General features: G+C 46.1%; 2 protein-coding genes across 3 annotated transcripts; both read right to left on the bottom strand.

Annotated features, from left to right (window-relative positions):
- Positions 1-99488: 99488 nt before the first annotated feature.
- USP2 (ubiquitin specific peptidase 2) lies at positions 99489-356995 on the bottom strand. Of its 2 annotated transcripts, XM_078682174.1 has the most exons (13): positions 356852-356995; positions 307206-307956; positions 208072-208122; positions 187576-187699; positions 180847-180958; positions 179760-179870; positions 169858-169922; positions 153891-153994; positions 153728-153808; positions 147145-147223; positions 137031-137138; positions 112998-113118; positions 99489-104314 (listed from the first exon to the last, which is right to left on the bottom strand). In XM_078682174.1, exons 2-13 carry the CDS (start codon positions 307911-307913, stop codon positions 104227-104229), a joined length of 1752 nt encoding a protein of 583 aa, XP_078538300.1. In that variant the 5' UTR covers positions 307914-307956; positions 356852-356995; the 3' UTR covers positions 99489-104226. The 2 variants fall into 2 exon arrangements, with proteins under 2 accessions (XP_078538300.1, XP_078538301.1); XM_078682175.1 differs by lacking the exons at positions 307206-307956; positions 356852-356995 and adding an exon at positions 234935-235210.
- Positions 356996-487450: 130455 nt separating this feature from the next.
- THY1 (Thy-1 cell surface antigen) lies at positions 487451-556355 on the bottom strand. Its single transcript, XM_078683937.1, has 3 exons — positions 556268-556355; positions 514321-514659; positions 487451-489801 (listed from the first exon to the last, which is right to left on the bottom strand). The coding sequence occupies exons 1-3, from the start codon at positions 556302-556304 to the stop codon at positions 489701-489703; spliced, it is 477 nt and encodes a 158-aa protein (XP_078540063.1). The 5' UTR covers positions 556305-556355; the 3' UTR covers positions 487451-489700.
- Positions 556356-576716: the final 20361 nt, after the last annotated feature.

The raw sequence follows: 576716 nt of genomic DNA, 5'->3' as shown, positions 1-576716 counted from the left end.
AAGTAACTTCCGCTTCCTCTTAACGACGTACGACCAACGTAAGAAAAGAAGATGGAGAGAAGGCGAGTTCAGTGGCGTCACTAGGGGGGTGCGGGGGGTGCGGACCGCACCGGGTGACACCATCCAAAGGGGTGACACCATGGTCCGTGCCAACAATAATCTTGGCCGGCGGCCGGGTAAGGTTTGACAGACAGTAATATTATTTTGCATTTTGGTTTCACTGAGTCCGTGACACCAAAATGCAAAATAATATTTCTGTCTGTTGAACCTTACCCGGCCGCCGGCCAAAATTATTGTCCCAATTAAGCATCCGGACGTCAATGACGTTCGAAACGTCACTCACGTCATGACGTGGCTCCCGGACCTGACGTTTTAAAAATCCAAATGCTACAAGTAACAGCGCGGGCTGCTAATGCTCTCCAGAAGCCCGGCCTCCTTGCTCATCGTGCCAGGCAACGAGGGCTCCTGTTTCCTGCCCTTGGCAGTCGGGGCACAGAGCAGCATATTATTCTGGGAGGCGGAATGCTGAAGCAGAGGCAGCGCTGCCCATGCCTGTCTCCACAGTGACGGATGGCTTTCTCCGAGTCCTGCCTGCCTCTCCAAACGCTCCAGGGTGAGACATTCAGAGGGCCCCTCCCCCAACCCTTCCTGCAGTAGCGATCCTCGAGCCCCAAAAAGTTTATTTATTATTTTTTATATAGCGCGGACTATACCCGAAGGCATCAGAGCGCTTCACAATAGGAACTCTGTTACATGATGATTCGAAAATAACAAGTGAACAAATTACAAAAGCCAACGTTAAGTTACATGTGGCAAAAGTGACAATTGTGAGCAAACAAAATACATGAGGTTGGTAGCAAACGGTGCAATACAGGAGGAAAAAGTGACATGTGTACAGGTTACAAGAGAAAACAGTACAATTAGAGGTATAATACTGCATAATCTGGCAGACACTCAAGCACAAGAACAAACGTTACGTTGGCAATGGTGGCACTTGTCCAAGTATCTAAAGCAAACAAAATGTGAGAGGTAGCAAACGGTGTGCTACAAGAGAAAAGTGGCATGCTAAACACTCCAAGGCCTCAAAAATCTTACCCGACCCAACACCAAGAAAGGGGAAGATGGATTCCGACCCTGCGATTCTTGCGATGCGGGCAAGAGGAATCATTTCAGGAAAACCAAAGGAAAAAGAAGTCCCTGCAGGCTGAACTCTGGCTAACCGACCCAGGGAAGTGCACCAGGGTTTTGCAGCGCCAGGTGCACGCTTGTCTTCCTCTGCAGCTGGTAAGTGGCACCCCCATTCTTCCCTTCGCTGTGTTTTAAAGTATGCCCTTTGAGGATTACAACCTGTGCTCCTTGTGTCTGAGCGTGCGATATACCCAGGAAACTGCTTTGGTCTGTAGTTGTGCTATTGTGTGCAAGTGTAACGTACTGCCCACTGGCTATGAGTTGCACATGGGTGTCATGTTTCCATAAGTTACTGTGCGCATCTTTCTGAGTCCGTGCAGACGTAACATGCTATGCCCGGAAACAGTGTAGCCCTGAACGGGCATGTAGGGTTCTTGTGCTGCCATTAAACCTGTGTCTAACTGGGCATGGGTAGACTGGTGCCATGCGTAGTGTGTGTCCTGTACTGTCCACGCGGGTGCCATGTGCATTTTAGTCCCTTTGTAAAGCTGTGTAAGGGTATCTGGGGGGCATCATGGATTCATGATGTAAGTCATGAGGGGGTGACACCATGAGTTACCCGCACTGGGTGACACCAACCCTAGTGACGCCACTGGGCGAGTTAAAAGGTAAGGGGCATTTTTGTGAAAATATATATATATATATTAAGGGTTAAGGGCAGGGGTAAATATAAGGAGTGGAGGCTGGGGGCATGTAAGGGGAGAGATAACCTTTATCAAGATTATGCCCTCACCATGCATACATTTACAACGAAAAACGTTGTAAATGTATGCGTGGTAAAGGAATATTCGAGGTAAAGGTTATGCGTGGAAAACGAATTCCGTTGTAACGCATGCGTGGTAAAGGCATGCGTTGCAACGGAATTCGCTGTAACGTCATACAATCGTCCCCGGCCACGCGGTGCTCATTGCGTGGGTGCCCTGAGGAGTGACAAAGGCGCAGCATGCTGCGGGCATTCCCAGGCACCTCTGTGCAGGCCCGATGGGGGGAGGCTACGCGGGGCTCCACTGCAGAGTATTGAATCCGTCAATGTGAGTGGGATCACGGGGAGCTGGATTGTGTGCGCATCCTCGCGAGGCTGACAGTGCCTCTGGGGGGGAGTTGCCACGTGTACGATCTTCTCTGAGGCTGCATGGTGCATGTTGAGGGGAATACAACATGGATCCCAGGTGTATCCTGCAGAAAGCTTTATCTGGCACCTCCGGCAGGCCCAATGCCTAGCAACGCAGGGGGTCCACGTAAAAATTAATTCTTCATTAGATATATCGCAGCTGGATTGGGTGTGCATCCTCGTGGGACTCGTTGTGCCCTCTAAGGGGGGGCGTGACCACGTGCCTGCATGGTCATGGGACATGAATCATTGGCCTTCTAGTGAGAGTCCTTTGCCATTACCCAGAGGTCATGTTCCAAATCATGGTGTTCAACGGGTCTTCTCCTGTGAGTCAAACCACAGGTAGTGGTACTTGGCAGGTTCAGGGACTGATGCTCGGGCAGGCAGGCAGGCACAGGTGGCGGCAGGAGGTTCGCCCCCTGCCCATTGCACCAGCTAGTGCCTATATGGGCTCGTCCGCCAGGGCTGAGGGTTGCCTAGCTGAGAGGCCGTTGGTGCACTGCTCAGTAGCATCCGTCTGAGATGCTCTACTCTCAGGTGGGCTGGGCCCAGTTCTTCCAGGTGGTGTAAGTACGGGGCACTGGTGTGTGCTGGTACGGGGGTGCTTCCCATGAACAGTTACTTTTGTTTCCAACCCCAAATACACCAACATTTGACACACTTGCACCACTGAACTACAGGAGAACTAAGACGACTTGGCCAATGGGCCACGGGGCATATGTAAGTCACTCAGTAGGGCAGTGCAGTTTCCAGTCACAGTGGGATGTTGGAAGTTGGTCAAGGTTGGTGCTAGGTATGTCACTGTCTGGTCCTGCCAATCATTGTCATTTACCAGACAGCTTCTCGGACGCCAGGAAGAGGGTCGCATCGGCATCACAAGGAAAGAGATGAAACCTCTGCTTCCAGTGGGAGGGAGCACTTTGACAGCTCCCGCCCACTGAAGCCGGAGTGTTTGCCATGACTTGATGGGAGCTCTCAAAGCTACTGCCAAGTCAAAGCAAAAAGCTATGGAAATGGGCACCCCGGGACTTAGCAGGAGCCAGCCCTGGCACTGGTGGTCCCCAGGGCCTTTAATGGCTCCAGGAGGGGGGTCATTTTCACAGATTGGCCCTAAGGAGTTCGGAGTCCATGGTGCTATATATGTCATGGGGGGTTGTGTGGCCCCCCTCCCTCTTTATTTGAAAATATAATGGGCCACGGGGAGGGTGTGGTCCCCGGAGCCTGGGGGGGTCTACGCAAGCCCCCTATGTTTTTGTTGTTGTCAATTTTGGCCCCGGGAGGTCATTGTCCCCCGGCTCTGGGGGGGTCCACATTGGCCCCCTTTGAATTTTTAGGTCTCGCCTGTCAATGCGCTTGCGCATTGAGCTTGCGAGAATATAGGGCCTTATCCAGAGCTTAACCACCGGGCGATTCCATGCAGTGCCCGTGAAAAGCAAGCTCAATGCGCAAGCGCATTGACATAAAAAGAGTGTGCACATCAAAGCCAGCCATCTGTTCCCCAGCTTGGTGCCTCCAGCAGCTCTTCAAAGGTATCCCCTCCGCCCCTTGCTGCATCAAAGGCTTTTATTTTGCGGCCGCGTTTTTTACTTTCATTTCGCGGCCGCGTTTTTTTTTCTGCCCCTGTTGTGCCGCCCGACTTGTTAAACATGGCATTCCACACTAGCAAATTTAATTTGATTAAATAAATTACTTTTCTGCCAAACACCTTTGTATTACCTTACAAGCTACCATTGTAAAAAATAAATACACTAAAGATTGGGCATCTTACTGGTGTCAGCGCCACACATTCATTAAGCACACAGCTGAATGCCACGCGTTCATTAGACACGAAACTCTAGGTTGCTGTATGAATGCGGCTGCTGTGTAAACGTGGCCTACAAGATGGCCTGGTGTTTTTTTCCATGATGTTGTGCCACTAGCAAGTTAATTTTTTTAAATAACATACTTTTATACCAGACACCTTTGTATTATTGTAAGGTGATGCTGTACAAGCTATTCCTGCTGCCAATGTAGCAAAATAAATACGTTAAAGATGTTGTTTCATGAGCGGGCGTCTTACTAGTACGGCTTAGAAAATGGCCTCGTTTCTTTTGCACGGCGTTGTGATACCTTACAAGCTATTCGTGCTGCCGTTGTAAAAAATAAAAACACTTAAGATTGGGCGTCTTACTGGCGTCAGCGCCACGCTTTCATTAAGCACAGAGCTGAACGCCACGCGTTCATCAGACACGAAACTTGAGGTTGCTGTGTAAACGCAGCTGCTGTGTGAACGTGGCCTAAAGATGCCCTGCTGCCCATTAGCAAAACAAGCATTGGAAATGCAATAGGTCTCGCATTAGAAAAGTTGTAGCTATTGGTATTGTAAATGAACATTTTTATTTATGTGTTGGTTTTTAAATAGCTAAATTGATAGCTTTGTCATTTACAATGCCAATAGTTATAACTTTCGCGAATGTGACACCTATAGCATTTGTAATGCAACATGTTTTGTATTTACATGACTTAGATGGCAGCTCTGGTCGTTAGGCCACATCTGCGGTTTACCTGCAGCACAGAGTACTACTACATTAAGTGGTGTGACAAGCAGAAGTAAAAGAACTCCAGTTTCTCTTGAAATCAGAAGCACGCTAAAGGGGGAAACAGTAGTGAAAGGACACGTGCTCGGTGTGTAAAATGTATTTAGGACTCGATGCGTATATATTTAAAAAAAAAATCACAACATCTGTGCTTAATTCTCAGTTGTTTACATACAAAAAAGGAGCAAAACTGAGTGAAGTTGGGCTTCAATACTACACATTTCCCGTTACTTGGAAATTTTAGAATATGTAAAAATATAAGCCAGCTTGCCATTCCCTCTTCCCCGCCACCACGTATGTTATGAAAACTGAGACTGGTATAAAAAATCGAAGCATTCAGTGGAGGCTGGTAGGGAACAGGGGGGTGGGGGGTGGGAGGGTGCTAGGAAAACAAGACGGAGGGAAGGAAGAGAAGGGGAGGGGGGAGGAGAAAAGCGACACGGCGGGCAGGGGAGGGGGCGGAGCGGGGAGAGCCAAAATTACAGAAATGCAGCTTTCCAAAAGCAATAGACGAAGTGCTGCAGAACTGGAAGCTGCCGGTGCTGCACTCAATGCACATTAGGACTGGAAGGAGAAAAGCGTAACTTCTCACGAGCCCAGTTACTTTCACAGAAAAATCGGAACATTCAGTGGAGGCTGGTAGGGGACAGGGGGTGGGGGGGTGCTAGGAAAACAAGACGGAGGGAAAGCAGAGAAGGGGAGGGGGAGGAGAAATGCGACACGGCGGGCAGGGGAGGGGCGGAGCGGGGAGAGCGGCGATGAGGGTGTGAAGCAGCAGGGGCCTTTGAAGTGAAGCTAAGCTTCACTTCAAAGGTGTGGGAGTAGTGCTGCTGGGGAACAGATGGCGATTTGATGATGTGCACGCGCATTTTAGGTCAATGCGCTTGCTCATTGACCTAAAAGCGCACGGGCACAGCATCAAATCGCCAGTCAATCGCCAGTCTAGGTAAAGCTTATTTAAGCCCCTATAGTCTCGCTCTGCTCAATGCGCATGCGCATTGAGAGGCGAGACCTAAAAAACAAATGAAGGAGTTAGCTACTTTATTTTACTTTATTAATTGTCCTCACATTTATTTGCCTTATCGTTGTTACTACAACATACCACAATACATAAAGTGCGCTTTCGTTGTGCATTAAAATACATAAAGTGCGCTTTCTTATGTTTAGACTTTTGTAAAGCACGCCGGCGATTCAGAACGAACCTCTAAATGTACTGCTATACGTTATTACGGCTATACATGGGTTGGTAAATGTATGAACTCGCGTGAGATGTAGCTGTGGTGTGTTTTGGTAAATTAGAGAAAGCCCATTAATTCATTAACACCATTAGCTGTGCTTCCCTTTAAACAGTGTTGGGCGAGAATATTGTATAATATTTAAACAGCATACGTACGCTTAAGTGGTATTCACAAGAATCATCAGGCGTACGTGCAGTGTGTAGTGCTAAAAATTAAAAAGTTGCTAAGAATTGTTTTACCAACATTATTCCGGTTTAGTTCTGCCGTTTGTTCGACTGGCGTTTCGCTGCATAGCGTGGCGCCACAAGTAAATTAGGTTAAAGGCTCAACGTCTGTGTGAACGCGCTCCGGGAGATGTGGTAGTATTTAGCAAATGTTTGCAAAGCACTTGGTGGTGGCGGCATGCCATGTTAATTAGTTTTTGTCCACTACCATGGTGGTCATCTGTGCGCAGCCGTCTTATTGGCACCATGCTTTGAGATTTTTGTTATATTCTTTCTGCATTAAAATACGTGATACAGTGCCATATGTAACAAGCGTTTTAACATTTATTTTCTTAGGATATATTAAAGACCATGTGCTCATTAGGCGCGAAGCAGGAGGCTGCCGTTTGGACGCGGCCTAGAAGATGGCCTGATGTTTTTTTTAAACATGGCGTTGCGCAGTAGCAAATTTTATTTAATTGAATAAATTACTTTTCTGCCAAACACCTCTGTATTTTGTAGCCAGTTGGTTCCTAGTCACCCACCTGGGGTTGCCTGAGTTTTTCCTCCTGTACGTCACGTACATACAAAACATGTTGGATTACAAATGCTATAGGTGTCACATTTGAAAAAGTTAAAAGTATTGGCATTGTAAATGACAAAGCTATTAATTTTGCTATTTTCAAGACCAACACATAAAAAAAATTGTCCTTTACAAAACCAATAGCTCCAACTTTTCTAATGGGAGACCTATTGCATTTCCAATGCTTGTTTACATTGTGGCCCACTGAGAAGTGGTGGTTCCCAGTGGTCCGCAAGGCCTCCCAGTAAAATTAACAAGAGCGCTGGGGAGATGGTGGTCCCCGTGGCATACAAATGCCCATGGAGCGGGGCCATGGGCACCCACTACCTTTAATTTAACAGAGGAGGAATGCCCCTGGGACCTGGCCCACCCAGTGGCTTAATTTAAAACAAGCACGGGAGACCACATTGTCTTTTTTTTAAAATTCACAGTGATATTAACAAATTGTTCATGAAAATCGCTGTGAATTTTTGCCATGTTGGTGTCCCAGCTGGACCTCAAGAGCAAGGCTTGGTGGTCAGAGTATTCCTACCCTGCCACCTTTTCTTTTGTGTATTTGTTTATGGGACTCAGCAAAATGCGAGTCCCAAGATGGCTGCCAACACTTCCTGGTTGAAGTGTTGGCAGCGAATCAGAGCTCTGCAGTTCTCTGCACAAGCTCTTTATTATTTTCGAATTAGCTGCAATCTCAGATAAACAAATTTGGATTGCCTTAAATGTCTCAACAACTACTGAATGGATTTACACCAAATAAGTGAAAGTGTGATCTGCGTAACTACATCTTCCTTTCTGCCAAATTCTGTGAAAGTCCGTCCAGCGGCTCGGGCTGTAGTCGTGTTCAAAGGTCCTAGAGAATTAACATGGTAAACACACTTTTTATGACACCCCCTTTTTCTTGGCCCCGGCTTGACGGAGTACCCCAAAACTTTCCATGCACACAAGACTCAATATGACACCTGTTTTTGAAAACTTCGTGAAGATTCGTCAAATGGCACCAAAGATATAGGTAAATCAAAAAACTCTGGGGCATATTAGCAAGGGCTTTATCGCCGCTTTAACCACACTTTTTGCCGCTAAAGCTGCGATTTTTTTATCGCCCTATCTGCAAGCGTTAGCGAAAGCTTTCTGACAATAGCGGTCGGTTTTCCTATCGCCTTGCATGCCAGCGATGATTATCGCTAATGACATGCAAGGTGGCCGTTCCCAACTAGAAGCTACTGAAAACAGTCGTTAACACTACTTCCCCCTATAACCAACGCGATAAGAAAAGTCGCACTAAGCACGATTATCGCTAGTATTTAACACCTGCTGAAAAAATGACTTACCTGTATTCCTCAATGGGAAGTGGATTTTTAGGCTATGTCCACCATGGCGTTAATGCGTGAATATCGCTGGATTTCCAGCGATATTCAGGCATTTCGCCGATATCGCTGGATATTTTATCACAGTGGAGATAAACATTGCTAATAGCATGTTTTCTCCGCTAAAATATCCAGCAATAGGCAGCGATAAAAATAAAATCGCTAAGCGCGTTTTGCGATAAATATCACAAGTTCTTGCTAATATGCCCCTGTGTTACTTTGGAAACTTGGTTCTAACTATAACTACCTACTATATATATTAGGGAAAGTTTTTTTAAGAAGAGTTTAAGGTGGGCATTTATAAGTATGGCATTTGGGGTGGCAGGGGCAATTTTATGTTTTTGTGTGGGTATGGGGTTTTGGGTGGCATGGGAATTTTTATGGTTTAGGGCAGGTATGGGTTTTGGGTGGCAAGGGTAATTTTAGGGTTTAGGGTGGGTAGGGCTTTGTGGGTGGCAAGTGTTATTTTAGGGTTTAGGGTAGGTATGGGTTTTAGGGAGGCAAAATAATTTTTAGGGTTTAGGGTGTGTATGGGTTTTTAGGGAGGCAAAATAATGTTTAGGGTTTAGGGTGTGTTTGGGTTTTTAGGGAGGCAAGGGTAAGTTTATGGGTTATTGTGGTTATGGGTTTTTGGGTGTCAAGGGTAATTTTAGGGTTTTGGGTGGGTATGGGTTTTTGGGTGGCAAGGATCATTTTAGAGGTTAAGGTGTGTATGGGACTTTGGATGGCAAGGGTAATTTTAGGATTAATGGGGTTATGGTTTTTGGGTGACAAGGGTAATTTTAGGATTCACAGTGGTTATGGATTTTGGAGTAGCAAGGGTACTTTTAGGAATTAGGGTGGGTATGGATTTAGGGGTGGCAAGGGCAATTTTAGAGTGGGTATGGTTTTTAGGGTTGCAATGGTAATTTTAGGGTTAAGGGTGGGTACTGGGAGCACAGTTGTATGATCTTAGAAATGACAGAGTACTGTCTGACTAACAACATTTTTCTTTTTGACGGTGTTCTCGAGAAACAAACTACCGGGACAGCGATGGGATCATGCTTCGCTCCCAGTTTTGCCAATCGTTTCATGGACCTCTGGGAGGGAGAGATCTTCACAGGAACAGGTTGTATACAAGATTTAGGCAGGGTAGAATTGTGGCTGAGGTACATTGATGACTTGTTCATCCTCTGGGAGGGCTCTGAAACCGAAGCCAACAAGTTTGTAGAGGAACTCAACAGAAATGACCGCAACATACGACTTACTGGGAACATCAGCGATACCAGCGCAGAATATCTTGATGTGCGCTTGGAGATCAAACAGAATAAGATTCACACTACTTTATTCTGTAAAAGCACAGCGGGTAATAGTATTCTTCATGCCCTCAGCAGTCACCCTGGAGCACTTAAGTGGAGTATTCCCAACGGTGAACTACTGAGAGCAAGAAGAAACTCCAGTAGCGATGAAGCGTACAGACTTGAAAGCAGTAACATGATTGAGAGATTCAAGGCTAGGGGATATCCAACATGGGTACTCAAGAAAGCCATTGATAGAGCCGAGGGTGTCAGTAGAACTCAGACACTCTCAGAAGTGGCGAACACTGTGGGTGAGTCACTGGAGAGTAACACAAGGCTCATTTTGACATATAATTCAGACTCAGACAGTTTCAGACGCATCCTAGCTCAGAACTGAAATACACTCAAGTGTGACAACAGCATTGGTGACGCCATCTCAGACCGACCCAATATCACCTATAGACGGGGCAGGAATATAAGGGATATGTTGATACACAGTGGCATCACCCTGCAACAGGACGTAGGAGTACATGATCTTAAAGGGTTTTTTCCTTGCGGACATTGCAAGGCCTGTTTGACCAGTAGTTGTCACAATGAATTCGTACACAGAACCTGCAAGAAGGTTATCACTCAATTTCATATGTGCAGCACCACATTTGTGGTGTATATTATAAAATTTCCCTGCAAGCTTCACTACATAGGGAGCACTACTTTGATGGCAAAAAAGAGAATCTTGGAGCACAAACGTGCCATCGCCAACAAGGATCCTAAGTATCCTGTGGCACATCACTATCAGGTACTATCAGGACAAACATTTTTCTGACTCCTTACTCATGAAATACTTCATACTCGAACCGATCCGGTTGGGTCACAGAGGGGGAGACAGAGTACTTAGGCTCAGACAAAGAGAGTCTAGGTACATTATGGATTTTCAGAACAGGGTCGCATGGGGTCTCAATCAGGAGGACGAGGAACTAGCCATCCACCTCAAAAAGGAATAGACTGTCTTTCAGTATACGTTGAATTTCAACTTTCAATGTCTCTCTCTTTTTCATGTAATCTGTACTTTCTCATCTCTTTTTAATCTGACCTGTTCTCCTGATCATCATTTGAACATTTGATTCACTTACAGGTACCTCAGTTGACTCAGTTTCAACTCTTCTGAGTCTTTGTACCTTTGTCCTCCTGAACTTTGTGCATCAGAAACAGTTTTTGGATACAAAGTTACATTTGCACATTTGCGCCATGTTTTTAAAAAAAATTCTTTAGTTTGTTTCTTTTTCAGGAGGGAAGGAAGTGGCCTATCCACTTACACAGGTCACCTAACCCTTTCTTAAAATTCACTTTTGGACTTCACTGTTTGGACACATTAGCATCAGATTGAGATTCGCATAGAGGCTGAATCATAGGAGGACTGGTCTTTTTATTTGTTTGCTGAACAATATATTATATTATATTTTTCTGCTGAATATGATTGCACAACTTACATGTCTATTCTTGTCTGTCCTCTGCCGAGTGACATTCATGTACTGCAGTGCATCTGAGTATCATTTTAGCACCATGCGACTGTAAACTTCCAGCACCAGGTGTACACTTGGAAGAGATGCACTTCCAGGCATACTGCTTCACATACCTTCTGACTTTGCCACTATGGGGTCACATACAACTTATATTTGAGTTGTTTTCAGCACTTTGCGACTAGTAATCCTGAGCACTAGGCAAACATTTGTCATTCGGATTTTTCACCCTTGAGCACCATGTGATTACTTGCCGCCCATGGGTTATAGGTTACATGACTCCCCCGGCAACATGAGGCTTTAATTACAGAGCCGCGAAGCTCTTACAACTGGGAGGCTTCTCTCTATTGGGGTCCCTGTTAGCATTTCAGTGGGGTTCAACATATCTTGTGCATTCTTTTTTGACCATTTACGTTTACTTTTCTTCGCATTTTGAGCTTGGCGACCTGTAATGTACTTTTATGCATATGCAGTTGAAAGTGTCCGCTAAGCACTGCGATTCTGTGAACTCTCTCATTTATAGAAAGTGTATTCTCTGATATATAACAATATTTGTGGTTTGAGTTCACCATTCCAGTTAGCTGGACATTTCACTCATACAAAGCCATTGAAATTCCTCCGTTAGCTGTACTAACTGTAACTCTCGCGCACACAATCCACTGGTGATGATGTCACATATTACATCATTCATGACATGGTCAGTGACATCACTGATGACATCTCAAATGACATCCCTGATGACATCATCCAGTGAATGTGGTTTGGTTCGATATTTAAATATGTAATATATATATAGCAATCTGCATTGAAGAATGAGTGGATGTATAAGAGTCTAGAAGGACGATTTAGTAGCAGTGTGATTGACTATTTACTTGACTAATTTATAGTGTCTCACTAAATATATTGGATAGTGACTAAACTGTGTGAGTATCTGTATTACTTTGTCAGTTGTTGTTTAAACTGCTGCACCAGTTAGTTACTAGCTACGTGAAAGTCTATATTAGTTATTGGTTAGTTAACTGATTATTTGTATGGGAGAGTGAATCTGTGTGTGGTTCGGGGGGGAAGTCTGTGACTGCCAAAAGATGTGTCAATAGTTGATTCAGTAGGTATATGATGTTAAGACTACAGTGAATATGTATATGGATGTGCTGATGAGCAAATATATCTCTCAATGGTACATTTCCAACAAACTAGAATAATAAAAGGCAGTGTATGTGACATTTGTTGTATATAAATAAGTATACAAAAGTATACATAAGACACAGTGATTGCATGAGTGACTGTATGGATAACTGTATACTTGTAATAGTGATTTTATAACACACTAAGTATGAGTTACTATCTATATGATTACATGAAGTGGTGTTTGTATAAGTGTGTAGCTCAGTAAATATATGTATGATCCATTGTTTGCATAAGTGAGCAGGATGACTGCATAAGTAAATAGGATGTGTGCTGGTGTGTAAAGTCAATATAGGTGTATAAGTATATTTCATAGTGTTCTATTAATCATTGACAGCATGTATGAGTGAATCTATAGATAATTGAATACATGTTTGTTTAGATCTAAGAATGAATGAGTGGGGTTTTAGATACTTGTATTGGTGTGTCAATGGATTCAAATGTGGTACTCTATATTTTACAGTGAATGATGAAAGATTATAGTAGTGTATGATGAGGTGTATTTGATTGTCACATGGAAGATGTCATCAGTGATGTAATTTGAGATGTCATCAGTGATGTAATCAGTGATGACACTGACCATGTCATGAATTATATAATATGTGACATCATCACCAGTGGATTGCGGGCGCGAGAGTTACAGTCAATACAACTAACTATATTGGAGGAATTTCAATGGTTTTGTATGAGTGAAATGTCTAGCTAACTATAACATTCCTAAAACCTATGGTTTTTTCTGTGAATTTCAAAAGTTTTTTAATTGATAATTCCTATAACCTGCTTGAAACCTATGTTTTTTTCAGTGAATTTCAAAGGTTTTTTAAATGACGATTTCAACTTACTATGTTGACCACCTCCCCATATTTTCAACCAGAAACCAAATCTGCAATGCTATGTAAACAAATCAGGCAATAGTTCCACTTACCACTAACAAATTAACATGAACATTTAACTACTGTAAGAACGTCGAACTTGTACTGTATGAATTACATCCATGTTTAAAGAGCAATATGTGTTAAAGATTGTAATTATACACTTCCGACACCCAACAAAATCACAATACTCAGCGCCACTACCACTACAACCACCCCTACGGACCTCTCCTTCCTACTAACTTAAAGGCAGCATAAAACAGGACAGCGCAAAACAGGACAACAAACCTTTCCCAAATAATATATCCCCTCAACAGCACACTAGCTTAATCTGCAGAGATGTGGCAACTAAGTATGTGTAAGGGAAAGAACGCGAACATCAACAATAATGTACACAACGCCAAGACTACCTGTGACATACTATACACAATTCACTGTAGAAATCAAAAACGTTTCAGTGTGTAGATATACCATTGATACGTGTAGTGTACTGAATAGTAGACGCAACCATATTATCTCAGACACTGGGGAATATTTAGGTCATTTAGCTGTGTTCACCCGCCCCCCCTTTGAAACAGAAGTGGAGCAGGCTAGTCCAACCTAAACAACGTTACCGTACGACATCCTTTCTCCACAAACTGCTTAACCTTGTTCAAAACCAAATCCTTATCCATAGCCTCAATCCATTCTTTCTCTGAAATAACAGATTTAAAAGAGTCAATAGCATCAACCAAAGCTACAACACATTCATGTTGATCGATTGTCTCATTATTACACTCATCAAAAGGTGGAAGTCTTGACAAACAGTCAGCAGTGAAATTTTTGCCCCCAGGAATATGTTGTATTTCAAAATTATATTCTTGTAACCTGGCAATCAACCTCACAAGTCTCGAAGACGCTTTTCGACTTCTGACCCCATCCATCATAAAAACAAGAGGTTTGTGATCAGTAACAAGAACAAAAGGTCTTCCCCACAAAAAACCTTTGAATTTTTCTACAGCCCAAACACAGGCTAAGGCTTATTTTTCGATAGTACTATAGTGCTTCTCAGCCCCACGAATAGCTCTGGAAATAAATGAAATCACTCTTTCTCTGCCGTCAACAATCTGAGTGAAAACTGCACCAAGTCCAATGGCACTCGCATCCACCGTCACATATGATTTACCTTGAGGATCAAAAGTCTTTAGACCAGGAGCTCTGGCAATGAGTTTCTTTACATTACAATATGCCTCATCATGAATGCTGGTGCAATTAAATTGAGCACCTTTTTTTAACAACTGTCTGAGAGGTTCTACCACTAAAGCATAGCTTTTTATGAATCTAGAATAGTACTCGCCTAAACCCAAAAAGGAACGCAATTAATCCTTATCTTTTGGTGTACTAACATTCTCTAACGTATTAACCAGATCTTCTTTAGGAAAAATGCCATCAGCTGTAATCTTGTGACCCAAATAATTGATCTCCACCAAAAATGTACACTTTTCTTTACTTACAGTCATGCCTTTTGAACCAAGAATAACAAGAACTCTATTGAGAATGATGTTGTGTTGTTCACAACTCTCTGCAAAGATTAAGATATCATCTTGAAATGATTGAACACCTCTAATACCTTGAAACAGATTCTCAATCAACTTTTGGAAAACGCTGGCCGCTGATGCCAGTCCGAACGGCATCCTTAAAAATCTGTACAAACCAAATGGTGTAGTGAAAGTGGTAAGATCTTTAGAAGATTCGTCCAGAAGTACCTGATGGTAAGTTGATTTAAGATCTATTACTGAGAAAAATTTAGCACCATTAATAGCTGACAACATATCCTGAATACGAGGTAAAGGATATGTGTCAACTACAATATTTTTATTAAGGGACCTGAGATCAACACACAATCTCAGATCTTGATTTTTGTAAAGTGCTATAACAATAGCGGAAACCCACTCTGAACGGTCTGTAGGTTCAATGATACCCTCTGAACATAAAGTGTCAAGATGGGTCTTTAGTTTTTGTTGCATCCCAAGTGGAGCCATATGTACTTTATGTTGCATTGGAACAGCATTCTTTTTTAGTTTAATCTTGTGCATATAACCTTTGACTTGTCCAACCTCATTTTTAAAAACATTACTATGTTTTTTAAGAATCATTTCCACGCTAAATTTTTCCTTAGAAATATTGTTGATATCAAATTCCCTCAATTGTAAAGGACGATCTGAACCTGGGCATAGGTTGACACCCAATCTTCCCAAATCAAACCATCCCACAATATTCTTGCCATCAATAGCAACATAAACTTTGGTAAAGATCTTTCTACCCTCAAATTCTAAATATTCTATAAAATAACCTAACGTGGAGATATCAAAATTCTCAAAAGCCTTGGGATTTACATCAGTTTACTTAAGTTTAACATCTTTCCACCTTTCACTAAAAAACACATCAGACAAAATGGTAAATGGCGAACCCGAATCCGCCATTGCTTCAAAAGACACTTCGCCAACCAACACAGTGCCTAACGGTGCCATGAAAGGAAGATTGATGTTATTAACAGAATAATCAAAGACATCATCATAAATGGTCAATAGCATATTTTGCAAATCATTCTCAGCAACATTTATATTATTTACATTTGAATTTGAAGAGTTTGAAATCCTCTTTGGCGCGTGGCATACTGATGAAAAATTGCCAACTTTGCCACAATTGATAAATTTCTTCTTTACAGCAGGACAATCAGGACTGTTAGCTAAATGTGTTTTTGCACCACATCTGTAACAAGATAATTCATTACTCTGTTTGATGCTTTGTTTGATGGCCCCTCTGTTGAAAGATTGTACCCCACAAACAGGTGTAACAGAAGAAGAAGAAATGTTTTTCGATTCTTCAGCAGAAGATCGCGTTGAAAAAAAAACTCGACCAGCATGTATAACAGCAGCGCGGTTTCCTAAAATGGCCGCCACTTGCGATGAAACATGATGATGTGGGTAGCTAAGTGATGCTCTGGTGCCAATGGAGCGCAGCGCAACAATCAGATGATACGCAACTGCGCGCTGACGTCTTAAGTACGCTTGTCACTCAGCATACTGTACGTTGACGAAAGCACTCTCATCACACAGCTTGACTTCAGAACGAACGTTGTCCTCTCACGCGCTGGAATTTTGGCACCCACAAGGACATAACGAAGTATTCATGTGCTGAAATCCTGGCATCCACTGTAAAATGACAAAAAGGTAGATAAATTCACAGTACCTTTTTAAGTAGTTAAGAACTCTGTCAACCTTTAAACTAAATCCGATGAAAGAAGAGTAGAATAAAACTTTGAATCCGATGAATTTCGCCGAAAACTTCAAGTAGCTTAGAATCTAAAAAAAAAAGTCAAATAATCCAGTGGGTCTGCACTTTAACAGTCCTCGTCAACAATGTAATGAATAGCAGCAGTCAAAATAAGTTAAAAATATATGATTTATTTAGTGAATAAATTAACCACCCACTGGAGCCATGAAGGAAGCGTCCAATCTAATCAAATTCAATCGTTTCTCCTAGAACCAACTCTACATGTTTCATTCTACCATTACATCAGTAAATTCTAAATTTTGCATAAACACATTCTATATGACATAAAATAATCTACATTCTATAATGGAAATAAAGATAAGACTCTAGTACCACATTTCTGTAAATGTTGGTTCTAGTGCCATTTATTCAGCAATTAGGTAATTGTTGAGTGAAACATGATATTTAGCGGCCTTGATTAACGGTGCAAAATGCATTGAGTTCCTTGTATCCTCACATAATCAGTACTGGGACGAGAAGAACCCTTAATTGGGGTAATGAACGTTACCAGTAAGTAACTAGTTCATTAGTAGGTCTCTGTTTTCCATTAAATTACCCTCTTGTTATTTGTACCTAGAAATTCTAGCGAGCAATCTACCGTCAAGCCCTGTAGCAGTATCGAGGAATTAGGTAATAGCGTTTGCACTAAGGGATCAGGGTCACTTTATTTGCGGGGCACTACTTTCATACTCACAACTGATGCTAAGCCTTTAATATTAATCACGATGTAATCGATAAGACTAGACCTATTCTTTTCTAACACATTTTTAAAGTTTTTTGGGCTGGGTCATCTGAGGGTGTTCGAATATTGAGAAAGCACATACCGTACTCTGATAAAAGTGCTGCACAATCCACTGTCCCGGCGATTCCTCGCGCAATAATCAGGCCACACTGTTGTTAAGTGTAAAAGGCAATTTATTAGGACCAGGCTGCACAACATAAACCACAACAATAATCAACAACAACTAAATCCCTCCTAACGCAAAACTCCATCATCATACTCTCCTTTCATTCCACCTTCCGTTCTTCAACCTTACTTCCAATCTCTCTTCGCATCCTGGCACTTCTCTCATGCCACCAATCGCCCCCCCATCATTCACTCCTCCCCCCCATGAGAGGTGGGTGCGCCCGCTAGTGACTCGCCCACCCCTCCCAAATACCGCCAACCCCGCAGCCCATCCTAAACTGGCACGCTCTGCCAACCCTACCACCAACCCCATAAACTGTAGGGTGGGTGGGTGGCCACAGAAAAACTATTCCCCACCCAGCAATGCCAGAATGCAGGAAGAGGAAGTCGCCTTCCTCCCCCTGCATTCTTATACCCACCCCCCAACCACGCCCCCAACCCCAGCCTGGTACTTCCCCGCGCGAACGACCCCAGGGGAATACTAGACTGCGTCTTCGCTTCCCCTGGGGCCCTCCATCACACAATAATCAGGCCACACTGTTGTTAAGCGTAAAAGGCCATTTATTAGGACCAGGCTGCACAACATAACCCACAACAATAATCAACAACAACTAAATCTCCCCGCAATGCAAAACTCCATCATCATACTATCCTTTCATTCCACCTTCCGTTCTTCAACCTTACTTCCAATCTCTTTTCGCATCCTGGCACTACTCTCATGCCACCAGTCGCCCCCCCCATCATTCACTCCTCCCCCCCACGAGAGGTGGGTGCGCCCGCTAGTTACTCCCCCACCCCTCCCAAATACCGCCAACCAGGGAACCCCCTTTAGGGCGATTACCTTCCCCCCCCAGCGCCACTGTGCATCTTTCGTCACCACTCACTCACACATCCCTGCGGCACCAGATCGCTTCATTCCACAACTTGCTCACTACGTCACGCACTTCCATCATATAATAGGCATTCCCAAGCGTCGAAAGATGCACTCCGTCGTCCCTAAAAAGCAACCTTTCCTCAAGTCGTAGTCCGGGATGGGCGATCACCTTAACGTCCTTTGCCTCACAGAAAACCCTCATCGCCCTGTTCAATTTCCTCCGAGCCTTCTCCACTGCCCCATGCTTATTCGCACCCCTCCAAACTCTCCTGGGAATGAATTCAGTCCAAGCAATGCAAGCCCCAGATAACTTTAGTTTCATGACCTCCAGATCCCTCTGAATCAGCTGCAAGAGCGCCAAACCCGACAGCTGAATCAAGTCATTTTCCCCCAGGTGGATGATCAACAAGTCCCGGCATCCCCTCTGTGAGACCATCTTCGCGAGCCTGGGCAAAAGTGCCCCCCATCGCATCCCCACTTTCCCCCATCAGTGCACCTCCGCATATCTCGATGCCCAGTGCACAAAGGAATGCCCTACGATCCATGTGACCGTCTTAGCCCCCGGTCCGCCAACGCAACCTACGAAAGAAAAAGGAATTAATACACAGCCTGGTAATATTGACGCTTCAACAACCTACCACCCCACCCCTAGTCCAACTACCTATTTTCTGACATACCTCTCACAACATCGTGACCTCCATCTACCAATCCGGCGTATCCGATCCCAAGACCACCCCAAACGCGCCGCCGCAGTTGCCGCCCCTATTCTAAAAGAGTGTGTCCCAAACCCCACCGGATTCAGACCCAACCTGCCCACTGCCTTGCGCAAGACCGCCAACAGCTGCACCGCCGTGACCCTGGCCCCAGATTTATGGCAAAATATCTCACCACCCGACAACCGTACCTGGTCCACAAACGACCTCCACTCATTCACCGGGCACACACCGTCCCATCCACTCTCACACAGCCAAACCCATTTCCCCCTCCCTAACTGGTCCATCTTAGACTGGCTCAGCCAAATACCCAATCGTCCCGCTTCCACACGGACCTCCTCAAACCGCCTACCACCACCGGACCTTGTCCCCAACATCTCCGAAAACCTAAAGGCCCCAAAAAACATCCACACCATGCACAATCGGAACAGTCGAACCTCAAACCCATTGTAACAACACAACGTTAACACATCAACAATACGAACCAGCAACTCAAATGTCACAGCCTCCCTCAACACCCCTTTCCCCTTGTTCTCTCTACCCCAACCCCGAAGCATCCTTCCAACGACTACATCTTTCGTTGGGTCAAAGCCAAAAAACAAACTAGCATAAAAAGACAATCCCGCCAACTTCCTTGAAATCGTTGAAGCCGACAAACCTTTGTCAATACAGTGCAGAACAAAATGCAAAACTCTGATGAAGGGTTAAAATCACGCTCTACCATCTGATCACCAGAAAAAGCACCTCTTAGCTGTCTTGATAGCAAAATGTCACATATGGCCCTGCCAGAGAGAATCCTGGGGTTATAGACCCAAGGCATAGACCAAAGAGACATGTCTTGGGCTAACAAAATGCACTAGGCCACAATAATGTTAAAAATGCATTTCTCTGCTGTACTGAAAAATAACGTGGTAAATTGGCCTAATATGAAGTAGTAATTTTCCACAGAATCGAGGCCAACGCCCACACACACACACGTACACCAAACTAAGCTGGCGCAGAGGCAGATTGACACATTTCAGGGACTTTCCACTGAAGTCTTGTTTTGAAACTTAGCTTGTCGAAATAAGCCACAAGCTTCTTGCAAAACTAGCGCCTAACGTAAGTTTCCGGTCACACATACATTTTTAGAAATATGTACAGAACAAGATGTTCTCGCCCATAATGTACAGAACAAGATGTTCTCGCCCATGATGTACAGAACAAAATGTTCTCGCATGGCCAACCAACTGTTAGGACACCTGACCGTCCCAACTGTCCTAGGACAATGTGGTCACAGCCACCTGCGTCAGAAAATACGTCAGGACAGTGTTAGTTCCTTATTTTGAGGTATAAGGAGATCCACCATCACATTTAGAAGGCAGAACTTTCCAAGCTGACTTTTGCCCGGTTCTCCAGTCGACTGAGCTACCTGATTTGGGAACACGCAAACCTATTACACCAGGTGATGCCTTCCCGAATGAGATAGCAGCTTAAGCTCTTTGTAATATCTCAATTTGCTAAATGCTTTTTCATCCATACCCAATTCCTTGCAATAGTTATAGGTATCTCTCAGCATTAAATCTGCTAGGGTCCTCTCCCCTAGGCAGATGCTTTTAGGCACTGGGCCTGATAGAAATGTACTTTAAATAATCAAGCTGAAATTCTAGTATGCCTTTGAAGAATCTGAACCACTGTTACTTTATTCTTGCTGAAATCCTTAAACCTGCAATGTTAGTTTTCGGCGGAGACATTGTGTAAAGGCAACGTACTTCCTCGAACAGCTTAAATGCTTTCTCAAACGTTTCCTGCTTACACAGAAAGTCGTCTTTTAATAGATAGCCACTTCTGTTTGCATCGCAATAACTTTTAGAAATAATTGATTCTTAGCATACTTCCTGGCAGAGTGAAGCCAGAGCTTTTTAAGAGTGACTTCTAGCATTATGCCTCATTGATGCACATGTGTTTGTGATAGATAAAACATGCCACTCCAACTTGAACTATCGTCATTTCACGTTATTGCTCTTCCTTTTACCAGTGCCTGATTGAAACTATTATCCAGACCACAGTGAGCGTGACCACACCCTCAAAAGGTGCTCCAGGCCTCTTCTGCCCTCTGTCAACTCCCTGCTCAATCACCGAACGAACTCCCCCAGCCGCCTCCAGTTGCCACCCCATAAAAGAAACAAACTCATCCCATGCCAGCCTGTACGTCCTTCTTGTTGATTCCGCCACAGAACTCTCCACCAGTCCCAACACTCTCACTCCCCCAAGGCCCAGACGCCGGCCGGAAATCTGGTCTTGTGCTGGTCCGCTTCAGGCGCCAACCTCCGGAAACGCTGCCACTGCGAACGAGACAAAGCATCCGCAATGTCGTTATTCGCCCCAGGGACATGCTTGGCTCGGAAAATCACATTCAACTTCAAGCAACGCAGCATAAACCCTCTCAAAAGACTCAACACTCTCAAGTCTCTTGCCCTCTGTCGGTTGACCAACTCGACCACCGTCATGTTGTCCACATGAAACAACACCGACCTGTTCTGAAATTCAGCCCCCCACACATCCAGTGCCACCAATAGAGGAAAAAACTCCAAGAAAGCAATGCTCCGCCCTTGCTGCAACCAGTGTGCCGGCCAATCTTCCGCGCACCACCTGCCGTCCCAGAAAAGGCCAAAACCTGCCGCCCCGCTGCATCTGAAAAGATCTGAATCTGCCACACTGTCCGCTCTTCTACAAAGTCCAGAGACACCCCATTGAAGTCAGAAAGAAAAGTCCACCAAGTCCGCAAATCAGCCCGCACCCCCATGGAGATCCGGACCCTGTGATGTGGTAACACTGCTCCCGACATGGCCATGCCGAGTCTCCTGCAAAACGTCCTCCCTGCTCGCACTACACGGCACGCAAAGTTCAAGAACCCCAACAGCTGTTGCACGGCGTGCAGCGCAATCCTCTTTTTACCAATTGCCCATAGCAGACATGCCTGGATCTCAGAGACCTTCGCCCGGGGAAGGCAAGCCCTTCACAAAACGTAGTCCAGCTCAATCCCCAGGTACGTCAAGCAAGAGGTAGGCCCAGCAGTCTTCTTGGGCACCAAGGGGACCCCAATGCTTTGCGCCATGTCCTGGAAATGTGACAGGACCCTGCCACAATCCCCTGACTGCTCTCTCCCAATGAAAAGGAAATTATCCAAGTAGTGTGTCACAGTCCGGTGCCTGCTAATTTGAGTAAAAAACCACTGCAAAAATGTACTGAATACTTCAAAAAGCGCACAGGAGATGGCACGCCTCATGGGCAAGAACTTGTCCACGTAGATGGCCCCTGCGAACTGCATGCCCAACAAAGGAAAATCCACCGGATGAATCGGCAGAAGGTGGAAGGCTGATTTGATATCACATTTAGCCATCTCCGCCCCCCACCCGCTCATTCGCACCAGGCGAATAGCATCATCCACCAACACATAAAGGACCCGGGAGTCTACCTCCGCTATGAAATCGTTAACGAACTGGCCCTCCGGCCAGGACAAGTGATGTATCATCCGAAACTCCCCTTCCTCCTTCTTAGGCACCACACCCAATGGAGAAATTATCAGATGCTCCAAGGGCCATTCTGCAAAGGGGCCCACCACTCTGCCCTCCGACACTTCTTTCTGTACCTTATCTGCCACTACCTCCGGCAATTCCTTTGCTGTCTTAAGGTTGTCTGCCCACCTACGCACTCTCGGTCCTTGGTAGTCCACTCTAAAACCCTCCGTGAAACCCCACTGCAATTTCAACGCAGCCTTCCTGTCAGGGTAACACGCAAGCCAGTGGGCCATCGCCTCCACCGTAACCGGAGTAGGCACCCTTCGCACCAGGCTGTCCCCTATTTTTCGCATTGGAGTTTCGCCACTGCTCCGAAGGCGTGGCCAGGGTGAGACATTGAGTGACCGCGTGACGACCGCCGCACTTGGAGCACTCATGCTTAAACTTACAAGGGTATCGCAAGCAATATCCCTTGTTGTAACTCCAGCAGGCACCGGTCGTGTTGGTGCCTGGTTTGGCCTCTGAGGCTGTGTGTCCTGCCGGGGTAACCACCCCTCCCGCCCCAGACTGGGCGGGCCGCGCTGGAAAGGACCGATAGGGTACGGCAGTCCACTAGCCGTGTGCGTCGAGGTGGACGAATGTGTCGACGCCATCCACTGCATCCAAAGCTCCTGATAAATCTACCCCCATGGCTTGTCATGATTCACACTTACCCGCGCCCTAAATTCTTCGTCATAGCTCAGCCATGCGAAGCCCCCAAACTGTAACTGCGCCTTCCTGATAATGTCCATGTACTTGAAGAGGGGGATAGCCCTATCCAGGTGCTTCTCGCAGTAGATGCTGGCGTATATCAAAAACGCCAACGTCCAATTTTCCATATTGACAGGGAGCCGGGCCTCCTGGTCAATTCCCATTCCTCCTCCTTAGAGCCCTCCTTGGCCTGCACCTCCCTGTGTAACAGCTTGAAAACATCGGCATACTCGTGTTTCCAAATCCTATTCTTAATCTTTTCTGACAAATGAGACCCCAAAGGCATGGCCAAACCCATTTAGGGCAGCTTCTTCTGGTGCTTGTCCCCCCCTTCTCGTCCTTGTCCTCCTTTCCCTCCGACCGGTCCTCCATCCCAGGCTTGTCCGTCTGTACCCCTGCTGTCACCACCTTCTTACCTGCCAATGCAAGTGCCCCCACCTTAGCCCCTTTTGTCCCCTCGTCCCGCACAGACCCATCCCCCACGCCAACTGACCTGCACGCCTTCTTTCTGCCGCCTTTCTGGCCCTCCTCCCAAGCAGCCCACCAAGCACCCTCACCTGTCAATGTGGCCTGCGACAGTCCTGGCCGACGGTCCGTGCTGCTGGGCTTCACCACAGACCCTCTTGCCTTCCCGGGCTTCTTCTTAGGGGCCTGCAAGACACCAATTCCACTGTTGCCCCGCACCCCTATCGCCGTCCTGTCCACATCATCTCTCACTTCACCTTCCTCCAGCTCCTCACTCTCAGCACCACAATCCAGCTCCAACTCCCACTCATCCTCCACCGGCTTCCATTCCACCTCACGCACTGCACGTTTCAAACCCTTCTGCACTGGCTCACCACTCCCTGACCACTTATCCACACCAGACGGCGAGGCCCGGTCCCGCGACGGAGGGAAAGCCGCCGCCGACTCCCCTACTGCTTCACGGCGGAGTCCAGGAGCTGTCTTGCGCTACGCCGAACCTCCCACCCCTTTGCTGACCTCCGCCAGCTGGGATCCCCCCTTACCCCCTGGGCCGCTCCAACCCGGGCGGGCTCTGGCATTGCTGGGCCTCACCGCCGTCCAGGCCGTCCCTAACTGCTCCTGCCTATCACCCACACCCCCCCTCAGGCCCCCCGAGCCCCTCCCATCCTCTCAGCCTCCTCCTGCTCTGCCCAAAACTCCTCCTCCGACGTAGCTGTAGGCGGGCCCTCCAATTCACCCCCCAGGCAGCACCCGCCCTCATGTCCTCCAATTCAGCCCACCTGACGTCTGCCTCCTGAACCAGCAGCCTCTGCTCTCTAATTTTTGTCTCCACAACCATGGCTTCCCACCTGCCCAGCAACGGTGGGCAGTAGCCCCTGTGCCCCACCCCCTGCATGCTCCTCCAAGGCAAAGCCCCCCCAGGGCCCCCAGCCCCCCCAGGCCTGGTCTCCATCACCACCTGCCCGGTGGGCCCACCACCAACTCCCCGCAGTACCGGGGTGCTGGCCCTCGAACCCACAGACAGGTCCAGGAGCCCACACTCTAAAAGCCCCCCCATCACCTCGCAGGCAGCCTCCTCTCCCTCGCTACCCCCCTCCTCCAGAACCACAGCCACAGGACCCCCGCCCTGGGCCACCCAGATCCACCACCCCAGGCCCACCCGCAGACAGCTCAGTAGCCAAGCTCACCGCATGCCCTGGGCCCCCCACCCGTGCCTGAACTCATACCAGGCCCGAGGGGGCATCTTGCGCCCCTCCCAGGGGGCTTGGCCACGCCTCCTCATCCACCACTTGCACCACTTGCCCACGGGCCCCCACAACCAGGCCCCCGCTCCCTGCCGATTTTGAACGCGGAGGCAGGCTCTTACGCCGGCCTCCGCGCTGTCCACCCCTCCCCCCCGCGCCCCGCCCCCGACCCGACCCAGGCTTACCTGCCGGAGCGGAGTCCTACTGGCAGGCAAAAACGGCCGCACTAATCCCCGCAGCAGCCGCCCGTGGGGGACGCTCAGAACCTACCCACGTCTGCTCCAAAACCCCGGCCGTAAGAAATCCGCCCTCCCCAACACACGCAAAGCCTCCCACACCGCCTCCGAGTCCCCGGACATGCCTCCACGGCCAAAAAACACCGCCGCACCAGCCCCAGCCACCGACCAGATGGCCCACGACAAATCCGCTGTACCTGAAGTGAATTACTCCCGTCACGTCCCGCAAACCGTCGCCACGCAAAAACAAACACCCGGTCCTCCAGAACTATCCCACAGAGCAACAGAAAAACTATTCCCCACCCTGCAATGCCAGAATGCAGGAAGAGGAAGTCGCCTTCCTCCCCCTGCATTCTTATACCCACCCCCTCAACAACCGCCCCCAACCCCAGCCTGGCCCTTCCCCGCGCGAACAACACCAGGGGAAGACTAGACTGCGTCTTCGCTTCCCCTGGGGCCCTCCATTACCCTTGACCGAAAGCGTCACAGACGTAAATACCTCACTGTGTGTCAACATTCTAATTTATATCACCATAGAGACGGACAGTTCAATACGTAACATTATTCTGCGATATGTCGTCATAGAGGTGAACTCCTCACCATGTGTCAACATTCTCATTAATATCGCCATAGAGACGGACAGTTAAATACGTATCAAAGTTCTGAGGTATGTCGTCATAGAGGTGAACAGCCCACCATGTGTCAACATTCTAAATTATATCACCGTAGAGACGAAAAGCTCAATATCTATGAAAAACCCCAAAATGAATGTGTTCTTTTGTAAGGTAACTGGTGTTCATGTAAAGCGCTCCAATAACTTCGGGTCGAGTTTGCGCTATATAAATCTGTAAAAACCAAACAAAACAAAAAAACATATGAACATTCTGAGTTATGTCGTCATAGGGGCGTTCCCTTGCTAGCCTGCAGAACATAGCTTATCTAAACATAAAAACCAAAGACTCTCTGTCCACCACAGCCATTCAGTCAATTATGCGTGTATTATATATATCACCAAACAGATATTTTTACTCAACTTTGGAGAATTTTGTTGTGCATTATTGTGCAGTATGACCGGTGCCCATAGCATGAGTGAGTCCTAGGGTGACCAACTGGCATGGGTGCAAATTCAGGACATTGAATGTAAAAATTCAGGAAAAAGGGTCAAAATTCAGGACAAAAATTCAAGACAAAAGGTAAGTTTTAGAGACACATCAGAGTAGGTTGTGCCATAGTATATAATTAAGTAAATAGACAACCACTTAAGTACAAGTGAAAATAAGTTTGCATTAAGTTAAGACAATTGTGCACTTCATGGTTTTTCAGTATGCACGCAGCTTTAAGCAAAAGTGCAGGTCTTTTTGTGTTAACAAAACTGCCCCCACCCCACCTTTCCAGCTCGCAGGGAGATGCCCGATGCCCGGTCCGGCCAGTTGGGCCATGCTACCACACTCCAATGGTGCCCCTCATCTTCACATAGACCTTCTCTCATGTGTATTTAATGTATTTTATAGTGCTACTCATTCGACGTATGTACGGCAGCGTGTCGGAGTGTGTTACATCACACACATATTATATAGAGACAATGACTCATATAAACGTGAAAGTCAATGTATAGAAAATGTTGCTTAATATATTGGGGCTTACAATGTGTAATCATACTTTCATCCATTATTCAGTCTTTCACCATTCATTCTGTCCTTCCATGTGTGTGCCCATCCATGTCAATATTCAACCATTTACAAACCTATCCATCACGTATCCTTCCATCCATCATTTCACTCATCCATCCCTCCATCCACCCTTTTACTCATCCACCCATTCTCCATCCATCCACCCTTTCACCCGATCCATCCATACACCCATCCATCCACTCTTCCACCCATCCATCCATTCACTCATCCATCCAGCCATTTACCTATCCAGACAATTTTTTCACTTACTCTTTGATCCACCCAGTCACTCATCCTTCCACCCATTCACCCGTTCAGTCAGCCATCCACCCATCCTTCCTTTCTCTCTTCATCCCCTTTCACTTAGCCATCCATCTTTCCATCCACCCACCCATCCATCTACTCATCCACTCATAAATCCATCCATTCAACCTATCACTCATCCATACTTTCTCTCATCCATCTACCCATTCACTCCTTCACTCATCTATCCATCCTTTTGTTCATCTACCCACCCTTTCACTCACTCATCCAGCCTTACATTCACCCTTTCACTCATCCGTCCATCCATTCACTATTTCATTTATCAATTTATCAATCCATCCATCATTTCACTCATCCATCCACCCATTCACTCACCCATCATCCACCCTTTCACTCATCCATCCATAATTTCACTCATCCATACAGCCATCCATCCATCCAACCCTTACTTACTCACTTAAGTAGACAGAAGAGACCCCTCAATAATTCAACCCTCGCTGTAGTTCCTAAAGCACGGGGTGGGGTGGGGTATGGGAGGGTTCACTATACCCCTGCACAGGCAATTTGAAAAAGTTAAAGGCATGAGTCATGCATGATGCACAGTGCCCGAACGTGAGGCGACTGTGACATGGTGTTGTTTCTAGAGCTTTAAGTGGGATGAAAAAACTGGGGTGTCTCTCCAAAGGGGGTGTTCGATGTAATTAAGGGCTTTGCTTAAAACACGTCAGCTAAAAATCTGTGCTTAGTTGCCGCCAGACTGGTATTTTTGTTGCTTCTGTCATTGGTTGCACCAAGATATATAATACAAAAACGTTACACCTAGAACAAGTAACATTACACCTACAACAAGCAAGAACTATTGGCTTTGTCAATGGTTGTTAGCTGCATAAAATAAAAAAGCAGCAACCAAGGCTTCCTTGAATATAATATTGAAAATGTGTCAGTTCTAAAATGATGAGACTCTGAAAGAACTATAACCCGTTCTTTTTAACATCATTCACCGCCTTCGTATGATTAACTGGATTCTCAGGTAGCAACAGCATGGGCGTTTTTGCACTTCCATGTGGCAGAATGCCCTGCCCTGGACCGAGGCAGGAGGAGGCCACCACGTGCTGTAAAAGCCCAGACTGCCCCATTGTCATTCTGTATGTGGCAATTAGCCGCAGACAGAATGACAATGGGCGAGGTGGGGCTGCTCTAGTGCTCCGAGGAGAAGTGCGAGGTGCCCCATCAGGGGGCTGAGGCCTCTTGCAGGTGAACAGCTCTGTTGCCTGAAAGGCCCAAAATTACGGACAACAGGCATCCATAAAAGGGATCCTCATGGACAACGGACGTGAAGTCCAATTTACAGATGGGCCATGAAATTTACGGACGCTTGGTCACCCTAGTGAGTTGATGTGGTAAACCAGTTGAATCTTAAAAGATGATAGGAAGGGAGAGTCGGGAGGAAATGAGGTGGAACAGGACTGCATACAGTATTCCTAAGCAGTCCAACAAGTCCTCAGTATGACATTCCTTGCGGCTTTTGAAGGCACCACATAGAGAGAGGCTTAGTTGAACACTTTGGATTATACAAATGATTTTGCCCTTTGTTGAATATTTGTATAGCGCTTCATGTCACCCTAAGGTCTCCTCAAAGCAGGCGGACTGGAAAAAGAAAATAGAAGGAGCTGGAATGTAGAAACGAGGTCTTAAGACAGCGAGTGAGGTTTGAGGTCTGTGGAAGCGAAGTGCCTCCCAAAATCGGTGATATAACACTGAGGTTACTGGGTTTGGAGAACAGATGGACAATTAGGCAGGTAATGAAAACAGAGGGCATGTGGCTGCCCGCGGCTCATGCAGTGGGTCACCTAAACGGGTGGCCGCCTTAGTGCCGCTTAGGCACACCACCACCACCTACTCTAGTCTCGGGACCATGGGGAGGAGTCCCACGGCCCGACCCACTGACTGTGTCATTTCCAGTGCACAGAGGGTTAGGGAAAGGTACTTGTACCTCCCCCTGCCTTTCTGACACCCTCTTTGCTGCCGGACACGCAGTCTTTTTGGTCGACTCGAATTGTCTTGTCGGTCATCTGGCATCGTTGTTGCCCTTCCCGGCCTGAGTAAATCACATTGGATAGTGAAAATGAGTCGTTTTGTATGGCCCCCACACCCCGCGTCCCCCCGCAATCCCCTACCCCGGGCTTTCTCGATCCCGGGAGTCACCGGGGAATGCCTGGGTCTCAGGGGGCGTGGGCTCTGGATGGACGGCCAGTGGGGTTTGCGGCCGGGGTATCCAGTGGGCGTCCGCAGGCCTTTTAACTTGAACGCTCGTCTCGGGACCTCTTCACCAGGAGAGCCATCAGTTTACCCCCTGGGTCACTCGGGGTGTGGGAACCTTAGGCCAATCCCCTGTGGGTCAGCACACTTCTCAGCGGGCTTAGTGGCACGGCTCACGGAGGGGGAATCCTACCAGAATGCCAGGTGGTGGGCCACGGGCCTATTACTTGGGAGCCCTTGATGCGTCGCTCAGAGGGGCCGGGGCCATCCCTGGGTGAGCGGCGGCCACCACGCCGGGGTCAAGCCCACACCCACCTCCCTCTTTTGCTTGGCACATGGGGGGATGAGGTGAATGGCTTGGATGTGCTGTCTGGTAGTGGGGACGATGTGGCTCTCTGTGGGGGCCATGTGCGTTGCCCCTGTGTGCTCTCTCCTGTGGTATTGTGGCTATGCTGGCTGGCCCCTATCTTGCCATCCGGGTCGTGGGTTTAGAGCCCAGTGGGGCCACTCATGTCCGATAGCGAGGGTTGACTTGCCTGCCTAGGTGACATTGGATGTGGATTGTGCGGAGGCGGCGTGCCGGGCGTGTGTTGCGGCTGGCCTGATGCTGTCCCCGGCGGGAAACGGCCACTACAACACGGCCGTTTCCACGAAATCATTTACCACGCATGCATTACAACGCATGCGTGGTTGCAACGAGAGGTTTTACCACGCATACCTTTACTACGAAATACGTAGTAAAGGCATGTGTGGAAAATTAAAAGAAAAAAAAAAGGGGGTTAGGGGGGTCTCCCCCATAACAAAATAAAATAAAGCGTTGGAAAAAAAATGGGGCCCCCAAAAACAAAACTAACCTGAAGAGCCGAAGCTGATGCAATCAACGTCATTAGAGAGGAAACGGAAAGTAACTTCCGCTTCCTCTTAACGACGTACGACCAACGTAAGAAAAGAAGATGGAGAGAAGGCGAGTTCAGTGGCGTCACTAGGGGGGCGCGGGGGGTGCGGACCGCACCGGGTGACACCATCCAAAGGGGTGACACCATGATCCGTGCCAACAATAATCTTGGCCGGCGGCCGGGTAAGGTTTGACAGACAGTAATATTATTTTGCATTTTGGTTTCGCGGAGTCCGTGACACCAAAATGCAAAATAATATTTCTGTCTGTTGAACCTTACCCGGCCGCCGGCCAAAATTATTGTCCCAATTAGCATCCGGACGTCAATGACGTTCGAAACGTCACTCACGTCATGACGTGTCTCCCGGACCTGACGTTTTAAAAATCCAAATGCTACAAGTAACAGCGCGGGCTGCTAATGCTCTCCAGAAGCCCGGCCTTCTTGCTCATCGTGCCAGGCAACGAGGGCTCCTGTTTCCTGCCCTTGGCAGTCGGAGCACAGAGCAGCATATTATTCTGGGAGGTGGAATGCTGAAGCAGAGACAGCGCTGCCCATGCCTGTCTCCACAGTGACGGATGGCTTTCTCCGAGTCCTGCCTGCCTCTCCAAACGCTCCAGGGTGAGACATTCAGAGGGCCCCTCCCCCAACCCTTCCTGCAGTAGCGATCCTCGAGCCCCAAAAAGTTTATTTATTATTTTTTATATAGCGCGGACTTTACCCGAAGGCGTCAGAGCGCTTCACAATAGGAACTCTGTTACATGATGATTCGAAAATAACAAGTGAACAAATTACAAAAGCCAACGTTAAGTTACCTGTGGCAAAAGTGACAATTGTGAGCAAACAAAATACATGAGGTTGGTAGCAAACGGTGCAATACAGGAGGAAAAAGTGACATGTGTACAGGTTACAAGAGAAAACAGTACAATTAGAGGTATAATACTGCATAATCTGGCAGACACTCAAGCACAAGAACAAACGTTACGTTGGCAATGGTGGCACTTGTCCAAGTATCTAAAGCAAACAAAATGTGAGAGGTAGCAAACGGTGTGCTACAAGAGAAAAGTGGCGTGCTAAACACTCCAAGGCCTAAAAAATCTTACCCGACCCAACACCAAGAAAGGGGAAGATGGATTCCGCCCCTGCGATTCTTGCGATGCGGGCAAGAGGAATCATTTCAGGAAAACCAAAGGAAAAAGAAGTCCCTGCAGGCTGAACTCTGGCTAACCGACCCAGGGAAGTGCACCAGGGTTTTGCAGCGCCAGGTGCAAGCTTGTCTTCCTCTGCAGCTGGTAAGTGGCACCCCTATTCTTCCCTTCGCTGTGTTTTAAAGTATGCCCTTTGAGGATTACAACCTGTGCTCCTTGTGTCTGAGCGTGCGATATACCCAGGAAACTGCTTTGGTCTGTAGTTGTGCTATTGTGTGCAAGTGTAACGTACTGCCCACTGGCTATGAGTTGAACATTGGTGTCATGTTTCCATAAGTTACTGTGCGCATCTTTCTGAGTCCGTGCAGACGTAACATGCTATGCCCGGAAACAGTGTAGCCCTGAACGGGCATGTAGGGTTCTTGTGCTGCCAGTAAACCTGTGTCTAACTGGGCATGGGTAGACTGGTGCCATGCGTAGTGTGTGTCCTGTACTGTCCACGCGGGTGCCATGTGCATTTTAGTCCCTTTTTAAAGCTGTGTAAGGGTATCTGGGGGGCATCATGGATTCATGATGTAAGTCATGAGGGGGTGACACCATGAGTTACCCGCACTGGGTGACACCAACCCTAGTGACGCCACTGGGCGAGTTAAAAGGTAAGGGGCATTTTTGTGAAAATGTATATATATATATTAAGGGTTAAGGGCAGGGGTAAATATAAGGAGTGGAGGCTGGGGGCATGTAAGGGGAAAGATAACCTTTATCAAGATTATGCCCTCACCATGCATACATTTACAACGAAAAACGTTGTAAATGTATGCGTGGTAAAGGAATATTCGAGGTAAAGGTTATGCGTGGAAAACGAATTCCGTTGTAACGCATGCGTGGTAAAGGCATGCGTTGCAACGGAATTCGCTGTAACGTCACACAATCGTCCCCGGCCAAGCGGTGCTCATCGCGTGGGTGCCCTGAGGAGTGACAAAGGCGCAGCATGCTGCGGGCATTCCCAGGCACCTCTGTGCAGGCCCGATGGGGGGAGGCTACGCGGGGCTCCACTGCAGAGTATTGAATCCGTCAATGTGAGTGGGATCACGGGGAGCTGGATTGTGTGCGCATCCTCGCGAGGCTGACAGTGCCTCTGGGGGGGAGTTGCCACGTGTACGATCTTCTCTGAGGCTGCATGGTGCATGTTGAGGGGAATACAACATGGATCCCAGGTGTATCCTGCAGAAAGCTTTATCTGGCACCTCCGGCAGGCCCAATGCCTGGCAACGCAGGGGGTCAAGGTAAAAATTAATTCTTCATTAGATATATCGCAGCTGGATTGGGTGTGCATCCTCGTGGGACTCGTTGTGCCCTCTAAGGGGGGGCGTGACCACGTGCCTGCATGGTCATGGGACATGAATCATTGGCCTTCTAGTGAGAGTCCTTTGCCATTACCCAGAGGTCATGTTCCAAATCATGGTGTTCAACGGGTCTTCTCCTGTGAGTCAAACCACAGGCAGTGGTACTTGGCAGGTTCAGGGACTGATGCTCGGGCAGGCAGGCAGGCACAGGTGGCGGCAGGAGGTTCGCCCCCTGCACATTGCACCAGCTAGTGCCTATATGGGCTCGTCCGCCAGGGCTGAGGGTTGCCTAGCTGAGAGGCCGTTGGTGCACTGCTCAGTAGCCTCCGTCTGAGATGCTCTACTCTCAGGTGGGCTGGGCCCAGCTCTTCCAGGTGGTGTAAGTACGGGGCACTGGTGTGTGCTGGTACGGGGGTGCTTCCCATGAACAGTTACTTTTGTTTCCAACCCCAAATACACCAACATTTGACACACTTGCACCACTGAACTACAGGAGAACTAAGACGACTTGGCCAATGGGCCACGGGGCATATGTAAGTCACTCAGTTTCCAGTCACAGTGGGATGTTGGAAGTTGGTCATGGTTGGTGCTAGGTATGTCACTGTCTGGTCCTGCCAATCATTGTCATTTACCAGACAGCTTCTCGGACGCCAGGAAGATGGTCGCATCGGCATCACAAGGAAAGAGATGAAACCTCTGCTTCCAGTGGGAGGGAGCACTTTGACAGCTCCCGCCCACTGAAGCCGGGGTGTTTGCCATGACTTGATGGGAGCTCTCAAAGCTACTGCCAAGTCAAAGCAAAAAGCTATGGAAATGGGCACCCCGGGACTTAGCAGGAGCCAGCCCTGGCACTGGTGGTCCCCAGGGCCTTTAATGGCTCCAGGAGGGGGGTCATTTTCACAGATTGGCCCTAAGGAGTTCGTAGTCCATGGTGCTATATATGTCATGGGGGGTTGTGTGGCCCCCCCTCCCTCTTTATTTGAAAATATAATGGGCCACGGGGAGGGTGTGGTCCCCGGAGCCTGGGGGGTCTACGCAAGCCCCCTATGTTTTTGTTGTTGTCCCGGGAGGTCATTGTCCCCCGGCTCTGGGGGGGTCCACATTGGCCCCCTTTGAATTTTTAGGTCTCGCCTGTCAATGCGCTTGCGCATTGAGCTTGCGAGAATATAGGGCCTTATCCAGAGCTTAACCACCGGGCGATTCCATGCAGTGCCCGTGAAAAGCAAGCTCAATGCGCAAGCGCATTGACATAAAAAGAGTGTGCACATCAAAGCCAGCCATCTGTTCCCCAGCTTGGTGCCTCGAGCAGCTCTTCAAAGGTATCCCCTCCGCCCCTTGCTGCATCAAAGGCTTTTATTTTGCGGCCGCGTTTTTTACTTTCATTTCACGGCCGCGTTTTTTTTCTGCCCCTGTTGTGCCGCCTGACTTGTTAAACATGGCATTCCACACTAGCAAATTTAATTTGATTAAATAAATTACTTTTCTGCCAAACACCTCTGTATTATTGTAAGGTGATACCTTACAAGCTACCATTGTAAAAAATAAATACACTAAAGATTGGGCATCTTACTGGTGTCAGCGCCACACATTCATTAAGCACACAGCTGAACGCCACGCGTTCATTAGACACGAAACTCTAGTTTGCTGTAGGAACGCGGCTGCTGTGTAAACGTGGCCTACAAGACGGCCTGGTGTTTTTTTCCATGATGTTGTGCCACTAGCAAGTTAATTTTTTTAAATAACATACTTTTATACCAGACACCTTTGTATTATTGTAAGGTGATGCTGTATAAGCTATTCCTGCTGCCAATGCAGCAAAATAAATACGTTAAAGATGTTGTTTCATGAGCGGGCGTCTTACCAGTACGGCTTAGAAAATGGCCTCGCTGTTTCTTTTGCACGGCGTTGTGATACCTTACAAGCTATTCGTGCTGCCGTTGTAAAAAATAAAAACACTTAAGATTGGGCGTCTTACTGGCGTCAGCGCCACGCATTCATTAAGCACAGAGCTGAACGCCACGCGTTCATCAGACACAAAACTTGAGGTTGCTGTGTAAACGCAGCTGCTGTGTGAACGTGGCCTAAAGATGCCCTGCTGCCCATTAGCAAAACAAGCATTGGAAATGCAATAGGTCTCGCATTAGAAAAGTTGTAGCTATTGGTCTTGTAAATGAACATTTTTATTTATGTGTTGGTTTTTAAATAGCTAAATTGATAGCTTTGTCATTTACAATGCCAATAGTTATAACTTTCGCGAATGTGACACCTATAGCATTTGTAATGCAACATGTTTTGTATTTACATGACTTAGATGGCAGCTCTGGTCGTTAGGCCACATCTGCGGTTTACCTGCAGCACAGAGTACTACTACATTAAGTGGTGTGACAAGCAGAAGTAAAAGAACTCCAGTTTCTCTTGAAATCAGAAGCACGCTAAAAGGGGAAACAGTAGTGAAAGGACACGTGCTCGGTGTGTAAAATGTATTTAGGACTCGATGCGTATATATTTTTTAAAAAAAATCACAACATCTGTGCTTAATTCTCAGTTGTTTACATACAAAAAAGGAGCAAAACTGAGTGAAGTTGGGCTTCAATACTACACATTTTCCGTTACTTGGAAATTTTAGAATATGTAAAAATATAAGCCAGCTTGCCATTCCCTCTTCCCCGCCACCACGTATGTTATGAAAACTGAGACTGGTATAAAAAATCGAAGCATTCAGTGGAGGCTGGTAGGGGACAGGGGGGTGGGGGGTGGGAGGGTGCTAGGAAAACAAGACGGAGGGAAGGAAGAGAAGGGGAGGGGGGAGGAGAAAAGCGACACGACGGGCAGGGGAGGGGGCGGAGCGGGGAGAGCCAAAATTACAGAAATGCAGCTTTCCAAAAGCAATAGACGAAGTGCTGCAGAACTGGAAGCTGCCGGTGCTGCACTCAATGCACATTAGGACTGGAAGGAGAAAAGCGTAACTTCTCACGAGCCCAGTTACTTTCACAGAAAAATCGGAACATTCAGTGGAGGCTGGTAGGGGACAGGGGGTGGGGGTGGGGGGTGGGAGGGTGCTAGGAAAACAAGACGGAGGGAAAGCAGAGAAGGGGAGGGGGAGGATAAATGCGACACGGCGGGTAGGGGAGGGGGCGGAGCGGGGAGAGCGGCGATGAGGGTGTGAAGCAGCAGGGGCCTTTGAAGTGAAGCTAAGCTTCACTTCAAAGGAGTGGGAGGAGTGCTGCTGGGGAACAGATGGCGATTTGATGATGTGCACGCGCATTTTAGGTCAATGCGCTTGCTCATTGACCTAAAAGCGCACGGGCACAGCTTAAAATCACCAGTCAATCGCCAGTCTAGGTAAAGCTTATTTAAGCCCCTATAGTCTCGCTCTGCTCAATGCGCATGCGCATTGAGAGGCGAGACCTAAAAAACAAATGAAGGAGTTAGCTACTTTATTTTACTTTATTAATTGTCCTCACATTTATTTGCCTTATTGTTGTTACTACAACATACCACAATACATAAAGTGCGCTTTCGTTGTGCATTAAAATACATAAAGTGCGCTTTCTTATGTTTAGACTTTTGTAAAGCACGCCGGCGATTCAGAACGAACCTCTAAATGTACTGCTATACGTTATTACGGCTATACATGGGTTGGTAAATGTATGAACTCGCGTGAAATGTAGCTGTGGTGTGTTTTGGTAAATTAGAGAAAGCCCATTAATTCATTAACACCATTAGCTGTGCTTCCCTTTAAACAGTGTTGGGCGAGAATATTGTATAATATTTAAACAGCATACGTACGCTTAAGTGGTATTCACAAGAATCATCAGGCGTACGTGCAGTGTGTAGTGCTAAAAATTAAAAAGTTGCTAAGAATTGTTTTACCAACATTATTCCGGTTTAGTTCTGCCGTTTGTTCGACTGGCGTTTCGCTGCATAGCGTGGCGCCACAAGTAAATTAGGTTAAAGGCTCAACGTCTGTGTGAACGCGCTCCGGGAGATGTGGTAGTATTTAGCAAATGTTTGCAAAGCACTTGGTGGTGGCGGCATGCCATGTTAATTAGTTTTTGTCCACTACCATGGTGGTCATCTGTGCGCAGCCGTCTTATTGGCGCCATGCTTTGAGATTTTTTTTATATTCTTTCTGCATTAAAATACGTGATTCTACAGTGCCATATGTAACAAGCGTTTTAACATTTATTTTCTTAGGATATATTAAAGACCATGTGCTCATTAGGCGCGAAGCAGGAGGCTGCCGTTTGGACGCGGCCTAGAAGATGGCCCGTTGCGCAGTAGCAAATTTTATTTAATTGAATAAATCACTTTTCTGCCAAACACCTCTGTATTTTGTAGCCAGTTGGTTCCTAGCCACCCACCTGGGGTTGCCTGAGTTTTTCCTTCTGTACGTCACGTACATACAAAACATGTTGGATTACAAATGCTATAGGTGTCACATTTGAAAAAGTTAAAAGTATTGGCATTGTAAATGACAAAGCTATTAATTTTGCTATTTTCAAGACCAACACATAAAAAAAATTGTCCTTTACAAAACCAATAGCTCCAACTTTTCTAATGGGAGACCTATTGCATTTCCAATGCTTGTTTACATTGTGGCCCACTGAGAAGTGGTGGTTCCCAGGGGTCCGCAAGACCTCCCAGTAAAATTAACAAGAGCGCTGGGGAGATGGTGGTTCCCGTGGCATAAAAATGCCCATGGAGCGGGGCCATGGACACCCACTACCTTTAATTTAACAGAGGAGGAATGCCCCTGGGACCTGGCCCACCCAGTGGCTTAATTTAAAACAAGCACGGGAGACCACATTGTCTTTTTTTTTTAATTCACAGTGATATTAACAAATTGTTCATGAAAATCGCTGTGAATTTTTGCCATTTTGGTGTCCCAGCTGGACCTCAAGATCAAGGCTTGGTGGTCAGAGTATTCCTACCCTGCCACCTTTTCTTTTGTGTATTTGTTTATGGGACTCAGGAAAATGCGAGTCCCAAGATGGCTGCCAACACTTCCTGGTTGAAGTGTTGGCAGCGAATCAGAGCTCTGCAGTTCTCTGCACAAGCTCTTTATTATTTTCGAATTAGCTGCAATCTCAGATAAACAAATTTGGATTGCCTTAAATGTCTCAACAACTACTGAATGGATTTACACCAAATAAGTGAAAGTGTGATCTGCGTAACTACATCTTCCTTTCTGCCAAATTCTGTGAAAGTCCGTCCAGCGGCTCGGGCTTTAGTCGTGTTCAAAGGTCCTAGAGAATTAACATGGTAAACACACTTTTTATGACACCCCCTTTTTCTTGGCCCCGGCTTGACGGAGTACCCCAAAACTTTCCATGCACACAAGACTCAATATGACACCTGTTTTTGAAAACTTCGTGAAGATTCGTCAAATGGCACCAAAGATATAGGTAAATCAAAAAACTCTGGGGCATATTAGCAAGGGCTTTATCGCCGCTTTAACCACACTTTTTGCCGCTAAAGCTGCGATTTTTTTATCGCCCTATCTGCAAGCGTTAGCGATAGCTTTCTGACGATAGCGGCCGGTTTTCCTATCGCCTTGCATGCCAGCGATGATTATCGCTAATGACATGCAAGGTGGCCGTTCCCAACTAGAAGCTACTGAAAACAGTCGTTAACACTACTTCCCCCTATAACCAACGCGATAAGAAAAGTCGCACTAAGCACGATTATCGCTAGTATTTAACACCTGCTGAAAAAATGACTTACCTGTATTCCTCAATGGGAAGTGGATTTTTAGGCTATGTCCACCATGGCGTTAATGCGTGAATATCGCTGGATTTCCAGCGATATTCAGGCATTTCGCCGATATCGCTGGATATTTTATCACAGTGGAGATAAACATTGCTAATAGCATGTTTTCTCCGCTAAAATATCCAGCAATAGGCAGCGATAAAAATAAAATCGCTAAGCGCGTTTTGCGATAAATATCACAAGTTCTTGCTAATATGCCCCTGTGTTACTTTGGAAACTTGGTTCTAACTATAACTACCTACTATATATATATTAGGGAAAGTTTTTTTAAGAAGAATTTAAGGTGGGCATTTATAAGTATGGCATTTGGGGTGGCAGGGGCAATTTTATGTTTTTGTGTGGGTATGGGGTTTTGGGTGGCATGGGAATTTTTATGGTTTAGGGCAGGTATGGGTTTTGGGTGGCAAGGGTAATTTTAGGGTTTAGGGTAGGTATGGGTTTTAGGGAGGCAAAATAATTTTTAGGGTTTAAGGTGTGTATGGGTTTTTAGGGAGGCAAAATAATGTTTCGGGTTTAGGGTGTGTTTGGGTTTTTAGGGAGGCATGGGTAAGTTTATGGGTTATTGTGGTTATGGGTTTTTGTGTGTCAAGGGTAATTTTAGGGTTTTGGGTGGGTATGGGTTTTTGGGTGGCAAGGATCATTTTAGAGGTTAAGGTGTGTATGGGACTTTGGATGGCAAGGGTAATTTTAGGATTAATGGGGTTATGGTTTTTGGGTGACAAGGGTAATTTTAGGATTCACAGTGGTTATGGATTTTGGAGTAGCAAGGGTACTTTTAGGAATTAGGGTGGGTATGGATTTAGGGGTGGCAAGGGCAATTTTAGAGTGGGTATGGTTTTTAGGGTTGCAATGGTAATTTTAGGGTTAAGGGTGGGTACTGGGAGCACAGTTGTATGATCTTAGAAATGACAGAGTACTGTCTGACTAACAACATTTTTCTTTTTGACGGTGTTCTCGAGAAACAAACTACCGGGACAGCGATGGGATCATGCTTCGCTCCCAGTTTTGCCAATCGTTTCATGGGCCTCTGGGAGGGAGAGATCTTCACAGGAACAGGCTGTATACAAGATTTAGGCAGGGTAGAATTGTGGCTGAGGTACATTGATGACTTGTTCATCCTCTGGGAGGGCTCTGAAACCGAAGCCAACAAGTTTGTAGAGGAACTCAACAGAAATGACTGCAACATACGACTTACTGGGAACATCAGCGATACCAGCGCAGGATATCTTGATGTGCGCTTGGAGATCAAACAGAATAAGATTCACACTACTTTATTCTGTAAAAGTACAGCGGGTAATAGTATTCTTCATGCCCTCGGCAGTCACCCTGGAGCACTTAAGTGGAGTATTCCCAACGGTGAACTACTGAGAGCAAGAAGAAACTCCAGTAGCGATGAAGCGTACAGACTTGAAAGCAGTAACATGATTGAGAGATTCAAGGCTAGGGGATATCCAACATGGGTACTCAAGAAAGCCATTGATAGAGCCGAGGGTGTCAGTAGAACTCAGACACTCTCAGAAGTGGCGAACACTGTGGGTGAGTCACTGGAGAGTAACACAAGGCTCATTTTGACATATAATTCAGACTCAGACAGTTTCAGACGCATCCTAGCTCAGAACTGAAATACACTCAAGTGTGACAACAGCATTGGTGACGCCATCTCAGACCGACCCAATATCACCTATAGACGGGGCAGGAATATAAGGGATATGTTGATACACAGTGACATCACCCTGCAACAGGACGTAGGAGTACATGATCTCAAAGGGTTTTTTCCTTGCGGACATTGCAAGGCCTGTTTGACCAGCAGTTGTCACAATGAATTCGTACACAGAACCTGCAAGAAGTTTATCACTCAATTTCATATGTGCAGCACCACATTTGTGGTGTATGTTATAAAATTTCCCTGCAAGCTTCACTACATAGGGAGCACTACTTTGATGGCAAAAAAGAGAATCTTGGAGCACAAACGTGCCATCGCCAACAAGGATCCTAAGTATCCTGTGGCACATCACTATCAGGTACTATCAGGACAAACATTTTTCTGACTCCTTACTCATGAAATACTTCATACTCGAACCGATCCGGTTGGGTCACAGAGGGGGAGACAGAGTACTTAGGCTCAGACAAAGAGAGTCTAGGTACATTGTGGATTTTCAGACCAGGGTCGCATGGGGTCTCAATCAGGAGGACGAGGAACTAGCCATCCACCTCAAAAAGGAATAGACTGTCTTTCAGTATACGTTGAATTTCAACTTTCAATGTCTCTCTCTTTTTCATGTAATCTGTACTTTCTCATCTCTTTTTAATCTGACCTGTTCTCCTGATCATCATTTGAACATTTGATTCACTTACAGGTACCTCAGTTGACTCAGTTTCAACTCTTCTGAGTCTTTGTACCTTTGTCCTCCTGAACTCTGTGCATCAGAAACAGTTTTTGGATACAAAGTTACATTTGCACATTTGCGCCATGTTTTAAAAAAAAATTCTTTAGTTTGTTTCTTTTTCAGGAGGGAAGGAAGTGGCCTGTCCACTTACACAGGTCACCCAACCCTTTCTTAAAATTCACTTTTGGACTTCACTGTTTGGACACATTAGCATCAGATTGAGATTCGCATAGAGGCTGAATCATAGGAGGACTGGTCTTTTTATTTGTTTGCTGAACAATATATTATATTATATTTTTCTGCTGAATATGATTGCACAACTTACATGTCTATTCTTGTCTGTCCTCTGCCTAGTGACATTCATGTACTGCAGTGCATCTGAGTATCATTTTAGCACCATGCGACTGTAAACTTCCAGCACCAGGTGTACACTTGGAAGAGATGCACTTCCAGGCATACTGCTTCACATACCTTCTGACTTTGCCACTATGGGGTCACATACAACTTATATTTGAGTTGTTTTCAGCACTTTGCGACTAGTAATCCTGAGCACTAGGCAAACATTTGTCATTCGGATTTTTCACCCTTGAGCACCATGTGATTACTTGCCGCCCATGGGTTATAGGCTACATGACTCCCCCGGCAACATGAGGCTTTAATTACAGAGCCGCGAAGCTCTTAGAACTGGGAGGCTTCTCTCTATTGGGGTCCCTGTTAGCATTTCAGTGGGGTTCAACATATCTTGTGCATTCTTTTTTGACCATTTACGTTTACTTTTCTTCGCATTTTGAGCTTGGCGACCTGTAATGTACTTTTATGCATATGCAGTTGAAAGTGTCCGCTAAGCACTGCGATTCTGTGAACTCTCTCATTTATAGAAAGTGTATTCTCTGATATATAACAATATTTGTGGTTTGAGTTCACCATTCCAGTTAGCTGGACATTTCACTCATACAAATCCATTGAAATTCCTCCGTTAGCTGTACTAACTGTAACTCTCGCGCACACAATCCACTGGTGATGATGTCACATATTACATCATTCATGACATGGTCAGTGACATCACTGATGACATCACTGATGACATCTCAAATGACATCACTGATGACATCATCCAGTGAATGTGGTTTGGTTCGATATTTAAATATGTAATATATATATAGCAATCTGCATTGAAGAATGAGTGGATGTATAAGAGTCTAGAAGGACGATTTAGTAGCAGTGTGATTGACTATTTACTTGACTAATTTATAGTGTCTCACTAAATATATTGGATAGTGACTAAACTGTGTGAGTATCTGTATTACTTTGTCAGTTGTTGTTTAAACTGCTGCACCAGTTAGTTACTAGCTACGTGAAAGTCTATATTAGTTATTGGTTAGTTAACTGATTATTTGTATGGGAGAGTGAATCTGTGTGTGGTTCGGGGGGGAAGTCTGTGACTGCCAAAAGATGTGTCAATAGTTGATTCAGTAGGTATATGATGTTAAGACTACAGTGAATATGTATATGGATGTGCTGATGAGCAAATATATCTCTCAATGGTACATTTCCAACAAACTAGAATAATAAAAGGCAGTGTATGTGACATTTGTTTTATATAAATAAGTATACAAAAGTATACATAAGACACAGTGATTGCATGAGTGACTGTATGGATAACTGTATACTTGTAATAGTGATTTTATAACACACTAAGTATGAGTTACTATCTATATGATTACATGAAGTGGTGTTTGTATAAGTGTGTAGCTCAGTAAATATATGTATGATCCATTGTTTGCATAAGTGAGCAGGATGACTGCATAAGTAAATAGGATGTGTGCTGGTGTGTAAAGTCAATATAGGTGTATAAGTATATTTCATAGTGTTCTATTAATCATTGACAGCATGTATGAGTGAATCTATAGATAATTGAATACATGTTTGTTTAGATCTAAGAATGGATGAGTGGGGTTTTAGATACTTGTATTGGTGTGTCAATGGATTCAAATGTGGTACTCTATATTTTACAGTGAATGATGAAAGATTATAGTAGTGTATGATGAGGTGTATTTGATTGTCACATGGAAGATGTCATCAGTGATGTAATTTGAGATGTCATCAGTGATGTAATCAGTGATGTCACTGACCATGTCATGAATGATATAATATGTGACATCATCACCAGTGGATTGCGGGCGCGAGAGTTACAGTCAATACAACTAACTATATTGGAGGAATTTCAATGGTTTTGTATGAGTGAAATGTCCAGCTAACTATAACATTCCTAAAACCTATGGTTTTTTCAGTGAATTTCAAAAGTTTTTTAATTGATAATTCCTATAACCTGCTTGAAACCTATGTTTTTTTCAGTGAATTTCAAAGGTTTTTTAAATGACAATTTCAACTTACTATGTTGACCACCTCCCCATATTTTCAACCAGAAACCAAATCTGCAATGCTATGTAAACAAATCAGGCAATAGTTCCACTTACCACTAACAAATTAACATGAACATTTAACTACTGTAAGAACGTCGAACTTGTACTACGTGAATTACATCCATGTTTAAAGAGCAATATGTGTTAAAGATTGTAATTATACACTTCCGACACCCAACAAAATCACAATACTCAGCGCCACTACCACTACAACCACCCCTACGGACCTCTCCTTCCTACTAACTTAAAGGCAGCATAAAACAGGACAGCGCAAAACAGGACAACAAACCTTTCCCAAATAATATATCCCCTCAACAGCACACTAGCTTAATCTGCAGAGATGTGGCAACTAAGTATGTGTAAGGGAAAGAACTCGAACATCAACAATAATGTACACAACGCCAAGACTACCTGTGACATACTATACACAATTCACTGTAGAAATCAAAAACATTTCAGTGTGTAGATATACCATTGATACGTGTAGTGTACTGAATAGTAGACGCAACCATATTATCTCAGACACTGGGGATTATTTAGGTCATTTAGCTGTGTTCACCCGCCCCCCCTTTGAAACAGAAGTGGAGTAGGCTAGTCCAACCTAAACAACGTTAACGTACGACTATAAATAATTAGGCTACGCCTTGGGCGTGGTTCACTTCTGCAAAGAGAAGAGACTGCACCGCAGCGAAGGTCCCCACCCTGCCATGTGACTGCCACCATGACCGTGTGCTTCCTCGATACAGGCCGATTGCGAAACTCAGCGCCACAGCACCTCAGACTTATGTCTGTATCGACTAGTGGTTTCCATCGACACTGCGGACAGCAGGGTTCACAACTTGAATTCAACTTTGGATCTAAATTTGTCTTCAGTATCTGTGCTGAGAACTGCCTTCAATCTATTCTGCGGTCAGTAGAGTTGACAACTTGATACCAGTTGACTTCACCTTTGCATCAACACTACGGACAGCATTGAATCCAGCCTTGCTTTATTTAAGGCAGAGACAATTGTATTGTGTCCTCAGATTCTGTTAACTGTGACAAAATAGCATTCATCAATCTTTGTGTCGACTACTGCCTTCAATCTACACTGCGTACAACAGGGTTCACAACTTGAATTCAGCTTTGCATCTACTCTATGGACAGCATTCAAGATATCCTTGATTTATGTAAGGCAAAGGTTATTTTGTTAAAGGATGCCACAAAAAACATTCCTCAATGACTGTAGTGAGTTCTGTTTTCAAATGTGCACTGCTATCAAAAGAGTTTACCACTTGATACCAGTGACGCGTAAGCACTACAGACAACATCAAATTCAGTCTCGATTTATTTAAGGCAGAATAATAGTACTGTGTCGTCAGATTTTGTTAAAGTATGTATAAAAAAAAGAATTCCTTGATGTCTGTGTCAACTACAGCCTTCGATGTACTGTGCGGACAGCAGGGTTCACAACTTGAAGTCACCTTTGCATGTATACTACGGACAATAAGAAATTTAACCTTGAATAATTTAATGCAGAGACAATTGTATTATATGTGTTCAGAGTTTTGCAGATAGAATGACAATTGTACATGATGCATTCCAGTAGACAAGAGACATTATACCACTGCGACCCCCCCCGAACCACAAATCATCACAGGGTACACACACGCTGAGTTCTTTCGGTACCCCTAAATCACTGCACCACAAGTCATTTTCCCGTAGCCTTATTAAAGCAGAATTCACTAGGCAAAAAACATTGCTCCCAGTACAGTCCCCCTGCATTACGCATTATCACAGGGTACGTACAAGCTCAGCGCCAAAGGTACTACTACCTCAGTGCACCATAAATCATCGGAAAGCAGAGTGAACAGTTTTATGTCAGCAATGAGGCATACTATCACTTTTAAGTGGAATTCATGCAGAATCAAATTGACAAAAGACATTACTCCAATTACTGTGTCCCCCTCCCCCAGACCACGCATCATCGCAGAATATGCACACGCTAAGCACCAAAGGTACTAGTAGCCCAGTGCACCAAAAATGATTATCATGTGGCCTTACTAAGGCACCATTCACAACACAAAAAACATTACTATCAGTACAGCCTGCCCAGACCACGCATCATCGCAGGATCCACAGAACCTTCTTGTTTTAGATACCACTAACTCAGTAGAAACCAAACTAAGTATAACACCTATCAATCCCTACACAATATCCCTTTATTATGCTTCCTTGAAAAACTTATTTTATATCACTTATATATTTAGTTGAGTAATAAAATGCACGCTGCATTTATGTTCTATCTTCCACTTCAATCATAATTGCAGATGATGCACTCCACCCTAAGATCTACACTGCGGACAGCAGGGTATGCAACTTGAATTCACCTTTGCATCTACACTATAGACAGTATGAAATTCAACCTTGACTTATTTAATGCAGAGACAATTATACTGTATGTATTCAGATTTTGTTAAAATAAGTGAAAAAAACATTGTTCTATAACTGTACTGACTACTAGCTTCTATGTACACTGTGCACAGTAGGGTTCACAACTTGAATTTACCTTTTCATCAACACTACATACAGCATTAAATTCAGCCTCGATTTATTTAAAGCAGAGGAAAAAATAGTGCACTGCTAGTATGTGCAAGCACCTTCAATAGATGCATAATGTGAACTATGATAACAAACAATGTACAAGATTGCGCTAAAATGTATCTCCACCACCAGCAATACCAAGTACCTCTGGGGTATCACCTTCAACATCGCCACCAGACATACGTCCCCAATTTCTGAAAGTTACAAAGCACTGCGTGAAAAGGGATTGTTTAATTTGTTATGAGGAGCCATCAGTACACCTAGTTTCCACAGGAATTGATACCCATTGATGCTAGTTTGTTTCCCCCCCTCAAAGTTCATATAGTCCAGTATGCAACAGTGAATGATTTCAGTGCTGCCCGCTCAGACCACGCATCATCGCAGGGTGAGCTCACGATAAACACCAGACGTACCACTAACTCAGTACACCGTAAATAATCGCCAAGTGCCCTTGTTAAGGCAAAATTCAATAGTCAAAACGCATTTTTACCAGTGTGGTCTGCCTGGACCACGCATCATCGCAGGCTCCACACAAACCGCCCCAACCTTAGTCCACTACGACTCATGAACTCTTTACAATAGAATCTTCTGTGTATTATTTGCATACAATGCTCCTACCTTTGTACAGCAGAAGTCATAAATCGTTTATGATTAAATATCTGTATATGATATCATGATTACTATTCTACTTCTTACCAACAACAATGTAATAAAATGGAGTCGAGCACACGTGCAGGTACCCACTTCAACTATCTATCTGTGTCTGTGTATTTATTGTGTTTGTAAAATGCTGCCACTCTGCCCTACCACATTATATTGTGCTATAAATAGTGTATGCAACCATCTTACTTGTGACAGTAAGTGTGGGCTATTCCTCCTTTTTAAAACATTTTTTAGCATATTTATATAGCGCAAAATCAACCCAAAACAAATACATTTTCAGGCACGCCTACATTACGTCATTACTGTACAATAACAGGATGTGGACGCAACTCCGAGGCTTGAACACTGATTTTCAGCACCAAGTTCTACAGTGTACCTGAATAACCACATACTTATATATATTTTAGCTGCTTTTCATGTGCCAAAAACTGTAACTTAAACCTTTCACAGCCCTGTATTACTACAGCTACAACACTCCACTGAATGTACAACAAACATTTATAATCGCAGAAATGCTTCATGTCCACCATCTTTTAAGTGTGCAACTATGAACGAATATAGAGTCAGTAATACCTCGTACCTTCCATGTTAGCCAAGTTGTGGGACTTTACAGATATAATGACACATTTCTTTTTCAGACCCGGGTGACGTCAGCACTACAAAACGGACACCCAAATCACTTGATTTCTCAGATAGCTCATGACAGGACCACAGCCATAGCTCCGGAATCATGGTTCAGAGGTCGCGCAGCACTGGCATACGTCAGGCCAGCCAACTCCACTTACGCTTCCAGGAAAACACAACAACGAAACATTGCCCAGATTTAATTGTAGTGATTTTTTAGTTCCAGGTCTTGTTGTCAGAACGGCACACACACACACTCCCTCATGCCTGGTAAACACCCACACCACACCCATCTAGAGCATCCATCACTACACACGTGACCGTACCAATAAAAAAGACGGTGCGCATGTGCTCTAGGCCATTTTAGAGTTGCTCCCATCCCAAGCGCTGTGATGGCCCGTCTTAGTGATTCAAACGTCTCATGTAGGCCCGAACCATCGAGTAGGGGGGCCCACCACTATGTGTGTGGCCTCTTTGGTCACTGAGTTAGTGGTATTAGAAGCACTGAGCGGGTGAGGAACGTGCGATGATGATGGGAGCACGAGTATGTCGTTAGCCATACCGATATCAAGACTCAGCACCATATATGAGACTTCTTAGTGTCAGATCGGGACTACATGATGCAGAAGGTGTCCTGTCCACGAAAAGGTGAGCAGTGAGGCCTGGGTTTGCATCGGAGGGAGTCAAAGGGCTGTAGCAGACTGGATACAAAAAAGCGACGCAGCGATTTAGACAAATGTAGTCCTATATTGTGTATCAAATTACATGTACAATTTTTTTTCCAATAGCAGGAACGTTTTTATAATCGCTCAAACGTCCGGAATATAAACTATACAAATGGTTATTTGAAATGTGAGAGGGAACGTGTGTGAAAGGCCAATGTTATTCAACTCCACATTAAGATTGTAGCAATTACCAAACATAACATCTTTCTTTTACTATCTTTTAAATGTACAGCTTCAGGGTGCATTATGTCCAAGCATGGGGTGAAAAACACACTGGTGACAGAAAGTTGAGCTGCGAATATTCTTTGGAGTCACTCTCTCACTTCCTCTCTCCTTTGATAAAAATAATACACACAATGTTAACTTCCTTTTTATCTTACAGGTTGTCTTTCACAAATTGGCGTTCCCCCCAACACCTCTAAAACTCAACGTTCGAGGATTCTGCGATGATGCGTGGCGTTCGTAACAACATTTGAGAAGGCTGCTATGACACGTGGTGCACCCTCTTTGAATCACGCCAATGGCACAAGGTGAGTAGATCACTAAATTGGAGGGTGCACAATGAACTAGCACATACTTGGACACACAACCAAGGTGAGTTACGAGTATTTTCCCCACTATTAACTGCTCCATCTATAACTTTCACTCTCTCACAGTTTTAATGTTGTTTTCTCTCTCTTTCACTCTTCCCTCTCACATCATTTCTCTTTCTCTTTTAAAGTTATGGACGCTGCTGTCCACTTTGCCGTGACCAACCAAAGCTGAGTTCAAGTTGTGAACTCTGTTGGTCACAGCGGTTACACAAGGTAAGCAGAGCAACCTAGATATACCATGCCTCCGATTAAATGCATTAGAAATTAAAGACCTTATTTACAAACCCCTTGCACCACTTTTGCGTCACTTTCAACATGAGAAAAGTAACACAAAACTGACACAAGAGTCTTGTAAATAAGCCCTAAAGAATATTGCCCTGCATAATGACTTGATCTCTCACCTAATTCTGTCTCATCTCTGAATCATTTTAAAGACCTGTTGATCTGTAATGTAAATCTGATGCAGTAGGCTCTTCCAGACAGACACCGCTTGAACACAAGGCAATAAGACAAGTGAAATGTATCAGGCGCACTGCACACGTTAAAAGAAGGAAATATCTTCAACTATTAATTTGACTTGTAATGTTTGACCTCATTTAGTCGCATCAATCTAATTTTAAACACTAATTTTCTTTTTTGTTTTGCAGATTACCTACCGTACTTCTATTGGATTCCATATCACATTTTGTTTATTACCTTGTTTTGTTAAAGTTATGTTTCTAGTTATTTATTGTATTGTTATCTTTAAGTTACGTTTCCAGTTATTTATTGTTTTAATAAAAGTTCATTAAAAAAAAGTATATACTCTTTTTTTGGGGAGCGGGGGTAAGCGGTCCCCAATAGAAATTATATTTATAATTTGAAGTATAATTCTGAGGCTAACTCTTTACCAGATCTTTACCAGAGTCTATACCTACCACTAACGGTTTAAAAACTCCAGCACAGTAACTTTTTTCCATTACCAACATAGTGTGGTGAACTTCTAACCTATGTGCTCATTTAAGTGTTCCATGAACTGTTACTATGGTAACAGGCAGAAAGCCGTTTGGGGGTAGAGTTGAAAGGTACTGGCTGTACAAAAACCGTTATATTAACCCTGGATCCTCTACAAGACCAAAAAGGAAAGCAAAATAAAACAAAACACTGTGTACCAGATTTACAACCCCCTTGCACCACTTTCACGTCCAAGACCCCCCCTATAAAATTATAAGTGTGTGGGCCTCAGCGACCCCCCTCAAACCCCAGCAACCACCACTCCCGGAAATTTGTGTATTGTGAGAGAAAGACTGCGTGACCCTATGCCTAGAGCCCTCGAGAGCCCTGGAGACCGCAACGCCCAACGGCCGGCTCATGCAGTGTCCCGGGGTGCCTACCCCCGGGACACTGCTGTTTGCTTTGAGAGTATATATAAGCAACAGTGGTCCTTAATTTATAAAGATAGAGGTGAAAATGCAAATTATAGACAACAATCTGTACTATAAGCAAGGTGTCCAGCCGGACACTAGTTTAATCAATGTAGATATATGTAAAATGATGAGGAGAACATTAATACAGTGGGATACAATCCTGTATCCGATACATATGACATAAACAAAGAAACAAGGTTACATAAATACAGGCAATTTTAGCAAGGGGAGACGCTAGTAAGGTTTGGTGGTCATCTAGCTGACCTCATGTAGTATACACAGTGGTTTATTCCATTAAGAATTACAGTGTTACTACACAACTGTCGACGGCGTTTCGATCCTACATATAATAGGGGATCATCATCAGGGCTAAAATAAACAAAACCTGTAGAGAGGGGAGGGAACAAGGGACAAGTTAAGTCCTCAGGTCTACCAGGTATCACATTTCAGTTAACCCATGCCGTACTTAACGTGAGACCTTTCACTCGTGAGTGAAGTGCTCGGGTGTCACTTGTAGTGACATGTAATTTGTGAAAATACTGTGGCCGTGCAGTGATGGATAGGGAGGGGGGATTTTTAACGTGACCCGTGGGTAGGGGACAACGGGCTTACCTAGGACGGGCTAAGGATGGATTCCCTGGGAAGTAGCATCCATCAGTATGGTGCATGGAGGCTTCTAGGCGGCAGGCGGCCTGAAGCGGGGGCTGTTGGAGGGTAAGGTTGCTAAGATTATGGAGAACAACAAAGGGGTAAGGCCAGAGCAAGGTTACTAGCAACGAGTACAAGTTACCTGATCAAACTGTAGGTATAACCAGGGAAGGGAGCCAATCAGGATTGATGGTAAAACGATGCTTCACGCTGGTAATGCAGGAAGCTGTAGGGATGGATTGAATTAGGATCGAGTTGGCCGTGGGTGGAGGGTTGAAACCACAGGGAGGGGGTAGGGATTACCTTGATGATGGTGGTGGGCTACGTGCCGTAGGTAGTGATCCTTGATGGGGGAGAACTAATTAGAGGAATTCCTGGAGTATGATCTGTGGGGAAAGGGTTACGATTAGAAGCGTCTAATGGACGGGGAGCCAACAAGGAATAAGGAACAGATTCCGCGACATACCGATTGATTATCAAGGATAGGTGGGGCCGAAGGCCAGAAGTTATGTAGATGAAGCGCTGTAGGTCGGTGGGCAAGCAGGACCTCGAATACGAGACCTAAGGATATTGAAAGGTGGTTAGCTTGCGAACCCTGAAGTAAGGATGAGTAATCAACCTCGGCGAGTATTGCGCTTACCTTAATGTCCAGAATCAGACATCCTCAGTGTCCTCCTCGGCTCGGTGGCTCAATGGAAGGAACAGGACCGGCGTTGGCTTACGCGTTAAATGACATCCGCCGCCATCTTGAGTGTGGCGGAATTAAGCAGGATGGCGTACCTGACCGACTTGGCGGCCATATTGGGTGGGGAAGTCGGGCTGTCGGGGCTAATGCAAGGTTAAAGAGTTGATGAGGTAACTACCAAAGTGATTGGGGAAATTGTAGGAGGACAGAAGTAATGGTGTGGACTTATCACGATAAGGATTGCAATCAGTGGACCTTTGGCGGCCATGTTGGGTCAGGATCAAGGGCATGATGAGCTATGGAGGGGGAGATTTCTCTAAGTGGTTCCTGCGATGCCACAGTGAGCAAGGGGGGCTGGGGAGGGGGGAGATTAAAAAAAAAAACCGCTCAAGGTGAACCCATTAAAACCATATAATGTGACTATATACAGTAATTAGAAAATACATGGGAAAAGGTTCAATACACAGAAGTGTATCATGCAGGTGGTTTCAGAATTAGTACAGAGCAGCTCAGTTTTAGAGAAGGGCAGTCCAGTCTTCCGTCCGGTTTAGACCATTTCTAATACTGTCCATGAGAATAATCATTCTAAGTTCTTCTTTATTAAGCAAAAGAGACATGTCTCCTCCCCGAGGTGGTAGTTTCAACGCTTTCAAGACCGTCCATTTAATGTCATTTTCGGAATGGCCTTCTTTCATGTAATGATCCACCAAGGGGGCGTTCGGGGTTTTACAGCGTATCCTGCTTCGATGTTGTCCAATCCTTGCATTGATTTTCTGTTTAGTTTGGCCAATGTATATACATGGGCAAGGACATTGAATCAAATAAATAACATCACTGGTGTTACAATTGCTGAAAGATTGACATTTGACTTGTACATTGTTAAAAATGAGGGACTTGCCTTCCATGGTATAATCACATACATTGCAACTGCCACACTTTACATGCCCTACCAAAGGCGTAAGGTTCCAATGTGACTCTAGTGTTTGGCGTTGGGAGGGGTTTGGAAGGGCTGCCCCCACTAAATGGTCCTTCAAGTTAGCGCTTTTGCGGAATGCAAAAACTGGGCGCTCAATGTTAAGTATACCAGCATTCAATAGTGGCCAGTGCTTTAGGATGGATTTTCTTAAGGAGTTGGACACTGGCGAGAAAGTTGTAACACAGGCAATTTTAGTGCTGGAGTCCTTTTGTTTTGGACAGAGAAGAACCTCTCCCCGGCAATACCAGGCCCTTTTGGGGGCCCTGTGTACTATTTTGTTGGGGTACCCTCTATCTTTAAGTTTAGAGGATAGAACAGAGGCCTCCTGGAAATAGTGCTCCTTGGCATAGCAGTTCCTCCTAATTCTCAAGAATTGAGAGTAAGGCAGCGAGTCTCTCAGAGCTCTAGGGTGGTTGCTAGAGTAGCTTGATAGGGTATTGCGCTCAGTGGGTTTTCGATATACTTTGGTATGCAAGGAGCCTCCAGAGTGGTATAGGGTTAAATCAAGGAAGGAGATGGCTGAACTATCTACCTTACTGGTAAAACTCAACCCGGAACAATTGTTATTGAGCCAATGGATAAATTGCGTCAATGTAGTATGGTCCTTATTCCAAATTAGAAAAATATCGTCAATATACCTTCTCCAGATGGAGATGGCATGAAAGAAAGGATTGGTACTGTCAAGTATAGTACGGGTCTCAATGCAGTCCATAAACAGTATAGCTAGATTTGGGGCAAAAATAGCGCCCATGGACGTGCCCTTCACTTGTTGATAGAATTGTTGATCAAACGTGAAGAAATTCCTAGTAAGGCATAGTTCTAGTAATTGCAAAATAAATAGTGATGGAACTCGATGTGGTCTAGGTCTCGAATCGAGGATGTTTTGTATCACGTGTCCTGATGATGATCCCCTATTATATGTAGGATCGAAACGCCGTCGACAGTTGTGTAGTAACACTGTAATTATTAATGTAATAAACCACTTTGTATACTACATGAGGTCAGCTAGATGACCACCAAACCTTATTAGCGCCTCCCCTTGCTAAAATTGCCTGTATTTATGTAACCTTGTTTCTTTGTTTATGTTACATGTATCGGATACAGGATTGTATCCCACTGTATTAATGTTCTCCTCATCATTTTACATATATCTACATTGATTAAACTAGTGTCCGGCTGGACACCTTGCTTATAGTACAGATTGTTGTCTATAATTTGCATTTTTCACCTCTATCTTTATAAATTAAGGACCACTGTTGCTTATATATAGTATCACCCCAGGTCCTTGATTACCTTAAGGGTTCCCTTGTTGTTTCTACACTGTTTGCTTTGAGAGGGCGGGAGTCTCATGGCTCCCGCCCTCCAATAGCAAACTTAGTTTGCATTTTGAAAGACAGAGCAGATAAATCTGTTTTCACTTTCAAAATAAAAAGCAGATTGCATTTCCACATAGAAGTTAGTATCTCCCCTTGCGGAAAATTAATGCAAACTCCCGAAGAACACGAGAAGCCGGCGGGACCGTGGGGGCATTGTAGCTCCCCTCACGGTCCCTAACATTTTTTTATAAGACCCGGGGGATAGGGTCCCCGGAGATATTAGAAGTTACTGATAGGGGCTATTTTTTTACAGTAAAATTACAAGCCGCGTACCCAGGGAGCGCTCAGTGCGGTCCCCTGGTGTGCACCCACTGGATGCACGACTCATAATCTGTAGGGTGCGCGACTCCAGCGCCTTTGATGCACAACTTCTACTCGTTTGGGACTCGGCATTACTTTTCCACATCACGAGCTACTAACATACATCTCCCCATGTGGAAAAGCAATCTGATTTTGATTTTGAAAGAGAGAACGGATTTCCTTGCTATGGGAGGGCAGGATGGACACCCCGGAACACTGCAGGAACCGGCCCTCCCACAATACTAAAAGCCCCGGGGAGTAGTGGTCCCCGGGGCTTTGGAGACCTTACAGCCCCCCTCTCTAGCCATACTTTCTTTTGTAGCCCTGATGGGTAACAGAGTCCTCTAGTGCTCCAGGAGGGGAGCCACGTAATCCCACTCCCACAATGCACCAACCCCGACGGGTGATGGTCCTGCGGCTTTCAGGACCTTTGACCCCTCCTCCCACCATTTTTTTCTTTTTAGAACCGGGCGCTGACGATCCCTGAGGCTGGAGGGCCCCTCTGGACCCCACATAAAGTTTAATATTTTTGCCCCCGGAATTTAACCCCCCGGAGACGAATTATTAAAAAAAACCTCCTTTTTATTTTATTTATTTTACGGCACAGTCAACGCACCCTACATGCATCCCGGTTTAAAAAAAAGTGTGGGCCCTGGGGGTCCTTCTGGGACCCCCTAAGCAGGTCTAGAGGGTAAAATGTTTTCTACCCTGCCCCCTTTCTCCGTTTTGAACACATATTCCACTGACTTCCTCAGCCTGTACTGAGGCACAAAATGGCTGCCAACAGTTCCTGGTTTTGAATGTTTACAACCGCTTGACAGCCAATTACCATTGAGCGTGTGATCAGGACGGTGCGCTTATGCTACGATGCCAATCCTCGCACAATCCGCGGAACCACCACGCCCATAGATATATAAATGACTTTAATCATAATTTTCTCAGGAACTACTGAACAGATTGACACCATATAAGCAAAAGGCACAAGTCGGAACTGAGGACTACCTCTCTGACAAATTTGGTGTAATTCCATTCAGCCGTTCGGGCTGTAGCTGTGGCTAAAGGCCCTTTGGGAAATTGCATAGGGAAAACACGTTTTGGGACCCCCCTTTTTTCGTGGCCCCCGCATGACCAATCAAAATTAAACTTTCAGGAAAAAGTGCGGAACTGAGCTGGCCAAAAGTTTGGAACATTTCAAGAAGATTCATCAATCGACGCAAAAGTTATTGGGAATAGAATGTTGCGATTTTGCTATGGATTATAGGTCCTAAATATAACTACCTACTGGCGATATATATATATATATATATATAGTTTTGGCTTCCGAAACGCGTAACAGCAAATAAAGCGACACTGTGTACACTTTACCTCTGAGTGCGCGTCTAACTTGGAAGTTTATGATATATATATATATTTGAGATGTCATCAGTGATGTCATGAGTGATGTCACTGACCATGTCATGAGTGATGTAATATGTGACGTCATCAGCAGTGCATTGCACACGCAAGTTATAGTGAGTCCAACTAACTATAACGTGGGAATTTCAATGGTTTTATGCGAGTAAAATTTCCACCTAACTATAACTGGTGTGAAACCTATGGTTTTTTCAATGAATATATATATATATACATACATACATACATACATACATATATATGCACAAAGTCGTCACCACCGATCACAAACCCTTTAGCAGGCAAACAATGACAAGGAGTAGACCCGGAATTGCTGGTGCAAACATTAAAACAGTTTTATTGTGCCCAGCGCGTCTGCCATAACGCGTTTCACTTCAACCATAAACTTCTGGTATATATATATACTTAATTAGCTCAGGTAACTATAAGTGCTGAATTACTATGGTTTTGTACAAGTGAAATTTGAGCTTAACTATAACATCCCTGTAACCTTTGGTCTTTTCAGTGAATATATATATATTCACTGAAAAGACCAAAGGTTACAGGGACGTTATAGTTAGGCTCATATTTAACTCATACAAAACCATAGTAAATCAGCAGATACAGTTACCTGAGCTAACTATAACGTATGACTCCGCAGTGCACTGGTTATGACCTCACATAGTACATCACTCATGACATGGTCAGTGACATCACTCATGACACAACTGATAACATCTCAAATTACATCACTGGTGACATCATCTAGTGAGTGTAAGTATTTTCTAAGAGTTTATAATTGTTTGTCATATACAGTAACCTACTACAAATGTTAAATTAGTATACTGGGGTACTACTACTAAGAGATACTACTTCTAAAATTTATTATGTAAGTGTCTGTGTGACTATGTATCCTTGTGTGTATGGGTGTGTCAGTGGCTGTATGAGTGTATAAGTGGATGTGTGAATAGCTGTGTGGGTGAGTGAGTTGCTGTGTCAGTGGATGTATTGGTGAATGAGTGGGCGTGTCAGTGGCTATATGAGTGAGTGAGTAGTGGTGTGAGTGGCTCTATAGGTGTGTAAGTGGATGTGTAGTGACTGTATGGGCGAGTGAGTGGGTATCTGAATGGGTATATGAGTAAGTGACTGGGTGTGTAAGTGGCAGTGTGGTTGAGTGAGTGACTGGGTGTTTGTTTAAGTGAGTTGGTGTGTGAGTGGCTGTATTGGAGAGTCAGTATCTGTGAGAGTGGATGTATGGGTGAGTGAGCGGATTGTATGAATGTATGAAGGGGCTTGTAAGTGTTTGTGTGAGTGTGTGGGTGTGTGAGTGAGTATGTATGGGTGAGAGAGTGGCTGTGTTGAGAGGCTGCATGGGTGAGTCAGTGGGTGTATGAATGAATGTGTAGGTAAATTAGAGGGTGTGTGAGTAGATGTATGGGTGAGTGCATGGCTGTGTGAGTGATTGAATGGGTGTGTGACTGCTTGTATGAGTGGCTGTATTGGTGAGTGAATGGTTGTGTATGTGGCTGTATGCGTGAGTCAGTGGGGGTGTGAGTGGCTCTATGGAGGCGTGAGTTGGTGTGTTAGTACTGGTATGGGTCTGTGAATGGGTATGTGAGTGGTTGTGTGGGTGTGTGGGTGTGTGAGTAGGCGTTTATGAGGTTGCATGGGTGTGTGAGTTGATGTGTCAGTGGTTCGGTGGATGATGTCATTTGAGATGTCATCGGTGATCTCATCAATTATGTAATTGACCATTTCATGAGTGATGTAATATGTGAGGTCATAAGCAGTGCGGGGGTGGAAGTTATAGTTAGTTCAGGTAAGTATAACTGCTTAATTTCCAATATTTTGTACGAGTTAAATCTGAGCCTAACTATAATCTTTTCCAGAGAATTTCTAAGTTTTTTTTCAATTCTATTTCCTAACTATATTGTCCCTGTATCCTTTGTTTTTTTCAGTGCATTTCTCAGTTTTTTGAAATTCTATTTCTTAACTGTAACATCCCTGTAATCAGTGCTTTAATTGGGCCAGAACTCCTCGGTACTGAGTACCGGCACTTTCATATTTTCTCCCCTTGAGTACCTGGACCTTTCCTCGTACAATGAGAGTATGGGTACTCATAACAGCCTGGTTTTGATGCAGTTGGTGCTGCGCTCCTGAGCTCTATCCTTGGCAGCACCTTCTGCACGGGTTCAAGTGCCTTTCAAACTGAGCAGCAGCCTGGGCAGAGCTGGTTCAAAAGCAACAGGACCGCAGCTCGTTTTCAGTAGATTACAGAGAGATGTGTGTGCCTCTCTGAAAGTTATGAGAGGAGGCGTATCGCTGCAGGGTGTCTTTCGGGGGGGGGGGCCAGAAGGTGTCCATTAAACCTAATGGGCGTGAGTGTGGGACACATTGTTCAGGGCAGTACAGCTTGTTAGAATGCCCATTGTTTTAAACACCTGCAAATCTTCACCCATCAACAATTTAAATGAAAGGAATTTGCATGAAAGAAAATCCCTGCCCTCTAGACTTAAATCAATGCATTCAGGCTTTTATGCAACACTAGTATTAATTTGTCAGTGTGTCATTTATTGATAAACATTTGTAATATAACTATAAACTTAGGAGGTGATTTATGTGCTGCAAATCACCTAAGTATCTCTGCCCCAATGAAACACACAGGTGGCAGTCTCCGAAAAGGTTTCAATATGTGAATACATACATTGCACAAAATGCGACCCCTGGCTTTGTGCTGCATCTGTTAACGTTTTTGATGGCCTTATCAGCCAATAAATTGGTATCTTTTTACATCAAATGTTAATGTTAATGTTTTGTTTTTAAATGTGTGCATAAGGGTACAGCGAGTGCAGCAGACAGAAGCCACATGAAATGTTGGCTCATTTTGGGCTCGAACTTCCCTTGAGAACCTTGAGCTGATCCAGAGCCCAGCATCTGGCTCAAGCCTGGCTCGACCTGTAAATGGCTCACACACCTCTAGGCAAAGGTGCTTTAAAAATGGCTACTCAGGATGCAAACTGTAGCTTTATTAACCTGGCAAAGGCCAAGGGTTGGCAGCAGAAAGTCAGCTCATTCGCAAAGAGCAATGTCTGAACTTAATTATTTTTTAAACCTCTGCCATAAAGAATTTGACAACAAGACAAATGTGATAAGAACTCACCACAACATGCTGCATTTCGAAATATTACCTGGTAGAGAGATCTTTGCGTATCCAGTAAATTCCCAGGTACAATTGCACTTTAGTAACTCTGGTGGTTAATGCACTTGCTGGAAATATTTGTGTGCATTCTTCTAATCAAAGGTTTGACTGAACATAAAATTGCATAGAGGATCAAGGTGTCTGCTGTAACGCACAGCATGAAACCTGCAGATGACATATATATTTTTTTTATATAAAGAGCTCTGTCACTGTTTTTGCTGCAGAGATCTTTGTGTTACCTGCAGGTCACAAGTTAAAATCTTTGGCATATAGTTTAGTGATTCATGATCCTGTATCAAGGATATGCCTGCAAACCTTAGGAAACTTCATGTTTTTTCTCTCAATTTTTTATTATTATAAGGTTGCTAAAAAGGTTACTTTGGTTAATATTAAGGACTTATTGGTAAGTACTATATAAATGGTTAGGCATTCTTACAATGCATGCATATTGTTTGCATACTAAGCTTAGAAAAGTTAAAAACAAAAATAGCCCCATCCCTTGCCCTGCCCCAAACTCCACCCACAGTCCACAATTATTTTTTGGTGAGTACCTGCACTTATTTTTTTCCATTTAAAGCACTGCCTGTAACCTTTGGTTTTTTAAGTGAATTGTTATGCTTTTTTAAATAGTAGTCACATTTGCAGAGTGGTGGAGAAAGGGGGGCATGGCCTCTGACAAGCTTTCAGTTGTTCTGCTGTGTCAGACTTACTGGAGGTAGCAGGAGGGCTTCTTGGTCCTAAAGGACTCTCAGCATCCAAGAGGACTTTATCCCCAAACCAGTAATGCACCAGGAGGCGCATTTCAAGAGTGGTGGAGCAAAGGAGTGGGGCCTCCGGCCAGTTGTCAACAATCACGCTGTGTGGCACTTACTGGAGGTAACAGGAGGGGTTCTAGACCCCCAAAGATTCTAAGCATCCAAGGGGACTTTATCCCCCGACCAGCAGTGTGCCAGGAGGTGCGTGTGGAGTGTGGATGAGAAAGCGGACATGGCCTTCAAAGACCCCACAGCAATCCCGCTGTGTGGGACTTAGTGGAGGTAGCAAGAGAGCTTGTTGGCCCCCAAGGACCTTTAGCAGGCAAGGGGACATCATCACCTAAACAGCTGTGCACCAGGAGACGAGTGTGTAGAGTGGTGGAGAAAAGAGGCATGGCCTCTGACAACCTCTAAGTAATTCTGCTGCGAGGGACTTACTGGAGGTAACTAGAGGGGTGGTCGGCCCCCAAGGACCGTCAACAGTCAAGAAGACATCCCCCAGCCAGTAGTGCACCAGGAGGCGCACTTGCAGAGTAGCGGAGAAAGGGTGCATGGCCACCGAAGACCTCTCAGCAATCGTGCTGTGTGGGACTTACTGGAGGTAACAGGAGGGGTTCTTAGCCCCCAAACACCCTCAGCATCCAAGGGGACTTCATCCTCCAACCAGTGGTGCGCCCCCTTTTACCACCAGGAGTGGTGGTAAAAGGGGCGGGCCTACGGCAACCATCCTTTTTGAAATGGGGAGGGAGGCTGCATGGTCTCGTTTCCTGGGCTGATTTTGACCCCATCCAGAGGACTGGCCTTTTTTAAAATATTTTTTTATACAGAGAAGAGGGACTATGCGGCCCCCTCCCTGGGCCGATTTCAGCCACGGGAACCACATCCCCCAGGGCCCAGCCTACATATAATAGGAGGTGGGCAGTCATGTGACCCCCCTCCCTGGGCTGATTTCAGCCCCCCTCCCCGGGGCCCTGCCCTTTATTTTAATTTTACAATACTACTACAGGAGACGGGCCTCCCTCTTTTCCTATTTGTAGGGCCTGCCCCCAGGAGGTGGCAGTCCCTGAGGCTGAGAACAGCCTGGAAAGGGGGTGCGCATGGCCCTCCTCCCATTTTTTATAAAAGAAGATGGCCTTGGGTAGTTGGTGGTCCCTGGGGCCCTGAGACCCCTCCCATTACAATTTCATCATGGCCCCGGGGATGTGTTGGCTCCTGGTACCAAGGGGGGTTCGAATGCCCCCCCCCCCATAAAATGCATTAGCCCCAGGGATGTGCTGGTTCCCGGGGCACGGGGAGTCCAAGATGCCCCCCTAACACAGCAAACGACACAGCAGCTGATGCACCGCTGGCTGGACCTGCTGGACCGGAATCAGGACCTGCTGAACCTGCTGGATGTCAAATTTGCAGGGCTCATGAGTAATTATTTATTTTTTGTTTTCTAAAAATGCTAATATTTTTTTTTCAAATAGAAGGCTGCTAACACTCAGAAGTAGGTTAAGTTTACATTACAAATAATGTTTGATCCAGCTTGAGCTAGGTAGGTGCTTGGAACTTCCTACTCCTACTCGTCAACGTTAGCTTGGGCTGATTATTTAAGAAGTCATGCAGAATCCTCTGTCCTATGACTAAGATAGTGGTAGTATATCAGTGAGTTCACGTACTCTGTACCTTTCTTTATGTCGCTCATACAGTCCTAATCTCCCAGTGATGTGTAATCTCTAGCGATTGAAAAGGGAGACTGAGTTGGCCCATCAAAGGGAGTTGAGAAGTAAAGATCGTTTGTTGCAATGCATTAGCACACGGGTACTCATAGTACGGCCCGCGGGCCTCCAGCGGCCCGGAAAGCCTCCCCTGGCGGCCAGCGGACCTTGAGACATCGTACCCCTGTTTTACATTTTTTTTTTAAGAGTGTCTGCAGCAGTGTGAGAGACTCTGCTGCTCTGTGGGGGCCGAGTGATCCTAGAGATAGCCAGAGTAAAGCTGCAGGGGTCTAAGAAGAGGTGAAATACATCAAAGCCTCATTAACAAACAAATGGTCTTTTAAAGACCTGTGAAGTGCTCGGGGCGGCTGTGCGTGTGTGTGTGTGACCAGGCTTACACACAGGCAGGGTGAGATGACAGAGGGTGACAGAGGCAGTGAGAGGGAGGGTGAGTGAGAGGGAGTGAGAGGGAGGGAAAGGGAGGGAGACGGAGAGGGAAAGGGAGGGAGGGAGACGGAGAGGGAGTGAGAGGAAGGGAAAGGGAGTGAGACGGAGAGAGAGTGAGAGGGAGGGAAAGAGAGGGAGACGGAGAGGGAGTGAGAGGGAGGGAAAGGGAGGGAGAGGGAGTGAGAGGGAGGGAAAGGGAGTGAGAGGGAGAGGGAGTGAGAAGGAGGGAAAGGGAGGGAGGGAGACGGAGAGGGAGTGAGAGGGAGTGAGAGAGAGGGAAAGGGAGTGAGATGGAGAGGGAGTGAGAGGGAGGGAAAGAGGGAGACGGAGAGGGAGAGGGAGTTAGAGGGAGGGAAAGAGAGGGAGATGGAGAGGGAGTGAGAGGGAGGGAGACGGAGAGGGAGTGAGAGGGAGGGAAAGGGAGTGAGAGGGAGTGAGAGGGAGGGAAAGGGAATGAGACGGAAAGGGAGTGAGAGGGAGGGAAAGAGAGGGAGAGGGAGTGAGAGGGAGGAGACGGAGACGGAGAGGGAGTGAGAGGGAGGGAAAGGGAGTGAGAGGGAGGGAAAGGGAGTGAGACGGAGAGGGAGTGAGAGGGAGGGAAAGCGAGGGAGACGGAGAGGGGGAGGGAGTGAGAGGGAGGGTAAGGGAGTGAGAGGGAGTGAGAGGGAGAGAAAGGGAATGAGAGGGGGTGAGATGGAGAGGTAGTGAGAGGGAGGGAAAGAGAGGAAGACGGAGAGGGAGTGAGAGGGAGGGAAAGAGAGGGAGACTGAGAAGGAGTGATAGGGAGGGAAAGGGAGTGAGAGGGAGGGAAAGGCGGTGAGAGGGAGTGAGAGGGAGTGAGAGGGAGGGAAAGGGAATGAGACGGAGAGGGAGTGAAAGGGAGTGAAGGAGAGAGAGAGGGAGAGGGAGTGAGAGGGAGGGAAAGGGAGTGAGATGGAGAGGGAGTGAGAGGGAGGGAATGGGAGGGAGACAGATAGGGATTGAGAGGGAGGGAAAGGGAGGGAGACGGAGAGTGAGTGAAAGGGAGGGAGACGGAGAGGGAGTGAGAGGGATGGAAAGGGAGGGAAAGGGAGGGGGAGGGAGGGAAAGGGAGTGAAAGGGAGGGAGACGGAGAGGGAGGGAAAGGGAAGGAGACGGAGAGGGAGTGAGAGGGAGGTAAAGGGAGGGAGACGGCGAGGGAGTGAGAGGGAGGGAAAGGGAGGGAAAGGGAAGGAAAGGGAGGGAAAGGGAGAGAGAGGAAGAGGGAGAGGAAGAGAGAGGGAGAGAGAGAGGGAGAGAGAGAGAGAGATAGAGAGAGAGGGATTGAGACAGTCAGGGTGAGTGAGACAGAGGGACAGAGGGAGTGATAGGGAGTGAGAGAGAGTGAGAGGGTGTGGGACAGTCAGAGTGAGTGAGACAGAGAGAGGGAGAGAGAGAGCTAGAGAGAGGAAGGGAGACTGAGAGAGAGATAGAGAGAGAGAGAGAGAGAGAGAGAGAGGTATGTGTATGCTGGGTCTGGTGGCTCAGTGGACAGAGGTGTCTGCTGCAGGGACCTGTGATCAACCTCATGGTCAGTTTTTTTGTTGCTCTAGCCCCGCCCCCTCCCCACTGACCCCACCCCCACCGGTGCGGCCCTCGGACACAAACCAAACTGTAAATTTGGCCCCGAGAGAAAATTTGTGAGTACCCATGCATTAGCAGTTTGTAATGTAATTTAGGTTTAGGAAATTAGGACTAGGGCTTAGGTAATTAAGAATAGGTCAACTCAATACTAGTACTATAGGTGATCTGATTGATAAAAGTAGAATGCAACTTCATCTGTCTGTCAAAATATTTTGAGGAGATTAACTGTACCACTAATATAGTTTTTTAAACTTCTTTATTTCTTACATCAGCACCTGAGGGCAAGACTGCATTACAGGCAGGTTAAGGGATTGCCACCACCAATATTGCAGCATGTGGAACCACCACCAGCACTACCAGTACAGTGGCCAATGGTTCTTCTGGCCCCAGTAAGTCCTATCATTATTATTATTATTATTTCCCTAGATTTTACCCCTTCCCCGCTATTGACTGGGCTATGTACTTTGTATGCTTTCCTGCAACTGAAAATACTATGTTCTCAGTTGACTTCCCTTATTTTTCAAAGTTAAAAATCTAAACTGCTAATGCTCTATTTATTCAAAATGTTCACCATGCTGTGTGTACTGTAAAACGAAGCACAGCAATGCAGTGGCACATGCACGTTTGAAAACACCCACACATCCATTAAAATGGGCTTACATCACCCCACCTAAAAAAAAAATTGACATGATGGGAGCCGCGGCCAATGGCCAATTATGTCAAGGGAGCCACAGACTGAAAAAGTTTGGGAACCACTGATCTATGCTCTTTACATTATACATCTTGAGAAACTATTAAGCTACATAGCAAACACCCTCCCAGTCAGCAGGTAACAGGAAATATGCATGCAGTTCACAAACGAAGAATACCCCCGGAATAATTGCTTCCTCTCCCTTTAATATTTGAACAGCTGTGTTCACAGCTGCTTATCACACTGAGGGCCCCATTAGGATGGGTTGCCGCCCCTCACATTACGATGCAACCGCCACCCTGGCCGTCGCATCCCGCATATTCAACATTGTGGCGGGCGGTGCTGTAAGCAGCACCCGCCACAATGCTGAAAATGCATGTTGTGCATTGGCATGCACAACGTGACAGGCACAGCGCCGTGCCTGTCACCTTGTGGATGCCGGTACATCCTCCCACCCCCCCCCTCAACTCCCTGGGAGCCCATAACGGGCTCCAAAGCAAAATCAGCATGCCTTTCCATGACGGTGTCTCCGCCATGGAAAGGCATTGAAAATGCCGCAGACTAATATGGATGCCACTATATTATGGGCCTTTTTACACCCGGTAGGCAATCGTGATGATTTTCTAGCAGCGGAAAAGAGGCGGATGGTCTTTCGGTCCGCCGCGGTAATCCCCCCGCCATGCTAATGTGTAAGGGGGTAAATGGGTGCCCGGCGGGGTGTTTTGGTTGGCGGATCGCCACCGCCAGTCGGGCGGTGGCAATCTGCCCGCCATGCTAACTGGCCCCTGTGTCTCTTTCTAAACAGAGTTCTCCTTTTACAAACACATACTCAGTGGCACCAATGCGTCGGATTTCTTGCGCCTGACGTAAATGCCCGAACGACCTCATGGATGCGCTGTATTTATAATTTAGTGGCCTATGGCGTAATGATTCATGGATGTGTCAGAAACTCTAACTCATCTTTTGGTGCTAAACTGATGCATTTTTGGAGTTGGTCGTAAGAACTCCAGCAATGTGTCTGAACACAGAGGCGAGTCCCATGTTAAAAGCGGTTCACTGACACAACATCGATGTAAAAATATTGATGTTAAAAATATTGAATAAAAAATATAGACAACAAAAATATCGACTCCTATACTTAAACAGGAAGGTACAAAAATATTGACTCAAAAAAACTACATGTAAAAAATATAGATGTATAAAATGTCGACTTTTATATAAATATATAAATAAGTAGGGAAAGTCTTGGATAGCGGAGGGGTAAAAATTGCTATTCTTTCTCCAGTGAGAGCAATAGTAGGGAAAGTGTTGGATAGTGGAGGGGAAAAATTACTATTCCCACTCCACTGAGTGCAACAGTAGGATAAGTGTAGGATAGCGGAGAGGTACAAATTAGTACTCTCACTCCAGTGAGTGCAACAGTAGGGAAAGTGCTGGATAGCGGAGGGGTAAAAATTACTATTCCCACTCCAGGGACTGCAACAGTAGGGAAAGTGCTGGATAGCAGAGAGTTAAAAATTACTAGTCCCACTCCAGTGAGTGCAATATTAGGGAAAGTGTTGGATAGAGGAGAAACAAAAATTACTATTCACACTCAGTTAAAAAAATATATTAATTTTTTTAAATCATAAAAAGAAATAAACAATATTTAAAAAATAAAAAACAAATATATTAAACATATAAAAAGAACACATATTATAATATTAATTACATATAAAAATACCTACAAATATTATATAAAATAAAATAATAAATACATTATAAAAAATAATTCTTTTAAACTAGAAAATATTTATAAACAAAAAATGTATTAAAACATACGTGTATTTATTTTATTTCCTACCCTATAATACCACAACAAAAAAAACACTTCAACGTTTTTAGTTAAATGTATTTCCATAATTAACATAATTAATAATCAATTAAAAAAAATCATTAATAAAAGAAACTAATAAACATTAATTGACTACACATACTTTAACATGATAATATCCACAACACACACCTGAATTAAACTATAAAATAATAAAACACAATTAAAACTTATTTTTAAATTAAAAACTATTACTATTAACAACTATTAATCAAATAATTAACATTTAATTAATACCCACCCTTTAACCCTTTAAAAGTAAAAACAACACACAGAAACAGAAACAATTACCCAAAATAAATATCAAATAATTAACATTAATTAAATATATAATCATTAATTAAACACAAATTGCTTACCACCCTTTAGTCCTATAAACACCACAACACAGACCTAAAATTAATTACACAGTTACAATAATTGATTACCAATTAATTAATTAAAACTAATTAACAACCATGTATTAATTCATCAATTAAAAATACATTACTTTTCACCCCTCCCACCCTTTACACCTACAAACATCACAACACGCACCTAAAATTAATCATACAATTACAAAAATGAATTACCAATTAACTAATTAAAATTATTTAACAACCAATTAATAATTTATAAATTAAAAATAAATTACTTCCCACCTTTACACTTCTAAACACAACACACACCTAAAATTAATCACGCAATTGCCATAATTAATTACTAATTAATTAATTAAAATGAAAAAACAATCACTTATTAATTCATTGATAGTGAATTACTTTACACATTTAACACTATAATATGTCAATTAAACAAATATTATTAAATGAAAAATAATCAATACATTTAATATAATTACCTTACTTCCCACCCTATTCTCCTATAAACCCACAATCCGCTACGGAACTAATAAAGCAACATTCAAATAAATTTTTTTTAATCACTACTAAAAATGTAACACATATATTAAAAATACAAACAATTCTTACACAAAAAAAATACATCACATACATATAAAAGATATACTAAAATACAGAACATTAATAAAAAATGATATTTTTAACAACTATATTTTTGCAAATGATATTAAACACTTTGATATTTTTTAAATCGATATTACTTACCTTAAGTCGATAATCTTAACCATGATATTCTAGCTGTACATATTTCTCACCCACGACATTAATGACTCGATATGTGTGCAACTCGATATTTTGTACGCGATATTCTATCTCTGCACCACTAAAAGCCCTGCATCAATCCTTACACCTGGGTTGAGAAGGCGTAGAGAATTTGATGCAGTCAAGGTACGGAGCGACGTACTAAAAAGTTGTAAATTTCAACGCCCACCCTGCATATATTATACCTGGTATAATGGGATGAAGGACTCTACAAACTGACACATTGGGCCCAATGCATCGGTTTGTAAATATGGAGCAGTGTGCAGCACTGATTGTGCCGCCGCTGCATCAAAAAAATGACATTGCGGCGGCGCTAGCTGCTTGTAAATATGCCCCATAATTTCCCTATTTATCTTCTGCTCAATTTTCATTTTGGATATATCCTTTTCTTCTTGTATTCATCTTCATCCTTCTTCCAAACATTTTTTAAAGGATCTTCCTCCGTGTTTGCTTTGTAAAATGTGAGCTCTCCTTTTCTCTCATGCTAAAAGAAATATATTTTCTGATGGTCTCATCAAACAGGTTAGAATCTTTTTGTATGCCTTGACATTATCTATAACTGTAGGGGATCTTAAGAAATACCACGCAGCGTCCACATCCTTAGCTTATGGATGAGGTTTAGTACTTTTTTTAGATGTGCATGTCTATAAAATAAACTAAGCAATATACTACATTTAACTGCATATGAAAGTGGAATGTGGTGATATGTCACATCTTCAGCAGCTGAAGAAGGTAAGTGTGCATAGACATAACAGTCTTTACAGCTAAGGTTTGATTGTGCTCCTGAACTAAACTAGAATAACCATGTTTATTGTAAAATCCCCATTTAAAGGATTGAAAAATAATGCTTTTATCTAGTGAACCTGTAATGGATGTAGGTGCAGGTGTAGATTTTTGTGTTTTATCTCTTTAGGTACAACTCATTCTGACAAAAAATCTTGGGGCATATTATTAAGGACCGGTGTTAAAATTATCACTGTTTTATCCGCAGGAAACTGCCGATAAAACGGCGATAATGGGCTTGATAATACGCCCTTGTTAATTCCCATAGAAGCCCATGTTAACATCAGAACATGGGCTTCTATGGGAATTAACAAGGGTGTATTATCAAGCCCAGTTTCCTGCCGATAAAATGGCGATAATTTTAACACCGGTCCTTGATAATATGCCCCCTTGTTTTTTTATGTCATCATATGCCTGCCATCAGATACAATGAGCCACACCAAAATGTGTCCATTGACCGTCTGCCATTGACACTGCTGAATCTGAAGGAATGAGAAAGGGGGGAACCCCCAAACACCTCCTCGTACTGCGGACTTTCTTGGAGGTTCAGTATTGCTTTGAAAATCCTTGGAATAGAATATTATTCAGAGTTTGTCCCAGTTTGCAATTCCCTAGGTATGCCATAATTTATTTTGGATAAGTTAAATATTCCATCAATTCTGACCGGAAGAACTACAAATGCTAGCACAACAACTATTAATTTGACAGTCATAATTATGCTAAACTTTGCCTTGATAAGGACACACATGTTTGTCTACAGTCAGCACTCTAGTAGAAAATAGCAGCATGCAGACTCTGTATTCTGCATACATTTTAACTTGTGCAAAACCAGTAAATAATGTTCAATGATAAGCTTTAAGTTATTTCATTCAGCTTATGTACAATAGCCTTCATGAGGCACCCTAGCCCTACTCCATCTTCTTCCAAATGTGTTATCCCTACTCTTCTACTGCTGCCTTGCCTATAGGGAAATCTTCTTAATTCTTTTTATCTGCTTGTTAGAAAACAATTTTCACGATCCTCTTATAGTTTGATTTAGACACATTAATCATTGGTAAAATCAGGGGGCATATTACCAACCAATAGAGATAATTTTTTTCTCTAACTTATTTAGAGACAAAAATTATCGCCGCAAATCGGCGATTTTTATCGCAGATAAACCTTGCTATTAGCAAGGTTTATCGCAAATGCGATAAAAAACGGCCGCAATGCATGAATATTGCTGAAAAGTCAGCGATATTCATGCATTATCGAGCAAATGCTCTTAGCCATGTTATCCACCTCCCATTGGATAACATGGCTAAGAACTGCTCCTGGGCAAGTGTTAGCTTTTGGAGATATTCGCGCTTAGCGCGAATATCTCCAAAAGTTGGTAATAGGAGATAGCGATGTTAGCGACTGTTTTCAGTCGCTAACATCTTGGCACGCCCACTTTGCATGTCATTAGTGATAAATATCACTGACATGCAAAGCGGGGCCCAAGATGGTCACTATCTCCTATTAGCTGTCGCTAACTGGTGTTAGCGACAGCTTGGTAATAGGGAGATCATTTTATCTCCGCTTTCTTGGCTTTTAAAGCCAAAAAAGCGGAGATAAAGCCGCTTGATAATATGCCCCCAGGTCTTCCCACCTTGAATTCACTAAACAGTGCTTGTCAAGTCTTTTTTGTGAAGTTGTTTCAGGAAACTCGAATCAAATACTGTCTTAGTGTGGAAATCATGAAGGTTGAAATGATTCTAATCTTATTTTATTAGAAATGTGATCTATTGTGTTTGCCATGTTATTTGTGTAGTAAGTCCACTAAGGTGCTGAATACCTACAACAAGGTACTCTCTAGGATCTCCTCTGTGTCTGTTTATCTTCTTATGACTTGCTTACACCACTGGATTCTGTCTCCTTGACAATGGTGTGTGGTATGCATTCAACTGCCACACTAGATCTTAATTGTCTCAGACTACGTGGCCAGTCTGATCTCCATAGAGGTCTTTCTCTTCTCACACTTGTTCCTTCACTAGGATCATTCAGTTGCACTGGTGACAATTCAATTGATCCTCTATTTTCAACTCTCAATTCTTCATTTCTTTTTCTTTTTTTAACTCTTTTTATTTAACAAAACAACAAAATACACACGAGTAGAGTTAGTCATTTGACAGACGTTGGTTACAACACAGGTGCACAACACATTCAGTGTTTCAGTCCAATACATAGTCAATGTTCTCTCTCTACCCCTCTGCGTTCGGTAACTCTTGTGACCTCTCTTCCCTCCGGCATAGCTCAACTGTAGGAGACAGGCATATGTTGCCCAAATGCATGTTCTCTGCAGGCCCGGACTGGCCGTTGCGGGCACCGGATAATCCCCCGGTCGGCCGCATGGGTGGGGGCCAGTTTTGGGCCCCAGGGGGCCGTTTTTATTACAGGGCCATTTTTTGCAGCATAGCTGCAAAAAACGGCCCCGTAACAAAACCGCCAAAAAAACGTCCCTGGCAAAGAGCACGGTCGCACCCCCAAACCATCCCCCTGGGGGGAGGGGGGACCGGCCGAGAACTTTGCCAGGGCCGGTTTCGGTTCCCAGTCCGGCCCTCGTTCTCTGCTGCCCATTTACTACCCCATTGTTTAGAGCACTCCCTATTTTTTAAGACGTCCTTCTCCACTATCATGACTCTATCCATGTCAGCTTCCTGTCATCTTATTAGTGGTGGTTCTCCTACTCTCCATTTTTTGTGCTATGTTCTGTTTGGTGAGGGTCCATCCCAGTGAAACCCATGATTGTTCAGTTTGCGTTAGGTTGGTAGCTTCCCATAAGCTTAATAGACAGAGTTTCAGGGTAGCATTAAGTCCCCCCAGACCCCCCCACTTTCCATTTTTGGCATGACCGCAACCCAGTAGGTTTGAACGATTGGACATTCCCACATCGTGTGGAAGAAGGTTCCCTCTTGGGAGCACTGTTGGAGGCAATATGTGTCTGTTCTCTTTCCCATCTTAGTCAGGTATCTCGCTGTTACGTAGGCTCTGTGCAGGGTTTTAAGCTGGACCAGTCTTAGTCTCATGGGGATGGCAATTTCCCTGGGGAAGGCCAGCGCATCTCACCAGTCATCGTCCTCTAATTCACCCATGTCTACTTCCCATTGCTGCCTTAGGTGTGCCAACAGGTCCGGTCGGTTGTTAATCAGTTTTCTATATGTTAGGGAGATGGCTTTCTTAGGCATAGAGTCTAGTAGTAATCTATCTTCGAGGGGAGATGCTTCGGGTAGAGGGCCTCCCTCAGGTATTGCTGCTTTAAGGACAAGGCTAATCTGTAGGTACCTAAAGGTTTCAGACTGCTCAATGGATACTCTTTCTGTAGTTCTGCGAATGCTATCAACCCTTTCTTATTCCACTTGTCCCCCACTGATGAGATACCTATTAGATCCCATTTATCAAATCCGGGGCAAACGCTCAAGCTCCCATAGTGGGGGTGCTTGTGTAATTTTATTACGTCATCCAATTTTTTTTGTGACCGTGTGGCAAATTTATAGGGTGCGGGCTGGAGGACTGGTAAGATATAGTCGTTTGGGGTATGTATAAGGGGCTCTTCGGTATCCTCCCTGCCCCATTAGCCACCTGTCTGTGCGAAGGTTCGGTCAGTTTGTGGACCATGGACCCATCGATTGATTACTGTTAGCTGGGATGTCCAGTAGTAGAGCTTGAGGTCAGGTAGATCAATTCTCCATTTTCAGTGGGTATCTCCACACCACTTGGTGAAATTTCAGGAAATTGTACGTGAGAAATGTTGCTGTACTTCACCCAATATCCCGGTCCTTCATGGCGTATGGATACAGGAGGTCTCAGACTTAGCTCAGAGAATACCACTTCTTTCAGTAGACACCTCACTCTCTGGGTACGTGAAGGAAGCACCCAATTAGGTATTCCAACATTTCAAGGCACTGTTGATGATCAGAATCACCTGGTTGGGGTCCTTCCACCTCAGCTCCAAGCAGTACTTTCAAACATGCTTTTTGATCAATCACCAGAGTTAACATTGTGTCACTGCTCCTAGTTCGGAATGGCGGTAACAACTCCAACCTGATGAGAAACAGAATGCACCACGCCAGCTAATCCTTTGCAGTAGTCAAGTATCATATCATCTGTGTTCACAAATGCATTCATAGGCACAGCTGGCAGTCACATAGCATATCTTGTGGGGCGATAAGCTAGTTTTCCTACCATGAGTGCTTTGAAGACTCATCAACACCAATGGTAAAGCATCTAGCCATTTCAATGCAGTAGATGCACAGACTGGCCAAATGTGATTTCAGCTTCCCATTCAGCAGTTCAACTATCCCTGAAGCTTCTGGATGATAGCTACAATGCTATCTCTGTTTTACTTGAAGTCCCCCCCCCACACACAGCATTCTAAGGACTTCATTATTGAAATGAGACCCTTGGTCTGACTCCAAAGAAACAGCAAATCTGAACTGTGGAATGAGTTCTCATAGCAGCAGTATTGCTCGAATATGAATTTACCTTGAAAAAACAAAAGTCAATAGGTGATTGGCAAATCAGGAACAGTTGGTTCAATTAAACACTTTGGCAGGGAGTACAGTTTACAGAAAAGGGTGCGAGAACTGTCTCAAAGTACACTCAATCCAAGGGAGTTTTATACAGTTTTGAGTGTCATAAAAGTACATCTGCGATCCTTGTTGGGAAAGAATGCAGTCCTTGTCTGTGGAGTCGTAAATAAAAAGTACATGATAACAAATTCAGGTGGTCTCAACCTTGCGTGGACACAATGTGGGTCAGTGGGTAATGTATCGAGATGTCTTCATGAAGTGTGAATGATCACTGCATGTACTGTATGTGCTGTGTCCTGATTGGCTAGGAGTTCCTAACTCCATGTGGCATCTGAATATGTGGGGCAGATTTACAAGAAAGTGACGCATCTATAGAGATGCATCACTTTCCTTGCGCCACCCTAAAAAATGCTTGCGCCACCATGGATGCGCAGTTTCAAAAGTATTTACAATACGGCTCACCATGGCGAAAGGATCGACAGATGCATCAGAAATGTTGACGCATCTGTTGGGACAAAAGTCACGCATTGCTGGAGTTGTGTCGCAAGCCTCGTCACTTTTACGAGGCTTTCCTCCGTAGGAACGCCCCCCTGCATACATTATACCTGACGCAGGTATAATGTAACGCAGGGCTTTACAACGTGACACATCTCCCTAGATGTGTCTCGTTGTAAATAGGGCGCATTGTTTGCGCCGCCGTTGTGTCACAAAAAGTGACGCAATGGCAGTGGAAAGAGGCGCAAGAGGCTTGCAAATCTGCCCCATGATGTTTTGGTAATACGGGCATCCCTCTGGCCATGTGTGCTTAATTGGGGTCAATGTATGTGAGTGTACCATTTGAAGCATTGGCATAACTGTAATCAATATCAACATTCTCCCCCCAGTTACATTTTTAACTACATTATCTAAACCATACTTCATGACATTCACCTTATTGGGGACATGCTGTTCTTCAGTTTTGACTTACACCGTTTTCCCAGCTACTTGAAAATCTACCTAATTTGAGGACTGCGGGCCTCATTTATGAAAAGTGACGGATCGCTGTGAGAAAACAGCTATGCGTCACTTTTCATTGCGCCCTCCTTGCGACACCAATGATGCGTCATATTTACAGTACGATGCATCATGTCGCAAGGAGTTACAGATACGTCAGTATTTCTGACGCATCTGTAGGTGCAAAAATGACGCATTGTTGGAGTGTGTCACAAAAGTGACGCAACTCCAGCAATGGATCATTTCATGGGAAAGTCCCATATGAAATGTGCCTGGGTCAGTCTTACGGCAGGCGTAAGATATTGAAGCATTTTTGTCCTTGAAGTGGCGCAGTGAAATCTTAAACATTTCACTGCATCACTTCTACGACCCTTTCTTGCGTGGGAACGCCCCCCCTGCATACATTATACCTGGCGCAGGTATAATGTGGGCATGGGTTTACAAGTGACGCATCTACCTAGATGCGTCACTTTGTAAATATGGAGCAACAAGGCTAATTTTTTACGCTGCTGGTGTGTCACAAAAAGTGACGCACCAGCGGCGCAAAAGGGACGCAAAGGCTCATAAATAAGACCCTGCGTTTTTACAGCAGAAAACTCCAATTGTAGGAAACCACACACAAACACTAAATATGTAAAAACAGGCAACAGTGATGTGCACACTCCGGTCATGTCACTGGGGAAGCCAGCATACCAGTTGTAATACCATGCCTGCCCAGGGTCACCTCCCTTCTCAACCATGTCTCTTTGTAAATGGTGCAATGCTTAGATGGCAAGAGTCAGAGTTCTGTTATCCAGGTCGTTACTTGGGATAAATGTTCAGCAGGACGCACCGATCTTGACACACACCCCTTCCTCCATTGCGGTCATTAAGTCCAACACATATTGATGTTGCATCACCATGAGGTGGATGGCTCTCAGTTCTTCCTTGATTGCATTAGGGCCGAGCTCAGTGCTGTTAATCATCCTGAGCATTTTCCATCTGGTTATCGTCAACCAGCAGGCGTTCGCTTTTCCCTGCACTGTGGAGAAGGGTATGCCCCCCCGCGTTGATTTGTGTCAGAAAACTTTCTGAATTTGTCCAGAATATCCTTGTACTGAGCCCAGCGAAATATTCTGCAGTTCTTTTTTCTCGAGCCTGAGGCAACAGAGTTGTTTTCTTCCTCAACAGGTGTTAACAGATCTTCTCCAGGAATGACCAGGGTCAGGGTGTATATGGTGATGAGGGAGCAGGGAGCAGAGGTCAGACCATTCGGGGACGAGCTGTATGTAAGCAAACTCAACGCATTGCCAGTAGGTATCCATCAATGTGGAGGTGCCCCATTGCATGTCCAGAATGTGCAGGACTGTACAACAGTTCTCATTCTTTCCCAGTGGGATGTTTCCTTTTCCTCTGAAACACAAGGAATACAGTGTAAGTTTCCATACAATTAAGGGGTGTCCCTTCTCTTCTAACCATGTTGTTAACCCTCACCCACAAGACTTGTTTCCTTTTGTATCATCGAGGTGAATGGCCCTACATTGGACATCCATGCCTGGCATCCATTTGTTATTAAAGATGATAGCCTCAGAAATGCTAAGGCTCGCCCTGGGACCACAGATGGAAGGAGGAGTGGACGTGTTTGTGGATTGGTGTGGTGGTTTAGCTACCTCCAAGAACCTTTTTTTCTGGAAAGTCTTGGGGCCAAACAGTATCCTACCCTCCTGCACATCCTACCTAGCTCTGTTTGAATGTTGCTAGGCTCGGAGAAACGTACAATGCTGTGGGATTGGTTTTGTATCAGGACAGATTTAATACTACTCTATGAGGTTCTACTTTGTTGGGTTGTGTCTTGGCCCTAATCCTACACAGATACAGGTGGAGAAGGCATTTTGCTTTTCCGAGGGCTATCTCTGGGGACAAGTAAAGCCTGTCAGCACCTACTGCATGTGGTACCAGCGAACAAACGTTACATGCCCTGGCTGTTGTCTTGGAGCCCACGGTGGTCATGTCCTGATATAACATGTTGTGCAGGAGGGCGCTATGCATTGTGTGTGGGATGCTAGTGTTGGATTCTGCATAATTATAAATGATGTGGGAGAGGTACCACCGCAAGCGCGGTGACAGCTTCAGGGTAGACTCCACCAGACTAGGCAGTGCTTTAATGATGAATGGAAGCAGAAACATGCATAGCAAAAAAGGTTACATAAACGTTCAACAATACAGAACTTATGGAACATTACAGGTCTTGTGACTGGATCCAAGGGAGTGTTGGTGATCATCTGACAATTGGGAGTGTCTTTATTCAAAAAGCTTGAGGCAAAAGTTCACCGTACACGTTATAGTCCTTAATTCACACACTGTAGATCCTGTCAGGGTGCTGATGTGGCCACTGAAAATGTGGTGTACGTAGACAATCGAATGCCAACCTGTTGAACAAGAGCTATATTTATTTTTTAAGTTAAAATAACAGTGTGTTATTGCTTGCACCTTCATTTTCTTTCAGAGTTCCCGTGCTTTTTCTTTTTAGGGGATGTGCCTTTTCCCCATTCATTTGCACCATTTTTAGTGATGCACCAGTGGGTGGCCCCAATACAAGTATCTTATTTTACAAAATGCACTATTGTTCATGGGACGCATTAGTTTCCAGGGGTTGTTGGGTCTTTTAATGTTCATGTGATGTCAGGCCTCCTTCCTCTCCGTGCCTAGCTGGCAGTTAAGTGGTGCAACCATTTTTACGGGGTAATCTCATGAACATGAAGTGCCATTAATCTTATCTAGGGTTCCATGGGAATCCCCAGCCACTCTCTTCAAGGTGTACATGAGAGGTGCTATCTGTGTGGGTGGTGGTTGTGATCTACACATGCATGGGGCAATGTATTAGAGGGGGAATGCCATAATTTAATGCAGGTGGCAATCGCAACGTGCCCTGAGGCCACGTATATACCCCTCTAGTCCCAGTATGCAGTGTGCAGCGTGACCCTCCCAGTGGTGCAAGGTGTTTTGAGTACGCCCCTCTTCTCAAAACCTCCTTTTGGGCTAGCTTTGTGCTTCTTTTTGTCAGTCTTTTTGGTGCTCAACTAGATCTGGCTACCCTATTTTATCAGGAGAGAATGGAGGTGGTCAGAAAGCTGTCCTGTGGCCTCCCTGTGTTTCTGATAATGCAGTGTCTGAGATTGGACTTACTGTCTCCTTCAGATGGTGTGTGCGTAAGGACTGGTGTGTTAGTTGACTGCTGGGCCTGATAAGTGGGTGAGCGCATTCTCAAGTTCTAATCTCGTACTGAGCTGTGATGGACCTTTGCAGATTCCCTTTTTCCCCCCAGCATCCCCCTCTCCCTCGGACTCTTTTTATCCTGGGTAGTTGGACCTGCAGTTCCCAGGTGTGGCTGGGGACCCCTTAACCGATGACATGCTGATTTTGTTATTCTGGAGGGGCACAACCCAGTGAACAGGCTTTCGGATGCTTGGAAAATTTTGAGGGAGAAGGGAAGAAAAAACATTGTTGCATGGAGAATCTGGAATCTAAGGTCAAGAATTAGTCAAAATGCATCCAATGAAGATGATCAACTAGGATGGTTGGCTGTTCAGGCATACCTCCCCTCTCGACTGACTCAGTGCTGCGTGGCGCCGCGTAACTTGTCATATTCTATGTGATGGGGCCTTCAATATCCCATGCGTTTGGGCAACCTGGCTCATGACATTGGAGGACAGATTCATTTTAGAACTTAAAGGGGGCCTCCATTGGCTGGAGGCTCTTAGTTTTTGGGTCGCGGTTGGACCCTCATGCCATGAAAGAATTTTTGTCTCAGTCTGGGGGCCCAGGAATGGGTCCTTTTGACTTAGTGATCAGATCCCATCCCAATTGATTTGTGGGTGCAGGGGCCTGGGTGCCTGCTTTTAAGGACAGGATGGGAGCTAACCTGTCCCTGCCTTGTCAGACTGCCCTCCCTATCCACTCTTAGGGATTTTGGCTCAATGCATATTTGAGTTCTGTGTTTGCACAACTCCATGGCCACCCCAGACAGTTACCCCCCCTGCCATGGTTGTGGCCTCGGTACCTGCTGGGCTGGATTCCCTTTCCATTGTTGCTGGTGCCATGCGTTTGTCCAACTACCTGCTCCCTGTCGCAGTGGTGAAGTAGCTTGCAGACTTCACTGAGGCTGTGCTTATGGTTGGTTTGGGTCCCCTTGTGTATGGTTTTGTGGATAGGGGTTTTTCAGGGACTTTTCCATGTCTAACGACTTCTGTGCATGATATGTTTTTAGCCGACATCAATGGGCCATGTGGTCTATCTTGTGGCAATATTAACATTCTCTGAGGTCTGGCTGCTGCCAAACTTCCGGACTCCTGCCATTATAGTTAGGTTGAGACCCTCTGGGGTTTCGCAATGGAGTCCCCTTAAAGAGTGGTGCCATTTGTATGCTTGCGACCATTGCAGCCTCCCCCCCCTTGAGGGTGGTCTTTTTCAACTTGTACTGGACCAACTTAGTGGGGTTTCTCTGGGTTTGCTCTTGTTTCTACCCATCCTTCTCTTGTTTCTTTTTGTAATAGTGCAATATGTGAGCCTGTATCTCCTACCAGGGTTTGGTATCAAACCCTACTACGCAGTCGAAACCACTCTGTATCTCAGTGCGTAACCCCCTTTTGAGGATGTTATAAAAGAACGCAACTTGTGGGTCCATGTCAGTCAATGGCTGTCTTGTCTTGGGGGAGCAGCAGACGTCTTCATCACTGTTCTTCTTGTGTGCACTCAAGGTGCCATTCTACTTCTCCTGTGTCTTAGTTGAGTTTGCACCAGGCTACCTTGGAGTCTGATTTCCTGGTCAGCCCCTTGCCTACAGTGACGCAGCTCGGGTACCAACCGGAAGCCTCTCCTCTAGTTCTGCCTCGGACTCTTCAACGAATGGTGCTCTGTGCCTAGCCCCCTCTCCTCAGGAGGAGGGTGCGCTGCTCTGCGTTCTGGCTGAGCTCCAATGTCATGGGCTCACTCTCTCACTCTCTCCTTAGTTCACACTTTCCTCTAACTCCCACCTAGATTGCCTCCTTCATTCTGAGCTGTGTGCCCTTCTTTTTGGTCAGATCTTGCCTTTAAACTCACTACTAATTGTTTTTTTGGCTACCTGAGCAATTTTTTCATAGAGAAAAGGAATAACTCGAAGAACCACAGGCCCCTCTTGGCCAAACACAAGCTACACCTGATCTCTTAGAACTAAATCTTTCTGTAACGTCTGAATTGCACACCGTTTCACACCCAGGGGCTTAGCGTAAAATCTGTGTCATGACCAGTGATACAAGCAAACAACAGCTCTCACTTCTTTTAGATACCAACAGCGTTTGAGAGACTGGAAGTACTGATAAAATCCTTTCAGACAAAAAAATAAGATCAAGGTTTTGGCCCTATATCACACCCAGGGACAAGCGTGCCATCTGTTTCATGCACTGCTGTCAGAGTGACAACCAATTCACCCTATCTTGCGGCTGACTATCGAAAAAGGTGACCTCTGTGGTTCGCCTCCGATGCCACCCTGCGACATAAAATAGGTAACATACTAGATTTGTGTCAGTGGCATGGCGCTCAGGTTTTTTTTGCACTTCTTCCAAATGCCAAATGCCTGTGACTAAGGCTCAGATGTGGTCTCTTACCCTCTGATGACACCTTATGGACGTACCTCCGCAGAACTTAGAATCAATTGCATCCTCTGCTCACCTTCCTTGCTGCGCAGATGTAAATCCATCCGGGGGTGTCGCTTTGTTTTGGCTGCAGTTGAACTCGAGGTACCAATCTCTCCTGGTTGGCTCACCAAAAAGTTGCTTGAACATGATTTTACCTTGAAAACTACAAAAGACAAGAGGCGCTTGCAAAACAGGAACAGTTGGTTTAATTAAACACTTCAGCCAGAAGAACAGCTTACAGAAACTGGTCTGGGGACTGTCTCAAAGTACAATCAATCTGAGTGAGTTTTACAGCTTTAGGTGTCATAAAAGTACATCAGGCGATCCTTGTTTGGTAAAAGAATGTGGGCCTTGTTGTGGGGTTGTGAATAAAATGTACCTGATAACAAATGCAGGTGGGCCTCGACCTTGCGTGGAAACAATGTGGGCCAGTGGGTAATGTGTCCAGATGTCCAGCATGAGGAGCGCATGATTACTGCTTGTAATTTGTGTGTTGTGTCCTGGTTGGCTGTGTGTTTCTAACTCCATGTGGCAGCTGACTTTATGGTGTTTTGGGAATACGCGCAACCCTCTGGCCATATAGGATTTATTGGGGCCAATTTCCCTGGACCATTGTGGTGTTGCTGTGCTCTTCTGGGGGATGGACCTGACTTTCCTGTTCGCTCGTCTTTTCTGCCGGCTACATGCCACCCCACCTGTGACCTGTCAATCAGCTACCGCAGGCCTAGGTTGCAGAGCCTGCCTGATCATGCATTTATGAGTCAGGGTTGATGGAAAGTTCATGACGGGTGAATTTGATAATAGTGATGCGATTTCGTTAGTATATGCGAATGTACCATTATAAGCATTGGCATTGTTTTTATCAATATCATCAGCAGTTTGGCTACAGTGAGACTGTCATTTCTCCATGTTGGGGAGGCTACCACCCGTTGAGAAAAAATACACACTATAACAGGATATATCTCATCACGTTACAAACAGGCCATCTCAATAAAATCCAACTGCATCTGGTCATAGGGTCCTCCTGATCTACCCATATGCCTTAGTGTTACATACTTCTCCCTAGCTTCATCTGCTGACATGTGATGCATCTATGGCATAGTCCTTAGCTAGAACCCTGAATCGGGGGTTAAACCAATTCTGTCTGAACAATCTAACCATTGCTTTCCTCCCAATGTGTGAAGAGCCATTGAAATGTCATGTCATGGGAAACAACAAGCTATCTGGCAACACTGGTTTTCCATCTGCTGAAACCCAAGTGTAATTTGCATATTAACACATCCTGTTCTGATCCTTCCTTGCTGTTCTGCCTCTGAAACTTCCTTTTGCAACCTGCTGATTTCTTCCCACGTATCAGCTACCAGCAACAGCATAGAGAAGGTAGTGTCCTCATCAGGTCCATTTGTATATTCTCTGTTAAATGTGCATGCCACAATCGCACAATTTAACTACAGCAATTTATTTTGACAATTGTAATGTCGACAGCAGTTTCATCACATATATTCCCCATTTCAGATTGTTGATCCAGATGATGTCATGAATCCCCTCTGTGACCACAACTGCTCAAAGTCATGGATTATGCCAAAGCCATTTTGACTATCTGTAAATATAGTAATTTTCAGATGAGCTGAAAGATTACAGGCTCATGTAAGAGCAATAGTTCTGCCACTTGTGCAGAGGTAATACCTTGAAGCTCGGAGGCATCCACCACTTCCTGAATGCTACAGACAGCATACACAGCCATCAAAGTTTATTCATTGTCTCTTGAACATGAGCCATCTACAAAAATTAAATAGGTTGGCTCACCGAGAGGTTTATCTTTAATGTCTGGTCTTGGCTTGGTGCATTAATCAGTAATATCAAGGCAGACATGTTTAACCTCATCTCCTTCAATTTAATTTAAGGTTGCTCTCTCACCCATGAGCACCTCTGAGCACTGAGAAGCCCCCTTCACCATAGGAATTTACCATGGTGATATTAAGATGACGTTGGAAATCGCACTTAATTCCCACAGCAGCACGTGAGGCGATTTGGAGCACCTAGCTGCCTCCTTTTGGACTGTTCCTCTGTAGCCATTCTGGCAACAGGATTAGGTTGCCCCCTTCTCTGTCCTGAAGAAGACTCGCCGCTGAGGCCGTAAACTACCCTCACAGCACAAGTCGAGTCGAAACGTCGACGCCTTTCCACCCTAAAGACCTGTACCTTCATCCCTCAGACTGATCCATGAAAATGCATTGTATGCAGGATTTTTAAATTTACAGATTACATGTAAATTAAGAAGTGTATATTGGACAGGCCTTGTTTGACTGGATTGGAGTACCAGTTTGCTTAAATATTCAATTGTTAATTCTGTATCCTTCCTTGACTTATACTTTCCCATTCACTATCACCTTCCGACTTCCGTCTTCCTTCTCTGCAACCTTCTATATGTTTTTGAATTGTATAAATAATCTATGTATAAGCAATGACATAATTGCCTTGGCGCTTTTCTAACTGTGGTCACTTTGAATACATGTACTCCTTAAAATTGTGATTTGAGTACAATTGCTCTATACACCTGTTTTTGATATTAATTATCAGTATTGTAGTTTATACATAATACCGACTCTTTCCGTTCTGTAATTGATTTTTTGTTCAAAGTATTGGTTACGGACCACTCTTGTATTCCCACTTCCTGAATGCTACAGACAGCATACACAGCCTTCAAAGTTTATTCATTGTCTCTTGAACATGAGCCATCTACAAAAATTAAATAGGTTGGCTCACCGAGAGGTTTATCTTTAATGTCTGGTCTTGGCTTGGTGCATTAATCAGTAATATCAAGACAGACATGTTTAACCTCATCTCCTTCAATTTAATTTTCAGGTAATGGGAACAATGCAGCTGGATTAAGAGTTTGACACCTCTTTAGAATCAAACTATCTGTGGCAAGAATTAGTTGTTCATATTATGAAAGTTTGCTGTTCATCAAATATTGGGCTTTGGTACAAGTGAGCAAAATCTACAAAAAGGTATGCTTTCACTTCTCTAAATACTGATACCAACCACTGCAATGTCTTTAAGGCAGCCGGGCAGTCCTGGGGAAACAGGGTCAAAAGTAGTCAAAAATATTGCCCCAGCTCTTCAAGAGTCTCTATATAATCCAGTAAGTACTGAGAGAGTACAGCCCTCCCTCTTGTTGCAAACCAATGCATATATTTAACGTTAATAAGGCATTCCCAGCGCTGGGGCATAACAGAGTCTTTCACTCAGCTCTAGGAATGCTTATAAGCAATCACTGTCACATGGAAGAAGATCGGGCATGTCCTTATGAGTCAGCCTCAGTAAAGGTTTGGCTACTAGGGAACACTGGGTTTCCACTGTCTAAAGCACCTACAATTCCCAGGAACATCCTGTCTTCTCTTTGTGTTCTGGGTGGATTCACTTTTAGTATGGTTGCAATTGTCTCTTGTGACACCTTTCTCATTCATTTTTCAATGAGATGTCCCATGTACAGGACCTCTTTCTGACTGAACAGCAATTTGCTCAGGGCCACCTTTTGTATGTTCGAAGCCAAATGATTCAAAAGAGCAATTGTGCCTTGTCAACAAGCTTTTTGTGTACTTGATGCCACAAGTAAGTCATCCATGTACTAAACAAGAAAGGCATTTGTAAACTCTTTTTTCAAGATCTGATTAAAGATTGAAGATCTCTCTGTATACCCTCGTGGAACTCGGCACCTTGCCAAAACTCTGTCTCTGAATACAAATGAGAACAAAAGTTAATTGAATTCATCCAATGGGATAGAAAAGAAGGCCTGGCAGAGATCCACAGCAGTAAACCGTTCCACATTGCAGAGTATCCGAAATAGTACCATTACTAGATTCAGTACCATGGAACAACATGAAACTACAATTCTGTAAAATTTTCGAGGGTCCTGTGCAATTGGATACTTGCCTTTGGGCTTTTATAAACCCATAATTGGTGAATTGCAAGGACTTACAACAATTTCTCTAATTATTTCTTGTTTTAGCGTGTTTTCAAACACTGGAGTGATTCCAGAGACCGTTTCAGGCATAGGATTATATGGTGGCGTTCTTGGAAAGACTGCATTTTAATTAATTGTAATTTGGACTGATTCTACACCTTTGAGTAGTCGGATGTCCTTCCCTGAAAAATCCCAATCAGGAGGCAAATCCTCTACCATTCCTACAGGATACAATCCTTCAGCTGATTCTTGTCGGGCCGTTTTAAATTCATCATCTTCATTATACGTTTGAAATTCAACACCATTTGGTGTGCAGTATACGGTGCAATTTAACTGGCACAAAAGATCTGTAACTAACAGATTTACTGGGGGCAAGATGGCGCCTGCGCGAGTGGACGCGTAAGCTGACCTCTCCTGCCTTCCTACAGGGATAACGATAGAGGAGTCTGATATGCGATATCACAGAGAAGAGAAACCGGGAGAAACGTATTCTTTGACGAACCATATTGAATGATATTGAAAAAAACTCACGCTTGTTGAACCTCGCGTTTTAGCAAACACAGCGGACAGCGGAGACAACGTGGAAAACTGCCGATGTTGGGCATTTTCTCGGCGTTCGCTACTAGGTCCTTCAGGCGCCGAGGCGCTTGGTGGGCGGTATCTCTCGCAGCTGTTGGCGGTTATCGAAAACTGAGCAGCTCTGTTGCCCAAGAGTTCGGTAGAGAGCGCAGCAGATCAGCAATGCCTCCACAGGGGACTCAAGGAAAGCAGCGTGCTCAGGAGGTGGCCAGCGGCGAGGCTGATCCGGAGGGAAACAAAAAAACTGTTAAGAATGGAGGCGCACCGGAGAAGAAAACGAATGATGCCGGTGAGAGTAAAATTACTGGCGATAACAGAACCATACCAGCAATCTTTTCCGCTGCCGAAGAGAAACGTAAGGGGAAAAGGACTCCATTGGTGAGCGCACAGTCTAATGCCTGTATCGCAGTGGCTGCATTAGAGATTGAGGGGGCAGAGAATATGGAAGACAGCGAGGGGTTGCAAGATACTAATGTATCATTAACAAACGAAAATGTATCAGTCTTCACCCCGGGCTCAGAGCAAATGCGTTGTCAGAGCGATGAACCTTTAAGTAGTAATAAAAATGAATCTGAACACGAGGGTAATATACAAAAAGAACCAACTCTGCAACATGGGCTAATTCAGACACAGATGCAATCACGGCCACAGCTACAGCCACTGCCACAGCTACAGGCAACGGACAGGGAGTCCGGGTATTTTTATTCCCTTTCGGAGAATTCGGCTTCATCATGTGAAGATTTAGCGTCGCAATATTCAAAGCAAATGCGCAGGGCCGACGAAAGCGATCTGGAGTCAGAAGACTCCGGGGACTTTACTGAAGACAGCCCAGCAACAGTTCGGGAAAGAGGAGAATCATTGATGGAGAAAGGGGCTATGGGAATGAATCAATTGTATTCTGCCAATGATGGGGCAAAAGCACTTATTGAAGAGGACATTACTTTAGCTACGATTTACCAGACAATTTTGTCCCATAGGGATAAAACAGAACAGGAGAGTCAAAGAATACAGAACTCTTGTCGGAAGTTACAAAATTCAATAAGGGGACTAGCTAAATCTCAGTCCGACTTTGGGGAAAGATTCACGGAAGCTGAAACGAGGATCTCAAATATTGAAGAAGAACTTGCTCAACAGAAGGCTGCCACAGAGTTATTGAGCATCAATAAAGATGACATACAGTGGAAAATGGCGGACTTCGAAAATCGCGCACAACGCAATAATTTGAGACCTATGCAGATTCCGGAGGGGAAAGAGGGGCAGGACTCTCGCGAATTTATTGTAGAGCTATTTAAAACTGCTTTTCCAGAAATCACAAAGTGGGATTGGGAGAGAGAAATCGAAAGGGTGCATAGATACCCGTTTAATATTCGCCTCCGCCCAGGGCAAGGGGAATCTAGACCTAGGCCTTTTCTTATTTCATTTAACAGCTTTCTTGCTGGGGAGGATGTGTTTCTGAATACTAGGCCTAACAAGACAAGAGCGGGGGATGGTTTTTAATTTTTTAGAAACGCCTGATTAATGTAAATATACAATGGAGAGCCGCTGGCAACTTCGCCAGTTAGTTACTCAATTTCAGAGTAAAGGCGCTCAAGCGTATATTATGAATCCCGCTAAACTTAAAATTATATACAAAGAGAACACACGCTTTTTCACAAATGCGGTCACTGCGAAAGAATTTCTACATTCCATGAAGGCCTATCAGGTTGTGATGTAATAATTATTGGGTTAAATGTGCAGCTTTAACCATGGACTTTCTCTATCACCTTTTTTTTGTGTTATTGCCATTTTCTCTTCTTTTCTTCATCACATTTTCTTTCCCTTCTTCCTCTTTCTTCGGTTAAGTCTCAATTATCTATATATATTAGAATCCCTGTGATGGAAAGGCAGGGGGCTTAGGGAAGCTTTACATTCACAGGACTATGAGTCCTAACGCCTCGGTAAGGGGGGGAAGGGGGTATTGAGGAAGGGGGGAGAGAGCCTGGGGTGGGGAGTTCGGGGGGTGTGGGCAGCTTGGTGGGGAATAAAGGGGACAAAATCCACGGTGGGGGCAAGAGATAACAGAATTTTTTTTGTAAAATAGTCATAAGTTGTTCAAGACATTTTGGAAGAATATGTAACATGTGTATATCAAACATGATTATTATGATTTATTATGATGTCACGCAGTATTAAAATTTGCTCCTTAAATGTGTCAGGTCTTAATAACCCAAATAAGAGGAGGAGGGTCGCATCAGAAATTCGATATATACAACCAGATATTTTATGTCTCCAGGAGACACACTTGTCATGGAGCAACAGATATTTAGTAGCAGATTTAGGATATTCATTAATTTCCGCCTCACAACAAACAACCTTGACCAGGGGTGTCATGATATTGTCTAAGCCACAATTCTGTACAGCAGTTCGTAGTTTAACTGACAAATGGGGAAGGTGGTTTATAGCGGAATTAAAGATTGGCGGCTCTTAAATCACTCTATGCTCAATTTATGGATCAAATCTGGACGAGGCAGAGGTCTTGGAGGGGCTGAACATAGAACTAGCAACTTGGGCTTCACCCCTGATTGTATGTGGTGACATGAATATTAATCTGAATACACTGGAGTTAACGGGGGGCTTGAAAACTACAAAGGACGTAAACCCCGGGTGTTTAAAGCTCTTTATAATCTTTTAACAGATCATGGTCTAGTTGATACCTGGAGTAATCTTCATCCAACATCCCCGGGGTATACTTTCTACTCCTTCCCCCATAAGAAAATGGCCGATTAGATTTTTGTTTTGCTCCTTTGGCATTATTAACTGGGGCAAATGTACAATTATTTCCAAGAATATCGTCCGATCATGCTCCAATCTTAATAGAAATACCGGATTTAAAGATTAAATATACACTGAAAGGTTTCACCTTTGATAGAAAATTATGTTTAGACGACCAATTCAAAACTTACATGTCAAACTGGATAACGGAATTTTTTAATTTACATTCTACCAGTATTGATATTGTATGGGAATCATTCAAAGCATGCTTCAGAGGTGAGGTCTTGAGTTATGGGAATTACCATCAAAAGAAGCTAAGGGCAGAAATGCAAGATCTTTATGCTGCATTAAGAACTGCAGAAGAGAACTTAATTAAAGAAATCCAAAAAATCAGTAACCAAGGGAATATCTCCAAATCTGAGGATATAGTGGCCCGTTGCCGGGCCAAAATATCGGGGGTGTGGAGCAAAGAGATGACTAAAAAGTACTTAGTACACAAAAGACAATCTCATGAGTATGGGGAGGCAATAAGGAGATGTCTTGCTTTATGCCTAAGGATGCAGGAAACATCAAGACTTATTGTCAATTTAAAAGATCAGAATGGAAATGTAAGTCACGAACCGCAGAAGATATTAGATATCTTTCACCAATTTTATACAGAATTATATACACAGCAGAAAGTTTTGGGAGCAGACCAAGTAGTAGACCTGGGGAGTTTTAAGCAGTTAGATGTTAGTGAGCAGGAATGACTGGACAGCCCCTTTACTATGGAAGAATTAGAACTTCCCATAAAAAGCTTGGCGAATGGGAAGGATGCAGGTCCCGATTTTATTCCGGGAGACGTTTATAAAAAATTTTTGGGTCAATTAAAAGATATAATGCTTGAAACTTTTAGAGCAGCGCAACTAGGTAATGCACCGAAATCATGGGATGATGCCACCATTGTGGGCTTTATTAAAAAGGGCAAGCCTCCAGAGATGCCTGGTTCATACCGCCCGATTTCTTTACTCAACTGTGATAGTAAACTTTACTCCAAAATTTTAGCCAACCGTATTAAAAAAATTATCACTCCTTTAGTCTCAATAAATCAACATGGATTCATCCCTAATAGAGGAAGTCACACACATAAATAAAGTTATTACCATATTTGATATCACTCAAGCAGAAAAACGTGAATTAGGACTGATCTTACTAGACGCTGAGAAAGCGTTCGATCGAGTAGAGTGGCATTATTTATGGGAGGTTATGCATAGAGCAGGGTTTGGAGAAATGTTTTTAACTGCAATTCAGGTGCTATACTCTGCCCCAAATGCAAGAATAGCTGCTATGGGTATGAAATCGGAAATGATCAAAATCACAAGAGGGACATGGCAGGGATGTCCCCGCTCCCCATTGCTTTTTGCTCTATTTATAAACCCTTTTCTAGATAGATTATCTAACAGTCCGCAAATCAAACCATTTAATGTCCAAAATATCTCGTATTCAGTAATCGCATATGTGGATGATATTGCGGTGGCGACAGTGAACCCGGTCGAAGCTTTAGTAGAGATTGAGCGGCTGGCCTATGAATTCGGTCTAGTCTCAGGATACAAATTAAACGCTTCAAAAACTCAAGTTTTATGTACGGATAACACTCTAATCACGTACCCCAGAGTTGTCTCGGAAGTTATGTATCTAGGCATCAAAATCAAGACATCTATGAAAGAAATAGTAGATGTTAATTAGGCGACCACTCTACAACATATAAAACAATCTTTAGATAGATGGGGACGTCTTCAGTTAACAATAATCGGAAGAGGCAAAGATGAGTATTTTATCAAAAGCTTTATATTTATTTAGAGCCATTCCTCTTGAGATTCCTTTAAAATATCTGCAACAACTGCAATCTTTATGCTCGAGATTTCTCTGGGCCCCGGCTAAACTGCGGAGGGCAATGAGATTGATGACACTTCCTGTTGAAAGAGGGGGGCGAGCTATTCCTGATATTATGTTGTATTTTTATGTTTGTTTTTCGCAAAGAATGCGTCTGTTATTAACGGGAGAGCAGATAGAGGAAGCGTCTGAAGCACCTTCCATATTCCATTTACTTCTAGGGAATCAAGCTATTGTGTCTATTTAAAGAACTTTTGGGTAATTATTATAAAAGAACTTGATTTAACTTGATTTAAAGTTTTGGAATCAGCATTCAAAGTTTGGAGAAAGGTATCCAGAATGATACATTTAGGGAAATTAACATATTATTCACCCTTTAACGCTGACAAAATACTTCCTTCTGTATTCTGGGATCAGGTAGCTAGAGATTGGTCGCACAGGGGCATTATGAAATTGGGGATCTGTTTGAATCAGGAGGGCTTATATTATCATATGAAAATCTGGTAATGAAATATCAATTGACTCACACTTCATTTTTTAAATATCTTCAGGTTCGGGATTTTTTAACCCGAAAACATATTCAACCAGTTTCCAATGCCCTAGTGGAGGCGATCCGCTCCAGGAAAAAGGTGGCCTGTACAAAATACTGCTGGATTATAGACCTGATGATTTCCAGAAACATAAAATATATTGGAAGTCTATGCTGGGGGAACTGGATTTGTCGATAGAGGATGCGATTTTGATGTCTAAAGAAGCTTTCCTGTCAGCCAATTAAAAGGCTCAATTTTTTAAAACCTTATTTAGATTATACTATACTCCAAGTCGTATGATTAAATGGGGCACTCAATATGACGGTAGATGCTTTCGATGTGGGAGTGATAGCGCTGATAGCTTGCATATATTTTTTAGTTGTGTCAAATTGCATCAATTTCTGACCAGTATGGAAAGTTTTCTCACTGTGATAACACAGACTACTGTTAGGATTTCCCCAGCACTAATGCTATTAGGCGTAGGACAAACTGTAGGTAATGGAACGCCTCTATATAAACACAGGCATCTTTAATTTGTAGCAATGACTGCAACGCGTTTGTGTATTGCATCAGATTGGTTACAATCGGAACCTCCAGCATTCGAATTTTGGCGAGCAAAATTGTATAACCTCTTTGAATTAGAATGGAGTCTTTATGCTATAAAAGGGGTAAAAAAGCGTAGACTTGGAATGTTGATTTGGGGCGCAATCAATGAACACTTGGAGATGTGATATTGCTTGTTGTTGTTTGTATTAATTGTGTAAACCGTTGACTATATTATTTGTTACTTGTTTTTATCTCTTTTTTCCTTTTGTTATCAAACTTGCCCCTACTGTGGAATAAAAACATATTTTTTTTAAAAAACAGATTTACTGGACTTGAATCACACATCACAAATTTGTGATCTTCTTCTAATGAACCTATTTTTACAGGTACTTTCTTTGAAGCAGGGTTAGCTATTTGTTTATTTGTGTTGTGACTCCTACAACTTGGATCTTTTTTCCTGAGCGAGGTAGGTCTAGGATTACCACTGTTCTAACAGTGGAATGGGTAGCGCCAGTGTCGATTAGAAAAGACACTTGGTGGCCATTTACCTCTCCTTCTACAAATGTTCCACTTTGGTCTACTCCTAAAACTGCGCCAAGTGTGCAATCTTTCTCCTCCTCAGGCACTGTCATTATGAATTGTGAAAATCAAATTTCATGTTCTCCAACTTGGGGAACTGTTAAAATGGGTTCTGATTTTGAAACTGATTTTAATTTGCTACTGATACTTTATTCATATTGAAAGTGTGATTGCCCATATTCCGAGGGACCATTGGAGCTTGCGGGACTTGCATCATAGGGGCATCTGCATTATTTGGACTGTCAGCTCCTTTTTGAGAGTGGCTATCCACTCATGTGCTTCTATGAGCACTTTGTAAATGCATCTTAGCGTTTGGGATCACACACCATTGCCTTTTTGTATGAACCTACTTCCATTTTTAGTATGGAACACCAAATGAAAGGTAGATTGGACTACCCTAAAACATCAAATTTAATTGCACTTTATATTATGCTGCTAAAATTGTTCACAATTAACTGCACTTTATAATGATCTGCTGTTACCTGTCTTTCAGGGGATCACCCCGAGAGATTGATTTTTCCTGCACTTTACATTATGCTGCTAAATTGTACATAACGTATTGCACTTTATCGTAATCTGCTGCTATTTGTTTTTCAAAGCCCTGAATGCGCTCGACATTATCCTGTTGCCATTTTGTCCATTTTTAACTTTTTTCTATGATATTGTTGTTTTGCACATATTGTCATAATTGAAGTCCTTGTAATCGGATAATCTCCTTTTTATCTATTTATATTGTATTTTTAATAAAAACTGTATGTTGCTGGTATCGTTTGACCTGTGCTTTTATGGATATTTTATATCTGAATAAAGAATATTGAATTGAATTGAATTATTTGGACTGCAACCGGAACTGGAACATTTTGCATTTGTGTTTGATTTATACCTTGCAGTTGCCCATCAGCACTTAGGTTAGGATTCCATCTTTAGTCACTCCTCCAATACCCAAGTCTGTTACAATAGTGACAAGGAGTCAATTTCTTCAACGTTGTAATGGATACCCCTGAGTTTGGATCACTTGAAACACCTCAATCTCTACCATGAGAAGCACCCACTCCACCCTGGGCAATCTGTTCTCCATTCTGGAAATTAATACTCTGCATTCCACCAACATTCCATTCTGAGGCAGCTTAGTCTGGGCCAACATTAATTTTTCTTTAAGCATCTTCTGTTTCATCTATTGTTCATCATTACAGTATTGGGCATACCACAGGTGCTCATCTAATGGTTTGGTCTGCCAGCAAATCATATTCTACTGTATGTGCATGCTGCTGATTTCTGGTCACAACCCAGAAACAAACTGTGACACAAATCTTCCCATATATTCCTTTTTGTGATTTTCCTATCCACTGTGCTGTTTAAACACCTGCAATAATTGTTCATAGTAAGCATAAACCGATTCTTTAGCTTCTTAAGACGTTCTTTTGATCTTCAACCAATCAATACCCTTCGCTGGAACTTTTCCTTTCAAAAAGGTAATCACCTCATTATACTTTGTCATTACTACAGGTGACTCTGTACATGGCCATTGCACAGCTATTTTACATTCAGCCCATAAATCACTCGGTACCACAATATCAAAGAAAGTTTTTTAGTCTGGCCACAAACCTTCACAATTTTTACAACACTGTTAATTTGTGTATACCACTGGTCAGGATTCTCTCTCAATTTTGGAAGATCGCCTCTATTCCATGGTACATGAACCACCCACCTGCTGTTTCCCTCATAGGAAAGTTAGAGTCTCATCTTCATCTGTGGGTACTGGCAGTGGTTAACCATGTGCTTCTGTAGTATCAGATTGTTTCTTTTTCTTGCCTTGTTTCTTTGCCCAATTACTCTGTAACTTGTCTGAATTGCTCCATTTTTTAATGCACTTCACCATTTCAGCAATGTGTAATCTCCTTCCTGATGACTGCATGGCCACTATAGCTCCATCATCTAGCTGTGCCCTAAAGGAACACTCATAGAGAGATCAATTTCGTATTTCCCTGCCAATTCTGTTAATTTATCAAATGTGGCAGCTGCACATCTTGTGAAATCTTTATTCAGGTATATTAGTTCATTTTCCTGATATTGATTTAAATGTGAAATATCTAAACATCCTCTAATAATTTCTTTTAATTCCACCTTCAATTTTTGTACATCTCTACCTTTCTTTGCTAGTAGCTGGCCTGCCTGTATCTTCTGTCCCCTTATTTTTAAGAGTTTCCTCAAACCATGGGGGGAAATATCCCATCATTAATGGTCCCATCTCTCCTTGTACAATTGGTGTTGTAAAACCAATCCTTCTCCCGTCTTTTAATTATTGAAAAATTTGAGGTTGGGTCAAGGCAACAATCTGCAAGTTTTGCGACGTCAGGAAAAACTCTGTTGTGGCTAACCCTCCTACAGCACCTGACACAACAGGATTTTGTATATTATTTATTGGTGCAGTTGCTACAGGAATCCCTAATCGAAAGTATTGAAAGTGGTCTCTCAATCGGAACTGGGTTATTTGGGTCAACAGAAGCTGTAACCACTTTGCACTAGTAGTTTTAACACCTTCTGTTCCTGCTGTTGCAGTTACATATGGTGGTGGTCGTGAGGACAATAAAGCATCTAAAATGTCATCCTGTGAATCTCTATCAGTGTCAATTTTTCTTGCAGACTCCTCAGCATCATTTCCCTGTTTCTGATAAGTCTTTTCTGTTGATATACCTGGGTACATTCTAGCTCCCTCAACTAAATATTTCCTCCATCTCTGTTGTCCTTCATGCCATTGAGCATTCACGTACTTTTGTACTGCTTTCTTTGCTCCATTCAGATACTTTTCTTTTTCTATGGCATGTGTTGTTCACTCCCGAGCATTTAATGCTTCACACTGTGTGGGTCTAAGAAGTGATTTCATTTCATAAAACTTCCCCCTCAAATGTTCAATAATCTTTAAATCACAAAGCTGTATTGTGGAAATCTGGGCGCTCCTTCATTTTCATTGATCTTGTGCCATCCACGAAGCCACAAGCCGAAGCCCTCAATTTGTTGCCATATAATGACCCGGCATACCTTCTGGTGGAGCCTCTTCATCCTTCCAAACAGGGACTTGCACATCACCTCACATCAAATCTCCAAGACCTTTAAGATATTTCATGATTGCAAACAAAAAGAACAATAAATGAGCATTTATTGAGCTGATAAATTTAAATGTTTTTGTTCAATTTACAGTTTCTTAATGCATCAATATTCTCTTCCCCTTCCAGCACAATCCTTCTTCAGTAACCATATGACAGTATAAGACCAGATGATTCACCAACCAATGGCAATGCATCACTTCACACCAATTGACCTATTCCAGTGCCGCACACTCTGACGTAATTCTCACTCCTTTGAGCGGTTCACCCTCCTTTACAATTTTCTCTTATACAAATGCTACAACTTTAATTAGGCAGTATAAACCAATAACATTTGTCTGCTCAACTAAAGAATTCAAAGTAGTTCATCCACACAAGAAATAAATTGGACATAGCACCATTAGACCATACAAATTTCTTACACACACCGACACACACATATACAGATGAAATCTCAAACCAGCGGGAAATCACTCTGACTGATATAGCTTCTCCTTTGTGCAATAGGTTCAACTGGCACCAATCAATATTAGTACACTCACAACAATTTGTTATAGTACCTATCTCAATTGCGTGGTCGACTTGTTTGTACCCCATGAACCTATACCACAAAACCTCAGCAGATAAATAACACCACAACTTATTAATTCTTAATTATCCCAGGATCTTGGACTACTCCGAGTTCGATAACAACTTCAACTGCTAAACATCAAATGCAGATATACAACTAGTCTATCCATTTGTACCTGAATATAAGATACATAATGTCAACACAATGACGAAACTCAACAAAGAGAATTCCGATTCATTACCCTATTGATAACCACATCTGCACAACTGCAACCAACTTCTAAACTGAAAACTACTTCAGTCTTCAAGTTCAGGATTTGCACTTGAGGGACATGGGTAATTTATTTCAGCTCATTTCATTCCTGTGACATAAACCATCCTCTGGCTCCTACTTGAGGCTGCGAGGTTTCTTTACCTTAATCTTTGGGTGTAATCATCACAAAATCCCTGCCATTGGTCATATGGACATTTGTTTGCCAACAAGGAGAAGTTAAAAGGAACAATCCTCAATATCAAACCATATAGGCGATAAAATCACTTAATCTTTTAGTACAGCCAATAAAGAGAATTTGTGTGAGTTTAAGGGTTTTATTTATCACATTTCTTAAGGTTTCATTATTTATTCAATAAGTATTAGTCTTCTAAGCATCAGCATCAGAAATTAATATAATACAGTAATTGATATAAGGAAAAATGCAATGTTGGTAAGAATAACAATTAATATTGTAATAATAGAGCAAGTGGGTTCCATAAAGAAATTTCCCTAATCTAAATTAAATTATAATGGTATAGAATTAGGTGTCAGTTCACAAACCCAATAAAGACTTCTAATGAGAGAATAGATGCATAGGCATAAAGCGTTTGCATATCAATTAAAAAGAAGGGATCGAGCTGGAAAGTATTCTCAGCTATAATCAGCAGATAGCTAATAAAACAGGGAATAAGCTCAAAAGCAATCTCCCATGAAGAAAGATATGGTCTCAAATAACCCAGAGATGGATGTCCAGCAAATACAAGTGAGGGAAGCCCCTCCTCTGCTCTAGGAAAATATACTAATATATACACACAATATTGCAATTGGAAACATGTATTACATTCTTCATTCACAACATCAGTATGATTTCAGTAAACCCTTGGGAGTAGGTAAACTCCCCAGTTTCTCACGTCTTCAAAATGGGCCACAGACACAAGTCCTTGAAAAGATACTTTGTCCACATTTTGCGGTTCAGACAGTTCTTCCTATGAATCACCCATCCTGTTAACTCCTCTTGGTGACAACTTCACTATCATTTGTGTAATACAAAACTAATGCATATTCACTAACTAATAAACGGCTTCTGAAAAATTACTGCATCTGCAGCAAAACAGAAAAAAATATCTCATGCAAAGCAACAGCGGAACGTGGAAAACAGGCCTTTCCATGTGAGTGTATTATTTGCAGTTAATATGGCATCGAAGGGTAGGCTAACGTAAATCAGGGCATTATTATTTATTATGTACGCTTATATTGTTTAAGTATGATTACCTACTACAATTGTGTTTTTCACTTTATGTGTTATTTGACATGTAATTTTGCACTTTTCTGAGTATGTTTTTATTTGCAACAAGAAAATTCGCCGAGCAGCCTAATATGAAAAAGTAAATGTGGAGTACCATTGCTGCTAAAGTGTGGATCTTGGGGGGGTCTATAAGAGCTGTAGCTTGCACTGCCATAAGAGTTTGGAGAACCTTTGACGGTGGACCAAATGATCGCAGAGGTCCAGGTGGGTAAGTGCTCCTGGCGGAAGAAGCAGGTGTGGCACGTCCTAAACCCTCTGGGAGCCCGCATACTGTGTTGGCCTAGTCACTCCTTGATGGCGAGCTGAAGGCCAGAGAGCAGCAAAAAGCGGTTAAGTATGCTGTTAATTGTATGGCCTATTGCCTGTCTGAACTTTTCCTGGAGTGGGTGAAATACGTATGTAGGCACATATATTGTGGAAGAGCAACATAGAGGTAACAAATATTTAGGATGCAGTAAGTGTATTTTAAGTATCTTTTTTCAGAATTCCTACCATTTGCAAATGATGAACTGCAGTCAGGGTTTGTTTGCTTACAGGGACCAAACATATAAAAAATTGAATTGTGTGTATATCAAACAAAATGGGATTTTCATCAACATATATATGTTTTGCATTTCCATTTTGTGCTATTATTCACTCCAGTATTGGAAACATTCCAGGATTTGCCTTTTGGCATATAACAGTTGATGTACAGATCAGTGCAATAGTGGTTATTAGACCAATATTTTGTGTATCATAGCAAATAATTTGACCAATAGGTAATAATAGTTGTTACTTAATTGTTGTATAATTCCAAACAAATCTTTACTTTGACATTTGTGTAAGTATGCAACAGGAAATTATAAGAAGCTGTGCATTATCCTGGTAGTCTTTTACTTTAGTATGATTGAGCTTATTGTTTGCTACATATCTTCTATGAGGACATATTTAAATGAAACAGAATTCCACTGATTTCATTCATATTGGATTTCTCATAAGGTTAACAAAATGCTTAATATGTCATGATACAGACTTTGAAGTTTACACAGGTGAGTTGGAATAGAGGCACAAAGAGTGGCAGCTCGAGGGAATCGTGGCGGGGGGGCAGGGGAAAGGTTAAAAACAAAGAAAGAAAAAAGCAAACTCACCTGCTGATCGCCAGTCTGCAGCTGCCGCCTCTCCTCCAATGCAGGAACCAGAAAGCACACAGACTCCCGCCTCCCCTAGCCAATAACAACACTGTGTTACAGCAGCATAGCATTGTGATTGGACAGAGAGGGACTGGGAGGCTGTGCATGTTCTCCACCCAGGCTGCGCAATACAATCTGTTGGCTGACTCACTGATACTCAACTATTGATATAACTGAGGCACATTATTCCATATGCAGATATTGTCAGGACAAATAGGCTTGCCGTCCGTCCCACCTCCATTAATTCTTCATTGTAAAGTGCTGTTTCATGAAATTTTAGGTGAGTCGTTGCATGAATCTAAGACCCTTCTCTTTTTTTAACACACAACAGGCCTGCTTCTAATCTATCCCTACCTTATCATACAGGTTTCTCTCCCCCTCCCCCCCCTAGAACTTAATACATGCTGTGTGCAGTAACCTTTATGCGGGCTGTGTCATTCTTCTTTTTCGTATTCTCAATTTTTTCTTTTCAACATGTATTGAATTATTCTTTTTGGGTCCCATAAAAAAATAGAGGTTTCCTAAAATTTCCTCTGGTACAGACAGGGCTTTCTTTTGTATGTATCACTTCTTACCCAGGTCCTGAAGTTCACTGGGTTACCACATTAGTTTGTAATGACCTAATTAACAACCAATACATGTAGACTAACCATTAGTTTTATCCACATAGTACCATCCTCCATGACAAGCGAGGTAGACATCAGCCAGTAAGGTGAGAAAACAGATGATCGCGGAGAGTTCAAAGGGGGTCCAACCGAAGCTGAAGAACCCAGCGGCTCAGCGGGTGTTGGGGCTTGAGAGGACTCAACCTCCTCTGATTATGAGGGCGCCACACCAAACCAGCCCCAAGTAGTGATGGACCCAACAAAATCTCCTGCACCTACACCAGCGCAATCACCACCAGGAAGATTGACACCTTTCCTACTGTTTCCTCAGATGTTGGCCAACATCCAGCCCCTAAATGGACTGGAGTTTCCTTCACCCCTGGCACCTCTGCTCCTGCCCCAGTCCATCCTGCAGTGATGTCTGAGGAGGTTCTGGATGTGTTGTGCAGTATTTTAGTTGGGCAGACTGCACAGTTGGTTGCCATCCAGGGGGTCAGTCCATAGTTGACTCAATTACTGGCCTTCCAGGATGGCTTCCATAGTGCAGTGTGTGCCATACAAAGGGGCACGGCACATCACAAAACGACAAGCCCACAGACAAGCAATGGAGCATCAACCAAACAAATATCACAAAAGCACACAACCAAAAACAACATCCATTACCCTAAGACACTCAGCACATTCAAAAACTACACATACACTGCAGGAAGCAACACCCCCCAAATGCACAACCACTCCTTGCACTATAGCACTCCAGACGCATACTCTCCTGCACAACACCCATCAACCACCAGTGCAACTGCTCTTATACCCTCTACTTTCCGCACATCTCCTACACCCACCCCATCCAACCTTCCTACTCTTTCCCCAACCACCCCTCCTACTCACAAGCCTTTGAAGAAAAGGCCCACCCTCCTCCCGATTGGTAACCAGAGGTGCCTGGATTCCATCCTGTTCATGGGGGAACATATGCCCCTTTTGCAGAAAGTCTTTAGTGTGCCAGTGAGTCTGGAGGCAAGGTTCCTATATGGGAATATGTGGCCAGAGTTTGGTCAGTGACAATGCTTTCTTTTTTCTCATTTGGATTTGTTTATATTTATGCTGTTATTCGTTGAGCAATAATTTATTTTTCTTTCTAACTTGTATTTTCAAACATCTCAAAGCTCAAACATATATGTTTATACACATAGGGTTCTATATTCATATTATTTGATGTGCAAATTGCCCTGGTTGATATAGGATTTTAAATGTTGTGCTATGTGCTTTAAACTTAATAGTAGCAATAATATCCACTATTTTCATATTCATACTGTTGTTTTCATTGCACAGCTTTTGTGGAACGTGAAATCAGATGCATATGCCATGCCTACATTAATTTCAGTATAACATGGACATTTAAGAGTTTGTGATATTCATGATAGGTGTAAGTAAAAATAATGTAACATACATTTTTAAACTGGAATTACATAGGTTAATGGTCAGTATCTCTGACAAATGACAGGCATGTTAAGATGCCAGAAGAGGTGATGGAGAGCATGTATTTTGCTCAGCCCTCAGAAAGAGGCAGGACTTTGGAATATGAATAACATTTATCTTACAATGAACTGCACCCTTATATATGTGCTAAGAGGTGTTTCATTTTTTTTTAAACGGGAGCAATCATTAGAGCCAATGTAAGGTCGGGTGTATATGACATGCACTTATACTTGTAGGAGTCTAACATATTTAGGTTTTCTTTCAGATTTGTTATTATTATTGTGGGAAGGTAATATTGACAGTTAGAGTACCTTTCTATCATGTTGTACCTTCCCGGTGACAAAAAAATGACATAATCAATTGTGGTTTCATGTACTATTGATATGTCCAGAATGTATCGGCATATACCCACACTAAATTTAAATTGAGGATACTTTGGACATTACTGTTTCCTCCAAGACAGGCACATGATGATAGTGAGCTTATTTTTACATATTCTGGTGAAGATTTGCCGACAGTAAACACAGTAAGTTTAAAATCTTGACGAGCTCCCTAATGGGGATTGCTCTTATTACAAAAATGTATATGAACATACCGACTATGACGGCACCGACGTTTTGGGTTGTCATTGTGATCAACAAGCAGATATGCCGCACTTTCCAACCACCGGTTCATTGTGCCTCAACCAATGCAAAAAAAAAAGCAATATTGTGATTGTGAGGGCAAAGTTGTGGCTGTTACCCCGCCATCTGCCACTTTTTGGATCTTCACCCTGTCAACGAGGTCTGCATGAGACGTTGACGAAATTGCCAACATATATATAGATCAGGGGGTATGTATGTGTCAAACGGCGGATGGATGGTCCACGCAAAGCCATCAAGATATAAATTGGGCTGTTAGTCTGGAGCAGTGAACTGATCTAGTCCTTATTTTGTGACTATGGTTTTGCAAGAAAAGTTTCCTCTACTCAAGAGGTGACACCTTTAGTTTAACATCTGTTAAATGCAAGTGATTGCTGCATCCAGTTTGGAGACTGGGCCATTGTGAGTTCATGTAGTTCAACCTCATCTATGGGTTTGAGAGACTAATGTCGCCTTTAGTGAAGATACTGTTTTCAGTGTGACTCAATCAGGTTATTTTATCCTTGTCTTTCAATTGTTTATTTCAATGAACATCTTAATATCTTTTTTTTAACTCCCTCATAATGTGAAACGCCCAATTCTGCTTTACAAGGCTTTTGCGTAAACGCAGTGCAGAGGAAAGATGTAGCGTATCCCACATTTTGGATTGCTGTCAGACCGACCAGTTTACACAGACAAATGAATTGGGAATGTGCTCATGATATCCTCAAATGATATCCTCAAATGCCCTGCTTCATTCTGAATTCATTTTCCCTATCGAGTCACCAGAGTAATTCCTTGTAGAGGCAGAGGTGTGGGGATCTGCTTAGGTAGGACGTTGGAGGACATACAACAAGCAATCCAGTCCTTTAGACATAATAAAAACACACAAAAACGAGAAAGTTACTTGAATATTTATAGTTTATATACATTCTCTGCAAAGACCATTGGTCCTCCAGAGTAGGCACACAAAACACAAACATGTATATACAGTCCAGTGCTTTCCTGACCTGAAATTTTCCACCTGCACAAAATAAGGCCTCACATGTTTTTTCAGTCGGCACATCTTATTTACATGGTAAACAAGTATTATAAGCAAACAATCCAGCATGATGCTAGGGACGGGCTGCATGATTAAGGCAATGCTGGAAGTCCTGCTCTGAACACATACATACCCACTACTCACAAGTCATGCAGCTTGTGGGTGTGTGAAAAGTTACCTGCAGGAGAAACCAACCACATTCCTCTCCTGGGAACTCATGAAACATTCTGTCCTGGATAGTCACTCAGCTTCATATTGGTGAATTTAAGAAAGATCCCAGCTATGTAAACCTCTCCAATCTCCCATATGGTGAATCTACGCAAAATCTCATGATAGAAACTCCCTTTCCTACGTGAAACTAGCAAAAGTTCAATGTGGAGAATTCAACCTAACTTAGTCTTTTAAATATGCTGTACTTGAGAACTCTGCCAACCTCCTGTCAATTAATAAAGAACCCTGTACTGATTACATCACCCTTCTGTGAATCTACAGATCCGGTTGTGGAAACTGCACCGCCATTTTGTGAAGCTTTGAAAGACCACTTGCTGGAAGACATACTACACTCTTTCAACTCTGTAAAAGATCTTGTATTTTGAATTCCATAGCTCCTTGATATATTTTCCATATTCCCATGCTGCAGAAGTATACCATCCTTCTGTGAATATTGGGAGGGTAGTGAGCAGTACAAATCCATTCCCTCCCTATGACTCAGTGAAAGAACTCTGGGGCATATGTGCAAGGAAGTGATGGAGCACAGCAATAGCCTTCTTGGCTTAACGCCGCGCTCCGCCACTTCTGAAATGCAGGCTGTACCTTATTTACAACAATACGGTGCAGCCCTGTGTTTCCCCCTGAACTGGCGCTAAATTTGCTTTCCTAGCACCAATGCAGGCACCCTTGCACCAGGTGCAAGGGTGCCTGCGTTGTGAGGAATGATTGTTTATGTGCAGGAAGGTGTACCTTCCTGCACATAAACAATCTTAAATGGCTATTTGTAATTCCCATGTGTGCTGCTCTGTACAGCACACATAGAAGTTGCAACACGTAATTTTTAAAATTATTGTTTATGTGCAGGAAGGGACACCGTCCTGCACATAAATACTCATGCATAGCAGGTTGCTGTTTTGTGTGCAGCACAATGTAGCACACATTAAAATAGCAAAAATGAGGAGAAATAATGCATTTCTCCTCGTTGCACCCTGTTAAGACCAGGTTTTCCCTGGTCTTAATTTTGGAGCTGCCCTATAGTTACGCCACCCTTGTAAATATGGGGCAGTGTCAACATCAATGGGTGTTGAGGCAGAACGCCCACCACAACACCCATTGCCCACCACTTTCACGCTAAGTATAGCATGAAAGGGGGCCTTATTTACAAGGCAGCGTTAAGCCACGTCATGTAAATAAGGCTAAACCCGTATCGCCACCACAACGTCAAAAAAAGTGACGTTATAGTGGTGATAGTGTCTTATAAATATGCCTCTCTATGTTAACAACTCCACTCCAATACATTCACACAAATGTACTGAAGAACTAGTATAGACTTCCTTCCACTGCCCTCTTATAAATATGTTGAGCATTCCGTAAGGAGAACTCTTTTACACTCTTATGATCCCTTACTGACACCGTCCTGCAAATCTTTGGACATCCAGTGATGTGCCTCTCCTCTTTCCCCCCATAAATGTATAGAGGACCCATGCTGAGTACTCCACCAGTCTAGAACTTCACCACATTTCTGTAAATCTCTGTAAGGTGCTAGGATAAGAACTCTACCAGCATGCTCTGAATCTATGAAAGATTCCCTGATGACGATCTTTTCTCTTCTGCGAATCTATGAAATTCTCCATGGTGGAGAACTCCTCTGTTGTAATTTGAATCTATAAAAAGACGCCTTGCTGGGGAACTCACCTTCTTCCTATATGATATATGCAGGATGGGAGGGAATAGAAAAAGACTTCTTAGGAGACCAGGAGAAAAGAGTGCTGGGAGACCGAGGGTGTGGGGTAGGTGCTTACAGTGAAGAGGATAGGGTGTACACAGACTATTGCTCCATTAAAATTGACGATTATCTAACTTATCACTGAGAGGAGGCATTATGTGAGTTAAGCGTGGGTACAACCAGCATCGTCTCAGAGGTTTGAAATAGATGGCTAAACAGTGGAGGTATTATGCCTTTTAGAGTTTACTTTGATTTATCTGAAAATATACACTTCCTAACATTAGAATATTGAAAATGTAAAGTTTAGGGGCAGAAAGGACCATGTTAACCTCTAAATTAGCATTCATTTGCCAAGATATTTTTTAAGATTAGCATAAAAGAAAGGTGCATAGTAAACTACTCCATTTTTGATCTCGAAATCAATGCGGACGATCCTTAAAGAGGCGCACAACTAGGAGTCATAAATAGGAACCACCCAAAGTGGGAAGGCTGCCCCCAGTACCACCAACATGCCATGGACGTGTTGGCCAGGATTTTTCTATCCTCCATGCCATTCTAAAGTGGTATAATGAAACAGATCTTCCTGCCTGTAAGGGACACGATTTTTGGGGTTTCTCTTTTTGAATTCTCAAATTCAATTTCTCCTTAAATACAAGCTAGGGGGAAGAAGCAATGAATGGCGTGGAGTCCCCTGTGTACATTTATGGAGTCTTGTTGACAGCTTCTACATCAGGACACTGAAATAGATACTTTTTGGTCCAATAAGGGTGTCAACAGCAGTGCCCCGTTGAGGTGCAAGATAACAAGGGATTCAGGAAAATGCTTACACAAGTGGTGACTTAAGCAGTTTCAGCAGGGTGGGTTGTTCCTTAAGAGGTTGCTTACACTCCCATACTCCATTCAATACACCTTCCTCAAACACTTTCTCTTTATTCCTTTTCCAACAATTAGAAGTGTTTATGCACACTAATTTACACCAAAAATGGTTTTTTAAACAGTTTATTTTAAGGCCCCCTCCCCGACTAAAATGGTGATTTGCTTTCTGCAAATAGCATGTAAAATATCAAATATCCCCCCATTTAGAGTCTGGCACCCCTTGGATAGTGGCCAACTTGAATTAGTTTGAAGATCAATTAATTAAGAGAAGAATGCTCTTGAGGTGGAAAATGGAGATTTTAAGCAAAAATGGATAGTAAGAAATTATCCTGCTTACATATTCTTATAACCAGAAAACATGACCTTGGAAAGACATTAGGAGGCCCCTTTGGTCACCGGTTTGTAAGTTTTCAGATGACTTTGACTATCGAATATCTTCAAACAGAATGATCCGCTACAGTCTTTCCAACCTTTCTGAATAGGAGCAGAAGGTGTAAGGATATACTCACTCCTAACCCATCTCAGAATCCAAATTTACAGTAGCAGCGGAGGAGCAGGCACAAATAAATATGAAGAGAGAAAGTCTTCTGGACTAGTCCTATGTCCTGCTCCTAGTGAGTCGCTAGAGATTGGTTTAGCATGACAGGAGGCCTCAAGGAGCTGGACCAACAACAGGTAATGCTGGGGAGTTGCAAGGTGCTAAAGTAAGATAAACCAAGGGCCTTCATCCATGGCAATCAAGCACTCAGGCCAACACATTCAAATAAGATAAGATGCACCGGCTTTTCACACTGTGACAGGCTTTTAACCAGACCCTCCCACTTAAATTAAATTGTTGCAGCCATATCTCATTTGGGATCATTTCAAATGGTCGTGAATATCTACATTATTATCCTGTATTGATCACACTAAAATGGCAAACAAACCTTAAAGTGTCTCTCGGCTTTTATTTTGGTTGTTACAAGTAGTGCAATGTCTCTTCATAAGTAGAGTTAGACGAGATAACACAAACCCCTGCGGCTTTGCTCCGAGATGCACATTTTCCGCCCCACAGAGACTGGCTTCGGCAAGTACACTGCTGGTGCCATGTCGCCTCATGCTGACATGTGCTCACGAGGTCCCATGCTGTCCCACTCCATGATGTGCATGCCACCTTAGCTAGCACCTCCAAAAACTCAAGGAAGGAAGTGATTTAAGGCAACTTGCGGTGAACTGTCCATGAATGCATCTGGTAAATTGCAAAAATAAAACTATTTTCTTTCCACTCTGCTCAACATTTGTACCCATTTCAAAGCAATATCTGGGTCAAATTCAAGGAAGGTGCACATCCATTAAGTTTCCTACTCCAAGTGCATAGCTCACTGGACTGTTTGCACCCCTACCCCCATTCAATATGACCCTCAAATTCATGTTTCAGTGGTTCATCATTGAAATAACAGTCCACACGCATGAGAGCACCCTATTCTGAACAGACAGTGACAGGGAAGAACAATCATATTGCTGGTGTATTTAATTTCCCACACTTCCACCACACAAACACACACACGTGCACACTTCAAAATTAGCATATTCAAATACAAGGCCACAGGCGGTACAGCTTTGCTGTTTAAGAGCTTTCAGTGTCTCTGCCAGAGTTTGCTGGGCCGGTATCGGTCTCGCTTCCTCATGGACGCCCACCAGCCTAAGGACCTGTGGTGGACGAATGCCTTTTCTTGGATTGTTTTCATGGCTCATTATCTTCCCATCTCTTCTGTTTTATTACGTCACAAGTAGCCTGGAAGGCATGTTTACATTCTGGAGGAGGGGCTGGAGAGCTCATAGAATAATACATAGGCATCGCTTGTCCGTACTTGACTGGAGGACATGGGGGACACGCTAGAAAGAGGGGATAAAAAGAAAAGGTTCAGTAACTGAGAGTTAAATCCTAACCATTGCTCAAAAGTTGCACAAGTTCCATAGGAAAGGAAGGCTGGAACAAGGACTCTATTAAAGACAGTGAACTCAGATATTGTGATGGATTTAGAACATGTCTGTAGGGATGAGGCTAGAATCATAAATCTTGAGAGTGTGCTCGACAGAGTAGTATGGAACAATGCTCTAAGAAGGACTCCATGGAATGGGCCTGAACCATACCTCTAGGAAGCATCTAGAACCGAGAATGGAGGGAGGGTACAACCAGGTGGGTTCTATAGGAGTGCCAGAACTAGGCATCTTTAACACAGTATTTGTATTTTTATTATAGTTATTGAAATTTGAAAGCCCTTCAAACAAACGTCCTGTTCATAGTCATACGTTAGTAAAGGTGGAGAAACAGTTTTTTCCTACCCAAATGCACTTAACTGTTTCTGCATGTCAGAAGAAGAAAGGCTTCCATTGGGAGGGAGGAGGACATTTTCTCCCAGCTAGTGCTGTTGCGGGCAGGGGGTACAGGATTGCTCCCGTCTGGTTGGAGCAGAAAGACCAGCTGCTCCCACCTTGCGGGAGCAAACCAGCACAGTTGATTCCCACTGACATGCAGGATGGGTGCTGGTGGCAGGAGCCATAGTCCTCCCACTGTGGCCCACAGCAGGCCACAGAGTTGAGGGAGCCTCGGGTGGCCACCTACATAAAAATAAATTTTTTTAGCTGGCTTCCATCTGCACCCCAGGGTGGATGCAGACTGGGACATTCCAAAGCCCCTGCAGTCTCCAAATGAACAGCAACATGTGGGTGTACCAGGAGGGCCCAGCACATCCATAAAAAAAAAGAAATAACAAATGAGCGAACTGTGCCCCCCCCCTTTTTTTTTTATTCACTGCTTTTAGTCAAGGAACGCCCCATAATGACCTTTTTGGGAAATTTGCATATAATTTAATGCTTTGTGGTTCCCCAATCTGACAGGGGCACCACCATCATGGTATAAAAATATGGGGGCTGCAGGGAGTGCAGCAGCGTCCCCAACAAATAATTTATTAAAAGCCACCCTATTTATCCTGGGGTGTATACAACATGACTTCAAGATAAAAAAAATGTGGTGTTTCAAAGCAATGCTAATGTTTTGTTTGTTAGTTAAGGATGATAGGGATCTCTTGTTGGTGTTAAGGCTTCATTACGTGACTTGTAGACTGTGAAAGATAGACTCTGATATGTGTTTAATATAGCTGACAAAACCCATAGGCTTTCCAGTATATATTAGTGTGGGAACCCCCTTGACAAAGTCAATAGGCTTTTATTCTATATCACTATGGGGACTTGCCGACAATGCCTATAGCTTGTTTTCATATAATAATGTGGTTATAATGTGGTTACATCTTGAGAAAGTAAATAGGCTGCCATGTATATGGAAGTGGTTGCCACTTGACAAAGCCATTAGGTTTATCTTCATTTAATGATGTGGTAACCCATTGAAAGTGCCAGTAGGCTTGCCTTGTATATTAATGTGGTCACCTCCTGACAAAGCCTATAGGCCTGCATGCTATATATTGATGCAATCACACCTTGAAAAAGCCAGTTGATATGCATTATTTAAAGTGACACACTCGTGGTAGGGTTGGATGCTGGCTTGTCCTGGGAAGGCCAGTGACATTATAGTTAGGTCTGGTAGTAAGATAAATTTTTTACATTAACAAAATCCCTATATACTCACTGAAAAAAAACAAAGGTTAAAGTGCCATTATAGTTAGGTAGGATAATAATATCTTACATTTAAAAAACCTCAGAAATTTGCTGAAAAACCCAAAGGTTAAGTTGACGTTATAGTTAGGTCTGGTAAGAAAATCTTACTTTACGTAAAGAAATATTACCTTCGAAATTCACTGAAGAATCAAAGGTTAGAGTGACATTATAAAGTTAGGTGAAAATATCAGTTAAAAAAACATTTTTAACTAAAAAAGGCCATAGAAATTTACCAGATATAGTTTACTGAGCTAATTATGACTCGATCCTCTGCCATGCACAGTGTTGTTATCAATAATGTAATTTAAGATATTGATGTTATCAATCATGTCATAGAACATGTCAGGAGTGATGAAATATGGGAGGTAATTAAAAATGGATGGTGGGCATGAGTTATAGTTACTTTAGGCCAGGAGATATATGTACTTAAGATAACTATAACTGGTGAATTTAAGTGTTTTTTTTAATTTAAAATGGTATGTTTTAACTAATATTTTCACCTAACTATAACTTCCCTTTAAAGTTTAGTTTTTTCCGTGACTTTCTAGTTTTTTTTAATGTAAAGTTACATTATTACAATTTCGTAATAACTATAGTGTCACTTTAACTTTTGTTTTTTTCAGTGAATTTATATAGTTTCATTAATGTAAATTAAGATCTCCATTGCCATGCAAGGCATGGTGTTGAGTGCAGGGACAGGTCTGCAGCCAGACCTTGCATCCAACCCCCTGCAACGGCCTTTCCTATGCTGCGAATGACCTTCGGTCGTGAGTGGCGTAGGGTTGGACGCGCATGGCTGACTATATGATGTAACAAATTATAGGGTAAAAGTTTAAGTCAGGCATACCTACTGTATTTGTCAAAGAGTCGGAATGCTACAATATAAAAAGCGGGCATATTGACTTTATCAAGGGGTCAGCACATCAACAAATATATAAAGCAGGCCTCTTGTCTTTGTTAATTAGTCACTAAATGACCCTAATTATATGTATATTTTATAAATTCACACTTAGCAATGTTTAATAAAAGTGATTGTCATAATATATTTTCAATAAAGCCTATAAAAAAACATAAACATGTCTTTGTGTCTTTTTCAAACATTTTTGAGGCCACAAACTGCAGCCATCGAACCAGTCACAAGAGGTGCCTGCACTTCGGCTGAAGAGCATACAGCTCCCGCTCGGAGTGCTTTACAAAACCAATGGTAAGCTCTCCTGAGGTCATGGATTCAATGACCCAAGAGACTTTCTGTGTTTTTTAATGTTGCTGGGGGGCTGCTGTACTCTCTGCAGCTGCTACGACATTAAAAAATATACTTGGTGGCGCCCTTACTGCTTTTAGGGGCATTACAAGGCTGCAAAAAAAATTGTTTTTAAAGTCCTTGCAGCCGAAGCAGTGAATAGGACATGAGGGGTACACTGCTCATTTCACATTCATCTTTTTTTAATTTAGGGCGGGGGACATCTGGCACCACCCCTCCGTGAGACATTTACTGCCCCAGGGATCCCTAAGGAGGAAGTTTATTTTCTGGGGACCCCAACCATTGGAGCTAATAGTTATTATTTGGTGAGGGGATCTGTGGTCCTTCTCCCAGAGCATTCAGTAGGCCCTGAGGACCCCATTCCTCAGGTGCGATTTTTTTTTTAAGGGAAGCGTGGCATGTTCCTCTCTCTCCGAACCACTTAAGGGCACAGGGGACCCCATCCCCAGGGCTGATTTTTCTTTTCTGGAGCTGTGGTGCATGGCCCCCCTTCAATGATCACCTAAGAGCCGAAGACTCCATTCCCTATGGCTAATTTGTGTTTATTGCAGAGTGGGCATGGAGCCCCCTTCTCTGAGCCATTCAGTGCACCCGGGGACCCCATCCTCCAGAGCCAATGGCAGCGGAGTCCCGGGGACCTCAACTCCCAGGGCACTACAGTTCCCTGTTTGCGAGTGCATGGGTAGGGAGAACTTAAACTCCATGCCTGTGCTCTTGCAGGCAGGGAACACAGGTTTTTCCCGCCTGGTGGGAACAGAGAAAGATGGGCTGGAGCAAACAGATTGAGCTGGCTCCTGCCGCACTTCGAGAGGGGCAGGTGGAGGAGCTGGCAGGGGCTACAGGTTCCAGGGGCTCGCCCAGCAGCTTCATAGCTAGCAATTGCTGTGGGTGTTGAGGGTGGGCCCGGGACACCCAGGCAATATTTAAATGTTTTACAGCCCAGGGAGATGCAGTTCCCAGGGTCTCTATGAGGCTCAGTTAGGGGGACCACATGCTCCCTCCCCTAAAAATGTATTCTGGCTTGGGATTCCCAGGGCCTCTAGAAGGCTTGGGGAAGTGGGCGTGTGCCCCTCTCCTAAAACATGTAATATAGCCCCAGGGTTGGGGTCCCTGGGGCCTCCCATAGCCTCAGGGCCCCTCCCCAAAATATTATGTTATGGCAACTCCTCAGACCCTGGCCAACTCCGTGGGTGGGGAGTATTATTAAGAAAGGGCCGGAGCCAGCATTTGTTTTTACATTTTACTATGGAACTGTTGATAAATGGAAGTTAAATATTAAAAAAATAAGTTTTCTGCCCAAGGGTGTTTCTTTAGAACTGCCTCCACCAGGTCTAGGCAGGCAGGGTATCTCTAGCCTCACTCCCTATGTCTTTTTATTAAAACTTATTTTCAGGTCAGCGTACAGAGTCTCCAAGTCCTAAAATGGCTGCAATCACCTCTTTGGTGGTGGTAGCCAATCAGAACTTATCTTTTGATCTGTGTGTTCCGTGGCTCCTCTACGGCCTATTATATGCGTATTGTATTAAATTTTGAACTTTATGTTCTCAAAACGTACTGAACAAATTTACACTAAATCACAAAAAGCAAGCTTTCCTGATAAAGATCTAGCTTTCTGCCAAATTTGGTGTAATGTTGCTCAGACATTTTTGCAGTATTGCTGTTCAATTTTCAATTTTCTTATGGAAAATTGAATGGGAAACATGTGTTTTGGAAACCCACCTTTCTTCTCTGCCCCTGCTTGATGGATCAACCTGAAACATTCCAGGTGGAGCTGAGGTGAATGAAGTTTTTTTCAAAAGTTTATGAAGATTTTTTAAACTGTGCCAAAGTTATTAGCAAACCAAAAAATGATTTTCCTCTGGAAGCTAGGTCCTAACTATAACTACCCAGTGGCGACCGTCACAGTTTAATTTAAATATATACCAAAAAAAACCTGAAATACACCAGTTATAGTTTACTCGGCAAACTATTACCCACTTAACCGTGGCGCGTATTTCGCGGCGGTTTAAAAGAGTGGGCGGCCGTGTCGGCCCACGGACGTGCGCAGCACTACCGAGGTAGTGCTCGCGACAGTCGTGGCCGATGCGCCAGCGAAGGGGTTACTTGTGCCCTTGCTGTCCACTGCTTATGACCTCACATATTACATCACTCATGAAATGTTAAATGACATCATTGATTACATCATCCAACCTACCGCTCCTCAAATTATTCTGTAGTCTTATTACCATATTACATTGGTTCTTTCAGTGAATTTAATAGTTTTTTTCAAGATAAGGTAAGATCTTATTACTATAACTAACTAAAATCCCACTTTAACCTTTGCTTTTTTCAGTGAATATATATATTCTGTGTAATATTGTGCCTAGAATGGTAAAGGGCTTAGGTCTTTTTGAACTTGGCATAGATAGCACTAACTAATCCTAAGCTTAAAGACTTTGCTGTAAAAATGGTAAAAGGCGTTGTCACTTTTCTAGCTCGGTGTAGATGGTACTGTGGTAATCCTATACTTAAAATCTCTGCTAACTAAAACAGATATTTAAGGTGAGAAGTTGAGTGTCGGTGTTTTAGAGTGCACCATATAATGGAGCTACCCTCGACTAAAACTTGGGAACTAACTAGAGTTTGCAGCGTACTTTTTGCATAATTCATGTGGCACTCTTCACCTGAAAGTGCATTGTAATTTTGATTGTTGGAGTTATAGACAATGGTGGGTGATAGTCAAGTAACTGAACTCGAAGTCGACAAAGTGAGCTTTCAGCGTTCATTTAAGGTTAATAAGGGAGTGAGCAGCATTACACCTGGAAGGATAAGGAAGCAGAGTAGTCAACAAAGTAACATGAAAGATTTGGAATTGAAAGAGACATAGTGGTGGGGAGCTTGTTCCAGAGTAGAAGGCCAAGTCCATGTAAGAATCTGAAGCAGGAGGAGTATACAGGATTAGTATACTTCCAGCAGATGGAGTCTGACTGATGAAAAGGGTTGAGGAGGATTACACTGTGTGTACAGTGCAAGTACCTGGAGTAGCAGAGTGAGTGACTTTAAACACAAATGTGAGTGAATAACAGAGTTCCCCATGTGCCACAGAAAGACATCACTGTTGTGACTGTGGAATATGATAGAAGGTTGAATGGGCAAGGATTTTATTCAGGTAGAAATAAGGAAAGCGTTTCAGAGAACAAGGAAAAGGACAGGAACAAGAGCCTTAAGGAAAAGGTTAAACAAGGGCTCTGAAAAAGAGGCCAGGACAGGGCTATAGGGGAGGGAGTGTAAATGTTAAACCATGGCTCATGAGAAGTACCTAGAAACAGAAGCAAGGGTGCTAAAACAGAGATTAACAGAATGGAAATATTTCACAAACCTCTGCCCCTGGGTGGAAGGCTAACAACGAGGCAAAAAAGGAAAAGAAGGCTAATATTGGGGTTACCAGGTGAAGAAGGGAATACAATCACAGCTGAAGGGGACAGAAGGAGAGAGATTGAGAGCTGCAATGGGGAGAATTGAGCAAAAGGACTAGCCATATAAGGATGGAGGAAAAACCCCAAGGGTTGCAACATGTGTTCTACTCATAACTTGAGAGGGGTGGCAGTTTTGTGGGTTCTATTATGAGAAATAGAATAAGCCCTTACGTGGGGAATGGAGAGGGCTGGGCACATAGCTATGGATTTAGATGAGGAAGGGGAAAGACTACGGTTTATGTGGATGATGTAGGCCCAGGGTGTCATGAAAGGGGTGGGGGTAAACCCTAGAGTGTAGAACAGGGATGGGCCCAATACATTAGCAGGTTTTTTTTTTGCATAGTTTTATATAGCGCGAACTAGACCCGAACCGAATCGGGTATCAGAGCGATTTACATAGCACCAGTTACGTTACACGAGGACACGCATTCATTTTAGGCACGGGGAGATTAAGTGATTTGCCCAGAATCACAGGAGGTTTTGGCGTCGTTACCGAGACTCGAACCCAGATCCCCAGGTCCGAGGTCGAGCGTCCTAGCCGTTAGGCCAAGAAATTAGTGAGAGCCAGATGGTGAGGAAATATTTAGGCCATGGACAACAAGATGGAAACTGGTCAGGTCTACAGGAGGAGGAAGAGGATAGGATCAGTACTATAGGAGGGTGAAAGAGGATGGGTCCATTGCAATAAGAGGGGGATAGGCACAATATGGCAGGATGAAAGACCCAGGTTGTAGGAGGGACAGGGATCACACAAGGGCTAAAGTAGGTGGATAAACCAAGAAGTACACAAGAGGTCTAGATGGGCATATAACTATGGGTGGATAGGACCTGGGATGTTATATGGCGAATGGAAAATACTCTGGGATACAGGAGGGGTTGATAGTCTGAGGGCTATTAGATTAGGAAGGGAATCGGCCCAAAACTACAGGATAGGGATATTCCACACCTACAGGAGGGTTCTAGAACAAGGCGAGAGTTAGGTGCAGAATTCTAAAGGTGGGATCATCACACCATGCCAGTGTATTTTGGTGGAGTCAGAAGTTGGCTTGTCTTACTATGATGGTAGAGCTTTTGGAAGATTAACTGAATTGGGCAATGGGGCAGTCAAAAAGCTGTGGCAAATGGTACAGTGCCAAGTATCTTGCTCTAGGGAGTGAATAGCTAACCAGAGTTCTAGTCCATGGGTATGTCACACACTGGAGTGTAAAATAGAATAAAAGAGAGAGGCAATGGGAGAAAAAAAAGAGAAGAGATTAGTGTAAGAAATAGTGCATGTAGATGGCTCATTAAGACAGAGAGCATGGAGACCAAAAAGAGTGGAGAGAGAGAGAGAGAGAGAGCGAGAGAGAGAGAGAGAGAGAGAGAGAGAGAGAGGAGAGAGAGAGAGAGAGAGAGAGAGAGAGAGAGAGAGAGAGAGAGAGAGAGAGAGAGAGAGAGAGAAGAAATTCAAATGTGAATGAGCACAAGAGAGAAATAACAGAAAGGCGGGAAAGGAAAGGACTTCCAAAAAGAAACATGAGTGAGCAGGAGAGAAGGTGAGGAGAAATGAAGGGGGTAATTTAGAGTTTGGCAGAGTGGGGGCACCAGAGTAGAATGGCAGTGCTTCTCTCCCACCATACCCATGGTTATCCAACTATATTTCGAGTGGGAGGAGTTCAAGGTTTACACTGCTGGCCAGCATCAAACCTTAACAGATGCCCCATACACCACGAGATCACAGTGGCGCTCACCCCAAACTGTTTAGGGCAGGGTAACATACACTTGTTTTCCCTACTGGGGACTGTTAGGGGAGTCACAGTAATTCCAAGGAGGACAAGTCGTACCATGAAGGCCTCACAACACATCCGTGCCATTTTTAAATTCTCTAAAAACAAACTCATGCTTTAACAGGTTGTTTTAAAAACAAAACCTCTGGCACACAGGCATACAAAACATGGTAGCCGCTTGGCAAAGGATCAGCGCCTTCAATGGAGCCGCTGCAGAATTGAATCCATTGAAGGCACCTGGAATTTCATTACTAAATTTGGCAAGAGTCCTTCGCCAGGTGAGCTACTGACATGGTCACTTTATCGACCACTTACCATGGTCTAAATGAGTCTTCGAGTGGAGCATCAATTTTTTCAATAGTATATGCTGATTACAAAAGCATTACTGTTACATTTGATATCACACATGCATGCTTCCTTACCGCGAGTCGTTGAAGGTGTGCCATTCTCCTGAAGCTGGGTTCCTACAGTATGCTGTGTAGTGCCCTCCCATGGTGGTCCCAGAGTGGTTGGACACCGCACAGAGGTTATACACAGTATGAGCTGCCAGACAGAAAGCAAAGATCATGAAGGAGGAAAGTAAACAAGCTTCTCACACAGGTAAATGCAGGTCAGTTTTATAGAGAACTCAAGTACTAGAACATAGGTGAACCTCAAGGGACGATACTGCCGGAAACCAAACTTCAAATATTTCACCCCTTGTGCCTGGAAATCCATTCAACTTTTCCACCTGGAAGGCACTGCACTTTTGATACCCCTAGACCTGTGCTCATTACCCATTTGAGGATACCACTCTTTCTGCGCCAGCTGGCATGTGCTGGAGTCTCACCTCCAGGCACTGCTGTTCCCCCAAAGAGTGTTTAGTGGAAACACAGTAGCATACAGGCCCTACCCAAATCAGAATTGACAATGCATGTTCAAAAACATGTCCTAGAGTCGTGATCTTTGCTGTAGCTCCTTCATTTATATAGCAAAATAACACACCAAAGCACACATTTGATAAAAATGGTTGTCCAATCAAGAGCTTCTATTTAGTTTTATAAGATATATCGACATTTTTGGGTTAGAATGGTGTCCTGCTCAGAAGAACAGCAGTCAGTGTAAAACAAGCATTGGCAAAGTCAGTAGGTATTGGCTTTTCGCTGCCAATGCAGACCTATTGCTTTATTTTTCTAGCTGATGTGTTGTATAAACCAAAAACTTCACCCCCCCTCCCCAAAAAAGCACAGCAGCCTGATCATGTGCATGCATCATTGTCCATGAACTTTCACGCCTCACGAAGCTACAGCAGCTGAGTGCGATGAAGTGTATGCATAGCTGAACCTTTTTTTTCTTTTTTACCATTATGGACACCCATCCTGGAGCAGTAAAAAAAAATATATATATATATATATCTTGAAGAATAACAAATGAAAGCAGGTGTTCCAGACCGAGGGGTCTGAAAGTATAAACACACATACCCTTGAAGTCAGTAGTATGCCACCCAGCCATGGGTGTGGGGACCATGGCGGACAGCGGGATTTATCCCCACCTGATCTTAGAGTGGAGGGATTCAGGGAACAATACCCCCGTCACCCATCCCTCAGTCCCTCACCCCCAGATTTTGAAGTTGCAACTGGATTATAAACAGTTGCAGACAGAACTAGCTCTCTGAAGTCATGCTCCACAAACCTGCCTCCTTCAATCACTTTAACATGAGGAGCAAATTCTGAGGGGGCTGCCCGGCATTTCTATTTTGAAAATTATTTAATTGTAGTCCCCCAGGAGTCGAACCGCTCCTAAAATCGTTCTGCTTGTCAGGCTGGAAGTATGAGAGAATTCAGGACATGCTATTTTATGTTAATACTACTGCTGGCTTCCCTGACGTAAGTAAAAGGAGGATTTTTGGAGCGGTTCACCACTTCTACAAATGCAATGAAATAATTAGCAAATACAAAGGGGGCTTAGATCCCCGCCAGGGATTGCTCTTTGGGTTACAGCTCTTGCAGCATGAGGTCAAACAGGCATGTTCTGTCACTATGTTTGATCTTCAGTGTCTGTGGAAACATGTAAAACAGAAACTCATAGCTTTAAATAGTATGACTATGATTTAAGGTGTGATAAATACATCTACTTAACCTGTATACTAACACTAATTGAATAATTGAACACAAAGCGCTGATCTTTTAATTAAATTGAAGAGAGAATGGTCTAACCATACAATCACTGAACTGGACAATATGAAATCCTGGATTCAAATCCCAGCTATCTCACTTGACCCAATTGCATGATTCACAGCCCACCATTTAATTTCACTATGTATCATTTTCTTTAACCTTTCAGATTCACAGCACATTGAAGTAATTCAATACAGGATCTGCGCTCTACAAAAACCACAGTTATAATCTGTAAACAAAAAATGATCTTGTTTTACGTTCAACAATAACATAGGCTTGTTTTAAAAAGAAAACGGGGCAAACTGACATCTTGGGTAACTTGTGGCAGCGCTATAAGAGCACAGAGTTATTATTGATTGTTTCATGTTTAAAAAAATGAATTTCAATAAATGTCACTCCCTTTGTCAATATAATCTAACTATATGTACTTTATTGAGACTCTAAGAAATGTTGAAAACCCTTTATCATGTTGTTTCCTGGCATTTGTTCCCTGATTTACAACTTTTGATGGCTCGGCTCATGCTTCTTAGAGCCATAATGACCCTGGCTTCACTATCCCCAAGGCTGTCCGCACCCCCACATAAATGTAGAGTCTCATATGCCCTAACACTCAGTGTGCACTGGCAACAATGACGTATTTTACATCTGTGGTTTCTTGGCTGCCTGGATACTTAGAACAACAGTAGTTTGCGGGTTCCGTGGTTCACTGGGCTAAGAAGACACTGTATGAAGTCTACAGCTATGGGCTGAAAGAGTCTCTCACTTAGGTCTGTTTCCTTTTGTGCACTGGGCTCTTGGTTACTTCTCTTTCTCTCTTGAACTCTAAAATGGCAAACACCTACCTGAGGTTTTACAGCTGCATTTTAAGGTAACTCCACAGCTAGTTCACTTCAGATTTCAATTCTCTTATCTTCTCCCTTTCCATCATGGCTGTTCCTCCCTTAATATCTTTCTGATTTTCCCAATCTATTATGCCTTTTACCATTTGATGTTTGATGTCACTTACTTTTTCTGTTCTTTTACTACTGAAAGACCTCAGTATGGCTGGAGAGTGCATTGCAACACAGTTGTGTTCCTTCATTTGTCTCCTCGTTCCCTCCATTTGCTGATCCTGACTTTTTGATCTTGAAACTTCCTCTCCTGGATTCCTGACTCCTGGTCTTCTCCAAAGCAGTGAAGCCTACATCTGCAAGGACCTTTTTTATCCTTTTAGCTTTTTCCCCCTGAGAAGGAGGCAGCTTCTTGAAGGCACTTGTCTACCACATATGCCAGTGTGTGGTGACACTGTGGCTTCCGGAAGCAGTCTCTTTTACCATGGACCAGAAGACCAGGATCTGGATTACGAGTAAGCATCCAGCCCTGAATAACGTCAGGCATAGTGCCCTAACCGCATTTCCCTAGCTATTTCCAGAAGCACCCAATGCAAGTAAGGTGTCATTTTTGTATGCTCTGACTTAGTGTGCCACAAGCTTATCAAAGAACAGTGAGGGAGAGACAAAACCAGACAATCTTTGTTATTGGAGCATGGCACGCAGATCTCACCGGATGAATACATTCACTGTTAATTAAACTTATTTAAATAATAATCAAAATGTAATGTAGAGGTGCCTATGTCTGCAGGACCAAACAAAGAAGATAAATGCTCATCTTTCCTTTCACCTTCTCAAACTTGTTATTACACATGCTTTTTGATGGTTGTATAGTTCATTAAGTTGAACGCCTGCCCACCAAAATGTGTGTTGCCAGGAAGGCCACCAGTTGGAATTCTGGCAAAGATGACACAGCCTCCCATCCAGCAGAATTTCAGTAAATTATGCACTTTCATACTGGGTAACAGTAAAACCTGTTATTGACGGTGCATAGAACCTGTATGAGTTTGAGGCGTTACATACAACAAAAGTTATTATGTTTTACTGGAGTTCATTAATGTGTAGTCCTTTTCTATTTACAGTGGTGCTTTGCTTCCAAGCTTGGTTTTGCTATATGATTTCTACAAAACACACACATAACTGAATCCTTTGTCTTGAAATATGAAATAAGTTACGAATGATCACCACTGCTTTGATGTCAAGTGCTCATGCCTCTTGTGCGTACTCTCCACAGTGTGACTTCACCATTTGTTCAGAGTGTTTCCTCAGCCTATTTCCATATTCATACATTCAGGCTAGTGCAGTGGTTCTTAACCTGTTGTTCAAAGAACCCTGGTGGTCCGTGAGGTCTATTCAGAGGTCCGTGACAGTTTGTAAAATTAAATAATGTTAGCAGATTAATAAAGTATATATACATATCAGAATTGAAGGTTTTAAAATGTTCTGTATATGTGAAGAAATTTCAAACTGGAAGCTAAAAATGAAGTTGGTATCGTTATCTTGATTTGTGGAAGCAGCACAATAACGGCAAAGGAGATCTAATGTGAATTACTGGTGGCCTTAAATGAAGCAGCCATGATATGCACTGACAAAAAGATAGCATGCATTAGAGCGAAAAAGATAAAGTGGCAAGGAAGATCCGAGCAGTATGGGGTTCATATTTTAGAAATAAAACTAGATTTTGGAAAACTCCAACTTCCCCAATAAAATAACAATTTAAATATTGATTTACTATTTTTTGTGAATTAAATAATTTCTATAATTTGTGTATTTGTTTAATCTATAAGTGCTTTTCTTGCGTTTTGAAGCTCAAATCACACAAACTGCTTAGTTGTATTAATATTTAAAAGAAGTTTTTAAGTTATACAAACATCATTTAAATACCAAATATGCAACGCTAATTCAATACAGTGTAGCAACACTGCTGATCCAGATCAACCGACTGGTGGAAAGAACTTGAAGGATGGGAGGAGCTGATTAACGTTGTCCGTTTTCTCTTCGTGTCATAGAGTAACTTTATAAGAAAGCTGACAATGCACTCCTTTTGGCACGTGTAGAAGGGTGTAGTCACTTAATCAAAATTGATGGGTGTACGAGGGTATCGTCCTCTGTTCTCGGGCGTGGGTCAGAAATGAATCAAAAGCTCTCTCCCTGGCTGGAAGCAGCGTCCCTTACATGCACTCCTCTGATAGGTCTATAATAATGCAGTATATTATGCCTGTTCTTTGTACAATTCTTCCAAAAATGTATCAATCTTCAACCATGGTGTCATTGATTGCATTTCTTTAATTCTTTCTCATAATGCATGGATCATCATTCAAGGGTAAACAATATTGTGTTGTCCCATTACACAGTCATGGTATGCTCATGCACTTCCTTTAACCCAATGCAATTTGAGCCATGCCCTTCTTCAGGTTGACATTATACTGAGAAATGGTAAAACAGTGAATGAACAACTAACATTCAGAAATGGAGTACACAACAAAAAATCTCGAGTCAATGTATAAACAGTTGAGAATTTGTATGAAAATCACCACAAAGTGATATGGTATCAATAAGATCCAGGAGTGGTATTCCTTGGGAGACATGTCCGGAAAGACAGACAAGAGCATGCTTGAGGAACCGTATCTTTTGCCCAGACCAGGTGTTACGACGAGTGTGAAACTCAAAGATAATTTCGGGATGCTTTTGCCGATAGAACAGTAGTGAATCGTGCTGGGACAGATATTAGCACAATTGGTGAAATAAATATGTGCTGTTGACTGTTTATGAAATAAAGAGAAACCCAAGGGAAAGCGTGACTTTCAAGTAGTGAATAATGCATCCTGCTGAGTGCAGAGTTAAAGCATAGGAGTGAAATGTGTGGGAACTTTAGTGGCTCTGACAGGTCTATAGCAATTTCGCACACACATGAAACTTGCTAGTAATTTCCTTCTTTTTCCATATATTTTACGCATTTAATGCCTTTCTAACATGGTGCTCAAAATTAACTACACCTAAGGTTTGTCCATCTTCTTTGCTTACTTACTTGTTCATACACAATATTTAACAGCACGAAGATGTTGATCCATATGAACGTCATCGGAGACTAGAGGAGCCAGTTCACATCTCAGTGAGGAAAGAACTTGCAGGAAATTTTCTTGGACTCTATAGATATCTTGGTTAGCACACTCACATAGGCTAACCACAGGCTATAAAGTGATATGCTCTTAATACCAGGATGTTTACACCGGTACAATCTACCAATCAAGTTTCACTCCTATGCTTTAACTCTGCACTATGCAGGAGGCATGATTCACTACTCGAACGTCATGCTTTACTCGGGGGTCGTTTTGTTTGGTATACAGTCAACGGCACGTATTTATTCCACCAATTAAGCTAATATCTCTATCGGCAAAATAATACGGAAGTTATCTTGAAGTTTACACTTGTCAGTCAGTGGCGGTTGGTGGAGTTTGAAAGTGGTGAGGCATAAAATGTAACCTTGCATTTGCATGAGCAAGATTAGGGAGCGAGCACGACTATGCTTAGAGTGGTTCAGCAAGGCAAATAAATATTTATGTAGAATAATTTTTGCCTTTAGTATTTGCTACTGAATGCATAGAAACACTACTCTATTGGAATTATTCTCCAAAGGCAGACCTATGAATGATAATTGAGAAATACAGTCCGGGTGGGGGGTAGTGCTGTTTTATGACACTCAAAATGATGCTTCAAGTTTTGCCTTTCCCAAGCATACATTATTTGCTCCTTAAAAAATAACACCTACACACAAATAAATGATGCAAACAGCTCACCCTTACTGTATGCATATGAATGCAAAATTACATCTCTCTGCTATTGCTCAACTTTACAGGGATCCCTGCGGCTTCCTTTATGGCAGAAAACAAATCTAAGTTCTTAATTTCATTTATAAAGATAAAATGCACAGTGCTTTTTCTTTTTCTTTCTTAAACAGCAACTAGCTCTTAGCGAAAGTAGTAAAATATGTATAATGACAAATTGGGCTTAATCTTGTAAACTGGACTTATGCGAGTCGCCATTTTATCAATCACTTCTTAGTTAAATATGAGCATTATTTATTCAGGTGCCCTAATTTGTCCCCTTTTGAGATTCTTTAATATAAACTGTGCCTGTACTAAAAAAGTGCACATTCATGTGACACAGTGTGACAGCGAGCGCACTCCCAGGCCGTTTAAGACAGCATCTGTGGAAAATCACTTTGAATTGCCCATGACAAAAAAGTAGAATACTTGAGAGTCCGACATCACATTATACGTACCTCCCGTGCTCGGCCTTATTCTACAATTTGCACTCCTGTAGCTTTTATCCATTCTGGAAATAGCAGCAGGCTCGTGAGTTGGAAGCTCAGACCTAGAGTGGGAGCAGTGAGTACAATCAAAGCCTGCACTGGCACACTACGCATTGTCCAGTGCTCAGCTTCCTGTTTGCATCCGTAAACCCCCGCCTTTCACAATTCGTCACAGGGTGTGGTCAGCTAGCCTCACTGCATGAACCCCCACCCTGTCAGGAGCTGTGAAAGGGTAGCGTGGGTGAGACTACTCCCTGATTGACGTGAAGCCCATGGAGATGCAGGGCTTCAGGCTGATGCGCTCGGGGCTAACTGCAGTACATCGTCTTCAGGGGGTGGAGCTCAGCCCACGAGGTAATGGGTTTGCCGTGCTGATAACATCACAGGCCTCAGGGCTATGTAAAGCATCAGCCCGGCAAATGTATGAAATGAATAACGGAGATTGGGCACATGCACTTCCGTGCTTAACAAAGTGCAGCGTACACATGGAAGCAAGCTTAGGTGAGTGTGACAGCAGCTTGTATCTTTATTTCTTAATGACATTAAAAACATATAAAGAAATGTATACATTGAGGTTTTTGGGAGAAAAGTTGAAGGTGACGGAGCTCCAGCACCCATGAAAGGGAACCCACCCCCCCTCCCCTGTTGTCGGTACACCTGTTCTGACCGAAGGTTTTGGTTCCTCAAGCACGCTCTTGTTCTGTCTTACTGGACAGTTCTCTCAAGGAATACCACTCCTGGACCTTATTTATACCTTAAAACATTGTGATTATTTGCATGCCAATTCTCAACTGTTTATACATTGAATCGAGATTTTTTTGTTGTGTACTCCACTGTTCATTCGCTGTTTTACCATTTCTCAGGATAATGTCTCACCTGAAGAAGGGCATGGCCAGAAATGCATTGGTATATAAAGGAAGTGCATGAGCATACCATGACTATGTACCAGGACTGCAAAAAACACAGTTGATGGACAGAATGTAGAACAATGTCATACATTCACCCCAGTACAAGGATCTGGGCCTAAATCCATCGTTTTTTGCACTCCACACCACCCTGGGTTAGACACTGGCTATATGCAAATCAGCTCTGACCCTGTGCCTTATGGGAACAGTCCAGTCCGAACTACCAAGCCATGTCTATCCCAGACCGGAATCAAGCATCCAAGGACCGGTTTCTGGCTATCAGCCTTCATCAGCCTGGATAGCTTGACTCCAGTGGTGTGGAGAGCCTGGGACTCACGTCTGAGCATACCCAGCCCACTCGGGGTGAAAATTGCAAAAAACACATTTGATGGACAGAATGTAGAACAATGTCATACATTCACCCCAGTACAAGGATCTGGGCCTAAATCCATCGATGCTCAGACGTGAGTCCCAGGCTCTCCACACCACTGGAGTCAAGCTATCCAGGCTGATGAAGGCTGATAGCCAGAAACCGGTCCTTGGATGCTTGATTCCGGTCTGGGAAAGACATGGCTTGGTAGTTCGGACTAGACTGTTCCCATGAGGGACAGGGTCAGAGCTGATTTGCATATAGCCAGTGTCTACCCAGGGTGGTGTGGAGTGCAAAAAAACGATGGATTTAGGCCCAGATCCTTGTACTGGGGTGAATGTATGACATTGTTCTACATTCTGTCCATCAACTGTGTTTTATGTACCAGGACGACACAATATTGCATACCCTTGAATGATGATTCATGCATTATGACAAAGAATTAAAGAAATACAATCAATAAAACCATGGTTGAAGATTGATTAATTTTTGGAAGAATTGTACAAACAACGGGGATAATTTACTGTATTATTACAGACCCATCAGAGGTGTGCATTTAGGTAAAGTCGCCGCCAGCCGGGTAGAGCGCGTTTTATAGTCGCCGCCAGCCAGGGAGAGCGCGTTTTATTCATACAGTAAACTACATTACGGACTGTGAACACATACACCAAAGTTGAGAAAACGGACGTATAAATCCCGAAACTGTCCGCTAGATGGCAGCATGATACAAAGTACGTGAATCTATACTGTTTTATTCAAATGTGATTCCTAGAGCCGAGCAGGCTTATAGGCAGTGTCACTGGAGCTATGCAATTTTGCAGTTGTGGTATTTTCAGTGTAACAATAAATGTACCGCACATACGGCATACCTCCAGCCCAGACAATTCAAAAGTTACTACAAACACCTTGGAAACAGGTGTAATGCAAGGGCAGACGCTTTCCAAAACTTAACAGGCCATCTTTTACTTGTTGATTGCTAAATTCAGGGACTTGTATGGTTAAGGTAAAACTTTTCCCAGACAATGTCAATGGCGCCTAAGTGATGTACTGTGGATGCACTTCTGTCTGCAACAGGAAAAAATCCTCACAAGTTGAAATGTAATTCAACATTGGTAGAAATAATAATTACTTCTTTGTCATGAAAATGTTTTGTCATTATACGAGCAACAACACAGAGACTGTTCTTGAAAGGGAAGACAGAGTCCCAAAAATCACCCAAATAGTTTTTTTTCACTATTTAAGGTCTGTTGCCTTCTTAGATCCTAAAGTGTTAACTAGATGGCATTAGATGAAGTTCTCATCCACGGTGGACGCTTTTCTATCTTTATTGTACTGTATCATTGATTATTGCCAGTGCCACTGGAATTATGCGATTGTGCAGCCGCAGCAATTTTCATATAATTATACATTTACCATATAATCCATCATCTGGCGCATATTCTCAAGATATTAACCAAACATTTTCTAGCTCAAGCGGTTCAAAAGTTACAAATGTTGCTGTGTGGTGGAAGGCCCTTTGCAAATTGGAATGCTCAACTTGGGTGTAAATTGGTACTAATGGAGTGCAACCAATGCCCAGACAGTGTTACCAAGTTTAAAAATAACAAAAAATGAAGTAATTCTATTGCAAAATGTGTTGCATTAGGCCATATAATTTGTCTTTTCTTGCAGCATAATTTACTCAAACTTGCTGCATAATTTGGCCATCTCCTGCTGCATAATTCCTGAGGCCCTGATTATTGCACTAGGAGATGTATTTCTATGGATGTTTATGATGGATTCTTTTTATCTGTACACCTCTATGGTTTTATACAACATCAAATAAAGTTATATGGTACTGATGATATCCTAGGAGGACTTTTAGGTTATACAAGTGTAATGTAAAATATTGTTCTACTACACTGGTTCTTACTGGAAGGATTGCCCATAGTGAGGACACAGAATGAACCCAACATGGAGAACCTGTCACCAAGATGACTGGGATACAAAGAATAAAAAAGCACACCCTTATTCTAATAAGTGTGTAGATATCGGCTTGCTTCATGCTGCAGGAAACATGGTATGTTTCACTCAAATTTTTAGTCTTCGAGTTAGAATGAAGTGGGTTGAAAAGGTGTTCCACGGAGGGGTGTGGCTTGCGCGCCAGCTGGTGAGGCGGTTTCTTCGTGAGCTCCGCCACGGACTCGACCCGCAGATGCCGTAAGAGCAGATTTTCCAGTTTTCCAGACGGTTGAGACGGATGCAGGGTCAGCGGAAGGGTCAGTGACCTTGAAGATGCTGTTGCGCGATGGTTTCCTTCAACGGAGAGACTTTGGTGATCAGTGGTAACTTTTGTCATTCCTGAGACGCGGGCGGCCGCCATTTTGACCGCTGTGCCCGTGTCTGTGTTTCTTCGCCGCTTTGACTCCGCTGTTGCTTTCCTCAGCAATGAACCGTCGCGCTGCCTTTATTCTTGCTATTATGACATTTTCGTGCATGTACTTTGCCAAATTCTGCCCTTCATTCCGTTTTCACCGTTCCTAATGAATGCTGTGACAGGAAAGGTTGCCGCCATTTTAGAAGTGCCGAATTCGAAGTGACAGTTTGCTTCTCCCTTGTCACTCATGCAACAGTGTCTCTGCAAATGATGTTTGGCCTTACTGGTTAACACCTTACCTGTGCTGAACCTTATAGGTGCATTTTTTGGAGACGGATAATTTATTTTAGTGCACTAATGCGACATTTCTCTGAGATATTTCCTCACAGTTCTTGAACAGCTAGTCATGAGTGCTGCGTTCTTTTCTTTCAGCCTCCATTGTCTAGTTTGTTCATTGTAACCGCATTTATTGATGTTTGACCGCTTCTGAGTGCGGTCTTGTCAGCATTATTGGCACGTGCTCTTTTGTGCAGTGTCCACCTTATTTGTCTAGCCTTTGCAGCGCTTTTTGGCTCCTCTTCACGTCATCAACATGGCCAATGACTCTCCTATCTCCAAATTGTCTCAAACTGGTACCAAACCTAAACGGCCTAAAAATGACCCGCCTTCTCCCATTAAGTCTTCCTCAAACCCTATTCTGGACTCCATCCTTGAGGAGGTTCGAGGTCTCCAACCGTTCATGATCGCCACTAATGAAAGGCTTAAGCAGATTGAAGACCGCTGGGTTCTTATGGAGGGCAAAGTCTTAAATTTGGAGCAAAGGGTTAGCGACATTCAAGATGCCTCAACTAAAATCCCACTATTAGAGCAAGAGATCCACAAACTCAAGCTGCACATGGAAGACTTGGAAAATCGTAATCGTAGGAACAATCTACGCGTTTATGGTATTCCGGAAAATGTGGAAGGGCCTGACATGGTGTCTTTCTTACGTCCATTTTTACAGGATCTTTTGGATCTCCAACCTACGTCACACCCTCTTAATATTCAGAGGGCTCATCGCCTGGGCCGCATAAACTCTAACTCCAACAAACCTCGTGGCATTATTATGCTTTTTCTAGAATCACGGAGTTAATGTCTGTTCTGAAGGCCGCCAGGCTTAAACGACGTCTCCAATGGTCTGGACATAACATCTTTATCTCACAGGATCTCTCGAATGCGACGAATGCCTGACGAAAGGAATTCTTGAATCTCCGACCTCTTATGAGGCAGCTAAACATTCAATATGGGATCCTGCATCCTTGTTTTTGCAAGATAACTCACAATGGTCGCACCCTGTTCATTTGATGATCCTCAAAAACTTCATGCTTACCTACAGAGTATCTCTCCTTCCAATATGGACACTGCTCATTAGTGTCAATTTTCGTTGGATTCTTCACTGTAGCTCTTCTTCTATTCCTTGTAGTTCTTCTCCTCTTCATTTTGACTTCCCTTGATTCTGTCTTTTAGTCTTTATTTTTGTTCTTTCGCTCTTACATCCTTTTCTCTTTTTCTGTGTATGTCCTTTTTGGTCGGTTGCTCATGGGGATATGTCCCCTATCTGGTGTATCCTTGCCTCAAATGTTTTGGTTGTTCCTTTCTTCTCTGATCAGGCTTCTGTGCCTTGTTCTGTTTACTCTTTTCTCTCTTCTCTTTGTTCTTTTTCCTTCCTCTTCCCTTCTTTCTTTTTTATTTTCTTTTTCCTGTTTTTTTTTCTTCTTCTCCATTGCTATATGTTTCTCTCTTCCTAAGCAGTCTCTCCTTCGATTGTTCTTCTTCATGGTGTGTTTCGTGATTCTGAATAGATTTTGTCTTTGTGCTATGAGTGTTTTGGGAGTTCCCACCTCATGTATTTTATGTCTTTGTTCTTTCCTTTTCTGTAGTAATTCCCATGCCATGTGTTTACTCCACGTGTCGCCCATCCCTCCTTTCCTCAATGGTGTGTAATTTTGTTTCATGGAACGTGCGAGGTCTTGGTCACCCTGTCAAGCGTCAAAAGGTATTGTCTCATTTATCTAAACTTAATTCACAGGTTTTTTTTTTTTCAAGAAACGCATTGTTCTGATGTTGAATCTCTTAAGTTAAAGAGACAGTGGGTGGGTCAAGTTGTATTTTCTCCTGCTGTTCTTAAAAAAGGAGGGGGTTGCTATTTTATTTCACAAAGCTTTAAATGTACAGATTATTTCTTCTCAAAATGATGATGAAGGACATTGGGCATTGGCTAAGGTGATTATCCAAAATAAGACACTGGTTTTGCTCAATATTTATGGTCCGGTACGTCCTGACCCTAAATTTTGGAATGCTATTAAAGCCCTGATGTCGTCCATTGACTGCCCTGATTTTGTTATTGCCAGTGATTATTTTTTTTCACAACAAAATTTTTATTATTCAATTGAAGGGAGGCAGAGCAAAAGCCGTGGTTCCCCACAATCAGGAGAGTGCCACCAAACATTGTAACACATTGTATGTTTGTCATTGTAATGCTAAGTAAATTGAGAATAAAGCAAAGTAGGCTACCCTTCCCTTTACCCCTATCCCTCCCAACATCCCCAAAGGCCCAACTACCCCACTACCCACCCCTTATCCCATCCTAACCCCATGCACGTGTAGAATGAAAACACAGTTGTTAACGGTCGTGAGGTATGACACAGTAATGAGGCCCTCTCAGAACCTCTGCCTAGAACTCCTCCTCATTCGCCGCAGGGGGATCAAGCGGCAACCCCCTATATTCCGCCCACCTCTTCCAGATCTTAAAATGTTTACGGGGGCAGCCTCTCGCTTCAAAAATCGGCCGCTCCAGTCCCATATAATAATCCAGGGCAGCCTTCCATGCACACAGGGGGGGGGGGGCTCGGACTCCTTTCCATGCTCTGGCCAGGTCTCTCTTGGCCACCACCAGTCCTAGTAGCAACAGGTGGCGCTTGTATATGTTCCCACCAACTCCTTCAAGCACGTGGAGTAAGCCCAGACGGTGAGTGCGTGGGAGGTCCCAACCCAAAACCTCAGACAAGCAATTCCATACGCCCCTCCAGAATCCAATCAGTCGAGGGCATGACCACACAGTATGTATCAGCGTACCCACAGCCGCTCCGCTCCGCAGACATTCCGGGGAGCTAATCAGTACCGCCCTCCAGAGTCGCTCTCGGGTATAATAAGATCTATGGAGATATTTGAATTGAATCAGGCGAAGCCGCATCGCTATTGCAGTTCCGCGCGGGGACTCTAGGGCTTCCCTCCAGTCATCCTCATCTAGAGGACCAACGTCAACCTCCCAGGCCGCTTTCAGAGGGAGCAGGGTGGATGAGCAGTGGGTCACCATCGACTGGTAGATGCGAGAGATCTTCTTAGTACCAAGGTCTCCCATGAACACCTTCGCTTCAATGGGGCTAAACTCCGGGAGTGAGTCCAGGTCCGCAATGCTTGGGGTAAGTGCATGCCGAAATTGTAAGTAACGAAGGAACTGAGTTTGGGGCATATTGAACTCCGTGCTGAGTTCCTGAAAGGACTTAAGAGTAGTACCGGACATGACATGTCCCAACATTGATATACCTATGGCTTCCCAGCCATCAAACCCGGAGAGCGTCATCAGTTCGGGTAGGCGTCCATTGTGCCATAGCGGTGTCTCAGCTGTTAGCCTACCCCACCAACCCATACGACGCAATGCCTGTCGCCACACCGCAAAGACCACTTTCGCAACGCACGGCAACCCCCGCCGCAGCCGGGCCGAGTAGAGGATCGTGTGTAATGTATGATCACCCATCAAGGAGCGCTCCAGGGCGTATGTTGGGTCCCCTCTGTCGCCATACCACCACTCATTGAGTACGAGCAGCTGCGAGGCCTGATAATAAGATAACAGATCCGGGGTGGCCAAGCCACCACAATACGTGGAAAGGAAACATGTCTTTAGTGCCACTCGAGCCGCGCCTCCAACCCACAGAAAGCGACTCAAGGCAGAATTAGCCTGCCGAAACCACTGGGGAGGAATAGGATGAGGGTAATTCTGTAGTTGGTACAAAAGACGCGGAAGAGCTACCATCTTAAATATCGCTGACCTACCAAAGATGGTGAGGGGCATTCGGGACCAGGTCTTGACATCCTCTTGAACTTTGTCCCACACGGGTACAATATTGCGCTCCCACGTAACATGGGTGGATTCGGAAAGGAACACCCCTAAATATTTCAGACCTTCAGTGGCATGCTGCAAGTCCATCGCCCAGGGGTCTACTTCCGCCGCGCCTCCCAGTACCCAAAGGGTGGACTTGCCTAAATTCAAGCAGAGACCCGAGACCTCTCCAAATATGCGCATGATTTCTAACACTCGGGGCCCCGAGCGACGCAAATCCGTGAGAAAGAAGAGGACGTCGTCCGCGTATAAGGCAATCCTGTCGAAAAGGGTCTCGGACCAGACAAAACCCCGAAGCTGGGCATCTATGCGCACCCAGGAAGCCAGAGACTCCATGGCCAGAGCAAACAGGTACGGGGACAAGGGGCACCCCTGACGGGTCCCCCGTCCAATGGAGAACACCTCCGAAGTGGCCCCAGCAACCCTGACAGCCGCCGTGATATCAGTATAGAGCAATGAAATATAGGACAGATACACTGGGCCTAGGTTGAGGCGGGACAGGAGTGCAAAAAGGTACGCCCAGCTAACAGAGTCAAACGCCTTATGGATGTCTGCCAAGAGCAAAGCCGCTCTGTCCCCCAGTGTCCCCATCGCGTCAACCGCCGCCTGCGCACGTCGGATGTTGTGCCGTGTCGCACGGTGTGGCATGAAACCTGCCTGGTCCGGATGAACCAGCTCCACCATATATGGGAGTAAGCGGTTCGCTAGTGCCTTTGCCAGTATTTTGGCTTCCACATTAAGCAATGAGATGGGGCGATACGAGTCGTGCCTGTCTGGGGGTTTACCAGGTTTCTGGAAGACCACGATCTCGGCGTGCCGCCAGTCCGGAGGCAATCTGCCCCGCTCTCGTGCAACCTCCAGTGTACTTCGATAATGGGACCCCAGGAGGAGCTGGAATTTCTTAAAAAACTCACAGGGGTAGCCATTTGGACCCGGTGCCTTCCCCGCATTAAGTTGACCCAGCGCCTCCCCAAGTTCCTCGGCCGTAAGGGGAGCTTCAAGTTCCTTCCTGGCCTCGTCAGACACCGCCCGGGGCGGCAAGTCGTCAATAAATTTAGCTATATCGTCTGCGTGGAGATTATTTTGTGGGGCATATTGTGACTGGAAATAATCAGCAAAACTCGCTGCAAGCGCAGCTGGGTCCGTAATCGTCACTCCGCTGTCATCAGTGAGGCCCGGCAATGTAACCGGTTGGAGACGGCGCTGACATAGCCTATGGAGCATGGTACTGGATTTATCTCCCCATTGGTATATTCTGCTCCGCGTGGCCAGCCACGCCAGTTTAGCCTCGTCCATCAAGATAGAGGCGTACGACTGTTGTGCTTGGAGGAGCAACCGTAGCGCCACCTCATCTCCCCCTCCCCTACTACGGTGTTCTAGGTCCTCTACGAGTCTGGCAGCTGTAGCGGTCGATTCTCGTCGTCTACGGCGGGCCTCGGCACACCATGCAATATCCACCCCCCGTATAGTAGGTTTCATGGCCTCCCAAACCACCTCAACATCCATATCACCCACTAGATTTTCCCGCCAGTAATGTGCGACGGCTTCTCGTAGATGTTGGACATAGGTGGGCTGCTGTAGGTGCCACGACGACATCCTCCACCTGAAGGGTTGTCGCATCGTTAGAAGTTCTATCGTGACTGACACTGGGGAGTGGTCTGAGAGCCCCCTCGTACGTATCGCAGCCTCGCGCACCCTGTGCAGATACATTCCAGGCACAAACATATAGTCCAGTCTCGAGAACGAGCCGTACACCGCAGAGACATATGTGTATTCGCGCACCGTTGGATGCAAATGTCGCCACACATCCACCCATCCTAGTCCCTCAGCCGTGGCCTGTAGCCGGGTAGGGGAATTAGGGGAAGGGCCAGCAAGCACCCCCTGTCGCCTCTGATGGTCCACACACACATCCATCACCTCATTCCAGTCCCCTCCAATCACCGCCAAGGACTCCGGGATATCCTCCCACACCGTAAACAATTTCTCGGACAGGGCCCACTGCAGGGGGGGGGGAGCATATACACTTCCAAAAACTATCGGCTCTGTGCCCAACATCCCTCTAATAAAGACATAGCGGCCTTGAGGATCCACCCACTGCTTCTCATGGACGTAGGCCACCCTGCGGTGCACCAGAATAGCAACACCTCTAGAGCCCCTGGCGAACCCAGCATGAAAGACTTGATGGTATCCAAACCTCTGTAAACTAAGTACTTTAGTGCCCAACATGTGAGTTTCCTGGAGCAAGAGTACATCCGCTGCCTCCCTCTTCCCCCAACGCAAAACAGCCCCCCTTTTAACGGCATCTAGCATCCCCCTGACATTCCAAGTGATGATCCGTAGGGACTCGCCGGGGAGTCTATGAGTCAAATTAGCCATAGTCAATCGAGGTCCAATAAGTATGCCTCCTGTGCCACTTCCACCCACCTCGCATCGTCTTCAGGTCAATAACAATCAGCACGTGCATTACCCCCCCCCCGCCCTTCCCAGACCCTCCCAACATCAACAGAAACTACCCCAATAGGTCTACTTTTCCCAGTCATCACTGCGCCCACATGTCCTGTCCCCAAACCCTGCTGCCAACACCCCCCATCCCCATACTCCATAGAACATTGAAGTACCTGTCGCGGCATGGGCCGCCCCGGGTCCAATACAGAGGGCCCAAGACTAACCATACCAATGGATCCCAACACCCCTTAAGAACAGCAATACCCACCCCTCCCTCAGCCAACAACCACTGCGCGTGGTAGTCGAAGGCCCTAACAAGTCCCTTCCAAACCCTTCATCACCACCCAAATTACAACAAAACCTCCCGAGAGTTAGCATCAAAAACAGTGCCCACACTTCTAGGGATGAAGCCCAACCGTGTGCCTCCCAGTCACTCGAGGTAGCCGCAGCAGTGCAATCTCACCCATGGACTCAAATATTATCGTCAGATTGGTCGGATGCAACAGTCCCCTTATCCTGGGTCGCGCCGGCAGAGGCGGACCTCTTCCTCGACCGGGACCTCCGCTGACGGCCATGTCGGGCCGGCTTACCCTGTCGATCCTGCGTCGAACCTCCAGGGGCACCAGGATTCAGACCCGGCTGCTCATGTGGCCTGATCGGCACCGACTCGTCGGTCCACTGGAAGACCTCCTCCGGGGAATCGAAGAAGTGGGTTCGGGACTGATAGATAACCCGCAAGCGGGCCGGGTACAACAAGGAATATTGAATCTTCAATCCTCGCAATTTGGCCTTAGCGTCTAGGAAGGAGCGACGCTGCTGCTGCACCAACTTGGTATAGTCAGGAAAGATCATGATCTTCCGATTTTCGTACATGATGGTGTCTCTGGCTCTCGCCTCTCGGAGAATCACATCCCGATCATAATAGTTCAACAATCTGGCGATGACTGCCCGGGGTCGCTCCCCCTCCGGCGGCCGCTGAGTTAAGGCGCGATGTGCACGTTCAATCACAAAGCAAGTGGAAAGGGCCCCTGTGGGGAGCCAGCTCTCCAGCCATTGGGTCAGAAACAGCTCCATATTGTCCTTCTCGCATCGCTCCGGAAATCCAACGAAGCGTAGGTTGTTCCTACGTGCGCGACCTTCAGCATCTTCCACCCTGGGCGCGAGGTTCTTTTGGGCATGTTCCATCGCTGCCATTTTCCGTTTCAGGGTCCCCACATCGTCTTCCACTACCGATATCCTCGACTCAGTTTCTGTAATCCGCTCCACAGCATTCCGCAGATCTTGTCGCAGCAGAGTCACGTCTGCACCCACTGCACCAATCTTCGCGTCCAGCATATCTCTGGACTGGGTGATCGCCGCCATAAGTGCCGCATTATCCGGCCCAGTTCCTCCGCCACCGCCGGGTGCTCCAGTGCCCCCACTGGGCCCTGTAAACTTGTCAATGGGCCCTTGTTTGGCCGGGCCACCACCTCCCCTGGTCATAGTTGCGTGGAACTGTGAAGCACAGGATCAAGAGGGTCCACAGAGGGGGCGGGGGGGGGCCCTTCCACACCAATACGTGGATCTGTCCGTGGTCCCGCAGCCCCCGGAGACAAAGCTGCTCCCCACCAGGTCTGGGCAGCGCCGACGGGTCAGCGTAAATAAATCGCCAGGCAGCTTCCCCGACTCCCCCCCGGCTGGGCAACCGTGGGTCACTCAGTGGTCCGCCTCCGATTCCACAGGGTCCTTAAGTCCTCGGGCGTCCCGCCTGCACCACCCCTGCCCTCTGCAAGGACGACCCAGGGGGGAACAAAGGAGCCCGTCGCCAACCCCAATCAAGCTCTGTGCCACTGGTCGTGAAATGGCCAGGGGGGGGTCCGCACCAGAGAGCAGCGCAGCGGTGTACCTCTCTGCCGACCGCAATCACCACCGTCACGGAGGCACAGATATATCTCCTTTGGTCAGCATCAATCTCGCGTGCACCCGGCCCCGGTCTCGGCTTACCGACCAGGATGCAGGCCTCTGCACCTCCCAGGACCTCCAAGCCTGTTCCACAAGTGCAGCAAGGTCGGCAGGCAACCAGCCACAGTTCCACGGAGCCACCACCACCCAGGGTCAGTCCGCCAGTCGAGCGATCCACTGGCCCAGGCAAGCCCCGGCAGCCACTCCACCGCCGGTATCCCCGGAGGCCTCCGAAAATCGAGGTCCCGGTCTCCCGGCCCCGAAGTAGGCCGCGACTCCCTCCAGCCTTCTCCAGATGTCAGAGCAGGCCCCCCTCGCCACCGGAGGGTCCCCTCAGCAGCGCAGTGTTCCGCCAGGAAGGGGAGTTCCGCCAGCCCCGGGGAAGCGGATGATGACGGGTCGGCGCGAAGATCCCCCAGCCGGGGTGCGCCAAACTCGAGACCCCGGCTTCCTTTGCAGGGACTAGGCCGCAGACTGATGTCGCCGAGCACGGCTCCGCCAGCGATCCGGGAGCTCCAAAGGATACAGCGGGTGACTCCACCTGCCTTCCGCTCTTCTTGCCGGTGGTGTGGGTGATGGAATCGGGTCAGGAAGCAAGGATAAGTACTCGGATAAAGAACGGGCCGGTGGGAGCTTTAGCAAGCTGCGTCCACCATCTTCGCCCGCGTAGCCACGCCCCCATTGCCAGTGATTTTAACCAATGGTTAGACCCTTTCTCAGATAGATTATCCTCCAGTAAATTTCAACCTGACAAATCACATAAGAGCTTTCAATCTGCCATTGCCTCACGTCCTTTTTATGATTCCTGGAAACTGTGTAACCCTGATGTACTGGAATATACTTTGTTCTCTAATGTTCATCACACCCGCTCGAGGATTGATTAGATGATGGTTAGTAAATCGTTACTCCCTTCCATTAAAAAATCTGCAATAGGTTCCATATTTATCTCTGACCATGCTCCTGTTTATACTACACTTGACCTTTCCCTTATCTCCTCTAAATTTAGTCGTTGGAAATGTAATTCCTTTCTTTTATCTGACTCAGTTTTTATGAAGGAAAGTCTGGATTTTTTCAACGAATTCTTTTCCTTTAATAATCCCTCTGACACTTCCATTCCTAATAATTGGGATACCTTTAAAGCTGCTTTCAGAACATTTACTATGTCCTATGTTGCTAAGAAAAAGAAACTTAATAGGAAAAAATATGAGGACCAACTTCAGAAAATCAAAAACCTTGAACATTTGTATTTTTCCTCTAAATCCTCCTCTACCCTTCAAGATTTAATCTTAGCCAAAACGGAGCTTAATAAGATTATTACTAATGAAGCTTGTAACACTCTCCTTAAAATCAAGTCCAAATTCCATGGTGGCCAAAATAAAGCGGAAAAAATGTTGGCAAACTATTTGAAAATTAAATCAGAACACAAAAATGTAGGCCCAATTTTTAACGATTCTCTTAATAAATTAGTTTCGGCGGATGAAGACATTGCTGAAGTATTTCATGCCTATTACCAGTCCTTATACACTGATGACACGCATCCCTCTAATGTAAACTTAACGTTCTTTTTTGACGGCCTTCCCTCTCCCCCATCCCTTCCGGATGAATTTGCTCTCTTGGAAGGGGAAATTACTCTCCAAGAAGTAACTCGAGCCATTAACTCACTCAAGAGATCAAAGGCACCTGTGGAGTTTTACTCCTCCTTCCATGCCTTTTTTGCTCCAAAACTCCTACAACTCTTTAATTCCTTTATTTTGGATGCGAAGGCTTCCGGGTTTTTTTGGGATGCACTAATTATCATAATTCCCAAACCTGACAAAGATCATTCACATTGTAAAAATTATCGCCCTATATCTCTAATTAATTACGATAGCAAAAATTTTGCTAAAATCCCTGCCTCACGCCTTGATTCTCTTATTCCCCGTCTAATTAAAACGGACCAGGTGGGCTTTGTGAAAGGTAGACTTGCTGCGGACAATGCTTGTATGTTTTCCAATGTCATTGCTCACAGTAAACATCTTAAAGTCCCTCTAGCAGCGCTTTCCCTGGATGCTGAAAAAGCCTTTGATCGTATTAACTGGCAGTTCCTATTTCGTACCCTACAAGGGTTTGGCTTTGGTCCCTCTTTTATCTCAATGGTCAAACTACTTTATTCATCTCCCCGTGCCAGTATTTTTGGTAACAATCAGTTTTCCAAGTTTTTCTCCTTATCTAGAGGCACTCAACAAGGTTGTCCCTTTTCTCCCCTATTATTTATTTTGTGTCTTGAGCCCTTTTTAGAAAGAATTCGTTCTAATCCTAAGATTACTGGTTTTAAACTATCCTCTACTGAAACTAAATTGTCTGCATATGCAGATGATGTGTTGGTATATATGTCCAACCCTGAATCCTCCCTTCCACCTTTTATGGATGAGGTCCAGTTATATTCCTCTATATCGGGATATAAATTGAATCTATCCAAAACGGAAGTCCTCCCACTTAATTCGCTCTGCTATCGGTTCATGTTTAATAATACTGACTTTGCATGGTGTCCCTCTAAAATTAAATACCTTGGTATTTGGTTCGCATCCTCCTTGAGTGACACCCTTAAACTTACTTTTGATTCTCTCATAAAGAAAATCCAATCCCTTCTCCAAATTTGGTCCCCATTATTCCTTTCCTGGTGGGGTAGATTGGACACGATTAAAATGATGATTACCCCCATGTTCTATATATTGTCTCTATGCTCCCTTTTAAAATTCCCATTTCATACTTTTCCCGTATAAACACTATTTGTTCTAAATTCTTATGGAATGATAAACACCCTCGAATAGCACTGCATAAGCTGATTCGTCCTAAAACTGAAGGTGGCGTTCGTTTTCCCAATTTTAAAACGTATCACTCCGCCTTCTTGATTAAACAATCCCTTTCCTTGGCCTATGACTTTAATGATACTCCTGTATATACCTGGGTTCTCCTTGAAAGCTCTCTTCTGACAGATTTTTCCTTTCAGCATATTGTTTTTATATCAAACTGTTCTTTTTTAACCAAATTCCCTATTTTAAAATACTCCCAAACAGTGTTACACAATGTATTCTCATCTAACCTATCCCCTCTACAATGTTTTTTATTATCTGTTGTGTGGTATAACAAATTCCTTCGATATAAAGGCAAATCATTTTATTTTGAGCACTGGAAAGAAAATAATATTTTATTTGTTCATCAGTTCTTTGATGATGATTCTATCATTACGTTTCCGAAATTGCAAAATTTATTCAACTTGCCTCCATCATATGTTAATGAATATACCATTATTATGTCTGCCATTCAGTCACACTTAGCTTCCCTCTCACTACCTGCTGTTTTCCCTCTTTTGTTCCTACCACTCCCCTATATCCTTTATTCTCTAATCAACCACCCAAGGCTGCCCTTGTTTATACATTTTAAATTTCCACTGTTAAAGATCGCCCTAAATCAATTGTTGAGACTGTGTGGGAAAGTGACCTTGATATTTCCTTCTCTGTCTTGTTGTGGGATCGTATATGGTCCAAACTGTTCAAAGTATCTCTTGCTGCTCGTATTACTCAATCTTTGTTTTTCATCTATCATAGAGTTATTATTACCCCTGTTAGTATTCATAAGTTTTCCCAAACTTCTTCTTCACTATGTTGGTCATGTTCTAAAGAAACTGGGATACTTAAACACCTACTAGACGAATGCCCCCCTGTTTTATCATTTTGGAAGGAAGTTTGGAAGATTTGTATGCAAATATTTGGTTGTTCTGCCCCGTTATCTTTACAGACTGCTTTTTTAGGTTCTTTGTCGACTGAAGTTGATATTATCTCTTCTTCTGTAAGATTGTTGGACCTGTTTATTTCTCTTGCATTTAAAGTCATTTTATTGTGTTGGAAAGATAACTCTAAGATCTCTGTTCACACTTGGTGGAATTTTGTCTGTGATGAACATAGGATTGCTATCGCTTCATCCTCTTCTGTTCCCCTAAAAATTAAATCCGATCTCCTTTGGCTCCCTCTTACCTCCTATCTCTCTTCCAACTCTCTTTCTTGAGTGATTGCTATCACTCCCACTTACTTTTACCTTTCCCTTTCTTCCTTCTCCCTTTCCATTTTCTTTCTTTTCTCTCTTTGCTTTCTTTCTTCTCTTCTCTTTTCTATTCCACATGTATCTCCCTTTGCCCATTCTCTATATCCTTCTCATTATTATATTTTTTTATTGCTCATTGCATATATTTTGTAATCCTTCTTACTTTGTTTTATTTTTCCAATATTTATAACATATGTATTGTTATTTAATTCAAAATGCTAATAAAAACGTCCTTAAACAAAAAAAAAAGTGTTCCACACTAGACAATATATTATCTGTAGAGGAATAGCATTTTAATATCATCTATGCAAGTTTAGTCTCATCTATGTAGGCACTATTCGTTCTCAGGAAAGCTTTGTATTTTACATGGCTTTGCGATTCATTTGTGTCACTATGCGTTAAAATTGCAAACAAGTTCCATGGTACTGCCAGGGAATATGCTTCATAATGATGCATGAATTGTTTACTTTTGAAGCATAATTTAATGAACGCCGACACAGAATTTGGTCCTCCATTGCTGCATAATTGTATTTGTTCTGCCTGTAGGCAAATTGGGAGAATTATTGTAGCTGGTAGACCTGGAGCAGTTGGTCACATATGAAGTTGCTTCTGACACGTGACTGGCTTTTCCGTCCCATCTGGCCGAACTCTGCCATAGATCTATGGACTTCGCAAGTGTCTGACTGTTTCCAGGCCCTAGGACCAACGTGATTGGCCCTTCAGTGCCACATGTAAGAAAGGCTCTATATTTCCCTGGAGGTTAGCTCATCTATGAATAAGAGCATGTTGTAATCATGATGCATTTTGCAGGGAGACCCCCTTTCTTTCCCCCTTCACCACGTCATCCTACAAGGGCACTTACCGCTTGGGTCTGAGGAAAATTCTCTGAGGTCTAGGTCCTTCAGGGGAAAGCTGACGAAGGCGGATAGCTTGCTGGTCCGGATCCGCGCCTCTGAAAATCGCTTCAGGTCTGTGAGAAGTAAGAGTCAAGGAAACAGGAGTGGAAGACAATGGCCCTGTGTGTTTGTAGAGACACTTCAGGCTCCGGCAGCATCGACAGAAGTCCAGAGACTATGGGTACTGCAGAGGACAGAGGCCCTGTGGGTGTGGAGAGACACTGCCAACTCAGAGAGAACCCTAGAGGCACAGAGAGGCAGTGTGGAGACAGACACCACTCCTAGGGTTGTCAAGAGATACTGTAGGCTCAGCACCAATAGAGGTACAAAGAATAGACCCCCGACCAGAATATTACGGCATGGATCAGCAAATTTTTCAGCACAAATATGGAAATTCTGCAGCATGTTTTGGCAATTTAGTTAGCTTTTTGCATGTATTTTTTGGGGGGGGACTTGATAAAAAAATGCCCCCTAGGCCCGCCGCATTCCCCGTGGGCCTTAATCATTAACAATAAATGCCTCTATAACTGGGGCAGATGGCTCTGAACTTACTGGGGATGCCCTCATCACATCTGCATGGAGTCCATACCCCAAAATTGACGCCGGAACAGGTGACAGATCTAGATCACTGATTCGGGTTGAAGAGGTTATCTGTCATTGCTAGGCAGAAACTCCTTAATTTCCCTGTGCTGTTTTACAAAACATTCTGTACGAATCTTGCTCCCCTCCTAACCTGACTGACTTCATTACGGACCCAGATTCGATCCCGTTCTCCATGTTTGAGGCCCTCATTGGTGTTTTTTCAGAAACACGATAAGGATAAATGCCAATGTGCTTTTTATCGCCCGCTATCTCTTCTTAATGTAGATATCAATTTGTTCACTGGTAATTTGGCTGCCCGCTTAGGCCCCCTCCTACCAAGCCTCATTGTCCCTGATCAGGCGGGTTTTGTGCCACATTGCCAAGGCAGCGATAACATGAAATGCATCCTGCAATTAATTGAATAAAACCAACGATCTAATTGGGAATGCACGGTCTTGGCTATCAATGCAGAGTAAGCATTTGATCGGGTCAATTGGCCCTACCTAGAAGCTACACTTACACAATTTGAACTTGTCAAGAGATTTTGCTCATGGGTTCTCAGTAATCATGGCCATCCGGTTGCGACAGTTTGAGTGAACAGGCAGACAACAGCCCGTTCCCTATTTGTAGAGGGGTGCTCCCTCGCCCCTTCATTTTGTGCTCTATATATCGAGCATTTTGCTCAGCGTGTTTGGGTAAGTCCCAGATGTAAACAGATCCTTTTTGTCGGGGAGGGGCATACCATTTGCCTTTAGGCTGATGATGTCCTGATGGCCCTAGACGAGCCATCCATCTCACTCCCGGCCTTTCTGACTGAACTAGAGGCCTTTGGACAGGCGGCTGGATTTCAGGTTAATGTTTACAAATCCCAGGCCCTCAACCTCTCCCTCGAGTCAGCCAAGGAGCCGGCTCTATCCCACAGTTATCCTATACAATGGGTGACTTCATCCATCCCCTACATGGGCATTCAACTAGCCCCTACAGCTCTAGTGACTGCATCCCTCAACTACAGAACCTTACACAAACAGATTTAAACAGACTTAACCAGGTGGAAGCTGGCTTGGCCACGTTGCCGCCCTAAAAATGTCAGTCCTGCTTAAGATCTTATTCCTATATTAGGCCTTGCCAGTTGAAACCCCCCCATCCCCACCCCCAGTAGCATACAAGCCGTGCAACGTGATCTGAACCACTTTGTATGGGCCACTGGCAGTCCCAGCATGCGAAAAGAGCAGAGTTATAGACCCCTGAGTGAGGGACGCCTAGGCATCTCGAATATTTTACATTACTACCGAGCAGCATAGCTTTGGTTCCTATTTGAATAGGCCTGGTAGGGGTCTGAAAGCACTGGCTTTCTTGGATAGAGCAGTGGTGGGGCAAAACCTCTGGAGAATCCCCTTTTAACGCAAGAACACTCAACTGAGGAGCCTCTATTATCCCCGTTAACAAAACCTCATCAGACATCTGGGATTGGGTGAGTGAGCAAAGAGGCAAGCGGCGGTTCCTCATCTATGGCGGAGAAGTCGGCCCACTGCTTTTCAGCAGTGTAAAAAATGAAAAATAAAATGATAATAATTAGCTGTTATTATTATTTTCTTTTTCCTTGCGGAAGCCAGTTTTGTGGCAGGACAAGGTGGGGCTTGGCTGTCGTCACAGCCAGCAGAGGGAGTAGTGGTATGTGCACTTAAGTGCGCCTGACGGTTTGGACGGCCGTCTTGGGCCGGCAAAACAGTCATGCGCACTTTGCATGTTCTCCACCGGGCTGTAATGCACAACGTGGGTGGAGATCATGCACGGGCTTGCAGTCCCCGTCTGAGTGTCAGACCACGGCAATCAGACCAATCATGACGCTGCTGTCATGGTGACAGCAGTGTCATGATTGGCTTAGGGGAGCCTTCCGGGAAGAGAAGGTAGGACAGATGACAGATGAAGGCGGCGGCCATGGAAAGGTAAGTGAATTTTAATTTTTTAACTCCCCCTCCCAGCCCGCGACCACCATTATGTATCAGCCACCACTGAAAAAGGCCTCCCTTTGTTTCCCTCCCGGTTCACACCGATAGTAGGAAATGTGGATTTTCCCCCAGGGCCGAATCCAACAGCATTGGACCCCTCTATTTTGATGAACTCTGCTCCGATTATGCCATAACTGAAACAAAGAGGTTGCACTACCTCCAGACCCGGCATTGTCTGATGCATCTCACAATTCCTCCCAGAGCGCAGCGCACTCTTACCACCTTTCAAAAGTGGTTGGTGACTAAGACATCAGACAGACGCCCCATCACCGAACTTTATGTCCTTCTGAGGCAGCCCACTCCGCAGGTTGACCCTACAGGCCAACGGCGTTTGAAACACGGTAAGCAATATGGCCAGTATTGAAACAGCTACTAAAATAGTCACATACTGGTATCTCACGCCAGTACGCTTATATATGGTAATCCTATGCGCAAACCCGACTATTGGCATGGCTGCGGATATCCTGGAACTTTATTGCACTTACTACGGGAATATCTGAAACTCACTAATTACTGGACACAACTGCTTGATGACATAGACACTGACCTCAGCACTCAACTCCCCGATTTCCTGCCTACACAATCTTGGGACTGCCCAACGCGATCACTTTCATGTTCAAATCACGCAGGGGAAGGCAGATCGGAAAAGCTTTGGGAGCAGTCCTGCAAAATATTCAAACACACTGGGGTACAGGTTAGATTCCCACTTTTTAGGGACGGAGAGGCTGACCGTGACTCTTTCAGCACAGAGCACTTCAAATCCTGAGCTTTGACATCCCTTTATCACCTTACTCTCTTTGGAAGTCCGAGAACTTACTTGCCTCAAATAGCTTTGCCTTCTCCGCCTGACAGATATTGCACTGACTTCCCCCAAGAGAATACTGATTAGGATGACCTGGCATGACATGCGGGGCCGCACCACTCACAGCATCCTTTAGCTGTGGTTCCAAGTGTGGGTTGGGGGTGATCTTGGAACTGTTATGTTTATTCATACATATGCTCTGTAGGATGAGTGATATAAGCTCATAATAATGCTATATTTTCCTTATCTTGAAACCTCATGGGCGGCGGGCCCTAAACGTTAAAAAAAATAAATGCCCCCTAGGCCCATTGTGTTCCCGTTGGGCAGCAGCCTCAAAACTTGATACAAATTAATGTCCCCTTGGGCCTGCCACCCACGGGGCACCGGGGAGTGTTAACTTTGATCAAGTTTTGGGCCCACTGGGCATGCAGTGGGCCCAGGGGTATGCATTTTTTAAAAATGATTACCGCCCGCCGCCCACAGAGCACACGGAGGGCCCATGAAGCATATATTTTTTGAAAAATTTTGGTGAAAATGATAAAAATAAATTCCCCTGGGCTCGCTGCAGGCCCCAAACATTTTGAAAAAATACATGCCCCCTGGGCCCACTACATGCCCTGTGGATGGCGGGCCCTAAACATAAAAAACATGCCCTCTGGGCCTGCCACGTGTGGGCCCAAAACTTGATAAAAGATAAAGCCCCGTAGGCAGCTGGCCTAGGAGGGCACTAATTTGTAAAAAGGATTAGGGCCATCACTGATAGGGCACGTGGCGGACCCAGGGGGCATTTACAGGGAGGGGGAGGGGTTGTCACGGCCCTCACAGGAAGGAATGCAAGAAACCCTCCTTCTAATGGCCCACTGGACTAATATAAGGAAGGTCGCATTTTCTAATTTCACATGCAATTTTGTAAAAAGTGCAGGATTTTTCCAAAACTGCAGATTTTGCGATTTCTTTGCAAATTTTGAAATTGTGAAATCCTGGAGGGTCTGAAAGAAGCACTGGAGATGACGAGAGTGTCCCTAGAGGTGCAGAGAGGCATTGTGGAACAGACCGCTCCCGAGGCGTGTGACGAGACCCCACAGACTCAAAGAGGGTCTCCTGGAGAAGCACTTCTTGATAGAGACCATCTCTATGGACATGGAGAGACATTACAGGATCAGAGAGCAGCCCTGGAGGTACAGACGCTGTACAGAGCAGAGAGCATCCTTAGGGGCGTGGACAGTCATTGGAGACGTAGAACAACAATAGATGTACCGAGTGGTACTGTGCGGGTTGAGACAGGGAACAGAGAATATCCCTACTGGTACACAGATACACAGCAGAGTAGCCCGAGAGGAAGACAGACAGACTGCTGAGGAGCGAGCAGCCATAGAGGCTGCAAGAGGGAATGCAGGGGGAGAAAGCGCCCCTTAAAGTACACACACGCACTGCTTAGGCAGAGTGTGAGAATAAAGGATTGGCGAGACACTGCAAGCTCAGGGCACTCAAAAAGGTAGACTGGTATTGTGGGGCAAAGATGGTTCAAGTGCCATAGAGAGATGCCACAGACTTGAAAGCACCTCTGGACGTACTGCGAGGCACTGCATGGGGCAGCAAGAATCCATGCAGGTAGAGAAGCAATGTAGGGGCAGAGAGAAGCAATAGAGTGGCAAAAGAAAGCCGCTGGAGGTACTAAGAGAAACTACAGGGACAAAGAAAAGCAGTAAAGGTGTGGAGAGACACTGCAGGCTCAGAATAGCCAAAGCGATAAAGAGTGGTACTGCTAATGATGAGGATGGAGATTCCAGGCACAGTGGATGCTGAGAGGAGCAGAGGCAGTGCTGGGATAGAGACCAGTCCTAGGGCTGTGAAGCAAAACTGCAGGCTGAAAGCATCCCTACAGATACAGAGAGGCACTGTGGGGGATAGAGAGTACCTCTGTAGTTGCTGATAGCCTACAGGCTCAATGAGCATCCCCAAGGATACTGAGAGGCACAGCACGGATGCCATACAGTGGCAGAGAGTACCCATAGGGGTACAGAGAGTCACTGCAGTGAAAGAAGACAGTGGAGTGAGGAGCATACTACACACTGGGAGAAATAACATAGAAGGACTGAGCCCAAAGGGCGGAGGAGACATTGCGGTTACAGACAGCGCCCCTGTGGCGACTGAGAGTAAGAGGCGAGAGCAAAAACAAGGAGCCAAACAGACAGTCCCTTGTGAGAAAGGACCGAATTAATTCACCATAAAAGCAGGGTACAAGTCGGGGTACACACGGGTAGACGGCGACCATCCACTATTTTCACAGGCTGGACTGCCAAGAGGTTGGGCCCCACACAATTATGCTGGACATGTCCCGGTGTAATTGTCAGACACTGAGCCGTGTTCAGCAGCGCCTTCACGTTGTCTGCTTTACACTCCCAGCAGCAACGTGCAAGCAGCGAGAGGGCTTTTTTATTTTCACCTCCAGCTGGGCCAAAGAAAAAAGGCCGAATTTAAGGGGCAATCAGGCTTCCTTTTGATTGAGTTTGCATTGGGGTTGCGCCACATTTTTGGCACGACCCTGATGCAAAATCTCATTTGTTAAATCTCGTAATACACATAACTGTACTCATGATCTACCTGATAAACATATGTGTGAGGTCTTCATTTCTGATGTTACTTCTTGTGATGTCACTTCCAATGAGATCACTTCCTGTGATGCCACATGTGGTCACGGCCTTGACATTATGGGCTGTGATGGCACGTCCCATGATGTCACTTGCATGCTGCCTAACTTAGTTAGTCCCCCCCACTACTTTTTTAGGACTTGTTCCCTGCATATAAGAGACCAGAGCAACTAAATCTCAGTAGATGGAACAGGACTGGTTGAGTTTCCAAACTGAGATGACTAGCGGAATTCCCATTTCAATAAGATGTTGACCGAGTTTCATTCTGAAATATTTACAGGCTGAATTCCCACTCGGAGAGGATGTGACTAGCTCAGTTCTCATACTGAGGTATATGACTTGGTGAATCCCCAGTCGAGCGATCTGACTGGCTGAATTCCCAAAGTGAGGGGGTATATGACTGTCAGTGAGCGCTGTGACTGACTGGATTCCCCAGGCGAGGAAAGAAAACAACTGAATTCCCCTCAGGAGGCATTCAATTAGCTGCATTCTCATCTCATCTATGAGCAGCTAAATGTAAACATCAGTGGCCTCAAAACAAGTACTGACAGCATAAGGTGAAACACGCTGTTCATACACTGTGGGAAACAAGTGCTAATCCGGAACCCAGAATGAGAAGTGTTGTGACCGCAAGACAGCTCCTTGAAATGGAAATTGAATATTGTCACTTGGCTCTAATAACACTGCTTGGAGCGGTAATATGAAACAGAAGACAAAAGTATCAATTCAGCCAAAGTGAAGACGATTCATGGAGAAACACTGCCTCCTTGTGGAATTGGGAGAAACTTCTCCTATTATCTGACAGACTAACAACACAGACCATCAACTAAACCACAACAGGCACACTTTTGGTGCAGTGCGAAGGTACTTAAAAAAAAAAAGCATTCAGAATGAAACATCTTCTCCTGACACATGAAGGAAACGAGGAGTGTCTGTTTACATCCTATGGCCGCTTAATGAGCACAATTGTCTTGTCCCCTAAAAATATTATTAATCATTTGCTTTCTTCTATAAATTGACATGTACATACCCCTCCAGATGGGACTCTGATTCTGCTGATTCTGCTCTGTGGCAGTCTCAGCATCTGAATGAGGGAATATGATGGTGAGCTCGAAGAATTCATGGAAATTAGAAGTCCATATGATGGAACAAATTTGAAATGAAAGGGAATGAAAACAGTTTCTAAAGTGCTTGTTCACCCAGAGGTAAGTTAGCACTACGTACCTTAACCCCTTCCCTGTTCATGACGAAACCATGCCGTCATGAGCCACGGGCGCCGTGTGCTCATGACGGCGTGGTTCCGTCATGCTGCGGCCGCTCCACCCACCCGGCACTGATTTCCCACCTGTGCGGGCGAATTAGTAAGTGGGCGGAGTCGTGACAAAACCACGCCGTCATGAGCACAGTGGCTTATGATGGCGTGGTTCTGTCACAAGCATGGCGGCGCCGCGCTCCCCTCCTCCCCCCCAGCGCCGTAACGGAATTACCGCCGCAGCCAAGGGATTAAAAAGACAAAAGCTTGGTAAGACCAATATCATTATTGTAGGAAAAGCCAGGTTTTAATAAGCTGCCTGAAATGCATATGATAGTCCACATCATTGATGTTCTTTGGAAGAGAATCCCAGAGCTTGCTGATAGCAGAGTAAGACATAACCCTTCCCATCTGCAGCGGTGCATTCTCACTACAACTAGGTCCATACTCTGTGCTGACCTGAGATATCTCCTGGGGGCATAGATCCTGAATTTGATCAATGCTGGATCATTCCCATGTAAAGTCTCGAGCACCTGAAGGGGATGATTTACTAAGGTTTTACGCTGTGTTTGCGTCACAAAAGTGATGCAAATTGTTGCAAAATCTTTTTGTCAGATTTTCTGTCAAGTACTAAACTTGTTTAGCACTGGAAATAATGTGAAAATAACCTGAAGCAGCAAAGCTTTGCATTACTTCGCACCAAGGGTGCGTAATATCGGTTTACTAAATATAGACAGGGTTTAGCATCAAAAAATAGAACACCCTTCAACCAGGCGCTATGAAGGAGAAATGCTTTTTTATCCTTTCTTTTCAGACTTTCCATGTGCGCTGCACTGTAGAGCACATATACAAAGTGGGAACATTTTCAAAATTAGTCTGAGCACAGAGTTTTGTAATGAAAGGGTATCCTTCCAGTGCAAAACTTATGCTTAACTCAAGTAGACACCCTTGCACTGTGGCGCAAAGGTGACTCCGTGGCGCACAGCAGCTAATTTCAGTGCCGGTGCTAGGAAAGAGGAGAAGAGAGCTATATTTCAGTCAATTTGGTGCTCTCCCCGTCTCACACAGCGCAGAGCAGCATTTGTGGCTGCGGCACTGTATTACTGTACTAGCAGCCCATCCCGACGTTGTCCGGGTATGAAACAGAATGTGTGCAATGTGTGTAATAGGCAAGGGAAATTTATTTAAAAATTTCGCAGTAGAGAACATTTTTAGCATGAAGTGTCACAATAGTTAGGCATGTGTGTGCAGATACTGTGTGTACCTCGGAGTAAGAAGTATTAGCAGATGTCTCTAGTGTGTATGTACTCCACTTCCGTAGGTAAGCGTGTGTGAAAGTGCATTCAGTTGTAAATTTTGTGTCCCCGCAGGCACGGTGAATCGCATCATCCCCCGCTTGAGGCCCGGCTCCAGTTTTGTTTGATGTTGTGCTTGTGGTGTAAAGTCATTGATGCAGAGAGTTGAGTGCGTGACAGCGCGCGCTGGAGACGCTGCGCGTGTGGGAAAGTGCAGTCAGTTCAAAGGTTAGTGTCCCAGCAGGCACGCTTAGTCGCGTCATCCGCCCGCTGAGCCCGGCTCCAGCCCTGGTTGATGTTGTGCGCCTGGTGTCAATTAGTTAATGCAGAGAGTTGAGTGTGTGACAGCGCGCAGGAGATGCTGCAGTTAGTGTCCCCGCAGGCACGATCCTTTATGCAGAAAGTTGACTGGCTGACAGCGCGCAGGATACTGTGCAGTTATTGTCCCCGTAGGCACAATCAGTCGCGTCTGCCCCCGCCTAAGCCCCGGCAATTGCCACGCCCATTGGCCAGGCCCCAAGGCATGCTTTTTTTTGGGGGGATGTGCCGCGCGATTGTTGCCGGTTGTCGCGCCCATTTGCCACACCCCTTGCTGCCGTGCAATTACAATTGCCGCGCCCATTGGCCTTGTTCACGCCCCCAGCACAATGCACACGTTTAAGGAACGCTTTTTTTTTGTCGTCATGGCGCGCGGGACTACTTTACTGGTAAGGTTCTTTTACCTTTCAAATGTATATGGTGGGCATCTGTATAGCCTATGTCCTTCTGCTGCAACTGCCCTTTCCAACGCTGTATTGGGTGCTGTGATTGGTGCTGTGGTTCCTGAGATTACCCGCCTCAAAGGTTTGGGCTCTCTCTTTATAATATTAGTATAGATTACGTGAGAAATTGGAAAATCTGGCCCTAAGACTTCCATCTTCTAAGGCGGGCATTGCAGGCAGTTTGCTGGGTTAGCGTTATGTGAAAGGCATATGGTGAGCGGAAGTTTGCTCTTCTTGCCCCTGCTTGGACTACGACTATAGGCAGGGCCGGACTGGGAACCAAAACCGGCCCTGGCAAGGTGCTCGGCCGGCCCCCCCTCCCCACTCGGGGGGGGGGTTGGAGGTGCCGCCGAGCGCTTTGCTAGGGCCGGTTTTCAGCCAATTTTGTTGCAGGGCCGATTTTGCAGCTATGCTGCAAAAACGGCCCTGTAACAAAATCGGCCCCCAGGGGCCCAAAACCGGCCCCCACCCTTGCGGCGCACCGGGGGATTGCCTGATGCCCGCTATGGCCAGTCCGGGCCTGACTGAAGGAAGGACTTTTGTGCTTGTTTATAAACTTACCCTGACCTAAGGGACAACTATAGGCTTAGTTTGCTTTCTTTGCATTTCCTAATTTTATACTGGTGCTCAACTGCAGTTTACAGAGTAAACTGAATTATCTTTCACTGCATAAAAACGAATAAAGAACAAAATGTGGAGACAAAGCATGTTGCGTGGTAAAAGGATACGGAGTACAAGAATCTTCGGGAACTTCTGAACGGTGAACTTTTTTGTGCATTTTCTTCTTGCTTTACACCGCTCGCAGGTCTGAAAGAGAACACAATATGGCCGGTTATAAGGAATAAGCATCCATTGATCTATGGCTGCAATGTATGAGGATGAATATTATTGGCAGCCCCGTGTGGCTCAGGGTAAAATCTGGGTAGGGAGCTTAGGATAGGGTGCATTGTGAACAGCGCTAGGAGTTAGATCCTCTGCAAGTGATATTTTTACCAGGTCCCCGAGGTGTTCAGAAGAAAAGGGGCAATTTCCAATGATATCAGCACCACAGCCGGTAAGGACAGCATGTGTAAGCAGCCGAGTTATAAACATCCAGAATGGCTCTTGACAGAATAAGAACTGGTATTTCTTACCGGTCCTTGGGGCTCAATACAGAATATGAGTCCATTTTACATGCGTTGGGGGCACACATAAGAATACTCTAAGGGTCTTTGTAAGCATGTATGGGTTCATGATAGAATGTGTAAGGGTCGGTCCGTGTCTCCTCTGCCCTAGGATGTTTATGATAGAATGTGTGGAGGTCAGTCTCACTAGTATGTGTGCGCTTCACAAATACATGTGATGTCATGTTAGTACATGTGAGGGTCAATTCTTGGGGATGAAGACAGACCCTCACACTTCAGGGGTCTAAGGCTATGGCACCTGATGCTGTGGAAATAACTGTGCGCTTGAAGTCCAGTACATTCACTGGTCCTGCACCGGACACGATACTTGAAAGACATTGTGCTATCAAGTCATTTCCCGCGAAACATTTCAATTTCCTTTCGAATGAGTTAAAAAAACAGTTAGAAGTAAATTGATAATAGACTACAAATCAGTGGGATATGTGTTTGGAATTAAACAACTTTGAGATGGGACAACAACATTGTCAACAAAGAAACATTGTATAATAGATTACATGTTACACAGTCAACTATAAAAGTGCAAATGTAGGAAATTCCCAATTTGGAAAACGTCTTGTGCAATAGTAATTTAGCATGCAAAGATAGCATCAAACAATGGGTCTGAAGTTTAGGCAATGAGTTGTATACATGTGTGTGTTGCTATAAATAACATTATCTATTTTAAGAATTAAGTACAAAAGCTCCAATAAGAGGGCCATAAAATTGCTAGTTCTTCAGGAACATTTTGCATGTATGATTTATTACATACATTTAAAAAAGTATAGAAATGTATAGGTCCAACATGACAATTAAAGTTGGGGGTCAAAAAACATATGAGATCTGACAGTCATGAAGTTCCCTGTTATACTAATCTCTTTTCTTTACTGAGCAACAAAATAGAAATGTGAATTAGGTCTTTACATTGTCAACAGCTTAAGAAGAAATCAGAGGGGATATGAATTTGAATCTAAGAATATTAGCATTTTCTTGGATTCTAAGTCTACAGGAAGATGCACAACTGCCATTAAATACTGATGGAAATGAATAAAATGTCTTTTATACTAACACAATTGTTTGTCCTTTGACAGGCTATCCTTTAAGAAAAATAAAAAGGATTTCAAATTAATGATTTCATGTATGTAAATTGTAGATTTTGTATTCAATAATGTATTCTTATTGGAAGTGATCTGACAGACAGCAAGTGACATACTTTTTAAATTAACGACTATGCATTATTGTCAAGCTAAGACATGTCTGGCTGCGACAGGTTTGAAGTGTATTTTTATAGACTACTTGTACATATACTTTTGGTATTTAGTAGGATTGTTATTGAAATGACATAGGATAATTTTACAATTCTTATTGAAAAATGAAAAGATTAATTTCAATCAGAACATATTTTTACAAGAAATCAGATAGTCCATGCAATTGTTTTAAATGTTTACCATTAAGTCCATAATAGTGAGCACACATTAAACACTGGATTAATGTGGGATTTGAATACCAATGTTCTTTTGCCCACACGTGATGGGAGCTAAATAGACTTGGCTAATGTTCAACACAATACGTTCCCTTTTCTTTCAGTTTTGTGAGGAGAATGCTTGTATATAGTGTATTTAATATTCTAGAATTAGTCACAGATCTGGGTTGAATCCATCATCATTCTTTAGCTCAATTCGCCACCCCAGCTCAGACCCAGCCATATGCAAATCAGTCTTGACCCTGGGTCTGAACTGGGGTGACGAAGTGAGCTAAATGATAATGATGGATTCAACACCGATCTGTGACTGGGGGTGAGTATCTGAAAAGTTTGGGAGCTCCGTCCATCATCTCCTTCTCCATCGCTGGTGGACAACACAGCTTCAGGAGCAAGATTTTGCTTTATCTTTCAACTATAAAATTAAAAATGTACTTGCACTTAATCTGTTTTTTACTGGTGCTGCCTCTAAAACTCACCTCATAAGACTTTAAGAAATCAACCAAACCTATTGGCCTTCAGAAAAAAGTTCAACACTCGTGTTTTTCAGCTTCTTCTGAACTAAAGGCTAAGCAGGGGACTTCTTCTGCTTACTCCATCACCCGCATCCTAGTTTACATTAACAACTTTTGTCAGGGTATCACCTCATATTTTTGTCAGTCCACTACTTAATATTTAAATGCTCTCTGATCTCTGCTTACTATCTTAGTTTACTAATGGTTTTATCATTGCTTGAGGACATTCAGTGTACATCGGATTTGCCTCTGCAACCTAAAAGTTAATTGTGACGCATACTAATGCCTCTCTACACAGTTCTACTGCAGAAAAATAAGCGGTTGATCTATTTTTTTAACAGGCAGAGTTTACTCCGTCGGGGCAATTGAGTACATTACTCTGTCACACTGACGAGTACCTACTTGCCAAACTCAGAAATGACCGCCAAGCCGGCAATCATTTCTAAAGCATTGTCAGGAACGCTGTCACGGTGGTTATTGTGAATTCTGTTTTAAGTTTGGCGCACGGCTCCATCAACATGATGAAGCAGTCTGTTAAATGTATGTGTTTTTTAAAATTTTTAAAAAGAAAATCCCAAAGGCAAGAGGGGCATTTGTAGTAATTTACTGTCCCTTACCGCCAGGGTTTATCTGGTAGTGATGGATAGTAAAAAATGGCTATATGTTCACCCATCTAAATTGGGTGGGCGGACATATAGCCATTTGTCTGACAGCCCCAACTCCATCTGGCCATCAGAGAAATTTGGTCATGGCGGGGACAGAGTAGTCTCAGTCGTTTCCAAACTATGGTTAACCTGCATTTAAATTTGCAGGCGGACCATTATATTGGTGGCAAGCATACTCTGTCGCCGTTGTGATGGAGTGTGCTTGCTGCCAATATACAAATCAGCCCTGAGTAAGTAAAAAAGTAAATATGGCTTTCAGCATGTTGATGCAAAGTTTTACTCTTTCATTTGGTAAATACAATTTCCTTACAATGATAATGTAACAATTTGGACATTTGATCAACAACTATAAGGTGTAAAAATGTGGTGACGTTGCTTTAATGTTTCACAGGTTTACGTTTGAGGGTCTATGAATAATGCATTGTTAACTCTCGTTATTTATATCAATTTGGTGCCCAATATTAGTCATGTACCGAAAGGTCAGTTCAATTCCAACAAGTACATCACTGTTTTATGGCAATTAAGCAGTGTGTTTATCTTACTAATATTTTAACCTTATAATGAAGGAAAGAAAAGTGACGTTTGGGCAAAGCTCAGGTAACCTTGTGAGTTGACTCATAGTAATTGTCTCTCTTCCAGAGAGGGGAAGATTGTTCATCCAGTTGCGTTCTCCCAAAGACAAACACTTATTCACATAGGGGCAACTGGAGCGTGAAGGAGGGACCTAGGGCCTCAAACAGGCCAATCCTTTATTATCTTCACGGGGTATCGAAAGATATTGGAGCAGAAACTTCACTCACTTATCGGTTCATGCTTCATCATTGGTGCAAATCCACACCCTGGTAGGGTAGTACCACCAGGGTGTACTCACCCAAAAGAAAATCTTTTGGAGTTCTTAGATAAAATGAAACTGGATAGTGCAAGGATCCAGAAGAGAATAGTGAGTGGTGAGCTATAAAAATACCTCACAGTATATCCTGAGACAACTTCTTTATTAGTAGGGTACTGGGGGTATGGTTAAAAATATACTTGGAACAAGGTTATATTTGATATTTTTTACTCAATTAACCTTAGTTAATAGGATGCCAACATGTTTCGGCCCTCATGACGAGTTCAAACAGATCTGGGGTCTTCTTCAGGGCTAGACTCATATTCCTGCTTAAAAAAGGACTACACATTCATTATATGTGCGTATAAGAGGACTTTAGCACTCACCTGAGATTGTAATCCGTCTGTGTATCATACCCTGATTTTGGGTTATTCTGGTATAATGCGTGTCTGGTGCCTGGTGCCATACTCACATACTTACCTAGCTCACAAGGACGTATGGGTTGCTCTTGTTACTTGAAATAATAGTGCCATCCTATAGTCACACTTGTGTCAAGGGACTAGCACCACCGGCATGCTGCTGAGCAGCGGTAACCTGTAGGCATACAGGCAGTCCTAGTACTTTGACACAAGTGTGACTATAGGATGGCACTATTATTTCAAGTAACAAGAGCAACCCATACGTCCTTGTGAGCTGGGTAAGTATGTGAGTACAGAACAGTGTTCACAAGGAACTCATTTTGCTTAATCAATATACACTTTTGCAACTAAGTAGTTGCTCTGTTCTAATCTGAATCAGGATACAGGATACATAATGACCTATCTATAAGTCACAGTATTATTCAGAAAAACTCCAGTCTTCCTTAACAAACCCGCATAAACTTCTCATTAAAGTATACCTAGCTTCAGCCGAAGCAGGTATAATGCGAGAACGACCAGAATGCGAGATATAATGCGAGAAAGAGCGGAAGTACTTCTGGTCGTTCTTGCATTATACGGCAACTACCGCAGGCGAGCGACCACGAGAAGCGTACGACTGACGGAAAGATCCCATTACCAAGTGGGTCCATTTAAAGCGTAATCTAACGCACAGAAGATTCTTTGATCCTCCGTATGACCGGGCAGTACTAAACACTGTCTGGATTATCCTTCGTACCTCGACTGCCTCCAATTGATCATTACACAATGCCCCCAGATAAACAGTCCTGATGAGACCCGGTACCCAGAGAGGGTCGAAACGCCGTCGACAACAACAAGAGAGACAGCTGGATTATTTATCATACAATTTATTCCGCTTGTCCTTTTCTTTTTCTTTTTGGAATTCACCAATAACCGTTTTAATGTCCATTTATGTCACAAAATATTCACTTTAATAGGGTTATGGTCACTACACGTGGGGTCACTATGTCACTTCAATTATAAAAATAAAAAAATAAAATCTTTTTACTGTGTATATTATTTCAAAATAAAATTACCCGCTTCGGCTGAAGCTAGGTATACTTTAATGAGAAGTTTATGCGGGTTTGTTAAGGAAGACTGGAGTTTTTCTGAATAATACTGTGACTTAAAGATAGGTCATTATGTATCCTGTATCCTGATTCAGATTAGAACAGAGCAACTACTTAGTTGCAAACGTGTATATTGATTAAGCAAAATGAGTTCCTTGGGAACACTGTTCTGTACTCTCATATAGAGTACCAGGCACCAGATACCTATGATGTCAGAATAACCAAAAATCAGGGTATGATCGAGAGATGGATTAAAAACTCAGGTGAGAGCTATAAGCCTCTTACACGCACATAGAATGTATGTTTAGTTCTTTTTACGCAGGGATACAAGACTAGCCATGAAGAAGGCCCCAGATCAGTTTGGACTCATTGCGAGGGCTGAAACATGTTGGCATTCTATTAATCAAGATTAATTGAGAAATAAATCTCAACTACAACCTTGTTCCAGGTATATTTTTAACCATACCCCATGCACCCTACTAATAAAGAAATTCTCTCAGGATATACTGTGAGGTATTTCTAAAGCTCATCACTCACCATTCTCTTCTAGATCCCTGCACTATCTAGTTTTTATCTAAGAACTCTCAAAAATGTCTTCTGGGTGAGCCTGCCCTGGTGGTACTACCCTGTGGTGGATAGGCGGAGATGATGAAGCATGTCACGATAAGTGAGTGAGGCGTCTACTCCATTATCTTTGGCTACTCTGGGAAGATAATTGAGGTTTGGCCTGTTTGAGACCCTGGATCCCCTCCTTCACGGTCCAGTTGACTCATAGTAAAACACATTCCTGTACCTGTTTATGACCCGAATATTAATTGAACGTAAAATGCAACGGAATATAAAAAAAGATTGGGGTGTTTGGTTTTGTATTGTAGGATTTGGGTTTCACAACAACCTGCAGTTTCCATGAGCATCAATTTACTGCTTTGCCTTACTTTCCAGTTCTCGAGGTGCGGAGTGCAGGAAAGTGGGCAATTTGTTACTCCGGAATAGGCAGAAAAATGATGGGATGTGGCCTTATCCATACCTTAAAGGACCTCCTGTATGGGTTTCTAGGTACTAGCCCTTCCCCAGGACATTGCTACAGATCCTCTACTGAGACACAAAAGAGAAAGGTGACAGTCTGGTGAATGGACTGTCTCCTGTGATACCTACTGGCTTCTCATCTCCATCCAGGACATCTTCCTTGGTAAATAGCTGCATGCAGTCCATCAGGGACACTTCATGGTAACCCTTCTGGAAGGATAAAATAATAAATGTCAGGTGGGGTTCAGGTTTTGACAACTCAAGAAACTGCCCAAATAACAACCAAACCTACCTTAGAAATGGGAAGAGAGAGGTCCCAGAAGGGATCAAAGACTGTGGAGCAGTATCCACACTCAGTGCAGGTGAGTGAACTCTTCAGCTGGCCCACAAAAAGATCTGTGAGAGGCAATACATGAGGTATGAGTGAACACACTGTGCTCCGCCTTTCCATGGACACTATTATATGCCTGGACACTGGTGTAACAACAATCAAATGTATGATGCACATTTCTCTCTTTCAACCCGCGTATTAAAATCTCTTTTCCAAACAGACTGAACAAATATTGCTACATAAATACGTTGATGATTTTCATGGTTTTTGATGGATTTCATTGGATATATTATTGTCTTATTTCCAGCCCAAACAGGAAGTTTACAAATTGTTTTTCTTGAATCTAGGTATGCTATCAAGTCTTTTATGTTATTTCTAAGCTTATGACTATCTTTCGAAATAAACCTTTTCTTGTCATGAGTGGTGTTGGACCCGGTCCTTTGGGCAGGTTCACCCGAGACTTTTTGCTTTTTCCTAGCCTGTTTCTGGAACCTGGATTGGTGATTTTAGGCCTCTGCGCACTTTTTCACTGTGGTACAGTGTAAAGTGCGTGTGCTCTCTGTGTATGTGTGGTAAGTGGCATGCCTTCCCATAGGAATGAATGGGGAATATGTATGCCCATGGTAGATTCCTGATGCGTGGGGAGTGCAGGGTCGAGTTTGATATGTGTGAACTCGTGAGAATGAGTGCTGCATAATGGTATATGCGGCATGGCTGTGTCTAGTCTAGAAGCGCCACTTTTAGAAGTTGGCATATTTGTGTAGTGAGTCTGCTGGCACGTGATTGGGTGATGAGCCTGGCCCAGGAGTGCCTGGGCCTGCTTGTGGATTTACTGTCTGGTTTGAGTGGGACAGGGGCTGCAGGGCCCCCGGAGGGGGTCGGAGCCATCCCAAGGATGAAAGGCCCCATCTGCTATCAGGGAAGTGGGAGGAGATGGTGCCGGGCTGTGTCTGCCTGCCCACCATGCTGGCTCTCCCTCCTGATGGCCCACTGTCACCTCTGACCTGAGGCTGACAGGAGAGGGAAACCAGAAACACCCAGGGATCAGGGCCCGCTTACACAAAGACTTCAAAAGACTTCAAAGCCTTTTCTGTGTATAAGAAGGGTCTGTGTCCCTTTCCAAAATGTTATTGTTTCTGACTTGAATCTGCCAGGGGCGTGCTGCTGCTTGGGTTCAGGGGAATCCCTGAGTCCTGCCCAGCCCCTGGACTCCTGATGGCCTCTCCTGGATCCCTGGACTCCTGGGTGACCCCTCTGCCCTGCCTGGGCTGATGGGGGGACTTGGCTTTGCCCCCCCCCTGGGAAGCTCTGGGACCTTTGCAGCATGGAGGAGCTGCATTTTTCTGGGGAGAGCGCTGGAACTGTATTTCTAGCGCCTGGAGGCGCTGAGCTTTCCCCTGAGCGCCTGGGAGCGCTCTGCCTGTTTGCTAGCGCTTTGGAGCGCTTGATCTCCCCCTAGCGCGTAGGAGCGCTTTATCCTTGGCCATAGCGCTTAGGAGCGCTTTATTGTGTTCTAGCGCTGGGGGGCGCTTTGTGGGCTTTGGCCGGTGCCCACCCGGCATCTTATTACCCCGTTTATTTGATTGATTGGGCAGATCGAGTGTCCACCTCGATTTATTCTTTTTTTAAAGAAGCCGGTGCCCACCCGGCATTTGCCTCCCATTCACCGCCGCCACCCGGGCTGGGAATCGCCTCAAGAACCGAAGGCGCCACGCTCTCATTGGCTGAGAGAGCCGAGCCCCCTCACCAACGCCGCGACGGGATAGGCCCGTGCGGCGCAGCGTCATGGCCCTTGTCGTGCCGTGATTGGAGGAAGAGAGGAGGCTCGTCATCGAAGCCGCGACGGGATTGGCTGGTCGGCGCGGCCCCGGGAAGAGGAGAAGACGCGTGGCCTGCTGCTGGGGCTCCCGTGTGCGGAGGGAGCCCCGGCGAGAGAGAGAGAAGGCCGGCGCAAGGCTCCCCGCATGGAGGGAGAGCCTCGAGTGAACAGAGACCTGCCGTCGCCCCGCCCGCGATGGGCTCCCGGTGAGTCTGGGCTGGGCCGGGCAGAAGAAAAGGGAGAGGCGCCGGGACACATTGTCGGTGTCCGCCCCCCCCCAGTAGCGCGAGCACGCGCTAATTGGCAATAGGAAGCCATGAGGGCTTCAAGGGCGGCCCCGGTTGGCAGTGGGTCGCCCCAACTTGTTTCGCGAGCCCCGAGAGGCTCGTAGGGGCATATTTAACTTTGGTGCGTTTAAGGGCGTCCCCGGTTGGCAGCGGGTCGCCCCAACGTTGTCCACAGCCATGAGAAGGCTCGAGGGGCCATTGTTTGCAGAGCCTGAGGGCTCCCACGGCCATAGATAGTTTTTCAGAGCCTGGGTGGCTCCGTGTGGCGCAGTTGATGTTCAAGGGCTACTGAGAGCCCATGCCACAGTTTTGAAATTCTCCAGCTGCCCAGCAATTAGTGGGCAGCTGCACCGTTTAGGCGCAATTGGAGAGAGAGTCCCTGTGTGGGTCAGAGGGGGCACAGTGGTGCCCGGCCTGTCACAGCTGTCCAGCAATTAGTGGGCAGCTGCACCGTTTAGGTTTTGTGTGATTCCCAGGGGTCCAGCAAGTAGTGGGCTCCTGCTACGTTTAGGCTTTTCTTGAGACTGGCGCTGCATGGCAGCGCGCCCTGACATTGAGACTCAGGGCATCTTTGCCCCAACAAGGCCAGTTGGCCTAGGGACTGCCACAGGTGGTGGCTTATGTAGGTTTTGCGCAATTGTATGGTTATTGCACTTCTGAATGTATTTCCTTGCATCACGTGTTTTTCCTTGCACCTCTGAATGTTTAGGCATCATGTGACTTTTGCGCTACTGTATTGTTATGGTACCTCTGAATGTATTTTTATTGCATCATGTGCTTTATTCTTAACACCGCTGAATGTGTAGGTTTATACATTATGTGTTTCTCTTTACTACTCCTCTGAATGTGTTTCATACATCATGGGTAATGTGTTCTTTCTTAGACCCCTAAATGCTGTGTGATACTTAGGTGGTTGTTCTTTTTAGTACAGGTGGTCCTAGTGAGGTCCTAGTCCCCGGCGTGACATTCTCCTAAGGTGTTTAGGGTTGCGTAGGAGGTATTTACCTGTTCCCAGTAGTTACTGGATGTGATCTATAACTGTTACTTTGTGTTACAGTGATTTTATATACTTTTATTCTAAGTTCTATAAGTACTATTTCTATTTCTAAAAGTGCTGATTATGACAGTGGCCCATGTGGCCCTGTCCTGTGTAAATAATCCCATGTGAATATTGCCCGTGCCAGTTGGCACAATGTATATGTGTGATTCTATCTGACATGTTTTGACGATACAAACGTTATTTTAATATAGCCTTGTGTGGAGTTCCTTTTGTGGTGTGCCTAGTATGTTGTTGCTGTTGTGCGCTGGCGCAAATGCTTTACACATCGCCTCCGAGTTTAGCCTTGCTGCTCGTGCCAAGCTACCTAGAGGGTGAGCAGGGGTTATCTTGGCGTGTGACTTCCTTGCCCTGACTAGAATGGTGGTTTCTGCCTGGCTTTGGCGTCAGCCTTAGCCTACCAGAAATAGCCAGTTCTAACATTGGTGGCAGCGGTGGGATTTGGACTTGTGTTTGCGCAGTGCCACAGCGACAGCTGGCTACATTACAAAAACTCTGCGTTTTTCAGATAGTCACATATTTGGGATTATTGTTTTTGATTTTGTTTTTCCTCAAGAGTGTCATTTTCAGACGGTGTTCCTGCGCTTTATGTTTAGTGACAGATGAGAGAAAATGACAGGGCGGGACGCTAGTAGAGAGGGGAGGTTCCCATAGATTAGGAATACCTTGCTGGGTCCAGTGTCCAATTCCTGTTCCTGTCCCTGTGTGGGCAGATGGAAGAGAGGGAGTGTGGAGGAGAAATTGCTTGCTCAGGAGGGTGGTTATTCCCTGAGTGTAGTGTGTGTGTTTGGATTCCCCAGTATGGTAGGATCCAGTGGTGGCAGCTTAAATAGGTCCAGTGCGTGAATTCCCATTCCCAGTTCCCAGAGGATGGTGCCTGGTGTTCAGTAAGAGGGTGATAGGTTGAGAGTCAGAGGCAGTGAGGAACTGTCTCACCAGTCTGGAGGGGGAGTGTGTGGATGAGTGGTGTCTTGAACTAGAGGAGTTCGTGTGAGGTTTTTTTAAGGAGCTTGCACGTGAGGTGTACCTCTGGTGGTGTGCAGGAGGTCCTGCAGAGGCACTGGACAAGAAGGTGGATGTCTGGCGGCGTGCTGGATGTCTTGCAGAAGCATTAGGGAGTGATTCTAAAAGTAGTGGCTTGTGTATCTGATGATGCTGTGTAGGTGAAGAGGTTCATGTGTAGCCCAGCTAGGTCCCATTAGGATGGTAGGGGTGTAGGGGCTCATGTCCTGTCTCAGTGGAGGCGGAGTGAGTGTGGGACGGTGTGTCCCACGGTGGCCCGAAACCCTGTCTCAGGGCCTGGAGGGTTCCCTAAGGGAGCGCCAGGTCAGGGGCCTAGGCTGTACTTACAAGTCATTTGAGGAGGAGCTTCCTGTGTCTAGAGGACGGGGAGTGTTTGTAATCAGAACTCCGGCGGTCCTAGTGTTGGGCCGTACCGCGCCTAAGTGGAAAGTGCAAAAGTCCTGGTTCGCTGGGCATTTGACCGTCTAGAGTGCTTGACCATTTTTGGGGCCTCTGGAGGTCGTTCCCCGAGGAGGGGGGAGGCCAGGTTCAGGTTCAGCCTGACCTGGAGGGAAGGGCATCTGTAATCAGTGCCCTGACCTGGTGTTGGCTTCCAGGGGTACCACTCCAAGGTGGGAGGGTGCAGAACTCTGGAGGGGGGTGCAGAGGGACGGTGTCCTTACTTCTGACCCTGGGGGGAGGAAAGTGTGTTGCTGATACGCCGCTGGCGTGTGCTCTGTCTAGCCTGAGACATACTGAGAATCCCACTGTGATAGGGAGTACTGGAGGAAAGTGTGTTGATGATACGCCGCTGGCGTGTGCTCTGTCTAGCCTGAGACATACTGGGCCTGTAATCACGGAACTGGAAGGGGGTGCAGAAGGACGGTGTACTTCTGACCCCGGTGCAACCTGAGGGTTTAGATCCTAGGTTGGGAGATTAGGAAACTTCTAGGTCAAGTGGAATCTCTACCAAATTGGATCAGCTGAAGAGACTGAGGGGGCTGCCCTTGCTGTGAGTTCTGGGGCCCACCTGCAGTTGTTGTTTCTACTAAGGTAGAGGAAAGGGGGCTTTGCTGTGTGCTGTGCCCCCCACCTGCTTGAAGAGGGAATGTGCTGTGTGCTTTGTACCTCAGAAGTGGAATAGTTTCCAGGTGGTAGACCAGTGACGGAGTGAGGTCCTGATCTGGTAGGAGAGTTGTGTTCTGGTGAGTGCTTCCCTGTGAGGGTTATTCCTTCACCCTGACTAGAAGCAAGGGTCCCTACTTGGTCTAAGGTACTTACCTCTGCCAACTAGAGACCCCCAGTTCTAACATTGGTGGAGTAGAGGTAGGATGGGGCATTCTTGCCGTGACCTCTGGTCAACCTGAGGGTGTGGTCCCAAGGTTGTTGGATCAGTGGTAGTTGCAGCTACCCTGAGAGAGAGAGTGGAGATTGGCTATGGTGTGCCAGGGGCTACTGCCCCCACTCTGTGGATAGGTTAGGACCTGTGATATTTGGATGGCCTAGGGCCTGGTCCTGGCTGTGGATGACTAGTGTGTACCAGTGGGGTATCCTAGTTGTGCCAGAGAGCTTTTGTTGAGGGAAATCTATGTGGGTTCAGAGTGGCGATAAACTGGAAGGTGTCCCTGCCGTGCAGGCCCGTGTCCATGGTTTTGTCGCCCAAAGCAGTGAAGTCCATCAGTGGTGTGATTGGTCTACCCTGCGTTTTGGCTGGAAGGGGGTCGTGTTGGACCCGGTCCTTTGGGCAGGTTCACCCGAGACTTTTTGCTTTTTCCTAGCCTGTTTCTGGAACCTGGATTGGTGATTTTAGGCCTCTGCGCACTTTTTCACTGTGGTACAGTGTAAAGTGCGTGTGCTCTCTGTGTATGTGTGGTAAGTGGCATGCCCTCCCATAGGAATGAATGGGGAATATGTATGCCCATGGTAGATTCCTGATGCGTGGGGAGTGCAGGGTCGAGTTTGATATGTGTGAACTCGTGAGAATGAGTGCTGCATAATGGTATATGCGGCATGGCTGTGTCTAGTCTAGAAGCGCCACTTTTAGAAGTTGCCATATTTGTGTAGTGAGTCTGCTGGCACGTGATTGGGTGATGAGCCTGGCCCAGGAGTGCCTGGGCCTGCTTGTGGATTTACTGTCTGGTTTGAGTGGGACAGGGGCTGCAGGGCCCCCGGAGGGGGTCGGAGCCATCCCAAGGATGAAAGGCCCCATCTGCTATCAGGGAAGTGGGAGGAGATGGTGCCGGGCTGTGTCTGCCTGCCCACCATGCTGGCTCTCCCTCCTGATGGCCCACTGTCACCTCTGACCTGAGGCTGACAGGAGAGGGAAACCAGAAACACCCAGGGATCAGGGCCCGCTTACACAAAGACTTCAAAAGACTTCAAAGCCTTTTCTGTGTATAAGAAGGGGCTGTGTCCCTTTCCAAAATGTTCTTGTTTCTGACTTGAATCTGCCAGGGGCGTGCTGCTGCTTGGGTTCAGGGGAATCCCTGAGTCCTGCCCAGCCCCTGGACTCCTGATGGACTCTCCTGGATCCCTGGAATCCTGGGGGACCCCTCTGCCCTGCCTGGGCTGATGGGGGGACTTGGCTTTGCCCCCCCCTGGGAAGCTCTGGGACCTTTGCAGCATGGAGGAGCTGCATTTTTCTGGGGAGAGCGCTGGAACTGTATTTCTAGCGCCTGGAGGCGCTGAGCTTCCCCCTGAGCGCCTGGGAGCGCTCTGCCTGTTTGCTAGCGCTTTGGAGCGCTTGATCTCCCCCTAGCGCATAGGAGCGCTTTATCCTTGGCCATAGCGCTTAGGAGCGCTTTATTGTGTTCTAGCGCTGGGGGGCGCTTTGTGGGCTTTGGCCGGTGCCCACCCGGCATCTTATTACCCCGTTTATTTGATTGATTGGGCAGATCGAGTGTCCACCTCGATTTATTCTTTTTTTAAAGAAGCCGGTGCCCACCCGGCATTTGCCTCCCATTCACCGCCGCCACCGGGCTGGGAATCGCCTGAAGAACCGAAGGCGCCGCGCTCTCATTGGCTGAGAGAGCCGAGCCCCCTCACCAACGCCGCGACGGGATAGGCCCGTGCGGCGCAGCGTCATGGCCCTTGTCGTGCCGTGATTGGAGGAAGAGAGGAGGCTCGTCATCGGAGCCGCGACGGGATTGGCTGGTCGGCGCGGCCCCGGGAAGAGGAGAAGACGCGTGGCCTGCTGCTGGGGCTCCCGTGTGCGGAGGGAGCCCCGGCGAGAGAGAGAGAAGGCCGGCGCAAGGCTCCCCGCATGGAGGGAGAGCCTCGAGTGAACAGAGACCTGCCGTCGCCCCGCCCGCGATGGGCTGCCGGTGAGTCTGGGCTGGGCCGGGCAGAAGAGAAGGGAGGGGCGCCGGGACACATTGTCGGTGTCCGCCCCCCCCCAGTAGTGCGAGCACGCGCTAATTGACAATAGGAAGCCATGAGGGCTTCAAGGGCGGCCCCGGTTGGCAGTGGGTCGCCCCAACTTGTTTCGCGAGCCCCGAGAGGCTCGTAGGGGCATATTTAACTTTGGTGCGTTTAAGGGCGGCCCCGGTTGGCAGCGGGTCGCCCCAACGTTGTCCACAGCCATGAGAAGGCTCGAGGGGCCATTGTTTGCAGAGCCTGAGGGCTCCCACGGCCATAGATAGTTTTTCAGAGCCTAGGTGGCTCCGTGTGGCGCAGTTGATGTTCAAGGGCTACTGAGAGCCCACGCCACAGTTTTGAAATTCTCCAGCTGCCCAGCAATTAGTGGGCAGCTGCACCGTTTAGGCGCAATTGGAGAGAGAGTCCCTGTGTGGGTCAGAGGGGGCACAGTGGTGCCCGGCCTGTCACAGCTGTCCAGCAATTAGTGGGCAGCTGCACCGTTTAGGTTTTGTGTGATTCCCAGGGGTCCAGCAAGTAGTAGGCTCCTGCTACGTTTAGGCTTTTCTTGAGACTGGCGCTGCATGGCAGCGCGCCCTGACATTGAGACTCAGGGCATCTTTGCCCCAACAAGGCCAGTTGGCCTAGGGACTGCCACAGGTGGTGGCTTATGTAGGTTTTGCGCAATTGTATGGTTATTGCACTTCTGAATGTATTTCCTTGCATCACGTGTTTTTCCTTGCACCTCTGAATGTTTAGGCATCATGTGACGTTTGCGCTACTGTATTGTTATGGTACCTCTGAATGTATTTTTATTGCATCATGTGCTTTATTCTTAACACCGCTGAATGTGTAGGTTTATACATTATGTGTTTCTCTTTACTACTCCTCTGAATGTGTTTCATACATCATGGGTAATGTGTTCTTTCTTAGACCCCTAAATGCTGTGTGATACTTAGGTGGTTGTTCTTTTTAGTACAGGTGGTCCTAGTGAGGTCCTAGTCCCCGGCGTGACATTCTCCTAAGGTGTTTAGGGTTGCGTAGGAGGTATTTACCTGTTCCCAGTAGTTACTGGATGTGATCTATAACTGTTACTTTGTGTTACAGTGATTTTATATACTTTTATTCTAAGTTCTATAAGTACTATTTCTATTTCTAAAAGTGCTGATTATGACAGTGGCCCATGTGGCCCTGTCCTGTGTAAATAATCCCATGTGAATATTGCCCATGCCAGTTGGAACAATGTATATGTGTGTTTCTATCTGACATGTTTTGACGATACAAACGTTATTTTAATATAACCTTGTGTGGAGTTCCTTTTGTGGTGTGCCTAGTATGTTGTTGCTGTTGTGCGCTGGCGCAAATGCTTTACACATCGCCTCCGAGTTTAGCCTTGCTGCTCGTGCCAAGCTACCTAGAGGGTGAACAGGGGTTATCTTGGCATGTGACTTCCTTGCCCTGACTAGAATGGTGGTTTCTGCCTGGCTTTGGCGTCAGCCTTAGCCTACCAGAAATAGCCAGTTTTAACAAGTGGTTTTAGAATTCCACATTAATCAGTTGATTTGTCTCCTAATCTACTTCTTCATACCTTCCCATGTGGTAATAAGGTACTTTCAGGCTTATAGGTACATCTTGAGTGTTTTGGAACTACGTGGATATATCTGTTTGTGTTTGTAATTGACATTATCAAAGACACCTCCAATCAAACCTGCTGCAGGCATATTGGGGTTTTTCCAGAATTAGGCCTATAACTAAATTTTACACCCTCAAGGAACACATATCCGAAAAACAAACAAGGCCTGGTACCAACTCCAGTAGCAGCTGGTTCCAATACAAAGTGGTGAGCAGAGCGGGGGGGAGGGGTAAATAATAATTAAAAAAATGACTAACCTGCCGCTACCACTTCCGGTCGCCTCAGTGTTCCTCTGCTCCAGGAAATACACAAGCCAGTACAGGCTCCCAGACTCCTTACCCAATCCAGATGCTGTCTCATGCTGGTACCCAGCATGACAGCAGTTCCAGGATTGGTCTGAGCAGTCTGTTTAGGTGCTCACTAAGGGACTGGGAGCCTGTGCCTAATCTCCACCCGGTTGTGCATCACAGATGGATAAGTGCGCATGTTGGTTTGGCCATCCTAAGACAGCCAGCCAAACAGACATGCACACTTAAGTGTGCACCACCACTCCACCTCTCGGTCCCTGCCGCTGTCACTCGAGGAATGCTTGGCCCCGCCCAAGACTTGAATCGGCTCACCTATTGTAAAATAAAATAATAACATTTTTTATTATTATTTTATTTTTTCTCTGCTGGCGCAGTGGGATGACACTCCTCCACCATTACGGAGGAGCTGCTGCTGCCCAGCTCTCTCTTCTAAATAAAGTGAAACCATTTGCCATACTTGATGGCCTACCAGACTCCACACTGGCACCTCTTAAGCACATCCTACATGTTGCAGCACAGCTCATCCAAGGCTTGATAAAACATGATCCCATCACACTCGTCCTAATGGAACTCCATTGACTCTCCTTGCTGGCCAACACCATCTTCAAAACCAGCACCATCATTTGCAAAGCTGTCACAACTGGTATCCTTCACTTATCTAGCAGACTAGTTCACCATCTCTGGGGATTCTCTGCACACTTGCAGCCAGGATACCTTCAAACTGCAGGCTGAAAACAGCAACAAAGAAAAAAAAACAAGGCAGCAGGCCGTGTCATCTATGCACTCTGTGTAGGAAAGTGCCCCTTTTTGACATGGTCACCCCTACTTTTTGCCTGGTATTGGATGCAATTTTGACGGGAAGCGCATGGGTTTCTGCTGACCAGGTCACCAGTGCCAGATCTCTTTTTCAAAACTGTACAATTGTTCCCACAAATGGCTAGAGCTTTGGCACCCCTGTGATAAGTCCATAGCAGATAGTACCCCAGGGACCTAGAGCATAAGTACCTAAGAGGGTCCCTAAGGGCTGCAGCATGTATTGTGCAACCCTAAGGGACCCTCACCAAAAGCATACAGACTGCCACTGCAGTCGGCATGTCTTGGTGCAGACAAAAGTGAAGACACCACATCGCACATAGCCCTGTGTGCCATGCCTGCAGACACTGCATGCAGTATAGGTAAGCCACCCTACAGCAGGCCTGACAGCCCTGAGGCGGGGTACACTATATACATGTGTGGACATATCTACATGAACAGATATGCCCCTGTGCTGGTCAATTCAATTGCTGCCAGTACAAGTGATCGGGGAAGCCATTTTTAAGTACATTTGCTGGACACTGGTGAGAATGAGTTCCCCAGCTATATGATGGATTCACTGAAACCCAAGATATCAAAACTCTTGTAATAATAAACCCTTACTTATTCCAGTGATGGATTTATTTATTTTAATACCACCTTAAAAAAATTAAACCCTTCATTCCAGCGGACGACTTCAAAATTGTTGTACAATCTCTTGTCCTCCTTTCAAGAATTGATTACGGCAACGCCACTCTTGCTGGCACTCCTAAAATCCACCTTTATTTCTTAAAGAGAATTTCGGCAAGAGCGCCAATTGATGACAGAGGTGAATTTACCTCCAACCAACTTTGCCTTCACCCCGAATGGTGACTTTGTTTAAATTTTAAATTTTATTTTTCAAATTTGTTCACATACATTTTCACACCCAAGATGGCGATCACGTTTCGAACGTAGTATTCCTATCAGCGCGTTCTAGCCAACGATCGACCTAGACTATATTAGTCTTTCCGGTTTCCGGTCACGTGTCCGTCTTTGGAACACGGCGACCGGGAACACACAGAGGAGGGATACCGATCTTTAGGTAAGAACACAACACCCTGTGTACTTGCTTTTTCTGATACATAATCCATTCTTTTGAGGTATGCTCACTCCCGCTTCCGTTCTTGTGTTTTCTGGTTTTAGTTCGTTCACCTACGGAGATTCTTAACTAAGAACCAGCCTTAAAACGTTAACATTCGGATCCCCTCCCGGTACGGTTAAACACCCACACGTGTTTAGGTATGTACACTACGAACTACCAATGGACCGTACTATATATGCAGTTTTTTGATATTTTAGTACTATTCTTTTTTCTCTCAGCTTTTTTTCATATAGCCTTATTTTGCTTTCCTTTTCCGTGCAGTCTCATTTTGGAGCAAACGAGCAACATTGTTTTTATATGCCAACACAGCTGTGTGAAATACAGCTTTATAACCCGGAACCAGGGTTCTCTGAGTATTTAATATATCGACACATCCGTCGATATCTTTACAGGGTAAGCCACAGTTAACAATACTTTACTGCACCCTGCGATCAACACCACTTGCCTACTCTTAGTTTTCTCCCATTTTTTACTCTTTTTGTAACACATAGATACTTCTATCAACTCACATTCATTTTCGCATCAACCTATAGATGCCTGGGTCTTTATACCAGGTAGGCTACAAAGTTGCATGAACTTTTGGTTTTTGGTACATAGACCCACTTTGTTATTGAGCACGATATACTCACTTGTGTGCTTAGTAAAATGGAGCAATTGACACTTTTACACCCTGATCCTTCGCAAACGCGGGTTCTTCGTGAGCATGAGGAAACAGATCATGTGATTTGGGCATTGTATATTAACAGACAACAAATTGCAAAAACAGATAGTAATGGTTTAGCCGTTACCCACGCACTTTACCACCGTCACCAGGATGTGAGTGTGGATGTGCATGGTTCGCTAATCACTAAACGGACACTAGGCACGTAACAATCCATTGTTGGGAAACTCACTTTCACCTCCATGCACGTCTCTATCACTGATAAATGTACCAGATGTGTTACAGTGAAATGTACTATACACATGTCAATTTTATTTTTCATCAGCCCTGAAGAGTCGTGTTGACTCCACTTTAACACGATGAAACACGTGTCGGCTGATTGTGGATCCAATAAAACATCCTTTTGAAAAAGAACACGAACATAGAGATCTGCTGCTTTCTGCTACTTTATTGTCACTATTGTCTTTATGTTTCATACTGTCTTGTGGTTGCGAGAGCTTTGCTGTTTACAGTTTGTGATAATCGGTTGATTGTCTTGGAACGGTTTTAGGGTCTTTCCGTTCGCCCTTAACGCACCACGCATTAGAACTCATCTCCCTACAAAGTGTAACGTATACTCTAGGTAGAGCGCCATCATCTGAAACTCCTCCAAACCCTATCAGCCGCTTTTCAATCTCGGGCATTCTCAGGAAATGCCCCATCGATTTGGAACTCTCTGCCCAAAGCTCTTCGCTGCAATCCCTCATACCCTCTCTTCAAAAAAACCTGAAGGTGCTTCTTCTAAACAAATATTGGGGTGCCTACTTTTACTGAAATTATTTTGTCCTCTCCTTCTTTGGCCTCTCCCTGGCCCACCCCCTCATACTCCCATTTCCAATTTTCACTCTCTCTCTTTACCTCCCATCTCTATCTAATTTTTGTTCACCTGTCCTCTTCTCCTACACTGACCTCTTAGCTATTTTTATCCCCTTCGTTCGTTTGATTTAATGCATTATCCTATCTGATTAAACTGCACTATTCTAATTTATTTTCTTTATGTGTTAACCTATCTTGTAAAGCGCTCTGATACTCTTGGGTCCAGTAGCGCTATATAAAACCTTTGAAATAAATAAATAAATAAATAATACATGCATCCAGAGGACACCTTAGATGTGCCCCCTGAAGACCTACCAACTACTAGTGTACTGACTGACTAGTCTTAGCCAGCCTGCCACCACAGATGAGTTTCTGACCCCTAGGTGTGAGGGCCTTTGCTCTCAGGAAGTCAGGAACAAAGCCTGCTCGAGCAGAGGGTGCTTACACCCCCTTCCACAGGATGACCTGCAAATTAGTATTTCAAGGCAGGAAGCTTTAAAGAGCCCAACCCTCTGGTAAGCAAATCTGGCTTCCCTCACAGGAGAGGATACTGATCCACTAAGTCCAGGGTCCATTTTGCGCCTGGAAAGTTGGGAAAATAAGTAGGCAGAGAGGCGTGTTTACCTTCAGGTTAGTTCCACCCCTAAGGTGGGCTACCTTAAATGAAGATGAAAATCAGAAGTCTACTATGTTCCTGTTGGCAAACTTAGGAACTCTGACACAGGATTATGTCCACTTCCCCCAAGAAGTGGTCATATAGAGGGCGTAGTGACCAGAGGGATATTTAGCTCATTGGCTATTACTCTTCTTTCCCCTAATGTCCCTAAATCTAGTATTAAGGGGAGCCCCTGGCACCAGGTAATCAGATCCTTACAACCAAAAAGAAGTAGGACTGAAGAGCCATGAAAAGCAAGAACTGTAGAAGAAGCAACTGACTTGGAGCCAACCCTGCAGGCCTGTTCGCTGTTACTGGCAATTGCACCAAAGTCTACTCACCCTGCAAGCTGCTGTGCCTCCAAAAGCCTGAGAGGACTGCCAGCACTTCTGCCAAGACTCAGGAGCTTTCGTGGAGCAGCAGAGCTGTTTCCCGGCACCTTTCAGGTACCAAAGAAAAAAGATGTGAGGACCCCAGACTGTGTAAACCTGACACCGCCTAGCACCACTGCACGGGTCGCTCCAAGCCCGAGTTGAAGTGGGTCATTGGTGCCAACGTGGTTTCCAAGGCCTCCAAAGAAAAATCTCACCTTGGGTTTGCCAGAAGGGGACCCCTCAGTGCCGTCTGCAGGCTCTGTGTGCAGCCCCCCATGACCGCGAGTGACTTGGCTGTGAAAAACCTGACGCCTCAAGACACCCTGTACCCGTTGACCCTAACCCAAGTGGAAGTGGACCGAAGGAGTCCCCACATCCCTGGGTATCATGAGGCCTGATCCACCTTGTTGGTTCAAGTCCAAACCTGCAGCCTCTATTCGACAGGACCGATCCTCATTGATCTGCTTGTGCGACCTTGACCTGGTCTCACATTAAGTCCTGAGGATTGGTCCCGTAAGTCGATGTGAAGTAACTGTATGCAGTATTTGTTTTTCCTCCATAAGATAGCATTGCCACCTCTGAAAATTGCACTGTCAACTTTGGAAAACAAAAAATATTTCTATCTCGAAACATACTTACCTGATCGTATTGATTCTGGTTCCTAAAGATGCATGTTTATATAATTGGTATGGATCTGCTTATTGAGTTGTGCGTATCATTCCTTGACTGTGTGTGTATTTGCAAATGGCTACCACTCCTCTCTGAGAAGCCTATGGCTGCTTGAGCACACTACCCCCTAAAAGAGCAATTTGGGATTGCTAGAGCAAGCCTCTGTACATTCATAAGGGAATACCTGGGCTCTTTGTACAGGCTACCTTTTTTTGGTATACTATATAAAGAGCCAGCTTCCTAAACCCAGGACCTGGAACTGCATCTATGTATCCATCAGGTCTGCCCTAACACTGCTTCCATTTAGGAAAGAGTTGAGGACACGCCTCTTTAAAGAACACTACACCACAATGCATTTACCGTCCGCAAACCAGATACTTTTCCTACCACTCGTCTATGTCCTTGGTCCAGCATTCCGCTGCCTTTTGGATTGATTTGCCCTATAGAGGTATCACATACGTACATGATGAGGAGACTTACATCAAATAATAACCTGACAATCTACAAGCTAATGTTCACTTCACACAAAAGTGGATTGTGCTGTGGAGTATACGGCTTGCATCTGCAAAGCCCATCCTTATGAACGCAACAAAATCAAAATCTCTTTGAAGAACATCTTGAAAATCATTGCATTCATGAAAATTAAACTACAAGATACAAAGATCAACTTTACCTGGAATGGAGAGCTCCTTCATCACCCGTCCTATTAAACTTAACTCGTTGAGTGTTAGTTAATCCCCATCTGCCTCTAGACACTAAGCTGTGCCTGTCTAATTGTGTAACAAAGTGCAGGAAGTGAGTGCTCTGAGGGCTCCTTGTGTGGGCCTGAATAAGGCAGATTATATAAATGAATAATATTGTACCTGCTAAGAAAATCACTCAATGCCACAGCAGACTTAAGGAAAGTTCTACTGCCTGAAACGTATAGGGCAATCACATGGAGGGTGAAGGACCCACATTTTCTGTAGGTATTGTTGTCTAGATAATGGTTTTAAGTTGTGTTTGTTTCGTGCTTAAGGCTATGACAGTTTTTTGGTGGTTCATATATTGGTATTTTAAAGAGGCCACAAGCAAAATGTGGACTGAAAAACTGAACTGCTAAGCATTAATATAATGTGAACAGTCCCCAAATGTCAACCAATCCATTCTGAAGGTTTTGAGCCAATCAACTAACAGCAGCTGTGGTTAGGCAGAGGCTGCTTTTGATTCTCCTGGGTTTTCAAATTAGGCTACTTTTTATAGAAGCCATACTACAGCTCAGTTTGCCCAGTTCCCTCCATGGGAAAGGTATCCCTTAATCTGCTCAGCATACACATACCTACAATTTTGCTGTCTTCCCGTTGTAGATACCGTTTCCACATCTCCTTTCCCTTCTCCCCATCCCTGCAAAGACAAAGATATTAAACATATTACAAAGGGGATAGTTCCAAGCTAGACTAGTAAGGTGGACATGTCAAAAAAGGAAATGCTATGTTTAAGTACCGGTAATAGCATTATTCTGAGTCCTTCTCTCGCCATGATGAATCATAAAGTGAGGTCCCTGTGCCTACATTCACAGTTATTCCCAACATATCAGATCTCCTCCCCCCTCTCCGTATCTCCTGTTCCACACAGTTGGATTGACCGAAAGGGCGGGAGGAGGGCCTGATTCCTCACGATGAGAAAATAACTCAGTGTAATGCTGTAAAGTAAAATCAGCATTACCCCTTCGTCCCTCTTGTAGTGAAGAATCACGCAGTGAGATGTACCCAAGCCAAAAACAACTGCACAGAATATGCAAACACAAGTTTAATCCATAGGCAAAAAAACGGTTTACAACACAGAAGCCAGAGCTATGGAACCCAACAAATCCAGAACCTCCGGACCCTGGACAACCTACTAAGGTGAAAAGGTAGAAGGAACCACCAAAGTGGCTGCCCGTTAGATCTCCTGCAATAAAGCACCCTGGATTTCCGCAACGGAAGCACACATGCCCCTAGTAGATCTCTAGGGGAGACGACAGAACAAATTGCTTATACGCTAGCAGAATCACAGATCTGATCCCCCTGCTCAAGGTCTGAGTTGAAAGGTTTACTCTTCCAGGTGGAGCCCCAATTCACCTATAAAGACGTAGGAGACCCAAAACTCCACCTTGTCCAGGTAGATCAAAACTGCCTGGACAAGGCGAGTAAGCATCGTCTCCACATGTAAACAAGTCAGGGGAAGAGATGCCCCCTTGACCAAACAGTTGTCTAGATAAGAGAAGGTGGGAATCCCCTGCAGATGAAGAGCAACCGTCAGGGGAGGCAACACCTTGGTAAATACTTGTGAAGCAAACTTGAATCCAAATGCATGAACCAGGAATTGGAAATGAGTTGACCCCACAGCGAACCTTAGAAGCCTTTGATGATCTTGGTGAACCCTGAAGATCCACTGTCACCATGAAGTCCAGAGGAGACGCCGGAGGAATGAGCTGCTGAAAGGATGGCATCTTGAATGGTATGGACTCCACCCATCTGTTGAAGTGTTTTAGATCCAAACCCCACCTGCAAGGCTTCCGCCACAGCCTCAAAATCCTTCACCAAGGGCTGAGCAGCAAAGGCCCCACACAATGCCCCTCTGAGAACCATATTAGAGGTAGTGAAAGACTCCTTAAGTCCACCATCCACCTTGCGAGTCACATGATCTGAGGGTAAACACATTTTTCAATAAAGCAGGGAATGGGGCTATGTTCAGACTCTTCCTAAGATCTGAAAATCATCTCCTTAATCTAGGGGTGCAATGGCAAAGCCAAAACCACAGGCTTAGTGAATTGTGGAAAAAGATCCTCAGCAGCCCCCTCCACCGGAGGTGGCGCCATGCCCAGATTGCCTCTGGTATGCACCAAAATATCCACCAGTTCCTCCCTGGATATGAACCTTCCATCAGGTACCCAGGGGCGGGTGCTCCATTTGAGTGGAGGAGAGTTGCCCCACAAGCTACAGAGCTTGAAAAAAGGGCAATAAAGTTTATTTATTACTGGGTTTATTTTTAGCAACCCATCCTGAACCAAGTGTCAGCATGGGGTGGGGCCAGCACTGCCGAGTGGCAACAGCAGGGAGCTACGAGCTTTAAAATGTGCATGTCCCTTTAACCGGCTGTCTAGGGACGGCCAGCCAGACATGAGCATTTTAAAGTTCTTTAACCTAGGTTAGAGCAAGTGCAGGCCTCCAGTGCTCTTAGGAGTGATGAAAGAGGCTGCTCTTTCCAATCAATCCTGGCGCTGCTTTCATGCTGTCTAAGCAGAGCCAGGATTGGGTAGTGAAATTTCCGGCATCGGGAGCTTCCTGGTGACACCAGAGGGAGGAGAACGTTGCGCTGCGAAGAAAGGAAGGTATGTTTATTTATTTTTTATTTGTTGTGCCCCACCCACCCAATGTACATGACAACTGCCACTACAGGCAGCACATGTTTCTCTGGCTCTGAGACATCAGATAACTCGGAATCCTGATCCTCATCCAGCAGGTCTGAAATACGCTTAGCCTTACGTTTGTAAATCAAGGCTTTAGCGACTGCAGCATCAATCATGCCTGTACTTCCAAGGCTGTCAGGGACACTGAAGGACCAGCCAAAGCACCACTAGAATTCTTAGCTGGCACATCCTGGTGATATTCCCTCCCCTCCTTCGAATCAAGGGACTGTGACCTTCTCCTCTTGCAGTACATTTCTCCATTGTAACAAAACAGTAACCTACAGCCCAAAACACACATCAGTAAAGAGTACCACAAAGGTCACTAATTTGTAAGATTCTCTCCATAACTTACCACTCTGTAAAAATGCTCAACACTTGTCAAGTCAATCTAATGCAGCCTTTAAATACACTAACAAATAGGAAAATCCCTATACAATAAAAAAGAGAGGCAGAAAAGCTGCCATAAGACTCTTTTCTACCAAAGCAGCATAATGCGGCCCCCGGGGGAAGTGAGGTTGGCAGACCAGTCTTCCCCCGGGGAGTTTGCGCGAGACAGGACAGGGTGGGTTTTTGGTAGCGTAGGAGGTGGGCTAGTGGGTGGGGTGAAGCCAAAGGTTATTTAAGGGGGCAGGGAGGAAGTTCTTCCTGTCCCCAGCACTTCAGGGGCAGGTTAAAGAAAGTTTTGAGAGAGAGTGTTAGGAGAGGACTTAGTTTGGGTGTTTGAGTGTAGTGAGGGTAGAGAGGCTAGCGATTACCTGGTCAGTCGGTCGGGGGGGGGGGTAGGTGGATGCCGCTGGTGTCCCGGTGTGTGTCGAGTGCAGGACGGTGATGCCAGGCAGGAGAGCGTCGCTTATTTTCCCCCGGGAGGTCCATGGCATCTAGAGGCGGGGCCGCGGAGGTGCCGGATGCGTCAGCGGTTCGCGCCGCGCTGTTGGTGCTGGGCCGGGCTGGGAGGGCCGACCTCCTGCAGCCCGGTGTCCTTGATCAGGCGTGGGTCGGGATGACCCGCACGCCGAGGTCCGCGTCTGCGGGAGTTGCCGCGGCGGTGGCAGCGTGCCTGGAGGAGCCACCACCGTCGAAATCAGGTATGTCTGGGCGGGGGAGGGGGAAGAAGTAGGCAGATGTTCGTAAGCGGCGTCTGAGCCTCCCCGCGCGCTCCCCGAGTGTCCTGGTGTCACGGGAGAGGCAGGATACTGCGGCCACAGGGGGCGGGGCAGCTTGGTGAAGGCAGGTGAATTAGAGGGTTTGGCAGGCAGCGCTGCCCGCGTGGGCCTACAGGCTGGGCCTAGGGGGCCCTGGGGAGGCATCTGCAGAGTCAAGTGAGGCCAGTTGGGGGGAGGGGGAGAGTGCGACAGAGGAGCTTCCTGGGGAGGATTTCACCCTGCTGTTGTCGGAAGGGGAGTCGGGGGAGTCTGAGAGAGCAGCCGATTGACTTGTCTTTCAAGAGGAAGGGGATAGTCAAACCCCATGGATCAAAAGGGAAGGGCCCCTTGAAGTCTCACACTATGCAGCCTGTAGGGAAGCCCCTGGTGGGGGGGGGGCCGCAGGGGGAGGGTCGTTTACCCGGCATAGCCAGCCAGGGCTCCTGGTATGATAGGTGGGAGCGCAAGTCCCTAGAGGAGAGGATTCGCGACCAGCATCGCATTGTGGAGGAATCGGAGCAGACATGGCAGCTCATGTGTGCCGCCAGGGAGGTAGGGCTAGCGGGGTGCCCGGGGGCATGGTGCCCCCGGCGCCCGTGCACGAGAGTGGGGTAGGCAGAGGATAGGCCAGAGAGGTCCCGGGGCAAGTGAGTCTGGATTGAGGAAGCATGGACTGCTTTGGCGGCACAGAGACCTGAAAGCGCTGGGCCCTCCTCAGGCGCAGACGGCCTGGGGGGGAGGGTGCAAGCCAGCAGGTGAGGCTGGCAGAGGCAAGGGTGGGCCGGCAGGGCGCAAAACGGCCTCCAAACGCCGGGGCAAAGCAGCAGGGGGGTCCGCGGCGGCCTGCCCTCCATCGGGGGAGCGGGCACCAGCTGTTCTAGAGTGCGAGTTTGTGGCTGGTGTGAAAGGGAAGGGTCCGAAGAGAGTGGCGAGTGAGGTGCGGAGTGCAGTAGTGGAGGTTGTTGATGAGGAGCAGCTGGATTATGATGAGGATGGTGAGGAATTGGTAGAGGGTGAAGTGCATGAGGAAGGTTGCGTGGGGGAGGAGCAAGGCAACGGTTAAGCTTGGTGTTTTGCAGGCGGCGCAGGCCAGCACCGGTCGGGCCATCAAGGCAGGTCAGAAGACGGCGGATGCCAGGATGAAGGACCGGGAGGTTCCCACGACGCTTGCAGGTGAGGGTGCTTGGTGGGATGCGTGGGACGAAGGCCTGGGGGGGGCGAACAAAGGCCTGCCGGTCGGTGGGTGTGGGGGATGGGTCAGTCAGGGACGGGGGGCCCTTGGACTCGCAAAGGATGGTAAGACGCAGGTTGTGGCGGCCAGTGCGCAGACGGACAATGCGGAGGACCAGGGTGGTAAGGAGGATAGTGGGGACAAGCGGAAGAAGTTGCCATATATGGGTCTTGCAATGCCTCTTGGGTCGCACTTGTCAGAGAAAACGAAGGCTAGGATCTGGAAACATGAGTATGTTGAGGTTTTCAAACTTTTGCATAGGGAGATTCAGGCCAAGGAAGGTTCCAAGGAGGATGACAGGATGGTCTGGCAGGTGCAACTGTATTCGGATGCAGCAGGTGCGGCCGGTTTTGGCATCTTTTGGGACGGGAGGTGGTGCGCGGAACTATGGCCGGCTTATTGGTTGCAAAAAACGCAGTTGATGGACAGAATGTAGAACAATGTCATACATTCATCCCAGTACAAGGATCTGCGCCTAAATCCATCGTTTTTTTGCACTCCACACCACCCTGGGTTAGACACTGGCTATATGCAAATCAGCTCTGACCCTGTGCCTCATGGGAACAGTCCAGTCCGAACTACCAAGCCATGTCTTTCCCAGACCGGAATCAAGCATCCAAGGACCGGTTTCTGGCTATCAGCCTTCATCAGCCTGGATAGCTTGACTTCAGTGGTGTGGAGAGCATGCGACATTGGTTGCAGCAGGGCAGGAGCATTGTTTTCTTGGAATTTTTTCCCTTGTTGGTGGCATTGATGGTGTGGGGTCCTCAGTTTCAGAACAGGTCTGTCTTATTTCATGTGGACAACAGGACTGTGGTGGACCTTGTGAACAACCAGAAGGCAAAAGACCTGCGAGTGCTGCGCCTGTTGCGAAGTTTCATGCTGCTTTGTTTGCGATTTAATGTGCTGTTTCGCGCGCAACATGTCCCTGGGGCGCGTAATGACATTGCGGATGCGTTATCTCGTTCGCAGTGGCAGCGTTTCAGGAGACTGGCACCGGGACCGGAGGCCTGCAAGACCAAGGTGCCGGAGGGTATATGGGCCTGGGGGGAGTGAGAGTAGTGGGTTTAGTGGAGAAATCTATAGCAGAATCCACGAAGCGTTCCTACAGGTTGGCGTGGTCTGAATTTGGTGGCTTTTTGGGTTGGAGTAAGGATGCATGGCGTCTGCCCAAGAGTGAGTGTGAGCAAGGGGTAGTTGGTTTTGTGTTGGACTGCGTGAATAGGGGTTTGTCACAGAACACGGTTTCGGACAAACTGGCGGGGATTTCCTTTTACAGCATGTTATACTTGGGTTTTGATCCGGCTAGGGTTGAATTACTGAGCAGGATGTTGAAGGGTTGGTAACGGGTGAGGGCGAAGTGGGGAACGTATGGGGGGAGGTGCCTTGGGAGGCAATTACGTTTGACTTGTTGAGGGATTTGTTGGGTCAGTTGCCGTACTGTTGTTACGATGGCGATGAAGTGTTTTTGTTTCGCTTGTGCATGGTTTGGATGTTTTTTGGAGCTTTTCGGGTGTCCGAGTTGGTAGGGACAAGGGGGGCACCTAGCAGGATGTTTGGGGATGTGCGTGTGGATGGGTCCCGGCTGGGTATTTGGTTGGGGCATTCTAAGACGGACCAGGTGGGACGGGGCAAATGGATTTGGCTGCGGGAGAGTGGTTGCAAGGATGTATGCCCGGTGCGTGAATGAAGGAGATTTTGTGGTACGGTTGGGAGGTCCGAGGGGGAGATATTTTGTCATGCCAATATGAAGCGTTTGACGTCTTTTCAGTTGTTGGCGGTGTTACGGATGGCACTGCGGCGTGTTGGCAGGGATCCAGCTAGGTATGGGATGCACTCGTTCCGGATAGAGGCGGCCACGGCGGCAGCAGGATTGAGTTGGTCGTGGGATGAAATTAGGAGGATTGGTTGCTGGAGGTCTCGCTGCTGCAAACGCTATGTGCGCAAATGATGAGGGAGAGGTGTTGGACAGGTAGGGTTTTTTGCTGCTGACGTGTTGTACTGTTGTAGCTGTGGTATTAATCTCCTTTTTCTTCGCAGGTTGCGTTCGGGGCCTGGGAGCCAAGACGGTTACCTGGATTGTTGGGCACTCCTTTGTTCACTGGGCCTCTAAGTACGCGGACAGGGACTTGGAGCCAATGAGGAGCAATCTGGCTGGCGCCTGCATTGTTTGGACTGAGTTTGTGCCACGACGGATCTGGAGGGGGGCATTGAAGCCGGCAGCCATTGAAAGGGCACGGCGTAAGTTGAACAGGGCTATGAGACTTTTTTTTGGTGACCACGGGATCAAGGTGATTGCTCATGTGGGGCTGCGGCTTGAGGAGCCCCTTCTCTTTTGTGACGCTGGAGTGCACTTTTCGTACATGGGGAATGCATATTATGTAATGGAAATGCGGGATGCTATCAGTTTGTTGTGGAACGAGGCTATCTGGTGCCGACGAGAGTGAGCACGAAAGGTGCACTGGTGGTGGGGCAGGTAACCACCCGCCGGGGGTTCCCTGGGTGGCAGGATTTGGGAGGGGTGGGGAGTCCATGACGGGCATAATCACCCTTCCGGGGAGGGGGTTACAGGTGCAGGATGGGGGGTGTGGCAGACGGGAGTGCGATGGCTGGAGAGGCTGGAGCTGGTTGAAAGAGAAAGGTGGAAGTGAATGATATATGTGAAGAGGTTGTGGTGTGAATTGGGAGTGAGTAATTGGAGTACGAGAGTGGATGATGGTTGGAAGACATGAGGTTGGAGATTGTTAATTGTTTATTGGTGTATGTTAAAATTGGTTGTCATACCCTGTCCTAATAAATGGCCTTTTACGCTAAACTAACAGCGTGGAGTGGTTATTGCGCGACAGAAAGACTGCAGTAAGAATGTTAACTTTGTACTAGCAAAGCCAATCAGTCAACTCCTGAGGAGTCTCTGACTCCGTGGCAACCAAGACGTGCCCCGCCCAACTGGTCGGAAGAAAGCACCACAGACCGAGCAGGTGAGATGAGAGGGGGGAAGAATGTTCGCATCTGCCGCCTCGAAGGCAGACGAGCATCGCTCCCTTCCAGCCCTGACTTACCGCATGTCGGTTCCTGCAGCAGACCTCACGCTTCAACTCTTCAGCCAGGAAGAAGTCAGCGTGCATGCCAAAGCCACGAGACAGGCGAGAAGGAAGCTGTCTTAAATGCTGGAGCACGCGCACCGCGACTGTCCGTGTTCACGGAGCAGAAAAAAGAGGAGAAACTAAGAAGGGGAGAGGGGGGACGGTGGTTATACGTAGGGAATTGTTGTGATTGGAGGCACAGGGGCCGCCCTCATTATGTGATTAATCATGGCGATAGGGACGAAGGGGAAATGCTTTTATGAAACACTGCCTGTGGGGCACATAACAATTGCAAATTAATGCTTTTCTTGACCATACTCCTGAAAGCCAAGCATGGCTTGAGCAGCATCAGGGCAGTATTCTGCTGTGTGCTTGCTACATTTGCAGGGGCACTTCTGTTCTCTTTAGTGTCATCCTCTGCTTAAAGATACTGTTTTCCCTCTGAATTTACAAATGTGCAAGAGGGAGTGACGCTAAACCTGCACAAACTTTACAAAGTGATTTCACCATGGAGGAATGCAGTCTCCTCTTGAGCAACTCCACCGGGTAGGCTAGCCACCGCAATTATTAAGACCAGAAAATCTCATATGGATTTGCAGACATTTCACCATGGGGCAAAAACTAACACACTCTGACTCCACCTGGTAAGCTAGCCACCGCAAATATTAAGACCAGAAAATCTAATAGGGATTTGCAGACATTTCACCATGGGGCACTACACTAACACACTCTTGATGCAGGTGTTTGCCCCGTGGTGATTGCCGTTTTTTCTTAGTTTTTTTTATGGGGGTGTCCCCATGCCCCCACTGCCCTTTCCACTTTGCCCATGGACATCTCGCTACCTCGCCACTTCTAACTGCAGCACGGTTTAGGTGCTGCAGCGTAGGTGGTGAAAACATATATTAATGTCCTTCATGCTCAGGGAGAAAACACCCAGCTCATCAAGAATATTGATTTTATGTTGGGCCATCTCAAATTGTTTGTTTTCGCTGGAATTGCCCTCTTAGTGTTCTCTGGTGATATGTCGGTGAAAATCCCTGCTGTACCTACAAGGAGAACAAGCAAAAGGAACAAATGGATGGATTCAGGCACAGATCTCTGTACTGGGGTGCATTTTTGACACTGTTCAACATTCTGTCCATCAATTGTTCTTTTTGCATTTGTACCTACAAGGAATCCTCAACGGGATATGTCACCTCTGACTAGTACCTGCTTTGATTGGCCTTCTAGTGCCAAGCCCATGGGGACCTTCATGAGCAAACAGCATCATCGGGCTGCTCGGCTACCAGAAAACTGTGGTTGCAGTGAAGGGCCTGTTCTTGGAAGTTTACAGTTAAGGTGCAGATTTGGCATCTACTAGTTTTTGGCATCTTTACAGTCTATCACTAAATGGAACCTTAAAGCTCGGTCAGACACCACCAAGAAACATGCATTTTTTTGTTTGGGTACATCGCTTGATCAACACTAAACGGGAGGTACATCGCTAGATCGACACTAAACGGGATTACCTCAGGACCATTTCAACTGTACAGAAAGGATATGGACTTAAATACTTGTTGATGTGGATATTAGTCCTCTGAAACAAATATGAATGCATATATGAATCCTCTGACCTCATGACTGCTGAATACAATAATTAGCATTGAGAAAGCCCTGGCTAAATATCGCCACAAAGGGCGAAACACGTGTCGGGTGTTTCATTTCTCCCAAAAAGTGATTTTGTCTGCACAAATGTAATGACAAAGTACCTGATGCCAATAAAAAACTTTTTTCCACTCAAAATCGTTAATGATCATTGTTTTGTGTCTCAAAATTGGAATTATCCTTTTGATTGAACCGGACTATGAGTGAAAGAGAAACATATGCTCATACCCCCTCCTTCTCTTAACAATTTGAAGCTGGAAAGGTCCAGAACCTTGAGCACAGTTTCTCTATTACAATAGGAATTAATATCCAGATCCAGGTCCTCTAGACCTTCCTTCTTTGCTTTAAACCATGCATTTTTTTGTTTCTTAACTAAGCCTATCTAGAAAACCACCTCAAGTTCAACAGATTCAGACTTTATTCCTACCGTTGGTCCAAGATCCAAGTGCAAAAAAAACACAAGAACCAACCGACAAAAACATATATGTAAGGGAGTCTAAGACCACTGTCAAGGCTTTTCTCTCGCTTTAACACAGTTTAGGAGACCCACATTTTTTGTTTTATATTGTGGCTAGATCCTTTATTTCCCCTCCCCACAACAGGACGTGTACAAAGAGACCAACTATCCTCTTTAGATAGAATGACGCTATGCTCAATCCAGAGGTAGTTGAATATATAAGAAAGTCTTACGGAAGATGGTCCAGGTCATCAGGCTGGGTTCTGGGGCGAGATGTCACTCTGTTCAATTCATTGTGGAGTCCATCAAGAAGGAAGCGCAAGAATTCCTGAGCATCCTGCTGGCTATAGCGGCAAAGTAGGCAGAGAGACAAGGAGGAGAGGAAAATGGAAGGAAGAGGTAGAAGTTAGAGGGGGAAGCAAGAGAGAGACAGAGAGAAAGAGAAGATAAAGGATGAAGGATTGATGATGGGCAGAAGGGGAGAAAGATTGAGAGGGAGATGAAGACAAAGAGATAGATGGAAGAAAAAGCAAGATAGAAAGGTTGAGGAGAGCAAAAAAGAGAGAGAAAGGTGAAAACGAGAGAAAAGAAGAATAAGAGAAAGGCAGAGAAAGAGGAAGCAAGAGACAGAGAGAGAAGAATGTGACAAAATGCGAGAGAGGTACGCATTAAAAGTGAGAAGGATAGAAAGTGAGAGACATGGAGAGCGAGAGAGACACACAGAGAAAGTGAAAGAGAGGGAGCAAGATGGGGCAGAGAGGAGAGAGATTGAACGGGAGACGAAGAATGGAAAGAGTGAAAGCAACAAATAAAGTAAGAGAGACAACCAGAGAAAGTGAAGGGGGAGAAAAAGAGAGACGAGAGAGAAAACGAAAGCAAAAAGAGAGTGAGATAAGTGAAAGAGATGGGATAAAAAGTCAGAGGGTGAGGGAGAGATGTAGCGGAAGTGATAGAGTGGGGGCATGCCACAAAGAAAATGCAAGGAGAGGAGAGGGTGAATTAGAGAGGAGGGAAAGAAAAAGGGAGCGCAATGAGAGAGAATCAAAGGGAAGGAGAGAAATGGGGAGAAGGATAGAGGAATAGAGTGTGCGAGGTAGAGAGACCAATAGACAGTGAGGAATAGAGTGAGGAAAGGGGATAGAGAGAGGAGTGAAAGATACGGGGAGAAAGAGCAACAGGAGAGAGAGGCGGGGCAAGAAAGAAAGAAAAAATAGGGGAGAGGTCATTAGAAACAAGAGTGCATGACAATTACAAATCCATCTGTTGCCTTTGTTATTTTTCTTTTTTTAACACACTTGCGGGGGCGTTATCTTTACTTACTTATAACCCACGAAACGGGGGGCATATCTCTGGATCTGGGTCTTGAATTCAGAGGGGCTCACTACGTCATTCGTGGGCGCTGTCCACATCGTCCTTATCAGCTTCGCAAACTCTAAGATAAAATAAAATAATGCACATAAAGTGTTGCGAGTCAAGGACTGAACAGAGGTATGTAACAGAGAAAGAAGCAGGAGGGTTTAGAGAGATAAATACAGAAAAAAAGATTTTGGGCCCATCAACTAACCGCTGATGCACATGCATATTTCATCACGATTGCAGCTGCTGCAGATTTATTTATAACCTGTAGGCCTCTTGGCAGTCACTGGTTCCAGTTTTAGAAGTGGAAGGGGTAGGACCAGTGTACTGGGTCGTCCTAGCAGTCAAGCAGCATTACCTGCTACCCTGTTCACTGACTGCATTCTTAGATTCCCGGATAGGGAATTTACCTCTACATTCCCATTGATCATCTACATAGGATGTGACATCCCTGGATGTCTCATCATCCATTTGCACAGGAAGTGATATCACTGGGTATCTCAACATCCATTTACACAGGAAGTGGCACCAATGGATTTCCCATCCACCATCTGCACAGAAAGTGGCATCACTGGTTAACAGCCAAAAACATTTTTAAAAGTAGAAGCCACGCAAGAAGACTTCATTTCCCATTGCCCATCTGCACAGAAAGTTATATTACTGGATTTCCCATCATCCATCTGCGCATGAAGTGATATCACTGGTTAACTGCCAAAACGATCTTTAAAAGAAGAAGTCAAGAAAGGGGACTTCATTCTCGTTGTCCATCTGCAGAAGTAGTGACATCACAGGATTTCCAACTATCCATTTGCACAGGAATTGACATAATTGGATTACCCATCAACCATCTGCACAGACAGGGACATCACAGGCTTTCCGATAAATTCATCTTAAAAAAGGAAGCCAAGAAGGAGGACTTCAGTTCCATTGCCCATCTGCACAGGAAGTGACATTACTGGATTTCCCATCATCTATCTGCACAGGAAGTGACATCACTGGTTTCCCACCTAAGCCATCCTTAAAAGAAAAGGCCTACCCCCTTGGACTTACCTTTTGACTAGTCCTCTGAACAGTCTAGGACCTTGCGGACCTGGCTCCTGCGTCTGAAGGTTCCCGCCTCATCCCCAGCTACTCTCTCATCCTTGGATGTATTTTACTTTTCTCTCTCTTCTGTGTATTTTTGTTTCTTTTTCTCCCCTCTGTGCCTCTTAGCTCTTTCTCCTTTCTGTGCATTTTACGCCCCCCTCCCCACCCATCACACCTGGTTCATTTTCACCCTTTTGGCTTCTGTGCTCATTTTCACCTTTTTGTGCCTCTTTCATGCCCGGACTGGCCATAGCGGGCACCGGGCAATCCCCCGGTGCGTCGCACGGGTGGGGGCCGGTTTTGGGCCCCTGGGGGCCGTTTTTGTTACAGGGCCGGTTTTGCAAAATCGGCCCTGTACCAAAATAGGCTGAAAACTGGCCCCGTCAAAGAGCTCGGCGGCCCCTCCAAACACCCCCGGATGGGGGGGGCAAGCACTTTGCCGGGGCCGGTAGTGGTTCCCAGTCCGGCCCTGGCCTCTTTGCATGTCTTACACCCTTTTTGTAAAACTTTTGCTCATTTTGGTCCATGCTCCTTGCCTCTCAGCCTGCTAACACCCATTGTGCCTTCTCCTCACACTCCATTTTTACACCTGCGATCTCCTATGTCCACTCCCTCTTTCGCTCGCTGCTTACCTGTTTCTATTCCCGCACCACTGCTCCTTCCCGTGCTCCAGTAAAGGCCCCCCACCACCTTGGCTCTTCTCCTACCCAGGGCCTACATAATGGCGGACACAGCACATACGTGCACAGCGGGCATGCCGGCAACACACGAAAGGACGCAAAAGGCAAGTCAATCTGCGCCTGTCAGCGCCAGGACCAGTACCACAAACCCCGGTCCCTCCACCCGTGATGCTACTCTGCAGCATATATCACCGATTGCTCAACCTGGGACGCCCATCCCTACGCTGCTGCCACACTTCACTGCACAATACAGAAGGAGCCTGCACCCATTATCGCTTCATGTGCAGCATCCGACCCACCAGGACCCCACCTTCAACACAAACTACACACAGCACACCTCCCGCTTCAACCAGAAAACATGAGCCAAGACAAACTTTCATGCATGCTTTTCAACACCAGATCTCTCAGCAAGCACGCCATGTACATTTGGGACATGCTGATCAGCGACGCCCTGGATCTCATGTTCCTCACGGAAATATGACTGACCTCCGAGTTGGCGTCCAACATCGCCACTGCCATACTGGCTGGATACAAGATTGTATGGCAAGACAGCCAACACAAGCCAGGAGGAAACACTCTAATATACAAAGAATTCATCAACTGCACCACGACCACAGAGAACACAAGCCCCTGCAAGGAGCACCTGCATTTAAAACTTCAGATCTCAGCAGCATACAACCTAACTGGAACCCTTATCTACCAACAACCATTACCTTGAGCTACCTTCACCAACATCATCATTGACTTCATTGTTCCCCTCACCACCGACTCCAAAAATAACATCTTCCAGGGGACTCCAACTTACACCTGGAAGACAAGACTGACACCAACTTCACCGCTCTCCTCGATAGTCTAGAAAACCTCAAACGGACAAAACACATCACCGGAGCCATGCACGCCGCCGGACACACCCATGGCCCTGTATTTATGACCTTCTACAGCATTAAAATCCCTGCAATCTCGCCTCTCACCTGGTTGAATAACATCATTATCCAATTCCAAATCAACATTCCTCAACAAGCAAAACTCACGACCTCAAGTCTGGCAAAGCAAAGCTGGAACAGCATCGTGGAAACAAAATGGCCCAACACCCTGGCTTGAATCAACCCATCCTCACAGACGACAACTTTACAGTGGAATCAAGCAGCTTGATGAATGGATATCAAAATGCACTGACTCCCTGGCATCTAGTTAACACAGCACACAGAAAAAGACCAGAGAGCAGGCCAGCTGTTATACTAAAGAACTCCACACAACAAAACAACACTGAAAGGCAGATGGAGAGAAGAGGAAAACAAAACACCATGAAAACTACAAGGAAAATTACAAAGCAGCACTAGGAGGCTACCACCAATTGACGAGAGAAACTAAGAGGTAGGCCCTAACAGAGAGCATAGACAACAGCTCTAATTACTACGAAGATCTCTTTACGATAATCAAAGAATTCAACTCACCGCCATCCGCCATGAACAACATCACCCACTTGCAAGAACTATGTGACAACCTCTAGGAATTCTTCAGTAACAAAATCAAAACCATCAACAACAACTTCGACTATCAACCACACCCCTTCAGCCTCACCTCCAGCCTACCCACAAACAACTACAAAAAGCCTTGACTACCTGGAAAATGATCATCATGGATGAAACAGCCAACATAATGAGGACCATCCACTCCGAAGCACCGACGGACCCCCTACTCCCACAAAATTTACAATATAGGCACTTCCTCCATAAGCGAAGTACTCACCTGCATCCTGAAATTCTCCTGCACCACTGCAACGCTCGTGGATGACTGGACACACACAATGATCACTGCGCTGCTAAGAAAAACCACAGCAGACCCTCTAAACTAGCTAACTATCGCCTGATCTTCCTGCTCCCATACCAAGCCATGGTCATGGAGAAAGCCATCAAAAAACAACTTGCACACCACCTCAAAACACACCAACTTCTCGACGTCATGCAATTGTGAAAATTGCATAAAAACGCCAAACCCTTAACTGGATCTGCTCCTTCTTCATAGGAAGAACACAAAAACTCAGCCTGCCATCTTATGCATCGGATCCCAAGAAGCTCGTCTGTGGAATCCCCCAAAGATCTTCCCTCAGCATGACATTATTCAACATCTGCATGACCCTGCTGTTAGACTTCACCAGATCACAAAGCATTAGCAGTTGCTCCTACGCAGACGGCGCTCAACTAATACTCTCCATGTCAGACAAGACTCCCACAAAAAAATACAACTTCACCGCCTGCGTAACTGTGGTAACAAATAGGATTAAATCCAAGCACCTCAAACTAAACAACAACAAAATCGAAGTGATAATCTTCAGAAAGAAAACCTGAGCTTGGGACTCTACCTGGTGGCCAGCAGACCTTGCGCCTACACCCACACCGAACACCCACGCCAGGAGTTTAGGAATTACCCTGAACTTGATGTGACAGCCCATAGTAAACACAGTGACCTCCTCATACTTTCACATCCTGAAAATGCGTCTAAAAATCTTCGAGTTGCTACCATTGAACACTAGAAAAAACAACCACACAGGCCCTAATTACCAGTAGAATTGATAACGGCAAAGCACGCTATGCAGGAATCACCAAGAAGCTACAGAACAGGCTACAAACCATCCAAAGCATTTTGGCAAGCCTCGTCCTGAACCTATCTCGCTGCACCCACTTCACCCTACACCTCAGGAAACTTCACTGGCTCCCCATACACAAATGCACCCAGTTCAAACTCCTCACACACACTACTAAAGCACTTCACAACACCCACCTGAACAGCTGTGTACACTTCTACTGACTTCCTAGGCACCGCTGTTCAGTCACTCTCGCACAGGTACCTGCATCCAGGAAATTAAAGCCGAAGGCTGCGCTTTCCCCTACATCTCTCCCAAAGCATGGAATGACCTCCCACTTCACATGAGAGTTTCCTCTTCACTTATCGAGTCCCGCAAGATGCTGAAGACCTGGCTCTTTGAGTAATCCCACCAACAGGACAGCAGAAAACCCACCTGCAAAGAGCCTGGATAACCTCATGGGTGATTAGAGTCCTATACAAAACACTATAACATTAAGGTGTTCTTGAACAAGGTACAGAATCAATGAGCTCAAGCAGTGCCCATGATTCGACAAATTAAAAAAAGAACAATGGTTCAATTAGGATAATAGAAACACCTAAGAATTCTGCACTATCTTCACTGAGATGGAAGAAGAGCCGCGTCTTCTTGGTTAAGCAAAATATCTCAGCTATGGATCTTCAGCTGGAGGGCCACAGGTCGAATTCAGACAAGTAAAATAGTACTACTGAATTCTATTTATTCCTGCAGAAAAATTGGCGCAAGCCAGCAGGACCTTAAAAAGACTTAAAAAATGCAAGGCCTAAAAAGATTTCAGAAATGCAAGGACAAATGAAAGGGGTTACTGATGTAGGAATGGTCAGTGGTGCAAACACTAAGATCAGGTTCCCCTGTTAAGTAGGCATCCGCTCAGCTAGGTGGGAACTCTCGACTTGAACTTCAAAGTTTTCAGGAAAAGTGTAAAATAATGCTTAGCAACAGACCCCAAACCATTGGCCCCTAAAAACTAAAATTTTAAAATCTGAAATGCAGATATATAATCCTAATTTTCTGCACAAAGATTTGGCTGCATGATTCATAAAATGTTTCTGCAAATGAGGTGTGCTCTGCAATCCAAGAAAAAACTGATTGGGATATGTCCATATACTGTGATCATGAAACTTGACAAAGTCTGTGATTGAGGTTAGAAGTTATGACATCCACCTTCCTTTAACTACATTAAACGTGCTCTTAAAAAATTATATATGTATAGTAATTTTTTGGGTGGTAAAATGACATTACTTAAGTAAATCTTCAAAAATATATGTAAAGTGAAATATATATACACATTTTAATACCATTCTATTAAATGTAAATAGTATTGCTATATGAAATAAAGTAACAGCAGGAAGCGTGAAGTTACGGATTCTGTTAAATCAAACAACCTGCCAAGCAGCATAGCTGTCTTTAGTCAATTATTGTGCTCTGCGTTGAATGTATGAATGCATGCTGCAGCTTGAAACAAGGCCATGGTAACTCGGAGGCCCAGGGTCTGCCACGGATTAATGAAAGCCACAATGGCTAAGTCTGCGCAGGGAATCGCCAGCTTGTGCTGTAATATATGTCCCTACAGAGGCTGCAATTCATACTGTAGTCCCACTGCACACCACACAAGCACAAACACAAAACACACTGCTGAGGGAAGATAAGGACCTGGATTATGGGGGTTGGGTGGTTTTTACCTGGAGATGTCTAACAAACTCAACTCCTGTGGGTACAGGTGAATGGGTCTGTGCATCTTACTTTAATCAAACATGCCACAAAATATCAGTGTCTTCACTGCCTGATGAGGGGACGGGGACCCGGTTTACTCCTGAAGGGGTAATTTAATCAGAAGCAGGAGGGAGAAGCAGAGATTCATTTGGCTTCCATTAGGTACAATCAAAATCAGAGGGGAATGAATCACATGTCCTGTTTTAGCCAGTCCAGAATGTTTGGTGCACCACTGAAGAAGCAATATCAAAACACACGGGGCACCTCCAGCAGACTCGGGGAGGTGGAGTTGGTAGAGAGGAAACAGGGTGAGTCACTATGTTAAACTGAGAGGACAGCAGAAAATTCCACAGTGTGAGGACTTAGTCCTCCATCCCGTATAAAGACTCCACCCTCTTGTACCTCTTGCATAGACCAATCTTGATGAAAATGACGGAAGTCTTCATGGTGGGTTTGCTACCAAAAGATCAGGTGGGTGGGAAAATAGAGGGTGAATCTGGAAGAATTGGAGGGTAGATTGATAGTAGATTTTGGGAGGGACAGACCTGGTTGATCTTGCCACAGGCATGGAACTAATTCTGAGATGCTCACCTTCCATGAGGTTTGTAGAACTACGGCTGGAGTGGTTCAGGTCCCGGCGGTACACGTTCTGGAGGCAGTAATCCCGAAGTTCCTTTGAGTTACTTAAACACTGCAGAATTGAGTTCATAAAACACTGCAAAATAAGGGCAGAGTCATCACTGATTATAACATGGGGAAAGAGAAAGCTCTAACACAGAACGCTGAAATAGACACAACGTAAAAGGCTAATATGTTTACTTTAGCTCTTGAAGTTCATTTTAGTTTGCCCCTGTGGTCCACACCATACACCACCATGAGGCCGACTCTTCTCCTAGGCCTCAGACCCAGCCCGCCCAAGTTTCCCATGTCCATGTGTTATGAGCTGCTCCAGTCCATGTTTTTTCTTTGAAATCTTCCACTCTTGTTTATGCCTTAAAAAAGACACAAGACTACAGGTCCCATATCTAAAAAAAACGTGTCTGTAGCAGATCATCATGCATGGACCATGGACCTGGGAAACTTGGCAGCTATGCATCCCTACCCTGCATGCAGCCTCAAAGCTGAAATTCACTTAAAGAAAAGACCAGATCAATGTGCCGCCCCGCCCGACGCCTGCAGACTGCCACTGGAAGGTAAGAGACTATTGCTAAAGTGCAACTAGGTACAAACAGTCCCATTTTAAACATCAGTTGGTTTTCAGTGCATAAAAAGCATGGGAACTGTGATCCTGACTAAAATGGATGTGGTGGTAGAGACGTGGCTAAAAATCACAACATATTATTTTATCAATATACCTGCCTTTCACTTACAGAAAACTCATGAATACAGTTTTAGTTATATATCCAGCAGACATTTTGCCCCATTGTCAAAGTTCTATCTTTTTCTGTTGTATAAAATGTTAAATACATATATTCTGATTTATTTGTGTGTATTGCAAGTGTTTACAGGAACTGGGTCTGCTCATAAGAGACGCCACACATATGTTTTAAAGTTGCTAGGGGTTCAAAAATAACACCTCAAGTGCCAGGAGGGGCGGGTGAGAGGATTCTTTTGTTGTGGGTTTGTTCTATGTATTGCTTTTTGTGAGGTAACAAAAAAAAATTGCTTCCATCAATATATGCTATAATGGTATTGATTGTCCCAGCTCCTGGGGCTATGTGTATTATTGTTGCAAGCTTATTCTGATTTAAAATCAAGGAGGCCAAGCCCAAAAAAAAGTTAGATCCTTGAATTAATCAGGTCAATTCCTGACTTAAATTCCGCAAGCTTCTTTTCAATTTGCCACAATACCCCACATTAGCGTATAATCATGTTCTTGCATGCTACGTTGGCTTGAGGATAGCAGGTAACTTCCCAGGGTGACAGATAACCACCCGATTATGGGTCATTACCTCTGCAGAAATTACTTCAATTTACTTGCCTGCCTGTCACATATAGATAGAAACAACTACACTCTCCCTACATAGATTGCTTTGGAGTCACCATTCAACATCTAAAACTGTAGGGGGACCTCCCACAATTGTCGCCATCCAATACCTCCGCAACAAGAATATCCAGTATCACCTCACTGCAGTGACCTATCTGCCACAACCCAACCAAACAGGCAAAGGCCCCACTCATGGTAAACACCAGACATACCCAACGTTCACCTTTATTTTGACAAAGCAGGCTGTGCAAATTCATATTAACCTCACAATAGTCTCATTGAATGTGAATGTTAGGAGAAAGAAAATACTGGCATACCTCCAAACACTACATCCAGATAGAAACCTCATTCATGAAACCCACTTGTCGGAAGTGGAAAGCCAGAAGTTGGTAAGAGACTTGGTAGCCAAAGAATATCATGCCAGAAAGTACAGTACAAGAAAGGCTGACCATCCATATCATGCCGTAAGAGTGGAGTTGCCTTACTTATAAAATGCGGTCTACCCATCAAAACTCATAAAACATACAAGGCGCAAAAGGATACTAAATTTTTGTTATGATTATGATACAGCACTAAATGTTACTTGTATTTTCAATTTATCAGCCTTCGAATAACAAAAGAGACCCTTTCCGAGACATAACCAGAACACAACCTCAGTCTCCAAACTCGAAAATACTTCTAGGAGGAGATTAGAACAGTACCTCAACACAATATGTGATCAACCAGCTCAAATCCTGGAGCAATTTGCAATGTTCTATGAAAAGCTGTATACCCCGGAAGCATACCCCACTTAGGCAGCTCTTCAAAAATACCTGGATTATTTTGTAGGAACATCCGAGCCCCTTGAATTGGAACAACTGTCTAATAATAGGAGATCAGACAGGCGATCTCCTCCTTACCATCCGGAAAAGCCTCCGGCGAAGACGCAATACCAATAGAGATCTATAAATTATGCCTGGACAAACTGATTCCCCTTTTCCAACAAGTTATTAATTTTATCCGGGACCACGGGCAAGCCCCCTGCTCTTGGAACAGGGTAAATCTTGTGTTCTTTTTGAAAAAAGGGACACCACCTGATAATTGTGGCTCTTACCGCCCTATTTCATTGGTCAACGCTGACGCCAAAATATTTGCCAAGGTGCTGGCCACTCGGTTGGCCCCGTATATACCAAAAATTGTCAACCCGCATCAACACGGCTTTGTAATGGGTAGAGATACCACGGCACACATCAATATGGCAATAACTGCCTTTGACATTGCAGATAAGGAATCCACCCCACTCTGTATGATTTTGCTTGACGCAGAAAAAGCCTTTGACCGAGTGGGGTGGGGGTACCTTTGGCAGGTGATGACTAATCTTGGCTTCAGTGGTAAATTTCTGAAATGGACTCAATCCCTTTATGATAATCCCACAGCTAAAATCAGTTACGCCGGTATCACATCAACTCCATTCTCTATAGCGCGGGGCACCCGACAAGGATGCCCCCTCTCACCGTTATTGTTTGCCCTGTCAATGGAACCATTTCTTTTTGCTTTGCAATCTCAACCCTGTATTTCTCCCTTTAAGTTTGGCCCCCATTCATTAAAAATTACGGCTTATGCGGATGACATAGCTATTTACTCAACCGACATCATAGAAGCATTGAAGGGTATCACAGAGGAGGCCAATCGATTTGGAGATATCTCCGGGTACAAACTGAATTTAAACAAAACTCAAATTGTCTCGAATTACAAACCTGCAGTGCTAACTGCAGGATTATGCCAGACTGCAACTTATTTGGGGGTTCAAATTTCTGATAAAATAAAGAGCATAATTAAAATAAACTATGAAGTCCTATTTAAAACCACGAGTCTATTATTAAAAAAGTGGCACAAGATTCCTTTAAATATCATAGGCAGAATCAATCTGATCCGAATGATTATATTGCCAAAATTTCTATATCTATTTCGCTCTATCCCTTTGGCTCTCAATAATTGTTTTTTTTAAAAATTGGATGGCATATTCAGCAGCTTTATATGGGGGTATCGTAAAGCAAGGCGTTCAATGGCTTTGTTAAAAGGGCCTTTGGATGCAGGGGGGTTAAACTTTCCGGACTTTAAGTTATATTTTTGGTCAACCTTTATAGAACGTTTTCGACGCCTAATTAATTCGGTGTCTGTAGACAATCAATTTTATTTTTTCACCTTCATGCTAGATATGGACTCAAACATGTTTCTTTGGAGGGTCAACGATCCCAATTACTTTAAAGGGTCAGGTTCAAGACCGCTAGGGACTTAGTTAAAATATGGTGGAATATTTTGGATTTCTGTCACACCTCTTTCTTCCACCCTGAATTACTATTGTGGGGCAATCCGGGGCTTCCGGAAATTTTTAATACTGGTGCAACAAATATTTGGTCAGCACACGGCATAAGGACACTTGGGGACCTTTATGGAGCACACGGATTCTTGAGTTTGGATACATTAAAAATTCTCTATAAAGCAACCGATTGCATGAGATATAAATATATACAGATACACAACTTCCTCATTCGAAAGATGAAACTACTTAATATCTCGGAATCGGATATTTGGGACAGTATATATCTACATAAAAATAAGGGGTTAATTAGTGCTGGCTATAAATGCTTCAATACTTACAAAAATACCGTATGTAATAAAATAGCGGAAAAATTTAGCAAAATGCTAGATAGTAACATTACAACAGCGATGATCAACACGTCGCTGCATAACATTAATAATGCCGTCTCTTCATCTAGTCTAAGACTCCAGCAATTTAGAACAACTTGTATGCTCTATCATACTCCAGAAAGAATTTCCAAATGGGCTGGGAACTCATTAAACAATAATGAGCGAACTAAATGCCCTAAATGCGCGCTAATAGCAGCGGACTTGGTACACATGCTGTACTCATGCCCAATGCTATCAGAATTCTGGAGAGCCCCGGGTAAGATAATTAATCAAAAACTGAATTGCCTCTTCCCACTCACAGCTTTCTCAGTCTTATTATATATTAATACCACTAACACCCCACATAAGGCTATTATTACTATTATGCTGTCCTGCGCCAAACTTACAATTGCACGTGCCTGGATTTCCCCAAATCCCCCGATAATCACTGAGTGGTGGGCTTTGTTCAACGAAATTCTCGGTATGGAATCCTCTCTAGCCAGACTTAGGGGTACAAAGTCAATCTTGAGGTTTGAAAGGATTTGGGGGTCTCTTAATATCTGATGGTTATCTGTCTTTTGGAACATGCCCCCTTGTCCCCTATGTCTTTTTTCCTCTTTTATTTCATTTTTTTCTTTTTTTCTTCTCTTCTCCAACTGAAATGACTCTTAACCTGCAATGTCTCACGTAATATAAATTTACCGTGCATTTTGTTCTGAATTACAGCACAACTTGTATGCTTATGTAATGTTCATTCTGGTACCGTTGTATGACTTTTGTGTATGTTATGGTCTTCTTGTAAATGCTTTACTGAGTTGCAATAAAAAATTTTTTTAAAGGAGAACAGTACCTCAGATCCTTATGTAAGCAAATCGAATCATCCTCTGGCCCAAGCCAGACTGAAGGGGACCTGATGGCAGATTTCTCCCTCCATGATCCATGGAGACTGTTATACCCCAAGGAACAACAGTACAATTTCACCTCATGCACACGCGGCACAAGCTCACGTATAAAATATTTCCAGACTTTGACGAGTAACTAACACAATCATAATGCCGAATAGTTACAGATCACGACACGATCCAGATATGGCTTGATTTAGGCCCATAAAAAAAATACAGTTCAATGGAGACTAAATTAGTCTCACTACAGGCAGGGTCTGGCTGGGACAGACGATAAGCTCAAGCACCAGAATAAAAGTGTCCCCATTAATGAATTAGCTAACTAAAAAAGAGGCCCATGTTTGTAAATTGGGGAAGTTTTGAATTTGTAAAGTATGTTGCAATGTACGGAAGCCTGCATGGATTAGAGCTCGTAGCAGGCAAAGTCTGTAGCATTTTGAAGGAAATCAACAGTACAAAACTTGCCCACCAGAGCATAAAACTGGCCCCAAAAAACAGACAAAAAAAGGCCCACACACTGACTTGTCAGATAGCCCTTTGGACACTGCCTGATAGCCTTGGAGGCCAACCCGACCCTGACTACCGGCCAACAATTGGCGAACAAATATTAACACCAATGAGCTGCACCTATCTAGAGAAAAATGAACACGCAATACCCTCTACACAAAATGAACTGTGCGTCTGGGAAGGCTTGTATCAGTGGAGAAGCAATAGAGAAATCTTCACTCTGCAAAAGAGAAGCTATAAAAAACCAAACCCACCTGGAAGAACAAACAAAGATATTAACCCAAGCCAAAACTAACACACATTCTACAGGCAACCTCCATAACCTTCGGAAGGTCAAACATGATCTTAATAAACTACTTGCTTCTAAGGAAGAGAGAGCATTATTCCAAATTGAACAACATCGATAATAGAAAGGGGAGAAAGCAGTTGGTTACTAACCATGCAATTGAGACAACAAGAAGCACAGTACTCAGTCCCAGTGATATGGAATAAAGCGGGATCAGTAGATACACACACCTTTGGCAATCTTAACTTCTTTAAAGACTACTATGAAGATCTATACACTACGCAGTGTCAACATACCATAGTAGAGGAGAACATTCAGTTGCCGGCACTCACATCAGCACAGGCACACACACACTTTAGAGCAAGACATAACCAAGGAAGAAGTAGTTATGGTAATAAATGACCTGCCTCAAAACAAAGCCCCAGGGATTGCATGCATGCCGCAGACCCGATTCAGACGGGAGACTACACATTTATCAAGCAACAAATGGCTTTATTTTAGCTGCCTCCTGCCTAAAATTGCCTCTGCAACAATATAAGTCAAAGGGGAAACGAATGCATTCCCCCGATTTTTATCTCCAAGTCTCTGTTATGTTTTGAAGATTGACCACCACGCAGTGCTGAACCACTGAGGGGTGTTCGCGATGTGGACCCCGTGTATAGAGTTAAAGGGGTCATGGCAGTGACGTAAGTGCAAAAGATAATAAAAGGGGCCGAGACGGACCTCGTGGTCGTCTGGCCAGTGCATCAGAATGCATTGAGTGAGTCTATTATATTATTAAGGCCTGACGTCGCAGTCGACCAATATAAGGTAGTGCACACAACAAACAGGCGACGAGTGGGTACCGGCCCGCCCGCCCGCTTTCACGCTCCTGCTCTTCCGTGCTTTGCCTGCAGCGCTCCCGCTGGTTGCCTTAATAATATAATACACTCATTGAGTGAGTCTATTATATTATTAAGGCCTGACGACGCAGTCCACCAATATAAGGTAGTGCACACAACAAACAGGCGACGAGTGGGTACCGGCCCGCCCGCCCGCTTTCACGCTCCTGCTCTTCCGTGCTTTGCCTGCAGCGCTCCCGCTGGTGGCCCGTGAATCGTTCCTGCTGCTCAGACAGCGCAGATACTGCCAGTTCCAGCCGCAGAGCATTTCGCCTCTACCTGTGCTGGGTCCTGCGCCTGTGGCGCAGCCTGTCCTGGCCGAGCGAGCCTGCCCCTGCTTCTACTATGCGTTGCACACGGGTGTGCATGCGCGTGCTGCTGTCTCTATGTGCTGGGTAGGGCAGTGTGTCTCATTTTGCTTCCCTGGCCTTGTGCCGGCAGCAGCGTCTGTGAGGCCGGGCACCTCACCAGCTTGTCACAAGCTGCAGTCACAAGGCCCTGCAGGTGTCACAGATTTGCTGTTCCTCCTGGGAAGGCTTCCTGTTAAGGGTGCCTGCACTTTCGACACTACTGTGGTTTGTCTTCTGCTTTGGGGCCATCCTCCATGTGTGATACATTTCCGGGCCTGCCACCCTGCATACTATCTGGCTGCCTGGTGAGTCGTATGCCTGCTCCTGTTGCACCCTTCTCATGTTCTCTCCTCGGACATGCCTGCAAAGAGCATAGGATACTGGGCCTCACCTCTTTACACAAGTCATTGGCTTTCCAGGCTTCAGCGCTCCTGGGATATGATCATATGAGCATCGCACTATAGATGCTCATAAAACCGGAAAACTACCGCCCCATTTCATTGCTTCCCTTGCCGGCCAAAGTCATGGAGGCTCACGTCAACCTGGCCCTCTCCGAGCATATGGCCCGGGCCAATGTCCTCGATCCCATGCAGAATGGGTTCCGTGCTGGTCACAGCACGGAGACTGCCCTTCTGGCAATGGTAGAACATCTGCGGATTGTGTTGGATGCAGGTCAAACGGCAGCGCTTATTCTACTAGACCTTAGCGCTGCCTTTGACACGGTGTCCCACCGCATCCTTCTGCACCGCCTGGAGGACATTGGCATCTGTGGCTCTGCTCTGCAGTGGTTCCGTTCCTTTCTTAGCGATGGCTCCTTCTGCGTTGCCACCCCTCCTTTTCAGTCCAAATACCATCAGTTGGACCTGGGGGTTCCTCAGGGCCCCTCGCTGAGTCCCACGCTTTTCAACCTGTACGTGCGGCCGCTGGCTGATGTCGCCAGGCAGTGGGGCCTAACCATGGTCTCTTACGCCGACGACACGCAGCTAGCGGTTACGATCAGCGGGGACGTCGAACAGGATGCCCCCAGGTTCCGAAACGGGCTGAGAGAGGTGGCCAGCTGGATGAATAACAACTGTCTCCAGCTGAACGCGAAGAAAACTGAGGTGATGATCGTTGGGAGGGGAGCGGATCGCTGGGGGGACAGCTGGTGGCCTCTTGAGTTAGGGCCGGCCCCTACACCAGTGATGGAACTTAGAAACTTGGAAGTGTGGTTAGATCACACCCTCTGCTTCACTACCCATACCAAGAGAGTGGCGGCATGCTGTTTTGGTGTCCTGCGTGGGCTAAGGCCGGTGCTCAAATTTTTTGATGCTCCGACAAGACAGTTGGTCATTCAAGCGACGATTATCTCCCGGCTGGACTATGCCAGCTCGCTCCTGCTGGGAGTAAACCAATCTGAGATCGTTCGCTTACAGCGTGTACAGAACACGGCTGCGAGAGCAGTGGTGGGTCTGCCAAGGTCCTGTCCCACTTCCAATATTCTGCGGTCCCTACATTGGTTACCGATCAAAAGTCGAATTCATTTTAAGGCCCTTAGCCTTGCTTTCAAAATCTTAAAAGGGTCGGCACCTGAGATTCTCAAGAATCTCGTATCCGCCTATGTCCCGACTCGCTCCCTCAGATCTCTTGGGCAATCCCTTGCGGTTGTCCCGCGTTTCAGGCTTAGCCGGATGGGCGGTCGTTCTTTTCGTGTGAGAGCTGCGGCTCTCTGGAACTCTCTCCCTTTGGAAATCCGCCTGCTAGAGGATCTATTAGCATTCCGTAGGGCCGTGAAAACTTATCTGTTTTAATTCACCTTATATTCACTTTTCTGTTCCTTTTAGCGTTGTGTTGTGTTCAACTTTTTCCTGCGCCAGGACGCTCCTTAGCTGGAGCATCTGTGCGCAAAATAAATGATATTAACATAACATAACATAACATAGAACCATACTACAGAGTGCCTGGTGACAGTTCCCGCCTTCCTACAACTGATGTCTCCCCACTGCTCCATTTGAGATTGAGGTAATTCTTCACTTAAGGTCAGTGGTGTGGCCCCGACACTGTCTATGCCATCCTGCTGCTGCTATCATCCTGGCCTCGGTACCTGCCCTGGAAGCGTTTGTGGTGGATGGGCCCTCACCCGCTCAGGCAGCGAGGTGGAAAGACTGGGTCGAGAAGCTGGAGGCCTATTTCGCAGCGGTGGGCCTGGAAAATGACTGACGGCCTAGCATGCTCCTACACTTGTGAGGGGCAGCCATCCACAAACTGGGGAAGTCTGTTTTCGAGGCTGGCCCTCCATTCATCTACACTACACTAAAACACGCTTTGACGGCTCACTTCGAGCCCCTCGCTAATCCTGACTACAAGAGGTTTTTGTTGCACCTAGGCCAATCAGCTACTTCAGGAATCTGTGGACACGTTCAATGCTCGCCTAAAAGACTTGGCCAGCAGCTGGACTTTGCCCGATGACAATTCATCCAATTCATCAATTCATTTAATTCATCAATTCATCCCGGGCTGCTCTTCCATTAAGCTTCAAGAGAATATCCTCCAAGTTCCAGGGATGTCCATGACTGACATGCTGACAATGGGTTGCTCCAAAGAACTCTCCAAAATGCGCACCACATATATGGATGCGGCTCTCCAATGTCAGGTGAAGACAGAACCGGTTAAAGTGGGAAATACAGAGAAGAGGAAGCCCCGGCCTAGGTCCAACTTGGCTCCCAAGACGTGTTACGGATGTGGAGAGTCATATTCACACTAAGGACCCAGCCCTGCTCACAGAAAATGGTGTTCGGCGTGCAACAAACCTAATCATTTTGCCACAGTATGTTGTTCATGCATGCCAAAAAAAAGGGGCCAAAGCCCAAAGCAATCCATGCAATGGTGTCTCCTACTATGCCAGAGGACATGGATGATGATGATGACCCAGAAGGAGCTGTTCATATAATCCATGCACTTCAACCTATTGGATACCCATGGAGGCGCATTCCCAAGGGCAACATTCGCCTGGCAGGCCACCAGTTACCGGCGTTAATCGACACAGGAGTTTCGATTCATATTCTGGCACCGGATGTCCTAAAGACACTCCCTTTTTAACCGGTCTCACAACTCACCTCCAACCTGGTATTTGCATATGGATCATCCATATCACTCCCACTGGCAGGCGTTTCGACAACCAAAATTGCACACAAGTCTCATTCGAGTTGTGCCAAGGCCTAAGTGACCAAAGGGGGTTCTGCAATGCTGTCACGCTGCTGGACAACAAAGTGTCTTCAACTTGTTACTTTTGCCTTCAGCATCCCCTTAGAAAGCATGGACGACTTGGTGGCTGAATTTGCATCTCTTTTCGAAGGCATAGGATGTCTCAAGGACCGTCTTATACAACCACATATTGATGAATCTATTCAACCTGTCACACTAAAGCCATCACCGGGTAGCCTTTCACCTACACCTCAAGGTCGAAGATGAGCTGCAGAAGTTGGAACAAGCAGACATCATCGAGAGGGTTGATGGCCTGATGCCCTGGGTATCCCCACTAGAGGTGGCACAAAAATCCAAACATCCGGGGGAAGTCAGAATTTGTGTCTTTATTTGCTTGCCCAAGCTGGTCATCCGACTGGAAAGACATCTCACGCCCACTATTGATGCCATCGTGGCTTAAGTCAGTGGCTCCAGGTGGTCTAAAATGGATCTCCGTGCAGGGTACCACCAGCTAATGCTTACCCGAGTAAGTAGATCAATCACCATATTTTTCACCCATGTAGGTTTGCGAAGGTACAAGGGATGGTTACATACTGCTGACGATTCATCCAGACCCTGACTCCCCTCACTGCCTGCTTCGAGAATTGACCAAAGCAAATTCCCACTTGGCTTTTGGGTCCTCTCAGTAGGAGGCTTTCCAGGCCAGCAAACAAACCCAGTATACAAACACCACTGTACTTTATTTTGACCTCAGCCGGGAATCAGAATTGTCAGTGGATGTCGGCCCCATTGGTTTGGGGGCTGTATTGTCATAGAAACAGTCCAATGGTGAAGGAGCTCCTGTGGTGTACGCCAGTCATGCCCTGACTGAAACTGACCAGCGCTATTCCCATATTGAAAAGGAGGCAACTGTGCTGCATTGGGGATGCCACCATCTTCATATTTACTTGTATGGCCAGCCACTCACAGTTTATAAGGACCAGAAGCCACTCATCCCTCTTTTCACTGGATCGTCATCTAAAACCACCCCCAAGAACCGAGAAATGGATTCCTCAGCTTTAGGCATACAGTTTCTCTGTGGTATAGTGGTCCAGATTACAAAGCTCTGCTGATTACTTATCCAGGCATTCTCGACCCGCCACTGTGGATGAGGAGTCAGATGTTGAAGAAGTGGAGGAATATTGTTGACTGTGTGAAATGATCCAGGATGCTCCCCATCGCCCTTGTGGATAATGTTAAAGCCACTACCGCTGATCAATGCCTTCAACTGGCCATCTCCACAGTAAGATCTGGAAAATGGCACACCCTCATTCAAAAGGCGGACCACTGTACCAAGAAAGCATGACTAATCCTGACATCCCTACACAATGTTTGTTTACAGCTAGCCGTCTCTCTGGAGGGTTGCTTAATTAGATGTCCCCGATTGGAAATCCTGAGAACCATGCAACAACACCTTACTCATACAGCCCACCAGGGGATCGTCAGGACAAAGTCCAGATTACAATGCAAAGTATGGTTCCCTAATCTGGATGATCTAGTGGAGCATACTGTTTGGCAGTGCCAACTGTGTCAAGCTGCTGGGCCGGCAGAGTCCTCAGCACCCATCATCACTGAGACCATGCCACCCATCCTGTGGTACAGAGCCAGTGCTGACTTCGGAGGTCTACCTGATAGCTGACATATGCTGGTCGTAATTGATGATTTTTCTAAATATCCTGAAGGTGCGATCGTTGAGTCAATAGCAGCCAGCCAAACAATACCCCCTCTGGAATAGGTGATGGCTATGCGTGGGTTACTGCTTGAGCTCCGACAGACAGTGGCCCCCCATTCTCCAGTCAGGCGTTTGCTGCTTACTTACAATCCCGTGGCATCTGTCATAGGCGAATCACGCCACACTGGCTTCAAGCCAATGGAGATGCCAAAAGAATTATGCAGACTGTAAACAAAATCCACAGAATTGCTCTGGCAAATGGACAGAACATGTAATGTGCTCTCTATGCTTTAATGAGAGAATATCGGCTCCCACCACGTGCTGCGACCAAGGTAAGCCCCAGTGTTCTCTGCATGAATCGGGCCTTGAATGATACCCTTCCACACATGGATGAACCTTCAGCTTTAAAGAACCAAGTGAATGAAGCACAGCGTCATTGCCAGAACCAAAACGACCATGTCTCTTGAACAAGGCGTGCCAAGAGGAGATCCATTTACATTGGCGATATGGTACTAGCCAAGAACAGATATCACTGGAGCAAATTCCTTCTGCCTTTTGAGGTTGACCCCAGGAAAGTAACTTCTGTAACTAGAACCATGGCAACTGCTCAGAGGCAAGGCAAGACTATCACAAGAAATATATCCTTTTTTTTCAAGCTCTACCATCAGCCAGCGGCTGGTTTGGCTAATCAATCACCCACCACCAATCGGCGTGGGTAGCACCTGAAGAGGATTACTTACGAGGTGGCTAAATGCCCAAGGAACCAAGTCTCATCTCCCATGCTGACATCCTCTCAAGAGGATGATGAACATGCAGTGCCAGTGACCCCATTCGTATCCTGTGAGAGGGTGAGGAAGGACACCTCATGTATGCACCCTGATCCTGAGGTCTGCCAGCCACAAGAGAGGCCATGAAGCAGAGTTGAAACTCCCCTGCAGCCAGGGACTACGATATACCACCTCCGGCCGCGTACAGTGAAGTCTTTCCATTTGAAAGACTTTGTGGTCAACTGATTTAATGTGCGGACACTGGATTCCAGCAAATGTTGTGTCTCTTCACAAGGCCTCTAGCTCTCTCTCTCTCTCTCTCTCTCTCTCCTTTTACCCGTAACCTTTCCTAGTTGTTTGATTATGAATTGCCATGTTCCGTTCTCACTGTGCATTATTCTAGTATAATTGCAATGTTTTATGTTTGGTATTTTGTTGTCTGGGTAAAGGAGGAATGTTACGTTTTGAAGATGGACCGCCACATGGTGGAGACCACTGAGTGGTGTTCACGATGTGGGCCCTGTGTATGAGTTAAGGTGGTCAAGGCTGTGATATAACTGCCAACGAAAATAAAAGGGCCCGGGACCAGACCTTGTGGTGTCCTGGCCAGTGCACCACTATGTGTAGTGTTGGTCTACTATTAACTCCTAACTGCGCAGCCCACCAATATAAGGTAGTGCACACAACAGTCTCCCAATTTCCACCTGTAAAATGTTGCCCTCTGTGGGATGGATGGTTACCTAACGGAATACTACAAAATGAAACAAGCATTTGCAATGCAATAGGTCTCGCATTTGCGAGAGTTAAAGCTATTGGTAGTGTAAATGGCAATGCCCTTTATTTATCCTTTTTGATTATTAACACAAATAAAAGGCATTGTCATTTACAATGCCAATAGCTCAAATGCTAGGCGATACCTAAAAAGCACGGCATTTCTATTGACTTTGGCCAGATCTGCCAGTTCAGGTAGATCTACAGTTGTGCCATATTTAGTTAGCTTGAGATAATCCAAATCGAAACTAACTTGCAGCACTTAAGTCTTTTTTTCGATAGTTTTGGCATTATAATATTTCCTGGTAACACTAACTTGGCAAGGATGAATGGAATTTGCAAGAAATGAACCAGGAAATTGGGTTCAATTAAACTTTGACAAACAGCTGCCTGTCTTCCTACTCAGCCCTACAAAGTAGGTTGTACAAACCCAGGACATGCCTAACCATGCCTTTCTGGCCAGAGAGGGGCCATAAACACTGCAGTGCATTCAACCTATGTATATATTTGAATTTGTATTTACATTTGTATAGGATTTAATCCGCAACAAAAACAAAGGTACATCTAGCATAAAAGAAGCACTAATGCGGAGACTCGAAGAAGTACCCTTAGTGTATGCTGGGAAGAGATAGAGCACAGAGGCCCATCATTTATGGAGATACAGAGACCACTAAAGGAATGTGAAGATGACATGAACAGACTTCAAAAACTAAGGAGAAGGGGGGCATAGAAGGTTGAGGGTTACAGAGCAGCAAAACTCTGGCTGCACAGGAAGAAAGCAGGGGAGATGTGAATAAATACCCTCAAGGCGCACCCTGATGGGGGGTCAGGGGGGATAATGTTTGTGGATACACTCAGATATGTTAAGGTAAGAAGCACAAAATATCCTTGAATGGGACGGGATGGAAGAAATGTGAGTGAAGGAAAGTTCAGTTTAACACTAACGCTACAGTCAAAAAACAACCTTGGATTTGTAAATAGAAATAAAGTACAGGATTGAATGACTCTTTTACACCAGGTGAAAGCATGTTTAAGCTGGAGTCACTAAAGTAAGAGACGCTGTTATGTCCTGAGGCTGTCCTACGCGTATCTCCTTGATACCTTGACCCCGACCGGGTCAGCTACAGCTCCCTACAGCCATTAATACGAAGCTTTTTGCAGAAGGTACCACACAGGTGTAGATCCTCCTGTGATCCAGCCCCGCTAAGTACCATGCAACACAGGTTAGACTAACTACAGATTTTGGACTGCAAATCCCACAATTCAACTGGTTAAATGAAAACAGCCATGGCAAGTACAAACCACAAGTTTAAACACAAAACAGGTGAGAAAGTATGCAATCAGGGGCAGGTTCAAATACAGTTTTTAAACTGTAACAACCACTAGCAAAGACAGTTAAAAAAAGTGCAGCAGAGGAAAAACAAATTATGCAGAAGGTTCACTAAATTATGCAGTAAAACAAGGCAAATGATGTGGCTTAATGCAGCACATTGGGTGGTAGTATTATTCAATTATTTTGCCATTTTAATATGTTAATACTGTGTGGGCAAACGTTTCACTTCACGAGTACCATCTTAACACCCAAATACAGAAATAAGTAACTGAAAGGTTACCAGTCAACCACTGCAAAGAGCTTCATACTGAGTGGCAACAGGTGTTGCAGTGTTTTTAATAACTTTTGATCCGTTGAGCGAGAAACAATATTCTTTTTTATAATCTGCAGATTATGCAGCAAATGATGGATTATGTGGCAAATGCGGCAAATCCATAATTGTGTGGAAAATGCTGCAACCACAAAAGGCATAATTCCGGTGGCACTGATGGTGAGAGATTTGTAGAGTTGTGACTATATAGCTTTCTTCAGCGGCTTTGCATAGGAGTCTGGATGGGAGTCTGAAGGTGGGTTGTGGTTGGGGTTTTAAAGAACACACCAGAATGGTACTTTGCAGAAGGGTTTCTGATGGGTCTTTAACAAGGAGTTTTAGATAGAGGTTTTAGCAGGGTTGGTGGTCCTTTGAAAAGGGGTTCTAAATGGGTTATAAAGAGTGTCCTAAATGATATCTTACTGATTGGTCTAGCCGTAGCAGCCACCTGGCATTACCCCGGTGGGCCGCAAGAGTGGGGGACGGTTTTGGACCCCTGAATCAACCTTTGCAATATCGGCCCCCTGTAACAAAAGCAGCTGCAGTGCTTTTTAGCCAAACCAAAGGTCACCTGTCCCCCCTCCCCCCTGCAGCCCGTCTGCCTCAATTGACATGGCCAGTTTGCGTTCCCAATCCCGCTCTGTTGGTGTCTGGGTGGGGCTTTGTAAAGGATGCCTAGAATGTGCTTTGTAGAATGGGGACTGGGTACTATCTTTGTAGGTGGGATCTATATGGTAATCGTTTCAAGTCCTAGCACAATTTGGAAAATAAAGTAGCTCAATGCCAACCCGTCAGTGGTAGTGGTTTGCAACGGGCATGTGTCATCGGAGTATGTGAGCAAGTGAGGGATGAGACATGGACGTCAAATTCCCATTGGAGTTCATTATGCTTTTAGAACACCTGGAGATAACCATTCAACAAAGCGGAGACATAGAAGATATCATGACACCAGGGTGGGAGCAGAAGGCCCTTCTTTATGCAGTTGATATTCTGGTCACGTTGTCTAATTCAGGGAAATCCATACTTAACCTTTTACAAATAATCTCTGACTTCTCGAAATTCTCAGGGTACAAAATAAACTGGGGAAAAGGGCAGCATTACCGCTTACCAACCATACAACAGTTGTATACATATGTGAGTACACTTTCGAATAGAAAACATCGAATTTGAGACATCTGAGAGTCAATATAAACATGGGCCTGGACCACATAGTGTTCAAAAATATAGATCCTTTAGCCTCAAAAATGAAATCTGACCTAACGAGGGCCTATCAGTGTAGGGGAGAGTTCAAGTTTTCAAAATAAACCGGATGCCTCGTTTGAATTACATTTGTGCCTAACTACATATTTGAATATCAGCCCACATGAATTGTGAACTAATTAATCTACTGCGGACATTGTGTCGGAAGGAAGGAATCCATGCCTGAAGGTGGGAAAACTATATGCAGCAATAGAAAGCCGTGATTTATGTTTAGTCCACAATAATTTGTACTGTCTGGCATTTTAGCTGGCACAAATCCTCCACAAGATGCACAGGAACCAAGACACTCCGAGAACTCCTTAATGGGGGTAGCAGGTACCACTTTCCACTATACAGAAGTGATAGAAAGGGACTCCTGTCTACTAACCCAATATTACAAGCAATTATATATGCCTGGCACAGAGTGCATGCTGTATTAACCCGTATCTGCTGCCGTCGGCCATTGGCCGACGGCAGCACTACCTCGCTGGTGCTGCTGTCGGCCAATGGCCGACGCGAATGCACCCGCTTTTTAAAACAGCCGCACTGCCGCAAAAAAGCGGAGGCAGCCAACGGGTTAAAATAGACCAGTAGATTGCTGAAAGGCGCTCCTGAAAGGAATAATGGATGCCTCAACATATGAGGAGGACGCATCTTGGTAGGGCTTCAAATCCAGAAGAATAACTATGTGATATCAATTAATATTAGAGGGCAGATTAACAACTTTTTATGAAGCACAAGCAGAATTCGGTCTATTGCATGCCCTCTTCTGGAACTTCCAGCAGCTCCACCACTGCCTTCAGAAACAATTTGCCTCCTACTCATCGTCCTGCGGGATCTCACCGTACTTGAAAACTTCATCAACTGGGGCACACTTGAAAACTTCCTCAACTGGGGCACGCTGAAAGAGGTGGTCTCAGCCGTGGCCCATGAAAGTAAAGAGTGGTGGGACCAGGTTGGGGGAGAGGGGATTCGACAGACGACCACGAGGGAAAATTAGATTAATAATTAATGTTCCCTCATCGTCGTCTGTCGAAATCCCCTCTAACCCCCATCCCTTCTCCACCACCACCACCGCCCCACCGCTCTTGCCTGCACGGGCCGCGGCTGGGTGGTCTCCACAGAATTTTCAAGAATCACTTGTTCTTAGTTACACCATCAGACCAGTTGTAGGCCTGGTGGTCATGTTGTTTACAAAAGAACTGTACAGACAAAGACTGGGAAGAAACCATGGCAGAGCACGATAAAGACATCCATGAGACATGGCTGAACTACAAGATTTGCACAGATGGTACTCGTCCCCTAAGAGGCTTAGTGGCAGAGGAGTTCTGCCAGGTGCCTCATGCTGCAGTTGCAACCCCATAACCGTGATACAGTACACTTATTGTGTAAATGCTCAGCCCTCCCTTGTTATTTGTGGGCAGTCTGAGAGATTATGAGAGACTTGTTAGGAACCACTGGTAAAATAACGAATTTTGCATGACAGTACTGATTGCCCGAAGTCACCCATCAAAAGATCATGCAATTTAGCCAAGTTATTAGCAGTTGCGAAGATATGAATCCTTATGTTACGGAAAGCAAACTGCAGCCCCAACTAAGGGCATTGCTGCAAGAGCTGTATGGAACAGCGACATGGGAACATGTGATTTACTGCATAAATTATCAAATGGACAGATCTGTCAGAGTTTGGGGTATATGTCTACTGTTCCTAGCAACTAAGCCTGACCATCCCTTCCCATCTTTGAGAGAGCGTTATTTATAACTGTCTCTGGGTGTACTAAGAACGCTGAAGGCAGCCCTATCAAGGGTGGTATCGTTTTCAGGTATTCCCGACAGGTGACAGGCCAACGAGGAGATCTAGACATCCCTCATGGATCACTGTACGGAGAACAATAGTAGATGTTTGGTAGAGGGAAACACCTCCACACTGTGTAGATTGCTATCCTGAGAAGTTAAGGTAATAGTTGAGGCAAAGAACGCATTCTTGGTTATCAACATGACCGAGACAGTCATTATATTTTATGAGCACCATGTTTCTATGTTTGTTAGAACAGATTAACTATGCTTCCTGTGAGAAATGGTGTATTGGGGAGGGTGGGAAAGGATTTAGACATAAGGAAACGTGGAACCAGACACAAAAGTACTAATTGTGAAAGACTTTCATAAAAACCAATGTGGATAGCGCTTTCGTATGGTTAAAATCAATACAGAGTCAAAAACAATCAAATTGGGATGACGCACGACTAGAGGCTGGGATGTTTCGTAACTTTGTTTCGGCCTGGCGTGCCACTACAGGGCATTTCATGTTTCGCTGCGTTTCCTTTTTCACCAACTTTGACTCTGCCTCTTGTGTGGAAAAAACATGTCTTGCAATATGTGATATCACTGCCTGTGCGTGATGCCACAGGAAGGAAGGGAGTTCCCCGCCTAAGTATCTCTGTAGAGGAGGAACCGAAAGGGCCCTGAACCAAGACAACAGCACCTGCAGTGAACAGAGTACAAGTTCCACCCCTGGCAGCAAAGGATAAGAAACCAGGGGGTACAGCTCGGCACAGGGACAGGTGGGCGTCCTCCAGCAGTGCTTGTCTCTGCATTGAACCCTACAATGTGTGCAGCCTTCCACCATTAGAGCACTGCCACTGCTTTCAGACCTGAGCAGTGTGAGCCAGCTGCACTGCCCTGGACGTGTACTAGAACCCACAGAAGTGCCAGCGTCATCCCAGTAGTGCTCTGCAAGCGCCCTACGACCTAAGAAGTGAGAAGCTTCCCATGCAGTGCCCAGTGACTGCTACAGTACTCAAGCAGCGAGAACCTCGTGTTAACAGTGTCCTGTCAATGATGTAAAGTACATGGAGTGTGAGGTTATCTCTTCAGTGTGAGCTTCATCCGGCAGTGCCCTGTCAAGAGCTGCAGTGCCCTTGGTAGTGCAAGCTTGCTCCAGCAGTTCCATGTCAGAACTGCAGCGTCATTGGCAGTGCGAGCTTCCTGCAGCAGCGCCATGTCAGACATGCACATTAGCGGTGAACTGCCAGAGCTTCAGGGCACTTGGCAGTGCGAGCATCCACCAGCAGTGACCTGTCACAGCTGCAGTGCCCTTGGTAGAGCTAGCTTCCTCCAGCAGTGCCCTGGCCAGTTGGCCTGGCAGAGCTGCAATGCCCGTGGCAGTGGAAGCTTACTCGAGCAGTGACCTGTCAGAGCTGCAGTGCTCCTGGCAGTGCGAGCTTCCTCCAGCAGTTCCATGTCAGAGCTGCAGGGCCCTTGGCAGTGCGAGCTTCCTCCAGCAGTTCCCTGTCAAGAGCTGCAGTGTCATTGGCAGTGTGAGCTTTCTGCAGCAGCGCCATGTCAGACATGCACGCTAGCAGTGACCTGTCAGAGCTGCAGCGCCCCTGGCAGTGGGAGTGTCCTCCAGCAGTGCACTGTCAGGTACGCAGCAGCCTTGACTGGGGAAGTTTCCTTCTGCGCTATATGACCCTAGCAGTGTACGCTTCCCCCAGCAGTGCACTGTCAGCGCTTTGGGGCGCTAGCAGTGTGAATTTTCCACAGCAGTGCTCTGTCAGAGCTGCAGTGCCCTTGGCAGTGCGACCTTCAACCAGCAGTGCACTGTCACAACTTCAGCTACTGTCACAACTTCAGCTACCTTGAATGGGGTAGTTTCCAGGGACGTAGCTTCAGGGGGTTGTTTGGGTTGTTGCACTCCCCCTAGTAAATGTATTTTCCGGTAAATAGTTGGGTCCAGGTGCTTTCAGTTGGGTGTGGTGAGGTGTCTTTCGGATTCCACCAGAAATTGTTCCGTACACACAGATGAAATCGCACACACAATGTCGCCCTCTCTGTTTTGGAAGTCCTCTCAGAGTATTGCTTATTTGACAACATATTGTGTTTTCTCTCTTACTGCCCCTACCAATCAGCATTCCTTTCCCTTTCCACTGCCCCTTAGGCCTCTCTTATGCACCCTGCTTGTCATACAATGTATTTACACATTATATGCTAGTCTGATTGTCGGAAAATCTGTACCTCCCCTCCCCCCCAATTTTACTAACCAAGCTACGCCCCTGGTAGTTTACCCCAGCGTTATACGACCCTAGCAGTGTGAGCTTTCCCCTACAGTGCCCTGTCACACACACACAACAGATCCACCACAATTTGTTTCTCATCGGACTTCTTTCGCTGCTGTTGGGCCAGGCACTCACCGTGTTCCCGAGGTTCCGGAGACCCACCAGCCCCTGCGCTGCCTTCGAATTCTGCAAGAGAAAAGATGAGAGAAAGGGAGTCAGTGCTGTGGTCCCAGAGTCTACAGGCCATGCCTCTTGCCCAACAGAAAGGCATTTTTTTCTTTCGAAAGAAGATTTACTTATTGGCAAGAAATTCCAACAATTTCTCTTCAGTCCTGCCTGCTGTCAGCAATGTTTCTCCCTGAGGTGACTCTCTTCGTGCTACAACAAACACTCCATGACCCATGAGTAGCGTGAAAGGCCAATTTATTAGGACATGGTTGCACATCTTCAACTATTAACAATTAACATCAACTTTGTAGATAAGGCACAATCACCCGTCCACTCCCTCCTCACACCAACTTTCAATCCCCAAACATCATATCTCGTTCCATCCTTCCCCGACAAGGAACTGCCCCCGACTTTTCCTCCTGCGCTCCGCTCTTCTTCCCCACACCCCCTCCCCGGGTGTGGAAAAGCCTGCATGTGACTCTCTACCCCCAAGACTTCTGCCTGCTAGCCCTGTCCTAACTTTGGCAAATGAAAAGTTGTAGTAGTGAATGAAACAAGGCCCCCACTCCCTGACCACTTCAAAGAGTAGGATGGGTGGGAGGACAGACTTTTTTATTGAAAACCCTACACGGTGATGCACAGGGTCCTGGAGAAGCAGATCACACCTCTCTGGACCCTTATATATTAATTAAATGACATGCCCCTTCCCCCCTGAACTACCTATCCTCACCCATGACCTGTCTGGGGCGTGAATTCCCGTGATGAGGAAAGCCTAGTCTGAGACTTTCTTTTCCCCGGGAGCCGTCATTCTCCTCGCCAGGGCGGGCTCTAGGGCGGTGCCATCAGTGGCACCGCACTGGGCGTTGACTTGGGGTGGAGGCGCCCTGTTTCCAAATATATTGTCTTGAAAACCACCTGCTGCCATGTTCCCTGCCTCAAGCAATTTTTAGACATCACTAAAAATGTCGAGATAACGCCAGTGATTAATGTTCTTCCTGGAAAAGAGAGACAGAGTTTTGTCTAGAGGAAGTTTGACTCCTCCTAAGGTAGCTCGGAGGGTTAGTATGCCCGCTGCTTAAAACGTGTGCCATGCAGATCACAAAGTGCATATAATGTTAATAGGTCAATGGGTGACTGCTTTTGTCAGAGAGATCTTTATGTTACTTGCAGTGTATCAGTTAAAATCCTGATATAGAACAATGAGCTATTAACTGCCATCAAAGAGCTGCATGCAAACTGCAAGGTGTATATGAGCCCTACATGTTTTTTTTAACCGGTCTTACCATAACCTAATCTTGCAAAAAGGGCCCATTTGGGTAGACATTAATTATTATTATTAAAGTGAACCCCTGTCAATTAGTGTTATGTTTTAAATTCTGAATGTGTGCTTTTCCAGACCAAGGACTCTTAAACTATCCTGTCTACCAGTATGGATGACAGGTGACTACTACGCCTTGTAATCCTCTGTCTTATGTATCATTTCTTATACACTGATTTACACGTGTGATTGTCTGTTAAATGTGTGTATGATGTAAAGTGCTCTGACGCCTCACACTGGTATGAGTGGCACTATAAAACTAAATTAATCTGAGAGACTGGTAATGGAGACTTGAGGCGCCACCAGTGCTGAAGCCATGCTCCTCGCAGTACCTTCTTTCCCCTCATGCCTTTTCGTGCCAGCAGTATGTCTCACGTCATCCTAGAACAGCCAGCAAAAGCTCCCCAGCACCCCCCGCTGCCAGCAGTATCACCCAAATCCCCCTCCTGCTGCCAGCAATACCACCCAGACCACCCTCCAGTACCCATGTCGTACTCTATTTAAGTCATCAATGAGCCTGAAGGGCCCTTCTGTAGCCAGAAATACCTCAATAGCATCAATTGCTGTCTTTCGAGCAATGCTGTGGGCACCAGCACTCATTATGTTACAAATTAAGCACGTGGCGTAACGCAGGCTCTTGAGGCACAAGGGAGCTTCTCAACCATTTAAGGGAGCCCCATTCAGCCCAAGGTCAATTAATATAAGCACAATATTGGAAACTCGGGGTCGCTCATAACATTCTGCATTGCACCACTGCCCCCTCACCCTCTTGCTGCCAGCAATGGTGTTGACCCACCCTTCCACAGTCAGCACCACCTATGGTGCCTACATCTTAAATTGAAAAGTTCAGAGGTTCCTCTTTCGTTCTTCCTTTATGTGTAGAATATATTTTCATATGTTCTAACACAGACCAATGGCATATTCTTCTCCACCAACAGCCTCCCCAGGCTCCATATATGATAATGATTTGCCTGAACTGCTGAAGTGCTTAGCAATCTTCTGCCTGCTGTACACATACACTGACCAGGGTTATGTAATGTGACTTACCCATCCCTATGCTTATCTAAGCACCCTCTGATCACCTGCCACTGAACTCCATGAACTCTGCAAAGTGCCCCCGCTGCCTTCACGGGCAATGCCTTGGTGCCCGCTAATACCCTCAAAGAACATGTTATCACAGTCTAGCAGTTTCATAACTCTGTAAACAGCAAGTGTTACTCAGTACGTATTTCATCACCTGTGGCAGGATGACAAGATAAGTTGCCCGCGATGGCATTGCGTCAGTAGTGTTATTAACCCAGCGAGGTATGCTAACTGCTGTCTGCGCTAAGTGTCCCTGCCCATGAATGCCATGCGCTGGGTCAATGCTCTTGTGGCAGAGTTTTGTGTGTGCTTCTGTCGGTCATAGTACTTATTCATTTTAAGATACCCACAGGCTTAATGCATTTGTTGCTGAAGGTCACCTGTTATCTAAAGGCTTGAATACTGGTAACAAAGTTAATAAGTTTATCTACCTGCTGCAAAGATCTGTGTGTGTGTAAGATACAGGGCATAAGTCTGAATCCAGGCGGTGCTGACTTAAACTTTTGTCCTTCTGAGGTCGATAAAATTGGCAACAATGACCTAAGTAGTACTTAACCTCTGCTATTAAGTATCACGGAACAATTCAGCTTGTGTACCGTGCCCTGTAAATAGGGCTCCCAGTTTTATGGTATTTATTGTTTTAACATTTCTTTCTGTATTCAGGGCCGGCTTTAGAGGTTGTGGCACCTTGTGCGACAATCTTTCTTGGTGCCGCCACCCTCCCCCCACAAACAAACATGATTTTTTTGAGTTGAGTTGTATGGTTTCTCCACTGCATAATAAATATAAATAGGATATATTTTAGAGCATATAAAATGTATGCTCAAATATCATGTAAATTTAATAAGGATTAGATGTGGGACTGATATTACGACACAGCACTTAGTGCTCCTTTGATGTGCAGCACTCAGTGCTTTCATAAGGCACATCAACAAGTCTTCTGGTGAGGCTGAGCACCTTGTCCTCTCCTAAGCTGTGTCACTAGTGCTACTTTTATGCCTATTACCCATTGCTCTTCCCCACAGGTACATCACAATGATGCAAATCTGAGTGTTCTACTGCTGCGCTTCACCCTGTCCTCACTAATACACATCATGCTCTGCTTTATGTTGTGCAGCTTACTTTGTGCCACTGATACACTCACCCCTATGCAACCTGTTGCACAAGTTTGTGTATAACTGTTGGTCTATTTTCACTTTTTAATAACTGTATGTTTGGTGATTTGTGTGCATGGTCATCTATTGGACTTGGGAGAAAATGGTCTTTGTGGTGTGTTTCCCTGGGTCCGTGTACCATACCATGTGGCACCGATTTGTGCCTCTTTGTGTATGCACTTAAAAGCAAATCCTGATGGTTTGTCAATGCTTGGTGTATATATAAGTATTTTGACTGAGTGTTAATAAAACCCAAATTGAAGTTCCACATACATGACAGAACACAGCATGTACAGGAAACAGAAGAACGAAATTAACATGCAAGGTCTGAACACTTTTTTTAAATAGAAAGTAGCACATTATCATTTATATTATTTTTAACAAGACCATTTTTGCTTTAGATAAAAAGCTGACCTAATCTGACCTTTCATATGCTGCAGAGAGGAGCTCAGCTTTCTGTGCAAAGGGATCAATTAAATGAAAAATCCCCAAAGCCTTTTTAGGTCTCACCTCTCAATGCGCATGCGCATTGAGCGAGACTATAGGGGCTTAAACAAGGTTTACCTAGACTGGCGATTTGATGCTGTGCCAGTGCGCTTTTAAGTCAATGCGCAAGCGCATTTACCTAAAATGGGCGTGCACATCATCAAATCGCCATCTGTTCCCCAGCAGCACTCCTCCCACTCCTTTGAAGTGAAGCTTAGCTTCACTTCAAAGGCCCCTGCTGCTTCACACTCGCCGCTCTCCCCGCTCCGCCCCGTGTCGCATTTCTCCTCCCCCCCTCCCCACAGCAATGCCCTCCGTCAAAGGCTTTCACGGCCGGCCGGCCGTGCTTGAGACCCAACGTCTTTTCTTTGATGTATTTACGGTGCAGTAAAGATAACATTTTACTTGCAGATTTACATGCAAGTGTGTGCAGTGTCTATGTTTTTGCCTGCGTTAAAGACTGTTCATTGATCACACGTGGATGCATTTTTTCACTTTGAGCGCAATAGTTATATCAAATGCCGTAAATGAAACTTGTTAGGACAGAGGCTTAAGAGAAACAAAAACACAATCCCTTTGTGCAAAGAATTAACTAATATTTTGCAGTTTGTGCTTTTTAAGATCACCAGTTAAAGTACAAACGTTACCTTCTGACTCGATTTTATAATACTACTTTGAGAGTTCTTCTGCCTCTCAGCTTATTTATGGCACTGTGGTCCAAGATATTTCGTTGTAAGATCTTCTTTGGGCAGGTTTTGGCAACACGTACTGCTGAATAACACGTGCTTCTCTGACACAAAAGTCACTTTGACTTTACCAGTGCTTGTTTGAAATAAATTGCTCAAGAATTTCCTTACTTTACGATCTGCTAGGTACATTTTGGCTTGTTTTCTTAGTGTTCCTGTAGTGATATGGCCGGGAAGTCATAAGGCATCCGAGCCGGTTTTCTTGCCCTGTTGGGCGAGCGACGGAAATAAACTGACAGCAGGCTGATGCTTGTCTTGGAACTCATGCAAGGTGACATCCGCATCTCCTGGCAACTACAGCCCTCTCTCCTCGCTGCTGCTTTTCACAACCCTTCCCTCCTCCCCACGCTCGCTGCTTATCAGCACAGACAAGACGCACACCTCGCGCTCATTCCAATACACACCCACCCTCCATTACCAGCATCGTTCCCTGCTGACTGGCCACAAGCATCAGTCCCTGGTGTTTCCTGGAATTTGCACAGATTGTTACCCAGCTGCGGCATGTGTACTGTTCAGTCCTTAGTTTATTATAAATAAATACATGCAGTTTTTCTAGGGTACCAGTTAAGCCAGAATTACATAATACCAAGGCTGCCTTAACGGTGATTCCACCAGGAGCCTCTTTTTTTCCTCCACTCTACATTTCAAATCTCAGTTTTGAAGGTTCTTTTTCACCCCTAATTTCTCCATTATGCCATTGCCAGTAGTTGGTTATAGAATTAGTAAAGTTACATGTATAGTTTTGTCCTTTTTACATGTAAAAACGTTTACCATTAAAAATTAAAAACATCATTAGGTCACTATCCTTTATTTATAACATTTTACACAAAATTGTGAGTTTGCACATCAATACATGTAAAAAAGGACATGTAACTTTACTAATGCTATAAATGTAACATTTGGTAGATTTATAACTATTCACTTTACAAAAAACAAAATTAATACTTTTATAATTTGTAAAAATATAAACAAAAAAAAAATTACATTTCCAACACCAAAAGGTCAAACTTTTCTATTGCGAGACCTATTGCATTTTCAATGCTTGTTTTTTCTTTTGACTCTGACTCCTAAGCAAAACAAATACCTTACAGCAATTCATGGGCGGGCAAAAGTGTGCCTCCTGGTTTGTTTAAACACGGTTATCTCTCTTCCATTTCCACGAAGATTAACATCATAGAAAAGAGAGGGACAACAGTGTTTAACAGTGCAGGTTCTTGGGCGATGTGACTGGTGCGCATTTCAGAGCACAAATGGCGCCCCCTGACCTTGGCACCCAGTGCAGTGGCGCCCCTCACACTGCCCAAAAGCCAGCCCTGTCTGAATTTATCCATATTCATTTTTTGGCCATCTTATTAATATCTTCCATATTTATTTTGAATTTTGGGAATCAATGGAGATGCAAAATGGTAAATTTCCGCATTTATTTAACTGATAAACATGCACTCATACTTTGGTACCGGTCACACTTTAGCTAATTAATCAACCAAATATATTAAAACACTACACCCACAGGTACATATTAGCATTATATACTAATTTTTGTTAACCTATGCCTGTATTTAAGGAAATTTACTGCAGGATTTTTTTTAACTCTCCATGATGTCTATCTTCTCAAGTGTTAACATAGAATTCTTGAAGAACAGGATTGAGAGTCACTCACAAGATGCACAATTTTCTGTATTTTTCCACTTCTAAAAATAAATGCAGGCAGGAAACACATTGTTTTCTGTCTGTGTTTATATGTAAAAATCAGTAAAAACGGAAAACTGGGGGCCTTACCTATAAACTACCATTCTCAGTATAATTATTCTCATAGACCAGGGGTGTCCAACATATGTTCTTGAAAGCCAGAACCACTTCCGATTTTCAGGATGCCCACACAAGATAAATTCATTTACTTTGTCTTTGGGGAGGAATTCAGCAAGCAGAACACTTTCATATCTGTGTTTGTCTCCTGCATCTCCCCACCTGCCGATGGACTGTGAGGCTGCAGAGTTTTTCAAGCATTAGTGGTGTTTTTTTGTCCTGACTCTCTCTCGAGTCACAACAAGCACAGGCAAAGCCAATAGGACTCACCTATGCGAGAGCTATTGGGGTTGCAGTGTTTTTTACCTGTGTTGTGCAACAGTGCGGTGCTGGTATGGTGTGAGCTGTCATGGTACGGTATGATATGGTGTGGCCTGTCATTGTATAGTCTGCTATGGGATGGTATAGTACGGTATGGTATGGCATAGTTTGGTATGGTATGGCCTGTTGTATATTATGGTATGGTATGGCCTGTCATAGTTTAGTGTTGTATGTCATGGTATGCAATGGGCTGTCATTGCTCGGTCTGGTATGCTATGGCATATATTATGGTATAGTATGGTATGATCAGGGCTACTAGAATTATGTGATTCTGTGGCTGTGAATTTTTTTTGTATAATTATGGATTTCCTGCATTTGCCGCAGAATCCATCACCTGCTGCATAATCTGAAGATTTCAACAAAAAAAATTTTCTAGCTCAAGCTAATCAAAGTTTACTAAGAAATTCGGCAACACGTGTTCCTTCGCACTGGAAGGCTTTTTGCAATGGTTGGTTTGCCACCTTTCAGTTGCTTATTGCTGTATTTGGGTGATAAGGTTTTTCCCCACACAGTATCCCCATGTGGAAAAATGAAACATAATGAAGTAAACACTATCATAAAATCTGCTGCATTACGCTGCATAATTTGCTTTTTCTTGACTCAACTTGGCAGGGAGAGGACCAAAGGCAACACAGAAGGAAATGTATGTCATACACCAAAAACACCAAAATTCAGAAGAATATAATGAACACACACAGTTCGAAAACAAACTTTCTCTAGCATATTGCTGTTTGAAGCAGGAGAGAGACAGAAATTGATGGCTTGCAAAGAGATGCAGTATTATCACGGAGTGCCTCCTCCAAAATAAACAAATAGTGCAGCTGTCAAGAGCGAGCAGCAGGACACTCTGCGGGACAAAAAACAGTGCAAAGGCCATGCGCCTAGAGAGGAACAATCAAAAAGGAAATAAAACCAGCACGCCATAAAAAAACAGAACCACAGCAATAAGAATCATGATGAAGCCAAGCAATGGTAATCAATGGGCGGGCTCTAAGCCCCCTTTAAACTAAGAAAATGTCTCACAAGCTACAGTGCACGCACTGTCTCAGGCAAGACCTTAAAGCCCAGACTGCTTCTGTACTTCACACAGAGATTCGGAGGAGCTTGGGGAAATCCCAAAAGAGTCCAAAAAAACATGTCGGTTAGGCAGCTGTGTTCCTGCAGCCAACCCTCCTGCACTCTAAAATAATAGTCTTTTTACTTGTAAGCCTGGGTGGAGTTTGTGGAGTTTTACTCGCCGGAACTCCACAAAGTGCCGGAAAAACTCAGCCTCACTCCGTGGAGTTCCACCAGCAGCGGAGTCTGTTAAGTCGTGGTGCTCCCACTGATTTTTAGCGCAAGGAATTTGTCACATGCAATACGCGTCGCACCAGAGGGCACTACTGCTTTCTGACGCTCTACTACACATTCTGCTCGAGCGAATGGACGATTTCTCTCTGCAAGCGGTCATGACCTGCCGTGACCACCTACAATGAGAAATCTCACCAGGAGGTGATCTAGCTCATTATCTTTTCTCACAAGTGCTCACCAACTTACTATTGGTGAGCCGCTCAAGTAAATAACCTCCACTTCGCGTCACTTCACAGAGTTTTTCGGAACTCCACGTGGAGTGAGCAAAACTCTGCGAACTCCACTGGTGGAGCAGGATTCTTCACCCACCACTAGTTACTAGCCCTCCTGTAGTGAAGAATGCACCCTTCAACACTCACTCACCTGTGGCCACACAATACCTCCTCCTTCGCCCACCCTTGAGCCTCATGTAACTCCACATCCTTCACTTACCCAACTCCAGCCAGGAGAGTCTCTTACCATTTTCAAAGAGCTACTCCCAACAATATCTTCCCTCTCATCCTTTAGCAGCCAGTAATCCCTCTCCTCCATACAGCAATGGATCTTCGTCTACCCCCAGAGTAACCAGTAATTTGCGCAAGTGCCCTCTGGCAGCCAGCAGCAACTCCCCACTGGCCCCCTTTCATCAAGCGCCTCACACTCACGCTGTTACCAATACCTCTGCAATACCGTCCTGCACAGGCAACAACACCAATCCCCTCCGCTTCCTGCGGCAACCAGTAACTGACATGACCTCCTGTTGCCAGAAATATCTGTTACTTCCCCCACGATCTAGCAGCATTACCAGTCCACCAACCTTTCCACTGCTAACTGCACATTTTGTCATCACAGGACTTTGTCTAGCCGAGAGCTGCCTGCTTGGCGGGGATATTTGGGAAAGTTGCTTCAGCTAAGACCATAATGTGTCCATACATCAGACTCAAGGTCGACTCAAGTTATAGGTACCATGAAAAGTACCTTTATATTTTTATTTACAATATGTAACCCGAGTAATTGCTTCTATTTTGTTTACCTATGCCACTGAATATCGTTTACTCTTGTTTACCGTTACTATATATTTGTATTTACTCTTTAAGTTCCTCGTGTTACTCTGTAAAACGCTCTGACAACTTAGGGTCATGTTTGCACTAGATAAAACCCCTCAAATAAAATAAACAAATAAAATAGAAACACTGATGACTCTCCGTAAACTAATAATGTGAAGCGCTTAACTTCCCTAGATAAAAATACCCCAAAACAATCCTTGGACTTGAAATCACTGCAAGACAACATGTGAACTATCCCCATTCCATGCATGAATTACATAATAGGCTAGTACCTATGCCTTTCAACCTGAACCCGTGTCTGTACATTTCACCTTTGTCCTATAAATCTCCCTCTCCCTGGCTAAACCTTACTGAACTCTCCCTACCAGTTTCAACCTGGCAGCATGCACAAGCCTGTCCCAAAACGCGTAGATTTATACCATCACACTACGCCCATTCAATTACACGGTGTACTAGGACAGCTAATTATGGGAGTGGCAAATATACTAGGCTGCATGCTCCCCTTTTACATCCCAATTACAAAGATAACATCAAGGAAAAAAAAATCCATAACCATAACACCTTCACCAATTAACACTAACAGCTAACTTCCCAATGTCTATAAACATGCAGCTAATCGGTCAAGAAATCACTAATACGCGTGCCTTAATTTACGACTACCTAAAATAATTTCAACTATCTCTAGAAACTGCTTCTGGGCTCCACAGAATAGAGTGTTATAAGCTGGGAAAGGGTTTCAATGCCTCGCCAAGGGAAGTAAGCGCTGTACAAATTCACAATACAATGCACTGCTTGGCAGTTTGGCCACCTTTTCAGAAATGTCTGGTATTTTTTCTTACATTTTTTCAGTGCAGGACTCAAGGCAGTTCTGGATTACCAAACAGGCAAAGTAGGCACTGGTTTAGGGGCCCCACTCCTTTTAAGGGCCCGTGACAATGTATCAAAATACAACTTAAAGTACATAAACCAGAGACATCAGATTCATATAACAGTTTGTCTCTACTCTTAAAAGTTAATCTTCTGGCAACTGTCGGTTTGTGAAAAAAAAGGCGCATTGTGTATTTGAGATAATTTGCGAGTGGGGGGGGGGCAAATGTTGACTGCCTAGGGTTCTCCAGGGGCTTTAATCCGACTCTGACTACCGGACCAAGGCTGCCTTAGAAGGCCCTCTGTGTGGTGGTGGTTTGGGGGTTACAGACGAGGGAGACACGTTGCGCTTATAAGTATTTCTTTATTTACAAGAGCGCTGGGCAAGCTCTATCTCCGACTACCGGTGGGGTTACAATGACCTCAACATGGCCGCCCGGCGCTCTTAGCGTCTCCCATCACGTGATGACAGAAACACTAGAGCGCGACACTACCTATCTCCCCCCTTTAACAACACTGCGAAGAATACAACTAAATGGGTGCTAACTGGGATAGTTCAGATCAAAAGGTGGTTAGATCTTCATGTCGAACTCTAGATGCTTTTTTGGCAGTAACACAGTCCTGCCTCTATGGGTCTGTCTCGACAGGGTGCCTGCCCTCGTGTCTCTACTGCCACTATGTAGGGTAGCGTTGGCTGTTTCCTGTGGTTGATCACTGGTGACAGTGCCCCTCGCTTCTTGCTCCGCTTGCCTTGCCTGCCGCTCAGAGTCTCCTGGATTTTCCTGTGTCCTGGTGGTGTTCGCCTCTTCTGTGTTGATGTCTTCTGTGCGGCCACTAGGTGTTTCAGTGTCTCTGTTACTTTCCTCTTCCTCCAGGTTCCCCTGATTACTCTCCTCCAGTGGGGTCTCTTCTATCGTCGCCCACCTCATCACCTTGTTGCACCTGGACATTCTGTCTAGAGACCATATCTTCCCATCACTCAATAAGGCTGACCTGGTGTACATTTCTTTGACCTGCAGTGGCGTGCTGTACTTGCTGTCGCCCTTCCTCCTCAACTGAGCGAGCTTCACTCTGACCCATTCCCCCTTCTCCAGCATTGCATCTTTGACATTGTGCCTCTTGTTGTAGTGGTCTGTGTAGATCTTTTGCGCCTTTTCCAAATTACTGCGCACCACCGCCGGAGACCATTTGCTTTGTATTGTGTGTTGTTTCCACGCCACATTGTCTCTGGTGAATGGGTCCCGACCCCTTAATATTTTGAATGGGCTGTATAATGTCTTAGTGGGTGTGATTCGGTAGGCCCATAACGTGCACTTGAGTTTCTTCTCCCAATTCTTCCCTACGTTGATGGCCGCTTGAATTGACCCTATGATGACCCGGTTAAATATTTCGGCCAGGCCATTCCCTGCTGGATGGTATATCGGGGTGTGTTTGATCTGTATTCCGTTCCTTTCCATGAATGCGTTCCATTTCTCAGACATGAATTGGGGTCCATTGTCACACATTATGACTCTTGGAATCGCTTCTCTCAGGAATGTGGATGTGAGGAAGGTCAGTACAGCGTCGGTGTCCACGGTCTCACATATCTCGACCTCCGGCCACTTGGAGTACCGGTCAATGAGCACGATGGCGTACTTGGGTACACTGTTTGCATCTAGTATGGGGCCCAATATGTCCACTGACACTTCTTCCCATGGATTGGCTGGGTTGTAGAACTTGCCTAACGGGGATCGCATCGTGGTCTGTGTTTTGTCGACATTGCTGCATTGTCAACATTCTCTGACATGTCTCTCCACCTGGCTATCCAGCGCCGGCCACCAGTATGCTTGTTTGGCTCTTTGTTTTGTTTTCATTATTCCCAAGTGTCCTTCATGCAGAATAGTAAGCAACCGGGTTATCAGTTGCCCCGGGGGCACCACTTTGTCTCCTACTGACATCTCTTTTCTAACTTCATAAAATTTCCGCTATTCAGTGTTTAAATGTTTCTTTTCCGGCCACCCCATGATTATGAACTGTTTGATTGCTGTGAGGCTTGTGTACTCCTCGTATGCCATCGTCCATTCTTGGGCACTTCTGACCGCTTCCTGGTCCTCCATGAATGCTATGGTGTAATCATCTTCTTCCGTTGGCGCCGGTGCGTTCTCCGTTGCAGCTACCCTGCTGAGGAAGTCGGCTACTTTGTTCTTGGAGCCAGGAATGTATTGGACGTCGTACACATAGTCCAGGAGCCGCCAGGTCATTTTTGCTATGCGAGGGGTGGCCGTTGCGTGTCCACTTGACGTAAGTACCTTCACTAACGGCTTGTGATCCGTCTGGAGCAGGAATCTGGAGCCCCACAGGAATTGGCGGAATCTTCCCATTGCCCAAATCGCTGCTGGCATCTCCTTCTCTACCACACTGAATTTTTATTCTGTGGTGAGAATGGACAGCGCCCGTTGGTCAAATCTGTGTAGAGGCACGGCCTCGCATATGTCTTCTTTGACTTGCCTGAATTCTTCCTGCGTTCTTTCCGACCAAGCGAAGGGTTTTTATCTTTTAATAACTGACGCAAGTTGTGTGTTTTGATGGCGAAATGAGGCACAAACTTGCTGTAAAATTCTGCCATTCCAAGGAATGACCACACATCATCCTTATTCCAGGGAGTAGGTGCGTCCTTTATAGCTTTCGCATTAGCTTGTTTTGGTGCAATGCCTTTATCACTTATTTCATGTCCCAGATACGTGACTGAGCACTTGTCCCATTCTGTGGTGAGGCCGTTCTGCCTGAGTATGCGCAGTACTGTGGAGAGCTTGGCATCATGGTCTGTTTTGGTCTTGCCCATTACCAGGATGTCGTCTTGGAAGTACTGCACCCAGTCTGTGTGTCCGAAAAGTTGATGCATCAGTTTTTGGAAGACAGCAGCGGCAGATGCTAGGCCGAATGGCATCCGCCGAAACTGGTAGCATCCAAATGGTGTGATGAACGAGGTTAGTTTCTTGCAGGTGGGGTGCAGTGCAATCTGATGGTAGGCAGAGGTCAGGTCGATAGTGGAAAACCATTTGACACCTTTCGTCAGAGCTAACATCTCATTGATCCTGGGCAATGGGAATTTATCCACTAAGATGTTTTTATTGAGTTCCCGCAAGTCAATGCAGAGGCGTACCTTGCCGTTGGGTTTCCTGGCTACGACCAGGGGCGCCAGCCATTCCGCGCTCTCGATCGGCTCAATAATTCCGTTATCTTCCAAATGTTGTAACTCTTGCTGTACCTTTTTAAGTCAAAGGGCAATCCCTGGACTGTCTACTAGTCGCTCCTTATTTTTAATTTTCATATATCCACATCAGTCAAACCTTGCCATTTTCATACAGTATCAAACCAACACGAAAATATGACGTTTACAGTCTTTGTACTTTTATTAAAAACTTTTGTACTCAAGGTTAAAAACAGACTTATGTCTGTGGTGTATAAAAACAATTTGTTGTACACTTATGTCAACTCAAGTACATATGAATATGTACATGTGCAAATTACAAAAACGAAAAAGTACATTAATTAATATCAGAAAGAAAGGCAAACAATAGTCATCAAAATTACACCAGATATAGGCTGCTTAGTTGCACAGAACAAAACAAACCCTTTCCCACCATAGGTAGAACTATTTCCCTATTCTTTTTTAAGCCTGACCCAGTATCCTCTTGTGAATATAATACACAAATATGCAATTGATGGTAGAGATCACAGTAACCACAATCCAGGTATATCTGTTCTCTGTTAGGGATCTGACTGGGTTCTATTTTATAATGCGTCGACGTGTTTTGGTGTTGGCAACTGGTATGTCTACACCTTCATCAGGACTGCTGATACGTGGGGTTCATCATTTTTCTATATCTTTCTCTTACTATCAGGAAGATATATCCTTAGTTTAGGTCTATGTCCCCTGTAATGATATGATATGACAGGTGGAGCTGCCTTATTGTGATTCCTCAAGCCGTCACTTATTTTCTTTTCAAGCCAGAGGTGAGAGTCTTGTTTTACGATTCTCTTAAACAGGATGTATTTCTCTTTTCTATTTGCGTTATGTCTTAACCTGTGTTTCAGCAGTATTTCTTACTTGGGTTTCTTTCCTGCGCTATTTAGGACTGGGTGAGATTATTTCTTGGTTATGTTAAAATTCGTCACAACGAGGTATAGCGTTTTTCTTACTGCATACCAAAGAACTGGATATATTCAGAATGTTGGTTGATGCTCGCGTCTACCTCGTCTTCCCCGTACAGCGAAAAGACGGGGAAGACGAGGTAGACGCGAGCATCAACCAACATTCTGAATATATCCAGTTCTTTGGTATGCAGTAAGAAAAACGCTATACCCCGTTGTGACGAATTTGAACATAACCAAGAAATAATCTCACCCAGTCCTAAATAGCGCAGGAAAGAAACCCAAGTAAGAAATACTGCTGAAACACAGGTTAAGACATAACGCAAATAGAAAAGAGAAATACATCCTGTTTAAGAGAATCGTAAAACAAGACTCTCACCTCTGGCTTGAAAAGAAAATAAGTGACGGCTTGAGGAATCACAATAAGGCAGCTCCACCTGTCATATCATATCATTACAGGGGACATAGACCTAAACTAAGGATATATCTTCCTGATAGTAAGAGAAAGATATAGAAAAATGATGAACCCCACGTATCAGCAGTCCTGATGAAGGTGTAGACATACCAGTTGCCAACACCGAAACGCGTCGACGCATTATAAAATAGAACCCAGTCAGATCCCTAACAGAGAACAGATATACCTGGATTGTGGTTACTGTGATCTCTACCATCAATTGCATATTTGTGTATTATATTCACAAGAGGATACTGGGTCAGGCTTAAAAAAGAATAGGGAAATAGTTCTACCTATGGTGGGAAAGGGTTTGTTTTGTTCTGTGCAACTAAGCAGCATATATCTGGTGTAATTTTGATGACTATTGTTTGCCTTTCTTTCTGATATTAATTAATGTACTTTTTCGTTTTTGTAATTTGCACATGTACATATTCATATGTACTTGAGTTGACATAAGTGTACAACAAATTGTTTTTATACACCACAGACATAAGTCTGTTTTTAACCTTGAGTACAAAAGTTTTTAATAAAAGTACAAAGACTGTAAACGTCATATTTTCGTGTTGGTTTGATACTGTATGAAAATGGCAAGGTTTGACTGATGTGGATATATGAAGATTAAAAATAAGGAGCGACTAGTACACAGTCCAGGGATTGCCCTTTGACTTAAATTGTCGTTAGTACCCTGTTCCCTGGAACTCAGTGGGGTCTTCTCTTTTTTGTGAAATCACTCTTGCTGTACCACCTCCCAGCTCTGAAATGGAATATTCCGTACTTTGTGGCTCACTGGTTTCACTCCTTCCTTGAGGCAGATCTTATGGGTGAACTTCGTCAACTTGCCGATGGTGCCTCCGAATACCGTTGAGAACTCCGCCTTCCATTTTTCCGCCTCATGTGCTTGCGCTGGGGACGTCATCAGGACTTGCGTTGTGCCTCCTGGGTTCAGTTGGATGCCAAGTTCTCCCTGGTCCGCCCATCCTAGGTCCTTTCTCTGCTACGTAGAGCTTCCCCTCCGCCGTGCAGCCTTTGAATTCAAATCGTAGAGGACAGTACCCCACCATGAGGATGGGTTCTCCTGTGAAGGTAACTGGGCGGATATCCGGAGCCAGGAGGTGTGTGCCTGTGGTTTGCGCGAAGTCTCTGTCCCAGATGCTGCGTTGTATGATGGTGAAAGGGGAACCGGAGTCGGACACCATTGCTACTTGGACTCCGCCTATCAAAAATTCACACAATGGTTTGCATGTGTGTGAACAGTCTATGCCTAAGACTTGGTTGTCTATGCATAGTACACTTTTGTCGTCTTCACCCCCTCCTTCCTCAGTCTCTGAGTCCTGGACCACGTATTTCACCGACGTTTTCTTGGGTTTGTATCTGCAGACCTTCTCGAAGTGTCCCATGATCCCGCAGTACATGCATTTGGCTCTGAAGGCGGGGCAACATTTGTCGTTGGCTGCGTGTACTTGACTGCCGCACCTATAGCACGAGTTCTTGTCCTCCCCTTGGGGTTTCCGGTTCGTAGGTGTCTTGGGTGCAAACCTTTAAGACTGACTTGAACTTCCCGTGAACAGCTGCTTGCGCTCTTGAGGGGTGGCATCTGATACTTTGCCGACCACGGCTTTGCTGGCACTGTCCTTTTTGGCAGCTTCCGCACACCATTTTGAGAGTTCCGCTTTTTTTACCATGGCCACTATTTCCTTGAGAGGGGCTTCTCCGCTGACCCATAACTTCTCCTGTATGGATGTGTTCACCGTGTGCATGATGATTTGATCCCTGATGAAGTCATCGTGGAGGGCTCCGAATTTGCAGGTGATCGCTAGTCTCTTCAACGCTGCCACGTAGTCATCCACTGATTCCCCCACGTTCTGTTTCCGTTGATAGAAGTTGAAGCGGTCGATTGCAATGCACACCGCTGGTTGATAGTGGCTGTCCAGGACCTCAATGGCGCGTTGAAACACATCATCGTCATCCTGAGCCCTAGTCTTCTTTACCAAGTTCATGTACACCCTGATGCCCTCCGGACCTAAGTTGTGCAATAGGATCTTCTTTTTCCTCTTGCTCGGAAAGACTTTTTCCCCTTCGTTATCCAGAGCTGACAAATAGTTCAGGAAGTATTCTTTCCAATCTTCCCATTTCATGGCTGGTTCCCCCGGTTTTGGTAGGAAAGGGACAGGGTTTGTGAGGGAGATGGTTTGGGGATACATGGCGGCCTGCCGTCTGGGTGGAGCGTCATCTGCTCCATGCGGAGGGCTCCCATGCGCACTTTGGCCTTGCAGACCCGCTGCGTCTGCCCGGGGGCCGAGGTCTTCTACCACGTTGCCTTGAGCCTGGTGCGCCAGGGTTGGTTGTACCCCCTTCGCTCAGCGTGCCTTCCTACGCCGGCCCGTGGGTGCCGGGCGTGGCTGCTCCTTGGAGCCTCCACTCCTGATGCGGGCCTGCCTGGCTTCCTGGCCAGAGCGTATGATTCAGGACAGTGCCTCCGGCTGCTCTGCCCCCCGTACCAGCCTGGTCCGCTCTCGCCTTATCCTGCTCTGTGTTGCCTCCTAGGGCTGTGATGCTATCACACGCTCTGTGCAGCTTTTGCTCACTTCATTCGGGAGCTTATGCTCACTTCACCGGGCACGTGTGTGGATGGGTGGTGGTTGTGGGTACTCGCCGCACTCCTTGGGCTGGAAGCTGGGTGTGCTCCTTGTAAGCGGTGGCGCGCTCCCCCCCCCAGCTTCTGCTCCTTGGGGGAGGGGTCTGCTGCGCAGCTGTATGGGGATATGTGGACTGGCCCTTGTATCAGCGCTCTTCTTGCTCGTGAGGGGTGTTGCTGTGTATGCTCTCAGTGTCCTGTAAGCCTCAGCGTGAATGTGAGTGCACGATCACCTTCTTTCCTTTCCCCTGGGGGCACGTTGCGGGGGAGGGGCACCGCTACTCACTGTGCTGCCACTCCCTAGAGTGGAGCCGGACCTGGAGCACAGTGTGTTGCTGGCGTAGCACACCTCTTCTCCTCAGCGGTGATACGCTCCGCATTGTGCACCGGGTTCCCGCTGCTCCCCTGCCGCGCTCTTGCTGGGTTCTACGCTGCCGCGTGTCTCCGGCTGCTGTGTAGTGGTCGGGCAGTGGCGTGTCTCCCCCCCAGCCTTGTCGCCAATTTGTGGTGGTGGTTTGGGGGTTACAGACGAGGGAGACACGTTGCTCTTATAAGTATTTCTTTATTAACAAGAGCCCCAAGCAAGCTCTATCTCCGACTACCGACAGGGTTACAATGACCTCAACATGGCCGCCCTGTGCTCCTGGCGTCTCCCGTCACGTGATGATGGAAACACTAGAGCGCGACACTACACTCTCGGCTTGTGAAAAGCCCTCATTTGTATGCCACAAGCACGGGAAAATCCATTCATGACCCCAATTCATGTCTGAGAAATGGAACGCATTCATGGAAAGGAACGGAATACAGATCAAACACACCCCGATATACCATCCAGCAGGGAATGGCCTGGCCGAAATATTTAACCGGGTCATCATGGGGTCAATTCAAGCGGCCATCAACGTAGGGAAGAATTGGGAGAAGAAACTCAAGTGCACGTTATGGGCCTACCGAATCACACCCACTAAGACATTATACAGCCCATTCAAAATATTGAGGGGTCGGGACCCATTCACCAGAGACAATGTGGCGTGGAAACAACACACAATACAAAGCAAATGGTCTCCGGCGGTGGTGCGCAGTAATTTGGAAAAGGCGCAAAAGATCTACACAGACCACTACAACAAGAGGCACAATGTCAAAGATGCAATGCTGGAGAAGGGGGAATGGGTCAGAGTGAAGCTCGCTCAGTTGAGGAGGAAGGGCGACAGCAAGTACAGCACGCCACTGCAGGTCAAAGAAATGTACACCAGGTCAGCCTTATTGAGTGATGGGAAGATATGGTCTCTAGACAGAATGTCCAGGTGCAACAAGGTGATGAGGTGGGCGACGATAGAAGAGACCCCACTGGAGGAGAGTAATCAGGGGAACCTGGAGGAAGAGGAAAGTAACAGAGACACTGAAACACCTAGTGGCCGCACAGAAGACATCAACACAGAAGAGGCGAACACCATCAGGACACAGGAAAATCCAGGAGACTCTGAGCGGCAGGCAAGGCAAGCGGAGCAAGAAGCGAGGGGCACTGTCACCAGTGATCAACCACAGGAAACAGCCAACGCTACCCTACATAGTGGCAGTAGAGACACGAGGGCAGGCACCCTGTCGAGACAGACCCATAGAGGCAGGACTGTGTTACTGCCAAAAAAGCATCTAGAGTTCGACATGAAGATCTAACCACCTTTTGATCTGAACTATCCCAGTTAGCACCCATTTAGTTGTATTCTTCGCAGTGTTGTGGACACTGGCTCAAAGCAGTGACAGAGCAAAGGACTCAGGGACTCTAACCACCCCCCAACCATAACCTTCCTGTTCCACTCCCTAATGTAGAAAAGATACTGAAAACCACTGGACTGCAAAGTCTGTAAACCTTTAAAAGTGATGAATGACAGATAGGTTCACGAAGGTCTTGTAGTGGTTTGTGTGTAATATCATCCGTTTACATTAGTTAGAGACAGACACTAGATAATGTTTAGTCGCCTTGGCTAACAAGTTTCCAAAGGTCACCTTGCACTCCTAAGTTAAGATGGGGAATTGTACCGTATCGCAAACGATCAGGTTTGGGCATGTTTAACATTGCACAGTTGGGAATTTGGAGAAAGTCCCGTGCAATTGGTTCAACAGCCTTTTCCCTCTCTTGAAGTGTCTTCCCCAGTGAGTAAAAGCATTGGTAAACGATCTATAAACTAGATAAAGCAAACAATTTAGAATTAAAAAAAATCCACAATATTACACATTTTTGTGTAATTCATTGTTTGGTTACAACTGACCATAACCAGTTACTGAAACTGTCAGTGTATGACATCCGTAATGCTTCTCCTCCCTAAAACAAAACAGAAGTAAGTAGATTCCTGGGCGAGGCACATTATTGTTGACAGTTTATCTGGCCACTCCTGACAAAGCCTCTCTGCAACCCGAGCAACCAATCAGCCATGTAATTAAAAGTGGATGCTAGCCCTGTAGGCCTAGGAACCATTTTACAGTTAGAACATTCTTGACACTAATAGGGTACAGTGGCATGTGCAAGCTGAGCATTGCTGAATCATGAGAAAAACTACTCCCAGATAGAGAAGGAAGCAATTGTCATAAAGTGGGGAATGTGTAGGAATCCTCTGTGAATGTTGAAGATTTGGGCTCTTCAGTTTGAGAAATACAGCTTCACAGCCCAGTACAGACCGGGGTCCATTCATTTCACAGACTACCTTTTACGTCCTCCAATACCTCACAAGAAATTCAACGACGACCCATCGATGTGGAAGACTCTGTGTGTCCAGTGATACAAAGTGCTTTTCTGAAAGCCATGAACACAGGGAAAATTGTGAGGCTTTCAGAAGAAATTCCATGCTTGCAGCTAGCAGTAGTGGCATCAAACTAGAAGTCCAGGAAGATGTTTCTAGTTGGTTATTAAAAAGAGAAAAGATGTGGCTACCGTCCTGACACTAACAACACTGTGAAAAGACTGTCATGAATGCAGCACTTCTGAAGATGGTTTGTGTTGCAAGGTGACAATATTATAACCTTGTGTGAACTCCAGCATTGAGTGATACAGCTCGTACATCAAGGCCACCAAAGAATGGCAAAAACAAAAGTGTGGCAAAGAGAAGACATGTGACTCCCTAGGATTGATGTACTACTTGAAGATACAGTGAGTAGTTGTCAACTATGCCAATAAACAAAAGCGGGAGTCCTACCAAAAATGTAGGGTACCCTTGTCCAAGGTCAGCACAGACTTTTGTCTTCTGCGTAAATGCTGATCCCAGGTGCCATACAAGGATACACGCTCCAAATAGCCGGACATAGAAACAATCCTGTGTAACTCCTTATAACATGACAGGTCAAAGCTAGAAATAAGTTGGTGGTGTATGTACTCCCAGAAGACATTAACCCAGACATCAGTCTGATGTTCCATGGGTTTCAGTTTAAGGAACATTTGAAAGCGCTTGAAAAAGACCATCATAAAATCACACTGAGATGGTACAAAGCTAATGGCGAAATAGGACGTTTCAAGAGGACACTACGTAAAATTGACAGCATCAGTGTGGAACAAAGGGAGAATATAGACACACGGCACTGCACCATACAGTGCACACCAGCATGTATTTAGTTTGGACATGCCAGCCGGCATACCATACCAGCAGCTCCTCTCAGGGCATCGCAGTCCCGGGAACCCAAAGAAAGTGCTATGCGACGATAGTCAAATAATATTATTGCAAGCAGAAAGCAGAGAGCCAGCTAAGATCTTTGCGTGGGTAGACACTCACAGACATCAGCATGTAACACGTAATAAATTATTGTTTAAGAAGAGCACTTGTGTCCCTCAGACCCCAATACAGATACAAGGGATACCGATCCACCCTGGCCAATGGGCAATGACATTGAGTGGGGACAGGGCAACTCCATGTCAACACCTCTGCCGCCATCAGAAAGAACCCTCTTCTAACAATACCACAGACATTGGAAGTGGCTGGACCTCTGTGGTCTCAATTGGCGAGTTGAGAAGAGGACTGGCAGTTCCTTGAGACCTCAGCAGAGACTGTTGTGTAGTGATTTAGGGGCTAGGTATCGGCACTAGTGATGAACCTATGGATCCTGTTAATTTACTATTTTAAGCAACAGTGCACACACAGACATGCCTGGTGACCATTGGTGCATCTTTAGATAATCAATAATTAAGAACCTGGAGCACACAAGTCCAGTCCTGACAAAAGTATGTGTGTTCATGGTGTGTTATTGCCTCTCTGCAACCCGGTCACTGCACCCTCGCCTAGCTTCACGTTGGGTAGCTCACCCATGTATCTCGAGAGCTCTCCCTCTCATTCTCCGCGGTGTATCTGGGCCACGCTGTAGCTCTCACGCGCATTCCCCATGGTGTCCAGTCAGTCCTATAGCTCTCCACCCCACCTGTCCCATGGAGTGTGTCTTCCAAGCCGAAATGCTCCCCTCAGCCCTTCCATGGGACCTATTATCTTGCAGCCCTCCCCTCCAGTTCTCCGTGGGGTGTTGTTCCTTGCAGCAGGGCTCCCTCTAACTTTTAAGACAATATATCTTCAGAGCATCAGCTCTCTGTTCCAGTGCTTAATTTGTTAAAGAGCAAGTGCCGGTGCCAAATTGTACTCGGAATCCCTCTGGTGCCGCCGCCAAATTACAAGACTGTTTAGTCTTACATTTCACCTCATGCCCCTTTCTTGCGCTAATATTCTGTCCCTGCCCCTACATCTCACTCTTGTGGGTTCGTTTTTATCCGTTCTCTCCCTATGACAAGGTTTTTAGCCTTTCTTTTCATTCATCTTTCCCCTTTTGCTGCCCTTCTCTCTCTTGTTCTGGGTCAAAGTCTGTGGATTAAAAAGAAGTCATCGCCACACAATTCCGCGCTACTGTGGACCCCTCCGATCTCTCCTGCAGCAGTGCCCACTTGAGCCTTCCCTGCTGTACCTCCCTGCAGCTGTACTCCCAGCACGAGGTCCATTCAGGCGTGCCCTGCTCGCTGGTCCTTTCAGAGAAGCCCAGGCGACAGTGACATCACCAGCAGCTCCCCTTCCTGCACACAGAGCTCGCGCAGGGGGAGTGAAAGGTCAGCTCTTACCCAACAATGTCTGTGGAGGAATTCTGGGTAATTCTGGGCATGTGATGCGACACATTCCAGGAAGTGCTCTCGGCAGGCCAGGCGCTGGCTTCTTCACTCGGCCACCTTGAAATAATCACAGGGAAACTCACTCTCTCCTGTCGCCTCCCACAACCCAGACTGCACAAGCGTCCCTCCTCCCCGTGCTTCCTTATCTCTCTACTATTAGAGCAGCAACTATAGTTTGCATAAAAGACAGGCCATGCCCGTCCCTATACTCAACAACACTGACCACGTCTTTACTTCAGGGACACTGATCATACACAAATGGGAAAATAACTACATGCAGTTTAGATTTTAAGAGGCCACATGTGTATTTGACTAGCAGGTCTGGACCACAAACTGCTGGAAGGTAGAAAATTGGGTAAACAACCTTTACAACACAACTTTTACCACGCAGTGCCTTTACAATGCAACTTTTGCAACGCAAACCATTACAACGCATTGCGCTGGGGGGGCGCTCTAGGATAGGGAATAGGTTTAATGTACTATCCAACACCTTCCCTACTATCCACGGGGACTGGAGTTGGAATAATAAATTAAACAATTCTCTATCCAGCGCCTAAAAGCACTATGCGTTGTAATGGTATGCGTTGTAAAAACCGCGTTGTAAAAGCATGCGATGTAAAAGCATGCGTTGTAATGTCATACATCCAGAAAATTGTGATGAGCAGGAAAACTTAACATATCATAAAGTCAAGGAATACATCCATCAGGTGACATGTGAAGATAAACAGGCAAACAAGTGCCTTTGATGCCGATTTAGGTTGCCAGACAGTCTACTCTACTCCATTGCAAAGACAATGGAGTACCCTGCCAACTAAACACTTTATATCACCCCAAACCCCCCACCCCCCCCCCACGCAACCCCCAACCCACACACATACACACACCCTCGGAGAAAGCTCCCTGGGTGTCGGGACATCCGTTTTTTGGTTTTTTTCGGAAACCAACTCCCACTTTAAGTTTGTGTCGGAAAAAAAACAACAAATGTAAACGTTTGATGAGCAGCCATCAAAACCGATGACGGTCATTCGCCAAACTTTTAACAGACTGACATATTCAACTGCAATGGGGGTCCCTTTCAATATACAGGGATGAATACTGGGCTGGCCGCCATCTCTAAAGTTGGAGAATGGTAGTCCATCAAAGTGATGTAGGTAATATTTTCTGCCACCGATAGACTGAACTCCATCCGCCAAACCTCAAATCAGGCCCTTAATTCTAACGAGCGTGAGTGGTATGGTAGGTTTTCAACCTCAGCCCGGGGCCTCTGTGCACAGCACTCACTGTCTGACATTCCTCACTTTCTGACCAACCGAATGCAGCATTCTGGTACCTGGTACTTTTAGTTTCTTTTTCCACAATGTAAGTATGTTTTCTGAAACTCCTGCATGCAAAGTGATGTTGCCTGAAAATCCAAGACAGGCATTACACGGCGGGCGGGATATGTTGGCATATTTGAATGACTGCTCTTTGAAAATGTAGATTCAATTTTGACAAAATGTATAGATCTGCAGAAAGCTCAAAATAGGAACCTGGATCCTGCAGAATAGCCTGCAGATGCGCCAATCGTGCTCTTTTAAGATAAACCACAACCAATCCAAATGAAATCCACTTTCTCTTCAAACATTTTGAATACCTTGCTATGTCATGTCATCTCATCCTAAGGCTTCTATTTTCTAAGGGCTACGTGGGTGCTTGCACTGCTCTGTGCAGTTTTTTGCTCTGAGGGTTACACAAGTTGTCAAAACACAACAGAAATAAAATCAGTATCCCGGGCTGCAATAAAACCACGTAACATAGCCATTGATTATATAAGCCAACATCAGAAAATAATTTGACAATCCCCTGAGGCCGGTCTCCGCATCCAGTGTGAGTGTAACAGGAGATACCCACAGAGAGGCCAGGCTCTACACGCGGTGTGGTGTGTAAAAGGAAGAGGTCCGGCTCAGCACACAGTGTGAGAGAAGAAAGACCAAGTGGCACATTTAATAAACTTTCATGCAACCGAGAGCAGCTAGCAAAGGTGCTGTGCTGTGTTATGTGAAAGGGGGAAAGCAGAAATGCTCCATATTTACAAAGATTTCATGCATTTCTGCTCCTTACACAGGTGCACTGTGTGCAGCCTCACAACAACGAAGACACCCTTGCATCATACTGCAAGGGTGCCTGCATTACAGACAGGATTGTTTTTGTGCAGAAAGGGACAAGAGGCATTTACCTTTATGAGCGTTGAAGGAAATAACGGAAGGAAATAAAGATATTTCTCCTCTTTTGCCTCGCTTGGGAAGCCCTAGCATTTTGACGTATTCCTAGGTTTACAAGTGTTTTTAAAGTTGAGAATGTGCTAAATATCGATGGATGAATGCATGGGAATCCTTATGCTCTGCCCATGGAATGTCTCCAGGGCCGGACTGGGAACCAAAACCGGCCCTGGCAAAGTGATCTGCCGGCCCCCCACCCCCCGGGAGGGGTGCGACCGCGCTCTTTGCCATGGCCGGTTTTCGGCCGATTTTGCTCCAGGACCGTTTTTGCAGCAACGCAGCAAAACCAGCCCCCACCCTTGCAGCACACCGGGGGATTGCCCGGTGCCCGCAACGGCCAGTCCGGACCTGAATGTCTCCAAGTTGAAATGTAACGTAACGCAGCCCAAGCAGCTGCCTTGCATTACATTTCTGTACAAGGTCACACAAGACCACGCAAATCAGGCCCTTCGTGGCTCTGTCAATATTACTGATGAAAGGACAACGCAAAGACTTCATAAATATGGGCCCGCGAGAGGTCTCAGGTGCTACACCCAGTGTGTCAGGAGAGAGAGCCAAAAGAGGCAGGGTCTGCACGTCACTAAGGATTGTTTTTGTGCAGGAAGGAACGCACGATGGTGCAAAAGTGCCTGTGTTGGCGCCTGCGTTGGTGCTAGGCAGCCTCAATCGTGCCAGGGCAGGGAAAGAGCTGAAGTTAGTAGATATGAAGATTTTTAACTCTGTCCGATTCACACAACGCAGCAGACCAACTTCCTTACTACCCTGTGTTTGCTTGAATTCGAAGTAAACAGCTCCTAGGTGACTGCTGAGTTCAGACAACAGTGATAAAGCAACTCCAAGCCACCCCTCGGGTGCAAATACAAAAAACACAGATGCTATTTACGACTCCATAATAGTAATTATACTGGTAATTGCCAGTTATCGCACAGAAAACAGAGGTTTAAGTTGACGTACAGTTTATATATTTCTGACATCACTATTGAATAATTTCTTCTAATTGCCATAATTTATGTAAAGCCCACGAATTATAGATTTCACCCAACTGGAATTCTAGAAATATTTTCTACATTAAAATTGATAAATACAACATTGATAACGTGCCTTGTCGTTGTGCAAAGATGTCACTCCAGGATATGCAGTACCGTTTACAAAACAATACCTTATGGTTTGTAAACATCTCCACAACTCCGAGGGTTAGTATTAGGGCATCTTTTCGCGGTTATCCTGTGTGTATTCTGTCTCTCTCGCCCCCACCCCCAATATTTCCCTTCTGCATAAACAGATCTCTGATGAACACCTTGAGAGATGCAGTAGGTGTGTTTGGCCCCTGTGCACCACTGACCACTCTAGATCGCCACTATGTGCGGACAGAAATCTTCTTAAAAGCGACTGGATGCTGAAGTGTAAACCCTTATAGTGCCTGTGACGATGCCGTACATATCAAGGCGCCTCTCTTAATAGAAACCAATGCATTTCCCATTCGAGGAAGGAAGATTATGGACTCTACTCCTGGGTGCCCCGCGCAGTCCCGGGTGTCACAACAACCGGGTGAACTTGCTCCCTCTTGCGCCGCCCTGCTGGCCCCTGCTCCTCGGTGCACCCTGTTCCAGAATCCCCGAGTGCCCTCATTTCGCGGGTTGCCCCTGCTTTCGATTCGCCCAGGTTTCACCTTATTCCCAGAGGCCCCTTGTGCCCGAATGACCACTCCTCGCAGACATTCTTAAACCTGGACGTCCCTTCCGGGTGACCCTTGCCTCTGGTTGCCTCTCCGTGTAACCTCTTCCCCCACAAGGCCACCGCTCTTAGCAGCTCCTTGGCTACCCCAGTCAGTATCTTATACCCCGCCGTGCCACTTGCTGCTAGCTGCCCGTGCCGTCGGGTGCCCCTTGTCCCCTCCTCCTGTTTCCCATTCCTCACCCCACACAGACGCCCCTGGGTGCTACTTGCTCCCAAGGGCCCCTTTTGAATACTCCTTCGTGGCTGCGCACTGCTTGTTGCCATCCAGGCGACAGTCCCCTCTCTCCCCAGCCCCGTCGTTGCCCCTCACCTTGTTGCTCTTGTTGTTAAGCACTAGGTCCACCAGGGTGGCGAAGCGCAGGGAGTGCGCTCGGAAGAGCTCCTGGAGGCGGTACAGAGGGGAGGGGGGCACATCTTCGGGCATGGTGGTGACGGGATCAGGCGCGAGTACCCGGTGCCCCCTGAGAGTGCGTGCCCCTGGTATGGAAGGAGCGGTGGAAAGGAGCTACGGCCGGGAGCCTCCGCCCCTTCCTGGAGACCCGCCTCCCTCACCTGGGTGCCACCCTCCGCTTCCTGTGTGATCTCCGAGACGAGCCAGGGCGCACTTGTTTCACCCTCTCGCCCGGGTGTGCACCTCCCACCTGGCACAGGAGGCTGTTCACCTTCTCCTTGACACAGAAGACTAGTGTACAAGTGAATCATGGCCGACAATAATCTCTACACACAGCCTGCTGGCACACAAAGCTGTGTGTACAAACCTCTTTAGCACATGCGGCTGACAGTGACTGTACTGTGCACCTGCCTCCCGGGCTGCACGCCCAGGTTTTCAGCTACTTCATATCACGCAATATTGGCACAGAAGTTTACAGGAACCCTTCTTCCTGGCACACTGGACTGTCTGCACACTCACTGCTCTCATACGGCACAGAACTGCACACCACCCGCCTGGCACACAAGGCTGTTTTTACGAACTTCTCTCCTGGAACAGTGAACTTTGCACCTCCGTCCTTGCACTCAAGACTGTATGTACAACTCCGTGGGCGCAAACTCTTAGAAGCCAGGGCTGTTTTTGCAGATTTCAGTTTCACGGAGATCTGCCTATACACACCTCTCTCTGCACACATGGCCGTATGAGGCACGCAAAGGCGTAAGGTGCAGCTCTTTCTACCTGCACACAGGACTAGGCACCCCTCCTGGATGTAGCCTAACGGCTAGAGCGGCCGATGTCAAATCTGGGGAACCGGGTTCCAGTCTCGGCAACGACGCTCAACATCCTGTGATTCTGGGCAAATCACGTAATCTCCCCGTGCCTAACAAAAAATGAATGTGTCCTTGTGTAACACAACTGGTGCTCATATAAAGCACGCTGATACCTGAAACTACGAGGAAAAAAACTGTGATACACATATCAGTGTGGCTGTCTTCTGGCAAACAAGGCTATGCACACCCCAGCACAAAGCATCACGTGAATACATTCTCACCATACACGTGGCTGTGTGTACATCTACCTCCTGACGAGAACGCTGTAAACCTTGTGCTGAGACAACGCCCTAGTTCCAAGGGCTGTTTCCACCCCTCCCTCTATGGCACATGGGTATGCGCAGGCATCCCTTTGGCACACAGGGATTTTTGTAAACCTCTGGCACACAGGAGGAGTATACACGTCTTTCCTGTATGGTAGGACTGTCTGGCTGCCTTCTCGCACACATAGACGTGCAAGTCCTTCCAAGCTCACAAGGCTGTGTGTTCAGGGCACAAGTCCTAATAAAAGAAGTGGGGGGACTAACCAAGTTAAGCAGGCAGCGCATGACATCCCTGAGCGGATATCGCATGTGACATCTCAGGAAGTGGCATCACACCCATGATCCTTACACGAAGTGACATCAAAAGAAGTGATATCAGATCTTAACACCTCAGACACGCCTAGCAGTTCTATCTTGCTTTTTGTTGAGTGCATGATGAGATTTAATAAGCGAGATCTTGAGTCTTGGCCTCAAGCACTCCAATTCTTCCCTTCACACCACTTCCCTCTGCAGTTTCTCTGTAAAACACGTATGCCTCTTCGTCCCCACAACTTTCTGAACTCCTCCGCTTGCAAATCTCACCTCCTCCAGGGCCGGCCTAAGGCATGTGCAAGCTGTGCACCTGCACAGGGCCGCCAAACCCCAGGGGCCACCATGCCAATATATATCCTTAGATACATATTTGCGTGGCGGCCCCTGGCAGGGATTTGGCGGCCTCGGGCCCCCTACCTACACTCCCTGCTCAGGGCCTCCGTGAGCCTAGAGCCGGCCCTGCCTCCTCTCTTTCCAATCCAGCACCCACTTCTTACTCTATCCTTCCTGAAACTCCTTTACTATCCCCGCTCAGTGCTTAATTTGAGCAGGTGGTTTCCCGTGCTGGCCACCGCACTTAATGTCACACTCGTAGGTGTGTTATATGACGGCCCCCAGCGCCTAGAGACCCTTACGGGTGATTGTGCGCTTTACAAATGTGGACTTTACTTTACTTTATATGGGTGCTGCCATTAGAAGGGCTGGCAGGGGCAATGTGTATTGCAGGCTGCAGTGGCCTTCCGAGAAGGGCCCTAGCACTTCATATTTTTACAAATTAAGCACAGTCCCAGCTTCATGCACAAGCACAACTCACCCATTCAGCTCTAAACACTGCATTTCTCTTTACTTTCGCCCTGAGAATAGTTTGACAGCTGAGTACTTACAAGCACGGAATCACAATTACGATTTGCACACATCACCGTATATATGCTCAATCTGCAGAGAGGCCGGGGACTGGGTGACCATGTATGCTGAACACATGTAGGAGTCAGTGACAGGCACGGTGAGAAACTCACACTGCACAACTCAGACAGACACCCAGTGAAGCCTCGATTCACTGCACGCCACGCACTATAGATTCATCTTGTATAAACTAACTATACAAGATTAATACCCTGCATGAAAAATATGCAGAAACACACCATCCTGGGAAAGCAAACACTCTTAGGGAATTTATGATTCATTTAAATATACGAAAGGTATACAGGCACTACTTTGCTGACTTGTACCCCTCTTTCCCCCGGAAAACGCTGTTGTGAACTCTCTTCGACAAATGTCAGAGGTGGAGGGGGCAGAGATCTACAAGCCGAAAGCGCGAGAGCTCCTGAAAGAGGAAGGAGAGGAGGGGCGCTGCAGCAGGCACATACTAGAAACTGAAGATTGAGAGTCAGAGAGAGGAAAGGCAGGGCTGCAGTGGTCACCCACCAGCTCTGGTCTGTATTGTATTGTATTTTAACTGTATTGTAATTCCATTTATATAGCGCTTACTACCCCTGTGGAGGGATTGAAGAACTTTTTTGAAGAGTAGCACGCTACTTCGGAACCCTTAAAGGATTATTGGTGAATTAGTATAGTGAAATATGAAGTAATTTGAGTGCTGTATATGTTAGTCAGTTATTTGGATTGAGGATAGTGGAGGGCTAGAAGAGGGGGAAAAAGGTTGCCATTTATATATATATATTATAGCACTTGCTACCCCATATGAGGTGTTGAAGCGCTTTTTCAGCAAATCGGATGCTCTAGGAAAGTATGATCTGCTTCTTATGGTTACCCCCACTTTGTGCTTGATGTGATGCTGTTTTTGACTAGTTTGACTGGGATCCTGCTCATCAGGACCCCAGTCTATCTGCTTTCTCCCTAAACTGTTGTGTTAGTACCTAGGTACAATCCCAGATTGGATACTGGGGATACTGGTCAGTCCCTAGTATATGGTACCTATGTACCCGGGGCATAGGTACCCCGGAGGTCTCCCATGGGCTAAAGCATGCATTATGCCACCCATGAGAGACCATGCAAAATGGAACTACAGGCCTGCCATTGCAGCCTGCGTAACTCAGTGTATGCGCCACTTACTTAAGATATAGGTTTACTATATCTAAGGGTCACTGCACTTAACACCTGTAAGTCCCCCCTATAGCAGGCCTTTACAGTCCTGAAGGCAGGGTTCTTGGTTCTAAGTATGAGGGTGCCCCTGCATGAGCAGGACACCCCTGCAGCCTACGGAGTCCATTCTCCCGGGTTGTCAGTGAAGCAGCCGTATTCTATATAGTGGGGCACTGCGTAATTACGCGATGACCATCTCAAAACTGGCAGCAACAAATTCTATCATGTTTCTGGAAGAGCCCTCCGTTAGGCTCTCTGTGTTCCCAGTACCAGCCTTCTTGACCCGAACAGTACAAAATGGTTGCTGCCGACCAGAGACACGATTCTGCCCTCCTGCTGCTGAGCCAAGCTCGAGTAGAGGAAGGTGGAACAATAGGCATCCTGTCACAGGGAGGTGTGACCACCTCCCAGACAGGATTAAGTGTATTAGGGCTGGGTGGGTGTGCTTGCCAGTGCCAGAAAGTCTGCCTGAGGGGCACATTTAGTGTCCCTGTGCATAGTCCAGTTCAAACAGTTTAAACCAGTGCTGGGAGCAGTTGACTCCAGCTCTTACACGAAACTGGACAAAGGACATGGGAGTAAACTCCCCCCTATCCAGATTCTACCCCAGGAGGGTCCCCTAAATTGTCCCAACCCTTTCCCTAGGGTACTTACAGGCTTAACTGGATGTAGGCCCCTAGATTCGTCGTGGGACAAGATTCAATTCCAATACCACTTCAACTTCAACCGTCTGGACACTCTGGACTTCGTGAGGACCCGACTTCATCCTCCTGCTTGGCTGCTGCATTGTCTGTGTCTGTGCTTCGTTCAGAAACCCTCCAAGGCCTGTGGAGCATCAAAGACACTTGAAGGAATCACCCTTGAAGTGAAGGAGTCACTTCCCTGCATTCACAGGCACCTGAACACGGTCTGTTGATTCCGAGCTCCTGCGGACTCCGAAGGGTTCAAAAACACAGGCGGTAGTTTTCTACGTCCCTTGAGGCCCGAGCTGTCTTCTCACAATGTTTGAGGCCAGTATCTCTTGTGGGGGCTGCAATAACAAAACCCATGTGTACCACATACATCTACGTGTGCAGAGGTTTGTTGGCAACTTTACAACAAGTGCATTGGGCTCCAAGTAGCCCCAATCTCTGGCAACTTCTTCTATCAAGATCTTCAGCCTCATCGCATTGTGTGCACTGTGGTCTATTGCTTTAAAAAGCTGCCTGAGGTCCTCCTGCAACTCCAGTGCCTTCAGCCTGTGGGTCTTGTGGAGGGTCATCTATGACTTCTTTGGGCTCCTCTGATTGCTCGGGCCTGCCCTGACTCCCCTGCTTTTGGTGAGTCTGATGGACCTTGCTGGTGCCAACTTTCTGCTTTATTGACTTCCTGCTTGGGTTACATTTGCCAAGGCTTGTTGTGCTCCCACTGGGCACCGACACCTCAGCACTAGACATCCTTCGTGGGACAGCTCGTACCCAGCTCCTGGCCATCCTCAGCGTCACCTGGTCCCCACAACTGCAGAGTAAATGTCATCAACATCATCCCTGAAGCACCTGACATCGGAGGGCATTCGTCTTCCAAGTCTCCTTATCACTCCTGAGTGATATAGACTCTGTCCCTTCAGCTTTCAGGCACTCTTCTTTAAGAATCCACGTTTGAATTCCCACAGACAGTTTCTCTTCTTCCAGCAGTGGCCCTTTCCTGAAGTCCTCCATTGTGCACCACAGCGATTTCCGACACCACTTCACCCCTATGCACCCGGCTTCCCTGGTGTAGGCAATGTGGGTACTATATCCACGGATGGGGTGACTCTCCAACCTTCTGTCTTCCACGGGGTCTCTTCAGGGTCCACTGGGAAGGGTCCTCAATCTTTAAAAAACAATTTACATGTGGAGTTGTAGGGAGCCATGGTCATGTTCCCACACTGCACACGCTCTCCATGGAGTCCCTATCTACTCACCATGGGTGGTTCCTTGGGGTCCCAGTGATTCTACGTCCTCTCGACATTGTCCTGACTCGAGTCGTGGTTCTTATACCACTTTCTTAGTATATGGTTTGGTCCCTCCCTGTGTATTTACTGTGATTTCTTTGCTAAAGTATTGTTTGCTTTGTGTCTATCTCAGTGTAGGAGATACTGTAAAATACTAGCCCCTTCAGCGCTCATGACGAGTTCAGCTCGTCATGAGCTACGGCGCTCCGGTGCTCATGATGAGCTGAGCTCGTCATGACCGCGCCCGTTCCGTGGAACGCACGCATGCTGGGCTGATTCCCCTGCAGTGCTGAGCGTTCCATTGGAACGGGTGTGGCCATGACGAGCTCAGCTCGTCATGAGCACCGGAGCGCCATAGCTCATGACGAGCTGACCTCGTCATAAGCATGGGGGCGCTGTGCGCGCCCCTCGCCCCCCAACACAGCGGGGGAAATAGCCCCGCATGGAAGGGGTTAAATAGTGTTATATAATAAATACATATTTTTATAAATACTTTTTGTGGTTCTTTTTCATTTAATCTATACTACAAGATTGCATTCTAGTAAAACACGCTGCTTTACACTTCTTCAAGACTAAGTCTGAAGGCTGCTCTCAAAAGCTTCCAATTAGAGAGCTTCTAAGGTTGTCTTAGACCTCATAAATCACCATAAAGGCTGTCTGGACTAGTGCAAGGTGCCCACTTACATTAGTGGACATCATATACCAGGCCAGCTTCTCACACTAGCTATTTCGGAACCCATAAAGCAGTCGGATTAGTGGTGAAATAGTACAGTAAAATATGACAGTAATGTTACTGGTGGATATGTAAGTTAGTTATTTGGATTGAGAAGGATAGTGGAATGTGTGGCGCGTCTTCATCGCATCGGCCCCCCAAAACACGGTTCCAATCCTAATGAACTACCTTGTTAAGGGATTAGAGGGTTCTGGAACTGGCAAGGAGTCTGGCACTGATATACTCTGGTGTACTCAGCGCTGGATTAGTCTGACATAATTGTGCAAAATGAGACTGAGTTGTCATGGCACAGTGGGTGTGGGGGAGTCTTGTATTGGCACACTGAGTGCTGGGGCAGCCGAGTGCCGGCCAGGGCTCGAGTCGGGGTACCACGTGGGTGGACGGCAACCCCTCACTTATTTTACCGGGAGCTCGATAAGTGGAGCAAATAAAGCCACACATTCACTATTTGGCCTCTCTGGGGCGAGATCAGAGCCCATTCAGAACGCTGCTCATACGCTGGCTTCTCTGATGCAATCACATCTAAGGTGTGAGCGAGGGGAGGCAATGAGTCTGATGGTGCAAGCCACCTTTCGTGGCGTCACTTCCTGTTGTGACGTAAGCGGCCCCCCACTTCTGTTTTTAGTGCCGGGGCAGTTTGCTACTTGCACAATGGCTGCTAGGGTGCCTAGATTAGTTAAAGACACTGGCAAATTGGTGGTAGAAATCCTCTGGCACTTCTACACTCTTGTGAGAGAGGAGTCCGGAAGTGAAAAGCTGGTTTCGAGGGATGGAGGCTGAGCACTGTCACGCTGGACCAGAGAGAGCCTAGGTTCAGAGTCGGCGCTGTCTGGCACTGGTGCCCTCCGGACTGTTTGCGACCGGCAACCTGTGCCTTGTCTTCCCCTGCAGTGTCCTTGAGAATAAAGGTCACACGGTGGCCAGCCGGCGGGGGTGATAAGATGAGAACTGTCAAACACAGGAACAAAGAAAGGACTCGATGTTCCACGTCAGTCCCACGTCACCACCGCACCCAGCATTCCTGGTCAGATGGGGGGCTGATAGCAGAGGGCAGGACCTTCTGGGCGGCTTTTTTTTTTACCTACTAGAGTAATAAAGAATAATAAATTGGTGGGCGCGGTGTGGGGCGGGGGGAGAGTCAAACTGAGGGAGCGTGGGAAAAAAGACAAGGGGCGGTCTTCTAGGGGACATGGGACAAGCACCCTTCTGTTTCACAATTGAATATTTCTTTCCAGACCTTTGTACTGACACCTTCTTATGCAATCTCTCCTTGGAAGCACAGAGAGTTCGGGACAGTCACCTGCCCAGCACGTTCTGAGGGGCTGAGTGCAACCGAGCGAGCCCTGCCATAGAGGGAGAGGAAGACACCAAGGCAGAGCGACCCCAGCACACTGGGGTCGAGTGACACCGGGCATAGGGATACTAAGCGATCCCTGTCACACAGGGCAGAGGGGAACTGAGTGATCGCTATTATACTGGGCATAGAGGCACTGAGCGATCCCTGTCACACTGGGCATAGGGGCACTGAGCGATCCCTGTCACACTGGGCATAGGGGCACTGAGCGATCCCTGTCACAAAGGAGCTAGTGGCACTAAGCGATCCCTGTCACACTGGGCATAGAGGCACTGCGCGTTCCCTGTCACACCAGGCATAGTGGCACTGAGCGATCCCTGTCACACTGAGCATAGGGGCACTGAGCGATCCCTGTCACAAAGGGGCTAGTGGCACTGAGCGATCACTGTCACACTGGGCATAGAGGCACTGAGCGTCCCCTGTCACACCTGGCATAGGGATACTAAGCGATCCCTGTCACACCGGGCAGAGGGGCACTGAGTGATCCCTGTCACACTGGGCATAGGGGCACTGAGCGATCCCTGTCACACTGGGCATAGGGGCACTGAGCGATCCCTGTCACAAAGGAGCTAGTGGCACTAAGCGATCCCTGTCACACTGGGCATAGAGGCACTGCGCGTTCCCTGTCACACCAGGCATAGTGGCACTGAGCGATCCCTGTCACACTGAGCATAGGGGCACTGAGCGATCCCTGTCACAAAGGGGCTAGTGGCACTGAGCGATCACTGTCACACTGGGCATAGAGGCACTGAGCGTCCCCTGTCACACCTGGCATAGGGATACTAAGCGATCCCTGTCACACCGGGCAGAGGGGCACTGAGTGATCCCTGTTATACTGGGCATAGAGGCACTGAGCGATCCCTGTCACACTGGGCATGGGGGTACTGAGCGATCCCTGTCACACTGGGCATAGAGGCACTGCGCGTTCCCTGTCACACCAGGCATAGTGGCACTGAGCGATCCCTGTCACACTGAGCATAGGGGCACTGAGCGATCCCTGTCACAAAGGGGCTAGTGGCACTGAGCGATCACTGTCACACTGGGCATAGAGGCACTGAGCGTCCCCTGTCACACCTGGCATAGGGATACTAAGCGATCCCTGTCACACCGGGCAGAGGGGCACTGAGTGATCCCTGTTATACTGGGCATAGAGGCACTGAGCGATCACTGTCACACTGGGCATAGAGGCACTGAGCGTCCCCTGTCACACCTGGCATAGGGATACTAAGTGATCCCTGTCACACCGGGCAGAGGGGCACTGAGTGATCCCTGTTATACTGGGCATAGAGGCACTGAGCGATCCCTGTCACACTGGGCATGGGGGTACTGAGCGATCCCTGTCACAAAGGAGCTAGTGGCACTGAGCGATCCCTGTCACACTGGGCATAGAGGCACTGCGCGTTCCCTGTCACACCAGGCATAGTGGCACTGAGCGATCCCTGTCACACTGAGCATAGGGGCACTGAGCGATCCCTGTCACAAAGGGGCTAGTGGCACTGAGCGATCACTGTCACACTGGGCATAGAGGCACTGAGCGTCCCCTGTCACACCTGGCATAGGGATACTAAGCGATCCCTGTCACACCGGGCAGAGGGGCACTGAGTGATCCCTGTTATACTGGGCATAGAGGCACTGAGCGATCACTGTCACACTGGGCATAGGGGCACTGAGCGATCCCTGTCACAAAGGGGCTAGTGGCACTGAGCGATCACTGTCACACTGGGCATAGAAGCACTGAGCGTCCCCTGTCACACCAGGCATAGGGGCATTGAGCGATCCCTGTCACATAGGGGCTAGTGGCACTGTGTGGGGTGGGGGAAAGTCAAACTGAGGGAGCGTGGGAAAGATGACAAGGGGCGGTCTTCTAGGGGACATGGGACAAGCACCCTTCTCGTTAACAATTGAATATTTCTTTGTGGATCCTTTGTACTGACACTTGCTTATGCAATCTCTCATTGGAAGCATAGAGAGTTCGGAACAGTCACCTACCTCCCCAGCAAATTCTGAGGGGCAGAGTGCAACCGAGCGAGCCCTGCCATAGAGGGAGAGGAAGACACCAAGGCAGAGCGAGCCCTGACCCATAGGGGCTAGTGGCACTGAGCGATCCCTGCCACACCGGGCAGAGGGATACTAAGCGATCCCTGTCACACCGGGCAGAGGGGCACTGAGTGATCCCTGTCATACTGGGCATAGAGGCACTGAGCGATCCCTCTGACACTGGGCATAGGGGCACTGAGCGATCCTTGTCACAAAGGGTCTAGTGGCACTAAGCGATCCCTGTCACACTGGGCATAGAGGCACTGAGCGTTCCCTGTCACACCAGGCATAGTGGCACACATAGGGGCTAGTGGCACTGAGCGATCCCTGTTTCACTGGGCATAGGGGCACTGAGCGATCCCTGGCACACTGGGCATAGAGGCACTGAGCGATCCCTGTCACATAGGGGCTAGTGGCACTGAGTGATCCCTGTCACACTGGGCATAGGGGCACTGAACGATCCCTATCACAATGGGCATAGGGGCACTGAGCGATCCCTGTCAAAACAGGGACTATTGGCATTGAGCGATCCCTGTCAAAACATGTCACGTTGGGCACAGGGGCACTGAGCGATCCCTGTCACATAGGGGCTAGTGGTACTGAGTGATCCCTGTCACAGTGGGCATAGAGGCACTGAGCGGTCCCTGTCACAGCGGGCATAGGGGCACTGAGCGGTCCCTGTCACAGCGGGCATGGGGACACTGAGCGATCCCTTTTACATTGGGCATAGGGGCACTGAGGGATCCCTGTCACATAGGGGCAGGTGGCACTGAGCAATCCCTGTCACACCGGGCATAGGGGCACTGAGCGATCCCTGTCACACCGGGCATAGGGGCATTGAGCGATCCCTGTCACATAGGGGCTAGTGGCACTGAGCGATCCCTGTCACACTGGACATAGGGGCACTGAGCGATCCCTGCCACACCTGGGATAGGGATACTGAGCGATCCCTGTCACACTGGGCATAGGGGCACTGAGCGATCCCTGACACATTGGGCATAGGGGCACTGAGCGATCCCTGTCACATAGGGGCTAGTGGCACTGAGCGATCCATGTCACACTGGGCATAGGGGCACTGAGCGATCCCTGTCACACTGGGCATAGGGGCACAGAGAGATCCCTGTCACACTGGGCATAGGAGCACTGAGCGATTACTGACACATAGGGGCTAGTGGCACTGAGCGATCCCTGTCACACTGGGCATAGGGGCACTGAGAGACCCCTGACACATTGGGCATAGGGGCACTGAGCGATCCCTGACACATTGGGCATAGGGGCACTGAGCGATCCTCGACACATTGGGCATAGGGGCACTGAGCGATCCCTGTCACATAGGGGCTAGTGGCACTGAGCGATCCATGTCACACTGGGCATAGGGGCACTGAGCGATCCCTGTCACACTGGGCATAGGGGCACTGAGAGATCCCTGTCACACTGGGCATAGGGGCACTGAGAGATCCCTGTCACACTGGGCATAGGGGCACTGAGCGATTACTGACACATAGGGGCTAGTGGCACTGAGCGATCCCTGTCACACTGGACATACGGGCACTGAGCGATCCCTGTCACATAGGGGCTATTGGCACTGAGCGATCCCTGCCCCAATGGGCATATGGGCACAGGGCGAGCCACTGCATGAAGACTCAGAGGTTCACTGAACAGTGCTGCAAGCGTGCAACAGAGTGAACCCTGTCGCACAGTGACAGTGTGCCTCATACTGAGCTCAGCCATTTCAGCATACAGTGCCACCTATGGTCCCTTAACTCACAAGTTTACATTCCATGGAGTGTGCCCTGCCATTTTTAGGCACGGTGCTGGAAAGTGAGCCTTGCCTCACAACGGCAAGATGCCACAGATTAATCTCTCACATAGAATATGGAAGTCAGTGCCATAGAAGCCAGACAGGACAGTGCGCCACAGTGTTAGGCCTGACATTCAATGGCTTGGGCTACACAATGAAGCCTGTTACACTAGATCTGTGTGTCAAGAAGTGAGGCCTGCTACCAGGGCTTTGAGTGGGAGTAAAAAGTGGGAGAGCCGTGCCCAGTGACAGGGGCAAGGCTTGTATAATTAAGGGAGTGGCTTAAACATGTAAACTAGAATTCCCATAGGGTGCCACAATCCCCACACATTTACATAGAAAATCACATCTGCGACTGGCTGTAGTACAGGTTCAATTGCTCTAAGCACTTTGCAGAGAGGACAAGGATTGGATGACCACTATTCTGAACACCTCTTTGACCCACTGACAGACACTAAGAGAGACTCACTGCCCTTAGCCACAACACCTGGATGAGACTCAGTTCAAAGTATGCATGCATTACACAACAGTAATATGCTGCCTTGAAAAAACATTAAACAACATCCTGGGAAAAGCAAATACTCACAATTAAGTGACATGTGAAATATAAGCAGAAACAATATGAGTTACCCTAACTTTTCTTTGTACACTCATTGTTCACAAATCAATGACTGTTTTTGCCTGAAGAGTTAAAAAATGAATAAAGGGTCCGAAAAGGATCAATTTAAATGTCCGTTTTTAATTATTACCAGGTTTGAGACCCGAATGACCCCACTCACTTAAATCCCTGCCTGCTGCACAGGATAGAGTCCCAGAGATTGAATAAACACAAAGAAAAGTGTGTCCCAGCTTGTGTGCACCACGTGCTATTTGCCTTCCTCTCCCATGATGACTTTATAGAACACAAACACCATGCCATCCTGCAGATTATTCAGTGGTGGCTTGTCCGCTATGGCGGAGGCACGTCGCCCCACTGCTTATGAGCAGTGCAAAGCACAAAACATAAATTGATAATAACTTTGCGTTGTTATCATTTTATACTTCCTGCTGCTTTGCAGGTGGGCGGGGCTGCTCTGCTCTTGGAGCAGGGGAGGAGTGGTTTGACCACTCCTAAGTGCGCAATGACTGTTTGGTTGGCCCTCTCGGGCCGCCCAAACCAGTCATGCACACTTTCTGTGTTATCCATGCAGGCTGCATTACAGCCTGCATGGAGAACATGCCCAGCCCTCAAGCCCCTGGCTGAGCACCGTGTCACGACGCCCAGACCAATGTGATTGATATGGGGAGCTTGAGTGCTTAGCAATCACATATTGATCAGTGGGGCCTGGCTGTGCTTCCAGTTCGAAGATGAGGAGAGCAAGAGCAGAGACGCAGGACCGACGGCAAGGTATGTTTTTTATTTTTTTTACATTGAGCACTCAACCCCTCCCCCGGCGACTATCACCCGTGTGACTCCCCGCCACCCCCTGCGACACCCGCCACCAACGAGCCATGCCCGCCGCCACTGCCTGCAGTTAGGACAAATCATGCATGTTGCCCATAAATTCTGGTAGTCACTATCAATCCTCCTAAACCAATTCACTTTCTTTTGAGAACATGCAACCGATACCAAAATATCTGCCATACATCACTAAGATTGGACACTTCAAAGGTCTATCAACTCTCTCTTGACAACAACAACTGAATCTTGGTGACTTTAATAAGAACCCTCAGCTGTCCCTCCCAGATTATAAAGAGTTTCTGTCCAGCGCAGGATGTGGGCTGGTGGTTCGGATGACATTCAACAATTCTGTGACTACTGCAAAATGACCAGGGCCAGTGAAATTAAGCAGCAAGAGAAGGCAAAGTATGTGCATAATGTGGCGCATTTTGTGATAGCATGACTTCCTTATTTTGTCATTTGTATACATTAACTCTGTCTTTGCAATGGGTTCATCCCATCAGTACACGTTTAGTACCCAAAAGGAGCAGCAAGCAACTTAAAGGTAGCAAGTCAGTTTTGCAAAGGGCTTTTCCACACCTAATAACACAATGTTGCACTGTTAGTAGTTTGTGATCAGGTTGTGCAAAAAACTACATTTTTGGAGTTAAAATCTGCAAATTGTTCAGGAGATGAATGCTAATGCCATAAATACACAATCATGCGGAAAATTCAGCAGCCTCACAATCACAATTTTTCAGTAATCCCCATAATAACTCACAATCTATTGATTAAAACTGTGTATGCTCTGTATCTGACTTTTTTTCCACCACCATATCAGCACACGCTGTGACCCAAGACAGGATAACAGCACCACCCTGGCCATTCACGGTCACATCAAAAGGCTTTCTACATAGGCCACACTGCAGGTCAATGCTTCGGACCACCACGAAATGTTATACCATGCACGTGCTAGCCACCTGTAATTGCATTCTGGCGCCTCGTCGGGGCTTTGAAGCACTATACATATGCAATTACAGGACCAGCCAGTCACAGAAGCGCTACAACGTCCACAACGCTTGTATAGTGCCTACCCCAAAACAACGCTTGTATAGTGCCTACACCTAAGTGGTATATAGGCATTGCGAGATGACTTTGGTGATATCTTAGTAGCTGCTGAGTAACTAGGCCTTCAAGTTCTTTTATAAATAGCACCAGGTCACGTGCTTTCTTAACACTGATCGCGAGCTGACTCCAAAGTAAGCATTCGAACACCTGGAGACACCTACCTCCAAACGTACTCCTACATCCATGTACTCCAGAAGTTTTACGTCTTTCGGCCTGCCATCAGCGCGACGCCTACCACGCCAGGCTGCCGCAAAGAGACAGAGCCATACAAGGGCAGAGTGCCAGAGAGCGAGCCCTGCTATGCAAGGCCCCTGTGCCACAGATCCAGCCCTGCGCCAGAGCGCGAGCCCTGCCACGGCCGCGTGCCACAAAGCAAGCCCGGCCGCCATACTGTGGCAGAGCGCCAACGAGCAAGCCATGCCACGAAAGGGCAAGGTGCCACGGGGCCAGGCCTGCCACGCAAAGGCCGCGCGCTGCAGACAAGGCCTGCCGCACAGGGGCCGCAGCACAGCAACTTTGAAGTTTTGGCGCCAGGTGCACATACTTGAGGTATGGATCTGTAAGAGGCCGGAAAGAGGAGACTGCGCGCAGCGCGGATATTTTTAGCCACTTCTCCAAGCTTCCTTCTCCAAATCCGAGAGGGGGGGCAGCGCTTCTTTTGGACGAAAGGATATCAGCTTGTATATGTAGTGTCCTACGGGACACGGTCTAGTTGTTTACAGGATGTAACCCACACTTTACATCCACCCACCACTGGCGTCACGAGTCACGTGACCCAGTGAATAAAAGGGGCCGAGCGCTCGTGCTCGAGGCCAGTTTACCAACCCACTACCCTGTGTCTGCGTCCCTCATTACAGCGTCATGTGGGCCTAAGGCCCAACACCACATTGGCGACGAGGACGGAGCCGTGCCCAGCGTGCCTCAGCTGAAATATCGTGGGGAGAGGGGAGAGAACTGCAAGGCGACATCGCGCCCCCCCCTCCCCTGCATGATCGGCGCCGGCCGCCGAGAAGCCCATGTGGCGAGCCCCGGGCCTGGACGCTACGAGAGGGTGACCGAGAGCCACCCTACCCCGCACCTCTCATGCCTGAGTGAAAGAGGCCCAGCGGCCCGCGGGGCATGCCAAGAGCCCTATCGGGTGAAGGTACGGCGACCGGGTGCTCACCCCGTTAATGCCGGCCGCCCTGCCTGCCAGGCGAAGCCCGGGAAAAGGAGGAACCTGCATGCGGGGCCGGACTGCTAATTCGCCGACCACCGCCACCAGAGAAGCTGCCTAACGTCGCGGCCAAGCGGAGCCCACCCGCGTTGGCCGCAACCAAGTGACCTCCACTGTTGCAGCTGGCCGACCGGAGCCCACCCGAGTCAGCCGCAACGGAGCCCTGCGGCCCGGAATGCTAAGGACCACGCGGAGCCCACCCGCGTGGTCGAACAGACCCGCCAGCCAGAGGTGAGCCCATGAATTGTGGGAGAGCGAGCTGCCGCACGAGATTGCCCCGCTGTCAGGCAGGTGCTGCAGGAAGACCCCGGAGAGAAGCGGCCCGACCCAATGAGCGCCAGCGGGAGTCCACCCCTCCAGCCTGCGGCGAAGCGCCAAATGCCCCGACACGCAAGGGGCGTGTGAAAAGCTGCCGGGCCCTGTATAAAGAAAGCGGAGCCCACCCGCAGTGAAGTGCCAGCGTGCGGCCCCAGCCGAACTGAGCGTTTCTTCCCCCCCCCCATGCCCAGCCTGCGCACTGTAAGAGCCTGCTTGGGAGAGGCGGGGAGGAGCAGAAGTGACTGCAAGCGGCCAGCGCCGCCGCTGAATAGTGAGGAGGGATAGCGTCTGCACCGACCCCCCTTCACGGTCTACTATGCCCCCACACAGGCGCGCAGCCTGCTAAAAGAAAACAATGCCACTCACCGGAGTGAAGCTGGAGCCCGAGCGGAGCCCTCCTGGAGCGTCTGGCCTCCCCGGTGTGTGCGACGAGGGCAGCGGTGGGCATTTGGTGTGGCCAAGCAGCCGTTTTAGAGAGGCCCACTAGTGCCCGCAACTCTGCCCCAGCGAAGTCTGCGACATTGAGCCGATCGGCAGCACAACGGAACAGGACGGAAATCGAAAGCCCGCGGTGCCACCTAGTGGCAGTTTCAGAGTGCTGCACCCGCCAAATGAGGAAAGTACAACCTGAAGGACAGGTGGCAGACACAATACACGAGAAGGAGCATACTAGATGCCAAGGGCCACGAAGCACAAGGACAGCTGCCACACAGTGAATGACTGGCTAGAGGGCGGGGACACCCCAATGCTACAAGGATCCCAGCCAAAAGACAATGCTAAGAAGCTCACAGCAGCAATGAGCACATAAAGCCACCACACTGAGGTGAAGTGCTGAAGAAAAACACAGCTGTCCCTGCCCCGAGAAGGAAAAGCGCAGACACACGACATACCCAGCTGCGCATGGCTGGCACACAGACACCACACAGTCACAGTAATGCCAAACTGGCGCACGAAAGGCCAGCAACAGCACAAGACTAGCAGCAAAGAGGGCGAAGGAAGCTAGTGTGCAGCAGCACAGGACAGTCGACAACTACCACAGCAAGGAGTCTGAGACTGCCGCCCTCAGCGCGACGACGCCATGGAAGATAAAGAAGCGCAAGGAACAACGCTACACTGAAGATGTAGCACGGACGGTACGAAGTGAAGCACGAACAACCGCCACGCACAAGGACAAGCAAGGAAAGCGTGACACAAGGTCACTACGCAACCAGAAGAGGCGAAGAAACCACACACGGTCAACGCCCCAGGAAACACAAAAGTCTCACCGTGTGAGAAAGCGTGCCCAGCGAAGAGAAGGTCCAAGCAGCGGTGACGTAACTCTCCGAAGACAGCGAAGCACATGAAGAGCGCTGACAAAAGCGCGCCAACGCTAACGCATTTGCAACGGAAAAAGAGCAGTGATCACACATATCATCGGAAGCATCCAAGAAGAAAACAGAGTACGCAAAGGACACGCCAAGCCAGAAGTGTGCAGGAGGTCGCGCCTGTGAACCTGACTACACAGTCAGCACCCAGAAAACCTCTCCACACAGAAACACTGCTGAACGCAGGTTGGAGAGCACACACATCTCCACCGCCACAGCAAAGCCCTACAGTAGGCCGAAGACCACCAACAGTGTCCTCCCTCGCACTGCCTCCAGATGGAGTCGGCAGTGACCCACGACAGGCAAGAGAGGAGTCGCACACCCCACGTGTCAGGCCGCCACAGCACCATGTACTCCAACAACCAGCGACACAAGACGAACGTCACGTCGCCCAGCAAGCGAGGAACACGTCACCAAGTGACCAGCCCAGCCAAACATACCAGCACAAAGGCAGAAGCCGGCGCCACAATAGCGCCGCCTCGAGGTCCAAACGCAACACCCTCGAAGAAATGAAGAAGAGTGACAGCCCTGTCACCCCGAAGACCGGATGAGCACAGGTAGGCTGAACAAGCCAACAAACGGAGAAGACCGAGGACTCACAGCCAGCCAAGAAGCACACCCTGACACACCAGACAGCCACCCAGGCGGACCGACGTCCCAGGAAACAGCCCCACGGATGAACCAAACATAAGCCGCAGCAAGCGCAGTCCACGTCTCATCCCAACGCTTCCCCAGGTGACCGTCCATCCCCGAGCGTCGGCAGTCTGAGTCAATCGGCATCTCTACTCCTGTCCGCAGATGCCACGGGCGAAGACCAGCACTGAGTGCCCGCCCTCTCACCGCCTCAAGATGGAGTCGGCAGTGGCCCCACAACAGGCAAGAGAGGAACCGTACACGCTACATGTCAAGCCGCCACCTAACGTCAACATCAGCAAAGCGGAGGCACATGGCTGCCAAGTCCCTCCGGACATCCAACGCTCCCAGCAAGTTACTAACGCCTGTCATCCAGAGTCACTACATGGCTGACAATCACCGTCACCTCAGCCATCAGCATCTGCGCCAAACAACACCATTGCCAGAGATCAGCAGAGCGGACTGACAAGAAGTCCGAGAAGTTCAAGTAAGACGTGGTCCGCGAACAGGGGCCAACGAACTTCGACACCCTTAAGAACCAGAAGTATAACCATTAACAGGAGAAGGTCGCGGCGACTGGTCCAGTCACAGAGTAGAAAAGAAGACAGTGTCCTAGAGCCAGGACAAGACCAGAGGGAAACGGGAGGAGTGCACGCCGCTCGGAGAAGCCTGGTTAGGAGGACAAGAGCAGCGAGATGACCAGACCACGCCGCGAAAAGGAAAACAGAGGAGAAGGGCACGACGCCATGAAGGAAAGAGAAGAAGAAAGGAGTCAAGTGGCACGACGCCATCAAGAACAGCAACATCCAGAAAGGTGAGGAGAGGTGTGAAAAGTCTGCACACCCACCAGAAGAGAAGGTGACACGCACCACAACATCGAATACAAGGGCCTACAAGTCCAGGGGAACATCGGTAGCACTAGGTGAAGAACAGGCCTCTACCTACAAGTCCTCTGACAACCCGTCGACTGCAGGAATGAACAGATGGGCCATTGACAACACCCACCTTTGGGATTGAGCGGAAGTCTGGATGGGGAGAACGCTCAGACGCCCGGCAGAGGGAGAACTGACCACCCCACACCAGCCCGTGGATATCCAAGGGGCAAAGGCCTCAGGGACACCGGTGGCAGAGGGTCCCGACACGAGAGATGGATCCGTCGCCGTCTACCCTGCACGTCCCAGGAAAAAGGGGAACTTGTGCACAAAGGAAAGAGTCAACAACCACCCTCCAGGCGGAGCTACGGATGCATGGTAGTAATCTCATCGCCTCCTACATTCACACCGGCTTGTGGAGTTGGAGCAGCGCTGCAGAGAACACCCTGCCCAGCGGAAACCTGAAGAAGAGGGCCTCCGGGACATCTCGTGGCAGGAGAACACCCGCGAGAGGGGCGTCCCAGTGAGAAGGATGCCTTTCAACCACTCACTCCTTTGCAATGTGAAGCCAAGCTGCCTACCGTGAAGAAACCCGACGGACTAGTAAAAGACAACCTCCATCCAGTCTACCTTCTGGTCATCCTGTTCGGCGTCACCCCAAGATCAAGATCTCAATGGACTGAAGAACACACTGCCATGGCGCAAGTCCAGAAGAGCACGCCCACCGAGGACCAGGACGTCGAGCCCAAGAAAACAAACGTTTCAGCTGAAAGTTTCCACCGTCATCCTCTAGCAAGCAGCTGAAGAGACTCCTTCTAAAGTTATGAGACTGCATATTTTTGTATTTGTCCTCCCACAGGTTCGGACTTTGTTTTGCCTCACTTTTATTAAAGTTGGGGAGGAATGTAGTGTCCTACGGGACACGGTCTAGTTGTTTACAGGATGTAACCCACACTTTACATCCACCCACCACTGGCGTCACGAGTCACGTGACCCAGTGAATAAAAGGGGCCGAGCGCTCGTGCTCGAGGCCAGTTTACCAACCCACTACCCTGTGTCTGCGTCCCTCATTACAGCGTCATGTGGGCCTAAGGCCCAACACCACAGTATACACTGCCACTTCACTCTGAAGCAGTGACCGAAAGCAAAATGACGGCGACTGGTTACACCGCTGATATTATGGGAACATTAAAGACTCGTACCTGAGGTACTTCATTAGCTAGCTGAAGCCTGGCCGTTTCAGATCTGGCTTGACAGCACACCTGTCACTCAACCTTATGCTATCTACAAAAAAGTGCTGTCACCAACAGGTTGTTTTCAGTGAGTACTGGATTTAATTAGACTGAAGTTGTGTACTTCCACTGAGAGGAGTCCTTGAAAATCCGGGCCTAGTGGCTTAAAAAACGAATGCGTCCACTGTTCGGACCTGTACTTGATGGTCACAGACTCAAGTCCCGGCAGGTCCGCTCAATTTATCCTTCTGAGGTCGATAAAACGAGTGCCCTTGAGTTGGGTAACAATACATTCCTGTTATTCAGTGTCAAGTTACCCTTGGGTGAACGAGCGCTTTACAAAGACACATGTTATGTAGTTTATACTCAGTAGACCAAGACTAAGCTGGCTAGTCAATGATTATGGCTATAGGCCTGATAGATTTCTCATGAACTGTTACGATAAAGGGAGTAGGCCAGACATATTTGTGCTGAAAAGCCCACGTTAACATCAGTCCATTTAACAGTGGAGGGTTATTGCTCTATTTGAAAGCATGAAAAGAAGGAGTTAGTAACTTGTAATCTCATGGATTTCTGTAGTAGGCAAGGGTTTTGGAGTTGGTTGCCTCCTGTGACAAACCGTGGATGTAGAAGATTTACTCCGTGAGATACCTTGTTATGCCTTATTGGAACTAAGATATAAGATTTTGCTTAGCTAACTGTAATTTTGTATACCTGTATAATTTTATGACTGTGTGCTTGATGGTTGTAGGTCTAAATTCGTTGGGATGTCGAGATATAGGGCAGGTTGGTGAACTTGAAAAAGCTATATCCAATGCCAAAGGCTTCATCTTGTTATTATGAAAGTTATGACAGAGGTTGTAACCTTGCTTATTTATTGTAAAAAGTATTTGTTAAAACCAGGAGGCATTTAACATCGGGTTGTTTTAAACGATCCTACTGATTCTGAAATGTTCCGCCTGATTGTGATCTTAAACATGGATTATAAAATCCTTAGTAAAATCCTGGACAACCGTATCCAGCTGGTTGTGCTTCCACTTCTGATATGTACTGACCAAAATGGGGTTTGGCTCGGGTAGAAACTCTTCTCTAAATATCTGACGGCTTTACATACTTATGGAGGCTGTAGAAGGGCAATCGCCACAAACAGAAGCCCTGCTATTAGGTTTACAGAAGGTGTCTGACACCTGAAGCTGGGACTACTTATTTTTTGTGTTGTCTAGATTCAGCTTTGGAGACCGCACTATTAGACTGGTCCGACTAATTTACATGGGCTCAACATACTGAGTCTTGTTTAGGGGGTTGATTTCCGAGCATTACCAGCAGGCAGGGCCACAAGGCAGGGCTGCCCCCCTTTCATTTCTTCTGTTTGCGCTGGTGATGGAGATCCTAGCAGCCAGTGCTAGGGAGGGCGGGCTGGAGTGGTGTATTCCCTTATCAGATATAGCCAATGCAATCGAGCTCTGTGCGGATAATGTTTTATCGGAATGATATGACAGGTGACCACTCCAGTGTTGCCCTCCTCCTCACCAACTATGGAGTGATTTCAGGTCTCCGAGTGAGCTGGAGTAAATCTTGTTAATTTGAGCTGATCCATACTACATATCCAGCGCTTCTGGACTTGGGGAAAGAGGCTGGGACTTTTAGAGGATACATCTTTCCAATACTTGGTATCTATGTATTCCATGCCGAAAGAAATATTCAGGATGGCAGTCTGTCATGAGCGGTGCCTTCTATGTGATCTCAGGTAGCCTTGGTGGTCCCTTTTCTCTCAGTGATGGGTCATATCGCTGGCTCAAAGTTGGTGAAGCTCCCTCACCTTCTTTACTACTTTGTCACTCTTCCAATATTTTTCTTCCAGAAATTCATTTGAGATTTGAACACAACAATGGGGGACGTCATACGGCATCACTCTTGTTGTAGACTTACTCTTTATAAACTGCAGCTTCCACCTAACCAGGGAGGCCATGGTACCCCCAACTACAAAAACTTGTATTATTATTATTGTAACATTTCTAGAGCACATGATTACTTAAAAGGCGGCCTAGAGCTGAAAACATGTAGCCATCTAAATAGCCGGTTACAGGGTGCACACCAAAGTCTTGAGCAACTTCTTGAATGGACTAAGGTCAGAAGTCAGCCGAAGAGAGGTAGGCATGCTATTCCATAGTGAGAGGCCTGTACAGAGAATACTTTACTGGACAAACATTAGAGAGTTCCCCATTAGTTACACGACTGGGCTATGTTGAGGAGCCCCGCCAGGGCTGCGCCGCCTTACTGCTATGGTGCTACTCCTAGCAAAGCGCAGACTGGCCAGGCGCGGTGCGTCCATTGGGGCGTGAGGGCATAGCCCCCCCTCCCGCAGATCCCTCGGCGTTTGAACTTAAGTAAACTGAATCAGTTTACTTACGTTCAAAGACGCAGAGGAAGAACAAGTCAGCATGACGTTGGACCGCCCACAAAGGGAGTGTGCGGTGTGGCGTCATGTTGACTGACATGACTCACCAGGAGCAGCAGCACAACACAAGTGCACATGAGTGGGGACTGGAGGGCGAATTTTCGCACCGTGCCCACTCATGCGCACTTCTGTTTTCCCTTGTTTGCGCATGCCCATTAGGAGCCCCTCGGCCTCCTAATGGGCGTGCTGCAGGCAAAAATTAGCTGTGCCCTAAGCCTCGCCTGGCGCTGCTGGCAGCGCCAGGATTGGCTGAGAGGGGCCACTCCAGGGCTGTTCGTGAACAAGGCGCCAAGGGGAGCAGCAGAGGTGGCGCGGACCGGCTGAGGTAAGTTTTCCTTTTCTTTTATATTTATATTATATTTAATTACCTGCCACCCACCCCCGCGTGAACACCCCCCCACCCGCGAGCCGCAACTGTAGAGAGGCTCAGTGACGTATGAGGAAGGTTGCACAACACCTGCGGTTTTAAACCCACTGCTGCTGAAACCCTTTTATTTTGTGTAGGCGCTTCATGTAGGTAGCACAATCCAGGAAATCAAATGTCACCTAGGCTCTAAGGCTGCTTTACTCTGCTGGCAGTGGCATGTGGCGATCAGCTGGTGATTTTTTTTTAGTCGCTACAACTACAGCTTCTTCAAATCGTTAATTTTGTAGTAATTTCAGTCACACATTGCCTGGATGCAGCAATCAGCTGGCAACTATTGCGATATGGCCTGGCGTTGCATAACACAATAATTAAAGAAACGATGTATGCAATACCGACAGTGCAACAAGGTTTCCTGACTGTACCCCAAACGCGGCTGAAAGTTTACAGGCACAGAGGGCAGCAGGGGTCTTTAATGAGGGTGCCGTTTGTCTCATCCCAAAGACAAAGTAAAACTAATGTGAGCACGCAATCTCTGTCTTTCAGAGGCTGTCACTCGTGTTAATGAGCCCCTAAGTAGGTTTTGACACGCCTGCTAGCCCTCATCTTTTGAATATTCATGAAGATATTAAGAATGCGCTGTGGCACAAGGCTGTCTACATTTTATATACATCTCCCTATGTGGGGACAATTCGCAACGCTATTTGTGTGTGTGTCTGTATAAGTATGGCATGCATATGTAAACACAGTCATTTCCCGAAGTCAAAAAACGTTATTTCAGTCCACCAAAAAGTTGGTTAACGCTCATAAAATAGTTTCCTCGTACAAACATTGTTTGAGTAACTCAGTACTGGAGTACTTCAAATCCACCCGAGGGTCTTTGTGGACCTGGCGATTGCTTTTTGAATACAGATCTGCATGGCACCATTTTATTATTTCACAACTGTTATCCCGGTCTGTGGAGGTTTATGCTTTTTATCGTGAAGTTTCTTCTGGGTATTTTCACGAATACCACTGGGGCTCGGCCCATTATGTACATCAAGGACTGAAGCGTGAGACGGGCAGGCTGCCTTTCCTTGGGAGCGGGGTTCGCGAGGGTCGGTGGGATGTGGGAGTTTGGGGCCCGAGGGTCGGGGATGTGAGGGCAGAAGGGTGCCAACTGCTGTGCAGCCCTCCAGATCAGGTATGTGCTCGGCTCCTACGTGGGGTTCTCTGCGGGTGGCCACGTTACTCGGTCTGCCCAGTAAACAGTTACCATTGCAGTAAAGAAGCGCTAATGTATAAGCTTAAATGTCACCCTGCGGTGTCTTGTGTTCTTTTCTTCATTTGACCCTAGACAAGTTCACTTGAAATACCTGTTGACTAAGGTACCTTGAGAGTGGTAATAACACAAGACAATTTAGTTTACATCTTTACCCAACTCGCCGCCGTTTTCTGGAATGTGCATTCATTCTTGCCTGACTGCATATGTTTCTGCACTGTAACACATGTCAAGTGACACAGGACTGTCCCATTGATGCAAATGTCCTGCTTTCAATAAGACGCATGATCTGTTATTTTTTACAATTTACAGATGTAAGGTGTCTCGTTTCGCTCAAAATGATGCACAGAGTCAGACTGTATTTAGCAAGTGCTTTATTCCCGGAGCGCCGGGATCGCGTGTATTGCGCTCTGCCGCCGGCGCCACACAAAATGGCCGACTTCCGGTTCCGGAATATAACTTCCGGATCCGGCGCCTCCGCTCAAACAACTAGAGCAATGCCACATATCTTCCCCTTTTACACAATAAACAATGAAATAAAGAAAGCACACTCTTACTTAATGTCCATATCATAGTCCTCAAACCTCTTGGGAGTTTTCACGACTCTTCCTGCTCTCGTCTTCACTGCTCCCCTTGCTGTCACATCTCCTTGTCTGTCCTTCACCATGGCCCTCCCTTGGGCCTCCAGCTTCATCTCTTCTCCAGCCCTTCTCTCTTCAACTGCTTCCTTCCTATTCTCTCTGTCATCTTCCTCGCTCTCTCTACTGCTCCCGCCGCACATGGTTTCCTTCTCCTCCACTTGCGGTGTCCTTTCATCTACTTGCTCTTGTCCTCCTTCACCACTTTACATTTCTCTTCTCTCTGCGTCTCCTTCTACTTCCTCGTCCACACCTGTAGTCCAATTCAGTATTTTGCTACATTTAGCCATTCTGTCCTGTGACCAAACCTTGCCGTCGCTGAGTAATGCCGATCTAGCAAATGGCTCAATCACCTGTAGGGGTGGAGTGAATTTACTCTCTCCCTTCCTCTTCAGAGTTGCTACTTTCACTCTCACCCATTCCCCTTTCTCCAGAGCCACTCCTTGCACATTCCGTCTCTTGTTGAACTGTTCAGTGTATGTTTCTTGCGCCTTCTCCAGGTTCCTCCTCACTATTGCTGGTGACCATTTACTTTGCACCACCATTGTCCTCCACGCGATGTTGTCTTTGGTGAAAGGCTCTCTTCCTCTTAACACCTTGAAGGGGCTATAGCCTCTGCTGCCCGGCGTGATGCGGTAGGCCCATAGCATCTTGGGTAGTTCCTTCTCCCAATCGAGTCCATCATTTATCGCCGCTTGGATAGTTCCCATGATTACCCGGTTGAAACGCTCCACCAGGCCATTTCCCGCTGGATGGTATATGGGTGTGTGTTTCACTTCAATCCCGTTCCTGGACATGTATGCCTCCCATTTTGCCGAGACGAATTGGGGCCCATTGTCGCACGTTATGATCTTTGGAATTCCTTCTTTTATGAACACCGCATTCAAGAAGGCGATCACCGCATCCGTGTCTACAGCATCCTTCACCTCCACTTCCGGCCATTTGGAGTACCTATCCATCAACACTATTGCATATTTCTGGTTTCCTTCGACATCCAGAATCGGTCCTATTATGTCAATGGACACCATCTCCCAGGGTCCTCCAGGCGTGGGGAATTTTCCCAACTGTGGTCTAAGCATCACTTGGGATTTGTCTGCTTTGGAACAGGATTCACATTGTCTCACATATATTTCCACTTGTGTGTCGATCGCAGGCCACCAGTAGGCCTGTCGGGCCAGGGCCTTGGTCTTCGTGATCCCCTGATGGCCCTCATGCAGTAATGCCATCAGGTGTTCAATGAGGCCTCGGGGGGGAACAACCTTGTCTCCTCTGAGTAGGAACAGCTCATCTCTCACCTCCCAGTATCTCCTCAGGTCCTCCTTCAGATGCCTCTTCTCGGGCCAACCATGAGTGACGTATCCCTTGATTGTCTCCAAGTCTTCATCCAGCCCATAGGCCTCTGCCCATTCTTGCGCACTGATCACCTGCTCCATATCCTGCACAGTCGCCACTACGTAGCCTTCCCATCCAGGCTTCTCCTGTTCCTCCATTCTTTCCATGGCTGCTTCTCTGCTCAGGGAGTCTGCTACTTTGTTCTGGGGTCCTGGTATATATTCCACTTCATACACGAAATCCAATAGCCTTAGTGTCATCTTGGCTATTCTCGGGGTGGCGTGTGCATGTCCACTCGATGTTAGAACTTTTATCAGGGGTTTGTGATCCTTGCGGACCACGAACTTGGCTCCCCACAAGTATTGTCTGAAGCGTTCCATCGCCCATACCACGGCCAGCATCTCTTTTTTGATGACGCTAAACTTCTCTTCGTTCGGAGCTAAGGATCGGGATGCGAAGCTGACTGTAGATATGTCTCCTTTGTCAGATCTTTGCGTTAACACCGCTCCCAGGCCCCGGTCACTGGCATCGGTTGTGAGAATAGACTCCGCCTTGGTGTCAAAACCTTCCAGTGGTATGGCTTCCCCCATTTCTCGTTTCAAAGACTCGAATTCCTCCTGCTCTACTTCGGTCCACTTGAACCCGTTTCTTTCCCTAAGTAGTTGGCGTAGGTAGTGCGTCTTGGTGACAAAGTTGGAGATGAATTTGCTATAAAACTCGGCCATGCCCAGAAACGACCTGACATCTTCCTTTTTCCCCGGTGCGTTTTTTATCGCCTCCAGGTTGGCTCTCTTTGACACGATCCCTTTTTCGCTGACCTCATGCCCCAAATAGGTGACTGAAGGGACCCCGAACTTGCACTTTGACCATTCCGCCGTGAGTCCGTGTTCTTGTAAGGTGCGTAGCACAATGTGGAGTTTTTCGTTGTGTTCTTGCTTGGTCTTACCCTCTACGAGGATATCATCTTGGAAGAATTGGATTCCCTCCATCTTCTGAAAGAGCCTGTGCATCAGTTTCTGGAATACCGCTGCTGCGGACGCCAACCCAAACGGCATCCTCACGAATTTGTAACATCCGAAAGGTGTTATAAAGGATGTGAGATGGTTGCTGGACGGGTGGAGTTTCACTTGATGGTAAGCTGACGACAGATCAACCGTCGAGAACCACTTAGCCCCCTTTGTCATTGCCAGCATCTTGTTGATGCGTGGGAGCGGGAACTTGTCTTTCAAAATGTTTTTGTTAAGTTCTCTGAGGTCTACACATAGCCTCACCTTCCCGTTGGGCTTCTGGGCCACCACTAGGGGCGACAACCACTCCGCGCTCTCTATGGCCTGTATTACTCTGCTCCTCTCCAGCCTGTCCAGTTCGTCTTGCACGGCTTCTCTGCACCTGAAAGGGATGTTTCTGACCTTGTGGATGACTGGTTTTGCTCCTTCCTTCAATCGTATCATGTGCTTGAACTTGACCAGCTCACCAATCTGCCCACTGAACACTTTTGGATAGTCTTTGCGCCAAGCCTCCTCATCTTGTCCACTTTCCATGTCCATGAGTAACACCTTCTCTTTGCCTCCGGGGTTCAACATGATGCCTAGGGCGCCTTGATCTTTCCAGCTGAGTACTGAGGGCCCCTTTTCTGCTATGTATAGTTTGCAGTTGGCTTGTCTTCCCTTGAACTCGAATAGTAGCGGGCAATACCCCAGCATAGGTATTCTCTGTCCGGTGTATGTGACCGGCCTCACATCCATGGGGTGCAGTTCCGCTCTCACCTAAGTCCTGAACTTCTCTTCCCAAACTCGTTTCTGGACGATTGTGATGGGGGCACCTGAGTCAGCGATCATTTCGATAGGCACCCCTCCCATGTGCATGTTTAGTCTGGGCTTATCCGACTCCTTGCCTCCCATCTCCAGGACTTGGACATCAATGTAAAGGAGTTCTTCTTGGCCCCCCTCATCTTCTTGTATTTCTTCCTGTTCCTGGTTTCCTTGGTCAATGTATTTGACGGTGGGTCTCTTTGATTTCCTACGACATACTTTTTCATAATGTCCGTATATGTTGCAGAACGTACACTTCGCTCTGAACGCTGGGCATACCTTGTCATTGCCCAGGTGAGACATGCTTCCACACCTGTAGCAGCTTGGTCTCCCCCCTCTGCTCGTCTTCGGGTTTTCTCCTCCCGTGTGTTGGTTTCTTCTGCTGTCTGGATCTCTCGTAGGTTCTTGTTGTCTCGGCTTGTCTCCCTTGTTGTGTACCATGACTCTACAAACCGTTTGTGTTCCTCCTCCGTCCTTCCTGGCTGCCTTTGCTCACCGTTTGGACATCTCTGCCTTCTTCACCATGGCCCACACCTCCTTCAAGGGAGCATCTCCGTTCACCCACAGCTTTTCCTGCACGTGTGTGCTCGTCGTGTGCATTATGATTTGATCACGTATTAGGTCGTCATGCAGGGCTCCAAATTTACACGTGATGGCCAGTTTCTGCAGAGCCGCCACATATTCATCTACCGTCTCTCCACTCTCCTGTTTCCTGTGGAAGAAGGAATGTCTATTAATGGCCACGCACACCACCGGTCTGTAGTGTGCGTCCAGGTCATCAATCGCATGCCAGAACACGTCTGTGTCGGTCGCGTCCCTGGTGCCTTTGACTATGGTGTCATAAATTCTTAACCCCTCCGGGCCTAAATTATCTAGTAGTATCTTCCTTCTCCTTTGGCTCGTGTAGGCGGTTTCACTTTCGTCCTCCAAGGCTTCCAAGTAGTTGAGGAAGTATCGTTTCCAGTCTTCCCACGGCATCGTGGGCTCCCCTCTCTTCGGAAGGAAAGGGACCATGTGAGTGAGGGAAGTGGATGGTGTCGCCATCCTGCCGCCGCCTCTCTGGATCGCCTGGGCGGGAACCGCGTGGTTGGGCGGGCTGCCGGGCGCCTGTCTGGTCTCGCTGTCTTCTTCGTCGTACTCCTTGCTGTCTGCCCCACTGGTCGCTCCGCCTGCGCCGTTGGTTGCTCTTGGTCTACCCCCGTCTGGTCTGCCTACCGCCTCACCTCTCACCTGCTGATCCGCCAGCGTGCCTGGTGTGGGCGGTTGCGCTTAGGGGACGCTCCTTTCCTGGGCCGTATTGCGGTGGTTGCCCACGTGGTCCCTACCCCGCGCGTCGTTGGAGCTCCACCTGGTCTTGTGACTCCTAGCCCCCTTCTGGAAGTTGGTGACTTCGTCGTTCAGGTGGCTGGTTTGTGTATGCTGCGCGGTGGGGTGGTTACCACAGGTAGTTCATCGGCCAGCGCGCTGACCGTCGCCTCTGCCACGCTCCGGGATACCTGCTGAGTCTCTGTGCAGTGCTTCGTGGATTCTGGGATCCTCCCGCCTGTTGTGGAGCAGTCCGATTAATCTTCTTCCTTTTGCAACCTTATTTTTTTTCTGTGGGGCCAGCGTAGGTATAGCTGGGTGGTGTCCCGCCTCGTCGCCATTGTAAGGTGTCTCGTTTCGCTCAAAATGATGCACAGAGTCAGACTGTATTTAGCAAGTGCTTTATTCCCGGAGCGCCGGGATCGCGTGTATTGCGCTCTGCCGCCACACAAAATGGCCGACTTCCGGTTCCGGAATATAACTTCGGGATCCGGCGCATCCGCTCAAACAACTAGAGCGATGCCACAACAGACACTGACAATGTTGTTGCACAATGGAACTAAGGCACAGTGGGCTAAAATAATTAGACAGGAGCATACGATCTTGTCTGGATAGCAAAGTCGTAAAATGTGTCATATGTATGTGTGGGCTGTAGTTATCATCAGCCTGGTGCTTCTATTGGTGTGCTTGGGAACAGTCGGTATTTTATTTAGTTATTGAGGTTTATATAGCGCGAACATGACCCTTTTGGGTATCAGTACATTTCAAAATATGTTTATTGTGTGAGACTCTGACCCATAATCTCACATTTAAAATGTATCTTTAATGTATGGGAATTAGAATTTAGTGGCTCTAATCTCATTGCTCACAATGCACCTTCTGTGCCCAGCCATGGTTGTGAAACTGATTTGTCGTTTAGTCCCATATATTTTCACTCTATTTTATGACACGTCACACAAGGGTGTGGTTGCCCATAGTGATTCTCGTTGGTTGCTTCTAACTGGGATTGTGCATGATATCATTTGGAGTGGCTTGAAACACCAGTTACATTTACTGGATTGATGTGTAAAATGAGAAGCATAACTCTATTTTTGCCATCAGAGTGATGGACTCATCTACTCACTGCTTTGTAATCTGTGCTGTCCCTGTGCATTAGTTTGTCCTCTTTTCAATTGCTATATGTTTGCGTAGTGCTTTCCATCTCTTGGGGTGTTACAGGGTAGGTTTGTGCTGTTTATATTTTAGTTCTGGATGTGAGGAAATTCGATTATTACTTTCCGGAATGGTGTAAAAAATCATTGAGAATACTGCTTATGAGAAGAATTTATTATTGCATTCTCGCACAGCTTGAAATGTGGAATGTTTGGAAACATTTGCCGTTTTGTGGCCACGTCATATAATGTCATTTTGGATCGTATGAAGCAGGGATGCTCTGAGTTGCTTCACAAGAGCTTGAATTTAGCTATAATTTCAGGATAACCAAAGAATACGTAAATGATACAATTTAGATCAACTTTGTGCATGATTGTCATATGTGCATATAATAAATTCTGATATGAATCCAACCTCATGGACCAACATTGGACATCACTGCCAGAAAGGGCCTCTGTGGTGGAGCTAGTCTGGTAACATTGGCCCCTTTTAATATACATTGGGTATGAGCATGTGCGTTGTCGGACTCTCTTCCGTCGTGGTGATGCCTGGGGATGCCATTGGGCCACGTACAGGCCTTCAAACTCTATGTTAACTATATTTTCATTTATGTGAGGAGGTTGTTTTCGATGCTATGAATGAATTCACATATGTCCAAAAAGCAACCAGCAGCTACTTGTAAAGTGTTCATTAGCTTTCACACTCATTTGTTTTTCGGTATATATTTCTCTGATGAAACAGTGTGCATCTTTGAGTGCAGTCCAGCGAAGGGTGAGTGATGTCTGTGTGAGTGCAGGTTGAGCAGTGTGCCTGTGTGAGTCCAGGGTGAGTTATGTGGATGGGTGGATGCAGGCTTAGTGATGTGTCAGGGAAGGGTGAGTAATGGGTCTATGAGTGCAGGGTGAGTAGTGTGCCTATGTGAATGCAGGGAGAGTGATGTTTCTGTGCAAGTGCAAAGAAACTTGTCTGGCTACTCCCAGAGATGTGGTCGCCAAGCCACCTCTTTCTCAAATTTGCTTGAAAATGCACCATTTGCCCACTCTTTTTTCAAAATTTTCTCGAGGGGGATTCCCCCGAATCCTCTATAGGTGGTTCCGGTGCAGTATTTACGCCCCACCACTTTTAAATGTCACCAGCCGCCCTGAGGCTGGCTATACATTGGGAAGCCCCTGGGCACCCTTGAGTTCTGGAGTGGGTCTGGGACATTGCCTATTGTCAGGAACAGCTGGCGACTTCCTGAGATCTCATGCCCATGGCATCTCGCCCGAAAGATATCTGGGAGCCCTTCCCGACTTGGCTTAGCGATAGAGACGCAGCCCTCACTGGGGACTCCAGGCTACCGGCGACTGCTGGCTTTCAGGAAGCATCCCAATAGTAGCCTCGCCATTGCACATTTAATGTACGACTCCCTACAATTGGCAGTGCAGATTCTCATTGTGGGCTCCTGGAACTGGTGACATATTGTTGACCCTCTCCTTTACTAAGGCGCCACAATATCCTTAGATAGATCTGCCTATGTGTGTTTTACTTTTCATCTTTACTTTTGTTTATTGCTCTTTAATCTTGATGCCTATTGCACTGCTGACTGTTTTGATATCTCTGTGGAGTCACACAATAATCACATAATAATATTACACTGTATATTTGTGTCCTGCTGCCATGATATCGCCTGTTATTGAGGAATCCACAACTGCGCTATCAAAATGTTGCTATCTACTGCGCCAAGCAAGTATGTATCTGCTTTATTCATATCTGTCTGATAAAATAAAAACAAAAATAAAAAAATTAAAAAAAGTTTACTTTTCATCTGTAACAAGAGGTTGGCATCAGAGGAACGCATTTTGCGACCAGGACGGAAACAATTAAACCAACCTAATAGAAGGCCCTGTGGACAATGCACAGAGACCTCAAAAGGATCCTTTTTGTCAAAGGAAGCCAATGCTATTTTTTGAGAGCAGCAGAAGCAGATGAGGCTCAGGGAGGGGAAAGAGCCAGGCGCGTGGCTTCCGTATGAATGCGGAAACAACGCTTGATTAAACAGTCTGGAGATCCTAGGAATAGAGAATTCCCATATTCTAACCGACTTGAGATCGTGGCTTGAGCAAACACCGGTAAGTGAACGTCATGTAAAAAAAAGTAATAACTTTCATAGCATTTTGGGGCGTGAGAAACAGGTTGAAGCCAATCTATTTACATGGGTTGTCATAGATAGATTTCTACTGCTTGGAAGCCCACCTACAATGCCTCTCCAGCTGGATAGCGGCAAAGACCCTCAAGGAAACAAACGTTTTCATCCCCCCTACTCGACCGGGTTGGCATATTGGTGCTCCTATACCCAGGGGTCGCCCCAGAGGTGGTCTCCCTCGATATTTGAGAGTGGCACCCAACCGCTTAACTACAGCTTTACTGGTCACTAAAAAATATCCCCCCGCCCCCTCAAGCTCCCATTATACCTCTTCTCGGTCTCCCCAAATGCCCTGGACACTGTGCAATGTGGGAGTTGCTGATCTGAGAGAAAACTTGAATCACTACCTTGGGCGACATTTTTCAAGACGATCAGGTCCTTCCATTCTTAGCCCTTTCGAAATAGTATGAGCTGAATGGGGTCAACTTCTAATGTACAGCTCCATACTATGCATTCTACAGGGCACATGGGGAATTAGGGACTCAGAGCCAGCTTATCATCAGCTCATACAAACATTGCACACTTTGGGTAATGGTCGTAGACTCATTAGTTGGTTCTCTTGAGGCTTAATTGCCCACTCATGGATTTCATTGCAATCCCTTAGAGAGTCCTGGGAGGAGGACTTTGGTAGAGCCCTACATGATAGGGATTGGGCGTGAGCATTAGAATAACCACAGTAAATTCTCTAGAAATGAACACTTGTAAGGAAAAAGGCTTTTGAAGGCCCGATCCATACTTTGTGCCCCCTTTGGACTACTAGCTGCTGGTTTTTCGACTCTGAGAGTGCACTGAGGCCTGCTAGCCACACCTCAGTACCAGTGTGCTACCCGCCTACAAAATGTATGTTGAACTGGCTGCACCCAATTGCCAGAGACTTATACGTTTCCAGTATATCCTACCCAGGGTACCCAGGATATGTAAGGCAGAGTGCCCAGCCAGGGATGCAGCACTGATTGTGCAACCCTGTGTATGACAAAGTACAAAATGGCTCACATTCTGCCACTTCAGACTAGTAGGACAGCGGTAAGTCTGCTAGTTTGACTTTGCCATTTAAACCAATGGCAATTCCCTCACTTCCCTTAATAAAATATGTAAGTCTCCCCTAAGGAAGGCCTATCGAACCCTAAGGCCGGGAGCCGGATATTATTAAGTAGGACATGCATCATATACATATATGTCTTAGCAGCAACATTTCCAAATTGTTGTTTTGTTGTGGGAGAGTTGATAGCCCCATTGGCTAACACAAGGTTAGTGGCTGACCACTCATCCCGGCTACCTTCCTAATGGGACTACTTAGATGGGAACTGTAAGTATCAAATTAATTGTGGCATTAAACCCGACTTTATGCCCAAGTTGAATTAAATGTCACTATTAAAGAAATGCAAGTTTTAGATTGACACTCTTTGACCCAATTTGTCCAGTGGCCTCACTCAGTCACTGGCCACCAGACAACTTTCTGCCCTCCTAGGGAGGTGTGTGAACAACTCCCAGTATTCGGGACAACAGCAACCTGCTACAGGGCGAGATGTTACCTTCACTTTGCAGGAAGCCACTCAGGATGTTAGCCCAGAAGGTAAGCTTCAAAGGCGAAGCTGCTCATGGTAGGCACATGCAATCACACTCCTGAGGGGCTGCTCTTTTTTCAAGTAGACAGGCTGGTGGTGGGAACAGAGAGGACAGACTAGTGCTAAAACGTTTTTTTCCAGGGGCGTGTAGCCCCCAAGGTAGCCATACCTCTAGGGTGAGCTCCCAAGTTCCTAACATCCGAGGAAGGATCTCAACATATTGAGAGTGGGCAGAATAGTGCACTCTGGGGTTGCTAGATTCCACATCTCAAGAGGGACGGGACCTGATAGCCCATTGGCTAGTTACCACATCATCCAGGTCACTTTCTGGGAATACATTTCACACCCCTGGCACCCTGAACATCAGATGCCACTTGAACTGTAGAAAGGGACTGCCCTGTTCCCCTTTGGACTTGGCAAACCGAGGATGCACCATCTGCTGGACTACACCTGCCACTCCTTGGGCTATCGATTAGAGGACTGTGCCTGTGGCTCCTGGCTTGTGGAAAGTCGTTTCCAAGCCCCAGACCAAAGAAGTGACTCCAAGAGTCAGACGGCTGACCCCCCAGGACCAGCACCAAGGACAACAAAGCTGGAGTAGCCCAACTTGGCATGTCAATAGCCACTTCGGAAGAATCACCACTGAATGCAGCTGGGTGCACCAAGAGACCGAGCCTCAATGCCCAAAAGTTGCACAGAGTCAGCCGGACCTGGGAGTGTCATCTGAGTCCAAACTGGTCTCCCAAGAGGGACACCAGCCTCCACCAAAGGATATCGCTTGGGCCCCTGTGTACATAGACCAGTAATCCAGGCACAGCTGGCCTTCTACTGTCTAAAAAGGACTTCAAAGAACCCTGACTTCTGTGGTCAAATTCAACTCACCTGACCAGTGGACTGAGGAATATCCGCAAAGGTCCCTCTATTGACCGCAGAGCATCCTTGAGCGTTTCTCATCCTCTGCATCCGCAGCATCAGGATCAGTCCACTGGATACCCGGCAGTCGTGCTGAAAGTTTGGGACTGGAGTGGAAAACACTTTGGTGGCCAGGAAACTGACCCAATGCTCCTAATTGGCCCCTAGACCTTCTCTCTGTGGGATTTGGTCGACCAAGTCGGTCTGGAGTAGTCAAATTCAACTCTTAAGAACTTTCCAAAAGTTTACAAACTTTACAGTTACCAGTGCTTGTTTGTGGTTAAACTGAAATTGAAATTTTCTTTAAAAAATCTATTGTACCACAACCCTCTGGTACATTTTGCTCATCATAGAATATAAAATTCATAAAAATCTAATCAATTTTTAATTCATTTGTATCAAATTTCTTTTGTGTTGTGTGGCTTTCCTATTTCGTTGTTTGGTAGTGTTTAATGCTTTCCACTAGTTTCTTTGTTACAGCCTTGCTGCTGAAAGCCATAGCTACCCAGGGTTGAGCCTAAGGTCTTACAAATGAGCCTGACTGGACTCAAGACAGTTTTTGTGAGTGTATTACACTGAAAAGCGGCATTGCCATATCATATAATACACTCAAATTCTCACAACACCTAAAATTGTTACAATTCTCCATATTACATAGCATAGGACATGCCTCTCCCCCAAACAACTCAGTAGAATTTTTCCTGCATTGTCAGACTTGCGAGATTCAAGCATATCCTTTGGGACTGTTCCCAGCTACGTTTTAGGGCCGAGGGGACACAGTGGCTGGAGAAGGTCACAGGTTTACCTAGAGTTGACTCTTGGGAGGTGAAGGCTCTGGGGATTTAAAAATGATCAAAGAAAAATTAAACGGATTCAGGCTTCCTAGACCTGGCTCACTTTCTTGCACACTTTCCCTGTGAATATTGACATTTTCTGACTGTGTGTCCACAACCAATGAGTGTGCTTCCGTGTCAGGGATTTTTGGTCAGTACTTTAATTTGCAATTTTATAATTTTAAAATTCCCCTTTAATTTCTATTATTTTCCTCTTTTTATTTTAATTTGTATTAAGACGATTATAAGGAATTGGGGTATTAGTTGAAGCAGGTAGAAGTAACCACAATCCCCGTCAGGGTGAATCACTAAAGTCACTAAATTAACCTGAGCTCAATCCCCTGGTATCTATGGCACATAGCAGACAGGCTTAACTTGAAGTCATTCTGTAACATATTTATGCAGTACCAAAACATTAAAAAAGTCTAAATGCAAAATAATAAAAATCCCAAAATGAATTGGACAAATAGGGTAATATCTAATAAACAAAATGGCACTAAATGACAAAAATCCAATAAGGGCAACCTGATAAATTAATTTTTAAAGTTATAGTGAAAATTGCACAGAGAAGCACAAAGTGCCAAAGATAGTCAATTATGACAGTAGACTGTGACAAAGGTGCAATTTGAAGCTGACTGCGAAGGAGCTCGGATCGGCTACACCAACCAGACTGGTCCTGGTCAAAGATTGTATCTTTTGAATTTAGTCTTTTTAACCTCAATCCATCACAGAAGTACACTTCTAAAGCCACCCATTACCTCAGATAAGGCACTTAGAGACCCACAGGGGGCAGACAGAGGCAAACAGTAGGGTCTAGTACAATTCAACTTGCCACTGGGCAGTGGCAGGAACAGGCCTCTTGTAACTTGTTGTGTTCCTGTAGCTTTAACAGGAGGGCAACCTTATTGCCCATGGAGGCCACTTCTTTGTCCTAGGTAGAAGAGGGAGCAGGTTCATTCCTCCAGGTCTCCTTTCAGGTCACAGATACCAATTTGAGTCATGTTCTGTTCTTCCTTACATCCAGGAGTGTTCTGAAATGGGTACCTGGGGATATCACATGTATACCTGGCATGACCCAGTGGATGGGAATGACTCCTGGGTATGCCCCAACAATGGGGAAAAAGTTCCCAAGGCTAACCATACCCTCATTGGACATTTTCAAGATGGCAGAATCTTTGGCCATACCAAACGTGGGCTCTGGGGGCTGAGGTGTTTGTGGGGAGTATACTATCATAATCCTAGTGTCCTCCTACAGGTAACACTCAAATCCAGTATGAGATATTCACTGCACCCACAATAAACCCAGAGACAGAAGTGTGGCAGAACAACACAGGGTTTTCCAGCAACCAGACAGTAGATACACAAGAATTGCTTCTGCATCCCGTTCTCAACCCTTGAAAGTGCATTCCAAGTGTTATAGGTAAAATCCTAGCAGACCTGTCAAGCAGGGTTTGGCACTCCAGAAGGATTTTACAATAAAATGTCAAAAATAGGCCACTGTGATTGGAGCCTCCCTGGCTGTGAACAAACGAAGGGCCCTACCCAGGTGTCGGAAAATATTTGCCTGTGACTTTGGAGGCCTCTTTGAAATGCACCCCAAGTTTTATATATATAAAACCCCAGCAGACCTGTCGAGCAGGATTTGACATTCACCACCCTCTTTTCTGAATCGTTTTTGGCCACTATAGGTGTGGCAGGGTATACTCAGACATGAGTCCCTTGCTCACTGCTCCATCAGGATTCAAGCAAGCCGGGCCGACGACGCCTGAAATGGCAGAAACCGGTCCCCGGAAGCTTGTCTCCTTTCTGGTGAAGAATTGGCTTGGTAGTTTGGTCTGCCCTGTTCCCATGATGCACTGGGCCAGGGACAGACTAATTTGCATATAGCCAGGTTCTGAGCTGGGATGGGGCAGTGAGCTAAATAACGGTGATGGATCAAGCCCTGATCTTTGGACTGGGTAAGAGTGGTCTGCTTAATTCAGACACTCTGTTCATCACCACCCTCTTTTCTGAATCGTTTTTGGCCACTATAGGTGTGGCAGGGTATACTCAGACATGAGTCCCTTGCTCACTGCTCCATCAGGATTCAAGCAAGCCGGGCCGACGACGCCTGAAATGGCAGAAACCGGTCCCCGGAAGCTTGTCTCCTTTCTGGTGAAGAATTGGCTTGGTAGTTTGGTCTGCCCTGTTCCCATGATGCACTGGGCCAGGGACAGACTAATTTGCATATAGCCAGGTTCTGAGCTGGGATGGGGCAGTGAGCTAAATAACGGTGATGGATCAAGCCCTGATCTTTGGACTGGGTAAGAGTGGTCTGCTTAATTCAGACACTCTGTTCATCACCACCCTCTTTTCTGAATCGTTTTTGGCCACTATAGGTGTGGCAGGGTATACTCAGACATGAGTCCCTTGCTCACTGCTCCATCAGGATTCAAGCAAGCCGGGCCGACGACGCCTGAAATGGCAGAAACCGGTCCCCGGAAGCTTGTCTCCTTTCTGGTGAAGAATTGGCTTGGTAGTTTGGTCTGCCCTGTTCCCATGATGCACTGGGCCAGGGACAGACTAATTTGCATATAGCCAGGTTCTGAGCTGGGATGGGGCAGTGAGCTAAATAACGGTGATGGATCAAGCCCTGATTTTTGGACTGGGTAAGAGTGGTCTGCTTAATTCAGACACTCTGTTCATCACCACCCTCTTTTCTGAATCGTTTTTGGCCACTATAGGTGTGGCAGGGTATACTCAGACATGAGTCCCTTGCTCACTGCTCCATCAGGATTCAAGCAAGCCGGGCCGACGACGCCTGAAATGGCAGAAACCGGTCCCCGGAAGCTTGTCTCCTTTCTGGTGAAGAATTGGCTTGGTAGTTTGGTCTGCCCTGTTCCCATGATGCACTGGGCCAGGGACAGACTAATTTGCATATAGCCAGGTTCTGAGCTGGGATGGGGCAGTGAGCTAAATAACGGTGATGGATCAAGCCTTGATCTTTGGACTGGGTAAGAGTGGTCTGCTTAATTCAGACACTCTGTTCATCACCACCCTCTTTTCTGAATCGGATTTGACATTCAGGCAGGATTTTACACTGTAATGCCAAAAAGGATTCTCACAGCACCAACCTGTATCTTCTGTAATGTTCGGTGGGGGCCATCTCTGCTCATTCAGGTCAGCTTATTGTTTGCTTTTGGATGCATTTAACACCGATTCACATCTAGTCATTTGCAAATTATTGGGTGGCAGAGTTGAGAGAGCCAATACATATGGGCCTCCAGGCGCCATAAGCAGGGAAAAGATAACTTTCAAAAAGTACAGTTTTTGTAATATTTATCAAATATCTGTATACACCATTAAACTGGATTAGGAATATTTTTCTAGGATTTTCCTAACCGGAATTAGCATTATTGAATGTAATAATACAACCCAGTGTTTTTCTATGGAACAGCCAGCCTTGCTGTATTTAAAATAGCTTTTGGTGGTTTTTCACTGTAAGGACGTGTTTAACACGAACTTCCTACATATTCCAACTTATCCTATTTTTAGATACCATGCACTCTGTCTTATGGGAAACAAGGCATGCAAAGGAGTGACTAATACATATTTAAAATGAAGGTTTGGTATTGTCTAAAGGGGTTATTTTGACAGGTTGATCTGGAACTTTAAAACTGCAACAACCAGGCTACAAATGGTATGCCTGCCATCATGTTTGCACTGCCACTATAGTGGGAGGCACAATAGGTGCTGCAGTCTACTAGTGATATTTAACTTACAGGCCCTAGATATATTTTGTCCCATGTACATGGACGTATAGGTATGGTAGATATGCCAATTTGAGGTATGCCAATTTCACTGTGTTCAAAGGGGGAGTAGAGGCACTTTACCACTAGTTAGCAGGGAAAGTGCACAGAGTTCTACAGCCAGCAAAAATATTGGGCCCAGCAAAAGGTAAAAAATCTGGGGTCCTGAGGTACACGCAAATTTCCTACAAGGATACTACCGCTCCCCAGCAATGCTAATGGGCTACTTACTTGTCACTCATTTCATCTGCAGTGCGCCACTTCCCACATGGCCACTTCCTCTAAACCAGGCAATCATTATGATATGCTGTTGTCTACAGCGTACCATTGATTTAACATTCCAAGACGGTCCAAATGTAGCTTTAAAACAATGATAGACTTGGTAAAATACAATTGAAAGACCGACTCCTGTTGCTATATTTAGTTTTATTCCAAGCATGTTTTCTTTTTTTAACTTCTATTCTTTTAATTTGTATATGTTGTTAAGTTTGTGTGTGTTTTGTTATGGTTGTGCCAGAGGATAAATGAAAGGATGAGTCATTGGATGGATTAAAGGGTGCTTGAGTGCAAAGGTGCGGGACAGAGTGCATGAGTGATGTCAATTGAGCGTCTAAACTCATCAATTACACAAAGCCACTTCCATTCATAAGCCAGACATATTGACCTTACCAATACTGTTGGACATAAAATGTCCCTCTTCATCACTTTATAAAGTCGGTACTCTGGTGCACCCCATGCACATATCTCCCACATCAGTGCCCACACAGGAGAAGACAGTGGTGATGTGGGAGAGCCACCTCGGGTCCAGGGGCTGGTGTAGAGGGAGTAGGGGAAAGCCTTAGCTACGGCATGACACTCACCTACAAGGCGCAAGACCCAGTGAGACGTACTCAGCACACCAGTGTCCTAAGGTCATTCCGTTCACAAATAGAGCAGGACTAACAAAGTCTCCTCCAACTCGGGGGGTGCCATCCAAATGGTGGTAAGTCCGGGCCGAAACTGAGGGTTGTGGCGAATTGCGCAGTGGCCTTCCAGGGAAGGCTGGCACGCAATTGGCCAGGCCGGGCGTGGTACCGGAACAACTTGAAGTGCTTTCGGGGTTGTTCCCTCCCAATCAGCCCTTTCGGGGTGCGCTCGGGGTCGACTGGTAGCCCGGGGGCGGGGGGAGTGGAAGGAACGTTCATGTTGGGACTTTAACAAACGATCCTGTACCTGGCCCCGAAGACTTGCAAGTACAAGCATTTTTGATCATTCTGTGGCCTGCCATCACAGCCAGAGTCCAAGTGCTTCAGAAAGGCGAAGGATAGAGGTACCAAGAAACAGGCCTGATCACCCCCTTTTGGGCAAACCCCCATTCTCGGTCAATTGATTGGCAATGGTCCCATGGCTCAGTGCATACAATATTCCCACAGCAGTTCAGGCATTGCATGAAGGTTTCAAAGATGGCCTTAGAGTCCCAGCAGAGGGGTGTACTGGCATTTCCTACTGGCAAAATCAGCAGCTGCTCAGGTCCAATCATTGAGTGTTTAGGACAAAAATCCTCAAGGAGATGATTCTGGGGAGGGCGGCGGGTCCCATTTGGCTCAGTCCTGCTCAACAACTTTGTCTGCTCTCCCCTGGGTGTAGGTCCCAAAAAGAGCCTGGGGAATACAGATTAATACACAACCTACCAGCACCTAGTGGTCAGTCAGCCATTGAAGCCAATGATGGCTCGGTCAAGTATGCTTATTTGGACCAAGTGATTCAGATCCAGGAGGAACTGGGGCCATGAACTCTTTTAGTGAAGTCAGACATAGAGTCTGCTTTCCATTTGCTCCCTGTGCAGCCGGATAACTTCCATATTCTGGGTTTTCAATTTGAGAGCTCATTCTATTTTGAAAAGTGCTTGCCTATGGGCTGCTCGTTCTCATGCTCCGGTTTTGAGAATTGTAGCACTTTTCTCGAGTGGGTCATGAAGTAGAAGTCAGGCCATCAGTGGATGTTGCACTTCTTGGACAATTTCTTGCTTCTGGGTCCCCCTGGGATGGAAGATTGTGCTGAGGCCTTGCAGTCTTTCAGGGAACTGATGGGATTTTTTGGGGTACCGCTGGCTCAGGTTAAGCCTTTTGAGCCTACGACTACCATTGAATTTGTAGGGATTGAGTTGGACTCTGTCGCCGGGGTTTCGAGGCTCCCCTTGGAAAAGGTTAGTGCCTTTTCCCATGCCTTGAAAGCATGTCTAGGGCAACTTTGCACCAGTTACAAGTGTTGGTTGGGCAGCTGAAATTCACTTGCGCATCATTCCCATGGGGAGCCCCTTTTCACGATCAATTGCTCAGGCCATGTCTGGTTTGAGGTAGAAAGACCACCATACAAGGTTGTCAAGGGAGATCCGTCAAGATATGAGGATATGGGAGGTATTCTTGTGAGATTTTAATGAGACGATGGTGTGGCCCAGCCCACCTAGGACCAATGAACAGAAAGGTCTTTCACTGATGCGGCGGGCAGCAAATGTTTGGCTGCTGTTCTAGGTCCTGCATGCTGTGCTCAGTGGTGGCCCAGGGATTGGGTGCAGTATGGCTTAATCGCTAACATTGGTTTTCTTGAGCTTTTCCTCATCCTAGTTGCTTTCTCCATCTGGCCAGAGCAGTTCCGCAACCAGTCGGTAGTATTCTGGTCTGATAACATGACAGCGTTAGATTGCATCAACCAGCAGGCAGCAGAGTGCAAAATGATCCTCAGTCTTTCGAAGGAGATTGTGTTGCTATGTCTGAAACCTAATGTATTGTAAAGGCAAGAATGTGCTGGGTGTACTGAACAATGCAGCTGATGCGTTATCTCCTTTCAAGATGCAGGCTTCCAGATACCATCGCCCAGGAGCAAGCAGCGGAGTTCCCTATGCCTTTTCCAGACCAACTGTGGCAGCTTGATGCCCAAACTTACCAGACCTTGTGACAGCCAGTCTAGCGCCCAGAACGAGACATGCCCATGAGTGGGCCTTTTGTGGATATTTCAAATTCTGGGGCACAAAGGGTTTGGGGATTGCTTCATCCCTATGTCAGTGATTGCATTCCTGGGGTCAAGGGACAAAGGACAGTCAGTGGCATGTGCCAGACGCCATACTGCTGCTATATTCCTTTTTTGGAAGGATTGCCGGGTACACAGACGGGACAAAACAATTCTAGTGCAGAGGGCGTTGAGGGGCTGGCAGTGTCTGGAGGGGCCAAGCCTGACTCCAGGCGAACCATCAACACAGGGAAGCTGGCACCAATCATGTCCGCCCTTTAGAACATTTGCAGGTCACCGGATGAGGTCTGCCTCTTTAGGGAGGCATTTGCCCTCGCCTTCTACGGGGCCTTTGGGGAAGGTGAATTGGTGGCCAAAAAGAAGGAGGACTCTCAGGGGCTATGCAGTATACGGACAACCAGTGGCTGAATGGTTCCCTGGCGATTAATATTCCCTGCTCCAAGATGGATCAGGTTGGTAGGAGCAGTCAAATCCTTTTGCATAGAATGCCAGGTAATGTATGTTGTCCACTAGGCAACCTCAAGGTTTTTTTAGCACATCGTTCCCAGGAAAACGGGGAACCCAAACTGGTGCATGCTGATGGGACACCTCGGACCAGGTTTCAGTTCTGTAGAATACTTAACGAGGCCCTGATACCAGTGGGGTTTGATCATACTGAATATGGGTTACACTATTTTAGGATAGGGGCTGCCGCAGCAGCGATGGGGCTTACAAGTCTGGCAGTGCAAAGGATTGGCAGGTGGACCTTGTTACAAGAGTTATGTAAGACTGCACATATTGTAGGGCTTGCTGTTAATCCACCCTTTTTTCTCCTTTTCTGTATTCTCCTGTGGGCACAGGTGCAAGGCATCGGAAATTGAGTTAGCAGATGAATTTCTTGATTACCCCTGTAAACGCGGAGGTGAGAGAGATTACAGAAGTGATGGGCCATTCTTACATACGCAAGGGCCTTTTATTTCGCAGTTAGCTTGCGGCCAGGGCAAGACAGGCATGATCCAGGCTGACTTTTTGTGGTGAAGGAGGGCTGCCTTCGGCCCATTTGAAGTCTACTGAGGTGTACGCCCCCTGGGGTCATTGTGGTGCATTTTGGCGGCAATGATTTGGTGGAGATCGGCAGAGGAACTTGTTTGAACTGGTGATTTCAGAGTTCGGTTGGCTTGCAGGCCATGCTAGTGTGGTCCAACATCATTCCCAGGATGCAATGGAGGGATAGTAAGTTGGTCAGCGCTCTCAACAATCCAGTGAATGTAGGTGGGTAGGGCCCTCCCCTAAGGAGGGTCCTAGCCTGTCCATTATTTGCCTGGGCAAGGGAAGTTCAGACTAAGGGAAATTGTGACCCGTCATGATTTCACTCGAAGCAAATCTTGTGGATGCGCAGGAACAGATTTTCAGAAATGGTTAAGAAAATGACTGTATTAGCGTCTCTGTTAAGGTTAGGCATCTAATAAAACGGAAAATGTGATGGGTTACTGTGCCTTAATATTTGAAATGTGTTTTTGAATTTTGTGTCTGAATAAATATGGCCGGTGTTTACAACCCCTTACCAAAAAAAGAAAATTGTTGTGTCTTACCAATGACTTTGGTAGGGGAAAAGTCAAGAGTGTTTGCGGGGGGTGTAAGGGCCAAAACTATCCTGGAGGCTTCGGCAATACCTGGCCATATTATCACTGGCCTAAAATAAGGTATCCATGCCTTAAGAGACTGAACCAAAGCAAGTGGGCAACCAACAGAGCACATAACTTAGAACACCAGATGCTAACCCATCAGATCCTGGATTCTGGAACAACCAGGAGCACCACACTTCAGCAACTCCTTTTAGCCACTCATAGCCAAGTACTTAATTAGAGTCAGTGGTTGCAGCTGGAGGCCACTGACATTCATTTCTGGGGACTAACATTTATGTTTAGCAAAAGGCTTTGAACTCGAGCATTTAAAGGAAAGACACAGAAAGGGGAAAGGATTGGGTGACCAGGCGTCTCGGATTTCTCTGGACAGTCCCTGTTTTCAGAGGACTGTCACAGTGTCTCGACACATTTCTTCATTTTAAATACATGTCCTGGTTTTTGGGACAAAGGTCGGGTAATTGTATTTGTAAGGAGAATTGAAAGGCATGCTCTCCTTTCACAGGCACATCAGAAGACTGAAGTAAATTAAGTTATTTATTCTGTTTTGTTAGGCAGCCCAGGAGGAGTTCATCTGCATGTTCCCAGAAGAGAGGAGACAGGATGGAGAGAACGGCAAGGGGCACAGGGTGGCAGCCCTGTCGTCCTGCCATGGATAATTTTAAGTAGATATAGACTTGAAAATGTGTGGCAATATATATATACACACATTTACGAGCCTACTATATTGAATATGCTACTTACCAGTATGCATCTGTTCTTGGCATGTAGGGCTGCTAACATTCATATCTTAGCATTAGATCGCCGCCTAGTGTTGGGTCCGGATGATCGCACATTGTTGTCCTGGAAGAGTCTTCGAAGTATCCTGAGATAGGTGGCTCCTCCCCTGGACTACAGTGCGCATGGGCATCGGCTCCATCCCCAGATTGTTTTTCGCCATTGTGGCAGAAGATGGAGTGAAAAGTGTAAAGGATGTCCATGCTAATGACTGAATATAATAGTATATCTGCAGCTGCGACAGGCACCGGGGAGGAGGGTGGGCGATATGAATGTTAGCAGCCCTACATGCCAAGAACAGATGCATACTGGTAAGTAGCATATTCAGTTCGAGGCATGTGGGCTGCTAAATTCATATCTTAGCATAGAATACATAGCAGTCCCTCCATCAGCGGCGGTTGCCCGTGCCAGCTGCAGAAACCTGAAAGAGTGTCTTGAGAACAGCCTGTCCTACAGCAGCTTGCTGCTTGGAATGTACATCAACACAGTAGTGTTTGGTAAAGGTATGTGGTGTAACCCACGTGGCTGCTCTGCAAATGTCCTCTAAAGGAATGTTCCCTAGGAAAGCCATGGATGCCCCCAATTTGCGTGTGGAGTGCGCCCTTGGGGGTATGGTTAGAGTGCGCTTGGCCTTTTGATAACATATTTGGATGCACTTAACAATCCACCTGGCTATTCCTGCTTTTGAAATGGGGTTGCCTTTGTGTTGTGGTGCGAAGGCAACAAAAAGTTGTTTTGTCTTTCTAAAGGGTTGTGTCCTGTCTATGTAGTACATCAACGCCCTCCGTACATCTAATGTATGGAGCATTCTTTCCGCTACCGTTTGTGGGTTTTGGAAGAATGCCGGCAAGTCAATAGTTTGGTTGAGATGAAACTGTGACACCACCTTCGGAAGGAATTTGGGGTTAGTGCGTAGCACTACCCTATTTGGATGAATCTGAATGAAAGGCTCTTGGATTGTGAGCGCTTGTAGCTCACTAACACGCCTCAGTGACGTAATAGCTATTAGGAAAGCTACTTTCCACGTTAGGAACTGGAGTTCACACGAGTGCAGTGGCTCAAAAGGTGGTCCCATCAGTCTGGTGAGGACCACATTGAGGTTCCACACCGGAGCTGGTGGTGTTCTTGGGGGAATGACTTGTTTCAGACCTTCAAGGAAAGCTTTAATGGCAGGCACTCTGAAGACAGAGAGATGCTGCCTGTTTTGAAGATAAGCCGCTATGGCGGATAGATGTATCCGAATGGAAGTGTACGCTAGATTGCACTTGTAAAGATGCAACAGATAACAAATGATGTTAGGGATAGATGCGTCTAGCGGGTTGATGTCATTAGCAGTACAGTAAATGACAAAACGCTTCCATTTTGCAGCATAGCATGCTCTGGTAGTTGGCTTTCTTGCCTCCTTGATGATGTTCATGCATTCTGGAGGCAGGTTAAGGTATCCGAACTCTAGGACTTCAGGAGCCAGATCGCCAGGTTGAGCTGTTGCGGATCTGGATGCTGAATTTCTCCATGGTTCTGCGTTAAAAGTCTGGGCATTAGGCGCAGTCTTTGATGCGGCACCACTGAGAGTTCGAGGAACGTGGTGTACCATGCTTGGCGCGCCCACGTTGGAGCAACCAGGATGAGAGTCATCGCGTGCTGCCTTAGCTTTCTTGCCACCAGCGGTATCAGAGGGGCTGGCGGAAAAGCGTACGCAAATTTGCCTGACCAGTTCATCCATATCGCATTCCCTTGCGACTGTGGGTGAGGGAACCTGGCGGCAAAGTATTGGCATTTTGCGTTTTCTTTTGTTGCAAACAGGTCTATCTCCGGATGACCCCACTGCTGGAAGTACGGGTGGAGTACAGATGGGTGTAACTCCCACTCGTGCATTTGATGGCTGTATCTGCTGAGCAGATCCGCCATCTGATTGTCCTTGCCCGGGAGGTGTTCTGCCATGAGGAAAATGTTCCTTTGAATGGCCCACTTCCACATGCTCTGAGCCAGATGAGACAGCTGTGGCGAGTGGGTGCCTCCCTGCTTTTGAATGTAGTACATCGCGGTCATGTTGTCCGTCCGGACTAACACTACCTTGTTGCACAGATGTACAATGAAGGACTTGATCGCCATGAAGATTGCCATCAGTTCTAGATAGTTGATGTGCATCTTCTGTTGCTGCGTCGTCCATAGTCCCTGCACTGTGTAAGTGAGCAGATGAGCTCCCCAACCCTGGAGAGATGCGTCCGTCGTCAGGATAATCTGTGGCACTGGCTCCTGGAACAGTCGGCCCTTGCAAAGGTTGTGTGGAGTCCACCAATGCAGAGAGTCGTATGCCCGACTGGTAACCAACACTAGGTCTGTTAAATTTCCCTGAGCCTGTGTCCACTGATTTGCTAAGCACTCCTGGAGCGGGCGCATATGTAACCGTGCGTGAGGGACTATGAAGATGCAGGGGGCCATCATGCCTATCAACTGCATGAACACTCTGGCTGGAAGCGAGTGTTGTGGTCTGAACTTCTGGATTAGAGACTGCATGCTGTCTATCCTGACTTGGTTTGGTTGAGCCATGGCCGTCAGGGTATTGATCGTCGCACCCAGAAACTGCCGGACATGTGCCGGCTGAAGATGCGACTTTGGGTAGTTCAACGAGAAACCTAGATTGTGAAGGAGGTTAATGGTAGTCGACATATCCGCGGCGCACTGTAGTTCCGACTTGGCTTGAACGAGCCAGTCGTCCAGATAGGGGTAGACATGGATGTTCTGCCTCCTGAGGTGCGCTGCTACTGTCGCCAGACACTTGGTAAACACCCTCGGGGCTGTGGTGACTCCGAAGGGTAGGACCTTGAACTGGTAATGCTTGCCTTGGATAGTGAACCTGAGGTATTTCCTGTGGGACGGGTGTAGTGGAATGTGGAAATAAGCATCCTTGAGATCTAAGGTTGCTAAGAAGTCCCCTTGGTTTAACAAGGGAAGAATCTGTTGCAGTGTAAGCATATGGAAATGTTCCGACAGTATGTACAGGTTGAGGGGACGTAGATCTAGAATGGGCCTGAGAGATCCGTCCTTCTTTGGAATAAGGAAGTACAGGGAATATACCCCTGTTCCTTCCTCTCCCACTGGCAAGAGCTCGATTGCGCCTTTTTGCAGCATCGCCACTACTTCCTGCTGCAATAAGTGCAAATGCTCTGCGGACATAGGCCGTTGCCTTGATGGAATGTTGGGTGGAGTGGACTTTAACTCTAGACAATAACCGTACTGGACAAGTTGTAGCACCCACCTGTCTGTGGTGATGTTTCTCCAGACGGGCAGGAACTGCTGCAGTCTCCCCCCGACAGGTGTTAAGTGGTCGGGGGGCAGTGACAGAGAGTCACTGTTTGCTTGGGGTAGAGGAGCGGGAGTTGTTGTTTGCTCTGCCGCGACCTCTGTTGCTGTTATTTCTGTAACCTCCCTTGTTCTGTTTTGTGAACGAGGATTGTGCTCCACCTCTTGAGAATTGCGATTGCTGACCCATTTGTCCTCTGGTGACTCCACGTGCACCTGAGCGACGAAAATTATTGCCACGAAACTGTTGTGATTGTAGGGCCCCCATAGATTTAGCAGTTTCCGTGTCCTTCTTTATCTTTTCGAGGGTGGTGTCAACATCTGGACCAAACAGTCTATCAGGATTGACTGGCTGATTAAGTATGGTTGTCTGAATATCAGGTTTAAACCCTGATATGCGGAGCCAAGCTTGTCGTCTCAGCATGACGCTAGTGTTGATCGCCCTAGCTGCTGTGTCTGCGGCGTCAAGTGCACACTTGATGGCTGCGTTGGAGATCAGTTTCCCTTCCTCAATAAGCAGTTTGGTGCCTTCTTGAAACTGTGGAGGCAGGTGTTGTACAATCTGCTCTAGGGTGTCGTAATGCGCCCTATCGTAACGTGCTAAGAGTGCTTGTGTATTTGCAATACGCCAAAAGTTGGCAGCTTGTGCCGCCACTCTTTTGCCCCCTGCCTCTAGCACTTTGGACTCCTTGTCTGGGGGAGGAGCTTCGCCCGTTGTCTGGGAGTTGGCCCGTTTCCTGGCATTTGCGACCACAAGAGAGTCTAGTGGCAACTGTCCCCGAATGTATGCAGGGTCTGCAGGTGCTGGTCTGTACTTTTTCTCGATACGTGGATTGACCACTCTCGCTCTGGTAGGTTCTTTAAAGATGTCAGCTGCATGCTTGAGGACTCCCTTGAGCATAGGCAGCGTTTTCACAGTTCTTTCAGAGACTGAAAAAGTGTCAAAAAGAAAGTCCTCTTCTACTGGGTCAGCATGCATGTCCACATCATGATTAGCAGCTGCCCTCTCAATGAGTGCATGAAAACCTGCAGAATCCTCTGTTGGGGATGCACGTGCACTGAAAGGCTGTGGGTCTTGCCCCACACTTTGGGTGCCTTGGTCACCAATGTCATCATATGCATCTGGATGTGCATCTGGTTCATTGATGGGGAAGGTGTATTGGTCCTCCTCATGATATCCCTCACCCTCAGAGTGTTCTGGTGAGGGAGTAGGGCTTCTTCTTGGAGGAGGCTGGATAGGTTCTATGAGGCCAGAAGCGTCCAGAGGAACCCTTTTTTTCTTTAGTGGGATGACATATGAGTCCAGAGGCTCAGAAGTAATCCTCCTTTTGTATAGGGTTAATTTGCCAGTGTTGGCGTCGATGAAATGCTCAGAATCGTCCTCTGATTCGGGTTCTCGACCTGAAGGTACCCCCGCCGTAGAAGAATCCGACTTCTTTGGCGTCGATTTCGTCGAAAAGGCCTTCGGAGCCTCTTTCGGCGGCAGAAGGAAGAGAAGCTTACTCTTAGGCTTTGCCGGCGTGTCCTTTGGCGTCTGAGGCGACGGTAACGGAGCCGACGTAGCAGCGGCCTTGTCCCTGATTCTCTGCAGCGAAGCGGCGATGGGGGACACTTCACTCACAGTGGCTTTTGGCGCTGACGAGGATGTCTTGACCTTCCCCTCGGAGCCGACGTCATGGTGGCCTTTCGGAGTCTTGGACGCCGATGCAGTTGCCGTTGACCCAGAGTCCTTGGATCGATGCGCAGATGTGCCAACCTCCGACTCTACTACGCGTCCGACGGACGGAGTCCCAGTCGGAACCGGAGCCGTGCCGCTGGCCTTGGCGTGCTTAGACGGTGTCGCAGCGGTTGATCCGTGCCGACCACCCTTCTTAGAGGATCCCTCCTCTGGTGCCGATTTTGACCCTGTGGAATCGACCGACTTCTTCGACTTCTGCGGGCCGGAGGTCGACGGAGCCGATGCAGCGGCGGGTGCAGTAGCTTTCTGTTGGCCGGCCGCCATTTTAGGGACGCTCGAGTCCTTAAGTTTCAGTTTCGTTTTCGGGTCGACCATTTTAGGCGTAGTCGATACCGTCGGTTTCGGTTTCGGTTTCGATCCGGCCTGCCCAGCAAGTATGTCCGTGGCCGGGCCTGAAGGCGGGGCCGTGGCTTGCGGTACGGGGTCTTGGGTAAGGCCAACTGGCGATCCCGTGACCCGATCGTGATCTTCGAAACCTTCGGGGCATAGCTCGTCCCCTGAGCTATCTGCCGCGGCCCCATAAATCTCTTCGACGTCCCCTACCTCGTCGACGTATTCAAGGCCTTGATCCACGACTCCGTCGTAGTCTTCCGGATCCGCCTCGACCTCCGTTTCGGGTGGGGATATTTGGAGATGATGACCCTGTTCATCTTCTTCTTGGTCGCCGAAGATGTTTTCTGGATCCGGGGCCGCTTGTCTGGCCTCCAGGCGCACCGCGCGCCGAAGCTTGAGAGTCTTTTTCGACCTGAATTGAGCGCAAGCCTTACACTTGCCGTCGTCATGGTCCGGTGAAAGGCATTTGTTACAGACCGGGTGCAGGTCTATATGTGGGTACTTGGACCCACAGAGCGGACAGTACTTAAACGGACTCCGCTCCATGCTGGAAATTCGTGGTCGTGTCGCGATGAGAAGGCCTCGAGGTCCGAAGAGTGAAAAAACTCTGCTGAATCCGACTTCAAGAGTTGGAAGAACTCGAGACCGTGCGCAAACAATACCGACGCTATAAATACAAGGCCTTTTGGCCTTAAAAAGTTAGTTTTACTCGGTTCCGACAGAGAGAAGCCGAGACCGCATCCGAACCCAATGGCGGAAAAAAACAATCTGGGGATGGAGCCGATGCCCATGCGCACTGTAGTCCAGGGGAGGAGCCACCTATCTCAGGATACTTCGAAGACTCTTCCAGGACAACAATGTGCGATCATCCGGACCCAACACTAGGCGGCGATCTAATGCTAAGATATGAATTTAGCAGCCCACATGCCTCGAACATATATATATATAAATTGGGGCTCCCTCGTTTTCCTTAGCAGTATGTAAGCTGATTTTGATGATGCATTATTGATACAGAGGAATAGGAGAACATCTCCACCAAAACAACTAAGCTCTTACTTAATTTAGTTAAGGGGAAGTACCCCTGTTTGGTGGAGATTCACCTCTCCGTAGTCTCGTCGTCTTCTCCTGATGAGGATTCATCTTATCACAGATTTTAGATGAAGACGCTCGAGGAGGAACAATTACATTGCTGAAATTACATGCACACAATATCACTGGAAACATTACCTCGTGGTCCTTTATGCGGCTGCTGTGCAGAATATGCACAAGACATTTACCAAACGAGGTAGCACTTTTACTACTTAACCAGATGAAAGTACTCCAGTTGGGTAGACGTTTTCAGCAAAACTAGGGACTCATCTTGGAAAAAAAATGAGGTTCCATTCAGGCCCTGGTGCACATTTCACAGAATTTAAACCTCAATGGGAAGCACTTACAAATATAAACATAGCAGGTGCCCAAATTCAAGCTCGACTGCGGTAAGCACAAAAGTTCATAACTTCTTGGGTTTGGCGAAGGCAAATCAAATGTGGTTCCTCTCGTATTCCATGTTGGAAAACAATCTGAAATTCTTAACCCCTTGCGCGCTGTGATAATTCTCCTGCTGTGTGGGAGAATTAATGAGCGGGCGGGGTTTGGACGGCCCCCGGACGTCGTTAGCACATGCCCACTGTGACGTGTGCACCGAAGGGGTTAATGGAGGTGAATGCATTGGTAATCTAATGGAGCGCAATCTGATTTATAATGACTGTGACAACTGATTTCTTTCTTGTCGTCTCCTGGTGGGAGCAGAATCCATGGTTCTCCCTTTTAAATACCCTAAAGATGCAAATGCCCAAAATTCACAGTGCCACTCAAACACTCACTCACAGGCACTCACCTACCCACTCACAGACCTACACAGCCAATCAAACACCCATGCACAGACCCACACAGCCAATCACACACCCACCCAGAGTTCCACTCACAAACCAGGTCACAGCCCACACAGGCAATCAGACACCCACTCGCAGGCCCACATAGGCACTCACACACCCGTTTACAGACTCACACAGGCACTCACACACTCACTAACAGACCCCCAGCACCACTCACACACCCACTTCTAGACCCACACAACCACTCACGCACTCAGCTGAATGACAGGTGGCACTGGATAATAGTGAGATGTGAGACCTCAAATCCCGTAGCAAACCAACTAGGAAGTCACAATCCACTACACACCCAAAAATACACACAAGGTTGGTTGAATACTGGAAAAATCAATTCCTTCTTATTGAACATCTCTCTAAGGAACCCCACACATTCCGTACCACCAACCAACACCAATCCGTGATCGGATGGTTATTCAGCAGGGGATAAATCTCATCCATCGAGTCAGTTAAAGCGCCAAGAGGCCATGTGATTGGTAAAAATTCTGCTATATAAATATCCATGAATATAACACAACTTGTATAAAAGTGGTCTGAGGTGAAATGCAGGCTATTGAGAACTGATGACCAACTTCACAAACTTACAGGCCATTGGTGAACCAACACATCCAATGACGTGGGTAGCACTGTGGTGTAAACTGTCAGCTGATGCAAAATACACCGCAAAATGCAGAATAAGCTTCACAATTGTCTGAACACACTCTGAATGAGACACCATTTCTAGGATATTTATCATTGATTCGCCAATGAAGCTGGCACATGTAACCCACAAAGAAGCATACCAAATTGCTATATTGATGATAACACATCTTGGGAAGCCAAATCAGACACCGATCCGTGATGAACACTTAGGAATGCCTGAGACAATGCACCCAGACTACAGAAAGCACTGCTTTTGCCGACCGGCAATAATAAAATGGCCACAAAAAACACGATATATCAATGCGATCTGTTACCAATATTTAAATGTACTTCAGCGCCCTGAAGTTCTCTTCGAGTGTAGTCTAGTGGCGTACCCAGTGTGTAATTGGCCCCTACTACAAGGAAGGAAATCCACCCCCTTGCTGCCTTTTGAATGGCAAAATATATGAATAAACCGGGATGGGTGGGCCCCTCAGAGCGCTGCCTTCCGGCACCACTGCACCTGCTGCACCAATAGAGGCTACGCCCGATTCCAATGGCACGCGAGTTGTATGGATAGATCCAACCAGCAGTGACGTCTCACAGGCGAGGGCGTGTCAAGGATGACTGTAAGGTGTGTCCCAACTCCCACTCTCTGCAGACGGGCGCGCCAGGTGGCTCCGAGGGGGCGCGAGCAGGTCGGGGTTGCCCCGCGCCGATGATTACAGGGTGCACATGTGGGTTACATAAGAGCCTCGAGTGACTGTATAGGCGTTCTATTTATAGTCCCATGACACACTTATCTCTCTGTCTGATGACAGCGTGTACTCTTCCCACTCATACCTTTCCAACATCGCCACGTCGAGTTGTTGAGCTCAGCGTTTCCTTTCTTGCGATTGGGTCATATTATGCATGCTTCCATGCAAGCAAACGAATGGAGTTTGAAGTCGCTGTGCTGGCATGTCGTGCGCCTGCCAAGACCCTCAGTCAGACTCATTGTTGGGTTCCCCCCTATCTTTCGGAAACCAGATGTTGCTGCACTGCGATGGCGACCCACAGGCCAAGGATGGGTGCATCAGGGGAGCGAATGTCTCTCTCTCCATTCCCTCTCTATTTTCACTCATAGGGGTGAGAGGATCCCAGATCACGTGGTGGCTCTGGTATAGAATACATGTTTTTGGGGGTGGCTGGGGTACGGATCATCATGTACCACGGTCCAAGCTAAAGGAATGTCTACTCTGAAGTGCTACAAGCTCAAAGCTTTTTCCAGTTTGTGTGAATGTACTGGCAAAAATGCTTTCTTGACTTTGGTTAATGGAGCAGTGAAGCTTCCATGCCTTTATTAATGGTGCCATGAGGCTTTCATACCCTGCTTTGTTAATCGAGCAGTAAGGTTTCCATGCTTTATGTTTCACGGAGTAGGGAAATTCCACACTCTTTGTTCATAGAACATTTTGATTTCCATACTTTTAATTTCCTGGAGCACAGAGAGTTCTTTGTTAGTTGTGCCATGATGCTTTCATACTCGGAGCAGCAAAGCTTCCACACCTTTTGTTTGATGGAGTAGAGAAGCATCAATAGAACAGGGAAGCTTGCAAACCATTTATTAGGACCAGTGGGGGTTCACCACCTTTTGTAAATGGATCACGGACGGTTTCACAACTTTTGTTAATAGAACACTAAGGGTCCCACGCCATTTGTTGTTAGACAACTGAAGGTTCCCCATCTTTTGTTAATAGACTACTGCCCGATTACTCTGAGTTAGTCTTCCTCACCACATGACTAACAAAGTGAGCTTCAGCTCCACACCAGAACCCTCCAAAGCAAAAAAGTCAGCTTCCCATTCCTCCCATCCCTTTCCAATATGGCCGACCCATACACTCCATGACCACTATAAGAGGCGGGCCGGCCCAACCCCAAAGCCTGAAACTACCAAGCCCAAACATGAAGCCGATACCCAGACAGGGAGGGAGGGATGGGAACTCATGTGGTGAGGAAGACTAACTCGGAGTAATGAAGATTACCGGTAAGTAATCGGGCATTACCTCCTTGCTAGTCTTCCTCGCCACATGACTAACAAAGTGAGCACATACCAAAGCCAAGCAGCTTCATGGAAACTCACAAGAAACCAACAGACCAGAAGGGGACACCCACGAAAGAGGGCAAACCCAACAGACCAGCATGGGTGGAAGGACCACCCACGAGAGTGGCAACCACAAGCAGGAAGAACCAGCCCGGGTCTGAAAGACACCGGGAAGGCCGAAAACCCGGACCCCAGAGACTCCAAGCGCTGCCAGGAAAACTGCCTCAAGCAAAAGCCGAAGGAGGACAGAGTCAGGCACGGGACCAGACGGCACGGAGCCAAAGCCAACAGCAACCAGGGCCCGGAACAGAAAAGTGCAAGCTGGATCAAACACACCAGGACAGCCCAACGGACAGCCCAAAAGCGAGAGGGGAGCAAAATTCCAAAGAAAGGAACCGAATGAACAGAGGGCATCCCCACCACAGCGACCCAACAAAAAAAGCCACAGCAGAAAGAGAGATGCAGTCCGACAAACAGAGCAACACCGCAAGGGTGACAACCACCCACGAGAGAGCTGAACCAGAAGAACGTGGCAGCGGCACCAGACGTAATCCAACAGACTGGCAAGAGCTGCAAGAATGGAAAAGGTGCAGAAGAGAAACAGAAGGGGGATATACCCCAGACACACAAAGGACCCCCGAAAGGGACAGCGACTCCAAGGAGAGAAACCAGGTAGGCTCAAGGCAAAATGAACCCAGGAAGGTGCCAGAAATGACACCAAAGAGACCCGGAGGGAACCTAATCGGGCAAAAGCGAAAAGCGTAAAACCCACAGGTCCACCCACGTCGGAAGGGAGAAGCGGCGCGGTGGCCTGAGACCGCCCCGCACAGGAACCAAGCAAACCGTCCTAGGAATGAACCACAAGAAGGAAGCAAGCCGCTGAAGAGAGCACCCAGGCGGCCAGACACCCAGCCAACAACCAGGCCCAGCCCAGCCTGACAACGAAGAACCGACTGGAACATGAGAGTACAGGGAGAAAAAAAAACACACAGGCAGAAACACACCAAAGGCGAGAAGGACAGAAGGGCAGGGCGAAAACTAGCCCGAGCCACGTCAAGACTCCCAGGCAGTCACCAGAGCCAACACGTCCCGGGACCCCAAAACCAGGGACAAAAACAAGGACACAATCCACACCGAAAGCGCAGGGCCCCGCCAGGAAGGAGAGAACCGGGAGTCCCAGCACCCCAAGACAACCCCCCAGCACTGCTGGAAACAAAAACCAGCAAGGGAAAGAGAAAGCAGGAGCAGGACACAAAACCCACACCCCTATAGGCAAAACAGGGACCAATGAGCAACAGGGCCCAAGTCAACCACCGCAGAAGCAGACGCCAATGGAGACGCACCCAGGCGAGCACCACTAACAGAACAAAAACCCTGGCCAGGCCAAACAAGCCCAGAATCTCAGGAGAAAAAGGACCCCAGGAAAGTGCAAAGCCGGGAGCCCGGATGAGAAGTCTGAAGAGTCAACCCCGAGGACCCAAAGGAAGCAGACAGTACCAGACAAACCCAGGAAAACCCCCAACTAGGCACCAAAGGGGCCTGACCCACAAAACACTGAATGAGAGCCGATGAGAACATGAGCATTCAGGGCTAGAACGGCCGGAGCCAAAAATGACCCAGGCAAGGACAGCACCAATGTGGCAAAAGCCAACAGGGGCGAACCCCGCATATGACCCGGAGCACGAGGCAGGGCACAAACCCACCAGAATGGCAACCAACAAGCCCCAGCAAGGCAGGGGAAACCCCAGGGAAGCCAAGGAATGGCAAACAGAAGCCAGATGGGAAAATGCCCGCAGGGAAACCCACCGACCCAGTACAGATCGGGAACCCAAGCATGCCCTCCAGGAAGGCAAACGCCGTTAACACCCGGGAAGGAGGCACCTAGCCACACCAGGAGATAGAGCGGAAAGGGCCTGGGGCAAGAGAACCAAGGAAGGGCCAGAGGAACCGAGACCAACAGGAAGGGGAGGAGCAGTAAAGGCAGACAACCCCAACCGGAGCAACCAGGGGGCCAAGCGAAACCTGATGAACAGAACCCGCCATAGAAGGAACAGCAAGACCGCCAAAAGCGACCCCGCAACAAAAAGGGAAGAACGCACACCCCACCAGAGGGGGGTGCCGAACCTCCGGCCTGACCAAGCAGGCACCACCCAAAGCAGAGCAACCAAAGAGCCACAGCACCATGGACAGGAGCAGGGGAACCCGAGAACCGCCAACCGGAGCAGGCAGGCAGAGGGCAGGAGCCAAGGATCCGTGCCACTTAGGATTAGAGGAGAGGCGACAGAAGGACCACAACAAAACCCCAACCCCCAGGAGGCAAGGAGAAAAATTGTGACAGCAGGAAGCCATCAGGAAAGGGGCGCAGGAGCCACCCGCTGAGACAGCGAGCCTGCTAGGAGCAGAAACAGCCAGCAAGGAAACACCAGGCGACCACCGAAGCAACCCAGAGACGGACAAACAGGAGCCCAACGCAGCCAGCCCTCACCAGACACGCAGCAGTCTACAGCCCCAGGAACCCCCCTGAGGACGTCCACCAAGGAACACACCGGGATAGCACAACAAAGGCGGGAACAGGAGTCCACAGGACGAAAAGACCGCTGGCACAAAGCCCATAAGGTAGGAAGGAGACAGGGACAACACAGCAAACAATGAAGCTGAGGCCCCGCAACCCAACACCACATGCGCCGAATAACAGAACGTGTCAATGTTACCCAAGGCAAACTGAGAACCCCGTGAAAAGCGGAGAGAACAACCCAATGGGACTCGCTGAGGCCAACAGATAAGAAAACCAGAGCGGGAAAACACCTGCAGGACCATGCAGAGCACGGGAGGGCGTACTAATGACTCCTCGATACCGGATCAAAGAAGCAGAAACTGCAGCATCAAAACAGAGAGACATGACCAGCAGGGAATAACACAAAAACGCAAACATATTGCAACCATAGCAGGATGCGGAGGAGCGAGTAGAGTAAACCCAGACCCGTACCTGACAGCGGAAAAACGGGACAGCAGTGTACACATACACCAGGGAAACAGCCACGTAGCACAAGTGAGCTGCCCAGTGCCCAGAGCCACAGGATGGTGAGGGCCCTAACTGAGACACGAACCAGGAACCTCAGTACCGAGGCCGGTCGCGCAGCCGGAAGAACACACCCCTCACCCCAAAACCATACCCAGCCGAAAACATCAAAGCAAAGGAGACCACCACAGTAAGACCCACAGGTCGCACACCGGTGAGAGAAAAACAGTATTGCCCACTTCTGAATAAACAGATACATCAAAACACCAGGAGTAGAAGACTCAACTGTAAGTGAAAGCGGCCAAGACCACAAGCAACAGGTGACAGAGAAAAAGCAGAAGCGAGATTCGGGACTCACCCTTTTGACAACCAGTGCCAAGTGCCCAAGACATCCAAGCCCACCAGCCGTCCGCCCAAGGATCAGAACCAGACGAGACCAGACGCAACCCCAGAGGACGGACTACAATGCCGCCGAAAGGGGCACCCCACCCTTATGGAAGATTCACTGGAGAGGCGCCGGGAGGAAGGCAGGCAAGCCAGAGGGGCCGGGGAGCACAGTACAAGCCACAGCCCACAGGAGAGAGCCCCACACCGTGAAGACGGCAAAAGCGGCGTAGCACCGCCGCTGCAACGCCTCGAAGGGCAGGCGGGATGCGAGAGCAGCAGGACACACAACTGTCCCAGAGCGAGATGGAGACCCCAACAATTAGCCCCCAACGAGTCCCCAGACAGCATAACACAGCCGCCACCTGCTGCAGCGCAGCCAAGTCCGGCGGCGCAAGCGGGGAACACACCGCGGAGAACCGCCGCCGCCCACTGGAGAGCAGTGAAGGGAAGGCAGGTGGCGTGGCCGTCCCTGATTGAGGCTAGTGAGGAACAACGAAAAAGCACAACCGCCGCCGCCAGCAGCAGGGAAGTATCCTCACAAAACACCCATACACATAACGGCCGCAATCCCATCGGAAGGGAAAAGAAAGCCGGGCCACCGCCCGCCACAGCACTTTAAGGGCAGGCGGTGCAAGCGGGGAATACTGAAACCGAGCACAATTGCTGCCGCCCGCCGTGGTCCAAAGGGAAGGCGGGCGGCAAGCCCATCTAACAAGTAGTATCAATGTGCTGTCTCCAAAGGTTCCCCAGTCATCAGGCATGCAGCTGACAGCCATACCCCCCACTGGAAGGGAAAAAAGAGGACGAGCCGCCACCCGCCGCAGCGCCACGATGGGGCAGGCGGGCGGCGAGAACAAAGTGCAGGGAAGGAAACACACGCAAAGCCGCCGCCCGCCGTAACGCCATGAAAGGCAGGTGGGCGGTGAAAACCGGGCACAGAGTAAAGGGACAAACAGCACAACAGCCCATAACCCTATAGGAAGAACACAATGAAAACAAAGGAGGCAAGCAGCACCGGCCCCCATCCCAAACAGCACCCGCCCATCCCCCCCAGGAAACCCTCGGCCCGCTAGAGCAGAGCCTAACCAGCACAAAATCGGGGGAAATGTAAAAAAACAGTCTAAGATCCTAGGCTCCGCTAGAGCCAGACCTCCACCCGAGACCCATGTAACTGCTACTGCAGGCACCACTTACCTAACGCATCTGGAGAGACGTGCGCAGAACTAAAAAAAACAGGCTTTGGGGTTGGGCCGGCCCGCCTCTTATAGTGGTCATGGACTGTATGGGTCGGCCATATTGGGAAGGGATGGGAGGAATGGGAGGCTGACTTTTTTTTTGCTTTGGAGGGTTCTGGTGTGGAGCTGAAGCTCACTTTGTTAGTCATGTGGTGAGGAAGACTAACGAGGAGGTAATGAGGGTTCCATGCCTTTTTTTATTAGAACACTGACGGTCTTACTTCTTTTGTTAATGGAACACTGAGGGTTCCATGCCTTTTTTATTAGAACACTGACAGTCTTACTTCTTTTGTTAATGGAACACTGAGGGTTTCACATCTTTTGTTAATAGAATACTGAAGGTTCCCCATCTTTTGATAATAGAACACTAAGGGTCTCACACCATTTGTTATTAGACCACTGAAGGTTCCCCATCTTTTGTTAATAGAATACTGAGGGTTCCACAACTTTGGTTAATAGAACACTGATGGTTCCACACCTATTGTTAATGGAACACCAAGGGTTCCAAACCTTCTGTTAACAGAACACTGAGGGTCTCAACTCTTTTGTTAACAGAAGACTGAGGGTTCCACGCCTTTTTTATTAGAACACTGAGGGTCTTACTTATTTTGTTAATGGAACACTGAGGGTTCCCCATCATTGGTTAATAGAACACTGAAGGTTCCCCATCTTTGGTTAATAGAACACTGAGGGTTCCCCTTCTTTGGTTAATAGAACACTGAGGGTTCCCCATCTTTGGTTAATAGAACACTGAGAGTTCCACACCTTCTGATAATAGAACACTGAGGGTCTCAACTCTGCCGCCCTATGCGTATAATACCATCTGCTCCTTGGTTCACCCAGGAACTACGCGATTATAAGGTGTCGTGTAAAAAACTAGAGCGCCAATGGCGTACAAAATACTCACAGGCAGACAAAATGATACTTAATGCTAGGCTTAAGACATACAAAGGAATGATTAAAAAAGCAAAAAGCGTTTATTTTTCCGCAAAAATTGAGATCGCGAAGAATTCCTCTAAAGAACTCTTTGAGACTGTGACTAACTTAAGTACTTTGAAATCAGTCACTATTCCTCCTAGCTTGGACCTATGCGAGACTCTTGCTAAATTCTTCTTGGGAAAGGTAGAGCAAATATTTGCTGCCCTGGAACATCAAGTGAGGCTGACTCTCAGTGAAGGAACCCACAAATCCATACAAAAGAACTCACAGCTTTCGGAACTCGTGGAGTGCAGCCCAGTAAAAGTAGAAGAAATAACAAAGTTATTACTAAGAACTAAATCAGGCTCACCCCACGATCCCTGTCCAGCTGCTGTGGCTCAACTTGCAGCCACTCCCATCTCATTTATGCTAACCGAAGTCTTTAACACAATGTTTAAAGGGGGAGAATATCCATTGTGTTGGAAGCAAGTCTCCATTGCACCTTTGCTTAAAAAATCAACTTTGGACATCTCAGATCCCAATAGTTACCGGCCCATAGTTAGACTTCCATTGCCGGCCAAGCTTATTGAGAGGGCCATGAATGCTCAGCTCTGTGATTTCCTCCGATCCTCTCAAGGGCTTGACATGGCGCAACACGGATTTAGGGAAGGCCACAGCACTGAGACTGCCCTTATTAAGTCCACCGAAGAAATCAGGAAGGTGATGGACGCGGGCGGACGGGCAGTCTTGGTGCTCCTCGATTTTTCCGCGGCCTTCGATACGGTCCACCATAGTATTTTGGTGGACCGCCTTGAGGGGTGCGGAATTCAAGGAGCCGCGCTGAGCTTGTTGAAATCTTTCCTCTCGGACAGGGTTCAGGTGGTAGCCCTGGGAGACTTTGAATCTACTCCTTTTACACTCCCAGGAGGGGTTCCTCAGGGCTCCTCTCTGAGCCCTACCCTTTTTAATATATACATTTCCTCCCTCGCCCCGGTGATTCGGTCATTTGGCTTTGAATTGACATCATATGCAGATGATACACAAATTGTGGTATCTCTGCTCCCGGGTCGAGAGGAAGGAACAGCAGCAAGATTTCAGGACTGTATGATTGCAGTAAGTTCATGGATGGCTAGGAATTGCCTTAAATTGAACTCCTCGAAAACAGAGGTTCTTCTCTTTGGCAACGAGACCAACTTATGGACCCCCAATTGGTGGACTCAAGAAATGGGAGAACCACCCATACCTGCCACGACAGTAAAAAATCTGGGGGTACTCATTGACAAACAACTTTCTTTTAAAGCACAAGTCAATGCCCTCTCATCCTCTGTTCACTGGATAATAAAAACAATTAGGAAAATTCTCCCCTTTCTCTCCACTAGCAGTAGGAAAACTGTCGTGACAGCATTAGTGCTGTCACGCCTTGATTACTGCAATAGTCTGTATTTGCAAGCACAGCAAGGGATCTTGAACAAGCTACAGACGCTGCAAAATGCTGCTGTCCGCTTAATTACGGGTCTACCCAAGTTTGCTTCCGTCACTGGGGAACTGAGCAAATTGCACTGGCTCCCAGTACGGAAACGTATGATGTTCAAAGCACTGTGCATAGTGTTCAAGGCAGTGAATGGACTAGGTCCGCCTTTCCTTCAACAACACTTCCAGCTGTATAAACCAGGCCGACATTTAAGATCATCCAACAAATGGCTTGTCAAGACTGATCGTATTAGGAAAGTTCGATGGGGAGGTCGCAGTTTTATCTCCGGAGCAGCTGGTATCTGGAATAAAATGCCCCTCCCCCTAAAACAAAGCACTGACCTAATGACATTTAGGAAGAACATTAAAACATGGCTTTTTAATCTATAGGGACTAACATCGTATGGAGAAAGTATATCATTTCAGCGCCAGGACACCTGCCCGGTAACAGTGCGCTTAATAAATGGTAAAATAAATAAATAAATAAATTTTGTTAATAGAACACCATGGGTTCCCCATCTTTTCTTAATATAACACTTTTGCACCGTTTGTTAATAGACTACTGAAGGTTCCCCTATCTTTTGTTCCACAGGGCTCTGCGTTGAGCCCTTCCTTGTTCAATCTTTATGTGCAACCTCTTGCGATGGTGGCCAAGGAGTGGGGCCTAACACTGGTATCGTACGCTGATGATACTCAGCTGGTTATCACTTTAGCGGAAGGACCTTCTATATCAGCCACCAGATTCAGAGATGGGCAGTTGCTCAGTGGATGGCTGACAACTGTTTGCAGCTGAATGCTAGCAAAACGGAGGTGATGCTGGTAGGGAAGAACACCTCTCTCTGGAATGAGCACTGGTGGCCGGATTCGTTAGGTACCATGCCAATTCCAAAACCAGTGGTTAAGAACCTGGGAGTGTGGATGGATGAGGCCCTCAATTTTCAGACCCACACTAAGAAGGTGGCGGCGACTTGTGTGGGCCTGTTGAGAGGTCTCCATCCCATCCTGAAGTTCTTTAATGCGCCAGTTCGGCAGCTCATTGTCCAGGCTACGATATTATCGCGCCTGGACTATGCGAGTGTGCTGCTTCTGGGCGCTAATAAAGCCGAGGTTTTGCGACTCCAACGAGTCCAAAACTCGGCAGCCAGAGCACTGGTAGGACTTCCTCGTAGATGCTCTGCCAGAGCTGCCATTAGAGGCCTACACTGGCTCCCGATTGGAGCACGGATCCAGTTTAAAGCAGTTTGTGTGGCGTTTAAAATCTTGAAATGCAATAGCCCTGTGCTGCTGCGGCCTCTCTTAACCCCATACACTCCCCAACGCAGTCTGCGGTCACTGGGACAACATCTGGCGATTGTACCCAGGACGAAACTCTGTCGTGCCGGAGGCTGCTCCTTTCGGCTCCTAGCAGCAAATTTGTGGAATTCCTTGCCACCCTCTATCCGCGGCATTGAGGACACACTTACTTTTTGCAAAGCTATTAAGACCTTCCTTTTTCCACTGTCCTAGGGTTTGTGATTTCTGTGGTCAGCTCTATGTGTAATCTGTATAACGAGCCCACCAGCGCCGGGACGCCTCTTTGCTGGGGTAGCTGTGCGCTTAACAAAATGTTAACATAACATAACATAACATAATAGAACACTGAGGGTTCCAAACCTTGTGTTAATAGAACACTGAGGGTCTCAACTCTTTTGTTAATAGAACACCAATGGTTCCCAGTCTTTTGTTAATAGAACACTGAAGATTCCGCACCTTTTGTTAATAGAACACTAAGGGTTTCAAATATTTTGTTAATAGAATACTGAAGGTTCCCCATCTTTGTTTAATAGAACACTAAGGGTTTCACATCTTTTGTTAATAGAGCACTAAGGGTCCCACACCATTTGTTAAAAGAATACTGAAGGTTACCCTTCTTTGGTTAATAGAACACTGAGGGTTCCACACTTTTTGTTAATAGAACACTGACTGTTCCCCATCTTGATTTATAGAATACTGACGGTTCCACAGCTTTTGTTACTAGTACACTAAGGGTCCCACACCATTTGTTAATAGAATACTGAAGGTTCCCCATCTTTGGTTAATAGAACACTGATGGTTCCCCAACTTTGGTTAATAGAACACTGAGGGTTCTACACCTTCTGTTGATAGAACACTGAGGGTCTCCTTTTTTCTTTTAATCTTTATTCGATACATATACAAACATATCATAAAAGCACAAGTTCATTAGTCAATTAGCAATGAATAAGCTAAATAAAAACCCATCACATTTTTTTTTAAAGAACCTCATTATACTTTTTAAGTGCCATGGTAAATCAGAATTATCTGTACAATACAATCACTGAGTATTAAAATTCATAGCTGTAAGCCCCTGGCCCTTCTATTTCTGAAACAGGGCCACAAAAAAGATGCTACTGCATAACAGACACAAGGATTTAGGAGAGTTTAAAAAAAATAAAGTGCCACTCTGCATTGATCAACATTTTTTCCCCTTATGATTGGAAGGAGGAACTCTTTTCTTTCAATGGAATGAAACTTGCAAAAAAGGACCAAATGCAAATCTGATTGGGGTGAATGATTGTCACAGGGGCAGGGGCCTAAATCGTGATGCTTAAACCTTTTTTTTGGGAACCCAAACATCAAAAGGATTCATTTCAGGCGAAAACGCAGTAAGATAAATCGGGGCTAAGCTACTGTGACACAGGAAAGGTAGCAATAGCCTTCCTCCATTCTTGGTGGAATTTGGTTATAAACTGCGAGAGCCTGGGAATGCCTATTCCTTTCCCTGCGGTACTAATTTGCCTTTTCTCGATAAAGGTAAATTCATTTCCGTTTGGATATCTTACTGCAAGATGTGGGCTCTCTGAAAAGTTCTCCTTGCCATATTGCATTTAATTGCGACTCCACATATCTAAGCCAGCCAATCCTGCTATGGCCCTCAAGACCCTGACAGTCTCAAATTATATGTTGGGTTAAATTGACTGTAGCCCTTCGCCAAATCGAGTGCCACAGCAGAATGGGGCCACTCTAATAGCCCTCCATCATCAGCCATCAGGGCCGGACTGGCAATCCCCCAGTGCGCCGCATGGGTGGGGGCCGGTTTTGGGCCCCTGGGAGCATTTTTGTTACAGGGCCGTTTCTGCAGCATAGCTGCAAAATCGGCCCTGTACCAAAATCGGCCAAAAATTGGCCCCGGCAAAGAGCTCGGCGGCACCTCCAAACCCCCCGAATGGGGGCTGGGGGGGTGGCGGCCGAGCACTTTGCCAGGGCCGGTTGTGGTTCCGAGTCCAGCCCTGTCAGCCATAACTTCAAATGGGGAACGCAGTCGAAGGCCGCTGTCATATCAATAAAGGCCATTTAAAGCCTGCCGCCCTTCCCTTGGCTTTCGTATACTTATCTATGCAGAGTGATAGGTGAAGACATTGATCAACTGTCCCTGTACCTTTCTGAAAACCATATTGGGCCTGCATTAGGATGTTATGATCTAGGGCTCAGTCCTCCAACCTAATTAGCAACAACCTGCCCATAAGTTTGGCGGTTGTATCTAGAAGGGAGATGGGCCGATAATTCTTCGGTTCCCCATCTTTTGTTAATAGAAGACTGAAGATTCCGCACCTTTTGTTAATAGAACACTAAGTGTTCCACACCTTCTGTTACTAGAACACTGAATGTTCCCCATCTTTGGTTAATAGAATACTGAGGGTTCCACACCTTTTTTTAATAGAACACACAGGGTCACACACCATTTGTTAATAGAATACTGAAGGTTCCGCATCTTTTGTTAATAGAACACTGAAGATTCCGCACCTTTTGTTAATAGAACACTAAGTGTTCCATACCTTCTGTTACTAGAACACTGAATGTTCCCCATCTTTGGTTAATATAATACTGAGGGTTCCACAGCTTTTTTTAATAGAACACTAAGGGTCCCATATCATTTGTTAATAGAATACTGAAGGTTCCCCATCGTTGGTTACTAGAACACTGAGGATTCTAAACCTTCTGTTAATAGAACACTGAGGGTCTCAACTCTATTGTTAATAGAACACTGAGGGTTCCACTCCTTTTGATAATAGAACACTGAGGGTTCTACACCTTCTGTTAATAGAACATTAAGGGTCTCAACTCTTTTGTTAATAGAACACTGAAGGTTCGACTCCTTTTGTTAATAGAACATGAGGGTTCCACAACTTTTGTTAATAGAACTCTGAGGATTTCACACCTTCTGTTAATAGAACACTGAGGGTCTCACATATTTTGTTAATAGAACACAAAGGGTCCCACACCATTTGTTAATAGAACTCCGAGTGTTACACACCTTCTGTTAATAGAACACTGAGGGTTCCACATCTTTTGTTAATTGGACACTGAGGGTTCCACAACTTTTGTTCATGAAGCAAAGAGAGTTCCACGCCTTTTGTTAATGGCAAAATGTGGCTTCCACGCCGTGTATTAACGCAGCAATGAGGGTTCTGCATCTTTCAGTAACTGAGTAGTGAGGTTTCCATAACTTTCATTAAGGGTAGACTGTGGCTTCCACGCCTTTTGTTAACAGAATAAGGATAATTGAGTGGTGAGGTTTCCAAAACTTTCATTAATGGTGCAGTGAGGCTGGCATAGATTGTTTTATTTGGCCAGTGATGCTTCCATCATTTTAAACTAAGGAAACAGTCAAGCTTAGCACTGTTCATTAGTAGAGTTTGAGGCTTCGAATACTTCTGTTCATGGAGCAGTGAAGCTTCAGTGCCTTTCGTTAAAAGGACAGTGATGCATCAGCATGTTTTGTTGATGGAACTGTGAGGATTCCACGCTTTCTATTATTGGAACAGTGATGGCACCATACCATTGGTCAAGGGAACAGCGAGGCTTCCATTATTGAAAACCTCACTCTTTTAAACTCCCACTGCCTCACCTGTACGCGTTCTCAGTGCGGAGATACCCCATGTGGGGTGATTCAGGCGCTCTACAAATGACATAAATAAATAAATAAATAGTTTTAGTTAAAGGAACAGTGAGGCTTGAATATCATTTGTTTCTGAATGTCTTTACTCCCATTATGCTTATATTAGGTATCTGTTACTGGCAGCCATGTAAGGAAGGGGTCAACCACACTAACCTGTCAGATGTGGCCGCCCTAGATTGATCAAATCAGAACCAGGCCTGGAAATGAAGTACATCGCACATCTATCCGAACCTCTGTGTCTCCTGGGCCAGCGCACATAAGTAGGATAAGCCACCTTGTCAATATTGAAGAGTTCAGGAACACTAACTCCAGCTGGTCATGCTGCACAGCTAGTTGAGCCAGGTGGGCGGACTGCAACCAGCTAGTATGGAATGTGATGATTTGTTGCCACAGTTGTTCACATATAAGAGAATCTAGTTAACCTGGTGACCGTGAATCTGACCAGCACCAACTCGTTCTGAAACAACAGTCCGCTTTGTTACCACCCCTAGCTTCCAGCCTGTGGCATCACGTACTTTGAAACCAACATCATGCAATTCATTACAGATATGACCGTAACTTGGCCGCCACAGGTGAATCCAACATACATAGATATCCGGCTGGTCAAAGCAAAATGATTTTGAAAGTATAGAGAGCTAATCCATGTTGACTACCTCTCAGTCCCTAGATATTGGTCCACCCACTGGAGTAAAACAAATAATAATGGAGAAATCACTTACTTCATTTTGGTTGCAAACGGGTCATCATGAAAGCTTTGAGCATATTGAGACCGCTTATGCAAGTGAGATCTCTTTTTCTTATGTATACGCGATCGATTGGTGACATTCACCCTGATGTTAAGGTTTCACAAAGATGGCTGCATCCCTATCAGAGGTTCAAAGGGTACCCAACAAAATTTCTATGTATCATGAACCAGTTGAAAATAAGAACAATGATTTGCGGTTGGACTAAAAGTGGGCCGTAGACTGGCAAGTCCCAGGAAGTAGCATCAGTCTTTCCAAGGTTTAATTTGCAAGCATAATAAAATCCAAAATCTCATCTCCACAAGCAGTCATTGTGCGGCCTGATGGGGGCCATCCACGACGAATGCTACATCATTGGTATGTTATTATATGAACGCATGTGGACAGATCCGCTGATGGGTGGGGCATGTGTATTCAGCAAATCATAAGACAAAATACTCCAAATATTTGCCGCCAGAGGTGACATCCCTTGATGGATATTCCTCCTGATAGTCGGGAATGGCTTGGGCATAGCAGCATTAACACAGTTCCAATCACTGGGATTTGAAAACAAAATGTATACCTAGTTTAATATTATTTTCCATACATGTTCAACAACACCCAAACTTGTTGTCGTTTGACCTCCGCAAATGTATTTTGTGAAATCCAACCTAATAGAAGGAACTAGCCGGGGCTTGGCAGATTTAAGAGAGGCATGGCCACAGGATTTGATATCTCCGTCAAGTCTGGTGTCAATTTCCCAGACATGCACATCACTATCCAAAGAAATTTCTATTTGACCCGATCTAGTGCCGATCCTGAAGCACCAACTCCAGGGCTGTTTTTCACCAGTGAGCATGCGCTCAGGTACAGATCAAAGATTTTGTTTTTGATATTCCTGAGGAAACAATCTTATCCTCCTCGAAAGGTTGAATACATTTACTGCTCAGTCTTGGTGGGGGAAATTATGGGATACTTTAATCTGCGGACTTGACATTTGCAGATTTGGGATTCTGACAAGTGGCGACTGAATATTAACGCTAATTAGGTTATATGTGACCACCTGGCTGACACCAAGTCTGGCATTACTATGTTTCATGGGGTGCAAAGAAGACACAGACACTCTCTATTGGGATTAACATTTGTTTGATCTCTGGAGTAGTTAGGCCTTGAGTTGTGGGGCAATTATTTCCTTTGCAAATTCAGAAAAGTACATAAACTTGGGCTGCGAAAGGAAGAGAGGATATTTACCTTAAGAATAATGGATTCCATAGCTGATTGAAAACAAGCGTGCCATAGGTTGCAGCACTAACAGGGCTGCAGGTATTCATAGCTACACTCTGCAAGTCCGAGCTCACTGTGTGTTTCTCGAGTGTGCAAGACACTGGGCAAGCACACACTTTAAAGGGCCTGAAGTTGTCACGCTGTACAATTTTCACATCACAGTAACTGTAGAACACATTAATGCAGTAAGATATGGGGCAGTTTTTAATGTGTTTAAAATATCAAGACTATACGTTATCACTGCTTTATAAGCCATGCTTATCACTAAATTTATTTGCTTTAAAATGCACCATTTGCCAATCTTTTTTAAATTTTTGTTCTTGGGCGGAGAACCCACCCTAGACCCCACGTTTGTCTATTAACCTTGCCCGCGTCTCTCGCTACATAAAAGTCATACCCAGCTTTTACTCCCCACCACTTTCAAATGTCACCAGCCACAACTGACATAGGGTAGACATATTTACTTTCTGTTCATGATGCTCCCTTGCAGGTTCAGTGTCTTGGGTTGCAAGGATGCAATCAGGGGTCATAAACACAAACAAGGACAGCAGAGCCCAACATCCCTCACCCTGGTGATACCTAATTGACGTCCAGAATCTGCACACATTTTTGAAGAGCAAAGACACAAACTACAGTACTCTGAAAAAGTTTTGCAATAAATATAAATACATCTGCGTTTATCCTCAAAGGAGTCTGCTGAAGTAAATATTCCATATTTTTTTACGCAATAAAAGGCACATCACCATAAGTCTTATGTGATTCTTTCTTCTCATAGGGCAGGCACTGGTATATCACACTTGATGTTCACAGGAGCTTATCCCTTTTTGTGAATTCTACTGTTTTGTAGAACTTCACAAAACGCAGTAAATGATAAACACAAGAAAAAGGTATTCTTGCCAAGCGATTCTGAGAACATGGGCTCCTGTAGTCACCCCACTCCTGCGCCGCCAGTCCTCAAGTACCAAAAATTAATGAATAAAAAATGGTACAAAATGGTGCTCTTGCTGTCCTCGCATAGCTCTTTTTCTCGTTCTCTGCCAGAGTGGGTTTTTCAAAGCATCGCAAATTGGGCACATGGTTCATGAGTGGACGCTGCACACTACCTCACAAAGTAGGGTTCTTCTAATTACTATAGACTTCCCACAATATTGACTTAAAACAATATGGTGGGCAAAGGGCCGGACTGGGAACCAAAACTGGCCCTGGCAAAGTGCTCGGCCGTCCCCCCCGGCGGGAGGTTGGGGTGCCGCCGAGCTCTTTGCCAGGGCCGGTTTTCTGCCGATTTTGTTGCAGGGACGATTTTGCAGCTATGCTGCAAAAACGGTCCTGTAACAAAAACGGCCCACTGGCGCACCAGGGGATTGCCCGGTGCCCGCTACGGCCAGTCCAGCCCTGGGTGGGCAGAATATTGAAGGACAACATATTGAAAGAAAATTGAATATAGGGAGTATAGATTTAATATTCCTAGCTCCACATCTACATACAGTGAGGATATATATATATATATATATATATATATATATATATACATACATACATACACACATAAACACACACAACATACATACACAGGATCAATATATGTGGAGTTAGGTATAGAAAATCTGTACATACCTGTCGATATTTGAGTTTCAATATTTTGTCCTAGTCATTCTATGCCATTGATATTCTGGGTTCGCTATTCAGGTTGTAACCCACAAAGTGAGACAGAGACCTAGCGCTCGTCTCCTGTTTGTCGCTAGGAGGTACTGAGCTGAGTGGAAACATGATTGTTTCTTCCATAAATCACTTCTAGGCGTCGGCCGACCAGAACCAGTAAGAGGCAGGGCAACATTTGGCCCCACTAACGGAAGGGAAGAAAATATCTTACATTGATTATAGAACATGGTAGCAACAAAAACCTTGCACTAGCCTGGGAAAGAAGCTAATTACACAGGAGAGTTTCCTTCAGAAGTAAAACTTGTGAGAAGCAGAGGGCGGTTTACAGCATTCAGCATGGTCAGTAATCCCCGGCCTTCCAAATCAAGCATATCATCAGCACAACTTGTATAGGTCGATCATCATCACTTGTGGAGTCAGAAGAGGAACCATCTCTTTTCATACTGTACCGCTGTGTGGGAACCCGGGGGCGCCTAATCAGGTGTAGCGCAAGAGGTTATTTTAATTTAATTCCATCTCTTCTGGTTAAAGAGGTGTGGACTGTTGGAAAGTATCACTTGTACCCTTGTCCTGTGATCAACAATTTAAGCACAAGCGCACCCATGAAGTGTTTCTTTGTTTTTCGTCTGTGGTTAAGATGGGCAATGCCACCTCCGCTCCTTGGTTTACAATTAAGAAGACCTTTCTACCTACCACACTATGGTACACAGAGACCACCCTCCTGAGTTTTGGGATTAAAAACCTTCCCTCACAATATAAACATTGGAAATGGAACCCCCTTCACACCTGTCAGCTTCGAATAAATAACGTACCTGCTTTTCTTTTGTGGTTTAAGACACTGTGAAATGCCTCATGCCTTGAAATGTGGAACCTCGTCCCCACACCACAGAATGAAGACCCCTATGACCCAAAACTAAGGAACATTCTTGCTTGTCACACAACTTGGGATGCAACCCTCATCGCCCAAATCTTGCAACCAGTAACTTTCAACCTTGTCACACACCTTGAGATGTGGGAATTACCCTCATAAGCCAGACCCTGGGATACCGAATGTCCTGTCACGCTCCACACCTTGGAATGAAGTCCCTCTTTCATATCTCAAATGTTAAGACGTGCAACTTTATTTCACGTCCCACTCCTTGGCAAGTGGAACCTCCAGTCTTGTTGCAAAGCTTTAGGCTGAAGACCCTTTCTTTCTAAACATTGGAATTAAGGACATGCTGTTATGCTCATCTTATTAGAATGAGCAACCCCTACTGTAGGAAGGAAACCCCCTACTAGCACCTGGGGTCCTCTCAAAAAGGAGCTTATTCAACCATCTTTTTTGTTTTACAAGTCCAGAATGCTATGCTCTTCTGACTAACACAAGAGACATAGCACCACCCATATTCCACTAATGAATATCTTACCATGCTTGTTGATTTAACTATGACTTTTACATGAGCCTCTACCCCTGAAGAATACATTCAGATTACATGCTGGTATATGGTTACAACCGTTTAGACATACTCCTTGGATGAAACCCTACAAGGACTCTATCGTACATAACAACGTAAGCTTTGCCCTCTACTGTCTATAACAAGACCCACTCTAGTGACTTTCCAGCTCAAGCAGGAAGACTTTAGGATAGGCTCCCATTTGCAGTCCAAGAAATCCACAATCCTATTCCATTCCTAACGCCCTTAAAGAGCAGGCTCTTCCCCACTGAACTGATTACCCGACACACGCCCAAGGCTAAATCTGGTTAAACATGTACTACCATGCCAAGTTTTGCTAATTGTGTTTGTTACTCTAGAATGTGTGTACCACACCCAAGAACACATGCCGCCAAAAATAAAACCTTGTTACAGCTCACTGTTTTATTCAATGGAGGACAAAACTCATAGGCACTTACCGTCCTGTCCTTGGCAGATGATTCGGCCAGTGCATCTGATTTTTCCCAGCTACCGCCCGGCCGAGTGCCTTGTTGCACGATCGAGTTGGTACTCTCTGAGGCCAAGTTGCGAGGCAAGCTGTAGCTGCCCGTGCTCCTCTTGAGGTAAGTGTCCGAATAGTCCGTCCGGTTGTTGTTCCGGTAGGAGTTAGGCAAGGTGTCTGGTTCCAGGCGGCTGCGGTGCAGGAGAGGACTCCTGTTGACCCCAGAATAGTAAGTGTCTGATGTATGGAGACCGGCCAGATCATGAGCCAGCTCCGACTGACTGGAGGACTTCCTTCGGTTAAGAGGTGCCAACGAGGATGTAGATGCGTGGAGATAGTTTGAATGGGGGTTTGTGTGGTAGCCATAGGAGTGTCCTGAACCAGTCAGCCCACTGCTATGGGGCTTGAGTGGTACCCGGTATTGGCTTTCGCTGCGCCTTGTGTAGTCTACACGAGGGAGAGTCCTTCCGCGGTCCAGCTCAGATGGTGATGGGGAGGACTGGTACGTGGAGATACGCGGTGTGCTGCTGCTGTAGCTGCTCGACAGTCCGGGTTTGTAGGTGAGCTTTTCCCGCTCGACATATGAGGAGGTGAGGTTGCTGCCGTATGACGACAGACCGCCATAGCTGCCCTTGGTGTAGGCCTCGCCGGTATAGCGCTTCACTGTGGCGGATATGTGGCTCATAGTGCCAGCCGGAAGTCAGGGGGAGCTGCAAAAGGCACATGGGCTGGAAAAGAAGTCGAAATGGGTAGGTTAGCAAAGTACGTGGAAACAGGTCAAAGGCAAATAGCAGAGGGCAGATAATACAAAGGCCTGCTGGGAGACAATGGGTAGGCTTTAGTAGGGTGCACAAAGACACAGTCTGCAGACAGCACAGTAGCAGGTCAGCAGAAGCTTCTCCTGCAAACAGCACACACAAAGAACCGTGGGCATGTGTAACCAGCACACTGGAGGACAGGGCCTATAACTGCTCCGCCAAACAGCGACAGGATGTTGGTGCCTGTCTGACGCACACACAGGTTCAGCAACATTTTTTGTAGCTACCGCGTTGCCTGGTGTTATGTAAACACCCTATGCCTCCCTCGTGCTGGGCCACGACGATTACATGAGCAGGGCTGTGATGTAAGTGGAAGAGCACGAACGGCGTCCCCACACTTTTAAAAAGAAAGGCCTTTGTTTCTTTAGCTCAAGGCACAGGAAGACGGGAAGGTGCCCCCCAATTTTTAGGCCAGCAGTGCACCTCCTCTTCTCGAGTGCCAATGGCATGTGTACTCGTGTGCACTCGCATACATGTTCAAAGTAACCATATGAGCTGACTTTAAACCCTCCCAAACAGCAACTCCCCCCCCCTCCCCCCCGGGCCTGGACTTTCAGACTGCCAATGACTCTATAAGGGGTGCCTTTATTCTAAGTACTTTGCCAAAACAAAGATATGTATTTGTGTCAATGTCCTTGGAAGGGAACATGCCCTGTTGATGATGTTGGAATCTGAACTTGTCACGTGCAGTTCATATACAGAGCTCTGCCTTCAGAGTTTAACCCACTCGGCTTTATAAACATGCATGCTAGGTTTCAGCGTCACGATCTAACAAATAGGAGACCTAAGGCAAAACGCAAAATGAGATGCATAAACAAATTCCTAGCTAGGTGACAGGGCACATTTTACTTTACGTGAGCACGTAGGACATTAGATTCATAAGATCGGAAAAGAGATTTATGTCAGGTGTACACTAAGGTTGTACTATCACTTCCTGTGACATAATTTCCTGTGGTGCTATGGCACCCTGTGCATGCTGGTCTACCAACTTATTATGTTTTTGGGGAATTTGTGCCCACTGTATGATAGAGACTGAAGTCTAAAGCAGTCCTGGATAATCCTAAAGTGGGGTTAGGGCCTAGCCGGAGATGGAAGTTTATCGCATATAAATAAATCAATGAATCACCTGATAATGCATATGTTAAAACTGAGAAGGACAACAATAATATAGTTTGAATATCTGAATTCGTTTGAACAGAAAAGAAGAGGAAAAAAGGTAAACTTTTCAATAAAGGTTACACTTAAAGGCAAAGAACATAACCATGCAAGACAGCATATACTTTATTATTCTCCTACTATTTAGTTAATTCTTTAGACAGTCACGGACCCCCTGAGGTGGTGAATTCCTTCTCGACTTGATTGTCACTTGTGTGATACCTTATAAGCGACAGTGGCAAAATCTCCAAATGTATTTCCACATAGGCTCCGAAGGGTGAGTCTGTGGGACAGAGTCAGTTAGCAGGGGTTGTTGGCAAACACTGATATATCTATGGGCCATAAGAATCTCCCCAACCCCCTCGGTCTGGACATTCACAGACTTTCCCACAAGTCCTACTATCAACGCAATAGTTCTACTTTGGATGGTTCAAAAGCAGGCTCCGTGGCTCTGTGCTCCATGGTCAAATTTATGACGGAATTACGCATGCGTTTTTCACGCATGCCATAGGAACCCTGTCTTTTAAACGAATGCGTCTTCAGCAGGCATTTGTTCTGCACGCAAGTCGTTTTATCGACTTGCTTAAGGGGGGAGCTGGATATTGGAATAGTTTAAGTTACTATTTTAACTCCAGTCTGCACAACAGTAGGGAAGGTGTTGGACTTTAATTCCAACACCACTCCACAATTGCACCCCCCTCCAAAAGCAGGTCATTGTAACAACTTGGTTGCCGAACGATTGTGTGCTAAAGATGCATTTATTCTGTTGCCGGCGCTGTGAAGGCACAGCGTGATTCCGTCTTCGTCCTAAAAGACGTTTCCCCCATGGTCTGTACAGGATGGCTCTGGCCACTGGAATTATGTGATTATCTGGCCAAAGCATTTTCAGAGCCGGACTGGCCATACCGGGCACCAGGCATTTCCCCGGTAGACCGCTAGGGTGGGGGTTTGGGCCCCTGGGGGCCATTTTTGTTACCGGGGGTCGGCAATATCTGCCCCCTGTAACAAAACCGGCCTTCGCACACTGCTTAGCTGCACTCCCCCTCACCCCAGGGGGGGTTGGCTGAACAGTTTGCCAGGGCCGGTTTCTGTTTCCAGTCCGGCCCTGAGCATTTTCCATAAAATCACAGTGCTGCACTTGTCAAGTAATCCAACAATTGATGCTTAATTTACAAATTTTGCAAAAATATTAGTTTTTAGCTAAAAAGTTACTAAAACGCTGCCACACATTATGCTGTATTGGTAAAGGTCCTCTTAAAAGATTAATTTGTCATCTTTCAGTTGCTGGATTAGATTTGTCAAACTGCTACTAGTGAGACGGAACCTTTGTCCAGGTAGTGTAAACGTGTAACAAGCATTGAAAAGGCCAATACACCTCACCCTTTCTAGCTATTGTCTTTGCTAACGTTGCTGAACAGGATGAGCAAAGAGAAAAGCTTTTCGCTAAAAAGAGAAACAGAAAAAAGCATAATGACTTGTACATGCACATGTGCTATGATGCATGCATGCGTATGACTGATGACACAACAGCAGCCCAGCATGATGACGTATATGTGTGCACGACTCGCCACACACACATCATTTTAAAAATGTTTATTTAACATTCCAACATGGTGGAGACCAATCTTTGAAAGGTAAATACAAAAAATATTTATGTGTTCACTTGAGAAGAGGAGTGGCCCAGCAGCAAATGGCAGCTGCCGGGCCATGCACATTTAAAGAACACAGTGGAGCAGGGGCACAATGCAGGCATACTTCGGGGAGTAGGCAGTGTGGGGTGGGGGAAGCAAGGGGTGGAGTGGAAACAGAGATGACTGAGGTGTGGAAAATGGGGGAAGCAATGACATGCTGGCGGTCAGGGAGGAGAGAACAACACAGAGCTGTGAGGGGGCAGGTATTTGATGTGGGCAGCAGCAGCACATGAGGGAGACAGCAAGAAAACCTATGCACTCTCATGGAGTACTGAATAAAAAGAAAAATGTTGTTCCCAGAGAAAGATACAAGTCATCCAATCCAAAGGTAAAGAAGCTATTCTTAAGTGCAGTGACATCGAAAGGAAAAAGAAAGAAAGCCACAGAATAACAAGCATTGGCAAAGCCAATAGGTAACGGCAATGGCAGAGCTATTGGCCTTGTCAATGTGAATGTCTTTAGCCATGTTGTTTAGCAGCACATCCGCTGTTTAGCATGGCTGAAAGTTACTCATATATTTGCTCATGACAAGTTTTTAGAGTAAAGATGGCCTCAGACAAATCACTTTTCCAATATAATTGTGTATAGTCGCCCTGTTGGTGGTATGAGATACCAAGGCCATGAAGAAGTACTTACAGCGGGTACACTTAATGTTTGACAGGAATAATTGCCAGAGAAGAGCCGTGCGGAACACCAAATAGAGCAGATGACGCATCGGAGCAGATTTTCCAATTTTTACAATTTGGGTAAATTTAGACAGGTCAGAGGTGAATCATTTCAGGACTATACCACCATTAAATGTTCTGTTTCGAATGTGTCCTAGCGCCTACCATGATCCTTACAGTTGAATGCCACTGTGCAAATATCCTTTGACAGAGCGCGATTGTGCTCTTTCCATTTGTATGGGTTCATTATAGTCACAAGTGGTTTGCTCCTACATTTATTCTTTTGTCGTATTAGCATGGGACAGTAGAATATGTACTGTAATAATGTGAAAAGTGATGTGCTAGATATATTTTTCATATAAACGTGAAGAAATTAATGTTGCAATACACATGTGTTTAGTTGAAAACTTTGACATAAAACATTTGTGTATGATGTTTACAATTATACATGTATTTGATGTGCTCATGTAGCGTGGACTTAGAAACACTCAGCAAAAATGTTCATTTATATGTAGTTTTATGTGGCCAATGTGCTATTTCCTTGTGTTATCGATTTCTGTAGGCCTGAAATGCATTCTCCCTGGAAGCTCTCGTATTAGAGATTTCATAGTTGAATTTCATGTGCACGTTGGATTTTTTCCTTTCTCACTTTTCCGTTGCAGGTGGAGAAAGTTGTCTTTGTTAGTTAGAATAATGCTTTTGTTTTAGGAATTAGGCTTAGGGAGGAGAGGATACGTTTATTTGTACAAGGAGTGAGACAGTGTTCTTTCCCACTGGAGAAGGCCTGGGCATCAAGGTCATCGAGCAAGTAGCTGGGAGTATCAAAACTGAGCAGAAAATAACCTTTGAGGAGGTGCCCAGCTGGATGAGGTGATCAGATAATCCGTAATAGGTGTGTTTTATGATTTTGGTATTGGAATTAGGGATGGCGCCCCGGGGGCTGAGTTAGGAGAAGAGAGGAGATCGATAAAGAGGGAAGGAGCATCTTGGAACGAGCTTTGTAGCCTTTGGCTACTTGACCCATGCAACGTGAGTGCACTTCTCAAGAAGTCTTTATGCGCTGACACCTTTTCCTGACTTGTCTGGGGAATGCTAACTAGTGATGTCGCATTAGTGGTAGTGTAGGCACAGACTAATGCTTTATACTTACGAACCTTCAATGAAGTCTGATATTGCCGTAAAGGCACTTATTGCCCTGATTTTGGAATTCATCATTCTTTTCATGATCCAGAGACAGAATATCACACGTAGGTTTGGCTTTGTATTAGTTCCAATCTATTTCTGCAGTCTCATCTTGAGGTGTTTGTATGTCCAGTTATTTTTGGCTTTTTAATAAACCAACTAATCTAGAATCTGGAGTCTGTGATTCTTCGAAGTCACAAATTATTCTAAGCAGGCACCAACGGTCCATTGACCTAGTGTTCCAGAGTATATTGGAATCAGAGAACCCACCCCATCACCTTCAATACATTTTCTAAGGATGCCATCAATTAACATTAAGGAGGCAGTTACGGGTTCTGGACAGTATTCCTGTGGTTTTAGCTATAATTTGGATATCAGAATTTCAGTGAGTATAAGATCAAGGCGAGTTGTTTAAACATGGATTTAAATGGCCTACTGTAAGACTGTGTGGTACAGTTCCTTCCTACAGGAAAGTGTTTGTTTGATGAACCCATTGGGGGGTTCAGGATTTCAGAGATGTCTGTGGTCAGTGGAGGTGGAAGTGGGCCATCAGCGTAAGCTAATATTTTGGAATCAGAAGCAGTCACAGATAGTTATTTAAACAAACAAGAGACATTTATCTGTCAGGTTGTCTTTTTAGTACTGATTCTTATTTCAGTTCAAGAGGAAGTGTTGAGTCAAATTAGCCACTTTTTTTTTTTTAGGCCTCACCTAAGCAGCTCTTGCACTGTCTCTAAGCGACATGTTGTATTCAGGTTATGGGCATGAATCTCCACCCACTTTCCGCCCATCTTTTTAATTGGCTCCTGTCACTGCCCTTTGTAAATGGTGACTTTCATTGGTCAATTGGTTCAGTAGGCCCTCTTTAGTACCGCCTATTGTCTCCTTGTAACCTCCCATCAGGACACCCCCCTGTTACATGTGTTGTTACTCTGTAGGTTTTAATTACAGCCTCTGACCACTATTTTTTTTAATGGTTTTCTCCTGCCTGCTGTTGCAAGCAGGACAGCTCTCTCGCAATGATTTTTTTAAATGTATGTAGCACGGCATGCCTTGGCAGGCATAATGGTGGCCACGCCTTTCTTTTATTATATGTGGCGCCGAACCCGGCCGCATGCCTTTCTTTTTCTGTTGATTTTACTTTACTTTTTTTACAACGGCGGCACCTGTGCTTTAGCTTTAAACATCTTAAGCTAAAAGCGCGATGCTGCAATTGCTTCGAAAGTAAAGAAATAGAATTGTTTTTTGTGTATTTTCCCTAGTTCTTAACTTTTAAGGCAATTGCAGCACCCACACTTTAGCTTAAGATGTTTAAAGCTAAAGCGTGGGTGCTGCGTTTGTAAGAAAAGTAAATAAACAGAGGGAAAAAAGCGTGTGCCTGCCATTTTCTTCAATTTGTTTACTTTTTTTACAATCACAGCACCTGCACTCTAGCTTTAAACATCTTAACTTAAAGCACGGGTGCCGTAATTGCTTCAAAAGTAAAGCAATATAATTTTTTTTTCTATTTCTTTCTTTTGACGAAATTGCAGCCCCTGCGCTTTTGCTTAAGATGTTTAGAGCTAAAGCGCGAGTGCCGCAATAGCTTTGCAATACAATAGCTTTCGCATTACTGAAAGTTTGGGCTATTTGCGTTGCATTAATATTAGCAACACCAATAGATAAAACTTTCAGTAATGCAAACCTATTGCATTGCAAATGCTTGTGTTCCTCTGACTCCTTGTATGCCAATGAATTTCTTTCTTTGCGCCCCTCCAGGCGGAGAAGACCTCTTGAGTTTAGGTTTGGGTTTCCATGTCTGTCTTAAGCCTCTAGTACTGCTGGGTGGATTTCTCTCGCTCTCTCTTCGGGCGATATGACACATAAAAGCCCAGGACACCCATATAGAGAAACAAGCTTTGAAAATGCAATAGGTCTCGCATTTATTCAAGTTGTTGGCAATATAAATGTTTTTTTACATGGGACCTCTTTTGCCCACATATGGTACTGCAACCTCCAACATAGCTAGGTAAAACACATTTGCATTTATAATGGCAATAACTCTAACTCCAACAAATGCAAGAATATTGCATTTGCAATGGTTGTTTTACTTGATTCTAGGACGTACGTTCATAGTGTCTGGAGTAGGTCATTGTGAAATTTTTATTTTGTTTATGAAATTTGCAAAATGTACTAATTTAGTTACATAAAAATCATCAAATTATGGAATTTTGCATTATTGTTTGCTTCTGGGAGACTGATTAAAGCAGAAAATGTCCTGCCAAAAATATTTTCAGTTCAAACCACTCTTTAACTGAATCTTGTGTCACTTTTGTTTGAATGAGATATCACGTTTTGTGCCATTGACATAATTTTGTTTCATTTTCATGAAACTTCACAAAAACTACGGGATTTTGCACCCCAATAGCCTTGAGTTGTCCGGCCCTTGGTGTAGCTCTTTGTTAGTTTATTATCTTGAATAATTGCAAATAGTGGACAATTATGTTTTTGTAACTTTTTTCTTTTACATTTTAGACATGCATGTATGTATGTATTGATGTATGTATGTGTGTACATATGTGGGTAAGTATGTGGTGTTTGTATAGCAATAAACCAGTCAAACTGAGCATAGAGCTGAACAGGCTCACATCAAAGATACATTGAACAAGTGATTACATATGTAGCTGGGTTCTGGGAAGGGACTTTTGAGAAAGCAAGATTGAGAGCGAGAGAGAGTTGTATTATATTTCCTTTTCACTTTTCTTGACAACCAATGTTTGAGGAGACTCCCTTTGAGGATTTCCTTTGGTTTGTGGGTTTTGTGAGTGGAGCAGTTTCATCATATATTTTCGAATGCTGTAACTCTGAAACTATAGATGAGTTTCAGTAGCTGTGGGCAAAGTATTCAATGGAATAGATAACTTGGATAAGTTCCTATTGAGGGTTTTAAGTCTCTCTGGAATGCGTAGTCTCTCTCAGATTGGAGTTTGAAGTTCACTGAGTAGCATGCAACATGGAACAGAAAGGGATTTAGCCCCTGAATTTGATCGAATTTAAAATTATGAGGCATAAGGTGGAGTTGTTTTGCTGGTAGGAGTATTGAATCAAAATATGTGTTGCACAAATGTAGGGAAGGTTAGAGGTAGCAGGATCTGAGGACCTGTTGTATCTGAAGTTAAAGCCTCCTTCAAGCTTGGTGTCAGAGGACAGCAGACAATGGGATGGGTAGATGTCTGTAATTCCATCCAAAAAGATGAAGTTGTTCCATGGTGGTTTATACAGAGTAATGAATCTGTGCTTTGGCAAAGTTGAAATGTACCCCTCAAATTTTCAGATTTAATTTGTCAGAAAAATGGAAGCTGGAAACAGAAAGCAGAAAGCTTCAGCTATGCTTTGAAACTCATCTCTTGCCTACACAATAAACCAAAAAGCTCCACTGTGTGCTCAGAATTAACATAAATTACAAATGCTCCACCTCACTAACAACCATGCCTAAAATGTAAACAAGCATTTGCAATGCAATAGGCCTCGCATTAGGAAAGTTTGAGCTATTGGTCTTGTAAATGACAATTTTTTTATTTATGTGTTGGTTTTGAAAATAGCTAAATTAATAGCTTTGTCATTTACAATGCCAATAGTTATCCCTTTCGCAAATGTGACACCTATAGCATTTGTAATGCAACATGTTTTGAAATTACGTGACTTAGATGTATTGATATTACAAATAACAATGGCTTTTAATTTTTTTAAATAATTAATACTTAAATAAAAGTGATTGTAATTTATAATTGCAAAAAACACAGTTGATGGACAGAATGTAGAACAATGTCATACATTCACCCCAGTACAAGGATCTGGGCCTAAATCCATCGTTTTTTTGCACTCCACACCACCCGGGGTTAGACACTGGCAATATGCAAATCAGCTCTGACCCTGTGCCTCATGGGAACAGTCCAGTCCGAACTACCAAGCCATGTCTTTCCCAGACCGGAATCAAGCATCCAAGGACCGGTTTCTGGCTATCAGCCTTCTTCAGCCTGGATAGCTTGACTCCAGTGGTGTGGAGAGCCTGGGACTCACGTCTGAGCATCCCCAGCCCACTCGGGGTGAAATTGCAAAAAACACAGTTGATGGACAGAATGTAGAACAATGACATACATTCACCCCAGTACAAGGATCTGGGCCTAAATCCATCGTTTTTTTGCACTCCACACCACCCTGGGTTAGACACTGGCAATATGCAAATCAGCTCTGACCCTGTGCCTCATGGGAACAGTCCAGTCCGAACTACCAAGCCATGTCTTTCCCAGACCGGAATCAAGCATCCAAGGACCGGTTTCTGGCTATCAGCCTTCTTCAGCCTGGATAGCTTGGCTCCAGTGGTGTGGAGAGCCTGGGACTCACGTCTGAGCATCCCCAGCCCACTCGGGGTGAAATTGCAAAAAACACAGTTGATGGACAGAATGTAGAACAATGTCATACATTCACCCCAGTACAAGGATCTGGGCCTAAATCCATCGTTTTTTTGCACTCCACACCACCCTGGGTTAGACACTGGCAATATGCAAATCAGCTCTGACCCTGTGCCTCATGGGAACAGTCCAGGACGAACTACCAAGCCATGTCTTTCCCAGACCGGAATCAAGCATCCAAGGACCGGTTTCTGGCTATCAGCCTTCTTCAGCCTGGATAGCTTGACTCCAGTGGTGTGGAGAGCCTGGGACTCACGTCTGAGCATCCCCAGCCCACTCGGGGTGAAATTGCAAAAAACACAGTTGATGGACAGAATGTAGAACAATGTCATACATTCACCCCAGTATAAGGATCTGGGCCTAAATCCATCGTTTTTTTGCACTCCACACCACCCTGGGTTAGACACTGGCAATATGCAAATCAGCTCTGACCCTGTGCCTCATGGGAACAGTCCAGTCCGAATTATCAAGCCATGTCTTTCCCAGACCGGAATCAAGCATCCAAGGACCGGTTTCTGGCTATCAGCCTTCTTCAGCCTGGATAGCTTGACTCCAGTGGTGTGGAGAGCCTGGGACTCACGTCTGAGCATCCCCAGCCCACTCGGGGTGAAATTGCAAAAAACACAGTTGAAGGACAGAATGTAGAACAATGTCATACATTCACCCCAGTACAAGGATCTGGGCCTAAATCCATCGTTTTTTTGCACTCCACACCACCCTGGGTTAGACACTGGCAATATGCAAATCAGCTCTGACCCTGTGCCTCATGGGAACAGTCCAGTCCGAACTACCAAGCCATGTCTTTTCCAGACCGGAATCAAGCATCCAAGGACCGGTTTCTGGCTATCAGCCTTCTTCAGCCTGGATAGCTTGACTCCAGTGGTGTGGAGAGCCTGGGACTCACGTCTAAGCATCCCCAGCCCACTCGGGGTGAAATTGCAAAAAACACAGTTGATGGACAGAATGTAGAACAATGTCATACATTCACCCCAGTACAAGGATCTGGGCCTAAATCCATCGTTTTTTTGCACTCCACACCACCCTGGGTTAGACACTGGCAATATGCAAATCAGCTCTGACCCTGTGCCTCATGGGAACAGTCCAGTCCGAACTACCAAGCCATGTCTTTCCCAGACCGGAATCAAGCATCCAAGGACCGGTTTCTGGCTATCAGACTTCTTCAGCCTGGATAGCTTGACTCCAATGGTGTGGAGAGCCTGGGACTCACGTCTGAGCATCCCCAGCCCACTCGGGGTGAAATTGCAAAAAACACAGTTGATGGACAGAATGTAGAACAATGTCATACATTCACCCCAGTACAAGGATCTGGGCCTAAATCCATCGTTTTTTTGCACTCCACACCACCCTGAGTTAGACACTGGCAATATGCAAATCAGCTCTGACCCTGTGCCTCATGGGAACAGTCCAGTCCGAACTACCAAGCCATGTCTTTCCCAGACCGGAATCAAGCATCCAAGGACCGGTTTCTGGCTATCAGCCCTCTTCAGCCTGGATAGCTTGACTCCAGTGGTGTGGAGAGCCTGGGACTCACGTCTGAGCATCCCCAGCCCACTCGGGGTGAAATTGCAAAAAACACAGTTGATGGACAGAATGTAGAACAATGTCATACATTCACCCCAGTACAAGAATCTGGGCCTAAATCCATCGTTTTTTTGCACTCCACACCACCCTGGGTTAGACACTGGCAATATGCAAATCAGCTCTGACCCTGTGCCTCATGGGAACAGTCCAGTCCGAACTACCAAGCCATGTCTTTCCCAGACCGGAATCAAGCATCCAAGGACCGGTTTCTGGCTATCAGCCTTCTTCAGCCTGGATAGCTTGACTCCAGTGGTGTGGAGAGCCTGGGACTCACGTCTGAGCATCCCCAGCCCACTCGGGGTGAAATTGCAAAAAACACAGTTGATGGACAGAATGTAGAACAATGTCATACATTCACCCCAGTACAAGGATCTGGGCCTAAATCCATCGTTTTTTTGCACTCCACACCACCCTGGGTTAGACACTGGCAATATGCAAATCAGCTCTGACCCTGTGCCTCATGGGAACAGTCCAGTCCGAACTACCAAGCCATGTCTTTCCCAGACCGGAATCAAGCATCCAAGGACCGGTTTCTGGCTATCAGCCTTCTTCAGCCTGGATAGCTTGACTCCAGTGGTGTGGAGAGCCTGGGACTCACGTCTGAGCATCCCCAGCCCACTCGGGGTGAAATTGCAAAAAACACAGTTGATGGACAGAATGTAGAACAATGTCATACATTCACCCCAGTACAAGGATCTGGGCCTAAATCCATCGTTTTTTTGCACTCCACACCACCCTGGGTTAGACACTGGCAATATGCAAATCAGCTCTGACCCTGTGCCTCATGGGAACAGTCCAGTCCGAACTACCAAGCCATGTCTTTCCCAGACCGGAATCAAGCATCCAAGGACCGGTTTCTGGCTATCAGCCTTCTTCAGCCTGGATAGCTTGACTCCAGTGGTGTGGAGAGCCTGGGACTCACGTCTGAGCATCCCCAGCCCACTCGGGGTGAAATTGCAAAAAACACAGTTGATGGACAGAATGTAGAACAATGTCATACATTCACCCCAGTACAAGGATCTGGGCCTAAATCCATCGGTTTTTTGCACTCCACACCACCCTGGGTTAGACACTGGCAATATGCAAATCAGCTCTGACCCTGTGCCTCATGGGAACAGTCCAGTCCGAACTACCAAGCCATGTCTTTCCCAGACCGGAATCAAGCATCCAAGGACCGGTTTCTGGCTATCAGCCTTCTTCAGCCTGGATAGCTTGACTCCAGTGGTGTGGAGAGCCTGGGACTCACGTCTGAGCATCCCCAGCCCACTCGGGGTGAAATTGCAAAAAACACAGTTGATGGACAGAATGTAGAACAAAAAAAAAAAAAAAACGATGGATTTAGGCCCAGATCCTTATACTGGGGTGAATGTATGACATTGTTCTACATTCTGTCCATCAACTGTGTTTTTTGCAACTTCACCCTGAGTGTGCTGGGGATGCTCAGACGTGAGTCCCAGGCTCTCCACACCACTGGAGTCAAGCTATCCAGACTGATGAAGGCTGATAGCCAGAAACCGGTCCTTAGATGCTTGATTCCGGTCTGGGAAAGACATGGCTTGGTAGTTCGGACTGGACTGTTCCCATGAGGCACAGGGTCAGAGCTGATTTGCATATTGCCAGTGTCTAACCCAGGGTGGTGTGGAGTGCAAAAAAACGATGGATTTAGGCCCAGATCCTTGTACTGGGGTGAATGTATGACATTGTTCTACATTCTGTCCATCAACTGTGTTTTTTGCAATTTCACCCCGAGTGGGCTGGGGATGCTCAGACGTGAGTCCCAGGCTCTCCACACCACTGGAGTCAAGCTATCCAGGCTGAAGAAGGCTGATAGCCAGAAACCGGTCCTTGGATGCTTGATTCCGGTCTGGGAAAGACATGGCTTGGTAGTTCGGACTGGACTGTTCCCATGAGGCACAGGGTCAGAGCTGATTTGCATATTGCCAGTGTCTAACCCAGGGTGGTGTGGAGTGCAAAAAACCGATGGATTTAGGCCCAGATCCTTGTACTGGGGTGAATGTATGACATTGTTCTACATTCTGTCCATCAACTGTGTTTTTTGCACTTTCACCCCGAGTGTGCTGGGGATGCTCAGACGTGAGTCCCAGGCTCTCCACACCACTGGAGTCAAGCTATCCAGGCTGATGAAGGCTGATAGCCAGAAACCGGTCCTTGGATGCTTGATTCCGGTCTGGGAAAGACATGGTTTGGTAGTTCGGACTGGACTGTTCCCATGAGGCACAGGGTCAGAGCTGATTTGCATATAGCCAGTGTCTAACCCAGGGTGGTGTGGAGTGCAATAAAACGATGGATTTAGGCCCAGATCCTTGTACTGGGGTGAATGTATGACATTGTTCTACATTCTGTCCATCAACTGTGTTTTTTGCAATTTCACCCTGAGTGTGCTGGGGATGCTCAGACGTGAGTCCCAGGCTCTCCACACCACTGGAGTCAAGTTATCCAGGCTGATGAAGGCTGATAGCCAGAAACCGGTCCTTAGATGCTTGATTCCGGTCTGGGAAAGACATGGCTTGGTAGTTCGGACTGGACTGTTCCCATGAGGCACAGGGTCAGAGCTGATTTGCATATAGCCAGTGTCTAACCCAGGGTGGTGTGGAGTGCAAAAAAACGATGGATTTAGGCCCAGATCCTTGTACTGGGGTGAATGTATGACATTGTTCTACATTCTGTCCATCAACTGTGTTTTTTGCAATTTCACCCTGAGTGTGCTGGGGATGCTCAGACGTGAGTCCCAGGCTCTCCACACCACTGGAGTCAAGCTATCCAGGCTGATGAAGGCTGATAGCCAGAAACCGGTCCTTGGATGCTTGATTCCGGTCTGGGAAAGACATGGCTTGGTAGTTCGGACTGGACTGTTCCCATGAGGCACAGGGTCAGAGCTGATTTGCATATAGCCAGTGTCTAACCCAGGGTGGTGTGGAGTGCAAAAAAACGATGGATTTAGGCCCAGATCCTTGTACTGGGGTGAATGTATGACATTGTTCTACATTCTGTCCATCAACTGTGTTTTTTGCAATTTCACCCTGAGTGTGCTGGGGATGCTCAGACTTGAGTCCCAGGCTCTCCACACCACTGGAGTCAAGCTATCCAGGCTTATGAAGGCTGATAGCCAGAAACCGGTTCTTGGATGCTTGATTCCGGTCTGGGAAAGACATGGTTTGGTAGTTCGGACTGGACTGTTCCCATGAGGCACAGGCTCAGAGCTGATTTGCATATAGCCAGTGTCTAACCCAGGGTGGTGTGGAGTGCAAAAAAACGATGGATTTAGGCCCAGATCCTTGTACTGGGGTGAATGTATGACATTGTTCTACATTCTGTCCATCAACTGTGTTTTTTGCAATTTCACCCTGAGTGTGCTGGGGATGCTCAGACGTGAGTCCCAGGCTCTCCACACCACTGGAGTCAAGCTATCCAGGCTGATGAAGGCTGATAGCCAGAAACCGGTCCTTGGATGCTTGATTCCGGTCTGGGAAAGACATGGCTTGGTAGTTCGGACTGGACTGTTCCCATGAGGCACAGGGTCAGAGCTGATTTGCATATAGCCAGTGTCTAACCCAGGGTGGTGTGGAGTGCAAAAAAACGATGGATTTAGGCCCAGATCCTTGTACTGGGGTGAATGTATGACATTGTTCTACATTCTGTCCATCAACTGTGTTTTTTGCAATTTCACCCTGAGTGTGCTGGGGATGCTCAGACGTGAGTCCCAGGCTCTCCACACCACTGGAGTCAAGCTATCCAGGCTGATGAAGGCTGATAGCCAGAAACCGGTCCTTGGATGCTTGATTCCGGTCTGGGAAAGACATGGCTTGGTAGTTCGGACTGGACTGTTCCCATGAGGCACAGGGTCAGAGCTGATTTGCATATAGCCAGTGTCTAACCCAGGGTGGTGTGGAGTGCAAAAAAACGATGGATTTAGGCCCAGATCCTTGTACTGGGGTGAATGTATGACATTGTTCTACATTCTGTCCATCAACTGTGTTTTTTGCAATTTCACCCTGAGTGTGCTGGGGATGCTCAGATGTGAGCCCCAGGCTCTCCACACCACTGGAGTCAAGCTATCCAGGCTGATGAAGGCTGATAGCCAGAAACCGGTCCTTGGATGCTTGATTCCGGTCTGGGAAAGACATGGCTTGGTAGTTCGGACTGGACTGTTCCCATGAGGCACAGGGTCAGAGCTGATTTGCATATAGCCAGTGTCTAACCCAGGGTGGTGTGGAGTGCAAAAAAACGATGGATTTAGGCCCAGATCCTTGTACTGGGGTGAATGTATGACATTGTTCTACATTCTGTCCATCAACTGTGTTTTTTGCAATTTCACCCTGAGTTTGCTGGGGATGCTCAGACGTGAGTCCCAGGCTCTCCACACCACTGGAGTCAAGCTATCCAGACTGATGAAGGCTGATAGCCAGAAACCGGTCCTTGGATGCTTGATTCCGGTCTGGGAAAGACATGGCTTGGTAGTTCGGACTGGACTGTTCCCATGAGGCACAGGGTCAGAGCTGATTTGCATATAGCCAGTGTCTAACCCAGGGTGGTGTGGAGTGCAAAAAAACGATGGATTTAGGCCCAGATCCTTGTACTGGGGTGAATGTATGACATTGTTCTACATTCTGTCCATCAACTGTGTTTTTTGTAATTTATAATGGCAATAGCTTAAACTTTTGTAAATAACTTTTGTGAAGATTATTTTCAGTGTATTTTATTGTGACGATAATCCAAGAACAGAAGTGAAATATTAACATAACATCTTTTTGTGACATTTGTAATAAAGCTTGAAACATTGAGAGAACATATTTGAACCAGTTGTTGTTGAATGGTTGCACATATTGATGCTGTGGTGGTGCTGAGTGGTGCTGAGTGATAATGTTCTGGTGCTGTGGTGGTGCTGAGTGGTGCTGTGGTGGTGCTGAGTGATGCTGTGGTGGTGCTGTGGTGGTGCTGAGTGGTGCTGTGGTGGTGCTGAGTGGTGCTGTAGTGGTGCTGAGTGATGCTGTGGTGGTGCTGAGTGATGCTGTAGTGGTGCTGTGGTAGTGCTGAGTGGTGCTGTGGTGGTGCTGAGTGGTGCTGTGGTGGTGCTGAGTGGTGCTGTGGTGGTGCTGAGTGATGCTGTGGTGGTGCTGAGTGATGCACAAAAGGTGCATTCAACAAGAAGCAATGAGGTGCATAATATAAAAAAGAGGAAGCAATGTACATTGTTGTTGCTATCATCATCAACGGTGTTGTTGCTTTTGAACATTCATAATCAACATCATATTAAAGAGGAAATACAAGCAAAGAAAAAAGGTAACATATTGATGAAAAGAGCAGAAATCAGGAATCGATGGAAGAAGAATGAGCAGGCTTTTAAAGGGAAAGATAAAACGATGACATTCAAAATAAAAAAACTAAGACAAGACAAAAAGCGATAGAATCTGAACTCTATTCGCAAATCGCTGATGTCTATTTTGACTTGGTTTCTGTTGAAGGGGCTATACTTAAGTACTGAATTATGACAATAACCTATATGGACACAGGAGGGCACGCGTTACCATGTTTTTTAGGAGAACAAAAAATATATACTTTGAAAAGAAGAAGAACCCGTTAAGATTATCTTTAACGTAAAAAGTAGCCTTTTGTTTTAAGGAAATAACAAAGGTGACCATTATCGTATCTTGCAAGACCGGAAATGGCAGCTTTCCTATAAAGTCTGACTCACCCGGTTGCAGCACCACAATCAGACAGACACACAGACAAGGCGCTTGTTTTAACATTTTGCCAAACTAGGCAGGACCAGTGTCCTAATCTAGTCGATTACAGCAGCACAATGGTGACCACAGGAACATGCAGACAAGAAAAACACAGCGGGATGCCCAGGGTTCATGGTTCATTATATATAAATTGTTATATATTTGCTTTGATATAGCGCTTCACAAAACGCTACTTCGTTCTGTAAGCACTGCAAATAACAGGTGTAAAAATCACTCAATTTAATACGAATCAATTTACCATCATTAGAAGGATGGAAGGCTGAATTGGTCTGTGTGTCTGCGTTGCATAATGCGCTCGTTGGGGGGTGGGGCTGCAGCAGAAACTGGAGCCACTTGCCGGCACAGTGGGAGTCTCTCTCTATCAGGGTTAAATCTCGAAATGAGTGACCTGCCCACAAGCTGCTGTGTTTAACTGCTGTTACCCTGTGAAGAGCTTAGAGCTATAAGGAAACATACTTTGGAAATATCAGTGGAGAATAATAAGTGAATTAAAATTGTGAAGCGGCCAGTACCATAGAGCCAAGCTTGAAATTAATGGAAAAGCCTGTGATTACAAGCTATATTTTGGGTCAAGCTGTTGAATGCTGGTTGCGGGGAAGCGGAGTGCTGAAAGCATTGGCGGCCCCTTTGAAGTGAAGCTCGCGGCCTCGCGGCCGTGAAAGTGAAAGCGGGATGTTTTTTAGGAGAACAAAAATATATACTTTGAAAAGAAGAAGAACACACCCCTGCTTCTTGGCGAGAAGACAATGGACACATCTGTAATTAACTAAAGACAAAGGAGAAGACGCAGCTCTTTCTCGTGATACCGATGCAAAGTAGATCATTGTGCACTAACAGGAAAAATAATTAAGCAGTGATCTCCATGTTACATTTTTAAGAAAGACTGGGAAACCGAGATTCTCTCTGTTCGGCGGGCATGTACTCTTCGTTTAAGTAACATGACAAGCAAGCATACTTTGAGGAGCCTGCTGATAGTGGGGAGGCCGTGGGCAGCACCAGCAGGGGTAAATAATTAGGGGGGGAGAAGAAATGCGAGACACGGCCGTGAAAAGTGTGAAGCAGGGGGCGGGGGAGCGGATGCCTTTGAAGTGAAGCTCTCGGAGGCAGGCGGAAGCAAATGGTAAGCGCGTGCATGAGCACATGCACTCGACGAAATCCGCAATGGTTTAGACCTTGGTTTGCCCCCAATACTCTTGTCTATTTATTCCTTGCGCAATATAATAGACGAGACCTAAAAAGGACAGGGCATGTGATATGTATTCACCCAAGATTGGCTCAGGTCACTGCTTCCACCCTCCAGGAATTGCAGCTGCTTATGGGCTGACAATCTTCTGGCAAGGAAAGCACCTTGGAGCCTAGCATTACAGTGGAGCAGTGAACTGGTTACAGAAGATGCCATAATAATAATTACACAACTTGTATCACACACTCTACAACTTGAACGGTTTCAATGCACCGATAACAAGTGATACTCATTAAATAATTGAATGGCACTCACTTCATAGACCTTGGAACAATGGACCTCTCATAATCAAAACCTATGACCTTCTGGTTACTCACAGATGCCTTAGTCCACAGAGCTATTTTAGAGCCTCAGGTTTACCAGCTTTTCCAGTAAGCAATCAATGGTTTTGTAGTAAGGAGCACTCTGCTTTCCATTTGTGCAAATCCCTGCACTAGTCCTTGATGCTCGCGTTGGGGTTAGCGAGATAGGCTACCCTCCTGTAGGGTGTAGTTTTGCAATAGTTGAAAAGACAATCTTGTATGTACCCACTGAGCTGTGACGCTCAGGATAAAGTGTTACTGAATGAGCCCCCTGGCTCTAAGCATGCTGTAATAAACTCTGATACTCAGGGTGGCTTGCGGCCTCAGGGTATGCAGACACTCTGTGCTAGACTCTTACTGCCCGTTGTCTGCAAGTCAGTGATGCCGCCCACTTCTGGGGTGGCTCTGGTCCTGAGGGTGCACTGTCAGTGGGTAAATCGCTCTTCCACCAAGGTGAGAAGGCACTGCAATAGGCTTTGGTGTTGAGAAAGGCTTTTGAGTTAGAAAAACGCTTTTCCCCTGTAGTTTTCAAAGTAATGCTTGTATAAACACTGAATTAATACCCGAACCCCGTCACCCCCGCCCCCCCTCAGTGCCTTGAGACCCTAACAAGTGAGTAGTGTGCTCTACAAATCAGCTGATTGATTAATTGATTGAATATCTTGCAGTGTAAAGGTTTGTTACTGAAAGAAATGTCATGCCTCTGAGGTGGTCATACCCAATGTAATAAGGCAGGCCATTCACCTCACAGTATGTTCTGTTAGTGGTAGACATTCACAGCTTCTGGGTGGGGTCATACTGCATTCAACTTCGGAATGGGTTGCAGAGCGCTCGTATTTCTCAATTCCGTGTGTGAGAAGCTATGAAGCCCCTTTTTTAGGTCTCGCCTGTCAATGCGCATGCGCATTGAGCAGAGCGAGACTATAGGGGCTTAAACAGAGCTTACCTAGACTGGCGATTTGATGCTGTGCATGTGTACTTTTAACTCAATGCGCAAGCGCAATTAGTTAAAATGCGCGTGTACAGCATCAAATCGTCAGCTTGGTGCCGCCAGCAGTTCTTCCTGCTCCGCCCCCTGCTGCATCAAAGGCTTTGCGCTCTGCCTCAGCCCAGCCATTCTCCTTGCCTAATTACCTCCTGCTGCATCAAAGGCTTTTTCACGGCCGGCCGGCCGTGCTTTCAGTTTCACGGCCGGCCGTGTCTTCCTTTTTTTTTTCATTAATTGAATGCGCTCACAGCTGCAAAGGTCTGCGCCCTGCCCTCCGTCACTGGTAATCTCCCCATCTCTTGCCCACCGTGCTTTCAGTTTCACGGCCGGCCGGCCGTGTCTTCTTTTTTTTTTTTCATTAATTGAATGCGCTCACAGCTGCAAAGGTCTGCGCCCTGCCCTCCGTCACTGGTAATCTCCCCATCTCTTACCCACAAGGAATGGATAACCAAAATGTATAAAACCGCCTCATGAGTGCTGCAAAGCCCATGGCCCCCCTCCCCTCCGACAAACTTTAAGAAATCCAGGAATGCGGCTGATTTCATCTCAGTCGTTAAGAGCCCGCAGCGTCTCAGAACCAGCGTGCTTTTTTTTTAGTCATGCCATAAGTATGCCCTATATCCACATCCACATCCACCATCACCTCCACCTCCACATCCACCACCACATCCACCACCACATCCACCACCATTCCATCACCACATCCACCATCACATCCACCGCCACATCCACCGCCACATCCACCGCCACATCCACCGCCACATCCACCACCCCATCCACCACCACCACCGCATCCACCACCACCACCGCATCCACCGTCACCACATCCACCGCATCCACCACCACCACATCCAACGCATCCACCACCACATCCACATCCACCATGACATCCACCGCCACATCCACCACATCCACCACCACATCCACCACATGCACCACCACCGCATCCACAACCACATCCACCACCACATCCACCACCACATCCACCACACCCACCACCACCACATCCACCACCGCATCCACCACCACCACCACCACCACCACATCCACCACCACCACCACATCCACCATCACCTCCACCTCCACATCCACCACCACATCCACCACCACATCCACCGCCACATCCACCGCCACATCCACCGCCACATCCACCACCACATCCACCGCCACATCCACCACCACATCCACCGCCACATCCACCGCCACATCCACCACCCCATCCACCACCCCATCCACCACCACCACCGCATCCACCATCACCACATCCACCGCATCCACCACCACCACATCCACCGCATCCACCACCACATCCACCACCACATCCACCATCACCTCCACATCCACCATGACATCCACCGCCACATCCACCACCACATCCACCACATCCACCACCACAACATCCACCACATGCACCACCACCGCATACACCACCACATCCACCACCATATCCACCACACCCACCACCACCACATCCACCACCGCATCCACCACCACCACCACCACCACATCCACCACCACCACCACCACATCCACCATCACCTCCACATCCACCACCACATCCACCACCACATCCACCGCCACCGCCACATCCACCGCCACATCCACCACCACATCCACCACACCCACCACCACCACATCCACCACACCCACCACCACTACATCCACCACACCCACCACCACCACATCCACCACACCCACCACCACTAGATCCACCACCCCATCCACCACCACCACATCCACCACCACCACCGCATCCACCATCACCACATCCACCGCATCCACCACCACCACATCCACCGCATCCACCACCACCACATCCACCATCACCACAACATCCACCACCACATCCACCACCACATCCACCATCACCTGAGGAAAAAGGGTCAGGCAGATCAGGTCGATTACCCCTTTTCAAGGTTTGCCCGGCGCTAGCCGCCTCTCACCCAACTCACAGTTACCAAATAAAGAGGCAGGCGCTGGAGACTGGAAGGCAGGAAACAGGAGTTTATTCCGACGGAGCAGAACACGTCAAATCAGACAACAGAGTATCTTCTCGAGGTGCTCTAACCGCATCTCTGAGGCCTGGCCTCTTATACACAGGTTTATGGCTTTATTACATTTATGACATCCGTGGTATTGCTTTGAAGTTCACAAAGGCATCTTTAGAATCCCCGGTTCAGGCCCGTTCTCACACATATCTACAGTAGAGGTCCCCACCCAAATCTCAGCATGATGGCTATCGCGCAGCTGGACATTCCGCTGGGAACAGGAATGTGGGCGATCGGTCGGATCTAGGGGTGTGAAGGCATTGATTAATCCCCGCTCCTTTGATGTGGGGCGAGGTCCTACTGTAGGGGGCAATAAACTGCATCTGTTGAGCTAGTTGATGGCCTGGGGTCAGGTCGGACAATCGGGCAGGGAGGAAGAGGTTATCAAAAGGGCCTGTTCTATGAATGAGATGAAAGAGTGAGGGGGGTTCAGCACGGGATGTGGCTCGGAGACAGGGTCGCGCTGGAGGTGCGTTTATGACCCAAGCAGGAGAGACCGGGGGCTGTCGGGGATGCTTGCGAGGCTGGGGAGTGACGGGGAGAGAGAGACGCTGGCTATCGGGAGTGGGCAGAGAGGCCATGGCAATCAAAATGGTTGCTGCCTACGCGCACATATGGATCTGAAAAAGGACAAGATGGCGCCGATAATGTTTACGCCACAATCCAGATTTTAACAGTCCTCCCTTTTCAACATATCTAGCCAGCTTGTCAATTTATGTCTATCCCCATTATATTACGTATTTCGATATCATACAAAGCTTTCATACGTTCAGCTTCGAAATTCGGAGTCTTAGGGCACATGCAGTTAGCAATGAGTGAACACAAAGGTGGCAAGCATTGAATACCTAAGCAACACCCACACAGTACCACGACCGGTATCAATATAAATGTAAACAACCTCCATCCCCAGTCTTTCAAAGTACCCCAAAACCAGCTCCCAAGCGACCATCCTTCTTGCTCCTGGTGAACCTCTGAGGAAAGTCTGTGGAGGTGCTCGATTGCTTTGTAGACTGAGGGCGAGTTATCTGGCACGTAGGTGCAACAGCTGGATCCGATGATGCGGCATGCTCCTCCATGGTCAGCTAGAACCACATCTAGAACAAGGCGGTTCTGAAGAGCTACCAGGCGGACTGCCTGAAGCTCGGCCGTATTGTTAGTGAGGATGCCAGCCGTGATGTTCATGGTCGTTTCTACTGCCTCGGTCAGGTGTCGGATGGCGCGGCTGTTTGCCATTGGGCCCCACAGAGGAACAAGTCCCTTCACTGCATCCAAGAACTGTGCTCCGGTGGAGTCGGCTTGTTCAATGTCTCTTGCGCGCTTCTGCCGGTGATGGTTTGCTGGGGCCACGTACGTTGGAGGGAGAACGAAGGCGATGTAGCAAGTACCCCCCAACTTTTTGGAAGCCAAGTGTAAGCTTGGTGCCACAAACAAAGTACATATTCGGAGAAGCAACAAAGGAGGGAGGATCAATTGAGTCCAATGTTCTGGTGATGTGGCAGGAACTGTGACCCACTAGCTGTGTTCCCAGGCCTTCGAGGCATACGAGGCCCGTGACATTGATAACAGACAGAGTCACAGTCAGGGTGGCAGCAGTTCGTTTCAGTAGGTAGGAGAAGGTGGGTCTGGCTGGATTATGGAACACCTGCATTTCAACTCGTTCCTTGGCAGGGATGTCCATATGGAAGGAGGAACCAGAGGTCAAAGGACAAAAGGGAGCAGATGTCCTCCCGGTTTTGTTCAGCCAGAACCCATGGTAAAAGTGTGACACTGTTTGACCAGAAGTGGCGTTGTCCTTGTAGCTCTCTTGCAAGAGGATCAACCAGGCAAGGCAGGAGCCATGAACCGAGAAAGGGGAAGGGATGAACGGGATGGAGTGTCCGGTGGCATGCGGGAGCAACCCGCAGATCCAGCAGCTTGTGGCGTTGGCGGCAAGGTTGTGTTGGTGCAACAGTTGCATGAAGGAATTGTTCCAGAACTCCTTACGCCTTTCTCGGAGCTGAGGTGAAAGGGAGATCATGTGATGCTCTTTTATAGTGGTTGGCTGTGCAGTGGTCAGCAATATCTGATGAGCGGGTGCGCTCTCTTCCACGATCCAGAAGGAAGTCATGAGGAGGAGGCAAAAGAGGAGGACAATGAAAAGGGCAATTGTCTTTGATTTGTGCATACTGTCAGTCTTTGGGTTCCTGTAGTGGGTATTTCCGGTTGCTTCCATCATCTTCTTATCTGGCGCTTCTATCATCTTCTTATCTGGCGCTTCCATCATCTTCGAGGTGCTCGGTAGTGGGCAGAACCGCAGACTTCGTTTAGCTTCTCTCCGGGTAACCCTTGGTTGTGTTTAGGCTACCGTTCTGAGATTCAACTTAGTCCGTGGTCTACTTAGCCGAAGCTCCCTCCTTTCGACGCAGGAAATACCCTTCTCTGGATGGCACAGTGGGATCAGAGAATTTTGCAAGTTCGAGTGCCTCGGTATCAGGATAACAGTTCAGTGATGGCCGGTCTTTGTTCAGGAGCTCTTCTTGGGTGCTGACGTTTTCTGTCGTGGCCAGGGTCGAGGAGACCTTCTTACAGTGGTGTGCGTGCAGCCAGTGTCGTTTCCCCTCCACTCGAAGAGCCGTCCGGGTGGTGATCAGTACTTGCCAGGGGCCCGTCCACCGGGGTTCCAGACTCTTCGCCCGTTGGAAATTTCGGATCAGCACATAATCCCCCGGTTGGATATCGTGACCCGGACCCCTGGAAGCATCGGGGATGGCCTGCTGCACCTGCTGATGAATGACAGACAACGTTTTAGTCAATATGCACAAGTAATCAGACAGTAGGACATCCGGGACGTCGTGAATGGAGGTCGGTTTAGGGGCGGTCCAGAGGTTCATCGGTCGCCCAAATACAACCTCGTAGGGGGTCAAATGGTGCTTAGTGGGAGTGGAGCACATCGATAGCAATGCCAGTGGGAGGGCATCTGGCCATTTAAGTCCTGTGGTGGCCACTATCTTCGACAGTTTTAGTTTCAGTGTGGCGTTGTGTCGCTCAACTAAGCCAGCAGATTGGGGGTGAAAGACTGCATGAAACCTCTGTTTTACACCCAACCCTTTCAAGATTAGTTGGATAACTTCAGCTATGAAGTGGGGGCCGTTGTCGCTCCATAGAATTCGACAAAGACCGTAGCGAGGGAAAAACTCTTTCAGTAGTACCTTGGCAGTGGTCATGGCAGTGTTATCGCGGGTTGGATAGGCTTCTACCCATTTGCTGAAGGCACACACAATGACTAATACATACTTCAGGCTTTGGCATCTTTCTAGTTGGATGTAGTCCATCTGGAGGACCTCAAAGGGATGGTCGGGGACCCCAAACCCTCCCCGGGGTACCACAGTTCCTTTCCCAGGGTTGTGTTGCAGGCAGATAAGGCATTGCTGGAACAGGCGTCTGGCTGAGTCGGGGATTTCGTCGTTGTGCCAGACCTTGGAGATGAGTTCGATCATGGGGGCAGATCCTATGTGTGCGGGGGAGTGTGCCATAGTCAGTATGGGAATCAGGTACGAGTCAGGCAGCAACCATTTGTTTGTGTCTTTTGTCCGCCAGCAGCCTTCATCGTCTTTTAAGCCTACCCGTGCCCACTCAGTCCGTTCGTGAGGTGTGCTGGCCAACTGGATGTCCCTAATCGTTTCCCTAGCGTCAGTCCATTTTTCTGCTTGTGACCTGGTCACATACATGCGTGTCGTCGTCCTATTCTCAGCTGTGGTTCGGGCAGTGATGTCGGCCAGTGCGTTTCCCTGTCCGACTAAGTCTGTCACCTTCCTGTGTGCCTGGCATTTGATTACGGCTAACCGTTTGGGGAGGAGAACTGCTTCGATCAGGGCGGAGACTAGATCTCCGTGGAGGATGGGCGTGCTGTGGGACATCAGGAATCCCCTTTCTCTCCACAAGAGTCCAAAATGGTGAACCGAATGGTGAACAAGATGGCTCAAGATGGCCGCCGGGTGGGAGCTCCTGATCAGAGCTCTGAGTGCGTGGGGTTCCAATTCTGGATTTAATCCCCGTTAGCACCCGCATCTTCGAGGATTCAACAAAGAGTAACTGGATCAAGTAACTGGATGCAAAAGCTAGTTATAATACCTGGTCTGGGGACGGCTGCTGCCCGGGCGCTGGACATCACACGAGCTGCCTCGAGATCGGCTGCTGAGAGGACGGCTGCTGCTCTGGCGCTGGACGTTGGAGGCGCTGGAGCTGGTCTCTGGAGGTGCTGGAGTCCGAGATCGCCCTGAGGTCGAAGGAAGGCGCCCGTTCTGCACCGGACCACTCTGAAGAGCTGCGCACCGCTGGACACCGTAGGAGCTGCCTTCATCAGGGATCTCTCTTGGATCTGTGAGCCCTGTGCTGCCTGCGGGAGGGCGCCTGCCTGCGGGGGTCTGCCTGCTACCACCGGAGCGGCTCCGCAGGATTCACGGCACCACCGGGGGTCGAGAGCCCCCCCCCCCCCCTTCCCCCCACCGCCCGCTCCACGGCAGTGACGCGGTCAGGTACACTGGTGGCTGCCATCAGAGGAGCAGAGCCGCCGGCCCCGCAGCAGGGAGTCACGGCGTCATCGGAGTGCCGAGAGAGGCTGAGTGCTGGGGGCGATCTGAGGATCTGAGGAGTGGGGCGCCGCCGTCCGAGGAGCTAGCGGAGAGGAGCTCTGTGGCTGGTGGGATCAGTGGGACGGAGGTCGGCTGGAGCCTGCCCTTGCCACGCCGGGAGCTGGAGCCATCTGCAAACATCGGCTTCGACACCCACTCTGGATGACGACGGGTGCATTCTGAGTCTGCAGGCGAGGGGAGCTGTAGCGGAGCCTGAGTGAGCACCGTCACACACGCCAGACTGACTGGGTGGTGGTAGACCCGGTGTCTGACTCACGACGGGAGTGATCTCCCTGCCCTGCCTGGCAAACTGTTTACCTGGCTGTTCGACCCCTGCCTGCGGCCACCAGGACACCAGAGGAAGCTGACACCAGAGGAAGCTGACGCCTTGCTGTGGGGTGGATGGTCGTTCCCCCCCCTCCCCCCCTTTGTATCCAACACCCAGCTGTATCAGGAACAGACAGACCGACTGGTCTGCAAACGCCAGCGAAGATCGTCTTTGCCGAAGCGACAGCTAAAAAAAAAAAAGAAGGTATTTGCTTTGCCCCACGCGTTTTATTGGAAATGTGCACATTCTGCCCCACTCGTTTTGTTTTGTTTTACAAAACCTCTGTTGCTCAAAATGGCGGGGGTCATAAACTGAGCACCTAATCCCCTCCTGTACCGCCTGAGCCCACGAGGCCCCTCAGCAGCCCCTCTTAAGATAATAAAAAACTGAGATAAGACTCCCCTTGGTATGCAAGTTCCTGCGCCAGCCGAATAGATTCTGAAACTACTCTTCCCTGCTCGGATATCAGTAACAACCAAAAGAGGACTAATCGATCCTCTCTTCCTTGCTCCAAGCAGTAACAACAAAAAAGGACTAGCGTCTCCAGACCTATCTGGCGGCCATTTTAGACTGACCTCTCTCTCTACTCAGCGGCCATCATGGACTAGTCATTGCCTTTACTGCAGTTTCTATTTTATTTTATTTTATTTTATTATTACTGGCTTCCTACATTGTATGCATTGCTATCACATTACTATCGTATATTCTAGTGTTATATCTGTTATTGCTGCAATTTGTATGCACATTTATGGGATGCAGTAACTCGTTAGTAGTTTAGCCCTATTTTAGCCTGTATTCTATATGCGGCAAGCTGCACATATCTCACCGCTATCCCCATCATTCACTGTCCGCTACCGCATTTATTTATTTGTTGGTTTTTCGATGTAAGCTACATCACGATATTGCACTGATTATTACTACCTCATTCAATTCGCCCTGTCATGTAAGCTGCACCCAGCCACTTTCTACGCCTAGACTACACTGCTGTTACCTCGTACATTCTAATATGTAACTTGGCTTCCACCTAATCGGTCCTACCTCTCATAGTTGGTTACACGGTGTAAGCCGACTGCTACCTCGTATATAGGATACATTTGGTAAGATGCACCTACGCACTGTCTGTTCGGGGATCACACGACTTCTACTCCTTATATCTTTGATCACTCACTAGTGTCGTCCTTGGCCCTGTAACTAGCGGCTGACAGTTTGTACTATCGTCCTACTTCCTACACCTAACACCACAGCCTCTCCAAAATGGAGCTCAACGGCAAGCACACTTTTAGAATTAACTACCCCTCCACTCCTCTCTCCAAAAATGCCACTAGACGTTTTAAACACAACTTCTTGAGGTCGCACCCTGAAACACCCTTTGCCGACACTTACTTCTCATCGGGCAATGGAGCTCTGAATACTGATATCATCTTCCACACCTCACGCAGAGCCCAATGGAGAAAAACTTTCCTATCCCTACTCACAGTCTCCACCACCAGGAAAACAACTCATGGCTTAATTCTCACCATCACACCTTCCCACCTCTTCCCTGGCAGGTCTACCATTACTATCTACAATAACGGGATTGTCCTAATCCAATCCACGGACAAGAACCTGGAATTACTAGACAACCTGTTCCCCAAGTTCAAAGAGCACCTCTCCAAGCTGCGGACCCCCACCCAGAACTCCGCCAGCACTATCACCCCTGACGTCGCAGCCACCACCTACTACACTTCTACCCCCAGCACCCCAGTAAAGGGCCCACCTGCTGTTAACGCTCCCCACTCCCCAAGGACAGTCACAAATATCTCCACTGCATATACTAGCAGCCCCTCTAACATGACCCTTCTTATCCCCACCCATACCCCCTCCATCCCTCTCCCCCCGGACAGAACATCCCCCACCCACAACACACCACCATCTGAACAAGCCACCGCCCAAAGTTTATCCACCCCCCACTCCCATCCCCCCCACGACAGACACCTCTCCCTCCCCATCTCCCTCTCCACCCCCACCCACGAGTCTCTCACACCTGACACAACAACTCCCACCCACAACACGCCTACATCTGCACACACCATCACTCGGAGTTTATCCACCCATCCCCCCCACCCCCACCACGGCAGACACCTCTCCCTTCCCTGCTCCCTCCCCACTCCCACTCACAACTCTATCTCCCTCCCAACAAAAGATACAGAACATACCTCCTCCCTTACCTTAGCATCCCCCTCTCTCCCACCTCCTATTCTCAGCCCTCACTACCCTCCTGTCTCCCCCACTGGCTTCAGCCTTCACTCACTCTTCTACTCACCAGCACCGTCTCCCACTGAAGTCACTACCTATGCCTCCCAACCACAGCCTGCCACACCTCCAACACCCTCACCCCTCGCCCACAAACACGTCCACACCTTGAATACCATCCCACTCATTAGCACTGCGGAACCCCTCAACAACGCCAGTATACCCCCCCCCCCGATACCCTGCCTGCTCTCCAGCTCACTACTCCACCACTCACCAACGGCTCTCTCCACCAACACCTTCCCCAATGACCCTCCTGACCTGACTTTATCCACCCTCCAACAAGTCAAAGAGGAAATCTTACAAATCAAAAAAGACGTCCACGCAATCAAAGGCCTTCTCTCCTCACAGCCTAGTCTACCTCCCACCACCCAACTACCCTACAAACGACGCACCCTCCCTACATACCCTCGCCCCCGACGACACCAGCAATGGCCTCCTATCCCCGTTCGCAATAATTCCCACCGCCCCCGTCGTGTTCTCAACCCCTTGTCGGACCGTGACCTATGCTCTCTCCTACACTCTTATGGCCCAGGTCCGGTAAAAGACTTTTCCAACTCACACATCCCCATACCCACAAATCTTACTAACCCGCTGAGGCTCCCAACACTCAACAACAGAGGCTCCGTCCCTAACAACCTCAGAAAAGTTCCCCTCACACTAGAAAGCTCGACCACCCTTCTCTCTCCCAAACTCAAATGCATCCTACTAAACTGCAGATCGGCCCAGAGACATTCCTCCGACATCGCGGATCTCGTCTCAGATAGGGAGCTGGACCTAGCCATTCTAACGGAAACGTGGCTCACTGAAGCCTCTACCCCGATTATGGACATACTAGTCCCCCCCAATTATCACATCATTAGGCTGGACAGGTCTCCTGGCAAGACGGGCGGGGGAATTGCATGCATTTTTAGGAGCAACCTCTCCGTTACTCAAGTCACCTTCCCCTCCCTTTCCTCCTGTGAACTCCTCTGCCTCGACATCACCAGTGAGGGCAAACAAGTCTGTGCTTTACATCTCATCTATCACCCGCCTGGTGACAATCTCATATTCACCCAACAATTCATGGACCTGATCACTTCCAATGCCGGTCGGCAGACCACTCAAGTATACCTGGGTGACTTCAATCTCCACTGGAACGATCAGAAAGACACCGTGGTGAATAGTCTCAAAACTTTCCTCAATGCGCTTGACCTCACCCAACTATGCGATAAACCAACACACGACAAAGGCGCGATACTCGACCTCATCATTGCCAAAGAGAACGCTATTCAACTGGAGGCGATTCTACCCTGCGATTGGTCAGATCACCACATTATCACCTTCTTTATCAACGAAAAAGTTAAACCTAACCCTACGCAACCAATCAAATCCAAAACATGGAAAAGGGATTTGAAGAATCTTAACCCCTCCACACTACCTCCCCACATCGGCAACCTCCTCCTTCCCCCTTCAGGTGCCTCAGATGTTCAATCACTGACTGACCACTACCTTGACTCTATGAATACAATAGTCAATGAAGTCGCCCCTCTGCAACTGAAGAGAGTCTCCACCAAAATTTCTAACCCCTGGTATGATGACAGGCTCAATGACGAAAGGCGTAATATGCGAATGGCAGAGCGCACCTGGAGATCGGACCCTTCAGCACTGCATCTCAAAAAGCTTAAGAATAAGAGAAATGCCTACTTTAGGAAAATAAAGCGCACAAAGTCGGACTTCTTCAGCCGCCAGTTGGACCAAGCGAAGAACAGGCCAAGAAAGCTGTTTGAGCTAATCAAGACCCAAACAAAGGCACAACCCACACAATCAAACAGCACAACAAATGACACCCCACACTGTGAAGCCTTCTCTGCTTTCTTTAAACTAAAGACTGACAACATAAGAAATGACCTCATCATGGATGTAAGCCGATACCCCAACCACGCCAGAATGGCAGACACTCAACCTAAAAACAAGGCATCCTGGCAGTACTTCGATACCTATTCGGAAGAAGCAATACACAAACTGCTCTGCACCTTGAAGCCCTCTAATCACCTCACAGACCCTCTACCTGCTAATGCTGTAAAAGACTTTATCCCCCTGCTCTTCCCTCTCTGGACCAAGATCATCAACAGCTCTTTGCAACAAGGCCACATTCCAGACTCCCTTAAGGTGGGGCAAGTCACGCCTATACTCAAGAAACCTACAGCTGACCCGTCTAACCTAAACAACTATCGGCCCATCACCAATATCCCCACACTGGCCAAACTGCTGGAGAAATGTGTCCAACTCCAACTAACAAAACACATTGATCAATTTGACCTCCTCAACCCTCATCAATCAGGCTTCAGAGCGAAACATAGCACTGAAACAGCTATGACACACATAATTGATGACGCCCTCCAAATTCTGGATCGCAATGAGTCCTGCCTCCTCATCCTTCTTGACCTCTCGTCTGCATTTGACACGGTCAAACATGAGAATTTGCTGGAGCTGCTAAGTACTAGAATGGGGCTATCGGGAACTGTTCTCAAGTGGTTTTCGTCCTTCCTTCACAACCGGTCTCAGAGGTTCAAGATCGACAATGTGCTATCTACACCTGTGCCTGCAGATCTAGGTGTTCCACAAGGATCCACCCTCTCCCCTACACTGTTCAACCTCGTTATGGAACTGCTCGCCACCTTGCTTCAAGCATCCAATGTTCAATTCCATATGTACGCCGATGACACACAACTCTATCTAAAGTTACAATCCCCGGAAGATATCAAACATCTGAATTCCACGCTTATTAACACCCAATCTTGGCTGGCCGATAATCACCTCAAACTAAATGCTCTGAAAACTGAGTTCCTACTCATCTCACCCCCGGCGAAAATCTCCACCACCCAAACCTGGCTCAACAACCTAACAGCACTCAATGTCCAACCTACCATCGTGGACTCTGCGAAATCCCTAGGCATCACACTCGACGCCAAGCTCAACATGCAGCAGCACGTCAGCAAAGCCACAAAAGCAGCTAATTTCCAAATTAACACGCTGAGGAAAATTAAACCCTTCCTCCCGGCCAAAGACTTCCAAACTGCTGTACAAGCTTTAGTCATCCCTCGAATAGACTATGGAATTGCGGCCCTCAGCGGTCTCCCGCTATCCACAACAGCACCCTTAAGAGCCTCCCTGAACGCTGCCGCGAGACTCATTACTGGCTCGAGAAAGCACTCGCACATATCCCCAGACCTAAAGTCTCTAAAATGGCTGCCTTTTGAAGCCAGAATACAGCTAAAAATTGCAGTTATGACACACGCGGCCGTGCACCACAAGGCACCTAACTACCTCGCTCAAAAGCTGTCTATATCAGGAGGTTCGAGATCCAATAGGAGCACAAAAAATCTTCTCCTGAAACCTCGTAGATTCCGGAAAGTGAAAACTTACAAGCGCTCCTTCTCAGGGATGGCACCCAGGATCTGGAATGCGCTCCCTCCTGAAACCAGGCTGATCTCCTCCACTGCACTCTTCAAGAAAGAGGTGAAAACCATCCTTCTGGCCAAGATCTCCTGATCGTTATAGATGTTGGTTCAGAGACTCTGCATTGCTTTTTATCACTGCTCACCCTATCCCCTGGCACTATACTCTACTTGTTGGGGGCACTACTACGCTACTCTCTTACTACCGACCAAGATATGATACACGTTGGTTCACTGATCCACCTGTACACCTCTGTAGTGTGATCAATGACTTGTGTTGTCCTATATTACTCCCTTACCTGATTGTATATGGATTGGTTTTATGTATGTTTTTATTATCCATGTTATTACCATGTTATTGACTATTATACTGTTTCCCATTATCTCTGTTGACTCCTACTGCCCCTTCCCTGTCTTTGTGAAGCGCTCTGATATCTGTAAGGATCCTGTTCGCGCTATATAAAACTTTGAATAAATAAAATAAATAAATAAACCACTCCGAAGGCGTACTGGCTGTCCGTGTAACTGTTTGCCGTGGTCCCTGTCGCTATAATACATGCTCGTGTGAGGGCAATCAGTTCTGCCGCCTGTGCGGATCGTTGTGTGATGCGGGCTGTCTCAATTACTGTTCGGGCTGTCGTTACTGCATAGGCAGCTGAGGTGGTGCAGTCGGAGAGTTTGATGCAAGAGCTGTCTACCCATAGCTCTCCGTCAGGGTCTGTGAAGGCGGTGTCTCGGAGGTCAACTCTACTCCTAGTCTGTTCGTCTGTGAGGGTCACACAGTCATGTATAGGGGGGACATTTGGGTCGTTTTCGGGCAGAGGCAACAAGGTGGCTGGGTTCAGTGTGGTGCATCTTTTCAGCGTGATGTGGGGTGCAAGCAGAGTCAGTTTGTATCCAGTTAGTCGTGCGCTAGTCAGGTGTTGCGTCTTAGTCTGGTTCAGGAGGGTGTCAACAGCATGGGGCACTAATACCGTGAGGGAATTCGATAGTACGATCCCCTCACTTTGTCGGATAGAGACAGCAGCGGCAGCTACGGCTCGAAGGCAGGCAGGCAAGGCTCTCGCTACGGGGTCAAGGGTAGCAGAGAAATAGGCACAGGGTCGTTGCTTGGGGCCAATAGTTTGAGTCAGGACAGACAAAGCGCACCCCTCCCTTTCATGAGTGTAGAGAGAGAAGGGCTTGGTGTAATCGGGGGTTCCTAGGACTGGTGCAGAACAAAGGGCGTCTCGAAGTTCTTTGAAGGAAGATTGGCATTCGGGGGTCCAAGGGAGTGGGAAGGGGACATCTTTGGCTAGCAGGGAAAGTAGTGGCTTTACAATGAGGCTGAAATTTGGCAACCACTGCCGGCAGAAGGAGGTGAGGCCTACCAGGGAGCGGACTTGTTTCTGGGTCTTTGGGACAGGGGTTTCTAGAATGGCCTGAATTCGATCGGGTGTAAGCTTTCTCCCGTCTTTGGACAAGAGGTGGCCTAGGTAGGTGACCTGGGGTTGGCAGAATTGCAACTTTCTCTTGGAGACCTTGTGGCCATTTTCCGCAAGGAAGTGCAAGAGTTGGATGGTGGCTGTGACTGCAAGTGGAGTGGTGTCGGCCGCCAAAAGGATGTCATCGACGTACTGTATCAACACCACTCCCTCCGGTAGCTGAACGGCGTCCAGCTGTCTCTTGAGGGCCTGGCTATAGATGCTGGGACTTTCTGTGTAACCTTGGGGAGCTCTACAAAATCTATATGAGCGGGATTTTAACGTGAAGCCGAAAAGGTAGCGGCTGTCTGGGTGGATGGGGATGGAGAAGAAAGCGTTCTTGAGGTCTATTACAGTGAAGGTGGTGGCTGTGGATGGAATCAGGGTCAGAATGGTGGCGATATCTGAGACTACGGGGTACTGAGGTACAACTACCTTGTTGACCTCTCGAAGGTCGATGATGAAGCGGTACGCTTTCTCATCTCCCTCGCCCTGCTTCTTCACAATGGGTAGGATAGGGCTGTTGCAAATATTGCTGACTACTTCCTCTACCACTCCTGCCTCTACCAGGGACTGGATTATCATTACCAACGCCTTCTCACCTTCGGGCGATATCCGATACTGTGGGAGTTTTGGGAGTATCGCGTCTTGGCGAACAGTTATGTGCACGGGGTCGATCATCATTCGTCCTACGTCAGCGTCAGTTTTAGCCCACAGATACAGAGGTAGAGAGTCAAGTAAGGATGCGTCAGCGTCAGAGATGGAGAACATGTGTCGAGCGGGATGAGGTCTGAGCAAAGTCGGGTTATCGTACAGAATGACTCGAACTCCGTCCTGTGAACACCTGATAGTAGCTCGGAAATGCTTCAGTAAGTCAAGTCCCATAATGGCATCGGGGGTGTTGGAGGAAAGCAGAAACGTTGTGTCAGTGGGGTTACTGTCCAAGTCGAAGGAAACCGGTGCGGATAAGGGGTTAGTGGAGGGCGTTCCATCAAAGCCTATTGATGTTATGCGTGAGCCAGACAAGGGTGCCCTTGGAATCAGTCGTTTAGATAAGGCACTACGTGTCGCGCCAGTGTCTACCAGAAATGGAGACTTCGTACCTAGGACCTTAGCGGTGACATAAGGACCTTGCTGGTCAACATAGAGCTCGACTGGATCCCTCCCTTGCCCTAGGCAATCCTATGCGAAGTCGCAGGCATCGTCACAGTCAGTCTGCTGGCATTGGTTCTGTTGGGGGTGGTCAAAAGTATTCGGTCTGCCTGGTCTGTTATTGCCGGCGTCGTTTGCGTGCCCATGTCCCTGTCCTCTATTTTTCGGCCCACCCGCTACGTCTTTTGCGTGCCTATTTTTGTACATTTCTAGCAGGACCGGGCACTGGGACTTCCAATGCCCATATCCTTTGCAAAACGCACACTGGTTCTCATCGAGGTCTGTTCGTGGAGCGCCGGGTGCGGGTGTGCGGTCTCTAGGGGGTGGATTTCTAGGAGCATTCGACTGGTAGTTTCCTCTATACTGTTCCCTTCCTGTCGTCACTCCTTGCAATTGAGCAATCATCACTCGTTCTTTCAAGTCCTTTTTCTTTTTCTCAGTCGCCCTATCGTTCTCGTTCTTTTGCCGTTCGTAGTATTGAGCCATCTGAAGGATAGCCGCGGGTTTGGAGGCAGCCCAACTACTTTCACTAGTCTGCAGTTTTTGCGAGACTTCTGGTGTCAGGCCTTTTACAAAGTTCTGGACGAACAAGTGATGTCCGGTCGCAGAGGTCATGTCCTGGCCACTGTAATCGGAGAACACCGTTTCGAACCGGGAGAAATAGTCTGAGGCGTCTTCCTGTGGTTTCTGGCAGCAAGCCGTTACTATCGACCAGTCTACCTTCTTTTCTGGTACTATGGTTTTCAGTTTTAGTACTATTTTGTCTGGCAGGTCTAGAATCGATTTCAAGGGTTTCTGTCCGGGCTCTCGCTGTTTGTCTATGCCATCGAGTTGTGACCAGGTATGTCCGAACAGCTCAAGGTGGTCGACTTTCCGGATTTGCTTCCACACATCAGCTGGCAGACATAGCCCGAAAAACAAGTCGATGTCCGCTAGGGTCATAATCGTCGAACCCAAGGTGGTACCTAATTCTGTGTAGAAGGCAGTGGGGTTCTTTCGTAGATCAGGCAAGGACTTTCGGAAAGTCAGGATGTCTTGCCGATCCCAGGGTTGGTAGACCCAGTTGTACACTACCCTCCCTTTCGCATCTTGGTGGTTAATATCGTCGTGTGTTCCCTGTCCTCGTGAGGGGACCCAATAAGGTGCCGCTTCTCTTATTGGCATCATGGTGTCAGTTCTCTCGGGTTGAGGTTCAGTCGCTACAGGGGTCGTGGTGTCGGCCTCTAATCTTTTTTCAGTGAGGTGGTGGAAGACTTCAAGCGTGCGCGAGAAGAGGTCCGTCACATCCCCCTCGCCCTGCTCTCCAATGTCGACTTTTCTATACAGAGCCGTTAGGCTTTCAGGACCTTTGTTACGATACCGGTCTTCATAGGCGTTAAGGGTGTGGTAACAGAAACGTGCAACAAAGTGTCGTTTGTGGTTATCAGCATATGTATTGCATATATCTGTCACGTAATCTTCGTTTTCTTTCCGTTCTACTAGCGTCTTTGCGATCTTATCAATCCCTGCTCGTTCATCCTTACTCAATCGATGGAGCCTAGCAGAGTCTTTCTTCTCAGTTTCGGGCTCATCTAATGCTGCTGCTTGCGCTGCGCTGAGTACAAGGGGCTCGGCCGGCGCGGAGGCCGTGAGGACCGAGGCTCTGGCACTGCTCTCATCTGTGCTAGGGGGTTGCGTGCGTTGCACTAGAGGTTGGGAAGGGGCGTATGGCGGGGGCATGTAGATGATCGGGGGACCTAGCAGTAGATCATCGTTCGCTCGCTGCTTCGAAGGTAGCTCAGGGTAAAGCGTAGAGGGTGTTCTAACGGGACATTGGCTCGATGTCTCGGATTCTTGCTTCAGTCTAGCTCCCTCTCTTTCCTTTATCTCTTCTTTCAACTTGCTTGCGGCTAAATGAGCTGCTTTTCGCAATTCTTTCTCTAGTCTGACTTCGTTTCTTTTCTTTCGTTGTTCCGTCTCCTTGCGCCACATGCCGAAACTATCAAGCATAGTGGGCGTTGTTTTATTGTTACAAAGGGCTGTTTCCAGCACGCTTATTTTTGCGTCATCGAAGGATCCTATCAGTGGCCACTGACTTTCTCGATCCTTTTTAGTATATTTATGCCATAACTTACTATAAGCTACGGCGACTAGTCCATACTTTAAAAACATATCCTTATTAGGGGTGCCCTCCAGAGGAGCCGGATGATCCACCTCCAATAAGCGGTCAGGGCTGAACCAACTACTGAACAATGGGGAGAAGATAGGCATGACGGGTTACAATGGGGACAAAAGTCTGCACTACCTATCCTTTCACTGCTTACAAAGACTAGACAGAATATCTCTATTCCACGTTATTTGTAAGCAGAGAATACCTCCAAAGAACCAATATCGAACAATTAATGTCCGTTCAATCAAACAATCAGTGGCGAGAAAGAAATAGGCACGACGGGTTACAACGGGGGCAAAGGCCTGCGTTACCTATTCTTCACTGACTGCAAAGGAGTACAGAATACTTTTATCCTTCCCCGTTTGCAGACAGAGAATTCTCGAGAAAACAATCCTCGAACAAACAACGTTCGGGCAAACAATCAATCAGTGGGGGAGAAAGATAGGCACGACGGATTACAATGGGGGCAAAAGCCTGCGTTACCTACCCTTCACTACCTGCAAAGGAAGAGAGAATACTTTCTATTCCTCTCCGTTTGCAGACAGAGAATCTCCATGAGAACCAACAATTCGGAGAGTAATACTAGTATTTTCCAATCAATCAATCAAATATTTCACAGTTTGTCGTGTTACACGACCTTACCCGGACCGCATGGACAGTTTCCTGTCTTCCGATTCCAGCGCTCGATCGTCCTCTATCTTCTGTCGTGGCACTCCTGATGGTTCCCAGTCAGGACCGTAGATCACTCGAGAGAGGTCTGCTCGGAACCAGTGAAGTTCGGATGATCGGCTGCCAGACGAGGGTCTATCGGGCAGGTGCACTTCCCGATCGTTGCAGTCGTTCACTCCGTCGTTAGGACCTCTCCCACTGGATCCACGTGTCGCTGATGGGCCCCACGTTTGGGACGCCAATTGAGGAAAAAGGGTCAGGCAGATCAGGTCGATTACCCCTTTTCAAGGTTTGCCCGGCGTTAGCCGCCTCTCACCCAACTCACGGTTACCAAATAAAGAGGCAGGCGCTGGAGACTGGAAGGCAGGAAACAGGAGTTTATTCCGACGGAGCAGAACACGTCAAATCAGACAACAGAGTATCTTCTCGAGGTGCTCTAACCGCATCTCTGAGGCCTGGCCTCTTATACACAGGTTTATGGCTTTATTACATTTATGACATCCGTGGTATTGCTTTGAAGTTCACAAAGGCATCTTTGGAATCCCCGGTTCAGGCCCGTTCTCACACATATTCACAGTAGAGGTCCCCACCCAAATCTCAGCATGATGGCTATCGCGCAGCTGGACATTCCGCTGGGAACAGGAATGTGGGCGATCGGTCGGATCTAGGGGTGTGAAGGCATTGATTAATCCCCGCTCCTTTGATGTGGGGCGAGGTCCTACTGTAGGGGGCAATAAACTGCATCTGTTGAGCTAGTTGATGGCCTGGGGTCAGGCCGGACAATCGGGCAGGGAGGAAGAGGTTATCAAAAGGGCCTGTTCTATGAATGAGATGAAAGAGTGAGGGGGGTTCAGCACGGGATGTGGCTCGGAGACAGGGTCGCGCTGGAGGTGCGTTTATGACCCAAGCAGGAGAGACCGGGGGCTGTCGGGGATGCTTGCGAGGCTGGGGAGTGAGGGGGAGAGAGAGACGCTGGCTATCGGGAGTGGGCAGAGAGGCCATGGCAATCAAAATGGTTGCTGCTTACGCGCACGTATGGATCTGAAAAAGGACAAGATGGCGCCGATAATGTTTACGCCACAATCCAGATTTTAACACACCTCCACATCCACCATGACATCCACCGCCACATCCTCCATCACATCCACCACCACCACATCCACCACATGCACCACCACCGCATCCACCACCACATTATTTACAAAATTAAAAGCCATTGTTATTTGTAATATCAATACATCTAAGTCACGTAAATACAACACACATTGCATTACAAATGCTATAGGTGTCACATTTGCGAAAGTTAAAACTATTGACATTGTAACTGACAAAGCTATTAATTTTGCTATTTTCAAAACCAACACATAAATAAAAAAAAGTGTCATTTACAATACCAATCGCGCAAACTTTCCTAATGCGAGACCTATTGCATTTCCAATGCTTGTTTGCATTCAGGTATTGCCAGCCATGTTTCATGCATTAAATCACAGGACTACAAGTACCAGAATAAATAGGGCATATAATCTGCACTGGATAAACTATCCGAGCACGAACTATGGAAACTTGAGAGAATGTCCATGCATATAAGGACGGCAAACACATTGCATGAGGCTTTGGATCAGTCAGGGATGTATGTTTTCGTAAATGTATTCTTGTAAACCCAGTAGGGGCAGTAATTTATGTTACAGGCCCCGCTAGGATTACCGGCTACTCCTAACGACATATTCAGGGAGTGTTGTTCCTTAGCCACCTGCAGTAGGGAATAAATTAATTTACGTCCTTCGCCATGCTTGTACATCTTTATCATAACAGCCTCTGCCTAGATTTCAGAGTAAACTCCTGCCTAACCAAACCCCTACGCAAACACGCTACCTCCACAGTAAGTTCCCGAACAAACCCCAGCCTCCGCCCTCTCTCGATCACATCAGGAGCTCCCCATGAACACTGTTTACCTGGGCGCGTGCGAGCTCTGCTTCCTAAAGACGATTTATGTAAGCCACCAGCTGCGCATGGTGTTATGGTTTGATGTATACATACATTTCTTGCAGTAATAGCTGCAAGTAAATACAATTAAAAACGCGCGCTAGAGAAAAACCTGAGTCAGCAGCATAGTAAGCTCTTGACTTGGCAAGAGACACGGACTTTAAACTGTGCAGATTCTACCTTGAGAGTTACAGTTATACATTATATTGAGTAGTTTGGGCAGATAATGTGCTCACTTTTCACATGCAAAGCCTCTACGCAGGCCAGCAGACTTCACGGCTCCATTTTCATAGTGGTATACAGGAGGGACACTTTCTGCAGAGGGAAGGGATTTCTTCTAGCAGCCACCATGAATGAAATTAAATTAACAACTTACCCCTTCCATTCTGTTTGGGCCTGAAGCCTGATTATCCTGCCCAGCTTGAGCCAATTTGCACGAATAAAAAAAGTTAAAGAGCGCCATGCGCGTGTTGCACGCCGTGAGCATGCACATCAGCGTGGCCTGCGGCTCGCACCCGTGTTGCAGAGGGAGTCCTGGCGCCATAGAGGGAGTGCGGAGGAGGATTCCCCCCGCAGACCGGGTGAGTGGGGGATTCTTCGTCGGTGCACGGTGTCGGCTCCCATAGTGGGGGGCAGCGAGGGCTCTGAGCGTCGAGGATCTGTACGGTCTCCTGCAAACTCTGAGTCCCTCTGCCCGCTGCTGTGCTGGTAATCGGGCAAGCAGCAGTTCGCTGCTGCTAGGGTGCGGCGATGGGCAGTGGGTGGCTCGCCCTCAGCGCAGAGGTGATGGAGAGGGCATGGGGGACCTGGGGCGTGGTGGTATAGGACAGAGGGGGTAAGTGGTGAGTGCAGAGATGGGCAGTGGCGCTATCAGGCAGCGAAGATGGCTGACCAGCCGTACCTGTTTAGATGGGCAAAGAGATGCTGATCGGCCACGGCACCAGCCAGGGCAGCGCATGGGGGTAGGGGCTTCAATTGGGCAGAAAAGCTGCATTGAGGTTAGCATGGGGTGGTGGGCGGAGGGGAGGGAATGTGAAAAGTGAAAGTAACGCTTCTTGAGGCTTGCCTCAGAAGGGAGACAGAGATGTGCACACCGCGTGGCTGTATGTGCATGTGCACGAGCTCCAATCGCCAAAAGCCCTGCGCATGGCCATCTCTGTCTCCCTTGAGAGGCATCTCGACGACAAAGCGAGGCCTAAAAATATCATAGTTAAACCATTACGGAGATACTACCAGCCAACCCAAAGTAAAATCATGGAAGAAACGGTAACATGTCAGCTTCAAAGCTTTACAGAATCCAACATTTTACATGACAATGGGGCTTGGCTAGGTGCCGGGACTCATAGCTGACATTAGAGAAGGCATGATCAACTCCCTTGACCGCTTCGCCTGTTAGAGACATAAGACACAGTTGACTGTAAAACACTACTGAATCACTTGAATATGTGGGCTGATAAGGCTGTTATAGTCCTTCAATGCTGCCAGTTGTTTATTTCAACCTGCACTCAACAACTTACAGCTGTCTCTTCATCAGCATATGTTACGGCACAAATAGGCCAAAGGGTCCCTACTTTTATTCAACATTGGTGTGAGACCACTGGTTGAGATTATCTCTCAATGTCGCATCTACTTCCAGAAAATATCCAAACGCACATTTGTCTGGGGAACCAAAAAATGTATAAAAAACACAGTAACCTGTGGATGAAGGAGAACTCTCTCTCTCTCTGTCTGAACACTTGGAAGACTAAAATCCTTACAGCTGAGGAATACTTAGAGAATGACATACTGTACATACTGTTTTCCCTGTTTCTAAAGTACAAGGGAACCCAATTGAATCAGTCAGGGACCTTGGGAGCTAACTTATTTTGAGAGACAGTGGTCCTGGCAAAGCTTAGAGAGGTAATCAATATAGCCTCAATCGGTACTGTATTTTAGCCGTTATCCAGCCAGATAAGAGCAATTTAATATGCAAATAAATGAAAATAAGCAAAACATGTGAATTAATTACAGTGGGACAAAAGCATGTATCCATGAACTCACATCACAAGGAAAACTGAAAAAAGGCTCAGCCAGCATGTAGTTATCTGTATCGGGTAATCACAACAAAACAAACAACAATTGCAGAGAGGTCACACCATATAACATACAAATCACTGTGTATAAGGTTAACAACTTTGTGAATGGCGTTTCGATCCTTAATCAAGAGATAAAGGATCCTCATCAGGACTTCCAAGATATAGTGTTGCTTTTCTGTATCTTCTTTCTTGCCCAGCAGGCTTACAAGGCATTATTATGGGTCTGTGTGTAAGTGGAAGAGATGGTAGTTGAGAGTGAGTTGGTGAGCGGTGTTGTTTTTGTAGAGTAGCCTTGTTGTTTAATATACCTGGAGATGCAGAGTTGAGAAGAGTGGCATGTTCTTTATTTTGTTTGCCTCACTTTAGGGTGTAAGATACGTGAGTTAGGGGTGGTGGCACATGTGGTTCATGTTGTAAGGCTCTGCATTGTGCAATGGATGAGAGCTGGTTGAATGAGTGTTGTTGTGTTGGTGTAGTTGTGTTAGGTGAGCATGAAGAGAGAAAACCTGGGAGTAAAGATGGTTTAGGATGTGCATTATTTGTGTAGTCAGGAGGGTGGAAGTAGGTGTATGTTTCTAGTTAGTGATGACTGTATTATGAAATTGTGTGTGTGAGAAATGTTGTTGTGCTGGTGTGTGTGTGTTATGTTTTTTTTTTTGGAGTACTGAGAGGAGATGATGGTGTAGTGGTTTTCTGAGCAGGATTTGTATGTAAAGTATTGTTGGTAAGGGGAAGTTGAATGGTAAACGGGGTTTGGAAAAGCATGTATGTGGTGTGTGAGAGGGGATGAATAAGAGTTATGAGTGTTTGTGTTAGATTTGATAGTTGGAAGAGGTAATATGTGCAGTGGAGTGAAGTGTAAGGATTGTTCGGTAGTGTGTTTTTGGTAAAAAGAGGGGAGAGTGTTGGTGGATGAAATGATGGAGAGCTGAGTATAGGTTTGGTGGTAACAGAAAGAGGTCTGTTAGGAGTAAGTAGAGGGTAGAGCTGGTGTTTTGTATGAACAGGTAGCGTGAGTTTGGGTGGATTTAAATTATCTGTAGTGTGGCTTTGTGTCGTCTTAGTGATGTGTGGATTTGTTAGGAGAGAAATGGCTCACTGGTTAGAAGCGGCAGACCCTGAAGCAGAGAGCGGCCCAGGACCAGGGTTCAATTCCCGACGCGGCAGGGTCTTGGGTCAATGTCCGCGGACTCGATAATTCTCGCCGAGGTGCCTACGCTAACCATGGGTTCCACTCTGCAACTCTGGGCAATAGCTTGCTTAATCTCCACAACGGCCCCATCAACGCTGGGGATGCCTGGTTTCACCTTGGAGGTGCCCTGGAGGGACCATCTCACAGGGAAAGCCAGGACGGGTTTCTCAGCGCTATACGGCGCCAGGACACCCCGAGATGGGGTAACAGTGTGCTTTTACAAGTATACTTACCTACCTACCAGAAATGCAAATAGTCACGGGTAGAAAAACAGCAGTTTTAAAAGTACAAATTGCACGAAAACAAAGAGTTCAATTTAAACAGTCATGAGTAGAAAGCAGTTTTAAAGTTTCAAGAATACACAGCACAGTTCTGTGTTCTAACCATCTTCTCTGTCCTTTCCTCACTGGGATGTTTAGGGCACAGAGAGGCTGGGGCTACAAGATGGAAGTAGATGTCTTGGGGTCCCTTCCGCAGACTTTAAGGGCCTCTGCATGTGTGAGAGGAGAAGAGCTCATGGTTACTTGGGAGCTAGAGAGCCAATCAGGAAAGCGCACGCGGATGGCCAGGGTGGCAGGGAGCTGCTCCTGAAGATCGGAATCTCCTTGGATACAGACAGGTTCAATCCCACTTTGCAGGACCTGTTTTACCCTGCAGGTAAGGCCCAAATCTAAGCCACTTCAAATACTGCTTTTTGCACACTTAAACAAATCACCTATTCTAGCCAAAAACGAGTGCTACATACACTTTTCAAATACAGTTGTAAGCATAATGCAGATTAAGCAGTCCAACCAACTATTTGTAACCAACCCCTGTGTCACCACATTTTCGATCCCAACTCTATCTTGCTAGGATCTCTCAATGACAAACATTGCTTTTTACTTAACCTGACCTCTCCCGTTAATTTGTTAGGTGAGCATTTTATGACAGCTCAGTTTCACCATGTCTGCATCCAGATTGAGTGTAATTAATATACCCCAACAGATCACTGCAAGGAAGACTCTATCTACCTCCTCAACAAATTGGCTAAGAAGGGACATAAGGCTATAAAGGATAACCTACAGTTTTGTCTCTCCAATACTTTTCTGGGTATGGCCATTGCCGGGTACTCTAGACAATGGATCATATGATATGCTGAAGTGACAAAGTCATTGCAACATTAAGTCAGAAATTATGCCCCTGAACACTTGCAGTGGTGTAGGGAAGCCAAAAATGCATTTATTAAATATAAACAGTCACTGACTTCCACACCAGCCTTAGGACTTCCTGATTATGCTAAACACTTTACTTCAGACTGCTATGAGCACAATTGTCTTTGCCTTGGGGTGTTATTACAAACAATGGACATTAAAAAAGCCTGTAGTGTACAATTCATCAACCTTGGAATAAGTCACGGCTAAGCTCCCACCACCTTCCCACTCTGCAACTACTGCTGAAAATCTGGTAGAGGTTGCTTGCTCCTCCTGGACTGCAGTTCCACATGCTGTTGCTGCCCTCCTCCTCACCACAAAGGCAACACCTCTCTAAACACCTCTTGTTGACTTTTCACATCAACCTTTCTCGTCACCCCGCCTTAACAGCCCTCCCCCCTCTTCTTTGATGTCTACCCTCAAGGATGGAGAACCCCATGATTATTTAGTAGTCACCGCCAATATCACTAAGCCACTGAATGTACTGTATTCCAAACTGTAGAAAGTTTTCGCTTGTCAATTGCGAGGGCTGCCAATGTGTGTCAGCATGGCATTCTCACTAATGCCTGCATCCTTGCCAAAGAAAAGATTGGAACTGTGTACAAAGATTCAAGGTATGTGTTTGGGGTGATGTATGATTTTAGGCTCCTTTGGATGCAACAGGGGCTCCTAACATCTGCCGGAACCCCCATTAAAAATGGACAATATGTTAAAAATGTTCTCAGGTAGCTGCAATTACCACAAAATCTGGGAGTGGTTAAGTGTGCTGGACACAAACACACCCATGATGATGTTTTCAAAGGAAATGCCCTGGCTAATTCAGCTGCTAGGAAAGCAGCTTTATCTGAAAATGATGTTGTCACTGTCTATGTACTATGAACCAATTTATTTCTTGTACCCTTGCTGTATGATTTGTCTCTGTCACAGGAATGCCTCTGAAGGTGGAAAACAACATTGGTTCAAGCAGAAATTTGAAAGCCACCATAGGGAGTATCGTGGGACAGTATTGGGAATGTATTTGTACCAAACTTTCTACTCCCCAGACTTCCACAGTTGGATCCAAGGACATTTATTTGGTGGTGAAAAATTGCGTATTGTCTGCACTATATAGTAAATGTAGCCTAATTCTGAGGATGGGCAGCATGAAACATGAATTTTTAGAAAGCAGCCGAGTCACTGCTTGATTATGTGTCTAGTTTTTCAAGGACTTCTTACACTCTTTCTCATAAGAAGATGCTGTCTTCTGCTCATTAGTTAGTTCAGCTGAAGTTAAACCTTTTATAACATGTTTTTGTTTCTATGGACTTGAATTGAGAGAAAAACATATAAAATGGCCTTGGATGGATGTTAGCTTTGTATGCTTCAACTGGATTTTGTCAGATGTTTGAGTCCATTTAAGCAGCAATTTCTTTATTTTGCTGGGTTATTGCTATTTTTCCCTAATCGCGTGTTAGCCTGTAATACTTCAGCGAAGCGTGGAGTTTTATTTTACAGTCTTCTGATGCCCTAGTGAGTCTGAAATAATATAGAATGGTTTCAAGCTGAGTAGTGGCAAGATGGAAGGAAGGTATAGATCTAAGAGGAGGACTGGAGCCATAACACCCTTCTCCAAAGGGGGGCTAAAAATAAACAGAAATGCTTTCGAAAACAACAATTTGTGAACATGTTTAAGTCTAAATGAGGTCAGGCTGTTAACTCTGGATCCCACAAAATTGCTAGTCATTTCAACTATTCCAATTTTGCTTAATCCAATAATTATAGAAGTTGCAAAATGTTTGCACGCAGAGGTTCCTGTCCTTTTGAGGTGCCTGAAAACACCAGTGGGTCTTGGTTAGTGAGAGGTTACGGGCTTGGAGAAGGGTGCTAGTATTGTTGTGTGGTGCCCTGTTTGTTGGTTTGGTGGTGTGATATGTTGCAGGAGCCTTTTAGACATGCAGAGCGATGTGATGTAGAAATGATTGCTTAATTCATTCTATGATGTGTTTGCTTTTATTGATGTGTGAAGGGATATAGAGGGCTTGATGCTATTTCTGTGTAAAGCACTCTAGCCTTGTGCTGGACTGGTTGCTTCTATTGCTGTGGTTTGCTGCAGGAGACTAGCTAGCATTACTGTGTTCTACATTATTTGCCGGTATTGTGATGTGTTGCAGAAGACTCAATGATTTTATTGTGTGATGTATGCATGGAGTGTGCTGGTAGTTCTGTCTAATGTGCTTCATCTGGCCTGTTGATATTGTGGTTTGATGCGGATACAAGAGTATCCCCAGATACTGTTGAGTGAAATGATGCAGGGTGAGTGGTAATTTAGTTATGTGAACTGTTGTTTGTTTTAATTGGAATGTAAAACATTGTAGGGGGCTTGTTGCGATTGCTATGGAATGCTTTGTTTCCTGGTACTGCTGTTTGGTGCATTCGCTGGCATTGCTGAGTTATTGTTGCAGGAGACTTTCTGAAATTGCTGTCTTATGCAGAGTTTATATGTATTTTTGTGTGCTGTGTGGAATGAGACTTGATGTTGATGGGGGATTGTTGGTAATTCTGTGTGAGGAGATGCAGTAGGCTTGCTGGTATTCCATGTGTGTGATGCTGCTTTAATCGCTTATTAATATGTTGCATGAGGTGCTAGTAACACTGTGTAACACGGTGCACAGGGGTTGCTGGTTTTGCTGCGTGATGCTAGCAGGAAAATCGCAGGTTTTGTTGTGTGATACACTTTGGTTCGTGTGATTTCCATTGCATTCTTTGTTATTGCTCTGTGCTTGTTAATTTGCAGTGTGTAGATGATGATGATTACACCCACATATGTTAAGATCTTGTTCATATATGATTGCGGCAGTTGCTTACTGATTTTTTTAACAAAAATAAAAATAAATTCCAACTTCACCAATAAACTTGATTAAAGGTTGAGGTGGTGTTATTGTTGCACATTCTTGGGCAGAACAGTGGATATTTTGCAGAATGTTCACCTCTCTGTGAGAGGTCTTGTCTCCTTTGACACTCTGTCTAACATTATGGGAAACTTAGTCATTGCAACTTCCCCGGCCAACAATGGGGGGGGGGGGAAATGTGGGAGGGACAGGTTATTGGTCGATGTGGCAATGGAAGATTTTTTATGGAAAGTTCCTCTTATAAAAATAATTCAATCTCTTAAATCCCTTTTTGGAAGCAGTAGCTCCACAAATATAAGCATTAGCCCATTGCTGCTTTGAGTTAAATTTTCGGGAGTTCATTAAAGTTGGACTGAAGCATGATCGCATATTTACGTTAAAGAGAGCTCCTGGCCTAGAATACCGCATGTGTAAGAACAACAGGAGTAAACCCATAAACCACGTCGGGATGGGTGTGTAGTATAAACAATAACAATTCCCAACAGGTGTCAGTTTAAGGCAGTTAAATGATGTATGCAATCAGCATTACATGAACAAGAGACAAGGAGGCTCGAAAGGTATAAAAGCTTGTTATTCACCATTCAAAGGAGGGTGTTTCACGTGGAAATACAGTTAGGCAGCACTCTACAGAGATAATCATGTGACAACCCGAAGGCACTTGGTGAGTGGTGATATATACAATTAGTGAAGGTGAAGATGCAAGTGCTGAAGGTGAACAGCGTGAGCGGCGCAGGGTGACAAAAAAATAATAATACAATGATGACTCCGCAGGATCAAGTTACAATCACTTAAATCATGGAACAAACAATTTTATCGGAGCACAAAACATAAAATGCGCCATAGAGTTGCGCTGTGATGTCCACGGAGCTCCGCATTCACCGCGAGCAGCACGCAGGTTAAGAGCCCTCATCGCCCCTGGCCGCCCTGCTTTATTCAGGCCCTGCCCCGCTGGTCCTGCCCACGGCGACGCATATTCACTATCAGACGCCGCAGCCTGAGCTACCGCCTGGCCTCCAGCCCTTCACGCTATTGTGATTGCGTGCACAACACTGTCTAACTTCGGCAACTCTGTCCTGATGACGATCCCGACTCACGGGGATCGAAAAGCCGTCGACATCACAGCGCAACTCTATGGCGCATTTTACGTTTTGTGCTCCGATAAAATTGTTTGTTCCATGATTTAAGTGATTGTAACTTGATCCTGCGGAGTCATCATTGTATTATTATTTATTTGTCACCCTGAGTCTCCTTGTCTCTTGTTCATGTAATGCTGATTGCATACATCATTTAACTGCCTTAAACTGACACCTGTTGGGAATTGTTATTGTTTATACTAGAATACCGCATGGCATCTTTGGAGTACCTGTGTTAAGCTATTTTAGAGTGATATCTATCGCTGTCTGTACTTGATATAGTTTTCTAAGACTGAAGTTCACCAGTTCGCATCTTTTTCTTTTTTTACTGAGCAAATCAATTTGCATAGTTAGATGTTTATGATTACAAGGAAATTCTTAAGATAATTGTGTCTTTGCAAGTAGCACACTAGGCATACTTATGTTTTAGAAAAAATATTGACGGATTATCAATGCAAATGTTATAAAATGAAGGTGTTTAAAAGGAAATATATTGTTTCCTCGTATCTATTGTATTTTTTGTATTATGATTCAAACCATTGTAGCAATAGATATCATTATTAAATAGTTTTGGAAAACTGAAGGAGCAGAAATTATTTGTACGTTATCCCCTTGTATGGACCTAGTGTTCCTGACTCAGAGTGGAGCCCCTACAGTAATACCTACAGTCTACTACTTGTGTATAGGGCTAGTCACCTCCTGGAGAGTGTGGACGGGCACTTAGGGGAACTAAGACAACCTTTGCTCTCTAGCCCATTGGACGGCACCAATCTTTGAGGTAAAGTTGAGGGACTGAACCCGCCCCTCATCCGCTTGGGCAGAACCACTACTCATCTGTCTAGTGTACCAGTGTTCAGAAGCAACGCAAGCGACATTGCTGCAGTCCACAAACACCTCCATAAAATATAAATACAAATTATTACTATTAATTATTATTTATGTTCTTTTTGGTACCTTTAAGTTGTGGTTAAGCATTGGACACAAAAATGCTTTAGATGCAATTCAAACCTTTTTTTTAGAAGATTGGCAATGTTTGGTATTTCAGTACAACCAGAAAATAATGAACAATGTTTACGATGCAAAAGAGAGCAAGTTAAACATATGAACACTAACATGTAGGGCGCTGCACTATGATTGAACTCTACGCTTTACCGGTTGGGAGATCGGGATTTTAAGTCCTTTTGTCTGGTTCCAGGAATATTGGAAGTAGTCCTTTGGAAGGGTCTCCTTTGGTCAGGCTTGGAGCTCCCGCTTGGGTCTCGTCTGCTGCTCTGTAAAATGCACCACGGCTTCCCCCTATGGATGTACAAAAAGAGATGGGTCCATTAGCAAGACAGATCTCATCCACTAGTGAAATTCTATTTCAGTTGCCTGCGTTTCGGTGCTACGGAGACCAGTGCTTAATTTGAGCAGGAGCTATCAGGTGCTCAGCACTTGCACTTCTTTTACAGGGCCGGGGCTACAATTTCTGACCCTACAGGTGGTGGTCTCAATATTAATTGTTCAAATTCAAAATAAAAAGAATAACATACATTGCATGGTTTCTGCCTGGTATATGTTCATAGACAGGCCATCATATGCCTGTCAAGGCAGGCATGATTGTGTATCACCAAGATAGTGATAATGTAATCTCGCTGATCACAAATCCAAGAAGTCATCGACAAACTGTGTCTTGCATTCTATTCCCAGAGTCTGCTGCACCATGCCACTGCTTGAGCCTAAGCCTCCCATTGGATAATTGTAGCTGGGGGCTGGCTCAAGACGGAGTTGAGGCAAGGAAGCTGCAAGAGTGCATTTGGAATTTTGGAGTGAGGGCTCTTGAGGAAGAATAAACGAAAGTAAGTTTGGACTTTCCACTTGCTGTGTATCCAGAGTAGCAAATCCTGCAGCTCTGCATTGCTGCTATCCTCAACGTGCTCGACGCAACTGTGGCCCAACATAACTTTTGTGCGCCATGGCGTCACCTGTAGAATCTGTGCGCTGCACCCCAGCATGCTAATTGCTGAGCGTGCATGAGTCCAGTGGACACCACAGCCATACTTCCCGGCATTGGCAGCATTACGGCTAGGGACAATGCCTGTGCTGTAGCAGGCAGGATCACAGCAAGCTGAGCAGGGGATGCCAATGCCGTCGCCTTCCCTGGACCTACTAATTACAGGCAGCACTAGTAGTGACATCACCTGCTGTGCTCGAGCAGCTACCTGTTCTGCAAGTAACCCTGTTATACTGCACTGATTAATATATGCAAAAAAAAGAATTTTCATTTGGTGTACATTTAGTTTTTACACTTGGTGTAGGTAAAGAAAGTAAAACACATGTCATCTTCCTCTTCTTTAGGAAAGACAACAGGAAAACGCAGAGTTCAAAATAGCAGGGACATGTACAGGCTGACGACAGGGGTCACAGGCAGCAGCAGTGTTATAGATGAGAGAGAGAGCAGGAGTAAAGAGGAGAAAGAAACAACAGATGAGGAGAGAGATAAGACGGAGCTAAGTAGAAATAAAGGAGAGCAAATCAGATACAAAGAGAAAGCAGCCATGATGTGAAGAAGAGAGCATTAAGAAGAGAGAAGATAGAATGAAAGGATGTAGAGGACAGGACAGAGGGAAAAAGCAGACAAATGATAACACGGAGACACAGCTAATCCCTGCTAGAAGAGTGATCGTAAAGAGCCAAGATTGAGGGGAGAGAGAGCAGAGCATAGATAAAAGTGAGGAGGAAAAGGGCAGGGGTAGAATGAATAGAGGATAAATCAGAAATGCAGGGAATAAGGTAATACACCAGGTGTGGCAAAGATGATAGAAAACAATTAAAGAAGTTAGAAGATAAACTCTTAGAGCAAAGACGTAGGGGACAGGCAACAGATCAAGGTTAGAAGATAGAGACTGAGGCAGTGAGAGTGTTGAAAGTGGGGCTCACCGGAGGAAGAAGTGAGCTGTGGCCTCCTTGGCAAAATTTTCAGCACCTGCACTTCTTTTTTTACAAATTAAGCACGGAGACCATACCTTTCCAGGCGCCCATTTGGTGGTACTTGGTGGAAAATGAATTGACCTATTGATGGGAGAACAGCCGCAGCCCGTGGAGGGAGTTACGGAGGAGCAGGAAGGCGGGGCGGGGAAGGGGCAGGGTGGGAGGGTGCTAAAAACCGGAATATGGATAATTGGAGGTAAGTAAATATTTTAATAAATAAAACTAATTTCGTAGCGCGCCCTACATCGCAAAATGCGATGCTGTGCGCGCTACGAAATTTGTTTTATTTATTAAAATGTTTACTTACCTCCAATTATCCATATTTTGGTTTTTAGCACCCCCACCCTGCTCCTCCCCTGCCCCGCCTTTCTGCCCCACCCTAACTCCCTCCACAGGCCGTGGCTGTGGGAGAAGCCCATACTGAGATTCAACTCTGGGCCGCCTGAGCCACCAGCAGAGCCTGGCCTCAACTTACTATTATGATCTCCCACTTAACCCTTCTGTTTTTCTTCCGTCTTTTATCCCTCCATTACTCTATTCAATCCAACTAATAGACACACATGTCCTCCGCTCAAATTAACTTGTACCCCCTATACTAAGATTTAGTCATATTTCCCTATACTTATCCACCACTAATCCTTTTGGGCTCCGGAGCAGCGTTCTACTCACCAGAAAACGTTTCGACGCCTCGTCAGTGGTAGTAAGCACTATATAAATACAATTACAATCTAACTGTCTGTCCCCGTCATGGGTCAAGTACTGTGGATGAATTAACTTTGGAAGCCATATTAAGGTGGTGTGTTTTTTCATGCTAGAGTGTTTGGACCCAGGCCCATGGTCAGACTGGACAGAAAATAAACCTGGGAACCCAAATAAAAGAGGCATCCTTTCATTGGCTAACTTATAAGAGAATAAGAATGGTTGTCCTGGCTCTGCTCAGAAGCCTGCGGCTGGCGCCAATCCCAAGTCTGTGTAGTATTGAATCCACTTCATGCTGATTTAATCCACTACCAGACACATTTGCCCCTTCATCTCACTTTTGCAGGTGTCAGCTTTCTCCCCTTGTGAGTGTTTTTCCCTCTCTTGCTCAGGGAAATGCCTCATCAGAACAAGCACTGGCAAAGCCAATAGGTTTCTCCTATGAGACACCTATTGGCATTGTTAATGTTTTAAAGATATTGGACCGCAGCGCGAGCATGGCTCAAAGTAAATTTAAAAGTGCTATGGTACGGCCATTGTGGATCGTGCTATAGTGATTTGTATTTATTTACTTTAAGCCATTAAACAGAAGCTCGTGCTGCTGTGCAACATCTTTAAATAAACATTTACAAAAGCCAAATAGCTCTGTGCAAGCTCTTTGGCTTTTTAAAATGTTTTTAAAGATGGCTTACAGTAAATAAAAACAAAGTGGTACGGCGAGGCCAGCGCTGGCCATCATGGCGCTTTTCGTTCCAAAGCGGGGAAAGGGGCAAAAAAGAACATGAGGGGGGTGGTAGGGAGAAGGCAAACAAGGAGGATGTGGGAGGGATAGGGTGGGGAACGGCTATAGGAGAGCTGAAAGCAACAAAGGGAAAAGCAGCGATGGGGTCGAAGGGGCGACTGGGGACAGGGCAAGCCACTAGGTCAGAGGGGGCAAGCAGCAATGGGAGAGAGGTAGTGGGTGGGAACAGGGCAAGCAGCAACAAATGCAGGCAGGGTGGGATGGGCGGGCAGAGACAGCGAAAGTAAGAGGCTAACACTCTTCAGTTACCTAAAGAGCTTAAAAATTAAGAAAGTGCAGAGACGGACAGATTTTGATGACTTTTTGCAAAAGACGCTGAGATAATAACAAGCAATAAAGGACAGTTGGAGGTGGCTATGGGGGAGCTACAGGCAACAAAGGTAAAGTAGTGATGGAGTAGGGGGAGGAGGGAATCTGTGGAAGGGGCAAGCCACGAGGTCAGTGAGGGTAAGCAACAATGGGAAGGAGGTAAAAGCGGGAACAGGTCAAGCAGACATGAATGCGAGCGGGGTGAGAAGGGCGGGCAGAGACAGCCTGTATAAACGATGCACTCTGATGTGGTGTTATACTACCAAATCTTTCAAAAGTAAGCCTGGGAATAGCTTGCGGAGTTCCGCTATGTGGAACTCCGCGAAGTGACCAAAAAGTGTGCTGCGCTATGCGAAGTTCCACAAGGGGCAGAGTGCGTTTGGTCATGCCATTCGAGTTGATTTTTCAGAGCTGGGATTTGTCCTGTGCTGTAAAATCAGCGTGAACGGCACCATACACACACACAAGAGGGTACTGCTTCTTTTCTTGCCTGCTGCGTAGATTTTCTACCTGAGCGGCAGCTCTCTCAACGAAAACCATTGGCTCAAATTAACCACTGCTCCCATTAGCGAATCAGATAGCTAAAAAAGTGGCCCACATTTGCAATTAAGGGCAGTTTTCCATGTGTAAGGACACGCTGTATAGGTGTTTTGCAAGGTATGGAAGACTGCATGAATTCGAGCTTGCCACAGGCACTGTTTGTAGTGATATCAGGGAAATCAACATTACAAAATGGCCCCCAAAACCATAAAACAGGCTCACAAACCGACAACAACAAAAAACACACACTGACCTGTCAGACCAGCCATTTGGGCAAAGCCTGGTTGCCCAATATGCCAGTCTGATTCTGCCCAGAGCTGAAGCAACTCTGACCACTGGGCATTAGCTGGCAACGGAAGGAGTAGTTATAAGCTTAAATAGATAAAGTTCTGTCCGTGACGGGTCAGGTGAAAAATGGGAGATAGGAGCTCATAGAGATGGTGGTGAGACAGGTGCGGAGTGGCTAATTTGTAGGGGAGCAGCCAGATGTTTGCACACTTTTTTTTCTGTGTCCATTGTGGGGCAGTTAGCATGGCAGTAGAAAGGATTGGTGATGTGTCTGTTGTGAGGCAGCTGGTATAGTGAGGCAGTCAGGTAGGAGTTTATAGCTGCGTGTCAAAGGCAGTACTGCTGTCAATAGCTAGCTCCTTAGGGGTAGGTCTAGCTAGAAGTGGGTGAGAACAACAAATAAACAAGGCAAGCTGAGCCAAGGAGCTGGCTCGGCTCTTCGAGCCACTGCACGAGCCAAGCCCTGTGGCAGAGGGCTGAGGGCTTCGCGCTGAGCGCTGGGGATTGACTCTTTGTTTTAATTTTACCTTGTTGGCGCTGCTGACTGCTAGCGGCTTCGCTGCTCTGCCTACCGCCGTCCCGCTGATTACAAGCAGGGAACGGGGACTTGTATTTTAAAAATTCACCACGCCCACCCCGCCCTCCTGATCCCTCCCCCACCGCGTCACTACTTACTTAATCTGGCTTGTTCCCCCTCGCGCGCTGTCTAAAGCCCTGTGGCAGAGGGCTGAGGGCTTCGCGCTGAGCGCTGGGGATTGACTCTTTGTTTTAATTTTACCTTGTTGGCGCTGCTGACTGCTAGCGGCTTCGCTGCTCTGCCTACCGCCGTCCCGCTGATTACAAGCAGGGAACGGCGACTTGTATTTTAAAAATTCACCACGCCCACCCCGCCCTCCTGATCCCTCCCCCACCGCGTCACTACTTACTTAATCTGGCTTGTTCCCCCTCGCGCGCTGTCTAAAGCCCTGTGGCAGAGGGCTGAGGGCTTCGCGCTGAGCGCTGGGGATTGACTCTTTGTTTTAATTTTACCTTGTTGGCGCTGCTGACTGCTAGCGGCTTCGCTGCTCTGCCTACCGCCGTCCCGCTGATTACAAGCAGGGAACGGGGACTTGTATTTTAAAAATTCACCACGCCCACCCCGCCCTCCTGATCCCTCCCCCACCGCGTCACTACTTACTTAATCTGGCTTGTTCCCCCTCGCGCGCTGTCTAAAGCCCTGTGGCAGAGGGCTGAGGGCTTCGCGCTGAGCGCTGGGGATTGACTCTTTGTTTTAATTTTACCTTGTTGGCGCTGCTGACTGCTAGCGGCTTCGCTGCTCTGCCTACCGCCGTCCCGCTGATTACAAGCAGGGAACGGGGACTTGTATTTTAAAAATTCACCACGCCCACCCCGCCCTCCTGATCCCTCCCCCATCGCGTCACCACCTATATAGCCACACATTATGTGTCAGCGCAGCGGACGAGCGCAGCGGGCGCGACGTAGGCGCGCCGGAGTTGCGCCAGAGTCAAGCCCGTCTGCGCCCGTCCGCGGCCGGCCGGGGCTAGGGGCCATTACCCCTGGTCCTCGCCTCCATTATTCAGCCGCGGCTTTGCTCCGACTGCGGGGCCATTGGTCCCTTGATCCCTGCTCTATTCATCGGATCGCACTGCTGGGCTGTAACTCTCCCTGCCACGCCTGTCCATCTGGTTGCCCGTCCCCTCTCGTGTCATCTCCGTCCCTCGCCCCACCCATCACTGATGACTCTCATCCTCCATCATTATCTATCAGATTACTTAATACTAGATCTGCTGCTAAACATCATCATGAACTTTTTACTCTTTTAGACACTGATAAACCCGACCTTCTACTGCTAACAGAAACATGGTTCACCGAAGCTTCCCTCCCTTCCCTCTTGGCCACCCTTCCCTCCACTTATTATGCCATCCGCGCCGACCGTCCTGGTGGGAAAACAGGTGGAGGCGTTGCGCTTATCGCCCGCTCAGATTTCCAGTTTCAAGTCCTCCCTTCTCCCTCCCTGGTCGGAATCGACTATTTGGTGGTCCGCTCTTCCTCCCTTTCACCCCATCTAGCCATAGTGCTTGTCTACCGTCCTCCTCAACAAACTCCCTCTTTTCTCCCGGCCTTTCAAGATCTACTTGGCACCCTGGCGGTCAACTATGCCTCGGTTTTTGTCCTCGGGGACTTCAATTATTGGCCTTCGGACCCTAGGGAGTGCGTGTCATCTAAGGATTTCTCAGAAACTCTCCTTTCTCTCAATTTTGTTTCTTTTGTCCACTCCCCTACTCATATTCACGGGCACATCCTTGACCAGGTCTGGTCCCTTAACTGTACCCTCTCCACGCTGGTGATTGCCCCTTGCACTTGGTCCGATCACTTTATTATTTCGTTTTCCCTTAGTCTTTTAGTAGCTAAGACCCCTATGCACATCAAAAATTCCTGGGCCCGTAACTGGGGTAAGGTCAATGTACCTGATCTTTCGACCGCACTCCTGGCCTCTCTTCCCCAGCTATCCGGACTAGATTCCGCAGCCCAAGCTTCAGCCATTGATTCATGGCTCACGGAGGGAAGCGATTGTTTAGCTCCTCTCCGGCGTACCTTGATTAGGCGCCCTAAAGACGCCAATCGATGGTTCAACATCGAGCTGAAGGAACTGAAGCTCACTGTTCGTAGGGCTGAACGCAAGTGGAGACTGGATTACTCTTCGAACACCAGGACCCACTACGTTCACCTCCTGGGGACCTATAAGCGAAAAATCATTGAGGCCAAGAAAGCATATTTCTCGGCGAAAATCTTAGCGGCCGAGAATCAACCAAAGGAGATTTTTACCATCACTCATGATTTGGCGTTCTCGGACCGGACCACACTTAAGCCCCCCCCTTCCCAGAAACTATGCGATTCATTGAACTTGTACTTTGTCGATAAAATCACGACAATCAAATCCAATATCCCTCCGCCTTCTCCCTCTTTTGTTGACCCCCTCCTTCACTCGTCTCCTGCCACCTTCACTTCCTTTCCTCCACTTTCTGAAGAACTCCTTTTGTCCCTTCTCCCTAAAATTAAGTCCGGCTCTCCATCTGATATATGCCCGGCTCATATTCTACGGCAGATTTACACTGCCTGCCCGTCGCCCCCTCTGGGCTTCCTTAACGATTCACTAACCCGAGGGGTTGTCACTCCTTCTTTAAAAGCCGCCTCTATCGTTCCCATATTGAAGAAGCCGGGAGCCGACCCTTCTGTGATGGCTAACTATCGCCCCATCTCCCTTCTCCCTTTTTTGGCGAAGGTGCTCGAGCGGCATGTGACATCTGCACTCAGCACCTTCGCCGAGGAGAATGGGAGGTTGGCCCCTTGTCAGGCGGGTTTTCGGCCAAGGCACTCAACCGAGTCAGTGGTGGTGTCAGTATCTGACTCCCTCAGAGAGGGTATGGACTCCGGTAGACCGCAGGCGCTGGTCCTTCTTGATTTGTCCGCCGCCTTTGACACGGTGGACCATTCCATCTTGCTTTCCCGTGTCAAGGCGGCGGGCGTAGGAGGATCAGCCCTCATCTGGCTCTCGTCCTTTCTGAGGGACCGGACCCAGGCGGTCCATCTTGGGGAGTTTTCAGCTACCCCCTGCCAGGTCCAGTGCGGTGTCCCCCAGGGTTCTTCTCTTTCTCCTTTACTCTTTAATCTTTACATCGCTCCGCTCATCTTTTCTCTACAGCACCTGGAGGTCTCGGTATTTAATTATGCCGATGACCTCCAGCTCATCTTTAATCTCTCTTCTAATTCTGATTCTATTTCTAATTTCCAATCTACTCTATCTTTTATCAGGGACTGGATGAATCTCAACCACCTGAAACTCAATCCCGATAAAACGGAACTTGTGGTGACGGGTGGTTGCTCCAGTCCCTGGAATTCACTTTTCTGGCCCCCCTCCTTTGGTTCCCCTCCCACTCCGGTTTCCTCTGTTAAGACTCTGGGTATCAAGCTCAACAACCAACTCACCATGCACTCCCAGATTGGTTCTGTGGTTTCTTCTTGCTTCCTTACTCTTCGCACCATTCGCTCTATTTCCCGTTTCTTTTCTTTCCCTGCACTCAAGCTAATTATGTCCGCACTGGTCCTGTCCCGCCTGGACTACGGGAACATTTTGTATAATGGTATCCCTCAGTACAGCCTTCGTAAATTGCAATTAGTGCAAAACCAGGCTGCCCGTCTTGCCTTTGGTCTCCCCAAATTCCACCACTCCTCCCCTCTCCTGAAAACCCTCCACTGGCTTCCGGTGCGGGAACGTGCCTTGTTTAAACTAGGCTGCGTGGTGTTCCAGGCCAGGATTGGCCTGGCCCCTCTATTCATATCATCGGCCATCAAGGCCTATGTCCCTGGCAGAGACCTCCGATCCTCAGCCCAACTCCTCCTAGTTGTGCCCCGCTTCCGGAAAAAGAAACAGGGTGGCTCGAAATGTTCCTTTCTTGCCCCCTTGTTTTGGAACTCTCTCCCTTTCTACCTCAGGTCCCTCACTGATTATTCTGCTTTCCGCAAAGCCTTGAAGACCTTTTTATTCCCTCAGACTCTTCCCTTGGTTTTGTCCAGTTCCAGCTGCTGCCTTAGCGACTGTCCCCGCTCTGTGGGCCGCCCTTGACTTTAGCGCCAAGAAACCGTTTAGGTGTATGTCGCGCTTAATAAATACTTTAAACTTAAACTTAAGCCCCGAAATTGTGTGCCACGTATATTATACAACTAACATAACATAAAATATGATCAGGTCTCTTCAAAATTCATAAAATTGTATTTTTTTCAAATATGGAACATTTGACAATATTATTTCTCATTTTAGAATGGAACTTACAAGTACTTATAAAAAGTGATAGGTTTTAATATATATACGTAGAACCATTCCTGCCCCCACCCAGGCGATAGTGCCAATAGTGAACTACGAGGCAAGGCAATCGTCACATGAACCCTGTATGTGGTCCACATTATTATAGACAGAGCAACATTTTAGTCTGTTACATCAAACATAAAAGGTTTTTGTACAGCAGGTATGCTTAACTCATATATTTGAAAGTACTTTTATAAGTGAAAGCAAAGAAAAAGTTGGATCGGAAAAATAGAACATTTGCCAAAGATCACACAAACAGGGAAGCCATGATTAATCCAGGTTTTTTGGTTTCACTTTCTACAAATCAGCCTGCTGCGTAGATTTTCTACCTGAGCGGCAGCTCTCTCAACGAAAACCATTGGCTCAAATTAACCACTGCTCCCATTAGCGAATCAGATAGCTAAAAAAGTGGCCCACATTTGCAATTAAGGGCAGTTTTCCATGTGTAAGGACACGCTGTATAGGTGTTTTGCAAGGTATGGAAGACTGCATGAATTTGAGCTTGCCACAGGCACTGTTTGTAGTGATATCAGGGAAATCAACATTACAAAATGGCCCCCAAAACCATAAAACAGGCTCACAAACCGACAACAACAAAAAACACACACTGACCTGTCAGACCAGCCATTTGGGCAAAGCCTGGTTGCCCAATATGCCAGTCTGATTCTGCCCAGAGCTGAAGCAACTCTGACCACTGGGCATTAGCTGGCAACGGAAGGAGTAGTTATAAGCTTAAATAGATAAAGTTCTGTCCGTGACGGGTCAGGTGAAAAATGGGAGATAGGAGCTCATAGAGATGGTGGTGAGACAGGTGCGGAGTGGCTAATTTGTAGGGGAGCAGCCAGATGTTTGCACACTTTTTTTCTGTGTCCATTGTGGGGCAGTTGGCATGGCAGTAGAAAGGATTGGTGATGTGTCTGTTGTGAGGCAGCTGGTATAGTGAGGCAGTCAGGTAGGAGTTTATAGCTGCGTGTCAAAGGCAGTACTGCTGTCAATAGCTAGCTCCTTAGGGGTAGGTCTAGCTAGAAGTGGGTGAGAACAACAAATAAACAAGGCAAGCTGAGCCAAGGAGCTGGCTCGGCTCTTCGAGCCACTGCACGAGCCAAGCCCCGAAATTGTGTGCCACGTATATTATACAACTAACATAACATAAAATATGATCAGGTCTCTTCAAAATTCATAAAATTGTATTTTTTTCAAATATGGAACATTTGACAATATTATTTCTCATTTTAGAATGGAACTTACAAGTACTTATAAAAAGTGATAGGTTTTAATATATATACGTAGAACCATTCCTGCCCCCACCCAGGCGATAGTGCCAATAGTGAACTACGAGGCAAGGCAATCGTCACATGAACCCTGTATGTGGTCCACATTATTATAGACAGAGCAACATTTTAGTCTGTTACATCAAACATAAAAGGTTTTTGTACAGCAGGTATGCTTAACTCATATATTTGAAAGTACTTTTATAAGTGAAAGCAAAGAAAAAGTTGGATCGGAAAAATAGAACATTTGCCAAAGATCACACAAACAGGGAAGCCATTATTAATCCAGGTTTTTTGGTTTCACTTTCTACAAATCAGCTACTAAATGTCTCTCCTTTTTACCTCAAATGTTAATGCTTTGTTTTTACTCCTTATAACATGAGGGTAGAGCGAGGGCGGTAGGCAGAAGCCATTTGAAAGCTCTGCTCACTATGAACTCAAGGTTTCACCTGGACCTTGAGCTGAGCCAGAGCCCGGCTTCAGGGTCCAGCCTGGCCCAAGCTTTCAGCAGCTCACTCACCAATAGGTCCAGCAGGCTTTGATTCATCTTGGTATTTAAATAGCTCGCCAGATCACACCCTGTGTGCCAATGGCATAACAATAGCCCCGGCGGTGCTGGGAGGGGTGCGGGGCGAGCTCTGTAATGTAATGTGTACACTTGTAAAGCGCACTGTTGCCTGCCGACGTCCTGGCGCTGTATACCGCTGGGGAACCCGTCCTGGCTTTCCCTGTGGGATGGTCCCTGCTGGGAATCCCCAAGGTGGAGCCAGGCATCCCCGGTGTTGATGGGGCCGTTGTGGAGATTAGGCAAGCTAATGCCAAGAGTTGCCGAGTGGGTCCCCTGGTTAGAGTAGGCACTGAGGCGAGAATTATCGAGTCCGCTGACCCTGGTCCACGACCCTGCCGCGTCGGGAATCGAACCCTGGTCCGGGGCCGACTTCTGCTTCCGGGTCTGCTGCCTCTATCCAGTGAGCCACACCACCCCCTCTGGCACTGTGCACAGGTGGCAAGCTCCTGGTCTGAGAGCTCCTCACTGGGTCAGGAGCGTAGGGGCCGCTCCATGTACTTTGCAAGGGGTTCCCTCAATTTTCGTTGAGCCACTGCTGTGCACTACCGTCTTATCTCCCTTATTCCGACATTGTGTAAAACATCACACTAGTTCACACATCATGGACACATACATAAAAATTCCAAGCATCCTTTAAAGTCTAAACATGTGTCATAGCTACCCTCTTGCGTACAGAAACGCTTGCGGGTTTGGATGGGAGCGCCTCAGAGAGAGAAGCCCTCCACAAATACCGCACTACTTTCCGAGGACTCATCACAGATGGGGATTTAACCCAGGACTAGATTGATTAAGACCAGGACTATACCATTAAAGAACAGGTCTGCACCACGATAACCTTTTCCTTGAGACTTGAGAAAGCCCCAAGCTCGATAGCCATAGGGGGCGAAACACGTGTCAGCTGCTTGTACATGGCTGTTTATATATCAAGTGGCACATTTCGATCTCTGTCAGAACATTGAACTGCGTATTAAAAAATAACTGAACTCGTGTAAAACAACCAAAGGATGGTATATTGATTTATTTTGAAAGGGAGGACACTCCAAAACCTATTCCACATATTGGGCCTGATTCGCAAAGGTAAATTTACACTTTAGTGTAAGTTCACCATGTTTTTCAATTCACCAGCCGCGGCCGGTAGTAGGTGTAACTGCAGGGCGGTGACGTGGGGAGGGGGAGGGGCAGGGTGGGGGGTAGTAATGTATGGATTACTGACTTTAACAGGTAAGTAAACATATAAATAAATAAAACGAATTTCGTTGTGTGCACTGCATCACCAAATGCGATGCAGTGCGCGCAACGCAATTTGTTTTATTTATTTATATGTTTACTTACCTGTTAAAGTCCGTAATCCATACATTACTACCCCCCACCATGCCCCTCCCCACGCCACCGCCCTGCAGTTACACCTACTACCGGCCGTGGCTGCAATTCACAAAGGAATTTTACGAGTAGCATCTTTACGACTGCCTGTCTTTTTATGAGCGGAGAGCACGCGCCCATAAAGATAAAGCCTGTAAAATTGCTTTGTGAATTAAAAAAATAACATAAACTTGCACTGAAGTGTAAGTTTACCTATGTGAAACTCTGTATGTGCGGTAAGGCGTCGAGGAGACATCAGCCGAAGACCTTACCACATCAGGCTGAGGAAAGAATTGAGTCCTGAGAAATACACCATTTCACTCCAACAACGCAGTTTCCCTCTGATGGCTAAAACACTCCCTCACTGTCCTGTAGTGATAATAACCACATCCCCACTAGCTGCCTTAGTAGCCAGTAGAAGCAAATGTTTCCCCTCTAGTCTTCTAATGGCACATTCCTTAGAGGTTATCAAGTCAGAGGCTGCTGAATGTCGAAGCAGCACAAAATGGCTTCCGGGAGTACTTACCTGACGATACTCAGATCTTACCTATTCAGGACAGCAATGGAAGTCCAGATCCTGAGTGTAGCTTCCCGTTTTATGTATCCCCGTGTAACGGTATCGAGAGTAGACTCTCTCTCCACAGGAACTCCGGCGTTAAATTTGGAGCTGAGGACTGGTTCCTCTTCTGCAGGGGCCCTAGAGAGCCGGAGCATAGGGCAGGCCCGACTTCCATTAGACATCAGGGCCAGGAATCGGGAGGACATGGCATGCCCCCCTTCCTCGCGAGCTCCAGAGAGCGGGAGCGTAGGACGGGCCCCCCTTGCTCTGCAGCTACATTTGATCGCCTCAGAGTCGAACCAGTATCAATAATTCAGCAACTAAACGTATTCCTGCCGAGCACAGAACAGCAGGACCAGACCAGAGAGAGCAAAGCGTCAGCGACGGCACGCGCTGGGCCGTGGTGCACACGCACACGCAAAATCAGAGTGCTGGGCCTCATACGCAATCACGCACAGGTAGGCACGCACGCACGCGCGCAAACACACACACATAGTGAGCGCCGTCTCATATATACATAACAAACACAAATACAACCGTCACCTATGGTGACATACTGAAGCAGAACCAGAGTGCATGCACACACACACACGGGCACACTTTTGTAACATAACAAACCCACCTATGAATCCCCCCCCCCGCCCCCCAAAAAAGAATGAAACACCGACCTGTAACCGGAACTAGCAATTACCATATCCCTTCACGAAACAATACATTATTCTACTCCAACCCTGCAGGCCACTGACCATACACTCTAAGGAAGCTACAGGAAAGGCAACGCAACGCAATACCAACAATTAATTCACTGTGCCTCAATGAGCGTGTCAGGCCCTCTGCATCATTGGTCATAAAGTGTGGGGTAAGGAGAGCAGAGTGTCAATGCCCATTCAATCTTTGGCCTCACCTTGAGTGTTGCTCCTGTTATCAATCCAATCCAGAGGTCAAAGTGTACAATAAAACATGTAATGGAACTGTGTGCAAAATAATGTTAATTTTAGGGGCATTTTGGAGAATGGCTACCTCACTGTTAGTGTGTCTGTCGCTTGCACCCAGTCAATTCTTAGACAAAGGAGACTGAATGGGTTATGATTCCAAGGATGCCCTGCGGACAACCAAGTGATGAGTGGCAGATCTAGGCAATTGTTGAGGATTGCTGTGTGGCACATGTGGGCATGTAATGACAGCGCTTAATTTGAGCCGGTGGGGTCACCGGCACTCACTTTTTTGGACAGCGGCACTTATTTTTTCTCTACACCAGACATTTCCTAGAGAGCAACAGCGGGAAAAACACAAAAGCAGAAAGACGGAGGAAGGTAATGACGGAAAAACCATCATAACGGGCGAAAGCAGGAACCTGCAAGTATGCGATAATGGGCAGCAATGTCTGTTGGTGGAATAAACGTGCATGGGGTTGGATTTAAGACCATGCAGCTTTGGTATTGGGCGCGCTGACATTTAATTACACCAACCGCGAGCTTCTGAGCAAAGCTTCTGGCACCGGTACTCATTTTATTAAAAAATCAAGCATTGGAATGTGTACTACACCCCACACAGCAGGAGGGTTAGAAAAAAATTAAAATGATATTACTTCGAAAGGTGCCTGCAAGGTGACGCATGGGAGTAACAGTACCGAGAAGGCTAATGGATATATGGCAGATTGGAGCTGGGGAGATTCAGGATTCTTGTCCATTCATTCAGTAAAACTTTTGCTAATGAAATTATACTGGAAGACGAGAAGAAAGCAGCGGCGTGACAACGCCCATTCAATCCTGGGCCTCTTCTTGGAGATGGGAAGACTTCGTTCTCCGTGCACATCTGACCTTCAATCTGTTGAACTAATCACCAATATATAACAATCTAGTACACGCTGTTCGCCCATTCGATCATTGGCCTCTTTTAATAAAGTGCCCAGTAAATGACCCTATGTCTGGCCTCGTTGCTATAATCAGACACTTGTAGCACTGCAAACAGAGTACCTCTGTCTATCGAGGACTAACATATGTCGCCTTTGGAGTAGCCATATTGCACCCAACATCTTGTATCCAGTTCTGGACTTTCATTTTACAAATCACTTTTTACTAAGTGCGACAATCCAATTGAGTCAAATCAACCAAAGCCGCTGTTGGACTTTGGCCCTTAGGGCAGGTTCACCCCTAGACTTTTTGCTTGAAATGGTGACCTGGAGATGGTGATTTTTGGATGGTGCGCACTTTCACTGTGTCCCAGTGGAAAGTGCGTGCGCACTCTGAGTGCATGTGCTGAGCTAGGCCTGCCCGCCCATAGGAATGCATGGGGAATGTATGTGTCCCTGGTAGTTCCTGATGCGTGGGGTGTACAGGCTTGAGTCTGGTATGTGTGAACTCGGGAGAGTGAATGCTGCGAGATGGTGTATGCAGCATGTATGTGTCTAGTAGCGAAGCGCCATTTCTAGACATGGCTGTACGTGTGCTGTGAGGGTGCTGGCGTGTGATTGGCTGGAGCTGGCTGGCATGCCAGGCTCCAGGAAGTCTGGATGGGTCTGCCCGGTGGTGAGAGGGAGATTAGCATGAGTGATGTGTGGGAGGAGTGTACCTGTGTCCTGGATGGGCTGGGTTTTCCCCACACAATGCTGGCTCCGCCCCCCTGTGGTGTGTCTAATGACCCAAGCCCTGCCAGTGAATAGAGAGGGTGGTTGAGGTAAACAGAGTACTCAAGAACCAGCTGCGACTGGTTCCGCCCCCACTCTGCACCCTCAGACAAAGGAATGCACTGTATAAAAATGGGGCTGTGTCCCCACAGAGGTTGTTCTCTTCCAGGATCCTGAGGGGGCTGTTGCTGCTGTCGCTGGGCCAGAGGACCGCCACTTGGGGTGTCTCCCTGCCTGGAGACCCAGTGAGCTGGCTCTGGGCCCAGCCTTGCCCCCCTGCCTTGCTGAAGGACTCTGCTGGACCTTTATTTTACTTATAGCGCCTGGGAGCGCTCTATTTTGGTCCTCTAGCGCTTGGGAGCGCTTGATGTTGTTCTAGCGCTTGAGAGCGCTGTATTTTGCATCTAGCGCAGGGAGCGCTTTAAATTGCCTTTTAGCGCTGAGGAGCGCTTTGTCCGCCCAAGCGAGTGCCACCTCGCTTTTATTTGTGAATTCCCGGGAGGCTACCCCGGATTGCGGCAAAAAGAAGTTCCCTTGGCCTCAGCAGCGCGACCCGGAGCCTGGGGGGCTCGTCTGCAGGGCCGCGCTGCCATTGGCTGTCTCGCCAGCCTATCACGCTTTAGCCTGGCCGGAGTGTTGCCCGGCAACGGGAGAAGCGTCCTCGAGGACGTCGGGGAAAATGGCGGCCTAATCGCGGCTGGGGCGCCGGCCGCACATACTGCCCAGGAGGAAGAAGGAGCCCAGCGTCTTGTCCTCGGCGAGGCTCTCGAGGGTGAGAGAGCCCCGCCCGCGGCCCGGTAAGGAGGAGAGCCAAGCTCCGGACGAGGAAGGAGACTGCCAGCGTCCCCGCAGCCTACGGAGAGACCGAGCCGGTGAGTGCTGGTGCTTGGGAAAGGAGAGGGGGGCGTCGGGACACATTGCCGGTGTCCGCCCCGCGCCCTCTCATTAGCGCGACCTCTGGGGGCATTGCAGGGTCGCTTGAGCCCCGAGAGGCTCAGTGCGCACCATTGCCCTGGGAGTCCCCAGGAGGGGGACTCCCGCTTACAGCACCCCCATCGTTCAAGAGCCCAGAAAGGCTCATAACGGCGGCATTTGTTTGTTGGAGCCTGCGAGGCTCAGGGGCATTTTCCTTGGAGCCACGAGGTGCCCCGGGGGCATCAGTTGTTTTGAAGAGCCCAGAGAGGCTCGTGAGCCCCACAATTGTGTTTTGAGCCCAGAGAGGCTCAAGAAGGGCATTTTGATTTACTTGGAGCCCAGGGAGGCTCAAAAGCGCCACAGTTGTGTCTAGAGCCCTGAGAGGCTCTAGGGGGCATATCTTTGTTCTGGGGCATAGAGCCCAGTGAGGCTCCCACGTTGGCCCCAGTATTGTCTCACACAGCTGCCCAGCACTTCGTGGGCAGCTGCTCCGTTTAGGCCCTGACATTGGGACACATGGACAGTCACAGGTGGTGACTTGTGAGATTGGCGCAATTATTATTGTTTTTACACCTCTGAATGTATTGTTAATGCATCATGTGTTTTCCTCCTTACACCTCTGAATGAATGTTATGCATTGCATCATGTGTTTTCCTCTTACACCCCTACAGGTATTGTAATACATAGGTGGTTGTTTTCTCCCTAGTACAGGTGGTGCTAGTGAGGTCCTGGTTACCAGTAATTACTGGTTGTGTGCTATTTTGTGCTATATTCTATGTACTAAGTGCTATTTCTGAAAGTGCTACTTCTGATTCCTGACAGTGGTCCAGGTGGCCCTGTCTTGTACATATCCCTTGTAAATTCTGCCCGTGCCTCTGGCACATTGTAAAGTGTGTGTTTTATCTAATGTGTTTTGGTGTAATACAAAGGCTATTTTTATATAACCTTGTGTGGAGTTTCCTTTGTGGTGGGCCTTTGGTTGTTGTTGCTGGGGTGCGTGCGCAAATACTTAGCCTACATCGCCTCCAAGTTTAGCCTTGCTGCTCGCGCCACGTTACCTAGAGGGTGAGTAGGGGTTATCTTGGCGTGTAACTCCCTTGCCCTGACTTGGGTGTGGTGGTCTCTGACTGACTTTGGCGAAAGCCCTGGCCAGCCGGGGATCCCATTTCCAACATTGGTGGCAAGCGGCGGGATAAGGATTTGTGTTTGCCTTGTACCTTAGTAGCGACTGGCTGCACCACAAAACTCTGCATTTTAGATGACCACATTTTAGGGGATTGTTTTTTTTGGAAGTTTCATATTTTCTTCTCCTGAAGGTATCATTGTGCAATTGTGTCCAGTGCATTTGTTCCCCTGCCCCGCGCCCAGAGTCTGGTACCTGTGTCACGTGTGGTCAGGTTGAGAAGTCAGGGGTGGTAGAAACTGCCTTACTAGTCCGAGGGGGGGGTTGTGTGTGGATGAATGGTGTGTGGCACTAGGCAAGTGAGTGTGAGTTCTCTGGGGTAGAGAGCTTGCTGAATACCTTGTGAATTGTGTACTCCTGTGTTAGCTCAGACCCCTAGGTTCCCTGTGTGATCTCTTCACTAGAACGTCCGCCAGAATGGTGCCTGCTTTTGATGTCTGTGATCTGTTTAGATACAGTATGGGAGAGTTGGTAAGGTTCTGTGAAGAGAGAGACATAGGGGTGGATGAGTCAGACACTCAGTCCGAACTTAGGAGCAGCCTGATCCTATGGCAAAAGGGTCAGTGGGATTTTAAGCGCAGTGAGGAAAGGGCCCGGGCTTCACACCAGGAGGGTGGTGGGTCTGTGGGGAGCCCTGAAGATTCAGAAGAGGAGGAAGAAGATGATAGCCCCTGGACGCCAGTAGAGAGTAGAGACCCCATAGATAGGGAGTCCCTTGCTGGGTCCAGCGTAGGAGGCAGCGCCTCATCCCTTTACCTGTCCCCAGAGGAGCTGGAAGATAGGAGGAGAGAAAGGGAGCACCAGCTGGCTTTAGAGAGGCTCAGGTTGGAGCATGCCCAGGCTATGGCACAGCTGGGCATTAGAAAGCAACAGCTGGAGGTTAAGAAGCAACAGCTGGAGGCCGAGAGGGTCTTAGCGCAGGACAGGATAGAGGAGGCTGAGAGGGCCTCCACCAGAGGCGAAGTAGCTCTGGAGGGTAGACTATCCCCTGCGCGCAGTGTTGAGTGTCTGGATCCCCCAGGGAGGGTTGGGTCCAGTGGTGGCAGCTATTTAAATCTCAGTCTAGAAAGTCCCAGTTCCCAGAGTATGGTTCCTGTTTCCCCAGAGGAGGAGAATAGGTTGAGGTTTAGGAACCTTAGGAAACCGTCTCATCAGTCTTGGGAAGACTTTGAGGATGACTGTTGTAGAGCCCTGTGTGATTGGGTACGGGAGCCCACGAAATGTGATTGGGACCTATTGCTCGATATGTTTCTCAGAGAGCAGTTGCTCAGTTGTTGTTCACCAGGGTTGCGCCAACACCTGTTAGGGTGTGGATTGTCTGAACCATGTGAGCTGGCAGAGGAAGCAGACCGCTGGGAAGGGACCAGAGGTTCTGTAGAGTCATTGGTGAGTGACTCCAAAAGTAGTGGGTCAGGGATCTTCCAGCCCAGCGTGGTGGAAGAGGCTCAGTGTAGCCCAGCTAGGTCCCTGGTTAGTGAGAAGGGTGTAGGGGCTGACTGCCTGGCTCAGTGGAGCAGGAGTCAGTGGGTGGCTGAGAGCCCCCAGAGGCCCGAAGCCCTGTCTCAGAACCTGGGTGGTTTCTTGAGGGAACACCAGGTTGGGGACCTAGGCTGTCCTGTTAACCCAGTTGAGGAGGATCTCCTAGTGAGTAGAGGACCTGGAGCGTCTGTAACCAGAGCTCCTGTGGTTCTAGAGTCTGGCAGTACCGCTCCGGTAGGGAGGGTACAGGAGTCCAGAGTGAGGAGTGATTGGGGGAGTTCCCCAGTGGAAGGACCAGTGGGTCAGGGACTACCCAGTTGGGCTAGGTTCCCGTGTAGTGACCCGGGTGGCGCCACTTCTGGTCTGGGGGATCGTCACGCACTGTCAGGTGGACAGAGGGCGGGAGATCTGCGCCAGACAGACAATCACACAACAGATGTGTCATTTGTTAGCCTCAGGGGGATTGTGTGTGAGTCCCCAGAAGTCCTGGAGTGCCAGGCAATTGTTCCACCAAAGGTTTTAGACCGGAGGTTGGGAGGCCAGGTTCAGGGTCAGCCTGACCTGAAGGGTAGGACGACTGTAACCAGTGTCCTGACCGGTTCTTCTTCCAGAGGAACTTCTCCAGGTGGGAGAGGGCAGACCTCTGGAAGGGGGTGCAGAGGGTGGGAGAGCCCACCTCTGACCCCGGTGCAACCTGAGTGGATAAGCCCTGGGTTGGAATGGCGTTCTAGGTGTACCCCTCGCCGGAGGAGGAGGAACCCTAGGAGAAGAGGTAGGGGGAGGAGAGCCTTCCCCGAGACTCCTGGTCCGCCTGAGGTTGTAGGCCCTAGGCTGGAGTACCAGTGGCAGTCAAGTCCTGTCTTGCAGACAGGAAGAGTGGAAAATGGCTCCTATGTGCCAGGGGTTACTACCCCCCGCTCTGCGAATTGGCATGGACCAGTGGCACCTGGGTGGCCCAGGGCCTGGTCCTGGCCGCGGACAACTTGGGAGTACCAGTGGGGTAGCCCAGTTGGTCCAGACAGTGTGTTTAGAAGGAATCCCATGGGTTCACCGTGGCGTAGAACAGGAGGGTGTCCCTGCAGTTGTGGGCCCGCGTCCGTGTTCTATCGCCCCAAGCAGGGAAGTCCATCACGGTGGTGATTGGTCTCCCCTGCGTTTTGGCTGGAAGGGGGTTATGTTGGACTTTGGCCCTTAGGGCAGGTTCACCCCTAGACTTTTTGCTTGAAATGGTGACCTGGAGATGGTGATTTTTGGATGGTGCGCACTTTCACTGTGTCCCAGTGGAAAGTGCGTGCGCACTCTGAGTGCATGTGCTGAGCTAGGCCTGCCCGCCCATAGGAATGCATGGGGAATGTATGTGTCCCTGGTAGTTCCTGATGCGTGGGGTGTACAGGCTTGAGTCTGGTATGTGTGAACTCGGGAGAGTGAATGCTGCGAGATGGTGTATGCAGCATGTATGTGTCTAGTAGCGAAGCGCCATTTCTAGACATGGCTGTACGTGTGCTGTGAGGGTGCTGGCGTGTGATTGGCTGGAGCTGGCTGGCATGCCAGGCTCCAGGAAGTCTGGATGGGTCTGCCCGGTGGTGAGAGGGAGATTAGCATGAGTGATGTGTGGGAGGAGTGTACCTGTGTCCTGGATGGGCTGGGTTTTCCCCACACAATGCTGGCTCCGCCCCCCTGTGGTGTGTCTAATGACCCAAGCCCTGCCAGTGAATAGAGAGGGTGGTTGAGGTAAACAGAGTACTCAAGAACCAGCTGCGACTGGTTCCGCCCCCACTCTGCACCCTCAGACAAAGGAATGCACTGTATAAAAATGGGGCTGTGTCCCCACAGAGGTTGTTCTCTTCCAGGATCCTGAGGGGGCTGTTGCTGCTGTCGCTGGGCCAGAGGACCGCCACTTGGGGTGTCTCCCTGCCTGGAGACCCAGTGAGCTGGCTCTGGGCCCAGCCTTGCCCCCCTGCCTTGCTGAAGGACTCTGCTGGACCTTTATTTTACTTATAGCGCCTGGGAGCGCTCTATTTTGGTCCTCTAGCGCTTGGGAGCGCTTGATGTTGTTCTAGCGCTTGAGAGCGCTGTATTTTGCATCTAGCGCAGGGAGCGCTTTAAATTGCCTTTTAGCGCTGAGGAGCGCTTTGTCCGCCCAAGCGAGTGCCACCTCGCTTTTATTTGTGAATTCCCGGGAGGCTACCCCGGATTGCGGCAAAAAGAAGTTCCCTTGGCCTCAGCAGCGCGACCCGGAGCCTGGGGGGCTCGTCTGCAGGGCCGCGCTGCCATTGGCTGTCTCGCCAGCCTATCACGCTTTAGCCTGGCCGGAGTGTTGCCCGGCAACGGGAGAAGCGTCCTCGAGGACGTCGGGGAAAATGGCGGCCTAATCGCGGCTGGGGCGCCGGCCGCACATACTGCCCAGGAGGAAGAAGGAGCCCAGCGTCTTGTCCTCGGCGAGGCTCTCGAGGGTGAGAGAGCCCCGCCCGCGGCCCGGTAAGGAGGAGAGCCAAGCTCCGGACGAGGAAGGAGACTGCCAGCGTCCCCGCAGCCTACGGAGAGACCGAGCCGGTGAGTGCTGGTGCTTGTGAAAGGAGAGGGGGGCGTCGGGACACATTGCCGGTGTCCGCCCCGCCCCCTCTCATTAGCGCGACCTCTGGGGGCATTGCAGGGTCGCTTGAGCCCCGAGAGGCTCAGTGCGCACCATTGCCCTGGGAGTCCCCAGGAGGGGGACTCCCGCTTACAGCACCCCCATCGTTCAAGAGCCCAGAAAGGCTCATAACGGCGGCATTTGTTTGTTGGAGCCTGCGAGGCTCAGGGGCATTTTCCTTGGAGCCACGAGGTGCCCCGGGGGCATCAGTTGTTTTGAAGAGCCCAGAGAGGCTCGTGAGCCCCACAATTGTGTTTTGAGCCCAGAGAGGCTCAAGAAGGGCATTTTGATTTACTTGGAGCCCAGGGAGGCTCAAAAGCGCCACAGTTGTGTCTAGAGCCCTGAGAGGCTCTAGGGGGCATATCTTTGTTCTGGGGCATAGAGCCCAGTGAGGCTCCCACGTTGGCCCCAGTATTGTCTCACACAGCTGCCCAGCACTTCGTGGGCAGCTGCTCCGTTTAGGCCCTGACATTGGGACACATGGACAGTCACAGGTGGTGACTTGTGAGATTGGCGCAATTATTATTGTTTTTACACCTCTGAATGTATTGTTAATGCATCATGTGTTTTCCGCCTTACACCTCTGAATGAATGTTATGCATTGCATCATGTGTTTTCCTCTTACACCCCTACAGGTATTGTAATACATAGGTGGTTGTTTTCTCCCTAGTACAGGTGGTGCTAGTGAGGTCCTGGTTACCAGTAATTACTGGTTGTGTGCTATTTTGTGCTATATTCTATGTACTAAGTGCTATTTCTGAAAGTGCTACTTCTGATTCCTGACAGTGGTCCAGGTGGCCCTGTCTTGTACATATCCCTTGTAAATTCTGCCCGTGCCTCTGGCACATTGTAAAGTGTGTGTTTTATCTAATGTGTTTTGGTGTAATACAAAGGCTATTTTTATATAACCTTGTGTGGAGTTTCCTTTGTGGTGGGCCTTTGGTTGTTGTTGCTGGGGTGCGTGCGCAAATACTTAGCCTACATCGCCTCCAAGTTTAGCCTTGCTGCTCGCGCCACGTTACCTAGAGGGTGAGTAGGGGTTATCTTGGCGTGTAACTCCCTTGCCCTGACTTGGGTGTGGTGGTCTCTGACTGACTTTGGCGAAAGCCCTGGCCAGCCGGGGATCCCATTTCCAACAGCCGCTAAATCGGATAATGCATTGATTTGTTAATGTACAAATATGTCACACTGGAACTTGCATGCATTAACAGTGCATAGTTTGTTTGTTTTTTACACTAAAATAGAATTTTCGTATACTAGATATATTCTATTTTTGACACGAATTATTCTTTTCAAACCAAAATCTTTCTGTTTGGCAAGTTTTAACAAAGCAGGTGTCGTGAATGATTTTATGTACAGGGCAAGCAAGCACTGTCCGTTATCTGGTGTTTGTTTACATTAACGGTGTAGAATTGATTGCAAGTCATAAACTGCGAAACGAATCACACTGATTGGAGTAGGGCTGTGAAATGCATGGCTTGTTAGGCAAGGGCACTGACATGCCAAAATAGTACTAGGCATGTTGCACAGTCAACACCAAACCAGCAAATGCCATATGAGGAATATGGTGCATAGGGAACACTCAATTAGGACTATTGCACCCAGGACCCTTATTCTTATTACATCATCTAAGGTTTAGGCTTTCAATGAGCCAACCTACAGCAAAAAAACAACTGACGGTTGCATTGGGTGTGCGCCCTGACTGTGTGTGGTCATTGGCCCCTGCAAGCCACAAAAATGTACCACTTCGAGCTGCAGCGGGGATTAGCCCTAATCTAGCCGTTTGCCACCGCGGTTCCACAAATGCTGTTCCCGTTGCGTCTTGTAATGTCTAGTCAAAACCTGCTACGGGCTCGTAGAAGCTTTTGGGCGCTGACGCATGAGCATTTAGCTTCCCCGTCGTCACTCACTCCAAAATGGGGCTGTGAGTAAAAGTAAGACAGGCACACGCATACCTGCACGCGCACACAGGCACGCAAGGCTATGTGTGTACACACCTGCATGCACACACGGGCGTGCTGAATGTGTAGGACTACCAGAGCATGTAGCTATGCACAGCACACAGGAATGTGGACTAAAACGCGGCACCTCAGAACCAGGGGTGTTATGGGGGTTACATGGGGGGGTTACACAGCACCAGCCAATGCTAAGGTTGAAGTGAAACAGAAAAGAACTCCGGAATATATATTAAAACACAAAGAACCCCGCGCACAGCACCTAAGAATATCTAATAATACACTCATTCTTGAGACAGTTTTGTGAAAACAATGCACTACGTGATATTTACCAATACACAACACCCTGGCGTAATCTATTAATATACACCAACGAATTCAAACAAAGTCGTAGAGAGTATCTCAGATTATCTGGAGATAACCAGCCTCTTACACTATCTAGTGGTACACAGCACCCCTGAATATTTAGTGCTTCTCAATCTAGCAAGAAACACTACCACAATATTTAGCAATACATAGCAGGTCTCCCTTTCTAGCAACACATATTAGGTATATTTGGAGTCACATAGCTCCTCGTGCTATCTAGACACACACAGCACCACAATATTTAGTAGTCCACAACACTGAGATTAGCTAATGAGACACAGCCCAGGAGAACATCTGCTGATACACAAAGAACCCTCATGGGTTCCCAGAGTGCCTGAATAGAATACATTTTATCAAACACAAAAAGGTGATGGGAGGAATGCCTGGAGTAAGTCTAACCACTGGTAATCGCCGGCTCATTTGTCCACTCTGCCACCTCAGTTTGAACCCAGCCATATGCAAATCAGTCTTGTTCCTGATCCAATAGGAACAGACCAGCCCCTACCAGGCGAGGTCCTCCCTGAACCAGAGCACCAGTAATCCAAGACTGGTTTTGCCCTGATTGGGGTCCTTCAGTCGGGTATAGCTTGGTTCCAGCGGCACAGTGATCACAGGACCCACGTCTGAGCGTAACCATGGTCACTTAGGGCGGTACATCAAGCATTTAAACAGTGATGGGAGGATGCTTGCAATAAATCTAACCGCTGGCACTCGCATGGGGTAGCGCTCCGTGGAGAAGTGTGGCTCAATGGTTAAAGCGGCAGACCCTGATGCAGAGGTCTAGCCCGGGACCAGGGTTCAATTTCCCGCCTCGGCGGGTCTTGGGCTCAAAAATTCCACGGACCTGATAATTCTCGCCTCGGTGCCTATTCCAATCATGGAGTCCCACTCTGCAACTCTGGGCAATAGCTTGCTTAATCTCCACAACGGCCCCCACAATGCTAAGGATGCCTGGCCTCCACCTTGGGGGTGCCCAGGAGTGGACACCTCACAGGGAAAGCCAGGACGGGTTCCACAGCGGTATTCGTACAAGCGCCTTGAGACCCTTGCGGGTGAGTAGTGCGCTATACAAGTATCAATTTACAATTACAACCCATGATTCTTTTGGCCACAGAGCCACCTCAGTTGGGACCCAGCCATATACAAATCATCCTTGACCCTAATTAGGACTAGTCCAGTCAGAGCTGCCAGGGTCTAAGTGCGCCGGCAGGGCCAGTTTTAGGGCAGCGCGACTGGTGCGGTCGCACTGGGCGCTGACCTGTGGAGGGAGGGGCTGTGAACTCAGGGGGGGGGCTGTGTTTAGCAATATTTTATGATGGGAGAGATCAGGGGCACTTTTGCAGGTGGTAGGGAGATAATCCGAAGAGGTGGTCATGGGATGTGGGGGCACCAAAAATTATTGTCGTACTGGGCGCCATCTGCGCTAAAGCCGACTCTGTGCACTGGTATGAATAGACGTGAGTCCCATGCTCACTATGTCCCTGGAACCAAACTACACTCGACTGATGAGCCTCAATCAGGATGAAACTGGTCCTGGATTGCTCGTGTTCTGGTTCAGGGAGCACCTGGCCGGGCAGTTTGGGCTGGAATATTCCCACTGCAGCAGGATCAAGACTGATTTCCATGTGGCTGGGTCCAAACTGAGGTAGCAGAGTGGACAAATTAACCAGCGATTGCCAGTGGTTAGATTTACTCCAAGCATATCTCACATCACCTTTTATATGTTCGATAAAATGTAATATATTCAGGCCCAGACCGTCCCCCCTCTTTCTCCCTCGAAGGAGATCACAGGCCCAGGCTCAAGGTTGGCGAGCAACCTACCTTCCATCGAAACTGTCTTTACATTTACAATATATTGCTACCGCCCCTGAAATACACAACTCACGCACGAAAAAGGAAACGATGTGCCTTTCTTCTAGTACCCCCCTCCCTCCACACGTTTCTACCCCCTAACTCCACGCATAAACAGACTTTTCAAACACGCAGGATCTCACTGCTTACTTGCCAGCAGGCAGCACGTGACACCCAAAAAATGAATATAATAATGATGTCACTGGAAATTAGATTATATGACTTATTTGCCGATAAGTATATCATCACGGGATATACATTGTTTGGCCCGGGGCCCAGATCAGCGTAAATGACGTGTTGCATTCCGACTAAACTGACATCACGTGAAACTAAATTAAAAAACAATGACGCGTCCTTCCTCGGTTCGACTAACTCACTTCATTATCAAACACACTTGTCCAGCGCAGCTTTGCCGGATGGTTGGTTGGTTCCTCGAGGAGCAGTCGACGGGCACGCAGGCGTGGGGGAGTTGTTGACAACCTCCCACTGTTGCAGCCGGGCTGACCCCTAAACATGGTTCATCCCGCAGATTTCCCAGAAGCAGTGTATGACTATGAGAAATCCGAAGGCTACCGTGTGTGAGGAACAGCAGTAGCCTGGAGCCAAAACCAGCTTTGTTGACATGCACGTGACACTGCAGCCTCTTTTTTCCGCGCTTGCCAAGTTTCAGAAGCACCTGCTAGTTCGGGACAAGTACGCAGCGACCATTGGTGCAACAGGTGGAGTGGATGGACACAAGGCCCTGAGTCCTGCGGGGTCCATTGGGTTCCCATAATTGACGTATTTTACCATTGGCGAGCTGAGAAATGGACACTTTCCCTTGTCTGCATCAGGACCCATGGCATTCTCACTACTCTACTGGTTAGGACCTACCGCGGAATGGGCGCGGGCACCAGAGGTGCTCGCAAAATATACCCCAAGGAGCAGAGGGGGGGGGGGTCTCTAGCAGTCACCCACCAAAATATACCCCGAGGAGCAGAGGGGGGTCTCTAGCAGTCACCCCAACACCCCTCATACCCATCCTCAAACCCGTCTCCCCACCCCACGGCGTCCGTCCCCTGTGAGCTTGTCCGGCACTCACTCACCTCAGAGACGGTGCCGCACCAGAGGTCCGCGTGAAAGCGTTCATGGGGCAGGCAGGACTCCTCCGAGGCTGGGACCTCTCTCCGCCCCCCTACGACCACAATGACCTCTTCTGCCTTTCCCCTTCTCCCCGTGACACACGGATTTATTTCAGTTGTATTTGTTTTCCTCTCCTGTTGCCCTCCATTTCATCCGTGTGCACCCCCCAGTTCCCTCCTCCCTAGACTCCTACACCTCTTAGAAACCCTGTATTATTCCACGTTTCACCCCGTCCATCCGTCCTCCTCTGATCCTCTAACTCGCTTCTGTTTTCCTCTGCCCCCCTCCTCCCCTTCTGCCGCTATCTTACTTCGCAACTTATCTCCCCGCCGCCGCCTCTCTCTTACCTCTTCTTCTGTACTTCTTCAACTCTCTCCCGGGTCTCTCTGCATCCCACTTTCGTTCCCTCAGGGGTTTCCTCTCTCTCACCCCGATCTTTTCCCCTCTTGTCTCACTCTGACCCCGCTGAGGTGCTCCCTCGGTCGCCCCCTCCGCCTCTCTCCCCTGCTTCTCTCCTGCCCCCTTCCACCGCCTCTCTGCGCTCGTCCCCCCCCTCGTCCCCCTCCCCTCCCACCTCTCCAGTCCTCCTCTCCCTGGCTCACATGCCCTGTGACTCGAGCCCGGGAGCGCCATGGTAACCTCCCTAACACAAGAGCCTCCTCGCGGAGCGCAGCACAGCCCCGGCCCTGGCACTGCCCATGTGTGCAGAGGCACTGCAGGTCCAGACTTGCCTCCTCAGGGCAGGGGATGCCAAAGCACTCCCACAGTCACTAAGAGCTGACCGAAGCCCTGAAGCAGCGAGACTTTTATTATTATTATTATTTGCAGTTTAATATAGCGCGTCTCCACCGGAAGGTATCAGAGCGCTTTACATCAGCACCAGTTGCATCACAGACGGACACATCCATTTTTAGGCACCGGCAGATTAAGTGATCTGCCCTGAATCACAGGATGTTTGAGCCTCCCAGGCTCGAACCTGGAGGCAGATTTACAAGCCCCTTGCGCCACTTTGGCGTCACTTATCGCATGTTAAAAGTGACGCAAAAGTGGCTTGTAAATCTGCCTCCTGGTTCCTAAGCTTCAAAGTCGGCCGCTCTAGCCGATAAGCCAAAGGCAGTAGTTCTTTCCGGCTCCAGTGCTTTGTGGTGCTTGCAGTCTATGAGAACATCTCTTGCTGACGGTTGTTCTATTCCTAAATGTTACTTGTCTTTCCCCCTCCTCATCTCAAAGACACCTGACACAGCACACAGACCATAGTCTCACACCCCCCCTCCCTCTCAGCACTGGGGGCCCTGGTATCTCAGATTCTGTAACTAGACCCCTGCCGCGAGACATTCCTGCAGTCCGAGGCCTCTCACGACTTAACCCTTGCTGTCCCAGGAGGGAGGCGCGCGCCAAGCGTCAGCGAGGCCACCCCGCCTTGTTTACACGCAGGCCTACATATTGCACAACACACAAAATCTCACACAATGGGAATAGTAGCCCCCCACTGAGGGCTGGCCTCGCACTTTGAAGGGGTCTTGTTCATTGGTTGTGAGTCTCACATTTTTGGCCAAAGTAGCACATGCGGGGGGGGGGGGGGGGGGGGGGGGGGGGTTACAATTCACACCGTCTGACAGACTGCACAGGAGCACAGCCTGACAGACAGCGGATCTCAAAAACAGGAGCCAATCTTGCTCACTGAATTCACAACTTGGTGCAAGGGCGCAATTACACTCGAACTTCGGTGGGGGAGGGGTGATTAGCAGGTTAACCATTGGAGGCGGGCCTAAAAAGTCAAGGAAGGTCGGAGCTAACCTCAGAGCCAATACAAGAAAATAGAGTGGCAATTTGCATATTTTAACATATGAATCAAATCTGACAAGATAACAATAAACAGGTTTTATTGGATTAGGCAATGTTAATAGTCTACTAACATATTTATTTGAAAAGGGCGAACAAGTGATTTGACAATCAAAAAATCAGCTTTTACAGATTTCCACACAAAGCACTTTAGAAACAGTTTTCTCCAAGTTATTACAAGATGAGGGCCCTTTTTGTCAATTTGCTGAAAATTCCTTATGAGCAATGACAATGGGCTCATGAAATATTTTTAATTCGAACTTAAAAAACAAAAAAAAACCCTGTCTGACTGTTGCCCAAAGGTATGTTTTCAGTCTGCACATCGGGACATTGCGACATATGCTTATTTGTGGCTGCACACGTACAAGGGTTAACTCACGTGGTTTTGGAATGCGTGATTGGCAAGCCTCAGATCTGATTCCTAATGCATTTTCCACTCGTACTGAGATTCCCTTAAAATAACTTTGCAACAAATGGCGCTCTAACATGCAAAGGGTGCAAGCCTTGCTGCAAACCCCAGTACACACAGAATGTGCGGCTGGCGAGCTTTGTCCTGCAAAGAAGGTCATTCCAACAGAAATAATGTCTCTTGATAGGATATGTTATGTAACAACAGACATGCTTTTAATTCTGTTCTCAACCCTGCAGCTCATATCATGTCAAATCCACTAAAGTATCAATGTTGTTTTGAATCCTTTAGGGGCAATGTGAATTTTAAAATGCAACATTTGTTACTACTTTCTCCAAAGCTCATTTGAAAAGATTGGCCATGTTCTCCTAAATGTCTATACTAATTACAGCAATTAGCATGTCGGGGCTACCTTGACAGGGGCATAAGAGGGACACCAGACAAACCACATGGCTATCTGTTTGTTGTAGTAACACTGGAACAAGTAGTGCTCACAGTCATGTTATCATTGTGCATCGCTTTTGCATTGGTCACCTATTATGCGCAATATCTACTTTATGTTGCTTTTGACAGAGCTAGGCTTAGTTTGATGGAACAGTTAGGTTTCACAACCATTTTGCTGCCAAACTGCTCTAGTTTGAAGAGACAGGGCACAGTGACGTAATGCTTAAATAAGAGAGGTGCTGTTGTCCTTTTTCTGCATCAACGGAGATAACCCACACAAGGCATACGTTAAAGCAAATTCTACACCTGTCCTACTGTGCAATTCTGAGAAGCTGATCATAGAGGCATTTGCTGTAGGTGAGAGAGGTATGTCACTGGTTAGACATAAATTATACGTTCAGGCATCACAGCTGAGCTATCTCTCAGTCTACTTACAGGACAGGCGCCAGACATCTAAGCTTTTCCTCAGATGACAATGCTTCAACACCATCATGTCTGCTTGATTGCTTCTAAAAATTGCTACCGGCCCTTCGTTTAGTGATTGAGGGAACCCACCAGTGCTTTAAATGGGCCGGTACTCACCGGTACTGAGTACTGGCACTTCAAAATTTTCGAGCCGTCAGTACCGGCACTTTTCTTTAGTCAGGGAGAGTATCGGTACCCAGATTGATGGCACAGCAGGAACATGGTAGCCATGAAGTAGCCTTTTGCAGAGAGGCTGCTAGATTAGCAGCTCCCATTTGATTCTCGCAGACTGCTGGGGTTGGTGAGGGCTTGCGTCACGCTGTGATTAACAGGACAGGGTAACGACCATTCAGTTGAAAGTGCTTTAGCCTCCCTCCTGCTGGTCAGTAATTCAGTCCCATTTAGGGTATTGCACTAAAACAAGTAGCAGGGAAACACAATCCTTCACCTTCGACAAAGCCGGTTTTCTTTTCAACACAGGAGCTGCTTCCCTTTGTGTGCCCCTCCAACGCTGAATTTACACGATAACAGCGACATTACAACGGGTTCATGAGTGTGAAGGTGCCCTGCCCAAAGAGCAATGAATAGCAGTGACTACTGCAGCACTCCAGGAACTGGATCTGGTTGGGGGAAAACGACATGAACATAGAAGGAAGGAGGAGGGAGCAACAAGTGCTATATGAATGCTATATGAATGCAAATCTTTCTTCCCCTTTTATCCCTCCGCTATCCTTCTCACTCCAAGTAACAGACTAATGTCCACCACTGAAATTACCTCATATTTCACCATATTAATTAACCACCAATCCTTTATAGGCTTCCTAAATAGCATGTGTCAACAAGCGAGTGATAAATAAATACAAACCTTTGTCCTCTATCCTTCTGCTATCATTCCAAATTCAAATAACTGACTAACCTCTCCACCACTTAAAATGTACTTGCATGTTTCACTATACTAATTGAACACTAATCCTCTATGGGTCCCGGAGTAGCGTGCTACCCGCCGAAAAAGCGCTTCAACGCCTCGTCAGGGGTAGTAAGCGCTATATAAATGCAATTACAATACAATACAATACAATGTCTGAAAAGGGGGCTTAGAAATGGTATGTTAACACAAATCTGTGTAAAGTAAAAATCTGCTGTATTTCTTGAAGTAATTGGTTTAACTATTGATGAACCACATGTGATTTCAATCGAATCGCCTCCTTTAATGCTTGGAAGCAGTCTGATCAAGAGAAATGAAATAACCTTTAGCCTGAAATTCAGTTTAAAATGCTGCCTTGCAGAATTTAGAGGGCCCCGACGGCGCTTGCGTGCACACACACGCTTTCACAGCTTGGAAATACTTTTGTACTTTTGAGGTGATTAAATGATTCATGCTTTTATTTACTGGAAAAATTATAAATCCTGATTTAGCAAGTTTTTTTTTGCAAGCCTACATTTAAAAATACAGCCCTCAGCAGTAAGCTTACTCTGTCAACAAAAATAATGATGTATAGCACAACAAAATACTCCTTTGAATGTGGGGAATGCGTTTGTGTACACGTCTGCTTGTTTCTTTCTGTGTTTGTGCATGCTTGATAATATATAGCATTGTGCCACACAACAACAAATAATGGTATGACATTAAGAAGTTGCAAATATTACAAAACTAGAAAAAGTTACCATATTTTCCTGTTTGGCTTTGATTTTGTGTAATGATTTAACCTGTTTTGCTTACATAAATACATTTCTGTTGTGTTTTGATATGTGCTGCAAGGGGTATAGAAGTTATTATGTATCATCCAGTCCTGCCCTAAGCCCCGCCCATAGCCCCGCCCACTTGTCACACCTCTAGCTTATTTTAATGAGTACCTGCGCTTATTTTCTCCCATTTAAAGCACTGGAACCCACTAAATATACTGAAAACATATACATGCAGGATATGCGTTGAGTGGTTACTTGTAAAGTGCAACGAACATCCTAAGGCAGAACTGACTAACATTAGGAAAAATATGAAGATACCCCCAAAAAAGAGATGAATTTTAAGAGCCTACCTAAACCTAGAATGGTTCTTTATATTGGGCAAGCAAATACTAGTGCATTCCCAATAGAGGAAGCAACAATGGCGAAGGGAAATCCCTCGCATCACCCCACCTACCAAGTCTTTCTAAATTGGGAAACTGATAACAGGTGCGAAGAGCCAAAAGTAAGGGATTACTTAGATTTGAAAGCAAACACATAAGCAGCATGGGCCCTGTTTCATAACAGGCTCTGTGGGAAAAGTGGCATGCCTTTTAATGGGAGGGCCATCTGGCCCAAACCTGCTCCCATTTGCGTGGACAACCCCTACCTATATAGAATGACTTTTCATTTGTCATACACCACTCCATATCCTGTTCCCACCCCACCACAGTTGGAGCCTCTCCAGCACTCCATAAACTTGCAGTGTTACGTTTGGCGACCAAAAGACCCGATGAGAGCCACGACTTGCTACATCTTGGGGGTGGATCATCCCCAAAATGTGTAGAAGGCCTATCTACGCCATGTCCGGGGGCGCCACATCCATGACCTCCCCCAAAATCCTCTGCAACGCCATCCATTAGGTTTTCACACCCGGACATGACCACAGAATATGGAATAAGGTCAGCCGCGGTCGGTAGGAGAGTACCTGCCGGAGCGGTGATGTGGGGAGGGGGAGGGGCAGGGTGGGGGTTAGTAATGTATGGATAATGGAGGTTTGCAGGTAAGTAAACATTTAAATAAATCAAACGAATTTCGTTGCATGCACTGCATCCCCAAATGCAATGCAATGCGCGCAACGAAATTCGTTTGATTTATTTAAATGTTTACTTACCTGCAAACCTCCATTATCCATACATTACTAACCCCCACCCTGCCCCTCCCCCTCCCCACATCACCGCCCCGGCAGGTACTCCCCTACCGACCGCGGCTGAATAAGGTGCTCTTTTTACCAAAGCCCTGAAGGCAGAGGTCCGTCTGACAGCGGCCATGGCCCGGACCGCAGTGCGGGAGAAATAAGAATGATGTAGGATGCATAGGTGGAGCAGGCGAAACCCTGCATTAATGGCCACCTCTGGAAAGACTCCCAGCACCTCCTCCCACTTCCCGTCTTCACAAGCCTCAATATCTCCTTCCCATTTGGTCTTAAGTGTGGTGAGGATGTTTAGTGAATTATTGAGGAGTGTGAGTGTCTTGTGAGTGAGTGAGGTAGTTTTGTTGGGTAGCGCCTCCGAGAGGACTCTGTCCTCTACAGGTGAGGAGTCTGGGACAGGAGTTATGTTATGTTATGTTATGTTATTTATTCTTTTGTATAGCGCAACGGTGACTCAAAAAGAGTATCCCGGCGCTTTAGGTAAGGAGAACTACTTCACCATAACATAACACAGTAAAAGGAGAAAAAAACAAGACAGAACACAGTAAAAAGGCTACTGAGAGGCCTACTGGGTGAACAACCAGGTTTTAAGACCTCTCCTAAAAGCAAGGAGACTGGAAGCCCCCCGAAGTGAGAGCGGAAGCGAGTTCCACATCTGTGGAGCCAGCAAGCCGAAGGAACGGCCGCCCAGGCGCGCTCTCTTCACACGTGGAACAACCGCCAGGAATAAAGATTCAGACCTCAAAGAGCGAGCTGGATGGTAAAAGGCAAGTCTCTTTTGGAGGTACTTTGCTCCCACCGCGTGGAGAGCCTTATAGGCCAAAGTCATTGCCTTAAAGGCGATCCGTTTGCGGATGGGTAGCCAGTGCAGCGTCAGCAATAGACCCGAAGCGCTAGCACGTCTTTTAAGACCAAAAATGGCCCTGGCCGCCGCATTCTGCACGACTTGGAGCCGCTGCAACAAGTACTCTGGTAGGCCCAGGTACAGAATGTTGGCATAATCTAACCTGGAGCCTATCAGAGCCTGCACGGTCAGCTTCCTGTGTTCCTCCAACAACAAAGGTAAAAACCTCCGCAGCATCTTTAGTAGGCCGAAACAGGTACCAGTCACCCCGAGGATCTGGGCCTTCATCGTCAGCCCCTTATCCATCTTAACCCCCAAGTTCTTAGCCATAAGGGAAGAACAAGACGGGGGAAACATATCGATGGGCCACCAGGCCTGCCAGCTATGCTCCGTGTCGCACCCGAAGAAGAGTACCTCGGACTTATCGGAATTGCACTTGAGGCTGTTCAGTTGGAACCATTTAAAAATAGCCCCAAGGCAATCCCGGATACTCTCCCCATCAAAGTCTCCCCCTCTCTTGCAGGAGAAGAGGAGCTGGGTGTCGTCGGCGTAGGATACGATCCGGGCACCAAACGACTCCGCCAACGCCGCCAAGGGGGTCATGAAGATGTTAAAAAGGGTCGGGCTCAATATAGAGCCCTGAGGGACCCCGACTCCCAAAGGCGGCATCACGGCGGTGTCAGGAGATGTCCAGACCGTTTGCCGGCGGCCAGCTAGAAAGGAGGAAAACCAGCTGAGCACCGTCCCCCGAAGGCCGATCTCATAGAGTCTTGCGAGAAGGCCATCATGGGGGACGGTGTCAAAAGCCGCCGACAAGTCCAACAACACCAGCATGACTTTGCCCCCGGTATCCAACACCCCTTTGATGGTTTCAGAAACCTCAAGGAGCGCGGTCTCGGTGCTGAGATTTGAATGGAAGCCAGACTGGGTAGCATGCAGGATCTCGTGAGTCTCCAAAAAGTTGGAGAGCACTGCCTGAACGTGCTTCTCCAGAATTTTTATGAGAGCCGGCAGCAAAGAAATAGGCCTGTAATTGGCTGGGGCCTTCGGATCAAGACCCGGCTTTTTAAGCAGCGGGATGACTATTGCCTGCTTCCAGGCCGGCGGAACCACTCCCTGACTCAACGAGAGATTCAGAAGAGGGTTCGCCAGTGGATTGATCACTTCCGCGATCTTACCCAGAAGTTTGGCAGGGCAAGGGTCCAGTGGCGACCCAGATTTCAAATTGCCCATAAGCACTAGGGAGGCAGGGGCTGACAAAGAAGGAAACACAGCCAACGTAGCGCCATGCGAGGCCAGAGGGAGCATGTCAACCTCAGATTTAAACGGCCTAGCAGGTGCTCCAGATGGAAAAGAGTCCTGTATGAGTTTTATCTTGCTTGTAAAAAAACAAGCAAGATCCGCCGCCCAGGATCCTGAGGGCACCTCTTCAGATGTAATCGACCGAGGGGAGATGAATTCTCTCACTATAGTGAAAATCTCCTTGCAGGAGTTGGAGGCCGCTTCAATCCTCCCTGCAAGGTAGGCTTTTTTTCCAAGGCGAATGTCCCGGTGGTAGGCCTTAACCACCGCCTTGTAGGTCAACCTGTCCACACTATCATAGTGAGCCCGCCAGGCCCTTTCGGCTACCTTACACTGCTGCCGCGTAGCCCACAGTGCAGGGGTAAGCCAGGGGACCGAGACCCGCTTCGATGTCAAGCGGGGGGGCAGCACCGGGGCAAGATCGTTAAGCCTATCGGAAAGCCATGCTTGCAGGGACTCCAGATCTCTCTCCAGATCACCAGAGAGAGGACAGGGATGATCCAAAGCGGCCTGAGCCAACATCTCCGGGGTCACTCTATTAAACGCTCTAAACACTCGTCCCCGCTGCTGTGGCACTGAGATGGACGACCTGGCAGTGCCTCTGATCGCAAATTTGGCAAGCCGGTGATCAGACCACAGAACCGGTAGGATCTCTTTCACCACCAGAGCGGATGTAGAGAAGACCTGGTCGAGAGTGTGCCCCTTGACATGGGTCGGCCCCCTGCAGATAAGGGATAAGGCCCAGCGGAGTCGTAGCCTCAGATAGCTTAATAGCAGCCGGGTCAGACGGATCATCCATCCGAAAGTTGAGGTCCCCAGCTACTATGCAGTGTTCTGCTCTCAGGGCCAGTCCCAGCAAAACCGAATCAAGATCATCAAAAAACGTTCCAGGCGGGCCGGGAGGACGATAAATTAATAATCCCTTTACTGGTTGGTGCGGCGCTAGAGTGATCGAAAAAGCGAGGGACTCAGAGCCGCGAATGTCCTCCGCAGGCAGGATGGTGCACACCGTGCCCTTCTTCACCACCAGTGCCACCCCTCCTCCCCTTCCCTTGGCTCTATCCTTCCTGAAGATGTTATAATCAGGCGGGATTGCCATAGCCACATCAGGGTTAGAGGATTCTCCCCACCACGTCTCAGTCAACATTAGACAGAGTGGCTTCTCTGTATCGAGAAGCTCAAAGATGTATTGCGCATGACAGCACGCAGATCTGGTGTTTAACAGCATGCAGGAAAACTCTGCGCCAGCGATGTTACTATTGGGGGATGAAGAAAGAGCGCGGTTGGGACGCCAGCCACAACAAGGGCAGCGCGACTTACCTCTGTGGCGGCCTGGGAAGACAGGGCAGCAGCGGCTCTTACAATCATTGAGAGAGCGCAGCTCCTCCAAAGTGTAACACAGCCTTAAAGCGCCAGGTATGCACATGCTGGATGGCAGAGCCCCACCCGCCGTCCCGAACGCCGCCGGGACGCTGACGGGCGCAGACGGGCAGGACTCTGGCTTGACTCAGGCGCGAGTCAGGCGCCACCGCTGCGCGTCTCCGCTGCGCGAGGGGGGGCGAGCTTTAAGTACAGCCTCCTCGTTCTCCACACGGAGCACTAGAGCGCTGAGTCAGGTGGCGCGCTGCAAGGCAGCAGCCCCAATATGGCGGCCCGACTTCCTAACAACAATAATGCCGGTAACAGCACTCCGCTCTACAAGCGGTGGGGGGCCCAATTATGGTGCAAGTTTGTGGGCACAACAGCAGTATTTAAAATGAAGGTGAGGAATTAAAATTACACAAACATGCAAAAACGAAGGTTTTTTTAAAATTGAAAGCGCTGCGCGCCTACTGCAGCAAGGAAGATAAGGCGCAGTAGCAAATGCAGGAATCTCCTTACCGAAAGGTCGAGCAGCTCCCCCAGCTCGCCTTAAGTACAGCCTCCTCGTTCTCCACACGGAGCACTAGAGCGCTGAGTCAGGTGGCGCGCTGCAAGGCAGCAGCCCCAATATGGCGGCCCGACTTCCTAACAACAATAATGCCGGTAACAGCACTCCGCTCTACAAGCGGTGGGGGGCCCAATTATGGTGCAAGTTTGTGGGCACAACAGCAGTATTTAAAATGAAGGTGAGGAATTAAAATTACACAAACATGCAAAAACGAAGGTTTTTTAAAAATTGAAAGCGCTGCGCGCCTACTGCAGCAAGGAAGATAAGGCGCAGTAGCAAATGCAGGAATCTCCTTACCGAAAGGTCGAGCAGCTCCCCCAGCTCGCCTTAAGTACAGCCTCCTCGTTCTCCACACGGAGCACTAGAGCGCTGAGTCAGGTGGCGCGCTGCAAGGCAGCAGCCCCAATATGGCGGCCCGACTTCCTAACAACAATAATGCCGGTAACAGCACTCCGCTCTACAAGCGGTGGGGGGCCCAATTATGGTGCAAGTTTGTGGGCACAACAGCAGTATTTAAAATGAAGGTGAGGAATTAAAATTACACAAACATGCAAAAACGAAGGTTTTTTAAAAATTGAAAGCGCTGCGCGCCTACTGCAGCAAGGAAGATAAGGCGCAGTAGCAAATGCAATTAGGGATGTGCGCCCTGAGAGCATACTGAATTTTCATATATAAGAAAGCCTCAGTGGGTGCCAAATCGTATTGGGGCTGCATCTCCACCGAGGTGAGCATGTTTTCATCCCTTCACACATCGCTCATCGTGGCTATGAGGTTCCATGACTTGAAGCCCTGCAAGATGCACACTTCACTAAGGGAATCACTGCACCATAATGGGGTCATTTCAGTGGGCGTCTCGCTCCAGCCCAGGAATGATGTGCCCATCCTCCACACCTGGGCCACAGCAAATGTCTGGGGCAGGAAATTCTCACCTCCAGTCGAGCTTTAGAGCACCCCCGGATAACCCCCGTTCCCTGTTGAAAACCTCTTTAACCTGGAGGTGGAATCATCCCACGACGCAAATGCCCAGTTATTGGCCACTGCTAACTGTGTCGCCCAATAGTATTTCCCGATGTACGGGAGACAGATGCCTCCATCGTACACCCCGCACACCTACTTGGAGAGGACTATGCATGGTGGGGCTGTGTTCCACAGGAGCAAACAGAGAAGGGATTCTATTTTGCGAAAGAATTCATCAGGAAGTCGGTGAGGGGTGTTTTTCAGCACATGGAGAATACAAGGCATTTATTTTAAAGGTTTTATATAGCGCTGGCTAGACCCGGAGGTATCAGAGCGCTTTACATGAGTATCAGATCATAGTTACAGGTTACATCGTTACAAAGGTTACAAAGTTATTAGAGCATGGCAACATAGTTACTTGTAAGGTCGAGATAAACAATAAGCACAAGGACGTAAGGGGAAAAGTAGGCAAGGGGAAAGATTCAGGGGAGGGGGGTAGGAGCAGGGGAAGTAGACAGATAATGAAGGCGGGAAAGAGGAGAGGAGGGTGAGAGACACAGCATGGAAAGAGGAGGGGAAGGGCGACGGGGTCTGAAACCGGTAGACGAGTCAAAGCAACGTCCAAAGTCCAGTAAGCTGTGATCTCAGTGGACTCTCTCAGAGGGGTCTCTGAGACTCCAAGGCCTACATACTGGATCCTTCCCCAAAAAGGGGAGAGGGAGTGCTTTGGCAAGGGGTGCCTTACCATACCTCAGCTGTGAATGACTCCCATGGCGTTGTGGACTCTCTCAGCAGGTTCGCTGAGACTCCAGAGTATAAATATTGGAGGAGTGCTTAGTCAAAGGGCACAAAAGGACAGGGGCTAGGCGGTGTAGCGGGTAAGGGGAAAGATTCAGGTGAGAGGGGATAGGAGCAAAGGAAGTAAGACAAAGACAGAAAGAGTGCTAAATGGGAACAGATAGATAGGAGACAAGGAAAAAGCAGAGGTACAGAAATACGATGAGGGGGAGGGGGGGAGACAGGGAGAAAAACTGTGCCCAAAGTCTGGCTGGGTAGGTGACGGTCAGGGGATGAACCAAGGCCGATCTCCTCAATAGCTGAACAGAGCAGCTCCACCGGGTGTCGGACATAGTGCATGATAAAAGAGGAGGGGGTCCATGGTGACATGAATACGTAAATATTTAAAAGTTCCCAGAGGACAGGGGGAGACGGACGGGCATAAGACCCGTTATCAGATGCATAAGGGGCTTGTCCTAATTAATAGTGTACCCGTAGTGTTGGCCAAAGATACGTAGGATGTGGTTCAGTCGGGTAACTGTTGCAGGGGGGTTTGTTACATAGAAGAGGATGTCATCAACCTATAGAAATATACACTCCTCCCAAGATTCCCCCCAACTAATACCCAACTAATACCCCGTACAAGCGGGTCCTCTTGGACCCATGCTGCCAGCGGCTCCAGGGCAAGGCCAAATATCAGCGGGAGAATGGGAATCCCTGTCTCATCCCCCTGCCTAGTTTAAATTTCTGGGAGATGGTCCCATTGACCATGACATCGGCAGCCGGGCCTCTGTACAATAAACTCATCCAGCCCATAAAGTTGGGACCATATACCATTTGTTAAAGCACTCTGAACATGTAGGTCCATTCCAGAATGTTCAACGTCATTGAGCCATCAACAGATAGTACTATTGTGGATACATCCTCGTTTCTTTAGCCTGCCCCCCATAGAGCCTACGAAGATTTAGGCGTGTCTCTCTGTTTGGCATGAAGCTGGACTGGTCTGGATGGACCAGGGAGGTGATCACCTGTCGGACCCTATTGCTCAGAAGCATGGCAAGTTTTATCTCAACGTTAAGGAGCGAAAGGGGTCGATAAGAACTACATCGCTCCAGGGGTTTCCCGGCCTTGTGTATTACAACTATTGTAGCAAGGCAGTGGTCCTCAGGGAGTACACTCACCTCTCGCACCGCCCTTCACATTTTAATTATTTACGGCTCCACCTTAGAGGCAAGACATTTATAGAGAGTAGAGGTGTTTGTAATATTTAGTGAATTATTCTGCTATACCTTCTGGGTAAAAAACTGTATTCATCTAGCCAGTGTTGAGGTGCGAGAACCATCCCCTTGTTTGGTCCCGCTTCTCCAGCCATGCCAGCAGCATACCCGGTTTATTGCCCACTTCAAAGAGGCGCCGTTGAGACAGAGTGTGGGAGACCCTTGCCCTGTCCTCAAGCAAGTCCCTGTATTCCTTCTGTTTGAGGCAAAGGGCATGCAAACTCTCATTACTCGCTTCCTGCTGCCCCAGACGCTCCAAAGCCAGCATTTTATTCTCCAGTATCAGGAGTTATGCCTGTCTATCCCTTTTCCGCCCCACTATCGACCCTGGACGACTGCCTTGTATGCCTCACGTAGAGTTGCAGGTTCAAATCCTGGCTGGTTCACTCAGCCTTTCATCCATCTGAGGTCGATAAAATGACGACCATTGAGTTGGGTAACAATAAACATCTGTTATTCAGCGCCAAGATACCCCATTAGTGGTGAACATGAGCTTTACAAATACACGCTATGTTACGTAACCTGTTTGGTGGGTGTTTATTCGCGCTGCTTCCCAACACTACGAGCAAGGCCGCCTGTGGTCATTTCCGCCACTAATTTGTAAAGCCACGAGTTCAACCTGCGGTCATGGCCAAAGGTTAGTGTGACCTGTAGAGACTCATGGATCCGGGGCTCCTTGATTTATATTCTTATATGCACAAGCCTGCACATAAACCAACTCACATAATGATAGCAGCTGATTACTTTTAGCCTGACTCAGCTAGTTAATCCAGCCTCTTTTAGGGGTTTTACTGGAGCAGAAATCGCAAATAGCACACAGTAGTTCTGAATTGCAGGAATATCATCTTTTATAATAGTAAATACTACCCTGTAGTGGTGTAGGCTAGTAGTGTGGGAAGGGAGATTCCAGACACCGGACTTATATGGCACTTTGTTTCATGGTCGATTCAGAAAAGGGGGTGGTGATGAACAGAGTGTCTGAATTAAGCAGACCACTCTTACCCAGTCCAAAGATCAGGGCTTTATCCATCACCGTTATTTAGCTCACTGCCCCATCCCAGCTCAGAACCTGGCTATATGCAAATTAGTCTGTCCCTGGCCCAGTGCATCATGGGAACAGGGCAGACCAAACTACCAAGCCAATTCTTCACCAGAAAGGATACAAGCTACCGGGGACCGGTTTCTGGCATTTCAGCCTCGTCGGCCCGGCTTGCTTGAATCCTGATGGAGCAGTGAGCAAGGGACTCATGTCTGAGTATACCCTGCCACACCTATAGTGGCCAAAAACGATTCAGAAAAGGGGGTGGTGATGAACAGAGTGTCTGAATTAAGCAGACCAATCTTACCCAGTCCAAAGATCAGGGCTTGATCCATCACCGTTATTTAGCTCACTGCCCCATCCCAGCTCAGAACCTGGCTATATGCAAATTAGTCTGTCCCTGGCCCAGTGCATCATGGGAACAGGGCAGACCAAACTACCAAGCCAATTCTTCACCAGAAAGGATACAAGCTACGGGGGACCGGTTTCTGGCATTTCAGCCTCGTCGGCCCGGCTTGCTTGAATCCTGATGGAGCAGTGAGCAAGGGACTCATGTCTGAGTATACCCTGCCACACCTATAGTGGCCAAAAACGATTCAGAAAAAGGGGTGGTGATGAACAGAGTGTCTGAATAAAGCAGACCACTCTTACCCAGTCCAAAGATCAGGACTTGATCCATCACCGTTATTTAGCTCACTGCCCCATCCCAGCTCAGAACCTGGCTATATGCAAATTAGTCTGTCCCTGGCCCAGTGCATCATGGGAACAGGGCAGACCAAACTACCAAGCCAATTCTTCACCAGAAAGGATACAAGATACCGGGGACCGGTTTCTGGCATTTCAGCCTCGTCGGCCCGGCTTGCTTGAATCCTGATGGAGCAGTGAGCAAGGGACTCATGTCTGAGTATACCCTGCCACACCTATAGTGGCCAAAAACGATTCAGAAAAGGGGGTGGTGATGAACAGAGTGTCTGAATTAAGCAGACCACTCTTACCCAGTCCAAAGATCAGGGCTTGATCCATCACCGTTATTTAGCTCACTGCCCCATCCCAGCTCAGAACCTGGCTATATGCAAATTAGTCTGTACCTGGCCCAGTGCATCATGGGAACAGGGCAGACCAAACTACCAAGCCAATTCTTCACCAGAAAGAAGACAAGCTACCGGGGACCGGTTTCTGGCATTTCAGCCTCGTCGGCCCGGCTTGCTTGAATCCTGATGGAGCAGTGAGCAAGGGACTCATGTCTGAGTATACCCTGCCACACCTATAGTGGCCAAAAAGGATTCAGAAAAGGGGGTGGTGATGAACAGAGTGTCTGAATTAAGCAGACCACTCTTACCCAGTCCAAAGATCAGGGCTTGATCCATCACCGTTATTTAGCTCACTGCCCCATCCCAGCTCAGAACCTGGCTATATGCAAATTAGTCTGTCCCTGGCCCAGTGCATCATGGGAACAGGGCAGACCAAACTACCAAGCCAATTCTTCACCAGAAAGGATACAAGCTACCGGGGACCGGTTTCTGGCATTTCAGCCTCGTCGGCCCGGCTTGCTTGAATCCTGATGGAGCAGTGAGCAAGGGACTCATGTCTGAGTATACCCTGCCACACCTATAGTGGCCAAAAACGATTCAGAAAAGGGGGTGGTGATGAACAGAGTGTCTGAATTAAGCAGACCACTCTTACCCAGTCCAAAGATCAGGGCTTGATCCATCACCGTTATTTAGCTCACTGCCCCATCCCAGCTCAGAACCTGGCTATATGCAAATTAGTCTGTCCCTGGCCCAGTGCATCATGGGAACAGGGCAGACCAAACTACCAAGCCAATTCTTCACCAGAAAGCATACAAGCTACCGGAGACCGGTTTCTGGCATTTCAGCCTCGTCGGCCCGGCTTGCTTGAATCCTGATGGAGCAGTGAGCAAGGGACTCATGTCTGAGTATACCCTGCCACACCTATAGTGGCCAAAAACGATTCAGAAAAGGGGGTGGTGATGAACAGAGTGTCTGAATTAAGCAGACCACTCCTACCCAGTCCAAAGATCAGGGCTTGATCCATCACCGTTATTTAGCTCACTGCCCCATCCCAGCTCAGAACCTGGCTATATGCAAATTAGTCTGTCCCTGGCCCAGTGCATCATGGGAACAGGGCAGACCAAACTACCAAGCCAATTCTTCACCAGAAAGGATACAAGATACCGGGGACCGGTTTCTGGCATTTCAGCCTCGTCGGCTCGGCTTGCTTGAATCCTGATGGAGCAGTGAGCAAGGGACTCATGTCTGAGTATACCCTGCCACACCTATAGTGGCCAAAAACGATTCAGAAAAGGGGGTGGTGATGAACAGAGTGTCTGAATTAAGCAGACCACTCTTACCCAGTCCAAAGATCAGGGCTTGATCCATCACCGTTATTTAGCTCACTGCCCCATCCCAGCTCAGAACCTGGCTATATTCAAATTAGTCTGTCCCTGGCCCAGTGCATCATGGGAACAGGGCAGACCAAACTACCAAGCCAATTCTTCACCAGAAAGGATACAAGCTACCGGGGACCGGTTTCTGGCATTTCAGCCTCGTCGTCCCGGCTTGCTTGAATCCTGATGGAGCAGTGAGCAAGGGACTCATGTCTGAGTATACCCTGCCACACCTATAGTGGCCAAAAACGATTCAGAAAAGGGGGTGGTGATGAACAGAGTGTCTGAATTAAGCAGACCACTCTTACCCAGTCCAAAGATCAGGGCTTGATCCATCACCGTTATTTAGCTCACTGCCCCATCCCAGCTCAGAACCTGGCTATATGCAAATTAGTCTGTCCCTGGCCCAGTGCATCATGGGAACAGGGCAGACCAAACTACCAAGCCAATTCTTCACCAGAAAGGATACAAGCTACCGGAGACCGGTTTCTGGCATTTCAGCCTCGTCGGCCCGGCTTGCTTGAATCCTGATGGAGCAGTAAGCAAGGGACTCATGTCTGAGTATACCCTGCCACACCTATAGTGGCCAAAAACGATTCAGAAAAGGGGGTGGTGATGAACAGAGTGTCTGAATTAGGTAGACCACTCTTACCCAGTCCAAAGATCAGGGCTTGATCCATCACAGTTATTTAGCTCACTGCCCCATCCCAGCTCAGAACCTAGCTATATGCAAATTAGTCTGTCCCTGGCCCAGTGCATCATGGGAACAGGGCAGACCAAACTACCAAGCCAATTCTTCACCAGAAAGGATACAAGATACCGGGGACCGGTTTCTGGCATTTCAGCCTCGTCGGCTCGGCTTGCTTGAATCCTGATGGAGCAGTGAGCAAGGGACTCATGTCTGAGTATACCCTGCCACACCTATAGTGGCCAAAAACGATTCAAAAAAGGGGGTGGTGATGAACAGAGTGTCTGAATTAAGCAGACCACTCTTACCCAGTCTAAAGATCAGGGCTTGATCCATCACCGTTTTTTAGCTCACTGCCCCATCCCAGCTCAGAACCTGGCTATATGCAAATTAGTCTGTCCCTGGCCCAGTGCATCATGGGAACAGGGCAGACCAAACTACCAAGCCAATTCTTCACCAGAAAGGATACAAGCTACCGGGGACCGGTTTCTGGCATTTCAGCCTCGTCGGCCCGGCTTGCTTGAATCCTGATGGAGCAGTGAGCAAGGGACTCATGTCTGAGTATACCCTGCCACACCTATAGTGGCCAAAAACGATTCAGAAAAGGGGGTGGTGATGAACAGAGTGTCTGAATTAAGCAGACCACTCTTACCCAGTCCAAAGATCAGGGCTTGATCCATCACCGTTATTTAGCTCACTGCCCCATCCCAGCTCAGAACCTGGCTATATGCAAATTAGTCTGTCCCTGGCCCAGTGCATCATGGGAACAGGGCAGACCAAACTACCAAGCCAATTCTTCACCAGAAAGGATACAAGCTACCGGGGACCGGTTTCTGGCATTTCAGCCTCGTCGGCCCGGCTTGCTTGAATCCTGATGGAGCAGTGAGCAAGGGACTCATGTCTGAGTATACCCTGCCACACCTATAGTGGCCAAAAACGATTCAGAAAAGGGGGTGGTGATGAACAGAGTGTCTGAATTAAGCAGACCACTCTTACCCAGTCCAAAGATCAGGGCTTGATCCATCACCGTTATTTAGCTCACTGCCCCATCCCAGCTCAGAACCTGGCTATATGCAAATTAGTCTGTCCCTGACCCAGTGCATCATGGGAACAGGGCAGACCAAACTACCAAGCCAATTCTTCACCAGAAAGGATACAAGCTACCGGGGACCGGTTTCTGGCATTTCAGCCTCGTCGGCCCGGCTTGCTTGAATCCTGATGGAGCAGTGAGCAAGGGACTCATGTCTGAGTATACCCTGCCACACCTATAGTGGCCAAAAACGATTCAGAAAAGGGGGTGGTGATGAACAGAGTGTCTGAATTAAGCAGACCACTCTTACCCAGTCCAAAGATCAGGGCTTGATCCATCACCGTTATTTAGCTCACTGCCCCATCCCAGCTCAGAACCTGGCTATATGCAAATTAGTCTGTCCCTGGCCCAGTGCATCATGGGAACAGGGCAGACCAAACTACCAAGCCAATTCTTCACCAGAAAGGATACAAGCTACCGGGGACCAGTTTCTGGCATTTCAGCCTCGTCGGCCCGGCTTGCTTGAATCCTGATGGAGCAGTGAGCAAGGGACTCATGTCTGAGTATACCCTGCCACACCTATAGTGGCCAAAAACGATTCAGAAAAGGGGGTGGTGATGAACAGAGTGTCTGAATTAAGCAGACAACTCTTACCCAGTCCAAAGATCAGGGCTTGATCCATCACCGTTATTTAGCTCACTGCCCCATCCCAGCTCAGAACCTGGCTATATGCAAATTAGTCTGTCCCTGGCCCAGTGCATCATGGGAACAGGGCAGACCAAACTACCAAGCCAATTCTTCACCAGAAAGGATACAAGCTACCGGGGACCGGTTTCTGGCATTTCAGCCTCGTCGGCCCGGCTTGCTTGAATCCTGATGGAGCAGTGAGCAAGGGACTCATGTCTGAGTATGCCCTGCCACACCTATAGTGGCCAAAAACGATTCAGAAAAGGGGGTGGTGATGAACAGAGTGTCTGAATTAAGCAGACCACTCTTACCCAGTCCAAAGATCAGGGCTTGATCCATCACCGTTCTTTAGCTCACTGCCCCATCCCAGCTCAGAACCTGGCTATATGCAAATTAGTCTGTCCCTGGCCCAGTGCATCATGGGAACAGGGCAGACCAAACTACCAAACCAATTCTTCACCAGAAAGGATACAAGCTACCGGGGACCGGTTTCTGGCATTTCAGCCTCGTCGGCCCGGCTTGCTTGAATCCTGATGGAGCAGTGAGCAAGGGACTCATGTCTGAGTATACCCTGCCACACCTATAGTGGCCAAAAACGATTCAGAAAATGGGGTGGTGATGAACAGAGTGTCTGAATTAAGCAGACCACTCTTACCCAGTCCAAAGATCAGGGCTTGATCCATCACCGTTATTGTCAGGTTTATCTCCACAGGATCCAGTTGTTGCAATAATGGTTCCACCTCCAAATGTCACCAACACCCTGAAGTACAAACACAGGGTGTTCGAGCCGTTAGGTGAGGGAGAAAAATAACAAACTAAAATAACAAAGCAAGGGAAGGGAAAAGGAAAGGGTCTGCAGGGAAAGGATACCTGTAACAAGAAACAAGATGTATTCAGTAACAGTAGTACTTTCCACAGTGCTACACTCATAAAGTCTCTCTATACAGCACATATGTATATACCTGCATAAACATGAAAGGAAAACCTGGGACCTGATTCATGAACTCAAAATAAGACCTCCAACACAATCAGGGGGATATCCTATGGGAAACAGTAAGCAAAACAAGTGAATGAATTATGTGCGCTGTAACCTTTCTCATGGGAATGGGAAGGCAACAAACCAACACACACTACATACCCCCAGACAAGTTAAAGGACGCCTTGTTCATTCTGAGCCATGAATTGTTGCAAAATAATAGTGCCATCTACTGTAACAGGATACGGAAGTGTGTGGGAGGCAAGAACCACAACACTCCGCTCCTTTGCAGTCGTGAGTAAAGGAACCAAAGAAGTAAACAAACACTGTATCTAGGAACACGTAGTTGCGACCACCACAGTGTTCTAATACAAAAGAATGTGAGGAATTTCAAGCGGTAACGCGTAGTTAACCTCACTACCGCGCTCCACTCCTAGTTCATAACCCCGTTCATACATAAATGAAAACGGTAACACGTGGTTTCGACCGCCACCGTGTTCCGCTTAACAGCGCCTCCAAAGAGCAGTAAGCTCCGTTCTTATCCTCAGAACGGTAAATAAATAAACAGAGTACCAACGTGAGAAGCACTAGGAACCCCCTAGTAGTCTCTCACCAATAGCGAACAAGAGTGCAAACAAAGACTGATCAGACACGTCTCTTCCGTGTGCCACACGGAAACTGTAGAACAACGGAGACACAGAAATGGACAAGGCTTTACCTTGTGCGGTGCCCACGCGAGCATTCGTTCTCTCCTGGGAGACACCCGACTCACCGCTCCAATAAGAGAGGAAAAGGCAGCAAACAGGAACTGGCGCGCAGAGCAGCCGCTCTCACGCCGGGATCTGGGCTCAGGATAACAAGCACCCGGAAGCGTCTTTCCAGCACTGAAGTACTTCCTGGGAAGACCCCGGAGGATCATGGGATATGTAGTTCCAAAAACGGGCAAGGCAGGCGCAAGGCGGTGAAACCTGACAGTACACCCCCCCCCCTAGCGCCTCCTAGGCCCAGGACCCCTAGGGCATCTGCGATGGAAGGAGCGGATCGCTGCAGGGGCATGCACATTAGACACCGGTTCCCAGGAATCGTCCTCAGCCGAGTAGCCTTTCCAGGAAACCAAATACCACAAAACCCCCCGCTTCCATTTAGAGTCTTTAATGGTCCTAACCTCATACTCCAACCCCGCATCACTGACCACGGGCGGAGGGGCCCTACGCCTGGCAGACCTAGCGGGTTTCAGGAGGCTGCAGTGAAACACCGGGTGGGTCCGCAGCGAACCAGGCAGTTTCAGTTTAAAGGCCACTGGGTTGATTTGTTTCATGATAGGGTAAGGACCTATGTAGCGCGGATGGAACACACTGCGCAGCTTGAATCTGATGTTACGTGTGGATAACTACACCCTGTCTCCCACCTGGTAAGAGGGGCCTGCCACACGGTGTCTGTCTTCCCATCTTTTGTACTCAGCTTTGGCCCTCTTCAAGTGTCCCCGTACACGTTTGTGTATAGCCTGTATTTTCCGCACTTGACCCAGTACTGTAGGCTGACTCATCACCTCCTCCGGAACCTGTACCGGAAGGATACGTGCATCAAACCCATAAGTAGCAAGAAACGGAGAAACCCCAACAGAACTATGCCATGCATTGTTATAGGCCACCTCAGCCATCCACAAAAGCGACACCCATGACTCCTGAGCGTCATCAGCATAACAACGGAGGTATTTCTTCAATGTTTGATTCAACCGCTCCGTTTGTCCGTCGGTCTGAGGGTGAAAACTAGTGGAAAGGGAGGATTGTATATGCATGGCCTGACACCAGGCCTTCCAGAACCTGGCAACAAATTGAGGCCCCCTGTTGGACACGATGACCTCAGGCACACCATGCAAGCGGACGATATTGGTAAGCAACAGTTGAGCCGTTTGACCAGCCGTAGGAAGGTTAACGCAAGGGATGAAATGCCCCAACTTAGTGAGGCTATCTATGACCACCAATATGGCTGATTTACCCTGCTCTAGAGGCAGTCCAGTGACAAAATCCAAACTAATGTTTTGCCATGGTCTTCTAGGCGAAGGTAAAGGCATGAGCAGGCCTTTCTTTTTCCCTGGCATAGTCTTAACTCTCGCACAGGCTTCACACTGCGATATCCAAGTGGAGATGTCACTCCTTTCTGTTTCCCACCAGAAATGTCTTTCCATAAGCTGTACAGTCTTCTGTAGACCCTGATGGCCTGCCAATGGAGATACGTGACACCACTCGAATGCCTTTCTTTGCATATCGCCAGTAGAAAGGTACAACCTATCGTTCTGAAACGGTAATCCTTGTTTCATAGTACGGTTTACTCCATTCGTGGCCCACCGAATCCAAGCGGAATGAGTCCTGTTTTTCCTAATGATGTCCAGAAAAGAGGTGGCCTGGATCACACAAACCACCCTTTCAGGACTCACAATAGCTGACAGGGTGTCCTTTTTCCCTAAACCCTCAACCTGATCTCTACGTGATAGTGAGTCTGCTTTGAGGTTCTCAGCTCCAGGTCTAAAAGTGATTGTGAAGTCGTATTCCGAGAAGAACAACATCCATCTCATCTGTCGTTGCGTGAGATGTTTGGCCGTCTTCATATACTGCAAGTTCCTATGGTCCGTAAAGACAGTGATGGGATGCTTGGCCCCCCAAAGGTATTGGCGCCATTCTTGGAACGCTCTTTTTATCGCTAGCAATTCTTTTTCAGCAATAGTATAGTTCTTTTCTGGTATGCTCAGCTTTTTGGACAGATATGCCACCGGATGTAGTTGTCCCGTGGTTTTATCCCTCTGTGACAAAACAGCGCCTATCGCCTCATCCGAAGCGTCGGCTTCCACCACATAAGGGTATTCAGGATGAGGGTGTGCTAATATCGGAGCGGTGACGAAGGCCTTTTTCAAGTACTCAAAAGCCTCAGTCGCCTCGGAGGTCCACATGAATTTAACCCCTTTTGTAAGCAGTCTGGTTAGCGGAACCGCCACCTGAGAAAACCGCAAGATGAATCTGCGATAATAATTCGCGAAGCCCAAAAAACTTTGGACCTCTTTTACACTGGTGGGTGTGGACCATTCCTGGATAGCCTGTATCTTCCTTGCCGACATTTGCAGCCCTTCCCGACTTAGCATGACACCCAGGAATTCCACTGTCTCAACGCTGAACTCGCATTTACTGAGTTTACAATATAGTTTGTGTTCCCTCAGTTTCTGTAGCACTCCTTCTACATGGCGAGAGTGAGCAGTGGTGTCCTGAGAATAGATTAAAATGTCATCTATATACACCACTGCACTGATGTCGATCATGTCCTTTAAGACATCATTCAAGAAATATTGAAATGCCGCAGGGGCATTACATAACCCGAATGGCATCACTGTATATTCGTACAGACCGTATCTTGTCTTAAACGCGGTCTTCCATTCGTCCCCCTCTCCGACGCGGACCAGGTGATACGCCCCCCTCAGATCCAGTCGGGTGAACACCTTGGCGTTACGCACCTGGTCCAACAATACCGAGATGAGGGGTAGGGGGTACCTGTTTCTCACTGTATTCTTATTTAACATCCTGTAATCGACACAGGCTCTCAAGTCTCCGTTAGCTTTTTTTATGAAAAACATGGGAGAGGCTGCGGGAGATCTGGATGGTCGAATGAATCCTATGTCTACATAGTGGTCCAAATACTCCCTCAAGTGCGCAGTTTCCGGCTCAGACAATGCATACACCCGGCATGACGGAATGGTGGCCCCCTCAACCAAGTCTATTCTACAATCGTACATACGATGTGGTGGTAGCGTCTCAGCCTGACTCTCGCTAAAGACGTCCCTGTAACTACGGTATTCTACTGGCAATATCACTTCCTTTTCAGCTGCAGTAGCTGCAATCATGGGAATACAGGTGGGGGAAAACACGGCGTCTGTGGGTTCTTCCATGTGTGTCTTACATTCCTCAGACAAGAATCGCAATGATTTCTCCTTCCAATCGATGGAGGGATTGTGATGACTGAGCCAGGGCATCCCTAAAATCACCTCATACTGAGGAGCTTCGATGATGTTGAGAGACAGCTCTTCCCTATGTCTGCCTTCTCTCACCTCTACAGTCAGAGACAACACTTCCGTTTGTTCAGTTATATACCCTGAGATCAAAGGTTTCCCGTCTACTGCTAAAACCTCTTCTGGTCGTTCTCGGGGTACTCTGGTCAAAGACAGGGAGGTCACCAACCCACTGTTGATGAAATTCCCAGTGGCCCCTGAATTGATCATCACCATCACCTGGTATACCTGCAACTGACTTTCCAGCCTCATTGGTAGCAGGATATGGGATGCAGAGTCGTGCAAAGCCAACACAGTTAGCGAGGGTACCTTCCATGGCTGAGCCACACCCGGATTAGTCCCAACCCCGCTACCTTCCTCTTCCTGAGTGCTACCGGTAGTGACCGCCACTCGCTTGGTTCTGTTCCATCCCCCTGCAACCCTAGGTTTCGAGGGGCATTCCCTGACATAATGTCCTTTCTTGCCGCAGTACATGCATAGGCCAGCTGCACGACGGCTCTCTTTTTCCTCTCGGGATAAGGGGGCACGGACCGCTCCTATTTCCATGGGTTCAGGGGTAGATTCGGTTGAAGGCAAGGCCCTGCGAGGAGTCCATTCCGTTCTGGTAGGCCCCCTATCCCACCTTTTCCTGTCCCCTCCTCTATCGGACATTCTGCCATCTAATCTCAAGGTTAAGTTCACCATATCCACACAAGTGGTGGGTTGAGGGTCTATTTGGGCGATAACATCTTTAAGCCCATCCCTTAAACCTTGATAATACAGGGACATTCTTTTTTCCTCAGGCCATGCAGTTTCGGCCACCAATCTGTTGAACCTGGTTAAGTAAGTCACAAGGTCAGACCTTCCTTGTTTTAACTCCAGGAGTTCTCTATCGGCACTTAGTGTAGTTGCCCTCCTATCAAACACTTTCTCGAATTCAGTGCGAAAAGCCGACCAATTAGACAGAAGGGGATCGTCGTTTCTTACCAGCGGCACAGCCCAATTAGCTGCATCGCCCACCAGATATGAAATAGCGAATGCCACTCTGGAATGGTTGTTGGGAAAAGAAGAGGGCTTGCATGAAAAATGGAGCATAATCTGGGTCAGGAATGCCTACGTCTTTGCCGGATCCCCAGAATACCTCTCCGGACTAGCTAATGGAATAGGGGGAGGGACCGTAACCTGTACCTGTGTTGGGGAAGCATCAAAAGGATTCCTGGACAGTCTATCTACTTTCTCTCGTAAAGCTGTAGCTTCAGCCTTGGAAGCTGCCAACTCCTGTAGCACCAAAAGCAAAGCCTGCATTACATCCTCCATGGTGGCCATTATGCAACAACTGGACCGGGCAGAGCAGCTTTCTTGGGCTTGTTATTCTGTCAGGTTTATCTCCACAGGATCCAGTTGTTGCAATAATGGTTCCACCTCCAAATGTCACCAACACCCTGAAGTACAAACACAGGGTGTTCGAGCCATTAGGTGAGGGAGAAAAATAACAAACTAAAATAACAAAGCAAGGGAAGGGAAAAGGAAAGGGTCTGCAGGGAAAGGATACCTGTAACAAGAAACAAGATGTATTCAGTAACAGTAGTACTTTCCACAGTGCTACACTCATAAAGTCTCTCTATACAGCACATATGTATATACCTGCATAAACATGAAAGGAAAACCTGGGACCTGATTCATGAACTCAAAATAAGACCTCCAACACAATCAGGGGGATATCCTATGGGAAACAGTAAGCAAAACAAGTGAATGAATTATGTGCTCTGTAACCTTTCTCATGGGAATGGGAAGGCAACAAACCAACACACACTACATACCCCCAGACAAGTTAAAGGACGCCTTGTTCATTCTGAGCCATGAATTGTTGCAAAATAATAGTGCCATCTACTGTAACAGGATACGGAAGTGTGTGGGAGGCAAGAACCACAACACTCCGCTCCTTTGCAGTCGTGAGTAAAGGAACCAAAGAAGTAAACAAACACTGTATCTAGGAACACGTAGTTGCGACCACCACAGTGTTCTAATACAAAAGAATGTGAGGAATTTCAAGCGGTAACGCGTAGTTAACCTCACTACCGCGCTCCACTCCTAGTTCATAACCCCGTTCATACATAAATGAAAACGGTAACACGTGGTTTCGACCGCCACCGTGTTCCGCTTAACAGCGCCTCCAAAGAGCAGTAAGCTCCGTTCTTATCCTCAGAACGGTAAATAAATAAACAGAGTACCAACGTGAGAAGCACTAGGAACCCCCTAGTAGTCTCTCACCAATAGCGAACAAGAGTGCAAACAAAGACTGATCAGACACGTCTCTTCCGTGTGCCACACGGAAACTGTAGAACAACGGAGACACAGAAATGGACAAGGCTTTACCTTGTGCGGTGCCCACGCGAGCATTCGTTCTCTCCTGGGAGACACCCGACTCACCGCTCCAATAAGAGAGGAAAAGGCAGCAAACAGGAACTGGCGCGCAGAGCAGCCGCTCTCACGCCGGGATCTGGGCTCAGGATAACAAGCACCCGGAAGCGTCTTTCCAGCACTGAAGTACTTCCTGGAAAGACCCCGGAGGATCATGGGATATGTAGTTCCAAAAACGGGCAAGGCAGGCGCAAGGCGGTGAAACCTGACAGGTATTTAGCTCACTGCCCCATCCCAGCTCAGAACCTGGCTATATGCAAATTAGTCTGTTCCTGGCCCAGTGCATCATGGGAACAGGGCAGACCAAACTACCAAGCCAATTCTTCACCAGAAAGGATACAAGCTACCGGGGACCGGTTTCTGGCATTTCAGCCTCGTCGGCCCGGCTTGCTTGAATCCTGATGGAGCAGTGAGCAAGGGACTCATGTCTGAGTATACCCTGCCACACCTATAGTGGCCAAAAACGATTCAGAAAAGGGGGTGGTGATGAACAGAGTGTCTGAATTAAGCAGACCACTCTTACCCAGTCCAAAGATCAGGGCTTGATCCATCACCGTTATTTAGCTCACTGCCCCATCCCAGCTCAGAACCTGGCTATATGCAAATTAGTCTGTCCCTGGCCCAGTGCATCATGGGAACAGGGCAGACCAAACTACCAAGCCAATTCTTCACCAGAAAGGATACAAGCTACCGGGGACCAGTTTCTGGCATTTCAGCCTCGTCGGCCCGGCTTGCTTGAATCCTGATGGAGCAGTGAGCAAGGGGCTCATGTCTGAGTATACCCTGCCACACCTATAGTGGCCAAAAACGATTCAGAAAAGGGGGTGGTGATGAACAGAGTGTCTGAATTAAGCAGACCACTCTTACCCAGTCCAAAGATCAGGGCTTGATCCATCACCGTTATTTAGCTCACTGCCCCATCCCAGCTCAGAACCTGGCTATATGCAAATTAGTCTGTCCCTGGCCCAGTGCATCATGGGAACAGGGCAGACCAAACTACCAAGCCAATTCTTCACCAGAAAGGATACAAGCTACCGGGGACCAGTTTCTGGCATTTCAGCCTCGTCGGCCCGGCTTGCTTGAATCCTGATGGAGCAGTGAGCAAGGGGCTCATGTCTGAGTATACCCTGCCACACCTATAGTGGCCAAAAACGATTCAGAAAAGGGGGTGGTGATGAACAGAGTGTCTGAATTAAGCAGACCACTCTTACCCAGTCCAAAGATCAGGGCTTGATCCATCACCGTTATTTAGCTCACTGCCCCATCCCAGCTCAGAACCTGGCTATATGCAAATTAGTCTGTCCCTGGCCCAGTAAATCATGGGAACAGGGCAGACCAAACTACCAAGCCAATTCTTCACCAGAAAGGATACAAGCTACCGGGGACCGGTTTCTGGCATTTCAGCCTCGTCGGCCCGGCTTGCTTGAATCCTGATGGAGCAGTGAGCAAGGGACTCATGTCTGAGTATGCCCTGCCACACCTATAGTGGCCAAAAACGATTCAGAAAAGGGGGTGGTGATGAACAGAGTGTCTGAATTAAGCAGACCACTCTTACCCAGTCCAAAGATCAGGGCTTGATCCATCACCGTTATTTAGCTCACTGCCCCATCCCAGCTCAGAACCTGGCTATATGCAAATTAGTCTGTCCTGGCCCAGTGCATCATGGGAACAGGGCAGACCAAACTACCAAGCCAATTCTTCACCAGAAAGGATACAAGCTACCGGGGACCGGTTTCTGGCATTTCAGCCTCGTCGGCCCGGCTTGCTTGAATCCTGATGGAGCAGTGAGCAAGGGACTCATGTCTGAGTATGCCCTGCCACACCTATAGTGGCCAAAAACGATTCAGAAAAGGGGGTGGTGATGAACAGAGTGTCTGAATTAAGCAGACCACTCTTACCCAGTCCAAAGATCAGGGCTTGATCCATCACCGTTATTTAGCTCACTGCCCCATCCCAGCTCAGAACCTGGCTATATGCAAATTAGTCTGTCCCTGGCCCAGTGCATCATGGGAACAGGGCAGACCAAACTACCAAGCCAATTCTTCACCAGAAAGGATACAAGCTACCGGGGACCGGTTTCTGGCATTTCAGCCTCGTCGGCCCGGCTTGCTTGAATCCTGATGGAGCAGTGAGCAAGGGACTCATGTCTGAGTACACCCTGCCACACCTATAGTGGCCAAAAACGATTCAGAAAATGGGGTGGTGATGAACAGAGTGTCTGAATTAAGCAGACCACTCTTACCCAGTCCAAAGATCAGGGCTTGATCCATCACCGTTATTTAGCTCACTGCCCCATCCCAGCTCAGAACCTGGCTATATGCAAATTAGTCTGTCCCTGGCCCAGTGCATCATGGGAACAGGGCAGACCAAACTACCAAGCCAATTCTTCACCAGAAAGGATACAAGCTACCGGGGACCGGTTTCTGGCATTTCAGCCTCGTCGGTCCGGCTTGCTTGAATCCTGATGGAGCAGTGAGCAAGGGACTCATGTCTGAGTATACCCTGCCACACCTATAGTGGCCAAAAACGATTCAGAAAAGGGGGTGGTGATGAACAGAGTATCTGAATTAAGCAGACCACTCTTACCCAGTCCAAAGATCAGGGCTTGATCCATCACCGTTATTTAGCTCACTGCCCCATCCCAGCTCAGAACCTGGCTATATGCAAATTAGTCTGTCCCTGGCCCAGTGCATCATGGGAACAGGGCAGACCAAACTACCAAGCCAATTCTTCACCAGAAAGGATACAAGCTACCGGGGACCGGTTTCTGGCATTTCAGCCTCGTCGGCCCGGCTTGCTTGAATCCTGATGGAGCAGTGAGCAAGGGACTCATGTCTGAGTATACCCTGCCACACCTATAGTGGCCAAAAACGATTCAGAAAAGGGAGTGGTGATGAACAGAGTGTCTGAATTAAGCAGACCACTCTTACCCAGTCCAAAGATCAGGGCTTGATCCATCACCGTTATTTAGCTCACTGCCCCATCCCAGCTCAGAACCTGGCTATATGCAAATTAGTCTGTCCCTGGCCCAGTGCATCATGGGAACAGGGCAGACCAAACTACCAAGCCAATTCTTCACCAGAAAGGATACAAGCTACCGGGGACCGGTTTCTGGCATTTCAGCCTCGTCGGCCCGGCTTGCTTGAATCCTGATGGAGCAGTGAGCAAGGGACTCATGTCTGAGTATGCCCTGCCACACCTATAGTGGCCAAAAACGATTCCGAAAAGGGGGTGGTGATGAACAGAGTGTCTGAATTAAGCAGACCACTCTTACCCAGTCCAAAGATCAGGGCTTGATCCATCACCGTTATTTAGCTCACTGCCCCATCCCAGCTCAGAACCTGGCTATATGCAAATTAGTCTGTCCCTGGCCCAGTGCATCATGGGAACAGGGCAGACCAAACTACCAAGCCAATTCTTCACCAGAAAGGATACAAGCTACCGGGGACCGGTTTCTGGCATTTCAGCCTCGTCGGCCCGGCTTGCTTGAATCCTGATGGAGCAGTGAGCAAGGGACTCATGTCTGAGTATGCCCTGCCACACCTATAGTGGCCAAAAACGCTTCAGAAAAGGGGGTGGTGATGAACAGAGTGTCTGAATTAAGCAGACCACTCTTACCCAGTCCAAAGATCAGGGCTTGATCCATCACCGTTATTTAGCTCACTGCCCCATCCCAGCTCAGAACCTGGCTATATGCAAATTAGTCTGTCCCTGGCCCAGTGCATCATGGGAACAGGGCAGACCAAACTACCAAGCCAATTCTTCACCAGAAAGGATACAAGCTACCGGGGACCGGTTTCTGGCATTTCAGCCTCGTCGGCCCGGCTTGCTTGAATCCTGATGGAGCAGTGAGCAAGGGACTCATGTCTGAGTATGCCCTGCCACACCTATAGTGGCCAAAAACGCTTCAGAAAAGGGGGTGGTGATGAACAGAGTGTCTGAATTAAGCAGACCACTCTTACCCAGTCCAAAGATCAGGGCTTGATCCATCACCGTTATTTAGCTCACTGCCCCATCCCAGCTCAGAACCTGGCTATATGCAAATTAGTCTGTCCCTGGCCCAGTGCATCATGGGAACAGGGCAGACCAAACTACCAAGCCAATTCTTCACCAGAAAGGATACAAGCTACCGGGGACCGGTTTCTGGCATTTCAGCCTCGTCGGCCCGGCTTGCTTGAATCCTGATGGAGCAGTGAGCAAGGGACTCATGTCTGAGTATGCCCTGCCACACCTATAGTGGCCAAAAACGATTCAGAAAAGGGGGTGGTGATGAACAGAGTGTCTGAATTAAGCAGACCACTCTTACCCAGTCCAAAGATCAGGGCTTGATCCATCACCGTTATTTAGCTCACTGCCCCATCCCAGCTCAGAACCTGGCTATATGCAAATTAGTCTGTCCCTGGCCCAGTGCATCATGGGAACAGGGCAGACCAAACTACCAAGCCAATTCTTCACCAGAAAGGATACAAGCTACCGGGGACCGGTTTCTGGCATTTCAGCCTCGTCGGCCCGGCTTGCTTGAATCCTGATGGAGCAGTGAGCAAGGGACTCATGTCTGAGTATACCCTGCCACACCTATAGTGGCCAAAAACGATTCAGAAAAGGGAGTGGTGATGAACAGAGTGTCTGAATTAAGCAGACCACTCTTACCCAGTCCAAAGATCAGGGCTTGATCCATCACCGTTATTTAGCTCACTGCCCCATCCCAGCTCAGAACCTGGCTATATGCAAATTAGTCTGTCCCTGGCCCAGTGCATCATGGGAACAGGGCAGACCAAACTACCAAGCCAATTCTTCACCAGAAAGGATACAAGCTACCGGGGACCGGTTTCTGGCATTTCAGCCTCGTCGGCCCGGCTTGCTTGAATCCTGATGGAGCAGTGAGCAAGGGACTCATGTCTGAGTACACCCTGCCACACCTATAGTGGCCAAAAACGATTCAGAAAATGGGGTGGTGATGAACAGAGTGTCTGAATTAAGCAGACCACTCTTACCCAGTCCAAAGATCAGGGCTTGATCCATCACCGTTATTTAGCTCACTGCCCCATCCCAGCTCAGAACCTGGCTATATGCAAATTAGTCTGTCCCTGGCCCAGTGCATCATGGGAACAGGGCAGACCAAACTACCAAGCCAATTCTTCACCAGAAAGGATACAAGCTACCGGGGACCGGTTTCTGGCATTTCAGCCTCGTCGGTCCGGCTTGCTTGAATCCTGATGGAGCAGTGAGCAAGGGACTCATGTCTGAGTATACCCTGCCACACCTATAGTGGCCAAAAACGATTCAGAAAAGGGGGTGGTGATGAACAGAGTATCTGAATTAAGCAGACCACTCTTACCCAGTCCAAAGATCAGGGCTTGATCCATCACCGTTATTTAGCTCACTGCCCCATCCCAGCTCAGAACCTGGCTATATGCAAATTAGTCTGTCCCTGGCCCAGTGCATCATGGGAACAGGGCAGACCAAACTACCAAGCCAATTCTTCACCAGAAAGGATACAAGCTACCGGGGACCGGTTTCTGGCATTTCAGCCTCGTCGGCCCGGCTTGCTTGAATCCTGATGGAGCAGTGAGCAAGGGACTCATGTCTGAGTATACCCTGCCACACCTATAGTGGCCAAAAACGATTCAGAAAAGGGAGTGGTGATGAACAGAGTGTCTGAATTAAGCAGACCACTCTTACCCAGTCCAAAGATCAGGGCTTGATCCATCACCGTTATTTAGCTCACTGCCCCATCCCAGCTCAGAACCTGGCTATATGCAAATTAGTCTGTCCCTGGCCCAGTGCATCATGGGAACAGGGCAGACCAAACTACCAAGCCAATTCTTCACCAGAAAGGATACAAGCTACCGGGGACCGGTTTCTGGCATTTCAGCCTCGTCGGCCCGGCTTGCTTGAATCCTGATGGAGCAGTGAGCAAGGGACTCATGTCTGAGTATGCCCTGCCACACCTATAGTGGCCAAAAACGCTTCAGAAAAGGGGGTGGTGATGAACAGAGTGTCTGAATTAAGCAGACCACTCTTACCCAGTCCAAAGATCAGGGCTTGATCCATCACCGTTATTTAGCTCACTGCCCCATCCCAGCTCAGAACCTGGCTATATGCAAATTAGTCTGTCCCTGGCCCAGTGCATCATGGGAACAGGGCAGACCAAACTACCAAGCCAATTCTTCACCAGAAAGGATACAAGCTACCGGGGACCGGTTTCTGGCATTTCAGCCTCGTCGGCCCGGCTTGCTTGAATCCTGATGGAGCAGTGAGCAAGGGACTCATGTCTGAGTATGCCCTGCCACACCTATAGTGGCCAAAAACGCTTCAGAAAAGGGGGTGGTGATGAACAGAGTGTCTGAATTAAGCAGACCACTCTTACCCAGTCCAAAGATCAGGGCTTGATCCATCACCGTTATTTAGCTCACTGCCCCATCCCAGCTCAGAACCTGGCTATATGCAAATTAGTCTGTCCCTGGCCCAGTGCATCATGGGAACAGGGCAGACCAAACTACCAAGCCAATTCTTCACCAGAAAGGATACAAGCTACCGGGGACCGGTTTCTGGCATTTCAGCCTCGTCGGCCCGGCTTGCTTGAATCCTGATGGAGCAGTGAGCAAGGGACTCATGTCTGAGTATGCCCTGCCACACCTATAGTGGCCAAAAACGATTCAGAAAAGGGGGTGGTGATGAACAGAGTGTCTGAATTAAGCAGACCACTCTTACCCAGTCCAAAGATCAGGGCTTGATCCATCACCGTTATTTAGCTCACTGCCCCATCCCAGCTCAGAACCTGGCTATATGCAAATTAGTCTGTCCCTGGCCCAGTGCATCATGGGAACAGGGCAGACCAAACTACCAAGCCAATTCTTCACCAGAAAGGATACAAGCTACCGGGGACCGGTTTCTGGCATTTCAGCCTCGTCGGCCCGGCTTGCTTGAATCCTGATGGAGCAGTGAGCAAGGGACTCATGTCTGAGTATGCCCTGCCACACCTATAGTGGCCAAAAACGATTCAGAAAAGGGGGTGGTGATGAACAGAGTGTCTGAATTAAGCAGACCACTCTTACCCAGTCCAAAGATCAGGGCTTGATCCATCACCGTTATTTAGCTCACTGCCCCATCCCAGCTCAGAACCTGGCTATATGCAAATTAGTCTGTCCCTGGCCCAGTGCATCATGGGAACAGGGCAGACCAAACTACCAAGCCAATTCTTCACCAGAAAGGATACAAGCTACCGGGGACCGGTTTCTGGCATTTCAGCCTCGTCGGCCCGGCTTGCTTGAATCCTGATGGAGCAGTGAGCAAGGGACTCATGTCTGAGTACACCCTGCCACACCTATAGTGGCCAAAAACGATTCAGAAAATGTGGTGGTGATGAACAGAGTGTCTGAATTAAGCAGACCACTCTTACCCAGTCCAAAGATCAGGGCTTGATCCATCACCGTTATTTAGCTCACTGCCCCATCCCAGCTCAGAACCTGGCTATATGCAAATTAGTCTGTCCCTGGCCCAGTGCATCATGGGAACAGGGCAGACCAAACTACCAAGCCAATTCTTCACCAGAAAGGATACAAGCTACCGGGGACCGGTTTCTGGCATTTCAGCCTCGTCGGTCCGGCTTGCTTGAATCCTGATGGAGCAGTGAGCAAGGGACTCATGTCTGAGTATACCCTGCCACACCTATAGTGGCCAAAAACGATTCAGAAAAGGGGGTGGTGATGAACAGAGTATCTGAATTAAGCAGACCACTCTTACCCAGTCCAAAGATCAGGGCTTGATCCATCACCGTTATTTAGCTCACTGCCCCATCCCAGCTCAGAACCTGGCTATATGCAAATTAGTCTGTCCCTGGCCCAGTGCATCTTGGGAACAGGGCAGACCAAACTACCAAGCCAATTCTTCACCAGAAAGGATACAAGCTACCGGGGACCGGTTTCTGGCATTTCAGCCTCGTCGGCCCGGCTTGCTTGAATCCTGATGGAGCAGTGAGCAAGGGACTCATGTCTGAGTATACCCTGCCACACCTATAGTGGCCAAAAACGATTCAGAAAAGGGAGTGGTGATGAACAGAGTGTCTGAATTAAGCAGACCACTCTTACCCAGTCCAAAGATCAGGGCTTGATCCATCAACGTTATTTAGCTCACTGCCCCATCCCAGCTCAGAACCTGGCTATATGCAAATTAGTCTGTCCCTGGCCCAGTGCATCATGGGAACAGGGCAGACCAAACTACCAAGCCAATTCTTCACCAGAAAGGATACAAGCTACCGGGGACCGGTTTCTGGTATTTCAGCCTCGTCGGCCCGGCTTGCTTGAATCCTGATGGAGCAGTGAGCAAGGGACTCATGTCTGAGTATGCCCTGCCACACCTATAGTGGCCAAAAACGATTCAGAAAAGGGGGTGGTGATGAACAGAGTGTCTGAATTAAGCAGACCACTCTTACCCAGTCCAAAGATCAGGGCTTGATCCATCACCGTTATTTAGCTCACTGCCCCATCCCAGCTCAGAACCTGGCTATATGCAAATTAGTCTGTCCCTGGCCCAGTGAATCATGGGAACAGGGCAGACCAAACTACCAAGCCAATTCTTCACCAGAAAGGATACAAGCTACCGGGGACCGGTTTCTGGCATTTCAGCCTCGTCGGCCCGGCTTGCTTGAATCCTGATGGAGCAGTGAGCAAGGGACTCATGTCTGAGTATGCCCTGCCACACCTATAGTGGCCAAAAACGCTTCAGAAAAGGGGGTGGTGATGAACAGAGTGTCTGAATTAAGCAGACCACTCTTACCCAGTCCAAAGATCAGGGCTTGATCCATCACCGTTATTTAGCTCACTGCCCCATCCCAGCTCAGAACCTGGCTATATGCAAATTAGTCTGGCCCAGTGCATCATGGGAACAGGGCAGACCAAACTACCAAGCCAATTCTTCACCAGAAAGGATACAAGCTACCGGGGTCCCCGGAAGCTTGTTTCCTTTCCAGTAAAGAATTGGCTTGGTAGTTTGGTCTGCCCTGTTCCCATGATGCACTGGGCCAGGGACAGACTAATTTGCATATAGCCAGGTTCTGAACTGGGATGGTGCAGTGAGCTAAAAAACGGTGATGGATCAAGCCCTGATCTGTTGACTGGGTAGGAGTGTTCTGATTAACTCAGATACTCTGTCCATCACCACCCCCCTTTTTGAATCATTTTGGCCACCACAAGCGTGGAAGGGTATGCTCCGATGTGAGTCCCTTGCTCACTGCACCATCAGGATTCAAGCAAGCTGGGCCGAAGACGGCTGTAATGCCAGAAACCGGTCCCCGGAAGCTTGTTTCCTTTCCAGTAAAGAATTGGCTTGGTAGTTTGGTCTGCCCTGTTCCCATGATGCACTGGGCCAGGGACAGACTAATTTGCATATAGCCAGGTTCTGAACTGGGACGGTGCAGTGAGCTAAAAAACGGTGATGGATCAAGCCCTGATCTGTTGACTGGGTAGGAGTGTTCTGATTAACTCAGATACTCTGTCCATCACCACCCCCCTTTTTGAATCATTTTGGCCACCACAAGCGTGGAAGGGTATGCTCAGATGTGAGTCCCTTGCTCACTGCACCATCAGGATTCAAGCAAGCCGGGCCGAAGACGGCTGTAATGCCAGAAACCGGTCCCCGCAAGCTTGTTTCCTCTCCAGTAAAGAATTGGCTTGGTAGTTTGGTCTGCCCTGTTCCCATGATGCACTGGGCCAGGGACAGACTAATTTGCATATAGCCAGGTTCTGAACTGGGATGGTGCAGTGAACAAAAAAACGGTGATGGATCAAGCCCTGATCTGTTGACTGGGTAGGAGTGTTCTGATTAACTCAGATACTCTGTCCATCACCACCCCCCTTTTTGAATCATTTTGGCCACCACAAGCGTGGAAGGGTATGCTCAGATGTGAGTCCCTTGCTCACTGCACCATCAGGATTCAAGCAAGCCGGGCCGAAGACGGCTGTAATGCCAGAAACCGGTCCCCGGAAGCTTGTTTCCTTTCCAGTAAAGAATTGGCTTGGTAGTTTGGTCTGCCCTGTTCCCATGATGCACTGGGCCAGGGACAGACTAATTTGCATATAGCCAGGTTCTGAACTGGGATGGTGCAGTGAGCTAAAAAACGGTGATGGATCAAGCCCTGATCTGTTGACTGGGTAGGAGTGTTCTGATTAACTCAGATATTCTGTCCATCACCACCCCCCTTTTTGAATCATTTTGGCCACCACAAGCGTGGAAGGGTATGCTCAGATGTGAGTCCCTTGCTCACTGCACCATCAGGATTCAAGCAAGCCGGGCCGAAGACGGCTTTAATGCCAGAAACCGGTTCCCCGGAAGCTTGTTTCCGTTCCAGTAAAGAATTGGCTTGGTAGTTTGGTCTGCCCTGTTCCCATGATGCACTGGGCCAGGGACAGACTAATTTGCATATAGCCAGGTTCTGAACTGGGATGGTGCAGTGAGCTAAAAAAATGGTGATGGATCAAGCCCTGATCTGTTGACTGGGTAGGAGTGTTCTGATTAACTCAGATACTCTGTCCATCACCACCCCCCTTTTTGAATCATTTTGGCCACCACAAGCGTGGAAGGGTATGCTCAAATGTGAGTCCCTTGCTCACTGCACCATCAGGATTCAAGCAAGCCGGGCCGAAGACGGCTGTAATGCCAGAAACCGGTCCCCGGAAGCTTGTTTCCTTTCCAGTAAAGAATTGGCTTGGTAGTTTGGTCTGCCCTGTTCCCATGATGCACTGGGCCAGGGACAGACTAATTTGCATATAGCCAGGTTCTGAACTGGGATGGTGCAGTGAGCTAAAAAACGGTGATGGATCAAGCCCTGATCTGTTGACTGGGTAGGAGTGTTCTGATTAACTCAGATACTCTGTCCATCACCACCCCCCTTTTTGAATCATTTTGGCCACCACAAGCGTGGAAGGGTATGCTCAGATGTGAGTCCCTTGCTCACTGCACCATCAGGATTCAAGCAAGCCGAGCCGAAGATGGCTGTAATGCCAGAAACCGGTCCCCGGAAGCTTGTTTCCTTTCCAGTAAAGAATTGGCTTGGTAGTTTGGTCTGCCCTGTTCCCATGATGCACTGGGCCAGGGACAGACTAATTTGCATATAGCCAGGTTCTCAACTGGGATGGTGCAGTGAGCTGAAAAACGGTGATGGATCAAGCCCTGATCTGTTGACTGGGTAGGAGTGTTCTGATTAACTCAGATACTCTGTCCATCACCACCCCCCTTTTTGAATCATTTTGGCCACCACAAGCGTGGAAGGGTATGCTCAGATGTGAGTCCCTTGCTCACTGCACCATCAGGATTCAAGCAAGCCGGGCCGAAGACGGCTGTAATGCCAGAAACCGGTCCCCGGAAGCTTGTTTCCTTTCCAGTAAAGAATTGGCTTGGTAGTTTGGTCTGCCCTGTTCCCATGATGCACTGGGCCAGGGACAGACTAATTTGCATATAGCTAGGTTCTGAACTGGGATGGTGCAGTGAGCTAAAAAACGGTGATGGATCAAGCCCTGATCTGTTGACTGGGTAGGAGTGTTCTGATTAACTCAGATACTCTGTCCATCACCACCCCCCTTTTTGAATCACTTTGTTTCATGGTAGTAGCCTTTTATTCACAGTTTTTTGTTTGTAGTGGAGGAGTGTGGCTCACTGATTAGAGCGGCAGACTCTGATGCAGATGTCTGGCCAGGGACCAGGGTTCAATTCCCGACGCGGCAGGGTCCTGAGCGCAAAATGTCCACGGACTCGATAATTCTCGCCTCGGTGCCTATTCTAATCATGGGGTCCCACGCTGCAACTCTGGGCAATAATTGCTTAATCTCCACTACGGCGGCCCACCCCGCTGCGGGATGCCTGGCTTTCACCATGGGGATACCCAGTAGGGGTTATCTCACAGGGAAAAAGCCAGGACGGGTTCCCAAGGCAAGCGCCTTGATGCCTTCGGGTGATACGTGCGCTATATAAGTCGCAATACATTTGTTACGGGAGCCTAGGCATTCTCTTAAGAGTCCCACTGTGTCCCCGTAGCGCTACAACTTCTCAATCCAAATAACTGACTAACATGTCCACCACTCAAATTACTTTCCTATTTTGACTATACTAATTCACCACTACTCCTTTCTGGATTCTGAAGTAGCGTGCTACTCGCCGAAAAAGTGCTTCAACACCCCTTCAAGTGTAGCAAGCGCTATGTCAATGCAATCATTTTTCCCTCCCCTATCCTTCTCAATCCAAAAAACTGACTAACATATCCACCACTCCAATTAATTTAATATTTTCACCATACTAATTCACCGCTAATCCTTTATGGGTTCCGGAGTAGCGTGCTACTCACCGATTAAAGCGCTTCAATGCCTCGTCAGGGGTAGTAAGCACCATATAAAGGCAATTACAATATAATTACAATACAATGACGAGCACTGGAGAACCTATAAAATTCACGCTGCCATATTCTAAATACCTTTAATCTTGTAAATAGCTGAATCAGGAAGACAAATGTAGCAAGCATTGGCATAGGTCAATCTAGAAATACTATTAGCATTATAAAGACAAGTTTTCAAGTGCCAAGGATTAAAAAGAAGGTTTTGCAGACATGGTGGTAAGTGATAACTAGGTCTTTCATCCTTGTTGATCTATCCCGATGCACTGTAAGTAGCCTTATGTCCCCAATTACAAGCTAGACAGTACAGGCGGGGAGACTCCACACCAGTAATTGTTAGTACTGTGCAGTAACAACCCATCAGTACTGTGCAATTACCAGTGAAACCCCAAATAATGGGGAATTACTGTGAGGATCCAGCTTTACCAGGTGTATTCTGCATGGTAATCTATTTTCTGTGGGATTTAATACACCTTTAGCGCCTGCACCATACTGATTAGGTGGTAAACATGTGTTGTGGTAAATATGTGTTGAAAGTAGGGGTGCGCGGTAAACTCCGCTACGCTGGCAGTAATCGCAGAGTTTTGCCAATCCCCTTGGAGGGCAAACTCTACAATCTGTCACATAGTTTACCGCCGCCCATGGCCCACACCTATCCAAAACATTTTCTCAGGCTAACTTCTCCAGTGGCGGGGGTGTTGTGGTTAGGGGGTCGGGCACATCTCGATTATTTACAGCAAAGGCAGGTGGTGCCGCATTCACCCTGTTGTGACCAATTAAATAAAATTCCCGATTATGGAAGGTGCAGCTGGGGCAACTGCGGAGCAGATGTATGACCTATTTACACATGCTTTAACAAGCATGCCTTTACAACGTGGGCATTACAACAAACGCGTCATTACCACATGTTCCATAACAATGCAAGTTGTTACAACGACTTGCCTTAGGGAAGTGCTGCACTTTGGAATAGTTTATTTTACTATTCCAACTCCAATTCCTTAGAGCAAGTCGTTGTAATGACTTGCGTTGTAACGGAACGTGTGATAACAACACATTCGTTGCAGTGTCATTGTTGTAATGTAAATGTAAATGTAAATGTAGACGTACTTGTAAAGCACACTGATACTCCTGAGTGTCCTGGCGCTGTACTCATACCGCCAGGGAACCCTTCCTAGTTTTTCCCTGTGAAATGTCCACTCCTGGGCATCCCCAGGGTGCAACCAGGCATCCCTAGCGCTGTAGGGGACCGCTGTGGAGACTAAGCAAGCTATTGCCCAGAGTTGCAGCGTGGGACCCATGCTTAGAGTAGGCACCGAGGCAAGAAATCAGGTCCGAGGAATTATGAGCCCAAGATCCGCCCAGACCAGCCAAGGCAGGAATTGAACCCTGGTCCCGGGCCAGACCTCTGCATCAGGGTCTGCCGCTCTAACCATTGAGCCACACTTCTCCACTGTGAAGTTCTGTCTGGGTTGTAAACGCTGTTTCCCCTGCAGAGAGCACAGTGGATGACAGCAGCTGCAGAACCCTCTCCAGTGACTTGATGCCTTTACACCCTGTACCTCAGCTCATGGCCTTTACACCCTGTACCTCAGCTCATGGCCTTTACACCCTGTACCTCAGCTCATGGTGAATTAATTAACTTGTTAACTTCTGACTCAACGAGTTTCGCCCACCCCTAGCTGTAAGGTGCAGTTAAAGGGAATGAGTAGAGAATGGTGCCTGGCAAGGGGCACAAGTTAGGCTACCCACTGCCTTGTTTGAGGTTTGGGTAGGGGTCATAGAAGGGTCTAAGCTGCAATACAAACGTTTCCCAAAGTGATATAACCTGTTTAATTTTCCAGCCGATGAAATGGAGAGCGCAAGTCTAGAGGAGCACGCCATTAGGGCCCGGCAAACTGGGGTCCAGGCCCCACCCACTTCTTGTGCCGGGGTAGCCCAATTGGTGACCGGCACATGTCAGTTAATAAGGGGGCAGCCAGTGATGTAGATCCGGCGGAACCAGCGGTGCGTGGGGAGAAGAGCGGCGGCCTATTTAGGGCATGGCGCCCAGGCCCTCGTCCTCTCTTCTTGCAGCGCTGGCCCCCAGTCGCATCACGCCCACAATGTGATTCAGATATTGATGTGTGGGTTCAGTGGGAGTGGGGCAGGGAGCAACCTGGGGGGTTCGGGCTCTATGGAGAGCGCCGGACTAGAGGAGCGTGCCATTAGGGCCCAGCACCCTGGGGTCCAGGCCCTGCCCACTTCTTGTGCCGGGGTAGCCAGATTGGTGACCGGCACATGTCAATAACTTCCAGGGCAGCCAGTGACATAGATCCGGCGGGGGCGAGGAGCGGCCGCCTGTTTAGGGCATGGCGCCCATGCCCTCGTCCTCTCTTCTTGCAGCGCCTGCCCCCAGTCGCATCACGTCCTGGAATAATCTCCCACCCACCCGTCCCTTAGGCTTAAGGTTTTGGGAAGGTGTTGCCGTAAGGAGGCCACAGAAGATTGACTCACATTGTTAAGGGAGTCCTCTTGCAGACTCCCTAGGCCAGCACTGAAGGGGAAAGATGGTAAGTTCTCCGCAGAGAGAATGGGGACAACGGCTGGGGGACAAGGACACCAGGTTACAAGTTAGGGCATGGGGCAGCGGCCCCTGGTTATACCCTACGAGCCCCCTTGGTCAGCCTGCTGATAGAGGGGTCGGCCCTGAAGTCACGGACAAGGACCAGAGGGCTGGGGCTCACCTCTCAAGGACGCAGGTGGGTTACGCCTTGTGTGGTTCTCAGTTGGGGGACGCGAGCCGAAGGGCCCCTTGGTGCTGGAGCAATTTATTGTGTGTACGTAATTAAAGTCCTAGGCTGATGGATCGCTATGCTAAGTTGAAAGTATAAAGATTGATGTGTGATCAATTCATTAGGTCAGGTTCAGAAATGTAAATATGTAATTTTAATTTGTCATGTTTATGTGTGATAGTGTGAATTAAACATGGCCGTTTTTACCCACAACGTGATTCACATATTGATGGGTGGGTTCCGTGGGAGTCGGGCAGGGAGCAACCTGGAGGGCCCGGGCTCTATGGGGTTTGCAATTTATGCATACAGTAAATCTGTGGGCAGGAACACTGAACCTTTTATATTTGTCCAGAACAGATTTTCACAGAGGAATTCTGCTCCACACAGTTCCCAAATGGGGCCTATGTGTTTTATGGGCACCTTGCAAGTGGGCTGTTTAAGAAGAAATAGAATGGCACCATGAGGTATGAGAAGCAATGAAAAACAAACAAAGCCTCCTCTTCCTGTGAATGTTTTTTGAATGCAGGACCATATCTTAAACCGAGTGAAATAAAGAGGTGGGCGAGTCAACTAGTTAATAAGAAGAACTGAGCGAGAGCCAAATCGAGCCGCGCCGAACCAGGGGTCTGGCTTGGCTCTCAGAGCCAGTGCAAGAGCCGAGCCATGGAAATGTATGGCATGTAAACCGTGCAACTAACACCATGAACAAATATGGTAAAGTCTCTTCAATTTAAAAAATTTATATTTCTAACATGCAGAAGGATTTCACTTTAGTACATCAGATTATATCACTGCATTGAGATGCATTTGTTAAAACTGAGAGATAATTAAACCAAAGCTTAGAAACATTTATGTCCCCCCAGCCTGACAATAATGCCATTAGTGAACCAATAAGCAAGTCAGTTGACATGTACATCATGAATGTGGCCTAGATTGTTATTATACATTGTTATTATAGATTGTTATTATACATGGAGAAGCATTGTAGCGTGATAAATCAAACAATTCTGCACGTCCTGAACTTGTATTTCAAAATGACCTCATGTGCAAAATTTGAAATATAAGCCTAGGATTAAACAGTTTGGTCAAGCTGGGAAGCCAGGACCAGATTTTCTGATTTTGCATTGTGCAATTCAACCACAAGAATGATTCCTGTTCTCTCTCATGTTTGAGATCAAAGGTTAATGCTTTGTCTTCAATTCTTGGCACATGAGGTTTGAGCACACATGAAAGCTCAGCTCGTTTTGACTCTAGCGTCCGAGAGGATCCTGAACTCACCCAGAGCCAGGCATCTGGCTTCATCCTGGATTGCCCACTTTTAAAATGATGACTTGCATATTCATAGTGCTTCCAGTCGCAGGGGGGGACATCGTAGCACTATAAATACACATGACACTGTTCCCCAGTGCACCTACCAGGATTACTTTTGTGACTGTATGGTCACACACACAGACATCTGCAGTGGTCGCATTAACCAGTTAAGCTGTCCTAACATAATGAAGGCATTTGCAGTAAGTTATTTTAACATGTTTATTTCGCACTTAAAGAGTGTGAATTGTATTTTATATTAATTTTCCTGGAATTGAAAGCCAACAAAATAGTTGCAGAATATTATTTTCTTTTAGCCAAGCCTCTGACCTGTCACCTCTGCAGACAGGATCACAGTTTCCCAGTTGTGACTGACACAGATAAATACCGGCAGGGCGGTGGGAGGGGGGCTGGAGGGAAGCACACGGGGTCAGGGTGCGGTGGTGGTTTGCCGCCTTGTACTCCTCTGCTGCCAGTTCCTGATCCCAGCAGTCCCTGGGACAGCATCATGACTCCCTATCCAATCCAGCAGTGCTCTCAAGTATGAGAGCAGCATGAGGATTGGCCTGAGTGGGCTGAATTAACGCACGCTCAGGCACAGTGAGTCTGTGCTGTTTCTCCAACCCGGCTGTGCAACACAGTTGGGTTGGAGAAACCTAAGTGCGCATATCAGTTTGGTCGACCTAAGATGGTTGGCCAAATTGACATGCGCACTTAAAAGTGCACCTACCACTCCTCTTCCCACCTCTCATGAGCCGGCCTCACCTTCCATGTACACGCTGGCTTAGCCAGAAGCTGAAAAATAAAGGATAATAAAATATAATTTGATTTTTCAGCTGATGGCTCTGAGCTCCTCCGCCATTGAGGAGGAGCCGCTGCTGCAGTTTCCATATGATTGACATTAAGGTCCCATCTGCTGCGCAGCCCAGCACACATCATTTAAAGAACTGTGTGTGTACCTGAAGCAGCAGCAGCCCGGGCTAAGACATGTAACGTTGGGGGTGGTGGGGGATAGCTGAAGCCCTTTTAGTCCAATGGGCGTTGCACTCCCAACTTGGTGCATAGCTTCACTAAATGAATGTAAGACTCCCATCTTGAGGGACATTCTTGCCAAATGAATGCAAGTTCCTTGGTCACATACAACTTATAGACAAAAGTGCTAGACAGCTGGGCTATCGGTCAGGTTACCTTATTCTGATAGGCACATAGTGAAAGCAACATATCTCTCCACCAGGTTTTATATAACGCTTACAGGCACTGAAATTAACACTCAAAGTGCTACCATAATACAGGCTCCGAAAACCCGCCCGGGTTTTACCGCTCTCCGTTCTTCTTGCATACAAAAGTCCCATACACCGCAGGAGCTACTTAATAAAGGATGCAGCCCGAATGTGCAGAGGATGCATGCATTCGGTGCACCAATGGTGCTTAAAAGCAAGCCCATCAGTGCCCAGCACACACAGTGCCACAACCACTGGCCCTTCTGCCTCCCAAAGACACACCATCGCAGAGCTCTACACCTTAGACCCCGGATGCCACAACAAACACTACCACCACGCTGACCCATGGTAGGACCTACCTGCACCCACTGCCACTTCACTTGCAACGGGACACACACCAGCCCACTGACTAGCCCCACCCCAATTACACCACCGACACCACCTGAACAAAAACACTAACTCGCATGTGCCCTTCTCAACACACGCTCACTAAGCAAACACACCACCAACATTTGGGGCCTCATCTCCACCCTCACACCTGACATCCTCTTCTTTACTGAGACCTGGCTCAACCCCATTTCTGAGCCTTATAATGCCACAGCAATACCCGAAGGACACATCACCCACTGCCACGTATCAACAAGCCTGGTGGAGGAATCCCCATCATACACAAGATCCATCCAATGCACCACCACAAATGACAACATCACCCCAGACAAGAAACACCTCAACTTCTGACTCCAAACAGACAGTAAAACCACCATTAGGTGCATCCTCGCCTACCGTCCTCCAGGACCACATCCTGCCATCTGCAACTTCATCAACATCATCGCCCTCTTGCCATAGACTGCCACAACTACATTTTCTTCGGTGACCTCAACTTCCACCACAACAACCACAATGACTTCAACACTACCAACCTCCTCAATAGCATGAACAATATCAGTCTCACCCAACTCATCCACGATCCCTGTGCACCACAGGCCACATGCTAGACCCCATCTTTCCCTCCATCGACTGCAGCAAGTACAGCCACACCACGGAACTCACCTGGACCGACTACTCCATTGTTCACTTCGACATCACCAGCTCACTGACCTCTGCCCCCAGTCTGCTCAAGGCCCCCTCACAGCTGCTGGTGCAAAGTCTCAAAGGACACATGGATCAACGTTCTCAACACCACCCACCGCATCTCTTCTAACAACCTAGACCAGAACATCAGAAACTTCAGCAATTGGATCACCAACTGCACTGACAGCGTCGCTCCCATAAGCAACAACACCTACAGAAAGTCCATCAAGCAGGCTAGCTGGTACACTGAAGACCTCAGAACCGCCTAATGATACCGTAAACAACTGGAAAGGAGATGGTGCACCAGCAAGGACATGACTGGCAATACCTACTGCCTTCAGAACATCCCTCAGCCTCTATCACAGAGAGTTGAGAAAATCTAAGAAAAATACCTTAGCCTCACATATCAAATCAAGCTCCAATAACAGCAACAAACTCTTCAACAGCATTAAAGAACTCTCCAACCCCTCAGCTGTAACATACAACCTTACCCCCTCACAAAACTCTGTGACAACCCTGCAAACTTCTTCAGTGACAAGATTGCCAACATCTACAGAACCTCAAACCTCAACCCAAGTCCACCAACTTCATCAAGCAACACAATGACCCGCTACCACCAGAGACATCTGACTAACCTAATGGAGCCAGCTCGCCCCACAGAACACCGTTCCATTATGAACTCGGTCCACTCATGGGCCTCAACTGGCCCAGGCCCTCACCACTTCTTCAATCTAGGCAAAGCCCAAATAAGCCACTTACTCACCACCTTGTTCAAATCCTCAATTGCAACAGCCTCCGTCCCTGAGGACTGGAAACATGCAGAAGTCAGTGCCCTACTTAAGAAATCATCAGCAGACCCCGGAAAACAACTACCAACCAATCTCCCTGCTCCTGGCCAAAGTATTAGAAAAAGTCATCAACCAACAACTCTTCTCACATCGGGTACCCATCTCAATGCTCCCATTCCTAGTCAAAGTCTTAGAAAAAGCCATCAAACAATAACTCATCAAGAATTTGGAACAGAACTATCTATTCAGCTCCTCCCAATCTGGATTCTGTAGCAACCACATCACCGAGACCGCCCTCATTGTTCTGCCAATGACATTGGAGCACTACTCGAATGAGGAGAGACTGTGGACCTGACCCTCCTAGACCTCTTGGCAGCCTTCGATACTGTCTCCCACCAAACACTCATCACAAGGCCGCTCAACATACGCATCCAAGGAGCTGCTCTCAGCCTCTTTCCTCACCCGAAGAATGCAAAATTGGATGTATGACGGTACAACGCATGCTTTTACAATGCGTACCGTTACCACGCAGGTTTTACAACGCAAGTCGTTACAACGACTTGCGTTGGGGGGCGCTGGATAGTGAATAGTTTAATTTACTAGTCCAACTCCAGTCCCTATGGATAGTAGGGAAGGAGTTGGATAGTAAATTAAACTATTCTCTATCCTCCAGCGCCCTCCAGCGCAAGTCTTGTAACGACTTGCGTTGTAAAACCTGTGTGGTAATGGTACCGCGTTATAAAACTTTCATGGTAAAGGATGTTTCCCCAAAAAGTCCACCTTCCCCCATTCAACTCCAAACCCAAGGAAATTATCTGTGGAGTACCCAAAGGATCCTGCTTAGCCCCACCCTCTTGAACACTGCTATGGTTACTCTGGGCATCATCGCCAAAACCCATGGACTCATAATCATATCCTATGCTGATGACGTACAAGACATACTCTCCAGCTCCAAAGACACAACCAGCACCAAGACCAACTTCCACAACTCCATGACAGATGTCACCAACTGGATGAAGGACCACTGCCTGAAGCTCAACATGGACAAGACAGAGGTACTGATTTTCAGATACAAAAGGTCCCCAAGGGTCGCATCCTGGTGGCCCTTAGAGCTCAGACTTACTCTTACCCCCACTGACCACGCTAGGAACCTAGCCAGATTCAGGTCAACTCCGTCTCCTCCTGCTTCTTCATTCACTGCATGCTTTTTAAGGTATTCAAATGACTATCCCATAGCTCAAGACACACCATCATACAGGCCCTCATCTCCAGCGGACTGGGCTACGGCAACTCTATCTACACAGCCTAACTACTCCAACAACTACAGACCATACAGAATGCTGCATCCAGACTCGTCCTGGATCTCCCTGGATGAACCCACATCACCCTCTGCCTCAGGGAACTCCACTGGCTTCCTGTACAGAAAACATGCCAGTTCAAGCTCCTGACATTTGAACACCATGACCTTCACAACTGCGAACCCGCCTACCTAATTTACCACCTGAACTTTCAACAGCCCTCCAGACACCTCAGCTTCGCGTTCTTTTCTCTAACTCTCACCTCCCGCATGCGACATAGCAGATGGAGAGGTTACTCCTTCTCCTACCTAGCAGGGAAGGCATGGAACAAGCTACCCTTTCATCTACAGACCTCTCCATCTCTTTCAGGGTCCTGAAAGTCCAAGAAGAATTGGCTATTCAGCTAATCAACTAGACCCTGCCATCACCTGGAATACTGCCACGGGTGACTAGTAGTGCTCTACAAATCTGATTGATTGATTGAAAAGTAACAGCAGAACTAACCATCAACTTATAGAAATTTTACAGACTGAGACTAAATAGGGTTAAACAAATCTTAAAGGCTTGGATATTAATACTTCATTTCCACAGACATTTCGACGTAGGTATCAGAACTAGCCCTGAATTATAGAAATAATACAGGCTCAGACCTAATCATTTAATGACTTTACATAGGCACTTACCATAGACAGGCAAGTTACCTCCATAGCTGCTTCGGTCTCAGCGGTGTGTGACAGAGACTGCAGAACTGTCACTCCAGATAGACTTGTTTTCAGGCATGGTCAGCACAGGCAAGAGCGGTGGGGCAGTGGGGCAAGGCGGTGGGGGGGGCTTTGTCATACGGGATAGGTAAAATGAAATAAAATAATAAATAAAACCACTTACATTGCGCTCGCCGCATCGCCGAGCGCAAGTTAAGTGGCTTTATTTTTTATTTAATTTTACCTATCCCATTGTTTGTCAACTCCTCCCCCACTGCCCCGTCCCCGCCCCAAAGCTCTTACCTGTGCCAGCCACTCATGCTTTTTTTAAAGGCCTCATGCATAACAGCGGAGATACTCCAATGTTTACTTGCCTCACCAGGTGTTTGTAGAGTTAGATTAGTGCTTTCACTGGCTGAAAAGACCATTCAGGGATATAACTTGAACTGCAGAGCTATCCCTCCGGTTACACTCATCCCACAAACAGCAGAGCTATCTTCGCATTATACTGGTATCTCAGGCTCAAGCCTTTAGCAACAGGGCTCTCCTTTGGGTTAGACAGACCTCACAGGTTCATGGGGCAGCCAGCACGACCATGCTGCACTTGACTCTGAGCTGACAGGCGCGTGGCATATCAGGACGAGATATTTATCAGCTCACATTGGTCTCAAAGGTTCACGGTTTAGACGGCGGAACTATCTTAAGTTTATACTGGTCTTGAACATTTGTGGCTAAGACAGCAGAATTATCTCTCAGGTTACACATGCCATAGATGCAATTGGCTTAGACAGAAATATTCGTTCAGATGACCACGCTCATTTAAACTGTGGCAAAGTCATGATAACTATCCCCTGTATAATATGCAAATTATGTGATCCGTGGCATAAAGAGTGGAGGTATCATTCAGGTTACTCAGATTTTTCAGCCTGGTAGCATATACAGCAGACCTATCCCTCAGGTTTTTTGTTGTTGTTTTTTTGCCGTTTTCCGTAGTGCACTTTAGGAGAGAACCGGCCTGTGTTTTCTTTTGTTGTCAAGATTAAGTGAGTTGCCCAGTGTATTGGCCAGAGTACATCGAGCGGGGGTTGCGCAATGTCTTTCATTGAATATGTCACTTGCATGTTTCACGTGTGTTTTATTGTTGTGTTTTAAATGTACACTCAAGCGTGGTGGGTCCGTTCAATGGAGGTTCCAACGACGTTTGGCCAGTCACCGTTTGGTTTTCCATTGAGGGGACGCCTCGCGCTTAGGTGGAGTTATTTACTAATAAACTCCTACTTCAATCATACAACAATTTCCTGGAATTATTCTGCTACATTTGGCGACGATCGGGGAAACTCCACCCACACCCACGCAGAAAGAATTAGTATTTCTCACCGATTTCGTCAACCCATACCGACGTTGAAGATCCATAAACCCAGCTCGACCAAGGGATTCCTTCACGAGTTTGCCGGTCGGATTTGAACTCGACAAGTAAAGAGTTTGCTCCGGAAAAGGTACGTGGGAAATTGTCTTAAAAAGCTCCCATTGGCCAGCACTTACATTTCGAGTGCGTATTGGAAGCCGGTTATGCTTAACTTTGAGAGACGAGTTCCTATTGGCCAGCGTTAATCTCGTCCCTACAATACGTGCATGTGACTCATATTGCGGATACATTATTGTCTGTGGGTGTGATTTTGGTGAAAGCGTACAGAATAACCAGCGTGCGTTTTGGTTAATTACAGCGATACGCACGCTTTATATCCTCTGTGTGAATCGTTTTCCAGCGATTCACACGCTTTTTCACATGTTACAAACCACAGTGCGTCTCGTTGCTTATCAGTAATATGCACACTTGAAATTTGCCAGTGCGTTCTGCTTACACAGCAGCCATACGCACGCTAGAAGTTTCTTTATCTACCTGCCTGTGCGTTCCACTTTAACAGCAGCGATACGCATGCTTAATTAGTTGGTTCTTCATTATTCAACAAGTAATAAATCACCTGCCTGCGCGTCCCGCTTTTACAGCAGCGATACGCACGCTAAATGAGAACTGGGTGGATCATCATTATTCAAATAATCTGTCAGTGCACATCACCTTTCTCCAGCGATACGCACGCTTGAAGCCCTCTTTAATTCTTATCTACTTGCCTGTGTGTTTCGGGTCCACAGCAGCGATTCACACGCTTGATCTTAACCAGGTGAAGCAGCAAGTTAAAAAAAAAAAAACAGTTGCAGCAAGCATCATTTAAAAAAGAAAACGGTCACAGCATACAGCAGCAATACACTTATTTCCAATTGTTACCTTGACTTTGTCTGTACTTTTTCTTGATTGTTATTATTATTTTAATGGCTTAACGCACAAGTGCAACAGATTACCCAACCCCCACCTTTCCTCAGTAAACCTGGTAACCCTGAAATTATTTGGTCGGAATGGTTCAGGTTATTTGAGAACCATCTAGTTGCTATTGACGCTGTGAATTATCCTGCTGCTAGAAAGTTTGCATTACTTTTTGGATGCCTGGGCCAAGCTGCACAAAGAATTTTCCATAGTATTGTTCCAATTCCTCCCCCTGTTTCACAAGCTGGTGATGGACAATGGAACGTCTATTTGGAAGCAGTTGCTAGTTGAAAAAAACATTTCTCTGAAGAACCAAATATTATGTTAGAGCGACATAATTTTTATTCAAGGACACAAAAGGAATACATATCTGCACTCAGGATCCTGGCAATCACATGTGATTTTGGCCCCTCATCTGATAATTACATCAGGGACCAATTTGTTTCCAATTGTGCTTCACGCAAAATGAAACAGAGGATTTTAGGATGCAAAAATCCTTCTCTACCTGAGGTGATTGACTTGGCTTTAAGCATTGAACGGTCAACTTTGTCAAGCAAAGCGATGCTAGATACATCTAAAAGTGGAGTTAACATCGTCTCTTCTTCTGAAATTGATAATGATGGTTCTATATGTTCAGTAAGTGTTAAAAGCAAACATTTTAAATTTGGCCAAAAGAAACAGCTATTTGTTTGTTATAGATGCAGTTCTAAAAACCATATAGGGAATTCTCCTCGTTGTCCAGCTATTAACTAAAGATGTGTCATTTGTAAGAAAATGGGGCATTTTCAAGGGGTATGCAGAAATGCTAAAATATCAGTTAATGTGAACTGTATTGACCCGGATGTTAATTCCTGTAGTAACTCCTTTAACAACATTGTTTTTACAGTTGATTGTATTGAAGATAAGGATTCCATAAAAGGGCCTTTATGTTCTGCTATTATTGATAATGTTCCCTCACAGGTGATGGCTGACTCTGGCTCACCTTTTACTATCCTTAGAGATGCTACTTTTTGTGATCTTTGGACCAGGAATGTTGACCTTATCCAATCTGACGTAAACCTGAAGGCATTTGGGGAAAAATATATAAATATGATTGGTTATTTCACTGGCCTGGTGCAATGTCTTGGAAGAAAAACCTTAACAAAAATTTATGTTGCAGAGAAAGGGAAAAAGATTATCGGCTGGAAGGATCTAGCTCGCATGGGCCTTTAGTTAGTTCCTGGGGATGAGAATCCAAATAAGGTTGGGGATCTTCCAGTATGCAACATTGAGTGTAGCATGTCTGATTCAGATTCTAAGGTATTAAAAGAAGTTATTTCCGATTTTAAACCATTTTTTTGCAGCACTGTAGGGTCAGTTAAGGGTTTTGAACATCGTATCAGACTAGTTCCTGGAGCTCAACCCATTGCACATAAAGTTAGCTTGGTGCCCCTGAGTGTAAGGAATTAATTGAAAGCTACTTTGGAGAGTTTATGTGAGCAAGGTATTATAGAACCTACTAATTCTTCACAATGGGTCGCACCCATCGTTGTCGCACGCAAAAAGTCGGGCAAAATTAGGCTTTGTGCGGACTTGCGCGCTCTGAATAAGAACATTATCGTAGACTGCCATCCGCTCCCTAAGATTCATGAATTACTGGCAAATTTAGGGGAGGCTAAATGGTTTTCTCTGATCGACTTGAGATCGGCCTACCATCAGGTCCCCCTTTCTAAGGAAGAATTAACAACTTTTGTTACTCCTTTTGGGGCGTACAAATTTTTGCGTCTCCCTTTCGGCTTAGCATCGGCCGGGAGTGTTTTCCAGAAACTTATGGATTCACTCTTTCGGGAAGTTAAAGGTGTGTAGGCCTATTTAGATGATATTTTGATTTATGCAAAATCATTCGAGGAGCATAACACGATTTTGAAGCAAGTATTAACAATTTTGATGTCTAAAAATATGACAGTGCGTGATGACAAATGCAAATTTGCAGTTCAGGAGTTGGAATATTTGGGGCATACAGTCTCGAGTCAGGGGATTAAGCCAACATTTTCGGTCATTAGAGTAATTGAAGATGCCAAACACCCTATGGATAAAGATTTGTTACGGTCTTTTTTAGGATTGGTGGAATATTACGCCAGGTTTGTTCCTTCATATGCTCAAGTGGTCGAACCTTTACGCATGCTATTAAGAAAGGGTAAGAGTTTTGGTTGGTCTTCTGATCTCGAAAATTTTTTCTGTGAAGTTAATAAATTGATTGTTTCTGCTCAAGCCTTGCACGTTTTCAGAGATGATTGTACTTCCATTATAACGGTTGACGCTAATGTCTCTGATCTTCGGGCAGTCCTGACCCAAAGGGTAGGTGGTTGTGAACAAACAGTGGCGTTCGCGTCTAGATCACTCAAGTCATTTGAACAACGGTATAGTACCATCGAAAGAGAAGCATTGGCATGTGTATGGGCTGTTCAAAAATTTTAAATGTACATTTGGGGTCAGAAGTTCGAAATAGTCACTGATCATAAGCCTCTGATATATATTTTCGATAAGGTTGGCACTTCTTCTTTATCAGCTAGACTTATGAGACTGGTATCTAAACTCCAAGAGTTTAATTTTACAGTAAAGCATATTCAAGGTGCGAAGAATGTTCGGGCCGACTGCCTCTCCAGGTTGCCTATTATGAGAGACTAGCAGCCCGTCCCGACGTTGTCCGGGTATGAAATAGAATGTGTGTATTTGGCAAGGGCAATTTCTTTTAAAATCCCGCGGTAGACAACATTTTTTGTTTCATTAGAATAGGGACGGAGAAGGGCTAGCTGCAGCCCTGGTTGATGTTAGCAGGCGCGTGTAATTGGTGTAGTGATCCGCCGCCTGAGCCCGGCTACAGCCCTGGTTGATGTTAGCAGGCACGTGTAATGTCGTTGAATGAGAGAGTTATCAGCCGCGGGTAAATCCGTTTAATGAGAGAGTTCAATGACAGCGAGTAGGAGAGGCTGCAGTAATTGTCCCCGCAGACACGTTCATTTGCGTGTTCCCCCGCTTGAGGCCCAGTTGCAGGCCTGGTTGATGTTATCAGGCGCGTGTAATTAGTGTACTGATCCGCCGCCTGAGCCCGGCTAGAGCCCTGGTTGATGGTAGCAGGCGCGTCTAATTTCGTTGAATGAGAGAGTTCAGTAACAGCGCGCAGGAGAGGCTGCAGTAATGTTACTTACCAGGCCTCCAGCTGAACGCGTTTGACATGCTCCTAGCACATGGCCAAAGCAGACGATCTTCTGATTAATGTACGACCTACATGGCATGAAGGGCGGAACGTAGCACACGCCCCCAGCGTTTCTCACGCCCCCAGCGTGCCCCTTGATGCGGCACAATTGGGTTCACATGGCATGAAGGCCAGACACACACCCCCAGCGATTCTCACGCCCCCAGCATGTCATGCCCCCAGTGTGCCCCCTGATGCTGCGCAGCAACGTAATTGGCGCTTGTATGTACGACTCACATGGCATGAAGGGCGGACACACGCCCCCAGCGTTTGTCACGCCCCCACGTTTGTCACGCCCACAGCACACGCCCACAGCCCACGATGTGATGGCCGTACCACACACCCCCAGTGTTACTCACGCCCCCAGCCCACGCCCACAGCACAACGCAGACACGCCCACAAGGGACTAATTTGCTGGCACGGTTCTTTTACCTTTTAAATGTATATGGTGTCCTACGATACAATTATATGTCTTGCACTGTATGATTGTGATGAACACCACTGTTTCTTGAAAAGTTAATAAAAACAATTTAAAAAATAAATAAAAGATAAATGTATATCTTGGCCGTCTGCATAGCCTAGGTCCTTCTGCTTCAACTGCCCTTTCCAACGCTGTATTGGGTGTTGTGATTGGTGCTGTAGTTACTGAGATTACCCGCCTCAAAGGTTTGGGCTCTCTCTTTATAATATTAGTATGGATGATGATGAGGATATTGCACCTGATGATATCGAATGCGTTACAGTGGTGGATGCTGTTTGTGAGTATGATTCCGTTTTGTCAGAAAAGGAATGGAATTTAGCTTGTGAGAAGGATGCTGTTTTCCAAAAGGTTATTGATTACTCTACGAATTGTTGGCCTGAAACTAGATGCTTGGTGGGGGATTTACGTGTTTTTGAGTGAATTAGATATTAAAAGTTCAAAGTTGCGTTATATGCTCCTTCATCGAATGGTTTGGTGGAGAGAGGAAATAAAGTGATAAAAGAAGGAATTCAAACAGCACTATCTTTCAACTTAAATGTTCATGAGTTTGTCAAACAAAAGGTTTGGAGTTATAACAATGCAGTTCACTGCACCACCGGGGTTTCCCCTTTTTCTTTATTAAGGGGAAGGGAAGCTCATTCTGTTTTGTTTCCATCTTGGTTGCAAAGCATTGCTGGTGAGAAAGTAGTTGACTTGAGAATGGTACGGGAAAATATCAGCGAGAAGCAGAGACAAATCAAAGTAAACTTTGATTAAAAAAATTCAATTAATCTTGTACTGACATAATAGTAGGTGATTGGGTTCTGATTAAAAAAACCATGCAAAGTCAAGTAAGGGGAATCAAAATTTTTGAATCGAGCACAAGTGGTGAAGGTTAGCAGGGGTGCAGTTTTTATTGACAAGAAAGGTTGGTGGAACAAGAGGCAATTGGTTAAGGTATCTTCTGACCAGGTAAAGATAATGCAGGATAGATGTAGTAGGGGGGGAGAGGATTTAGATTGGAGTCATTGGCTAGATTCGTCATGTAGGGACAACATCATTCCTTCCCAGTCGTGTTCGGCTTTGACAGCTTCAACTTCTGGTTTCTCTTCGTCTCGTTCAAACGTTCAAAATACTTATGACTGTTCTTCACGTGGCCGTTCAATTAAAGTGCCTAAAAGATTTGATGGTTTTGTAAGATATTAAATGATGTGCATTTAGAATGAATTTCAAAGTTGGGTTAGATATTAGAAAATGTACATTTATATTATTTATTTATTTTTGTTTTTAGTTTGTTTTATTGTAAGGGGGAAGGTGGTGTGGTGGCCAGAGTACATCGCGCGAGGGTCGTGCGATGTCTTTCATTGAATATGTCACGTGCATGTTGCGCGTGTGTTTTATTGTTGTGTTTTAAATGTACACTCACGCGTGGTGGGTCCGTTCAATCGAGGTTCCAACGACGTTTGGCCAGTCACCATTTGGTTTTCCATTGAGGGGACGCTTCGCGCTTGGGTGGAGTTATTTACTAATAAACTCCTACTTCAATCATACAACGATTTCCTGGAATTATTCTGCTACACCCAGAATCACCGATTATTGAGCTAAGACCTGGATGTGAACCTTCCCAAGTAGGCAGCTCTAATGGTTACGCCACATCTTCTCCTGAGGGTACACACATTTCAGAGGTTTAGAGCACAGCCAAATGAGGAATCCCTCGGGTTATGTAAATCCTGTAGGTTCGTGACACAGAGAGCTCCTGAGACTGCCTTCCTTTCATAACATGGTGACTTTGAGTTCCTAAACACATCACTCTCTTTTACTGAAGCAAGAGCTTATGTAATATTGTCTCCTCGGCCGCCTTACTTGTCAGTCATTACTCGTGAGTGAAGGCTCCTCACACCAGAGTCATCCCTCCAACATGGTGACATACTCCTTCCTGTCACCTGGTGTAAACAGTAAGCATTCTGACCTCACATCCGGTTTACTCATTTCTGCTCCAGATATGGTCACCAAGCAACAAGTAAATAAATACACTGTTTCTTTCTGACATTTAAAAAAGGGAGTCTACTAAGTGACCTCGTTAACAATATGCAATATGTAAGGAATATTGTCCCAGTATATTCAGTTTTGGGTGCAGGCAGGTAAAGCTCTAGAGGTATGGTACATCTCATGAACTCTTATCTGCATGTCCCAGTATATACAGTCTCACAACGGTTGCTACGTTTTTTGCCCAACAAAACCATTCTTAGTTTCAGCTTCTAACTTGTGGTCTTTACTCCTCACCTAGGGTGTTTCCTGCGGTATTGGCTCCTTTGGTGGGGTTCATACATGCAAAGGGATTTCATGCATTTCCATTCCTAGATGACACGTTGATTGTTGATCTGTTTTTCTATTTTTTTCCAAGGGTCAACGAGAGATCAAAGGGGTGTGCCTGGTGGCATAACAGCATGTTCAGCTTTTGAACCACGCTAAGTCGGGTGCTAAGTAATTAATTACACAATCCAAGAAAATTCAAAGGATTTATTCCATATAATAGGCAACGACGGAGCACACCACGTTCAGTTCTTCTCCCTGGCTAACCGCAGATATGAATGCCGGTTGTCAGGAAGAAACGACTGAAGCATGGAACATACATTTAAAAGCAAACATAAGAAATAACTGAGAGACATTCCTCGCGCATAGGCACGAGGTAAATAACTAACTTAAAGGTACACAACTACCTAAAGGGAAACACAACACATCTTCCCCCTTAATAAATATACAAAAGAATAGAATGGATTACAAGTAATCATAACAAAATAAATAAATAAATAAAACAAAAGGAAAATATAATTCAATTAGATTGATCATCACAATTATAATCTTCTAACGATTTAGGTCTAGTGCGAGTGCGTACAGAGCGATCATTAACACCATCAACACAAATATTAGTTGTAGCTGCTGCTGCACTATTATCATCACCAATAACATTAGATGTATCAGTTGCAATTGCTGTTGCACCATCCACATCATCAGTAACACTAATTGTATCACTTGAGATACCAGCGTCAACCATTGTTCCAGATGCCTCAGCACTAACACTAGTATCGACCAGGCTGCTCTCCACAAAAGAAGATTCAACAGCAGAGTAACCACCAGTGCCAGCAACAGAAGATTCATCAGCAGCATGACAATTAATATTGGTATCAGCATGTACAACATACTGAGTGATATTGGTACCATCAGAATCATTGCAAATAAGATCATCATCAATAATATAATACTGAGATGCTTTTCTTGACAAAGAAGGAATCTCACTTTTCTTGTATAATTGAATTGCACTTTTAAGAATTGTAATGCGTTTCAAATTCCATACCTTTCCATCATTTAATTGTACAACATTGCAAACATTTTTAAATAATCTTCATGGGTTCAGAATATTGATTTTCTCCTTTCTTCACCTTCCAAGGTTTTTTAACTTTAACCCAAGTACCTAATGTCACATGATTTAACATTTTGTTTAAGGTCATACACCTCCTTGTTTTTAAGGTGCTTGTTGTCAATTCTAGACCTTACACATGATTTTTGAACATTAAACATCCATTCCGGATTACATTTAGTATGAAATGTTCTCCCTCTCATGACCTCAAATGGTGGCACTCCTAAAACATCATGAGGAGAGGTTCTATACGTCCAAACAGTCTTAAATAATTGCAACTCCCAATCACTATTGTTACTAATGGCAGATTGTATAGCATTTTTAATACTCTGTTAAAGCGTTTAATCATGCCATTTCCACTTGGGTTGTACAATGATGTGGTACAATGTCTTATGCCAACCCTATCAAAGTAATTTTTTGCAATTTTGGAGGTAAATTGGACACCGTTGTCGCTAACAAGTAGTGCAGGAAGTCCTTCACCAACAAAAACACAGTCCAGAAATCTAATAACTTCTTCAGAATCAACTTTATCAACAATTGTTAAGACTGGCCACCTTGAAAAAAGGTCAATGACAGCCAACACATATTTGTTCTGAGAGCCAATGGGTCCCATTATATCAATAGCCACAGTATGACATGGTGATTTATGAATTATTGGTTCAGCCATAGGCGGTTTAAGAGTAACAAGAGTTTTATCTGAGTTTGCACACCATACACAATTTCTGATGGATCTCCTGATAGCCAAATCCATTCCAGGCCACCAGTACCATTGCTTTATTCTTTGCTAAGTTTTAACTACACCGCCATGTCCTTCATGACACAATTTTATAATATCATCTCTAAGTTGTGAAGGGAGAATGACTCTATCTCCCCTCATGATATTCCCATGCGATATAGAAAGTTCATCACGATCCTCCCACAATTGTCTAAGTTCCTCTGGCAAATTACTTTTGGATGGCCAACCGTTAGTGATGAAAATAAACATTTTCTGTAGCATATTATCCTTCTCATAAGACCTTTTCCTACTATTTTGTCAATGTTAGGTAAGCCTTGATCGTGAACCAAGGCAACTTGGATATTTTCCCATTCATGGTCCGAACTGTCTAACAAATTAATGGGCATAAGTGACAGAAAATCTGACACTACATTTTCCTTACCGGGAACATAAACAATTTTGTAGATGTAGCCTTGCAACCTTAAAGACATCCTAGCAATCCTAGGAGAAGCAATAAATAATCCTTCAGTGGTCAACAGTTTCACTAATGGTTTGAGATCTGTGCAGAGAATGCATGGCCTACCCCATATAAATCCCCTGAAATGTTCAAGAGACCAGATGCAGGCCAAGATCTCTTTTTTCTATTACTAAAAATTGCTCTTCAGTTGGTGAAAGAGCACGACAAGCATAAGCAATGATGAATTCCTTTCCCTCCTGATTGATCTGGGAAAGTACACCACCTAGACCTTTGTTACTTGCGTCAACAGTGATATAATTCTTAAGTTCAGGATCAAAAGCACTCAAGGCTGGTGCGTTAGAAACTGATTTCTTAGTATCTTCAAATCCTTTATCACAGTCACAGACCAATTGGACTTATTTTTGTTTTTGAGTAATTGGCGGATATTGAAAATCTCACTTGAAAATGATGTACAAATTTGGAGTAGAACTCCACCAACCCAATAAATGAACGCACTTCATCCTTATTCTTAGGATGAGGGGGATTTATCACAGAATCCACCAATGCAGGTTTGGTAGATACTCCTTCACCACTAATGACATGTCCTAAATAGGTAATAGACTTCACAGCAAATTTACATTTTGTGTGTTCAACGATTAAGCCTTTTTGTTCTAAAACACTTAAAACCTCCTTAAGTGTACAATCATGTTCCTGTGTGTACTTTCCAAAAACTAAAATGTCATCCTGAAAACAACGTACTTTCTTAAACTTACTGAAAGGTTGATGCATCAATCTTTGAAAAATCGCCGCAGCAGAGGCAAGGTCAAAGGGTAAACCTTTATACTGAAAACACCCTGAAGGAGTTATGGAAGCAGTTAAGGGTTTACTGTCCTTAGTGAGGGGAATCTGTTGATAAGCAGCAGATAAGTCTATTGTAGAAAACCAATTGGTATCTTTCATTATACTAAGCAACTCAGAAATTTTGGGCAAGGGAAACTTATCCACCACAATATTGTTGTTCAAATGCCTCAAGTCAATACAAAGTCTCAATTTTCCATTACTGCGTTGCGCAACAACAATCGTAGAAATCCATTGCGAGGACTCAATAGGCTCTATTATATCAGCCTTAACAAGTTTTTCAAGTTCCAAATCCACCTCCTCTCTCAATAAAATAGGTATGTGTCTAACCTTGCGGACTTTTGGGCAAGCATCAGGTTTCAAAACTATCAGATGTTCAAAATCAGTAATCCTACCAATTTCTTTACTGAATACTTTAGGAACAGATTCAACATATCTTTGCACAGTTCTGCATTGTCATCCAATAACATGACAGGATCCTCACTATTGGGGTTAAGTATTATAACAAGGTTTCCTTGATCTTTCCAGCCAAGTGCAGAAGGGCTTTTTTTTTACACATACAGCTTACCATACGATTCTCTTCCTTTGAATCTAAATAAAAGAGACCGATAACCTACCATATCTATTTTTTCTCCTGAGAAACCTTCAGGATGAATATCAGGTGGAAGTAAATCATTTCCTAACTTGTCTACAAATGTACTTACCCAAACATCTTCATTTACACTAGTGTATGGAGATCCAGAATCTGCATTAACCTGAACATTAACACCACCAAAAGGTATTAAACATAATGGTTTATTTTTGTTATCCGCTTTCTTATAAATAATATTTAGTAAAAATAACTCTCTAGATCCATAATCATTGGTACTAGTATTCTCAGTATTCGTGATTATATGAGAAGACAGCTTCTTGACCAGATGGTCTTCATCATCAGAACTAGTCTCATCACCATCAACACACTTAACTTTGGCAAACTTCTTCCTGTGACATACTTTCGCATAATGCCCCACAACACTACAGTTTGAGCATCTTTGTTTCAATGCAGGAAAAAATTTGCTAGAAGCTAAATGCGAACTACTATCACAACGATAACATTTAACATTTTCATTCTTTTTGAACGAATCACATCTTAACGAATTAGAATTAGACTTTCTGTTCTTGTCATTAGGCTTTTCTCTAAGTTTACTGACAGTAACTTCATTTTTAAGTACTTTCGCACTGCGGCTGGATAACTCAGCTTTTCTCACAAGAGCCAAAATATCTTTTAATTCCGCATCATCATTTATCCACAAACGGTCCTGAATGGATGGGTCTCTGGTGTGCATAACTACTTGGTCTCTAATGAATTGATCTTGTAAGTGATCAAATTTGCACTCATCTGCATTGAGCCTGAGAGCAAATACATAGTCATCAATAGTTTCATTAGCTTCCTGTTTTCTATGAAAACATTTGTATCTTGTTATACCAATGCAGACTTTGGGAGCTAAATGATTGTCAAAATCTTTCAAAATAGACAGAAATTCATTAGTATCTCCACTTACTACTCCTTTTTGCATTCAATCATAAGCTTCTAACCCTCCGGGACCTACAGAATATAAGAAAAGAGGTTTTTATCCTGTGAGATGACATTTTGTTGTCTTCATCAATAGTTTTGATGAAATTTAAAAAATAAGCCTTCCATTCCAACCATTTCATGCAAGGTGCAATTCCTGCAGGCTAGAAAGATTTAGGAGGCTGAATAGTGAAATTTTCTGAAGCCATGACGAAGAAAGAAAAGAGAAAAAATAATATTTTCCTAAGGTACAATCAAATTAAATAAAATGAAATAAAGAATATTTAAATGCTCAATAAATGAGTAGAAAGTACAGTACCAGTAGTGGCGTGCGGTGAATAAATAAGGTGACAATCCTGAGCGTTGTATCACCAACTTTGTGATAATTCAAAATGGCGTCACGTAATTATTCTTGTACGTGACTCCTAATGACGAGGAGAAATTGAGGACTGGCATGATGCAGTATGGTAATGATGTGTGCTACCGTACCGTGACTTCACACGTAGGGCTCAGGCATTCGTTAGACTCGCGCTACCAACAAGCATGTGAAGTACGCTTTAAAAAAACTTTGTTGAAACTCAATGAATTGCTAAAAACAAACTCCCCTGAGCAAAATCCAGCATCGAGAATAATATCCAAATTGGTATCCACTTGCGTGTGGCTTCCGTTTCGACCAATGCTCTGCCCAAAGAGCAAGTCGATAAAACTCCCAAACTGAGTTCTGCACAATGAAGATCTAGCATAGAAAACAATCCTTGAAGTGTAGGAACAACGCAGGTTTGTAAAAGAATGTTCACCTTACATCCAAAAATTAGAATTAAATATGAAATTCTGCTGAAAATGTGGGTTCCATATGTCGATGCCTTTAGAAGATTGTCGCCAATTTTGTTGAGTAATTAATTACACAATCCAAGAAAATTCAAAGGATTTATGCCATATAATAGGCAACGACGAAGCACACCACCTTCTTCTCCCTGGCTAACCGCAGATATGAATGTCGGTTGTCAGGAAGATACGACTGAAGCATGGAACATACATTTAAAAGCAAACATAAGAAATAACTGAGAGACATTCCTCGCGCATAGGCACGAGGTAAATAACTAACTTAAAGGTACACAACTACTTAAAGGGAAACACAACATCGGGTCTGCTCCAAATACAAGAACTACAATTTACTGGCAGCCTTTTAAGGATGGATCATGGGAAAATGTTTCTTCTGCAGCCAAGAAAAGAGAAAATAATATCAGAATTGACTTTGCTTCTGTCAAGTTAATCATCTTCGGCCGGAGACTGTGTAAGAGTGCAGGGGCTCATGGCTTCCACAGTAATGATTCTTTGGTGGACCAGGTTGGACATGTACCCGCCAGTGATACACCCATTGTCTCGCTGTAATCCAACAGCCAAGAGCTACGAGCAGCGGGTTACAATGAGTGTGGACATTTATCGGGCCATACAATGATGATCAAAGGATGAGAAGATGATGGGGGGGCCCCATTCAGTTCACTCCCATGGTTGGTGATTGCCACAGATGCCAGCCGGTTGGGTTTGGGGACAGTTCTAGATCAGAATACTGTGCAAGGAAAATTGGTCTGGAGGCTCCATATGATTAGAGAGAAATTAAAGCTGTTCAATTAGTCCTACATCATTGCCCTTCTCAGAGTTTTCAACCGGATGTAGAGGTGAAAACAGACAACAGAGTAGCGATGTGTTGCCTAAATCACCTGGGGAGTTATTGTGTTCAGGTATTACATTTTCTAGCTCAGGCGATTTGTCATTGGGAGGAACTCAACTGGGTATTTCTGAAAGGAGTGTGTCGGGAAACAGAAAGAGAACAGAAAGGGAAAGCATCACTTTCTGAATGATTCAGAAAGTGATGCAGAAAAGGAGAGTATGGGTCAATGGTTCTGTTAATAGTGCCATGTTTAAGGCGCCATCTTTGGTTTCCATTGCTTCTCCAGTTATTGATGATTCCTATGGAGCCTTACCCTCTAGTCGATCCCCATATGTCTCAGACAGGGCTAGGTACACTACAGCCGGGTGCCTCGTAACTGAAAGGTTTTTTTTTTTTTTTTTTTTTTTTTTTTTAAAAACCTTTATTGCACAATGTCAAGAAACAAATACGGGCCTACAACCATCCGGCCGGCCTCAACAACGTTTTGGAGCACATCAGCAAACAATACGGCATCGCAGCAGTATTTCAAACAAATTACAGTCGATTCGAGTCACACCGGAAGAAATGTACTACTGGGAAGCAGGAGAAGGGGAAGGTTCATTGTTAAAGGTTTTCCTTTTTTTGCTTGTAAATAAAGAATAGTAAGCTGGAAAGACTAGAAAGGATCAAGGACCAAACATATCAAGCAAAATTGAAGTGGGCAACGCACAGCAAAGAATCCAGCGAGCATGAAGACATCGTCAAAATGGCGGCACCAAAACAGTACATAAGGATTGACAATCGCAGAACGCGTCGTGCGCCAGTTGCTACCCACCCCCTTACCACTAACACCAGTGACCCAAAGAAAAAGGGGAAAGAAAAACGCTTATAAAATAAAAAGAAATAAAGGCCCATAGAAACCAAAAAGAACAAAATAACATCCCCCCACCCTCATGCATGCAAAGGCTACGGCCTACCCCCCCCCTTGCAGTGTGTCTGTCGCCCCAAAAAGAGTACCCGAAATGAAGAAGAAAGAAAAGAACAGAAAGAAAAAGGAGGCATATATTACCGGAGGAGGGCCATCCATAAGTACCCAAAACAGCCAGCAAGAATAGTATCGGCCACCCCACCCCCGACCCCTAATGAAACATAGCCAACGTCCAGCTCCCCCGTCTATCCATCATCGGTAAGTAAGAAGGGGAAAAACAGAGTCAACCTTGTCCCTTGCGATCCAGTGTGCCAATGAAGTACTGTAGCGAAGTAGCCCCACGGAACAGTGGAGGCAGCCAGAATGACCACAGCAAGACACGGCACCATCCACCTACGGCCATCCGATTCAGGGCAATGTGATCCAGAAAGGCACAGCACAGGCAAGTCCACAGCAGCAGTCCACCAAAGTGAGTCAATCCAAGCGCAGGCAACATACCCAGGATAAGAGTGTCAGTCTCGCAAATAGACCCCAACGGAGGTATCAAACATGGCTTCCAAAGGCTATCTCCCAGCATCTGTACAAGCGCAGGGCGCATATCAACCACCATTGCCGCGACCGGCAGAGTTGCGATGTTGTATGGTTCCCTCACCCTCAGCACCTCCTCGCATCTCTGAAGCGGCAGCTTGTAACAGTCGAGCCCAGGGTGTGGCAAAACGCTCCGCACGCGAGCGCCAGCTCGGCAAGGCGAGGAGAGTGGGGGCAAAATGACATCCAATCTGCCCTCCAGATCACGGGCGTTGTAACACAGGGCATCGCGCAAGTCGGCCAGAGCACACAAAACGTCGCCGACATTCAAGGGCGCCTCGAAAAAGGATGATACTGCAGACCCCTGCACATGGGGCTCGCAGACGTGTGGCGACCCCCGGCCCCGATTGCCGGAGTCACTTCCAGGCAGTCGGTCGTCAATTCGGCTCCCCGACAAGCACAGCCAGGGCGTGGGGACCATGGCAGCACCCTCCATTTCAGCGCCGCGTGTGATGGCAACACAATGTGAGTCAGAACAGGCGCCCACGGCAAAGAGCAGCTCTCCAATGCAGGCGCTAATCACTCCGCCCAAAATGGCCCCCACCACTCCGCTCGACAACAAGAAGACTCACGGAATCATCAGGGGAGAGGGATACAAGTGTTGCAGCGCCAGCGATGGAACCTTGAAAGCGTGGAGATTAAAGGGGATATTGTAGCGCCGCAGCGGAAGACCCAGAACCGCCGCCGCGTCTCGCCAGCCGATGCCGCCCTGCCGTCAATGGCCGATGTTGTTGTCGTCCGGCCGGGCGCAGCCGAGAACAAAGGACCGGTCCCCTTCCTCGAACACCAACAGGATAGCAGGGCGTCCTGTCACTTCCATCGCAGGAAAACCGACGGGGAGCACATCGCTGGAAACAGCGTCGCTTCCCGGACCCGATACCGCAGCATAGTTACAGATTAGCAAGCAGGAGAAGAAGCGGTACGGGAGGGAAGCGGAAGGGTCGGCGGAGCCGAGGGCTCAGGCGGCCATCACGGTTGCTGGCTAGGCTCCTCCCCCCGTAACTGAAAGGTTTAATCTGAAGACGAGGGGGGTGTTTCCCAGAAATCACTTCATTCATTTACCAATACAGGAGACTTCTCACTTTAAGATCATACTCTTGGCACTGGCAATCATTGATAAATGGTGCTCTAAGAAAGGGACGCATGAATTGCTGTTTGAAAAATCTACGGTTTGGGATTTTCTTAAGGAAAGTTTGACTAAGGATTAGCTATTTCCCCTTTTGAAACCAATGGACAGCAGTTAGGGCATTTAGAAACCCTGAATTTGAAGATTTGGTACTTCTGGTCTCAAGACGCGTAAGAAGTTTTTACCTGAAAAACCTGTTTTACTCATTCCATTTCCTAGAGATTTTCCTTTGGTGTTGCAGACATCACAATTCCCAGTTTTTAAACTATTAGAGCAGGGGAGATTGGAACCTCTGGCGACCGAGGTGATTTTTAGGTCGAGCCTAGAGCAGCTCATGCGCTGCAGCTTGCTCGACTTTTAGTAAGGGGGTTTTAAAAGTGCTTCCCACAAGCTTTTCCTGGCCTAAAGGTTGCATGCACGCTCGTGTGCACGTGCACTATCTGCCTTTCTTATCTCATTAAGCCATCATGGCTCAATGCTTGTCAATTAGAGGCAATCAATGCTGCTTAGCCCTGGCCCAAAAGTCAAACAAATGTCTGCCTTTCCATGTGTACGTGTTTTGGGATGTACCAAGTCATCAAGCAATCCGTTCCTCGTTACACAGAATGCCTTTTGCAGCACACTGAAAACTCGTGAAAAACATTGGTACTTTCTATTTAAGGGTAATATTGCTGATCAGAGGCCCGCCTGTGTCTGGCTCCCGCTGATCTGACTGTTCAGGTGCAGCAGAAAGTCCACGGTTCTTTTGGGATGCAAAATGTGTACATTAAGATAGTGATTCGTTTCAGTCACTTGCTGCTGCTGGCCTCAAGGCTTGCTTGTATCTGACAACCAACCGCATCACTAAACATTTCGACTCACGCTATTTCATGGCCTTGGTGGTAAGACCCTGCTGCTAGGTGCAAGCGTCTTTTACCACCACACCATGAAAGCAGGTTTGTGTAGGTGGTAATATGTGGTAAGACTATCTCTGCTTCTTTGTTCTATTGGTTTTGATGTATTCTGTAGTTTTAATTTAGTTTATTTGTGCTGTATTATTGCTATGTTGTACTGTACTTGATAGTATGTGTTATGTTGCGATTGTTTTTTTGCATTGTGTCCTGTTAGGATGTGGTATTTTATTTTTATTGATGTTATTTTGTTTTTAATTATGTTATTGTGTTCTGTTATATCACTGCTCCGGCTCTTTAACTACTTAGGACGCATGTCAGCCCAAAACTACACCTTAAATGATCACGATTTTGCTCAGCTTTGCGCTACAGCCCAACACATCAGCACCCGTGGCCTTTCTCTGAAGACTTCAAGTGCCCTTTGAGCAACTTACAAGAGGAGTTTAGATTTTTTTTCCAGCATAAAAATGCAATAAATGTCAATGGCACATAGAAGTGATGACACTCCTCTTGGGTGCCACTTTCCAATATCGCAAAGAAGATGGGCAATGCAATTTGTGCTAGCGCCAGCAACTGTGTGGGTTAATAAAGAGGAGGGAAGACCCTGAGAAAGTAGCCAGGCAGGGCCTGTTTACAATAATACCAATGAGGGATTACCTGGCTGCTACTTTGTGCATCTGTGATTTTATTTACACAGGTGCAAAAAACTAAAGCCAGCACTATATTTTGCTCGGATTTGGATGTTTATTTACCTTCTTTTTCTTTCACTGAATTTTTTAACCTTGTCTAAATCCTTAGCAAGGTATCCAGATAAGGATAACATTCCTTTTTGACATGCATTTATAAACAAATAATGCAACAATTCTCAAAACAAAAGAGCTTAAACATAAATCAAAAAACTTTAGTGCATTAAATACAGTTGTGCAATAAAACACCGATTGCCACATTATAATTTCACCAAACTTGCAAAATTGTCACTTCGTTACAAGTCAGTAGTTCAATTTCTACACAAAATCATTTTCATGAATGCCAAACATTTTTTTCTAAAAATGCGAACGCGTTTCGAGTTCCAAAGCGACTCAAGTTACTCTCATCAGGGCCTCTGTTATTTCAGAATTGACTTTGGTGTAGATTTCTTCTAAATGAAAAATATACAAACAAAAACTGTGTGTTAATGTGTGTGAAAAACCTCCACTCTCATCGTGCCATCCAACTCTATATTGAGAAGTTTACCTTAAGCTAGATGCTTTTTTGATGCGTATGTGGCCAGCAATAGCCGCGATCAAGGAGCCCGAGCCTGAGGAACTACAGCGACTTCATCACCGCGGGTGCTAGATTATGTTAAAATTTTTTATTAATCTTGGGAAATTCTACCGGATCTTCCCAATGGATGTTTGCCTTCACAGCTGAAAGCTGGAAAAACAAGCATTGGCATAGCCAATAGGTCTCGCCTTTGGGACCTTATAAGTGTTTAGCCATGCAGAGCTTGATGTTGTTGCACCAAGACTATGGTGCTGGATAACTAAACACGTATAGGGTCCCAAAGGCGAGATCTATTGGCTACGCTAATGCTTGTTTTCGTTGTTCTGAATCCATGCTTTGGATTTTAAAATGCCTTTTCCGATCTACTTGACTCTAGCTGTGGCATTTAGAAAAGCGGATGCTTTATTTGTAACTTTTAGCACAGCAGGTCAGGGTCTAAAGCCTTCAGGCTTTCAGTTTACGAAGCTTAAGGGGGGCGGCCCAATGCAATCAAGGGGAGGTGAACAAGGGATATGGCAGCTTCCATGGTGGCCTTGAAAGAAGCTTCAATTACAGAAATATGCAATGCACCAGCATAGTAATCTGCTCACACCTTTATATGTCATTATAGATTGTTGGCAGAGCGGACATGGCTAGTTACTGATCAACAATTGTCTTTACTCTGAGTTCACAATCGGTTTCAGAGGGTTAGCTTGAAAATACAGGATGTTAGGTCTATATGCTTACTGTTTATAACAGATAACGGAAAGGAATATGTCGCCATGATGGAGGGTCAGCCTCTGTTGGCGATTAGTGGAAAGAGCTCATGAGGTAATGACTGTGACGGGGAGATCTTGGATTAGGAGTAATGAAAGATTACCAGAAAGTAACCGAATATCAACCAGTCACATAGCAGATGATGAAGCAACATGGGAGGGTGCATTAGATAAAGTTAACAAAAGTGTTTACTCAACCCAAACAATGGCTCACCCATAACAAACCTGTTGGTAGGAACTGCCCGTACCATGGCCTGTGGTGGGGGCTGAAGGGAGGTGTGCATACATTAATCTTTATGTGCAGCCATCTATTGATGACAGTAAATAGAAGGTTCAGATGTGCCACCTTCTAGTAAGTGTGCTTATCCCACTGAAGAACTAGATGTCGGTGTTGTCTTGTGGTTCCAAGCATTATCACAATAAGTGCACACGAATAGCGGCCATGTTAATGAATGTTCGCGCAGGAACCAAGGAAGCCTGAACTCCAAGGTATAAGAACCACAATAACAACAAAAAACATAAGCCAAGTGTGTGAAACGAAAAATGACAACAACATCCAGATCTCCTGTGAGAACCTCAAAATTCTGTGCCTGAGACAAAGCATAACTTAGCCTCCTCTCTGTGTGGAATCCATACTGAGAAAGTAACACCAGAGTTACTGTGGGTAAAAAATTCACACTAACATCAAAAACCATAGGTGTGTATGTATGGCCTAGTTGCACAGCAAACACCAAAGCTTCTATGCATTAGACCCATACTAAAAGACTGCGCCAGGGTTCAGTGTGGGCCACACTAAGAGCAAACACCAAGGCTCAATATATGAGATCTACACTGACAACAAACACCAAGGCTCAATATATGAGATCTACATCTTTCCTCCAGGGCAGAACCCAGGCAGTCCATCTTGCAGGATTCTCCGCTCCTCCCCGCCCTCTAGTGTGTGGAGTCCCTCAAGGCTCCTCTCTTTCCCATCTTCTCTTCAATCTTTATATCTACCCTCTTATTCTCTCTCTTCAGGAGCTGGGGGTCTCCGTGTACAATTACGCTGACGACCTTCAGCTCATCTTTGATCTCTCCACTCCTGACTCTCCCTCTTTCCTCAGTTCCACTCTAATTTTCATCTCGGATTGGATGATCACTAATCATCTCAAGTTGAATCCCGACAAGACGGAGCTTGTCCTCACGGGTGGTCCCACCAATCCTTGGTCCCCCTCTCACTGGCCCCTCTCCTTTGGTCCCTCCCCTTCACCTGCTCCTTCTGTTCGTACCTTGGGCTTCAAGGTTAGCAATGACCTCTCAATGCACGCCCAAGTCAGCTCCGTTGTTTCATCCTGTTTCTTGTCCCTCCGTCTCATCCGTAAAATTTCCCGTTTCTTTTCTACCACTGCCCTTAAATCGATCATTATGGCCCTTATCACTTCCCGTCTTGATTACGGGAATTGCCTCTATGTCGGCATCCCGGCCTTCGAATCACGACGGCTACAGGCAATTCAAAATCAAGCAGCCCGTCTCATTTTTCATCTCCCCAAATTCTCTCACATCATGCCTGTCCTCAAGTCCCTCCACTGGCTCCCGGTCCATTTCCGCTCTTTCTTCAAACTAGCCTGCCTAGCCTTTCTGGCCTTTACTCACTCTGCTCCTCTCTTTATTGTTTCTTTAGTCACTCCCTACATTCCGACTCGCACCCTTCGCTCCTCTTCTCTTCTTCTTCTCCAAGTTCCCCGCTTCCGCAAATCTCGGACTGGTGGCACCCGTATCTCGGTTTTGGCCCCCCAGTTCTGGAACAGTCTCCCTTTGTCCATCCGGTCCATTCCCAATTATTCCTCCTTTCGTAAAGCCTTAAAAACTTTTCTTTTTCTCCAGGCCTTCCCAGTTTAGCCCTCTGGTAGCACTGTAGAATCTGACTCCCCCAGCGCCAGGAAGCCGCTTGGCCGCAGTGCGCTTTAGCAAGCTCCTTTTCATTTCATTTCATTTCATTTACACTGACAACAAACACCAAGGCTCAATATAGGAGATCTAAACTGGCAGCAAAAACCAGGACTCAATATATAAGATCTACACAGGAAGCAAACCCCAGGGCCACAGTGACAGCAAACACCAAGGCTCAATATATGAGATCTACATAGGGAGCAAAAAACAGGGCTCTGTGTATGGGTAAACATCACTTACAACAAAACTTTTACAACGCACTACCATTACAACGCGGTCATTACAACGTAAACTATTACAACGCATTGCGCTGGGGGGCGCTCTAGGATAGGGAATAGGTTAATTTACTATCCAATAACCTTCCCTAGTGTCCACGGGCACTATCCAACACCCAAAAGCGCTATGCGTTGTAATGGTATGCGATGTAAAAACCGCGTTGTAAAGGCATGCGATGTAAAAGCATGCATTGTAACGTCATACATCCCTGTGTATGAGATCTACACTGGCTGCAAACCCCAAGGCTCACGCTATAAGATTTACACTGACAGCAAACCCAAGAGCTCAGGGCAAGAGAACCACACTTACAGCAAACCCCAGGGTCACAGTGACAGCAGACACCAAGGCTCAATATATGAGATCTACACAGGCAGCAAACCCCAGGGCCACAGTGACAGCAGACACCAAGGCTCAATATATGAGATCTACACAGGCGGCAAACCCAAGAGCTCAGGGCAAGAGATCCACACTGACAGCAAACCCCAGGGCCACAGTGACAGCAGACAGCAAGGCTCAATATATGAGATCTACACAGGCAGCAAACCCAAGAGCTCAGGGCAAGAGATCCACACTGACAGCAAACCCCAGGGCCACAGTGACAGCAAACACCAAGGCTCACTCTATAAGATTTACACAGGCAGCAAACCCAAGGACTTAGGGGCAAGAGAGCCACACTGACAGCAAACCCCAGGGCCACAGTGGCAGCAGACACCAAAGCACTCTGTGTATGAGATCCCCAATGGCAGCAAAAACCGGTGCTCAGTGTGTGAGAGCCACAATGACAGCCAACATTAGAGCTCTGGTGAGAGTCTCACAGCAGCTAACACCAGCGGTTTGTGTGTGAGATTCACAGTGGGATAAAACACCACAGATCCCGTGGCAAACAGGCACTGACAGAAAACATCAGAGCATCTGCGCCTAAAGCCCACACTTTAAAAAGGCGTGTGAAGGTTTATATAGTGTGGGCCACATCATGATGACATCAGATTACTTGACAGTTGAAAAAATGAACACAGTTTTTAAGAACAACAACACAATAATGTACTTAAATAGTCAAATCATAAAGCATAGATGTCTATTTACAAAATCAAGCAGGAAACTACACATTATTGATGAGAACTGCGTGTAAAGCACTTTTTACCCTTGTAACAAGACAGACAGACTAAGCAATTACTGAGTCAGAGTAGTCGACGTTTTCTGTTAAATAGAAATAATTTTCATACTCACTTTAAAGGAGATGATTGTGGGGGCTACCCTTAGGTTTTTAAGGATGTTACGCTTGCTACAAACTCAGGTAAGTCATAGTTTATTCCAGTAAGTGAAAAGGAGAGCACAGAAATACGCAGAGAACCGCAATCTCCACCTGCCACAAATTACATTCCATATAGAATGTCCAGCGCGGTGCTCTGTTGTCATAGTGGACCACCATGACAACAGAACACTAAGAAAATTAAAAATAGAACGTTTAAATGTGAAACAATAAAAGTGGAAGGAAAACAAGGTCCGGAAAAGAGGAGGAGAAGTAATAAAGGAACAAAAGCAAACAGGATAAAATAGAACAACACCAAAATAAATAGTATCTTATTCCATCAGTTAAATTCACGGTAACATAATCCATTAGATTAGCTGGTAGGTTTACCTTCCTACCTGACCTGGTAACTTTACCCTCACTTACCACCTTTGCTCAATACTCAACTGTGACTTCACCTTGGGGGTCTGTCCTTGCTCCTGTTGCTGGCCTGTCAAGAGTGAGGACAGACCACCAAGGTGAAGTCACAGTTGAGGATTCAGCAACGGTGGTAAGTGAGGGTAAAGTTACCAGGTTCATTTCTGAAGGTAAACCTACCCGCTAAACTAATGGATTATGTTACCGTGAATTTAACTGATGGAATAAAATACTATTTATTTTGATGTTGTTCTATTTTATCCTGCTTCCTATTGTTCCATTATTACTTCTCCTCTTTTCCTTACCTTGTTTTCCTTCCACTGTTATTGTTTCACGTTTAAATGTTCTATTTTGAATTTTGTTAAATGGGGAAGCTGTGTGGTGTTCTGTTGTCTGTAGTTGTCCACTATGACAACAGAGCACCGCACTGGATATTCTGTATGGAATGTACGTTGTGCCAGGTGTGCGCTTCACCTCTTGAGCACGTGGCGATGCGCGCACCTGTTGGAAACTGTGCAGCATTCCTTGAGACATCTGCTCGGTGGTACGCACTTCTGCGGGCACTGTCATATAGTATATTACAGTGATACGCACACTTCTGGGCCACTACACGATTTTCTACTTATCATTGTTACTCATATAATAAGTACATTTACTATAATTACTTCTTAGTACGGTGACACGCACACCATTAGTTAAGTACTTGCGTGTCATTGTTTCTTACATGATGATACACACCCTATAGCTTTTATTTTCCGTGCATAGGTATTCAGTGCTGTGGAACTTTTAGTACTTCCTCTCCTAAGTTTGGTTTTTCTTTCTCTTCTGTCCACAATGTGCGCGCAAACCTTTTCATTAACTCCACCCTTGCCATTTTTACCTTCTCGTGGGGAACCACCCATGAAATGGCCAGAGTGGAAGGAGTATTCCCTTAGGTACAATAGAGCCATGGAGGAAAAGGGTTCTGATGAGTTTTCTCCAGAAAGGAAAAAAAAGATTTTGCTACATAATTTAGGGCCGGAAAGCTTAAGGATTTTTTATCAAATGGAGAAGAAACTTGGGGCCCGATTCACAGAACTAACTTAAGACAAAATCCTAACTTATGACCATTTTGGTATTCACAGAAGGCACTTACTCATTTTGGTATTCACAGAAGGCACTTACTCATCTCGGTATTCACAGAAGTTAGAAGTACTAACTTTAGGACTCCTAAATGCCTTCTGTGAATACCGAAAGTCTTAAAGTTAGGATTTTTCTCAAATTAGGAGTAGAAAAGTTAGGACTCCTAACTTTAGGATTCCTAAATGCCTTCTGTGAATACCGAAAGTCTTGAAGTTTGGATTTTTCTCAGTTTAAGAGTAGTAAAGTTAGGACTCCTAACTTTAGGACTCCTAAACTGAGAAAAATCCTAACTTTAAGACTGTGAATACCAAATGAGTAAATGAGTAAGTGCCTTCTGTGAATACCAAAATGAGTAAGTGCCTTCTGTGAATACCAAAATGAGTAAGAAAGTACCTTCTGTGAATACCAAAATGAGTAAGTGCCTTCTGTGAATACCAAAATGGTAGTAAATTTAAGATTTTGTCTTGTTAGTTCTGTGAATCGGGCCCCTAGAACTGGGCCAGGGCAGAATGTGTTTTTAAATGCTCTGGGGGATTTAGACAACCACTACCAACCCACGGTTTGCCCAGCCATAGACAAGTATTATTTTTTCCAAAGGAAACAAGGCAAATGTGAACACATTGATGACTAAAGCAAAACCAAAGGTGGTGATGGACGGAGCGTTGACAATACAAGCACTCACCCCCAGTCAACTGATCTGGGTTTAATCCACCACCGTTCTTTAGCCCACTCTGCCACCCCAGTTCAGACATGGCCATATGCAAATCAGTCTGACCCTGTGCCTCTTGGGAACAGTCCAGCCCGAACTGCCAAGCCATGCCTTCCCTGGACCGGAAACAAGCTTCCGAGGACCGGTTTCTGGCATTACAGCCGTCATCAGCCCGGCTTGCTTGAATCCAGTGGCAAAGTGAGCAAGGGACTCACGTCTGAGCATACCCTGCCAACTTATGGCGAACAAAGCAAAACCAAAGGTGGTGATGGACGGAGCGTTGACAATACAAGCACTCACCCCCAGTCAGCACTGCACCATCAGGATTCAAGCAAGCCGGGCCGAAGACGGCTGTAATGCCAGAAACCGGTCCCCGGAAGCTTGTTTCCTTTCCAGTGAAGAATTGGCTTGGTAGTTTGGTCTGCCCTGTTCCCATGATGCACTGGGCCAGGGACAGACTAATTTGCATATAGCCAGGTTCTGAACTGGGATGGTGCAGTTAGCTAAAAAACGGTGATGGATCAAGCCCTGATCTGTTGACTGGGTAGGAGTGTTCTGATTAACTCAGATACTCTGTCCATCACCACCCCCTTTTGAAATTATTTTGGTCACCACAAGTGTGGAAGGGTATGCTCAGACGTGAGTCCCTTGCTCACTGCACCATCAGGATTCAAGCAAGCCGGGCCGAAGACGGCTGTAATGCCAGAAACCGGTCCCCGGAAGCTTGTTTCCTTTCCAGTGAAGAATTGGCTTGGTAGTTTGGTCTGCCCTGTTCCCATGATGCACTGGGCCAGGGACAGACTAATTTGCATATAGCCAGGTTCTGAACTGGGATGGTGCAGTGAGCTAAAAAACGGTGATGGATCAAGCCCTGATCTGTTGACTGGGTAGGAGTGTTCTGATTAACTCAGATACTCTGTCCATCACCACCCCCTTTTGAAATTACATTGATGACTACGTCTCAGCACTCCAGAAATTGGCACTTTCTTGCAAATTTGGTGTTCTACACGACAAATTGGGTGAGAGACCAGATCACTATGCACATAAATGATTCGAAACCTCAAGAGAGACTATGGGTGAATGGTGATGCACCTCTTAAGGACATTATTGTGATTGCTAAAAAATGTGAAATGTCTAATAGATGTGCTAAAGCAGTAGTGAATTATCCTTCCAATCCTGATTTGGCTAGCACTAACGACGGTCGTTGTTTGTAAGATTATTAATGAAAAGCAAGGTGGCTGAAACCTTTATGAGGAAACCTAAAGTATTTACAAAGGAGAAGAATTTGTATTGTTAAAGGTGTGGTAGTTGGGAACACCTTGCCAAGGACAAAGGATGCCCTGCGTTACAAGCTAAATGTCTTTATTGTGGCATCATGGGTCATTTCGTAAAGATGTGTAGACGGAAAAGTAAGAAACGTTGTGTACTTAAACTTATAACTGACAAATCTGAATCTGACCAGTAAGATGAGGTTTACATTGTTGAGGGCGTATTGTGCATTGATGCTCCTGTCCTTAATTTAGAGGGGTGCTCCAAGTCCAAGCTCATATGTGATATGCTCATTGGAAGGGTTGGTATTGCCACAGTGGCGAACTGTGGTTCGCCGTACACTATTATAAATGAAGGCCTATGGAAAAAGAAATTCGTACCAACCATGGAAGAATGTTTGATTGACTCAGATATGCACCCTGTCACCTTTGCTGGACAAAAGATACCCATGTTAGGATTTGGGGAACTTAATTTCGAGTTCAAAGGTAGAAGCACAGTGAACACATTTTATGTGGCTGAGGTGGGACCGTCTGTCCTAGGTTGGGTGGACCAGAAAGCCCTGGGAATAATCTTCAACCCAAATGGGGTTGACCAAGTCCTTTCATTGGATACTCTGGAATGCAATATGGTGGAAGAGTTAAAATGTACCTATCCCACTGTGTTCTCGGGCACTGTTGGTAACTTGAAAGACTTTGTGCATCACATTGTGCTTAAGAAGGGTGCAGAACCTATTTGCCACAAGGCGCGGAACATACCCCTTAGTGTGAGGTAAGAGTTTGCTGAAGAACTAGAAGGACTTTTAAAGAAAGGCTTAATTGAACTGGAGGAATGCTCAGAATGGCTTTCCCCCTTGGTTGTAGCTCGCGAGAGTAATGGAAAGATCAGGCTTTGCATAGACGTAAGGGATTTGAACAAAAGAATTGTGGTGGACAAGTTTCCTTTGCCTAAGATCAATGAATTACTGAGCCTCACCAAGGGAGTTAACTGGTTTTCTACCATAGACTTATCATCAGCGTACCACCGGTGGAATTACACCAGGATAGTAACAATTTGACTGCATTTGTAACCCCCATGGGTTGTCTTAGATTCATACGTATGCCATTTGGACTTGCATCCACTGCAGCTGTGTTTCAAAGATTAATGCATCGCCTCGTTCAGGACATTCCCCAGGTGACCTACTTCCAGGATGACCTCCTTATTATGGGTAAAAGTAAGGAGGAACATGATGTCATTTTGCATTTGGTTTTAGTTAAGCTGAGAGAAAGTGGGCTCACAGCTGAACATGAAAAATGTAAATTTTGCAGATGCTCTGTTTCTTACCTTGGGCACAAGATGAGTGACAAGCAGGGCCGTACTGGCCATAGCAGGCACCAGGCATTTCCCCGGTAGGCCGCTAGGGTTGGGGGCGGTGTTGGGCCCCTGGGGGGGCGTTTTTGTTACCGGGGGTCGGCAATATCGGCCCCCTGTAACAAAATCGGCCAAAACTAGTCCTAGCAAACTGCTCAGCTGCACCCCCCCCCACCCTAGGTGGGGCCGGCTGAGAAGTTTGCCAGGACCGGTTTCTGTTCCCTGGTGGCAAGGGAGTGTTTCCCAAAAGATACACCATTAAGGCTTTTAAAGAAGCTCCAGCACCTACCTCAAAGGATGATGTATGATCATTCCTGGGTCTAGCAGAATTGTATTCCAAGTTTGTTAAGGATTTTAATGGGAAAACATTTAGTGTGAGACGACTATTGAAGGTACGTCAAGAATTTGTTTGGAATGAAAGGTTGCAGAAGGAGTTTGTGAGCATTAAGGAGGATATTTGCAATGCTGTTCCCTCGCAAGGTTTTGATACCAGGTCCCACACCTTTTTGACCACAGATGCTAGTGGTAGAGGATTAGGGGCGGTTTTATCCCAAGTTTCGGCAGAAGGTAAGGAAAGTACCATTGTTTGCCTCTAGATCCCTTACTGATTCTGAATCTAGGTATTCAGTGATTGAGAGCGAAATGTTAGCTTGCATTTGGGCTACCAAGAAATTTAGGCAGTACTTATGGGGGACCAAATTCACCATCCGCACAGATTACAAGCCTTTAGTTAAGGTTTTGGTACTGAGGGTGCTAGCAAAGCTACTCCACGGATAGTAGGGAGTATGCTTATGAGGTTACATATTTGCCAGGCAGGAAAAATGTAGTGGCTGATTTCTTGAGTAGGTCACCAGTGGGCACTTGGGAAGCCGACAGTAAAAAGGATGTTTGGGAGGTCAAAATCGGCTTCAAGAATGAAGAGAAAGCCGATAAACTTCACGCTGCCTGACTCTGCACTGCTTGAAGCCTGACTGCAACTCTGTGGCGGCACAACAGGAAGACGTGCCGAACGTACAGACGTCTTCAGGAGAATCAGCTGGCAACCACTAGACCGCAACACTGTGATGGCACAATCAGGATACGTGCCGAACACGGTGACGTCCTCCGTAGACTCACTAGGGGAAGAAAATGGCCTCCTCGTGCTTATCCTTGTACGGGGTAACTGTTTGTACGCACACCATAAAACAGCAGGCCACAATCTCCCAACCCACACTGTGGGGAGGCGCAAGAACCCGTGGCAACTACTGTGCTCTCCCCGATGCGCCTTACTGAACAGTAGACGTAAGTGTGGCTGTAGGCAGTAGATCATCCGCCAGCGAGAGGAAGTATCCAGGACATGCATGCAGGGTTGTCCGCTCATCGCCAAAATGTACAGAAGGGTCGATAGACGAATTCAGGTAAGTCATAGTTTATTCAGGTAAGTGAAAAGGAGAGCACAGGAATGGGTCCTACGCAGAGGACCGCAATCTCCAACTGTCACAACTTACATTCGATATTGAATGTCCAGCGCGGTGCTCTGTTGTCATAGTGGACCACCATGACAACAGAACACCACAGCTACATACCCAGAAAAGAACCATTAAAGGTTTTCTGATTATTGAATTTATGTGATTTCAAGTATTACTTTTGGAGCTTAGGGTTTCTACTTAAGAGGTACTGCGTCAATGTTAGTTAGCTGTTTACGGCGCACATCTTAGTATGTTAGACATGCTTTTCTGAGCTAGGAGCACTTTCTACATGCAGCCAGTACAGATATCTTAGGACTATACGATGTCTTCAGTCCTCTTCCTATTTGTGACTGGGCTTGCTGTTGAATTTAATACAACTTTGATGGAAGTCAGGCTAAATTTTGGAAAGCCGGTGAGTAATGCAGTTCCTTAGTCTAGTCTGGAGATAACTAAAGCTTGAATAGCTTTAGTGGATCCTCTTCTGAGACTAAGGGGCCCATTATGATATCGGGCGGATTGCCCCCGCCAGGCTGGCGGTAGCCACCGCCAGCCTGGCGGGGGCAATCCGCCCGACATCCTCACTCGTTTCCCCCCCGCCATATTAGTATGGCGGGGGGGACCTCGGCGGACGGAAAGACCGTCCGCCGCTTTTCCGCCCCGGTCGCCTTGCGCCCAGGGCGGAAAAGGAATAATATGGTGGCGGTGTCTATCAGACACCGCCAGCCATATTACAATGGGCATTTAACAATACCTTATGCGGTCTTCACTCTGGGGGCCCCCCTTCATTTGCATTTACAAAGCGGCAGGCACCGCGCGGTGCCTGCCGCTTTGTAAATGCAAATGCAGAAATGCATTTTTAGCATTGTGGTGGGCGGTGCAGAGAGCACCGCACGCCACAATGCTAAAAATACAGGATGTGCCCGTCACTGTGGCGGGCACATCCTAATACCCCCACGGGACCCCCGCCTTTATGGCGGGCGGTCCCAATCCCCGACAGGATGTCGGCCTGCCATCCTAATGACCCCCTATGTATTTAAGCAAATAGTGTGCAATTGACATAGAGTATTTTTACTGGATATTGTCTGAGTAATGAGAGTCAATTGTTAAAAATTAAAATCCAGGGTTTGGCTTTATCTCCAATAGGTGATTTAATTGCTAATGGGTTCGATTTCATTATCTTGTTATGGGAAAGGGTATTGTTGTTATTAAGGGAAATGAGAAACAATTGGTTTTAATAGAATTGAGTTGAAGGAAGCATTTGAAAACACAACTGAGTTAGTTCTGTACCTTTTCTCAGGTAGGTGTTATCTTATCCACCAGTACATTCTTTTTAGATCTAAGTATCGCATATTAAAGGGTATTCATGCCTAGATTTCAGATTTTTTTCATTGAAGGGCTTAAGATATAGGTTGAAAAGTATGTGTGCTAAAAAGGAACTTTGTGGCAGAAGGATTGGGCGTTAAGGCCAGCGCTGCCAACCTTGAACCTGGGAGTTGGCTCAACATCTTGTGATTCTGGGTAAATCACTTAACCTTCCTGTGCCTAAAAAAAAGAATCTGACATTGTGTAATGCAAGTGGTGCTCATGTAAAGCACTCCGATGCATAGTTTGTGCTATAAAAACTGCAAAATGAAATAAATAAATACTAGGTGAGGAGATAATGAGGGGTTGGAGCAGAAGTTTTCCTTCATACCTGCACCAGATCTGTATTTGATGTATGATCTTTTCCAGTTGAGGACTGTATTGTCTACTTCCTTTCTTCTTTCTTCTTTGGAGTCTGTTGAGGACGATCTTGTGGTTAATGTGGTTGAGAACAGTCTTGTGGTTGATGTGGTTGAGAATGGTCTTGTGGTTGATGTGGGTGAGGATGGTCTTGTGTCAAAAGCCACTATGAGATCAGGGAGAATTTTAAGCTGGTATTAATGATTAAGGGTAGCCGTTTCTGTGTTGGGCACCTCTATGAAGCATGATCGGTTGGAGTCTAAAAGGATGTTGGTTTATATGGGGTGTTTTACTTGTTTGTTGATCAAGTCTCTAGTGTTGTGCCTAAAAATCTAAAATTGTTGATCTCCTCTATGTATGCAGGAGGCTCAATGGAGATTGAAGTATTCCTGTTCTTTAGGCATTCAGGAAATATTTGCCTGGAGAGCACTTTACAATTTTGTTCTGGTGAAGCGACATGTACATCCCTAATGTTCTAGTTAAGAAGGCTAGTATAGGGTGATAATTGTTTTTTTTATGTGGTTGTCAGTGGTTAACGTTTTAAACAGTCCTATTATGCCATGTCTTCTGGGAAAACAATGTGTTACATTGTTTGCAATTGTTTTTGTAGGCATCCTGAAAGGTCAGTTGGGAAGGGTTAATCATTTTACTGGCCATATGAAGTTGTTTTTTAGATGCACGCCTATTGGAAAGCACAGCTGTCTGATTTTCTATAGACTTCTTGTGGACATTCTGAAAACTTCCCTGGGAATGCATTCTGCCCATTTCCTACCATTGACTTTGTGTTTTGTAACTCGCAGTTGCTTGCTTCCTATTTGTTGGCTTTATTTGTTTCAGGCTGTCTGGCTTGAGTGAGTTCCTTCTAGGGAGCATAGCCTGTTTACTGTATTCTTCCACAAGTGTTCGCTTTCTGTAAACAGGCATTTGAATATTGTTAAGATCTTGTCGCATTTGCTCTGCATTCAAAGACAGAGGTCAAATGTCAGGTTCTGTCTTTTGAGGGAGATTGGTGTTTACTTTTCTTTCTCTGACTTCAAAGTGAAAGTATTTATCTGACAATCAAGCTGGCCACTGAAGTTGTGAAAGGAAATGTTTTTTTCTAGCACACAACAAAATGTAGATGTCTATAATATATCGGTGCAGATATTTCAGAATATATCATAATTAGGAAAGCAAAAATGAAGCACTTCTTTGTAATTCTAAGTGTGGTGGAAAGAACTATTTTAATAAGTTCAAAACAAATCAATACACTGAGTGATGCCACTTCCACACATTATCGTTTGTGTGCTGTATAGGTTCATTGGTAAAACTGTGTGCCTGTGCAAATGTTATGGTCATTTTAATCGAAAATGTGTTGTATGAAAGGCAGTGTGCTACCACACCATACGTACTCCATTTTAAGTGTATTTTTATTGCCCTTTTATGGCAGAGACAGCGCATGACAGTGGTCAGACCTTTCAACTAAATTCGGCTTTTTAGTCCTGGTCTGCCTCTTTTGAGATATTCAGGTCTAGTATGCAGCCTTTTTTGTGTGTGTGGAAAGTTAAGTACTGAGTGAGGTTGGTTCGATGAGGACAGATGCAAGGGAATTAGCTGAAGGGTTTCAAATGTTGCTCGGGTGAATTTTGATGTCTCCTAATAGGATTTGTTTGGAATTGGGTACGGTCTTGTAGCAGTGCTGGAACTGGAAAATGTTTATTCCAGGAAACAATAAATTGGGCGTCAAGGTGTGGCAGCGGAAAGTGGGTGGAGTCATGCGAGATGGAGCTTAACCCCTTGGGCCCGGGCGCGATTCTGCGCCTGTGCGGCACATTCTGATCGCGGGTGCGGTCATGACGGCTGGGAGCCGTCATCAGCACACGAGCACTGTGTGCCATGACGGCTCCCGGCCGTCATCAGCATGGAAGGGGTTAAAAAGCAAAGTCTGATACTTTTGCATTTTATTTATCTACTGCAAAGAAATTGTCAACAAGAACAAATGCGATAACAAATGTGTACTAGCTTAATTGGTCACAAAAAGGTGGCACTTCAAATTATCTTACAGGGTTAAGAAACCTGCTGCAGAGAACTTAGTGTGCTCAGCAATGTTAAGGGGATTATATTAGTGGTAAAGTAACTCTGGTAGCTAGTGCAGTTCTGAGAGAGATCTGTGTTTTGCCCAATCATAGTTACAACTCATAAAACAGCATAGAGGGTTAAAGGGCCTGCTGCAAATTACATTGTGCAACATGCAGATCATAGATTTGTATTTTACATAGATAGATACGTAGGCTACTGCTATTGACACTGAAATCATTGTGTTGCTTCCTGTTTATAAGTTGAAATCCTTTTAATAAGCACAGTGATCTATTTACAGGCATCACGGAGCTGCATGCAAACTATAAGTCACAAATTTAGATCCTTATTGTTTTTTTTGTTCTCAATCTGTTGTCATTCTAAGATTGCAAAGAATGGCTCCACAGGGAATTTATGAATTATTATTAGTACAGACAATCCCGATCAATTAATAAGGTTTTATATCCTGACTGTGTTTCTACAGACAGTTCACTTTTAACAGATAACATCTACAAGTATGGGCGATTTGGGATGTCTATATAACACACACTGTCTTAAGTAACATTTTCTGTACTTTGAATCAGACACTTATATGATTTATTGTGTCTCTGTGTGTGATATAAAGCATTTTGACACCATCCACTGGGCTGAGTAGGCTATAAAAGAACTAAATAACAAATACATTAGTAGGTGCCATTAACATGATTGTTAGTGTGGTTCCTCATACACACAGATAAATCTTGCATACTTATAATGCATGCAAATCTCTTGCATAGGAGATCAAGCAAAGTCACAATCCTGCCTCCAACTCACCCATATTTTCTCTAAAGTACTTTGTGAAGTGATAATATGTGCTCCTTTGTTTCACTCCATTGCATTAGCATCTAGGTGCCAGGCTTCAGATGGCTACTAGCCCAGATGATACTTGAAAAAAAGAAGGGCTGGTGGCCCTTTAAATTAGGCCTTTGTTTTGGGCCAGGCTGGAAGTGAAAATAAGAAAGTATCCTTGCTGCCTACTGCACCAAGTGTAATGCAGACAAAGTGTGGGCACTGCTAAATTGTGTGCTGGTTTTGGAAAATGACACCAGGACAAATTCTGCATATTTTCCTTTGTGTGCCAGATCCCAGATCAGGCCCAGAAATTGCTCAGGCTCTGGGATCCATTGCAATTCCCCTACTTCCTAACAGTGTCGTTGAGACAATATACTAAATGAGCTCTTGGAAGAATGTGATGTTTTCTGCTGAATTTCATAGATACATTGCACATAATTGAGAATGAGTTTTTGGGTCTTATTTCCACCTGAAGGCATTGAAAATTGTAGTTCATGTAAAATCTGGCATTTGATGGAGTTTCCATGAATAAGAGCATCACCCCCTTCTCCTTTTCTTCTCTATATGTGTGCATAATTGAGTATTTTTTAAGGTTTAAAGAGCTAGACATCAATCATGAATGGCGAGTGGTTGTTAATCTAAGTCTAAGTATGGAAGAGTGTATCCAGATCACATCCAGACCTTTTAAGCTTAAGAATACGTATTTACAATGATGCAATAACATTAAGTATTCAATGAAAAGGTGTTATGTACAGATGACTGGTGGCTTATGATAAAACTGTGTTCTTCAACCCCAGTTTTGCTGACTTTGCATTTGTGATTTGGGCATATTGTCATATGCTATTTCGGTTTCAAGGGTAGTTGCATAAAGGTCAGATGTCAATTTGTTTACAATTTGTATTCCTGACGTGTTAAGCACTAATATGGGTTTCCAGAGATTCATTTGCAGTTGACTGGTATGCTTAGTATAGGCTTAGTATTGGGTCAGGTTTGTCAGGAGCCTCCATTTTAATTCCATATGATTGGGCATAATCATAACCAATTTGGCTTTCTAGGGCTGGTTTGCGAAGTTGGAGATCAATTTGGGTTTTAATTTATTTGTATGAGGTATTTGGCTTTAAAATAAGTGTTGTGTAAGGAGTTACATGGAGACTGTGGGTAGACTTTACTGCAGTTTCGATATTCAAGGGTATATTAGTTAAAGTCTCAAGCAACGTAGCGCAGAACTTAAAATGCTGCGCTGCGTTAAGTGAGAGGGAGAGACCAGGACAGCACCATATTTACAGAGATGTGGCGCTGTCCTGCTCTCTCCCTAGCGCTGGCACACAATCAGGCTGCTGAGTACCATGCACATATATGCTTAGACTAACTTTAAAACTTTTCCTATTTTGTATGTGTGCTGTACAGTGCAGCACACATGCCAAGTTGGAAAAGAAAGGAGAAATAAAAGCAATTCTCGTCAGTAGCACCTATTTTAAAAGGACGTTAGTTTTTTACTCAAAACCCTCTCTACTTTTTTTAGGAGACAGGACAATGCATCACAAACCATGGGTGGTTACACGAGAATGTCAATGCTCCACCCATGGAGCTCCCTCTTTGATCCTAAGTAATGCAAAGCAGCTCTAGGTGCTGCTTTGCGTCATTTTGGGGCACATTTTTAATGCAAAACAAATTTGCGCCAAAAAATTAATTGGATGTTTTTTTAATGCAAACACAGCGCAAAATCTTCACAAATATACCCCTGAGTGTCTGCGTATGATTTCAGTGAGAAAGTCTGCAGTCACTTGTTTTTTTTTAGATGTGCGTCCAGTTTATTTTCTGTATAACTAGCAAGTTTAGGCCTACATTCTTGCATGCATTTTGCTGCATTAAGATGCATGCAAGTGGTACTACATAGGTTAAAATATTACATTCCAGCAGCGGCTCCTCTGCTTAGGCAGAGGCGGGTCGCCTCTCTGCTCTAAGAGCAGTGCAAAGGAAAAATAAAATGATAATAACAGAACGTTATTACCATTTTATTTTTAGTCGGGCTACAAGCTCCATGTTAGGGCGGAACTGGGCTTCCGTGACTCAAAGGGAGGAGGAGTGACTGCTGTAGCTTAAACGTGCATGATGGTTTGGCCGGCCGTCTTGGGCTGGCCAAACCGTCATGCGCACCTGTGCATGTTCTCCACCAGCTGTATCGTACAGACTAGGTGGAGAACATGCACAGCCTCTCAGTCCCTGTCTGAGCGCCGAACCAAGATGCTCAGATCAACTACAACACTGCTGTAAGGCAGCGTCGTGATTGGCTAGGGGAGTCTGGGAGCCTGGATGCTTCCGGGAGGCCTGATACAGGGAGGGGAGAGGTGGCGTATGGTGACCTACAGGTAAGTTCTTCATTTCTATTTTTTTCCAACCCCCATGACCCACGCCACCGTCCCCTTCCAGCTGCCACCGTTACAGTCTGCTGATACATAGTTCCGTTCTCAGTGCTTTCAAGTTCCCAGTGTTGCATGGAGGCAGCATTAGCTTCTAATCATTTTCAAAATTATTTGTTGGTTCTCGACTTTCAGAAACTCTCATTAGATGAAATGTCAAGATACATACACGAGGGAGTGCATGGGTAATCAGAACTGTATACTCTCTTTAATGAGCTTTTCTCTTCCTAAACGGTGGGTGCATTCACGCTCTGAGTTTATTGAAGGACCAGCTTTAGCTGATGGATTTAACCGCATGCGCGCTATCGGTTTTCCCGATGCGCGCTGCGATTTTAAAAATCCCGCGTTACGTGACAAGGTCAGCTCGTCATCCGCGTAGCGCAGGTAACGCTCATGACGAGTTGACCTTGTCATGAGCGTAGAAGAGGTTAAGACGATTTCTAATTTACCAAAGAGGCCATTGATAAGGTATTCTTTGCATAAAATCATACGGGATTCATTGGACTTGGCCCGCTCTGCAGGGTCTCCCTCAAACCCTTTGCTTTACCCTACACTTTTTGCTGAATACGTTTTTGCTGGCATTAACCTCTTGGATGCTCATGACGAGCTCAGCTCGTCATGAGCGACGGCGTCATGACCGCGCCCGTTCCGTGGAACGCTCGCACGCTGGGCTGATTCCCCTGCTGTGCTGAACGTTCCATTGGAACGGGCGCGGTCATGATGAGCTCAGCTCGTCATAAGCACCGGAGCGCAGGGGCTCATGACGAGCTGAGCTCGTCATGAGCATGGGGGCGATGTACGCGCCCCCCGCCCCCCAGCACAGCGGGGGAATCCCCCCAGCTGCGAAGGGGTTAAGACTCTGTGAACTCTACCACTGCTAACCAGTGCTAAAGTGCTTGTGCTTCTCCTCTAGAATTTGCTTACACCCAATTAGCATATTTAAATGACTTCTAAGGCCCTAGCAAAGTGGAACTACATGTGACCAGGGACTGTATAGTAAATGCTACTAGTGGGCATGCAGCACCCATGGTGCAACTCAGTTAAGTAGCCCTTTACACCTGCCGCAGGCCTGCCATTGCAGCGTTGTTGTGCTGTTTTAAACTGTGATTTCGACCTGTCCAAAAAACCTTTTGCCAGGCCCAAACCTTCCTTTTAAATATATATATATATATATGCAGAAGCCACACCTAGGGTAGGCAGTGGACACTCCAGAGGGCAGGGTGCAGTGTATTTAAAAAGTTGGACATGTGCTTGTAAGTTTTACATGTCCTGGTGGTGAACTCCTCTTAAATTCATTGTTCACTATTGCACGGCCTACCTCTCCCATAGGATAACATTTGAGTCACTTTATCACATTTAATATGCTATTTCCAAATGGGAACAGGTTTTCAATTTGGTGTCTTGGGAATTGTAATGACATTTTTTTAGGTTTGTGCACCAGTTCGATTGGTTGTGTACTGGACGAACTGCTCTCCGGGATTTGACTCGCTATTGAACTGAACCACAAGTTTAAAAATACCGTGTGAACTAAGATTGCGAAGAAAAGAAATATCTTGAGAAAGCCCCAGGCTATCAAGCCGCTTAGGGGGAGGAACACGCGTCGGCTGCTAACAGAACACCAATATTATATATGTGTAAAAAAGCTGTTGGAATAATTCATGTTGGAAGAAAACATTTGTCAACAACCGCAAATAAATTGGAAATCTCAAAGAGATAACAAAGGACACTGAGCATTCTTTATTACATGGGTAGATATGATTACTTTTCTATACAAGAGCTATGTGTGTAAAACCAACCCTAGTAGAAAAATATCAAAACTCCTGTATGTGGGACCCACACTGACAGCTAACAACAGCGGCCTGTGTCTGAACCCCATACTGACAGCAAGCACCATAGTACCTGTGGCAGATCCAACACTGACAGAAAACACTACAGCACCAGTGCCTGAAACCTTCAATGGTGGCAAACACCGAGCCGGCCTGTGGCACCGAAATTGACGGCAATCAGCAAGTATCTTGTGTGAGAGGTCGATACTGACAGAAAACACCAACCCTCCTACCTGTGAGACCCAGAACCAAAGCAAATGAAAAGGCCCTGTGTATGAAAAGCACACTAGCAGAAAGCACGGGAAATCCTATGTATGGGACCCGTGAGGACAGCAAACACCACCAGATCACTTGCAAGAGGCCAAAGCTAACAGTAAATAACAGGGCTCCGGTGTGACAGACCCACACTGGTATCAAACACATCAGCTTTATGAATGAATCCCAAACAAGTAGAAACCATTGTAAAACATGTGTGGGACCCACAGGTCTCACATGAGAAATCCATACTGATAGTAAACGCTTGCGTTCCTGTGTGTAAGACCCTCACAGACAGCGGACTTACGTGTTTGAGACATACAAAGAAACATCACACTGACACAAGCACCAGCACTTATATGAGATCTACACTGACATTGACTATCGGAGATCCATATGTCTGAAACTCACAATATCAGCAAGTACCTGAGCTGTGAGAGAAGCACAGGATTTGAGAAAATACCAGAAGTCCTGTGTATGAGACTCAAGCTGACAACAAATACAACAGCTCAGTGTAAGAAACCCACACTAATAGAAAACCTCACACCTTCTATGTTTCGAAACCATACTGTTAGAGATGACCATCATTGGTGTGGTACAACTCCAGATTTTGACCTTGTCAGGTTTTGCTAGCTGTAGAATTCTGTGCACCTTTCTCCTACTAACCAGTAGTAAAGTGCCTATGTGCCCCGTTTTGGCATGAAGAAATTGGTATTCCCCTAATTGGCATATTTGACCTCCTTATAAGTCCCTAATATATGGTACTACAGTGTTCCCAGGGCCTGTAAGTTCAATTTCACAAGCAGACTGTGGTACTCAAAATACCATCCATTTTGTGGCAATGTAAATATGACTGTCGGCCTGCCACCAATAGCCTGACAGTGCAAGTTTAAGTGCAAATTATACATGGCAAAATAACATTTTTGGGCAGTCCCAAACTCTCATTTTGAATATTAATATATCACCCTTCAGTTAGCCTTACATGCTCAAAATGGTGCATGGGATTTAAGAGTACGAGATGTAGAACATTTATGATAAACATTTCCTTACAATGAAAAGATCTAAAAGGCTTTTTTCACTGTAATAGGGTTATCTGTTCCATATGAAAGCATTGGGATACACTATGAAATGTAATATTAACTATATCCGCTTAGGAAGGAGCTAAAGATTTAATGTTTGGACTTTTAAAAATATCTATTACATGAGCAATTCATTGGCCAAGCCAGATTTGTAATCAATATTTAAAATACATGCTTTAGGAAAGTTACCTGTTGCCTGCTTAAAGCCTCTGGAAACCCATTTGCATGATCTTCCAGAAGCTGTTTAGCTCCCTGATGTGGTGTGAATTTGTTCGCAGAGCTGAGACAAAGACCGTGGGTAGGTGTTCTGTTTTTCTGGCAAGATAACTATCTGAGCTGTGCAGAGGAACTTACATTAACTTCAAACTGGCCTACCCTGTCACAGGCAAACGTATCTAACACCTTGGCCTGCCTCCCTTCCTTTGCCCAGCTAGCCAATCAGGCAGTGTGAGAGGAGCTGGCCCGAAAGTCACTTCAGAGTGACCACAGAAAGGAGTTGTTAATTTCCCTGGCCATGCGTCTTGGGAGGGCATAGGAACATTACACAGGGGAAGAAAGGTTCTGCCATGTAGGTTTTTGGCCAAGAGGTACACTGTGGGATTTATTACAGTAAAATGCACTGGAAGTGCTGCACATGTGGGAAGATCACCCCTGGGATCTTTTACCCTGCTAGTTAGGGAGTGGTAAGGAGTATTTCTCACCTGCAGGCTGGCACTGGGCATAATGGTTGGTACCTTCAGCACCCACCCCAGATCACGTCTGGACCTGTGGAAGAACTGAAGAGGTCCAGACCTGCTGTCTGTGACCCGAGTAGAGCATTGAAGACTATGCCTGCTCTTCCTCTTATACCCAGCACAAAGTAGCAGACTCCAAGGGCCATACACCTGATCTCCGGTTTGGGCTACAGTTACACAATTTGTTTCAAGGGGCCTTTTTCTGCATTCCCAGATGACTAGTTCTAACTGGACTTGCCCCGGACCCTGCTGAAAGCCTCTGCTTAAGGGAATCTTGACCCTCCAAGTGTTTTCCCCAAGGTCCTGGACTCCTCCTAAGGCTTTGTCAAATCTGGGCCTTAGGCATTTTTGGCCAACTTTTTGTTCTGAGAACCAACGGAGGACCGGGGCGAACCAGCCAAGCCGATCTGATAAAGGTGGATAATCACTGGACTAAAGAATCAAGATGCTCCAGCAAGTTCTTCTCAGCAAATCTGATTCAGCTGGACTTCATAGCAGAGGTATTCTTTCTTGTGGAGCCCTATTTGCCAACAGCCTGCACCCTTGCCACATTGGGAGAATCAGAGCTTTAAAAAAGTGACTAAGGGCCTGATTACGATCTTGTTGAACAGGGTTACTCTGTGGCAAACGAGACAGATATCCCGTCCGCCAAATTACAATATCATTATATCCTATGGATCTTGTGATATGGTCGACGGGATATCCGTCACAATTGTGACAGAGTATCCCATCTGCCTAGATTATAATCAGGCCCTAAGTCTGAAGAAAGAAATCTTCACCAACAAAGGTGCAAAAAGTATTCGGCCAGCGAGGGACCTTTTCTGAGCGTGAAATTAAATTCCTCCCACTCTTAGCTTTCCCACCAAAAGTCAATGGCTTCACCAAGACCTTGTGCAGCAGCTATCCAATGGTGTGAAGCCCTTTTCAGCCATAATCTGTTGCCTTGCCTTACTGAGCAGTTTTGTACTCCATTCCAGAGACTGAGTCCAAAGGTAAAACTTTTCACTGCAATGAAACGGGTCTTGTATCGGACCCACGCTCCATTGCAGTTGACCTTACACCTTATTCTTGCCCCAGTCAAGCGCAACCAGAAGATCGCGGTTGGTACTTAACGATTGTGGCACTATTTTGACCTTACACTTTAAAATTTCAGACCTCTGGTTCCAGCTATTGGATTTTTGGCATTTTGGTGTCATTTTATTAAAATGTACTCTACTTGTCTAAATTGGTTTGGTATGTTTCTCATGTTGTGTTTTGATTTTATTACTGTGTGAATTCTGCATAAATACTTTACACATCACCACTAAGTTAAGCCTGCCACCTCTGTGCAATAGCTACCAGGAGTTGAGCTCAGTTTAATTTAGTGACTTTAGTGGTTCACCCTGACATGGATTGTGGTTATTATTTGAGGTGGGTACTCAATTGCGATTTCTTAAATGCAATCGCAATTTAAGAAATCACAAATAAATTGCGATTTCTTAAATTGCGAAAAAAGCAAAAAAGCTTAATGCATCCCAAAGCAATGAATTGCATTCGCAAAAGGCCAATTTTTGCGATTCGCACCGTTTGCGAATGCAATTCAGTTTGATGCATGTGGGCATATGTCTTTAGAACCGCACTGGCAGATGGCACCAGAACTTATATGTGTTTGAGACCTACAAAGACAGAAAACATCACACACTGACAGCAAGCACCAGAGCTCATGTGAGGCCCACACTGACATCAAGCATCAGAGTCCTAATGTGACAGGCTAATACTGACAGCCAACATCAAGCCTTGTATGAGAGACGATCACTGACTCCAAACACTAAGGCTCCTGCGTAAGAGGTTACACTTACAATAAACCCAAAGGCTAATGTATGCCACACAGAGAGCAAACACTATGATCCTGTTTGAGTGTGTCACACTGGCAGCCAACAGCAGGTCTGCTGCTGTCAGCGGCTGACACTAACAATCCTTTTTTAAGTTTAAAAATAAGTTTATTGAAAGAAATAGTTCGATAATAATAAAAAAATAAAAAACAATCATGGAGTATAACAATTGAAAGGGTTATTAAAAGAAACAACATGTTCAGTAAAATTGTACCAACACAAGTGGTATATAATATTCAATAAATAAAAAGAAGGAAAAGAAAGAAGGAAGAATAAGAGAAAGGGAAAAAGAAGAAAGAAGAAAATATATGTAACATTGTAGAGAATGGCCAAGAAGAAATAAAGTGAGATGAAAAATGTTGCCATAAGAACTGTAGTCAAGGAGGTTTGTTGACAGCCCCTATGTTTTGACTGAGTAGACCCTGAGGTGAGGAGTTGGCACACCACTGATACTCTGTTTAGTATTTGCCATGTTGCTGCCTTACCCCGGTGCTCTTTTTTGCAATATTCGTTTATTATTTATATTTTTTTTTTACAAAAGTTGATATATCATGCATAGATCTGGAGATCTATCAAATGAAGTGATATTTTAGCCTAGAAAAAGTTGAACTACCTATCCAAGTACGTGAAGACCGTTAATTCCAGAAGCTTCTGCAGTTCTATGCCCCTCCACGATAGCAGTCTTTTATTAACAGCAATACATGCAACCAACCTACAGAACAATCAAAGAACCCAAGCAACTACCACACAAACTCCATGGATCTCACTCTGAGAATGTAACTGAACATCTCATCCTTATACACTGGACCTCAATAACTCCCACTGACACAGTAGACGTCAACAGCTCACTCTCACTCAAAGGGCCCGAACCCCACATCTGCCCAGAGGGAGCATGAGCCTCTCAACTTCACACAGGGGGTATCAGAATCTCACCCACACACAGAAAGTGTGAGTATCTCAACCCCACACAGAAAGTGTGACCATCTCAACCTCACACAAGAGCGTGAGCATCTCAACCTCACTCTCACAATGAGGGTGAGTATCTCAACCTCACACAGAAAGTGTGACCATCTCAACCTCACACAAGAGCGTGAGCATCTCAACCTCACTCTCACAATGAGGGTGAGTATCTCTACCTCACACAGAAAGTATGACCATCTCAACCTCACACGAGAGCGTGAGCATCTCAACCTCACTCTCACAATGAGGGTGAGTATCTCAACCTCACACAGAAAGTGTGACCATCTCAACCTCACACGAGAGCGTGAGCATCTCAACCTCACTCTCACAATGAGGATGAGTATCTCAACCTCACACAGAAAGTGTGACCATCTCAACCTCACACAAGAGCGTGAGCATCTCAACCTCACTCTCACAATGAGGGTGAGTATCTCAACCTCACACAGAGAATGCAAGCATCTCTACGTCACACGAGGGAGAGTATCTCAATGTCACACGGGAATCGTAAGAATCACTATTTCGCGCATGGAGTGTGAGTATCTGAAACTCACACAAGGAACCTGAGCATCTCAAAGTCATGCTCGAAATTCGAGCATTTTTACCTCACATGGGAAATCTGAGCATCATATTATACACAGGAAGCATGAGCATTACACCCTCAAACAGGGGACATGAGCATCTATCATACACAGAAAGTGTGAGCATCTTAAGCTCACACAAGAGCGTGAGCATCTCAACCTCACTCTCACAATGAGGGTGAGTATCTCAACCTCACACAGAAAGTGTGACCATCTCAACCTCACACGAGAGCGTGAGCATCTCAACCTCACTCACAATGAGGCTGAGTATCTCAACCTCACACAGAAAGTGTGACCATCTCAACCTCACACGAGAGCGTGAGCATCTCAACCTCACATGAATGTGATCATATCCTACAATGAGGGTGAGTATCTCAGCCTCACACAGAGAATGCAAGCATCTCTACGTCACACGAGGGAGAGTATCTCAATGCCACACAGGAACCCTAAGAATCACTATCTCGCGCATGGAGTGTGAGCATCTCAAACTCACACAAGATACCGGAGCATCTCAAAGTCACGCATGAAATTCGAGCATTTTTACCTCACATGGGAAATCTGAGCATCATATTATACACAGGAAGCATGAGCATTACACCCTCAAACGGGGAACATGAGCATCTGAATCACACACAGAAAGTGTGAGCATCTCAAGCTCACATGGGGAGGGTGACTATCTCAATCTTATGAAAAGAGAGTGAGCATCTGACCCCTCCATGGGAAGAGCATGAGCGACTGAGCCACACACAGGAGGCATGGCCATCTCTACTCCACACTGGGCATGCTAGCATCTTACCCTAACTCAGGGAGTGTCCTGGTTTTGTCTTTACATCCTGATACTTGTAGTTCTGCATTTACAACATGAAATACAAAACTGCAAGTATCAGATAAAACAAAACTGGAAGAGCTTCTTGTACTTAGCCTGGGGTAACCTGAAATTAGTGTATTGAGAGAAAGAGTCCTCTGAGAGCCCCTGGGCGACATAATCTCAGAGAAGCCACGAGGCCAGTACAGGAGAAACTGATTTCTATTCTCTGAAAAAGGGTTCTTTCTCTTAGAACATCACATCGCCCCCTGGCCAGCTAGTGTCCTTATAATGTCACAGGGATGGAGTAGCCTATGGAGAGGTCTCGGGATCTGAAAGGTAAGCTGGGCTGGGGAGGTGCCACACACAGCTCAAGCCCAAATTGTGCCTTCTTTTCAGGAACAGTGGTCTTTCTCCATACAAGCCACAGAGGCAGGCCTGTACCTCCAGATGGTATAGCAGTCATCATAGGGGCGTAGTATGGCCCCTGCCGCAAGGGCCCCACTATTTTGAGAACCCACCAATCGGACTCAGGAAACCCTCATCACGTTCTAAGAGGGGCCCCCATCATCAGGGGTGTAGCTTTGTCAGTAAAACTGGGGGGCGGGGAGCTTCAGATTGACCAACAATTACGGTGGTATTTAACATTATACAAGGATGGCGCATGAGGGGGGCTTAAGGGGCAGTGAAAAGAGAGAGGGGTGTAGATTGGTAGGGTTACTAACTAACAAAAAATATAAGATTTTCCCAAAAAATAACCAAACACCTAAAAATAACCAACATTTTTTAAAGACTTTGGAAACAGAGAGAGGGGCAGTGTGTGTGTGTTTTAGTGTGTGTATATGTGAAAATTCCTAGGGAAATTCGACAGACACCTCCCCATACCCAACTAAAAGCACTTGTACCCAATTATTAACCAGAAAATATATGTATTAGGGGGTGTAATACACCCCCCTTCCCTCCCAGGTATGCCACTGCCCATCATTTTGCTTCAGGCCACTCCGCCCAATGGAGAAGTTATAAGAATCATTTCTAACCCCATCACCCTGAAAATAGCTTTCGCCCAACTGTAAGTGAACAGCAACACTTTGTATGAAAGACTGTCAGCGAGGCTGAATCTATTACAGTGCTAGAGCGAGACCCACTGTCACCGGCAAGCAACTTATTCTGCACCGGAGCACAGTCCCTGAATGCCAGCGGGTCTGAGCGCCACTCAAGAAAAGTGAAATAAAGAACTACCTGCGCGCGGGCCCGCTCCGTTCCATGTTATCGCCTCATAGATGTAAGCGCCAGCTCTTCCGGCTCCCAAAATAGAAGCCACTGTCCCAACCCTGAGTCGGAAAAAAAAAACAGAGCACACACAGGTAATAATTAAAAAGAAATGTCTACCGACCTGTCGTAACGGAGTCGTGGGTCCCACCCGCCACTGGCCACCCTGGGGAGACTCGCCCTGCTCTCCGGAAGGGGGTAAAATGGCTGCACTGCCCCCAAGGCCCCGCCAGTCCGGAGCACCGCTTCAGCGTGCAGGGCCGCTGGAAGCCTCTGCTCAGGTTACGGGCGAGGAGGATAAATATAGCGCCTGCTCTGACCTCACTGGGCCATCGCGCGCAGCGGCATTCCAGCAGTAGTGGGGTTTTAAAGGGCTCGTGGAACAAGGGGTGCCCTGGGCGCTGCCCACGGGGCATGCAGTACATTGCGTCCCAGCTCCACCTCCAAGGGACCTCCAGGACAAAGATAAGCGCCTCCCTACGGTTACTGACATTTTAATCTTCTATGGGCTGCTGAGCGGCCACCCACTAATCAGAATTGGTGAATAGTTTTCTCTCTCAGTCACAACCACCGGCTTCTTTTTATTTTAGACCGGTAAAAATGTCTGAGGAAAAATAGCAAATTCTTGTATTTATTCTTTCTGAAACAGAAAAACTTACATTAGGCTATGTGCATTTAAAACTCCTTAAAATGGTCTGAAAACACAAAGAACTAAAATAAATGTGCTACATTTAACAACCCTTGTACTCTCACCAATTCGAATAAGGGTACCAGTGTGCCCTATTTCTAAACCCCAAAATATGAACTAGAGCCTGCTCGTTTTCGCTTCTAAAAGTGTTTACCTTCAAACACAGAAGAGGTCCTGAGAACAAAGTGTCCAGTAGGTACGTTCAAACAGGCCCTCACTTGATTCACAGCCTAAAGCAGCCGAGGAGCACCATCGATTTCAATTGGGTCATGATCTCAGAAGACCAAAATGGCGGCCCTTCATTGAGTTGTAAAAAGCTCAGCTCCTACTGATCCCTTAGTGGAGGGGTAGCTAGTGCAGAAGTGATCGTGAGAAACAGGAGAAGGGGGAGATCCAGGGTTCGTGATTGGACAGGCCCCTTGGCACCCTGAAACAGGACTTACCCTAGACATAGATCTTCAAAACTTCCAAGAGCGCATACGAAGACTGCGGATGCCTCGTAGAACAGGGCTTGAGGTATGCAAGAGCGGTGCAGTAGGAGACAGCCAGGTATCTGGCATTTATCTGGTGATGGGCAAATGACAGCCTATTAGGAGGCAGCAATTCCCAGAGTTCCAGGCCCTATTGTGTGTGGAGGTGATACCTCATTGGCTACTCATTGTGATGTAATACCACCTGAGCAAAGTGGTTCCAATGGACAGACTTAAGTTAATTGTTATAGTTAGTAGGCCTGGGTGGAATTTCAATTATGTTGGAGTAATTTCGGTAATTGCACTTTACTCTTTGATGCAGAATTACCGATAATGGTGCAATTATTACTACTTGCCTGTTTAAGAGTAATTTGGGGGGAAAATTTCCTACAGCGAGAGAACATTTAGCTCGGTATTCATGTTCTGCAGCATTTAGCACCATTTCTTATGGCCAAATGCATCTGCGCGTCCATTGTGAACGACAAGCTGCATTTTGGCTAAGAAAATAGCGCTTAATGTTGGTACCAAATTGGGGGAATGTCCTATCCCATGAGCACATTTAGCTAACACGAATGGCTGCTGTGCTTGCTATCCATGTTCAGTTGCATTTAGCGCTATTTCTTAGGTCAATCTGCATCCTTGAGTCCATTTTGTACACAATCATGCATTCTGCAGCAATAAAATAGCACTAAATGCTCAGACTAAATTGGAGGAAAGTCTTACCCCAAGAGAACGTTTAGCGAGCGTGAATGGCTGCTTGTGCTCGCTATTCGTATTCTGTTGCATTTAGAGCTATTTCTAGTGCCAAATGCAGCCTTGCCACCATTTTGAATGTAAGAGGGCATTTTTGTGCTAACAAATAGTGTTAAATGCCAGTAGCGACTGCTACTTAATGGCAGGGGTGCTGCAGGGGGTTGGGGGGGACTGGAGAGGGAATGAAAATAAAAAATAAAAACACTTACCTGTGTGGCGCCGCCGCCTCTCCGCCCACTTCCAGGGCTCCAGGGCAGGGAGCAGAAACAGAAAGCACCCAGGCTTCCAGACTCCCCTAGCCAATCACAACGCTGCTGACAGAAGCGTCGTGATTGGTCTGAGCACCATTGTTCGGTGCTCAGAGAGGGAGTGGGAGCGTGGGCATGTTAGCCACCAAGGCTGTAATGCAGCCTGGGTGGAGAACATGCAAAGTGCGAATGACTGTTTGGCCGCCCCGAGACAGCCGGCCAAACACTCATGCGCACTTAGGAGAGTGCCACCACTCCTCCCTGTTCCTCTGACATAGGCCAGCCCCACCCCATATCAGCTGAACAAGGACGGAAAAATAAAATGAATATAACAATGTGTTAACATTTTATTTTTCCTTTTTCACGTGCTCACAGAGCAGAGGGGTGATGAGCCTCCACCTTAGCGGAGGAGCCGCCCCTGTTAAATGCAGAATCACTTTTCCCGCGTAATCTCACGAAATTCTTAAATAATTCTGTGTGATTACGCTACATGGAATTACACGTTACCCCCACCCCAATTAGTTAGCGGCATGGTCTTTATTCAAGAGTTAGGAGCTTTTCAGATAGGAGGTACATTCTTTAGTCCATGCTAGACAGTTAGGTTACAGTCACATCAGGCAGGCCCTGTTAGGGCTCTATTCTCCTCCAACTGAAATTAACACACATGCTTCATCCAGTAACACGAAATTAACATTCCATGCATCAGCACATTCTCACAGCATCCATGCTTAACATTCTGCAGCATTCCCACTCAGACCATACATACACTGACATATTTCAACACTACTTCATCCCCTTTCACCAGACATGCTATCTTACAATACCATCCACTTTCCCTACACACAGGACAAGCATTAACAAAGACAACAATAAAAACGCTCACTCCTTCTACATCTTCCACAATCAATAAACATATGCCCATGAGCACAATACACTATATCAGTGAATGTACCTGTGTGGTGTGAGGGTGTACTGATGCATGTATTGTTGGTGTAAGTGTGCTGGGTAAGGTCTGGAAGTTGATTACAGTAGAGGAGAATAGAGTCATAACAGGGCCTAGCTGATGTGGCTTTAACCTAGCTGCCTAACATGGAACAAAGAGTTTACATCCTACCTGAATGGCTCCAGACTCCTGTGTGAAGAGACTGCCCTCCAAATATAATATTAATACACTAAGGGGCTGGGCCAACACATCATGTGCAAGGGGCTGGATGGATTCGATACTTTGAAACAAAATAAAACACCAAACGAGATCGATAAAATATGCCACTCCAATGAAAGCCATTGATCCAATTCAAACTGGATTTTTTTTTGCTAAAGAAATACGGGAGGCAACATATCAAGGATGCAGTGAGAAGCAGAGGTGGGCAAGCCAATAAATTAACAAGGGGAGTCGCTCCAGAGCTGAACCAGTGGTCTAGCTGGCTCTAAGAGCCCATTTATGAACCAAGCCTTGACATGTAATTCATGCAACAAAAATCATGTTAAAATAAGATGAAGTGGCTTCAGTATTTAAAAAAAGTGTATTCTTTAACATGAAGATGCTTTTCATGACTTCAGATTATATTACCGCATTGAGAACTATTTATTAAAAAAGATAGTATTTAAATATTAACTTAAAAGCATTCCTGCCCCTCCAAGGCCCTCTCGATAATGCCATAAGTGAACTATAAGACAAATCAGCTGTCATGTGTACCCTATATATGTGGTGGAGATTTTTATTGCAGAAGGAATACCATTATGGTCTACAAAACAAAAAACAAGAGGTTTCATGTAGGGCCCATCTTGAATATATGTATTTGAAAGTTCTCTCAAATCAGATAATTGTAACTGTATTTATATAGCCCTTACTACCCGTGACAAGGCGTTGAAGTGCTTTTCGGTGAATAGCACACTACTCTGGAACCTAAAAAGGATTAGTGGTGGGTAAGTATAGCGAAGTATGTGTTAATTTGAGGAGTGGACATGTGAGTTTGTTAGCTGGACTGAATAGGATACTGGAGGGATAGAAGAAGGAAGAGTCTATAAGGTGTTATTTGGGAGATCATAGTAGTAAGAACTCTGACAAGGCATCAAAGCTCTTTTCGGTGAGTAGCCCGCTGCTCCGGAACCCAAAGAGTATTAGTGGTGGCTTAGTAAAGGGAAATGTGTGTTAATCTGCGCGGTGGACATTTGAGTCTGTTAGTTGGATCGAATAGGATAATGGAGGGATAGAAGAGGAAAGAGTCTAGGAAGTGTTATTTGGTAGATCATAGTTGTAAGATGAGGATTGGGATAATAAACGGAGAGATGGAGGAGAGACGAGTCTCTAGAAAGGGATTAGGGAGATCATAGTAGTAAAATGAGGCTTGGGATACATGAGGGAAGAATTTAGAAAGGGTTGCTTGATCATAGTAGTAAAATAGAAGGCCAATATCCTCACCGAGGATGACTACGAAAAAAATGTATACATTTATTCTCCCAAACAACCAAGCACGTATACCAGCCATGGCCAATTTTGATTGGCTGATATGAAGGTTAAGATTGAAGTAGTTGGCATACTATTGTACTGGCATATCAAATGTGGTGTCTTTTATAATGCCAGAAACAGACACTAAATTGAAAGTTATTATCCTCCATACAAGCTATACAAAACGTGTCCCGTCTGCTCACCTGACTATTGATGCAAGTGTTTGGAGTGGACACCTTTGCATCAAGGATTTTTGGTAAACAGCTCCTTTAGTTAGACGGGAACTGCTTCTTTTAGAAAAGCCTCCTACATATTGTACTATTCCTAACGACTATGGAACCCACAATATAATCCAGACAAAGACAAGGGCATGTTAATATTGGTTTATAACAGACCGTGATCTCATGGTTGTGGGTCAAAGAAATCTGTAAAGAATGGTAAAAGTATGTATACTTCTAATAATTAAATAGGTTTTTAAAAAGAAGTAGGATTTAACTGGATTCCCTCCTTTATCTGAGTTGTGTACAGTTAGAATCTTAGGTATGAATTGAATGGTATAGGACACTACAGGTCAAACTGCTTGTATTTTTCATTCTTATCTTGTATATCTAATCCACATATAGTACAATTTAGTCAGTACATACTATTGTATTAACATTCAAATTCTTCACCTTTCTAGCCATGATTTGCAATGTGAATGGTTTTGCATATTCATTAAATCTCATGAAAAATGTCTCATGCTCCTTTCCGAAAGGTGCTCCTCTTATGCAGGACCATAACACCCACAAAGGGATGAGAACTCGAAGTGCAACTTCTGATGTCAGAACCTCTGCTTTCCACCCACTCATTATAGGTTATTGTTTGGCTCTCCGCAACCACAGGTTAGATGACAAAAAGCAAGGAGATGTACGAGAAGGGTGCGTACAGTTTTAGAAACAGAAAAACCTGAAAATTAATTGGAATCAAAGAGGAAACATGTAAAGGGCAAATTGAGAAAGAGAATATGATGGAAAATTTTAATTTTAGAAGTGGTACATGGTGCCCAAGTCAAGTCATATTCTATGGTAATGATACAGCAAATAGTCAGGGTATCTAAATCACACCCTATTGCTAGAAGGCAGTACCAGTTTGCTTCTGGAGGCAAAGTTAACAAAGATGCCCAATTCTACCCTATTGCTAGAAGACAGTACCCGTAGGCTTCAGGAGGCAAAGTGAGTCAGGTGGAAAAGGAAAGAGCCATGACAGAATTGCTTCCACAAATCTGGGCATCCCACACTGGAAAATCAGAAAAAGAAAATTGCACCAAAACCCCCTCCACAATCAGAGACTCTGAAGGTGCAAAAACAAAGCATGAACGTATAACTTCTCCTTCTGTAGTCCAAGAAACGGTAAAAGCAAGCAAAACTAAAAATAATATTTAAAAAACCTAAAAAAACACACACTCTCTCGTTCTTCATTTCAGAAACAGTAGAATGGCAGACGATCTTTGACTTATGACTAGCAGTCTGTGTCTGTTGGTTGCAGAAAATACAGTCACTCAGTAACTCCTGAGAAATATTTACACATGTAGTATCAAAATTATCGAGCACATTCACTTCAAAACCTGTAAAATTGACCAGGCATGGATTTTAAAAGAGAAAAAGACTGAAAAGGGACAACGTCACTTGCTACGAGTTTTAGCAGCAAGCTTGTTGCGCAGGGTGATGGGGAAACGGAGTGCTGGTGAAACAAAACATTTGCATAGGATCACACAATTTTTTTCAAGTGGGGAAGCCGGGATTTCTTTTTTTACACGTTCAATAGATGAGTATGTGTTTATCCATTGTCTGTTTTACATCAATCCCTTTCTCATCAAATCGCTGTCTTTCATTCTTGGTGGCAGGCAGACACATCAGAGCTGGGCTCGTTTTGGGCTCTAGTGGCTTCGAGCGGAGCTTTCAGTGTCTCGCCCAACTTTTGTTACAAGGTCCACAGCTAGGAATGGTATCGCAGAGGTTAGGACCCCCTCTACTTGGTATGTAACGTTTACAATTACATTTTTACAACGCACTACCATTACAACGCAGGCATTACCACGCATACCATTACAACGCATTGCGCTGGGGGGCGCTCTAGGATAGGTAATAAGTTTAATTTTCTATCCAACACCTTCCCTAGTGTCCACGGGGACTGGAGTTGGAATAGAAAATTATACTTACCACTATCCAGCACCTCTAAGCGCTATGCGTTGTAATGGTATGCGTGGTAAAAACCACGTTGTAAAGGTATGCGTGGTAAAAGTATGCGTTGTAACGTCATACATCCCCTCTACTTCTCTACTGGCCAAGGGTGCTCTTGTTTTTCTCCCTCCCATGACAACAAGAGAATAAAAAAAACACACGAGTTGTTGCAGATAGCTTGTGTTTTATTACAAACGCAATGATCCCAACAATGACAGCAAGCAGCAGAAGCGAACAGAGAGTTGGGCAGGCACCAAAGCTGAAGCAGGAGTCCTAGCTTGGAGTGATGTGCAAGAAGTAAGCAAGCAGCGCTTTGTTTAGGGAGGGGAGGGCAAAACCTGGCCAAGCGACCCTACGTACTTCACAGCCAATGAAGAACCTCAACCTGATGCCTACAGGGAGACCACCGATCCCAGGAATGCTGGAGGGAACCAAAACAGCTAAGTTTGTGATCCAGATGCTCTGCAGGCGTCTGCAGGTGAAGCCTGGCCAATGCCTGTGTATATGGGCGAACCGTCGGTGCCTGCTGATACCTTCGCTTATCTGCATGTGCCTTCTCAGTTAGAAACACCTTTGTGCATGGCTGTCCTAGATACAACTTTGCATCTGACGGTCTATGTTCAGTGTTCTTCTGCTGCAAATGTAAGGCCACCTTGTGTATATAATGACATGCAAGACTCCATACTAAATATCCTTGGCAGAAACTGACCATCTCCTGTGGACTAGGCATGGTTAAGAGCAAAGTGAACTGTCAGGTATGGATCCAACGATTAAAGAAAGATGCTCCATTTCTCAGTCTTTCTCCAGCCATATGCCCGAGTTATGGACCTTCTTACTTACCCATATTCGCTAGAATGCCAACTGAACTCCTTAAATTAATTTAAGCACTCCCATAAAACATAAACATTTGACATTATGTCTCCCTTTTCTATGTGAATTACTAAATTCAGGCTCTTTAACTGTCGAAGAAAAGCAAACTTGTAATCTTGGTTAGAGCAATCTGCTGCAATAAATTGCAAGCTCGCCTTTTCTCTTGCCAGTTGTACTGAAACAGCTGTGCAACTTTCAAATCATTGTTCTGTATTGGATTCAGATTGTAAATAATACTATGAGGCCTTAATGCCTTTGTTTATGCCTTCTTTCTTCATGCCTTTGGGGGATTTACAAAGGCTTTCATGGCTGGACTGTGATTTCCCACATGTGACTATAGCATGACTGTATATGGTTGCAGACATGCTGCTATACAACTCCTTCTGTATTGTTGCTGTGACTGCCAGAGTGTACCTCCTTTGTAAATGCCCACTTATTGTTTTTTCTGTGACTGACAGAGTAAGACTTTCACTTGACTACCTGTTGTTTGCAGTTCTGCCCTGACTGCCTTTCAGTGCCACTTAGATGGCTGCGTTTGACATTTCTGTGCATGCTGGCTTGTCAGACTGCTTTGCCTATGGTAGGCCTCCGCTACGTCTTTTGTAAGAAACAACAAGCTGATGAAAGGAATGTTCACATTTATCTTAGCCATGGCTGATTGCTTGGGTCCACATTCCAGACCATTGTTTTTCATCCACTTTGTCAGTCTAGACAGAAATCTGCTATATGCAAATCAGTCTTGGTCCTGTTCCAATAGAACAGTTCAGCCTAAACAGCTAGGCGTAATCCCCTACAGACAGGAACACAAGGAAGCCCAGATCAGTTTCTACCTACTTCAGTCTCATCAGTGACATATAGCTTGATCCTTTTGTCACAGTGAGTACGGGATCTCCATCTCGGCATACCCATTGCACTTAGGGCATCAACTGTAACAAACTACAAGGTGATGGAAGGAATGCCTGAAGTCATCTCAGCTACTGGCGATTACTTGAGGCTACAGTCGTAGACATGGATTTGTGACTTGGAAACCTATTTCACAAAATGTGAGGTGATCCCTCTCACCCATAACTGCAAACAGAGTCTGATTCCACATGCTGGAGGTCAGATCCCACATGATACTTTCCCAGTATCTGGTTCCCAAACTCCATATAAAATGGAGGGCCATATTATCAAGAAAGGGCGATACATTATCGCCGCTTTTATCGGCAGGAAACTGCAGCTAAAGCGGCGATAATGGGCTTGATAATATGCCCTTGTGAATTCCCATAGAAGCCCAGGTTCTGGTGTTAACCTGGGCTTCTATGGGAATCCACAAGGGCATACAATCAAGCCCATTATCGCCGCTTTAGCGGCAGTTTCCTGCCGATAAAAGCGGTGATAATGTATCACCCTTTCTTGATAATATGGCCCCCGGTTCCCTGTAGAGATAATCACTTATGTTCATTTTACCTTAACGGTCAGATAATAAAATGGTCAATTGCCATCTGTGACCCTTCAGAACATTCCAGTCTAACAGATTTATATTATATTTGCATGGAAGGTCTCTCATCTCAGCTTGGACATGCTAAGAGGAAAGTAATTTAGCCAATGTTTTTTGGTCCTGCTTTCGACAATGCTCAAGACCTGGCTGTGGGAGCAGCGGAAGTAAACTAACAATGGGATGACATCAGACGAACCTGCTAATTTTCGTCTGCTATCCTCAAAGACTTACTTTGATCAAATCAAAAGAACGAGCATTCCCCAAAGTAGCCCTCACCGCTAGACTGTACGATTACAAGACCTTGTTCCTCTGTCTTCTCAAGATCATGAGGTCCAGACTCCGCAAAATCCAAAACTAAGAACCCACAGTGCATTATTTCAGCTTTCATGGTTGGTGTATCATGAAAGCTCCAATTTAAGCCTTCAATCTTTACTTTTGTGACGGCTTGTATTAAAGTCGTTTGCGTATTTGGTCCTGAGCACTGCCAGGCTTAAAATACCCTCATCTAGCGTCAACCATACTACGAACATGAGCTGCATAGAGTTGGTAGAAAGACGCTGGAACCTCTAGGCTCAAACCACAACTCATCATTTAACATTTACCCATGCCAATAAACCATGAAAACAATGTCATTTGAAGGAGCTCGAGGCTTTGTGGGGGTTTCGGTGGGGAGGTGGTGCATTTTGCAGAGATGCAACCCTGAATCAATATTAAGGCAGCAGTGGATTATTTAATTCAGGTGGCCAAGTGGGCATTCCCCCAATTTAGCTAATGGCAATTCGCTCCTGCTCCAGTCCCCCTTCATCTTCATTGGAGACTTAGGGATGCTAGGGGTATTTTCCTATCTGACACACCAACTGGCAATCTCTACTTTCAATGGTTTCCATATATCTGAAGAAGAGACACAATCTCTACCATTCAACTTTAATACTGTCATAAAAAACACAATGACTGCTTCGCTTGAAGAATTTATGACTGCGTGGCTGCTTGAAGCTCAAGATGCCAAAATCTGGATTTCAGATTCTTATGACATCAAATCCGAGGACTGCTACTCTTTTTTTTACCACAAAACTCAAGTGACCATTTTCTCATATCTCTTTGCTTATTCTCTTATTCTGAAATTCTTGACTACGGGTCTGATTTAGAGTTTGGCAGACAGCTTACTCTGTTGGGAACATTATATCCCATCCGCTTAATCAGATGTGCATTATATCCTATGGCATTTGTAATAAGGCAGCTGGGATATCCATCAGATTTGTAAAGGAGTAATTGTCAAACTGTACATTTGACCTGACGCTTTTCTACCGCAGAGCGAAGAAAACATACACATAACAGAACATAGCATGCACTTTGCTCTCAGCAACAAGAACCAGGGTCCACTGCAGAGAAGAGGCATTGAAGACAGAGCTTTGCCATTACACACAGATCCGAACTTCTGACACTACACATAAGAGTAGTGGAAAAGCTTGCGTAATGAATATTGAAGGTTCCCAGATTGACATTCATTCAACGTAATTTTCCCTGCAACAGGTGTTTGTTAATTTTTCACAGAAAAAAATGTCTTGTATCATGACAACTCGCCATTTTACACAATGAGGGCATGTTTTATAATCCACAAAGTGAACTGATACATAAATATGGGAAATAAATAGGATTTAAAAAATTTTTTTCATGCGGCATGCTTTCGTACTCGACTGCCGAGGAGGTTGTACACAACTGAGCCTCAGTCGAGTTGATCTTCTACCACATCGATCTCTGCTGCCCTATTCTCTGGAATAGTAAGACATCTCATGCAAATATGCCCAATTTTGTGTTGTTTCTGTTTGATTCCTAATCCAAGAGTGATGGTCCATCTTCGCGGCTAAAGAAGATTCCAATAACAAAGTTTGGAAGTACTAAGACTTATTGAATTCCACCATTCTCCAGTTGCCCGCCAAGACCTCCAAAGGAAAGGGCACAATGAAACCTTTTTAAAATTATAAAAACGAGTGATGTATGGATGAGGAGGTGGCGGAAGGTACCAACATGCTGCTGGCATGTCAACTTTCTCTTGTGACCCCACTTAGAATGGTAGTGTGTCTGATCCTCAGGTGTCCCATCCTTTGGTGATTCCACCACCATCAGCAGATGTTCACATCTACACAATATTGACAGCCTGCAGCAATGGCAGCAGGAGCAGGAAGAGCAGACAGGGTAGACTGTTGAGCAGGCTATTTCCACCACACCTCTCCAGGTAGTCTGTTAAAGAAATAAGAAAACAGCAATAAAAGAAATGCTTTGGCCAGGATATGCATTAAAACATGTCGAAATCTCTCGCATCACCTGATGGAGCAAGGTGGAAAAAATAAATTTTGTGCACCCCTTGCAAAATCACACTTCAATAACGTGTAATCTAAACTAATGGAGTGTTGCATGGACTAACCAACTTAGAATAAATTGTCACGCACACATCAACACGTGGGAGATTAATTCTTGCTTGTGTTGCAAACATAATTTATTAACTGTGTTATTTTGTCGTGTTCGGTATTAATATGCTGCTTTAAAAATAATGGAATGAAGCATAAATGTGCTTTTGTCCATGTATGTGTGGCTGAAATTAGGGCCAAAAGTAAGTATAGAATGCATATATGTAGCTTGTTGTTAGGTAACTACTAATAGGGAAACCCTAGCAAGGGGGGAGGTAAACAGAATGGGCTATTTTTCTCTTATTTAACGTTTATTTGTGTTTGTTTCTGTGATAGTTCTCATTCTGGCTCGTGAGGCCCGAGGCAAGATGGAGTCATGGGCCTGCTTTGAAAGTGAAAGACAAGACGCATGCGCATTAATGACTGACCAGAATGAATGCGAGCGGCCTGTGCCAGTGCAGAAGGCAGGTTCAAGGTCGTGGTGGCCTGGAAGTCTAGGTGGTTGCCAAGTCCTGAGAGCAATGGTTCTGAACATGAGAAAATCGTGTTACGTTGCAAGTTGGAGAACTTGACCAAGCCGGACTATGGATACAATGGGAACATTTAAAAACTCATGACAGGAAGAAAAAAATACAATTTATCGATGAGGTTATGCTCATCCGACCTTAAATTGACCAATGAGCACTCAACTTTTCTCCGAAAGTTACTCTTTAGAATAGATAGAGCTAGTGAAAAAGGTATAAAAAGTGCTGATTTTGTCAAGTAAAAAACTCTTCTTCAATTTCCTGCTTACATGCTGTCGGACTGCTGAATGACTTGGACATGTAAGAACTTAGAGAGAGGAACTTTAACTTTTCCTTTTCAGCAAATGCACTTTTGATTAGGGATTCTAGGTAGGGATATTTAGGAGAAAAATGGACTATCAATCTTTGCTAAAACTTGCGTTCTGAACCTAAATTTCTAATGTTTATTTCTATTATTTTTCTAAACTAAAATGATATTAACCGCTTAGAACTAAACTTTTGTTTAAATGTTATTTTGAGAATGAAATAAATAAAGAAGAGAAGCTATAGACATGGTAAATCTGCTTGAATAAAATTAGATAAATGGAAATTTAAGCTGGTCTTGAGTCTTCCTACGCCTAATTTCGTACAAGCAGACCCGTCGACCCATATGGCGATATGTCTAAATGTATATTTTCTAATGACAAAACCATGGTAAGATTCTAAAAACTGCAGATGTAAATAGTGTAACGTTCAGTTTAAATTAGACATCTCGCTAAATGATACAGCAGCTCTCCATTAAATTCACTGATCCCTAGAATAATGAGAAAGTGTGCATGAGCAGCTCTCAGTTATATGGGCCCCACTGGTGAATATATGTGTGTTCTGTTATTTTAGGGATAAGGGAAATGGTTTCAGGGATTATATTTGTAGTATCGCTGGATCAGTTATAAGCTTGGTAGCAGAGTAATGGTTGCTATGGAAATTAGCTAGGGTTATGTATAAAGCACTATATAGAGTTTTTGATGTACAGAATTATGACTAACATCTGTTGAGTCCATATCATGTTATATGTAGTCCTGAAAAGGCTTCCAAGTGTTGTGTGAAGCTAGTGCCTTTGTATGCAGGCAGAGGAAGTGTGGCAAGTAAAGTCGCACAGTGCATTGGTCTGTTTCAAAAAAGTAGTATCGCCGTATACTGCGGTGGTATCGTCGTATATCACTGTTTAGGGACACTACGTGTGAAAGGATAAATGTATAGCGAGGACAGTCTATAAAATCTTAGCCTTCAAGTATAGGGATCATTGCGTATCCTGGCTAAAACTTACTGCTGGGAGAGTAGTAGGACTTAACCCGAGCTTGAAAGAAGGGTAAAGTGGGTGTGCTACTTTACTGACGATAGTGAAATTCTGTGGTAGGGTAGAGGTAAGCACTGCTTATTGGAAATACAGAATTATGGTATGAATGAATAGGGATTTCTGTGAGAATGTGTGTAAATGAAATAGCAATATGCGTTTTTGTGAAACTCTGGATTAGACTCCAAGGAGAATTGAAGTCTCTGTATGTGTCTTATTCCTAGAGAAACGGGTTCGGTATTGCCTGACAGAAGGGTAAGGTAGAGGGTAGTGCTACTATATCGGCGAGTCTAAAATTCTGTGGAGGTAAGCGTCGTCTACTCCACATACAGAATACTTGTGTGATTGAGAAATTTCTATCACTTTATTTAGCAAAACAGGCGAATGGTATTGTTTTGTACTAACTGATTTTGTAAAATATCTTGCAAATACGGCTTCTTGAAAGAAAAAAAAATCCTGTAATGGAGGGTCAGTCAGCGCTGCAGAAGCCGGAGCGTGGGTGACGTCAAAAGTGTCGCGCAGGGATTGGTCCTTGTGACCAAGACGGGGAAAGGGCTGATTGGTGCATCACAGAAAGCAGCGAAAGCTATTGGTTGAGCACTACAACTTGTTCTAATTGGTACGTTAGTGTGAACCGCGCTGTGATAGGTTGGTGTTACGGGACAGCAACAGAGTAGTACGCGATCTTTTAAGAGGCAGGAAATTTACAGAAAATGGCTAACTATTATTATGACGGAGACAAGAAGAAACCTTCATGGTTTAAAAAGTTGAAAAATATGTTTGTAAAAGACAAAGAGGTAGTCACGAGAGAGGGAAAAATAATTCCTCCGCCGAAGACGCCTGCTTCTTGCATGTCAAAATATGGTTACCATACGTGCGTTTGGTTGGAGAATTGGGTACGGTATACCAAAGATGATTGTGTGTTAGCTTTCCCAGAGGGAGGATCTTTCGACTTGGCAGTCTTGAGAAATTTGAGGGACAGAATGATGCAGCTTGAGCCGAGACCCACTCAATTTGAGGCATTGGTTGAATGGGAAGATGAGATGCATGATATAGAAAGCGAACCGTTGAGTCAACATGTAAGACCACGAAGTAGATTCGGTGGCTTATGGGGTGAGACACATGAGACCAGAATGCGCAGATGGAGAGATGCAAACATGTGTGATGGATTGTATCCCGTTAGATTGATGGATGATTTTGAAGGGCGAAAATGCACAGAAATTAAGAAAAACATAGAAAAGGATAGGCAAAATTATGGTGACAGTGAATCGGAGGATGCTGTATTAGAAGAGATATTGAATAGGAGACCGCCCCCGTATCACCCAGGTTCTTTATGGACTACACCGAATGCTCCATCGGCTGATGAGAGAAATAATGAAACTCCAAAACAATTTTCGAATTTAAAAGATGTGCCAGAAAGAGTAGAAGTGAGATACAACCCAAATACCTCTATAACAGAGTCAAGACTTACCGGTACCCCTAAACAGAGTAATGATCGAGAAAGTGTAAATAGGGCAGAAAGACGAGTTGAGGAACAAGCCAGTACTGCAGAGTATATACGAACTACCAATGAATTGACCGAAAAGATACAAGAGCTTACCAAAAAACATAGAAGCAGTGACAGTTCCAGTAACCATAGGACCTGTAATTCCAGTGTTTGAAAATCAGAGAGTGAAAGAACCAAGTCTAACAATCCCGTTACAGCAGGGCTTACAAAAGCTGAATAGAAATATTTACCCAGATTTGTCAGTAGTTAAACAAGTGAACACTGTAAATCTGCCTGATTTGACTTTTAATCAGAGTTTACCGTATAAATATGCAACTGGAGCAGAATCTGATTCTGCTACACCAGAAAGGAGTGTAGAAAAAATAGATTTAACGCAAACCCCTGTTGGACCTTCAGATCAGGAATTGAGTGAGTGGATTAAAACTTTAAAATTTAAAGAGCATGAATCAAAAGTGCTGGATGTAGCAAAACTAAAAGTAGATATGGAGGAATTGATTATTGGAACCATTGGAACAGACAGACTAAAAACATACCAGGATGATGAACTTATGTTCATGTGTAAAAGCATAACATGGAAGGCCAAAACGGTGTATGATCAATTGGAGGAATTAGCAAATGAATTAGGAGTGGAATTTAAAAAATTCAAATAATTACAGAAATCATACAGAGTAGATTTTGCTGAAAAAGATATTGAGAACATGAATACTGCTGGAAGGTTAGCGCAGATAAAAGAATTGATTGTGCTGTTGCGAAAATGGGGAGACGTGAGTAAATGGAGGGTTAAGTGGGCAAAGAAGAAAGAAGAAAATAGTGATAAATCAACACTAGCTTTTCTAATCAGGTAAAAGGAGGCAGTGACAACTGAGTTCCCCATGAGAGAGATACCTGGAGGGGGATATGTACATGTTCCTTGGAGCAGACAGGATATATTGTCATTTACAAATGATTTCCCTAGGCTGTGAGAGAAACCAGTGAAATGGTATCGACAGGTAGATCGGTTTGTGAAAGTTTCAAAAGTACTGTGGGTTGGTTTAGATGGATTATTTGACATAGTTGTACCAGCAGATCTGTGGACTGAATCTAAGATATCTGTAGATTGGCAGATAGAGGAGTATCCCAGAGATAAAGTAACAGGTGCTCCGTCACCAGATGTGATGAGAAAATATGAGCAAGTGATTGTGTTTCTGAAAAATAAAATTCCCCCAAAAGAAACTGAGTGGGTTAAAATAGACGGAACAACACAAGAGCCAAAAGATACTGGATACTGAGAGAGTTCGCTGCACCAAATTCAGATAGTTTGCCCAACACTCGGCTTGAGTAAAGATTCCATCAGCCCACCCTCATGGCAGAGCTTCGTCATCTGGAAATCGAGGAGAAATGAGTCTCGGAAGACAGTACTGGGCACGAATGCCAACTGAATGCATGACCCCGTACTCCCAGTGGTCTCAGCCAGAGTGTTAGTCCAAAGAATATGAAGACTGGTGGTGTGCAGTGCTATTGTGAGTGAACATTAAAAATGACTACTTAGACAAAAATGTGTTTATTAGGGATTGTCCAAGTGTCATGCTAAAAAAACAACCAGATAGTATGAAAAAATTACTATCTGCTGGCTAGATATACGGTCGACATGTTTCAGCTGATATGGCCAAATAACCCGGCTTTCTTCAGGACCATAGAAATGGATGTTATATGCTACGGCAGGACAAAATACAACTTGTGTGTGTGAAAAATTACAAAAACCAAAACAAATAAAGTAAGTAAATCAGTGGCCAGATGCCACCCTACCAGACACGTGGAACACGTGCATGTAGGTAAGAGCTACCTCTTCTTTCCTAAAACAAAAATATGTCAAATTATTAGAAGGTCAAAAAAGTGGTGACAGACATTATCTCTCTCAGCTTCAGAGACTTTCACGGTCAAACAGTAGAGTTTGCATACTGCTTATCATATTGCCCTCAGCGTGGCTTAATTATATTACGTAGTATTAATTTAAGAACAATTTAAGCTTCACTCACCCAGCTTTCTGTGGGAGGAAAACCTCATCTCACCCGGCAAACTGCTCGGAGATAGAGGCCCCGCTCTGTTTGTATGTAAAACAAGGCAAAAGAAGTTGATGTCTCATACATCCTAATCCATGTGTTTTACAATTGAATCAAACATGTTTTTTTTTAAAACTGAAATCAAAGACCAAAGTATACTCAGCTCCAATAGAATGAAATTGCAGATATAGAAATGAAAATGCATATTTTAGACCTAGTTGAGCTCTCATGAGGTTTATAGCTGGGTTTAGTATTTAAAACTTGGTTTTGTATTGAAAACCCCATGTGAAAGACTCATAGAGTGTTAAACAGCTCCTCCCTCTCTATGCATCGATAGAATATGTGGAGAGATGTAGAAAAATGCAGAGGAGTCCCCATTTGTGTAGATGAAGACAGAGTGACTGACTGTGAGCAGGGACCCAGTCTATATAAGAGCATCGTCGTGATCAATAAGTAATGACACACTCATCTGAACCGAGTATTACATCCCCTAAATAGAACACACTTGGGTGAATAATATGTTACAACAATGAGCTATACTACCCCTTCTGACTGGTTGACGCCTAACCGGATTAGGGTTGAATAACTGACTGCCCAGCACTTAATGCCAGCACGTGCTTGGGTTATTGACACCATGCTAATGCATTTGTTCCATCGTATTAGACATTAGGGGCCAGATGTAGGAGCCTAAATACCGGTCGGTAATGGCCGATTTCGGCCGTTACCGACCGGTATTTAAGAATTGGCATGTAGGGGCCCTATTTTACCGATTCGGTAAAATGACCGAATCGGTAAAATACCGATTTGGTATTATTACCGAATCGGTAACTTCCCGATGTAGGTGGGACTCTTCTGAGTCCCAAGGGCCTTACAGAATCGGTATTTTACCACCCAATCCAATTGGGTGGTAAAATAACGAATCCAGGTGTGCATGCACATTTGTGCATGCACACCTATGCCATGTGACAGACAGACATGCCCTTAGGGCATGTCTGTGTGCCACATGGCACACATGCCTGTATTTGGGGTGCTAGAGGGTGTCAAAGTGACACCCCCTGCACCCTTGCAGGAATCGGTATTTACCGATTCGGTAATTACCAAATCGGTATTTCCCACTGATTCCTATGGCCTTCACAGCCCATAGGAATCAATAGGAAATACCGATTCGGCATTTACCGAATCGGTAAATACAGAATTTTAAAGAATCGGTAATTCAATTACCGATTCTTCCTAAATCTCCCTCCTTCATATTTACCGATTCATAAATACAGAATCGGTAAAATTCGGTATTTATGAATCGGTAAATACGATTCTCCTACATCTGGCCCTAGGTTCTTGCATCCACCGTGGGACGCCCTCAGTATCGCCTGAAGGAGGATCTGGGCGGAACACGAGTTGTTTGCTAACATTTTGACAATCAACGTCTGGTTTGTCGTAGTATTCTGATTACAGCCGTTGCTCCGATTTCAGAGGGAGGGACTACCTGTGCTGTCTCTGCCAATGTGGGAGGGCCAATAACTAGAATATCCAGCCTCGGCATTTCGTGCATGCGCGCAACGTAGCGATCAGTCACAACACTAATCATCGCGACATGCAGGCTATTCATGGACGCGCGACGCGCATACGCTGGCGGTAGCGTCTTGTTTTCGAGGAGACGCGCTGTGCAATGTCGCGGGTTGCCTCAGTCCCCAATTGGCAATTGCGGTAATGAATTAGGCCATTTAGCCAATCAGGGCTCGTATTTAAGGGAGTTCCGTCCTGCTTCTCGCTACCTCCCAGTCTGCTCGCAGGCTGTACCAAGTCACCGACGGACAGGTAAGAGCGTGGGCTCTCCTTTCCCCTATGCTTGCGAGTCTAAGTAGCCTTCATAGGCACTGCCAAATTAAGTATTGGGATCCACCAGCCTCTGCCGGTAATGCGGGACTGGCTTCTAATATAGACTGGGTCCCTGCTCACAGTCAGTCACTCTGTCTTCATCTACACAAATGGGGACTCCTCTGCATTTTTCTACATCTCTCCACATATTCTATCCATGCATAGAGAGGGAGGAGTTGTTTAACACTCTATGAGTCTTTCACATGGGGTTTTAAATACAAAACCAAGTTTTAAATACAAAACCAAGTTTTAAATACTAAACCCAGCTCTAAACCTCATGAGAGCTCAACTAGGTCTAAAATCTGCATTTTTATTTCTATATCTGCAATTTCATTCTATTGGAGCTGAGTATACCTTGGTCTTTGATTTCAGTTTTTAAAAAAAACATGTTTGATTCAATTGTAAAACACATGGATTAGGATGTATGAGACATCAACTTCTTTTGCCTTGTTTTACATACAAACAGAGCGGGGCCTCTATCTCCGAGCAGTTTGCCGGGTGAGGTGAGGTTTTCCTCCCACAGAAAGCTGGGTGAGTGAAGCTTAAATTGTTCTTAAATTAATACTACGTAATATAATTAAGCCACGCTGAGGGCAATATGATAAGCAGTATGCAAACTCTACTGTTTGACCGTGAAAGTCTCTGAAGCTGAGAGAGATAATGTCTGTCACCACTTGTTTGACCTTCTAATAATTTGACATATTTTTGTTTTAGGAAAGAAGAGGTAGCTCTTACCTACATGCACGTGTTCCACGTGTCTGGTATGGTGGCATCTGGCCACTGATTTACTTACTTTATTTGTTTTGGTTTTTGTGATTTTTCACACACACAAGTTGTATTTTGTCCTGCAGTAGCATATAACTTCCATTTCTATGGTCCTGAAGAAAGCCGGGTTATTTGGCCATATCGGCTGAAACATGTCGACCGTATATCTAGCAAGGAGATAGTAATTTTTTCATACTATCTGGTTGTTTTTTAGCATGACACTTGGACAATCCCTAATAAACAAATTTTTGTCTAAGTAGTCATTTTTAATGTTCACTCACAATAGCACTGCACACCACCAGTCTTCATATTCTTTGGACTAACACTCTGGCTGAGACCACTGGGAGTACAAGGTCAGGCATTCAGTTGGCATTCGTGCCCAGTACTGCCTTCCTAGACTCATTTCTCCTCGTTTTCCAGATGACGAAGCTCCGCCATGAGGGTGGGCTGATGGAATCTTTACTCAAGCCGAGTGTTGGGCAAACTATCTGAATTTGGTGCAGCGAACTCTCTCAGTATCCAGAGGTATTCGGTCCTTTATCTAGAGACTGATCATCTCCTTTCAGTTGTGTATATAATAAAATAGTTGTCCCATGTTGCCCGATTGTACCAAATCCAGCAGTGATTATGTATCAGATTCCCTATGATGCGGAATGGTACACAGTCATAGACCTATGTAATGCGTTTTTCACAGTTCCATTACATCCAGAAAGTCAGCCAAAATTCGCGTTCCGGTTCAGAGACCGTATTCTGGCATGGTGCCGAATTCCTCAAGGGTACACTGAAAGTCCATCGATCTTTAATCAATTGCTAAAGAAATCACTAGAGAGTTTGAGCTTGCCTGGAGAATCTGTATTAGTTCAATACATTCATGACCTTCTGGTAGAATCAAAGACTAAAGATGCATGCATAACTGATACCGTTGCATTGTTAAATCATTTGGCTGAAGAAGGACATAAAGTGTCACCAGCCAAATTACAATTTTGACAGAGAGAAGTGCAATACTTAGGTCATAAGATTGCCAAAGGAATCAGACAAGTGACTGCAGAAAGAATTAAAATGATACAGGGAATGAAACCACAGAAAACTCAAAGACAAGTGAGAATGTTCCTGGGAATGGTGGGCTATTGTAGACAGTGGATTAGTGGATTCTCATTGATTGCAAGGCCATTGCAGAGGTTAAATAAAGCAGACATCAGAGACCCTATTGTTCTAACTAAAACTGAAATGGAAGCATTTGAGCAGTTGAAAATCAGTCTTTGTGAAGCACCAGCTTTAGGAATGCCAAATTATGAAAAAGAATTTGAACTGTATTGCAGTGAGCGAGAGGGATGTGCATTATCAGTACTGGTTTAGAGACACGGGAAACTGAGAAAGCCCATTGCATATTTCTCAGCTGTTTTGAACTCTGTTGCAAAAGCGTTACCGGGTTGTCTGAAAGCAGTAGCAGCTACAAGTGTCAGCATAGAGCAAAGTGAAGGAATAGTGATGGGATTTCCGGTGAGAGTGTATGTACCTCACTCAGTGGAGATTCTCCTCACTAGAACAAAAACTCAATATTTGACCAACAGCAGGATTACAAAGTACGAAAAGACAATTCTAGGAGCAGAGAATGTGACAATTTCAAGGTGTGTAAATGTAAATCCTTCTACACTGTTGCCTGATGTCCAAGAAGTTGAAGTGAGAGGAGAGGTTGATCACAAATGCTTAGATGTTCTCGAATACTGTACCAAACCAAGACCAGATATCAGAGATGAGCCATTGTCTGAATCTGATTATGTGATGTTCGTGGACGGTTCATGTCTGAGAACGGATGAGGGTGTTTTGAGTGCGGCATATGCAGTGTGTACTGTTGCAAAGGTGTTGGAAGCATCTTGTTTGAAAGGAATTCGTTCTGCTCAAGTAATGTAATGTGTATACTTGTAAAGCGCACTGTTGCCAGCCGGCGTCCTGGCGCTGTATACTGCTGGGGAACCCGCCCTGGCTTTCCCTGTGGGATGGTCCCTGCTGGGAATCCCCAAGGTGGAGCCAGGCATCCCCGGCGTTGATGGGGCTGTTGTGGAGATTAGGCAAGCTAATGCCCAGAGTTGCCGAGTGGGACCCTTGGTTAGAGTTGGCACCGAGGCGAGAATTATCGAGTCCGCTGACTCTGGTCCACGACCCTGCCGCGTCGGGAATCGAACCCTGGTCCCGGGCAGACTTCTGCTTCCGGGTCTGCCGCCTCTAACCAGTGAGCCACACCACTCCAGCGGAGCTGATTGCTTTAATTCGAGCATGTGAGTTAGGAAAAGAGATTAAGGTCACCATAGTGACCGACAGTCAGTATGGGTTTGGAGTTGTTCATGATTATGGACAACTGTGGTCCCAAAGAGGTTATTTGACCTCTGCAGGATCTCCCATACGGAATGCTGAGTTTGTGAGGATGTTGATTGATGCAATACAGTTAACAGACAAAATAGTTGTGGTAAAATGTGCTGCTCACAAGAAAGGGGATGACTACATCACCAGAGGTAACAGATATGTCGACTCCTTTGCAAAATACTGTGCAAAGAATTTGGCTTCAATCAATAAAGACAGGGAAAAAGAACATGTTCCAAGTCCTTTAATGCTAACAACTGTAGTTGAAACTTGGCAGGAAGTGAGGCAAATGCAGGAATAGGGAGATGAGGAGGAAAAGAATACTTGGTTGAAAGTAGGATGCAGACAAAGGGAGGAAGATGAAATGTGGGTTTACAAAGATGAAAGACCAGTAATGCCTGATAGCATGATCTCAAACATGGCCCGAGCATACCATGGTCAAGCTCACATTGGAAGAGATGCTATGTTAAGACTGTTTAGACAGACTTGGTATAACCCAAAATTCAGGATGATTGCAGAGAGCCTGTGCCAGAGGTGTTTGGTGTGTCAGCAGTTTAATCCAAACAGAAAAACAATCGTGAGTCTGGGAACCATAGGACGGGAGGGAGGTCCATTCACACGAATGCAAATGGATTTTATTGAACTGCCACCATGTAACAGATTGAGATTTGTTCTGGTGGTCATATGTTTGTTCTCAAGGTGGGTGGAGGCGTTTCCCCACAAGGAGGAATGATGGAATAACTGTTGCAAAATTGCTTTTACAAGAAATCATACCTAGATTTTGGTTCCCAGTGGCAATCGAGACAGACCGTGGCCCTCATTTCCAATATGAACTCATACAGATGATTTGTGAAGCACTGATTATACGTCAGAGACTACAATGTGCTTACAGGACTGAGGCTTCAGGAGTAGTTGAACAGGTAAACGGAACCATTAAAAACAGGACTGCAAAAATGTGTCTGGCAACAGGAATGAAGTGGCCAGATGCCTTGCCACTTGTTCTGATGACTCTGAGAAGCATTCCTGACAGGAAAACTGGACTGAGTCCACACGAGATTCTGATGGGCAGGCTGATGAGACAGGCATATGTACCAGTTGATAAGTTGTTGACCATTAGTGATGACATCATTCTGGATTACTGCAAAAACCTGTCTGATGTGGTGACTTCTGTGTTCCATCAGGTGGGAATTGATTCAGACACGAAAGAGAAAAAAACAGCTCATGACTTAATACCTGGAGATTGGGTATGAATCAAGGTGCACCGTAGAAGAAATTGCTTGGAGCCTCGTTGGCAGAAACCACATCAGGTGATCTTAATTAGCACAACTGCAGTTAAATGTGCTGGAGTGAAGAGGTGGGTTCATGCAAACCATACCATCAAAGTACCTGAACCTGAAAACCCAGACGAAGGTGAAAGTACCACTGATTCCGATTCTGAGGGTGAGCCAGAGGAAGATCCAGATTCAGAAGCTCGACATGAACGTCGACATCTGGAAGTATCCGAGGCTAGTTATGCATCAGAAGGAGAAGGGGAGATTGTTGAGGTACCATATTCTGAAGATCAATCTGAAGATCGAGAATTGGTAAGAGAAGAGACAGGTGAAGAGATGGGCAGAACATGGAGAAAACTGCTGAGCAAGACAATTCAGAAGCACAGTTTGAAAACTCTGAAGGCAGGGACGAGATTCCAAATACTAGAAAGGCGGAAGTAACTCACGATAGTACCAGTTCTGGAGGAGTTCCTAACAGAGTAGAAGAACTGTCAGAAACAAAGGCTGATACTACAAAAGATAAAGATATCGTAAAATTAATCATAAATGAAACTGTTGAAGACACTGAAAGCGAAACTGATGATAGTGAAGATGAGACATCAGTGAGAAAAAGTCCAAGAAAAAGGGCTTGGAGAGTGGAACAAAACACTGCAGAACCTAAGACAAAGAGATTCTGTAAAGGAGACAACTGGCCAAAGAATAATGGGTGATTGAGAATCAGAATAACTAATAGAGGAAAAGAACAAGAGGAGCAAGTACATGAGATAACAAGTCAAGGAGAGTCTTTGGGAAGAATGATTGAAGTAGTACATAGACCAAAGAGAGTAAGGAGGCCAAATCAGAAATATAAATCACCTGAATGGTCGTATGTTATTTTGCCAACAATTGAAGAAGTAAAAAGTAGTCAAGAAGATTTGAGTTACCACCAGACGAATGGGAAAAGTGAGTGAAGAGACAAATTACTGAAAAGAAGAGCAGTCGCTCAAAAGATAAAATATAAAGCCTGAAAAATCTGATAAGGAAGGTGGTGCTATAGAAGGAAACAAATCTTGTAAGTGACAAAAGGTCGAAGAGAATTTGTTAGAAAGAAATAAAATATTTGTATAATTGACATTAGGTCGAAGAAATTTTGTTAGGAGTAACAAAACTAACTTTGCAGGTGACACAAGGTCGAAGAAAAATTGTTAGATAAATTTTGCGGTGTAAAAAAATTTTTTTTCAAATGATAAATAACAATAATAAGACAAAGCGTTCTATATTTCGAAAATGGTGTAGGTTGTGTATGATTTGCACTGGGTTATTAACAATAATATGGATAATTTTTGCTATTGTAATTCCTTTTCAAGATAAGTTAGTGAACTTGAAAAAGAATGAGAGTTCAAGCGAACAGGAGACAGAGTCAAAATCTAACAAGCAGCATGTATATAGGCTTGAAGTACATCAAGATAGCTCGATTAGCGATTTTTTAAAGAACACTTTTTCGAAGTTGTTGTCTGAATATGTTAGGACCATGGATGCAAGTGATCGTTATGTATGTGTAAAACTACCTGCATCTGTTTCCGAGGGGGTGACATATCCTCATCTCCCCCTTACCTATGGGTATACTTGTAGTGTGATTGCTAGTTTGTTTTACCAGACTGGGAAATTGGAATATCATTTTTCAAATTCAGATGAAGTGTTTGCTAAGTTAAAAATTGATAAGACTCTGAATAAAAGAAAACTTGCTACAGTTATGGGAGAATACTTTCTAGAGGTAGATGAATTGAGTCATGATTACGCCATTAAAAATAATTTGACATGTAAAATGAAAGTAGAAGAGAAAGCTTTCCTAGATATGGTTGAGGAGAGAAGAATGACTTACAAACGCAAAGAAAGAGTGAAGCATGAGAAATCAAAATATTGGACATCCAATGATGAGAATATTGATGAACGAAATGTTAATGTTGCTATAAATATAGATACACCAATGATGGGGAAATTCTGTATTAGAAGAGACAACACTATGTATGATAATTACTTTGTGGGAGCAAGTCATTGTAAAGATACCTATAGAATAATAGGGGGTTGGGGATTTAAAGGAGGAGATGATCCTGTATTTCCTGGAGTTTATTACATTTGTGGGAACAAAGCTTATTACAGACTGCCGGACCATTGGTATGGGACATGTTATGTGGGTTTGGTCTTTCCAAAAATCTTTCATGTTGATAGAGGGACAAATAGTATACATGAGATAGGTAAACCTTTGAGTCGCAAAAAGAGAGAGAGTGCTTTAGAAATAATAGGTGATGTTTTTGGAGCACTGATACCAGCAGTGGGAATATCTTTCAATGCTAATAGAATTCGAAAATTGTCAACGATTGTAGATCGTTTATCAACAGACACAGCTGGTGGTTTCCTAATGGTAAACACCAAAAATGATTGCTATGAGAGCTATTTTAATGCAAAACCGTCTTGCTCTTGATATTATATTGGCAAAAGAGGGAGGAGTCTGCGGAATATTGAAGGTACAACACTGTTGCACCTATATTCCTGATAAAAGCCAATATATTGAAAAATACATTATAAACATTACAAAGTTGCATGAAGAAGTTGAACCACTGGAGGTTGATGGTATTCTTGAACTTCTTAGTTGAAGTTTTACTGCAATTAAGCATGGGTTTCAAGAGATAGGTAGTTCAATAATAGGTAAGATACTAATACCAGTAACAGTAATAGTGTTAGTAATTTTGATAATAAGACTATGTTGCATATGCAGAATAAGAAGGAATGCCAGAAAAGCATTAAAGAAGCAGTACGAGAAAAGAGAGAAAGGGAAAGAGAAAAAGGTGATGTGGAATTAGAAGAATTCCGAGACAAAATCTTTAAGGAGATTAAAGAAAGAGATACTAAAGTATAAAATTTACTAATTTGAAGAACACGGAACATGTTTTGATAAAAATTCGCAAAATTTTGGGAGATATTTTGATGAGAAGATCACCAAAGGGGGGAGTTGATGGAGCACGGTGGAGAAAATAAATTTTGTGCACCCCTTGCGAAATCACACTTCAATAACATGTAATCTGAACTAATGGAGTGTTGCATGGACTAACCAACTTAGAATAAATTGTCACGCACACGTCAACACGTGGGAGATTAATTCTTGCTTGTGTTGCAAACATAATTTATTAACTGTGTTATTTTGTCGTGTTTGGTATTAATATGCTGCTTTAAAAATAATGGAATGAAGCATAAATGTGCTTTTGTCCATGTATGTGTGGTTGAAATTAGGGCCAAAAGTAAGTATAGAATGCATATATGTAGCTTGTTGTTAGGTAACTACTAATAGGGAAACCCTAGCAAGGGGGGAGGTAAACAGAATGGGCTATTTTTCTCTTATTTAAAGTTTATTTGTGTTTGTTTCTGTGATAGTTCTCATTCTGGCTCGTGAGGCCCGAGGCAAGATGGAGTCATGAGCCTGCTTTGACAGTGAAAGACAAGACGCATGCGCATTAATGACTGACCAGAATGAATGCGAGCGGCCTGTGCCTGTGCTGAAGGCAGGTTCAAGGTCGTGGTGGCCTGGAAGTCTAGGTGGCTGCCAAGTGCTGAGAGCAATGGTTCTGAACATGAGAAAATCGTGTAACGTTGCAAGTTAGAGAACTTGACCAAGCCGGACTATGGATACAAAGGGAACATTTAAAAACTCATGACAGGAAAAAAAATATATAATTTATCGATGAGGTTATGCTCATCCGACCCTAAATTGACCAATGAGGACTCGACTTTTCTCCGAAAGTTACTCTTTATTTTAGATAGAGCTAGTGAAAAAGGTATAAAAAGTGCTGATTTTGTCAAGTAAAAAACGCTTCTTCAATTTCCTGCTGACATGCTGTCGGACTGCTGATTGACTAGGACACGTAAGAACTTAGAGAGAGGAACTTTAACTTTTCCTTTTCAGCAAATGCACTTTTGATTAGGGATTCTAGCTACGGATGTTTAGGAGAAAAATGGACTTTGAGAACCATCAATCTTTGCTAAAACTTGCGTTCCGAACCTAAATTTCTAATGTTTATTTCTATTATTTTTCTAAAATAAAATGATATTAACTGCTTTGAACTAAACTTTCGTTTAAATGTTATTTTGAGAATTAAATAAATAAAGAAGAGAAGCTATAGACATGTTAAATCTGCTTGAATAAAATTACATAAATGGAAATTTAAGCTGGTCTTGAGTCTTCCTACACCTAATTTCGTACTAGCAGACCCGTCGACCCATATGGCGATATGTCTAAATGTATATTTTCTAATGACAAAACCATGGTAAGATTCTAAAAACTCCAGATGTAAATAATGGAACGTTCAGTTTAAATTAGACATCTCGCTAAATGATACAGCAGCTCTCCATTAAATAAACTGATCCCTAGAATAATGAGAAAGTGTGCATGAGCAGCTCTCAGTGATATGGGCCCCACTGGTGAATATATGTGTGTTCTGGTGTTTCAGGGATAAGTGAAATGGTTTCAGGGATTATTTTTGGAGTACCGCTAGATCACACCAAATCGCTAACTGGGGATAAATAACTGCTTTGACTTGTGGCTTAACTCTAGCAAGGGCATGCAAGCGTCCTGTACAGAAATTAAAATTTTCGGCACCGTTTAAAAATAACAGATATTTGAATAATACTTTCACTACTTAACATGCAGTCATTAGACCTCCATCTTGGGCCCAGCAGTCTGATAAGGAATAACATTGGCAAAGCCAATAGTTCTGGTATTGGCTGCCAACTTTTGCACTTTGTCAAAGCTTGATTTGTCACGGTTTTTGTAAAATTGTATTGCTGGGAAGCTGTATACCCCAGCCAATATATAAAACATTGCTAAAAGCAAAAACATTTTTTTTTTTGCTCTAAAAAAAAATAAAAATCCTTGGTCATAGACATATGTGGCACTGTTGGATGTGCTTCTTGTGAAAGTGCAGAATGCTGCCACTCAGTGAAGTGAACCAGTGGCTGGAGTGGGCTGTATGCAGCATTGGTTGCAAAAACGTGAATGATACAATGACAGTCCAACGATTGAAGAGGCTGGCTAAACGCTTTCATTTCTAGGTATATTATATAAATTATAGTAAAAAATAAAAAGATCTTGGCAAACATGTCTTCAAAGCTGTCAGAATCCTGAACTGTTTAGGGCAGGAGGAGGCAGATTTTTTGGGACTAACATCTCCTAAAATTACCTTCCAAAATCAAGATCTGCAACTGCAGGTACTTCGTATATGCAGGGTAAACCAAAGTCGATTTTTTTTAGCACTGATGATGTAATGCCCCAAGGCAAAAGGCCAGAAACTACACTTCCCAGGATTCCCCGGGCTTGGTGCGACAACATTGAGACCCAAAGCCCTAAGTGACCCTTCCTATCAACAGGTGAGGGAAACAGGCGAGTTACATATCATTCCTGGAGAGTGTACTTTCGAGTTGCCTGATTTTAATTGTGCAAGTTCATCTTTCAGGCTGTGCATCATTGCGAGTAAAGCTCACTATGGATTTCCTGTTTGAAAGTCATTACCAAAGTTATCTTTGCCTAAAGGAGTTTGGATTCCCTATGCACATTTGCTATTTTTCTAACTAATGTATATTCGTAATTAACATGATTAAAAACTAATTGTGAATAAATGTGATATTTTTTTCTTTGTCTAGCTATAACACCCAAAGTTCACATATGTTTTGCATTTTGTGTGTGTCCTGGCAGCTGCTAAAGAGGGCAGATGGCAGTAGCTTGTTTGGTTGGTGGTTTGGTTTCTTTATGAAGCTTTGAGAAACCATCAACATGCAGACATTTCAAAATAAAGCAGGTTTCATCCAGTACTAATTAACACAATTCGCATTATGCATGAACCCTGTGTTGCAAGACTCTCTGCCTGGTGTCTCCCAGGACCCACATGGTGATCCCTGCACAGCCAGGATCTGTAAACAGATTAGCTGCACGGGAGCAGACACTCAGTTATGGCTGATCTTCAGTCTCTGGGGGTGGGCGTATCACATAAAGCTAGCACTGTGAGGGAAACAACCTTTACAACGCAACTTTTACAACGCACTACCATTACAACAAAACTTTTACAACGCAACATCCATTACATCGCATGCCATTACAACGCAACCATTACAACGCATGACACTACAACGCATACCACTACAACGCATTTCATTACAACGCATACCATTACAACGCATACCATTACAACGCATAACATTACAACGCATAGTACCCTTACACTATCCAACACTTACCCTACTGTTGCACCCCCTGGAGTTAGAATAGTAATTTTTACCCCTACACTATCCAACACTTACCATACATGAAATGTAATGTTATGCATTGTAATGGTATGCGTTGTAAAGGTAGTATGCGTTTTAATGGAATGCGTTGTAAAGGTAGTTTTTAAAAATTCGTTGTAATGGAATGCGTTGTAATGGATGTTGCGTTGTAAAAAATGTGTTGTAAAGGTATGCGTTGTAAAAGTATGTGTTGTAACGTCATACATCCCACTGTGAGCAGAAAGTTAAGACTTGGGGCAGATTTAGAGTTTGGCAGTGAGGATACTCTGTTTTAATGGCTCTGGAGTATCTTATCTACCAAACTCAAAGACTCGGAGGACCTCAAGTGTGGATGATGGAGGCTACTCCAGCGCCGTTGCCCACATACTGCCTAAATGGCCCGTAAATTTAAAGTGGGTGCTGGGATGCATGTTTTACTATCCATCAACCTGGCTGTAAGGGATAGTTAAAAAAAAAATGACCTCCATACTCTGGTGTGGGAGTCATTACTTTTTCATTTTCAAAAATAAACTTCCTCTTTGGAAGTTTGTTTTTGGAAATAAAAAAAACGTTGTGACAGTTTGGAGGGTGGCCGTCATGTTTGACTTGAATGCTGTTCCTGCAAATTTTCTGTCGGCTGAAGGTAATAATGTGCTCCACCATCCAGACGGAGTATTCTCCATCTGCCACACTCAAAATGAGCTAGACAGTCTCTGACACAATTTTGGGCTGACTAGTGTCTTAAGTAGTTGGAGAGTTGGAGTGGTGCTGTTTTATGACCCAAAATGTGCTAAATGATTGCTTCTCAGAACAACATTCGTGGCATGTGCCACTTTTGGCAGGAGGTGTAGCAGCATCTTTTTGACATATCCAAAGTAAACAACAGATCATAAAAACAAATAAAACAAAATAACAACAAAGTGAAAACATAACAGAACACCTTATGACAAAACAGTCAAAACTGAACGCAACAAATCCACTAAAGTAAATCATAACAACATTACATTGCAGTCACGATGCACAATACAAGTCAGCACAAACAACATATAACATCACCGCCACAACAAAATGCCACACAGCAAATGTGCTCAAAGGTTCGTGTCACACCTTATAACTTTTAGAATCCTATTTTTCTTAATATGGTGGTAACAGGCGTTTGCATGTTGCACTGTCTTAACATATCACCAAGGAAATGAAAAGGCACCAGTCAAAAACTGTTTGGAGTTCCAGCCCTGGTGCATTTATGTGCCTGGGTTTGGTAACCTGTTAGGGCAAAAGTGCAGTGTTTTCGCAAACTCCCTTCCAAGCTGGGAGACTGGAAGAGAGCTCAAATGTGCATACAAATACTTGGATGCATCCCTGTGTGAGGCACTCCTCGGGGTTCACAAAAAAATGACTCCACTGTTGTTGAATTCACATTATTCAAATGTTATGTATGGTTTCAAGTTTCATAATTTATGTTCAATATGTCGATACATTTGGTGTAATGATGAACATCTCATTAAACACAGGATTTAATTCCAACTCCAATGCATTTCGGGCTTGGGGTGCCCTTTTTCAAGGAGTACTGTAAAGGGCGAAGAAGATATAATAAGTGGTTTGGACGGTAAAAATAACTGTAGTCAAACACTAAGGTGTGCTCAAACAACCTTATGTGTGAAGATGCATAAAAAACCATGCATCATCATGCATTATAAATGTGGGCACCGTGAGCAAGGCCGTCAGGCTGAAACGCGTTGGTGTTAAGACTGGGCACTGAAATAAACCTGTGAAAAGAAATTGCTGTGTGCGGCGTCCTTTGTATGAAAAATTACTTTCTGGCCATTGGTCTGGCCCAACGCTGGCACCCGCTGATGAGCGATCCTGTGACAAGACCACTTTCAGCAAAAATGTGGAACAATAAGTTAGGTGCCACGCATCATATATGCCCGATGTGAAAGAAAAACGGGAAACTCGTGCAAGAAACCCGGCGTGTAAAAGTAATGTGAAGGAAGAATGAAAACACGTGTTACATCAGAAACCACTTGCAAACATGCAGCCGTTAAGAAAAACCACGGCGTGTGGAGATGTGGCGCGATAAGTTACAAAGAATGTGCTGATACAAATGGGTTTGATCGACTACTTACAATCGTTCGGTCGGAGTTTTAAAATGCTGTGCTCTGCGGAGTAAATATGATCGGATTACCTTAATAGCCTAATCAGTGCCTTAAATAACGTAACCCAAACGGTAAACAGGGTATTAAAGAAAATGTAGCTTACGTTATCAGGTTAGTGATGTTAAACGTGGATAGTGTTCAAACTCCTGGGTGTCGATCTGCCGACTGAAACACGGAAGTGAGGTAGTGCGCGCTTTTGATAGAGCTAGTGGTTAGTAACGTGATCTACGGGTAGGCCTAAACATCAATGATGGACTCACAAGTGCGGCCATCTTGAGGAGGGTAAACAAATCACAACATTAAAGTGAAACATTCGACTATTGAATACACATGTAACTAAAATTAACTATGTTCAAATGAATATCACTCTACTAAAAATACTGCCTGTCAGTTGAGGCCAATTAATGCATAAGTCAAAACATAATTCATTCTACATAAGTAATATAACTTTAAATACCACTTAATTCAGTGTGAGGTACAGCAAAGTCTCAGTGTCAGTAAGACCATGCGAATGGTTTCATAAGGCGAAATTGGTCATAAGTAACAACTAAATTCAGTTCTATCATTTAGACCAAAGGGTTTCGTACTTTGTAAGCGATAAATCCAACTCATTTCGCGTTGCAGCAGATGTTTGTGGTTATCTCTCCCTTCCACTTTATCGATAATTTCCAAAACCATGAATTTAATTTGGGCAACGGTGTGTCTTTGCTCATTGAAATGAACTGCCACTGCAGACTTTTCGTTATTTGTTCTTATATTGGATTTGTGCTCATTTATTCGTACTTTAATTTTTCTCTCTGTTTTACCCATGTAGATTTTACCACATAGACATTTTAGGGAGTAAATCAAGTTTGTGGAATCACAGGTTGCGTTTACGTGAAGTTTGATGTTGTACCCTTTCATGGGGTGGGTAATTCTATTGCCTTTAGTAATGTTGTTGCAGTTGCTGCAATTCATACAAGGGCGTGTGCCCTTGTAGTTGGTTTGAGTGGTGAGGGGTTTCGCTAATATTTCTTTGATGTTTTGACTTCTTGTATGAGCAAATATAGGTGGTTTCTTGAAGATGTCTTTAAAATCAGGCTCTAGTTCTAAAATCGGCCAATGTTTCAAAATGATTTTTTTGTTAGTTCAGCTCATGGTTGACCATCCTGTCATCCGGTTGTTTTATGTTTTTCTTTAATGCATCTTGTCTCCTGGTAGATAAAGCTTTAGTTTTCGCATCCTCAAGTATGAGTTTAGGATACCCTCTTACTACAAATCTTTGACTCATTTCATTCATTCGTACTACGGCAAGTTGATCATCAGATGTTATGCGTCTAACACGCAGCATTTGCGAGAATGGTAGATGGTTCTTAAGAGCTCCCTGATGGAAGCTACTATAGTGAAGGATGTTGTTTTGATCTGTAGGTGTTCGGTAAAGGTCAGTCTTAAACCCATTTGCAATCCTGGTAATGGCCACATCCAAAAAATGTATAGTATCTTTGCTCATTTGCCATGTCAGTTGAATCCTTCCATTTTTTGTGTTCAGTTCCATCAATGCTTGTTGTAAATTTTCCTCAGGCACCAGTCAAAAACTGTTTGGAGTTCCAGCCCTGGTGCATTTATGTGCCTGGGTTTGGTAACCTGTTAGGGCAAAAGTGCAGTGTTTTGGCAAACTCCCTTCCAAGCTGGGAGACTGGAAGAGAGGACAGACAATGGAAAAGGGAAGGAATGAGCCGATAACCTGCCAGAGATAGAGAATGACTAACTTAGGCAAATGCGAGCAAAACTCTCTGACTCAGAAAAATGCTTCAAATATGGAATTAATCGGGTGGGCCAGCACCCTAGCTTCTGAGTGGGCCAGCAACACAAACTGTATTCTAAATCAATGGTTGTTGCAGTGAAACGCCCACAACAACACCCATTGCCCTCCCCTTTCAAACCTGGTAGAGCGTGAATAGGGGTCTTATTTACACACAGCATTAAGCCACGTTAAGTGGCTTAACACTGCCTTGTAAATAAGATGAAGCACATATTGCCACAGGAACGTCACTAAAAGTGACATTCCTGTGATGATAGAGGTTTTTAAATATGCCCCAAAATGTATCTCATTTTCTACTCGGATGTGCCTCAGTCGCCATTAGAGGCAGTTCATTAAATTTGATCTCAAGGAGGTGTATATTATTTCAGCAAGTAACACACTCAGAGCAGTTGTTTTGTTTGTATTCTCGTACTTTGAATCCTGCATTGGTAACTGGGAGAGCAACACTGCTGGTATCAAAATAGAACTGCGCAAGTGAACTCTAAACAAGCCTGTCTTTTGGAAACTGTGATAGGTTACCTTTTCAAGACTTGAAAGGTCATCTCATTTTGGTGAATGTCATTTGATTCTATTTTGTGTTTTTCAAAGCTCTCACTGCTAAAAAACAGACATTAAATAGTTCACAGCCCTCAAATAATTCTCAGCTTAAAGATAAGGTTACCATATGACCCCTTGTTTCAGTCTTGGAAATCTAATGCATTCTGAGTTGGCTAACCCTGCAAGATGTGGTTTGCACTGATTGCACAGTGCGGACAAGCATCAGGCACTGTACAATCAGTGCGAACTGCATTTTGCACAGTGCACTACGCAGTTTGCGTAGCTTGCGTAGTGTGAAGTGCACTTCGCGTAGCTACGCTTAGCACTACTACGCTAACTACGCCCAGGGTTAGAGTAGGCCTGGGAGGAGTTTGCAGAGTTCCGCCAAGTGGAACTCGGCAAAGTGACTTAAAACTCAGTGGAGGTCTACAAGCGGTGCAGTACTTTCCAACGTTCGGGCTGATTTTTAGCGCTGGGTGTTTGTCCCGGGCTATAAAATCAACATGAACCGCACCACGCACAGCGCAAGAGGGCTGCTGCTTCTTTCTGCAGCTCGAGTAGATGTTCTACTCGAGTAGCAGCTTCCTCAACATGAACGGAAGGTTTCTCAGTGCGAGCAGTAGTAACCATCCGCGACCCCCCGTGTTTAGAAATCTTGCAAGGATGTGGTCTGGAGTAAGATTTCTCTCGCTCATGCTCACCAACTTAACATTAGTGAGTACGAGCAAGGAAAAAACTCTGCTCTACAGAGTTTTTCAGATCTCTTTGTGCTACACGGAGCGGGGAGTGGGAAAAACTCTGCAAACTCCGAACGTTGGGTGGAAATTTACGCACATGCCTATCTGAGAGCTGTGTTCCAGGCTTATCTCATTACCTGTTGGACTAAAGTTCTAGATTAAAATGGCTTATGGACTATAAAGGATTAAACAATGACATCCTTGTGGAAATTGAATTCTTTATGGAACTTAACCTCTGAGTGAACACCTTCTGTCATAGTGAGGAGCCCCTACTCGTGCTTGCCTCACATCCCAGATATACAAAAAGGGTGAAAGGAAGACTTCTTATGGGTCAATGTTTAGTTTCTTTAGCAATATGAAATGGTGAAATAGCACAAGTCAAAAGCTTGCTAATTTGTCACTACCCTGTGGAGTCTTGAAGAAAGTGCACCTCAAGTGAATCTAGTGTTTATGCTAGGTATGTGCTTGTATGACTCTCGGAGCTTTACGACATTCCTAACAAATAGGAAAGGAACACAAGATCCCAGCCCTTGCCCTAAGACTTATCGGTTGCTTATTAAGTGGGGAGAGCTGCCAATCTCTGTATGTGTCACAGAAGGCATGGCCATTGATATTGTTCTACTAAATGCTTGTTAGTCAGTTTTTGGGCTACGAATACAGGCTCATCAGTGAGCTGATGTTCCTCAAAATGAATGGCCATCATTTGCTGAGAAGAGAATACCTGATCACCATATTGGTACTCATGGAAATGTTACACAAAACGCCCAATTTCTTTCTCAAGTATTAGACAATCGAGAGCCAATGTTCACCAGTGTTCACCAGTGGTGAGGCCCAGGAACAAGTGATAGGGTCGTATTTGTAATTCGTAACTAAGCGTTCTTGGCCACACCTCTTTAGGACTAAACTAAGCTCATAAAAAGATTGTTGAGTGGGGCATTATAGGCCTGGGATGTTTTAACATTTACTGAAATGCAGACTTGGGTACATGACAATGATTTTAATGATATTGTCAGGGCATTTGATGTTGCATGGTGTCCATTGTGCCACTTGGGTACCTGTGCGACCGTCGAACTTCCTGGCTATATTATGCATGCACACATACAGGCACATCCCATGCAGACAGTAGCTCCTACAAGCTGCTTGCACTATTTGCCTCCTCACCTTTCATCACTTTCACAGTAGACACTTGCTTGTCCGTGTAGTCGTTGTCGATTTGAAGTCTGCAGCCATAGGTGCCCTTGTCCATGGGACCATACTTGTTTATGTAGAGTAAGACCAGGTTGCGGGAGACGTTGGCGCGAACACGGTCATGGTACCGTTGGCTTAAGGCATTAATCTTCAGGGTGCTGGAGATCACCTCCTCCCTGTCCTGGGTCAGGGTGAACTCATACCTGAGAAGATTGTCGGTCTTGTTTTCGTATCGGCAGTCCAAGCGCAGTTTGTCACCCTGCATGCAGGCGGTGAAGCGGGTGATCCTCTGCGACTCAGTCAACTGGAGAACTAATTATTTCAACACAATGAGGTTAGATTGGAAGTAAAACACCTTTGTCATTTCAAAAACACTAGCAACCTCTTTATTTATTAATTCATACATTTTATTCAGCACAATTTGCACAACTTAATTGCTTATTAAACCAATCAGGTCACGTCTGTGAATTGAGTTTTATTTCTCATAAAAGTCCTTATCCTTCTTGGAGAACAGACCAAAGCCCATGTACCTCTGTCAGGCACAGCCTTGCCTCTCGGATACCTTATCATTGATGCCGTCACAAAATAGTGCAGCGCTTGTGTTCACCTGTATCTTTGCACCACAGTTTCTTCTTATATAGATCAATGCTTCATTTATTGGCAAACAGGATGGTGGTATCACTAAGTTGGAGCCCTCATAGTCACTATAGCATTTCCGACTTTTTCAAGTTTGCACATATCCTGAGTATGCAGCGTGGTAGCCGCAGTTTTTCACCATTCGCATTATTGGTATTGTAGACATTCGACAAGCGACACATCATCAGCTTCCAACCTCAGTTGCTTGCCGTGGAATTAATGATAATCTGCCCACTGCTGTCAGAACCAGTAATTCAGTGAAGGCCAGGCTGCAACAGATGTTTGCATACTAATGGTTATGAAGCAGCGGCCATCTTACCAAGCGTTGGAAAGGCCTATTAGTCTGGCCATTGTGACCTATTTTATTTGTCGATGCTGTACAGCGTGGCAAAAGTTTAAAAATAGCAAGAAAATCCTTAGGCTCAGCCTCTACACCATTTTGTAGATATTCACATATGGGAGAGGGTTTGAGGAACGAATGCTCAAGCTACATGGGGAAGGAGGGAACGGTGGGGAAGCAACATGGAGGGCATGGATGGGGGAAGGCCATGTGGAGAAGCATAAGACTGAGGGCAACATGGAGGGGCGGGCATCAGCGAGCAACATGGGGAGAGAAATCCATGAGGGAGACAGCTCGAGTATAGAAGTGCTCGAGTAGCAGTAGTGCTCGAATAGTAGGGAAGCAAGAGATGCCAGCCAATCAATGCACTGGTAAAGAGGCAATGCTCCATGGGAGGAACACATCCAAAACTGACAAGCTGGTGCATGACTAAGAAGCGGGCAAATAAGAGTGATAAGAAAAGCCAATAAAAAGTAAGCAATAGGTGGGCTCCGAATGATGGTGTTGGTAAGCCACAATATGCCTCTCAACATGCGCTGTATTGCAGGGTCGACCTAAAAATGTACTTAACAGATGCATATCGCTGTGCGTATGGAAATTGGGTGCATAAGGTGTGCCAGCAGTAATGTAGTTATCCTGTCTGCTTTCAAGACTTGCCACCAGCTTTGGCGCTTGCTGAATGTACAATCTACAATGACGACTTGACTTTGTGGAACAGTAAGGTATAATACAGGCTTTTACTGACTGCTGTCAGTATTAGTTTTATCGGGCTGTGCTCATTTTACACTATTCTGTTACTGGATGAGGAGCGATGCGGAATGCAAATGCACCAGTGTTAATGGTCCCAGAACCTGATCACCAGCCATGAATTGGAAACAGGGGTATAGAACCTCCCAGAACTATTCTGTGCCAATTTACGACAAATAAGCTTGTGAGGAAGGGGGCTTGCTAATTCAATTGCTTAGGTCAGACAGATCGAATATCCTAGACCATTTACCTGAATTAGTTTTGGAGGAGGAGATGAATAGTTCAAAGCAGGGTAGAGGCCATGGAAGCATTTTCAGGATGATCTCAGCATTTTAGAGGCATGTCAAAAAATTTGCACACGCCACCGGAACCCCAAAAAGCCACTGACAGCCATGTGGCTGCTTTGAGAGTCTCTGCTTCGTTTGTGAATTCGAGGGTTCAATAAATCAGTATATAAGACCATTAGAAGTAACCATTGCAATTATGAAAGGCACAGAGTATTCAATGCCAGCATTCGAGGAACTTGTTAAAAGAGAAGTCCCCTGTTCCATTGAGTAATGCTCTGGCTGTAAAGGGGAACTATGTAAAAGGAGAAGGGAGAAGGGAGTATGTACCAAAGAACAGCGTATACCCTTATCGGAGTGTATCAAAAACAACTAGCCAATTGTAACACAGGCCCAAGCAGCCCCCGCGGTGCGGGGGGGCCTCTAGCTCCAAGGGGCCCCCTCGGCACTGCACTGTGGCCGGAGAGCTCCTGATTGAGCCTGGAGGGGGCCCCTCTAAGTACCGTGCAGGGAGGCCCCCTCACTTTTCGTTACGCCAGTGGCTACCACTTGTCCGGTCAGCAGCAGGCCGAGAAAATAAGTGCAGCCAGTTTGTGCATTTTATCAAGATGTACCTGTTTCTTTTATCATTTTTATGATTGTGCAGGGTAATACTGTACAGGCGAATATTTGAGGGCAGGACTGGTAAGATTGTGCTCACAGTGTAGTCTGGTGTGAAGGTTGTTTACAAAGTTGATTGTGTTGTCCCCATTGATCCTGGTAAACTACCCCTACAAGTGACTGTTGATTCGGCATCAGCAGAGAACAAATTTGACAAGGTGTGCAACTTTTATGATTGTTTCATTTACAAGGACAGAAGGTGTTATACCAAAATGTATGAAGCTGTTAAAAGCTACTACATTTTAGTGTGGAAAGACCAAGGCAAGGTGGGAATTATTTAAAAACTGGCAATAGTGCTCGTCTTCTTTTGGACTTAATGCTTACACTTGCATGTAAACTAATTCTTAATAATTGGAAGAACGCCAAAGCACTCTCCTTCAAGATGTGACAAGAATGGCTTTCCTTCCTCTGAATTGCTGATAATATATCCCTACAATCCTCACCATGGCGATCTGCCCACAGGAAACTATGGGTCCCTCTCTATGCCATCTTTAAATAGGAACCACCATGAATACAATTGGCACGTCTGTCCTAACTTTACTACTACTAAATGCCTTCTGTGAATACCAAAAGTAGTACGTTTAGGAATTTATCTCAGATTAGTTCTGTGAATCGGCCCGATATGTTTAATTCTTATGTTATATCACTCAATGTATTATGATTTCTTCTCTACCAGCTGTACCTCTAAGCAGAATGTATATAAAAAATAAATGGCCTCCACTTTGTATTTTATGTTTCTCCATCATAAGCATGTCTGTATAATGGAACCTTTCTTTCTCCTTGTATTTGGCACTTACTATTTATTTATTTCTTGTCGTTTTTCACTTTTGTAACAAGTTTTGGAATATCAATAAAAACTATTTGAACAAAAGAAAGAAATTTAGACTACTGCTCACCCATTTTACTGTTGTCTAAAACCTGCTAAATCCTAGATGAATTTGTACAGCTATTTAAAGTATTTTTGTGACAATCTGCACTGTGTAGGTGGATATGAAGTTGAGATTCTTATGAAGAATAAAATGGCTCCTGTGTGCCGTAAATTATAATATACACCGTTACATGTAATCATGCACTTGAAGTCACGTTTGTAACTCCTGTGAGATGAAAAAAATGGTATAAGTGGATTCTAAATGAATTACACTCATAGTTATTACCAAACAAATCTGGCAAGGTGTGCATTTGTATCTACCTCAGAATATCTTAGTTTATCGCTCTTTGAGTTTTAAAATCCAATAGATATTCGCACACATGAGGGAGGCCGCAGGGCCGGATTTAGCGCTGGTGGCGCCCAGCGCGACAATGTTTATTGGCGTTCCCCCCCAAGGACCACCTACGTCACCGATTCCCTCACTGCCACCCTTTAACAGTGCCCCTCAAATCTCCATTACTGCTCTCTCTCATATGTACTTAAGTTAGTTTTATAGCACCACCACCACTCACACCATAGTAGGGTATCTGAGCACTATACATCTCCCACACTACACAGAAGCAATCAATCATAAGTTTAGGAGTCACGTGTCATCCATACTGGTAGGCAGGATAGTTTGAGTGCTTGGTCTGGAGAAGCATAAACTCAGAATTTAAAACATAACACCATGGTTGGGGGTGCTGTTTAATAATCAAAATTGATGTCTATCCAAATGAACCCTTTTTCCAACATTAGGATAATGGAAGACTGGGGAAAAAATCAAAACGTTCAAATATATACCTTGCAGTTTGCATGAAGCTCTTTGATGACTGTCAACAGAAAACTGTTTTAATTAGGATTATAACTTATAAACTGCACGAAACAAAGAATCACTCAGACAAAAGCAGTAGCCCACTGGCCTGTTTACATTACATGCAGTTTGTGATCTAAATGGTACACGTTTTTTGCTGCAAGGCATGTATACCCTCTGCAGGACCTTAACAGGAGTCAAAACGTCCACTAGACAAACCTCTGATCTCTCTGACATTTTTATAGTTGCCTTAAAGTTGCTGGAGGCCAGGAACATTGCAGCAGAAGCTTTTAAAACCATAATATGCTTCAAACATGATGCCCTCACCTGAATTCAGCGCCTAGTGCCGGCCCTGGTGGCTAGTTCCTTTTGACTATCCCTACCACCAGATTTCACTTGCAGAGGAATCCAGGTCATTTATCACTTTTGTCACACCTCTGAGTGCACATAAATATTTGTACATGCTAATCAGGCACAATTCACCATCAGCATTGTTCTAGAAACACTGTTCTGACTTTTCCAGGATGTTTTGGGGATGCCAGACTTCCAAAACAGCATTTTAATGTCTGCTTTGTCTGTAATATAATATTTTGGAGACTGGGAAAAGCCTTTTAAGACACATGGAGGTGACGGTAAAGGAGAATTGTTATTTTCTTGTAGACATTATTGAGTATCTGGAGCACTATCTCACACATGGGGGTCTAAAATACATTAAGGATCTTTTCAAAGCAATAGCTAATGCTCCACCTGTTTTGAATATGGACCCTGTTAGGTCATTCTGAGAACAGTGTAATATTCTTGCGTTGTAGCAAGAATTGCCCTTCTTATTAACCCAACTATAAATTGTTCCCAATAGGGCTGTTTTTTTTTTTGAGTGATATGAAGCAGAAGACTTTTGAAAATGTCTAGCAACAAATTGCTTGGGCTCTGCCTCCAAGCAATACCTTGCTGATGCCCACAGTCTTGCTACAGTAGATGTGAATCCTCTAGGAACTGGTGCTGTTCTCTTTTGAATGGCTGAGGACAGGGGAAACACAAGGGGTCTCATTTATAATATTTTGAGGCACGGCAGCGCAGCAAGCCTTCCTTTTTTCAGAGTTGGTCCCTCAGTGTCGAAACTAGTGCTTGTTGTCTACGTGAAAGACTGGTGGACATCATAATCTGGACTTGAAATTGTTCAAAGAGAGTGTGCCAAAGTCAAAAGAAAAGAGGAAGGAAGAGAATAACATTGATCTGCGGTTCCCCTCACTGTTTTTTGTCATTTTAGTGTTGGTATGTTTAAAAAGATTGAATCTATGTTTCTAATTCAGTTTGGATTTTTTTTTGCTTTGCATGTTGACTTTATTACCGTTTTGGGTTTGGGACTGCATCAATATTTTACACATTGCCCTAATTTACACCTATCTACTCTGTGATATAGCTAGCAGGGGGTTGAGCTCAGGCTAATTTAGTTCATTTAAAGATTTACCCTGAAAAGGCTTGTGATTGTTCCCCGAGGTGGGGTTCTTACACCAGCATATAGCATGAACAGACTTGTAGGGTGATAGTAGCTAGGGTATTTCTCCTTATTAGGTTTGGCAGCAAAACCCTTTCCATATATCCCCCTCAAAACCAGAAGAAAGGAAAATGCTACTTACCCAGTATGCATCTGTTCTTGGCATATAGAGCTGTAGAGCCATATGCTCTGCATAGATTGCCATCTAGTGTTGGGTCTGGCTGTTTGCACTTTTTTTCTCTTTGAAGATGTCTTTCCAGCCACTAGGTAGGTGAATCCTCCTTTCAGTGATAGTACGCATGAGCATAGACTCAATTGTTAGATTGTTTTCCCGCAGAATGTGATAATGGAGTTAGTGAGAGTAGTAAAAGGAGATGTCCATGAATGTATGTATCTAAGTAAGATGCTACTGCAACATGTATAGGTACCCGGGGAGGCTGGAGGGCGCATATGACTCTACAGCTCTATATGCCAAGAACAGATGCATACTGGGTATGTAGCATTTTCAGTTCGAGGCAAATGAGCTGTAGATCATATGCTGTGCATAGACTACATAGCAGTTATCTCCCAAAGCGGTGGCTAACCTGTAGCTGTTGCAGTGGTTTGAAATAGTTTACGTAAAACTCCTTGGCGCACACTATCTTGCTGTCTTGCTAACACATGTAAACAATAATGTTTTGTGAATGTGTGAGGTGCAGACTATGTTGCAGTTTTGCAAATGTCATCTATGGGTATATTACGTAAGAATACCATAGAAGCCCCCAGTTTGCATGTAGAGTGCACTCTAGCAGGAACTGTTAATGTTAGTTTTGCTTTTGCATAGCATATTTGAATGCATTCGACTATCCTCCTTGCAATACCTGATTTTGATATGGGATTGCCTTTATGTGGTGGAGCAGAAGCAACAAAAAGTTGGTTTGTCTTACTTAAAGGGTTTGTCCTTTCTATTTATTAAAGTAATGCTTCTTCACATCTAAAGTGTGTAGGGCACGTTCTGCCACAGAATCTGGTTGAGGGAAGAACACAGGTAACTCAACAGATTGATTGATATGAAAGGCAGAAATGACTATAGTAAGGAATTTAGGATTGGTCCAAAGAACTACTTTATTTTGGTGCATCTGTATAAAGGGTTCTTCTATAGTTAGGGCCTGAAGCTCACCGACTCTCCTCAGTGATGTAATAGCTATGAGGAACGCTACTTTCCTCGTGAGAAATTGCAGTTCACATTTGTGCAATGGTTCGAAGGTGGACAAATTAGCCTGGTAAGAACAATGTTGAGATTCCACACTGGAGCAGGTGGACGTCTTGGGGGAATTCCTCTTTTGAGTCCCTCCACAAACGCTTTGATGACAGGCACTCTAAAGAGAGATAGATGTCTGTTCTGGAGGTATGCAGCTATCGCAGCCAAATGTAAGTGTATGGATGTGTACGCTAAATTTGAACGCTGTAGATGTAACAAATAACATATAATGTTTTGAACAGAAGCATCAAGCGGGTTGATGTGGTTGTTAGTATAGTATATTATAAACCGTTTCCACTTTGCTTTGATAATATTCATGCAGTCTGGCGGTAGATTAAGATAGCCAAACTCCAGGACTTCAGGTGCCAGATTGTCAGGTTGAGTTGACTGGGGTCTGGATGTCTTAAGTCTCCATGGCTCTGTTTGAGGAGATTGGGTGTAAGACGTAGTTTTTGATGAGGAACTACTGACTGTTCCAACAAGGTTGTGAACCAGGGTTGACGTGCCCATGAGGGAGCAACTAGGAATCGTGTCAGGGATGCTTGTTTGCGTTTCCGAACCACTGATGGAATGAGTGGGAGAGGTGGAAAAGCATAAGCAAATATCCCTGGCCAATTCATTCATAGTGTATTGCCCTTGGACAATGGGTGTGGATACCTGGATGCAAAGTTTGGGTATTTTGTGTTTAGGTGAGTGGCGAACAGATCTATGTCTGGGAATCCCCGCATTTGAAAGAATGGGAGGAGAACTTGAGAGTGTAGTTCCCATTCATGGATTTGTTGTGTCTGACTGAGCAGATCTGCCACCTGATTGTTTACTCCTGGAAGGTGTTCTGCTAGGAGATACATTTTGTGATGTATGGTACATTTCAAGATGGTCTGTGCTAGCTGTGACAGTTGGAGAGAGTGTGTCCCCCCTGTTTTTGTATGTAATACATCGCTATCATGTTGTCTGTACGAATCAAGACAGTCTTGCGTACTAGATGAATTTGAAACGCTTTCAGCGCCAGAAAAATTGCTAGAAACGCTAGGTGATTTATATGAAGTTGTTTCTGCTGCAAGCTCCATATGCCCTGAATTGTGTGGGTTTGGAGATTTGCTCCCCAACCCATCAGTGATGCATCTGCTGATAGTACTATTTGTAGAACCGGGTCGCTGAAGGGGCACCCTTTTAAAAGGTTTTGTCTGTTCCACCACTGCAGAGAGCGATGGGTGGGGCCGTCTACCAACACTAGATCTGATAAGAGACCCTGAGCCTGGGTCCAATGTCTTGCTAAGCATTCTTGTAGGTAAAGCATTTGAAGTCTTGCATAAGGGACTATTAGAATGCAAGACACCATCATTCCCAGTAACTGCAGGAACACACGAGCTGGTAAAGAGTGTTTAGGCTGAAACTGAGACTTGTATATTCCGGACCCTGGCCGGAGTTGGGTATGCTAGAGCTTTTTGTGTGTCTATAGCTCATAGATAATCTTGAATGTTGAATAGTTGGAGATGGGATTTTGACAGATTTACTGTGAATCCCTGCTCGTGGAGCAATTGCATAGTTTATTCTGTCTGGCGTAGACAGCTGTCTTGCGCGCTGGCCTTTATGAGCCAGTCGTCTAAGTATGGAAAGACGTGAACATGTCTTCATAGATGGGCTGCGACCACTGCTAAGCATTTTGTGAAAATCCTGGGTGCTGTTGTTACTCTGAATGAGAGCACCTTGAAATGATAATGGTGGCCTGCTACCACGAACCTGAGGTATTTGTGGTGTGAAGGATGTATTGGTATATGAAATTAGGCGTACTTTACAGAGTGGAGAGAAAGTCGCCTTGCTGAAGGAGCGGAAGCACTTGTTGGAGTGTTACCATATTGAAGTGGTCCGACTGAATGTACAGATCTAGTTCTCTGAGGTCTAATATAGGCCTGAGAGACCCGTCCTTTTTGGGAATTCGAAAATAGAGAGAGTACACACCTGCCCCTTGGTATTGTAAAGGGACCGGTTCTATTGCACCTTTCTGCAACAAAGAGAGAACCTCTTGCTTGAGAAGGGTAAGATTTTCTCGTGACATGAGATGTGACCTCGGAGGAATGTTTGGTGGAGTGTTTGTAAGATCCAGGCAGTAACCAGATTGGATAATTTGTAGAATCCATTTGTCTGTTGTAATCGTATTCCAAATAGGCAGAGACTGGGAAAGACGTCCCCCGACAGGAGTGGAATGATCGAGGGGTATGGAAAGGAAGTCACTGTTTGGTGTTTGCAGGGGAAGTGCATGTTGAATTACCTCTGCCTCTTCCCTTTCAATTGTTTCCTCTATATCCACCTCTAAAGTAACCTCTTGAAGAGGGCGACTGATTGATGCCTTTGTAAGAGGAGGAGGGATTTTCTGTAGATATATTTTGGAGCCACCCCAGTAGAATGAGCGACAAAAGGATCCTCTCTTGGAAGGCGATTGTACGGCCCCCATGGACTTTGCAACCTCAGAATCCTTTTTCATATTCTCCAGAGATGTATCAACAGCTAGTCCAAAGAGGTGTTCTTTGTCAAATGGTTGGTTAAGAATAGAGGCTTGCACCTCAGGTTTAAACCCTGAATTTCTTAACCACATGCCTACGAAGCAGTATGCTAGTATTTACTGCCCGGGCTGCTGTGTCTGCAGCATCTAGTTCACATCTGATAGAGGTATTAGTTATTATTTTACCCTCTTGAATAAGGTCAGTAGCTCTAAACTTATGCTCATCAGGAAGAAATTCCATAAGCTTCTCGAGCTCAACATGATGAGCTCTATCATATCTCGCTAATTGTGCTTGAGCATTGGCAATGTGCCAATGATTAGCTGCTTGCGAGGCTACCCTTTTGCCCGGAGCATCAATTAATTTGGACTCTTTATCCGGAGGAGGGGCTTCACCTGTGGTTTGTGAACTAGCTCTCTTACAAGCTTTAGAAACTACAAGAGAGTCCAAGGGCGGCTGGCCTTTAATATATACCAGGTCAGTAGGTGCAGATTTGTACTTTTTCTGTACCCTGGGAGTGATTATTCTTGTTCTTACAGGGTCTTTAAAGATGTCATCAGTATGTTTAAGCATACCTTTTAGCATTGGTAATGTTTAAGTAGCCCTCTGAGATTAACTTAGGATTTCAAATAAATAATCTTCCTCTAAAGCCTCTTTAAGTAGCTCTACCCCATGATACTGTGCAGCTCTGTTAAGGAGCTCAATATATCCAATATTATCATCTGGAGGAGAAGGTCTGGATGGATATAAGTCTGCGTCATTATCTGGTTGAGGGTCAGTGTCATAGTGATCTCATGGGTCAGTATCTTGTGGGGCTTAGTCTTCTACATCCCTATCCCTTGTACCCTTTGGGTTAGGTGATGGTGGGGTTGGTGAATGTGTGGGTGTGATGAGCAAATTTGGATCAATGGATGGAAAAGGTGGAATATAAGGTGGAGAAGGGTTAGTACCCACATTTCCCCTTTTAAAGAAATGTGGTAATCTTCTTGTAAGCCCATTTTCCCTTTCTCAGGTAGTTTGACAAGAATAGGTCCAGTTTGTGGATTAATCACAATTTTCTTTTGTTTTCCATTAGAAGACGGCAACTAGCGGCCATATCCACGACTAATGGAAATTAATACACAACAACCCAAACGCCAGTCAAGAGCCCCAATCAACCAGAACAGACCTGTACACAAATCCTGATAAGGTACCCAACTAATAGCCCTGAAGAAAAGTCCGACAAATAAGGAAACGGGCCTGCAAACGCATCGGCTTAGTTTGTTCGGCTTGTTTACGAGCACTTAACTCGCAAAGGGCCATACATAGAACGGTGAATACCTACTGGTGTACACAGGGTAAACAGTCAAAATATAGAGTAAAAAATATCGAATGGACATAATATCGAGTTTAAAATATAGAATGGACAAAATATCGAATGGACAGAATATAGACATCAAAAATATCGTTTTTAAGGTAAGTAATGTAATATCGAATGTTAAAAATATAGAAAGTTAAAATATCGAAGTATATAATATAGGTTATTAAAATTATCGAATTTTTAATAATATCAAATTTTTTATAGTGTTTTTTATGTTATTATATGTGTGAAAAGTGTGTATTTATATTATAATTTATTTTAATTAATGAATTTAGTTTTTTAAATTTTTGCGTGATTTAATTCTGTAGCGGGTTGTGGGTTTATAGGGGAATAGGGTGGGAAGTAATTTAATTATAATTAATTAAATATGTACATTTATTTATTGGTATTCATTTTTAATTAGTTGGTAATTAATTTATATTTGGTAATTAATTAAATTTTAATTGCCAATTAATTTTAATTGATTAATTGCTAATTATGTTAATTTTACTAATTTATTTTCTGGAGCGGGTTGTGGGTTTATAGGGGAATTGGGTTGGAAGTAATTTATTTATAATTAATTAAATATGTAAAATTACTTATTGGTATGTATTTAGAATTAATTGTTTTTTTATGTTTCATTAATTAAATTTTAATTGCCAATTAATTTTGATTAATTGATTAATTGCTAATTATGTTAATTTTACTAATTTATTTTCTGTAGCGGGTTGTGGGTTTATAGGGGAATAGGGTGGGAAGTAATTTATTTATAATTAATTAAATCAATGTATTTAAAAGTATTTCATTTGAATTAATTGATAATTAATTTTTAATTGTTAATTAATTAATTGTTAATTTCTAAGTAATTTGTATTAATAGGTAACTAATTGTAATAATTAATTTTTAATTTTAATTGATTAATTATTATATTAAATTGGTAATTACTTTTAATTAATTTTTATAGATATTAATTTATATTTTTTTAAATAATATATGAAGTATTTACTTTCCCTACTGTTGCGCTCTCTGGAGTGGGAATAGTAATTTTTACCCCTACGCCATCCAACACTTTCCCTACTGTTGCACTCTTTGGAGTGGGAATAGTCATTTTAACCCCTACGCTATCCAACGCTTTCCCTACTGTTGCACCCACTGGAGTGGGAATAGTAATGTTTACCTCTACGCTATCCAACGCTTTCCCTACTGTTGCACTCACTGGAGTGGGAATAGTAATTTTTTACCCCTACGCTATCCAACGCTTTCCCTACTGTTGCACCCACTGGAGTGGGAATAGTAATTTTTACCCCTACACTATCCAACGCTTTCCCTACTTTTGCACTCTTTGGAGTGGGAATAGTAATTTTAACCTCTACGCTATCCAATGCTTTCCCTACTGTTGCACTCTTTGGAGGGGGAATAGTAATTTTAACCCCTACGCTATCCAACGCTTTCCCTACTGTTGCACTCTTTGGATTGGGAATAGTAATTTTTACCCCTACGCTTTCCAACGCTTTCCTTACTGTTGCACTCACTGGAGTGGAAATAGTCATTTTTACCCCTACGCTATCCAACGCTTTCCCTACTGTTGCACCCACTGGAGTGGGAATAGTAATGTTTACCCCTACGCTATCCAATGCTTTCCCTACTGTTGCACTCTTTGGAGTGGGAATAGTAATTTTAACCCCTACCCTATCCAACGCTTTCCCTACTGTTGCACTCTTTGGAGTGGGAATAGTGATTTTTACCCCGACGCTATCGAACGTTTTCCCTACTGTTGCACTCACTGGAGTGGGAATAGTAATTTTTACCTCTACGCTATCCAACGCTTTCCCTACTGTTGCACTCACTGGAGTGGGAATAGTAATTTTTACCCCTACGCTATCCAACGCTTTCCCTACTGTTGCACTCTTTGGAGTGGGAATAGTAATTTTTACCGCTACGCTATCCAACGCTTTCCCTACTGTTGCACTATTTGGAGTGGTGAGGTTCCGTGAATTCTGAACCCGTTTCATAAAGGTCATGGTTTCATTACGAATTTGATATTAGCGAACCGTAACTAGTTAGTACGACAAGTATGAGTGTTTTCATCATGTTAGACCGATGGATTCACTACGTATTTAGGGATTTTGTTCTGAACCCTTGGGTTCCATTTTGTGTATGGCAGCCATTTTGTGGTTGCCCTCACATAGGCCGATGACTACGGCCGAACGAGTCTTTAGCACACGTACACTTTAGCTGACTTCTGAATGACCTGAGCGAACTGACCCTCTTGCCTGAAGCCAACCTTGTTAGGCCAGTTCCTTTCCCAGTAGCTGATCAAGATTGAGGATCAAAACACAGGACATCGTAAAACTTTATTGCACACAAATATGCCTTATCCTACTCTCACCTGTTTCTGCTCCTTTCTTTATGGTCTATTTACGATTGGGATGTGCCCTTTTTTATTATGGGTTCATTGGACCGGTCTATAGAAGAATGTTGGGTTTGACCGATGATTGATCATGGGCTGGGCAACTGAAAAGTGGGTTTTACCGTCATGCGATACCTCTGGTGTGGATACATGTGATTGGACAGTTTGTAAATATTAGGTATTTGTCTGGAATGTGATTTTTGGCATAAAAAGGGATGACTTGCTTTGTAAAATTGAGCAGTCTCCTGAGAACTCATACCGTGTTGACTTCTAGGACTTCTGTTACTGGCTGTAGCCAATAAATTCGATCTTTGACGCCACCAAGAAGTTTCCGTGTCTCTGTGTTCTAAGACAGGTGATAGCCGAAGACTTTGGGCGTGCCCCTGGCGCCGCCGGGTCTTAAATAACCCAGTTCTTCAGTTGGAGCCCAACGTGGGGCGACTTCAGCGGTACCGGTCCAAGCCTGAAGATCGTGAGGAGCTTCGTGAGGAAATTCTAGAGGACAGCCACCACTTCATCGACCCCTGCATGTCGAATGTGGACTGAAGGTCTTTTCTGCGAGGCTTCCCGCTTTCCTGACAGCTACGAAGGACCGCTGCCCTGACTGTCGCCCTGTCTTGAACCCATTTGTGATGCTTTGTACGGCGAGACGATAGACGGATCTTCTGGTGGCGTGACTGATACCTCAGTTAAGTATAAGTGGGTCGCTCCCAGTCCTTAGTTTTTGGTCCTTTGGTTCTTAGTTTGTTTGGTCCTTAGTTTTGATTTGAAAATTGCAATTTCCAAAGCCGAGGGTCTTGTATATTTACGAGTGTATCGGTAGAGATAATCCCTTGAAGTTTGAAGCTCGATCAGTGAGCGAAGATGCCTAATCGTAGCAAATTTGGTACTTGGTTTGGTTGTGGTTGCAACAGGGATTCCCGATTGGAGGATTCGTGTTTGATACCTCCGGTTGGAACTCCGACTTATGAGCTCTATTCTAAACACGGCGTGGGCCCCATTACATTTAATGAAGTATGGGTTCGCTACACTAGGAAAGATGGAGTCTTACGATGGCCCCAACATGGTAGTTTTGATACTGAGATTTTAGATAATCTAGAAACTAAATTATTTAAAAAGAAAGCCCGGCCGGCAATGTTTGACTCCTTTCGCCTTTGGCGTAAAGAAGCCAGACAACGAGAAATTAAACAAGCTAAAAGAGATAAAAGAGAAAAGGATGTATCAATAATGCAAGCTGCTAGGCAGTTTAAAGAAAACGAAGAAGATAAAGCAATTGAGGTGTCAGATAGGCAACGTTGCATGGCCATAGATAAATGTTATCCGGCCTTGCCGTCTACTCCTCCGAAAGTGATTGAAGATCTTGAGAAAGATCCTTTGATGTCTCATTTACTGAGATTACCACCTCCTTATGTGCAGGGTGCTACTGCGCCTCCATTACCACCGGTTGTTCCACCCTTTATTGTTCAACCTCCTGCTGTTGTTCAGCCACCTGGTACTCCACAGATGGTTTTACCTCCTCCTGCGCAACCCGCTCTAGGGTCGCCAGCTTTGCTACCAGCTTTGCCTCAAACTCCTTTGCCTTCCGCTTCTGCATCTGAGACTCCTACTGTTCTTATTCCTACACCTTCTTTGCCTCAAAACACGTATTCTCCTGTTCTTATGACTGCTTCTTCTCCTTCTGTTCGAAAACGAATGACAGAAACTATTTCTAGTTTATTGTCTCCATTGTTTGGGTCACTGAATATGACCCGTTTCGGAACGTAAGCAGAGTCGTAGTCAGCTTCCTGGTTCCGAGGAACGGGCTGTGTTGGATTTGTTAGCTCGTAAATGGATTATGAATGCCTCAAGGTATAGTTTGCCAGCGGTTATGGATGTTTTCTTTCAGTGGGAACCGCCTAAGCAGAGGTATGTTTTTAATATGATTTGTATGTTTCTGCGTCAGGAATGGGAAGATAATGATTTGGGTTTGATCCCGCAGGAACTACTTGATGTTCAGTCGGATTTTGCTAAAGGGATGATAGTGGAATCTGATATTACAGATGCCGTAGAGACGATACTGGCTTTTAGATCGAGCCTTCCACCTCAGACATTGCACGAACCTGATTCCTCTGTTAGGAGAAAAGCGAGACAGTATCCAATGAGAGAAGTTCCCCCAGTTTGGAAGGAAGGGGACCCAAACGCTAATCCAGCTATTCTGCCTCATTTTCAGCGAGTATGGGTACATGTCCCTTGGAAGAGAGCAGAGGTCTTGGCTCTTAAGCAGACCTTACCTGATCCCCGTAAGAATCCTGCTGGCTATTACAAAGAATTGTCCCAGACAGTTGACGCATGCATCATGAATTTGGCAGACATAGATATGCTGTTGGGTAATGTAGTACCTCAACCTCTATGGGCAAAGATTCGTCATGAGAATCATGCGGTAGAATTAGGAGATACTTGGGCAAATATTATTGCTGCGGATGGTAGACAACAGGGAGGTGCTAAACCTGAACCTTTGGTTACGGAATTGCCAGGTAGAATTATTAATTTAATGAAGACGATGATGCCAGCGTTACGAGTAAATTGGGACAAGTTAGCAGCATGTAAGCAGAAGAAGGACAAAAGTGTATCTAATTTCTTCACTAGATTTGAAGAAACATTTATAGATCATAGTGGTCAGGATATGAGTACGGAAGGTGGGCAAAGATTGTTCGTAGATAAGTTTGTTTTTAACTTACTTCCTGAACGGTGTAATAAGTTGAAAGATTCTGAGAGTTCTTGGGCTGTTTCCTCGTCGGCCCAGATATTAGCGACTGCACAGTACAACGAGAATAGGGACAAGGATGAGAAAGAAAGAGTAGAGAAAAAGACCAAAGACTTAAAGACAAAGGTTCTTTTGCAGCAGGCGTATCCGCCTCGCTTGAATCAGCAAGAGTCATAGCAACGCCCACAGTTTCAGCAACCTCCCCCATTTCAGAGACCACCACAGAACGCTGGGTATTTTCCTCCAAGACCACCCTTAGGTTTAAATCAGTGTGCGTATTGTAGGGAGGAAGGCCATTATAAAAATGAGTGCCCTGTGTTGCGACAGCGCGCGAGTGGTATGACGGCCCGAGAGGCCGTGGTGGTTTTCAGCAAGTGTCTAGGGGTAGAGGACGTGGTGCGTTTCCTCAGAACGAACGTTCCTTTCCCCCGCAGAATTCTATGAATTGCTTTGATCAACAGAAAATGACATCTGGTCGGTCGACTCAGTACTATGCTGATGACTATTATGTCGAAAGTGAGAATGCTGACTATAATGATTGCTAGGACAGCCATGGACAAAGAGAGGGAGTAGTGTCGGTTCCAGTAGATCAGAGTGGGCCTTATGTTGCAGTAGCCACATCGGGTGTGGTAGAGCCTTTTCTTTTGGATACTGGTGCAGCGAAGAGTTCTATCATGCACTCTAAACTCCCTGGCGCACCTTTGTCTGGCTTAACGAATGTTTTGGTAGGATTCTCTGGCGCCCCAGTTCGTAATCCAGTTTCTAGTCCTTTGTCTCTTTCTATAGGGCCTTGTGAATTGGAAGCACCTCTCATTTTAACGACAGGTTGTGGTGAGAATTTGTTAGGCTTGGATTTGTTGAAAAGGTTGCATGCAACATTACGTTGTTCTCCTGCGGGAGTACAGCTTACATTGGGTAAGAAAGTGATCTCTCCGATGTATTTGTCTAAAGATCGGATTCCACCGAAATTGCGTTCTCTCCCTGATACTCTTTGGGCTACTGGTCCTAATGATGTGGGTCTTTTGGAGATTCCACCTTATGTTGTAACACTTAAAGCAAATGTTAAAATGCCGCGTATTCCCCAATATCGGATTTCTAGCGATGGTGAAAGAGCACTTTTAGCAATCATCTATGATCTGATTGAGAAAGATGTGATTGAAGAAACGAGAGGTAATGTGTGTAACAGTCCTGTTTTGCCTGTCCTGAAACGCACTGACTCTTCTCAGCCACCTGTTTCCAGGTTTTTGATCGATCCCAGAGAGGTTAACAAGATTGTCGTGCCACAGTTTCCAGTTGTTCCAGATATTACTGCTTTGTTGACTTTGATTCCTGCTTCAGCTGCCTGGTTTTCGGTTATAGATCTGAAGAATGCTTTCTTCAGCATTCCAATTGCCGAGGAAAGTAGAGATATTTTTGGCTTCTCTTTAGGAGGCCGAAGCTTCCGGTTTAAGAGAGCTCCCCAAGGCTATTGTGAAAGCCCTTCTATCTATAGTCAGGCTTTGAAAACTCAACTTGATACTCTTGTGTTGCCTGCTGGTGCTGCTCTTATTCAGTATGTGGATGATCTGTTAGTGGCCGCTGATGATGAGAAAACTTGTAAAGAAGCTACTCTTTCTTTGTTGCGACATTTGTCGGACTTGCATCATAAAGTGTCACCTTCTAAGTTGCAGTATTGTCGACAAGAATTGACCTACTTAGGTCATCTCTTGTTAAAGGAGGGAAGAAGGTTGACCCCAGAACGAATTCAAGCGATTGCGCAAATGACTGTACCAAGCACACAGAGAGAAGTGCGCGCTTTCTTGGGTATCACGTCATATTGTAGACAGTGGATACCGAATTTTTCTTTGCTGGCCAAACCTCTGTTGGCATTGACTTGTAAAGATACACCGAATCCTCTCCCGTGGTCTGACGATTGTCAGAAAAGTTTTTCGGAATTACGTGATGCATTGTGCTCGGCTCCTGTGTTGGGTACTCCAGACTATAGCAAGCCTTTCACGTTGTATGTACACGAGAGAGAGGGATGTGCATTGTCAGTGTTGACACAATATTTTGGGGACAAGCAGCGTCCATGTGCGTATTTCTCATCAACGTTAGATCCAGTTGCTAAAGCATTGCCGAGTTGTTTGAGAGCTACAGCCGCAGCTGCCGTTTCTATTCGACAGTCTGCTGGTTTGGTGTTGGATAATACGCTGATTGTGATGGTTCCACATGCAGTGGATACTTTATTAAACTGGACTAAGACACAGCACCTTACTAGTGCACGTCTTTCAGGTTACGAGTCGACACTGTTGGCTAGCCACGTTCATATCAGAAGATGTAACGTGTTGAATCCAGCTACGTTATTGCCGATCTCTACAGAGACGGAAGTCCAAGAACAGCATGATTGTTTTCTTCGCACAGAGGAAGAAACAAAAGCTAGAGTGGATCTTAAAGACACTCCTTTTGAGAATGTGGATGGTACGCTGTGGGTTGATGGTTCGTGTTTTAAGCTTCCGAATGGCGAGACGACTGTAGCGTATGCTATCACAACTTTATATACAGTTGTCGAGACAGCACCTATACCACAGAATTCTGCGCAAGCAGCAGAACTGATTGCATTGACTAGAGCGTGTGTGTTGTCGGAAGGAAAACGAGTGAATGTTTACACCGATAGTCAATATGCGTTTGGTGTTGCTCACAGTTTTGGACGTTTGTAGAGAGAGCGTGGGTTCCTTACTTCTCATGGAACTAAAATCCAGCATGGGCAGTTGGTGAATGAGCTTCTCGAGTCACTTACTTTGCCGAAGCAAGTTGCGATTGTGAAGTGTAGCGATCACCGGAAGGTTACGGATGATGTTGGCCGTGGTAATGCATTTGCGGAAGAAGTTGCAAAGGAAACAGCGAAGGATATGATGAGCCGTATGTATGTTGCAGGACCAGCGAGATGGGTTATGGCTGGTAGAATGTGTAAAGACGCGATAGAGAGTGTGAAATCGATACAGGCTGAAGCTACTGAAAGTGAGAAGAATGTTTGGAGAGAAACTACGGGTAGATTGGACTCGACTGGTTGTTGGGTTGAATTGTCAGAACACCAAAGATGGATGTTGCCAGATGCGTACGTGCTTGCAGTGGTTACTATGGCACATGGTTTGTCTCACATCAGTGTGAAAGGGATTTGTAAGTTGTTGGCTCCAGTATGGCAGAATGCTGGAATTCCCAAGTGTGCGGAGAACGTGGTCAAGAATTGCATGGTGTGTTTAATGTATAATCCTGGCAAGGGAACCCAACTCCAGCAGGTCACTTTGCTCCTCCGACTTATCCGTTTGAGGTTTTGCAATTGGATTTCATCCACATGGAAAGGTGCAATAATTTAAAGTATGTCCTTGTAGTTGTTTGCGCCTTTTCTAGATGGGTAGAATCATACCCCCTAAAAGACAATACAGCCTTGTCCACAGCTAGAGTCTTGCTCGAAGAATATTTCCCTAGGTTCGGATTGCCAAGGATGGTATGGAGTGATAATGGGAGTGAATTCGTGGGGAAGGTTATGAAGAGAGTGTGTGAAGGGTTGGGAATCCGACAGAAGTTTCATGCCGCAAATCACCCCCAATCAGCTGGATTAGTGGAATGTTACAATGGCACTTTGAAGCTAAAGTTAGCCAAAATGCAGGCGAGTTCTGGTCTCCAATGGCCAGATGCTTTGCCGTTGGCACTTTTGTCAACTAGAACTACAGTACATTCCCGGATAGGCCTTAGTCCCTATGAAATTGTTTTTGGCCGTCCGGCGAATGTGTGGGGAGTGCCGAGGCCAGTGAAGTTTAGTGACATCGAATATCCTGTGTTGGTGGACTATTTGTATGATTTGACGGCTAAATTGCATGTCTTACATCAACAGGTTCATGATAACTTGCCACCAGCATCTGTGGATCCAGGTCACAGCATCAATCCCGATGACTGGGTACTAGTGAGGAATTTTCAGCGGACCAAAAACGAGCAGCCCCGCTTGACCGGCCCCCACCAAGTGCTCCTGTCCACAAGAACTTCGGTGAAGGTCTTCGGGAAAAAGAACTGGATCCACGGCGTACATTGTAAGAGGGCGCCGTTGCCTCTGCCGTATGACCAGTGGGTCCGTGAAGGTATTGCAGATTCAGAGACTGAAAGGGTGCCGAAGTTTGCACCGTTTAGCGACGCTGAGTTGGTGTGGAGAGGCTCCGAGAAAGAAAATGACGATGTCCTTCAAGAAGCTGTGCCTGTGTCTCAAAGATTAGACACTACTGAGCCTGAACTTTTGTTTCATGATCAGAAATTGCCTGGTAAAGGCCGTTATAATTTGCGACCAAGAGTCGTGGGACTAATAAAGTAAAAAAAATTCTTTGCTACTTTTGAAAATTCAGCTCTCCAATCTGAGAAACTGTTTTGACCAATTTTTGTTTTTCGAACCGCCATCCGGGTTCAGCTGTAAGGTCGCGGTGTAAAGACTTGGGAGTGCAAGCCGAAGACACAAGGTCGAGGTTCTGGTTGGTCCTATCAATCAATCAATCAATCATAGCACTTGTATAGCGCGCTACTCACCCGGGGGGGTCTCAAGGCGCTTGGGGAAAGGGGTCCGCTACTGCTCGAACAGACAGGTCTTGAGTTGTCTCCTGAAGGCGAGATGGTCCTGGGTCAGTCGAAGGTGGATGGGGAGGGAGTTCCATGTTTTGGCCGCCAGGTAGGAGATGGATCTGCCTCCGGCGGTGGCTCTTCGGATGCCTGGAACGGCGGCGAGGGCGTGGTTGGTTGATCGTAGCTGGCGGGTGGGAGTGTAGAAGGTCAGGCGGTCGTTGAGGTACTTGGGGCCCAGGTCGTGGAGAGACTTGTGTGCGTGGGTGAGGAGCCTGAACGTGATCCTCTTGTTGACGGGGAGCCAGTGCAGGTCCCTCAGGTGGCCGGAGATGTGGTAGCGTCGGGGGATGTCCAGGATGAGTCGGGCGGAGGCGTTCTGGATGCGTTGGAGTCTTCTCTGTAGCTTGGCTGTGGTTCCGGCGTAGAGGGTGTTTCCGTAGTCCAGTCGGCTGGTGACGAGTGCCTGGGTGACCGTTTTCCTGGTTTCGGTCGGGATCCATCGGAAGATCTTGCGGAGCATGCGAAGGGTGTGAAAGCATGATGAGGAAACGGCGTTGACTTGTCTGGTCATCGAGAGGGAGGAGTCCAGGATGAAGCCCAGGTTGCGTGCGTGGTCTGTTGGCTTGGGAGCGGTGCCCAGGGCGGGGGGCCAACAGGAGTCGTCCCAGGCGGAGGGTGATGGTCCCAGGATGAGGACTTCCGTCTTGTCTGAGTTCAGTTTCAGGCGGCTGGTCTTCATCCACTCGGCGACGTCTTTCATCCCTTCGTGTAGGCTGGTTCTGGCGGTGTCGGGGTCCCTGGTGAGGGAGAGGATCAGCTGGGTGTTGTCAGCGTAGGAGATGATGTTGAGGTTGTGTTGGCGTGCGATGGCTGCAAGAGGTCTCATGTAGACGTTGAAGAGGGTGGGGCTGAGTGATGATCCTTGTGGTACGCCGCAGATGACTTCGGTGTCCTCGGATCGAAACGGGGGGAGGCGAACTCTGTGTTCTTCCGGCGATAGGGAGTTCCCTGGACTGACAGACGCATTCCTTAGCACAGAAGAACCAACCGCCGCAAACAGCACGGTTAGAGTATGGAGTTTTTCGAGATGGCGAGACCTGTTGAAGAAATGAGTTTTAAGAGCAAAATGTGTCAAATTATGAGTAGAAAGTGTTTCCTAATATTATGTCTTCCTATGTTACTTAGCCTGATGATGTTTTTGATGGGATATATTATATTCTCTTTTCAAGTGACGTTTGCACCCACTACACAACCCATACCTTCTTCTACTGTTTCTTCGCATTCTTTTCATCCTCTGCCTGAACATGAATCCGTTAGAAGATTGGAATTCGTTAACAACTCCTTTGTTCAGCTTCTGCACCAACACCAGCTGGTAGTGAACACGACTAACTGTTGGGTGTGTGGCCTTATGCCTCATACTACTGATAAAGGTATTCCTTATCTGGTCCTGCCATTCAGCTATAATGGTTCTGTGTGGGCATACAGAACGATGTTCATCTATGCTCGTGAAGTCTATCCTCTACGTTCTGTGAAAGACAATCCAAAGAATAGTGCTCTAGTTAAGGGAATAGTCGATATGATTAGAGGAGTTGGTTCCTATGAGACAATCCCAAGAGATGAGACACTAGCGTATATTGGATGGAACGTGACTGGATATGGAGTTAGTCTGAGTGAGAACCAGCGAGCGAAAAGATCCTCTCCGATTTGGATCGTACCCCATCAGGGTCATCTTTGTCTGCAAGGTAATGGCTAGAATCCGAGAGCTCAGTTAGGGAAGAGAATCTGCACTGAGACGTATGTTTTTGCGTCCCAGACTTCCCCATCATTTCTAGCAGCTAAGGGTACCTATTTTGTCTGTTACGATAGAGCGTACACATGGTTGCCCCCTGATTTCTCGGGCACATGTTTTTTTCGTTCCTGTTGCCTCCTACATATACAGCTGCGGCAGATTACCACAAGACGAGAGTTGTTAGAGGTGTTTTCAGTAAGGAAGATACTGCAAGACAAGAATTAGGAGATTTTTGGAAGGGTTTTCTGCCGTTTTGGGGACCTATGGTTAACAGCAGGAACATACGGCAATTGACGAGAGTGGTTGAGTCCACCGTAGTTGAAACTGCCGGTGCCCTTAGTAACTTGACTGCTGAGCTCCAGTCGGATCGCCTTATGACTCTCCAGAACAGAGTTGCGTTAGATGTCATACTTGCAGATCGAGGTGGGGTATGTAAAGTGATCCAATCAAGTTGCTGCGTTTTCATACCAGACAATGCTCCTACGGTATACCAGGCCATTTCCAAGTTACATAAGATCTCTGAGTCTATAAATGTGGATAAAGGAGATTGGTCGTTGATTGGATGGTTTTGGGAACTGTTATTGACCTGGGGATGGAAGATTCTGATGATCATTGGGATGGCTTTAGCGATTCTTTTCCTGTTCTGTCTTTGTGTGCAGTGCGCTCCTGCTATATGTGGCCTCTGTGCTACTACGTCTTCAAGGAGACCTGTCCCAAGAGAGGTACTAAGTAATAGGATTATGCTCCAGCAACATCTCGATGATCTGATGAATATAGACCTGGACTCAGATTGACGTGAGTGTAGGTTATTGCCTATGTAAGGGCAAAAGGAGGGTCTGAGGTTCCGTGAATTCTGAACCCGTTTCATAAAGGTCATGGTTTCGTTACGAATTTGATATTAGCGAACCGTAACTAGTTAGTACGACAAGTATGAGTGTTTTCATCACGTTAGACCGATGGATTCACTACGTATTTAGGGATTTCGTTCTGAACCCTTGGGTTCCATTTTGTGTACGGCAGCCATTTTGTGGTTGCCCTCACATAGGCCGATGACTACGGCCGAACGAGTCTTTAGCACACGTACATTTTAGCTGACTTCTGAATGACCTGAGCAAACTGACCCTCTTGCCTGAAGCCAACCTTGTTAGGCCAGTTCCTTTCCCAGTAGCTGATCAAGATTGAGGATCAAAACACAGGACATCGTAAAACTTTATTGCACACAAATATGCCTTATCCTACTCTCACCTGTTTCTGCTCCTTTCTTTATGGTCTATTTACGATTGAGATGTGCCCTTTTTAGGGCTCGGCCTACGCCCCCCCCAGCGTCAGCAGGGGGCTGAGCTCCGAGCTCCTTTTGTTAAGGGCTTTTGAATCTTGCAGGAAAAATTCCTCAGTGCGCGAGCTTTTTCAGTCCTTTTTTTTGCCATCTGCATAGTGATTCGTCTTCGTTGTGCTGTCTTTCTAGTAGCCTTCACGCAATAGGCCATGTGTAAATCATTTAGGGCAATTCCGCCATATTCTGTGTGGTTACGCGCGCAGGGGAGTGTTATAAATTTCAATTAGGAGCTGTCAGGGTGCCGCCGTAATAGAATCCAGATGGTCGGGGCGCGTTCACCAGTCTGCAGTGAGTGGCGCGCGTTAGTGATTGTTCTGTGTCTCGCATTTCCTCTTTTCATGCAGATCTGGTTTTCTTTACTGACTACAGCTGTGTTTATATAGACGGTGGCTTCAGTTGTGCAGCAGGTGCAGTGGCACCAGTGTGGTGTAGCTATCATTAGTGGAGCAGGGGCAGTGGCACCAGTGTGGTGTAGCTATTAGGAGTGCAGCAGGTGCAGTGGTACCAGTGTGTGGTAGCTACCATTGTGCAGCAGGTTCAGTGGCACCAGTGTGGTGTAGCTATCATTAGTGCAGCAGGTGCAGTGGTACCAGTGTGTGGTAGCTACCATAGGTGGAGCAGTTGCAGTGGTAGTGTTGCTTAGCTCAGGTGCAGTGGCATCAGTGTGTGGTAGAAGGAGTTGTGTAGCAGGTGCAGTGTTATCAGTGTTACTTAGCTATGATTGTGCAGCAGGTGCAGTGGCACCAGTGTGTGGCGTAGTTACCATTCGTGGAGCAGGTGAGGTGTTATCAGTGTTACTTAGCTATTATTGCGAAGCAGGTGTAGTACCACCAGTGTTGCGTAGCTACCATTGTGCAGTAGGTGCAGTGGCACCAGTGTGGCATAGCACCATAGGTGGAGCAGTTGCAGTGGTAGTGTTGCTTAGCTATGATTGTGCAGCAGGTGCAGTGGCACCAGTGTGTGGTAGATGGCGTTGTGTAGCAGGTGTAGTGTTATCAGTGTTACTTATCTATGATTGTGCAGCAGGTGCAGTGGCACCAGTGTGGCGTAGCTATCATTGGTGCAGCGGTACCGGTGAGTGGTAGCTACCATTGGTGGAGCAGGTGCAGTGGTAGTGTTGCTTAGCTATGATTGTGCAGCAGGTGCAGTGGCACCAGTGTGTGGCGTAGTTATCATTCGTGGAGCAGGTGAGGTGTTATCAGTGTTACTTAGCTATTATTGCGCAGCAGGTGTAGTACCACCAGTGTTGCGTAGCTACCATTGTGCAGTAGGTGCAGTGGCATCAGTGTGGCATAGCACCATAGGTGGAGCAGTTGCAGTGGTAGTGTTGCTTAGCTATGATTGTGCAGCAGGTGCAGTGGCACCAGTGTGTGGTAGATGGCGTTGTGTAGCAGGTGTAGTGTTATCAGTGTTACTTAGGTATGATTGTGCAGCAGGTGCAGTGGCACCAGTGTGGCGTAGCTATCATTGGTGCAGCATGTGCAGTGGTACCGGTGAGTGGTAGCTACCATTGGTGGAGCAGGTGCAGTGGTAGTGTTGCTTAGCTATGATTGTGCAGCAGGTGCAGTGGCACCAGTGTGTGGCGTAGTTATCATTCGTGGAGCAGGTGAGGTGTTATCGGTCTTACTTAGCTATGATTGCGCAGCAGGTGTAGTACCACCAGTGTGGCGTAGCTACCATTGTGCAGTAGGTGCAGTGGCACCAGTGTGGCATAGCACCATAGGTGGAGAAGTTGCAGTGGTAGTGTTGCTTAGCTATGATTGTGCAGCAGGTGCAGTGGCACCAGTGTGTGGTAGATGGCGTTGTGTAGCAGGTGTAGTGTTATCAGTGTTACTTAGCTATGATTGTGCAGCTGGTGCAGTGGCACCAGTGTGGCGTAGCTATCAATGGTGCTGCATGTGCAGTGGTACTGGTGAGTGGTAGCTACCATTGGTGGAGCAGGAGCAGTGGTAGTGTTGCTTAGCTATGATTGTGCAGCAGGTGCAGTGGCACCAGTGTGTGGTAGCTACCATAGGCGGAGCAGGTGCAGTGGTATTGTTGCTTAGCTATGAATGTGCAGCAGGTGCAGTGACACCAGTGTGTGGCGTAGTTACCATTCGTGGAGCAGGTGAGGTGTTATCAGTGTTACTTAGCTATTATTGCGCAGCAGGTGTAGTACCACCAGTGTGGCCTAGCTACCATTGTGCAGTAGGTGCAGTGGCACGAGTGTGGCATAGCACCAGAGGTGGAGCAGGTGCAGTGGTAGTGTTGCTTAGCTATGATTGTGCAGCAGGTGCAGTGGCACCAGTGTGTGGTAGATGGCGTTGTGTAGCAGGTGTAGTGTTATCAGTGTTACTTAGCTATGATTGTGCAGCTGGTGCAGTGGCACCAGTGTGGCGTAGCTATCATTGGTGCTGCATGTGTAGTGGTACCGGTGAGTGGTAGCTACCATTGGTGGAGCAGGTGCAGTGGTAGTGTTGCTTAGCTATGATTGTGCAGCAGGTGCAGGGGCACCAGTGTGTGGTAGCTGCCATAGGTGGAGCAGGTGCAGTAGTATTGTTGCTTAGCTATGAATGTGCAGCAGGTGCAGTGGCACCAGTGTGTGGCGTAGTTACCATTCGTGGAGCAGGTGAGGTGTTATCAGTGTTACTTAGCTATTATTGCGCAGCAGGTGTAGTACCACCAGTGTGGCCTAGCTACCATTGTGCAGTAGGTGCAGTGGCACCAGTGTGGCATAACTCCATAGGTGGAGCAGTTGCAGTGGTAGTGTTGCTTAGCTATGATTGTGCAGCAGGTGCAGTGGCACCAGTGTGTGGTAGATGGCGTTGTGTAGCAGGTGTAGTGTTATCAGTGTTACTTAGCTATGATTATGCAGCTGGTGCAGTGGCACCAGTGTGGCGTAGCTATCATTGGTGCTGCATGTGCAGTGGTACCGGTGAGTGGTAGCTACCATTGGTGGAGCAGGTGCAGTGGTAGTGTTGCTTAGCTATGATTGTGCAGCAGGTGCAGTGGCACCAGTGTAGCGTAGCTATCATTGGTGCAGCATGTGCAGTGGTACCGGTGAGTTGTAGCTACCATTGGTGGAGCAGGTGCAGTGGTAGTGTTGCTTAGCTAGGATTGTGCAGCAGGTGCAATGGCACCAGTGTTTGGTAGATGGTGTTGTGTAGCAGGTGCAGTGTTATCAGTGTTACTTAGCTATGATCGTGCAGCAGGTGCAGTGGCACCAGTGTTGCGTAGCCATCATTGGTGCAGCATGTGTAGTGGTACCGGTGTGGTGTAAGTATATTTGATGGAGCAGGTGCAGTGTTACCAGTGTGGCGTAGGCGTAGCTACCATTGGTGGAGCAGGTGCAGTGGTACCAGTGTGTGGTAGCTACCATAGGTGGAACAGTTGCAGTGGTAGTGTTGCTTAGCTATTATTGTGCAGCAGGTGCAGTGGCACCAGTGTGTGGTAGATGGCGTTGTGTAGCAGGTGTAGTGTTATCAGTGTTACTTAGCTATGATTGTGCAGCAGGTGCAGTGGCACCAGTGTGGCGTAGCTATCATTGGTGCAGCATGTGCAGTGGTACCAGTGAGTGGTAGCTATCATTGGTGGAGCAGGTGCAGTGGTAGTGTTGCTTAGCAATGATTGTGCAGCAGGTGCAGTGGCACCAGTGTGTGGCGTAGTTACCATTCGTGGAGCAGGAGAGGTGTTATCAGTGTTACTTAGCTATTATTGCGCAGCAGGTGTAGTACCACCAGTGTGGCGTAGCTACCATTGTGCAGCAGGTGCAGTGGCACCAGTGTGGCATAGCTACAATTGTGCAGCAGGTGCTGTGGCACCCGTGTGGTGTAAGTATATTTGATGGAGCAGTTGCAGTGGTAGTGTTGCTTAGCTATGATTGTGCAGCAGGTGCAGTGGCACCAGTGTGTGGTAGATGGCGTTGTGTAGCAGGTGCAGTGTTATCAGTGTTACTTAGCTATGATTGTGCAGCAGGTGCAGTGGCACCAGTGTGGCGTAGCTATCATTGGTGCAGCATGTGCAGTGGTACCGGTGTGGTGTAAGTATATTTGGTGGAGCAGGTGCAGTGGTACCAGTGTGGCGTAGGCGTAGCTACCATTGGTGGAGCAGGTGCAGTGGCACCAGTGTGCCACATTGGTGTGACACACTCACTACCACACACTCACCCCCACAGACTCACCACCACACACTCACCACTACACACAACAACACACCACCAGCCGTCAGTGCACGCTTTCATCAGGGCCAAACACCACGAGCCATCAATGCACGCTTTCACAAACCACAAACACCACCAGGCGTACAACACCAGCCGTCAGTGCATTCTTTTACAAGGCGCACTCACCAGCAACCATCATGCACGCTTTCACCAAACACACACACCATCAGCCATCTGTGCACGCTTTTACCAACCACACACCCACCAGCCGTCAGTGCACCCTTCCACCAGGCACACACACCTCCAGGCGGCAGTGCAGTCTTTTACCAAGCACACACACCACCAGCCATCAGTGCACAATTTCTACAGGCAGTCACAAACACACCACCAGCCATCAGTGCATGCATCAATTGTTAACGCATCCACAATTAACTATTGTAGCAATGTCAGTATGGTACACTTTACTTTTAAACATATTCATGTAAAGCACAGCATGCCACCATTGCTACAATTCCAATCTAACTCACATAATTCCACTACACACCACATGCACACACTCCATAACACATGGCGAAAACACATTGCCATTTACAATGCCATTAGCTCAAACTCAAATAAATCCGAGCCCGATTGCATTTCCAATGCTTGTTTATTATGGGTTCGTTCGACCTGTCTAAAGAAGAATGTTGGGTTTGACCGATGATTGATCATGGGCTCGGCAACTGAAAAGTGGGTTTTACCATCATGCGATACCTCTGGTGTGGATACATGTGATTGGACAGTTTGTGTAAATGTAAGGTATTTGTCTGGAATGTGATTTTTGGCATAAAAAGGGATGACTTGCTTTGTAAAATTGAGCAGTCTCCTGAGAACTCATACCGTGTTGACTTCTAGGACTTCTGTTACTGGCTGCAGCCAATAAATCGATCTTTGACGCCACCAAGAAGTTTCCGTGTCTCTATGTTCTAAGACAGGAGATACCCGAAGACTTTGGGCGTGCCCCTGGCGCCGCCGGGTCTTAAATAACCCAGTTCTTCAGTGGGAATAGTAATTTTAACACTCTTTATATGCTACGGTAATAATATTGTATATTTTTTAATAATATTATGTTATATATATATATATATATATATATATATATATATATATATATATATATATATATATATATTACCTACTGGCGGTCGCCAGTAGATATATATAGTTAGGATTTTTTCTCTATGGGTTTTTTGAAAATTCTATGTCTAATAACTTTGGCGTTTGTGGACGGAATTGGCTGAAATTTTCAGGAAAATGGCACATTTTGTTTCTGAGCAGCCCTTGAAAATTTGGGGGGGGTTCGTCAAGGGGGGGCCGAGAAAAAAGGGGGGTCCCAAAACGTGTTTTTAACATTGAGTTTTCCATAGGGCGGTTGGCCTCACTTTTAGCCCGAACGGCTGAATGGATTTGCACGAAACTTGGCAAAATTGTAGGGACTGGTAGCCCGATGTGCCTTTTGTAGGTCTCAATATATGTGCTCCAGTGGATTTTGAGAAATTAACGTTTAAAAAAAGATATATATCTGTAACAGCGGACCAGGCAGCGCTCCGGTTCGCGTACTTTACGCGCAACGGAGCTTTGTGAAGCGAAGCTGATTGGTTCTCCGGCGTCTGTCAACATTCCAAAAAGTCCGTAGCGGCCGCCATCTTGTCTCTCGGTAGGATCGAGAGACAAGAGGAGGTCAAAACAAAGGGGGAAATAACTATAAGGGGGCATAGTAGATCCTCGCTGACCCCCTAGGTTTGATGTGGAGGTTTTAAAAGGGCCCCGCGGGGCAAAAAAAAAAAATAATAATAATAAAACGGCTGAATGGATTTGCACGAAACTTGGCAAAATATTAGGGACTGGTAGCCCGATGTGCCTTTGCTAGGTCTCAATATATGTGCTCCAGTGGATTTTGAGAAATTAACGTTCAAAAAAAGATATATATCTGTAACAGCGCTCCGCTTCGCGTAACGGAGGTTTGCGAAGCTGATTGGTCATTCTGTCACTGGGCTATAGTTGGGCTACATCTGGCTGATATTTGGGCTACATTTGTTTTTTTGTGTGTCTGGCGGCCATCTTTGGGCTACATTGGGCTACATTGGGCTTCATTGGGCTACATTGGGCTACATTTGGGCTCCAACATATATATAGGCCAATGTAGCCCAATATATATTTTTCAAAGTTAATTTTCGTAAAAACCACTGGAGCATATATCTTGAGACATAGCAAAGGCACATCGGGCTACCAGTCCCTACAATTTTGCCAAGTTTCGTGGAAATCCATTCAGCCGTTCGAGCTAAAAGTGAGTGCAACCGCCCTATGGAAATGAAGGAAATGAATGGGTAATTTGTAATTAGCAAATAGCTAATCGCAAACTAGGAATGGTAAAGAATCGCTATTTATTCCTTAAAGTTCGCTATTTAGGAAATGCAAAAAACTTTGATGATACATATGGCGGTTCATCTCTAACAAGATAAGAAGCATAGGGATACATTTATGATGACTGGCGCATCACCAGGGATGTGTTAGTCATTCTGTGCCGCTGTTCCGTCACCTATGGTGTGCTGCATTTACAATGCGGCGCATCATGGGGCAAAAACAGCACAGATGCGTGATGTATCTGTGTCGTAAAGGTGGCGCATTGCTGGAGTTGTATCGCAAGTGTGATGAAGCTCCAGCAAGGGTCGGGGGTGCCCCTGTCGCAGGGTTTCTGTTCTCACACAGAACTGTGGACAGAGGATTGGAACCTCGGCGAATTAGGGTGTCCCAAAACTCACGTTAGTAATCAAAAACTCCTTAGCAAGCTAGGTACAGTGTCACATTGGATATAACAAACTCTCAATGTTTAGACAATCCAGAATATGAACTTATAGTACCTCAGGATACGTGGAACTCATGAACAGTCGGTCGTTATATATTTCTTAGAAACCAGAACATGGAGTTAAGAAGAACACATGTGTATTTGAAATGTTTATTTACTAATGCCGTCTTCTCAGGCGTAGTATCTTAGATAATAGAAGTACACATATTATCAGTAGCAAAATTACCAGCATAGTTACTAGTACATAAAAAGCGAATGGTGACAGTATGTTAACATGCTGTAAATGAATAAGAGTTAGCAACACTTATAAGCAGCCGCGGGCCGTGGAGGGAGTTACGGTGGGGCAGGGAGGCGGGGAGGGGGAGGGGCAAGGTAGAGAGGGCTCCACCCTGCTTCTCCCCCTCCCCGCCTCCCTGCCTCACCGTAACTCCCTCCACGGCCCGCGGCTGCTTATATCTCACCCTCCCTAATACACATATTATATTATTTGCTAAGAAGGTCTCTTTGTGTTGGTTTAGGGCGTGCCCATACTTTAGTGTCTTAGATTTGAAGGAATCACATCAGCATACACCAGCTCTCTCTTCATGTGAACCGCATCAACTGTTGTGTATGTGTGTTCGGCAAAGCAATATAAAACTCGCCTCATGCCCAGAATTGGCAGAAGTTGCACTTATGTTATGAGTATGAAGTCGTGGAGATCAGACCTCATAACAATTCTGTATCGTGTTGTTCTTGAAACTTTAGCACTCGCTGTACAGATATAGTTTAACAAGCAAAGCAGATAGTAGAGCAATAACATATTATTCTCATGTAAACCACGATGAACTACTAGGTGGAAAGCTAAAGCAACAACTAAGTGTCGTGTGCAGAAGTTGCAAAAAAGGAAAAATGGCGTTTAAACCGGTAATGAGCCCATGCTAACTTAACACGGTGTAAAGATATCCAGGACCTAGATGACACCTCCCCATGATCCGGAAACGAACTGAATAAGATAATAGAAGTGCCATCTCATGAGAGCAGATTGCAAGTTTATATGTGGACGGTCCGCAAGGTAAAGCATTAAAAACTAGGAAAATTTAATGCTAAAGAAAAATAAAACAGCCAAGTACTTTATCGAGTCTTAAGCCAATAGGCAAGGTAAATAATAAAAACTTGACAAATAAGTCAATGAATTGTCAATGAAATGCTAGTACTCAGCATATCAAACATGAAAAAGGTCTATGACATAACTGTGTATGCAAAATAAGCTGCAACAGCCTCCAATAGGAAGTCACCGTCTTCATCCGAAAACAGTTCAGCCATCCAATTTAAAAGCGGAAAAGAACATACGTGCTCTCCCAGCACCGGATCCTCTATCACCATCAGAGGACAGCTCGGTGGGTTTTCAAGAAAGCTCTGTTCCAAGAAAGACTGTGCTGCCGCCAGTAAATTCCAGGGACCAAGTAGTCCATGCATCAATGCCACAGCCATAATCCTTTCGCCAGGACAAACCAACTCGTGAGTAATGATAGGACTCATCAGCTGATTAAAGTCGACGTCAGGAGAAACCGGTCCGCAGAGACACAAATCAATGGCCCAATCGAAATCACAGGTCAGGCAGTGAAATACAGGCTGGACACAGGTGAAGTAGGAGAATCGAAAAGATAATCCATATGCCGTGCTTAATATCGCCAACGGCATTGTGCCATAATATTCTAGCATGCGATTGCGGAACAGTGTCAGCAGCTGCAGGGTGGGAGGTTGCATAGGAGGGACATCCATATTTAAAAATGTAAAAAAGCACAAGAGCGTCCGCTGGTAATGCAAGTAAAAATGCCAATCCACGAACCGGAGTGGAGAAAATGGAATGAAAGGAAGCAGGGATGACTCCAAAGATTTTCTCAAATGAAGTCACGAGACCACTGGTAACAACTTTAAAAAAGTGCGCCAGGGTCTTTGTGGAGGATGCGTTAAAGATAGTCGGAACCATCTTGCTGAAATTGAAAGGCAAATCTGAATTAAAAGTATTCCTTTTATCGTAACAGTAAGTGAACGGGTTATTTGCTGCAGAAATGTTCTATTTCCTCCCACACATGAACATAGGGAGTTTTCAATCTGGCCACAAATACCAACCTTGGGACAGATTTCAACGGCATGGCAAGAATAAGAGCTCTTTTGTCTCAGAGAGAGGTGGCCTTGAGTTCGGCCCGTGAAACTTTCGTGCTTCACATAGCGAACACCCGTACAGAGGTGCAGACCCTTTTCAATTAACTCAGAACAATCTTCATTATTGAGCATCAAATAACTACCATTTTCCAACAACTTGAACGTGGGGATGATAGCAGGAACTGGCGTGCCTTGCAACACGCAAGCCATATTTGGTCGGTGTTTGTTGCATGAACCGTGTAACTGTATGTGCCTACACATTAGTGAATGATCTGGCGTCTCAGTGCATTCCTCTCCATTCAGATAAACTTCTTGATCATCTTTGAAACATCTGTATGTGTATGGAAGCGACCAGACCTCATGAAGAAAAGCACTACCTAAAGGTTCATAACGACCTATTGGTATATATTTCATACAATTTGAAAACTTATATAAAGCAAAAGGCAGCGTTATTAAACCGTGGATAAGGCACGTTGCCAAAAAACCCGCAATCCTCTGCTGATGATGTCACTGAGCATGTCATGAATGATGTAATATGTGACATCATCAGCAGTGGATTACGGGTAATAGTATCTCTAGTTTACTCCCCTATAGCTGTCTTTCTTTTAACATAAGTGTCTGTTTCCTTCCCTTATACTTACTGTTTTTGGTTCGCTTCTAGTTCGCGTACCGGCGAGAGAACTGGGAAGCGAACTAAGAGAAATAGAGGTTGGCACAGTTCCAAATATTGTACCAATTTTTTAATAACGGGGAGGTAGTTCTGAAAAGAACTTTTTTTTTTGTTTTATATTTTTTTTATTATTTTTCGGAACATTTTTTTACTTTTTTTGAATTTTTCTGAAGTTTTATATTTTTTTGGGTTTTTCTTGGAGGGGGCAATGAAAACGATTCATTGTAAAGGGCTCAACAGGAGCAACAAAACAAAAAAAGAAGTATTTATTATTTTGGGCGTTTCGTACAAACTTGCATATGATAGTCAATAGCTCTGTTGATCAGAGTGATGCTTTTTTCTCCGTAGGAAATGAATCCATCGCAAAATACGCAGGTGTGTTTTACTTCACCAAATTTCATTTGTATATTTGGCACCATCTCCCTGCCCTCTGGTCCCGTTACTTCCGGTACAACAGATCTTCTGGCCATAATAGGGAGATTATCTAGGTCGTTCCGAAACTGTGCAGCACTGTAGTTGTTAGGATGCCACCTAGTCATATGGCGATGCATTGTGTAGTTTCCGAAACTGTATTTTTTCTCGGTTCCTCTGGACAGTCTATCTTGACATATAAGGCAAGTTACGTATCTTGCATTTACTTTTTTCTGACCTTTGGGAATTTTAAAAAATTGCCAAATGAAGTTTTCTTTCCGGTGAGACGTCCTGGGCTGCTCAGGCAAAAACTGCCTCTCTTCGTGCTCGTCGTCCTGTTCCTCTTCTTCTTCTTCTTGTTGAATTATAACTTGAGCAGGTGGTCCACTCTTCCTTGGATGTGGTGGAGGTGGTGGGGAAGCACCAGCTGAAGCTACTAAAGAAGCCATTGCTCAGTGATCACAAAGGGTCTTTCTCTCACAATGATGAAAGTCAGAGTGAGGAAAGAAGGAGGGATTTTCATCATTTGGGAAAAACAAGAGTTCTCAACCAATCAAAAGTGTTCATTTTAGATTATATGACCTAGTCTTACATCATTAGGAAACCAAAAGTGAAATGAACCAATGAAAAGTGTTATTACCAAGTCACATGACTTGCTGTGTTTACGTTAAGCGCTTTGCAGGGCCTCCCGGTTTGCTTCCAGAAACCTGCGCTTTGCGACTCGCTTCGCGTACCAGTTCGCTAACGTAGCACGTCATATGACGTATCACGCGACAACGTGAAACGTCATGCGGACGGGAGGCGTCACGATGTTGTTTTCTAACGCGGCACTTGCGGTAAAGAAACGTTTACCGGCTCGCGGTCTATTTCGCGGCATCAAGGTCAGCTAACGGGAAGCTTCCCGATTCGCGAAGCGGGAACGAAGAAAAAAAAATATAAAAAAAAAAAATTATTCATAAACATATAAAATATATTTTTGGATTTAAAGAAGAATACATTTTACAGCTACAGATATTAGCTGTTAAAAAACCAATGAAATTCACAGAAAAAACCATAGGTTATAGACCATATATAGTTAGGAATTAGCATTTACAAAACCTTGAAAATTCACTGAAAAAACCACAGGTTATAGACCATATATAGTTAGGAATTAGCATTTAGAAAACCTTATTTTACTCACACAAAACCATTGAAATTCCATATATAGTTAGTTGCACTAACTATATATTGTGCACCCGCAATCCACTGCTGATGATGTCACATATTACATCATTCATGACATGGTCAGTGACATCACTGATGACATCACTGATGACATCTCAAATGACATCACTGATGACATCTCATTTGACATCAATGACCACATCACTGATGATATCATTCATGTGACAATACAATGCATCTCCTCACATTTTAATATAACCTCTGTTTCACCCAGTGTTAAAAAGAGAGTATAATTTTTGAAACCATTGACACACCAATACTAGTTACTACATACGCACTCACTGATTGCTACGTCTACACACACCTTCACTCATTCACCCATACAATCATTCATACATACAATCACTCATCTTTACAACACTATCATATGCACTCATACACCTATACAGACACTCACAGTCTGCCACTCATCCATGGAGTTACTCACACACCTAGTCAGTCCTGTAAAGAATCAATGACACTTCCATTTTCTTGTCTATACAGTTAAACATAGAGCACCTTACATTTTCAAACATATACTAACACATACTTACCTTCTTATACAATCATTGATACAAGTACAGATTGATCTGCACAGAGTCACACACCTCCCAGCTAGCCACACACACACTCAGTCTCCCATACAAATACTTGGGCAATCAATCAATAACCCATATAGTTACTCATATAGCTACTGATCAACACATGCAGCAGTTTACAGAACAACAGACATAATGATGCACAAATTAAGACAGTTTAGTCACTAACCCATGCAGTCAGTGAGACACATTTAATCACTCACTCATACAGTCAGTCATGCACCTACTAAATCCTTCGTCCAGACACTTACACATCCACTCATTCTTCAATATGTAAGACATATTTAAACTTTATAGAAACAAAAAATCACTGGATGTTGTTATCAGTGATGTCATCAGTGATGTCATTTGAGATGTCATCAGTGATGTCATCAGTGATGTCACTGACCATGTCATGAATGATGTAATATGTGACATCATCAGCAGTGGATTGCGGGTGCACGATATATAGTTAGTGCAACTAACTATATATGGAATTTCAATGGTTTTGTGTGAGTAAAATAAGGTTTTCTAAATGCTTATTCCTAACTATATATGGTCTATAACCTGTGGTTTTTTCAGTGAATTTTCAAGGTTTTGTAAATGCTAATTCCTAACTATATATGGTCTATAACCTATGGTTTTTTCTGTGAATATATATATATGTTTTAACAAATAAAATGTTATTTTTTTTATAACTTACATTAATTATTTAATAATTTTAAGGTTATTTAAGTATATTTTAGTTATTTATTTTTAATATTTTTTTAATATTACATTAATTTTAATAAATTCGATATTTTTACAAAGTACATATTTTTAAACGATATTTTTGATTCGATATTTTTGTACTTACCTGTTTGTAGATAGGACTTCGATATTTATGTAGTCAATATTTTGGAGTCGATATTTTAAATGCCTATATTTTTGTAGTCGATATTATGTCAGTGATCCGTACACAGTCAATAAAATAACGCCTCCTAACATAGATCGCATGCCCTTGCGAGACCAGTCCTCTATTTAGACAAAAATAAATCAACGCAGGTCTGGTGTCAAAATTAGTTAGTAGGGTACAACTTAGAATAGGTTTGTAGAAAGTGTAATGTAGAAATTGTAATGTGAAGTGTTAATGTATATTTGTATTTCAATTGTCTTTTTGGTGCAAAAAGTGTTTTTCATAATTGTATGTAGTGAATTTTTGTTTCTGAATGGCAACATGTACACCTCTGACAACTTGAAAAGTTTATATAGTGACGTAACTTGTACACGACAAAAATACTCATAACACCCAAGGATTAAATCTTTAGGGTGCAAAATCTGCTCAGAATAAAAAAGTGGCAGAATTGAAGCGTGACCGGGTTCCCTTATTTATAAAACATTATTACGTTGTCCTACCCAGCCCCGGAAAGTACACAACCCCACTTTTTCCACGATTGTTTAGGGTCGGCACTGGCGTGAGGACCTGTAGAGCCCCGAGACAGAAGGCTGTTATTTGTGTCTCTGCGCCGAGCCCGAAGGTGGGGGCGCTTGAAACTTTTTCTCAGTGCTGACCTTGGCCCGAAGGCAGAGGAGGGATGGAGCCTTTTTATGGAGTTGATGGTAGGGGAAGGAAGTCTCTGTACTATCGATCCGTTGGCCCAGTGTGGGGTCTTTGGCATCGGAGTCGGCTTTAGACATGGAGATGTGCTCCTTGTCGTATTCGGCTCCCTGCTCGTGTCATTCTTCATGTTTTGAGTCGTCTCCGTCAACATCTGGTACGGAGCCACTTTGTTGGTGCATTTCGTGACCTCAAGCCTATTGGTCACGGATCGCCTGCTTTGATTGAAATGACTGACACTCGTCGCAGTCTTTCTCGTCGTGTTCCGGGGATAGCCAATGGTTGCACACTTTGTGTAAGTTGGTGCGCGAAAACTTAGCGCGACACCCAGGACAGAACCTGGATGGAGTCCGTTCCATCGACTGCTATCGACTGCAGAGTGGGTACACCCAACGGCCTTCCACGAATCTTCAGATCGAAGGCTTTTGAGTGTAGACGATACGCGGAGAAAGGGAAATACGATTGATAAACAATACTGTTGAGGGTAGTGGATTGCGCACAACGGGTGCAATTACTCCTTTTCACCTCAGGGGATGGCCTTCACCAGACATCCCCAACCCAGCATTTCGCTCCTTGAGGCAGTCCCTAGAGCACCCCCAGCTGTAGAACAAAAGTTCCAGCCATAGGGATGCATGTGACTCCTTGCTGAGCCCTTGAGGGTTTATTCTTCTCAGTCCCCATGAGACTTAGGGAGGAACTTCTTCACATTGTGCTGGGGGAAACTGTGCTTCTCCAGCAGCACCCCCTGCCCCTTGGCACACACACAACGGTGACCCCATCTTCTTTGGGCCACCACAAGCCGAAATCACCAGGTTTCCTTGCCGGCATCTGTAAACCTGGCAAGGCATTATGGGGCGCTTCTGCCCTAGCAGCACATATTATAGCAGTTTCTCTCCTGCTGCTCCGGGGAGAGCCGCGCTGCCCCCGGCGGCCTCCTGCTGCATCTCCTAGCTTCAGGTGGGGGCCCGGTCCCACCTGGACCCCCAAGTGAGTGAGCTAGCTCGGGGAGTCCACCCCGGCTACTCTGGCCGTTTTGGGGGCCCAGTCCCACCCGTCCCCCTGGTGCCTCCTCACCCCCTCTTCTCTTCGCTGGTGTCTGGTCCCACCTGGGCACCCCGCATTTCCAGCATCTGGGGAGGTGAGGGCAGTCCGGGGAGCCCACCCCCGGCTGCTCCGGCCGGGTCCCGGCCCGCACCCTTGTGTGCGTCCACAGGAGCCAGCGCTGCTCTTCTGGTCTGTCCGCTCCTGCGGGCAGAAACGGTGCTTGCAGCTGGACCGGTGGGTCTTCGGGGAGAGTGACGGCACTCCCCCCTGCCTTCCTCCAGCCGCCGGGGAGTTCAGAGGCACTCTCCCTTGCCCCTCTCTCACTTCGGGACACAGAGATGGGGTCCCAGGCCCCCCCTCCTCTTCATGAGAAGCGCGCCGGCACTCTCCGTCTTTGCTTTTTTGGCAGGGGCCATGGTGGACTCCTGGCACCCCGTAAGGGGGACATCTTCACGGGGAGCACAGCAGCACCCCCCGGCTTTACTTCAGGCCCCTAGAGACCTCTCCGCGGAGGTGCTGGGGTGCGATGGCGCTCCCGGCCTCCTTCCTCACATGGGGCCTGGAGTGGGGATCGCGGGCCCCTGCCCCGGCACATCTTCACGGGGAGCGCAATGGCGCTCCCCGGCTTCATGTACGACGAGGGCCAGGGTGGGTTCCTGGCTCCCCGCCGGGGTACCTTCACAGGATGAGCGATGGCGCACCCCGACTTAACTTCTCTTGGGGGCAGCCCCGGGACCTGCCCCAGCCCGGGGGCACATCATGGACCGGCAGCAGAGCCCCACACGCTTCGTCATCAGTCCTTCCAGAGGTCAAAGTTTACCTACCTTCTGGGGGGCGTGTCTCGGCCCGGCCGATTTTGCTGGTCTTGGCCTCTTCTTGCTCCTGGTGGTGCACCCCAGCCACTGGGAGCTCTTTCCTTCGCCCTCCTGGTCACACAGAGGGTAGATTCAGCAGGGAGCTGTCTTCATTGGCTCCCTGTGCCAGCCTTTTGCCTGGCTCTTCTCCTGGGCCTCTGTTCTCCCTGCGCAGAGGTCCCCCGCTTCTATGCACTGGTCCTGGTCTCTTCTCCTGGAGCTGTTCAGGATTCTGGGGCAGTCAGGGGGTTCCTCCTTCCAACAGCCCATTGCGCCAGGCTCCAACACTCTCTGCCTCAGCAGACCACACCCCAGAGAGAGCTTCTCTTCCTGTACAAACACTTTTTAAAGTTTGGGGAGGGGCTGGCAGGAAGTCTCTGTTTGTCCTATCAAACAGCGACACATCACTTCACTGCCCCTGCTCCCTCCTTCCTGCCCAGGGCTCTGTGTTTGTTCAAAATGGCGGCGTCCAGGGTCTCCTGCCACATGGTCTCTGAGAGCCCCTTACCCCCAGTGCTGCCTTCTCCCTTGTGCAGCTCGGTGCCTGGCACCCAGTGACAGCTGCTGATGGATTAGCCTGTAGCTCCACCCATCTTCGCTCCTTGGAGGGAAGGTCATCAATCCAGGCTGCTGGGGTCAGCCCCCACCCAGACCCTGGTTATGAGCTGACTCAGAGAAATATAACATTTCTGGATGACCCAAAAGCAGTACAAATATGACTTTGGACTCTGCAGAATACTTCTTCTCACATAGGTTACAGTGGACTTTGGTGTGTGTCTGGACTTTGTAGGCCCTAGGAAAGTAAAACTAGCCCATTTTCTCCCTATGCCCATAAGAGAATAATGGAATAAACACTGTAAAGCACACTGACTTTCCCTGGCATGTTTCTTCCCACAATATAAAGCCTATTCCATGTCACCACCCAATTCTGCATAAGTCCTGCACACCATTCACTTTGTAGCTGCTCCTGGGCTGCGCACACCAGGAATCCCCCCTGCGCAGCCCGTACACGTGTGCACATTTATTTATTTATTGATAAAGTGTTACATAGCGCGAACTTGATCCTGCAAGTTTAAAGTTTCGGAAAGGGTTAAATTCAAAGAATTACCTGTGTATGTAACCAGCCTGGTGCCCTTTACTCCAGCTGCTGCGCAGCAGCCTAGTCAATTTAGGGGGACACCAGTAAAATCCCCATGCAGTCGCTTTCATCATGATTTCACTGTGGGTGAGTCCCAACTGATGAGGCTCTCCCACAGTAAAAGCTCAACAAATAGGTGCCCCAAAAGCGAAAAATCCTGGTGGCACAGAGTGTCAGAACCACCTTCTAACACTAACTGACCCACTCACTCACAGATCCTACACTCTGACACCAGGGCCGGGGTTTAGTGCTTGTGGCACCCAGTGTGGCAATGTTTGTTGGTGCCCCTCAATGACCACCTCTGCCACGGATTCCCTCACTACCACCCTTTAACAGTACCCCTCAAGCCTCCATAACCACTCTCTCTCAGATGCATTAAATTAATTTTATAGTGCCACTCATATCAGTGTAGGGTGTCAGAGCACATTACATCACACACACTACAAAGAGCCAATCAATCGAAGGTGTGTAAATCAGTGTATCATACATGTTATGTAAGATAAACGACTACAATGTGTAGGAGTCACATGTCATCCATACCAGTAGACAGTATCGTTTAATAGTGCTTGGTCTGGAGAAGCACAAACTCAGAATTTAAAACGTAACACCATGGTTGAGGGTTCCCTTTAATAATCAGAATTGATTTCCATCCAAATTAACCCTTTTTCCAACATTAGGATAAAAAAGACTGGGGGGAGAAATAACAAAACACTGATCTATACATTGTAGTTTTCATACAGCTCTTTGATGATGGTTAATTGCTCACTGTTGTGTTAGGATTTTAACATAAACTGCAAGTAGAAGGATCTCTCAGACAAAAGCAATAACCCACTGACTTAATACATTATATGCACTTTGTGATCTGCATGGTACACATTTTTTGCAGCACATATATCAACCCACTGCACTAACTTACTAAGAGTCAAAACTTCAACTAAACAAACCTCTCTCCAGGAAAAACATTAATCGCCGAGTTATCTTGACATTTTTATTATTGCCTGAAAATTGCTGGCTCCAGGAACGTGGTGCTTTTCAAACCATAATATACAGGATGCCGCAGGGCCCCACCGGAAGTCAGCACCCGGTGCGGTTGCACCGCCCTAGAGCCGGCCCTGCCTGACACAAGGACAGATTGAGGTAACTTACGAACTTGTTTTTATTTTTTGAGTTTTATATAGGGCTGCCCTCGACCCAAATGCATTGGGGTGCTTTGCATGAGCACCAGGTTACATTACACAAGGTTAGAGTCGTTTGTTTAGGCACGGGTTATTAAAGTGATTTGCCCAGAATCACAGGATGTCGTGCTAACGCAGGAATGGAACCAGTTTGACCAGATACTTCGGTCCAAAACACCATCACAGTCAAGGAAGAGTCTTTTGACTTACTAGATGCCAGAACAGATTTTTGGCACACGCCGATTTATTTATTTATATGTATTTATTTATTCTTGAAGTGCACTTTGAAAACAGGATCCTACTTACCTATCAGGACACCAGCGATGGAAAAGAAGGGATGCATCTTTGCTGTCTTCCTCCCTGAGAACCAGTGTCTGCCGGGATGCCGGTTTTCCTGTGAGAAAGGGATATCAAGACGCCAACACTGGGGTTAATGTGGTATTCACAGCAAAATAGAACAGCAGTACCTCACTCTCAGCATCTGCTAATCATGCACGTACACACATTATATATGTACTAAACATAACAGAAGCACACATCGGTACACAGAAGTATACATAAACCAGGCTCACACAGATACCCTCACCAGCACATAATACATTCTTGTTACTACACGCACTATCAAATAAACATATATTAAACCACACACGCTACCACACCCACAAGCACACAACCACACACAATGGTTTGATTCTCTAAGGTAAGTTACACTTTTGAGTAAGTTTACATTTTGTAATAAGTTTACTACTTTCGGTTTTCACAAATTCCTGGTGTAAGCTTACTACAAAAGTGTAAGCTACATGTCTCCACCCAGAGTATTGCAGTTGGCTTACTCTTGTGTGGGAGCGTGACTTCCCTTCCTAAACTCTTCCTTGACCCTCGTTAAATCCCTCTCACTACTCCCTAATACCGTCCCCATTAGTAGTAAGTCTACCCCTTTTCCCACTCACTCCCCTGTGTCCATCCCACATTGACTACTAAAATGTATACTTACATGTGCTCTGTCAGGCAGAGAACTCCCCATATATAGGTATAGGCAAATATGTACACTTTGTAGTTTACTACAAAGTGCAGTTTGGGAATCATCCAGCCGCGGCCGGTAGTGGGAGTACCGGCCGGGCGGTGACGTGGGGAGGGGGAGGGGCAGGGTGGGGGTTAGTAATGTATGGATTACGGACTTTAAAAGGTAAGTAAACATAAAAAGAAATTTGTTGCACACACTGCATCACCAAATGCGAGGTGAGTACAAATCTCGAGACAGAATGTGCAAGTTGTTTTGTCACTTTTGCTCACTTTTGTTTTCTGTTGGCATTGTGGAGTTCATCTCATGGTTAAAGTCAGTTTTTTTCATTGACAAAAGCAAATTATATTGCTTCCTTCATTGACAATGAGCATGTTATGGTGTGTTGATATTAAAGGTGGCGGGGGCGTGAGTTCTTATAACCCTTTAGAATGCCTGTGGACCACTGCACTATGAAAGATGTAGTTGTAGGGAGTAGTGTATGGCGGTGATTGTGAAGGACACTTGAGGCTTCGTGAACTGGTCACACTCTTCCAGTTTGTGGGTCACAAATCTGGGTAACCGCTAAAGCGCACAGAACAAATGTAGGTAGAATGGACTCCTGACACTTTTATCCTTTGTGCGCAAAATACAGTCTCCTGCCCGCCATAAAAGGCTGTTGTCCAACCAGCTCAGAGTTGTACAAAAGTGTACCTGATAGATATACAACATAAGGACAGCGAAATGGTTCCTAATTACCTATGAAGGTCTGGAAGAAGCCCATCCTGGTTCAGTGTGCACCTGGTGAGGGTCGGTGTGCAGAGCGACAGGAACCGGAAGTGGATTTAGAGCGATGTTCCTGCGGTGTCCCTGAGGCACGAGCGGCGCCTGCCCCACCGTGAGCTGAAACAGAAGACAACAGAACCAGAATGGTTCCAATACATTGATCTGCCAACCCTGAAGGAGATCACAACATTGACTGGAGGAGGTTCAAGAACCTTCAGTAAATGGGAAACTAGGAAATGGGACTAGACGACGTAAAGGAGGTGTGGTAAAGGAAAGCTCTGCAGGGGTAGCAGCAACCAGAAACACACTGTCAAAGTCAACAGAAAGATTTCCACTTTCAGATCCAGAACCCAATGGCTGTACAGGTCCAGAATGGGGTACAATTGCTCTCTTCCTTCCATATTGGATTAAATTATAGAGATGATATGAACACGCCACACTTTGCAAGGTGTGAAAATATGGCATCTCAAACCTATTTGAAAGAGTCTGCCCATAAATAGAACCGCCTCATGCAGAGTGGTACTCCACCCTAACCTATTACGTCCTGGGAAAGGAACAGAAGTATGAAAAACCTTAAAACGCCAAAATGTAATGTGTATGTGATGTTGAAGTAGGTTATAGTTTGACACATATAGTGTTAGCCCATGAGTACAGGTTGTGAAGTGCAACGTCAGCTCTATGTGCACCTATGGAAAGGGCCAACATCAGGGCTTTAAGTGGGGGGGGTCTGTGGGGGGCTGAGCCCCCTCTGGTTTTTTTTGGAGGGACTCGAAAGGGGGCTCTAGGGGGCTCTATTTTTGGGCCTTAAAGGTCAAAGGTAGGGTGAGCAGAAGTCCCAATTTTTGTTTGGTGTTACTAGTTTGGGTAACATGTCTTGATAGTGAAATACTGCCAATTTCGTTTTTCACTATTGAAAGGCTATCTTGCCCATAGGATAACATGGGGAATGCTGTGTGACATGTTTACCTGCATATCTTCCCATAACAGCAAGATAGACATATGGAATCTGGTATCCCTGAACTCAGGCGCGCAACACCCATCGGACTCAAAGGGCCTTAGGCCCCTCTCTCCCCCGTCCTGTATGGCAGATGATGAGACGCTTCCCGGGCACACACACAGCCACACCCGAGCACTTCACAGGTCTTTAAAGGACCATTTGCATATTAATGAAGAATTGTTGTTGTCTCACCCCCTCTAAGAGCCCCGGCAGCTCCACTCTGACTATTGCTTAAAGATTCAGCCCCCCCCCGAAATATTTTCTTAGCTTGGAAATAGCAAATGTTTTTTTAAAGTGTTTGATATTTTATGGCTTATACTTAATAAATATATTTTTTTGCCTATTTCATTATCCTTTGCTGGATGCGGCTTCATGATTTTCTTAAGCACACAATGCTAGTTAGCTTGATTTAGACCACGCCACTACTCGGATAGGCCACACCCCTTTAAGAAATTTGCCACGCCCCTTTTAGAGCACCCCCAGTTTTTTTCCCCACTTAAAGCCCTGGCCGACATTCTTGTGCATTTTGGGTTTACGCATCTGAGACTGTGATCTAAGTCTTTTTGGGTATACCTGACATGCAATGGCTCTGCTGGTATTATGGTAGTGATATGCACAAACACTTGTCTACACTGGACACGTTTTGTGTTCTACCAGAATATTAAGATTTTTATATCGACGCGCACTTACAATTACTTTTTGACCTCGATATTTTAACATACAACAATAGTTGTGTTTTTAGACATGCAAGGCTGTAAGTTGCAAGTGATGGCTGTAGCCAGGCATAAGGTGTGTCTCCCTACAGCATCCAAGGCCAGACAGGCCCTACCGGGCATCGGGCGTTTCTCTGGGGTCTGGAAGGGTGGAGGGCTGCTTTTGTTCCTGCAATATTAGCCCCAGTAACAATATCAACAGACCAGCGTAATCCGCCCAGCACTCACTTTCGTTTACAACATCCCTGTGTTTTGAAATATGTTATGGTTTTAACACCTTGAATGCTATGGGGATTTTTCTCCTGTGCTGTAACTTTACAAACACCATTATTCATGACGAGCTGGGCTCGTCATCAGCGTAGCAGGAGGCTACTGCATGACGAGCCCAGCTCGTCATGAGCGTGGAAGGGGTTAAAGCACCTGCTGCAGAGTTCCTTGTACATCCAACAGTTTTCAAGCAACAATAAAAGTGTGAAGAAATCTCTGGTGCTTAATCTAACTGCTGGAGAGAGGTCAGCCTTTTGTCTAGTAGCAGTTTTGACTCATCTAAGGTAGCTCAAAGTGTAAAATGTGCCTGCTGCAAAGAATGTGTACCACGCAGATCACAGAACTGTATTTTATGTGCATAGCTCAGTGGGTTACTGCTTTTGTTACAGAGATCCTTTTGTTACTGTGAAGTTCATAAATTAGAATCGTAATCTAGCACAGAGAGCTATGAACTGCCATCAAAGAGCTGCATGCAAACTGCATGGTAGAGGTTAGAAAGTTATGTTTTTCCCAGTCTTTCATTATCCTAATGTGGCTAAAAAGTTTTTTGGCTGGGCAGAAAAAATTCTTATTAGTAATGCCACTGGGAGGAGAACCCCTCAGAGTACCCCTTGTAGTGGCTAGTCTCGATTGCCGCGTTCGCTCGCCACCCAACTCACGAGCTGGTCTGATAACATTTGTCTGGGCTGCTTCGAGTTCCCATTCCAGTCCTGACAGCATCTAACACAACATGACAGACACTTCACCTGGTGTCCTCTGTTCCAAGAGCCAGGGAGTGACACAGCTTTTATGCCATGCGAAGACTTACATGCCTAGAAACAAACTATTTCAGGACTGATGTGCATTAGGGGTTTGCAAAACTACATAATCCTTTGACTCAACTTGACAATTCTGTTTACACTTCACAAGCTTTGAACCTTGTAAAAAGACAAAGGTACTTTGCAGCAGTAGGAGACTGTGTCTGCTGTGGCAAAGAGCTGCACTGGGCGGCGGGAGAATGGTGCTCTGCCCCGCTCACATGTGGACTCGAAGAGTTAGCGGCAACACTAAGGCGCCAGACATCCCCTACACAAGAGGTTTAGCGGCAGGCCCTGAAGGGTTTCCAATAGTCCCTCACCCCTAGGGCACAAGTCGAGGAAGCACACGAGCAGGGCCGGACCGAGAACCAAAACTGGCCCTGGCAAAGTGCTTGGCCGGCCCCCTGGGGGTGCGACCGAGCTCTTTGCCGGGCCGGTTTTTGGCCGATTTTGTTACAGGGCCGATTTTGCAGGCCCCCAGGGCCCAAAACCGGCCCCTACCCTTGCGGCGCACCGGGGGATTGCCCGGTGCCTGCAATGGCCAGTCCGGGCCTGCACACGAGTGGATGACATATAGTCACTCTTTTCACAGGGTGGATGCCCCGCTAAGAAATTGGGACTCACAGAAATATGCTGAACTCGTCCAGGGGAAACTGGGACACAATCAGCAGTGCCTGCAAGTTGTGTGCTTGCGTTCAGAGCAGCATTGTGCAGGCGAGGGGGCTTTGTTATATTAAATTCCAACTGGGCCCAAAACAAACAGTCGAATTTAAGGGCCCATGAGGCTTCCTTTTGTTGGAATATCCTGGCTGGGAGCTATCTGGATCCTCGCACCAATATGTAAATGCAATGGAGGGGAAACTAAGGCACACAGCTTGTTATTACTTCACAAGTAATCAGTGGCGGCTACTCTGCTAAGGCGGAGAAGCGTTGCTTCACTGATGTGCAGCAGCAGCGAAATAAAGGAAAAAGAAAATGATGATAACTCGAGGTTCTTATCATTTTATTCTGGTCTGCTGGGGCAGCTCTGCGGGGAAGGCGGGGCTACTGTGAAACAGGAGCAGGGAGAGTAGCTAGCACACTTTGCAAGTGCTCATGAATGTTTGGCCGGCTGTCTGGGCCGGCTAAACATATCATGCACACTTACCATGTTCTCCACACAGGTTGCATAACAGCCTGGGTGGACAACATGCCCAGACTCACATTCCCTGGCTGAGCGCTGAATCGCAGACCTCAAACCAATCACAATGCTGTGCTTACCATTTACAATGCTGCATTGCAGCGTTGTGATTGGCTTAGGGGTCCTGGGTGTGCTTCATGTTTTGTTCCAGGAGTACCGCGCCTCATTCTAATAATTCTGCACGCTCCGACTTGAATCTGATTAACTTCGGCTCTGGCCCCTCTCGAAATTTCCAGGTGCTCACTCATCTGTCCTGAGGATGTTCTCAACTAAATAAGATTGAACGCCATTGACCTTCCTAACTCCTTATTTAATTATATTAAAAATTACGAAAAGAGTTTTAGTGTTTTGTTTTTATGATGCATGTTTTAACATGTATTCACTCACTTGAGCACTTTTCTATCACTTCAGTGTGAGCACTAGATCATGAAAATCACCATAAAAAGGGAGATCAAACAAAAAAACGAGACAATAAAATTGCAAATTAATTTCTCAATTGTTGTCCTGTATTTGCCTGTGTAAACAAACCTACATGAAAAAATACAAATAAGTTATTCTTTATAAAGAGCCCCGCTCTTTCAGATGCCTATATAGGACTAACTGCCTCAAAGAACCATTGTATTCTTAATAAGTAATTTAGAGAGATGCGTTAGTAGCTGTGTGGGGAGTTGAACATTTCTGCACACATTTGTGAGTTTATTTCACTTTACATACGAATAGCAAACTGTTGTTAAAGGTGTTGCAACTGTGGGATATTGACTAAGGGGCAGATTTATGATAACTGGCGCATCCCCAGGGATGCGCCAGTTATTTTGCGCCGCTGCTCCGCCACCCATGGTGCGCCGCATTTACAATGCGGCGCACCATGGGGCAAAAACAGCACAGATGCGTGACGCATCTGTGCCGTAAAGGTGGCGCATTGCTGGAGTTGCGTCGCAAGCGTGACGCAGCTCCAGCAAGGCTCGGGGGTGCCCCATCTTTGCAATGCTGCGTCAAGACCTACGCCTGCTTCAAGCAGGCGCAGGGTTTTGACGCAGCATTGGCCTGAAAGTGACTGAGTGAAATCTTATAGATTTCACTCAGCCACTTTTGCGAGGCGCACCTGCCCTGGAACGCCCACCCTGCGCCGGAACGCCCACAAGTGGAGCAGGGCTTTACAACATGACGCATCTGCCTAGATGCGTCACGTTGTAAATGGGTCGTAGGAATGCGCCACGTTTACGCCGCAGTTGCATGACGCAAACGTGGCGCATTCCCAACATAAATCTGCCCCCATGTGTCCACTAGGTTGGCCTGTTTGGCATCCCGGCTATGTGGCAGGATGGAGAAACGTACAAGCAGATTGCTTGTTGAGGTTGCCATTGAGTGTGAAGAATGAAGACCAAACCGACGCTGAGAGGGTATGTGCGGTAGCAGAGGTGGAGAGAGCCTTGGAAGGTGAATAGAAGTCCATCACACTTGAGGAATGGGAGTTTGCTGAATGGGACAATTATGTTTTCCAGGAGTAGGGAAAAGGCATTTGTGAAGGATGAAAGCAAGAAGGTGATGTTAAAGCATCTTTGTGGGATTATGTGAAATTGCAAGGTGAATTAACCAAAGGGGCCACTGATGCTATAATAATGAGAGGTGAGAGTTATATGCCTCAAGAAGGAGCGAAGAAAAAATGGATGATAATGGCGTATGAAGGCCACTTGGGACCATTACTTACAAAAAAGTGGTCAATAGGAAACAATTTGGTGGCCAGGGATGGACAGGGAGGTGAATGAATGGGTGAGACGTGGTGGGATGTGTAGGGAGAGTGAGAAGCGATTAAAGATAATACATGAGGGAATGGGTTCTTTTAGTGAAGTGGAAAGCCCTTGGATTAAGGTGTGTTTGGATATAATTAGTCACATGGATTATTTAAATGAGGGGGAGCATTTTGCAATGGTGATGATGGATGTGTTTTCAAGGTGGGTGATGGTGGAGTTTGTGAGGAATATACTGACAGATAGTGTTATCAGGATTTTGGAAAGGGTATTCAGAAGGAAAGGGAGTCCGAGCTCTTAGTGACAGACAACGGACGCAATTCACATCTAATGATATGGCAGATTTCCTGAAAGGACATGGTATTAGACATATTCACACATTGTATAATCCACAAGGATATGGAATGGTGGAGCAGGCCAACCACATGATTAAAAGTGCAATACAGATGGGGGTGAGAGGCAGAAACGGAGTGAAGCAGTGGAGAGAACGGAGTGGGTGTACAATACCACTAAAAATTGTGTTTGGGGCGAAACACCGTTTGTGAGAATGAGAGTGTGAGAAGCCAGAACAAAGTTGTCGCCTCAATGGATGAGGGAGTGTGGAGTAAGGAGAGAAAGAGTAGTCCATATGGAGAGTGGTAGGATTGAGAAAGGTGATTATATGAAAATCAAGTTGGGGAGAAGAAATTATGGGATCAACAAGTTTCCGGATCCAATGGAGGTACAGGAGGTCCAGGAGTGGCAGATGGTGTTGCGTGATGGACAAAAATGTAACAAAAGGAGAGAGGCATTGTAACTGGAATGATGTAACACTGGGAAAACAGAAAGTTTGAAAAGAAGGAAAACAACAATGTACGGGGTTCATGTTGATAGATGATGAGCAAATTCAAAAAACAGGGTGGAGTACGAATGAAAGGGAGAAAATAGAGTAGTTGGATGTAAGGAGGAAACGGTGTGAAGTGAATGGTGAAGAAGTCAATATGAGGAGTATGGAACGAAGAACGTGCCATGTTCCAAAACTACATAATGATTCGAGGTTATTCCTCATCGTAGAGTAAATAATTGTTGTTTTGTAATGGAAAAGGGGATGGTGCTTGTGGTGTTGTGCTAGAGCTTATGTAGCCGTGTTAATGTAAATATTTAGGTTTTAGTAGTAACCATATATAGTTTAATAACTGTTGTATTTATGTTCAATATCATATGTGATATAGGTATCTTACACTATGATTTCTATTGTCAATTGCATTTTTGGTTTCATAGCAAGCTAATGTGTACGATACGGGTGAGTTTTTTCTTAGTTGTGTAAACAAAGGGGATATGTTCTAATATGGGGCCTAATTCAGACACAGCCTACTTATTTACTGTAACCATGATGTCACAGTAATGGCCTTCATGGAATGTGGGGTGATCTGGGAAGGTGACAGTTGATGGAGAGCAGGCGAAGGAGGTTCACAGTGGTCGTTGGAGTCTTCGTCACTCATCCCAGTGCAGGTGTCAGAGTGATTTACATCACACATACACATTATTCAATAAGGCATGTGTCTGTAAATTAATGTACAGAATGTGTTATATAAGACAGTGAGGGTTACAAGGTGTAGGGGTCACATGCCCTTTCCTTCATAGCTCACTGTGCTATATTAGAAGGATTACAATTTATGAACTGCAAGTAACAAAATGATCTCTGCTTTAAAAGCAGTAACCCTCTTACCTATCTACATATTAAAAACCTGTCATCTGATTGTTACATGATGCGCTTTACAGGGGAAATATTAACCCTATGTGCAACTCTGATTCAAAACTGGTAGTAGAAAAAACACACATCTCTCCAGCAAATATGTTAACCTCCAGTTATCGTACCATTATTATTATTCCCTGAGGTTTACTGGGTACACAAAGATCTCTGCAGCAGGTGCCTTAACCCCATAGGATTAATTTTAAAATATAGAATTTGCAACCAAATTATGCAGACCAGATGTTCTGCCATGCTTCTCCTTGCTGTTAATTTATTTGTGGCAGAATTTGAAATTATAAATGAATAGGCTGAGGCCCAGATTTTGTATCAGCTTTTTTGCACAAACCCAACACAAAATCTAATTTGTTAAATCTTGTAATGTGCTCAAATGTACTCATAATAGACCTGCTAAACATATTTCCGAGCTCTTAAGATCGGATGTTACTTCTCGTGATATCACTTCATGTGAGGTGATGGGTTGCGATGCCACTTCCTGTGATGCTACGTGCGGTCATGTTCTGTGATGTTGTGCACTGAGATGTCACACGCTGTGATGCTACTAATCATGATGCCACTTGCATAGTGCCTGATTTGGTTAGCCCCTCCACTTTTTTTAGGGCTTGTGCCCTGCTCACCCCCTTCCCAAGCAGTGCTGTGGAAGCACCCGGTAGCCCTCAATCCGGCCCAGAAGGTCCCCAGCAGACATTTACCCCTTGCCCCTGTGCTTGGCTCAGCCCCCCGCTGTCAGTGTAGCCACCTGACCTTTTATCTGCAGCCAGGTCAGCCAGCCATGAACCCTGCCACTGTCTACTGGCCCTCTCTGCCCCTTTTACCTGTGCAGTAAGGGTTGCAGACAGCTGTCAGTTCCTTTACATTTCCTGATGCAGAATACCCCACCCAAAGGACATGAGGTGTCAGGAGACAGCACCCTCTGGGCAGTGGCGGCTGTCGTGGAACGGGGGTGGTGATGCGGGGAGGTGGGGTGATGGATAAAAAAAAAAAAAATACTTACCTTCTCTGCTGCGCCGCCGCACACACCTCTCCTGCCGCTGCACGCCTCTCCTCCATCCTTGTCCTGCTGGAATCACTGGAAGCACCCAGGCTGCCAGACTCTACCAGCCAATCACAATGCGTCATGATTGGCCTGAGTGTCCTGTTTGGGCACTCAGGCAGAGCCTGGGCATGCTCTCCCGGACTCTACCAGCCAATCACGATGCGTCATGATTGGTCTGAGTGTCCTGTTGGACACTCGGAGCCTGGGCATGCTCTCCACAGGGCTGTGCAACACAGCCCAATGGAGAACATGGCAGGTACACATAACAACGAAAGGCCGGCACTAGAGGGCCGGCCAAACTGTCATGTGCACTTAGAGGAGTGCAAACCACTCCTCCCCTGCTCTGGTGTCACAGAGCCCAGCCCCACCCAAATCCTGCATAAAAATATAAAATGATAATAAGGTCCTGCTATTATCATTTTCTTTTTTGCACTGCTGAAAGAGCAGTGGGGCAACGCTACTCGGAGGAGCCGCAACTGCCCCCTGGTGATTTTGGGAGTACTCAAAAAGTAAAGCTTCCCAACTTCATGTAAATTTGAGTTTGTAGTCAAAACCTTGCCATGCTTTGATATGAACACATTTCCTTATCATTAAATTTCTGTAAACTGAGTGGTAGCTTTGCAGTCCAACCAGTAAGATGAGTTAGATCATAGTGTAGCCCTTTTAATGCCTGAAAGTTGCTTCGTACATTTTGAAACGTGATAAGAGGCTGTTCCAAATGGTGCACATGGCAAGCGACCCTGCGAATCACGGAGGGTCGAAATTAGCCATAGCCGGGGTTGCCTGTGGTGCGATCTTGCACGGGGTGTGATCAGTATAAGTCACTTGATGCCCTGAGCAGCCAAAGTGCCTGAGCAGCTCTATATTTTAGCCGGTGGTTTGCGTAGTGATAGTCCACCACATGGTGGCACTGTCCGTCCAATTTTCAGATGAGCACAACAAGAGTGTTTAATAAGTCAATTTACAATACAAACTAATACTTGCCACTTACACCATTATGATAGCTTTTGTGTACTGGAATAGCAGATTTGTCACACCTGTAGGAGGAGTGTGTTGGTTAGTAGTTGTGTTGTTACTGTCATTGGCAGCTCTGCCAAAGCCAATGGGGTGGTGCAGGCTGCAGTGGCCGACCAAGAAGGGCACTGGCGCTTACCTGTTTTTTTTTACAAAATAAGCTCTGGTCCCGTTTACTGCTTCTGTAAACATTCAGCTCTGTCCTCAGCTGCAGAGTAAGTTCTTGCTTCTTTATTTCACGTGTTTCATGTCTATTGGGCTTCCCCCATATGGGGGGATTCTAATAGTGAATATGAGTGAGGTTACATTGTTATGTTATGTTAATTTGGATTTATAAAGCGCATAATCACCGGTAGGTCTCTTAGCTCTCAGAGAGAGTAGCCAAAACCCCACCATCGGCTATCTGTCAGTATACTAGGTCAAAGCGTATGTTGTTCCCAGGCATTCCAACATTATGTGCGTAGTCAAGATATGTGAGGTAGGCAACTCAGTGCCTGTATTTGAAAAACAAGCCTGTGCTACTTGTACCGTTCAATTTATTATTATGGTGTGAAGTAAATCTAAGCTGTCTACATCCCACCTTCAAACACCACAGACCTGCCAGTCTCCTTTTATAACCCGATGTTGAAGGGTGGGGGACCACGACAATGCACATATGAGTGCATTATACATTATTATTTTGGAAGCCCTGTTTGACTCCATGTTCATGAAACATTCGCGGTGGGTGGAAGATGGGCGGCTGACCACAAAACTTTCCAAAGGGTTGACAGGCTCAGGAGTGGCCTGTGCAGGTAAGAACGGTGGGGCGGGGGGGGTGGGGGAATTCGACAGATGATGAAGGGGGAAAATTAATTATGTATTTAAGTTGCCCTTGTTGTCATCTGTCGACTTCCACCCCACCACGCCTCGCTGTACTTACCTGCACAGGTCGATCTGGGGATAATTCTGCAGTCTGAAGTGATGGCATATCTCATAAGTGTAACTTAAGAACTGTCTAAGAAGCCTATGGCTGTTAGACAGTTTCTTTAAAAAGTTCTGGAGAGTCTAACATTTGACCCACTGCGTTTTCTAAATGTTTTTGGGGTGAACCATCAGAGGACTCAGTGTGGGTTTGAGCATGCCTGTATTTCTTGCATGGTGAGCGCCTAGAGGCACATTGTTTTTCTTAGGCACTAAAGAAATGTATTCAATTCTTTGTTTTGTTCATTATGGGATGGGGATTAATGGCTTACCACATTCAAAGTTTGTTGGCTGCCACGAGAAGGAAGCATTCATTCATCCATCCTACCAGCCGGCCATCTATTCTTCCTGGTGAACGCAACAACTCATCCAACTAGCGCTTTAGAGGTCCATTCACCTACGTCTTCCGCCCCAAGGATGTAAGCATCCCTCCATCCAGGGGCGTAGGAGACACTAAATTTCTGGGGGGGACAGGGACAACCTTTTGGACTTTCCAGTGTCCTGATAAAAATCGACCATTGTCTGGGAACCGTAAACTCCGTTAAAAGAATACAATCGCATAGTTTTGTAGTGAAACATTGATAAAGGCAGGCATGTAGTCAAACTTTGCAAGCATGCTTCGATTGTTATTTACATTCACAAAGTAATTAGACCAAATGTGAAAAAACATGTTTTTGAATCTTACATCTTCATGCACCAAGCAAACAAAGAAGGGACGAAAAAGGAAGAATAAACTGAATGCCTTTTGCGACATGTGCATGATTGTGAAGGGCTGTACTCATCTTTAACAAATGTCAAAATGAGCAACTGGACCAGTACATGGTGGACTCTGATCTGACCTCTCCCCAAGATTTGGGAAAGAAGGCAGACTAGTGGGTCCGTACCAGAGTGCAACAAAAGTCTCATGGTGGTGCTGACCAGGAGAAGCAAGATTATTCTAAGGCCCAAGACAAAGGTGGGGAGAAATCTAAAGAAAAGTCTTCTGAAGGTCCTCAAAAATATTTCTCTGGGAGTAGGTCCCATTCCTCTTCCTACTCTAACAAGAAACCTTGGTGCTATTTGTGTAAGGAAAAAGCCAACAACAGCCTCTTAACAATGGTCTGAGAGCTTTGGCATACAGGGGCCAGTGTCACTATGGTGACAGAAAAACTTGTGTCTACTGAGCAGATCCTACTTGGACAGATTTACCAAGTGACCAATGCTAACAATACCAAAACAGATAATTCCACGGCAGATGTCAATCTCAGCTGGGGAGGTGTAAATGGCCCAAAGAGAGTTGTGGCATCTCCTGACCTACCTGTGGACTGTCTACAGGACAATCATTTGGAAACGTCAGCCTGGTCTGAAGTGGAGTTAAGGACTCATGCAGAAATGATGGGAATTTCATCCAGTGTCTTTGCTGTCATTGGGGCTGAGGCCAAGAAGTGAGGCACTGAGGGAGCCCTGGATCCTGAAGAAATGGACCAGCCAGCTCGCAAGAGAAGGAGCAAGAAGGATAAAGATGTATTCTCCTATCAGGAAGATGATCTCAGTACTTGTGAAGGAACCGTACCAGAGGAGCATGGTCACCATCTTCACTCTTGAACCTCCCAACATCGGTGGGGATTGTGCTTCTGTGTCTCCTGGTCACTTCCGAGTGGCATAGACTCTATCCCCTTTGCTTGCAGGTTCTCTTCTTCAAGAATCCACTCTTGGATTCCACCGGACTCCTTCACATGCTTCTTCAGAGGCTTCTTCTTTGAAGTCTTCCTTTGTTGTCTATGGCAGGTTCTAATGTCAATTCAACCCTATGCACCCGGCCTCCCTGGTGCAGGTAACCTGGTTCCTGGGGCATCCATAAGTGGGATGACTCCTCAACCTCCCGTCTTCCTAAGGGTTTCTTCTGGGTCCTCTGGGAAGGGTCCTTCTTTTGTAAAACTGCAGCCACAACTTCCCCATTGACTTCCATCAGGCATGCGGCTGTGTTTCTACTCTACACACAGCCCTTTGGGGTTCCTGGGTACTTACCTTGGGTAGTTCCTTGTGTCCCCATCTCCTATGAGTTTTCTGGTCCAAAGCCTGTTCTCCTTGAAGTTTGTATTCCAATTTTTCCGCATATGGTTTGGTCTTACCCTGGACACCAGTGTAGATTTGAGCAACTTGCCTAATTATTTTGAAGTATTCTTGTGTGTATTGTTGATATCTCTGGGTAGGAGATATACCAATGTGTTAGTGATTGTGTTGCATAATAAAAAGCCTTATTTTTATAAACACTGTGTGGTTCTTTTTCATCTAACCTACACTGTTGATTAAATGTGGTAAAACAAGCTGCTTTACACTCCTTGTGGCTAAGCCTGAAGGCTTCTCTCCACAGCTACCACTTTGAGAGCGTTCTATGGTTATCAAAGACCACTAAAATCACCATACTGGTTGCCTGTATTAGTGCAAGGTGCATCACTCCTGAGAATGTGCACCATATCCTAAGCCAGCCTTCCACTAAACTGCCAACACCAGTTCTCTAATATACTTCTCCCAACAGAGCACAAGTCCTAAAAAAAGAAGTGGGGCACTAGCCAAGTTAGGCAGTATGTAAGTAACATCACAGCGCATGACATCGCACGTGACATCACAGCACATGACCTCACGGGAAATGATATCACAAAAAATCACATCAGATTCTAAGCCCTCGCATATGTTAAGCAGGTCTATCATGAGTACATTCGAGCGCATTACAATATTTAACAAATTAGAGTTTGCGTTGAAGTTGTGCCAAACAATTATGCAAACTCGGTGCAAGATCTAGGTATCCATTTATACATGTATTTATTAAAACTCTGCCAGAAAGAAATTGGCATCAAGGAGAAACATGGCTGTATATCTGTTCTGCTTAATTGGTTAGAAAGTGTGCATTTTAAAATATCTTATGGGGTTAAGGCACCTGGTGTAGTGATCTTTATGTACCCAGTAAATCTCAGGAAATAATGATAATAATGGTAAGATAACTCTGGAGGCGAATGCTCTTGCTGGAGAGACAGTTTTGTCTAGTCCCAGTTTTGAATCAATGTAGCATAGAGGGTTAATATGTCTCACGCAAAGCACATCATGTGATATATAGATGATAGATTTTTCTTTTATGGGGTATTGATTTTAACACATAGATCCTTTATTTACTTGCAGTTCATAAATTGTAAGCCTTATAATATAGTACAGCGAATTATAAAGGAAAGAACATGTGACTCCTACGCCTTGTAACCCTCACTATCTTATGTAACACCTCCTGTAAATTGATTTAAACACATATGGTTTATAGTGAATGTATAATGTGTAGGTGTGATTTAAAGCGCTCCAACACCCTAGATTGGGTAGCGCTATAAAGAAAATAGGCAAAATAGTGATATATAAATAGTTATTTGTGAAAATATTAGGACAGACCAACACATCTGACACAAGATAATGCAAGTTAGCTTAGACTACGTTTGAGGCTAATTGTTCTCATGTTCCAGGGCAAGGTTCAACTGCTCAAAATAAACATTCTAACAAAACGTTGGGCTTTGAGTGGCTGAATTGCACAGTGTGAAACAGTCAAATGAGGTTGGGTCCGGACTCAGGAGGGACAGTATGCAGTCAGCCAGGGCCGACTTTAGGGCAGTGCGACCGGTGCCACTGCACCGGGCACCAAGCTCAGGGGGTGTCATTTGCCTCTGACCAAAATGCATGCACTGTCCTTATCCATTTCCACAACATTGTGAAAATAGAAGATTGACAAAGGCGCTCACGTGGTTGTGGGTGGATGTACACGGACAATAAGTATGACCCTCTGAGGATGCCTTCACTGCCGCTGCACATGCAGCAAGCGCTGCTGCTAGGCCCAGAGTCCACCACTGTACCAGTGCTTGTGCTGTGCAACAACAGCTAGTCTAAGCAGCCGTGCACCCTCCGGCTTCTGACAACAAGCCTGAGGGCCCTCGCAGGAGCAACCCTCAGATACAGGAGAGGACCAGCACTGGCCTTCACCCGAGCGACCGTCACAGGAAATTGAGGCAAAGCACTGTGGCTGAAAACACAGCTCCTGTCTTCTGGTATGTACAAGCCTTCCTTGTCTCGCTGTTTTTCATGCCTTTACGTTTTATTGTGAACAGTCTGCTTGTCTACGTTTTTACTTTACAGCCTGCCCCCTTTACACTGCTGTCCTGATCCATACTGTCTTACTTTACAGTGGTGGACAGTCTCTCCTGCTACCAGAGTGTGTCATGAACCCCAGTGCAAGGATGAAAATGGGCCCTTCAGGCCAGTGGGTCCCAGCGACCCTGTGTGCTGTGGACAGTATGACCCATCTCTCTTTACGCTACTCTTCTGGTGTACAGACTACTTGTGTGTCTAAACTGCTATCCCTTATATGCAGTCTATTTTTCGACCCTCTTTACACTGCTGTTGCTTGTCTTCATTTAAACTGCTGCTCTGCTGTGTACAGTCAGCCACGTACCAGTTTTTCGCTTCTGTCATGGTGTGTACAGTCTGGTATGGACTTTTTTTTACGCCGCTTTCCGTGCATATACAGTCTGCCATCCGACTAATTCAAGTAGACAGGATACCAGATGTGGCCTAACGCATAGAGCTTCTGACTTTGCAACTGGGCACTCAGGTTAAAGTCCAGGAGTTGGCTCACTATGCTGTGACTCTGGGAAAAGCATTTAATTTCCCCACACCTGGAAAAAAACATGAATCTGACATGGTGTAGTATAATCTAGTGTTCACATGTAGCACCGTGATCCCCTTCGGCCAGGTTTGCGCAATATGAAAACTACAAAAGTAGGTAAAATGGTGGGTGGGCACCCTGGGACATGCCTGAGTGCCCAGTCGTCCCCTCGCTAGCCAGGACCCATGTCTTACAATCTAGGCTTTCTAGCCGCCAGTACCAGGCCTGCCACCCATGCGTCGTCTAAGCAGGCACACTTTTAGGCTATTAGGCAAAATGTTACTGCAAAGTAATCATTGCAACTGAACATATCCTCTCACTCAAGAAGGCACTCTCCATACATATCACCTCTGGGCACCTGTGCTCCCTTTCTTCGTGAAGGTCTGATACACAAGGGCCTAACCTGCTAATACTTTGTCTTCGTGTTTTATAGAGCATCAGATGTCATTTTTTTAGCATTTCCTTCTAGAAGTCTCATTTGTTTGAGCACCATGCACTAGCTGTGCCTTACTTACCCTTGTCCCTGTCACTATGTGTACTCACAATGCCTTGCAGCAGTGTGCGCCTATTGCATTCTGGGCACCTAGTTCTATTCTTTTACTTTGTGTGCCTCTAGTCCAAATACCTTTCTTGTTTTCAGGAATACCTTAAATAGCACATGTTATATCTCGTGCTCAGAGCGCCATACATCTGAGTCCCTTTAAAAGCATTACACAAGTTTTCCCGCATAACTTAAAATAAAAAAGTTTGTCGGGGCGCCCACCGAGATGGTCGCACTGGGTGCCACCAACTCTAAAGCCCGCCCTGCTGTCAGCAATTAACAAACTGCCTCTCTTCCTTTGTGCTGGAAGTGCAGGCTGCAGGCAGTGGTGGAAGCGACGGCGAGGTGTGAAATACATTCCTGTAGCTTTTGCAGCACAAAAGGGAAGGTCACAGGACAAGGACAGGGCCATTAGCACGTCAAAGCACTCGCGCTTTGACATACCAATGGCCCTGCCACAGACAGAAGAGAGAGGTGAAATTCTTTTGAACATCGCCCCACCCACCCTTGTCCCCCGCGTCCCCCCCACTACAAAATCTGGGGGGGATATGTCCCCCTCGTCCCCCACACTTCCTACGCCCATGCCTCCATCCATCTAGCAGTGACTGGATATGGTCAAATATTTCGAGCTCTGATCCATTTACCATTGGGACATGAGATTGCAGCGCCTCCCTTTACTTCCGGGATAAATATACGCATTTCCTTCACGCTGGGCTGTCTTGGTCTAATGGCTGCTAAAATGCCTGCAATCCTGTTTTATTGAGTGGGGGAGGTTGTGTTGTAAACGCGAGTTAAGAGTTGCCCACCATCTCCACCGGTCCCAGAACCGTCTGGGGTTTTTCCATCGGTATACGCAGCCGCGAGTTCAGAGTTGGCCACCACCCCTGACGGTCCCAGAACCGAGTGGGGGTTTTTTCCATCGGTACACGCAGTCCGAAGACGTGAGTTCAGAGTTGGCCACCATCCCCACCGGTCCCAGAACCGTCTGGGGTTTTTTCCATCGGTATAAGCAGTCCGAGTGACACACCCTCCCCTCCCCCACCCAGCAGCCTTCTCCATCCCTTCTTACAATGCCCTGGCCCACACTTGGCCCTCGCAGCACACAGCTCTCCGTTATCTATTCACCTTCTTCCTGTCTCAGACTCTGGCCGTCTCCCACCAGCCCTGACCTTGGCAGTCACAGTCTGCTTCATCCAGACTCCCCTTTCCCAGTGCCTCTCGCTGGGCCCTCAGGGACCGCAGCCCTCTTTTATTCTGACCAAGACCTCTCAGCAGCATCCTGTCCGAACCACCCACCCAAGCCCTTCTTGGAACCCTCTCCTCTCCCAAGACCCCCGCCATCTTCCCCTCCCGTTTCACTGTGGCTTCGCACAGAGCCTCCAAGTTCTACCCTCTTCTTCTCCACGTCTCTTCCTTGTCTCTATTCCTCCAGCCGCCTCCCGGCTGTGTCTCTGAAATCTCTTCTCCACCCCCCCGTTTGACCGAGCCCTCACTAAGGACTCTAGACTAAACCCCCGCCCTTCGAATCTCTCTTGTCCCTCAGATGCAGCTCTGCGTCACACTTCGGGCCTCTCCCTGGGCCCGAAGTGACGCAGCCCTTTTTCAAGAGCCAGCAAGGTCCTCAAGTGTGCCCATCTCCTCTCACCATCGCCACGAAGCTTCTCTTTAGCCCCTTGGCACATCGCTCCGACGTCCTCCTCCCTTCCTCCATAGCGCCCCCTGTATCCCCAACATAGTTTTTATACCCCCCCCCTCCCTAGCGTCCCCTGTATCCCCAACATAGTTTTTATACCCCCTCCCCTCCCCTCCCCTGTATCCCCATCATAGTTCTTATACCCCCCCTCCCTAGCGTCCCCTGTATCCCCAACATAGTTCTTATGCCCCCCCTCCCTAGCGTCCCCTGTATCCCCAACATAGTTTGTATACCCCCTCCCCTCCCCTGTATCCCCATCATAGTTCTTATACCCCCCCCCCCCTCCCTAGCGTCCCCTGTATCCCCAACATAGTTCTTATGCCCCTTCCTTGGGCCTTCGAACACAGTCCTCTCTGCCCTCTTTTCCTGCTCCAAGCTTCGAGAAGCTTCCTCCACCCCAGCTCGACTCCTTCCATGCCTCTGCTCCTCCACACCCTCCCCTGGGCAGGAAGGGACAGGGAGAGGCAGCGGTGAGGGGTGGCGTAATGTAGTGCTGAAGGCAGTGCTTTAATTGGGCCGGAACTGTCCTGGACGGACAAAGTACCGGCACTTTTTAATTTTTTTATTTTGAGTGGGAGAGTACCAGGACTTCTCAAGAGAAATGCCATACTTTTAATTGGAGAGTACCGGCACTTCTCGGAAACAAGCAGGTACTCTGCTACAGAGTACCTGCACTTTTATTTTTCCATTTCAAGCACTGACTGAAGGGTACAGGTTTGAGGCCCTCGGGCCAAGGGCAGGCGCTTCCTGAATGTCCTTTGGTAAGAGAGAGAGCTGGTCATGGCGCTGCTGATGGATGAAAATGCAAAAGGGAATGAAGGTCGTGGAGAAGAGGAGGTGAAGGGCAGGTGTTGGTGGAGGGGAGGGTCAGAGAGGCAGAGGTAGGGAGAGGGAGGTGGCGTGGATTTTGGCGATTGGCGAGAAAGTTTGGCAGTGGTGGTGTGTGGAGAGGGGTGAAAGGAGAGCCATTAATGACGAGCAAGACAGGGAAGAGGGCAACTAGAGGCCAGAGGCGAGGAGCAGTGGGGGGTGGTGGTGGTTGAGGCAAGGGCAAAGGATAGGCGGGGGTAGCAATAATTAGAGAAAGAGGGGTATTTTTGAGGTTTCGGGCGGGAGTGAGTAGTAGTTATCGAAAGAGGGGTATTTTTGAGGGGCCGGGCGGGAGTGAGTAGTAGTTATCGAAAGTGGGGTATTTTTGAGGGGCCAGCCATACCGCTGTCAGAAGCAGGGAGAGGCGGTGGAGTGGGTGTAGAGAGAGGCAGTGGTTTGGTGCAGGGGGTGCGTGACGACCAGCTGTTACTGGGGTTTAGTAGCGAGGGGTTTGCAGGGAGAACGGGCGTTGCTTTATCCTTCGAGCATGACTCGTGCATTCTCCGCAGACCGCACCGACACATTTTTACCGAATGACCTTACCTCCCCCAGGCACCGGTTTATGTCTCTCCCCCGCCCCTTCCTCCCTGGCACTTACCGCTCCGGTGCTCCGTCTGTCTGCTCCTCGGGCCCAGGTGCAGTCCGGCACAGTCCCCGGAGCGGAGGGGTGTTTTCTGCTGTCAGATGCTGATGCAGCCTCTTCTGGAACGCTGCAGTGTGGGTGGCGC

This window comes from Lissotriton helveticus, chromosome 3_1, assembly GCF_964261635.1.
Source record: "Lissotriton helveticus chromosome 3_1, aLisHel1.1, whole genome shotgun sequence".
NCBI lineage: Eukaryota > Metazoa > Chordata > Amphibia > Caudata > Salamandridae > Lissotriton > Lissotriton helveticus.
The sequence above is the reverse complement of the archived record's forward strand: the minus strand, read 5'-3'. Positions and strand labels throughout refer to the sequence as shown.

Excerpts from the sequence above, each read along its gene's own strand:
- USP2 (XM_078682174.1), bottom strand. The coding sequence starts at position 307,913 with ATGAGCCACATATCCGCCACAGTGAAGCGCTATACCGGCGAGGCCTAC. Across the intron at positions 169,923-179,759 it reads GATGACCTGGACCATCTTCC|GGATGGGGAGAAGGGAAAGG; the intron begins GTAAGACTTTCT and ends TTGTCTTTGCAG. Across the intron at positions 147,224-153,727 it reads TGGATGGAGATGAGAAGCCA|ACCTGCGAGCGGTGTAAAGC; the intron begins GTAGGTATCACA and ends GTTCTCTTTCAG.
- THY1 (XM_078683937.1), bottom strand. The coding sequence starts at position 556,304 with ATGCATCCCTTCTTTTCCATCGCTGGTGTCCTGATAG. Across the intron at positions 514,660-556,267 it reads CATCGCTGGTGTCCTGATAG|TTCTCCAGTTGACTGAGTCG; the intron begins GTAAGTAGGATC and ends TGAAATAATTAG. Across the intron at positions 489,802-514,320 it reads TACTGTGAAAGTGATGAAAG|ACTACCTGGAGAGGTGTGGT; the intron begins GTGAGGAGGCAA and ends TTTCTTTAACAG.